At 39.7% G+C, this 530,012-nt stretch overlaps 47 protein-coding genes and 1 long non-coding RNA gene across 100 annotated transcripts; 30 read left to right on the forward strand and 18 right to left on the reverse strand.

Annotated features, from left to right (window-relative positions):
- Nucleotides 1–7,829: 7,829 nt before the first annotated feature.
- LOC136783451 (EGFR adapter protein-like) lies at nt 7,830–32,881 on the forward strand. 3 transcript variants are annotated; one of them, XM_066743624.1, is made up of 7 exons: nt 7,830–8,681; nt 26,228–26,374; nt 27,255–27,443; nt 28,323–28,768; nt 28,916–29,134; nt 29,634–29,805; nt 30,917–32,881. In XM_066743624.1, the coding sequence occupies exons 1-7, from the start codon at nt 8,457–8,459 to the stop codon at nt 31,118–31,120; spliced, it is 1,602 nt and encodes a 533-aa protein (XP_066599721.1). In that variant the 5' UTR covers nt 7,830–8,456; the 3' UTR covers nt 31,121–32,881. The 3 variants fall into 3 exon arrangements, with proteins under 3 accessions (XP_066599721.1, XP_066599723.1, XP_066599722.1); XM_066743626.1 differs by lacking the exon at nt 27,255–27,443; XM_066743625.1 differs by lacking the exon at nt 26,228–26,374.
- LOC136783452 (DDB1- and CUL4-associated factor 13) lies at nt 31,216–35,965 on the reverse strand. Of its 2 annotated transcripts, none has more exons than XM_066743628.1 (8): nt 35,538–35,965; nt 35,175–35,455; nt 34,639–35,036; nt 34,406–34,574; nt 34,192–34,339; nt 33,820–34,057; nt 33,571–33,734; nt 31,216–33,253 (listed from the first exon to the last, which is right to left on the reverse strand). In XM_066743628.1, exons 2-8 carry the CDS (start codon nt 35,242–35,244, stop codon nt 33,166–33,168), a joined length of 1,275 nt encoding a protein of 424 aa, XP_066599725.1. In that variant the 5' UTR covers nt 35,245–35,455; nt 35,538–35,965; the 3' UTR covers nt 31,216–33,165. The 2 variants fall into 2 exon arrangements, with proteins under 2 accessions (XP_066599725.1, XP_066599724.1); XM_066743627.1 differs by having other exon boundaries at nt 31,222–33,253; nt 33,820–34,120; nt 35,538–35,962.
- A 1,073-nt stretch (nt 35,966–37,038) lies between these two features.
- LOC136783379 (high mobility group protein B1-like) lies at nt 37,039–39,516 on the forward strand. The gene is made up of 6 exons (XM_066743491.1): nt 37,039–37,513; nt 37,995–38,167; nt 38,238–38,356; nt 38,419–38,564; nt 38,655–38,829; nt 38,921–39,516. The coding sequence occupies exons 2-6, from the start codon at nt 38,056–38,058 to the stop codon at nt 38,978–38,980; spliced, it is 612 nt and encodes a 203-aa protein (XP_066599588.1). The 5' UTR covers nt 37,039–37,513; nt 37,995–38,055; the 3' UTR covers nt 38,981–39,516.
- Nucleotides 39,517–39,658: 142 nt separating this feature from the next.
- LOC136783378 (alkylated DNA repair protein alkB homolog 8) lies at nt 39,659–42,003 on the reverse strand. 6 transcript variants are annotated; one of them, XM_066743485.1, is made up of 7 exons: nt 41,802–42,003; nt 41,455–41,686; nt 41,254–41,376; nt 40,993–41,196; nt 40,553–40,932; nt 40,337–40,492; nt 39,659–40,280 (listed from the first exon to the last, which is right to left on the reverse strand). In XM_066743485.1, exons 1-7 carry the CDS (start codon nt 41,925–41,927, stop codon nt 39,741–39,743), a joined length of 1,761 nt encoding a protein of 586 aa, XP_066599582.1. In that variant the 5' UTR covers nt 41,928–42,003; the 3' UTR covers nt 39,659–39,740. The 6 variants fall into 6 exon arrangements, with proteins under 6 accessions (XP_066599582.1, XP_066599587.1, XP_066599585.1 ...); XM_066743490.1 differs by lacking the exon at nt 41,455–41,686; XM_066743488.1 differs by having other exon boundaries at nt 40,993–41,376; nt 41,455–41,658.
- Nucleotides 42,004–43,342: 1,339 nt separating this feature from the next.
- On the forward strand, nt 43,343–68,114 carry LOC136783496 (uncharacterized). Its single transcript, XM_066743715.1, has 9 exons — nt 43,343–43,513; nt 56,984–57,068; nt 57,156–57,326; nt 57,640–57,869; nt 58,492–58,656; nt 61,713–62,094; nt 62,845–63,001; nt 63,808–64,381; nt 66,569–68,114. The coding sequence occupies exons 2-9, from the start codon at nt 57,029–57,031 to the stop codon at nt 67,715–67,717; spliced, it is 2,868 nt and encodes a 955-aa protein (XP_066599812.1). The 5' UTR covers nt 43,343–43,513; nt 56,984–57,028; the 3' UTR covers nt 67,718–68,114.
- Nucleotides 68,115–68,259: 145 nt separating this feature from the next.
- On the reverse strand, nt 68,260–70,208 carry LOC136783502 (tetraspanin-2A-like). Its single transcript, XM_066743725.1, has 5 exons — nt 69,930–70,208; nt 69,353–69,550; nt 69,067–69,243; nt 68,738–68,923; nt 68,260–68,636 (listed from the first exon to the last, which is right to left on the reverse strand). The coding sequence occupies exons 1-5, from the start codon at nt 70,017–70,019 to the stop codon at nt 68,559–68,561; spliced, it is 729 nt and encodes a 242-aa protein (XP_066599822.1). The 5' UTR covers nt 70,020–70,208; the 3' UTR covers nt 68,260–68,558.
- A 117-nt stretch (nt 70,209–70,325) lies between these two features.
- scf (Calumenin scf) lies at nt 70,326–73,305 on the forward strand. The gene is made up of 6 exons (XM_066743717.1): nt 70,326–70,522; nt 70,949–71,102; nt 71,417–71,947; nt 72,128–72,689; nt 72,762–72,877; nt 72,951–73,305. The coding sequence occupies exons 3-6, from the start codon at nt 71,846–71,848 to the stop codon at nt 73,137–73,139; spliced, it is 969 nt and encodes a 322-aa protein (XP_066599814.1). The 5' UTR covers nt 70,326–70,522; nt 70,949–71,102; nt 71,417–71,845; the 3' UTR covers nt 73,140–73,305.
- Nucleotides 73,306–73,417: 112 nt separating this feature from the next.
- LOC136783503 (uncharacterized) lies at nt 73,418–74,583 on the forward strand. The gene is made up of 5 exons (XM_066743726.1): nt 73,418–73,653; nt 73,725–73,862; nt 73,931–74,074; nt 74,153–74,232; nt 74,298–74,583. The coding sequence occupies exons 1-5, from the start codon at nt 73,557–73,559 to the stop codon at nt 74,364–74,366; spliced, it is 528 nt and encodes a 175-aa protein (XP_066599823.1). The 5' UTR covers nt 73,418–73,556; the 3' UTR covers nt 74,367–74,583.
- A 96-nt stretch (nt 74,584–74,679) lies between these two features.
- Tsen34 (tRNA splicing endonuclease subunit 34) lies at nt 74,680–76,701 on the forward strand. Its single transcript, XM_066743718.1, has 6 exons — nt 74,680–74,848; nt 75,021–75,328; nt 75,405–75,676; nt 75,757–75,967; nt 76,020–76,181; nt 76,253–76,701. The coding sequence occupies exons 2-6, from the start codon at nt 75,268–75,270 to the stop codon at nt 76,453–76,455; spliced, it is 909 nt and encodes a 302-aa protein (XP_066599815.1). The 5' UTR covers nt 74,680–74,848; nt 75,021–75,267; the 3' UTR covers nt 76,456–76,701.
- mRpL27 (mitochondrial ribosomal protein L27) lies at nt 76,513–77,551 on the reverse strand. 2 transcript variants are annotated; one of them, XM_066743727.1, is made up of 4 exons: nt 77,410–77,551; nt 77,060–77,321; nt 76,798–76,976; nt 76,513–76,716 (listed from the first exon to the last, which is right to left on the reverse strand). In XM_066743727.1, exons 2-4 carry the CDS (start codon nt 77,121–77,123, stop codon nt 76,513–76,515), a joined length of 447 nt encoding a protein of 148 aa, XP_066599824.1. In that variant the 5' UTR covers nt 77,124–77,321; nt 77,410–77,551. The 2 variants fall into 2 exon arrangements, with proteins under 2 accessions (XP_066599824.1, XP_066599825.1); XM_066743728.1 differs by lacking the exon at nt 77,410–77,551 and having other exon boundaries at nt 77,060–77,337.
- A 1,628-nt stretch (nt 77,552–79,179) lies between these two features.
- Nucleotides 79,180–83,590, reverse strand: H (Hairless). The gene is made up of 3 exons (XM_066743716.1): nt 82,190–83,590; nt 81,324–82,124; nt 79,180–81,249 (listed from the first exon to the last, which is right to left on the reverse strand). Exons 1-3 carry the CDS (start codon nt 82,530–82,532, stop codon nt 81,215–81,217), a joined length of 1,179 nt encoding a protein of 392 aa, XP_066599813.1. The 5' UTR covers nt 82,533–83,590; the 3' UTR covers nt 79,180–81,214.
- A 137-nt stretch (nt 83,591–83,727) lies between these two features.
- LOC136783500 (uncharacterized) lies at nt 83,728–85,355 on the forward strand. Of its 2 annotated transcripts, XM_066743720.1 has the most exons (6): nt 83,728–83,970; nt 84,051–84,193; nt 84,282–84,550; nt 84,631–84,804; nt 84,864–84,951; nt 85,023–85,355. In XM_066743720.1, the coding sequence occupies exons 2-6, from the start codon at nt 84,185–84,187 to the stop codon at nt 85,221–85,223; spliced, it is 741 nt and encodes a 246-aa protein (XP_066599817.1). In that variant the 5' UTR covers nt 83,728–83,970; nt 84,051–84,184; the 3' UTR covers nt 85,224–85,355. The 2 variants fall into 2 exon arrangements, with proteins under 2 accessions (XP_066599817.1, XP_066599816.1); XM_066743719.1 differs by having other exon boundaries at nt 83,728–84,193.
- On the reverse strand, nt 85,229–88,137 carry LOC136783501 (probable alpha-ketoglutarate-dependent hypophosphite dioxygenase). 4 transcript variants are annotated; one of them, XM_066743721.1, is made up of 3 exons: nt 87,224–87,345; nt 86,044–86,342; nt 85,229–85,959 (listed from the first exon to the last, which is right to left on the reverse strand). In XM_066743721.1, exons 2-3 carry the CDS (start codon nt 86,260–86,262, stop codon nt 85,357–85,359), a joined length of 822 nt encoding a protein of 273 aa, XP_066599818.1. In that variant the 5' UTR covers nt 86,263–86,342; nt 87,224–87,345; the 3' UTR covers nt 85,229–85,356. The 4 variants fall into 4 exon arrangements, with proteins under 4 accessions (XP_066599818.1, XP_066599820.1, XP_066599821.1 ...); XM_066743723.1 differs by lacking the exon at nt 85,229–85,959 and adding an exon at nt 87,571–88,137 and having other exon boundaries at nt 86,130–86,342; nt 87,224–87,489; XM_066743724.1 differs by lacking the exon at nt 85,229–85,959 and adding an exon at nt 87,571–88,137 and having other exon boundaries at nt 86,260–86,493; nt 87,224–87,489.
- A 618-nt stretch (nt 88,138–88,755) lies between these two features.
- su(w[a]) (suppressor of white-apricot) lies at nt 88,756–94,246 on the forward strand. Of its 5 annotated transcripts, none has more exons than XM_066743615.1 (9): nt 88,853–88,967; nt 89,162–89,258; nt 91,147–91,316; nt 91,409–91,599; nt 91,687–91,909; nt 92,165–92,247; nt 92,320–92,490; nt 92,567–93,828; nt 93,896–94,246. In XM_066743615.1, exons 4-9 carry the CDS (start codon nt 91,417–91,419, stop codon nt 94,038–94,040), a joined length of 2,067 nt encoding a protein of 688 aa, XP_066599712.1. In that variant the 5' UTR covers nt 88,853–88,967; nt 89,162–89,258; nt 91,147–91,316; nt 91,409–91,416; the 3' UTR covers nt 94,041–94,246. The 5 variants fall into 5 exon arrangements, with proteins under 5 accessions (XP_066599708.1, XP_066599709.1, XP_066599710.1 ...); XM_066743614.1 differs by having other exon boundaries at nt 88,871–88,967; nt 89,152–89,258; XM_066743611.1 differs by lacking the exon at nt 89,162–89,258 and having other exon boundaries at nt 88,756–88,967.
- Nucleotides 94,247–95,424: 1,178 nt separating this feature from the next.
- Nucleotides 95,425–98,419, forward strand: Miox (Myo-inositol oxygenase). 2 transcript variants are annotated; one of them, XM_066743240.1, is made up of 7 exons: nt 95,430–95,733; nt 95,813–95,934; nt 96,045–96,231; nt 96,675–96,883; nt 97,213–97,349; nt 97,709–97,939; nt 98,034–98,419. In XM_066743240.1, the coding sequence occupies exons 3-7, from the start codon at nt 96,195–96,197 to the stop codon at nt 98,140–98,142; spliced, it is 723 nt and encodes a 240-aa protein (XP_066599337.1). In that variant the 5' UTR covers nt 95,430–95,733; nt 95,813–95,934; nt 96,045–96,194; the 3' UTR covers nt 98,143–98,419. The 2 variants fall into 2 exon arrangements, with proteins under 2 accessions (XP_066599336.1, XP_066599337.1); XM_066743239.1 differs by lacking the exon at nt 95,813–95,934 and having other exon boundaries at nt 95,425–95,733.
- Nucleotides 98,420–108,196: 9,777 nt separating this feature from the next.
- mav (maverick) lies at nt 108,197–138,350 on the forward strand. The gene is made up of 3 exons (XM_066743478.1): nt 108,197–109,981; nt 129,433–129,553; nt 135,236–138,350. The coding sequence occupies exons 1-3, from the start codon at nt 108,785–108,787 to the stop codon at nt 136,018–136,020; spliced, it is 2,103 nt and encodes a 700-aa protein (XP_066599575.1). The 5' UTR covers nt 108,197–108,784; the 3' UTR covers nt 136,021–138,350.
- On the reverse strand, nt 121,191–135,518 carry LOC136783373 (uncharacterized). Of its 3 annotated transcripts, none has more exons than XR_010824258.1 (4): nt 135,400–135,518; nt 124,053–124,208; nt 121,397–123,956; nt 121,191–121,309 (listed from the first exon to the last, which is right to left on the reverse strand). It is a non-coding gene; the product is annotated as an uncharacterized lncRNA (long non-coding RNA). The 3 variants fall into 3 exon arrangements; XR_010824259.1 differs by lacking the exon at nt 135,400–135,518 and adding an exon at nt 132,162–132,404; XR_010824257.1 differs by lacking the exon at nt 135,400–135,518 and adding an exon at nt 129,478–132,404.
- Nucleotides 138,351–138,490: 140 nt separating the features above from the next.
- Non1 (nucleolar GTP-binding protein 1) lies at nt 138,491–142,118 on the reverse strand. Its single transcript, XM_066743479.1, has 10 exons — nt 141,800–142,118; nt 141,664–141,723; nt 141,489–141,597; nt 141,147–141,421; nt 140,842–141,079; nt 140,260–140,757; nt 139,890–140,177; nt 139,541–139,819; nt 139,325–139,465; nt 138,491–139,247 (listed from the first exon to the last, which is right to left on the reverse strand). The coding sequence occupies exons 3-10, from the start codon at nt 141,534–141,536 to the stop codon at nt 139,092–139,094; spliced, it is 1,923 nt and encodes a 640-aa protein (XP_066599576.1). The 5' UTR covers nt 141,537–141,597; nt 141,664–141,723; nt 141,800–142,118; the 3' UTR covers nt 138,491–139,091.
- Nucleotides 142,119–142,834: 716 nt separating this feature from the next.
- bai (Transmembrane emp24 domain-containing protein bai) lies at nt 142,835–144,710 on the forward strand. The gene is made up of 5 exons (XM_066743633.1): nt 142,835–143,137; nt 143,292–143,421; nt 143,500–143,570; nt 144,108–144,234; nt 144,323–144,710. The coding sequence occupies exons 1-5, from the start codon at nt 142,958–142,960 to the stop codon at nt 144,442–144,444; spliced, it is 630 nt and encodes a 209-aa protein (XP_066599730.1). The 5' UTR covers nt 142,835–142,957; the 3' UTR covers nt 144,445–144,710.
- A 151-nt stretch (nt 144,711–144,861) lies between these two features.
- On the forward strand, nt 144,862–150,644 carry LOC136783453 (coiled-coil domain-containing protein 170). 3 transcript variants are annotated; one of them, XM_066743629.1, is made up of 15 exons: nt 144,862–145,187; nt 146,356–146,451; nt 146,515–146,646; nt 147,010–147,198; nt 147,282–147,551; nt 147,644–147,788; nt 147,853–148,025; nt 148,133–148,333; nt 148,435–148,578; nt 148,777–148,854; nt 149,058–149,221; nt 149,338–149,446; nt 149,541–149,777; nt 149,850–150,022; nt 150,109–150,644. In XM_066743629.1, exons 1-15 carry the CDS (start codon nt 145,116–145,118, stop codon nt 150,257–150,259), a joined length of 2,334 nt encoding a protein of 777 aa, XP_066599726.1. In that variant the 5' UTR covers nt 144,862–145,115; the 3' UTR covers nt 150,260–150,644. The 3 variants fall into 3 exon arrangements, with proteins under 3 accessions (XP_066599726.1, XP_066599727.1, XP_066599728.1); XM_066743631.1 differs by having other exon boundaries at nt 145,135–145,187; nt 146,342–146,451; XM_066743630.1 differs by lacking the exon at nt 148,777–148,854.
- Nucleotides 150,645–151,605: 961 nt separating this feature from the next.
- LOC136783249 (salivary glue protein Sgs-3-like) lies at nt 151,606–153,849 on the forward strand. Its single transcript, XM_066743235.1, has 4 exons — nt 151,606–151,994; nt 152,122–152,820; nt 153,160–153,267; nt 153,553–153,849. Exons 1-4 carry the CDS (start codon nt 151,925–151,927, stop codon nt 153,741–153,743), a joined length of 1,068 nt encoding a protein of 355 aa, XP_066599332.1. The 5' UTR covers nt 151,606–151,924; the 3' UTR covers nt 153,744–153,849.
- A 1,809-nt stretch (nt 153,850–155,658) lies between these two features.
- LOC136783246 (uncharacterized) lies at nt 155,659–161,074 on the forward strand. 6 transcript variants are annotated; one of them, XM_066743230.1, is made up of 7 exons: nt 155,659–155,831; nt 155,957–156,058; nt 156,746–156,759; nt 157,079–159,350; nt 159,497–159,616; nt 159,767–159,898; nt 160,170–161,074. In XM_066743230.1, exons 4-7 carry the CDS (start codon nt 159,281–159,283, stop codon nt 160,367–160,369), a joined length of 522 nt encoding a protein of 173 aa, XP_066599327.1. In that variant the 5' UTR covers nt 155,659–155,831; nt 155,957–156,058; nt 156,746–156,759; nt 157,079–159,280; the 3' UTR covers nt 160,370–161,074. The 6 variants fall into 6 exon arrangements, 4 of the variants coding, with proteins under 4 accessions (XP_066599327.1, XP_066599328.1, XP_066599326.1 ...); XM_066743231.1 differs by having other exon boundaries at nt 155,960–156,058; XM_066743229.1 differs by having other exon boundaries at nt 155,660–155,831; nt 155,960–156,058; nt 156,700–156,759.
- A 1,594-nt stretch (nt 161,075–162,668) lies between these two features.
- On the forward strand, nt 162,669–166,102 carry LOC136783446 (uncharacterized). The gene is made up of 4 exons (XM_066743610.1): nt 162,669–162,843; nt 162,981–163,112; nt 163,836–163,937; nt 164,229–166,102. The coding sequence occupies exons 1-4, from the start codon at nt 162,774–162,776 to the stop codon at nt 164,414–164,416; spliced, it is 492 nt and encodes a 163-aa protein (XP_066599707.1). The 5' UTR covers nt 162,669–162,773; the 3' UTR covers nt 164,417–166,102.
- On the forward strand, nt 165,963–168,730 carry LOC136783445 (uncharacterized). The gene is made up of 4 exons (XM_066743608.1): nt 165,963–166,102; nt 166,239–166,370; nt 167,717–167,821; nt 168,302–168,730. The coding sequence occupies exons 1-4, from the start codon at nt 166,033–166,035 to the stop codon at nt 168,487–168,489; spliced, it is 495 nt and encodes a 164-aa protein (XP_066599705.1). The 5' UTR covers nt 165,963–166,032; the 3' UTR covers nt 168,490–168,730.
- A 1,748-nt stretch (nt 168,731–170,478) lies between these two features.
- On the forward strand, nt 170,479–172,902 carry LOC136783444 (uncharacterized). Its single transcript, XM_066743607.1, has 4 exons — nt 170,479–170,856; nt 170,991–171,122; nt 171,632–171,742; nt 172,036–172,902. Exons 1-4 carry the CDS (start codon nt 170,784–170,786, stop codon nt 172,236–172,238), a joined length of 519 nt encoding a protein of 172 aa, XP_066599704.1. The 5' UTR covers nt 170,479–170,783; the 3' UTR covers nt 172,239–172,902.
- A 1,607-nt stretch (nt 172,903–174,509) lies between these two features.
- On the forward strand, nt 174,510–176,858 carry LOC136783370 (uncharacterized). The gene is made up of 4 exons (XM_066743477.1): nt 174,510–174,918; nt 175,053–175,184; nt 175,397–175,549; nt 175,830–176,858. The coding sequence occupies exons 1-4, from the start codon at nt 174,846–174,848 to the stop codon at nt 176,018–176,020; spliced, it is 549 nt and encodes a 182-aa protein (XP_066599574.1). The 5' UTR covers nt 174,510–174,845; the 3' UTR covers nt 176,021–176,858.
- A 3,083-nt stretch (nt 176,859–179,941) lies between these two features.
- LOC136783382 (uncharacterized) lies at nt 179,942–182,932 on the forward strand. Of its 2 annotated transcripts, XM_066743497.1 has the most exons (5): nt 179,942–180,688; nt 180,974–181,006; nt 181,141–181,272; nt 181,494–181,607; nt 181,887–182,932. In XM_066743497.1, the coding sequence occupies exons 3-5, from the start codon at nt 181,143–181,145 to the stop codon at nt 182,075–182,077; spliced, it is 435 nt and encodes a 144-aa protein (XP_066599594.1). In that variant the 5' UTR covers nt 179,942–180,688; nt 180,974–181,006; nt 181,141–181,142; the 3' UTR covers nt 182,078–182,932. The 2 variants fall into 2 exon arrangements, with proteins under 2 accessions (XP_066599594.1, XP_066599592.1); XM_066743495.1 differs by having other exon boundaries at nt 179,944–181,006; nt 181,887–182,929.
- Nucleotides 182,933–186,123: 3,191 nt separating this feature from the next.
- LOC136783415 (uncharacterized) lies at nt 186,124–187,989 on the forward strand. 2 transcript variants are annotated; one of them, XM_066743555.1, is made up of 5 exons: nt 186,124–186,185; nt 186,291–186,488; nt 186,634–186,770; nt 187,000–187,080; nt 187,388–187,989. In XM_066743555.1, the coding sequence occupies exons 1-5, from the start codon at nt 186,139–186,141 to the stop codon at nt 187,504–187,506; spliced, it is 582 nt and encodes a 193-aa protein (XP_066599652.1). In that variant the 5' UTR covers nt 186,124–186,138; the 3' UTR covers nt 187,507–187,989. The 2 variants fall into 2 exon arrangements, with proteins under 2 accessions (XP_066599652.1, XP_066599651.1); XM_066743554.1 differs by having other exon boundaries at nt 186,607–186,770; nt 187,388–187,920.
- A 178-nt stretch (nt 187,990–188,167) lies between these two features.
- MESR3 (misexpression suppressor of ras 3) lies at nt 188,168–197,368 on the forward strand. Of its 5 annotated transcripts, XM_066743552.1 has the most exons (5): nt 191,478–191,729; nt 191,805–191,893; nt 194,936–195,193; nt 195,279–195,491; nt 195,580–197,368. In XM_066743552.1, exons 3-5 carry the CDS (start codon nt 194,942–194,944, stop codon nt 195,919–195,921), a joined length of 807 nt encoding a protein of 268 aa, XP_066599649.1. In that variant the 5' UTR covers nt 191,478–191,729; nt 191,805–191,893; nt 194,936–194,941; the 3' UTR covers nt 195,922–197,368. The 5 variants fall into 5 exon arrangements, with proteins under 5 accessions (XP_066599650.1, XP_066599646.1, XP_066599649.1 ...); XM_066743553.1 differs by lacking the exons at nt 191,478–191,729; nt 191,805–191,893 and adding an exon at nt 188,168–188,507 and having other exon boundaries at nt 194,878–195,193; XM_066743549.1 differs by lacking the exons at nt 191,478–191,729; nt 191,805–191,893 and adding an exon at nt 188,170–188,507.
- Nucleotides 197,369–197,990: 622 nt separating this feature from the next.
- Nucleotides 197,991–203,454, reverse strand: LOC136783386 (uncharacterized). Its single transcript, XM_066743501.1, has 3 exons — nt 202,856–203,454; nt 200,769–200,874; nt 197,991–200,316 (listed from the first exon to the last, which is right to left on the reverse strand). The coding sequence occupies exons 1-3, from the start codon at nt 202,862–202,864 to the stop codon at nt 198,251–198,253; spliced, it is 2,181 nt and encodes a 726-aa protein (XP_066599598.1). The 5' UTR covers nt 202,865–203,454; the 3' UTR covers nt 197,991–198,250.
- Nucleotides 203,455–204,539: 1,085 nt separating this feature from the next.
- On the reverse strand, nt 204,540–206,640 carry Phm (Peptidylglycine-alpha-hydroxylating monooxygenase). Its single transcript, XM_066743636.1, has 3 exons — nt 206,276–206,640; nt 205,904–206,122; nt 204,540–205,832 (listed from the first exon to the last, which is right to left on the reverse strand). Exons 1-3 carry the CDS (start codon nt 206,384–206,386, stop codon nt 205,155–205,157), a joined length of 1,008 nt encoding a protein of 335 aa, XP_066599733.1. The 5' UTR covers nt 206,387–206,640; the 3' UTR covers nt 204,540–205,154.
- Nucleotides 206,641–207,036: 396 nt separating this feature from the next.
- Nucleotides 207,037–211,789, forward strand: Tbc1d15-17 (TBC1 domain family member 15/17). Of its 2 annotated transcripts, none has more exons than XM_066743635.1 (9): nt 207,037–207,319; nt 207,638–207,730; nt 207,807–208,308; nt 208,439–208,543; nt 208,611–208,705; nt 208,776–208,974; nt 209,034–209,251; nt 209,328–209,642; nt 211,313–211,789. In XM_066743635.1, exons 1-9 carry the CDS (start codon nt 207,293–207,295, stop codon nt 211,616–211,618), a joined length of 1,860 nt encoding a protein of 619 aa, XP_066599732.1. In that variant the 5' UTR covers nt 207,037–207,292; the 3' UTR covers nt 211,619–211,789. The 2 variants fall into 2 exon arrangements, with proteins under 2 accessions (XP_066599732.1, XP_066599731.1); XM_066743634.1 differs by having other exon boundaries at nt 207,038–207,319; nt 208,370–208,543.
- Nucleotides 211,790–213,249: 1,460 nt separating this feature from the next.
- ND-MLRQ (NADH dehydrogenase (ubiquinone) MLRQ subunit) lies at nt 213,250–213,963 on the forward strand. The gene is made up of 3 exons (XM_066743536.1): nt 213,250–213,422; nt 213,484–213,630; nt 213,797–213,963. The coding sequence occupies exons 1-3, from the start codon at nt 213,369–213,371 to the stop codon at nt 213,848–213,850; spliced, it is 255 nt and encodes an 84-aa protein (XP_066599633.1). The 5' UTR covers nt 213,250–213,368; the 3' UTR covers nt 213,851–213,963.
- Nucleotides 213,964–214,067: 104 nt separating this feature from the next.
- On the forward strand, nt 214,068–216,082 carry Ppcs (phosphopantothenoylcysteine synthetase). Its single transcript, XM_066743534.1, has 5 exons — nt 214,068–214,507; nt 214,567–214,697; nt 214,770–215,073; nt 215,132–215,314; nt 215,890–216,082. The coding sequence occupies exons 1-5, from the start codon at nt 214,379–214,381 to the stop codon at nt 216,073–216,075; spliced, it is 933 nt and encodes a 310-aa protein (XP_066599631.1). The 5' UTR covers nt 214,068–214,378; the 3' UTR covers nt 216,076–216,082.
- A 218-nt stretch (nt 216,083–216,300) lies between these two features.
- On the reverse strand, nt 216,301–220,058 carry Vps16A (vacuolar protein sorting 16). The gene is made up of 13 exons (XM_066743530.1): nt 219,617–220,058; nt 219,226–219,541; nt 219,011–219,152; nt 218,796–218,929; nt 218,544–218,722; nt 218,100–218,484; nt 217,916–218,043; nt 217,554–217,833; nt 217,328–217,489; nt 217,109–217,258; nt 216,693–217,052; nt 216,517–216,620; nt 216,301–216,440 (listed from the first exon to the last, which is right to left on the reverse strand). Exons 1-13 carry the CDS (start codon nt 219,670–219,672, stop codon nt 216,302–216,304), a joined length of 2,535 nt encoding a protein of 844 aa, XP_066599627.1. The 5' UTR covers nt 219,673–220,058; the 3' UTR covers nt 216,301.
- Nucleotides 220,059–220,798: 740 nt separating this feature from the next.
- LOC136783403 (E3 SUMO-protein ligase ZBED1-like) lies at nt 220,799–223,583 on the reverse strand. 3 transcript variants are annotated; one of them, XM_066743533.1, is made up of 6 exons: nt 223,487–223,544; nt 223,284–223,339; nt 222,010–223,109; nt 221,530–221,945; nt 221,312–221,466; nt 220,799–221,246 (listed from the first exon to the last, which is right to left on the reverse strand). In XM_066743533.1, the coding sequence occupies exons 2-6, from the start codon at nt 223,288–223,290 to the stop codon at nt 220,924–220,926; spliced, it is 2,001 nt and encodes a 666-aa protein (XP_066599630.1). In that variant the 5' UTR covers nt 223,291–223,339; nt 223,487–223,544; the 3' UTR covers nt 220,799–220,923. The 3 variants fall into 3 exon arrangements, with proteins under 3 accessions (XP_066599630.1, XP_066599628.1, XP_066599629.1); XM_066743531.1 differs by having other exon boundaries at nt 222,010–223,339; nt 223,487–223,583; XM_066743532.1 differs by having other exon boundaries at nt 222,010–223,380; nt 223,487–223,523.
- A 12,276-nt stretch (nt 223,584–235,859) lies between these two features.
- LOC136783250 (uncharacterized) lies at nt 235,860–238,612 on the reverse strand. The gene is made up of 3 exons (XM_066743237.1): nt 238,443–238,612; nt 237,904–238,361; nt 235,860–237,843 (listed from the first exon to the last, which is right to left on the reverse strand). Exons 1-3 carry the CDS (start codon nt 238,480–238,482, stop codon nt 237,112–237,114), a joined length of 1,230 nt encoding a protein of 409 aa, XP_066599334.1. The 5' UTR covers nt 238,483–238,612; the 3' UTR covers nt 235,860–237,111.
- On the reverse strand, nt 238,443–240,349 carry LOC136783251 (transmembrane protein 138-like). The gene is made up of 4 exons (XM_066743238.1): nt 240,066–240,349; nt 239,912–239,984; nt 239,649–239,823; nt 238,443–239,572 (listed from the first exon to the last, which is right to left on the reverse strand). Exons 1-4 carry the CDS (start codon nt 240,197–240,199, stop codon nt 239,466–239,468), a joined length of 489 nt encoding a protein of 162 aa, XP_066599335.1. The 5' UTR covers nt 240,200–240,349; the 3' UTR covers nt 238,443–239,465.
- Nucleotides 240,350–240,570: 221 nt separating this feature from the next.
- On the forward strand, nt 240,571–243,143 carry l(2)dtl (lethal-(2)-denticleless). 3 transcript variants are annotated; one of them, XM_066743221.1, is made up of 4 exons: nt 240,571–240,706; nt 240,928–241,172; nt 241,268–241,475; nt 241,547–243,143. In XM_066743221.1, the coding sequence occupies exons 1-4, from the start codon at nt 240,664–240,666 to the stop codon at nt 243,064–243,066; spliced, it is 2,016 nt and encodes a 671-aa protein (XP_066599318.1). In that variant the 5' UTR covers nt 240,571–240,663; the 3' UTR covers nt 243,067–243,143. The 3 variants fall into 3 exon arrangements, with proteins under 3 accessions (XP_066599318.1, XP_066599319.1, XP_066599320.1); XM_066743222.1 differs by having other exon boundaries at nt 241,562–243,143; XM_066743223.1 differs by lacking the exon at nt 240,571–240,706 and having other exon boundaries at nt 241,049–241,164.
- Nucleotides 243,144–243,267: 124 nt separating this feature from the next.
- Mulk (acylglycerol kinase-like protein Mulk) lies at nt 243,268–245,768 on the reverse strand. The gene is made up of 8 exons (XM_066743225.1): nt 245,503–245,768; nt 245,293–245,412; nt 244,823–245,213; nt 244,634–244,749; nt 244,375–244,565; nt 244,176–244,316; nt 243,967–244,097; nt 243,268–243,893 (listed from the first exon to the last, which is right to left on the reverse strand). Exons 1-8 carry the CDS (start codon nt 245,610–245,612, stop codon nt 243,795–243,797), a joined length of 1,299 nt encoding a protein of 432 aa, XP_066599322.1. The 5' UTR covers nt 245,613–245,768; the 3' UTR covers nt 243,268–243,794.
- Nucleotides 245,769–245,997: 229 nt separating this feature from the next.
- Cbp80 (Nuclear cap-binding protein subunit 1) lies at nt 245,998–250,766 on the forward strand. 2 transcript variants are annotated; one of them, XM_066743793.1, is made up of 9 exons: nt 245,998–246,139; nt 246,481–246,949; nt 247,025–247,691; nt 247,763–247,968; nt 248,029–248,132; nt 248,206–248,620; nt 248,683–248,938; nt 249,011–249,124; nt 249,200–250,766. In XM_066743793.1, the coding sequence occupies exons 1-9, from the start codon at nt 246,091–246,093 to the stop codon at nt 249,311–249,313; spliced, it is 2,394 nt and encodes a 797-aa protein (XP_066599890.1). In that variant the 5' UTR covers nt 245,998–246,090; the 3' UTR covers nt 249,314–250,766. The 2 variants fall into 2 exon arrangements, with proteins under 2 accessions (XP_066599890.1, XP_066599891.1); XM_066743794.1 differs by lacking the exon at nt 245,998–246,139 and having other exon boundaries at nt 246,626–246,750; nt 246,833–246,949.
- A 151-nt stretch (nt 250,767–250,917) lies between these two features.
- Nucleotides 250,918–297,567, reverse strand: Tet (Ten-Eleven Translocation (TET) family protein). 3 transcript variants are annotated; one of them, XM_066743790.1, is made up of 12 exons: nt 296,331–297,567; nt 273,341–273,415; nt 267,907–268,161; nt 263,015–263,252; nt 262,702–262,931; nt 261,010–262,536; nt 259,851–260,913; nt 259,391–259,566; nt 258,901–259,254; nt 258,599–258,826; nt 258,368–258,522; nt 250,918–258,263 (listed from the first exon to the last, which is right to left on the reverse strand). In XM_066743790.1, exons 1-12 carry the CDS (start codon nt 297,510–297,512, stop codon nt 255,668–255,670), a joined length of 8,079 nt encoding a protein of 2,692 aa, XP_066599887.1. In that variant the 5' UTR covers nt 297,513–297,567; the 3' UTR covers nt 250,918–255,667. The 3 variants fall into 3 exon arrangements, with proteins under 3 accessions (XP_066599887.1, XP_066599886.1, XP_066599889.1); XM_066743789.1 differs by having other exon boundaries at nt 259,851–262,536; XM_066743792.1 differs by lacking the exons at nt 273,341–273,415; nt 296,331–297,567 and adding an exon at nt 270,529–270,629 and having other exon boundaries at nt 259,851–262,536.
- Nucleotides 297,568–301,782: 4,215 nt separating this feature from the next.
- LOC136783507 (luc7-like protein 3) lies at nt 301,783–302,918 on the forward strand. Its single transcript, XM_066743731.1, has 2 exons — nt 301,783–301,960; nt 302,650–302,918. Exons 1-2 carry the CDS (start codon nt 301,783–301,785, stop codon nt 302,916–302,918), a joined length of 447 nt encoding a protein of 148 aa, XP_066599828.1.
- Nucleotides 302,919–318,592: 15,674 nt separating this feature from the next.
- spz5 (spatzle 5) lies at nt 318,593–325,269 on the reverse strand. Of its 2 annotated transcripts, none has more exons than XM_066743493.1 (8): nt 325,198–325,269; nt 324,170–324,263; nt 323,301–323,455; nt 320,986–321,075; nt 320,625–320,786; nt 320,349–320,513; nt 319,982–320,161; nt 318,593–319,556 (listed from the first exon to the last, which is right to left on the reverse strand). In XM_066743493.1, exons 1-8 carry the CDS (start codon nt 325,257–325,259, stop codon nt 319,385–319,387), a joined length of 1,080 nt encoding a protein of 359 aa, XP_066599590.1. In that variant the 5' UTR covers nt 325,260–325,269; the 3' UTR covers nt 318,593–319,384. The 2 variants fall into 2 exon arrangements, with proteins under 2 accessions (XP_066599590.1, XP_066599589.1); XM_066743492.1 differs by having other exon boundaries at nt 319,916–320,161.
- An 841-nt stretch (nt 325,270–326,110) lies between these two features.
- Nucleotides 326,111–331,790, forward strand: LOC136783506 (endoplasmic reticulum transmembrane helix translocase). The gene is made up of 17 exons (XM_066743729.1): nt 326,111–326,411; nt 326,687–326,952; nt 327,028–327,256; nt 327,328–327,481; nt 327,553–327,705; nt 327,783–327,965; nt 328,028–328,165; nt 328,241–328,361; nt 328,425–328,579; nt 328,654–328,829; nt 328,889–329,128; nt 329,205–329,613; nt 329,695–329,964; nt 330,038–330,374; nt 330,452–330,617; nt 330,681–330,824; nt 330,896–331,790. Exons 1-17 carry the CDS (start codon nt 326,145–326,147, stop codon nt 331,001–331,003), a joined length of 3,516 nt encoding a protein of 1,171 aa, XP_066599826.1. The 5' UTR covers nt 326,111–326,144; the 3' UTR covers nt 331,004–331,790.
- A 674-nt stretch (nt 331,791–332,464) lies between these two features.
- On the forward strand, nt 332,465–341,237 carry LOC136783551 (sodium-coupled monocarboxylate transporter 1-like). 5 transcript variants are annotated; one of them, XM_066743800.1, is made up of 17 exons: nt 332,465–333,021; nt 333,222–333,312; nt 333,528–333,621; nt 334,616–334,662; nt 334,744–334,975; nt 335,045–335,204; nt 335,294–335,359; nt 335,434–335,485; nt 335,620–335,687; nt 338,839–338,993; nt 339,064–339,204; nt 339,288–339,512; nt 339,850–340,033; nt 340,161–340,247; nt 340,337–340,506; nt 340,729–340,887; nt 340,951–341,237. In XM_066743800.1, the coding sequence occupies exons 5-17, from the start codon at nt 334,791–334,793 to the stop codon at nt 341,060–341,062; spliced, it is 1,764 nt and encodes a 587-aa protein (XP_066599897.1). In that variant the 5' UTR covers nt 332,465–333,021; nt 333,222–333,312; nt 333,528–333,621; nt 334,616–334,662; nt 334,744–334,790; the 3' UTR covers nt 341,063–341,237. The 5 variants fall into 5 exon arrangements, with proteins under 5 accessions (XP_066599897.1, XP_066599896.1, XP_066599899.1 ...); XM_066743799.1 differs by having other exon boundaries at nt 333,531–333,621; XM_066743802.1 differs by lacking the exon at nt 333,528–333,621.
- Nucleotides 335,721–337,800, reverse strand: LOC136783553 (PXMP2/4 family protein 3). 3 transcript variants are annotated; one of them, XM_066743805.1, is made up of 6 exons: nt 337,546–337,800; nt 336,743–336,878; nt 336,504–336,599; nt 336,267–336,414; nt 336,066–336,185; nt 335,721–335,982 (listed from the first exon to the last, which is right to left on the reverse strand). In XM_066743805.1, the coding sequence occupies exons 2-6, from the start codon at nt 336,838–336,840 to the stop codon at nt 335,857–335,859; spliced, it is 588 nt and encodes a 195-aa protein (XP_066599902.1). In that variant the 5' UTR covers nt 336,841–336,878; nt 337,546–337,800; the 3' UTR covers nt 335,721–335,856. The 3 variants fall into 3 exon arrangements, with proteins under 3 accessions (XP_066599902.1, XP_066599904.1, XP_066599903.1); XM_066743807.1 differs by lacking the exon at nt 337,546–337,800 and adding an exon at nt 337,282–337,537; XM_066743806.1 differs by lacking the exon at nt 337,546–337,800 and having other exon boundaries at nt 336,743–337,263.
- Nucleotides 341,238–358,768: 17,531 nt separating the features above from the next.
- On the forward strand, nt 358,769–518,427 carry LOC136783406 (LIM domain transcription factor LMO4.2). 5 transcript variants are annotated; one of them, XM_066743540.1, is made up of 6 exons: nt 358,769–358,864; nt 409,311–409,380; nt 487,144–487,308; nt 490,979–491,187; nt 514,586–514,729; nt 516,451–518,427. In XM_066743540.1, exons 2-6 carry the CDS (start codon nt 409,360–409,362, stop codon nt 516,611–516,613), a joined length of 702 nt encoding a protein of 233 aa, XP_066599637.1. In that variant the 5' UTR covers nt 358,769–358,864; nt 409,311–409,359; the 3' UTR covers nt 516,614–518,427. The 5 variants fall into 5 exon arrangements, with proteins under 5 accessions (XP_066599637.1, XP_066599638.1, XP_066599635.1 ...); XM_066743541.1 differs by lacking the exon at nt 358,769–358,864 and adding an exon at nt 377,594–378,271; XM_066743538.1 differs by lacking the exon at nt 358,769–358,864 and having other exon boundaries at nt 486,649–487,308.
- The last annotated feature ends 11,585 nt before the right edge of the window (nt 518,428–530,012 follow it).

Here is a 530,012-nt window from a genome sequence, read left to right on the forward strand (position 1 = left end):
CTTGTACGGCCAGCAGGAAAATGAAGCAGAGTGTAAAATCGGATGGCCCGCCCGCCCGCCAGAGCCAATTCCCTCTCGCAGGAGTGCACCCGATTTCTCTCGACGCAGTATCAAAGTAGCAGCATCGCTAACACGGTAACGCCTTGAAAGCACGCGTGCAGTCGGCATTGCGGTTTCATTGCGCACTGATGAAAAAACCTGCGGTCATCATCGACCGACAACGCCACCCCCCCCCCCCCGCCCCCTCAACTCGCCCCTTATTATTCTTTCTCTGATACGGTCAACCTTCGCACATATATAGCATATGAACATCGCTATATATAACGGTACCACACGCTTCATTTTTCACGAAATTATATTTCGACCAATCGAACAATTTTCTCAATCTCTATATTATACGTACGTGCGTATTTGATAACGGTAAATCTCAAGAGTGCCATCGCGATAGGCTGTAATAAGGATGATGATCCTTGTACGGATGATCCAGCAGCGATCGAAATATTTAAAAGGATTATCATCGTATATGTATTATGATATTAGACAAAAAATGAGCAAAATTAGATGTGTTAAATATATGATTGAAAGTGAGATTTATCATTAGGAGAAATCTATATATATACTCATTTATATATATATATATATATATATATATATGCATTTGATCCGATTACTCTCGAAATTTAGTTCGTAAGATCCATTATGCGGTATAATAGGGTTACGCGTGATCTCGATAGCTATGATGCATTGACGGTGACACATAACATTACACTAACAGGTGCAAAGCCTACGTGTATCCAACGTATACTATGTAGCACCGTTGTACGATCGTTAATCTATTAATAACATATGTCGAGTAGCAATAAATTGCTCGAGCTTTATAGACACTGCAGATGTTGCAACAAAGACTCGTAACAAATATACGTCATCTATAATAATGATAACATTTAATTAAGATTCCTTCGGGTGAGAATAATTCAACTTCCATGTACGGAGCACGTTCTATTTCTTAGATTATGCATATATGTATATATAGTTATACGTGCAAATAGATAAGATGAAAATTGACGGTTCTTCCCGATGTCTCGTTAATTTTCCAGCTCCATTGCTACCCATATATACATAATATTCATAGTTTGCAATAGAATCATGCCATATGCATATATATAAGAATCTAGAGTACACACACACATACATATAGAGCGGCAGTAATGGTAACGGTGATGCATCGATACAGGGCCAAGTATTATCAAGCTGCGACGGTGCAGCAGCACTGCAGGACGGACAGCGAGCGGTAGCGAGCATCAACGACAGGAGCAGCAGCAATATTAGGCAGTAGGAATGTGCATTGCGATAGGCCTTGTATGTACGGTCACGGCTCTATAGGCATACTTATTGCACACCAATATTACAAACATGCAGGACCTACGTTTGCACGATAACGGTAAGTTATAGACGACCGTGCGGTAGTCCCGATAGATTTAACAATGGTGATATATATAGTCCTGTCAAGTAGCAATATCGCTCAGCGGGTGCCGGGTGCACCGATGCTCCCGAGGAGAGCATCTTTGGCCGCGGAATGAGGTTGACCTTGGCGTTCTCCGGTAGATGATAGAGAATACTATATAGCAGCGCGGGAGCGTACACTCCCCTCGTTTGGATGTCATAGCCTCATTTTCTCTCTTACCAAACGCCTGGTTAGCTCCACACCTCGACCAGCCCCAGTCTCTACCGAGAAATCGAGCAAATCAACGCGTCCGACAGTCGTGACTCGCCTTGAAACTTACTCTTGACGGCTGTAACGACTTTTCCACCAGACACACGGCATATTGCCTTCCCGCCTGCCAACCGACCACCACCACCATCAACAATGCACCAATCGAACAATTCATTGCAATTACGACTTTTGCTACGTTATGTGGATACAAGAGCAAACCTACCGACAGCCAGATAGTACTACACATATACAGCCAAGATAATATTAATGTTTTCCTGCTCGGAATAAACCGTTCTATTCGCTTGCTTGAAAAATTCTAATGTTTTTCCATTAATTATATATATATATATATATATATATATACCTTAACACACACACACACACATACGACTCGGTCGTGGAAGGAAGATAGTGTATTGGTCGGTGATAAGAAGACTAAAGCGATGGTCGCGACAAAGGTGCGTGAGAGCAAATAATGGACAATTCCACAGAGAGGTTATATATATATATATATATATATACAAGTGTCCTCCTCCAGATTACCGAGAAGACCGTTAGGAGGACGAGCGGAACGCAAGCGAAGACAGTCCCGAGGACGCGAGTCGCGTGGAGGCGTGCGACTATGCAAGGTATGCAGCCCCGGGTCTTTTTCAAGGCCTTTTATTATCCCCGCTCGCGCGCGCCAATCACGGACGACCGCGCGACCAGCTAGAAAAAAAGTAACATCCTCATCCTCGAACGCGAGACCGATCGCGAATCTGCAGCCGCAACGATCCTAAACTCTAACCGAGTTATTCGACATATGCGTATTTGCCGAAGAAGAAAAACCCTCGGAGAAACTTATTAGCCGCGACAGTAAAATTTTATCGATTCCCGCGCCAAACTCGAGCAACTTTCATCGGAATTTCGGTAAAGTTGAAGGGGGAAATCTTATCGCTCCTCTTATGCGCCAGTTGGAGTATAAAAGTTTCGTCGCAAAACGATGCTGGTCCGCCGCACTCGACGATTACCGATGAGCGGCTCTCCACTCGTCCCTTTTCTGCAGTATGCGGACGGGGTATATATATATACATATACATATATATATATATGAGTAGCAGATTTTTAATGCGCGATAAATCTCTCCTCTCGCAGTGGAAAATCGGAACGACGTCAATAATGACTTAGCGATCGTTTTACCGAAGAGTTTTTTATTATTCTCGTCGGTAGATTTATGTCACTGTTAAAATTCGCACGGAGCGTTATATATTTTGCATGGTGCAAGCGCAATAATAAAGTGGACCGCCGATCGCATCAGAAACGCTCGACGATTTCTCCACCAGGAAGAAGAAGATTTGCGCAAAAGCTTCATTGAAACTTTACGCGTTTTATGCATAACCGATCTGCTCCTCGACCTTATATATATATATATATATATACATGTGCATTATCCCCTTTAATCCTCCACTCGCACCTCGCTCGATCTTCTCATCCGACCATCGGCGACTCTCCACACTCGCGTGCTGGCGAAATATTAAAGCATTCAAAGATTTATTCCCTTGCCAGATTTAAGTCCACGAGGCTATCGAAAAAAATTCATCGAGCCTGTAAAAAAATGCTGAGTAAATGTCAGAGCAGAAGCATGCTTCCTGAAATCTTAACGATTCCACAGAATTATTATCACCGCATCTTTTTTCATGTTTCGCTGTAATATGACCATACACAAATAAGATTTTATATCGGGAAAAACCTCGTGTATATAATACTCTACGGATCCAAGTTTATCGTTCGATAGTTTGGACCGGTATAAGAGATATCGAGTGTATGGAAGAAATAACGGTTGAATTTTATTGGTTCGCTCGCGATTTATCGAGGCTTTTGTATATATATATATATATATATATTTGCAACGTGTGCCGTGTTTGGAAAATTGGTGGTGCGGCGTCGCGACGGAATTGGCAGCGTCGAGAATCCACGTATGCAGAGATCCTTTCGCGGTGTGTAAACGATTAAGTTGAGATCATTTACGAGTGGAGCCATCCGTTCACTACCGGCTTTACTGCCTATATCCTCCGCCGAAGTAACTTTGGTAATTGAATTTGAGAATAGCTCCGGCTTCCGAACGGCTAACACCCTACGGAGCGAAAAGGAGCGAGCGAGCGAGCGAGCGACGGCTTCCGTGTCTCCGCACAGTCCCGCGCGATGCACGACGATGTTCGACTCAGCTGCTGCTGCACGAGAGAGAATCGGGTCGACCGTTAAACGCCTGTTAAATAATACACGCGCGTTCTCCAGGAGGAGATCCGCGCGCGCGGTCGCCAACACCGATCACACATCGATCCGACCAGTTTCCTCTATATATATGTATAGGTAATACCTCAACGCAAGATGAATGAATTCATTTATTATTAGAACCAGATGCGCCGGTTGTACGCCCGTGAGCCTCTCGATAACGCCCGATCCTTCTAATAAATTTATATACGTGTACCTTAACGTCCGTGCCAGGTACAATATCGTACCAAGATCGGCAAAAAATTCAAATAACCTGTTGAGATTCTTTTTGAAGAAACACCGCCTGCTTTATCAAACGTGCCTCTAATGCTTCGACTTTTATTACCTGCAAGGGAGAGAGAGAGGGAGAGAGTTAACAACATAAAGCTATAATATATATTGCCGCTTTGAAAAATCTCACATGAGAGAATCTATACAATTATGGAAAAAAGCTAATTTTACGATGTCGTTATGTTTAGGGATCTCGATAACGGGATTATATTAGTCGAGCCAGCATATTTGTACAAAGCGATGAACCTCTTATCGCCGGTAGTATACACGGTTTCCGGTATAAATAAGCCTGGCTCGATAAGTTTCTTCAAAAGGGACCAATTCCTGCGTTAGAATTAAGGAATTAGCATTCATCGTGGGATATCGAAGAAAGCGCGCATTATCTTTGTGAGCCTACTAAAGATAATAGTTTGTAAAGCACGATAGAGGTTCTGACGAAAAACATCGTTAAGTAGAAAGTACTTAAGATAAATGAGATTTTACTACACGCATCAAAGCAATCATCAAAGGTCGTCGAGATTTATATGCATGCTCCAATAATTTTCCTTCTCTCCTCTCATCCCTGTATACGCGCGCGTGCGCCAGTTTCTTCAAATTTTTCACGTCTGCACTGCGCTCTATATGTACTACATACTTATATACTACACTGGGAGGAGGTGTCATCGATGGAGGCTAACGATGATCCAGCAGACGAGTATGCTCGTTAGTGCGTGAAAATAGCAAGGTTAAAAGAGAGAGAGAGAGAATTAAGGAAGGAGGGATGATAAAGACGATGCGTGGTAAGAGAATGAGAGGAGACGAAAAGTGGGGGGGGGGGGAGAGGGAGAAAAAAACATGGGATAAGCTGACAGTAAACGTAGTTAAAAAGACGTTCGACAAACAAGAGTGAGGAACGTGGCGCGGCATGGCGCGGCATGGCTCGGCTCGGCTCGGGCGCCTCCACCGGCGGGAGGTCAAAGAACGGAGTTCGCCAGCTCATGCGAACTCTATAAACTACCTCGCGCGCTCCTCACTTTGGAATCAAAGCGGAATGAAAAAGAACAATGGTCGGAGGATAAGAGGAGAGATGAACGATAAGTTGAAAAGTGCACCATTTAACTCATTATGCTATCGGGATTTGGAAGAGTAGGAGGGGGAGGCTCGATGTAAAGAGGAGCAAAGCTGCTCAAGAAGAATACGAATCGAAGGAGAACGTAGTTGAGGAGGAGGAAATAATTGAGCCAAGATTGTGCCGGGCCGCTGTTTCCAAAGAAGGGAGAAAGGAGAAAGATGGATAGAGGCACTTATATATATATATAGGAGACTGATAGAAGCTTAACGGAAGCGTATGGTAAAAGTGAGAAAAACTGTGGAGTGAGGTACGAGGATAAAGATGAAGTATATATATATATATATATATATATGTAGAGGAAGGATTGGATGAACGAACGAAGGCAGAAGAGAAGAAGAAGAAGAGAGTGGAGAGGAGGGAGAGGGGGTGAGGTGGGGGGAGAGTGCGAGGGTGCGAGGGAGACGAAGATAGACGTGGTATTCGCCAGTTGCCGCTGAACGTGTTCAATGCCGCAGTTGGAGCAAGAAAGTGGTCGCAGGGAAGAGGTCGGTTGGCTCACTGTTCGCTCAAAGCCTTCTAGAGAGAAGGAGAGAGAGGGGGATGGGGAGGGGGGTGGGCAGTGTAGACCGTCCGTCCGTAGGCCGTTGCCGCTGCATGTTCCTCTTTCGACTTCAGTCTCTCTATACATACCGGAGGTATAGCTATCGCTGGCCGGTCTAGCGTGCTTCGTTCGTAACCGTATAGCTATATAGCAACCTCTCCTAGGTATATATATATATATATATACACCGGGTCCCGATCTTCCTTCTCCATAATAATTTCGGTACTTTGCGAGAATCAGCCAATACACACCGATCTACGAGATACAAAAACACACACGTGGATCCCCTGGGATAACTCATCCGCCATCACAATGAAATACCGCAAAGTCTCACCGAAGGATTAAAACTGTTACAACTGCTGTGACGTAAGAGTCCAAGTGCTTTTTCCACCGGTGTGCCACAGTGGTCATAGTGGGTTTGGATATCCACAGAGAGAATCCAATCCGCGATGGCTCGGAAAAGCTAATGCGAGCCTTCGAATGAGTAATGTTCGATGGATCGAGTTAATTAGCCGCTACGGATAGGAAGAGAGAAGCAATTAACGCATGAGACCAATGTAACCTAACCCGAGGAAAAAGGGAGCAAACGGCGAAGGAGGCTCGGCTCTAAATTAGACGGCCAGAGTCATGAATAATAATGAAACTCTCGCTGTGTGTTTGCGATGGAAGCGATAGGTGCGATAGGTGAACGGTATATATCGAAGCGCGCGATAGGGTATACGTTGTAGCAGTCATCAGGATACGGCAGGACTAGGACGGAGTACAAAGTGGAAAGACTGGAGACGCATCTATATACATACATATATATATATATATATATATAGCAATAGTGAAGAAAAAGCGAAGCGTCCCTCGCAATTTGCCCAACGTTACTCAGCCTGCAGTGAAGTGTGATCGATAGGATCCGTACAAAGTTTGATACCTCGCAAGTATCCATGATTTTCACACAACTGTATATATATATATATGCTGAAGAAAGAGGTGACAATCAAAGGGGAAGAAAGGATAAAGAGAGCGCGTAGTTGTTAACCGGTTCCCGCGGATCGGCATGCACAGCGACACCCGGTGAAGTCTACGAGCATCGCAAGGATCGTCCGTGCGTGTCTCTCGCATCGGGCTCGATCGAACCGGTCTCACGGATCAACGCCGGATGATCACCTGCCAAGTGCCAACGATCCACCAGCACTGGAGAAGGAGCCAGAACACAGACGTGCCTCGTCCTCCTTCTGGCCAACTTTCGAGAGTCTCGAGCCGAGCATAGACCGTACCAGGAATAACTGCAAAATCGCTCGGGGCTCCTGCGAAATCATTGACATGTGTCGATCGATCGAACGTGCTTCCTCCTGATCCACTACTGTATTTCCAGTCGCGTGGCCTCTCTATTTCAAGCCCCGATCGCTCGGCGAACGTGCTCGGAAACTCCATTCGACCCAGAGACCCCCTTCCAAAGAAAAAATCAACTTCGAAGAGTGTATAACTATAGAATGGTTGGCCCCCTCCCCTCGCAACCCTTCGGCCGTCCAAAACCGATCCATCCGGGAGTTTCAATGGAAGATCGATAACGCCTTCCTCGATTAGCGCGCAGCTGCAAGGATACAATTTATTGTCACCGCGTATCTCGAGTGTGTCAAGTTTTTCAACGAGTATAATGATCGAGTCTCGCGGTGGAGAGCCGATACACGGAGAATTAGAAAGTGCGGCCGGTAGTGATGCGGATGTAGGCTGGTTGGTGCGTGCTCGAGGAGCAGTGAGTTCCTCTTGAAATGTGTCCTCGTTGGTGTTCTTCCGATTATTCGTGTGTCTGTGCGAATGCGTGATTTCCTCGTGGTTCGATCGATATAATTATATAGTTCCTATAATACCGTTGCTCTTCTCAACGGATAGTCTCTTGGTTACACGTGGGCCGGAGCGAACGACTCGTCGATAGTTTGCGGAAGCTGGCAAATATATCTCGAAAATTGATAGTCCACTCGCAAAGAACTATATATATATATATATATATATATACGCGAAATATACTTGGCCACGCTGTAAATTATGAAAGAACCGACGTACACTCCTGGCCATCCTGAGGAGTAACTGCAACATTGATATAACTGATTTGGGGCGAATGAGAAGCTGCCATTGCTGCCGTTATACCGCTCCGCTGCACCGAGGCAGGTGCAATTTTTGTCCAGGAGAATTGCACGTTGCACTAATTGCACGTTGCTCGGTGAAAGCTTGGCACGAGCACGGAGCATCGCAGGGGCACTCTCCGACAGCGGGCTGGAATTTTCTTTGACCTTGAAAATTACATTCGACGGAAGAATCGGTAAACTCGCGACCGGTGCACGTTTGGACGCGAGGGAACGGTGCAACGTGGACGATGCGGATTGGCGAACCTCGCGGGTTGCAATGACGAAGATAAGTCCTTGAAAGGATCGTCCAACGGATAGCGCGAATCGATGAGAGTTTGGAAAAGCTGATAGCGATTCGGGTGAGAGATCGGGGATACTCCGAGGTATCCGGGAGTGAATCTCAAGACGCGGAGGAGCAACGGTCGCCGTGGCATGAGGAGGTTCGCACGCAGGCGCAAAACCCTGGCCGCATTCTCTGCGATTATGGGACGCCTTGGCAAAGCCTCGCAGAGCACTACGAGGCCTATCTTCAAGGTGCATTATCGTAAACTGGTCGACGAGTACTCGCAGCAGCAGGACCAACTGAAATTTATGCCAGCTCTGCCCGATTACATGTCCTACTGCTGCTGCAGATGCGGTCACACGCAGAAGTTAAAAGTAAGTCCTTGACAATATTAAAAGAGCGTCACACCCTGTATACACCGGTCGTTTCCCCACTCGAGATCAATCCTATATATATAACGTCAGCTTGTAATTCGATCGAGCGACCTTTATAATTACAATTTGACACACGCAACAGCTGTCGTATACCTATATATATACATATATATAGAAGAAGGAGGGAAAATATTCGCCGTGGCATTGCACGGTGCGTTGGTCGAACGCCACAGCTGGGTACATATTCCGCTTCTTCCACACCGAGAGGAACGTCCGTTTGACATTTGATCCGATCGGAACATCCGATACGATCGTTCCGCGCTTATTCCTCGAAAGCAACGGAAAACACTGCGGCGCGGCGTCGAAAGTCAACTTTCACGTGACTCGACGTGACCCGGCTTCGCCGTTCGCGTTGCGTCATTAAAACCAGCCGAAAGTTCCGTCCGCGCGGGCCACTTTTATGCTTTATCTCGGATCTCATCGCCTCCGGATAGCATTGCTCGCCCGCGATAATCCTGCAGTCGGTCGGACCTGCGAATTAACGTGTCTGGCGTCATTAACGATAATGACGATTAGTCTCTTCGAGTATATATACGCGTTGACTCAATTCCTATCTCAACAGGTAGCTCTCGATGATACTCGCCATCATCCAGCGCAGCTTCGATTATCATCGATGCGTAATGAGTCCGACCTCTGTACCGTTCCAAAGGGGTCATCGCTAAACACACACACACACACACACAATATATACCAATTATTCACATTTTCCAACTACCATACCCGTTTATCCCGCTTCATCCCTACAAATAAACCTGCTTATTAACGTCGACCTAAAGAGTTACGCCAGAGTTGAGAACATCGGTGGAGGATCCTTAGAGAAACACAAAGTTATCTGGATTTTTTCCAAAGGAGCCGTGGTACCAGCGTAGGTGTGTGGATCGATGAAAGAATTTCGGACGGATCAGTTGCGGCGGGGGAAAAAATGGTGGAAAATAAGCAGGCGAGTTGATTCGAGCTGAGCGGAGAGTTGCGAATAGCGGAGATGCGAGAGTCGGGTGAGCGCATGCAGAAGCCTTAGAGAGTAAAGCTAACCTTAGTAATACCTCGATCCGAGACGGGAAAGAGTACGCGTAAGAGAAAGAGAGTGGGTGAGAGAGGTATTGGGAAGAAGAGAGGAGCGAGGTGGCGCGCGCGGAGGAGGTGGAGGTTCGAGGGATAAGCCGTGGGATCGGACGAGCGCATTCCTCAGGCCCGTATAGCCCAGTATAGCCGTTCCCGCCGTTCCTGCACCATAAGATGCCTCTTCTTCGCGTAGACTCCACAGCCCACAGCCTCCTCTCCTCTCCTCTCTTCTCATCTGCTCTCCCGCGAGCTTCTCTTTACTTTCCAACCAACAGTACATGTACGCGTGCGTCTCTCTCTCTCTCCCTTCACTTTCCTGCCACTAGGATATTCCAGCAAGGGGGGGGGGGTCACAAGATTTTTCCTTCCTTCGTCCTACATTCTATATGTATATATATATATATTATACTGATTCCCCGATTGGGCAGCTTCTCCTCCCTTATAGGAAATCCTTCAATTCCTATCGATGCAACAGAACCTTGTATAGGTTTCCTATTTTTTTCTACCATTTCTTGCATGATTATTCGCAACCTTCTCCATGCATCAGCATCGACAAGAATTAAAAAAATTCTAGAATTGTAAAGATAGCACATTTGTGGTTCCTGTATCCTTCATATTCGGACATATCTCTGGTTCATCTAGTTTGTTTATAATATAGAGGAATTTTGAAGAAAGCAGAGAAACTATTCACGGTTCGTTGTCGTTTGGAAGAGTTTTTCAAGACAGTTGTTTAATTACAAGGCGAGCAAGCGCGCTTATCGCGGTGCACTCCTCCGCTGTTCTTCCCGCGACACTTGGCGCACGGCTTTTCCCACACTTGCTCGCGCGCTGTCACAATTTAGATAAGTTCCCTCTAGGCGAGATTAAAAGGTTACGAGAGAAAACACAGAACGTTAATTGCTGCTTCTTGAACCACGACCTTATGCAGAAGACAAGTAAAAACGGACAGCTTGTTCAAGTATCGTTACGAGAGTAAGTGGCCTCACGAAAAACTTGGCCCAAATCTCTTTTTTCTTCTTCATCTATTTTTTCTTACGTCTGTCCATATATACGCTTGTAAAAACATTCGTGCATCAGCTATTATAGTAAAATATCTTGTTTGATCCAGCGGAAAGTTTGTCAGGTTATTGTAAGTGAAATCAATTATCCCAATGCGAATTAAATTTTGCACAATCTCCGCAGCTAATTATTATACGTTTAATATAAAGAATCATAGAACTAATTATATAAAACTTTTTCCTAAACAATAATTGAATAAAAGATTAGGCGTACTTTGTTGGTTCGTAGATCAAAATCTGCCAATGTTTTCCCAAAGAGCTCTTCGAGTTACGCAATAGCGTCGATAATGATGATTCAACAGAATCTTGGTAGGTCCCAGCGGAGCAAACTCTACTTACCCAGATTGAACGAGAGTGATAGCAAAGGAAACTCGGTATCTTTTTACTCTCGTTCTCATTCACTCAGGAATACGTATTAAGAGGCGTGGCACGATGAAAAATTCAGAGTTCTCAATTTTCACGTTATCCAATGTTATTTCACTGGTACTCGACGACGCGACGGACCGGCGAGGCGCACCCCACGAAGACCTACGCGACGGTATATAAGAAAGTTAAAATTAGAAACTGAACGAATCCATAAATTTCTTCTTTTTATAGCTTTTTAATACCATTCGCATAAAACTGTCAACCCTCTAGCAATTATCCCTCCGTGTGTTCATTATTCACGTGTGTTGATGCTTCCCGCGGTTATTTTGTTTACTAATATAAACATTGGGAAATATTCTTATTCGTGTTACATTCACACACTCACACACAATATAACGGTGGCAACAGAGCGATATTTTATAAATAGCTTGATTCTTATAACGAGAAACATATATAGTTTGATGAAAGACTCGACAGAAGACATGGATATATCTGGCCAACTACCCTCGCGGCTCAACAATGGAAAGTGCAAGATTCATGGCACCCTTGACTGTGTATAGCGGACAAAACATGCCGACTAGGCGGGTGTAGCTCTGAATTTTATCGATATACACTCGAGTTGACAATTTGAAAAATCCTAGAGGGGCCTGCATGGCTTGCTCGGTGTGTCGTCGACAATGGCATACATCAGCGGAGTTGATTTTCGTCGAGCGAGCGACCGGCTTCCAATTCTCCAAACGAAGACATTTTCTGGAGAAAAGAGAAAAGCCGTTGGGAGGCAAAGAGGGAGAGAGAGAGAGAAGGCTTCCAGATCGCAGACGTTACGGAATTCCTCTCCTCTCTCGACATCAATAGAGCATCACGCACAAAGGATAGGCCATTATTGTCGGCCGAGGAGACACTTCATAGCAGAGTTCCCCAGGTAGAATACGAGCTCTCGACAGTGCGGGGGCACAAGTTACACCTGGTGGCTCGTCAATAATGCATCGGATCCCTGATGAAACGCAATAATACTTTGGTACGCATCTCTCGAGAGATCTCTCTTAGTTAGCGGATTCACTTTTGTCACGCTTTCCCTCCCACGCCACACCACCATCCCCCCCTCTCCATTTTCACCCCGAGAGAAACTCTCCACTTCTGGCGCACGCTTAAATCAGCAATGGAGAAGGAAAACTGTGCCTTCTCCGCGCTACTGTGCTATATACATGCTACTCGTATATATATATACGCATGCCTCGACCGTCCGATTGGCTCGACACTCGAATTTGACGCGGTTAATAAAGCACAATGCTCTAGTCGATTTTCTATGACGAGGGTGGCTCGTTCCCGCACACTCAAGGACGACCATTTATTACGCACAAAAGCGAGGGAAGGTCATCCGCTTGAAAAGTGACGCCCGGATGACCTTCGGTTAAACCTGGGCTTCCTCAATAAGTCGTTATATCCTCGGTAAAATGTAATAATGCTGCTTATATATATATATATATATATATATGTCTAATCATGAAACATGTTCTATATATATTCGCTCCTGCCTGTACAGATCTCCCAAATTTCAATCATGAATCTCGTGGAATCGTGCAAGAAGCAAACGCGTGGAAAATAACAATGGTTTGTTCTTTTTTGTGATTATTTGAAAAAGTAACGTTTAAATCGCGATTGCGTTATTTGCGATGTAACGCGTTAAAATGATTAATGAAAAATGGAGAAAAATGTTGAGAAGAAAGAAAAGAATTGTGCGTTTGTTTGAATTCGTCAAGCTGATTTTTCACGGTGAATAAAGGAAAGGCGCGCGTTACACAGTGGAGTCGAGTCGGGTATTAAATGACTTTGGACCCTCCCCGTGCGTCGTTCCGCAATCGTGGCGTGGAAATTCACCACGTGTACGTTTTAACCTTCCGGAAGTTAGAAACCGCACGATGGTTTTACGACCATGTGGCTGCTCTTCACATGGAATTTATACGGCGCAAGAAAACTGAGTACACCAACGATAAATGTCACATCGTAATGATCTTCCGCATATTGCTTCCTTCGCTCATAACAATTGATTTAGCGTATTCCATTATACGCTATACCAACGTCCACCTTCTTTCCACGCTCTATAATTAATATTGATATAACCGAACCATGCGAAATTGACGAATCTTCTTAAATGGATTCCGAACACTCTACTATTATCCACGCGGAAAATACGAACAAGAGCGAAACTGTTTTTTATCAAATTGTTCTTCAAAAGTATAAGAATCACGAGTCTCCGGATACTTTAGCAGAGATCGTCCAATCGTGGTCCAGGTGTTTACAAATTTTGCCAGAGCTGTCACGACGCCTGAGTGTAGTTTCAAAATTGGCCATTTTTTTCGTGAATTTTCACACGTGTCGTGCAGATGTTAACCAAGGGCACGTATACGCCACACGACTTTTCGCTTCGCTTCGAAACGACAATGATGCGGGGATGAGAGAGAGAATTAAGTGGCATTCCCAACTAGCAGTTTGTACCTTTACCACGATAACCCCTCGCTATTCGTGAAAATGTATAGCGCGCTTATATGACGTCTGCTTTTCTGCAAACGCACGCATCGTGTGCAGCGCGCAAGCACCCATAACACCTCGCTTATCCACTTTGCTTCGGCGCACTTCCGGCCACACCACCTGCCTCTCTTTCTCTATCACGTCGATAAAAACTTTTTAATTCATCCGTGATTCTTCTCTCCCTACGATTTATCTTCTTTGTCTATACATACCACTGCGTTATATACTCTATTCGCAAGCACATGAAGAGTCAAATAATTTTTCTCCCTCTATTTAGGAGAAGAATAAAACGCGAGGAGAAAAACTCTTCCTATAACATTGTTCGAATTTTCCCATGATTCCAAACATTCTCCGGTGAGCCGAAGCATTTCAAATATTGAACAGAATCAAATAGCTGAATCAACGTACCATTATTGCCTCGCTATTATATTACTAAAATATCAACTCCATTGAAATTTATAGTTTTCACGACAATATACATCATTGCGTGCATTTCTATCGATGACTCTTGTTCGCGCAAATTTCCTCACTCGACGATCCTCGTGATAGTTTTGGACTTGACAATGGAATACACCGATCGATTACAGTCGCGGACGATTAAAGGTTGAATCGTTAAACAATATAGGGATGAGTGTTGGAGGAAAAATGGAAGAATCGTCATTATATCCTACTTTGCTCGGTTAAACTATAATAAAATCAAATAAATTATGAGCCAACATCACGCAGTTGCAGTAAAAGTTGAAAGTTTATGGAAGTTGGTTTGGTGACGGATATAATGGTAGCAGGTTGAGGGGGAATTACCACGGCAGTTGCTTGTTATGGCTTTTCCTATCGATATATTACTCGAGGCATTAAGTACCAATAACACAGCAGAACTCTTAACCCCTTTCGTCTTGGTCACTATTAATACCCGATCAGATAATACCTGAAAGGCGATAACCCTGAAAGATAAATACCAGCCAACCGGTTGCAGTCAAATTACAACGAAAATTACCGGCAGACTTGGGTAAAACTGCGTGGATGGACCAACCGGAACCATGCATGCACAAGCTTATATATATACGAATGAGAAAAGGACCGATTCGAGACCAACTACACTCCCCCCCCCACCCACCAAATATAAAACTATATACCCATGATCAGATTTACGAACCGCGTATACGTATACCCATACCATTAACGATCCATTCTCAGGGATTTCAGAGTAATATGATATTGACGAAATTTTTTCACCGCGGCGTCGATTCTCCTGCACGACGCGCAAACAAAAATTAATTAACTTGGTTTGATCGACATTTTCAAGCCGATCTGTCCGAGCATTCAATTGCAAAATGACACGCATAGCTCGGTCCGCTTATACCTTCGCGTTATGCCGATTTCTATTCACCGGGATTCCATCAGAGTTTCACGGAAGCTCGCGAGCGCGCCGTTTATTTTGCAGCGTTTAATTGACTGATGCGTGTGTGTAGTACATATATGTATATATGCTAGCTGCAGACCGGACGGACGTCACACCACCAAACGACGCCACGTTATATACACACTATATATATATATATATATACGCAGTGCCAAGAGTGTGTGTGCGTGTGTGGATGCTCGCGCACACTCCAAAAAATCGAGCACACGGAAGGATTTAATTTCATCGTGTATAAGCACTAATGAAACTGTATAGTTTGTGTTTCGGCGGCAGTCCATTGTCCCGAGTTGGCAGCGGGCCCTTCGGCGAACATTGCCGACCGCACACGCGCGCGCGCATCGAGCTGCTCTCATTGTCCTCTCAGTTCTACACTATTACCCCCTCAGGCGTCTACCCTCGTAAAATAAAATTCTCCAAACGAATTTTAACATTTGCTCACTTCGAGAGCGTACGCAAAGCTATTCCCCCCCCCCCCCCACACACACACACACCCCCCCCTAGTCCCTGCTATCTCTGCCACTAACACGGTGAAAGCTGCTATACGCGAAGCACAACCGCGATTCAACTTATTTTCCATCATCGTTATTATTATTATAGTAGAGGTTATGTACATGTGTACGTATGCTACAAGTATAGAGGACATCAGTTTTCGGCATTTAACAGATTCGTCTCACTTTCACTCGAGTGAGATAAACGACTTCTCCTATCTTCTATATAGGTCTTTTTTCAAACGACATTTGTTCCACAATTCCGCTACTTGAAAACGGTTGTTCTTACAGCTGGAGAACAAGTAAAAGCGAAAAAAAAGTAGTCCTGGGACAGAAATTTGGGTCGAGAGATTTTGACCTGACCACGCGACCACCGGGCTCGGCCCTGGTCGAGACTCGAGACTCGAGCCGGCCACCGCCTCGAGTCGACCTTTCTAGGACCATTCAAGATGTAGGATACTTCCCGAGGCGGTAGAACCTTACGCTACATTGAATCTCTCATAAAACTCTGCAGAAATTGGTAATTGCTGAAAGGAGAATCACTCGTAGAGAAATTCAGTCACGTCTTTGGTATTTCAAAGTCAGTGGTGCACTGTTTCTTCTGTGTGTGTGTGTGTGTGTGTACAATATGCACGCGTACCAAAATTACGAGGGGACGGTTATTGTAATAAAGTTTGGCGTGATTGCAGCAGACTCGACAAAGGTAGGCACATTGTCCTCTAGTTATTCTATAGATTCGCGCATAGCGAAGCCTTCAGGTATAGCACGGTACTCGTCTGTGTGTTACACGTCACACGATCTACTGTAGCAAACACACAGAGGGCAAAACTACTCGCAATCCAGTCGTTTAGATTCTCTCGCGAGTCTCAATTGGATCAGAATGATTACGTTTTATCAGCATATATATATATATATATATACAATCGAAAAGTGAAGAAGGATTGTCTTTCGAAAGTTCCATCAGGTTGACGAAAAAATCGGAACAGTCCGAAGCAGCTACCGTCGGTCGAGTACACATTCTCGAAGCTTCAACATCCAAGAGCCCGAGTAAATATTTAACTAAACCTTGTATCGGTAAATGTCGGATCTCTCGGAACTCGCTGACCATGGAAAGATAAAGAGCTCGAAATTATGTTTATTCGTCTTACAGAGACTCTCCGGTAAACTTTCATATTATATCGAATTTCATTTCGCCCGGCAAGCAATCAGTCGACGACTATTTTTCGAGCAACGAAACGTTTCCTGAAAATTACTGCAATGCTCAAGATTGTTACATCGAGATTGATTAAAAGAGCAGCGAGCTTCGAATGAAGATCCTCGACAGCAATTCCTACGACCTAACTGTTCCAGCTCTGCTTCTCTAGAAAATCAACCGACTGTATTGTGTTCATTCAAGTACGAACCACTCTTTTGTGTGAAACTGTTCGTTCGATTGAATCCAAATGAAAAAATAAAATGGATCTTTATTTTCTCATACCTCAAATGACGTAATAGATAGATTTTATTCTAAAAGTATATATATATATATAGGTTTACACGATTAAACCTTGCGGTTTATAAGCAGCAGAGTACAGAGTCAATGATTGGTATATATATATATATATATATATACGCTTCGTCGATGATGAGCTAAATGCGACGCGATATCGAAGGATGATAAACGCTTTGGATTGGTGGGTTGAAAAGACTAATAGGGGCGCCTCCAGAGAACATGCTCGATGGTCTCGACGGTGCTAATTGCTGATCAAAGACCCAACATTCCCTCATCAGTCGCCGTCCTTCTACCGATACGGTCTTATAACACCTCTTCGAGTCCTCACCAATACCACCCCTGTACCTCTTATCAAACAAAGTACATTCAAAACGCTCAAACAATTTTACGCCATTGCACATCCACAATTTGCCAATTTATCTTTCGATTACCTTCAAAGACCTTAAAACACCGATATCCGATTTTATCCAGTGTTTCAAACTTACCATTTAAATCTCCCTCTATCAGCCTATTAGGAAGACTGAAATCAATTGTAACACGTGTCAATTGACAAATTTGTGGCTTCACGTCTACTAATAAAATTTAAATCATTCGGTATATGTCTACACCTTTCTTTAATATTAGAGGATGCTTTAGTTGTAATAATTTAACGCCGCCAATGCTAAGTGTCTGTTCATAGAAATGAGGGAACCAGATTTTTGTACTTTTTTGTATAAATATTTCACTTGTTCTTTAACTTCCAACTGCTCAATTACTATTTTATAAATATCAAAATTCGAATCGTGATTGAAATCATAATTTATCTGAGTAAATTTTTCAATGTTGAGTAATTTTTAAACATGAAATACTGTTGACGAAATTTTACTATGCAGTATTTCAGAACGGGTTGTTTCAATTGTAACAAGTAAACTGGTGTCGTTTGTAACGTGTTAATTAAATAGGAAAATGATAGATGCTTCTGCCGCGACAACAATAATTCATTGCATATTGCAAAAAGTGTCGCTCTGATAAATTAAATATTCAAATGTTGCAAGAAATAAAATTATTTTCTATAAAAAGAGTATTATTTTGATAAAATATTCAATCGTTGTTATTTAGTTAATTTATAAGTCAATTTAATTTCTTAATGTATGTTAACCTTTAGAACATACTCGATTTACCAAAGCATTTCAATTACTTTTATGGAATTACGGAAATGTTACAATTGCAAATCGGTGTGTTACAATTGAAACCTATACACGTGGTGTCCAATGTAACAAATTGCACGTGATACTGTATTGATCATTTGCGAATTGATTAATTAAAATATTACTTCGGTAAATATAAATTTGCGTTCTAGACATACGTGCAGCAAGTATAATAATTTTTTAAAGTTTTTTAATATCGGTAAAATCCTGGGAAAATAATAAGTTTCTTTATTTTGTAACAATTCATTCCGATCTCCCCTAAGTATACATTACTTAATAAATTTTCAGGTAAAGAATATTAGTAAAATCATTTGAAAAGCATTAAGTGGTTAATGAGATAGAAGAGCGGTAGCTATTCTAAACGAGTACGAAGAAGGGAACATATGTGAGAAGAAGAAGTAGGAGGAGGGAGGCAGAGTGGGCGGGAACCGGTACCCAGCGCTGACGATGATCCATAGAAACCAAGAAGGATACGAAGAAGAAGAAGAAGAAGAGGAGGAGGAGGAAGAGGAGGAGGCTGGGATACCATCGATACAGTCAGAGTGGTAGCAGGGAATTTGAGTGAGATGGTGGTAGTAAAAGTGGTGGTAGTGGTGGCGGGACGGGAAATCTAAAGGAATGGGAGATATGGCCATGACCGCTCGGAATGCTTGGAATGTGGACCGTCACGCCAGGGCAAAGCCACGGCAGTCAGGCTTTCGTCCTTTCGCGGTCCACTTCGATTCTCTCCTTTCTTTCGCTCCTTCAGACCCATCCACCTGGAATTACTAGAGAACACTCCCTGAATTAAATCGCTATATACTAACCAAGTTACACTCATCACGTGCCACTTTAACCTACTTTTATCAACCCTCTGTAAATGCTCCTCTTCAACATTCGAAATACTAAATCTCACAACGAAACTCATCTCGTTCGAGTTTGACGAAACTGTTTCGTAGCATTTATTTTGTTGTTCCTTTAAAATCGTTTGGTACTCGATAAGAGCTAGGTATAGACACTCAGCGTCGTTACTCAATAATTACGGGTGAATGGAGCTCTTTTGGCAAGTTAAATTCTTGAGACGTCACCTTCGGCACATTTGCCGATAAAAATTTGCCGCAGTCTCGTTGCCTTGGGCGAAATCTGTAGATGCACCTGAACCGTAATGACTGCTGCTACTCTTGGGAACTATGATTAGACAGGTGCGCGCGTTTGCCGAAGCTGCACCTGCAATCTCGGAGGATATATGTTCCCACTAAAAATAGTTTCGGAAGGATAATCGATCGGTACACACACTGACACCTGTCATTCGAAAAAACCTTCTTAAACTGCACGTATATATCCTATCCACGCCTACTGGCCTGGACTTATCTCGTGAAAAATGTATAAGCTGATACTCGCGGGCCACGGGAAAAAGGTAGAGCTGCATGGGAGTAAAGCGAGCAGGTGAAGAACCATGGATCATTGTCACTTTTCTTATGGCCACTTCGGGTAAAATTAATGAAAACGACATATATTACCAGATTCAACCATGTACAATAGTGAACGCTCGACCGGGCACAAAAAAGCTAGTTGTTAGAGAAGCAGCTATGGTTCGACCCAGCGCTGGTATATAGTTAATAGTTATATATAATGTTGGTGGTAGTAAAAAGCCGGATCTAAAAGGTAAATGCGTTAGAGAGGGTCAGTACCTGCAGGAGTCAATGGCCAGAAGGAGAATGATGATTTCATCAGGTCCCAATTCGGAGAGAGAGAGAGAGAGAGAACCACTGAGATGCATCTTCTCTCCCCCCCTCCTTTTTTCACTACTATCGTCTCTACCGCGAATAAAACCTACATCTCAAATGTATCACGAAAGTTACGATTCCTAAAGGCAAGGCAGACTCGCCTCAAGGACAACCAGTGTAACTTTTCTCTACAGTTTGATTAACGTTTTCTTTTTCTTCCTTTCTTATTGCTTTCTTTCGAGCCTTCTGATTTCCGAGAATAGCTCGAATCGTTCGTTTTAATTTGCTAGGAAATTCATGTCGAACTTGAGAAATGCGAACAATCCTTTGGGGGTGCAGGGTGGGAGTTTATATATATATATATATATATATATATATAGAGAGAGAGAGAGAGAGACGAAGGAAAGGAAGGAAGGAAAAGAAAGCAGGTAAGGCAGGGCAGGAAGAGAGCGAGGCCGTTATGTCCAGTAGGTATAGGTATGAGCGTTATGACTTGGCGAGTTATGAGACGCTCGGCGCGGCGTCCGACAGCAATTATTAGCGCGCGGTCCGCCGCTATGTTCAGACTCTCAGCCGTAATTGAAATATCTCGATCCCGGTGGACCCGTCCGACCTGACCCCAAGACCGCAAACCATGAAATTATCCGACCGAGTGATTCGCATTGTTTTACGTACATTAATACCTCCATCTTTCTTTCGCTCGCCCTGCTATATATGTATATTCTGCATCTATATACATGCGTCTACCAATCCCCCCCCCCCCCCCTCTTTTACTTAAACCCCAAAACTTTGCACATTTTCCACAAAAGCTATGATTTTCAGTACATCCCACACAGTTGGTTTCTTAAATTCAAAATACGGCCGAGTGTCGCGAGAGGTGCGCTATATATGTGTGTAATATATACAATAGGTACGCACGCGCGAGGGTGAGATATAAATGATACGAGTGGATGGGACGGATGAAGCGTGGAATCTCGGCTGAGAGACCAGCAAGAGAGCATAGAGAGCTTTTTGCAGAAATGGTCGTCGCAAGCTGCTTGTGTATAGCTCGCAGCCCTTACATAGGATAGGAAGGTAAAGCTGGGAGGAGAAGGGATGCTTTCCAACGAACCGCAAAGCAAATGCAGGCCCTGAATGTGTAATAAGCACTCGCGTTTCAGCCCTTGGCTCGCTCGCTGTGTGCTGCTGCTGCGACTGCGCTCGAAAAGGTCCTGATGATGATATTCGAGTCCTCTCCCGACACCATCCTATATACATATATATATATATACATGCCATGCACCCATTCACTCTCCTATCTTTACACGCGTGCCCACGTCTTTCCGCGCCCAACTCTGGCTTATCACTACTTGCACAGAGTCCCAGTTAACCGGAAATAATCACGAGACTACAGGGATTACAGCTACGTTATAGTCGAACCAAAGCAAAAGCACAGCACTCTGCTCTAATGGCACTCTTAAAGCTCTTCTCGACCGAACGCTCTGTTGATCCACTGCTCTTCTTTTCGAAGAAACGCTCTGTTCGTATCCAAAGGCACTGTGTTTACATACGCCCTGCGCATAACAAAAATGTCCGCGCCGTGTACCCGCATCTCTAGACGCGATTTGTAAATAGGTTTATGCCAGTGTAGTGCGAATCATACCATAGAAGTAAATTCGTGTGTTGCTTCGTTTAGGATCCGCTAGATGGCTACCACTCCAAGTTCTTTCTCGCAAGCGACCGATGCATATTCGCGAAGGATATATATGAAGCATAGCCATCGTTACATCATAGCACACCATACCGGGTATGCATTGACCTAAGCATATCAGTGGTTTAACACCCTAACACCTAACAAACGACCGTGTTTTCTTGCCGTTCTACACGCTAAAGAAGGAATGGTTGCGGTGGTGTGCTTAACTTTTTGTTATAATTAAAAAAAAGGGCTCGCTCTTGGTATTTTACAAATCGCAAAATATTCCAGTTGGATTTCATCGTATGGTTTTTGCCTACTGGGTGAAACCTAAACTCGACATGGCTTCTTATATTTTCATCGTGGAATCGGATAATGAAACTCGTTTTACCTTAAATAATAGGTAAAGTACAACAAAATTGAAGAAAAGAGCACGAAAATACGTTTTTTCTTATAATAACATATCGACCTTGTGTTTGTTTTGCTTTATCGACGTAAGCACATTTGAATCTGTTGCGAGTAATCACGAACGTCGTTGGTACAGAACAAAAGAAATTAAATACCTTGGTATCGCGGATATATTGATATTAGTTCAAACATATTTACGAGTCGTCTATATTATTATAAGAAAAATTATATTTTCATACTCTTTCTTTCAATTTGTCCGTACTTTTTTTATTCTTTAAGATATAAAACGAGCTCTACTACCTCTGATTCTACTTTAAAATTACTATAAGAAACCATAAGATTAGTTCAGAATCGATATCGAAGGCAAAAATCGACCTATAACTAGCATCCATCTTTGAGGGTGCATGGTTATTTACTTCTAATTTTCTCATGTTTTATTTTTATATGCTTCGTCCACACTAACAAAGGGAAGATAAAAAAACTCCAATTTTATTGCGAGTCTCCATTTACACCGAGGAAAGGGCGACGTGTTAAAAATCTGTAGGGACGTGTAGTTTTAAGGAAAACAAGTTAATTTAGAAGAAACAAAAGTTAATGAAAGAGAGAAAAAGGAGGGAAGTGTACATGAAGAGAAATGAGCAGAATCCAGAATCACTCGACACATTTGTACTACATACATATATATATATATGCCACGTAGATAGACCGTGGGAGTGTGATTGGTCGAGAGTAGCCCGGAACTCGAGCAATGTCGTAATATATACGAAAGAATGCACAGAGGAAGAGAAGATCGTTATCTTCAGTGATTCCATCATTTAAGGCATTGATCAAATTGAAACGAAAACAGAATTGTTCGGCGAAATTATTCCAGCATCTTATTCGTTTCCACTGCTCTTATATCGAGCTTTTATTTTACTATAAACGGTACGGTGGTGCACGCTATGAATCATTTGCTGCGCACGTCAATGGGCAGCATAACGAGCGATCCTGCACCAGAGTAGAGTGCATATCGGTGGCAAATATATTCCGTGGTAGTGCGGCAACGCACATTTCATGCCGACCAAGAAACGCTCACGAGCAAATACGTACAGCTGAATAGAAGAAGGGGAGAGTAGGGAATTTTCCCTATGTGTGCTTATAGGGTACGTGGGTAGAGAGGGGGGGGGGGGGGAGGGGGTCAGTTTGACGACCGAGATGACGTGGTCGACGAAGACGACGAAACTGTACCCATTAAAAGAGGAAGAATTCCATGACTAGAAATGAGACACCGCAGCCCCGATATCTCTCGTATAAAAGCCTCGTGCACTCGACGTGGCAAATTTGCAAAATTTACCTCGCAAAAATACCAAGCGCGTTAAAAATGTGCTTCATCGCGGAAATAACGAAGACGCAGGATCGAGGAATCCATGAATATCGTCCATTTTCATCATTGCTCGACGTTGATTCGCTAAATATCTTTCCTATTGGGAATAAAGGAAGAATTTGTCGTGTTTGGTTATCGTGTCGTTTTTGCGCGCAAACGCTCGATATTCAGCGACAAACAAATGCTTTCGCGTTTATGCAAAAAGGGTGGGAAATATAAAGTTTCGTGCGGATTTGGCTGGAATTCTGGCGGAAGGACGATACTATTTGGAAGTTTTCATAATTTTTTAGCAGATCCCTGGAGAAATCTTGCTGTAGGATTTATTTACTACAACTTTATTAAAGGCCGTAGGATTCAGTCGCTATATGTATCATCTGTTTCATATCTAGATGTCTCTCTCCTCTTCTCTCGTTCGGGAGTCCACTCGCACGATTCCAGTGCTGTATGCATCATCGTCGGGCAGCCGGGGCAGTCGAGGCAGTTACTAATATTAAAACTTGCCCGAGCGTTTTTCACAGGTCCGTGACGATTGCCAAATGCAAAAAAGCGCCGGTGCCGGCGACTCTTTAAAAGCATAACTGCGGCACACTTTGGAACAAGCTACATCGCGAACACGAACCAGCTGCAGGTCTGAAACCGGAAAGCAGGCACGTGGATGAAAAATTGATGCCAATTAAGCTCCGAGCACGCCAACCCTGGCGGAAAACATACACGCGACAACTTCGCCAGAGTTCTCGTTGCGAGGATTCACTATATCAAGAGCGGATAGAATCAAATTCGAAACGGTGACGCGACGAGATGCAACGCGATTTCACCGGAAACTGATACCAAACGGATCCCTTTCCTCGCAGTTATTCTACCTGGTGCACAATGCTGCTCCTATACGTTTATAATTAAAATCTCCTATGAAAATACATACAAATTCAATATTTATTTATCCTCCCAATATATATATATATATAGGTACTCCTTATAGAAATCTGACCTTGTAACTTATTTTCACACTATACAAACAAAGAAACGAGTGTTTTATCCAAATGAAATTGACGAAATATCGATAAAAGCGAGGAATGAAAAATAACTTGTACTTGCAGCCAGTCTCAAGGGATGTTATCCGGTCAATGTGAAACTATAAAGCAACGGTCGGTTGAATCTGGTTGTTAAAGAGAAAATCCATGCACACATCGGGGCGGTTGGTCCTCTATGGTAACGATGGTGACACTGTCGGCATCGAAAACGCAAATATCAAAACGTGCCGCTTGCAGCGCAAAACGCGAGGAATTTATTCGGTGCCCATTTCGAGTGTCTGGCTTAGGCACAAGTATACGCTCGGTACCCTGCAGCCTACCCTGGCCATATCGGACGTGGCAAGCTTATTTTCTCTCTTTCCCCTTCCATCCTCATCCTCGTCGCTAACTCATCCTTCCCCTACCAATTCTTTCCCTACCTCGCTCACGTACGCAACAACCTTCATTCTTCAGCTTCCCTCGCGTGTCACCTTTTAAATATTCAATTTCCCTCATCCTCCTTATTCGTATCTCGATTCATTCTTTTTTTCCTGTCTTCTTATCTCTTCTTCTGCTGCTTTCCGTCTCGCTGCGTCCACCACCTTCTCGTTTCCCAAAGATCTGTTTACGTTTCTTCATAAGCCTTGTAATATTGTCCATTAATATTCTTTTACCTTATTTCGACTATCCATGAACTCTACCGACACACCTCTTCTTTTTTTCATGCTTTTCAAGCTTTCCAGTTCCTCTGATAAAAACTACATACATATATATATATATATATATATATAGAATATACATATCCACCGTCGCTCTTGGCCTCTGGCACCCATGTGTTCTTCATACATGCCGCAGTATGCGAAACCTCGAGCTCTCATAGTTTATTTTCCATATCGACCTCACTTCCGGTAACATACTACGTCGTCGTATATGGATTATCCACGCGTCCCACGATACGCTCGCGCTTTTCCTTTTCCCGATCTTGCCATTTCCTGTCCAAACGAATATCGAGTAATAATGCTCCTGTGTTTTTATGCAAAAACTTGCACAATTTGCTCATTATAGGTGTATTATAGATTATTACGAAAAGAGACGAGTACGAAACGATAACGATCTCTGTACCAACTTTGTTCGATGCATCTTGTTCCTCCATGGAAGGAATCTATAAAGCATTGATACCAAATGTCAAACGTCCAAGTAATAATAAGATGCATAATCGAGTAGGATTTGAGCTCGGTTTCGCAATAAACAGATGAATGTTAACAGTGATGTGAGTGTATTATACGTATGTGTGTGTGTGTATAGATAAATAGAAGAGGAAAAGAGTTTCCATTTTCCATGAAAGATAAGCAAACAGTTGTTCGAAGAAATTAAGTAATCAAGTGCAGAATAAAGCAGAGAGTACAAAGCTTCCCTTTCAAATTCAACGTGGGTAACGCAGCGTTCGAGCGTTAGCCGCCAGACTTTCATCGGAATATATATATATATATATATATATTCTCGCTTGAGGGGGAAGAAGGTGGAATAACCGTGAAGAGGAGATACATATACACATATATAGTTAATTAATTAAAATTCCTCGAATGCATCGATTACACCGTTTACCGGATGTGGGTCAGGAGTACGGTTGCAACAACCACATCCGGTTATGCTAGATCGATCCCAGGCTTTCTCTTAATAAAGCTGACTATTATATATGATATAAAAATACTTTTCTTTTGGTTTCAGGCAGAAGAGCTGAACACCATCGTTGGCAATGCTTTTCGTATGGCGTACGTGGCGCAACTGCAGCGCCAGCCTATCCTGCAGGATGTGATCTCCTCGCAATCATCGCCGCCTTATCTCAAGGACAAGCAGGAGCATTACATTTCCTGGGTAGGTATCCCCCCACCCCCTCTTTCTATTCTACCCTTCCTTCTTCTTCGAGTAGATTCGTTTATATATATACTTCCGGAAAAATAGGTTCTATTTAGCATCCGGTAGAAGAGCGAGGTAGGAAATAACGTGAATGGATAACTAAAATATCATTTGCATAATACGATGGTTATCTCGCGCGATTTTATCGGTGTTGCTTCCTTTGTACATTATTGAAAAGTCATGGGTTTTTAAAGATACTCGATGTGCAATTATGCAGAATCAATCGATTCCCATTTAAATGGTATTCCAGACACGACTCGTAGTATATATATATATGGAAGTTTGCCATTTGGTGGGTTCTTCGTCTCCGGTATATAGGCGGTGGCCCGTTTAGAGAGCGCGTTAATTATAAATTCGAGCCAAGTCTCCCAGCTTCGTCGGGTTTCCAAGTAAACGGTCAGTCCCCGGCCGGCTACCCGGCTGCCCGACCTCCAGTATACCGATAGGAACGCCTCGAGCCTCGTAAGATTCCGTCGATAAAGTATTTACGAAGCTACCAGATTTGTCCCGTCCGTATACGAAACGGCTGGCAAGACGAAATTGGCAAAGAGACCAAAAACGCTGCGAGGGACGCGTTCAAGCACAAATGTACTCTAATATGGATTGCGCTAGCTAGCTGTGCGCAAACTTCAACTTGAATATTCAGTATAAGACTGCACCGAACTTTTGAATTCTTCAACTCTACATTTTTTCCTCTCTCTCGCTTTGGTCTTCTTTTATCATTCCTATACATGTATTAATGAGAATCGCGCAGATGGGGAGATACTTCAAATAAGATTTAATCGGAGGAATTTGGGCGTTTCTGTATATAAAGAAAAGGCTTTTTTGATGGTTTTAGGGCAAGTCGGCATCGAGCGGTAGCTCAATTGGCAGTAACGGAGTCGGTTGTAGAAATTCGTCGGCGAATTCGTGGTTGAAAAGTCGGACGTCGGCCACGTCGAGGAGTGGCAGCGGCTCGTCCGCAGCGGACATGAACGTGCAGCTGAGTAGCGCTGGCTCGCCTACAATAAGGCTCGCCAGCGTTAAGGTGAGTTCACACTCAATTTCATTCATCTCGTCAACCTAGATCCTCCGGAATATGAACTTTTCCCACCACTCCAAAGCTGTCAGCACCAGCAGTGTATCCTCTTCTTTTCCATTACAGATCCACTTTCCCCACCACCTCTGTCAATAACTTATCGCGATGGTTTCACTGTAACCTCGTAATATCTCCTTTCTAACTTCCTCACCAGCACATCCACTAGCAATGCAATTATCCACGTCACTCTAACCCTATATATATGTATATATGGATCGAAGTGTCTTCTGCATTATGTTGAAAGATTTATACAGTTTTCTAACTCTAAAAACACCCTAACCTTATACAATCTTATTATAATACGGAAGAAATAAGTAAGTAGCTAAAGTTACATGAATAATACTGCACAAAATCCCCACAATTGCGAAAATAGCAATTATTGCCAGTGTCAAAGAGAATGTTTCAACAATTAGAGTCGTTAAATTGACTGATTCCACTCTGTAATATTTACAATGTTTAATAAAATTGTAAACATTACATTGTGATGTTGGTCAATTTAAGGATTCTGTTTTATAATTGTTGATAAATTCTCTTTAAAAGTGGTAATAATTGTACGTCTTTTAACAATTAACGACATTTTTCCTTCTTTCGTGTATTTCTATCGCGGTTATCCGAAAAATACCATATATAATATTAAAATCTAGAGCCAAGTTTCGAAAAAAAAAAGTAAAAATATTACATAAATAATGGACACGTCAGAATATGTGATCCAAGAGTAAAACCAAGCTACGCGCACAAACACAAGAGAGGATTAATTTCACTATAAAAAAAGTTATAGAAATGCTTAAATAATTTCTCCATTTGATTTTGTCTCATTCGCATCGACAGACACCAAACTCGATACCTGGTCTACGGCCACTGCACAATTTCACGAACGTCCTTGGACCAATAACGAAGGAGGATGAGCCGAAAAGCATATCGCAGCAGAGTACACCGAGCAGCGATGAGAGCAATTCGCCAACGGAGCTGAATTCGTACAAGAGGCTAACCGACAAGCCGCCGCTGATAAAGCGGCTGGCGATGGGATTGGCAGGGGGACGAGACGTTCTTGGATTGAACGGCGAGGACGACAGTTGCCCGCTGGTCAGTGGTAGCAGTACACCCACCAGTCCGTCCAACAGGCCACTTTCAGGGGGTTACATCAACGCTGCGATTATCGACTCCGAAACAAGTAGACCCAATTACAATAAAATTCCTGATAGAGAATCCGAGAGCATCGACAATACCATCAATGCCTCTATTACAGCGAAAAATTTCAACATAGAGAATAATAGGTAAGTACATATCTCTCTCTCTCTCTCTCTTTCTCTTTCTCTTTTATCACAATGAAAAAAGGGATGCAATATAGTAATACTGCAGCCTCTTCTATTTATTTACAAATTATATATATATATATATATTGACCACGCGACTACACACAGGATAGGCCAGAATTCTCCAGGCTGTGGAACGGAAACGGAATTCAAGTCGAAGAGACGATCGCAGATTAGCACGTCGAGTAGCTCTGTGCCCGCTGACGGAAGTACTCATGGTTCGACGCCGACTCCACCGCCACTTCCCGAGAGAACGGACAGTCTCAACAACCAGACGGAGGAAAGCGAACTTCGCGAAGCTTCCTGGTTTCAAGCTGGAATACCTAGGTAAGTGTCAGCAACTCTATATTTGCACCATTCAAACTGTTTATCTACCAACAGCGCCAATTTATTGTTTCCTCCGTTGGACCTCCAGCGGGCATTAAGCAAATCAAACAAGAAAGCAGTCGGAATTGTTTGCTCTCATATGCGAAGCAAACTATCTCGAATTTGCCAATAATTAAAGTCTTAAAAACTCGCTTAACTCATCTGTATATATATATACACATAGTTTGCTTTTGACGATACACGAGTTTTACGCCGGTTTTATTTTCGACAAGTCTATATAGTATATAGTGGAGTGCTAAGGGGGGGGGGGGGTCTTCGTTCAAGAGCTATTATCCTTTCAATAAAAATGTAGCGCTCCGTTGGTAAAATGGAGCTGGAAGAGGAGTCTGGCAAAGGCATTAATGAGAATTATTACGATCGACGTCTCGTCATCCTCGTTAACCGAAACTGTCGTTTATTTACGTCGATCTGCGTTTTGACGGGCTACTTATGATTTCAGGGAAATAACGTTGGAAGTGTTGAGCCAGGAGCCGGAAGGAGCATTCATGGTGCGCGAGAGTACCAGTAAACCTGGATGTTACGCTCTTTCGCTCAGAGTGCCACGTGAATTTCAACCGAGCGGAATTGCACATTATCTCATAATGCGCACGAATAAAGGCTACAAAATCAAGGTAAATCTCATCATCGGATTTTATCCAATCCTTTAAACTTCCTGCGAGTACCTAATAGTAATCCCGCGACTCGTTAAAGCATCAAACATTTATCAAATTCAAAATCTCCTTATGGATTTTCTCGAGACTCTTTGACTTTTTTTTTGCTCTTAGCTGCACACATTACGACACTGACCATATCTAGACAAGAAATTCTCTTTATCTTTGCCACTATACAGGAGATATCAATTTTTTGTACAAGAGCTTTTTTCAATTGCAAAGCGAGAGAGACTCTTCGAAAATGACCTATGCAAAAGATTCATATATTTTCAAGCTTATTATATTTACGGTTGAGAAGTTGAAAAGAATTTTACGTTGTATCTGGTGTAAGCTAATAGTGCACACATGTATATATAGGAGTATGTGCAATTCTTTGGGGTTTAGGAAATGGACAAAAGTTTCATTACATTAACTCTAATAAGAGAGTTATTTGCTGCTGAAAAGCTGATCGTTAGTACGCAATTTTGCGTTTTGGTTGAAGCTTTCAACTCCAAAGTATTTTAATGGCCGTATCTACTGCGAATGTACAAAGCAGAGCTGGTTTACGTATTTTCCTGGGCCGGTATGCGTATTTAAATGGCCGAACTTCCCTTGCAGGATAAATTAAATGGGTCTGCGGACTTTGATAATCCCCGAAACCAGTATAAATGAGTTTTGTTGGACGTACCGCAGGGAAATCAAAACTCTCCTCCCTCTTTCTATACCTCGCGAATTGTACTCCCACCGAAACAAGATGCGCGTGTTTTGCCAGCATCCCAGCTATAATAATTTCGACGTGCAGAAATTGCCAGAAATCGCGTATACACATACATATATATATATATATATATATATATATATAGATGCGATCGTTAATCTTACCAATACCGTACGTGTCGCAGCATCGCACACTTTTACTCGAGAGCCATGCACCTATAGCTCGCGCGAAATCATTTAAACACATGTATATATAGGTATACATAACTCGAATAATGATTAAAACCCAGACGATGGAAGAAAATTCGAAAAAAATTCTTGCAAAAATAAATTTAACGATTTTAACTAAGATGTTTTTGTTTTTGTTGGAACACAGGGCTTCAAGAAGGAGTTTTCTACGTTGACAGCACTGATCACTCATCATTCTATCATGCCGGAATTATTACCCTGCCCGTTGTCCCTGCACAATCCGAGTTTCGTCAAAAGTGACTCCAACAAAGACTTTGCAGACATCGATTCCGATCCGGATTACAACACGCTCGCAGACTTTCGAAAAATGATGGCAGATCTAAATGTTTGAACTCCGCCCTAATCGTGCTTTCTTACTTGTTCCTTATAGAGAAGAAACTATACGAATTTCAAGAAAAAGATTTGTCGTGTGTATTTGCATTGTATGTACGAGAAATTCAATCGAGTCCTCCTTGCAACTGTTTCAAGTGGCATTGCAGTGGATAAATAATTAACATTTGCTAAGATTATAATTACGATAATAACGATAAATACACTGGCTGATCAAGTATACGCCAAGGAACGTGATATAGTCGTTTTAAAAAAATCTTAGCGGATAACAAGAATGCCACATCGTGATATAAACTTTTAAGTCATTGATAGATAGTAAGGCGAAATTAGGGTAATTAGGTTATATCATAACTGTTGTAACAGAAAATAATATTAAAATCAAAGTCAAAGGACGCAAAGCAGGGAGAAAAAACGCTAATAGATTATACGCAAAACCTTTTTTAAATATAGAGGAGCTTTGATCGAAATTGAATATGTATGTATAGATTGAAACGAAACGGATGTCAAAATATTATTGAAATTTGTACCGGAACGAATTATTCAAATTTTCAATTGGTAAACTACTGGAGATCTTGTTTAAATTGATCACATAGATATTTATATGTATACCCTTAGCTATTATAGTATCTCATATACTTATATACATCATACTCGTATTCTACATATAATTGTATTGCTGTGACAAGATTTAGGAATTGGGATTTGCATTGATACATATAAAGTACATTTGATTATAATCAAAGAACCAGCCATTCCCATTAATTTACTCGTCTTCTAAAATCAAAGTCAAAGTTCCGAAGAGTGCGTCAGTGCTTCAAGTGCGATCAATCGTTCATTTTCGAATAATTGCTCGATAATCTAGCCCAACGTTCACTAATTAAGCAGGGCTATAGCTATATCTTAAGTGTTTCGCGCGCGAGAGCGCCCCCATATAGTGTATTATTAAATATTTCAAATTAATGTAAATGTGTTTATATGTATATAGCTTATCGTTATTATTATATAATAATTATTATTATTAGCATAATATTAGCATAATTATTATTACACTTATAATTCGTATTATTATTATTTTAATTATTTACAGTAATCGTAAATAAATGTAATTACGGATACTTGACGAAAAGTGAGAAAGGAGAATACCGTAACTCAATGACTGGCTTATAAATTATGAGCTTCGTAAAAGCGAAACTGAAGCTAGAAACAAATTGAAAATGGTAATTTAATTGCTCGACTAACCTAGTCTTGTACAGAAGTTGCGCTTACAGTAATTATTATAAATATAATATTAAATATATTCGTATGTGTGTGTGTCGGTTAAAAATAATAAGAGAAACGAGGCTGCGTGGCTCTTTTCGTATGATGAGCGACCATTTTCCAAAAGATTATCGCCGATTGAGCATTAAGAAATTTTTACATCAACTAAGTATTCTCATAAAAGTACTGAATTGTTCAAATCTCAACCGAGAAGCTACATTCGTTTGATACAATATGTCAAATTTCATATAACGTCAATGAGTTCCAAGGTATGTTGATCATTGTATGTACTGCAGCATAACGTGAACAAAGTTATTTATAATGGAGCAAGAGAATTTTTTACACCTTTGTCGCAGACAAAAACTACTCATGTTTCACATAAATATGCTAAAATTCATTGCCTACAATCGTACTAAAACCCAGCATTTTCTAACGCTCAGCTCAGTTTTTTATATCAACAACAGATATGAGACTACGATATTCTATAGAAAATTAAACATACAATGATATCAATAATATATCTTTACCATTTTGTCTATTATTTCATACGTAACTGAACAAGTCTTTTTGCAAAAGTATGAAAGAAGCTGATAATCTGTTGTAAAGTATGTTAAGCAAGATATTAACCACTGCTTGAGGTCTGTAATGTTTTACGAATCATTATAGCAATGTGTTGTATAATTCCAATAAAATTATTTATTACAATAAATTTAAAGTCTTTCTAAAAAATTTGTATAGAAAAACTTAACATAGCACACATTAACGAAAATTTTCATGTACAGTATTATCTTAAACACTTTCCCCCACAACGTGCCTTTTTCTCTCGGCAATAAATGGAACTGCACCCTCCTTCGAGTGTTGTCGTCTATTAGCTTCCCTATAGAAACGTAAAGAGAACATTAACATAGTAATTGAGATAGTGATTTAAAGAACTACCTCTGCAGTCGGTCAAGTAGGTAGTAGAAGGGCGAAACTAATTTCATTCAACAATCATTTTTAAAGTTCGAAAAACCGAGAAAGTAATTCCATGATATTGTAAAGAGTTCAACTCTCCTCATAATTGATTCAATATCATCTTTTAATGTTATATAATTTAGAATACTACACCTACTAAGTCGAGCATAGAGACAGTTTTACAACCACTGCCTTAATTAGGTTTAAAACGTAGTCTATAATTAATGCAAAAAAACTTACTTTCGCTTAATTTTTTGCCGAATAGTTCGTATTTCAGCTTGAGCATTATATACGTGTTTCGGAACATGTCGGTGACGAGCGATTCTTCGAACTTTTGGATGGGCAGCAAATTTCTCTTTTAAAGCTTCGGCGTAATTTAGTGCTGCTTTTTCTCGAGGTTTAAGCTGTGCAGATGTTAAAAATTCATAAATTTCCATCTAAATTTATTCATATTTCGTTTATTCTCAGTGACTAAAAGTTTGTACATACCACACCAAGTTTCTCAGACGCCCTTGCTTTCCAAACACGAATGTTCATTTCATCGCTCCCACTAAGAATGTATTTATTATCGAGAGACCAGACAATGCTTGTAAGTCTTTGCATTCGTTTTGTATAATAGACTTCCCGGGAATGACCTTTATTAACTTCAAATATACGTATAGTTTTATCATAACTGCCAGCAACAAACTCTTTACCAGTTGGCGCATAATCCACATCTGTAACAGCACTAACAAAATCCATGTGTACATTTACTGGTGTTTTCAGCTTGCGTATATCATATGTATATAAGCTAAAATCATATTTAAAAATTAGTACATTTGTACATTTACTCATATAATAATTATAATCTAAAAATCATACTTGTAATCTTCATTGGCGCATGTAAATGTTACAGCTTCCATTGGATTCCAACTGAGTTTATTTGTGCGTAATTTCATTACAATTTTACGCAATGGACCTGTTTCTCTGGTATCATACAAAATAATACTTCTATCACTGGCAGCAGAAGCTATGAAAAATTTGAAATTTAAGAAATTAAAAATTCAGTTTTTGCTGTAAATTAAACTGTTAATACCTAATAAATTAGTTTGAACTGGATTATATTTAACATCATGTAAGCTATCAACACCCCATTTAAATGTTTTTACTGGCTCATTTCTAGATTCATCCCAAAGCTGGCATACTTCTCCACAAGTCGCAAATAAAGGTTCAGATCTATGGTGTGTTATTCCAGTTATAACATTCTGAAAATTGATTATTTGTTAAAAATTTGGAACTATTAAGAAAAGTAGGATAAGAGAAACATACTTTGCTTATTATAGTATTCAGTGGATCATCACATTCCTCGCTATCTGACAATTCTATTTTCCAAGTTTTTATTGTTTTATCATCACCAATAGTAATGATGCTTTGTGAATTTGAAGTAAATGCAATGCCCCGAAGGATACCATCATGGGCTAATAGTGACCGCTCGCACTTCCTATGAATAAGATTCCATACTCTGAGTTCTCCATCAAAAGATCCACTTAGAGCGATTGATAAGCGTTTTGGATGCTTAAATATACAAGATATTCCATCCTTGTGACCTTCTAGTGAGCCTATGAAAGGTTTGGCAAATATTCTGTCCAATTTCACAGCATTCAAAGCTCTTGTGTACTCTCTAGGAGCTTCAAATGGATGTAACGAAGGGTTATAGTTCCTTGGTACTAAACAAATAATGAACCAAATAAATAGATTATGTCAATCTTTGGAATAAGAAATAATACAGCTTATTCTTTCAATAATATCATAATACATGCTTAGAAACCCATAAACAGGTTAAGTTTATTTAAATAAGTTATTACCTTTATGAATATCGCGTTTGGTCTCTCTTAGACACTCATCCGGATTTCTGGATAAAATTTTTACCTTCATTATTGGCCGTATTTATAGCAGTGAAGCCAGATCCATGTGGAATTTATTATGGATTGTGGGGATCCAATGCTTCTCGAAAAATTGATTCATGTCCAATGACTCCAATGACCGGCGACGGCGGCGACATACATATATGGCGTCCCTTGATGCATTTAAGAACCGCGTTTTAGGGCCCCTCACCATCAGTCAATAACTCGCAACGGAAAGCACGCTGCACGAGTTAGCATACGATTTAGATTAAATAATCTTCGAACAATAAAATTTAAAGTTTTTTTAATCTATAATGTACATACAAGTTAACAGCAGTCATCCAGCAATTGCCCAGCATACAGCGTTAAGTTAGCGGTCGTTTAATGCCGAACGTCGCTACGCGATTTCCCGTTTAGTTAGTTCAATCATATAGTAGACCCGATCGACCCGATCATACCCCCTTAGCATAGCTGACTATTTATAATTATTACCTAACAGGTTTAATCGTCTTTACTTTTTATGTTAGTGCATTATTATTTTCTCTCATCCCCGTTCCCCACCTACGAGAACTTCTTTAGCAGTATTCCAAATCGTCATCGTCACTCTTGGATGGTTTATTATTAAATTATCATTCAATATATTGATCCATTTGCTTGTAAACTATAAACATTTTTGTTAAATTTTAGATATAACAGTACATATAATAATGATGTTTAACTGTGAGCTTTCGATCGCGCTAGCTTTCGCTGATTGAAAATGCTGTTATGTATATGTAGTATGTTTATCAATAGTATTGAAACAGTTAAGTTAAACGCTGACTCAGGCTTTAGGCCGGTATTCTTTATAGTCTTTATACTGCACCCCCGTAATATAAACTCAAGATTCGTTAGTTAGAATCTACAATTATGTATAATATGTGCAACGCAAACTACGGATTTACTGGATACTTTCACTAGTTTCACTTGAGTTGAAGATTTGTACCATTGTGCATATGGGCATGGCTTAAAGTCAGCGATCGCTGACTTAGGGCCTCCGCACACCGTTTCCGTAGCTACATTACGTTACGTTAAGGCAGGATTAAACTTAATCTTAGCTTAGCGCACACAAAAGATTGCTAAAGTTAAGTTTTTTGAGGCAGGATGCTTGTAATAAACAGGTCTGAGGTGATATTTTTATATTTATAAAGAATTTTTGCAACTATTATTGTAGTTGCCTTAACGTAACGTAATGTAGCTACGGAAACTGTGTGCGGAGGCCCTTAGGCCCGGTTCCACAATCCTTGTTTAAACTGGATTAAGTTAATTTTGCTATATTTTATGTCACATAGAATATAGCATAATTAACTTAATCCAGTTTAAACAAGTCTTGTGCAATCGGGCCTTAAGACGATACCTATAAACCAAACAAAGATTGAATTTTAGTATAGCAAATACTTAAGATGAAGATAGGTGAGATAATTAATCTTGGACAAGATTGTATTCAGTTTAAATTCCGTTTATCGATATCACCCTTAATGCAACTTAGCCAGAATAGTGCTGTATTAATTAACTCAAAAAACATCCATTCCCAATTTCCCAATCCCATGCATTTCCATATTTTGCGCACAGTTACTACATCATACTTGTGCCTTATGCTATTGTGGAACACAAGAGTGGGGCCAGCCCCCGGGGCCCGGGTGGCGGCCGGCGGGTAGGGTATAGCTACAGTAAACTGCGATATGATAACAGAACCAACAGGAACCGACTACCACTAGTACATACTACCACTACCCCAGCCAGACACCTAACGTCACCTACCCGCCCATTACTTACTCTACGACTCTACCCATACCCAAGTACCCAACCAACTCCCTCCGTCCGAGACACCAGTCCCGAATCCCGACTCTCGGACTCTCTCGATCCCCGACTGCATACTGACGACAAAAGCACTGTCACACAAACTGTATTTAGCATTGCCAGAAACAGGTAACTTATTTTTCCCACTTCGCTCGTCCATTCCATAAGCAGCACGGGGAATGAGAGTATAATAGGGGGAAGAAAATACCCGTATCTGACAACTTTAACTGTACTGTCCTATATCATAACTAGTCTCTGTCTGTAGTGTCTGTGCTGCTAGTTGAGTAGCTGCTTCTAGCTCTAGTAACCATAGCTGGAAAGCCACAGTGGATCACAAATATTACACTGGCTGTTCGTAAGATCAAACTAATTGTGATTCATACGTATGACCTATTGAATTCTGGAATATTTCTTTTCCAAACACGTTAATTGAATTTTTTATCAGGACTTTATCTACTACAGTGGTAAGTACATTCCTTTTTTCCATCTTCCGTATGACTCCTTTATTTCTCCATTGCACAAAGTTTGCGTCTTTCCCGTTTTTTATTCATCTTTGCTCATTTATGCAGCTTAATTATTATTAATTGTCGGAATCAAAAGAATCGTTTAATACGCGATTAATGCAGATTTCTGTGTTGTATTGTTTAACAAACGAAATTTAGCGTCTTTTCGAACATCTTGAATGTAGTTCTACTTCACTGTATCTTCTATACTAATACCTGTCAACACATACTATTTTATTATTGTAACAATTAAGTACATCATTATTATATATACTTCACAAACTAAAGTCTTTTTTTTAACTAATTATGTAAAAAATATTTTGCTATATTTTTTACTCGTGTGATTATTTTTAACAATAGTGATACAAGAAATGAATATTAAACCAAAATATGCCTGGAACAATTTAGAATTTATATAAAATATCAATAATTTATGTTCTAGAAAGCTAAAGATATTCAATATCAGTTAAATTTCTTGAAAAGTTTATTTGGTTCTGATAATCATGGAAAATTCAGATAGAAAGAATGTTTACTTGACAAAGGCAGGAGATAATAATACCTTAAACACTGGTATAAGAGAAACAATGATTGTATCGCCTGGCAACATACAGCCGGGTAATTGTTTTTAGTTATTATATTCTATTGTAATTAGGAATATCAAAATTTAAGATATGTTTGTTTATAGAATGTGGCGAATCTGTAATGAAACAAGGCAATGTTTCTAATATTGCAACTAACCAGCAAAAATGGACTAATACACAAAATAAAAACTTTATTATCAATGCAGTCCCAGTGAAAAATGAAGTATATATAACTTTAGATTTATATGTGGTATTTAAGATACTTATCAGTCACTTTGATTTTAGCAAATTGTACATTTGGAGGATGGCGCTCATAGCAATAAGAAAATCTATTATTATGAGAGGCAATACACAGCTCATGAAGAGCCAGAAAGACCAACACGAAGAGGTACAAAACGCTATAGAGACAAAGATGCTCCAAAAAGAGCTTTGTAAGTATAAATTTTATTATCCAGAGTTCGAAATAATTTAATATCGTTATATTTATATTGTTATTACTTGTTGTTTTGTAAATGTCTCAGATCAGCATTTTTCTACTTCTGCCAAGAATTAAGAGGAAAAATGAGGGAATTGCACCCAGAAATGGGTGTTGGTGATATTGCAAAAGAGCTGGGTAAATTATGGATGAGCACTGATCTGCAAACTAAGTCCAAGTACATGGCTATTGCTGAAGAAGACAGAGCCAGATATGAAAGAGTAAGCAATATTAACATATAAATGACAATATTTGATAGTATTATGCATTATTACCACCAAATTTTGAATTTTAACACTTGTATTTTTGCAGGAAATAATTGCGTATAACAAAAGAGTGAAAAATTATGATCCTGAAGTTGGAACTGTTTAAGTAAACAGTAAATAAAAGCAGAAAATTAAAAAAAAAAAGAAGAAAATGGGCCTGACATATTACCCAATAAAATTTTTCATTAAAAAACTAGATATGATTATTTCACCATTAAATGTTGTATATATTACGTACACTGTTAAATAATGCATTATGCGATATGATTATAAACAAAAATCATGATTTAACAGACAAATATTCAAGTTTTTGTAGCGACTTTTCACACATATGGCAGAAGTTATTTTTCAAGTAATGTGTGCTAATATACCTATACATGGTGTTTAATCATAAATAAAATACTGCTAATGCTTATAATCATTGCTAACACATATAATACAGTTAGATGAATGTGAATGTCAAGCAGAGTGGGCTTTGTACAGTGCACTTGACTTGCTATATTTACACAGTATCAGCATATTACTGTAAGATTAAGTTTAGACTACAGGGAGCTAACATATATATACACATACAGCTCCATTTAGTATACTTATTAACACATGTATTCCGTTCTCTTTAAAATAAATAATTCATTCAACTGATCTATATCTCTTCTGTAATATCGTATACCAATGTTCTAGTTAATAATAATTTTTATAATATTTATTATCACCCCCCCCCCCTCCTTCAATCCCCCCTATTCTGATAATAATTTTTCAAATTTTTATTTAAAAAACACAAAAGTTCATTCAGTACATTTATTAACACGTGTAATTGTTTAATGTTACAACAAATACAAAAATAGAATTTTTATTTAATTATGGTATTATTGTTTTTCTAATATTACACACCAGTTTCCTTGGTCGTAATAGACTTCTTTGATATTAATTGATGGGACCTGTGAGCATAAATCAACAAGTTCCCCTTCCTCAAAAACGTGATAGTATCGTAAAAAATCACCTCCGCCTTTTCGTTTCCAGGGAACTAACATATCGCTATAAGTAAATTCTGTTCGATTTTCATGAACAGGAAATACTAAACCTTGCTCTACTGTTTTCATGCATGTCAGATGAGGTTTTATTTTATTCTGACCATATTTCAAGTAAGTTGATTTTACCGAATCCTTTTTTTGTTCTTTTGCCCAAACGTAAATTAAGCATTTACCATTTGGACGAAGTAAACGTATCATTTCAGAAATTGCAGAAATTCGTCTCTTTTTAGTCGAAAAATGATGTATCACTGCTATACAAATAATAGCATCCAAGCAACTATCTTTATATGGTAAATGTAAGCAATCACATAAAAGCACTTGGCATCCTCGTTCGTGGCTTATTTGGGCTAACCCAGAACTTCTATCACATCCCATCTAAAAATTCAATACATTAAGCTATTTTTGCTATACAACTTATTACACTGCTTTACCTTATATAACTGAGGATCTCCTTGCAAATATTTACCATTACCACATCCTACATCCAATACTAATTCACCTTTATTCAAGCTTTCAAGAAAGTTGGCCACTTTAGGCCATTTTGAGTGTCTTGTATCATTAAAATGATTTGAAATTTCTTCATAAACCTAAATGATTAATTAAGATTTGTTTGTAAGAGGAGGTAATAAATTACTTTAAAATCTTACCTTATGTACATAAGCTGCTTCTATGCTGCTGGCAGTATTTTCTGGTACTAATGAAGTATTGCTTAATCTATTACAATATTCAAGGAAGTTGCAATTGCAATCTCCTCTTCTCACTTTACGAAAAGTGAAGGATATTCTGCTTCCCCTTGATTGTGTAGTAAACCCTTTTTGGGTTGGTACTAAGTCGTTATGTCTTGGACATATACCATGAGACCAAGCATACCTTGACTCCCCATTCATAACGAGAAGCGATCTTTCCGGTAAAAACACAGGTACTTTTCTATCCCTTTGTTTAAAATCCATTACACACGAAGAGCCCAATGATAAGGATAGAATGGTGTCTTCAAAAATACCATGTGTATCAATATGTGGTGGAATACCTATAAAAAATATTTCATAGTTTAGAAGGTACTCTACATTATATGAATCATTAAAATTACCTTGACCAGGTAAATAAAAGTTTATTGTAAGCTGGTCAAATTCATAAGCTGCACACTTATGTGTTTTAAATAGTTCTTGCAAGAAATTATAACTTTTAGGAATTGGATCAATGGGAGAATCAGGATCTACTTTATTAGTGCCATATTGAAACTCATATCCGTAATGACGTACTTTTCTATGTTTTAATTCTGATGAAATAGATTCTGCAATGATTATAAATTTAAAGCATGTATGATAAACCATAGAAACTAAAATCATACCTTCTTTACTCCAGTTAAGAGTGTTTAATAATTTTAATTCTTCTTCTTCTGTAATAAAATCTTTCAATACCGAAAGGCCTGGTGGAAGCATAGGGTTCCATTCATCCATTTTTGAAAAGGGAACTAGAAAATCATTTCTTATTATAAAAAATATAAGATTCGATGCACAGAGTAGAAATGATTTGAATATACGTGATCAACCTGCTTCTATATAAACTGCATACAAAGGAGTCTTTTGCTCATTAATTTTGACCTTATTATGAATAGTATTATATGCAATTACTGCATCATCCTCTAAATTAGTTTTAATAAAGCAATAAGATTTAGCAGGTAGCATAACTATGTCATAATTGTTTATAATAGGATTTAAAAGACTTTCCAATGTTTCCCTCTGCAGCCCAGTTACTAGACCAGCATTACAAATCATTAAATACTAAAAACGATATAAAAATGAAGATCCAATTTTAATGTCAGCACAGTTTTCACACCTTCATGTACCTGACAATACTAGATTTGAGCCTAGATTTTCTATTATTTAAATGACCAACCTTTGTAGGACTCTCGGAGCATATGATATTCATATCTTTGGTTACTTTATGGTATGCACGTCTTTGTTTGCGTAAACTTTTGTTGGTGTTTGTTTGCTCCAAATTTTCCGTAATCATTTTGTACATGCATAATGCACGTATTTCACTAAATTTGATTTTTCCTAAGAAAATATTGAGGTTAACTTGTTTATATACTTCAATAGCGGACGTGACGTCATCGGCAATAGCAAGTTCTGACTATTGGCGCTATTGGCCTCGCTCGCGGCTGTTCTATTTTTTTTAACTCGAGAAATAAATTTCTGTTCTACTATACATCTACATATCTCTTACCTCAATTTCAATTTCTTCAACCGATCCATTGAACTATTACACACTCTAATTTTCATAAATACAAATACCAATACCGTAAATGTTTCGAATTCTATAGCTTCTAATTTAAAAAATTTGAACGATTCAATAAAGTTTATCAGAAAACGCGGTCTATAAATTATATTTTATGAGACTGTTAACGAAAATTAACACTATAATTAAGTAAATAAGGCCGACTCCTTTATAATAAAAAAAAAATTAAATTCCTGTAATTTTACTCGGAATCTCGATGGAATGAAAGGGAAGTATAAAACGGTTATTAAAAAAACATTTGTGTATAATAATTGTTACCGATAGAGAACTATAATCGATCGATTATAAAACAGGAGTAAATCAATGAAAAAAATCAATATATTTCTTAAAATTATATAAAATAGATTTGCTTAGAATTGCAAATGAGTCTCGTGAAAAGATCCATGAGCCAGTTTGTCAAAAACAAAAATTGTCATGTATATACGATAATTAGAAACTTTAGGTCTGTGTTTTCGTTGCTTACACTTTTCCCTATTTCTGTCTTCATTCTTTACACAAGTTGGAACAGTAAAAAGCACATAAAGTATAAAAATAAGCGTAGGCAACAAGGATAAATCTTTCGTCTATAGCATTAGTAGTTAACGTTGATTGTTACTGAAGTTAGAGGGCGTTGCTGGTAGCTTTTGAATAGTTTTACAAGAAACAGTGTAGCATATATAATAAAAAGTACAAGGCGCGGTACAGGAATCGATCCTCTCGAGATTCCATCTAAATAAATAAATGTTTTATTTATAATAATTGTTAGTCAATTATATATATATATATATATATATATATATATATCGAAACGTCGTAACCAAAAAAAAATTGGCGATTTATCAGAATATTCCTTCGGATCTCCGTTCTGTTCTAAACAGGTTTCGAGTGTTTCGACCCTTTCTGACGTCACAAAAATTGAGCAGGGTTGGTCCGGTTAGGTCGACTCGTGGGTGCAGTACTGGGCAAAATAGTTGGCGGAGGGAAGGAATCGAAGAGAGATAGATAGATGGATAGACGAGCAAGAGCAAGAGCAGGACTCGAGAGAGACCTGCAGCGGGGACCAGAGGAGACCAAGTGAAAGCCATCGCGGCTCTTGAGTAGAATGTAAAGAAGCCGGCGATCCAAGCCGAGAGAGGGAAACCAACTTGCCGCCCAGTCACTTGGAGCCCAGCTGAAAGGAATGCCGAGTGTCTTCCGTCAGGCAGCCGCCAAATTCACTACGTCAAACTTCGATACTCCTCTACTAACCAACCGAACGTCTTCTCCAATTGTCATCGTTTTTTAAATCTTCTGCTCTCCGCCGTATTCTACCATCTCGATCAAATCTATTCGTAAGTCACTTTCTTTTCTTTCACTATATATTTTCTCTCTCTCTCTCTCTCATCTTTTCTATATTTCTATACACTCCACTTAACGCTACCGATCATCCATATCGAACGAACCCAATTTTCTCCTTCCGATTCTAAAACGCATTTCCTCTCCATTTACCAATTTTCTTTCTCCTCTATAATTTGGTCCAACGGCTCTCTTCCCTCTATATTTTTCTTCCTTTTAATCAGTAAGAAGAAGAAATCTTTTAGTGCGGTTTTAGAAACTCTTTCTCTCTTTCTCATTCTTCCTGATTTAGTGTGGCATTTAGGTTTCACCTTCATATTTTTTCAAGTTTTTCTCGCTAGATTTCTAATCCGGACACTCACTTTCCCAAATTTTTGTTCCAATTTCAATCTCGTCTCACGCAGAAGTTACTGGCTCCTTCGTAGAATTTTTAACAATCCGCTTTTAGTCTTTCGACATTTTTTCGCAAGACTTTTGTGTAACTTTCTTCAAATTTCCGCAGTTGTTTTCTGCAATTTTCGAAATGTCTCGAATTCGAATTGAGTTCAACTGGCACGATTAGTACAGTTGTGTTCCGTTTGTGTAATTGATCGTCGCGCAAAAATAGTACGGAGATGGGAAAATTGACACAAAGCGTTTATTTTATTTTTTATATACTAGTCGAGGAAATGAGTGGATGAAAAAGCTGGGAGGATTTTGTATGGCAATTTTTGATGCAAATATCAGAGAGATTGGTGTGAGCTAATCTCGTGTGACAGAATGAATCTTCCTGATGGATCGCGGGAAAGTGTGGATAAATGTAACAGGGCAATCGTGAAAATTCGCATAAGCGAGTATAGGAAATGTAAGCAAAAAAAAAAGAACTGTTGACGTGCGTTCTCCGAAGCGATAAAGAGTGACCGTTAATTTTCCAATCGAATCATAGTTATTTAGCTTGGCCAGTTGAAAAGGGGGAAAAAAAGCTTTTCAAGGTTGAAGGATCATAGACTGATCAAGAAATGCTGCTAAGATAAGTGAAAGATGCGTATATATTCAATCCGTTCGTTTTACGTAAAAAATTATTATAATTAACACGTAATACACCTCGAAAGAACAACAACGAAGCTCGACACGCGAATCAGCCATCGGTATAAACAGCTCTACGGAGTTTTTCGCACAATCGCATGCGCTTCTCCTCTCCCCCTTCCCCTTTCCCTTCCCCTTTCCGTCGCACATAAATCCTTTCAAGGAATCGTCAATTTTTCTCCCCTCACCCTCACACCTGCCAATTAAGAAGGATCATTTTGCAATTTGTTCAAACAATAACCCGATGCTTAATACCGATGACTCGACGAATCTAGTGAAAAAAATCCTCGTGGCATTGAGGAATACCAATAATAATATCTCACAAGGATTAATTTACGTTAACACTGTGAAATAAAATTTATTTCAGAATTATCCTTCGATTAATTTATTCAACGAATTCCAATCAATTTGATCCTGACTAGAGCCCAATGTCTGATCGGTATTTAAAAAGAAGGTGACAAAAAAATAGCATGGATATCGGTGTTAAATTTTAGAAAAGAGAAATACGTGAGAAGAAACAAAGCCGGAGAGTGTCGAGTAAAAATTCGCGAGTAAGAATTTCGATTTTTGCCATTTTTACCGCAAAACAGTATAGCGACGAGTCGCTGAAAATGAACCTGAAGAAAAGTACACTGTATACGCGCGTTAGATCGCGCATAAAACTTTATAGATATAACGATGGTGAGTGTCCGTCGATAATACCGATGAGAATTATTTTGCAATGCGAATTTTTAATAGATAGAAAGAAAGAGGGGGTGAGGGGGGGGGGGGGGGCAGGGATAGAAGAAGACGAAAAGAGCGTGTAAAATAAGTAAACGCGAAAGTTGGCTGATAAATCAGGCCGCGCTTGGCATACTCGGCATTCCGAAATGTGCAATTTTTTTATATCGCCACTTACACACGTGAGGGACTAAGAAATAAGAAAGAGCGAGGGCCTTGTACAAAGCACATTACGACGGCACGGGCACACACATTATTATTCACGTGCAGGCGCATAATTATTTCTGTCATACACGTAGTTTACACATGTATAACTGTATACGTGTTACTGGGTTGCCGTTGGCCGTCTACTATTGCTTCGCTCGTTCTCTCGCTCTGGCTATTTCGCTCGCGCGTGTTTGTGTTTGCGCCAGCCAAGTGAAAGTACTCTCGGCAGCCAGCCTCACTGCTGGGCTCACCGCTCGGCTCAGACCTCAGTGGCAATGTTCAGACTGATCAGCTCGAATCACGTGTTGGTGCTTTAGTAAGTCAACCAACCGAGTACGTGTTTCCAGCAACACGTGCTTGCCCGTTGTCATAATTGGGCCATCGGTTCTACACCGCATTACGTTCCTACTTTTCTACCTTGCTATATACCTTACCTTACCTTACCTTATTCTATCTTGCTACACACACGCTCTCAACTTTTAGCTTCTGCAATAACGCTCTTTACCACTACTAGTATTATTACAACTCTTACCTCAGCTTGCTTCTATTTTTCTACTATTATATATATATAGTTTTCCATACACACGCATACCATTAACCTTTCCCATCCTCTTTTAACGAATTCTATTCTTTTTTCTCTCTTCTCCACTCTTTGTACATAGAATTTCATTTCTATGTGCACGATTAAATCTTGGCCAACTTGTCATTTTTCTTTCCTGTCCTTGCTTGGATGGACCCAGGAGCGATCCTATTGACCTACATTATTAATTCTTATACAAAATTGATCGTTTCCATTGAAACGCTCGTCTCTATTTCCAATATTATATATATATATATATATATATATATATATATGAATGTATATGTAAGCAGCTTTACGATACGGAGCCTATATTTTCTCTGTAGTTATAGAGAGACTCGATTTCGTCATTTCCATCGACTATTGATAAATTTAATTGGACGGAATCGCGAAATTAAATGGCAAAGTATCCAGAGAATTTGGTCGAGAAATATTAGCCGTTGTGGTGAGGTAGGCGTTTCCTCATTGTGTTAGCGTAGGAATCGGCGGCCCTGACAGGAACGCGTTACGCTACTTTTACGTTACATTTTACATTAATACGCTGGATCGAAGCCGAAACCCACGCGCCGATCTAACGAAAAGAGCGTGTTCGCTGTGGTTTCGCTCCGGTTGCAATCATGTAATCCAGTGAAACTTGGATTTCTGCTGAATTTTTCGGGAAAAGTCCATTGCGAAAAGAACGTATTGCACGATATTTAGAAAACTCGCCTAACGCCTTCCAACTCTTATTTGCTCCAACCAACTCTCACATAAAGAACTTTTTGTCTCCTAACTTCCAGTCGAGACAATATTTCACGACCATGCATTTGCCAAATCCAAACAATTCCGTTCGAAAGTTGGCTCATTTCCATTCGAGAAATTCATCTCCATTGATATGAATCGCTCGATGAAATCGTTAGTTATTGTAGTGCTTGACTTTTATGAGGTCAGAAGAATGGCTGCGAGCCGATTTAAAGATAAAACACCGTTCAATTACCATAATCCAATGAACCGATAAAGATCTTGCCAAGGTGTCTAGTGTGTGTTTCTGCACGCAGCCTATATATACGTGTATATATATATATATATATATATATATATGTGTGTAGGCACGTTGGACAGGACAGTTTTAGCAGAAAAAAATAAATTCGCCATGCAGACCGTTACATATTATTTAAATTCTTTGAAAGTGCGTTAAAAAAGTGACTGTCAAATGCAACGAGAAAATTACTCGCTTGCCATATACTATATATACTATGTACACGTGTTTATATATATATGTTACGAACAAGCACAATCTCGTTATGTCACCACACAATTTTGTGCAAATTACGAATTGTCTTTGCAATCGTGTTGCACTTTTCAATCTAAATCCACTGAGAATGAACGGATGATTGCGAAATAATACGAGGAAGTGGATTATTTAGCATAATAATTAAACGCATAGTGAATATATTTACCATAATGAAAAGAATCGATAAGGATCTCGCTTAGATCCGTCATCTTGCAATGTGAGAAAACGCGAATTGTCCGTAGGCAAGCGTTGATATTCAAAGTTCTATTAACCAAATAAAATCGTTATTACTATATAAACTTTATTCCCATATATATATATATATATATATATATATATACTGTGAGATAGTGCAGTAGGGATGAAGAACGATAGCGGTGTGGGATTTGCCAATTGTTGTGAAAAGTTAATTGATATAATTGACTACATATATATATATACAACGATGTATGTGAGAAGATATGGGAGATTTGTGAATGTGGTGGTGTAGCTGCAGGGAAGTATATATATAGCATGATATTTCCGCGGAAGGCGGACAACTAATAAGTGGAGAAATTGGCCAATAGTCATCGTTAACCTTTTCTCTCGTAGAACTTGAAAAGAGGATGAAGAGAGGAAGAGAACCGGCGCATGGGAAAGTGCTTTCTTAAAGATTCTCATTGGCTTATCTCAACCTCGCTCACGAGACGTGCCACTGCACGCACGTATATCACCACTACATATTTATCAACGTTGAACATCATTTTCCAAAAATTACGTCACTTTTTACAATAGAATCGCGGCCTAAAGCCAAATCTCGTCCAATCACTCTTGTTCCATATTCGAACGATCCTTTCCACTTTGTTGCGTCAAATTCTCACTCTTACAATATTATAGCGTGTGTATATATATATATATATATACGACGAAGCTCCATTTAACTTTTACTCGATGCTCGTCTCGAGACTCGCCAAGGATAATTTTTTCGCCAGACTAGAGTCATCAGTCCTGTCTCTAACATCGTCTTGAAACAAGTCGAGACCTCGATCGAGAGTCTCGCGAGCATTGCCACGAATTAAGAGGATTGAGCAAAACCAATTTTCTTTCTAAAGATTAAACCAGCAGAATTTCTTCTCGAAAGAAAATCTTGGCATTTTAAGAAAGTTTTGATTTCTCGATGCTCTCGCAAGAATTTTATTTGGTAAAAGCAACATTATTCTCGATGATTTAATTTGCGTCTCTTCTCCTGAATATAATTATCCTCTCAGAATGGAACGAGGCGAATTATCGAAAGAATTCAGTGAAAGTGAGAAAAATAGAGATTTGGTTCCGAGACGACATTATTCGTAACGAGCCTAAAGTCTCGTTTCGAAAAAGTATAATACATACGCGTGGTGAGTTTTCGTTTCGTCTCGTAAAGAGGCTCTGCCAAGAACGATAAAAGCGAAACGAGAGACTCGTGAAAACTCTATACCAACTCACACCATAACCGTTCATGAATTTTTTATTTTTTCACACGTATATATTACGTATTGTTTACCAATACCGTGCCTCGCGCGTGCATCTCTCGACCAATTGCGTTGTACGGTGCATTTGCAAAACGTTACGTCACTTTTGGCGATAAAACCGCAAATGCCAAACCTCCAAATCTTGTCTAATAGCTCGCGGTTCGAGCAAACAACGAACCACTCATTTTTACTCGTTAGACCTTTCGTCGAATTATCAGCTTTATGCAGATATATGTATATGCTGAAGTAATTTTCACTTTTACCCAGCTCTCATTTGTCATGCACCAAGTAATGACAATACACATTATTAACCAAAACTGCAATGTTCCCGAAAAAATCCCATGGAATATTTCATTATGCTCTTAATTCCGATCAAGAATCGTACGACGTTGTAAATTTGTTTTCTCCGTGACTCTTGCTTCTGCGATTGCAATCGCTATTTGTTCAGACTATCCATCAGACGAACCAACCGTGCGAATTAGTCTCTGCAAATTGTCATTTTCTCAATTGTGCAGAAGCGCGACCATCGATCAATACTAATGCTACATTATTCGTCCATTTTTCACAATAAACATTTACTATTTGTCAAAATATCGTCGTCGTGACCAAAACCGATTATTTTGCACATCCATAAAAATAAGAAAAGATTCAACTGCTGCATACAACACAAGTTTGACAATAACAAAATATTTGAATTTTAATTCGTTACATTCATTATCGTTTTAGGCATAGAAGAACTATAACATCCAATAATAAGTATTAAGGGGGAAAGGGACGAAACGATCCTTATTTCTGGCAAGGCGTTGCACGGAGGGAAATGTTTCGAAAGGAAACTAACCAAGTTATTGTCGGAAGCCGTAAAACCCGTCGTTGGTCAGGCTTGAAGAATTTGGCCGTGATCTTGGGGAGATTGGTTGCGACAGGACACGCGTACAGATTATATCCCGTTGCTGTCCGGCTGATGACCGGTTTCTACCTTTTTTCTCTCTCCATCCTTTTTTTTCCAAGCGGGTTCGCGTCCTGCCAACCAACGGCTTTTGCTGCATTAACATAATTCGATCCGCGAGAGAAGAAAGTGCGGAACTCGGCTCCTATTATACCCGTGCCGTGCGGCGTGCACACTGCACGCTTCTCGCTCGCCGTGCACTGCCATTTACCAATTACATCCAAGTTTACCTCATTAGCGCCTCCGTTCCTTCCTAGTTCGATCGAGCAATCTCACACATGCACGAGCACTCGACGTATACACCTTTTAAGCTGCGAGATATCTCACTGTCCCGATGAGGATCCTTCGGAGAACTTTGTCTCTTATATCCCATTTTAAATTACTTACTCACCTCTCTCGCTCTCTCGCTCTCTCTCTCTCTCTCTCTCTCTCTCTCGTGAACCACCAGTCTTTCTTCATACCTATACCACCAACGTCATTTCACTTTCATTTCATTCCCAGACGAATAAACTTTAATCCAATCTCGTCGATAATTGAAATTTTACTGGAACGCTTCCCGATTTGCCATCGTCCAATCCGATTTCACGCTGCTATAATCGCAAGAAAGTTCTGATCACTTGGTCAGCGGACCATCGAAAATGACTTTTCAATGCATTTTTAAGTTTATTTTGGGATTGGTAATTTTATATGTGTAGATTTATCTGCCGAGGTTAAATCATATAGGAAAAAGTGGTATAGAAATAGTTGGATAGTGTTGTAATAAAACAGGAGTTGTTTAGAGATAACGTTGAGCGTTGAAGTTTGCGATTCTGAAAAATCGAGAACGAGGACGTATATATAGTCAAAGGTATATATAATAGTGGCACCATGCAAGATCAGAATGCGTATAGAATGGAGCGCAAATCTGTTTGAATGGTGTACCGGGCCAGTTTCATTTGTCAACGACCTGTCACTGGGACAAATAAATAGCTGGACGTTGAAAAAGGGGAACATATAAGTGAATCGAGGAACAAGAGCGATTGGGCTAGACTATATATATATATATATATATAGGCGCAGTTCCGTCTCAAACTTGACAATTGCCTCGCGTTAATTTTTCCTCGGTGTGAAAGGAACATGGGTCAAAAGTAATGCGACACTTCAAGGTTCTCCGTATATACATATATATATATATATATATAAGCAAATAGTATCGAGTCGATAATTCATATTTCACCGTACTCCATCGGCAGCGCAGAGATGTCGATGGAGCTGATACTCATCGTTCTTGCCAAAGCTAACTCTGCAAAATTAAAGTGGATTGTGTAAAGTAAACATAGCAGAATGATCGTTTAACGATTATTAATTTCATCTCGTGAAGTGTCATTCATGCTGTGTTACTGTAACACGATAAATCTTGAAATCTGATCGAAGGAAAAATATTTATTTTTTATCTCTTAATTATCTTTTCATCTTCTTGTTTGGTAATAGTCTGTAACGTACTTGTTGTTAAAAATTTGCAATTTCAACAGTGGGAACTAATGTATATTAGGATTATAAATGAGAAACGTGAAAGAGTTAACGGAAGAATGAGAATGAGCATTGAGAGGAAAAAAGTGAATGAAGAAAAATAAGAAGAGTAAATAATGGATGTAAGGATAAGATAGCAATGGAATAGAGCAGAGTAAGAAAGGGAAAAGGAGTGGCTCTACGCACGCAGATTTTCTTATTATTCTCTCTCGATTCTTACTACACTCGATTGCAAACCAAGCGAAAAGTTTTACCCGTCTCACGATAAATCTCACCATGAATGCAGCTTATTAATTATCTTCATTTCGCTTTACCCAACCTGCATCTTCCAGCCAAGGACCCTACATGTACCCCCCCCCCCCCCACTCCCCTTAATAGAGTACTTCATTTCAAAACTTAAGCTTATTTTTCTTTGTACTGCAGTTTACGGAGTATTCTCTCCCCCCCCCCCCCCCTCCTCCCTCTAATTTCTGTTATTTTTATTATCATAATATATATCATACTATATACTTTCTTTAGTTTAATAATACCATAAATCAATGGCATAGCAATCACAGTCACATATAATTTTCCAACTGTTCCTCTCCATCTTTTCCCCCAACCATCTTCATAAATCACATCCATCGCAATTTTCATCGCTACGCAATTTTACAAATTAATTTATTTTACACTCATTTTAATTTCAGTTTTACAGCTCATTCGTGGCATTTTATTCTTCGCCTCGTACTGACAGTTTTAAACAACACCGTAAATCAATAATTCCATTAATCAACTTTTCCACCAAACTACCTGCAGCCTTACATAATTGGTCCACATTTCAGTTTTTGCTATTTAATTTGGCAACTCGTTACTCATTAGGTTTTTCTGTTCAACTATACCTCGCGTTCGTAAAGTTTTATCCTTGTGCCCCGCGATTGACACCTATAAATCGACTTTATTAATGATCTTTCCAATCGATATCGCTCAATCGTTTCTACGATTGGTCCCCTTTACAGGCATTTTTTCACTCAATTTGTCAAAGACAACTTACGCTCTCTTACGCAATACCACATGAAATTGTCGAAGCAAACTTTGCATTAACATTGCTTTCAATCATTCGCACATTTCCCATTTGCCATTACTTGACAATATTCCATATATATAACTTTCACTTTACAATATGTTGCATTAACAATAATATTAAAAAATATTTAACGCTTTTCAACTTTTTCCACGTGTAATTCCCGATGATTTCTCGCGTACGTTTGGTTAAATAATCTTTATCAATTAGTCGAATGGTAAATGAATGTTGTTACGCGGCACTTTGCACTGATAAGCGGAAATATTAAAGGAACGAGAACTCGATATAAACTTTTCGATATTCCTCGTATAAAGCAGAAATTTGCACAATACTATCGCGCGCATTGCGCAAAATCAATTGCAATTTTGCCTATCTATATATTTTATATATACACAGCACCGCGTGGCAGTTGCTCAATAATCCAATATTTTACCTCGAGAGTAACGATCTAATTACATTTATCGCTGCTCGAAGATTTCTAACAAACGTTTTATTTTCTATGCCGATTCACCGAATAATTTTTTCCGCTGCTTTATGTAACGATACACATTGATTCTATACATAAGACTCTTTATCGAACGCACTCGTATAAAGCGTGGATTGCTCAATAAAAGTTTGCGCCAAAGGCACGAGATATTCGGCGTTAATTCGAGGTCATTGACACGGAACGATTTCTAAAATTGACTTTAGTTTTCGCGTTAGGGATTTTATGGGAGGATTTCTGGCGCAATTTTCTTCCAGCTCTTGCCCCCCCCCCCCCCCCCCCGCACCTCCCCCCGCGTCTCCTCTCTTTTCCCTTTAGGTAAGAGAATTTCGTTAGACAGAGGGGAAAAAGTGCATAGCAGCATTTCCTGGTTTCGCGCGCGAGACTCGCGGAAACGAACGAAGGAAAAGGAGCAGTGGCGAGATAGTTTTGCCCCTCGCGGCTATATTGCGCACGCGCGCGCGCTTTTAAAAGTGCGCGCGATGAAAAAAGAAACCTGAATTCTTCCAGAGCGAAGCCCGACTCGGGGCATGCACCAGCCGTAAAACGAAATCTAGATTTCGCTTGGGAATTCTAAGTAGGAAATCTGCAGTCGCATTGCTCAAAGCTCGTTCCACATCGTTTTCTGTGTCTTTTTTTAATTACCCCGACGGAATTAACAATTGTAATCCGCGTCGACCGGTTCCATTGCACGCGCTTCATTCATTATGTATATATGTATCTGCGTGCACCCATTTCCGTATTTCCTTTTTGCACCCTCCATTAAAATACTTTTCTTCTTGCGACATCGTCTCTCCTTAATTCTTCCCTCGCCATATATACATATGTATATATATACATATCCTTTTTTCTCCAGTCATTCATAAATATATATATATATGTCATTCATCATCCTGCCGAGAAATTTCACCTGCTTCGTATACCCGACCAAAATTTCTCCATCGATTTCATTTTTATCCTTCTCATTCCTCAAGCATTTCTACCAGTCCATTTTCACTTTTGAGCGGACGATCCTCTTCTCGATGGAGATGATGGGAGCTATATAGGCTCGCAGCGATCGAGTCAATGAGAACCTTTCGAGCAAGGTTTTCTTAGCTTAATGTCAAAGCGAACCAATTGTTAATCCGTTGATTCCCTCGAGGAAATTTGTTGCGCTCTTAACGGTTTAATGCCAGGCTGCAGTGGGCTCTGTGTGCTCGAGGAGAGAAGGGCAGCCGCGGTGGAAAAATCCTCGCTTATCCTTGTTCCCCCGCCACGGGAGTGTCCGTTTAATAATACCTTTATCCACTGCACTTTTATATGTACAATGATAATATATACGTTTAACTTTATACCTCCTTTTATTTCTTCATTTTCATTCCCATCGATGAGTCTGGAAATTCTTATATATACCGTTTTGCTCCATCGATATGCAAGTGCTTTGAGGAAAAACACGTGCTTGACATTTTTCTCACTGCTAAAACTTTAATAACTTTGTTACTCAATACTTTTGCAAAGTTTCAGTTTGTTATATCTTTACTTCTCTCTCTCTCTCTCTCTCTCTCTCTCTCTCTCTCTCTCTCTCTCTCTCTCTCTCTCTCTCTCTCTCTCTCTCTCTCTCTCTACTTTGTGGAAACAGGGTGTGGTTAATATCACGATTATACAAAAGTTCTGCAGGCGTTTTTTAAAAATTCAAATCATAAACTATCTTTATTCTCGCTCGTATATATATATATATGATTCATTCAGGATTTATTTCTGTGTATCGAATAGTTTACGATCCTCGAGCTTGCTGCGAGTGATCCGATCCAGTGGTTTTCTCAGCCATATAGCGTTTAATTGAACCAGTTGACTCGCTCGGCGATACCGTTGATTCCCTTGAAAGAAAATTCCTCAGCTTTTAATGCGACGAAGTGGCGAAAAAATATAGTGTTTATAGTGCGTGAGGGAGTCTGCGTGTATTTGTGTATGTGTGCGAGAGAAGCAGAGGTGCGATATCCTCTCGGTGGCGCGTAGGAGTGCTAGCTGGCTGGCTGGCTGGTATTTTTATTTGAGCGTCCTTGAAATGGACGGTGACAATGACCCAAGTGAGCGCGGATCCAGTCTTTATTCGTGCATAATGCGAATCTTCACGGTCGATCAATACCGACCATGCGGAACTCGTATCCTACAAATTTTCATCTATCGTCTCTGACTCATTTGAATAATAATATATTAAACTCTGCGCAGAGTCACTTGAATTACTTTATTAGTACAGCTACTGGGCCTTGCAATCTTATAAATTCTCATTCTCCTTTAATAAACTGACACCGAGAAGTGTGTACGGTATAAAAGCCATAAGCTCTCCTTAAACGACGTTGTTATAAAAATTTAAACAATAATAGTTTACAAAGTAGGGAAGAATTTGTCTGTTAAATTAAAAGTGGAAGAGAATAATTAACCACGGACTATAGTAGGATATATAGAGCAATTTTAACTGCTATAAAAGGTAAATTTTGTGGAAAAGCGTGTCAAGGAAAAGCGCTTGTTTGGAATGGAAGGAAAACTTTAGCGATTTGCTCTTTTTCAGCTGGAAAACATGCATTGGAGAATTAATTTTTGATACAGTATATGTAAATATATCAAGACCGTTTGAACAGTGGAGATTATTTATTTATCTTATTAATAAAAGAGTACGTTTCTTTGGGGCAGAGAAGAATTTGTTGGAAAATCGCATGGAGGAAAAGCGCGCACATCCGGGATGGGATGGAAATCTCCTATATGTTTTTCGAAGATACAACTCTGGGAAGGAGACGCGCGCGGCAGAAACCATCGAAAGCATCGAAACCGCGCTGCTCGCTCCTTTCACTTGTATTTTCTCACGGAATTGCGACAGGCTGCTCGTATAATCTGTTAGCCGACTGTATACAGTAAGCAACGAGCAAGCAATCAAGCAAGCAATGCACAATATTCGCGGACGAAAACATACACACACTCACATTGCAGCACGCAATCCAATATACACTGTACAAAAGGAAGTGGACTGCGAGAAATGCCACGGGCTCCCTTAATTCGCGCGAAAAATCCTGAGAAGTCACAAGTCGATCCTGCGAAACATAATACATCTTCCAATTTCCAATCTCGCGCTCCAGCCGTGCCTTAAAAACATCCTTTGCTTATAAGAATACAGGTTTTTCTCCACGAAACCAGGAAACAGCTTAGCTCTTATGCCACTTTCATTCTCGTTAACAGTTATTTTACAAATCTCTTCCGATTTGTCAGAAAAAGCTTCAATCTTGTTTGGATCGTACCTGATTTTCTCATTCTTAAATTAGGTTGCGGTATAAGAAGAACCGATTCAATATACGACTCTCCGTGAAATCGCATAAGTGAGGAAATAAGTGTTATATTTTTAATTACTTGGCGACGAGAAACCGCGACAGTGTGCCTGGATAATTTTATTAAAGATTTTACATAATCAAAAAATTAAATAGCTACTTTCATTCTCGCTATCGTTAGTTTTACCAATAATTCCCTATTTGCGGTTACGTATTTCAATAAGAGAAAACATTCAGTCTTATTTAGATGACTGATTTTTTTCTTAATTAGGTTATCGAATAGAAGTGCTTCGACTTTTTTTATTTTCTGTAATTAGGAAACAACTATTATCCTACGAATTATTACAAATCTACCTTAAATATGGGTATACTTGAAGCGATCCAAATTTTTAATTGCGAGATCGTACCTTGTTTCTCCATTCTTGGATAATGAAAGAAAAAATTGTTTAACACAAAATACATTGTATATACATAATTGTCCACGTTGCACAAAACGTAAAAAAAAAAGTTAAAGTTCGTGGGCGTTAAAAATGAGGAAAATATTCCATTGGAAAAGAAGTGGCTGCCCTCCAAAGGTTAAATATTATTAATGTTTCCTCTTGTGGCAAGGATCGTTGAAATGGAAAAATCAATTCTAACGTATAATAAGTGTGGAATGGAGCTGATAATTAACTATTGCAGTGTACACGACGCTAATTGCAAGCCAAAAGGTTATTGACCCGAGGTCCTTCTGGCAAACAATGAAAAAATTCCAATATTTCCTACCAAGGCTGCATATTTTATTAGGTTTCATAGATCCGTATCAACCATGTTTTATTTTCTCTCTCAATATGTTTCAGAATTCAGTATTCCAATATTCGTAGGATGAGATCGTGCTGAACGAGATGTCGAGGTATCTTCTATTCGCCATCTTCTTAGCGTCCAGTGAGTATAAACAATTTTGCGATTCGTCACGTTCTCGTCGCGTTCTCTGTAGAATCGTTGCTGAAAAAATTCCTGTGATCTGTTCAGGCTGCTGGGGGCAAGTTTACAAGAACGGTGAGCCTCCGGAGAGCTTGGTGAGCGTCGAGGAAGCCACCAGGTCCAATGACTTCATCACCCAGACCGTCTATGGGTTTCTGGATTTCACCACGACCATCGGGAACACGGTGATGGTGTTCAGTCCGCAGAGCGCACCACCAGGTTACACTCTACACTGAATTTCTCTACTTTCAAACCGATAAACGAGTTTTCGAGCCGCAAAAACATCGGCAAAAACTCCTCCATGTCCGTACATAATCCTACGTGAAATAATCCTAGGAAAATTTGTCCCGTATAACGATTCTTCCATTATAACCGATTCGTTGGAGACTCGACCGCCCCGAGAAATATTTATACCAAAAGCTGTCAAGTCCCGAGGACGAAATTAATCGTTGCTCGTTGTAATTGAGAATTTTTTCACGAGTCTCGTTGATTCTACAGGAAAGTGAGAGTTTTGCTTATGGTATATTTGCAGATGGTGGTAGCGGGCAAGGGGAGGGACAAACAGAGGCGACGGTCCAACCGATAAAGACGAAGCCGGCGGAATCGATGAAGAATGCAAATATTCAGCCGAGCAAGACAAATAAGGCAACAAATCACGGAGAGACAAAGAAGGCGCACGCGAAGAATACGAAAATCGTCGTGAATTCCGTCATCGCTGAAAATGTCGTCAACCCAAGCGACACCCAGACAACTAAAAACGAGGTGATGAATATTTACTTTATCCCTATAATAAACACAAGTCCAATCTCAATGGCGACTCAATCCCAAAGTGCCAATTTATTTGCCCAGTAATCTCCATTGGCCAAACCGAAGAATCGACGTTATTCCGGCAAAAAATTGTTTGCTCGAGCGTTTGCCAATTTGGATGAAGCGAGAGCCGGCAAAATCTTCCTTTTTAATAGGGCATTCACGCTAAATTTATACGAATGTTTTTTCTTGCATCACTTGTCAAATTAAATTAACTAATTTTCTTGGTATTATAAATATTTACGCCAATCGAACTGCGTGTCGTCGATGCTCATAATCGATCTATAAATTGACTAAAATATATTATCTGCTAATTATTAACCTTTTATCTCTTGAAATTTTTAATTAGTCAAACTGGCTTCCTCTGTCTTTCTATACGAGTCTATATATAGAGTTAAAATGTAGATTTCTTTGATAAAAAAAAAAGTAGGTTGCAGAGAATAACGGAGTTTCGTACAAGTATTTATTCAGTTTCAATAAAACTGCACGACGATTTCCAAAATGGAGAATGATTTCGAGTCTCGGAACTCTGGGTGGTAGGGCTTTATTTAACAAATAGACGGGATATTCGTTGCAGGACGTGCAAACAAGGATAGAAGTAATGACAAAGAGTCCAGTTTTGTCGACGGTAGTTCAGATTCGATCCAAGGACGAGACTCCTGGTGTGAAAAATAATCTCGCCGAACCTGAATACGACTTTTTGTCGAAACAGCCAACAGAAGTCATTGACGAAACTTACAAGGTACGTTTCCTACCTCGATTCACCTCTTAATAATAAACAACGTATATACACAATAACCCAGCGCAATGCCATTAATTATTCCACAATTCCCGTACGATAAATTTAATCTTCCGCATGATAAATCATCTGAAACCAATTTCAATTCTACGGGAACAAAGTAAATCGCAAAGTTACTGGTAAAGAGAAACAGGAAATTGAAAAATTATTCAAAGAAAAAAAAATCAATTGAAATGATTTATCGGTATAGAAACGTACCGTGTGTGTGTGTGTGAGTAAAGAATCGCGTTTAGAATCAAAAACCTGGATAATTAGAAAATTATGCAAAAATATATATATCGTTGTGAATGATTTATCCATAATATCGAAAGGTGTTTATAAAGAATGAAATTATATATGAATAAAGATAAGCATAGAATCAGAAAATTATGCAGTATAGGAGATATCAATGGAATAAATGTCTGATTCCAGGTGTAATTATTTATTCGATTGACAAATAATATACGTATTTAGTATTAGACTCGATAATCATATAGAGTCTCGATCGGAGTGTACAGTTGCTTAATTGGTATAAATAAGTACAATTATTTGATGATAATGAATGGTCGAGAGTGATGTAATTGATGCAGTGTATTATGGAGCGGTTGATAGGATGGTGGGATCTTGATAAGGCGAAGCATAAATATTTATAAAATAAGATTGCTGATTCGTGACGTGACGAGAGAATATGTGCCACTGTTTATAAACAGAATCAGTGAACGAAGGAATCAATGTCAATGCTACCTACAGTCGATTTACCAGTCAGCCAGCTCCAGTCTGGGCATTGGTAAACAAAATTGTGCAATGATATCAAGCTGGATTCTTATATTTCTTTTTACACGGAGAAACTAGTTGGTTTGAACTGTGCTGCTGCATTGAACCTGGGTTTTGTCATAGGTGATGCAGAAACTGTATATAAAAAGCCATTATCACGCCCACGCACACTATCCATTATAACTGCATCCATATATACGGCCCTAACGGAACTGCAAATCGTTTTCCACGCGATGAGGCAACGCTGGCAATACTATAATAACGCATTCTGTCATTTATTCTTCTATATACTATACATATGACGCGCGTGAGAAAGCCTTCCTCCTCATTCTCCCATTTTTATTTTTCGAAAATTAGCCTCCCTCCGCGCAGCGATTACAAGAAAATGCTTTGCTCCACATTCTTAAGAAAAAGACAAGATTACTCAGTTCCTGTTTGTTTTCAACTTTCAACAAAACGTATTCCTGCTTTGATGCGAAAAGTGGAGAAACGTTTCAGTTTCCTCGTAATAGCGGAGAATGATTTTAATGTTTCATTATGTGTATAGAAAATGACTTTTTTAAGCGAGGCAAATCGAATGGCAAAGTTAACAACAATAATGGCTTAAGCCTTTCACGAAAAAAGAGGATAACGATAACAATACTAATTGCGGTAATACGTAAGTCGTAAAAGTGTGCAGGGAAATGGCGAAAATTCGTAATTTCACTGGAGTAATCGCGCTGATGATAGGAAAAGAGAAAGGAGACGGAAAGAGAAGCGGATATCGATCGATATATATATATATATATATATATATATATATAAGGGAGGAATGGATGCAGGATGAATAATGATACTATAAAAAGAAATATAACGAGCCATTGGAAATCCAGTTCTACTTGCGGGAATTAATTAGCATATCGCGTTTCAGAGATGGAAACGCGAGAGCCGTTCCTCTCCTAACCCAGTAACTAGTTTCATTGATGCCGCTGGGAGTTTGTGTGCGTGTGCATGCGTGTGTCTTTCTCCGTGTACATGTGCGTGTATCATATATATATATATATATATATATACACATCGAGATTAGTTTCCTAATGGGAGAAACACGAATGGACGAATTGCGAGCCAACGCACATTCGCTATTAATCCAAGTCCAAATCACTTTGTTCGTGTCCATGAGCGTAAACGGTGAGTCAGATGATTATCGAATCCGTTGCGTTAAATTGATTGATTTTTACCCATTCTCACAACCCAATGACTCCCATTCATCTTACGGGGCCTTACCGATATATAACGATACACGTAACAACGAAATTCTTAATCCTATTATGTATATATATATATATATATATATATATATAGTATTAGCATTCTACCCTTTTAAAGCAAACGTTAATATAATAAATTAGAAATTGCTCAGATTTATCGCGGCGAGAACTGATTAATTTTGCCAATTCTCACGATTCGCGAAATTTACCAACCGAAAAGAAATTGCCTTAATCCTATTTATGAGATATTGCAATACGTTATACCTTGAATTCTTAAAGATTCGTGTTAATGGCATTGATCGCTAATTTTTGCGAATTCTCGAGTACTTTGTGTTGCGTATAATATTTTTCTCTGTATTCTTACCACGTTGGAAAGATATTTTTTAGTTTAATTAAATAATTACACGCATGGGTTGAGCTGGAAAAAATTTCCATTGAATAGCAATTAATCGAATTTTTATACTGAATTCGATCGAAGTTATCGCACGAAACCGTTTATTTTTTGTCAAGCTCTCGCTATTCAGAGTCCATTAAGATAAAACTCTCGACCGACGAGAATGCTCAGCACCAGAAATATCAAGGCGATTTTTCAGGAGAAGTAGCAAATTCTGTTATATAATAATAAAGGACATAAAGCAGAACCAAAATACATCGAAAGTACATCAATCAGATAAATATATAGCATTATCTCACAGTTGAAACGCCACCATCAGTTTTTGATTTATTTTGTCTCGTGAAGAAGCTCGAGGAGTCAATGATCTCGAGAACTCGTTGTAAAATCATGACAGGAATTTATTCGACTGATTATGAATCTTTCTCCCCCTCTTTTTTTACTCATTCGTCCACCTCTCTATTTAATATGGAGAGAAGGTTACCGGAATACCAAAAGCGGCGAATCGGATGTGTATATGCAAATGGATTAATGCGGAGGTTGAATGTGCGATAAGAGGTATCAGACTGAATAATAAAAATAAAGAGAAAAATGTGTTTTGCCAACAGCTGATCAATCTTGGACCAACCGCTAAGAGTCCTTCGAAGGGAGCAGCAAAACCGAGAGCAACCGGACGAAGAGAGAAGGAGAACCCAACGGGTTTGGTCACCACGCTGGGTGGAACGATCGTTAAAGATGGCTTAACCACTGTTCATGAGACCAGCGTGATTGGCACTTATATCAATGGCAAGTACGCTCAGGTCCTTGAGAGCTCCTCGAGAATTTTAGCTGGACCAGCCGAGGGCAAGATTCGACCTTCGACTACCCAGAGGATCCTCAAAACCATAGGACCTCAACATGGAAAACTCAAACCTCAGTTGGAACCAACTCCCACCGTTCAACTTGAAGAATCGTCCTTACCTTTGGAAGTTCTCTTCAGTGATTCTCGAGGTATCTATTATAATTTCTATTTATATCTCCATTTCCTATTTCCTATTTTCTATTTTATATCCACTTGTACATACACTTATAATATTTACGTAATGTCCTTCACTACTTCCCCCTCCCTCCTTCTCTTTTACCTGTCCATCATTATAACTTCTCGAATATGACGATTATCGTTAATAGCAATTGTTTTTAATTTTTACCACTTGTTTTTATTTGCGAAATCTTATTGCCAATAGCCATAAGGTACTTTGAAATTTCATTCTATGCTTCTTGACGTTTTCCTATAATGGTTTCAATCTGACTACGATCATCAATCCTAGTTTGTCTTTCAATGCCTAATAGACGTTACACGGAATTATTTACAGACGTACATTTTTTTTTTTTTCGTCTAATCCTAATAGTAATAATATTCATGAGATTCGTATAATTATCGACTCGGTCTATGGCCAATTCGTCACGGGTTTGACATTCCGCAAGCAGATTTTTTAATTCATTCAAATCTTACCGTGATCATTAATTATATACAATTGTATTTTTGACCACTTCAGGGACGAGTCGGAGAAAATTGCCAACCGAGTTATTTCATTCTTCGTGTAATTAGACCTCCTTATTGCTGTCTAAGACGATATCTTTAATTGAGTTCTTAAACGTTATCCAAGAGATGTTTTTTTTTTCAACATACTTAATTTAGCTGTCGCTCGTTCAAAACAGTTTCTTTTCCAATTAGTATAATTACATTTTGCTCATTTTCAGGATCCAGCGTTAAGACTACCCGGAGGCACACTGCCAATCCGTCGTCAAGACCGAAATTCCGTAACAAGATCCCTGACGATTATGACACTAATGACTCTGGAAGACAATTTAAAGGCGCTGAGAAGAATCGGCCCAACACATCCAGGCCAGGCTACAAGTGAGTGCATCATTGTGAAATTAATGAAAGTCTTCATATTCATTAACATCATGATTATATGCTATGAAATATTTCGTAATTACAATCCTGTAATTAAACTTCACAATGCTCCAACTATTACGTGCATTTAAATTGCTCCTTTATAACTTTTCTCTACTTTATTAAAAGAACGGAAATACTCTTTCAATCTTTTAGTTTTACTCGTATTTAGCAAAAATGTCATTAAAAATGATTCGTTGATTCTTGAATAAACAGCGTTTGAAATTTAAGAAACAACGCACGTTACACTGGAACTGTTGCACCAATAAAGTGATTGAAACTGTAAATTAAGATTTAAATGTCGACACGTTCAAGTTTTTGCTTTCTATTGTGGTGGAAAAACGTTGTGTATAGTGTCAGCTACAGCTTTCAGTCATTGAGTATTACGGAGAGTAGTTATGAAAATCAGATTGGATTCGGTTTTTTTTTTTTTTTTTTTTTTTTTTTTTTTTTTTTTTTTTTTTTTTGGAGAAAGCAAAAACTCTTGGATAAGTTACATCGTTATCAAGAGTATCGCATTATTCTTGCACTATCCATTACTTTCATCGAAATCAGATCTCTGTCTGGAAATGGGAAATGAGAGATTTTGACATGGATTTAATTAGACAACGAATGGTTGCCGAAGGCAATTATAGACGAAGATTAAAGAAAACCTCACGTGACACCCTGACCGGATAAATGCATATATTTCAACTAGGAAATGTTCAATCGCTGGGTTAAAAAAGTTAATTATTTGGTGTAACTCGAGGTTAATTTGATTCGCGCAGGAATCGTTCGCAGACAACAACGACGGAAACACCGGCAACTAGGAGGCGAAGTGGATTCAGACCGAGCAATCAGCCCTCTTCGTTTTCCAGTGGCAAGCAGTACCAGAGTAAAACGAGAAGCGAGACTCCAACAACCTCGTTGAGCCCAGTGGTGAAGTTGAAGCTGCCGAGGACCCAGGGTCGTTGGTCCTACAAAACGACACCAAAGCCACGAGTGACGATAAGAAGGACGATAGATGACGACGAGGTCCGCGTACCGGAATCCAGTACGACGGATCAATCCCCGACGACCTTCGACGACAAATTAACCTCCCCCATAGTCGTATCCTCTTCCGGCTCTCCTACTCCCAAAAAGCTTCAGGAGTTCCCAGCCAACGTTGAGCTCGACCCTAGCGAGAGCGAGGACACGCCGAACGTCGCTGTTTTCCAGGAACAACAACAACAGCAGCAACAAAACCACGAAGAAACCACAATTCTTCCCGTCGAGACTCTCAATGTTGAAATCTCAACCGCGGCTGATCTGAACGACGTCTATTTCGAAATTGCTACCATCAAATCTCCCTACTCCTTCCAGGTTAGTTACTCTACTATGCTTTATTTTTTTTTTTTTATTACTTCTTTACGTAAAATAAACCTGTTATGTATATATATATATATATATATATACTATAAGGTCTATTAATTAAGTTATAACGTCCTAGAACGTAGATGCAAAAAGATGCTTAACTGTATCTCCTAATCTAAAAGTGATATTATAATTTTGTACAATAGTATCTTTTTAAAATGTTTTATTATTTGTATTGAGAGAAGTCCTTTGCACAACATTTTTATATCTCTCTTTTAGTTTTAAAGATACAAGTCTTTTTGCATCTATATATCTTCTGAGGTGTTTCAACTGGTGTAGACTCTGTATAAGTTATAGTCTACCACCTTATATTTTCTCCTTTACTATTTTACTATTCTTTTTAACTATACCTTCTTTAATGCTTCCTTCCTCCTTATTTCCCATTCTTCTCATAATTCATTCATTAATTTTTTAACTATTGGTAATTCGCGAGAATTATCCAAACGCTTGTTTCCTCCAAAGTTCTCACAACGATAAAATCTTTGCTGTTTGAGCAACACCAAGGAAGCACTTTGCTTATCATCGTTTGGTTCCATGAGATTTTTTTACTGAAAAAAAAGTGCCTAATTAAGAATTCGATGTTAATCAGCTAATTACTGAAATGTTGAAGGAAACATCCAGTTGTTGTAGTTTTTTCTACAAGATATTGTATTACCCAGGGTTAAAAACTTGCAAAATCCTTAAGATGCATTCAATCGGTGCGAAATCGTGGCGAAGACCTTGTAGAGCTTTCATGTCGGGCAAATAATGGTAAAAAATTATACAATTAGCCAGAGGACTGTTTCGTGATTTAATTCGATTGAGCGAAATTATTTGGTGAGAGTAGATTTTAGATTTTTAAATTTTCAGTAATTATTTAAAACTGGGTAAAAAGAGAAAAGGCCAATAGTAAATAACTAGACTGTTTAAAAATACTTTTACTATAAATAATTTTGTAAATTAACGCTTTATCTCAAATAAAAGGGAGAAAGAGAGAATGAAATATTAATTTTACTTTCAAGTAGCTTGTCTCAAAGATTCAACGTAGCTGGTAAAAGCAGCAAAGTGTAAGCAGTTTGCTTGTCAGTTTTCACTTGTAGCAGGGTCAATTGACGAAATTCTTGAACAAAGTAGACCTTTCTACTTGTCATGGCATGTCCAATTGGTGTAAGAGACACTCCGAATAATCTGTTGGTATACGATTCTCACACTAATCACTTAATTGTTGCAACATCCCAGTAGGAGCTCGTATAATTGCTCAAGAGATATTGTTCTATTCAAGGTCAAATCCTGCAAGGTCCTTACGATCTATTCAATCGATATGATACGGAACAGAGATTAGTGTGTCATGTGTACCTGATTCAATGGCACAATCGATCGTACGCATGAACGACTCGTCGAGCTTGCTTGCATGATTCGATCGCTTCATCCACACCCAGTAGCAGCCAGTAGGTACCATCGAAGATTTTTTTCAGTCTTCAATGCCACGATCTATCAAAAACCTCGTGAGCTCGTAGATTTTCTTCGCATTCTTCGAGTACTGTTGCACAATTCGAGCGGTAAATCTTGCGAATACGCGAAGAATCCTGCATTGACCTTATATTTACTAGGCTACTCAATCGATACAATACTCTGTGTAATGAAGAAATCAGGACATGCGTGTCTTTCTTCGGTGACACAATCCAGTGGAAACATTAATAGTTTGTCGAGATTTCTCACACCATTCAATGGTTTCATTGAATTATATCACTTGACACTATATACACACTTTTTGCTAAATCTCTGTATACCATCTGTTCATCCACCGTTTCAACGAGTATATGCTATATATATATATATATATATACAGTTCATTGCATCGTGTCACCATAATTATATACAAATTCAACTGTATAAATCTTACGTATCTATAGTTATGGTATATACTAATTTCAACCTACAGGTACCGTGAAACAATTATAACGTAATTTGTTCTCGCAAGATCGGACGGTCATTGCAGAAATGGAACGATATAATGTTTACACGATTATACTCGAAGGGAATTCACTTACATCAGTATGTAAGCAGCGTGCGTAATCGCATCGATCGATCTTTGCGAAATCGAGGTACTCGCGAGTATCGGTATGTAATTTCTGATGAGAATTCTTTTTGTCGAAGGTTGGAACCTTGCGGAACACGCGTTATATAACGCTGACGTCGACGATCAAAAAGTCGTTCGCAACGGCAGAGCCAACAACGGTAGCCCCGACGGAGCCGCTGACGGAGAACATCCTGGCGAACACTGGTGCAGCCTACGAGACGACGCTGCCGTTGGATTCCTCGGTGGCGACCCTGCCAGCCATCTCTCTCGAGGCGGGCCAAGCAACTCCACCCTTGGAGACTCTCACGGAGACCTTCTCGACTACCCAAACGCTCCTGAAGACTCATCTCTTGCCAGTAATCTCCGGGGACAACACAACCAGGATCACCCTGGTGCAGACCTACAGCATAGCCAGAGTGGTCACAGCCATCAAAACCCTCCCACCTTCGGAAATCTACCAGTTCATACCCAGCAAGACCCTCAACGAGTTTAATTCCAAACTAGACGAAGCTGGCAGCGAGCTGCACCTGGAGCTGGACTTTGGAGAGGACGAGAGCGACGACGAGGACGTACCCAAGAGGGTCGTTTCACCTGGCGAGGCTGACTCTGACTTGGAAGTATTCAAATCGTCTTCAGCGTCGAAGGTGAAGCCAACCGAAGTGGCCACGAGCAGTCAGGCCAGTGAGAAACTCAGTCCCGAGCAGGCCCAGCAAATAGCACTGTTGAAGTTCTTTGGTCAGGCACCTCAGCCCCAGGTGATCACCACCTCGAGGCCAGTGGTGGTCCTCGAGACTGTATACGAGTCTCGCGTGATTCCAGTGATAAACGCAGGGAACACGATCCTCTCCACTCTCTCCAGGCCCGTTGCCACCGTCCCCAGGACGTCCTACGAGTATGGAACGTCGACTATCGCCACTCCCAATCTGATACCTCCTCAAGTTCCACAGGTACCGCAAGTTCCCCTCTTCCCCCAGCAACAGCCACAGTTCACCATCACCAGTGCTCCATTGATCACTCAAACATTGGCCACCGTCTCCGATTCCAGAGTCCTCAAACTGACCTTTGGGGCTAAAACAGCCTATACCACATTGTTCTCCACGAAGGTCGTGCCCACCGAGATCACCACCTACGTCACCACTACCATCCCCATTCAACCAACCGTTCCAGCATTCCCTGGATATTATCCTCCACCCGTTGGATATCCACCCTATCCATTCGTCGGTTAAGAATCACCCCTACCATTCATCCCTCTCATCCCCCCCCCCCCTCCTCCCCTCCTCGATCAATTCTTTCCCAACGCAGCATATGTAATCTCCATGGATAATTCATTTCCTCGAAAATCTGCGATTCTTCGACCTCTTATCTCGACTTTATACAATTTTGCACGGACGAGCGTTGTTGTTGCGTTTTCAAGAACAAACGAACCGAGCAAAGCTGTTTATTTGTTTGTTAATGCGTGAAAAAAGCTTTCGATGGATTCTCCATGAATCTCTTATTGAAAATACTCGCGCGCTCCTTATGGGCTTATCCAGATTCGTGCTTATTACTCTACAGTATATACACAAATTTGTCGACAGTCTTTTTTTTAACTTAGCTTTATTATTGCGAACAATTGACGTAAAAGCATCACTGCCAATGTAGACTGAAAATTTAGTCGGTCCGACGAAACGTAAGCCGTACTACATTTGAGACAAGAGAATCTTATTGTTATTTATCGTATTATATGGTGCTTATATTGGTTGAGATGAATTATTATTGTAAATAAATTATTGAGATATTTTATATAATCTTCACGTTATATGTGTATATTACAAATTTTTGTAAATAAACGATGGAAACACTAGTAGCATGTACTATTAATTATAAATAAGTATTTTATACATTATAATATAAAAAAATAATAGGAATTAAGTCATTTATGAGAGTGAGGCGTTAAAATATTTTTTATAGTGATGAACAAAGTACCAATAATGGCGATGCTCGCGAGTCTCGTTGAATTTTAAATTCTTTTTCAAGTTTGAAAATTAGACTCCCGTGGGCTACTGAGGAATATAGTGCACAATTATTTTAAGACTTATAAATAACCGTGTCTTCCTGTTTCCGAATTGCTTTGACGAGTATCAAAGAGAAAACAGCTAGTGTTACCTGCAACCGAGAAACGATAAGTTTTAAAATAGTGTTTCTTAGTAGTCAACGTCAATCATTCTCGAGACTCTATACAATCTTCAAAAGATTTCGTTACTCACGTGCAACATGCACAAAGAAAGAGCCAATCCTGCGATCCATCCTGACCTAGCTTCGAGGAACCAGCTGATCTCTTCTACGCAGCCGTGGAAAAACGCATTTCCGGTTACGGAGTCTCGACATTCGTTTGGCAATGGTTTCAACATAGTTAGATAATCCATTGGTCCATCAGCGCCGCAGCATCCAATCTGTTTCGTGTGCGATCGTTAATTTTAATACAGTATTTTTTTTTAATTTTATTTTCATTCGTATTCTAATACACGTCAATTTATAATATAAGATTTTTTGTAATAGGTAACATTATAAAAAAATATATATATACATAGCTTACATTTTCTTGAAGTATCCTTAGAATGAAAGAAGCTCGTTCGTGTTGAGAGTTGCTAATGAGGTTGTTCATGGATCGCCGTATAATTGGTTGAATTTGACTATCGTAAGTAGAATAGTCCAAAATAACACAAGCACCTGCTAATCCCAGTATAAAGCAGAATAATTGAACTCCGGCTTGCTGAAATGATCAAAATATAACGTGACGAATATTGGAGAATAATAAAATAAATTGAGAAAAAAGTAATGAAGATCGTAGGAGGTATATACGGGTATATATGTGCACTTACAATCAAAAGGCCCAATTTATTTTCCATCAATGCTACACCACATCCTACGAACGAAAGTATTATGACAAAAATGGATGCCGTGATAAGAATATAGATGCCAATGTAAAACTCGTACATATTCAGGAACTCAACCCATTCCTGAAATTCTGGCTCGAATCTCATCCACATGGACAATCCAAACATGGCACTTCCTAAAAGCTGGAAAACGAGATAATTGGTTAACCTTGTTAAAACTACTCGGTGCTTGAGAAACATCCATTTTCATTTCACGCCTATATCAACAATTTCATAATTGGCGCAACATACGAAAAACTGGAGTTGTACTCAATCGATTATTAAAAACGCCAGTTATGTTTTTATTCTCGATTATTTGTTTTGAAAAACGTGTATTCGTGTATTTTTCTTGTATATATAAATATATACATATACATATGATTATTTAATACAAAACTCTGCCATGTTGTAAGATATTTGTTAAACCCATTTTAATGGAAGAACGAAACAAACTGTTTTTATTGTATTATAATTGGAGGACTGCGAGTATTTATAGTTTGATTATTGTATTCTTGTTACACACCCATAATATGGCATTGAAGCAGAATATTAGAAATTTGATGATGTCTATATGCCTTTCCAGTTGGCTGTGAACCGAACCCTTCACTACCATCTTTATTGAATTTTAAAAAACTCAAAAATTCGTCTGGTCTCGTAAAAATTGGGAGACGAAGAAGATCACACACAATAAACAGCACTTTTTGGAAAAACTTTAAGCATTAACTAAAAAAACGTGGAAATTGGTGTACGAAGAACGACAGGTACTTGGAAAGTGCTGCACCTTAACTCTCTTTATCATCGACAAATATGAGATAAGCTAGGATAAGAGCGTCCCAGATAGTACACCTTCCATTTATCTGATTCATGCCGTGATATCTACCTAAACATGATTCATTGTCCTTTTTCCATTAATCACTACAATACAGAAGTGTTCATCGCCATAGATCGTACAATATTAAATGAGGCAGTACGCATGTTAAAAGTATTATTAATAATAGCAAAAAACTTCAAAAATTGTTATTTATTTTTTAACAAAAAACTTGACGCAGGTCTTTGACATTAATACAATTTTTATGTGGTCTTGCTATAAATCAAAAACATTTTGGAATTTTCGTGGTAAGTCAAAAGTCGTAATAAACTAATTAATATGAGTGTTAAAAATACGGTATTTTTGTGTTATGCTAAATAGATAACATATAGTTCTACTTAAATTGATGAAGGTAAACAAATTATTATACTTCTTTTATAGATACAGCAATGAAAAATTAAATATAATATTTTTATTAGAAATGTTATTATACATACATAAGTGTTTTAATTGATGGTCTATTTTAGTTAATTCTACCGAACCCTTCAATTAATACAAATATGTACTTGAAATTGATTGTTTTATCACGTAAGCAGAAGAACCTCTACATTAATAGTCTTATGATTATTAAACAAAATTTATAATTGAAAGATTTACTAAATGTCATATGAAATATGTTACAATTCACTCGAATATTTTTTTTTTAAACATAATATAATTTTTTAAATTTCTAGGTACAACAGACTATCTCATGAACCAATTGGGGGACAAATAATTGGCATCGATCCTCTAAAGAGAAATATTAAAGCATGCATCATCATATGTACATGTCATTAAAGGCGGCTAAAAATTAAAAATGAATCGAAGAAGGGGAAAATTGCAAATTGCGTTAGTATTTCATTCTTTTTTTTTAAGGGATCAAAAATGTGAAATTTTGATAGGTTTAAAAATACGTCTTCCATAGAAGGTGATGGAAAATGAATGGAGGACGTGATATATATATATATATATATATATATGTATAAGTATTACGAGTAGTACTGTATAATAACGTGGTACTACAAGGGGCGTTATTCATAGTTAGATTTTATAAATAAAACCGTCCTAAGCATAGGTTATTTTTTTCTGTTAAGAGACAGTCTCATTTATCAAATCTGACTATCAAATATCAATACTGCCATTCGTTTTTATTTCTTTTGAAGTGGCTTCAGGAGGACTATTTCCATTGACGATATTGACCCATTAACGCTATAGGGAAGCGGCTGGAAGCAACTATGTACTATATGTAGAAAGAGAAAAATGCACTAGTTTTAGAGCCGCGGAACATCTCACGGCCGCAACACGGCACTTGGCTTTTAAATGGTCCAGATTCCAGATGGCCTCGGCCGCCTCGGCCCTATGGCTATATCCTATGCACGCAGCAGAATACACGCGTTGTCTCGGACGAATATCATGCAAGATTCTCGAAGTGGGGATGTTAAACCATTTCGATGATGTGGAAGTTGGACTAACCGAGAAGAAACAAAGAATAATCGGCGGCTTGCTTCAAATTAAATAAAAATTACAGTATTAACCGTAATCTGTATTTTAAACTCTATTTTTTCTCTTTTCATTTACCCCATCAAAGTATCATGCAAGGGTTCGCGGTACTGATAACTTTTCTGATTTTCGGTGCTTTCGTTAGCGCAATCCCAAAACCGGAAGAAGAACAGAGCAAACGAGTTATAAACAAGGTTTGTAATTTTAGTAGCTTTATCAATGTTAGTCTGCACTTATTAGTTTGTTGACAGTAAGTGACAGTTTGAGGTTATTGCATGAGCAAGACACTATTTTTGTAATCTCTAGTCCATCGTTCATACATTTTATAGAAAATTAAAATACACATAAATTGATTTTTTTTTTTCTGTAAATAGGAATTAAGTGACCAGGAACACTTTGTAAATTCGCAACACAATCCTGAGTATGACCATGAAGCTTTCCTTGGAGAAGAAGCAAAGACATTTGATCAACTTACACCAGAAGAAAGCATTAGAAGATTGGGAATTATTGTTGATAGAATTGACAGCGACAAAAATTCATTTGTGACCAAGGAAGAACTAAAGGATTGGATACTGCATACCCAGCAACGTTATATTCGTAATGATGTTGAACGCCAGTGGAAAACACACAATCCTGATGACAAAGAGAAGCTGTCTTGGGAAGAATACAGGAACATGGTTTATGGACATATTGATGATATTGAATCGGAGGATAAACTAGATAAAGAATCGTTATCTTATGCTACTATGCTCAAAAGAGATCGTAGAAGATGGTCTGCAGCTGATTTAGATGGGGATGATGCCCTTACAAAAGAAGAATTCAAAGGATTCTTACATGCTGAAGAAATGGATCATATGAAGGATATTGTAGTTCTTGAGACAATGGAGGATATTGACAGAGATGGAGATGGAAAGATTTCTTTAGCAGAATATATTGGTATAAGTTAAAAGCTTTAAATATTTATTTGTTGTAAATGCTTTACATATAAATATTACTTCCTTTTGACAGGTGATATGTATCGTGGTGAAGAGGGTGAAGAAGAACCTGAATGGGTTAAAAATGAAAGAGAGCAGTTCTCTTCTTTCAGAGACAAAGATAGAGATGGCTTTATGGATGCTGAAGAAGTAAAAAATTCATTGTTCTGTTAAAAGTATTTAATTAATTAATATATCTTTATGCTATAATTATTAATTTCAGGTAAAAAATTGGATTATACCAGCAGATTTTGATCATGCTGAAGCCGAAGCTATGCACTTAATTTATGAAGTAGATTCAGATGCTGATCAGAAACTTACGAAAAATGAGATATTAGAGAAATATGATATTTTTGTCGGATCTCAGGCAACAGACTTTGGAGAGGCACTAACAAGGCACGATGAATTTTGATGGAATAAAAACATCAAGTACATATGAACAATATAATTTAAATCTTGAGAACAAATGTATAAAGAATTTAAAACAAATTTATTAAAACCATATAAGTAAAATTTTACATACTATTTTAATATAAATCAGTCACCCATAATGTATAATATCCATTTTCAAATAATTTTAAACATGATAATATTAAATTGATAAAATAAACTTTATCAATTTTTCATATTGATATAATAAATCTTGTATTTTAATAAAAATAACTATTTCAACATTTTTTAAATCATGTCCAAGTTAATATCCTCAGATATCTGTAAGTTTAACGAACATAAAATTTATAGTTACAATAAAATCCAACTATAATTTACCAAGGCTGGTTTATTCTTATCAGATAAGATTGATAGATTATCAATTTTTTTTTCATTGACGATGAGTAATCAATTGCAAGATCATAAACTTGATTCTGTCAAAATGCCATTCCATAACTGTTTTTTGTTTGCTTTATTATTTATAATATGCCTTGCAGGTAAATATACAGTTATAACATTATTCATAATTTGTGCAAATGTAACCACATAAATATATTTTATATTTAAGGTGTGCATATGGATTACAAATTGTATTGCTTCAAGTTTACATGGTTGGGAGTTAATTCTAATCATGAAACTGCTACAAAAGTTAATTGTTCTAGCAAGGATTATAAAGGGGTTCCTTGCATATACCCAATAATTGCTGGTAAGTATTCTTAATTTCTAGTTATATAAAATCAAGCCTACACATTTTCTATGAATAAGTTTTTGCAGGTGATGATGTTGTGGTAGAACATTCAGGTTCTCCAAATATGTATAAGTTATGGGAAGATTATAAGGACAATCCATCTGAAATAGGTTGTCTCTGGACAGTTGGATACACCTGTTTAAAATACACCTATTTGTTTAATAATGCTAGTAAATACTACATATCTTTTAATTTCTCCAAAACATTATTTCTTAGGTAAAGTTAATGTTATTGAATTTAAATTTTAGTTGTCAATACCACTTATTTTTGTGGAAAAATGATAGAAGATGAGAAAACTGCAATTACATCAGGGTGTTATCAACAAGAGGTAAAAAATTGTATAAAGAAAAATAAATAATTCCTATACGAAAAATAATTACATTACTTTTGTAGAAAAATGGGCATACAATTGAAGCTTGTGCTTGTCAGTCATATAGACCAGAAATACCTTGCAATACATAATAATCTAATTTTTATTATTCAATAATTCTTCTTCACCTATGAATTAAAAATAAATGTATATTATAACTGTTAATAGAGCCATACTGTAATTAATGTAATTGTAAGCAGTTGCATTAATTATTAATTGTAAATTATTAATAATAATGAATAATAAGCAGACATAATTAATGGATAAATGAACAACGAAATTCTTATTCTTCTAATTAAATAATTATTGTAACGATTGTTCCAGTTTTTCATTTATAAAATTATATGATATAGGTCATGTTCCGTTATTTACTGTGAGCAAGCATAGCGCCGCCGAAGGCGGCCCATTGCTTGCTTAGAATTATTAGAAACCAGACCTCTATGTCCGCCGGAGGCGGTCCTAGAGAAGTGTTTTATGATGCCGCCGAAGGCGGCCCATTGCATGCCAACCCCCGGACTTATAGTTTGTGTGAATTGCGACGTGTGACTGTGACATTAATGAACGCAGTCGATAGGTTTGTATCTTTTAGCTGCACTTTTTAAAGTTCAGTGATTATGAAATGCAAAGTGAAAAACTGCAAAAATTTAACGGTAAATAGCGCTGTTAGCTAGTTTTTCATTATGCTTTTCATATATAAAAATAGCAACACAATTCTCACTTCATTAACGTTGTATTACTTGTATTAGTTATATTTCGCGCGCACGATGCCTATAGTTGAACCCGTTGAACCATCGTTGAACCACAGTAACTATATGTATGTAGTATAGCTATAGTGTAACCACACACACATGATTCAATTTCCCACTGTGTATGTACCGTATGTAGTATGTACATACATACTACCATTTCGAAACTTCGAAAGCGGCGTTTCAGGAGATCACCCCTTTAAAGATTATACAAATTTTCGTTTAATACAATATCAAAACTATAAATATGTCAGAAATTATTGATTTAATTTTGATAAATAAGAATGTCTTTATATGGACAACTGAAGGTAAATATAAATCACACATAAATCATTTTTTTAAATAACTTTTAACAGTTAATAAATAATAACTTTTTAAATCTAGATTGGTTAAAATTGAGAAGAGACTATAGAATAATTGGAGAGTTAATTGGTTGTCTTCCAAAGAATCCTAGGCAAGATATTATAATGGGTCTTCCTTTAATGTTGCTCTCGGAGGAGGTTACTCTTTTAATAGAGAAAGGAATTGTACGTGTTATTCAATGTCCGAATTTGGAGAAATATCCTTGTGATTCTCTTAAAGATGTATTTACTAGTTATAGAGAAAAATTGTTTGAGGAACAGAAAAGTATTTTAAGAGAAGAGCGAAAAAACCAAGTAATATATTTTTTCTACATAAAAAACTACAAGTTAAACAGAATATAAAATATAAAAATTATAATCTTAATATTTTTAAGGTCACATTATTAATGGATAAAATTATTGAAGGGAAAAGATGTAAAATACTAGGATTGGAAACTTCTAAGAAGAAGAGAAGAAAGCTATTAGATGAAGAAACAAAAAAAGCTCTTCTTAATATAGAAATCGATAAGGAAAAATTGTTTAAAGATGAAATGGAAAGATTACCAGAGCTGGAAAAAAGCGAAGCCCTTATACAGACTCACACAGGTAAGCAATCTCTTTCTTTTATTATTCAGTATATGTTAATCTAAATTTTTAGTTTATCCATGGATAACTAAGAACAAAGTAGAAGAAATGGAATGGAATTATCCTAAAACATGTTATGAAAAATTACGTTACAAAACATTCAAAGATCTTTGGGAAAAGGGATATTATATAACAAGTGGTGAGAAATTTGGAGGAGATTTTTTAGTATACCCTGGTATGTTTTTAACCTTTCAAGTTTATATTATACACTAAAATTCATTTGATTACACATAATTTAATTGATAGGAGATCCTATAATGTTTCATTCTCAACACATAATTCAGTGCAGTGATAAAAATGAAGAATTACCAGTTTTTAGACTTATAGGACAGTGTCGAATTAGCACTCATGTAAGAAAGACACTGGTATTTGCTACACTTTCAACAGCAGGAGATGTTATGTATCAGTCTTTTCAATGGGCAGAGTCTAACATAGTTAAAAATAATTAAAGAATTTTTATTTCATCAAGTATAATTTATTAACATTTTTTTTATGTATATACATGTTTAAACTAAGTCGATAAGTTTAAATTGATTGTGCTGAGGCTCAGGAATTACATTAACATATTTTTTATATATAACTTGTCCTTCTCGACCTTCATAAGCTCTTTTAACCCAATAAAAATCCCATCTTGGGTCAATTTGCTCACAAGTTATCATTACTCTTCCACTTTCTAAAGCATATAAAGTTGCATTTCTACCAAAGCCAACCTATCATTATTTATTAATATAATAAGGTCTGTGCACAAATACAATATGCTTTAATAAATAAAGATAATTATAATAACTTACGTGAAGTCCTGGATGATATCTTGGTGTTAGTTGTGTTGCTAACATAGTGCTTTTGGTTACAACATGTCCATCTTGTACTTTAAGACGTCTATGTTTTGGCTTTGTTTTTATAGGTTTATTTCTTGTACTACCTGAAGCCTTTTTGGAAGCATGTCTAATACTTTGTTCGAATAAAGTAGCTAAAAATTAGAAATGGTTGGTGAAAAATAATTTATAACATAAAATTCTTATAATATAACCTTAAAAGGTAGGGGTTACCGACTTTGATTAATAGGTGAATTCAAGAATAAGGACCTTTTAATAAATGATTCTAATAGTGATTGCATATTTCCACCTAGAATAACTTTTCACATGTACAATTCGTCGTAAAGAAAGAGCGTTGTTGTGTGTTAATAAGATATCACGATTCCCCCTCCTACGAGTATGAGTCCAATTTCATGCAGGGGCTGGCTGATGCAGGCTCTGCGACTCGATAGCTTTGTAAATACCTTAGGGTGGCTTTGCACTTGTAATTGAATGGCGAACTGAAAGTCGTTGCGAACGTTACAAGTGTAAATGTACCTCTATGCTACTTTAAAGTGAAAGTTTATATACACCTTACGTTGATCTTACTTCAAATTAAAAATAAAAACTCTTACATTGTTTACATTTTTCATAATAATTTTTAATACACTTTTGAAGTTACTCAAATTGCTATACAAATTTATAGTTGAACTAATTATGAAAATATAAGTTTCAATTACAATTATAGAAAACAATATTATTACAAAGATAATTTAAGGTCGGTGAAACGTTCGCAAATGCAATGCTGGAAACTTAAGAATTTGAAGCCAAAACAGCAGTTTTCATGTTTGGGAACTCGAAATAAAGATATTCTGAAGATAAACTAGATAAATTAAATGGTAATTTGTCATTTTTACGCGGAATTGTCGTCTATTTAGAATGATTACTTCTTTTTTGGTTTCGAATTCTTAGGTTTCCAGTATTGCATTTGCGAACGTTTCATCGACCCTAAGAAGAGCATGAATAATCGAGAGTAGTCGTGAGTTGTGCAGAGATGGGATTGAGTGTAAATAGAGAGTATATTAAACATAACCTTTACTAAATAAGATTATAAATATTATAATGCATCTTGACACGGAAAAATTGATAGGTATTATACTGATTAATTTATTATACTATAATATTAATATTTACAATATAATCACAATAATAAGTTACTGATTTTATTATAAAAGATGCTGTAAATGACAGTAGTGACGAATCGAAGACGGTGATGATAGTACCGATAATAGAGCTATGATAGCGACGATAGTTTAAGCAATAGCAGTAATGTGTAAAAATGAACACGCCGGTGAAACTTCTACAGAAGCTACCAAAGTTGTGATTTGTTTTATTTTTCTAATTTCAGAAGTGTACAGGACTTTTCCCAAACAGCGGAGCACAGGAGATTTTGTGTTATTTGATTATAGTACGTTTTCCTATAACAGAATTACGAATTTATGTTTAATTTAAGAATTAAACATTGTGAGCAATATTATTTGAGAAAAAATAGTATTTATAATGAATAATGGAGGCAAGTAAACCTAATTAACTATTAAAACTTAATTTTCTATATTTTTATTATATATAATAAGCTGTAGAAAGTGCCTATGCTATAGTCAAATAACGCTATTCTAAGTTCCGCTGTTTGTAAAATCTGCTATTATAGGGTCTCCTTTACCAATTTCCAAAATGTTCAATTTGCTATATAGGATTGCTGGATATAACTTACTGTTATTGTGTTCAGTCAAATCTTAAAGCGCTCATTTTCCAACGCTTTTTTAGTTTAACAGCTTTTACAGCTCATTATAGTTATAATATTTTCTTAAGCAATGTGGTATATTGAATGTTATAATCATATCATATGAAAAATTGCCACTATTTGAGAAAAATTGGTATAAATATTTTCCAAGTATATATTGTGTATATATTAAATGTATTTAATAAGATTTGTTATGATGCTCTATATGCAAGTTAAATAAAATACACACCATAAAGCGTTATTAAAAAAATAAAAATTTATACGAAAAGATTGAGATTAACCTTCCTAGACAGGATCGTCTAAAAAGCTCCGTAGTCTACTTAGAACGACTTCAAATATAGACAATCCATAGCATAATCTCCCGCGTAAGCAAATCTCCTTCCTTAACTATATCATCGCCTGTGTTTAGCAGTACCTAATTTATCTACATTTGGTACAATTTGCAATGCAGCATATTTTTGTTCTAGCCTTTTCTGCTTCGCTACTGGTTTTTCACCTTCCTTGCAATAAGGTCGAGATAAAATATTTTGGAAAGGTGCCGTGTACAACAAATTACAAACCTCTTCTTGTGACAGTACCTGCTCCATTAATAGACAAAACAGAATGATATTTCCGAATTCGTAAAAATTATGAGAGTTCTGTTTTAGCATCCGGATATTGTACGATGTCGTTCAACTGTAGTATATACATATGTATATGGTAATAACCCAAAACTCCCGGAGAGCCATAATCGTATCGTGGAAGTTTGCAAACTTTAGGCATTGTTTCCATTAAAGCCTATGTAAATTAGTGTAAACTTCCTTGTATCAAAGATTTTACAATGTTTAGTAATTCTTCTATTACAACTGCAGTTCCTTGATATCCTAATAATTTATATATTGTACGGAAATGTTGGGGATAAACAAATCCTGAATACTACCCGTACATTGTTTTATATGCTAGATTTAATTGTTTACTACCCCATAAATAATAATGTGACATTTGACCGATACACGTACGTATGTACCGGTGTAGGAGCTGGGTGCAGGTGCTACCCCATGAAGGTAAGAAGTACATGGATAGAGCATAAGTTTGCGGGGTTGAAGCCTGAAGGGTGAGGGGAAAGAAGACTGGCCGCCATCTTTTTGGCATAGGTTGCTTATATATATTGCTATATACATATGTCATATTGTGAATTCAGACACTACGATTTGGCTTCCTTCACTGCTCCAGGATTTGATGCGGAGAGTGAACTGAGTGAAGGCCGGAGACTCTCATCTTATCAACGTGGTAAATTTGAAATCTCTCTTTTTTTTCTTACTTTGTTCATTAAATGCACATTATTCTTGTTGCAATCAGAGAGATTACAGCCACGGTATCTACGATAAATAAATAACAAACACGGCTATTTTATACCATAGGAAATATTTATATTTACGAAATTAGTCTTTCTATACAGTTTGCTTACGCGCAGTCACATACTTCTCTGTTTATTTAAATTTATATAAAATTCCATATATATAATAAGTCATTAAAATTATTTGCTAATTTGCGAAACCTGTGAGAGCTTGCCTTTTTTTTCTTTTGTAATGCGTCTGTTTAACACGATGAGCTAACAATAAATACAAATGATAATTATGTTAATTTGATATGAATGTATAATAACATAAAGTTATGTTTGTATATACATAATAAAGTGTGATAATAGCGACGACGTAGTAACTTTACAGCATACTAGAAAACTCGTTTATAATTTAATTTTATGCAATTTTGATAATCTTAAGGCACACTCCACGGTCTTTATCAAGTAATTTTGTTCATTTTTAATATATCATATAAATAAATGTATACTGTTCTGAATACGCTATTTTAATATTATTTATGTATATCTCTACCTGTAAGAATAATTAATAAACTAGGTAATAATCTGTTCTGTACATAATCCTATGTCTTTCTTATGATTCTTTTGTAATTATAGTATTTATTACTGATAGTAACGTTAATAAGAAGTTTAACAAGGTAATACGTAATCGAGGTTCGTACAGAACTAGAAGAACGTTTTCTCCTTCTTTTCATTGCAATATAAAATACATGGGTAGAGTTATGTTGAAGGTAAAATGGCTGGGAACAAAATAAATTACTTGCTGCTCAACCGTGAGTGCATAGTACTTGCTTAACAATAAGTTTTCCCCCTATACGTAAAACGTTCTTTAAATTATATAAAAATTATTTATAAATTTTACACGCGTCGCAAACAATATAAGTGCTTACAAATCTTGCAGCATTCTATGCCAATGTACATGTTTTTGATGACATTTTACCTTTAACATTTTATAGCATAATACTACTCATGATTTAATTGGATAATATAATACCTATATCAATGTCAATAGTTTATGCATTTCGTATGTACATGTATATAGCACCCAGATCTCGTTTCTCACCACACATCCTACATCTCTTTTTCCTCTCTTCTCCTCTTCTATCTTTCTTTCTCTGGTTGCACATTTCTACTTACTAAAATGCTATTCTGTACGGATAAAAAAATACTAATATATCGCATTGTCGTTGCATGGGCAGTGTTTGTATAGGTTTTGTCCATTCATAAGGCACCAGCTTTAGGGATCCTGAGATTCAACCCGCATGCTTCGACAGATTAAGAGGCATATCTAAAATTAAACGAGTTTCAAAAAATAATTGTCTGCTGCAAAGTCCATCAGAATCTAAGAGAATATATAGTTACCTGAAGGAGGAGTAAGAGCATCTTCCCTGTAGTCTTTATAATGATGAACAGGCGGGGATGGAGGATGCGGTGGTGGCGGTGCATACAATTGCATAGGAGGTGGATAATGGACGGGCGACGGATAATGCATCCATAAAGGTGCTCTGTAAGGTCCAGGAGGCAGCATTGGTACTCCATAAAATGGAGGATGTATTGGTGTATTCGTAGATCCTATATAAGGATCCATTCGCACTCTAGGGTAAGAGTTGCTTGATGAGTATTTTACAGGCTGTCTATCTTCTGGTTTTAACAGATTTCTTAAGAAACCTGGCTCAGAACTGGGTTTATCCTCTCCCAAAATGCTGGTTATGCTGTATGAAGACAGCTGTTTTGGGGATGTAGTTGGAGCACTGGCTGTGCTTACAGGTTGTGGCGTCGCACGTCTTTTAGATGCCTGATCCTCTAATGATACTCTTTCCAGCTCCCGTAAAATACGTTTTCGCGGCGATACAACATTAGGGTCTAAAAGTCGGTTCAATTTTTCAATAATCAGACTTAAAACTTTTCCCGAAGTTGTATCAGTAGATTTGCGTGATAATTTTGTGCAATTTGCTGCAATTTCTGGAAGCAGCATCATATTCGGATCTAACGGCCTCCGGCGTTTCTTCGCTATTAATCTAGGATGAGCGCAAAGGCGATTTTTAGAATTTCTATGGTAATAGAAATTAAACTCTGTTGACGTCCTGCGTCTGGGATTAGCTTGTTTCCAACAATGGTCCCTTTGCCATGGGCTTGATTGCACTGATGAATTATCATCAGATACTGAAAAAAAAACAACATAAGAATACAACAAATCAATTGTAATAGTAACAAGATGTCTTAGTTACCACTGAGAGAAGTAGAGCTCTCTTGTCTATTTGGAGTGGTACTAGCAGGAGGCCAAAAAGTTTTCTTTGGAACAGGAAACCATGTTGTCCTTTCTCCATCTTTACGATGAGATAGTTCCAATATAAATTTTCCATCTTTATAAAATTTTAAACGTCCACCAGGAGTAGGTAATAGGGTACTGTCTATTCGTGATTCCGAGTGATGTGTTGGTTGGGGACTTGAATTTTTTCCATTGGCCTTGGCAAGGGTTGGGTGTAATGCTTGAGGATCACGCGAGCACATCTCTGTCGTGCCCCTCACGTGACCTGCGTGAATATGACATTCTGACGACTTCTCACGCATAATGAAATTTTACCGATATCCATTTTCCTCCACTTTACTTCTCATACTTCTTTTTCATTATTAAATATATAAATAGAAGGAAGATCTTGTTGCAGCTTCCCTGATAGTTATATCAAGCTTTTAACAATTCTCAGACTTTTTGTTTACATAATTATATATCAGTATTGTGCTTAACTGACTCTATTAGAAAAAAATAACACAAAGAATAAAAAAATTTTTAGAAACACTGAATAGATCAGAGTACAAATGTAAAATTGAAAATTGAGCAACTCTTTGAAATTGAATATTATATGATAAACTGCTAAATTTTCTTCGTACTTCAAAAGTTGATCGACCTCAAGATGAAAGATTACATATGTCAGTAGAAAAATCAGAGAGAAAGCTTTTTCAATATTAATAGCCTTCTTCCTTGATTTTGTTTAAAGATTCTTCAGCAACTCATAGCTGTAAAAACAGTAGAGTAGTGAGATTCAAAACAAATATTTTTTTTCTTATATTGAGAAGGAATCTTCATAAAAATTGGTTGATTGGAGCCAAATAATTAGCCATTAATTGCACTGGTTAATGAAACAAGTTAACGTCGATCGCTCAGTGATATTTGGTAGAAAATCCCAGAAGGAGTCTGGTGTATGAATCTTAGTGACCAAACACCCACCCACCCACGCACTGCCGCCTTCCGTAATGAGACCTATTTCATCTCGCGGATGAAATATCGGCTTCTCAGTGGGATTCTACGGACAAGAACATCCTGATGTTCGGCAGATGACAGCGGTCAGTTAGGAATTTCAGCTTGCAAACAGAAGATTATCATAGACCAAACTTGGGAAGACACTCTACAGTGGAAAACACAACTCGGGCGACACATGTGTTTCACTTTATCAGCAAGGAAGCCTCGGATTCGGCTTAATCCCACTTATTCCAACGGCTCGACTTCCGAGCACAAGTCCATCATCCTCTTCCTCGCGAATTTTAATCTCTCGATGTGAAATTACGAGAATTTCTCGATTTCATATATCCTTTTCGTCGACAACACTCTGGCGGTTCGCGGTCCGCGCGTTCCTTCGTTTCTCAGTCCAACACTAAGGCACGTACATATACTACATATATATATTAACTTACAATCATTTACATTTTGCGCCAGTCTGTGACTCCGTCGTTCTTCCGTTCAGTTCCAGTTCAATCACTTCAGTCCAGTCCTAGTCCATTGGTCCACGAATTTCATGATTAAAATCCATTCGTATCACATTTGAATTATCTGCCAAGTTCTACTTAAAAAAATCAATTTTAAATACTTGAACCTGGAAGTATCATTTATTCTCTTAGCTTTCATAGATCAATCAATACAAAAATATTCCTTTACCTATTTGATTCTTGCTTTATATTTAAACATATTTCATATTTTTACCAACATTAACATTTGAATTCGTTCAACAATGAAGTATGTAAAAAAAAACAAGTGAAAGTAAATTCTTTTGCAAATTTACAGTTTATTTCTTTTTCTCATAAAAATGCAAAAAGTCCGTACCTTGGAAGAATATACAGAGGTGGTGGAGAGAGACCCTGCTGAAATATCCATTTTGTGGAAAATCGTAACAATTTTTTTTTATTTACTAAGCGCTGTAACCGGCTACTGCTGTTCGATTTTGTATTACATGTTCTGGGTATAGGCATAGTACATTTTTAAGTTTCTTATTAAATTGTTCTAATATTATTTAAAAAATGAAACTATATTTTTATTTTATAACAAAGAGAGATGTTTTTGGTGGACACTGCCCATTTTGGGCTAATCTAGAAGCAGCACCTGTAACGAAGATATTAGAGGATATTTATTTTGATATGACAGAAAAAACTTATAGTCATTTAAATTATACAGACTGGAAGGAACATATTATTGTACAAGAAGAATATCAGCCCAGATGCCAAGCTTATTATATCATAAGTTGTTGCTCTTGTGTATTTGGAGTGATTTGGGTTACACTATTTTCAATTTGTGGCAAGGGTGGTTATGCTACAACAATGTTATTATATTTATCTAAATTTACTAAATGTAAAAATAATTCAGTAATAAGTTTATTCTTAGAATTCATTTTTATCATAGATACCCTGCTCCTTGGAGAGTCGTTCTTCCAGCATTTGTTTTTAGTACATTATTTTCAATAATAACAATGTTCTTATCCCAAGATATGCAAAAAGGATATGCTAAATTTAGCACAGATATTTTTAAACTTTATAATCAAGTATCAAAATATAATAATAGTGAATCTCATGACAGGTAGACTGAAATCAGTTTAAGGTAGTTGAACTATTCTCAGATTAATATAATTATTGCAGTTACAGAATATGCGATACAATACAAGATTATGCTAAAATGTATAATCCTCATAAGCACAATGTGTGTTATTTTTTCTTGGCCTTAAATGTAATTAATATAATTTAAAAAGTGTCCCCTAGATATCAAATGTGATTATGATTGAATCTTAAATTTTTTAGATTTTATCGTGGATAATGTCATGGAGCTGGATAGCAGCATTGCTGGTTTTGATTTTACGTGTTCTAAACTTTAATGATTTTCGTATTTTAAGAATACAAATTCATGAAGTTACCGAAGACTTTGCACAATCATCTACTAGTAGCAGCAATTCTTCTGAACTTACAGTAGAGAATGAGTTTTACAAAGAAAAAAATGGCTAATATTTCTAAATATTATATTTATTTAATCTCTTCTTCAAATTCCATACATTTATATTGTCTCATCAGAGAGATTGTTACAATTTTCATGAAATAAAAAAATAATTGCAATTAAAAATCGTATCCCATGTGATATCTAATGGGAAAATCTAGTAGCCATATTAGCTGGTCTGTAAATATTTCTTCCTCTAAGTACAAGATTCTGGCATGGAGATTTATGAGTATCTTTAGTCGGTTCATCGTCAGTCGCTAGAACTTGAATCAAAAACATTCGCCTGGACTTTGCTGATAAATTCAGGTAAGAGCCATGAAGTAATAAATATGAAAAGACTATGATTTCTCCACTTTTTGCAGAGATTGGAGTTGCTTTTGATATTGGATATTTTTCAGGATCAACATAGTGGTATTCTTCACCTTTTTCATCTTTGATTCCATGATCTTCTAAAGGGCCAAGTTTATGACTACCAGGATAAACAGCTAAGCCTCCATTTTCAGGTGTAGTGTCATCAAGGTGCAAAAATACAGCTAACATGGAGTGCTTTTTGAAAGGAAAGTAATGATAATCTTGATGCATCAAGTATGGAGCTCCATTTTCTGGGGGCTTAATATGAGCTTTTGTATGATGAAGCAAAATATCACTAGTGTCCATTATATCTTCTAATGCATCCAAAAGTTTTGGATGAGTTATACACTTTGTAAATACACCACTATGCATTTGCAAATTATGAATTGACTTTACCTGAAAAGTTTGAATTACAATTTAGTCTGATAACATGGTAATGGTTAAAATAATGCAATTATTTTATAAGTAGCATAAGCTTACAGTGGTATTTCTGTAACCAGCAGCCTTTTTCATATCATTTCCTTGCCAGGCAGACTCAAGTCCTTTCAGATTTTCCCTATGCTTTCGTTCAAACAGATCATCATAAGCTTCAGATATTTCACTTACTTCCTTTTCACTGTATATATTGGACAATTTAATGTATCCGTTTTCTTGCCAGAAATCCTTTTGTTCAGGAGTTAAAAGTTTTAAACTAGCCATTTTACTTATTCAGTACACAACTATGTGACTTAATGAGGCAATATCAAAGTTGTTCTCTTTAAAATATATTTTACCCCACTCTATGAAATTTTGTATATATAATGGTAGGATAATATCATGATGAACAGATAATGATATCATTGAACCAATACTCAGTGTGACATTGCATATAATATTTCTATTGTATTTTTAAACTGATAATTTATACTTTAGATTCTTTATTATTAAGTACTGTAAATAAATGAAAATGCACAAAGAGAAAATATTTACAAAGCTCAGCTGACATAATGGGACATATTATATAAATTATCGTATGTATATTTGAAATATTATTTGACATTTTCAGAAAAAAGAATAAACACCCATTAAATTTGTGCGTAAATCTACACAGATAACAAGAACCTTTACCCTGACATTGATGAGCTCTTGACACTGATGATATAAAGCTTGTGCAGCTAAACAGTTAATATTAGTTCTCTCATGAAAATGTCAAATTGGTATGCAATCTTATCATTTTTTCATAATTTGTAGCTCCCATTAAAAATTGATTAGTATTTATTATTACTCATAAAAAAAGTTAATAAATTTACATCTACAGGTGCTTTTATACAGTCTTTAACAATTTTCGTAATACAAACTTCATATATATATTTATATAAACCATAAAATATTATATTTTTTAAAAGCTTATAAGTACTTCTCTAAAAATAACAAGATTAAAAGATTTTATTTCTATAGACATTAGTTCATCCTCCTAATTAAAATTGCTTTTAAAAATATATCAAATTCTTATATTGACTTAAAAATAATCTTATACTTTATAAAAAAATTGTTGCTACAATTGATTATTAAAATTCATATCATCTAAAATATTTAAATCCTTTAATAACTTGCTTAGATTGATACCACTGATAAGTGATTGGTTTTATCTGAGTATTCAAATAATCATTAATGCTCTTACCATGCTCCTCATCAACAGATTCTGTAGATATATCTTTGTATAGCCTAAACAAATTGCTTGAATCATGTTGAGCATTTACTTCATTATTATATTTTAATACTATTCGAAAACGTGTGGAAGCATGAGGTGGAAGATTATAATGCGGTTTTGGTAGGAAAAATTCTGATGCATTATTGGAGTCATTCTTACTCAATAAAATAAAAGTATTTGTTGGGCCTAGAGGATTGCTCATCGCTTCTTGAAAGTCAGAACACTCCATCATTGACCTAGAATTTATTAATATAAAAGTAATGAAATTAACAGAAAATAGAATGATAATAATACAAACAATTCTTAGAGCAACTAACCTCATTAGTTTTAAGAGAGGTTTTCTTGGGCATTGTTTGAGCAACCCTTTCTTACTGTTCAAGACTGCCGGCGGCAGTTCCAGTCTTATACAAACTTTTGGTGATATTACAGTTGCTCCTATGATAATTACTATTTCTTTTATCTTACAGTTTTCGAGAACAAATTGCGAGGACAATTGCTCCGAGACAATTTGCACAGAACTTAATAATGTTTTTATAGATATGTGATTTCTATCGTTTGGTTTTACCTTCACTTGTAAGAGTGTCAAAGAGTCACAAGTAAATGGAATTTGTTGTTTTTGATATAAAATGTATTTCAGAAATTCCGTAACTAATACCACACATGAGTCACTCGTTAATAGTTCTTCAAATTCCACACAAATGTCTTTTTCTCTATTTTGTTTTTTAGATGACATATTAGACAATTTTTATAAATTCCAGCGAAAAAATTATAAGTCCAGTTTGGAATAGCAAATATGTACCAAAACCAAACCCACCAACCCACCAATGCCTGCACCAAACAGTAAACTACATCTTGTCAGGTAGAAAGAAAGGGCTAGTTATTTGACCGCCATGGGGGCTAGGTCAGGCTGGATTTAGTTGAAGAACCGGACCAGAACCGGAATCTTAAATTGATAGGATGGCGGGGATTGAAGTGAAATTAATTCTGGAGTTATAAATAGGCGTATATTTCATTGATCAAAAATTTTATTTAGTCCCAATAAGGGGACATGGTCAGTACACAATTTATATGTAAATCAATTTTAACCATACACGACCAACTTGAGTCCCTCTTAAGTGTATATACACCATACACATACATAAAAAAAAAGAATTTAAAATAATATTTCAAAACTACGCGCCAACCCCTTTTTAAAGAACACTACATCTGAATGTGTATGTGTGTGATGTACAATACAGGTGGCAAAGCTAGCTAACAATAATACTAACTATTCAAAAGTATGTTAAACTTTCCAAATATAATATTTTAAGAAATTTTGGTCAATGAGAAACCATATGTAAAATAATAAATCGTTTGATTTAATTGTATTATTCAATTCATGATCCCCTGGGATGGATTCCCTGGTCCTTGGCCACTGTCCAATAAGAAGCAATCGCTTTCATTCCAGTTCCGTTCCAGATTCTATTCCATTCTCATACTTATTGGCAGTTATTGGCGAAAAAGCTAAATAGTAGAAAATGGCGTCATCTAAGGGACAGCGATGGATGGTAGATTCGGGGATTCTACGCAAAAAAAGTGGCGAAGAGGAGCCGCAGGAGCTGTTGGTGTTCGGATATAGCTGCAAATTATTTCGGGACGATGAGAAGGCGAAAATGATTGATCAGGGGAAGCATTTAATACCATGGATGGGCGATAGCACACTGAAGATAGACAGGTCCGTTTCCCTAACCTTGGCAAATTTATATTCTTGCATAAAACGCACCGTATATGTAACACTTAGAAGAATGATTTCAAACAATAATAACGGAAGTGCAATACCGCAATTCCAATGAAACCATAACCTCAAAGGTCGACATGAATCTTTAACATGTGGATAAGCAATCTGAAGACTGTTTAAGGTTTCTGCAGGTGCGCCTTGGAAGCGCGATAGGGCTCTTCAGGGCTGCAGAGAGTAAGGTGCCCTCTCCAAGCTGTACTTTTGGCTGAGCGACGGTGCAGCAGCAAGGTGAGACACAGCGTAGAGAGACAAATGGCAGCTGGCAATTGTAATTATTACAATTGTTCAGCATGGTATGTATTAGCGAAATAGATTCTGCCCTGCTAGCAACAATGCACTATGTGCTCAAAAGTCTGAACTACTTCAATTACCTCTATGTACTTTTATATCATTATATTGATATACATATTTTATACATACATAGCTTTTTAAATGCAGTTTATATTTTATATGGGGTGTATAAAAGCTTCCAGATTGTGATCTGGAAGCAAAGTTTCTAAGGAAAATCTGTTACGGATGCATTTTATAGTTTTTTTCAAAATATATAAAATATGACATTTGTCTAACCTTGGCTATAGAATATTGAAAGGCATGTGAAGGTAACTTTGAATTGTTTAAATCAGGTGACTAATTTTTTATTACAGAACATTATAGCTTATTTTAAAAGCTTTCTAAAACACTGTAGTATCTTTTATATCCCAGGCATGTTTTTCACTTATTGTTTTTTATTTAAATACTATAACCCCTTTCACCATCATTAGATTAAAATTGGTAAATGCAACAATTACCATCACGTTAATATACCAGCTTCAGGGACTGAGGAGGTTAATGCACCATTTAATTCTGGCATTTACTAGATATTTTAGTTTTTAATTAAAGGGAGGTGAATAAATATGTATTTGCGTAGCGATCGCACATATTATGTTAGCCTTACCAAAAACTATGTACAATTGCAGATACAAATATGTAGTAAACACCTACATTAAATGATATAGTGGAGTGTGCAGCGAATGTTTCCTATACAATTGTCTCAATCATTTGTGTAGCCTTTAGTTTTCTTCCCCCCTCACTCGTTCTACAGACGTGCACACTTTTATTTAATAATAATTATGTATATTGTTTAAATTAACCATACATTTTATCTGTATAGACATATTGGCCCGATAAAAATGGAAGATGGCGAAAGTGGTGGGAGTACTTGTATTGAAAATATTCGTTGCAGCCTATTGTACATTAATACATTACGGTCGGTATATTCATAATTAGATTTTATAAATAAAACCGTTTTAAGCACATGTTATTTTTTTTCTGTCGCCATCAGAAAGAAAGAGACAATTGATGCTTAAGACGGATTTATTTATATAATATCTGACCATGAATATCACCCTATATGCCGGTACGTATATTTTGCCGCGGAACATAAAAGTCTTTTTCCCGCGTACAATGTGTTAATATAGTCTTTCGCGGAAACCTCTTAGAAAAGTTTACAAGAACATAATAATAAATATGGCATTTTATTTGAAAAATTCAAAGAAATCATCGTATGCCCTTCTATAAGCTCCTCAAGGTTAAACCTAAATTTCTATGCGATAGATATTTGAAAATATAAAAAATACTTCGCCAACAGATTTTATTTTAAAAGGCTTAGGTTTCGAGATAAATTACCGGTCCGAAACTTTATACACACCCTGTATAATGATTATCTACGTGTGTATATTTTATATTTTTATGTATTTTGAACGTAGTACAGTTTATATCGAGTTCAACCAAAAATATTTGTAGTCACGATGGTTATCCAATTTATAATTTTAAGAATTAGTAGTGACTGATAAAAACCAAATTTTCCTTTGATATGTGTATATGAAAGCAATTGTAGCTAATAAGAGTGAATATTTAAAAATCATATTTATCCACAAGAATTTCATTCACATACATGTACACACATATAAAAAGATATAATTATGGCATTAATTTTTGTATATTAAGATTATATTTCAGAGAAATTACCTTGGCGGGATTCACTTCTTGATTTATATTCTAGATGCTGGAATCAACTGCAATTTATAATAACATTGTGGTATTTGCTTTCTCTAATTTATACGTTATATGTCCATAGATATGATGGACGCGGAGCATTGGGGGACTTAAGCATACACGAGCCGCCACCAGGTGGTTTCGATCAACGGACTATTCTAACAGAAGAAGAGCTCAAAGTTGAACAGCTTTGCGACGAGGAAAGATACCAGTCTCTTTATAGTAACGATGTCGACGAGTCTGTATATCATGGTAAATATATAGATGAGATATATCTACGTAATCGATTTGACAAATATTTAAATTTAAAGATAAGCTAAGAGAAGATGAATAAAAATTTTCAGAGGAAGAAATGAAGAGATTACATCAAGCACTGGATGAAAACTCGTATACTCAAGTTGGATACAACTACGATGATGACAACAGTCAGAAGTGTGAAGATTCACAGAGTCCCAAACAATCGGAAGGCTCGCAAGAAGAAGACCAAGCTTTTGTACCACCTCCGGAGCTAGAAATACCCGAAGGAATGGCACTGGTAAGATAAAATCACGTTGTACCTAAGAGCACATGAGAAATTTGCATAGTTTGGTTATTTAATTTTTTTCTTCTTGCTTATTCACAGCCAGAGACTCAAAAGCTAAACGCCATCATAACGAAGACTGCTCTGTTCATAAGTCATCAGGGCGGCCAAATGGAAATCTTGATAAAGGCGAAACAGGCAAACAACCCCCAATTTTCATTCTTATCCATCGATGGACCTCTACACCCGTATTATAAGCTAGTACTTGAAGCTATCAAGAGTGGAAAATATAATCCTGAAAAACAGCCTGAAAAGGAAGAATCTGGTACGCATTTTATTTTTGTTTACGCGCTGTCTCATAGCTCTATAACCGAAGTTGACATTATTAAGTTGAAGTAATTGAAGCGACATAAAACAGGAAATGATTACCCACACCTACTTTGATTCTACTTAGTTTTTCTTGCCGTAAGTATTGCCAGAATTTTCTGTTAGTATAATTTCACCTATTCATAACATATGTGAATAGCTGTCAACATAATGAGAATTGAGATAATGCTGGATGTTTTTTTCCTCGTGCTAGAAGAACCAGAAGAAGAATCGGATGAAGATGATGAGCCTTATCTTCACCCAAGTTTGGCATCTTCCTTTGCCAAAGTGGAAGCAGTAAGTATCAAGTTACAAGATTCATCATAATGATTGCCTACATCATAACACTGAATATTTTGTCCAATTCAGGCGCCCAGCATACCGAGCATACAGTACAAACCATCGGCCCACTGCGCTTACTCGATGCTTGTGAACAAGATCACAGGCAAACCACCACCATCCAAAGTGCCACAACTTCCAGAACCTTCCATGCAGCCTGCATCTCCGAGTCCTGGCTATTACCACGCGATGCCTTCACAGGTTCCTAAATATCTTTATGATAAAGAAAACTAATTAACGAATAAGTTATTTGGAGTTACAATCAAATTTTCTACAGGGTTACGCTTCATATCCAACAGCGCCTTTGCAATATTCCCATGGACCCGTAATTTATGGGCCTAATGGACAAGTGCAAACGCCTGCACAGATTGTTGCGCCAACAGCATCAACCACTAGTGAAACACCTGTATCACAAATTTCTCCGAAGGAATTACCCACGCCACTCGTACCTTACGGTACAATGCCGACGAAAGCACTCAGCAGACCATCTTTCATAGTTCCACCGGCGGATGTTCAAATAATAATCGACAAAATGGCGAGTTACGTGGCGAAAAATGGCAGAGATTTTGAGGCTATAGTGAAAAATAAAGGAGACCCGAGATTCAATTTCCTTGAGCTCTCACATCAGTATCATGGTTATTATGCGCACAAGCTAACGATTTACGAAGGTGCTGTAAATCCAAAAGTATTAACGGAGGAGGAGCTGCTGCAGAAGCAAGAGCCGCAAGAGGAGAAACAGAAGAAATTAGAAGAATTACAGAAGAAGCAGCAGAGAATGGAAGAGGTTCAGAAGAGGGTTAAACTGATTCAGGCTAAGAAAAAGAGCGACGTTAAGTTGAAACAGACTACTGCGAACAAGCAAATCACTACTGTCTCCTTTTCGATCAAAAAGCCTAAAGAAGGCGAGGGTACGATTATGGAAAAGAGAAGTGCATTGCCATTGGAGGAAAGCGATGACGAGGATGATTTGGAAAGGAAAGAAACGAACTCCAAATCGAATTCTCCGCAGCCTGGAAGTGAATCGGAGTCGTCGGTCTCAACTGACAAAGATCAATCGTTATCCGAGCGAAAATCAAACGACGAGGAGGAATTTGTGGATTTGACGGACGACATTCTAGAGGATTGCCAGCAAGACAAAAATAGGCAGAAAGAGGATAGACTAAAGGATAAATTAGCGGCAGCGGCAAAAGAAAAGTTGGCAGCCACTTCGAGAGAGAGGCAGTTACAATTGGAGAGGAAAAGGAGGGCGGCGATGTTCCTGAGTCAAATCCAGACATCGATAACTTCCAAAACGGATTGTACAACGAATCAAAATGCGCGTAGGGACGATTCCGACGACGTTCATTCGCTCCCATCGCCATTGGCGGAGGATGATCAACCGGACGACACGAAGGTTGCCAGCAATTCTTTGATGAACAGGTTAAAGGGTGCAGATTTGAGCGGAAAGAGATCCAGACCACGATCCAGGAGTCCAAGTGAAGGTAGCAGTCGACAGAAGCTCCACAAGAAGCACAAGAAGAAAAAGAGCACTCATCGAAGGTCAGTATTGTTGTTTTTAACTGTATTAAATTCGAGGATTGAATAAATGTAACAGAATGAACAACAGTTCCAGTGGTTCCCGATCACACAGGACTAAGAAAAACAAGAAGATTTCGTCGAGGCATAGATCGAGATCGCGGAGTCCTACGCACAAGCATCATCAAAGAAGACGAGAGAGTAACTCTAGCCACTCTGATTCAAGCTCATCTTAAAAATTTTAAACATTTTTTAAACGATCAGACACGATACCAAACACATACACACATACACACGTATGTACACAACACACGCAACAACATTCTTATTTTGATGCTTATATTGTACATTTAAACTTGCGCGTATCGCGATTATTGCGGTACGCGTATGAATGACAAAAATTTAATAAGATTTTGTCGTAAAATAAATCGGATTACATTGTGATAAATTTGAGTGTTTAATTTATCAGAAAATTTACTAGGATAATTGGAATCATGGGAAACCCAGTGTCCCCTATTTACATTCGTTATTTACGAATGTGTTAGAGGAAGGGAACCATAACTTATATACCATTGTTATCGTTGGTTTATCAATGCAAAGTTTCATGCCGGCTTTATCTCGCCCCATAAGTTTTGCAGTGTATCAATTACGTAACCGGAAAGGTTATCATCTTAAAGATTTCCATATAGCGTCAATTCAATATACGATAGTCACTCACTGTTTCATAATTCCATCGATATGTGAAATTAAAATAATCTATGAAAATTATATCGCAAACAAAGGTATTTTTTGACGACTCGGCACTATGACACTGATCTATTTAATAATGCGTCAATAGCTGCTACGCTTTCTCTAATATCTGGGGTTGACTCATTGGTGTGACTCGGTTTTTCTCTCTACTGTAAATTTCCATATTATTTATCTATACATATACAATTATGTCCAGGAATAGGAATGCTATAAACAATGGATGCTATTATGCTAATGACAAAACCTCTATCTCCCCCTATAGTAAAGTTAAATTAATTAAATTTGAAAACATACTTTTGTGTCTTCATGAAAAAAGTGAGTCAAATTTAATTGCGTCTGATTTGGTGTATGAATCTAAATATACACAAATCAGCTTTGCTCGCATTTTTGGGTGACCAATCGACGATGTTAATGAATAGTGCTGTAACTCAAACCGCGCGACTGCGTGATATATTTTTAGTACCAGGATAAAATAAAGACAGCAACGCAAAAAATTGTTTGATAGTTCAATTGGATTTGTTGAAGTGCAGTGTGCGAATGTTTCGCTCGGGCATTTAATAAAAATTACATGATTCACGAAGCTGCAAGATAATTCAAAATTCCAATCAATATATCGACGAGTGCAAGAACAGCGAATTTTGAACGTTAATATACGTAGTAAGAAATGAAACCTTGAAAAAGAAGTCTTGGTCATATCTGACGGAGTGCAAAAGACTATTATGCTTTTTATCTAATCGCCTAAACGTTGTAATTACAAAATTAAATACATTGCAAACTTCTACTGTAAAGAAGTCCTTCTTTGTATAAAAAATATTTAGGAAAGCGACTTCTTAGAAAATATATGTTGGAAATAAGGAGGGCTATTGATATCTCGTCGTTTTTATTTAATTATTTTCTTACTGACCATTAGAATAAAGTAGGATGAACGGTCTTTTAGAGATTTCGTGCAGTTTTATCAAAACTATTTGTCATCGATCATCAATTAGGTATTAAGAGAGACTGTAGGAGCTGTTTGTAAATGTTGACTTAATACGGAGGCTGTACCAACAATCATACGGAGGTCAAGGGTTACTTGTGTCAGATTTATAAGTTAAACTCGCTTTATAGAAATCGGCAGTCGGTCTTATATGCTCCTGAAGAGAGGGTAGTGAATTAGCCAGTATGTCAGCCAAAACAGCGGTGAGTAACACACCCTTACGTTGCCAATGCAACAACTCAACTTTCATTCAATTTCTCTTAAACATACATTTTTTCAAAGTCATCCAATAAATGGAAAATTCACTTTTGTCAACAATTTGCTGTTTAAATGGAATTTCGCAAAGAAGCGAATGACTATACGGAAACGCTATCGTGAGATTGCAAAGTTTTCTTTTGTTAAACGTGAGTTATGACTTTCCGGAAGAGTTCGCATCGCGTGTTGGATTCTTATTGCGATTATCGAATTTTAATAGTACTGGGAGAGTATCACGAATGAGTTTTTGTTTATCTAGCCTCGTATACTGCAGTCGACCACCATATTAGATCCGTCCGACAAATTGCGACCGGAACCTATCTATGCTGGAAAGCTGCAAAGCGAGTTCAGAAATTATGAAGAGGATTCCACAGATCCAGTGAAGGAACGTGTCCGTCGAACTTATCAAATGATGCACACCAATCAGACTGTAGATTTTGTAAAGTGTTGGTACTTTTCTAAGATATACCATAAGTCGTTAGATCTCATTATCCCTGTGGTATCAGGACTCATCTCTGGTAGCAAAATTTATCTAAAATTCTATCGTTTTAACGTCACAAACGACCAGGATAGTCGTATTTGTTATTTGCCTATGATGAAAAAATAGCTGAAGTTTTAGTAAAATCACGAATAAAATCTTTTCTGACAGTAGAATTGATCAGAATTCTGTAATTTTCATATAATTATAGAAATATTAGTTAATTATAGTCGATTAATTTAAACTGAGTGAAAGAATGCTGCAGTTCCATTAGAATCGAATAGAAATCTTTCCTGATGGCAAAATTAACCAAAAAATCTATTATTTTAATATCACTGCGAGCAATTTTGCTACTTGTATGGGTATATTTATCGAAATATTAGATAATTGATAGTCGTATTTATTATTTAGCTCGAATGAAAGAATGGTTGCAGTTCAACAAGTTCAAGATGACCATAAAAGATGCCCTAATTAAATTGAATGATCTGGTCGATGAAAGTGATCCGGACACCTCGTTACCCAATATCGTTCATGCTTTTCAAACGGCCGAGTCAATAAGAGAAAAACACCCTAACGCGGACTGGTTCCACCTAACGGGTCTAATTCACGATCTTGGAAAGGTAAATCTCAACTTTATCGAAGATAAAACTATCATTTCCACTTGTGTTTATCTTGCTCCTATGATCTTCTCTTGTTGTTATTTATTTTATAATCCGTTTGCTTCCGACAAACTTACGAGCATTCGAAAGTGGATGTAGATTGATGGAAATCGTGAAGAGAGAGAGAGAGAGAGAGAGAGAAATAGAATTCTTTCAGAAAGTGAGTAATACTCTTATCCATACGCGTCGGAGCTTTTAATCTGAAAAATATGAGATTGGGGTACAAATCGTTTGGAGAGGAAAATCGTTGATATACGAGTCGAGGTATTTGAATAATTTTTGTGATTTAGGTGATGGCTTTCTACGGGGAGCCACAGTGGGCTGTGGTAGGTGACACATTTCCAGTTGGGTGTGCTTGGGCAGATTCGATCGTGTACAGAAATTCGTCGTTCAACGACAATCCTGATGGCCAGGATAAACGTTACAAGTACACATCCTTATTTGCATTTTATTCACTCTCTCTATATATATATGCAGGGTGTTTCTTTTAATTAGACCCAGATGAGGAACTTACAAATTTGTTCATCTTTGTAAACACAAGAGATTTCAATGTTTTTCATAAGACATTTCTAAAAGTACTTTTTACTTAGATTCAAAAGGTTTTATGAAAAATAGTGATATTTATTAAAATTACGAAGATAAATAAATTTTATATTTCAACTTTGGAGCATTTCAAGTGCCTTAGCCTGTGTAATTGTATCCTATAGAAAGTGTAGAAAATGTTTAAAGTAAACAAATCTTTCTTGCAATTGTTTACAATAACTCTTTAACATTTTTACATTGCAGCACCAAGTATGGAATGTACAAAGCTAAATGTGGCATTGGTAACCTGCTTATGTCCTGGGGACACGACGAGTATTTGTACCGAGTACTCGTTCATAACAAAAGTAAATTACCAAAGGAGGCTCTGACTATGATAAGGTACCATTCGTTTTATCCATGGCACGCTGGTGGCGATTACATGTATTTTTGCACAAACGAAGACATAGAAATGCTCAAATGGGTGTTAGAATTTAAGTGAGTTTGTTCCTCTATTTTACAAAAGACTACAAATTTGATTCTAGTATATTTTATATTACAAATATATATATATATATATTTTTTTTTTCAGTAAATACGACCTTTACACAAAAAGCAACGAGCTACCAGATATTGAAAAACTGTGGCCTTACTATGAAACATTAATCGACAAATACATACCTGGAGTATTAGAATGGTAATCGGCTTATTAGAGAAAATCAGGCAAAATGATTTAAGGTTTTGCTGGACAGAAACTTACCAACGAATCATTTTGAATTTTTAACAATGTGACTGCGATGTTTGGTATTTAAAAATGTTTAATAATAATTTACTATAGTATATACACATAAATAATCGACTTAAAAAGAAACATTGAAGAGGAGCAATGGATTTTTGACAGTTCAAAAATGAAATATTGTTTTTAGGAATATGCATACATGGATTCTAATTATTGACGAATAAAGATTTTTTTACTAATAGTAGTTTATGGTACTTTAAGTAGATTCAAGTGCTCCACGTCATTCGGGAATCAAGGTGGTTCCGCGAAGTGGCGCATGGGAACTTCTATTCTCGTTTATTAAATATTGTCAGGGGCGCTGCAAATCTGTCTATTAGATGAGTAAGCTTCAATCTGTTACTGGACTGCTCACGCACCGGGGGAGTCTGATTCATAGCAAAAATGATACTTAGAACCAAGAATTTATACTCCGAGAACTCGTTAGATCGAGTTGGGCCAAAAACTTGCTCGAATCCATCCAATCCACCTGGATTCGGCTTCTGTTAATTTTAGAGACAAGGATAAACGCTGCGATTGCGAATTGATAGAAATGTTTTCCGTTCCAACGAAGATGTATTTATCGTCAGTTTATATGGGAAAGTTTTCAACAAAAGGTATATATATATATATATATACCATCTACCACGTTTCCCGTTGAAAGAGTCATTTGCATACACTTACAGAGCCGTCAAACGTACTAGCATATAACAAAATGAAACACCTTTATCGCGTCAAGTTGTGCACAATGATACCTTTTCCTATTTTATTTGCTCACCGGCTTCAATCTTCAGGTACGTGAACCAAAAACAGCTTTATTACCCGTTTCGTTGAAAATCAATAATCCCTGTGGTAAATTGAGTAAAATAGAATTAGGAAACGTGTATATGTGTTTAATGAAAATAAGTAAAGTTCTTTTTGCGACGTTGCTTCTTGATGACGAGGTGAAGATAGGAAGCTGTATACAAGCATGCTGTGTAGGTTTAGCATGTAATTGAAACTTGCAAGACCTCGATATAGCCGGCAAAAATTTATTGGTAATTCATGTACCTTTCATTATCCATAAAGCAATTGCTAAACCAAAAATAGTTAATTAATTAGCGGGCAAATTTAATGTTCAATTGAAAATAGTACACGAAGTAAAAATTTAATTAAACTATTTTATTAGTAAAATGTAACGGGAATAATTAACGATATGTAAAGGTAAATAGAAAATGATACGAATCAAGGTTGAAGCCAAATGAAACAAACCAATCAATTAAGTATAATACAGCAGATAAAATCGATATCCATCGAGGGTTCGAAAGGATCGACATAAGTCAATTACCAAATTAAAAATTGTCACTCAATTGGCAGAAAAAATTTGATTTTTAAGTAAAAATGTAATTAGACTATTTTATTAGTGGAACATAACGGTACTAATTAACGATCGATGCGTAAAGTAAATATCGAGCGATAGGAATGAAGATTGAAGCGAGATGAAACTAAATAATCAATTGGGTATAACCGAGAGATAAGATCGATCTCCAGTGAATTTAAAGGGACCTACATAAATCAGTTATGAAATAAAAGAACTGTTAATCGATTGAACGAAAAGAATTTTTATACACGTTGAGAAATTTAATAATCAAACTGCATTTTAAAGGAATGTAACGGGGATAATTAACGATATGTAAAAGTAAATACAGAGTGATATGAATCAAGGTTGAAACGAAAGGAAACAAAACAATCAATTAAGTATAATGCGGGAGATAAGATCGATATATGCTGCAGCGAGTGGTTAAAGGATACACGAGAGGAATCGATAAAAGGTGATTGGGTCTCGTCGCTTACACGTGTAAAAGATGCTCTCGAGCAAGACTCCTTCCTAATTAGTCGTATATATAAATATACATGTGTACCACAGCATGGTAGAGGCTAGATACAAGCACCGGGAATGCCCACGCGGCTCGTTAACGAACACAAATTGACCGATTGTACTCGCCACTCGCTCCAACGACATAATTGTTGGTTTTCTTCTACCATCGTACAAGACCTCATACTCGTTAACATACACACACACACACACACACACACACACACGTGTAAACCTTGCTTCCCTAGCAAACCCATACTCTCATAAAAATCTCCTCTATTATTCTCATTAACAGTAATACGACAGCGAACTATAAATATATCTATTTTAAAATTGAAAAATCAGAAAAAATCTCAACTACGAGAATCTTGCTAATTGGACGATTAAATTGACGAATTTATTTTCCTACTTTTCGAATAAGAGTCAGAGAGCATCAAGCCGAGACTGGAACGGGGTTAAATCGATCGTGGCAGCCACGGCCACCACGTGGTAACTCGAGTCGAACGATTGAACGTTACACTCGCGCCTTACGAATAACGGACGACAGAATGTTTGGTAAGAATATCTCGAGAAGGTTTCTGTTCAGGTGGGGAGAACTGGAATATGGGGCCGGAAGGAAGCTGAAGGAGGGGGTGGGGGTTGGCTTCGTCGAGGAGATTCCTGTGTGCATGGACATATATATATATATGGCTAAAAATAAAGAAGCCCCTGTTTGAATTAAAGCACTGCAGGTCGATAGGAAAACCTCGTAAAAGCGGAAGTTTGGAAGATCATTTTATATACATCACATGGATTATATACATTATAATATAATGTGTTTTCCAACTAATCATCGACTTATTATCGTTGCCTCTGCAAAATGTGGAAAGCTTCGTTTCATTGGAGATTCATGGAAACGAGGGAAAAATTCGTGTAAGAATAATAATATTTCGTTTATTATTAATTTATTTATAATTTGTCTCAGAAGAGGATTGAGAAAAGAAGAAAATATTGCAAACTCGACTGATCGTAGGATTCTGCGTAGGAGGAATCTGTTGTAGTTTGGCGACCCTGAACTCTCGTGTCCTGGAACAGGTGACTTAGCTGGAAACCCAATTATGTTCGATTCCCAGACGGAGTCGTTGGCTCTAAGGAGACTCCGAGTAAAAATTGGCTTAGTCATCGTATTACGGAATATTACGAGACATTACGGGTGATTACTGACGCTCTCGCTTTGCAAACCCCCCATGACAGGGACCAACGCGGCTCATGCCCGTGAATCATGCCTACCTTACCTCTAATACCTCGTAAGCGTTCACCACTTCCACGAACGCGATCCTATAAATCCACCCACGCCCGATAGTTCCCCGCTTACTGGAATCCTCCGGTCGTAATTTCTCTACCACGTGTTGCGCAGCCTTCGATGATCCCAATTCAATTTCCATCGAGCAATCTTTACCCTCTCCCCCTCCTTCTGTATATTTCTTTCTCAATAAAATATCTTGAAGTATAATCAAAGGAGAAAAGTACGTACTATCTGTAAAAGTATTATTCATTGGAATTTTTTTTATCAAAACGCAACCAACGATCGGTTATATGGAGCCAAGAGAAGAAGGCGTTTATCGTTTAATTATTTCATTTGTTAATCAATGTATACTGTTTGTGTAATATGTAAATAAGCATTTATCAATAGTAAAATAATGTTTAATATTCCTTACTAAGGTATTTATTGAGTAAAAATGAAAATGAAGAATTTTATTAATGGTGTACATTGATGCGTCAAGGGTAAACATGGAATGATTATATTAATTATTGGTTACTTATTCAATTAATTTTTTTAAGGAAAGTGCGAACATATTTATGCAAACGTTAAATGATTAATAGTCTGGATGAATTATTTAACATTAATCATCTGACAATCCGTTTGTTTTCACAATAAATGTTACTTAATTGTATTGATTAAATAAATTATAGAATAACTGCAAGTTCTTCATAATATTGTTAATTTTATTAATTACAACAATAAAATCTTCTTAATAAACTCTCTTCACTAAGATTTTTAACACTATTTTATTGAGTGTATAAACAAAGAAATAATATTAACCACCGGAATTATGATTTCATTTTCTCGTTTCATCCTAGGAGGACACATTATTCAAGGATATCGAAGGTAGAAATTCGAGGTTGTTGACCTTTAAATCCATCCACGTCACAAATCCGATATTTCTTCGTACGCTAAAATCCCCTACGATAGTAATTTTTCTACCACGTGCTGCGGAGCCTTCGGTAGTCCTAATTTAATTAGCAATGCGCCTTCCATTCTTTTGCTATTAAACTAAATATTATTATAAAAAACAAAATGATCCTGGTGACTAGAATTTTTTCACCTTGGGGAAACACTTGAGTGATTCAAGGATATCGAGGGTAGAAATTGGAGGTCGTTGACCTTTGTATACGTGAAATTAAGCTAATCGAGCTTTCGATCGTTAAATAGTCACCGAAACGCCCACGTAGAAAAACTTTTGCGTGACTCACGTGGGTGACGACTTTTCACTCGAATTGCAGAATCCATTCTCGTTGATCATGCTCGAAAAATTAATGGATCCTCCCTGCGTTAATTAATGGCTTCGCGAAATTCGTCCAATTATTCATGCAGCTTGCAGTCAAGAACAAGCATGAAATTTCAATACTTCTACTTAGAGTATCATCAATTTAATTTGTTTATCATGCTAATGTCATTTATATAACAATAAGTTGCTGTTTAGCTCGTGGAAAAGCGTGGAAAACTTTAATGAGCAGTAATGAGTTGAAAATATTGTAGTGCGTTGGAGTTTGTGTCACCATATGGGCTTGCAAGATGTAGTCCGTTGATGAATTTAGGGTGTCCTTAATGGAACCGTGAAATCTACTTTGAGGAGTAGGCGTTCTGTTTATTACGTGATTCGTAGGTGCATTGGGATTTCAGGGACAATTTCCCGGAAGGACTCCTACGCCTGAGGTTTTAGGTAAACCTGCGAAAATCCGGAAATATCATAGCAACTTGGTATTTTGCATGTTATTGCTCCTATTGTGAAGCTCGTTGTCCTAATGAATTTAGTACGCCAGTTGATAATGAATTTGGGGAACTATTAGTACCAGTAGGCGTTTTCGAAAATACGTTCAAACCTTCAGGAATCGTAGAGGGAGGAGGAATCTTCTGTACGTAATCGAATTTTCTCGATTCTAAAAATATCAAGCTCGGTGCTTTTGTTATTGCTCTGCTTGTGAAATTTGTAATCTAATGAGTTTAGTGCGTCAATTGATAGTGAATTTGGGAATTTTCGTATATAAATGCATTTATACACACACAGAGTCAAACAATTTCTTATAGGATTTTTAGGCGGAACAGGATTCTATTAAATTTACGAATTTATGAATACTAAAAATATCAATTTCATTGTTTTCATTATTATTCCTCTACTTTTAAAGCTCGTAATCTTAATCGATTTAGTTTACCAATCGACAATGAATTTGGGGACTTTTGCAAATACGTTTAATCCCTCAGGATTCGTATTAGCAGGAACATGGATTTTGTTGATTAGTCAAATTTTACGAACTCTATAAAAAATATCAAGTTCAGTTTATTTTCTATTATTGATATCTTAATTATGAAACAGTACGTCAATTGATAACGATTTTGGACATTTTCATAAATCTGTTCGATTCTTCGGGATTCCTAGAAGGAGCAGGATTTTACTAAGTACAAGAATATTCCAATTTCTAAAATTATTAAACTGAATATTCTTGTTCTTATGGTTAATTTGATAAAATTCGTAGTATTAATGAATTTATCAAGTATAAGATAATAATGAATTAGGGCATTATTGTAAATGCGTTTAATCCCTTAGGATTCGCAGGAGGAGCAGGACTTTAACAAATAGAATAATTTTCCGAATTCTAAAAATACCAATCTCATTATGTTTATTATCATTGCTCTACTTGTGAATCAGCACGTTAATTGATATTGAATTTTTGCATTTTTTTAATCACGTTCGATCTTTCAGGATATACGTAGGAGGAGCAGGACTCTATACTAAGTAACCGAATTTTCCGAATTCTAAAAATATCAAACAAAGTGTTTTTGTTGTTATCGCTGTGCTTGCGAAACTCGCAGATACTAATGAATTTAGTACGTCAACTGATAATGAATTTGGACGTTTCTGCAAATGCATTTACGTCCTCAGGATTCGTGGGAGGAGCAGGACTCTTCCCCCCTTTCTTCCTAGTTTCCTGAAACACATAATTCTACTCAATTTCACAGAAATTCCAAATTTCTCTCTAGAATACCTATATATACATATATAAATATTAATTGTCCGACGAGAATTCAGTTCCAAAATTTCTACTCGGAATGAAACACCAGGATCTTTGAAACGCAGTCGAGAATACTGTCAACGCGTTTATATCAATTAAAATATTCTGTGCTAGCTATACGATGGCACCTCCCACGAAGGTCCTGGGTTAAAACCAAACTTTTCCAGGAATCCTTGTCAGGGAGATTCGGACGCTAAGCGAAAACAGCGCTTCTCACTTTTAATTTGCTCACCCTGAGAGCTTCCCCGAAGCTTTTCTAATCGCGATAATTGTTGATCCCTGCAGGAGACGTTTCTGAAAATTACGAGCGTGTTGCATCAGCGGGAGGATCGATGAATTCTTGGAATTTGATATTTTAATTGATCGTCCTTGAACTGATTTCGGGGGACTTGTTCCTGTCGTAAGCATAGGATGGTTCTCGGGCGAATTCCAAGAAACCCCGAATTCCTCGGAGAAGCTCCGATGGAACGGAAGTTGGAAAATTAATCGAGTTACAGTGGCAGGTGTGAGCAAAGGAAATTCTGAGAAAATGGAGTGGAATTCTTGGATAACGGGAAAATCGCGACAGGTACATCGAACTGACGCAGTTCTATTTTTAACAAACACGTACACAGACACAAAGATGCGCCCACGCGTATAAATGATTGATGGAGCTCCTTGAAGTAGCGTGCAGGGATGGAGTACCGGTGCGTGACGCACTTGTATCATTCTCATTGCTTCATTTACCTCGACCAGCGAATCCAATAGTTCCTCGTAGACTTTTATTCTCGCAACGCTCATAATCCAAGCAAAAACCACAGTTTCATCAAATCTAAATTCATCCTCTCGATCATCGATTTCCGCCCACTCTCTCGAATTATCATTAATTTATATGATTCTCTCTCTCTCTCTCTCTCTCTCTCTCCTTCTCTCCCTCCTCGTCAAGTTATAACAGTTGAGGATCAAATCATAAGATTTTCTCACGACTGCTGCACCCTTAATTTATTATCACTTCAAATGTTTTTTTTTTGTTTTAATTCAAAGAAAACTGGAAAATATTCAGGGACAAATATCGTAGGAGTTAGAATAATCATCGCGAGAATCGTTCCTTTACAGTAGAGTTAATTTAGGTGTCGGTGAAATTTTTAATGAAGATTAACGCAATTTTGTTTGCAGTATAGCTGCGGATGTATCAATTTTATCACCTTGATTTTTTTTTCTAATTACAAGGACAACTGGAAAATATTCAGGATCAAACTCAGAAGTTTCTCGTTAAGATAATCGTTTTTCCATGGTCGAATTAATTTTAGCGTCAGGAAAATTTTTATGAAGAATATTTGCGCAATGTTTTTTGCATAAATTTTGGATCTTTCTCAATTTTAACACTTTTAATTTATTTCATATAAATTGAAAGGAACCCCCAAAAATATGTCAGAACGATCCTACAGGATTATCATCAAAGCAATAATTTGTTTATATATTGGTGTTAATTTTGACGTCAGTGAAATTTTTAACGAAAATTCACGCAATTTTTTTGCCCTATTGAGCTGCTTCCTGAGGCGCTGGCTGTCTTTTGTCGGCGAATTATATACGGTTTTTGATAAAAAGATAAGGTAGCTCTCCCATTGACCGCGAAAGTTCGGAATGTCGAAAAGGCAAAGATGGGTAGCGATATGGAACAACCCCGGTTGAAATGGATCTCTTCGAATACGCCGTTTCTCAATTGGGCCCAAGCTCAGCTTTCCAGGAAACGTCGATCAAATAGCAATTTTTAGTTTTGTTACGATAAAACTTTTATGCAAATCGTTATAAAATATAATTAACTTCTTTATCGTAGATTTCGAATAATAATATAAATGCTGCTATACACGCGTAATGGCATTTGTGCTAGTGATTCTCTTTTACTTCCGGCATAAACGAGATCTTTATAGGTTGCGATAAACGGTGTGAAACCCCCTTTAATCATAGCGTATTTCTGCTCGTGATTCTTTTTCACTTCCGGCATAAACAAAATCTTTATAGGTTTCGATAAACTGCGTAAAAACCCCTTTAATAGTGACGCACTTATGCTCGTATCTCTTTCACTTTCGAAATGAACGAAATTTTCAAGTTTCAAAAACGGTGTGAATCCCCCTTTAATCGTAGCGCACCTGTGCACGAGTCTCTTTCGCCTTCGGGACAATTGAGATTCGCAAAACAGTGTGAAGTCTCCTTTAGTCTCAACGTATTTGTGCTCAAGATTCACTTTCACTTCCGGAAATAACAAAATCTTTAAATTTGTATGACGTCATTATAAAAAAATGCAACATGTAATCGTTCGATTATCGCGATATCAAACTCGAATGATATTTTAAATTACCATCCGCAAGTTAGTCAACTCGGTACTCGACAGTACTCGAGCGAATCAAACGAAATCGTGTTGATCGTCGAGACATAAAGGTCCACACACACCAAGCCAACACACAGAAATTATAAAACGCGATATATAAAGCGTAATTCTCACGCGAAGGTTTCCGCGAAAAAGTTCAGCGCGCTTGACGAGTTCGTAGGTGTAGCTAGCACGTTTGAACGAGTTCCTCGAAATCGATCGGTGATTTCCGGGAGGTGACTTCACCCAGGGATTCCACCGAAGTCACGCTTTCCCACTACATACACACATGTACAGTGCTTTATCCGAATACCGTCAGGTGCTCACCACCACCGAGGCTCTAGCCTAGAATAATATTTTCCATTCGTCGATGGCGCCCGGTGATAATTAAAGACGAAAGATTCCGAGGAAGGAGGGACTCGACAGTGTTAAAGAAGAAGAAGAAAAAATTAGAGAGAAAGGGGGGGGGGGGGGGAGCTTGAGAAAATCGGTGTAACAGCCCGAGGCCGGAGGTCTGTTATCACCGGAAGAAAGCTTAAGTGGAGCGCCAAGGAGAAAATCGAAGCGCGAGGTTACGCGATTGGAGTAATCAGGGGTCAAAGGTCAATACGGATGTAGAATTTACAGGACACATCGAAAAGCGTATAGAGTTCAACGACGAAAAGCCACCAGAGAGTACAGAATTTGTGTGAAAATTTGGAAAAAGCTTAAAAATGTCCTGATCATAATTAGGATGAAACGAGGGTGATACGCGAGTGTGCGAGTTGTAATGGCGTTGGCAACGGTGATCCGTACGCGTGTGTAATGCAGATAAGGTGTGGAAGCAATCGTGAAGAGTACGTTTATGAAACATGAAAGCACGTCGGGCAGCGCTTCTTGTTACAGGAGAGACACGCGACGTTTGTGTCGAGAAAAGGGTGGCTGGCGCAGGGGTGTGCAGGAGGGATTCGAAAAGGGGGGATTGAGAGTCGATGCATACGCATGCTTCATCCATGCGAAGCCTCTTAATTTGTCTCGGAAAAAGAAAAGCTCTCGCGCTCCCTGGAAAATTCTACCCTCTTTATACTTGTGATAATTACATCGGGAAATAAATATTCCTCGCGAATGCGAGAAACAAATTTAACTGTGTAGCAAATTTTATAATCAAACTTGTAACTAAAACTAAAATTACAAATTATTATATTAACGAACAAATAAATTGAAAAAATACTGTTTATGCTGGTTGGGTTAGGCGCGAGCGCGCGCGTGCGTTCAGGTGGCGGCGTCGGCGGCAAGTTTGTAGCTGGCGAGCGACTGAGAGAGGGGGAGTGAGAGAGAGAGAGAGAGAGAGAAGTGGGATGGGAGAGCATGAGGCATGAGCCACAAGCGAGAGAGTCAGGGAGAGTTCTGGACTGGATATATACATGCACGCGGCATACATGCCAGCGAACAGTCGACACGCGGCAGTCGTACGAAACGGGCCGTGCTTTCTTTCCTCCTCCACCCTGAGAGTGAGGGAGAGAAAGTAGAGCCTCCACTAACACTCCACAGTCAGCCTCAGTGACGAGTGGTACAGGAAGAATTCAACTATCAACCGGCTTCCTCTCGACTAGTCTCAGTTTCACGCTTCGCGCGACAGCAACGTCAACGTGTGACCCGTACAGAGATCTTCGTCCTTGCTCGTGGATCCTTGAAACTCGAAAAAAAAAAAAAAAAAAACGAGTCGTCTACGATGTGCACTACTCTCCGGTCGACGGACATCAACGATTATCCGAAGCGTTCGAAAGCGCATGGACGTTCGACTAGTGGAAAAAGAAGTTTTAACGGATTTGTCGAAGAGTAAGAGTGTCGTTGAGGAGGATGCTCCTGGATTTTACTAATATAGAGAATTGATTGAATTCACAGAGTTTTTAAAAGGGAGGAAGAGTTAGAGGGAAAGAGGAGAGAGAGAGAGAGGGAGAGAAAGAAAGAGAGAGAGGGTATTGTGAGAGGAAGGACCTCGTGGCTGGTCTTGAGCGAGCCCGGCAGGCCACGAGCTCGCGCGTCTCTGAGGCTATGGGCAAGCTCTCAATAATAATCCGACGTGGTACTTGCTCAAGAAGCGACTGGGAGAATAACGACTGGGAGTCGGCAGCATTGACTCTCGACGGCGCGGGCGGCGAAGGCTGCACCGTCAGAGCAGCGGTCACTGGAAGTGGAACTGGACCAGTTGAAACAGCCCCGGTGACCAGCAGTACCCCAGCCGCTCGTGTACTTCCAGAAGCAGCAGCTTGCCACTCGGATAGAAGCAGCCAAGTGATTGTCAACGAGCAAGCAGTAGGAACGCCTCTTGCGATAGAGAATTTCTTAGCAACGGCCACTGCAACTGAAACTGGACCAGCCTTTAGGACCTCGGTGACCACTGGTACCACGGAAAATCGAGTACTTCCAGAAGCAGCGTCTCGCACCTTGGACAGAATTAGCAGAAGCGGTCGTTTGAGTACTCCGGTGATTTTCGAAAAGAGGGTAAATATCGCTGGGAATGAAATTAAAGCAGGTGAAAAGATCTCAGTGACCACGAGTGCTCTAGCCAGTAGAGTACTTCCTCCAGAACCTCTAAGAACCGCGATATCTCGCGGTAGAGACTCCGCTGCTGAAACAACGAGTGAGAACGTTAATGGCACTACCGTTAGTTCCGTTCAAGTGGAGGATAACAAAACCTCCAGTGTTAATACGGCGACTGCTGTAAAAGCCGCCACTCGAGAGAGCGGCGAAACCTTTGATAGGAACTATCGCGTTGAAGAAAAAATCCGTAGTTCTCTGATCCCAAATTCACCTGATCGCAGAAAATCTGAACTCTCTAGGAATTTCGAGACTCTGGGGTATAGAAAAAGTAGACAAGTTCGAGTGGGTGTTGGCAGTATTAAATATAGTTTCCTAGGATTCTTTACTTTAGGCAGAAGGACGGTTTTGCAGAATCTTAGTAGAAGCGGATCATTGCGAAGAAATTGGAGCTTTTTTCTCGGACTGTTAGTCATGATTTTGTTGTGCGACAAGGTGATTGGTGTACCTGCACCGCAGTACGAGAACTTTGGCTCGAGTCTGGCCAAGAACGATTGGTTCAATTCTCTACCGAACGATCTCGCTTACGAGGATCCATTGGACGAGGAAGATTATCGACCGGTTGACAGACTCGGCGAGGACGAGCTCGAAATCATCAGGAGTAGCATCATGCAAGGACTCGGCCTTCGAAGGTTGCCAGATCCTGCCAAGGTAATGATGGGCAACACTCGTACGAATTAAGCGCTTCTTAAATAACGCCCCTCGCTCGTATCCTCGGATAAAACACAAAGTGTCATAAACGTTCCTGAAACGTTCCAACGTGGCAAACACCTTCCTCGCGACATACTGGAATATTTCAGGAATGTCCCTGGCACATATTTAGCGTCAAAAATAATTCTCCACGAGTTTTGATGCTTTTGTTCTTTTGCTGGAAAAATCTAACGAAACTTTTGCAATTTTCTTCGTCACTCGCGATTTTTCTTGAAAATTTACTGATTCGATTTTCGAAGGTTGCTGCATCTTGTCAAGATAATGGAAAATACTCGTAAGCGGCAGTTTCCCGAATAAGGTGTTGCTTCTTATCCTCGCATAAAATACAACGTGCCAAAGATGGTCCTGAAACGTTCCAAATTCATTCGTTTAACAACCTGGAACATTTTAGGAACATTCCGGACGTGTATATAGTGTGACAAATAGCTCTCTCCACGAATCTCGATGATTCTGTTGTTTTGCTGAAAAAGTCAATGGAACTTATGCAATTTTCCTTATCACTTGCAATATTTCTTGAGAATTCACTGCTTTCCCTTGCTATCGCCAAGCAGTTTCTCCGTCATACCACACTGTACATTATTTCTTAGGAAATGACGAAATCGTTTTTCGAGACGAGATTTATCGTGTCGCGCGGCGACCAACTTCTTCCCTGATCGGAAAGAAATTCGCATCGATAAAGCGTAAAATTATGTTGCGCGATAAGCGACGGATGTTGAGACAGCATAGTTTCCATTCATCGACGCTCGTCGAGTTCGTTGATCCAACGCGTCCTCGCTGCCGCTCGTTCCGATCCGGGGCGTCGCGACGCTCACCCACACGGAGAAACGAAAACAACCTCGCACCATGGAAATTTACACGTTCGAGTCTTCTCCTTCATACGTTTTCATGCAAGTGGTACCACGAACGTTCCTGAAACGTTCCGAAAACGTGTCAAATTGATTCCGACTACATTCCGGAAGATTTCGCGAACGTTTCTGCCACCAATCCTGCTATATGCACGTCTTCACCCGATAATTTACCGATCTCTGCCGAAGAGTCCGAAAGCTCCCGCGAATTGTGCAAGAGACGAGAAAAATCTTAATACGGTCAAGGCGTTTCTCACGATTAAATCACGCGGCTTTCCCAGCCGTTAACAAAGCCATGATGATATTTGGTCCCTCATCCGGTAATCCAAATAACCGTAATTCGCTTTTCCAGAGACTAATTCGAGTTTAACCACTCCCTCCCACCACCCTTTCTTTCCTCCTATCTTTCGCGTGCGTCCTCGCTGTAATTCAATCGACTTTACAAGCGTTTTACCAGAATCTTCGGGATTATCATAAAATATCGATCGATCGAGCGGAAGGAGAGCGCTTTGCTCGTGTTCCGGAAGATTTTCGGGAGAATTTCGTAAGTTTGAATCACATTGGCCGGGGGGTCACGACTCACGAGAGATCCGGGCGTTTCGGTGGTGGATCGATCGATAGGTGAAAAATGGCAGGCAAAAGGCAGCACGTGTTTGCGGGAAAGCTCGAGCGAAGACCCGAGGAAACGATAGTTCGTTGACACGAAAAAGGGCTCGCGTTTACACAACTCTCTCTCTCTCTCTCTCCCTCTCGCTCATTCTTAGCTCCCACAAAGCCAGCAAAACGTGTAATACATGAAGATATATACGCTCCCACCGAAATCCCATTATCCAACGATTCATCGAGAAAACCGCGTAACGCGAAAACATCCCGTGCATCCAACACCGAAGCGAATATCGCGAAACTTTTTTGGTACTGTTCCAGTGGCCGGTGGAAAAACATTCGCGAGCCAGAGTACTTCCGGTCGTCGACCGCACAAATCATTCGGCGAGAGCCTCGCGAAATTCAACCGTGCGATAAATATTTTCGGGGAGGAGCCACTGCGAATTATTAATGACTCGGACGGAACGAGACTGGACGTTTCGTTAACTCGGGAGTCGGCATTCGATTAAATAATTAACGGGGCGAAAGAGAGTCGCGCTATTGTCGATCAAGGTGGATTTCGATTTTTCTCTGTACACACGCGTCCGTGATCCGTTCTTCCCAAAGCGTGTCAAGAGTAAAGGCGATCGATTCCCCGCTGCAAGCTTATTCGTTCTCCCACGAGTCCTGCGATCGCGTTTATGCGCGCCAACGGAGAGAAAGAGAGAAAATAGCCGCATAAATTTTCAATACAACGCGTTTTTTACTACCCGCGAATTTATCGCTACCGAAAAACTTTGATACGGTTACGAGAATAGATTCCAGGTTAAAAAAAACTCATTCACAAATTTCTCGGCAAAAAGAGCTTAAATTATGAATCGCGACGGGCCACGGCTCGTCCTTTCTATCGATCCGTGTTTGCACCCCCCCCCCCCCCCCTCGCCATCACCCCACTGAACTTCCTCGAATTTATCGTTCCATCTCAGCGATAAAACTTTCATGAGATCCGATCACCTGCAGCATTTCTCCTTCTCAGAATCCGTCCCGACGAATAATAAACGATCCTCGCGAATTAATTATCATCGACGCTTCGGAAACTTTCTACGATCGAGATCGGTTTCCTGCTTGGATATTGATCGGCGATCGATCGGGAGCAATGAGACGGTAATCATTAATAATGGTAATGATCGGAAAGAAGGAGAGAGAGAGAGAGAGAGAGAGGGGAAGGAGGAGTTTTGAGAAAACAGCAATGGGGAGAGGATGGGCCGATAACAATTACGTAAATTGAGTTATCAAGGATGAAAATTTATGCAAATGAACGAGGACTTCAATTGGGAATATTCCGGATGTTCAGGATGATTATGGAGGATTTTAAGCTGAAATTTGCGTTTTTGTTAATGACTGAAAAAGATCGGCTTCTCTCTCGATTGGACTGAAATTGCAAGAGGAGGTCGGGAGAGAAAAATACTGATGGGAATGGGAGAGAAGGGGGGGAGGGGGGGGGGGGGTAGACAGAGAAGGGATTGAGCGACGCGTCACACGACACGTCGCATCCAGCTTCGACGGGGACGAGTGTGAGATACGCGTCGACACTTTTGTTTCGCAAATGCATCCAGTCTCGATGCATCCATGCAGCGTGCAAAAAATAAAACGAATAGCTTTCAGAATCCCTACTGCGTCAATGCTTCTCAAAGCTCCCAAGAATCGTCAGTCTTTGCAAAAAGCCCCCCCCCCCCCTCTTACCATCAATTCGAAAAGCTTTTATCAGGAATATTACGCTCTCCGTGCTTGCTCAAAGCTAAATTTATTAGTCATGGAGCGAGAGCTCCTTATCGATAACAGCTCCCTTTTAATCAGCAATACACTCGCAAAGTTATTAAAAATTTTATAATAGAGATTTTATGAAAACAAAACTCGAGAGAAATAAATAATAATTTTGAAAGTGCAAATATTATTTCCACTGTAACCTTAAATTTCTTACTGACAGATGTCAAGCCTAATGATCCACCCAATATCCATCATGATTGAAACAGCATAATTCAACGATGATTCGCTAGTCGTTTCAGCAAGATTATAAACCGATTAAAATTCTGACGCGAGATTTAGCGTGGCAGTTAACGTGGCGTTATATAGGAACAACTATTATTACACGAAGAGATAAGCCTAATAACGTAAGATAAGTTTATGATAATTTATGGACATTAGACGTGCCAATGTATAAACATCCCGAAAGGATTAGCGGACTGACACGCTCGGTGAACGATACCGAGGGAGAGGGGCGATCTGAGGAGGAAAAAATTAAAGTGGAAAAGAAGATAAAAAAATACAGGAAATCTATTGACCACCGTTAATCGGTGATTCACCGTTTCAAAAATTCAAGCTTGTATCAATTGGCAACGTATCCAACGACGTAAACTATAGTTATTCATGGTCCAGTGGGTCGGGCGGCGGTGAAATCAATTTGTCGCAAAACTAGGTAAATAAATATTGGTCTGTGCGAAGAATGCGAAGGCGTGGTGCACGGAAATTGTGCGCTCGATGTCCGACAGACTTATAATTGAGAGACACCGAAGAAAGAAACTGGGTGACTCGGGGTTTAAAGGAATAAATTTCTTCGCTATGGATTGCGGTCGATAAATAAATCTTGCTTGGGGAAAGGGAATATGTTAGGAACGTGGATTTCATGTATACAATGTGGCAGCAATAATTAGTTATCACAGGCAGCTTCGAACGTGTGTCATAAATAACGTGGGATATCTAACGAGAATGGGCGTTTCGCTGAAAATATACATCCACCCTATAGCGTCCAATCAGTGGTTCTACGTGGGTCCAGACTGGCCCAACTCAACCAAACTGGCCGTTTGATTTAAATGAAATACGACACTGCATGTTTTTAATCGTATCCGACGAATTTTGCCATTTTTTTTCTTTCAGTTATTATTCTAGATCAGTAATGAACAATGATTAACATTCTTTCCTTGAATATCAAATAAGTTTCTATTTTGTTATTAATTAATTTCGTGTAGACTGTGATTTGGATGTATTTCCACTGTACACCAACCTATCAATTGGTCCACGTGATTTTAAATGTGACCAAACGTAAAAAAAAGTCTCTTTTAATATAAATTTACTACGAGATGTGTTTTAATTCAATCTAAAGAATTTTGTCATGCAATTTTTTTCATCATCATCAATCAATGTAAGCGTTCTTCTCTTGAATTTGAGTTTCTCAATAATTATATATTAACAATTGATTATAGATGTAGGTTGGAAGTATAAATATATTTCACCCCATATCTGCGTTTATCAGTGGATTCGAATGGATTTCACACTATAGTTCGACTCAAAAAATAACTTATCTGATTTATTAAATTAAATTCAAAACAGATGCTGAACGAAGCAAAGAATTTTTCTATATAGTCTTATATAGTTATTACCTCAGATCAGTAACGAGCAACGATTCGTGTTCTTTCCTTGAATTGGAACTTCTCGCAAACCTATTATCAATTAATTTGGTGCATGCAGGGGTAAATCGAAGTCAGTTAGAAATTAACGCAGACTCATAGATCTGGCATGATTTAAGTGTGTCAAGGAATACTGGTATATCGCGGTATCGCGCTGTGATTATAAAATGCCTGGCTAAAAATAGTTGTTAAAATGGCAAGCGCGGAATCGATTTTCGCAGCTCGTAAATCGCACATTGAACTTTCCCATGGAGGATAAAGAATATTACACTCGATCCTCTTCATGAATGAGCTAGAGTTTCCATAGTGGATATAAAGAGAGAGATTTTATTAAAAAACTTGCGGGAGTAGCAAATATATACTCGCCTATTAAAATCCTTACACTATTTTCAACTGCCATGAAAAACTATTTTCCCACAAAACTCGTCTTCAAATAGAATTATTACAGCAGCTTTGGTATGCTTTGTATAGTTTTTTTTACCCATGCATACCGAAGATTTTCTCTCTATTTCAGCCTGGATGTCCCTATGATATCCGAGAGATCGAGCCAGTTCGCGGTAGTTAATTTCACCCTGAAACTTTTTCCACGTGGAAGCTCCAAGTTTCGTTTTCAAAGTTTCTGTTTTCCACGACTAGGATTTTTCGATGCAACGAGAGGTTGGTCGAGTTGATGAGATTTTCCACTGGAGGTCTTTTGGATTAACGGTTATTTCGTCGTGAAGATTATTGGAGGAGTGTTGGATGACGCAGCTGGAAAGCACAAAGTAGCATGCGAAGAAAGCGGTGACTTCCCGTGAAATTACACAGCGGCGTGGCTTGTCATTATCCAATCTCGGCCATTTTATTCGCTGCACAGACGTTTCCGAAGGATCGTTAACCCTAAAAGAAGCCGCGTGCAGGCCTCGACAAAACCAATAAAGAACCCCAGCGCGATCCTGATAATTGCTCGCTAATTATCCTAATTATCCTTCGCAACAACTCATTTATTGATTAATGGCAAAAGAGGCTGGCTATAGTTTTACGAGCTTCGAATTCCTTATCAGACCTCCCAACATCGATTACATTTTCCTTACTCATTTTCCCCCGCGCAAAATTGTATTTCATCCGCGTAAAAGTTTATTAATGCCATAAAATATTACTCGACAAAATTCATTTTACAATTGTTTATTTTTGCTTCGTAATTCGACTCGTCAATTTCCATCCATCGTAGACACAGATTTTAATCGCGTCCGAGACGGTATAACGGATTAGACTATTCGTGAAAGATGTATCGAGATTTCTTATCAGAAATGGATCTTCCTCCGAAACAAGCGGCATCGATTAATCTCGAATCACCATCAAGATTAATTAACCATTCTTAAAAACGGTCTGTCCAACTTTTTCTCATTAAACCTTTTTTCCCCTCATTTTCACATCATTGTGATTCCTATTAAAGCGGTTGTAAACGTCTTGTAATCCTGATGAATCCGTCTCTGAATTATGGTACGAGTTTCCAGTTTTTCGAGGATGCTCAGCTATTTTCTATAGCGATAAATTAAATGCCTATGATATTTATTGGTGAATAAAAATAGTAGCGTGTAATGGTGGTATAAATATAGTTTTTAACTTTTTTCTTCATCTTTATAACGAGCTCCCTGACTCAACTGTATTGACTTTTGAACAATTTCACACGATCAAAGGGATTTTGAGAAATTTATATAGGTACGACCATCAATATTTTAATTAGAGTAATTAATTAGTGAACCAATAAAGCTAAATAAATAATTTATCCTAATAGCACACGATGTTCAGTGGATATTCTAACCATGTCCTTTCACTGAACGTGTGGATATTCTCTGAAAGTTCGAAGGATATCCTGAGGATGTTTGTGTTATTGAGGTACTTAATTGCACATACACACATTAATTTGACCGTGCTATTTTAATAAACTTTCGTTGGTCTTTCGTATATATATATACACACACATACACAGAGAAAATATGAATCCTCTGCATAAAGTTGTATAACTAATGATAAATCGTGCTTTAGGATTAATTGTTGAATGAGAAATGAGATTACAGCGTTAATTTTCTTTTAATTCATCATAAATTATCTCAGCCAAATGGTTTCGATATTCGAATAAGTCGCGGGCGATTCCCACCTCGCTCTCAACTTTCCGAATCGATCCGCGAGCAACAGGTGCTCCCCCACACACGCACGTACACATACACACACATACCTATACAGTCTGAACCAAAACCGTATTTATCGGCACGCAACTTTGATCCGAGATTCTCACATTTCCTCCACCCAAATCGTTACGCGCACACCAATTATTCTATTTTTATAATAAATGTAATCGATCGATTACCATCGACGAGAAAAAATTCAGAAACCAATTTTAATTTCGTAAGATTACTTCGTGCTGAGATTTCTCGAGGATTCCTTTGATTGGTATATAACTACTCTACAATGTTGTTTCTCGTACTTGTTGGAAATAAACTCATGGTTTGAGAGTTAAATGATTTATAAAGACATATATATATATATATATAATTTCATATATTGTATACGTGCGTATATATAGGATAATAATTCTTGATGATGGAAACGTTGGATTCGATTCAGCAACGTCCGGCAACAAGCAGCGGCTACAGCAGCCATGCAATTATGAAGTACTCGCCGATCCAACAGAGTTTTTTCACGATTTTTCCATGGAAATCCCGTATCGCGTAAGCGAGTTTGCCAAGCGCTCGTTAACGGCGCAAATGGCAGACATAATCGACGCGGGAAATCGTGAAACGACTCTCCCGTGTCGCCGATGTAATTATACCAAGCGATATTCCCATATTTTCCAAAGAACGCAACGACAAAAAAATCCAAAAATATCGGTAATCGCGACAAGAATTTCAGATATGAATATATTCATGGAGAGCGTGGGACACACGCGTTACGTACGCATCGTGAGATTCGATTTTTTACTTGGGCACGCCTCGTAATCGGCTTTAAGTATATAACGCAGATTTAATTGTCTCGATCGTCGAGCGCAAATTCTATAGTGTAATTCAAGCCTCGGCGAAGGTTATTTTAATTATCCGCAGCTTTGATCCGACAGTTTTCTTGTGTTTGCTTAGGCCATTTTTCCCGCTGCGCCGGCTAATTACGATCGCGCAGACCTGTCAGCTTTTTGATGTAACTTTAATCGAACGAGCGCGAGTAACCGTGGCGATTCGATGGAGAACCAATCAACTCGTGACATTGCAGCGTTAAACATTATTGCTATTACGGAATCTATACAGACTTTCTCACGACGCAACACCCATCAATTTCGCATTTCGCCATTTTTAACGGAGATCGGCAAACTGGAGATAACTTTGCCTACTTTTGCCCTCCCGCGATAGAAGTATAGACGATTTTCGGCTCGAATCCACAATTGCGATGACTCGACTCTGGAAAATGGAAGAAAATTCCGGGTTTTCCGAAAGTGGAAGACACCAAACACTGGATGCAGTAGAGTGTCGAATCAAGTCGAGAATTATATTCACGAATTCCGATTGGTTCAAGAAACACGTATGTAAGAAAATTCAGATTTTTCCGATGGATCAAAAATATTGGCGGGAAAACAAGGTCCGGTGGGGAAAAGATGCAGAACTGCATGGTTGGGTTGGAGATCGGGCTGTATCGAGTGTCAGGGTTCGAGTTGGCGGTGCATGGGCGGCTCGCGAGTGTTCGTTGCGCGCGGGAACTCGGGAGTCGGGAGGCTGAAAGCTGAGGCGAATCGTAAAGTGCGGCTTCTGCGATAGAAGCCGCAAGCACCAAAGGAACGAGACGCGCGTGCTCGTGCATGCGTGAGCGAAAGTGGGGCAAGTACAGGACCACCCACGTTTATCCTGTCTCAAAACCGAAAACCTGCTCTGCTCGGCGAAGTCCTACAAAAGCCACCACCAACTTGTCCACTGCGCACGCAGCGTGCATGCATCCTTGCCGATCCACGCGGAAGGACCTGCACTCGAGACCAACGCAACGGCTCGCTTCCCTTTTCGATCGACACGAATAAACTCGAGATGCGACCATTTTCTTCACCCTCGATCCGATATCTCTGCATTGTGGCACTTTTTCAATCACTCACGCGCCTCTATTGCATGGTTCCTCCTTTAGATATTTCTATTAATAAGATTCCTGTAAAAAACGTCCTGAGAACGTTCTCAGGATATCCAGATGTCTCGCTAATACGAGTCCTTGGATATACCGTGCTATTATAAGGATCGGTCGCGAGCAAAATTTTCCGACCGTTTTACGATGGTTTTTCTTGCAAGGGGATTTCCGCAATCAAGGATCGATCGGTGAGTATAGTTCACTTTCGTTCTTAATGGATAAATCCGATGTCTGTGGCACTTTGCTCGATTGCTCACGTGGCTTTTCATTTCTTGCTTCGAGATATATTATTATTATATAATACTAAAAAAAGTCTTAGAAAAATATATATTCTGAGAAGATTCTCAGGACATCCAGATTTCTCGTTAATTAATATATAAATACTTGGATAAATGTACTATTATAAGGATCTATCACGATCGAAATTCTCCGAACGTTTTACGATGGTTTTTCTTGCAAGGGGATTTCCACGGTCAAGGATCAACTAACGAGTATATATAGATCACTTATATTCCTAAAACGGATAAATCCGATATTTATATAGCGTTTTGCTGAATCGCTCACGCGTCTTATTTCACTCCTTGCTTCGACGTATTATTATATACATAGCACAAAAATCCTAAAAAATATCCTGAGGACATTCCGAGGATATCCAGATGTCCTATCGATATACATCCTTCTGACGTATTACGTTACCCAGCAAGCGTGTATCGCGAGCAAAATTTTCCGACCGTTTTACGATGGTTTTTGTCGCAAGGGGATTTCCATAGTCAAGGACCAGCGAACGAGCACAGCTCGACGTTTCCTTTCTCAACGGACACATCGAAGAAACGACATTTTACTTACCTTCAATCGGACTCCACGCATCGTTGCCTCGAGCATCGTAAACCGATTGACGCTAGGCTGCTTCGCGAAATTTTACTTTTTATGAAAGACGAGGAAACGGGACGCGAACAATCTCTCCGATCTCGCGACGGGATTTCCCCAGCTCCTTGCCAATTCGAGTCTTAGTCATCGAGTCGCTCCCCTTAATAGCCGGAAACGAAAATTAGCTCGACGGATCCCGAAGAGTTTTTTGTTCTCGTCGGGACGAATTTTGAGCAACCTCGATGACTCAATACCAAATGATGCGAGACATTGGAGCACCCATACATCTTTATTTTTTGATACACACGTATACGTGTTCCTGTGTAGGTCACCTCGTGAATTCCAATGATCGGCAAATCTCGCGGACAATTAACGAATGTGTATAGGAATCATTTCTAAACTTGTCTGTTCCGAGAAACGGACTCCACTATTCATGCCGACGAAAGAACTTTCACGATGTACATCCGACTCGCGTTATACCTACTTTCTAGAGCCATTAAAGGCGTTTCGTTTCGGAAATCTCATCCAGCCACCGTTTTCCTCCACTTACCTTTTTCACCAGTTTCTTCTCGTCGTTTCACGCGTTTTCGTTGTGTAGTCGTCGCGAGCGCTTTTATATAGCTGACAACGCGAGCGCGTGGCCCAGTTTTCCGACCAATTTATGCCGATTCGCCGAGTCAGAAATATCGGCTGGCCACTTTGAGAAATTCTTGCTCCACGATCGACGAAATTGGCCCGTGCCAATGATGCTTCCTTGGATTTTCACGCACGGACCAAATATTAATTGCGAGAATTGGCTATATACCTTCTCTTTAATGTTTATTGTAAAAACAAATTAATTGCCAGAGTCGTGGAGAAACACTTTAACGCGTTTTTGGTGTTTTGCGTGAAAAAATTGCAGCGACCACATGGCACGTACACAATGCGCACATATATATACGCGCTTTACAAAATATTTCTAATCTGACTTTGTGAACTACCGAACCGCAGATAATGCTGACCTCCAAGGCGTGCAAAAAACACATACGATTCTTTTTTAATTAGAGGGAGGGGGGAGTAATTGCCTATATGTAACGCACGAGTGGCTTTTATCGTGAAAACAGTTTCGATTTTCCTTAGAGGTCAAACACCTTGGGTTCCAGTCATTGTTTATATCGTATTTATTTACCACTAGAAAAATGCACACACACACACACACATTGGAATGTTTTATAAATTTCAATTTATTACTCTTATACATGCCATATATTTCCATCACTTTTTACTGCACGTATTTCTCTCTCGCTTAGAGAATCGAGCGAATACCAGATTTCATCGGTGTCGATATGCAAAGTCATTTTCGGCGCTCGAATGGCACGACGAAATTCCGAAGGCACCTGGAAACAGGAAAGCGTCGCAATGTTATACTCCAACTCTTTGTCTGCATTCAGACTTTAAAAAATTGCGTCATCTAGCTTACTCACCCATTATTCAAGCTACATTTACGTGCCTAATACGTTCCACCGGTTTTTATTCATAGCTTCCCTCTCTATATTTCTAATTTCAAGCCTTAAAATATCCGAAAATTCCAGAAATATCCAAACGATGCAACGTAAGATCCGTTGATGGAAATTTGGATTATTTTCCTTTGCAAACGGTTTTAATATAATCGATACAACACGTTGCCGCCGCATGTAGCTGCAGGATGATTCGTGCAGAAAATCTTGCCGCAAATTAGATAATGATTTCCCAAACGCTACTCTCTTGTCCAACGTTTTAAACTTAACTCCGCCTCCTCTTTCTCCCTCTTATTATTTACCAAATTCCATCGTTTCACGATATACGAGCGCATGTTTGGTAACCATGGCGGCACTTGCCGGGATTCTCACAGTCTCCCAGGCGCCACTCGAGAAATTCCATTTCTCTCGACTCACCGAAAAAATTTAACCAAATCTCATGCACCAATATTTGCGTCTACGATCGTTAAAATCCTTGTGTGCATAGTTTCGAAGAATTTTCTCTCGCGTCCTCGCAGCCGGTCGAACGAGATTAAATGTAAGGAAAAATTATGAGGAGAATCATTGTGGAAATATTGGTGTGTCCGAAACGATTGTGAAACGTTACAGTTCCTTGACGAAGAGTTACTACTGGATGTGCTCGAGAGAGCAACGTAGAACGACGGAAATTTAGTGGCATAGGTCTCCCGGCAACAACGAATAAATTATGACAGATAAAAGCCCAGCATGTTTATGAAAAATCAAATTTATGGGGTTTGACGGTGATAATTTCGCGCGACACTTCGATCTTATCTCTGGTAATTGGGCAATAGTGTTCTGTTTTCAGACCTTTGATTGACTATTAATCTATCTTCAGTTGGATATAACTGTGTCGCAAATCGTTCAAAATTTCTTGAAAACAAGAATGAGGGACACGGGTAAATAATATCGTTTCCGTTGAGGTAAGATGTTGCCGGGAGCCAATTTCCTGCGCCGCTCGCCTTTCTGATTACTCAAAAGTTAAAAGCGTGATTGTGGTGACAGGTTATAATCAGAGGCGTCAATTTAACGTTAACGAGCCTTCCTATTGGCCAAAATTCGAGAGAAAGTCTCGTACGCATCTTGAACGGTTCTCACAAACGCGATCCAAACACGAGAATGGTATCTCTCTCTCTCTCTCTCTCTCTCTCTCTCTCTCTCTCTCTCTTTCATCCTCTCCCTTATCTTTTCCATCTGATAACCGTGAAAAGAAGAAAAGTCTAATGCTATCCTGAGATAGCCGCCATTTTGGTAACCAAGGAGTGGTTACCATTAAGAAGCATGGAAAAAATGTAATAAATTCACGAACCATTTTTATTTCAACTAAATAATTTCAACGTTTTCATTCGTCTATGAACGAAGAGAATATTCACATTTTATGTAGAAAAAATATAACTGACGGCACGAATCCCCCTAAATAAAGTCATACATTTGCCTGCGCAGAGCATTTCACAGCCATGTCCATTAATTTGAAACCAGAAGTTATTAAACTGGATTGAACTTGAGGGACCCTACCGTTTTCTACTTTCTAAAAAAACCTCCAGCCAATAAAGTGACTGTTGTATATGAAAAAGAAGACGTAGCAAATAAAACTCCGCAAGAAGATGAAGACTATAATTTGGCCTTGAGCTAGACGCCACTGCGTATAATAAAGTTTAATTGAAAAAAGGATGAAAAATAGGAAGAAAGAATTTTCTTATTAAGAAATCGAGACCTACACTCGGAGGACTGGTGGTAATCGGGATGGAAAATGGAGAATATTGAAAGGAACAGCGCAACGTTTGATTTGATACGTTTCTGACACGTATCGCAAAGGTTTCTTCCAAGGATGCCGCAGAGCAGGCGAAAACCCACCCATGAACATTATTGCGCAAGGTTTCCCTCAAGGACAGCCAGGTGCGAGAAAGCAGGGGACCATGTTTTTAAATAGAAAACAATATATATAAAATGATGGTGGTGGAATGCGAAAGTTTCAGCATTTGCAAACTTCCCAGTCTGCACTGTGGTCGAATTTTGCACACTGGAGCATTAAATGCAGCTGAAGGAATTATTCGAGGTGTGCATCTAGCATGCGTTACAATTTCGCTGCTCTCTTCTTTTTTCCTTTCGATTGGATAACGATGATTGGCTGCGGACGACATGCCGAGGTGTGACTCGCGCCTGAATCTCCTCCCGATGATCGCTCGTATAGAAAAACGTTATCCTCGCGTTTCAGGCGAGTCAGCTTGCTGGGAGGCGGATCTCTCGACGAGACAATGAACGAAATCCGTTTGTACGCGTGGCGAATCGCGGTTTGTTCCGCAATCCGGCACCCCGCGGTTCGCTTTCGCAACGACCGCGCCGTCGTCCGTCCGTCCGTCCGTCCGTCCGGCTGGTGGTGAGACGAGAAATTCTCTTATCTCCGATGCCGATTCTTCCTCCGAAAACTTGGCCAGTCTGCTCGTTCAAGTCCGACGCGAGAAACTCTTCGCATCCTCGACACGAACGATCGGTGAAACGAGTGTTTTGCCTGGAAAAAATAATTTCATAGATTCATCGATTAAATTATCTAGCACGCGACTGGAACGCATGGAAATCAATTGGATTTACGCAATACTTTGCAAACCTGTTAACAGCATATTAGATTAGTCGCTTTCGTTCCAAGCAGCTCCGTCGTACTTTGCAAACGATTTTCCAAACAATAAACTCGAGAAAAATAGACGGGGAGAAGGTCGATGGAAATTCTCTTCTTGGGTGTGTTTGATGGAGAGGAGTTTTTTATCTGCAAAAATTTAAACAATTTGTAGATATAGTTGGAGGAAATTTGCCGTCGATCTGAAAGCGAAAATATAAGGGACGAGGGCTTTTGGAGAATAAAAGTATGCTTTCGAGGGCAGACATGCTTCGCAGCGCTCCTCCACCGACCGGAAGTCAATGGGATGAGCCAACTGCAGGGGTCAAAGAGGAGAGATGCCTCGAGTGATTTTAAGAGGTTCGCGGAGGCAATTCCACGACTGCATCGTGTGAGTCACCTGTTTTACGCGACTCGTCACTCGTGCTATTTCTGATTAAAAATAAATTTTTAAAAAATGCGCGATGATGGACGGACAAAGTGGGGGATAAAGTCCTCGAAACCCAAACATTCTCGGTGTATGCGCAAGCACGATACGTATCTCCAATCGTTTGTCTCGATCTAACCTGAAAATAAACGGTACGTCTCCCCTGACGAGTTTACCTGCTAAAAAGACGTCAAGTAAATATATATATATATATATATATACGTATCTCCTAAGAAAGAGCAGAAATATTAACGTAATTCATCTATAATGAATGTAGGAAACTCGTGGCAAATAAAAAAAATATTCTAATTGAGAATAAGCAGCAAAGTCAAAATTTTAGACAAGTGTTTTGAACCTTGGTAAAAAATAATATTATACATTAACTCTTTTAGTATATACCAACGACGATATATCGCTGCACGTGCAGCGCCTTAACCTTCGCTTCGTGAAAAAGCTTAATCTCTAAATAAATTTATAAAGTGCTGTAAATATTCTAATATTTATGAGAATATTTATACAACGTTTTATAAATTTTATTAGGGATAAAGCTTTTTCACAATTTTCAGGATAAGGAGTTATACACGTGCAGCGATTATCGCCGCTGGCACTATAAAAGGGTTAATAAAAAAAAAAAAAAAAAATCAAAAAACAAAAAATAAACACTAAAAAATTGAAATGATCGAAAACAAGAATTTCAGATTATCCACGAAAGATCTTCGGAATTAATTAAACCTGTAGATTTCCGAATAGAAAAATATTTGAAATGTTGCGTGGAAAAACTAAATTCTGAATCGTCTCGATCTATCGTTAAAAATACGCGAAACGTCTCCCAACGAGCTTATCGAAGCTCCTATTGTTACTTTTCAACACATAACGCAATTGCGGAAACACGATGACGCTAGTTGCTCTCCACGCTAATTAATTACCAACGTCAACACACTGCGCAATCCATTGAACATTTTTGACGCTGTTACTTTTCCTTCGTCTTTAACGCGTTTCGTCATCATTTCGTATGTGCTTTTTTTCTCGTGGTATCTCTCTCTCTCTCTCTCTCTCTCTCTCTCTCTCTCGAGGAAGAACCAAAAGTCCCGGTCCAAGCAACGCGAAGAGTCGATGCCCGTTAACAACAGGTTTTTTCGCATCCGCGCTATCCGCAGATCGAGGTATAAATACACCGTTCTAGGAACGGAAGCATCGTAGATGCGGTGAATCGAAGCTGAAGGACTTCCAGGGAATCCGGGGAATTCGTCAACAACGGTTGACGGCAGACACAATTTTTGGAGCTGACTCGATAATCCTCTCGATTCACCGAGATGGAACGAAAATACTGAAAATCTCTCTGCACTAATCATAAGGCTAATAATAGCGGCAACGTTCAGGTGGGTGTTTTATTTTTAGAAGGTCCGCGTCGCCGGCGTTTGCTAAAACTATTTCCCTTCTTCATTATTCCTTATTTGTATTTTCGAGCCTGGCCGTTTCGCGTCTAACGAACGTCATTGCTGGTGAACGGACGCACGTAACGAGGCGAGAACCACACGCGAGTCTCCTCATCCGCCGATCACTCGCGTTGACGAGCTCCTTAATTTTAGATGGCGTAGCGCGGACAATCTATATACATATATCGATCGTGCAAACACGCACGCAGTTGTTCCTCAAGGAGGAGCTAGAAGAACCGAAATCTCGCGGCTCGGGCGCGCGGGCGGAAGCAAAAGAAAAGGATAATAAGCTGCAAAAATGAGGAAAACAAGTACTTGCGTAAGGAACCAATTACGAGTGGTCTAACGAGATAGCTAATCAGAATTTGATGGCGGGGATCGCGGTGTATGCTTCTATAAATAATATTTTACAAGCTGATATTTTCGTAAGAGCGAATAATATCCGCGATTTTCCGCCGCTTTATTAACTCTTGCAACGAAAGGGATAAAGCTGTAGATAGGGATTGGGACGAACGTGCAAAATGAGATAATTTCACGGCGTGGTAGAATTATCGGGGCGACCCTGGCGCGGACGTAGCGATCGAAGAATCAATTAGGGGGGCCCAAACTGGCCTAAAGTTCAATCCAGCGCGCTTTCCCCCTTCCTCCAACTCAATGACCCACGCGGCTCAAAGGCCTCGAAGCACGCCCGACCTCTTGGTCCATCTGTCCACTCTTATCAGTCTCTTTTTTCCACTTCAGCCTCGATTACTCATCATAAATCTGATCTCCGAACGCATCGCGATAACGCCTACTCCACCGGGGCATCTGCGCGCACCCTACGGCCCCTGCCTGCCTAATTCTCTTCCAGCTCTATACGAATCTCAAACTTTATTCTCAACACTCCTACTAAAATTAACTCTCGCCATATCGGCTTACCAGAAATCAACCGTAAAAAACCACGAAAATCGCGTCGATCCGCAAAAGGGTACGAGCATAAATTTGCGAAAATTGTTAGAGCGTAAGAATGGCAGGGGCGTACCACCAGTGGATTTCTGGACTGGGGCCCTTGCGATTCTGATCGAGAGACTGGGCAAGATATACGCATATGAGCATTTGCTGTCAAAAAGGCCATCCCCTCTGGCAATTTCAGCTTTTTAGGTAAAATAGGTTTCGGTATCTTAAAATTTTCATTGTCGTATGGCGTTTTTGAACCTTCAAAATGTCCCAACCATAATCAAGGCTGACGTAAAAAAATACGTAGTTCTTTATTTAATGTTATGCTATCAATTTTTTATCCAGTCTACGAAATGGCTCTGGATAGACGTTTTCATATATTTTTACCTGCCGAATCTAAATCCATTGCAAAACGTGAGCTAGCACATCGTAATTCTAATAAAAATGTCATTAAAGCTGTAAAAATATCATTTTTTTTATAGTTTTTCTTACGATGCAGCAGTGCTGCAATCTTTTTCGGTCTATTTTTATTTGCGTTGCATGAATTTTCAAAGTTTTCTCTTTAAAATAAGTCCTTGCGTATGCCGTTATGATTTTTAATTCCCATCATAATAGCTATTATATGGTTATAGAACACGTTTAAACAGTTTCGAAATAATCGGCTATCCAGAAAACCAAGTATTTTTACAAAAAATTGCTCGAGACATATTTTTATTATTTTGAAATAAAGCCTATTTGATGGTAATATTTATTAACTCTCGACATACTGTTTAAGAACATGCGAAGATGACCTTGATTATTTTTTTAAATAGAATGCCTTAAAAAATTTAGCGTATTCTCGTATCTTATCTCCAGAGATTTCCAAAAAACTATATTGTTCTACAATTTTTCTCAGGCAATAACGAGATATCTAGGTTTCAAATCACACCTGGCTGTTTCATGGTCAATATTTTTTACGTTTAATAAGTAACTATTTAATCTGATATCTTTACGATTAATGTTATTATCTGAAAGCTGGATTTATTTTATTGGATTCTCTATCGATTGTAGATCAACTTACATACATTTTCCCATGTTTAGCATTACCCAAAAAGAACGATGTTGACGTGTTCGCCCCCTCTGCAGTATCTGATTAGCGTACGTCTCTTTAGCCCTCGCATGTTTTGTGTATGCGTACACAGGGTTTATCTCTATAACGGCGGCACATATAGAACCATATTATATAACTATGGCACCTATGCATTTAGTATATATTACCATATTTAATAAATTCTTATTATTTCGACTTTCAATTGCTTTTTTATTTTACTAACTATTACTGGCTGTCTAATTATTATTTTTTCAAAAATCATCTTGTTCACACTATTTTTAATACCAGATTAAACGAAATATGGTAAATTCATTACAGTCAATAGTGCTATAGTCAAATTACACGAAATCTCCTAAATGCCACCGTTAGAGATAAACCCTGTGTACGTATATTATACAAACAACGTGAGGGGTGAGGAGACTCACACTTATCAAATGCTGCAGAGGGAGCGATTTGTAGCACGTCAACACCGCTTTTTTTAGGTGATGCTAAACATGGGAAAATGTATGTAAGTTGATCTACAATCGATAGAGAATCCAATAAAATAAATCCAGCTTTCAGATAATAACATTAATTGTAAAGATATCAGATTAAGTACTTGCTTATTAAACGTAAAAAATATTGACCATGAAACAGCCAGGTGTGATTTGAAACCTAGATATCTCGTTATAGCCTGAGAAAAATTGTAGAACAATATAGTTTTTTGGAAATCTCTGGAGATAAGATACGAGAATACGCTAAATTTTTTAAGGCATTCTATTTAAAAAAATAATCAAGGTCATCTTCGAAAGTTCTTAAACAGTATGTCGAGAGTTAATAAATATTACCATCAAATAGGCTTTATTTCAAAATAATAAAAATATGTCTCGAGCAATTTTTTGTAAAAATACTTGGCTTTCAGATAGTCGATTATTTCGAGACTGCTTAAACACTCTCTATAACTATACCTAATAGCTATGCCATAGGAATTAAAAATCATAATGGCATGCGCAAGGACTTATTTTAAAGAGAAAACTTTGCAAATTCATGCAATGTAAATAAAATAGACGAAAAAAATTACAGCACTACTATATCGTAAGAAAAACTATAAAAAATGATATTTTTACAGCTTTAATGTCATAATTTTATCACAATTACGATATTTAAGCCGTAGTAGCTCACGTTTTGCAATGGACTTAGATTTGGCAGGTAAAAATACATAAAAAAGTCTCTATACAGTCATATCGTAAACTAGATAAAAAATTTATTGTCTAACATTAAATTAAAAATTACATATTCTAGCTTCTATTTCAGCTTTGATTCTGGATCAAATATTTTGAAATGTCAAAAATGCAATACAGCGATCAAAAATATACATTACAATGAAAATTTGAATATGCTGAAAATAATTTTATCTGAAAAATTGAAGTAGGCAGAGAGGGTGGCCTTTTTAACAGAGAATACCCCATATATATATATATATATAATTATTTATGTTGATTACAGGCAAACGTGAGTCAGGCCGAGTACGAGAGAGCGCACAAAGAGTACCTGAGAAGGCTGGAGTTGTCACATCACGCCCAGGAATCCACCAAGCAGAGGAAACTTCACATCTTTCGTGCCACGGGTAATTAAGAAATACCTCATGATTCTCTATATTACGTTAGATTATGTTCCTTTTAGTCGAATTCCATATGCCTCCATAGATCCTAATCTTTCTTGTCCGGCTCGTCGATTACACGAAAAAACCCTTTACAGTTGTGTGTAACTCCTAGACAATTTTTACGAATATCTCGTCCTAACAATTAAATCTTATGTCCATACTGCGAGATAAGGATCCCGTTTCTAACTTCTTTTATAACGAAACGAACTAAATTGTTAGACGAATTCTCGAAATAATTGAGAATCGTGAAGCAGCGGGCAAAAATCATTCTCGTGAAAATCTTCGTGTAAGCTGGGAACGCTAGAGGATGCTGATTCTCGTGGGGAATTGTTTGGGTGGTCGATGCATGCATAGAGCCGAGGGTAATAAAGAAGGAGACGCGTGTAAACGAAGCCGACACGCACGTAAAGTTTTGTTGGGGAAAAAATGTTCGGTACGTGCACAACTGAAGTGTGTCAGGTGGTGTCTCCAACTGTCAATACGTCCTGAAAGCTTCCAAAGCTCCGCGCCGATACTCCCTTGCTTCATTTTTTTTCAATCACACACACACACACACACACACATAGGCGCGACACTGCTGCAATTCGCATTGAAAAATGTGTCAAGCACCGCAATGAATTTCGGACGATTCGACGTGGTCGATCAAAGAGAACAACCACGCGGTAATAAGATTGTTTTTAAACGCTGCAACTTGTACACACAGAGACTAAGATTGATGATTCATCGAATGGTGTTAACGATATTGTAATAGGCGGGAACTGTGCGAGTCGCGTTGGATTCGTATGGAAAAACTAGCCGGAACGGGCAAGCGAGACTGCGAGAGGTGTATTTTTCTAACGATTCGCGGAAAATAAACAGCGACTATTATTGGCACGTATCTACTTTCTGGTCGACTGATGTAAAACACGAACCGGGACGAAAGTGCGAAATGGAAATTTCGTCTCGGCTGGTTGTAAGTGGCCGCAAAGCAGCGCTAAGCAACGCCGAGTAACGCAACGAAACGCCCAAGGGCCAGTCAAATATTTTCTATTTTCTCAGCGCATTCCGCGCGTAATGGAGATCCCATTCGGCTCTCGCGTCAAATATATTTTCTTTCTTCCTTTTTTCTACAATCTCTATATGTATATGCTTCCTCCTTCACTTCCTCTCTTCCTTTCTTTCTCGAGTCGCGAACGATAATCCTGCTCGGCCAGTTTGCAAGGCGGATTGGGAAATAAAGCAACGTGCAAAAATACGCTGAAATGTGTTCGAGCATATGATTATGGGCTGCAGCAGTTTCGTCGCGATTAATAATCCATCGACGGTGTCGCCGACGTATACATTGATATCGATATTTTGTCGTTAATTAATCGCCGGCTACTTATTTACATTCGACTTTCACTCGGTGCGTCTCTTATTTCTTGGAACGCGACGTGCATCATAATGTTTCCAGTCCGTCTTACACAAAGTATGCAACTTCATGCTTAATTCATGCTATCGCTACGTCTCGCATCAGCCCAAGACTCGTTTCAAGCATTCGCCCATCTTTTCTATAAATAGTCATTATTTGTATGGTAAATTGGCAAAATATAGCCTGTTGCACAAGCTTGCCTCGATATCGCTGCTTTAAAATTTGGATGAATAGTCTCTCTCTCTCTCTCTCTCTCTCTCTCTCTCTCTCCCTCACTCTTGTTCAGAGAAAAAAACAAAACACTGTGGAATCCTCTTATCTGGAAATTTGACGCCAGGCGTGCTAGTCGTGCTCGATCGATTAAACAGCAGCAGACGTTTTCAACGATTTCTGGAATCGGACAACTGCTGCCCCGCTACTTCTCTTCGATGTAAATAAACATGACGGGACATTAAGGGTCCGCATCATGCGAGAAACGTGACGTTTCGTCAAAAAGAAACACTCGCCACACATCCATTCACGAGGACCCGTTGATAGTCGTTCAAATTTGTTTTTACACATTTCGACCATGAATCTCTGGCTAATTTTGTCAAGAAAAAACTCCCGTGAACGTTGCGCAATGCGCGCGATTATAGAAGCATCGACATCGAGAGAATCGAACAGTGTTTAGAGGATAGCGAGATAGAGGGCTCGCCTGGGGGAAATCTTTCAAAATGTCAACAATGGCTCCCTCTAGCGATTCGAGGAAAACGGGTTGGCAAAACTCTGCACTTTTTTCCTCGTGTTTTTCTCGTGCCTCTATCGATGCTGCTTTCGCTCTTATTACGAAACAGAGATTCCAACCGCAATGGAATGTTGGGCGACGAGTTTTCCGAAGCACTTAATAATAAACTCCCGAGCCCTTCTCACTCTTCATATACAAAACCATCGACGACAAGAATTTCCGTGCGAGATCTGTAACAACATAAGAGTGACAGCGTTTGATGTTCCACAAATTTCCGACTCGTCAAATTTCGCGATCTCTGTTGACTCTTCTGATTTCTTCCGACTTATGGCTGTCGAATCCCGCGCGTACACCGACACGTGGGAACCTTTTTCTACGCTCGCTTGGACGCTAAAACCGTTTAACGTGTTACATACGCGGAAAGATTCCGTCGAGGCCTCTCTTATACTTTTACCCACTTGTAGCTCTCTTCAAGCGGATCCTCAAGAGTTCCCCAACCGCCATTTTCTCTATATTTAGTCAACTTTATTCGTCGCGTCCTAATTAGATGCAACGGATCCGTGTCAACGTATATAAATGCCAATATTCAGATGAGCCTCTCTCTCTCTTTCTTTGGAGTGGAATTATTATCACGGTGGTTAAATATAATTCTTTAATCAGTTTCTCACTGCGCGTTTCGAGAAAACTGTTCCACACAATTATACGACGCGATAAATACCGATAGGACCGAACTAACCTCTCCGTCTTTCCTCGCGTACTAGCGTATACGCGAAAGAGAGGGAAGAGTAGGAGATGCGGGGGGGGGGGGGGCAATTTCGTAAAACTTTCTTCAAGCTCATAAAAACCGTTGTACCGGCGGACGGGCCAAATTCGAACGACAAACTTTTGTCGCTCGTTAAGCGGCCGTTTAACGATCGTTAACGCGCTCGGCAATTATGGGATTTTGCCGACAAAGGGAAAGTGGCCAGTTCGAACGGCAAAAAAAATAGTCTCTCGCTGTTTAACCTTTTGGGCGGTAATAAAGAAAAAAATATGAAGGGTAGGACGTTGGGAGGGGTGGAGGGGGGGGGGGAGGTGAATAAACAAAGAGATTTGATTAGCACGCGACGGGTGTGATCTGGCAGGCAGCTCACCTTTGGGGAAGCATCGTTGCTCTATTTCCGGCGGTAAGCCGAGTGATAAAGTTATAATTGGCGCGGCACGCCGGCTATTTAGGATATCGCGCGATTTACACCCACCGCGAGGAATGCCGCAAATTCCAGCGGAATTTATCACCCCCAGTTATTTTGCGATGCCTCGTCAAACCTCAACAACCGCTCCGTCTTCAATGGCGCTCGATTCTTCCCCTTTGAAGGTCACGACCGGTGTTCGCGCGCAATCGATTCCCCCGAGATCACGCAGCCAACTTCTCAAATCGAACCAATAACTGTCCACCCTGACTCGTCTATATACCTACACGAGCACCATCTTCCGGATATTTTCAGACTGAAAACTCCATTCTATCGACTCTTTCGTTATACTCCTGCAGTGTCACTGACCTGCCTCACGCCAAAAATTCCTCATAACACCCACGACACTCTTTTAACTCTGGAATCGGTGACTCTTCTACGAGACATCAGTGACGAAATTGGGAATGGGAAGTAGATAGGAATTCCTTACGTTGGCGTATTTATCCTATTTTCTTGACATTGCCAGTGGGTTTATTGCTGATGTTACGGGGGCGGTTCGCCGAACGCAGCGCCATTGGCATCCTTGATTATCTCAAGAATGTAAACCTACGAAAATATATACATATCACCGAATCGCATCGTTAAATCGTTCATCGCTACTAAACAGAGAGGGGGGGGGGGGGATACTTTCCGTGGCCGAAGAAACCTGCTGGTGGGCGCGACCAAATTTAACTCTACAAATTCCTATCGATCCAGTGATTCATTGATCGTCAAAAAGCTCGCAAATTACAATTTTTGTTTTGTTTCCTTTTTTTAGTTTTTAGTGGAATTCTGGAAGAAAATCCGCAGGAGCGTAACGGTACGGTTGAATTATTTGAGGAATTCACCGAGCAGAAAAATATGTTCGCAAGGCTGGATTGTATCGTAGGTTATTCGCTTTGAGGCTCGCCGCTTATTTTCTCCCGGGGACGCGTCCCTTTTCGAGAGCCGTCCCATAAATAAGAGGCACAACCGGCCAAACGCTTATCGTCGGGACACCTGTTATATCTTCATTTCACTCGACAAGGTGCACCCTTGCCTTGCCAGCTTGTCTCGCAAACCTTACTCTCTCTCTCTCTCTTTCTCTCTCTCCTCTCTCCCCACCATTTTACCTAGTATCTTGACTTTTTCTTGCTTCCTTTTCTTATCTTCCTTATCCTTCTTTATCTACATCCATATTTCCCCTAATCTTATCACCTCCTGTTCCAGCATCTACACTAATCAGTTCATTCAAAATTATTAATTGATATATTTGAAACCCAACTTTTTAAGACTAACACCACACTGTCCTTAATCGGTTCAACAGTTTTTTTTCTCTCTTGGAATAAGTGATTTGGTCATTCAAGGAGAATGTAAGGGCAACCTAGAACAAGATGTTTTATAATAGTAAAATCATTCGAAAATATTTATCTATTGATGTAGAAAATCATCCATTTCAATGTAATAAAGTACTTGAGAAAAGGTAGCCTTAGAGGTGCAAAAGTACATCCCAACCCTTTAACACTTTCGCAGCCCATCTTGCGTCAGCGCGTTTGGTGAGAGACAATGTGAAAAAATAATTTGTAAGTTACTTGTCAAAGTTGTCTCTATAAACACATCCACATATGTGTATCGCGAGTCACTTCTACATATATAAAACTTCCATATTTCCTAAAAAAAAAAATTAAATGTACAACCCGCAGGCGAGGCGGTGGCAGCGAACGTATTAAGAAAATGTACGATTAACATAACACCCTGTATTTGGTGAAAACACCAATTTTTCAAAACCTATCATTCTCCTCGCGCAATCTACTCAATTCCTTTTTTTTTACCTCAAAATAACAGATTTCGTAATTTTAGATAGACTACAATAAATGAGACAAACACAAATAAGGCGTAGTTTGTATAAACACTCTCGTTACGAATGCGTCGACTGTGTGCATTTGCATGCAAGACGCGTGTAAACGCGAGAGACAATCGTCAACGCGTCAAATGTTCCCGCAGACTTGGGCCAATCGCAAAAAAATGTCTCTGTCGTCATCTTTCGGTCATAATTATTCCTACTTTGTATTGCTGCACGTCAAACTGTACGGAAAATTTCCCGCCGAAGACTCGACAATGACGATCGAAATAACGGAATTTTATTTTATGTAAAATTTGCACAATGATCGGTGTAGCCGAACGCGAAACTTCAGAGGGAAGTTCAGTGGGGACGGAAGGAGCGTGGAAATCACAATTTTACGAACAACTCACGCTTAGATCGAATTTTCCATTAAAAGTTGAATCTTGGATTCCGTATTATTTTACAGCAAGGATCGATTATAACTGGTATTTTTACGTTTCAGATCCACCGGAAGATGTGAGAAACTTCAGTAGGAGTAGAGACGTTTACAGTTTGTACTTCCCGATCGAAATACCGGAAGAGGACGCCTCGGTAGAGCACGCGTCTTTGAGGTTATATTTGGACGGTCATCCGGAAGTATTGAGGAGTCTGGAGATCCTGCTTTACCTGTCGAGCAACGGAGACTCTCGTAAACTGTTGCACCGACGAAGAATCCAGCCTGAACTTGCGAGGAATCCGCGTTGGATCGAGCTGGACTCGACGGAGGCCGTCAGTTGGTGGCACGAGGTTGGACTTGACAACGCAGGCTTGGAGCTGGAGATACTGCACGACGATGAGCCGATTGCAAGAGGAATCTCCGAGGCTGTGATGAACGTGTTCACTAGACAGGAGGCCAATTCCAGACAGAGACGAGCTGCCCCGGACCAGTTGATGTCTCTGCACAAGGGAAGGCGCACAGAGTGTAAAGGCGACAACAAAAAATGCTGCCGACACGAGATGAACGTCATCTTCAAGGATCTCAAGGGTTTCGAGTTCATCATCCAACCAAAGACTTTTGACGCTGGTTACTGCAAGGGCAGATGTCCGCCCAGATACAATCCTGCCCACCATCATGCTCTTCTGCAGAGCCTCATTTGGAAGGAAGACAGAAGAAAGGCCCCAAGACCTTGCTGTGCCCCCAGCAAACTTGCCGAGCTCGAAATTCTCTACTTCGACGAGAATGACCCCACAAAACTCAAGGTCTCCAATTGGAAGAATATGAAAGTACTCGAGTGTGCTTGCTCCTGAAACGGCATCTTCTTCGAAGAATCACCAAAGAATCGTCCGATAGTTCGGTGGTGCCATTCCTTAATCACTTTCTTTCAGTTTTATTTTATCCTATTAAAATTATTCCCTCGTTCAATAGGATTATTTGGTTCAATTTTAAAGAACTCAATGCGTTTGTGGCTCGTCACTCGTATGACGAAGGCACCACTGGAACTAATAAGCCCTAACCCCGTGGGCCTCGCACTGACTGTGATACTACAATATCTACTTATCACTACTTATTATAATAGTTGTATTTTCTACCATTAAAACATGTTTATCACTCCTGCATCTTATGCTAACCGATTAAGAGATGACGGTGCCGAAGATCTCTCGATATTTTGTCAAAATTATCATGTATGAAGGAATGTGGCAATAGCGAATATCAAGCTTTCAAACGTTATTATATAAATATATATAACTATAAAATATGTTTGTCGTGGTCACGTAGTTGCTAGAAGACGTTACATGTTACGTGTAATTTATGAAATGACTGAATCAAAACACTTCAGATCGAGATTATAATAAAATTCTTCATTATTAATTTTAAGAGACAAAAACAATATTATATGGATGTTTTTGATCAATTAAGCATTTCGTCTGCGTAATGGTGCAGATTTATCGGAGGCACGTCGTCTGTATCTCTTAAAAGGAATGGATGATTTTATGCAATGCCATGATCATTGTATATCTACAGCTCATATGTATTTATTAATTTATTAAAATCATTTAGACTAACTTGTCCTCTACGCACAGCGGGATTGCCATTCAACAATATCCCGCGATTGTTATATTTATAAGTAATTGTGTTCTAGCTGAATATCTTGCTTCGTAGAACTTTCATTTAATAAAGATCTTTTTCAGTTCCTATGTTATGACCGTTCAATATTATACCTACCCTTCATTACTGATTCTATCAAATTCTACCGACATTATTGGTCTATAACGGGAACGGGGAATCCGTATACATACGACATTACGGAATATATTTTAGCAGCAATATCCAGCTTTATTTCTTGACGGATTTTCAATTCATCATAGTGTTTTGAAAACGTCAGAAGATTATTTGAAGTTATTGGGATCTGAACTGCCAGGCGACAAAACCAATATAGGGGGTGCAATCCTGAAAGATACCACGTGTTTTGCAACTCGAGTTTGAATAAATATTGACAAAATAGTGCATGAAATGTTTCTTACAACTGAAGAAGTATACCGATTTGCAAATACAACTCTTTTTATGATAAATTTTTTACGTGTGAGTTGTAACTATAAATACTCCAATTGACTTTTCAGGAAAGAAATAGTTTAATTAATGGCCACTAGAGGCGCTTTGGAATTAGTCAGATCCCAATAGGTTGGAAAATTTAAAAAAAAAATAGAAATAAGATTGTTTAAATAATTGGTTTTTAGGGTTTTGCATAAATTCTCCAACGTATATCCCTATATAGATAATCTTCTGACGTTTCCAAAACATTATGACGAGTTAAAAGTCTGTCAAGAAATGAGCTTAGAAAATGCCACAAAAAATTTTCTTGTAATACTGTAGTATACGCATTTCCATTAAGGGGAATCCGTATATCGACATTGCAGAGCGAAAGTTTATTTGGCAAATTGCGGCCGTATTTCTTGAAAAATTTAAATTTTTATTGAATCTTTTTGGAAACGCCGGAAGCTCGTACAATTAAATATTTTGGAAACTTTTGGAAAAAACAAAAAAATAAAAAAATTGTTTAAATAATCACATTGATATTTTAAAAACCACGCATAAATAAAAGTATTTTCCAATGTACTGCCCTAGTTAATCTCATTGTGTTCCTAAAGAGACCAATAAAATGATGATTCACTAAAAGAAATTAAAAACTTTCGTGAGATAAATAAAGGGCCGGTAAAACAGAGCCAACTGCTTTTATTTCTTTGGAATATAGCGCGCGCGTTATTTCTTCATGGATCTTCGTATTATTGGACCCTTTGGAAACATAAAGAGGTTCTCTAGGGCAGTATGTTGAAAAATACTTTCATTTATGCTTGGGTTTTAAAATATCAATATGATTATTTAAACAAATTTTTCATTTTTTCGTTGTTTCAAAAAATTTTGAACATACTTCCCTATATGAGCTTCTGGCGTTTCTAAAACCATTTTATAACATTACAATTCGTCAACCAAAACGGTCATAATTTGCCAGATAGATTTTCGATCTCTAATGTCGATATACGGATTTCCATTAATCTCTAGAATGAGAGAGAGAGAACCTGTGCGACCAATAAAAGATGTGCCGTTTATAATAATTATATAGGGTACATATATGCGTAATTTTTACCTCAAAAATGTTGAAGTTTGTACAAAAAATTTCGTCCGCGCGTCTACAGTTTGATGATTTTATAAGTCTAAATCAATAACTAATATGTATGCTCTGAAAACTTGGTGCATATAATTTAGGAAAAACAATAAATATATTTGTTCCAACAATTAATTTATTTATTCTTATTTAAAGGGTTCGTTCGGCAACACCAACTATATAAGTAAACCCTGGGACCTCGTTGTGATTCGCAAACAAATAACCGTCCACGATACTAGGTCACATTAAGATCTCTCGAGTGCACCAAGTGATATTTCCAAACGCAAATTAATAGGACTTCGCTGGTACATTTCTTTTAAAATTAATAGAGTCACATCGAAAATTCGATTAACCAAAAGAAATTAAAAGTAATAAACACAAAGTATAGACATTTTTAATCAAAATTATGATAAAACTTTCTGTTTAGCAATCAGAATTCTATCATATTTCTACAAATATATAAATGTCTTCACATTCTGTACAAGATGATAAAAATACCAAAATCAGAATGCTGATTATTTTCTAGATTCAAATATTATTGAGTAAAAATGACTTTGTGCTACTCACTTATTGTAATTATGTGACAAATATGTTAAAACAGGATATAATAAAATAGCAACCTTCTTCCAACCACGAAAAAAAGGCTTGTATTCTTGGTATAGCACCAAGTAAGTTAAAGAATTGCAAATGAAATTAGTATACATATAAATTAAATATTTATCTCCTATCAGTTTTACCCACTCCTCGTTTACCAGCAAAGAGATGTCTCGGTAATTTAGTACCGATAAACCTATCAGCTTCTCCTTTGAGACCCTTCTTTGCTACCTTCTTCTTCAAAGCCTTATGGGCAATGTTCTTCAACTTGGATTTCATCTATAAACAAAAGGTATCCGTGCGTACATTATCGGGATTAATAAATAGAGGATAGTCTCGACTGTTTTCCCACTTACCACATTGTCCTTGATACCCATCTCATCTCTTGGAGGTCTTGAAACACTGCGACCGCGTACTTGTGATGTGGACTCCAAACGCATTCTCTTAGCCGATAAAGAAACCGATCTCGAACGGCTTCTTTTCTTCGTAAAGTTAGCCTGTTCGTAAATATATATTAATTATAGCAATTGTAAGTGTATAAACGAAAAATAAAAAACATTTATAGTAACTACATTTTCAGTGTCTTGCATATCGACACCAAGTTCTTCCATTTGTTCTCGAAGTTTAGTAACTGATCTGCTTCTAGCCTTAACGGCTGCTGTGCGTGGCATAACGGGCTTAGTAGATGCTTTTTGTACACGTGCTTCATCTTTCATAATCGCCTTCTTCTCACGAATTTGTTTAGCCAATTGTCCAATTTCACGCATAGTTTGTGACAATTCGGGAACTTTATAATCGTAAAGTCCAGCTTCTTCTCTCATCTGTTCTTCTCTTTCTAATTGATTCAATTTCTAAAAAAAAAGGAGAAGCCATTGCATGAAACATAATTCTTGAAATAAAAAGCTATAATATCAAGTTCACCTCAAATATATCTGGATCAATATAATCAGCCACATTATGTCCTTCCCAAATTTCAGGAATAACATCGAATTTCTGATCTCCTTCTATATCGTAATTCTTCTTTAAGTCAAGTACATAATCATCTCCCATTTCTATCTCAATTTCTCTTTCGAGTTTACGTTTCTGTTCTAGCTTTTCTGCGACTATTTGCTTCTTCTTCAAAATAGCGTCAGGTATGCAAGGAGCACGAACTTTGTTATCTCTTGGTTTAGGCTGAGCAACGTGCAAACGATTCAAAATACCTTCGACCTAATGATGAAAGTAAATGATTACCTCCAACTCTAAATTTATAATTAATCAATAAAATATTGACAAACTTGTGTCAATTTACCTTCTTTGTTCTTATTTTTTGATCTACACGAAATTCTAAAAGACGCTCGCATGCTTTTATCTTTACTTCCATTACCCCAAAATCTGTAACAGTACTCATTTCCATGACTGGAATATTTTCATCATCTTCCAATGGTTTCAGAATTGCTCGCTTTTCAAGAGAAAGTTCGTCTAATCGCAATACATCTACTTTATTTACTACACATATTAAAGGTTTATTAGCAAATAATGGCTTTATGGAGTCAAATAATTTTATCTGTTCATCTAAACCATGTCCACATTGCTCAGATACATCAAAGAAATACAATACTGCCGCACGCAAATGTGCTAAAGCAGTAACAGCCTGCATTTCAATAACATTCCGTTCTTCAAGAGGGTGATCTAATATTCCAGGTGTGTCGATCACTTGCCATCTCAAATACTTATAATCTGTATGACCAACATACAGAGATTTTGTTGTAAATGCGTATGGCTGTACTTCAACATCAGCTCGAGTAATCTAAAGAATTTTATTTAATTGAAAATTATATTATAAAAGTATGTCACATTTGGTTTGTTTATAAATCCACTCAGTTTTGCTAACCTTATTGATAAAACTGCTTTTGCCAACATTTGGGAATCCACATATTATTATGGTACGTGTATAAGGATCGATACTTGGCAAACGTGCCAAATGTTGACGTACTTGTTCAAGATAGGTTAAATTTGCAGCCTGTCGTTTCATTATAGTGGCCATACGTCCAAGAGCTGCCTTTTTCAGTTGTTTACATCTATACAGCGAATCGCCATACTTCAACAACCGAACATAATCCTTTGATACACTGTAATATTTAAAATTATTCAATCAAATTAAATGCTGGATAAAAAGGTTTATTAAAAGAAACTGACTTGTCTATTAAATGGCGAGCAGTATTAATTTGTCCAAGAGCTAATTTGTAATGATCCTTGTCATACAGGACATTCATTAAATCCGCATAAAATGGATGAACATCATCCAATTTTGGAAACTCTTGTATGATCTGTGACAATCTATCATGGAAATTTTGTTGAGTAAATTTTACTTTACGTGTGTAAAATGCTCGAATTCTTGCAATTTTGTAGTTCTTATGTATAACAGTTGGAGTTTTCCTTTGTGTTTTTGATAGAATTATATTAATAAAATCCTTTACAAAAAAGAATGAAAAACTATTAGAATAAATTTAAATAAAACTTTTTTTTTTTTAAACAGACCTTAGCTGTTGGAACAACAGCAATTTTCTTAAAATTGTATAAACCCATCTTGAATGCAGTTGACCCCTTGGCTTTTCACTAGAAATTACGCTGATTACGGGCACATAACCTAAAAAATTGTTTGGAGAATGCACGTGGCGAGAAACAGAAGAAAACTTCAGTCAGGCCGTGTTACCTGGTGTTAGTGTTACCCGTGTGTGTGCCGTGTTCCAGAATTCACCTCCGCGAAGTTAGCCTACCAACATTAGAGTTTGGAAGATATTTAATTATTGAACTGAAGTAGTTTAAAGGTCGTTTATCAATTTGTTTACATTTTCTTCTAAATTTATTTCAGACGCTTCGATTGATAGAGAATCGTTCGTAGAAAGAAATATAATAGTTTTAATGTTTGTTAAATAATATACAATGTAAACTAAAAAATAAAAATAACCGCAATGACCGGCGTAAATGCATGGCGTCCCTCGATGTACTTTGGAACTACGTTTAGAGCTTCTCACCATTAGTAATTAAAGACGGAAGGTACGAGGTAGCATACATTTGAGATTAAAAAAATGTTAAATAATTAAGTTTAATGTTTTTTTAATAAAAAATTTGTTTACTTGTGCTTCTTTGTCTTAAGTGACTTAAGTTATTGGTAGTTGGGGGCCTTAAAACGCGATTCCTAAATACATTGAGGAATGCCATGCCGATCATATATGTATGTACATACATACATACATACATACACCTCTTATGTATAGGCGTATTCCACTTAAGGCCGATCCGATACGCTCACAATATATGTATAATACGTGTCACGTGAACTATTACATTATGAGCGTTTTGGGCCTTAAGTGGAATATGCCCAAAGTTAACCGTGAATTTAGACGAAACTTATTTTTATTTTCAATTCAAATTTTATTTTTTCGAGTAACTTATTATTCGATAGAAAATTGTTTAAGAATTATATAATTTTTAACATTTAATAGTTAATATTTCATATCAAAAATCAAAAATAAATAAATAACGTTGTTATACTCCTTGAAATATTAAAAGCAATATATTTTACGGTATTAAGCAAGGTTCAAAAATCTGCATTCCAAATTAAGCATGAAGCGCATAGAAATGTACATACAGTTTATGTTACATTTATTATAAAATTTAAGCGTGTTTTGTGCGCGCACATCTGTCCGTAAAGTTGGAAGGGGCCCTTAAAGTGGTATAATTCAGGTTACAGGAATTATACAACATTAAAAAGTTTGGACTTTACTTAAGCCGACTTTGGTAAAACTCACCTTTGAGTTTGAGTTCCTCGGATTCCCCCGTTCCCCGGCCGCCACTCGACTTGACTCGACTATTGGTTCTCATTGGTTCTATTTTAATGGCTGCCAACTCATCGTAATGTTGACGTATCTCGTTTAGATTTTCGGAATTTGTTAAAAATTAATATCAATTATTTTTAATATCGTTTACTTGTGATAAAAATTATCATGGGAAACCTAAAATTTGAACTTTTATTTGTAGTTTCTTTAGTGTCCTATGTTAACTGTATAATGTTTTACTTAGAGCCTAATTCATATAAATGTCTAAAGGAAGAAGTTCAAGCAAATGTTTTAGTAATAGGAAATTATGAAGTATCAGAAGCTCTTGGGCAGAAAGTAGATTACACAGTAATTATTATTTATTTGTTACTTTTTATCTCCTTTTTTAGGTTAAATCAGTATAACCTATCTTCATTAAAATTTTCATTAAAATGTTCCCATCTGTTAATGAGGTAAAGTTCTCTTTTACCATATAAATAAGTATATATTTAATTGTTTTTAGATCCATGACTCTAAGAAACATATTTTGAGTCAAAAAGAGGATATTCCCCATGGAAAACAATGGAAATTTTCATTTTCCACTGAGACCTATGATACTTTCCAAATTTGTTTTGTTTCTCATGTTCCTAACAGTGAGTATAATGATCACTAAAATGATCTAAAATAGTGATTAGAAGAGAAGGTAGATGGTCATTTTTGTGTCTTTGTAGATCAGAGAGGAATAAAACAAGAAGTTAATCTCGTTATAAAACGTGGTAATGAAGGGAAAAGTTATGAAGGAGTAAGTATAAACAGCTGATTAGGTAAAAAATTGCTTTATATTATTTCTTATTTTATTTTGATTGCTTCTTCCTTTTCATTTTTAATTTTAATTAGAGCACAGTTAGTACTATAAAATATTTGTATAAAATTTCATAACAAATGTTAGTTAAATTCACAATTTTATAATATATGTATCTATATCCACAAAAACCAGCTTAATTCATATTTAACGGTTACTTGATTTTATATTTATTGTTTCTATTATATGTAATATATGGGGTGAAGGACTTTTAACACCCTACAGCTAGAATATGATAACTTATTTATCTATTTAACTTTAAGAAATATTGATTTTTTTGTATAAAACTTTACTGAATTTTAATGGACAGGACCTGCAGGAAAGTCCTGTGTAAAAAATTGAGATCTCTTATAGTTAACAGGATAATATTTTCTTATCTTTTAGTCTATGCTGTAAGGTACGTTGAGTGTCTCACCCTGTATATGAAAAATAATATGATTCTAAGAACTTTCTTTTTTAAGACATAAAACTTTGTAGATTGGAGAAGCTGCAAAGCTAAAGCCAGTTGAGGTAGAATTAAAACGACTAGAAGATCTGTCAGAGTCGATTGTACAAGACTTTGCTAGAATGCGTAAAAATGAAGAAGAGATGAGAGACACAAACGGTAATTTATTTTCTATTGGAATATATGTGAAAATAATATGATGATTAATGAACCTTTTATCTTAAAATTGTATATGAATATATTTTAGAGGCAACAAACACAAGAGTACTGTACTTCAGCATATTTTCAATATGCACACTTATACTTCTGTCAACATGGCAAGTCTTCTACCTGAGACGCTACTTTAGATTAAAGAAGCTTATAGAATAAGCTTACTAGTATTTAGGATTTACTATAAGAGATTAATTTAAATCTCGTTTACCTCTGTAAATTATTTCTGAAGATGAAATTCAGTGAATACAGATTTTTCTAAATGCGTCAAAAACTATAACCTGTTCCATATAGTCATGTATAAAGTAAATTTCTATCATTTTTCATTTGCATTTCATACTAAGAACAAAGTAAATAAACAATCCCAAACATGTGTACATAAATTTTTGATTCAGAATAATATTTAATTTTATAATTCAATTTTACACACATCTCCATTAATTCCATTGTTTATTGATATTAATGTTGAACAAGTAAAATTATTGTCAGTTGTTTTATATCTGTATTATAATTATTGTATTCGAAGGAAATATACTGCTACAAGACAGCAGTGCATGTTAAAACACTCGGCCTGGTTTCCGAGGATCGATGAATTTCGATTATCTTCCACGCAGGGTGTAATAATGGCGAACACTGACTCCGAGCGTTCTTCCGTGTCTTGACGTTTGATCGAAAATTAGCAGGTGAAAATAGTTTTTCAATGCTGCGATATTCCAGGCAAATTCTCGACGGAAATAAGTGACAAGCTGGTGCGGATAATGAGCGGTGATTAGTCGAGGCACTTGGCTATTTGAATTTGTCCATTACTTGAGCCCCTTGTGCTACCAACCATGGCGGAAGCTCAAAAAGAAAGCGACGAAGATTTAAAGATTTTCGAAACGCTCTGCATTTCATCTTCTCAGGTCTTAAGAAATTCAGTTTCACGTCGGCCTGACGATTATATTTCTCTCTCTCTTTCTCTCTCTTTTTCGCTTATTATATTTTCTTTACTCATTTCAGTAGCACAGCAATAAATTACCGTCTCACACTGTTTTTTCAGCACCACAAAAGAGATACGTTTTCAATATTCTAAAAATATTCACATCGTCCATCATCATTGAAATATTAAATGTAATATGTTAACAGTGTTACTTTATATTTTCCCTAATAGACCGTATTATCAAAAACTCTAAAATTGTTTAAACTTCTTAAACATCTATAGTGTACAATAAATGAATAATTTCATTTGTGATTTGGCTAGTGCTCCTTTCGTAAGGGTCGCACGAACCCTATGCAAATTAAAATGAAGGGGAGAAATAATATTTATTGAATGTGGGTGATCATCGTACATGCAAATATAGTAATGGGAAGAAAGTAAATATTATGAAGGAATCGGGAGTACAGCGATAAGCTTATTGACTATTTCACAAGCGTGTAGAAAACATTGGCAAACTTTTGTTTCCATAGCGTTGCGATAAATCGATTTCTGTATTAATACGCTGCCCGATTTTGTTCACCCTATTTTTCCCTTTTGAAGGAGAGATAAAGAGATAAGAAGTCGAAGGTTGAGAATTTCCAAAAGAATAAAATAAACGAATCATAAATAAATATATAATAATTTATCTTTGTTTATCCATCAACGATACAAAACATTTGATTTACTTAAATATTACCTGTCTTAAGAAATTTATATTTGCGCAATTGATTTAACACACTATTTTATCGAATTCTTGCTTACTCGGTTATACAATTTTACTAAATTTGCTACTGTTTAAATAAAATGTCCTTTAGTAAAATTTAGCGAAAAATTCATTGTTTACCGCCTAAATACGTCTCGGATTTAAATGTTCATAGCTCAACGAAAGTTAATCATTCGCGGTTTCGCTGGTATAGAATTGGAGATTGATTTAGACGGTCAGTAATTTATATATATATATATAGTACACACGAAAGTATACGGAGGAAGCGATGAATTTGATATGATAAATTAATCGATCACGAATGATTAATTTTTATTGACATATTTGCGAGGGGAGTGAGACACGTGTGTTTTCACTGTGACATCTAAAATGGAAAGTGGAATGATTGAAGGTGGGATCGGGAGACGCGATGACTCACGATTTAACGACGACTTTGAGGAGCGAATTGGCTGCCCTCGAGTACAAACGGGACAGGTTAATGACCGAGGTAAGGATTTGCAGGAAAGTAGAAAATTTTAGCATTCCCTCACGTTGAGTTTTCTCGATTCAGCTGCAAGAGATGAAAAGCGTGGTGAGATCTCGTGAACAGAGAATCATCGACGTTCAACTGGAGGCCGACCAACTTCGCGAGCAGGCGGCTAGACAAAATTCCGTCATTTCAAGTTTGAAGCAGCGCATACAGGTGACGGCGAGAGATTCGTTAACGAATCTTCTAATATACCTTTTCTATAACTCAATAGAGGGTGCATATTATTTAAGTTAATCCAGAAGTTATTGCTCCATTTTAATTGAGCAAAATATTGTACTATCGAATTTCTTTACTGTAGTTCCAAAGATGAAGAGAGAGAGAGAGGCAACGAATCACCAAAATGATTCTTACTCCCACTGATTACAATCGACCTGTAGAGAACATGTTCGATGCGTCCCTCGGTCTCTGTCGCGTTTTGTACGGTGCACCCTGTACATATAAAAAATTGAGATAATTTTGAAAAAATGACAGGCTATTCAGAGGGAATAATGGAGAGGATTATTTTGTTGCTTTTAGGAGTTGGAAGAGAGAGAGAGGAGCCTTTACGCGTCCCAAGGAAGATCCGAGATCACGATACAAGGCTTAGAGCGCGATATTAAATATCACGAGGAGAAAGCTAGGGAGTACGAGAAAAAAATACGACAATTAGAATGCAATATTTCGGAGGAGATTCAGTCAAGGGAAAGGGCGCGTTTGAGTCTTCAGGTATTTCAGAAAAAATATATATATAGTACATAAACAATGCGTTAACTTGATTAAAACAAATAAGACTTCTATTTGGGTTTTAGGACTTCGTGAGAAGACTGGCGCACGTTCTAAGCGTGGAAACTTGCGAGAGTGCTCAGCACACTCCGGAAGTGGTGATTCACAAAGCGGAAGAGCTAGTGCAAGAAGCGAATCATCTGCAGATGAAGACGAGTCACGTGGAGAACCAGCTGAGCAGCAACGAGGGTGATCTTAGAAAATGCAAGGATGCCCTGGATCGGGCTCTAACGGAGAAAGAACAATTGCAGAAGCAGGTCGCTGATAATCTGCTCGATCTGGATCGTTTGAGACAGGTGAAATTCTAAATATCTCAGCAATAATGGCGATGATCGTGGTGATGTTAACGATATCGTGGTAGATTAAGCAAAGTAAGTGAATTTTTAAGGAAAAGGAGTGCCTGCAAATGCAATGTCGAGCGAGTGAGAGGGATACGATCAGCCTGAGGGACAAACTGATAAACGCGAATAAAACCATCAACAGTGTTACTGGAAATCTGACCAATCAGGAGAGTCTGATTTGCCACTTGAGAGGTAGCGCTATATATAGCGAAAATAAATTATAATAAAAAATAAATATTGACTTTGAACTCGATAGAGGAACTGAAGATTCGCGAGGACAAGGCTCAGACCTTGAAGAACGAGCTACGCCACTTCCTGGAATCCCTGTCGATACTCGTCAGCACTCCGAATAGATTCGTCGAGTCTCACGAAAGCTCCATCAAGGACAGGATCAGGGAGATTCTCGACGAGAACAAGGACCAGTCGCTCGTACGTATATCGAAAGGAGTCAATGACACGAAAACGGTAGCTTGCTGATTTCAGCAACAAGGGACAGGAGAATCGTCGAATATATTATTTTTTCTGTTTGCAAATAGAAAATTCAATCTCTGCGAGAGAAAGTCAACGCTTCGACGGATTCGTCGAATAGGCAGAGTGAGATGCTGGAGTCGACAATAATGAAAGTTCGAAATCTCGAAGAGGAGAGATCGAGTATGGAGGCGAAGATCAGGAAGATCGAGTCGGAGCTGTCCAATTGCGAAATTATCAAGGAATCTTTGAGAAGGGACAAGCACATTGTAAATATATAGGAATTAAATTAGTTGAAAAAAATAAATAAAACGACAACAATACAGAGTTAATTGTAGTACGTACGAGTTTGATCCCGATGGATTTTCAGTTTTCAACGTTCCTGGAGCGACTTGCCAAGGTGATGCAAGTCGACGAAATTTCTCAAGAAATTGGCGTGGATCTTCAAACGGAGTCGCTTCTGGTTAGAGCCGAGCAGCTGGCACGACTGGAGACGGATAAATTGGCCGATAAAGTGCAGTATAATTCATTCCATTCTAAAACTTGCGAAATCTCAAATTTGTACAATTGGTTCATCGATAATCATGCGTTCAATTAAGAAATATTAAAAGAACTATCTTCTACGTGTGAAAATTATCGTGATGATCAATGAACTGGTTAATAATTCGTCTTCTTCCTGTACGATCCTGAAAATCCTGCGAAAATCCCACAGCTCGCCTGTTGCAGCTATACGTTCTTACCAAGGATTCAGCGCGAGCGATCCTTCCACGAGCTTCCCTACCTGAAAGAAGTAAGATCGAGGCACGATAATATCAATCGTAGAGCTTCTAGAGCTTTCCCACATTCCCCCTTCCTCTCCAAAATATCACATTTAGCATTTAGAATATAGTCACATTTTCTTTTTTCACTGTTAACACGAGTAAATTTAGTATTATTTTCCACATTTTATTCTTCTTCTTCTTTTAAAGGAGAATTTTTTTTCACATTTCTCAGACGACCGTGGTCTATCAACTGCAGAGGCGTATCAGAACTTTACGCGAGCAATTGCAACGTCGAGATCTTCACTTGGATCTTCTTCGCAGAAAGCTATCCTTGCAAGAGGAGAGCGTCAGGATAAAATCGATGCTGCAAAGTGAAAGGGACGAGGCGAATCTCCGGTAAGAAGATTGTACACAATAAAACTTTTATTATTCCTCAACAATCTCAGCATTGAAACTTGGAATCTGACACAACAATCGTAAAACAACGTTTGTTCGAATCGTTGAATTTTTAGGGTTAAGAAAATGACAAAGCAAATAGATCGCTTGCAGTCTCAGCTGACGGAGGAGAAGGCGAGAAATCACGAGCTGAGCGCTCAATTAACGGAAGCAGCTGATTATAAGGTTGGATAATTAAATAATATGATAAAATTGGGTAATTAATGTTGAGTTAAATGGACGTTGTACGTTCCGATCTAACGATGGGCGTTTTAATTAGATAATGGCACTGGAGAGAAGTAGGAAAATAGAGGAGTTGCAGAAGCGTTTGGTGGAGAACGAGATGCTGAGGACGAGATACAATCGTAAGATGACGATGCTGAGGGATCAGCTAAGATCGACGGCCGAAACCTCCGAGCAGGAAAGATCGATAAACGATCATTCTCTTCAGCTGCTCAGGGACGAGCTCGCGCAAGTCAAACAAAATCTAGCCGAGGTTACCAAGAGAGAGTCACAGGTATTCACACTCACTTTCACAGTTTTTTCCCTCATATACCATAATTTCACCAAATCCATTCTATCATTTCAGCTGCAAAGCTTCAGAGTTTCGGTGGCAAAATTGCTATCCGAACCGATTTGCACACCTGATTACGAATTAACAGCGAGGCTGCAAAAAATGGTAGCAGCCCATCGTGACCTCACCATGTTATCTCGAAGATACGAAGAACCATTAGAAACTAGAAGTCCATCAAGATGTGCAAGGTTTTTTTTAATTTTCATTATTTTATTCCAATTTTTTTGGATTTCCTGAATTTTTCTAATAAGCTGAAATTTATTCTGCACATTAGTATACATCCGGTACATACGATGCACCAGCCGCGGTCCCCAGGATCCCGATGCACTCGGTACGAGGACAGTGGTTTCACGGATCCACCGGATCTTCACGAGATCGACGATGAATACACGAAGCGCCAAATACGTAGCAGCCTACTTCCATGATACAGATCGAACCTCGAGTACCCCTAAGATCCTATCGGATTCTTCTCTCGCGTTTCTCGATCACTCTCACCTTTTTCCTTGATCCAGGATCTCGGAGTTTCATGAGATTTAGTGTCTACAGCCAAGGAAAGAAGGCTAAATCATGAAAGGTTTATAAATCTCTCTGACACGTGCCTCATTGGATTTTTCACTAACCTATTATATAACGCTACTCTTGTTTTTATAATAAAAGTATAAAAATGTAATCTGGAATTGTACTAGGAAAGATTTCAAATCGGTAGGATTGATAAGGGGGTGACAAGAGTAAACTTTTATCACTGATAGTAACTTCGCAAGATATTAATTAAATAAAGATAATGAATCGTTTAGAACTAAACTAAATCAATAAAATCTCCATAACTACTCTTGCAGTTTTTGATCTTTTACCCTGCTTCAATATAATGACGCATGCGATTAATTATCGCTGAACGTTAATTACTGCCTTGTAAGAGTTATTTTTTTTTTTATTAATATTTTACAAGGGTTTTGTTTTCTGGTTTATAAATAATCTACATTCCAGGATGGCAAAGTTACAGGTTCGAATTTTATTATTATTTAATATGATCATGGCTTCTGCTCGGTGCAGGTGTGTCTGTGCGAGTTGCATGTGGGTTATCACGCGTGGCTCTGCCAGTATACACAGTCTGCGCAGGTTGCTCTCTCACGTTGGTCGAGAGTGGAACAACCGCATTCCAGGATGCTGACGGCAAATAGAATAAGAATAAGAGGAGGCGACGCCGTATGTACATAAGACCAGGCAAATTCCGCTAATAAGAACCCAGTAGAAGAGTGTCAAGAGAACCTCTCTTAGAATTGTACGAGAAATCTCTCTACTTTTCTCCCCTAGCTCTGAAATTCCCTATAAAAACATACTCTTAAAATTAATTACACTCATCCAATATGTATTTTACGAGGATTTGATCCAATTCCTCCAACTTTCCATGAATTTTCGCTTTCGAGTTTCCGCTTCGAATTTGTGCTTCTAACGCTCCTGGCTGAATTTACCGGAAATTTCTTTAGTTTTCGTTCGAAAAATAAAAACTCGTTGGTTATCACCAACGGAAATGAGAATTATTTTTATATATTCCAGATATTATTGCACGACTCGAGCTCTTCTTATCAATGCTATATTTTTTATGCACTCTTTGCTTGCAGCCGAGAATTATCACATTTTGCAGTTATGATTGATCGTTACGATAAAGTGGACAAAAATATATAATATGGAAGAAAAGTAGGAGGGAGCAAAGAAATTACTCCATTTCATTCGAGAAGGTAAATGATATTTGCAGTTTGTGCATCGTTCGATATTCAGGGTTTGTATATAACTGGTGAGAAGAGTTTCGTGACAGCCCCGAAAAACGCCGGGGATTTGCAGAGTACTGCTGGCGAGGCACAGTTTAGATAAGAGCTTTTTCTACTGAAATCTTAATCACCAAAGTGATTATATTGATTAGAGGTCTAGGCTGCAATAACCGCAGTTTATCAGAGCAGCAGGTAGGAATAAATAGACTTTGGATATTATCCGAGAGCGACACTTCTGCCTCTGTGCTCCTACATCCTCCCTGCCAATTATTCAGTTTCTTATTTTTTACTACGACGAAAAAGTTTTCGAAATTGTCACCAATCATGGTGAAAATACTGTCAATTTTACAAGTAATCTTTGTGATTTTAGTGATTTCACCTGGATTGAAATCAGGTAGGGCGTTCGGGAATAAGAGATAAAGCAATATAAAACTAAAGTGATGTATCCTATAATTAGTCTAAAACATATAGCGAACTGTGATTTGATGTATATGTTGTGTAATATTTTTCTTTTTGTTCAGAACATAAAAAAATAACATGCTACTATTGCGATGGGGTATGTAAATCGCAAATTGAAAAAGTAACGTGCCCTACTGTGCCTGCTCCTACGGAAGCTACACCAACACTTCCTACCCTTCACCCGACAACCGTTGGTAGTACCTCACCATCTTCGGATACCACAGTTTCGGATGGATCCAGTACCCCAACTACTCAAATACCAACTACGTCATCTACCGAAGCACCAACTACCACATCTACCAAAGCACCAACTACCACATCTACCGAAAAATCAACTACCACATCTACCGAAGCACCAACTACCACATCTACCGAAAAATCAACTACCACATCTACCGAAGCACCAACTACCACATCTACCAAAGCACCAACTACGAAATCTACCGAAGCACCAACTACCACATCTACCAAAGCACCAACTACCACATCTACCGAAAAATCAACTACCACATCTACCGAAGCACCAACTACCACATCTACCAAAGCACCAACTACCACATCTACCGAAAAATCAACTACCACATCTACCGAAGCACCAACTACCACATCTACCAAAGCACCAACTACGAAATCTACCGAAGCACCAACTACCACATCTACCAAAGCACCAACTACGAAATCTACCGAAGCACCAACTACGAAATCTACCGAAAAATCAACTACCTCAACTACAACAGAAATAACTATCCCAACTGACGAAGGTGAACTAAATATCTTTACTATAGATATTACATCAGAAATTGTTATGTAGATCAAGAAACTAGCACTACAACAGATAAAAAATGAGACACTTATCAATCAATCATCACTGCTACAGATACATTATCATTCTCTGTTACACATACAAATACCGATGCTTGAAGTGAATTGTTTAATAATCTTAAAAATGGTAAACTTATAAATTCAATATTGAATTTTTTTGTTTTAAAAACTACGGGTTTTTCTTAAGATCTTAAACTTTTCATTCAAGTTTTTATAAAATTTTGTACAACTGTAGCTCAATTAAAATATTATTTTAAAGCAGTTTAATCTTATTTCAGTTCCAGATGAAGATACTAAACCTAAAAAGCGGGATGTAAAGATATCATGGACTAAGCAGACACTAACAGATGACGAACCATATGTTTGTTACAATATTCTTGGTACAGGTAAGTGCTTGCTTTATTAAATAATATGCTATGTAAATAATAATGGTAGCATACAGCGAAAAAAACAGTTGCGTAATTGTTCGAAAATTCTTACTAAATTTTTGCTAACTTTGGTAACAAAAATAACATATAGCTAAATGAACAATTATGTTTGCTGAATGGTACTATTAAAATCAAGATAATAAATATATTTACTGTAGGTATAACGGAATCTAAATTAACGATTGTTACCAATATTTTCTATGATTTCTTGTTTGATATATACGTATCATATTCTTTTTGCAGAAAATAACCAGCCAGTCGTTCATAAGGGCTGTGATTTAAAAAGTGAGATAGAGCATTCTTGCAGTGAAGGAAACTTAAACCAATGTTTTATTTGCGAAACTGATCTTTGTAACGCGGCAGGCTCGATTAAATACAGTTTTGCTATGATACTTTTACCCATAGCCGTCGTTATATTTACTAAAACATATTAGCATACAATTACACTTCACTATGAAGAGTTCAATATTACAAATGTTTCTCATGCAATGCAAATGTAATAATTAATTTTGTAATGTTTTTAATAAATAATTAATCATTGCTGTTGTTTCATTATACGAAACGTCGAAGATAATTCTATTATATATAATATATAAATATTTATACTAAATCATTTGTACAATTTTTTACCATTGTATCACTTGTATATTAATTAAATACTGCACAGTTATACTGCAAATCATGTTAATAACTTGTAGGATCTGATAGTACGAGGTAAGAAGACACGTGATTTGGACAATTTTTAAATGATTTATTTAGTGGGAGAATAATACATTTTCGACTAATCTTCCTCTCCTCCCTTCTAAATTATACCGCGGACAACTATAACATATAGTTAATAATATAATCTTATGAAGTTATAACCGCAATTATAAGTGAAAGAAATATTACAAATATAAATATCATACAATTAAATAACTTCATTCCTTTGTTTTAAAATTAAAAAACTGATTTTTCAAATCTAATAATTATATGATAAGAATCTTTATAATTTAGGGTATTTGACTAATAAAAACATTCTTAAACTATTACATTCTTATCTACAAATAAGTTAAAAGGATTATAAGAATCAACAAATAAAAAAAGAATCATTTTCTCTTTAAAATTTATAAAGTAATTAAGATTAGAAAATTCTAAAAGTCTTAAAATAAACGTTTATAAAACGAAATTTTGTTAATAATATGAATATTATGAGAATTCATAATTTTTAAATAATTTCTCTTATGGAGAAAATAAACTTTTAAAGTATGTCTACGGTAAAAATAAGGGTTGGTTAAGTAGAATGTTGTTGAGAAAATATCTACTTTACCGATATTTGAAATAATATAACATGGTTTCAATAATTATTCTATTAAAAGAGGATGGTTGAATTGAAAGAGATATAATAGAAAATCAAATAGATTTAATATTGTGATAATTGTTGAAAAATGTCAATGCTCTGTCAGTCATATTGTACAGGACGTGTAGCGCGTAATATCTGTTACGTCAAGAAGTATATATATATAAACTGGAAATAACTATACGACACGTATTCATATGGAGACTGTATTTTTACAAGTGCAGGGAGAGTTATGTAAGTATAAAGAGGAATAAACAGTCCTTTGAAGGAGATGCAGGAATAGAAGCAGATGTGCAATATATATATATATATATATATATATGTAACTATGAATCAGAGTAGTTGATGTGTAATATCTTTAATATATATATATATATATATATATAAGACGAGTAAATCGCATTAATACTAACTTAGTATAGCAGAATATATAAAAAAATCTCATTAGATTTTTCTACCTATTAAGTTATCTTAACTTTCATTTTCATTATAAAAACATACCGTTATCAAATTTAATTACACTTACACTCATACACATGGCATATGCTATATATAAGAACTTAATCCAATTTACACACTTTTCACGGTTCTTCGTCTTCGAGTTTTCATTAAATTGACGAAAATTAATATTTTCTCAAAAAATTTTTAAAACGCCTTTAATTAGTTGCATATTTTATTTCGTACTATATTTGATTGTGATCGTTAATAATCACATTGCTGTTTTAGTAGAATAAACCGAAAGAGAAAGGCAAAATAGGGTAAAGGGTTTAAGAAGGTCAAAATGTTTAATGTGTTCTAATATTCATGTACGGGAAATTAGGATTTGAAACTGGCCAGGAGAGTTTTACGATACAACCAAAAAACGTTGGAAAACAGCAAAGTGCTGTTGGCTATGCGGTTTATATAAGAATTTTTTCCTGAAATTTTAAACTTCAAGGGGATTTTATTGATAAGAGGTCTAGATTGCAATAGCTGCGGCTTATCGGACCGTCAGGTAGAAATAAATAGACCTGGATATTATCTGAGAACGACATTTTGCCTCGGTACTCGTACGCCTTCCCTTAAATTCGTACTGCGGCTACGCCCAAAGAAATGTCAAAATGTTCACCAATCATGACGAAGATATTGATGATTTTACAACTGGTATTCGTGATTTTAGTGATTTTACCTGGATTAAACGCAGGTAGGGTGCTCGACATCCACTAGATAACGCAACTAACTTATTCTACAACTTATTAAACTAACATATGGTGCTGTGATTCGATGAATATATAATGAGTAATACTTGTGTTTTTTTTTGTTATACAGCAGAAAACGAAATTAAGTGTTACTATTGCGATAAGCAGTGTGAAAGTCCACTTAACAAAAAGATCGCGTGCAATGACAGTTTCTCTGGACTATTCAATGCGGGTATGTATAACTGTTTTATTTTACAAATATTATATTTATCATCGTCAGAGATGGATCATCTACCATACTAAGACTCTCAGCTACAGCACTGGCTTATATGTATACAATAGCACAACAGGTTTGGTATTTTTAAAGTATCGATTTTTTATTAAAACGATTTTAAAAGCTCTTATTAGGCACCTTATACTATTCGAATTTTTTATTTATTCATGCTTCCTTCTTAGCATCTTGCGTAAAAAAAAAACAATTGTAAATTAAACAGTTGCACTAATTTGTAAGAGGTATATGAACGGCATTGGAAATGTTAGATTAGGTTAACCCATTTGTGGTAACACTGTAACTCGACTAAAGTGCTGTAGCTATCATCTTTCGAATGTAATATTGAATTTTATTCATTTTTGATCATCTACCATTCATTTGGTATGAAATTGATTATTTTGTGTGTGGAACCTATTAATTTTCATAATTATTTGTTATCATTTAATTCTTATACATTTATATTTGGAAAATATGGAAAATGTAGCATAATATGGGAATATCTGTTGTTAATCGTTTTCTAAATCGAATGGTTAAACAAATTATTGTACCTAATGCGATTAACCCACCGATAAACGCGTGTTATTTTTTTACATTGATTGCAGATAATAAGCAAACGCGCTTAGATGACGATCCGTTTGTTTGTTACAGCGTGGAGGATTCAGGTAAGCATTTACTTTGGTAACAGATAATATTAGTGGCATTTGGAACAGACAACAGTTGTACAACTATTGAGTGATTCTTCTTAAAATTTTATTATCACGGTTTAAATTGTGTGTGCAAAGTTTTTAATCAATAACAACGATAGGTACTGCTCGGTTAACAATAACATTGTTTCTGCTTAAATCTATCAATATACATTAAAGATATTATAATGAATCTACTTAGATGCATATTAGGTGAAATAAAATTTAAATTAGTATGCTTTATCGTGATTATATTCAATAATTTCTTAGCTGATGGAAATAATGTTTGTTTGTGCAGAACCCAACAAGGAACATGTTTTCAAGGGTTGCGGAGTCAGGTCTAGCGTGTTATATATCTGCCAAACTACGAAGGCTAAAAAATGCCCTATTTGCTTAAGTGATTATTGTAATGCAGCAGGTTTGATTAAATTCTCTTTAGCTATGATACTTATACCCATAGCTGTCGTTATATTTAATAAAAGTTAGTATACAATTATAGTCAATTTTAAACACTTCGTATCAGTATTACAAATAATTTTTATGACAAACTAGTGTAATGATTATTATTTTTCCAAATAATTGTAAAATGTGCATTAGATTTGTCGCAGTTGAAAGAAGTTGAAAATAATGTAATATATTATTTTGTAAAATACTTATACTATTTCATATATAAATATTTATAATATAAATTAATTTGCACGATCGTTAACTTTGTATCGTTTGTTTATTACTTGTACATAATGCATAGGCATAGATCTTCTAAATTAAATATTAATCAGTTTTAAAATCGAGGTAAGAAAATCAAAAAGTGAAAGTGCAGTAGATATTTTATTTAGAATAGCGAAACATAATCAATATTTTTAACTCATCGTCCCCCCCTATTTTCTTCGCAAAATATAATTCGCATATCGAGAAAACTATAATTTATAATTATAATCATAAATATAGCGTTTGAAATTATAACGGAAAGTAAAAGTAAATGCATTACAAATAAGGATCGCCACGTTCTCTGAAACGATAATACAGTTTGGTTGTGAGTATTAATTTGATCATATCTTATGTAAAGCAATTTATAAAAATAGCGAAAGTTTTAAAGATTTGATCATTTCCTAAGAAAGAACGCGTCAATAGATTGTAAAGAACAGTTGTCTAGGAATCTTAGCGATAATACCTTTTACTGGCAAGAGGTGTAACCTGAGAATAATGATGTGTACATATTGGAAGAGGTTGAGTTTTGCCACAGTACAGGAAGAGTTATGTGAATACGTACGACTCCTTTGAAGATGGTGCAAGTGGAAATAGACGCTAAAGTCAAGAAGAGTAAACGAATTAGGAGAAGGAGAGACAAAGAGAAGAAGTCGTAAGTATGTGTAAACCCAGGCTGAACATTCTGTAATTTTCCAGTATATAAAAAAATGTCGAGAAAGGCTCTTTAGATTTTTCTACTCATTCCCCTTATTATCTTACTCTCTCAGTGCAAGAATAAGAAACAAACTCTTGTATTAAATATCCTTAGGATATCCATTCTAAACGATTTAATACTTGAAATCTTTAATCCAACTCAAATAGATTTCCACGAATTGAGTCTCCAATGATTTGGTATTTTTAGCTCTACTATTTCAGAAGCGATCTTAGATATAGATATATCAATAAATTTATCCAATGTATTTCTTAGAACACAAGCATCCTCTATCAGCGATACCTGATGTTCTCGCACTTTCATTGTATTTGTAATTAATTACACATTGTTATATTATATACATCAAATAAATCGGTACGATAAACCTGTACAAATGGATAAGAATAAAGGTAGAATGGGAGAAACAGTTTTAAGAAGGGGAAGAAAATTGCATCAGAACTTTTCGTTACTGTCCCATGTTTCGATAATCAGGATTTGAAGCTGATCAGAAGAGTTGACAGTACAATTGGAAAATTTTGAAAAATAGTAAAGTTTCGTAGTTGAGACAGTTTAGATAAGAGTTTTTTTCCCGGAATTTTAATCTTCAAGGTGACCGTATTGAAAAGAGGTATAGGCTGCAATAACTGCATGAGGTTTTTGGATCCGGCAGATAGATATAAATAGATCCTAAATGTAACCTGGGAACAGGAATTTTGCATGCATGCTCCTACGCATTTTCAGAAATTCATACAACTTATCTTTTCCTACTGTGCCGTAAAATTTTTTAAAAATTTCACCATTAATGACTAATCGTGGTCACACCGAAAAGCCTTAGGGATAATGGTTTGCTGCATAAATACGATAAGATTTTTTCACTGAATTCTTAATCCCGAAGCGATTGTGCAGATTAGAGATGAAGTTTATAATATCTGTGTGCGGCTTATCGGACAAGCAGGTAGAAATAGATACAGACAGGATATTATATATATATAAGTGCTACACTTCTGCCTCTGTGATCATATTTCATGGACTTCATCTGATGTGTATTTTCCTACTATTATATACTATACGGCTAAAGAGTTTTCGAAATCTGCATCAAATATGTCGACAATATGGCCAGTTTTACAACTGATCTTCGTGGTTCTGGTGATTTTACCTCGATTTAAAGCAGGTAGTGAATATGTTTGAGATCTGCATGCTAATGTAAAATAAAGCTAAAATGATTTATCGTATATACAATAATTTATTTATCTGCAATATAGAATTGTGATATGAGGAATGAAACATCTAATATCTAAATTTTATTTTGTTGAATAGCACAAAATGAAATAAAATGCTATTATTGTGATAAAGATTGTTCACGATCAGTTCGAATAACAACGTGCAATGAAACTTTTCCTCGTGGAACTATAGACCCATTTTCGGACCACTTAAAAGGTAATTCATCAGCTACTTCTACTGTATATAAAAACACTTTAGCAAGACTTAAACAATAATATGAAAGGGAATTAATCAGAGCTCAGCCACTGCCGAAATTCTCCACTGTGATATATTGGTTCTTTTTCATGTTTTAAAATTTTATTATAGGTAATGGCGTAGATGAGATTTCTAGTGACCCTAGCCAAACTTCAGATTCAAATATAAATCAATTTAGAGAACTAAGAAATGACGATCCGTTTGCTTGCTTCAAATATGCTTATACTTATAACACTATGAATGGTAAGCGTTTGCTTTGTTATATTATAGCATTACAAGATAATAAAATAGCATTATTTAGTAGAGACAATAGTTTCGTCGTTATTGAATGATTTTATTAAAATCTTGACAACGTTAGTCAACTTATTTGATTAATAAATAACATCAGGACGTATTCGTCAACTAACTGTAATTATGTTTGTCTAATAGGATACAAAAATTCTATCTGATCAATGTTGTCATGAATATATTAAATGATTCCTTAGTCAATATAAATAATGTTTACTTTTCACAGAAACAAATCTAGATTACTTTGGAAAAGGTTGTGGACGAAAAAGCTTATGTACGACACCTACTGATCATTACGATCCTAAGTATACTGTTCTGTACGAAATTAATTTTTGCAATCAAGCAGGTTCGATTAAATTCAAATCAGCTATGATACTTGTGCCTATAGCTATCATTATGTTTTTTAGAATTTACCACCTAATTTGAAGTACTAAACGGTATATGAATATTGATTCAGTTTCTCAAAGTATAATGATTACTTTTTTAACTTATTAAATAAATAGTTAACCTACACTATTACTGCTTCATCGTGCAAACGCCATAAATTTGACGTTTAATTTTTATATTTTATATTATATAAAAACTAGAGTGTATTTATATTAAAAAGTTATATCGCTCGTATATTAATGTGTAGAAACAATAAAAAATTCTATTTTAATTAATTTTAATCGATTGATGACTATGGCAAGCATGAAAAACTGTAATGAAATAAAGACAGAGGTGTGGGATATGATAAACTTCACTGAAAGCGTATGTATTTACTCCAATAATTTCTGTGTTGAACATCAATGAATTGTCAAACGATTACACAAGATTAACAGGTATATGTGTCATTGTGTGGTAAAAAGAGAATAATGTTCGTATTGCTTAAGCGCGTATAGATTGAAAGTAAAGATGTGCACGTGTGGTTTGAGAAACTGAGTTTTGCAATGGTAGGGAGAGTCGCGTTGAGTATGTAGGTGAATAAACGATCCCTTATTTGAATGGAGGTGAAGTGGAGATAGCAGCTTATAGCGAAAAGCGAGTAAGTGTAACGTGATAGGTGATGACGTAAGCATTATAACAAACATATACGCAAGTTCTACTATAGTGTCTTGTAAAAAACTATTAAAAAAGCTTTCTTAATTATTTCTATATATAGTCCCTTCAATATCAGTTTATAATTATAGAAATATATATTTTTAAACTATTAAAGTAGATATTGAAATGGACTTAGAACGTATATAAGTCAGACATATTTTATGCAAGTATAAAAATGAAATATATTCTTTAGATTCGGTTTCAACACTATTATTTGATAATTTACCATTAATTTTCGAATTATTAAACAGTAGTTTAATTTAAAAATATTGTATGTCTGACTAGTACGATCTGAATCCACTGCAAGAACTACATTTTCTTTTCACAATTAATATCTTTATATTCAGTTCGGCTACCCACACTTCTTTGTGCCATTTAAATGTACGAAAATCGTACTTTAATACCTTGGTTTTTTGTTTAGTCTACAGTTTTGTTGAAATGCAATCTAAATGATGCAAGTTAGAGTCGCGTCATCTCCTAAAGAGCTATAGTTAAGATCAGACTTTTCAAGTAATTTTTTCTTTAAAATTTCTTTGATAATCTGCGTCGACAAAAATGTATCATATTCTTTAAAGTTCGGAAAACAACAAATTTTTTTGATAATTATATGAAGTTTTCGCAAATCGACAAGAACCACCTTAACGCTTCAGATATATATTTTATGTCACATAATTTAATATTTAGAATTTGAATTTAATTCATCTAGCTTTCCACAAATTCCGTTTTTGATGACTTTATATTTTTAACACTTCTAGATATCCTTATCTAGCTTCAACAGATATCAGGATTTAATTTTTTAAATTATTTCATATCAGATACAAAGTATCCCTTATCAGCGATAGCTAATACTTGAATACTTTCATTGTATTTGAGAATCATCACATTACTGTGGTATGCGCGACAGAAATCGGTACGATAAACCTGGAAAAATAAAATAAGGGTAAGGCTCGAATTTCAGCTTAGAAATTACTTAAAACGAAGACCGAACTTAGCATTGCATTGAAGGTTAAAGTGAGACAATTGATCTTAGCTAAGACCGTGCTATGCTTAAGTTTCGTTCATAAATTCGGGCCTATAAGTAAATGTTGATAATAATCTCAGTTCTGGTGGTAGCACTGCTGCGTTCTATAGCAATGGACTTGGGCGCATGCGCAACGTACAAAAGAATAAGTGGAAGTTGAAAAGAAGTTAGTTTTTTGTAAAAAGTCGAGAAGGAAGGGAACTCAAAAGAGTCCCGATGTTGAAAGGTGTAGTCCGTGTAATGTATAAAAAAGAGTGTTTATTACTTTAAAATACATAAAAATAAAACATAATATAATATAAAACAACCACGCTCTATTTCTAATCCAAAAATCCATCAGTAAAGGTAGGAGGTGGAAATAGGATTTAAGAAAGGCCAAATTTCTGCAGCTTGTCATTATTGTCTATGGTCGGATAGTCAGGCTCATTATACTGTCCAGAAAGGTTTTGTGACATAATCAAAAATCGTTAGAAAGTATCGTGGAGTGCCATTGGCGAAAAATTCAGATAAGGGTGTTTTCTTGAAAATTTTATCAACTAGAGGATAACATTGATAAGAGGTCTAGGTTGCAATAACTGCGGTTTATCGGATTAGCAGGAAGGGATAAATAGACCTCGGACTATCTGGGAGTGGTACTTTCGCCTCAGTCCTCCAACGCCTTTCCTGCAATCCATTATATCATTAAGGTTCTGCTCCATTCCGAAAAAATTTTTCAAATTTGTAATAATCATGGCAAAGATATTACCTATTTTTCACTTTGTATTTTTGGGACTAATGATTTTACCCGGGTTAGAATCAGGTATGTTGTTGGAAATCCACGAGATAACGCAAAATTCTTCTATAAAGTGATCTATTTTTATTGGATTGATTCAAAGCATGATTCTGTGATTCTATAGAAATATAATTATAATATTTAGGCTTTATTTCATTACATAGCAAAAAGTCAAATAAAGTGCCACTTGTGCGCTGTACAGTGTACATCGCCAACTAAAGAAATCTGGTGCAATGGAACTTATACTACGGGTCACGTAATAATAGCTGATACTCCCAAATCAACGTTAGATTCAGGTAATCAATCTTTTATTTTTCGAGATCAGGCGTCAAATTGAAAAAACTCGTTGTTTTAAATTATAAACAAAAAATTATTATTTATTTGAAAATTCGGAACTTTTTTATCAATCTATGGATATATAAAAGGATTTTGGTAAAATTACGCTTAGTTTTTGAAGACATAGTCCCTAGAATGTGGAGTTTTAAAGGAAAAACTATTAAACCTTAAGTGAAATTTATTCTGAGTTTTGCTACTCGACATCTCAAATATATCATTTAACACATTTATTGAGGATCAATCATTTGTCATTGTTAAGTTTTCAAATAATATTTGATGGTTCAGGAGAAGCACTGGATGTCGAATATAATCGAGACAAAAATATTATATTTATAAAATTTTTAATGATTTTTTTATATTAAGAGTACTTTTGCTTTTGCAATCATATACCATCAATATTACCTCTGTTGAGACAACTTCTAAGGTATCGTTAATAAAATACGACGTTTAGCGCTTAACTTTATCATAAAATAAAACTGATTAATTAGAGACACACACACGAGCATGACAAACCCATATGCTCCTAAATCGGGAAACTATGATATTATGCTTCTCTTGAAAATTAAATTTTATACATTTTTAGTAGTTCCATGTTTATTAAGAGTTAAGAATTTTCTTAACTTTTAATAAAACTCGTCGATAAAATATAATTGTTCAATTAAAATTTCTTAACCTTATCACAGGAAATGAAGGGAATGGAGATCGAAATTCAATTATAAACCTATCTAGACAGGCAGCAACACAAGATACTGAGTATGTTTGCTACAAGTATATTACTAAAGATGGTAAGTGTTTGCTTTGTTATAGTATTTTAACAATATTCTAACCATTCAGCAAACCCAATAGCTTTAAAATATTATAATTTTTCAATTGTTCTTATCAGCGTCTTGCCATCATTGCTTTAAATAGAATTTAAATTGTAGGATTTAAAAATAATAACCATAGTGTATATATAATACTTTAATCAATAATTTTCTCTGCTGAATAAGAAAAAGGGATTCATGATTGTTAATGTTACCATGAATTTATCTACTGATTTCTTAACTAATGAAACTAATTTTACTTTTGTTTAACAGCAAACAACCAGGATGTCGTTACAAAGGGTTGCGCAGATGAATCATCTGTGCAGCAAACGTGCAGTCATTTGGATCCTAGTCTATGTCATGTGTGCAAAACTGACATGTGCAATGCAGCAGGCTCGATCAAAATTACATTAGCTATGATATTTGTACCTGTAACCATCCTTATATTTTCCAGAATTTAAACCAAATTCTATGTAATCCATAGTTTATCAATAATTGTAATGCTGCTATACAAATGTAAAAATGACTTTTGCAATTTATTGAATAAATACTTAATCATTGCTGCTGCTTCATCGTGGAAAACGGCATACATAACTGCATGAATATTGGTGAAACATTTTTATATTATTTTCATTTTCTATAAGTGCAGGGCGAGTTTTGGTACGAAAAATTTAATCATAATAAAGATTCGAAATTTAATCAATTGACTTTAAAATTGAATGATTTTTTCTTTCAAGAATTAAAAGTTACAAAATATTGAATTATGTTTTTATCTTGACATGATTTAACTAACAAAAATATTTGTATAATACATGTAAAATATTATAAAAAAAACAATTATTTTTTCGAAAATCTGACTATTTTATAGAATGAGCAATTCACGATATCACTAAAATATTAGAGTAAGTTTAAAATTGAATGCAAAATAACACTGTATCATTGAAATGCGTTTTCGGTTGTTACTCTCTATTGTTAATATGAAGGATTCTGTTAACAATTGTGAAAGGTTAATGTAAAAATGCGTAATTCTTTCCAGTATATTAAAATTATTATTCAATGATAAATTCTATGCTGGTAATAGTATATTATCTTTTGAAGTATAAAAGGTTATTATATAGGTACTAAAAAGCCTAAATTTTATTAGCAGTTGAACTTTTGCTAAATTTACAATACTCATTAATTTTTTTTATATAAACTGATAATTTTAATAATATCAAATGTCGTCAGTTATCTTCGGCGGATATCAGAATTTTTTTACATTCTATTTTATATACGTATTGGGATCTGACACGTGGGCGGAGTCTATATATATCGATAAATAAAAAAACGAATATGGCGCATGAAAGCCTAAGTGTCTAAATGTCTATTGAAATTACAGGAGGGTTATAATGATTTCGATGGAAAATATCTGTACAAACTTTTCTCCCAAATTCAAAAGTTTTAAGGTTTTCAATAATAAATTGCAATTTATTGAAAAATATCCGTAAGAATCAATGTAAAACCCGGGCTTCCTCTGCTTTCATTTTTTACCGCTTGGAGCGCTTCAACTATGTCAGATCCCAATACAAGTACCCCTTACAGTAATATCTAATAGTTTCACAGCATGCTTCATTGTATTCGAAAATAATCACTTTGCTGCGACTAGCAAGATAGAGATCGATATGATAGACTTGGGCAAGCAGATAAGATAATGGTAGGAAGTGGAAAGGGATTTAACAAGGACAAAATGATTATAGCTTTCCTTTGCTGTCTACAATTGGATGGTAAAGTTTTGAAACTGGTCAGAAGAGTATCGTGGTTCGACAAAAAAAATGTTGAAAAGTTGTATAGAATACTGCTGGCAAAAATTATTTAGGTGATTTGTTTCCTGAAAATTGTATCGATAAAAGGATCACATTGATAAGAAATCTGTGAAGCAACAATTGTGATTGATCGAATTAGCCGATAGAAATAAATAGACCTCAGATATTGTATGCGAGTAACGCTTTTGCTTCAGTTTTCTCTGCGCATTTTCTGCAATTCATCGTATCAGTGATTTTCTGGTATACTTAAAAAGTTTTCGAGATTTGTAACATTCATGGCGAAAATACCGTCTATTTTGCAAATATTATTCGTGGTTCTAGTGATTTCACCCGGATTAAAATCAGGTATGCTGCTTGAGATCCACGAGACAATGCAAAATACTGCTAAAATGATCTATCTATATATATAATTGATTAAACAAATTATGCTGTAATTCGACGAATATAATATATAATATTTTGAATTTATTTTATTTAATAGAAAAAAATCAAATAACATGTTACTTTTGCGATGGAGAGTGCGACTCGCCACCTCACAAAACAATGTGCGATGAAAAACATCCTGTGGGAATACCAGCAATAGGTGATGATATCCAACTTATGCTAAATGCAGGTAATCCAGATGTTACTACTTATATCATATCCCGCGTAGAGAAAAAAATAGACTTGCAAAGATGTTGCGGTCTAATTACAAAAAAAATCAAAAAATACTGGAAAAAGCCACGATTCCCATACTGCATAATGAATATCACTGAATGATACAACTTACTGTCTTCTTGATAGCTGTTAGGCTGTTGCCAGTCATTAGTGATACCTTGAAAAAAAAGTGACGTGGATCGATAGAAATATGCGATACTATTATTTTAAAATGCAAAAACTACCAATCATAATTTTTTTATTTTTATATATTATGTGTTATAATTATCGGCTAATACTTATTATTGATTAATTTTACTACATTACATTTTTTCCGTGGTGGGACTCGAATCTGATGGAACCAAACTCAATCTCACCTATTGCTGTCCTACGTTTAATTGACCCTGACTTCTATCGATAACTATTTTCGTGCATACATATAAAAACAGTAGACTGATAAATCGTATAGTTTAAGTTAAATAAATGAACGAATGTCAAACAACTTCTAGGTTAGCCGAATCAACAAAATGTTGGATAGCTGTATACTTATACGTAAAGTTCAGGTCGGTTCCAAGTTCGCGTTACGTCGCGGACAATATTACTAGTCGATAATATTATAATAGATAATAATGAAAATAAATAAATTGTGATATGTTTTTTGCATTTAAAAATAATAGTATCGCATAATTCTATCGATTCACGTCATTTTGTTCTTAAAGTATGGCAAATGGTTAGGAAAAGCCTAATTAGTAATCGCAGTATTTTACATCACCTGTTGCCGTCCATGATGCAATATCGGAATCTAGGCTTTTTCCTGTCTTTTTCAATTCCTTTGCAATTGGATTGCAAAATCTTTGCAAGACTAATATGTTATATTTACCGTAGCTATTAAAATTCGGTTATCGATTAATGCCACAATCCTAAGTATAATATTGAAATTCATTTATTTATATTATTAACTCCAAGTTTATTAAAATTTAGGTTTTTACTTAAATTTTCATAAAATTTATTAATGAAATATAACAGTTGAATTTAACCTTTTGCATTACAATTTAATTTTCAATATCTCGTGGTGCAAATAACAGAAAGATCTATTTCACGTTGGGCCATTCACGGTTTTGCTAAGTGTTCGAAGTTATTGAAATCGCAGATATTCTGTAGTTTATATATTACATATATGCAAAATACTGGTATTTTTATCATTATTGTTCAAAACTATGTCTACAGTACGTTTTGTTGATACATAGCCCGATCAGCAATATTATATCTCAGACAAGACGTTGTATAGGCTAAGGAGTAAAATACTTTAACTTTATTATATAGGTAATCACAAGAACGAAACACATAATTCAATTATCAACCAATTTAAGCTGGAACCATTCAGTAGGAGGTCTGAATTACTTTGCTTCAAGCTTAAAGGCGAAGATGGTAAGTATTTACATTAATTGTTATATACAGAGTATACCATTTTAAATGAATTCAGATAATGGATGTAAAATTCTGTTTATCTTCGTAACTGAGGAAATTTAAATTTTGTTATAAGCATCCTCTGAAATCTACTCAAAAAAGTTTTACATAAAAAATTAATATATTATATCTTTCATGGAGAATTAACGAAGATGACAAGAATTTAAATCCATGGTTAGGTCACTTTAAGTAATATACACTCTGGATAGTCTTATAGTATATAAAAAATGTAGCATCCAGCAGACAATATTTTTATAATCTTTCATTTATTCATATTAACAACCAACTGTCATTTGTTTAATTAGAATTTAAACCTTGAGATTTAAAAGTTAAACTCAGCAAGTAGGGATAGTTCAAGCAACAGCTGTTTCTGCTAAATAGAAAAACAATCCAGCTTACTCAATGTCATTGCGAATATATTTAATAATTTTTTATTTGCAGATAGCGGTAATAAGGTTTTTGGCAAGGGCTGCTCAACAAGAATAAATATAGATATAGTTTGTGCAACTTTCAATACTGAAGAATGTCTTAAATGCGGAACCGATTTGTGTAATGCGGCAGGTTCAATTAAGTCTGCGTTAACTATGATACTTGTGCCAATAGTCATCCTTATATTTACTAGAACTTAATGCAAGATTCCTGCATGGAGTATTACAATGGTTTACTAATACTTAATATTCTATATAAATGTCTCATAAATGCTTTCTAAATTTATTAAATAAATATTTAGTTATTACTCCTGCTTCGTTGTCTAAAACACTGCATATAACAGAATGTAAATGTAGCATTATTGTATTAATCATTTTTCATACAATATATGCAAGGTGAATTTGTACGAAGAGTATGTATAATACATTCTTGATGCTAAAAGTGAGTCAATTTTTCGGAAACAATTTCAATAAAGTAAAAAAGTTTATCACATTTTTGTCATACATAGAAAATATTGAAAAATTTAATTAATACTAGCTTTCTATTAGTGTGCTTCTAGTGTCATATTATCAAAGTACTGCATGTGATTTTTTTACATTATTTACCTGAGAAAATAAAGAATCTATATTAAATTAAAATTTAGCTTTAACACTTTAACGCAGGAAGATTTTTAAAAACAAGTGCTTTTTATATGGCAAGAAAATCAATTATTTATTTTTAATCAACAAATGGTTGTTAAAAACAAAATCATTACATTAACATTTGCATTTTGTCGTAATATTACTATAAATCAAACTTGAAGAAATAACTGAAATAATATTACGCTGATGTCTAGCTATATATCGTTTTAGAAAAAACCATTTGAAGACATACGGTATAAATCATGGACTTGTAAGATATTTTAGCAGGCTAAACATTGAGCTTTATTACTCATAACTTCATCAATCATGTTGGATTTGGCTTCACAGATACGCATAACGAATAATACATATTTTGAAACTATAAAAAAGAAAAAATAATTTATCCTTTGATATATTCATAGAACAATTTTAGTCGAATATTGAAAAAACAGTCGTCAAGGAAGTTTAGACTTCTTTCATCTTCAGGCATCCCATAATACAGGATCGTTTGGCACAAAAGGGAGAGACGGAATGTGTATATGAAAACCTGGCTTATATAAAGATGTAAAATAATAAGTCTGTTCTCTTTCGTTACACTACACTGTGCTAGTGCAATAAGTCAGAGTGATAAAGCATGTTTATCTTATTTCAATTAATGTCATTAGTTTGGTAGAGCAGCGAAAAATAACAAACCTAATATCCGAAAAGAAAAATATTTGAATTGTCAAGAAAATTTTTGCACAAATCATAGCGTGTAGATAAGTGTTATTGGCAATAGTTGTAAATTTGTGTGTTTGTCTAGGCACGAGCAAGTTGGATTTACAAGTGTAAAAAGATTTGTGTAAATATGCAGGTGAATAAGAGGTCCTGCGAAACAGATAGAAATGAGTAGCTGATGACCACAAATAGAATGTGAATAAGAGGAGCGTGATGTCATCATAAGATCAGGTAAATTCCATAATGATAATAACACGATATAAAATGAAGCATCAAGAAAACTTGTTTAAAATTTTTACTCCACTTAATTAGTAATTCATTAAAAAAATATGCTCTCAAAATTAATTATACTAAAGGGAAATAATTTTGTATGATTCAAAATATACACAGGCTTTCACGCGTATTTACTTTAGCTTCCTATCTACGAATTCATTTCTTTATGTAATTATATTTTTAACACTTCTATATACATATTGCGTGTTATCACCAATAGACATTGATAATTTTGTTTCAAATGCATTTAACGTGTGACGAACGTCTCTCGTTAGTGAAATCTGATGTATGCACTCTTATTTATTATTCGAAGATATTCGCATTACAACGATTTGCTTGATATAGGAAACGGTACACACATACATGATCAATCTATATAAATAAATATGAGCAGAAGCATATGCCTGCAGCTCCTCTTTAGTGTTGGCAGAGTTGCCAGGAAATGCTCTTTTACAGTTCAACACACAATCAGGAATCGTGTGTATATGCATGCATATACATATGGTTCTGTTTTGGCTCAAATTTTCTACACAACAATAACAGTTTCTGGCAACTGCGATTGTTCGTGATCGTATAGTCGAGCTTTGAAACTGGCCAGAAGAGTTTCGTCACGTAACCGAGTAACATATGAAAGTAATGGAGTGCTGCTTTTGTAGAACTTTAAATAAGTTTTTTCTCTGAAAACTTCTTCAACAAAAGAATCCTATTGATAAGAGGTCCTGGTTGCAATAACTGTAGTGATTTATTGAATGGGCAGGTAGAAATAAATGAATATCGGATATTTTCTTTAATAACTACATTTCTACTTACTGCGTCTTCCCTGTAATTAATTAAATCAATAAGTCTCTACTACGTCAAAACAGTTTTCAACATTGTCACCAATCATGGCAAGGATATTGCCTTTTTCTCAATTAATATTTGCAGTTCTAGTGATTTTACCTGGATTAAAATCTTCAGGTATGTTATTCGTCTTTTAACTGACAATGCAAAATAATGCTGCAGTGATTTATCTTTATATAATTAGTTCAAAAGAATATGTTGTGATTTGATGAACATGATACATAATATATTAGTTTTATTTTAATGCACAGAGATCAAAGGAATAAAATGCTACTGGCAGATTGATGGGTATGCATTACCAGCTGAACATCAATGGTGCAATAGAACTTTTGAAGTGGGAGTTCCATTGAAAAGTGGTATTATTCAAACATTGACATACACAGGTAATCTACGTGCTGCTACACAAATGTAATTAACCCTTTCGCTACGGTGGTCCTCCCCGCGAAGTGCCTTGCTTGGAACGGAGAACCGTGCTGAATCTGGAACATTCGGAGCCAAGACTTTTGTCTCAAAGACGACTTTGTAACATTACTAGCGCTTACAATTGTTTGCGAGCTGAAAAAATGCAATTGATAGCATCTGCCTTGATTTCTTATTCCATTTCTGTAAGAGATGGGACGTTTTCTGGTGAATGACTATATAGTCACCCGTCGTGTTCATGCGGCGTTTTGTGGCGGGTGACTATAGTCACCCGAAGTAGCGAAAGGGTTAAATCTACCATGGCTGTTAAAAGGTCGACTACCTACTACTGCTAATCCTATATTCAATATATTGAATTTTGTTTACTTTTGGTTAATTCTCGATTTATAAAATCGTAAATTCCTATACATAAATGTTGACAAAATTTATATTTAATATAAAGTGGTTAAACTTTGTTACTTTAACTTTATAGAACAAAATACAATTGGGAATGCACTGATTAAAATGATGGGAGAGATAAATATGCGAGCAGAAGAAGACTTAGACTACAAATTAGTATGTTACAAGATGGCAGTTATTGACAGTAAGTATATTAGTTCATTGTAATAATTTAATAGTATATAATGACAATAACAATCAGCAAACGCAATATTTGCTCAATTATTTCATCATTGTTATTAAGGACTTATTATGATTTGTTTAAATTGTTTATATTTTAGAATTTTATAAAAATAATAATCGCATTAAGTCGTGTAATTCAATAGATAATTGTATTTGCTGAATTGAAAGATGAATCCAGATCAATCGTGTAGCGTTATCGTAAATGTACTCAATGATTTTTTATATAGTGCTAAAATATAATGTCTATTTATGCAGAAAGCACCAAAAAGGACGCCGTTTTAAAGGGTTGTCTTCCAAAAAGAACTTTAGACCAGTTATGCAATCGAGTGAATGCTAAAGAATGCCTTACGTGCGATACTAATCTTTGCAATGCGGCTGGTTCGATTAAATTTTCATTAACTATGATAATTTTGCCTATACTTGCCCTTATACTTAATAAAAGTCAACACCCATCCTAGTATCATATAAAATTTAAGAGTATTTGTTGTGCTACATCAAAGTAATAATTATTATCTCTATTTATGTAATAAATACCTAATCATATTATTGTTGCTTCATCGTGAAAACGCTAGAAAATATTCAATGGAAGGTTTATATTTTTGTATTATCTAAAACTCTTCAGAGTGAATTAATTTTTATGTCTATTAAGTATTTTGTCTGTGATTATATTTTTTGTCCTTCGGAAACATATCTATGTAATAATGAAATTGGGCACATATAATTAGTCGATAGTTGAAATACAAGAAGATACGAAGGTCAAAATAATTTCATTAAATTATCCATATCATTTATTATTGTACATTCTTGTGGCATATTTCATGAGTCTTCCACAGTGTTATACGAACGCAATAGAATTTAAACCATTAGTTTGCGAGATTTTGGACTTGAAACTATAAATAGGTTAGCAACTATATGCAAGTGTGTGACGAATCGGCCGCGCATACACAATAATTCATACCCATACCTACATTTCATGGCTCTGCATTTCGAATCCCTTAATTTCATTTCCAACTGTTTCCTGAAGGTCAATAAAAGCTATATGAAAAAATATTAAATAATAAAAATATAATTAACGGGATTATATTGAGATAAACGTATGAATAAAAGCCTTGTATAAATGTCTTATTTGTATTAAATCATTTAATAGTCCATAAATTGGCTCCACATACATGATAGTTCTCCAGCAATTGTTATTATTCCTTAGTTGTTTTTGGCAATACTAAATTAGAAGTTGTTAAATCGGCTAGTATACATAATTTACCTGAAAAATAAAAAATATGTATATATTAAATTAAACTTTAGATTAAACATTTTAAGATAGGAACATTTTTAAAATTTAAAGCAAAAAAACGGTGGGCTACTCAACTATAAGTATTTCTTATGTCAAGAAAATCAATGCTTCTTTTTTGCAATCATCTAATGATTATCGAAAACAAATCATTACGCTATTTTATTGTTATATTAATATAAATGAAACTTGAAAAGATAACTGGAATATAATATTACGCTCAAGTATAGCTATATATCATTTTAGAAAAAACCACTTGAAGATACACGGTGCAAATCAGGGACTTGTAAGATATTTTAGCAGCCGAAACAATAATTATATCAATCATAATGGATTTTGATTCAGATACGCATAACGAATAATATTTTGATATTATAAATAAAAAAAAATAATTTATCTTTTCATAATTTATAAAACAGTTTTAGTCAAGTATTAAATAAACAATCATGAAGGAAGTTTAGACTTCTTTTATCTTCAGGCTCCCTATGTAACAGGATCGTTTAGCATTAAAAGGGGAAACGGAATGGTATATATAAACAACTGATTTAAAGATTTAATAATATCTGAAAAGAAAAATGTGTGGATTATTGTCAAGAACATTTGCACACGAATCTTAGCGTGTAGATAAGTTCAGTCATTGGCAAGAGGTGTAAATTTGAGTTTGCCAAGGTACGATTTAGTTGGAAACAACGATGGACACATGTTGGTGGAGGTTAAATTTTACAATTATAAGAAGATTTATATGAATATGTAGGTGAATAAGTGGTCCTGCGAAACAAATAAGGAACGAGTACTTCATGACTACAAATAGAATGGAATAAGAGGGGCGTGATGTCATCACAATATCAGGTAAATTCCATAATGATAATAACACGATATAAAATGAGGCATCAAGAAAATTTGTTTAAAATGTTAACTTCCTTTATAGTATCTCATTAAAGAAACATGCTCTCAAAATTAATTACACGAAAAGGAAATAATTTTATACGATTAAGTATGCACAAACTTTCATGCGTATTCGCTTTAGCTTCCTACGAATTCATTTCCTTGTATATATATATATATATAAATGTATATATTCAATGCTCATATATAGATGTTGCCTATTTTCAAGGACAGACAAAGATAATTGTTTCAATTGCATTTAACATGTGACGAACGTCTCTCATCAGCGAAGTCTGATGTTTGTACTCTTCTATATTATTCGCATATATTCGCATTACTACAATTTGCTTGATAGGAAGCGGTACACACACACACACACACGATCAATCTATATAAATAAATATGAGCAAAAGTATATGCTTGCAGCTCCTCGTTAATGTTAGCAGAGTTGCCAGAAACTACTCCTTCACAGTTCAACACACAATCACGAATGGTGTGCATATGCATGTAATACATGCATCTGTTATGGCTCAAATTTTCTATACAACAACAGTTTCTGGCAACTGCGACTGTTCGTGGTCGTATAGTGGAGCTTTGAAACTGGTCAGAAGAGTTTCGTGACATAACCGAGTAACGTAGGAAAGTAATAGAGTGATGCTTATGTAGAAGTTTAAATAAGTTTTTTCTCTGAAATCTTATTGAACAAAAGGATTCTATTGATAAAAGATCCAAGTTGCAATAACTGCAGTGATTTATTGATTGGCCTGGTAGAAGGAAACTAACTTCGGATATTTTCTCTAATAACGACATTACAACTTACTGCGTCTTTCTTGCACTTGATTAAATCAATAAGTCTCTAGAGTCAAAATCGTTCTCGATATTTTCACCAATCATGGCAAGAATATTGCCTTTTTTTCAATTAACATTTGTAGTTCTAGTGCTTTTACTTGGATTAAAATCGTCAGGTATGTTTTGCAAGTTTCAACAAAGAATACAAAATGATATTAAAGTGAATTATCTTTGTATAATTAGTTCGAAAGAATATGTTGTGATTTGATGAACATGATGTATAATATATTAATTTTACTTTAATGCACAGAAACCACAGAAATAAAATGCAACTGGTGTAAAGAAGGGAAGGTATCGCCAGCTGAACAAATCTTGTGCAATGTATCTTTTCCTTTAGGTGTTCCATTAATAAATGGTACTGCTCAAAAAATGCAAATCACAGGTAATCTACGTGTTGCTGTACAAATTTAATTAAACCTATCATAGCTGTTAGAAAATCGACTACCTACTATTACTAATTCTACATTTAATATATTAAATTTTTGTTTTAATTTTGACTAATTAAGAAATTATAAATCTTAAATCTCTGATATTTTGATAAAACTTATTTTTGGTATAAAGTGGCAAAACTTTAGTATTTTATATCTATTGCAGATGCTGAGAATGAAATAGTCGATGAGGAAGAAGTATACAAAGAAGAGATGGCAGCATTGGATATTACTGGCCTGTCTGCTTTTAAAGAATACTTGCCCAAGCCTAAGCCCAAACCCACTGACTTCCTATGCTTCAAGGCGGTATATAACAGTAGTAAGTATTAGTTTAACATAATAGTATTATAGTATATAATAATCGTAACAAACAGCAAAGGCAATATTTGTGGAATTATTTAAATATTGTTATTAATGACTTATTGGCGATTGATTTAAATGTTAGAAATTTAAAATCGATAATCGCAATAAATCGTGTAATTCAATCGGCAATTACTTTTGCTGAATTGAAAGAAAGAATCTAGAATAATCGTGCAGTATTATCGTAAATGTAACAAATGATTTTTTAAATAATACTATAATAATATCTGTTTACGCAGCACACACCAAAAATGAAGCCATTGCAAAGGGCTGTGCACGGAGAGACTTTGCGTACGAATTATGTAAGACAAAGAATGCTACGGAATGTTTTTTTTGCGATACTAATCTTTGCAATGCAGCAGGCTCCATTAAATTTTCTTTAGTTATGATACTGGTGCCCATAGTTGCGTGTATATTTACTAAAAGTTAACACACACAATTCCCAGTATTAGATATGATTTAACTATATTTGTTGTGCTACACCAATGTAATAAATATTTTCTCAATTTATGAAATAAATACACAACATATTGTTGTTGCTTCATCGTAAAAACGCTAGAAATTATTAAATGTAAGTGCTATATTTTTGTATTATCTCAAATTCACCAGGGTGTGTTATTTTTTATGCCCATTAAATATTTTGTCTGTGATTATATTTTTTCCATTTTTTGTTCTTCGAGAACATATATATATATATGTAATAATGAAATTGAACACATATAATTGAATGTGATAGTGAAGTAAGAGAAGATGCGAAGGTCAAAATAACTTCACTAAATTTATCCACAAATTTTTTTATTGTACATCCTTGTGGCTTATTTCATGAATTTTTTCAAAATGTTATATGAACGTCCTTGAGTTTAAATCTACAGTAGTTTGCGAGATTTTGGACTTGAAACTATAAATAGGTTACCATGCAACTATAAATGTGTGCAGGCGAATCGGTCGCGCATACCACATAAGCCATACCCTGCACACCTACACTTCATAGCTCAGCTTTTCGAATCCTTAGATTTCATTTCCAATTATTGCCTGAAGGTCAATAAAAACTATATATGTATATGATAAAATTAAATGATAAAATTATAATTACTAGGATTATATTCAAATGAACGTATTGATAAAAACCTTGTAAAAATAGCTATTATTTGTATTAAATAATTTAATAGTCCAACAATTAGCTGCATATACTAGATAGTTCTGCTGCAATTATTATTGTTCGTTTATTGATTGTACTAATACTAAATAAAATTAAGCTAAATCTGCTAGGAACGTGTATCTTATATTACTTAGTATAAGTCATAACCGTTACTTATTCAGCAGTATGCTACATTTTTTGACCAATTTTCCTACTCCTATTATAAATGAATTTTTTATCTTCGGATAAAAATTGTTAGCACACACACAAAATATTTATGGTATTATTAAATTATAACAATAATTAAATAAGAAAAATTAATATTTTAAATATAATATATTTAAAATTAGAAAATCAAGATTTTATTAATTTGTTTTAAAAAATGTATTAGATATTTTTTGTTTGTTTTTTTTTTCAAGAATTACTGATAGAAAATTCTCGAATGTTATTGTCGATTTTGATATATATATAAATAATAATGGCATTTGTAAACTATTAAATTGTTATCTGCGCAATAAATGGCAATAATTAAAGAATATCTGAAGATTTGATATTTAATAATGAAATCTTTTTTATGTTTCCCTAAACATATAAATCAACAGGCGCTGCACGTTAAAAAATATTAAACTAATTCGTATACAAAGAAAATTGGTAAAAATTGTAATTAAAACTATAACTTATAATTTTTTCTAAAAAATAATATTCTCGTTAGATTAATTAACCTTTCTATTTCAACCATTTTACATATTATAAATAGTGAAGTTCAGAAAAATAAAAAGTAGATAAAAAATGGTCTTTCTTCGATGTATTTCGAGAGCAATTTCGGTCAAAATTAATAAATACGCAGTTATCTACAGGGTTTTTCTCTAACAGCGGAACATAGGAGATTTCGTGTTATTTGACTATAGTAAATATTACTATAGTCAAATTACTGTTTTCCATTTAATTTAAATATTAAACGTAGTAACCAAGATTAATTGAGTAAAATGACATTTCTAATGGATAATAAAAGCAATTAAACAAAAATAACCATTAAATTGTAACTATCTACGCTTTTATTAATTATAATAATGTATAGTAAATGCTTCACTGCTATAGTTAAATAACACAATCCTATGTTCCGCTGTTAGAGAAAAACCCTGTATATATACAATTAGGAGTCTTTCATTTTTTAGTTCTCCGCATTAAAGAATTAATACATGTTCAGACTAATTTATTAATTCTTATGGATATTGGCGTATAAAATAAAGAAAGAGCGACGTGTATGGAAAATTTATCTAAGGATGTGATAATTTACAAAGAACGGTTATAAACTCCCAAGAACAATAGACCTTTACCAAGGCCGAATATTATATATTAAAAACAATAATGAGTATGTATTTTTGAGGAAGATTCGGATATACATTTGAAGAAAATTTGTGTAAGTAAAATATCTATAGGTGAATAAGAATTATTTTGGAAGAGAGAGACGCGGCTCGAGTTAGTTGATGACGACATATAAGCTGAAAATAAGAGGAGGTGAAGCCATATTTACAAAACCAGAATAATTTCACTAATATGAACACAGTATATAGAGGATTACCAAGAAAAAATCTCTCTAAATTTTTCTATCTCTATCTACTTTACTCTCAATTCTATTATAAATATATATGTAGATATATTAAAATTAATAATATTCTTCTTGATCATTATCATCATTTTGATTATTTTTCTACTTCAATAATAGTTTCATGAACATCAATATCAAAGTTAGGGTCTATTTGAATAATGCATATGGGTGCGGGACGAGCGCCTAAGTTGTACCTCACATACATTTTACCCACAAAACTATACATTTTATGAACTCTATAATATAATACAGAACATAACCTTAGTTTGCTTAAGAAAAAAGATATCTATTTAATTCTCAGACACACGAATTCAATTCCACATATTCATATTAATTTTAAAAGAAATTTAATGACTTATAATCATCTGATTTATGTAAAATTTTATTTTTAGGATATAAGCTGTATAACACTGTTACAAGTTGCCTTTGCTGAGCGTTACCTTTTGCCCCATGTCACATACTAATTTTTGTTATCATTAAAAAAACAAGCTACCGTTTTTTCATACAATATCAATTTATTATGTATTTAAGGAATAATTACTTAGGTGATATATATGTATTTAAGCTAGTAAAAAGTCCTCTATATTATAAAATATAATAAAAAGTAATAAGCATAATTTTAAAGTGGGGTTATACTGTTACTTCTTGAATTAAAAAATCATTCTACATATGCATTTAGGCAATACTGTAGCCGACAATTGTACACGCCACTTCTCAATAAAGTTAAGACTTTTAAAATCTTGCATATTCGTTTTCCTCTAAGATATAAACTTTATGACAGCCTGCCCCTGTTACTTTTAGCCCTGATCTCTTCTACAATAGCCGCAAAAGTGAGTCTATTTTTCGGAATTAATTTCAATAAAATAACAAAATTGATCACATTTTTTTCAGATATAATTATGTAAATATAGTTTTATAAATAACCGTTTGAAGATGAACAGTGTAAATCAGCGACTTGACAGATATTTTAGCAGCTGAAATATTGTGTTTTGTTACTCATAACTTCGCTAATCATACGAATTTTACGGTTGGACTTGGCTTCAGATACGCATAACGAATAATATTTTGAAATTAATATAAGAGAAAGAAAGTATAATATATCCTCCGATATATTTATATATAAAACAATTTTATTCGAATATTAAAGAATCAATCGTCAAGAAAGTTTAGAACTCTTTCATCTTCTGGCTCCCTATGTAACAGGATCGTTTAGCATTAAAAGGGGAAACGGAATGGGATATATAAACAACTGATTTAAAGATTTAATAATATCTGAAAAGAAAAATGTGTGGATTATTGTCAAGAACATTTGCACACGAATCGTAGCGTGTAGATAAGTTCAGTCATTGGCAAGAGGTGTAAATTTGAGTTTGCCAAGGCACGAGCAAGTTGGAAACAACGATGGACACATGTTGGTGGAGATTAGATTTTACAATTATAAGAAGATTTATATGAATATGTAGGTGAATAAGTGGTCCTGTGAAACAGATAAGAAAAGAGTAGTTGATGACCACAAATAGAATGGAGTAAGAGGAGCGTGAAGTCATCGTAATATCAGGTAAAATTTATAATGATAATAACACGATATAAAATGAAGTATCAAAAAAACTTGTTTAAAATTTTTACTCCACTTAATTAGTAATTCATTAAAAAAATATGCTCTCAAAATTAATTATACTAAAGGGAAATAATTTTGTATGATTCAAAATATACACAGGCTTTCACGCGTATTCACTTTAGCTTCCTACACGAATTCATTTCTTTATGTAATTATATTTTTAACACTTCTATATACATATTGCGTGTTATCACCAATAGACATTGATAATATTGTTTCAAATGCATTTAACGTGTGACGAACGTCTCTCATTAGCGAAATCTGATCTATGCACTCTTATTTACTATTCGAAGATATTCGCAATACTATACGATTTGCTTGATAGGAAGCGGTATACACATACACGATCAATCTATAGTATAAATAAATATGAGCAAAAGCATATGGTTGCAGCTCTTCTTTAGTGTTGGCAGAGTTGCCAGAAAATGCTCTTTTACATTCCAACACACAATCACGAATCGTGTGTATTATATCCATGTGATACACTGTTCTATTTTGGTTCAAATTTTATATACATGAACAGTTTCTGGCAACTAAGATTGTTCGTGATCGTATAGTCGTGCTTCGAAACTGTCCAGAAGAGTTTCGTGATATATCCAAGTAATGTAGGGAAATAATGGAGTGCTGTTTGTTTAGAACTTTAAATAAGTTTTTCTTTGAAAACATTTTCAACAAAAGGATCTTATTGATGAGAGGTCTATCTTGCAATAACTGTGATTTATTAAATTGGCAGGTAGAAATAAACGAACCTCGGACATTTTATCTATACCTGAGTCGAAAAATAAGACCCGCTTTTGAGTTAGTTTGCTGTAATCAGTACAAAAATCATGTTTAAAATTCTCTTTTTATCCTATTTTAAATTGAATTTAAGTCAATAAAGATTTTATTTTTCGACTCCGGTAATAACGACATTTCTGCTTAATGCGTCTTCCCTGCATCTACTGTGTGAAAACCGTTTTCGATATTTTCGCACCAATCATGGCAAGGAGTTTGCCTTTTTCTCAATTAATATTTGTAGTTCTAGTGATTTTACCTGGATTAAAATCTTTAGGTACGTTGCACGAATTCCATCAGATAATACAAAATAATATTAAAGTGAATTATCTTTATAGAATTAGTTCGAAAGAATATGTTGTGATTTGATGAACATGATGTATAATATATTAGTTTTATTTTAATGCACAGAGATGAAAGAAATAAAATGCTACCAGTGTAATGATGGGAAGGTATTGCCAACTGAACAAATTTTGTGCAATGGATCTTTTCCTTTAGGAGTTCCATTAATAAATGGTACTATTCAACCAATGCCAAACACAGGTAATCTATGTGTGTCTGTACAAACGTATGATTATAGATCAGCCCCCATAACTATTAAAAAATCCACTACCTACTACTGCTAATCCTGCATTCAATATATTGAATTTTAATTATTTTTTATTGATTCCCGATTTGTAAAATCGTAAATTTCTACACAGATGTTGATAAAAATTAAATATAATATAATGCGGTTAAATGTTGAAATTTTAACTCTATTATAGGCAGTAAACAGAAAGCAGAACTGAATGCACTATTTGAATCAAGCCTGTCTACGGAACAGGAAGATTATTCCCAGGACTTTAGCTTCGTTTGCTTCAAGATGGTATTTAATGATAGTAAGTATTAGCTTATTATCATAGTTTTATAGTATATAATAAAAGGAACAATCAGCAAACGCAATATTTGCCGAAGTATTTAATAATTGTTAAGAACGACTTATTGTGATTGGTTTAAATGTAAGAAATTTAAAATCGATAATCAGAATAAATTGTGTAATTCAGTCTACAATTGTTTTTGCTGAATCGAAGAAATGAATGCAGATCATACGTGTAGTATTATTATGAATGTATTTAATAATTTTTTAACTAATGATAATAATGTCTGTTTATGTATAGCACGAACCAATCAGGAAGTCGTTTCGAAGGGTTGTATACCGAAAGACAGTACGGACCTAGCTTGTGATCAAGTGAAAGCTAAAGAATGTATAACGTGCGATACTAATCTTTGCAATGCGACAAGTTCGATTACATTTTCATTAGCTATGATACTTTTGCCCATACTTGCATTTATATTTATTAGAAGTTAACACACACTTCCTAGTATGGCATATAATTTAAGAATATTTGTTATGTTACGCCAATTAATAATTGTTTTCCCAATTTACGAGATAAATACTTAATCATTATTGTTATTTCATCGTTAAAATGCTACAATTTATATTAAATATAAATGCCATTTTTTGTATTATCTAAAATTCACCAGGGTAAGTTATTTTTTAATGATCATTAAATATTTTCTGTGATTACATTTTTTCCATTTTTTGTTCTTCGAGAATATATATATATATATATATATATATGTAATAATTAAATTGGGCAGATATAATTAATAGTATTATATTCAATTGACTTATTAAGAAAAGCCTTGTAAAAATGGCTTATTTCTATTAAGTCATTTAATAGTCAATAAATTGACTCCACATACTAGATAATTCTACTGCAATTTTTCTTATTCGTTTGTTGAATGTGGCAATACTACATAGGAAGATGCTAAATTTGTTAAAAACGTGTATTTTATTTTACTTAGTGTAAGTCATGGCCATTACTTATTTAGCGGTATGCTAAATTTTTGGAAAAAAATTCCTATTTCTTCTATGTAAAGGAATTTTCGATCTTTGGATAAAAATTGTCTGCAAAGTATTTATATAGTTTTATTGAATTATAACAGCATTTATATAAGTGATAGAAATATTTCCATTATATTTATTGAATAATAAAAATCAACATTTTATTAATTTGTTTTAAGATTTATAAAATGTTTTTTTTTTTTTCGAGAATTGTAACTATTAAATTTTTGAATTACATTGTCGATTTAGACGTATTTAACTAACAATGGCATTTATAAATTATTACATTGTTATACCTGCGTAAAAAATGGTAATAATGAAACGGAATAGGAAGATTTAAAATTTAATCATCATTTTTTTTAATGTTTCCCAAATCTCTAAGTCCCAAGGCTCTGGATGTCAAAAAATATTAAAGAAATTCTTACATACAAACAATTGGTCAAAATTACAGAATTACTTAGTACTATTACTTATAATATTTTCTATTAAGAAAAAATATTCTCCTTAGATTTATTAATCTTTCCATTTCAACTGTTTTACTTATTAAAAGTAGCGAAGTTCCCACAAATAAAAAATAGACAAAAAAATTATTTATCCTCGATGTATTTCTAGAATTACTTTGGTCAAATTGGATAAATACTCATATACAATTAGAGGGGAGTCTTTCATCTTTAGGTTCTTCGCCTGAACAAATCGGTACAGTTTAGACGAGCTTATTAATTTTTATCGATATATAATGTATATCATATGACAAATATACAATAAGATACGCACGAATTACCCTATAGCGATATATAGTGATAAAAATGAATTATAAGTATTTCCTAAGAAAAAGATAATTATGCTTATTAGAGGTTTAAGTCGCACTAACTGCGGTCTATACGAATGATAAGTTAAATTAAATATGGATTCCAAACATCATCTAAGAGCAATAGTTCTGTCTTTGTGCTTTATGTCTTCACTTCAATTCATCACATCATATTTCTACTACAAAGAAAAGCTTTTCGAAATTTTCACCAATTATGGCAAGGATGATGCTTAGTTCAAAATTAATCTTTGTGGTTTTATTGATTTTACCAAGATTAAAATCAGGTATGTTGCTCATAATTCACGAGATAACGCAAAATACTGCCCAAAATTATCTCTTTCTACAATGGATTCAAAAGACTGTACTGAAATGTAATGAACGTAAAGTATATTATTTTGGCGATTTTTTTTCGCATACCATCAAACGAAATAAAATGCCAATTCTGCGTTGCAAATTGTTATTCGCCGCCAACTCAACTAATCGTGTGTAATGAAACTAATGCTGCGGAAATTCTAGTAAAGGCCGATACTCTACGATCAACGTTGGATACAGGTAATTCATCTGTATATGGTTACAACTATATTATCTACAACGAGCACTAAATAACGAATATCTAATACAGTTGATCCCAAACAGATTATAGAAATTAATTTATTTTTAAATTAATTCCTGATTTATTATTAAGACTTAAATTTCAGACAATAAATTTTAAGAAAAGTTGTAAATAAAATTCAATAACTGTTGAATGACTTGAATGTAAGCATTTTAATTTCTATAGGCAGTAGCAGAAACGAAAACCAAGACTCAATTGTAAACCGATTTAAGGACACGCCATCAAAATTAGTTGAAGTTGTTTGTTATATGTTTGCTAGAATTAATAGCAAGTGATTTTTTTTTGTTATGTAATATAGTAATAATATGGGCTATGATTAGTATAGCATTCAACAGACACAACAGTTCAACAAGTTCTTAACCTTCAAGCGGTTGATTCGACATTGCGCGATGGTTGAAGGTCAATGAACCTTATTAACATGCTGCTGAGAAAATGTACGAAAGAATGGACATGTACTATGCTACATCTTAATATCGTTGATATAATTCATGTAATTTAAAAATAATAACCACCTAGCAATTGTAATTAAATGAACAGTTGTTTCTGCTGAATAAACAAAAATTTACTTTGATTAATGTTTTCGAGAATATATTTAATGATTTCTTAGCGAATAAAAATATTTTCTATTTTTACAGGATACAACGAGAGTTACATTACAAAGGGCTGTGCACGAAAAAGCGCTATTGAGCAAATTTGCAATTTTCGGACTCCCACAGGATGTGACATGTGTGAAATTGATTTCTGCAATTTTTAGAGCTTGTTATACATGATTTCAAATTTCACACACCCTACTAATATTTAAATGCTATACGAGTGTAATAATTATTATCCGTGGCATTGTTAAGAGATACGTCAATATCTCAATAGCAAGTACATATATATAAATATGTAGATAAAGACATAACCCACAGAGCACCAAAATACTTAAAGGCATCTTTTAGGTGCCTTTCAGTCAATTGGATGACTAAAAGATGTCTATAAGACCACTTTTAGTCAAGTGTGCTGTATGGGAAGGCTTAGCACACAACATTACTTTTACGTAAATCTTATATACGTGTCACGCAATGCAGGTAAGTTTTCAAGTAAAAGTAATGTAAGGTGTCAAGTGATCAGGAGACACGGTAGTGTCTCGACGGCAAGTACATATGTATAAACATACATACCGTCGAGGCACTACGTTCTTTTATGCTGCAAATTTAGCCGCCCTATCCTTCCAATAATTTTCAAACTATTTTATCTGTATAAATTTATATATGTCGTGTGAATTAAGTATTATTTTACTTTTTATGTACCCAAAGCCTAAAACCTAAAAAGATGCGAAGTTTGAAAGAGAAAGAGAGAGTCGTGGATTGTTTTTCTTTCACTTTTCAGTAGTATGAAATGAAATTAGAGAGCAAAGAATAAGGCTACATCCACACATGCGTTTTCGCAGGTCCCACAGAAAATTTCTCGTGTGCACTAAAACAGAAATTTTCAACAGGTCGTATACAAGAATGTATATGTGTGACTGAACTCATCATTAAGCTTCCCATGAATTTAATTTTTTCAAGACTGCCAATTTTCGCCAGTTATCATTGTTTAATATCAGGATTTTTTTCAATACACTTGTATTACAAATAAAGCACTTCTTAAAAAAAATTATATTATTGTTTGCTTTTTTACATTATATTCAAAAGTAATCACGTTTCTATTATTTGCTAAATAGAAGTGGTACGATGGACCTAGATAAAGTATTATTATAAATATATAGAAAGAAATAGTAATCGCGAATGTTTAAGTAAGGATTGTGTAGATGACGCTACAGGCAAAGTAGAAGAAAGGAGGGGGAAGCTGCGTGTGCAGAGTAAGAAACGTTAGATTAGAATAAGAGAAGAGCTCCTTTGGAGCTAATGTGTAAGAAGAGGGGAAAGGAAATAAAAAAAAAAGACAGAAACAATTAGTTTATTTTTCAAGTCCTTTCGTTGCAAATAGGAGGTCCAAAATCGTTAACAAATATTAAATGAAAAAATTAAGGGATTTAAGGTGGGCTAAATCATTACAATTTAACTGTTAATGGTTTGACACTCAGGCTGCGAAACTAACTGCAGGAGAGCTAGGAGCATGATCCACCTGACCAACGTTGGGGACAGTAGAGGTTTGCTGGTGAAGTAATTAAGAGATAAAAGCTTTTTTTATATATAATCTTAATAAACAAATTAATCATACTGATTAGATCTTCGAATCGCAATAAATATGTTTTATCAAAACGATAGGTTGAAATATATATACCCTGGATATAGCGTGGGAGCGACACTTCTAGTTTTGTGCTCTACGTCTTCTCTGCAATTTATCATTTTAGATTTCTATTATATAAAAAGGATTTCCGAAATTGTTATCAACCATGACGAAGATATTGTTTATTTCACAAATAATATTCATGATTCTAGTGATTTTACCTGGTTTAATATCAGGTAAATTGTTCGAGATTGACAAGATAACATATTAAGTGCTGAAAAAGTCATTTATCTTTATACAATGGATCTGGAAGATGTTGTTATGATTTATTGAACATAATATATATTATTTTAGTTTGATTTTATTTTGTTACAAATATAGCACAAAAAGAAATAAGATGCTATACCAATGCGTTGTAACGTGTGGATCTCAGCCGGATCATCAAATTATGTGCAATAGCACTTTTCCTTGGGGAATTATAGTAACGGATAAGACTATTCAACAAATATCGGATGAAGGTAATCAACACATTACTGTTATAGATATATTATTTATTACAGCTACTAAGAAGTCAATTATCTTCTATCTCTAATCTTCCAAAAGTAATATTGAATTTTATTGCATTTTTTTGTTAATTCTAATTAAGTTTATTAAGACTTAATTTTGTACGCAAATTTTAATAAAATATGTCGATTAAACATCTATTGTAAATTTTTAATTTAAGTATATATTTTAACTTTATTACAGGCAATGGCATTGACAAAAATCAGGCCCTACACACGTCAGCGAACCAAGATTTCACTTGCTTTAAATATGTTACTAGAGATGGTAAGCATTTTCTACGTTACAATATTATATACATATGTATAGTATACCATAGTTAATCAGTAGTAATATATCAGCAGACATACACAGTTTTGCAATATAAAAATTATTCCTATTAGCACTTTACTATATATCTCTGATTTAAATAGAGTTTAAATTATGAGATTTAAAAATAATCATCACGCACACACAGCAGACGTTAGCCAGCAGTTGCCTCTGTTGAATATATAAAAATGAAATCTAGTTTATCGTGTTATCTTAAATATATTCAATGATTTCTTAGCTAATGCGATAACATCTGTTTTTGCAGAAAACAACAAGGAGTTCTTGGGCAAGGGCTGTGCTAGCAAAACTTCAATGAGGGGAATTTGTGCTAATGATAAGCAAGGCACATGTCATTTATGCAACACTGATCTTTGCAATGTTTAAAATTTAACATACACAATTCCAAGTTACACATAGTATACCAAAACTCCTCATACTGCACAAGATAAATTTAATAATTCTTAAACAAATTCTTGATTATTCTCGATGATTGTACGCATAAATTTTCCATCGCTCGTGCATCACAATTTACATGCACTATTATCCTATATTACAATTAAAACGCAATCGCTATAAACGCAACAAAACATACGAATACGCAAGATCTTTGCGAATCTTAGACACTTTGCTCTATCGAAGTATTTAGCATGAGAAATAGCAAAGTGTAGCGGGGGGTATAAGAAACTCATTTGAATAGGTATATATTGTGATAATTGTTGAAGAGAGAACGTCAATGGACTGTCAAGCACAATTGCGCAGGAATCGAAGCGTGTACGTGTTACTGGCAAGAGGCGTGAGTCCGTGTTGGTGAGGCACGCACACACACACACAAATACACAAACACGTATGCACGTAGAAGGAAGCAACGATGCGCAAGTATACTGGAAGCATACAGAGGGAGGTTGTGACTGGTAGAGTTGTGCGAGTGGCAGCTTTGAGTGGTATGAGTGCACATAGGTGAGCAAGCGGAGCGGTTCCTTTGAAAGAGGTGCGGGAGGAGGTAGCTACGCCGCCATGACGCGCAGGCATTTTAGTCAGACGCCAACATCCGTGAGCGTTGGTTCTTCTCAGCAGCAGCCTCCGGTCGAATCCCGATCCTCGTCTCCTCCTCCTCGCCTAAAAAATAAATAGAATATAACGCTCGGGGAGAAAGAAACGGTGATAGACTCTCCACTCTCCCATTAGTTGGATTTCCGTTTAGGAGTGTGCGCGCGTGCCCGATCGCACTTGGATCCCGGCTGGACAAAAGGGGAAAATACCGTAGCAGTGTGGCACCTCGGTGTGCTGCTGTAATTATCGTTGCCCGTTCCGCAGTGCCGGTTTTAAACATGCCCGCCGGCTCTGCCTAGTCCAGATACCTGTGGCGTGGGATTTAATTCGAAAAAGTAAGTATCGAGTATGAGCGTGCGTGCACTCGTATATATATATATGTATTTCTTCTTATCCTGTCGTTCCTTGCAAATTGGCGAAAAATTAGTTCATTTGGAAAATGTAAGAGCGACCGAATCATCGTTACGGCGAGATTTGGAACGGAGGATGGGGTGGGGAAGCTTATCAGGGGAATATTTGATAATGGATCTCTCTTATCTTCCGCTTTGTGTGTGCTTTTTTCTCTTATCTTCCCACACACACGCGCGCGCGTATAAGGCTTTATTTTTCCTGACGATTGCACCTGTGTTTGAGCAACCTGAATTGTCCCGAATGCGTGCACCCGTGCAACAGCCTGGGAAACGTCTGGCCATTCGATTTAGAATAATTCGCCTTTTTTCTTTGCAATAATAGGCGCCGACGTGACTCCGTTACGAGCCGCTTCCATCTTTCAAGGAAATCTCACGGCACACTTAAACTGTGCATCCGTCCGCGCTGTATAAAGAAACCGTGTGACAGTAAAAAGAATCTTTCTCTCTCGCTCCCTCTCTTTCTTACACACACACATGCAAAAACGCAGACGACAGGATAAACAGTGCCTTCTCTCCTTAATTAAGCGAGCAAAATTACTCGAGGGTTTCACCCCTTTTCCGTATGTACTATATATATATATATATGTAGATATGTACCATAACCACCGCTGACAAATTTCTTCCGCCTAATTAAAGCATCGATTGTTCGGTAACACTTTTTTCCATCCCTCGAAACGCAAAGTCACCGTCGGTATAGAAAAAGACGCGCGTTGTGGGAAAAAACTTGTGGAATACTTAACTTTGCAATTATACGATTGCTATGATAAAGATGAAAAAGGTCAATCGTGTTTATGGAGCCTACGTGTCAGGGACCATTACCACTGCAATATGTGAGAGGAACGTGCGTGAAATATTTGGATTGTTTTGCATGAAACTCGTAATACAGATATAGTATGTACTCCAAAGTCTTTTGAAAATTCCTTGGCCATAATTCGCCTTAACCGGTGGCCATCAGACTTTACGAGCTATCCGTGTATGACTGTTGCGAGTTTCAAGGTTAAAGGCAGGAGGTAAAATATTGTGCAAACATGTCTTCCGTCAGTTATTCCAAATTATCTGGGCAGACGAGCTCGGTAAACGTGACGATAAGGAAAAACAGAGCTCGTGCCGCTGGGATAATATTTTGACGAAAAATCCAGGTGAATCGGGACGGAAAGACTGCTGAGAGAAGGAATGAGGGGGGGGGGGAGAGAGAGAGAGAGAGAGAGAGAGAGGTTGAAAATTTATAATTGTCGATTAGATAGGAAGGCAAAACCGGTTTGCAAGAAGGAAGGAAGATGCCGGGGGGCCTTGGTTCCACACTGCCAGGTCTGCTGATATCATCGTAGATTAATCATTCCCACCGAAAATTCGCGTGACAAGCGGCCAGGAAACCTTTCACCTGTAACTCTCCTGTCCTCGCTTTTTAACGTAAACTTTATTCGCTCTTTCGGTATTTTTATATGTGTATATCTCATTGTTCGATATTGCCATTTTTACGCCGAGACCTAAATTCAAAGGTGAAGAAATCCCAGCAGAGACACGCCGGAGATTACGGAAATTTATCGGTAAATTCGTTCGGCATGAACAAGATCACGCGTTACACGTTAACGTCACAACCTAATTTCGATTATTCGCGTTAGCTCATAAATTGCCACGTCCGATGATTTCATCGCTCGCCGAGGAAACTCTCTCGATCGAGTACAACGAGCGTTTCAATGAAAATATTGATACAGATTTTTCTCACAACGATCATTTGTCCAACCCAACCCTTCTTTCGTCACGAGTCGATCGCGCGTAAATCGCTCCGATCTCACGATTAATGCGATTGATAACAAAAGAACCATTATACGGAGGGTTTGTTTGTACTCGCGAGCTGTAATGGAGATTATACGAGTGTAAGAACTCGATTATCTCCGGAACCTTAAGAAATATCAACTTCTGCTCGAGACCTTTTAGATTGCAAATAAGGAGGAGCCTTCGAAAGGTCTTGTGAACAAAACTGATATTTTTTATAGTTTCGGAGATAAGTGAGTTTTTACGTCGGTTTGCGAGTAGGGAGGACTTTCGAGGAAGTCCTAGGTAAATAATTGATATTTCTTATAGTTTTGGCGATAAGCACGCTCTTACGTCAGAATGCAAATAACGAGGAGCTTCGACTGTCCGATTATGAGAAAATTGATATTTGTTATAGTTTCGAAGATAAGCGAGTTCTTACGTAAGAATGCAAATATGGAGGGAGTTGAAAAAAATGCTGTTCAACAAATTGATATTTGCTATAGTTTCGGTGACGCGAGCGAGTTCTTATATATGAGAATATAAATCAAACAAACAGCGATGTCAAAATATATCCTCCGAAAATTAAATGAGGTACAGTAAAATCTTTGCTTCAAAGATAGTATTGTCTCTTGACAGCGAGGAGTTTCGAAAAGATATGAGACGAAATTTACATCTCTTTTGTATATTTACAAACGAAAATGATTCTTACGTCCATGCCCCGGTGCACCTTCGGTGATACACCTTATTGTTTATACTACGAACAATGTTTTGTTATTTGACGTTTTCCTCTTTGTTATATGCGAATCGAGCTACATTGGGAAAGAAGGAAGATGCCTTGGCAAGCAAAACGGCAGAATTCGCCGAATGCTCGCGCTTCCGCGGAGAATTTTAATTCTCGAGTGAATCAGACGCGGGTTCGCGTTCTGGAAAATTGAAAAATTATGCGTCGAGATCTCGAAGCACGTGTCGTTACATCATTCCGACGGTGCGGTGGATGCGTTGTTTGTATTGGTGTCGACCTTAGAATCAGTGACGTCATCTATTCTGGGAACGCACAAGAGATATGGGCATTGTGGAAAGAGAGAGGAGAAGAAGGGGGAGGGGGAGAGGGGGATTGCACAAAACGCAAACGCAATCGCAAAGCGGAGAACCGCGGGAGTGTGCTACACAGGCGTATAGCGCGAAATTGAAACGTGAAGCAAACGGCTTGAAAGGAGCGTGAAGAGAAAAATTAAATCTCCAAAGCTGGGAAATTGCTGGAAGTGTATATAAATGAGGGATTTTAAAAGGAGGAAGAGTACAGTATGATAGAATGTTAAAGAAGAGGAGAAAAAGAAAGGTTGAAGAAGAGCACAGGACTTAGTCAGAGCGGAAGCGTAAAATGAAAAGGTACGACTCTTCTGTAAGATTTGTTTTCACTGGCGATTGCCACTTGTCGGTATATTACGAATGTTTGAATCACAGTGTTCCATGGTCTGTTTCTCCTCGTGGCTGCTCTGTTGCAACAACTGAACGTCGCTGTTTGTATACGTGCTATTGTCCAGTCCCTGCCGGTATTTCTGCGACTGTTACCGTTTCAAATATTTTAAGTATTTCTCTCTCTCTCTCTCTCTCTCTCTCTCTCTCTCCTACTGGAGAACTGCCTTCTCTTCCTTTATCTATAAATCGCTGCTTGCCAGAATCGCTATAACAAATGCAACTCTAAACCGTTAGCCGAGTCGTCCTGCAGTTTTTACGGGTTTTTGTCATCCAGAAAACATCGTAAAAACAGGCATTTCTGCTTATAAAGAGACCGGTCTGGCTAATACATATTCAAGCCTTTACTACTTACGTTTTTGCTCCAGTTTTTACCGAATAAAATCGAGAGTACAGCCTACAGCAGGTTTACCGCTCGAAATATGTTACTCCACTATAGCTTCTGCTGATAATTTCGTCGCGAGCATGCAGGCTGTATCTGTTTTTTTTTTTTTTTTTTTGTTCCATTTACTCGATTTTCGTTGGTTTCATTTTTTCACGCGACCATTTTCTACTGGTATCGGGGCAGATAACACTGGGAGTGGCTGCTAGTTTCTAGTTTGTGTACCTGCTATTTTCTGCCCGAAGCGTGCTCGTTTCCGTTGGACGGGCATTAGAAAATACCGATCGCAGTTTCCATTCGCTTCGGTGTTAAGATTACTGGTTAATCGCGCGCGCGTGTTTCGACGTGTCCGTGTGTGCACATGGCTGCGGCACACTGCGGATGACGAAGGCCTGAAAGCAGAAGCTCGATCAAATCCGTGACATATCACGCTCGCGAGTGCGCACCGTCACGTATATTCTACGTGCATTTCCATTTATTTCGCGTTCCAATAGAATCCAGCTCGAGGCTGGAACCACAGTGCAGCTCGCGCGTTGCGTCACACACACACACACACACACACACACTTTCGACGGATTTAACGATTCGATTCGCTATAAAAAGGGCCTCGTTGCTTTCTGGAATTACGTAAATTTTTTCGGCCTGAGAATATGGTAAGAATATAAGCGTATAAAGTTTTTTTTCTCTCTAGTTTAATGGGAAGATGGGCTTGTCTGGGGCGATGACGTCACTCGTTGGAGTTCCTCCAGTTCGCCTTAATGGCTGCTGACCCCGGAGCTCTGTCCCCTTGCTTTCGCAATTAGAGCCATTTCGAGTAATTACCTTGCTCGGTCTAATGCAGCGGGGGAGATCGTTAGCGGAGTCTCGAGTGTCGATTGCAGGAAATTCGATCGGCGAATGGGGTTTTAGAATTATTTATATAAAGTAGAGTAGGGGGGAGGGAGGAAGGGGGGGGGGCTCTCGCGAGGTCGGTGCCTGCCTGGGCGAAATGAGGTCGTCAGCTGCTCTTCCTACCTGAGCAAAATGGGGCACCGCGAAAATCGATAGGCTCCCGTGCGCAAAATCTCTCCTCAGGACTCTGACCCCGAATCCCGACAGGATAGCTCTAGAATCCTCGATAATTCTCCCTGTAAAAACCCTGCGACGCTTATATGCTCCTTCCTTTCAATTTTCAGCTTCGCCTCCATTTTCATCGCAATATCAGAAATTATCCACATTTTTCGGATTAATTAACAGAACTAGAATCCTTTTGATATAATTTTCTTGAAAAGCCCTCCGTCATTCAGTACACTTTAATGACTCCTTTTAATTTTGAACTTCGTGTCAATTTTAATTGCAATATCACCAATCACCGACAATTTTTTTCACGTTAATTAACAAGTGCTAGAATTCTCGATAATTTTCCTTCGGTTAATAATTATTTCTTCCTTTAAGTTTTCATCGTTATACGTTGATCATGTAATTGCAGTTTCATGAATTATCCATAATATTTTTCATATTAATTAACAACGCCAGAGTTCTCGATAACTCATTTCTTCAAAAATTCTAATACTTAATTTCTAGCTTCAGCTTTCGCTATTACAATAATCTTAATTGTTATATCATCAACACTTAATTTTAAATCACTTTTTCAAATAATAGCTTCGAACAGTTGAGTCGTTATTTCATGCCGCGGCTTTATAGTTCTTGGACACGAAGCATTCGTTAAAAACTTTTCTTTGTAGTAAAATAATTCCATTTTTCTATTCAGCATCCATTGTTATAAAATAAAAGCAATTTTTAACCCATTTTTTGTTCGTTATTTTTCAAAGACATCTATTTTATTTAGATGAAGAACTTCTGAAGAATCCAACGGATCGAAAAACAATGAAATCTGTCTTCGAATAACGCCATTTCGTTAAAAGGCGTTTTTGTTCTATAACGTCGGTATGAGGGATCCCGTTAATGAGTAAATTTCACAAAGATTCATATAATTTTTACCGTCAAGCTTAGTAATAAAACAAGTATATAATAACGTATAATAATCGCGTTTTCAATGTTTTGTAAGTGTCTTTTATTCCAGACGTTAATTGAACTAGAGATGGACAGCAGAGACAAGAAACATTAGAAACAAATTTTAATTAACATTTCCATGGCTATTAAATTTTGTAACAATACTTTAAAATGGATGAAGCTAAAATAAATATAGTATCGCAGAATGCATTACAAAACACATTCCGTTTGGTTGAATAACTCAAATGAATATATTACTTAAAATATGGTTTTAATATTTATGACATTTTCTTTGAACGTATTTATTATTAATGTTCTTTATAAGGTGCGTTCGCTTCGCCCATGAGTGTACACAGACAAAAATGTTCACGCATGCATATGTGCGCAAAAAACGCACACGCGGATATAGTTTATAAAAAAAGAAATAATAAATATTATAAGAAAACAGTAAAATTTAATAACATATACACCAATAAACGATAAATATTTTACGATATATACGTGTCGCGTGATTAATATGTTTCCTATTAAATTAAATCATGAATTTAATCCGAAAAAGTAGAAAAAAATCATAATAAAAACTCTTCCACCAGCCAGTGCTCTCTACCTCCTTTAATTTTCCACCATCTCATTATAATTAAATTTACAATACTATATATATTAACAATAATCGACAACATTTTTCAGATGAATTAAAGCTCCCCATACATTATTGATAACTCCCTGGTTTCTTCTCTTTCTAAAGGAAAGCATGAACGAAACAATGTACCCATCACGGCCAGGTTTGCAGTCGAGCCTGTCGTTGCACAGTTCTTCGTACTTCAGCAATTACAACGGGGCCGCCAGGCGACGTTTGTCATCGACTGGCGAAGCCGACACTTCCGCCACGTCCAGTTACGAGGGTAGCGACAGCTCAGAAAATTCCGACGAATCTCGCCTCGAGCCAATCAGCCAATTGGAACGCGATCAGTTGGAATCCTCCCTCAGAGGGCTTAAATCTCAGGTAAATTCGCATCGATCGATCTACTCGACCCTAATTAATTCTTAAACGCATTTATTAATTATCATATCAATAATTATGCACATAGGTATTCGTCTGCGAATCATTGGCAAACTTATATCTGGGTAGCGCGCTGCAGCCCGAGAGATGGGAGCTGCAATTCACTGGTATTCCAGTGGTCATCTTGGATCTGGGCGAGACACGTTCCAGGACCAAGAGGAGGATCCAGATCCTGTTGGCTGAGCGTGGAACTGGATTCACGCTTTGGCAGGAAACTATCGATAATTTGTCCTCCTACAAGGTGAGGAATTTTCTGCAGATTTGTATTATTGTTTACATAGGAAGTAATTGATATAACGTTGGTTGTTACGATTATCATTTGGTATCAGGTGTCAGGTCCAGCATTCCACACGATGTGTTTGTCGTCGGACCACACACGCTTGGCAGGCCTGAGCTTCGACAACTTGAACGCTGCTAACGATCTCTGGCAGCACGTGGAGCGTTTGGTGTCCTGCCCGGAGAACATCAGTCTCTCGGTGCCTGGGAAGAAGAAGAAGAAGAAACAAGCCCAGAAGAAGATCGTCCTACCCCCGAAGAGCAATATCAGCCAACCTTGCCAGTTCCAGCACATCACCAGCGTCGATATCGCCGATCGTACGCGATATTTTTCCCTCCAGACCCTCGTCCCCCCCTCGAACGATAACGATAATTCAATCGAGGCCCATTTCTAAGAACCAGCCTCATCAACGAGATAAACAGAACCCATTTTCTCCATTTTCGATGCTATTACACGTCACTCGCTCTTGTTGAATGAAACTCGACTTCAGATTCTGGTACAATTAGGCCTATATAGCTATATTATAACCGATCATCGCGTATGTACACCCACACACTACTCAGCATACAACTTTTACTCTTACTCATGATTCGTGCATGTATATATAGATCATTCGGTTATATAAAATTTAATTCCTTAGGTAATTATTATTGCTTATTTTTTCTCTTCGAGTTTCTTATTGTAGCTTAAGCAAATTTCTAGTAATTAATGTTTGCTTCGATATAATTGTATATTTATATTATTATTATTATTAATGTATGAGATTGTCTTTCGATCGATTATTCGCGGAGATTCTGTTGGATGGAAAAATATCCGGAGATATTCCTGGATATCAATGTTGTTGGGAATGTGGTACGGTTCTGGAGCTGCGAGAATTTTAGGGAATAAGCGACGACGATTCTTTGAATTGATGGAGGATGATGAATCGTTCAGGGTTATCACTAACGAAAGGAGAGGCTAGTAACAGACTGATAGATACATTGATCGAGTAATGATATTCGTTGTGATCGATTATGTTTACTTCCAGTCGATAATTGGCGTTCGAACATTCCGAAAATATATTAATTTTAGCTTATAGTTCATCCAGCAGATGCCCTTTCATCAGTAAGCATATCAATTAGTTTAAAAATTATGATAATAGCGATAAACCTTACGCGATGATAAATATAAAGATTTTTCAATGATCGGAGAGACAACAATCACTGTCTTGATAAATATTGTACGTTAGGAGAAAAAAATGTTCATAGAAATTTTATCATGCGATATACATATAAATTATATATAATATAGATTGGGATTCTTTCGTGATACAACATAAGAGCGTTATCTATATCGCGAGACAAATATACGTATTATAATATAGATACATCGTTCGCGCTCGTGATAATAATAGAAATACAGTTTATTGCGAGATAAAAATGTTCACATGTTAAGTTATATCGCTCGATATGATGTTGCGCATGTCATTTCTATAATTGATAAAAACTTTATAGGGGAGTGACTACGAGAAAAATATTTCAAAAGATATATGAGAAAAAAAAATTTATCGAATTGGTCGATCGATGATTTGTGCATATTGCACTTTTATGATTCACCTCTGTGATCGAATTAAGCTGCAGCAAACAGAATCAATTTATATATTTTAAATATATTATTATAATAATAATTAATGGAAATTTTATTGTCTCCGTCTGTGATATAAAGTATATTTGTATCTTTATGTTCTCGTATAAGAATTCATCCCGTTAGATTAATTAATTTAGAGTGCATGGAAAAAGTGCAAAGCACCGTGTTTTCTCTGTGTATTTGATCTGTTAATAAAAATTCTCTCTTTTCAAATATGCTGCTATACGTCATTGGTCTGAATTGCTGATTCATTTTAATAAGGAGGAATTAATGTAACTATAGTTGGTCGCAGGAATGCGAGATATGGACAAGCAATTATTGTGTATGGGGGACAATGAGAGGTGAAATGCGATCGTGTATGGTGCACAGGAAATTATTAGAAGTGGACGCGCAAATAAAACCTGTGACACTCGTGCGACAGGAAGTGTTCGGCATGCCAGCAGTCAGCCACGGAGATAAAACTGGCGTACTGTGCCGATATCGCTACGGAGAATCGGCAAGTTGTCAGTGTGTTTCTGGAACTCACGTACCATTCGGTACGTCAACCTTCGAGAGATCGTTTTTCTTCCCTCGCCAGTTTACTTATCTTGACTCTAGCGTGCATTTTCCTACATTCAGGATTCACTCCAAGCTACTCACACTTATTCTATCACCGCTTCTAATTAAAGTCTCCTTTTATTTATTTAGCTCTTGTTTTCTCACCAACATTCTGTAAATTCATGGGACATCGAGAAATCATTTTCTATGTATACCACAGGATTTAATAAATCAAAAATTTATTCTGATTCAGTACAAAAAACTAAAAATAAAACCCTTGTTGCGTGCGTCTCAGTAAAATTTTATTAAAAATTACCATCAGGTACAAGTACGAACGAATAAATAATCGAGCAGAGAAAGGAAAAGTGATGAATTACTGAACAAAAAAATAAATAAGAAAAATTGGAAAATTGTTATAGCTAATGATAGAAAGAATGATTAGTACGTACACGAGTATCTGGTAACTGATGACGATAAAGACTAGTGTTAATGATATAGAATAAATAAATAAATATAAAGAAAAGAATAGATGATATTTGGAGAGAAGCGAGTGTATAAGATCACGAGAGTGTGTTGTCATTAGGGGATCCACCACTATACTTGTCGATGGGCTTGTAGGTCTTGACCTTGGAGTGGCCTTGGATAATAAGGTATACTGGTCCGTGAATGGGCTTGGCAGGTTGTTTGTAGTGAGAGAAAATGGGATCGGTGGTGAGACTGGCGAGTGTCGTAGTGTCAGATGGTTCTGTAGTGTACTCGCTGGTGGGTTTAGTCTCGTCGATAAAAGTCTTTATCGTCGGTGAATCATTCCTTATCTCATTGTTCGCGGAGTGCTTTATAGGGAAAGGGGGGAAATTTGTGGAGGGGGTGGAGGGGATTATCAAGAACTCTCGTGATGGCTGGACTGGAAATATTGGTGGTTTTGGAGTCGTTGTTGCCTGTAGGAGTATTTTAAGGAGGTTGTCATTGGGTTTTGGAGGAATCATCATGGGACTGGGCATAGGGGGAGATAGATGTTGGAATGGCATCGGGGGCATGGAGGTCATCATCGGGGTCATGGAGTTGGGCTGCATCATCGGTAGCATGGATGACTTCTGGCTGGGATTAAATGGCATTGAGGAGACTGTTGGAAATAATGGCATAGATGACAGTAATAATTTGGATGTTGATGACGTCGCTGGTGATTTACTTGACACTCCTCTAAAGTCCATCCCCTTTCTCGTATCATCATTCTGCCTCACGACTGATAAAACAGTTTCCCCGCGTGTTCCTTGTCCAACACCAGTTTCAGACAACTCAACCTTGTCCCCGTTCACCTTCTTCTCAGGCTCGACTTCCTTCGTTCTATTCTTGTTTCCCTTAACCCCATCATCTTTATAATGTTCAGGCATGACTATAATTGGCGCCGTCTCGTTTTCAGGCTTAGAAGTGTTGGCGATCACTATGTGCATTTTAGTATCATTCTTCCAGTTCTCAGCCTCGATTGTTTCGTTTTTCATTGTCGAGCTCAAAACTGTCACGTTACTCGTTCTCTCTTCTTCAGAGGGCTTTTCCAAATTTGTTGAATTTTCTTTCTCCTTATCATCGTGACGTACCACGACTTCCGTGTGCGTAGACGCTGCCACGTGATGATCCACCTCGAAAGGATCGAGATTTGCTGGTCCCAACTGATTCTGGTTGTTAATGGAAAAATGACTCGGACTGGAATCATCGAATTGATTGGGAACCGAGGCGAATTGATTCGAAGTGCCGAAATTCGGGTTAACATTGGCAAAATTCAGATTGGAACTGGCGAAATTGGGATTGGAATTGGTACCAACGAATTGATTTGGATTGAAGCGATTGGAATGAGAAATAGCCTCGAAGGCGTAAGGCGAGTTCTCAGGCCAATTTCCGGAATAGACTTGGGAGGACTGGTAGACCAAATTGGATTTTTCGAAGGAGACCGACGACTGGGGATAATTTTTCACTTCCTTCGCCGGATATCCGGCCTTGAATCCGAATTTCGAAGGTGATGGTATCTGCCTCGGTGGAAACTGCAGACGCTGAAGATTCTTCGAGCTGTAGAACTGATGATCTCTCGATGGATCCAACTCGAATTTGGTCTTGTCCTTCGGCATGACCTTGAAACTGGAGGATTGCTCGACCGTCTGGAAGGGAGGCACGTGATGGGGTTTGGATTTGTAAAAATTTGTAGGTCTCTGGTAGTAGTTGGAGGGCATTTGAAGGCCATTCTGGTGCCTGTAGTCAATGTCACTGCGGAAGTTCGTGATTCTGAGAAGCTTCGGTGGTTCTGCTCCGTTACTTCCGGTGAAGTCCTTGAAAAAGTTTTCCTGCACTTGGTCCTGGTGTCGAGTGTTGCCCCTCGTCATGAATTTTGACTGTTGCAGATATTGCTCGGGTATTTTCGGACTAGCCTTCTTGGCCGTAACCCCCAGCACGAGGATGTCGCGTTTCGACGAAGGTTCAGTCGTGTGAGAGTCCAACCAGTATTGAACTCGATCGAGAACCGGGGGAACGTAGTCGAAGGTCGGATTGTTCTTCAGTGGGTCCCCTCGATCCAATGGCGTCCACTCGTTGTACTCCATTCGTGGAGAAAAAATCTGCACTCTCCCATCGTTCAAATCTGAAAATATATTAGTAATTTCACCAAATGATCAATCGAGGAGAAACGATTTAACAATGCAATGATTAATCGCTTGGATAAAATTTGACTTTTGGGATAAAATACACGAGCGAGCTTCAATAACGAGTGTATATTTTAAGAGTCGAGGATTATTGATAGTTTTAAAAATGGCAAATGAATCCTGTCGAGAAAGGTTTATATATAGGAGAATATATATATTGCTAGGTGGTTTATGGCTAATCTAAGGACAGTATTCGCTGTGGTTACTGTACTTTACACACCATCGAATAGCATGACCCACTAACCCGACGCCCACAGACTGCATACTGCCTATATATATATATATATATATATATATATGCTGAAAAGCAATTGATGCAGAGACGAAACTAGTGCGTGGCCATAAGGAAAATGGAAAGTCAGAGTATAAGAATTTTTCCAAGTTCATGCACCTGTTTTGTTCTCGAAGGACATCGAGGATCCAGGACCCCACAGGCAACCGAGCACACCGATCAGCAAACTCCAACGACCTCGATTCCACCTCTCAGTTGCTCTCTTCTAAACATACAAAATAACACAATTTATCGTCGCTTTAATCCTATTTCAAATTCACTTCCACCAAAAAATCTTATTTTTCTAATCATAATTCACGTCTTCCATAATTAAACTACGTTTCTTCTTTGAGATATAATCGAGAAACTTCAACTCTATAAAATTTCTCAAAATCATCTGTAATAATAATAATAATAGTAATGGTAATAATATTGGTAATGATTTTCTCGTAGGTCGTAACTCATGACCCAGCTAGTCACTCGTGAAACTGCGTTCCCACGAAATCTTTAGTCCCCACTTGGACCTTCCGGATTCTCTCGAGCAGCCGCGTGCATGGCCACCAACATTCAATCTTTTCTCCTCAACTTTGGCTCACTTGTCCTCCTCGCTCTTCTCTTTCACAGTCAACGCGTTTTCGAGCACGATTTACGAGTTTCGCTTAAATTTCCCGCGATTAGCCTTATTGCGATATTTTAGCCAAGGCAATTAATCGTGGCGATTAATAACGAGAGACGTTAAAAGTAACGCGTATAGAAAGTAAGCGTGAAATTGGCGCATCGGTGATAAGGGGTCTCTCTGCTGGAGAAATCGTCTAAACGGAGTAAATTATGGATGGAATAGGAACGATGAACCAATAAAGGGTAGGTGTGTGTATATATATATATATATACATAATTATCTTTACGAGAATTTTGATTTTATCGAGAGAATCGATATTGTTACTATATATATATATACTTATAGGCGCGGAAAGTAATAATAACGAATTAATTAAATTTATCGCGAAACGTGAGATAACTGCTGGTTACGCGCGATTAGAATGTCTTGCACGAGTGGGATATGGTAAGAGTGGAGAAAGTAGATGCAGATCATTCCTCGTGACCTTGATCGCTCTTAGTCAACTTAATTACCCGATTTACTCTCGGAGTAATAGATGCAGTTTGTATATATATATATATATATGTATAAGAAAGTCCAATAAAATTTTAATAACCAATGACATTCGCTCGGATCGTTTATTATCATTCGTCGACTAATTACCCGTGAGAGCAATATTTATCCGAAAAATAATTAAGGCCCATCAATCATCGTTTCCGAAGTTTGAGTATAAAAATATTATAAGCTTATATATATATATATATACTATGTAGTTATCAGAAGCCAATTGATAGGATCAATGTACGGCAATTAGGAAGCATTAACATTACGTTTTGCCGATCATTATGAGCAAAACTTGCCAATAAAATGTACGATTGGCATTTTTATGATTTGACAAGAAAAATAATACAGAGAGAATAGAATGGCGATGGGAATAATCAGAGAGTAGCGGTACACACGTCGATCAATTATCACCGCCGTTACGCGGGCTGCATACATTTTCGGGACTTTTGTCGGATTCGCCAAAGGAATAGGGGTCACAATTTACATGTGCCTCCTCTCGTCTTGGGAATTTCTCCTCCTTCGTTCGGTTTTATTTCCGCCATCAGCCAGACAATCACCGGCAAATCAACGTAAATCTCCGAGGACTAAAACATCCTCGGTTCACTATTATAGCGGCTGATGTTTATATATATATATATATATATATATGTATGTAGAGGGTGTATGTGCACCCTTGAACCCCCTTTACGACCTTTTTACATCAACGACATTTTCCAAATCCCTCTTTATTTGCGTTATGAGAAGTTTTTGGCAAAAAATTGATATCTATTATAGAATTTCGGAGATAAGCAAGCTCTTACACGTCCATGCTCTGGTGCACCTTCGAAGATACATCTGTATATACGAACAATGCGGACTTCCGTCACATAATATATGTAGATCTATATGAACCTTGCAAAAGAATGTGGGAAGTCGCTGATGAATAGAATTCACACCAATTTGTATTAAAAAGGAAAGACATTCAGTACTATAATTATCTCATTAAGAATCTCATTAAGAAGATTATCATCTACATGATTCTTAATTACGCTTGATTTTTACTGACCATGATCATTGGATTTTTCTGCACTCGTTTTTAAGAACTTCCGGAAACTACAATGCTCCCCGCACGCGAATCTCCTACACCATCATGGCGAAGAATTTCTGCACTGTCAAACCCGCACAAATTGCACACAATTTTCCTTGATTTGTTGGATTTTTAGTATTGAATCAGAGAACCGTGCGTCGATGATTTCGATGGACTTCCGGTCGTTAGGATCCGAAGGAAACGGAGACCATCGGAGGATGTGCAAGTCCTTTATGGAAGTGGAGGAACTCGAATTTCCGGTTTGGCCGAAAGAGCACACTGCGAGATTTCTTGCAACGGGACAGAAATCGGGAAAAAGCTGATTCGAAGAAATCTTCCACTTCCGGTTTTCTTCTCCGACGAAAAAGGCGGCGCGACGATGAAGAAAAAGAAAAAGAGGAGAAGGGGAAGAGGAGGAGGAGGTAATGAATATTGGAAGCTCTGTTTGACTTGGGACTCGGTGGAGAACTGAAGCAAATACCGGCCGGCTGACCGTTCTTGACAAGAAGGGTTCTGCCAAGCTTAGCCAATCCGTATCTTCTTCGTCTTCCCCACATTTCCTGCGTCTCTCTCCCTCTCTCTTATGCCCGTGTGACTCTCCACTCTCCTCTCCCCCTTTCACCACTTCTCGCGATTCTTCTTCTTCGACACGCAACTGACGCAACTTCCCCTAATTTCTAATCGCCACAAACTAGTCAAACTCTCCACTTTAACGAACCATCTACAAAATATATTATTCGTTTATTCTTCCCCTTTCTGCCTCCATCACTTTGTCGCGACTTATCAATATTAACATAAACATTTATTTTTATCCTTACTTCTTTATAAAAATTACAAATAAGAAAAGGTATCATTTGGTAAATTCAGTTTAACATCGAAATTACTTTCAGCCAATTTAATAAGCGTTTATAAATATAAAGGCAGCTAAAAAATTGTCGGTATATAGGTTTAGGGGAATCGATTGTTTAATGGAATCCTAAGACAACAAGGAATTGTAATCCGGCTTGTGAGAGAGTTTCGTGGCTCTATTCGAAAGGAAGTGGATCAGATCAATAATAGTATTGTCGAATGCAAAAGCCGACGACTCTCCCAATCTGTGAGGAGAATTAAAATGCGATTTATGCTACAGCGTGACAAGCCGAACGTGATTGAGGCCTCACTTTCGAAGCTATCATTGTCGAGTATCGTTAGCAGTATATAGTACTTCTTTCTACCAAACGCTATTTTCATTTCGATCCACGAAATTAAGACTTTTATGCAATCATATAATTCATAATCTTATCTAAAATAATATTCTACGAACTGAATCAATTCACACGTTGAAATAACAATTGAATTATAATTAAGTGGCTGATAATAATTTTGCTCATATGCTTGTGTGTAAGAAATTTAAAAGATTCAAAAATTAATTAAACTCGCATTTGTGATTAATAAAAGTCATTAATGGAGAAATAATAAATAACAATCTGATAGAGGATGGATTTAACGCTCTTCATCATTAATGCTTCCCGTTAGGTTCCTATATTCAAACAGTACATACACTTTCTCCGCTGTGTCGCATTTGTTTTCCGAAAACGTCCTCTATTCTTGTCAATCTGGCACACTTTTGGCATTCAAATTAAATCAATGACATGATTGAAATGGGAAAATCGAGATATTCCGGTTCGTTATATAGACACTTTATTATTATATTACAGAAGATACAGTTTTACAAATAAGTATTTACTGTTTTCCTTATTGTTAAAAGTTCGAAAATATTTTCTCTTAATAATCTTCTTTTATGATACAATATAATATAAATTATTAGGGGTTAAAACAATCTCTTGTGCGAAAACATTAGCATTTCGTACATAGGAAGATCAATGGAACTACAGTAGCTGTAAAGATACAGCAATGATTATAAAATAATTAACAAAAAATACTACTCTTTGAGACTAGAATTAATTGTAAACTTTACATTTATGTTAAACATTCAATAATTTATAAATACAACATACATACACATCTTTTCCTTAACTGTGATTTAAGTGAGATAGAATCAATGCATGATATATTAAGTAATGTGTGGATCGGAATGTATTGAACAGGTAACATTGAATTATTAATTAAAATCAATAAAAAGATCACAGCTTAGTATTCTGCAAGCTCTTAGATCAAATAAAGCTAGAGATACCAGGATTTATTTAAGTACCCGCATTTGGATATGTTTAGTCTTTAATTAATAGGATGGTAAAAACTAAATTGGTCAATCCTTTGAAAAATTCAGAGCATAAAAATATCATAGATCAAGGGAAGAAGCTTTTTTGTGAGGAATGTGCCTTAATCCTGCATACTGCCATCGGTATGCAGGTGGTCCACGAGTAAAACAATATTTCATATTAAGTGGATTACCATTCTTTACATAATACATAAGATAAAAATTACACATCTCGTCATGATGTGTACTGCCAATGTTAGTCCAGGTTTCTCGATTACTTTCCATTGTGCATCGTGCAGCTACTTGATCACCAGTAGTTATAGGTGTATCATGTAGTGTAGGATAAAACATTTGTGGCTCCATAGGATCTTTTTTACCAAGTTCAATCCATGTTCCATTCTTTTGAACTACATATCCAGCTACTACTTTTCCTAAGGAATGTGTATGTATTCGATAAGCAAAAGGATATATTGTGTTGTTTTCCTTCACGGCACAAGCAGATTCCATATATTCAGTAGACTTTGGGGGTATAGTACCAGCAGTTCCAAGTAGCAAGACTCCAGCCAATTTATTCAATGGGCTAGTTGTATAATACAGATAAACTCCAGAATCATCTGTAGCACCATTTTTGAATTGATCCACTTTTAAGTAATGCACTTGAAGAACTAAATATTTGATAGTAGAATCAGCACCAACTTTGAAACCCACTCCTTCTGGTAACATTAAAGTTGGAGCATCTCTTGCCCATGAATAAATTATCTGAAGAAATCAGCAATACCAATTTTTTGTCTTGGTTAGGCAAGTGTATCTAAAAAAAAAGAATTATTTACCTGGGTTTGCTCTTTACAAGGTGGAGCTGAATTTCCTAGGTGATCATTTGAACTAGCCATTTCACCACAGTTCCAAACTGCTTTCGAGCTTCCTGGTGTTAAACATCCATACAGTAGCATGTGGTGGGCTGTATGCATAGTCGCATTTGGTTGAAATCCAGTTATATAATAACTTTTTGTAATATTAATTTTAGCTGGAGTACACAGATATAATTCTGGCTAAAAAATATATTAAACAAAATTTTAACAACTATTACCAAATTCTTCAAAAATAAATATTAATGCTTATAATTGTAAATTTTAAAGAGAAACTAAATAAATATATTTATTTTACAATGTTCAGAGAAAATTTTGTAAAATGAAAAGTCTTACTACGTCCGGCGAGACATTCGGCATAAGCAACGAGTATTTCTTTGTGCTTTCAACGACATTTAATACATTTAGTAAAAACAAAAATATTAGAAAAGCTAGTTTGTTTTTCATGTCTAAATCGTTGACTTTTAAAATTCGTCACTGAATAAAATTAAAATAAGACACAAATAAAATCCATATGTCACTTCACCAGCCTATCCACAGCTGATGCTACCGAAGCTACTTTGCTATGCTTTACTAGTTGCTACTGCTACTACGTCGTCTACGTCAGCAAGTCTGAGCTGAGCAAGTCTGAAGCAGTCTGAAGTGATTCAATATACATGAATACGTCATTCAAAATTTCCATCCATTTTCCATTAATGGCAACTAGTATACATCCTCGATAATCCTATATGGTCAAAAAATGTACTTTTGTCAGTAAAACATTTTTCACAGACTGTAGAAAACATCAATTACTTTAAATGTACCATTTACAGCTGCCAATACATATGTACAATGGAATTTGAAAAAATATATTAAAAAGCTTGTTCTATAATATGACTAACGCCGCTTCTTTCTGGGTGTTCGAAAACAGCTGATTTTAAAATGCCGACACACTCCAATCCACTGGCCGTCCGTCCGTGTATTGACTGCGAGTACTAAAAACATATATTTAATGTCACGCAAACTATAGATTATTAGAATTCAGATTCAATATCAGAACATGGCCATGGCCACTCTGCTCTCCGCTTACATCCACATTCCACACTGATCTACACCTGCACAATTCGCACATCCACTTGATCCACTTCTCCTGCGCGGCGCGATCCGAACCGATGAGAAACCGACCCCCGAGATTGACCGAGAGACGAGAGAGCGAGAGAGAGGTAGCAAAATAGCTAGCAAACGTAGCAAAACAAGAACACACGCCATTAGACGATGAATTGAGAGATGCGTAAAAATACGCTTGCTTTAGTTATTGGAATCTCGAAACATTAAATAGCATTTGTCGATGAGGATTGTTTGTAAATTAACAATATGTTTGAACCTGCTGAACAGGGAAAGGTAAATTATTCACTGACAAATTCATATTACTACAATTTATCATCTGTTCTTGTACATTATAAGTTAAATAACTTAGTTAATTTTAACTTCAATTAACTAAACATTCACTTTCTCGTAGTAATAAAATCGTTTTGTTTGATGAACACTGAATTGAAATTTGAAAGCTATATTGATAATGTACATTGGAAGACAGAACTTTTTCTTTTCATCCAGATTTTATTTTTAACAATTACCATTAATACATTCTTTTTAGCACTTTTTAGATTATAGAATTACCCATGGATTTTATATGTAATATTGATTTTTGTATTTTTTAAGGACCTGTTTCTTCAGGTAGGAGTAGTACTACGAGGTGGTAATACAAGAGAAGATGAAGTTCATAGTTCAGGAACCCTAAATATTGTGGAATATGTATGTACAAATATATATTTATATCAACTAAATTCTGATTATTAGTTGATAATTAAAAATTTTGTTCTGTCCTCAGAGTTTTGGGAAATGTATAGAGTGGAAGCCAACTGAAGATTTTGTACTATCAGAAGATCAGGATCCAGACCCAGAATGGTCATTGGTTGATACTCGTACAAGTAAAAGTCATGGATCTTCTGGAAGTCCAGACTCTTTGGGTAGATCAAGAAATGTTAAAATATTACTGTCTGAGTTAAGATCATTTCGTATAAACCAAGGGGGACAACAGCTAATATTTTATCTGAAAGATGGAACCACCTATGTTGCATTTTTCCATTTAGTTAAAGCTGAAACTTTTATAAACTCTTTAAAGACTTATTTACATTTTGTAAAATCCCGCATGGACAAGAATCTTTACTTAGTAATGAATGAAGTTAGCCATGCATTAAATAAGTCATTTGCTGAATTGGACTTGTTCCAAGAGAATACTTCGGACTATGTGTGGAAGTTTATGAAGAATTTGCATAATCGTCCTTATGAAACAACTTTAGAAGCATTTAGCAAGCTAGCTGATATTTGGCGTTAGTATCAGAAATTATAATTCATTTATTAATGAAATCCTTAAGAACACAATTATTTTAGTATACAAAGAGACCAAACGTCCAGTTGAAGAAGCAGTTGCAAATCTTTTAAATCAATCTTTATCGATAGATGTGTCTCAGCCCCATGCTTCTATTGGATGTGCTGATGAATATGAGTTATTAGAAGAGCTAGGACCAGCTATTACATTACCCCCATGTCCACCATGTCCAAGAGGTAATGTAATAGAAATTTTAAGATCTGTATGATTTATATAACATTAAGTAATATATCATTTTTGTAGGACAACCTTTAACCCAGGAGCAGTGGGACTCATTTAAGGATCCAGAAGGTAGAGTTACAGATCCAGATATTGTGAAGGATATTATTTTTAGAGGTGTACGTATATATTTTATAGAAAAAAGATATATAGCTTTAATATTGATTGTTAAAACTGTTATTTTACCAGGGAATTGCACCTTCTTTACGATATGAATTATGGAAGTTTTTGTTAAATTATTATCCTTGGAACTCGACACACACAAAACGATTGGAAATAAAGAGAAAGAAGACTGATGAATACTTTTCTATGAAATTGCAATGGAAAATGATGACACCTATTCAAGAGAATCAATTTTCTGATTACAGAGATCGTAAAAATTTAATAGGTAAAAAGTTATTCAAACAGAATTTTTTGAAATATTAATTTATTAATTTTAAATTATAGAGAAAGATGTCAATCGAACGGATAGAACACATCCATACTATGCTGGTGACAACAATCCACATTTAGGACAATTATACGATATACTAATGACGTACGTTATGTACAATTTTGATTTGGGTTATGTACAAGGTATGAACGATCTTTTAAGTCCTATTTTATGCCTGATGGACAATGAAGTCGATGCGTTTTGGTGTTTTGTTGGATTTATGGAAAAAGTGGTTAGTATCATGTTCACGACATATAAACTTTGTGACAAATAGTATAAAATAAGTAATTCATCATTATTTTTAATAGAGCACGAATTTTGAAATGGATCAAGCAGGAATGAAAGCTCAGTTATGTCAATTGCACACATTACTAACTGCTACTGAACCAGAATTAGCTCACTATCTCAACAGACATGATTCTGGCAATATGTTTTTCTGTTTTCGGTGGCTTTTAGTATTATTCAAAAGAGAATTTAATGCATTAGATATAATGAAGCTTTGGGAAGTAATGTGGACTGATTTGCCTTGTAAAAATTTTCATTTGTTATTGTGCGCTGCTATATTAGATACTGAAAAGAAAACGCTGATAGAAAATCAATATGGATTTACAGAAATCTTAAAGGTAAGAAAAACGTGCAGCATGTCTCAAGCCATCCGTTTGCCTCTCTTATAATGAGAAAAGATGATTTTGTGAGAGGTCTGAAAAAAAATATTAGCCTTTTCGTATACATCCTTTCATTTAGTAGTATTTTAAATTGTGGGTTGATGCCGGAAGTGCCAAATTCCCACTAGAAATCTGTTTTGTTAAATGGAGTATGAATTTTTTTGCAGTAGCTTTTGATTCTATAAAGATAAATAAGTATCTAATATTTAAATAAATTTTCCTTAAGAATAAAACATTTCTTAGCCTTCAAATCTTTTTTACCTTTAACTGCTGGTCAGGTATATATGCATAAAAATACCTCTACCCATTTTTAAGATGCAGAAACATGGTTTTTTTGGGTTTCTATGATTAGTGTTCCTTAACGGGAATCCTTATACCGACATTATACAGGGCAAAAACTATTTCGCATGCAGCGTTCTCATTTGTTGACGGATTGTAAAGTTATTTCATGTTTTTGGAAATGCTAGAAGATTATCTACTGAAATACATCGGGGAAATTAACAAAAAGTGAAAAGAAAAATTTTGTTTAAATAAATATATTAACATTATTGAAACAACAAATAAATTGCAAAATTCCCCAACGTACTTTATTAGATAATGTTCTTGCGTTTCCCAAAAGTCCACAAAAATACAAATCTATCAAGAAATTACGATGCTGCATTTGAAATAAATAATAGAAGAATTTCGTTTTTGCGACTACCTGAACACGAAATTCTTCTATTATTTATTTCAAATGCAGCATCATCATTTCTTGACGGATTTACTTTTTTTTTACTTTTTGGAAACGCAAGAACATTATCTAATAAAGTACGTTGGGGGATTTTGCAATTTATTTGTTGTTTCAATAATGTTAATATATTTATTTAAATAAAATTTTTCTTTTCACTTTTTGTTAATTTCCCCGATGTATTTCAATAGATAATCTTCTGGCATTTCCAAAAACTTGAAATAACTTTGCAATCCGTTAACAAATGAGGACGCTGCATGCGAAATAGTTTTTGCCCTGTATAATGTCGGTTTACGGATTCCCGTTAAACTGTCCTTTAATTTGGTGGTAATTGCATTTTCATCTCGCAATCAATTCGAGAAAAAATGTTTCTCCTATCGTCCCTTTAAACTACGTACAGAACAGCGAGAAATGTTAATATGACGCGTTTAAAAATAAATATTCTTAGCAATATTATTAACGACCGAATCATTCATTCAAAATTTATTGATAACAATTTACGTTGCTTTAATCTTTAGACTGTCGGCATTTTTTCATAAAAATAATGGTTCTTTTTTCTCAATGATTTGTCAATATAAATAACTTACATAGTTAATACGTTATTGAGATTACTGCAAAGCAACTATAGTGGCTTTACCGGCATCTTAAAGGATAAGCTAATACTACATCTGATAGATAGAAAATTACCTATTTATTGAATCATAGTAATTCCCCCATTGTCATGGAAGTTACTTTCCTAATTAAAGGGCGTGTTAGAAAAAGCTAATATTATTTTTCTGACTTTTAAAATCAATTTTATAGATTATAAAAAAAGTGGATAGGTGGTTTGAGACGCTGTAAACTTAACATAGTAAACACATTGTCAATATGAATTCAATTAATTTTATTGTTTAAAATATAGCATATAAACGATCTTTCTAATCACATTGAATTGCAATGGACCCTTTCCAAAGCAGAAGGCATCTATCATCAATTGATGTCAGTCTCAAATGAGCTTCCTGACAGAATACGAGTTATAATAGGTTTAGAGCCTCTGAACAAAAGTTCAAGAGATATCGAGTTGGTAGATGAGACAAATAATGACAACACTACTCATGAGAATCCTAGCAGTAGCAGCACAGGCGAAAACAATGCCGACACCACCAATATCAGATTTGGAAATAACGAGGTCTCCTTCGAACGAGGATTGAATTTATCTTATATGTGATATTGATCATTTCCTATTTGTCATCAATCAAAAACTTATTTTTTATTTTATGCATAGTATATATGCTTATCTATAATTATTTATAGATATGATGTTTAACTCATTTCCAAGAAATGGGTTTCCATTTTCAAAATCGTCACAATGCTCCTTTAATTAAAAGTGTTCTCAATCTTTCTATAAGTTTAATTCAAAAAGCTATTATACCTATATGTGTTTACGTTTGCTGTATATAAAAGTAAGTTTTCTTGTGTAACAAATATGTAAGTATGTTTATATAATATTGACGCCCAATTTGCAGCTATTGCAATTTGATAAAATATACAATTATCTTTTCACGTTTAAGTATTAGTACTGACAATGAGAGTTTCAGTGTAATTAAACAGATGTTATACATAGAATAATTTAAAGTGTTGAATTTTAAACAATAATTATGCAGCTTTATAAATACGCTTCTTTGCAGGAGAAAGTTTAATTTATATGGCTATTATTTTAATATTATTACCTACAAAAATTATATTTTCAAACCTCAGTTTTATTAGTATATATTCAAATTCTCTTACTTTTCTCGTATTCTGCAAGGAAGTCGTAAGAAATTAGGGTTCTTTGTATTATTTGCATTGAAATAATCTATCCCTTAATGTCGATAGAATATATTAATATAATAACAGGACGTATATTTCGTGATAAAAATCGTAACTGATATTTTGGTTTATTTTACAGAAGTTATAAAAAACAGTTATATATAATAATGGTAATTATTTCGCTTCAAAAATTAGGAGAATTAGATAAGAATAGTAAGTTTTTTAGTGATTTACTTCTTCATTTTTATAGTAAATGCATAATGAAATTAATAATTATTACATTAAATATGTAAATAGAATTTATCGTCGTTTATGAAGCAGTAAAAAATTAATGAAAATGTTAAGATGGTTATTGGCTCATTAATTATTTTCATACATTTTATCTATATTTATTCCTCGAATATACAAAGAATTAATAAAAAAAATAAAAGATGCTTTGACCAAACCGAAAAATTGCAATTCTTTTGAACATAAAATCTCTTGAAAAGTTTTGTCCAGATTTAAATGCCTAATATGTATAATGACTGATGGTGATGGATGAGTCTCATTTTTCGTGTCTAACTATTGGCAACAGCCTATTTTAAGTTGGCGCTACACAATATTGACCAATCAGCGCTCTCAGATTCCTTCGTTCCGAGTGCTATTCGCTATGTGCACACCTACACATTGGTAGTCAGGTAAGAATGTGTAGTGATGCATATGCATAATATCAGCGCTGACTGTCGGTAAATTTTGTCATTTTTGCCGGACTTTTTTTGTTTATATATGTATATTGCTACACATTCTTACCTGACTGCCAACGTGTAAGTGTGCACATAGCAAATAGTCAACTAACACGAAACACTCCTAGGGCCAACTGTAGTAGTATACATACTACCGGCCCGACTCGGCCCGAGGATAATGAGGGGACTGGGGGATTCATGGGGGATTAAAGCCAATGTGGCCAATATCGCCCCTCCCCTTCCATCAAGCGCGTTTGGCGGTTGGCCGGAGTTTGGCCGGAATTTGGCCGCCTGATTGCTGATATGTTCACTGATGTTCACTACCTAGTTCTAGTACATACATACCTACTAGCAGGTTCTACGTTTATGCGGTTTACGTCCTATCTATAAAGAAGAGTCTTGTATAACGAAGTATTATACTTTACTGATTACTTATTTTCTGCCAAAATGAGTCATAAATTAATGGGTCTCTCTGTAGAGGGAATAAAAAAGAATCCATCAGTAAGTCGATTGTAGCTTAATGATAGCCAAATTTCAGCTTTAACTATAAATTGTTTTTTAGTTAATTCCTCTTTTGGCTTGTATCATTGTCGGAGGTTTAGGAGCATCGTTTTACGTATTTCGTTTAGCTACAAAAAATCCCGATGTTACATGGTCATTAAAGAAAAATCCTGAGCCGTGGAACGAATACGAGAATAAACAATACAAGGTTTGCCACAATACAATATTCACATGTTTTCATGTAAAAATTTTTCTTATCAAGAAAGTTTGACTTTGTTAATAATCAATTGTTGCCTTTCACAACATTCTTTTTTGTTATTTCTCGTAACTTTTGAGTGACAATTGTTTTTCTAAATGTTTTTTTCTATTTTCAGTTCTATTCAGTTGAAACTGTTCCAGAATACAAATCTCCAGCACCAAAATACTAATAAATTCTATGGCGAGGTTTATAGTGAAAATTAATTCTACAGAAAATTATTATTAATAAAGTAATCTGTGTATTATAAATAATAATATAAATATAATTTTATGTTAATATAAATTTTTCATACTTCTTTTTTCATTCCTGACTATTCAAAAAGTAAAATTATTCAGTATCAGCAATAATAAGTAAATGTCAATCATCAATTCTGACATAAAATCAAAATGAACTCAATTTTCAGCTTTTAAAATAAGATAATTTGATTTGCCCAGCCTATTTAAATCTTATAGATATTTATAAGCTGAAACAAAGTAGGCATCAAGTTTTTAAGTGGAGATAAGCAAAAATTTATTACTTATAATTTATATACTTTAAAAGTATAAAATATACCACTGATGCAAAATATACAGTAAGAAGGAAAAAGAGCTAAGGTTCATCAGACTCATCAGAGGTTAAAAAATTATGTAATTTTCGTCGAGTGCAGTTTCATCTCGATTTGGTTAGGCAGCAATAATTTTCTTATTGTAAAAAAATAATGGCTTCAAAATGGGAAGAATTTTACGCAAAACACGTTCCACCTGAGGATTTGAAACAGAGCGAATCATTATTACAGAAATTCGTCGAACGACATTCAAACGAAAACTGTAAAGTGGCATTGGTAACTGTGAGTATTGTTAAATTCATTTCATCTATATGCATCGATAATTTTAATATTTTCTTTAGAGTGGTGGTACAACAGTTCCTTTAGAACACAATACCGTCAGATTTGTAGATAATTTTAGTGCTGGTACTCGTGGAGCTATATCAGCAGAATACTTTTTAGAAAATGGATACGCAGTCATCTTTATGTATAGGTAAATTTAACTGTATCAAAGTGAGAAACTATAATGCTTTAAAAGTTCTTCTAATTGTTTTTTATTCTCTAGAACCAAATCATTAGAACCTTTTGCCAGACATTTTACAGGAAACAAAATATTAGATATGTTGATGGAAAAAGATGAATCCACTATTACTGTTGTACCAGAGCATACAGGTCAAGTGGCTGAAGTATTAAAAAAATATAAAAGAGCAATGAACAAAGGGAGACTTTTACAATTAACATTTACCACTCTCATTGAATATCTCTGGCTTCTTCGGTCTGCTTGCCAAATGCTAGCATATTTAAATGATAAAACAATCTTGTATCTAGCAGCAGCTGTTTCTGATTTTTATATTCCCTCCAATGAAATGGTAAATAATGTGCTTCTTTGAAAAATTTTAATGCATTAAAGTAAACAATTATTTTTAGTCAGTCCATAAGATTCCTTCCAGTGGACCCCCTTCAATATCTTTACAATTGGTTCCAAAAATTCTAGAACCTTTAGTAAGTTTATGGGTTCCTAAAGCTTTTGTCATATCATTCAAATTGGAGACCGATGCCACTATTTTAATTAAAAAATGTACAGAAGCACTTAATAAATACAAGCATAATGTAAGTATACCTTTACAGGTAAAACCCACAAGCATTTCTTACCTATGATAAAATTTTATGAATGATTATACAAAATTTGGATAACTTGACATTCCTAGTTGATAAATAGGACAAATTAATACACTTAATTTATTGCTTAATTGATTGTAGAAGATTATAATTTTCTTTAATAGGTTGCCCCATATGAATGAATTACTTTAAATATGCTAAAATAAAATAAGTGTAACTACTAAAATTACTAACTTCATGGCTTAAAGTAATCTCAAAATTATTCAATCAGATATCTTTTTTTTTAATTTTGAATTGTCATAGTTAATAATCAGTTTACTGTTGTAAAGCTTTTATATCATCAATTTTCTGTTTTAGTAAAATGTATAATTTCAAAATAAAAATTTACAGTTTAAAGTTAATTCTCTTATACTTCCATTTATATCAAGAAAATAGCAAATGACGCTGAATAAAATAGCTTCCTTTTAGTTTTGTATATGGAAATTATAAAGGGTGATAGTTACCTAAGTATTATAGTTTCACCTACAATTTATTTATTAAAATTAATAGAAATAATTATATTTCAGATTGTTGTTGGAAATATTTTGCAAACCAGAAAGCAGCGAGTAACAATTGTCAGTAAAAACGGTAATTACGAAATAAAACTCACGGATAAACAGTTGGAAAAAGGGGAAGAAATTGAGAAAGACATTGTTGCATTTTTAGTTGAAGAACATGAAAAATTTATGCATTGTAGGCAAACGCTTAGATGATTGTTATTATTGAATCATGTATGGTAAGGCATTTAAGAGACAGAGGGTTAATACACAATTTATTTTTATATACATACAGGGTATGGGCCCAGAATATTTTATTTTTTGTATTCATATTTACACATTACATAATACAAATATACTTTAAAAATATGGATACGCCTAATCGCAAATTAAAAAAAAATTGGTACCTTAGATTACTTATATTCTTTGTAATTATTTGAAATTAATGCTTGAGACTAGAAATTACAGCAGTTATTTTAGCAATTAGTTGTTTTTCAGATGAATCACATTGAGACAATACAAATGTTAGGCCAGCCTTATCCTTTTGCTCTATGGCCGTTTGAGCGGCTTCATTTAACATTCTATAAGTAATAGAAATTTAGTTACAACAAAAGTTTCAATAATAATCTAGAAGCATTTATTACATACAAAACTTACTTTAATTTTACAAAATATTTTATTTTTAGATCGTCTTTCACTCTCGGCAAATATTTTTTTGCCTCTGACGTTTTATTATATTTTAAACACTGGTCTATAAATGGCTGTTAAACAATGAACAAAAATGGCATAATAAATTTCTTATGAAAACTAATTTGGTAATAATTGTAAAATACCTCATAACCAATTGGAGACTTTTTGCTTTTAGAAAATTTGTCTAATTCCTCCCAAGAGTCATTATCAGCTAAGCATTGAATGCGCAACCACCAATATCTACGGTCGGGCACTTTAAGCTCTGATCTCAATTTATCGGCATGCTTCAATTCATTTTTCATTAGTAAAAATTTTACAGTATCGTGCAGTGATTCGCCCACTATGGTTTCGTTAGAAGATACGATAGATAAAGTTTCTTCGATGGTTCTTTGATATCGGAGCAATTTTATTTGTTCCTCGGTTAAAGAAGCGTTTGTATCATTTCGAGCATGCTTAAAATTTTCTTGTGCTGATTGCAGTAAAGCATCCCTTGAAGCAGTATTCTAAAATCAAGTATTTTTTTGAATAATATTGCTTTGTAAGAAAAGAAATTAATTACCTTTTTCTGATAACTTTCAGTGATAAACCAAATTGCTTGTGAATGGAAATCATCATTCTGATTATAAATATCTCTCAGTGTTTCCCGGTTGTGGCTTTGACAATATTTAATATATAAAGCCATAGCTAGAGGACAATGTTTTATAAACATCTGTAAAAAATAATTTTAGTTTATACATTTTTAATTTTTTAATTCATTGATTGTATTTGTGATTTATACTTGAAAATTTCCAAGGAACATAGTTTCCCTCAAATGAAGTATCACTGTATAAACTAAATCAGTATCTCCACTGTCAACAGCCTTGTTTAACGCTGGTCGCTGCTCTTCAAGAGTTAATAATAATGGCACTTGCTTACTGGCACGTGGTTCATAATCAATAAGCTAGAATTTTTGTTAATTAAACAAAAAAGGAACACAAAGTAACATTGACTAAAACAACTCTCACTTTTATAGCTAATTGCTTTCTGCCACAATCAGCTGCCCTTTTTGCAATTTCACTATATGATACACCTGGTGCATATCCAAGTTTATCTGCTATCTCTTCTGCAATTTGTTCTTTGTCTAACTGTGTTTGTTTGACTTTGTAACATGCCCATTGAGCTAATATTCGGCTTTCCCCATCAACTTCCGGTAATTGCAGATGACGAGCTATTTGAATACTTAAGTAATAGTGTCTTCTTATTACAAGTCTATCTAATAAAACTTGGCTCGTAAGGACAGAAAATCTTTTAATATTGAGGAAATTATTAGGAATTCATTTAAAATCGTTATAGAAAGCTAAATAAGCTTGTAGACATGAAAGGATACTGGGTATATGTTAAAGGTATTCCAACAGCTGGATGCCTTACAGCATTCAATACTTTAAGTGTTCTGCACATGTTGACATAATAATCAGGATTTGTAGTAGTACTGAATCCTTTTCCAAATTTAGCTGCCTAGTAATAACAGCTTTAATAATAAAATACCAGTACAAAAATAAATTTTTCCTTACCCTCATTAAAAGCTTTTGTGTCTCAAAATCAAATTCATGACCTGCTCCATCGATGCATGCCTTGACAGCTTCATCAAGTTTACCTTTTACAAGATCAATATAGCCATCAGCCTTATGACTTTTCTTCATAAATTGTTTTGATGCTTCCAATAAATAAGATGCAGGATCTGTTGAATTGATTCTAAATATTTTTTGTACCACATTTGGTACCTTCTGTATCATTTCATGGCAAGAGCTGGAAATTACTCTAACGCCATCGATTTCAGTTACCAAATGTACTGGGCCATCATAAGTATAAATTATTGTTTCATTTCTGCCCTCACTGGCTTTTCCCACAACCATCACTGTACTATCCCAACTACAAACCACAGCATCCATTCCACACCTGTAATAATTTTTATTTAGAAACTTAATTAAAAAAAAAATATCCTTAGAAAAACATACCACTCAAGGTTTGTAAGTGGATCTGTAATAAATGTATTACATTCACAATATTTCTGTTTCAGATCAACAGATCCAATATATAAAATTCCAGTATCAGAAAAAAGAGCAATATACTCATTATTATTAGCCACTGACATGGCTATCACACTATTAACTTTGTTATTAGTGTAAAGATTGTTCTGAAATTATTTTTCATTCTTAATTAACTTTAAGCAATTATACTGAAGTTATTTTTATTAAAATAATACTAACAAATAATATTGCCACTGAGTTTTGACTTTGCACTGCATTTTGATGTATAACATAGATTCCTTCTTGATTTGATAATATTACCGTAGTCTCTCTTTCACGATGCATTACGCACCAACTGTCAATAGGGCCATACCCTTAAAAATAAAGTATTATCTTATATTATATAAGAAATAAAATTTTTCAAAATAAAATATTATAAAGCTTAAATATCTTACTTGGCAAATCAATTTTTCTCACTTTTGGTTCTGCTACATTATTAACAAATAAAACTTTAATTGCTGACGTTAAAATAGCAACTCCAGATCCATTAGATGTTTTGAAAAACTTTGCATCTATTACTTTAATGCCTTTTGTATCCTGAAGAGAAAGTTATATTAGAGATTGATAGAAAATAAAATAAAAAAATTAATACTTTTCTGTTAAGACATACATTAGCCATACTAAAGGTATGTTGATAAATACCAAATAAATCATATATTGACACATTGCCATCATCTTGTACACATAATAAATCTTCTCTTATTGACCATCCTAACTTTACTAATTGACCACTACTCCATTGAAACTTAGCTGTTAACTTTCCCGAAGAAGAATAAAGTAATACGATAGGTTTGTTAGTTCCTTGAATTTTGACTAATTTTTTAGGATTTCTTGTTATAACGATTGAACCCCCATAAGGGGCAGCAACCAATAAATTATTGGAGCTTACTTCATGTTGGAATGACAATGAATACAATTCAAATTTCCTAGAAATTATAAAATCTTAATATCAATTGACAACATAATAATAATAATCTAAACCTGAAAAACTTATAATTTACCTAAAATAAACATCACGTCCTAAAGGAAACCAATCAGCAGTTAACATGGCAGACATTATTACTCTATTTATATAATACTTTATAAAAATTCATTAAAAACATAATTAAAAAGTTTTCTTTCTAAAACACTAATGTAGTCAACATAAAAGAATATGATAATTTAGCCTTTGTCAGATCTTCAACGTGGAAAGCTGGTGTGCGAACGTATAATCGTTTTATAATCTTATAAAAAAAACAAGTTAGGTTAGGCGTTAGGGTAAAGTAAATCGAGGGGCCCAGTATTTGGAAGTTTGGAACAATCTTGCTAATGTCACTTAACTGTCACTAGTGAGAAAGATACGCCATCTATTTTTGCAATTGGTACTAGTAACTATGATCAAAAGTATGTACGAAGTCTTAAATAGAAGACATCAGAATTTGAAGTAATTTCACGATCTTCCGAAAAGAGTAAACAGTCAATTCGACATACATATGTACATACATACTTCTTCCTTCTCGTTTTTCTTCGACATATATATATATACTACACTATAATACATTTAAAATAAAAAATGAATAGTTTAGGCGGTTTTAGCCCTCACTGTATTCAGTTCGAAAATGTGACTTTGAATTTTTCTGTACGTCTTTTCGAATTGAATGCTATAAATACATGTATGTTTATGTGAGGGACAATTGCTCTATAAAGAATATTAATATTTATTCCAGAGTGTGTAATGGAAGCCGATTGCTGTACGGACGGACGGAGTCCGACATGCAGTAAGTGAACAAACAATTGTTGCGGCATGCGCCATGCGGGCGATAGAGTGCGATACGCATTTAAAAAGCGCAATAAAAACACACTATAGTAGTTATCTTTTTATATTAAATTTTTATATTTATATTTGTTAAATTGTTAATTTGTTAATTTATTGCTTTATATTCTTATTTTGTTGAAATATTAAACTGTTAAATGATTCATGTTAACTCGCCAATAGGCGCGTGTTTTTCTTTACATAGATAGGCGCGTGGGGTGCCACAGACACCCCATTTATTATTCGTTACTTAAGGTAAAATATTCACGAATTCAGATTTATTTTTCAATAAATATCATCTATGCGATGTTCCCTTTGGTATACAATAGAAGTTGCATTTCTTTAAGTCATTTCTATTAATTAAATGCTAATACTTGTGACTGCACAAATTTTTAGCTAAGTTACCGATAGATTTCTGTTCTTGGGGTGCTCTAGAGACCCCACGTGCCCATTGACGGGTTAATTATATTTTAATTGAAATTCAAAATGATCTTGTTAACTGTTTTATTTTATCTTTTAAACAGTATGATTTCCATGAAGAAAAAGTAACTTATCTACTAAATGAGGTGGCAAAGCCGCTCGTCTTGTATCATATAAAACTTGTAGCTCTGCAGGAATACGAATAGGTGGTGCGCAGCATGCAGGTACGCAATTATATCTTCGAGCTAATTTACCAAGATACGGACATTTTGCTGCTGCTTTTGCCCACCATTGCAATGGGCAATAGTCAAGAGGTGCAGTTGATTCTGATTGATACTGAACTAATTCAAGATCTGCTTTTTCTTCGGCCGGCATACCACTTTTTACTGCACATAAACCTCCTAGCAGAAGCTCCATTCCTATTTAATATACCTAGTTAAATTAAATCCAATATAACCACCATTTTTTAAATAGACAAACCTACCTGAAAGTCGGCTTTTTTTAGTAGTAGGTTCTTCCTCAGTTTTAATATCTGAGACACTTCCACTATCCTCTTGAATAAGTTTTGTTAACATCTCTTTAATAGGAGCTGCAACTAAGTTCTTATCTTCCTCTGTAGCATAAGGTAATTGATTAAACCTGGATCAAAATTGAGCTGTAATAAAATTGTTTTCACCTTTTCAATAAGCTATAAGTAGTTACCTTGGATCCAAAGTGGTTGCAATTTGTAATAGTAAAGTAACATTTCCTTCAGCATAACGGTCACAAAGCATATCAGCCAAAGATTCTTTAAAGGATTTTGCTGTTTCAGTATCCGTTTCTTTTACTTTCAGATGAGATGAGACTAGTTGCCAAAGTAAAGGCTTTAAAAGGGAAATAAGTGGCATTTTTTCTTCACTAAGAGTCATAATTGTAACTTTGAATGGTTCTAAAACATTAACTAAATCTTCCACTATTCTCCATTGTTCATTAGTGAGATCAATAACTTCTTGATCAACTCCTTCCATACTTTCTAGAATGGAGGTCACAATGTTTCTACGTAGTGCTATTTGCTCAAGCATATTATAAGTTGAAGTCCAAACACTTGGATAATCCATTACCATAGCATTTTCTTCCAACTGTAAAAAATTGTTAGAATACACAATTATTATTCAACAACTAATACTAAAAATATTAATTTACCTCCAATATTTGTTCTTGCATAGCTAGAGCTGTTGATGCAGCAGGATGACTAACTATTGCTCCAATGGCTGCTCTACATCTTGCTAAAATATTTGCTACTTCAGGATTTTCAAAGCAGGCTTGTGCACACACTTGTAATGTATGGAGCAAACATGGGACTAAAATTAAGCCTCTACTAGATAAGGCTGTTAGTAGCTCAGCTCGTGATGAAGCAACTACTACTGCTGTAATCCGATCAACTCTAAGATCCCAATCAAGTAACAAAGAATCTATTGTACTGCCCCATTGAGATTCTTCCCAGTCAAGAGGAGCATGTAAAGTGCTGAGAACCTTGCATTCTAAAGATGCTTCACCAGGATTTTGATAATATATAGAAATAGTTACAAATGTCTCTTCTGAGTTAGATTTCCATTCTTCAATTGTAAGCCCAACCTCAGTATTTATACATGATATAGTTGTTGCTACTGATTCTCGAAAATTATCATAAATCTTTGGTATAATTTCTTCTTCTAACTTATTTTTACTAGGAATTTCACATGGTGAACGTAATGTTGCTACTAGTCTCTGAAAACCTCGGCCTTCTACTACTTCTGGAAGTTGCAAATCCATTATTATAAATTCAGCAATGGCGTCTGACACAGTTTTTCCATCTATACCAGTTTGGTGCACAGAATTTTCATCAGGCATAAGAAATGCAAAATTTTGATTATTTGTAGTATTAGAACCACCTTTTATCATAACTCGTAGTGGTTGACCAATGGATATATCATCTTCAATGTTTGATAAACTTATATTAGGATCCATAACAAACTGGATGTCTCCATCTATTTGTACAGTACCATCTGCTGCTGTAGTATAAATATGCTGTGCAGAATTCAATCCTGCTTTTAACAATCTTTTTTGAGCTCTTCTCTCTTTTGTTTCTTGAGACAAAACTTGTTTTCTAGGAGGATTTGTAGATTCTAGTTCTAACAGCTCTTGAGCATGTTTATTTTGCAGATGCATTCTTAAATTACTTGTATTGCGATTATAAGCAATCTGAGTTTTACAAAGAATGCATACAATCTTTACTTTAGTTAGAATATCGCCATCATCAGTAGCTGGGAAACCAAAGAATTTCCAATAAATACTGCGCATTGACATAGGTACAACTAGTTTTTTATAAGTATATGTATGTTTTTCTTCCATCATTTTTGCAAGAACCATTTGCATTTCACTTTTGTTGTCATCTATAGTTGTAGCATTACTACTGTTAGGAGAAGTTGATTGTTTACCTTCCATAATTATAATAGAGATGCATAACTCCTTGTTAATATTTTCTGTCAGATACCTAAAACGTTTATAATGGTATCAATGCTTCGCATTTTTCGACTGCAAAATGGAGTATTTTAATGGCATTGGCTCATAAAGGAGAGCATTCATTTTCATTATAAATACCAGATCATTCGTATTGCTACATGTACAATAACAAACTTACCGCGTTTACTCCGATATCTCAAAACGTCAGCTGACGAATTATTTTATATATATCGAACTTCAATTCCTCGCTGCGAAAGAAAATTAAACGATCAGACGATCATTCAGTTATCGACCTACTCGTTATGGTTATATCGATTTTTATAAAGTCGATATAACCATAACGAGTAAGTCGATAACTATATGGGTGCTTTCCAATTAGGGCCGGTGTAAGTACATACTACGAAAAGTAGGCAAGCCTCATATCCAACATAACTGCAAAAATCTGAAAGTATTGCCTGCTTTTCGTACTAACCCTACAAATCGACACAATCGAACACAAATGGTACATACATATATTGCATGTCACACAAACTATACATTTGTATCCGATTGTGTCGATTTTTGTACAACCAATGCCAGGTATGGCTTTTTCTAATGTTTCGATGCATTTAGGAACTGCTTTAAAAAGACACCAGCGCTCTTACTATGTATTACTAATACGCGCGCCTATGTATAACTCATCCTCGCTTATCTCGTATATACACAATGGGAAATTAAATCATATGTAGCTCAGGCATCAGATAGTGTAGTAATGAATTAAATAATATAATTCAACCCGGGAAAGAAAACTATAGTATAATTAACGGGAATCCGTATACCGACATTACATAGCGAAAACTATTTCGCATGCAACGTCGTCATTTGTTGACGGATTGTAAAGTTATTACAGGTTTTTGGAAATGCCAGAAGCTTATCTACTAAGTTACGTTAGGAAAATTAACAAAAAATGAAAAAAATTTTTTGTTTAAATAAATATATTAACATTATTGAGAAACAACATTTAAATCGCCAAATCCCCCAACGTACTTTACTAGATAATATTCATACGTTTCCAAAAAGTCCACAAATTGCATTTTTGTGGACTTTTTGGAAACGTATGAATATTATCTAGTAAAGTACGTTGGGGGATTTGGCGATTTAAATGTTGTTTCTCAATAATGTTAATATATTTATTTAAACAAAAAATTTTTTTCATTTTTTGTTAATTTTCCTAACGTAACTTAGTAGATAAGCTTCTGGCATTTCCAAAAACCTGTAATAACTTTACAATCCGTCAACAAATGACGACGCTGCATGCGAAATAGTTTTCGCCCTGTAATGTCGGTATACGGATTCCCGTTAAGGTGTGGTGTGCTCTTGGCACTTCTACAAGATTCCTAAAGATCAGAAAATTAATTTGAATCATTTACTAATCGGAAGGGATCTTGTAGAAGTGAGCCCCCCCACCACGACAAGGTGGCACACCGTCGGGGAGGGAGGCGGCGCCGCCTCACCTGAAACAAAAAGAAAACAAAAATATACTTGAAAAAACGAGTATTCAACCCGAAATGTGAAGGATTTTCAAAGAAAATATTTCCACATTTCAGATTCTAATTAGGAATTTCAAAGACAGACAAAGATATAAATTAATAAAGCATGCTACAAAAAGTGAATGAATAGAGAAACTAACTAAATTGTTACTTCTTTCTAGCTGTTAATTGAAAAGCTTCCTCCTCTCGAGCGTGAATGTTAATTCACACAAAGGTCAACCAGATCATGACTGATACTCTCCTCAGTGACTAATTACCCTTACATTCTTTGTCCCTTGGTGTGGATCCGAGTTGTCACACGAAGAACTACTACGTCGAGGAAACGATTTACACATCAATAAAGATGGACCCCTATTAGGTGAACTTAATGAGCCAACGTCGAGAGTCCACAAGGACAAAGTAAGTAAGGGTTGATAGTCGCTGAAGGAGGATCAGCCCGAGCCAGTTGACACTCGAGAGTCCACTTCTCAATAAACACCTGTACTTGAATTAACAATGAATGAAAATAATAAGATTAGATTTATCTATCCTTGAAATTATTTAAATAAATGTGGACTTAAGTAAACGGACTGGTAATTAAGCCCTACTCGTTGACAGCCTTGTCCTACAAGAGTCCTTCCTAAAACATAAAATAAATTAAACAAGTATGAGAAATAAAAAAATAAATTATTTGCCAGTACGTCCTCTCCCGATGATGTCCCGATTCCAAGTGAGGGTTTGACTTGGTCCAACCCAGGATGGCAATGGTGCATGATTAGTGTTGGATTTATGTCGATATTGGGAAAATGCGGTCACTATCCATGGCTCTCTCCCGCTCCAACTGAAACAGAAAGAAAACAAAAATAAAATTGAAAAAACGAGTATTCAACCCGAAATTTGGAAGGATTTTCAAGGAAAATATTTCCGCATTTCAGATTCTAATTGGGAATTTCAAGGACAGACAAAGATATAAATTAATAAAGCATGCTACAAAAAGTGAATGAATAGAGAAACTAACTAAATTGTTACTTCTTTCCAGCGGTTAATTGAAAAGCTTCCTCCTCTCGAGCGTGAATGTTAATTCACACAAAGGTCAACCAGATCATGACTGATACTCTCCTCAGTGACTAATTACCCTTACATTCTTTGTCCCTTGGTGTGGATCCGAGTTGTCACACGAAGAACTACTACGTCGAGGAAACGATTTACACATCAATAAAGATGGACCCCTATTAGGTGAACTTAATGAGCCAACGTCGAGAGTCCACAAGGACAAAGTAAGTAAGGGTTGATAGTCGCTGAAGGAGGATCAGCCCGAGCCAGTTGACACTCGAGAGTCCACTTCTCAATAAACACCTGTACTTGAATTAACAATGAATGAAAATAATAAGATTAGATTTATCTATCCTTGAAATTATTTAAATAAATGTGGACTTAAGTAAACGGACTGGTAATTAAGCCCTACTCGTTGACAGCCTTGTCCTACAAGAGTCCTTCCTAAAACATAAAATAAATTAAACAAGTATGAGAAATAAAAAAATAAATTATTTGCCAGTACGTCCTCTCCCGATGATGTCCCGATTCCAAGTGAGGGTTTGACTTGGTCCAACCCAGGATGGCAATGGTGCATGATTAGTGTTGGATTTATGTCGATATTGGGAAAATGCGGTCACTATCCATGGCTCTCTCCCGCTCCAACTGAAACAGAAAGAAAACAAAAATAAAATTGAAAAAACGAGTATTCAACCCGAAATTTGGAAGGATTTTCAAGGAAAATATTTCCACATTTCAGATTCTAATTGGGAATTTCAAGGACAGACAAAGATATAAATTAATAAAGCATGCTGCAAAAAGGGGATGAATAGAGAAACTAACTAAATTGTTACTTCTTTCTAGCTGTCAATTGAAAAGCTTCCTCCTCTCGAGCGTGAATGTTAATTCACACAAAGGTCAACCAGATCATGACTGATACTCTCCTCAGTGACTAATTACCCTTACATTCTTTGTCCCTTGGTGTGGATCCGAGTTGTCACACGAAGAACTACTACGTCGAGGAAACGATTTACACATCAATAAAGATGGACCCCTATTAGGTGAACTTAATGAGCCAACGTCGAGAGTCCACAAGGACAAAGTAAGTAAGGGTTGATAGTCACTGAAGGAGGATCAGCCCGAGCCAGTTGACACTCGAGAGTCCACTTCTCAATAAGCACCTGTACTTGAATTAACAATGAATGAAAGTAATAAAAGTAAATTTGCCTATCCTTGAAATTATTTAAATAAATGTGGACTTAAGTAAACGGAGAGTGTTTACTTCCTGCTCCTTGGTAGCCTTGTCCTATAAGCGTCCTTCCTAAAACATAAAATAAATCAAACAAGTATGAGAAATAAGAAAAGAATGTATTTGCCTGTACGTCTTCCTCCAACGACGGCTCGATTCCGAATGATGGTTTGACTCACTCCAACCCAGGGTGGCAATGGCGCATGATTGGTGTCGATTCGTTATAGGGTTATCGTTATTGGATACGGGGTCACTATCCATGGTCCTCTAGCGCTCGACCTGAAACAAACAAAAAAATTAGAATAAATTTGGAAAAAAACGAGAATTCAACCCGAAATGTGGAAGGATTTTCAAGGAAAATATTTCCACATTTCAGATTCTAATTGGGAATTTCAAGGACAGACAAAGATATAAATTAATAAAGCATGCTACAAAAAGTGAATGAATAGAGAAACTAACTAAATTGTTACTTCTTTCCAGCGGTTAATTGAAAAGCTTCCTCCTCTCGAGCGTGAATGTTAATTCACACAAAGGTCAACCAGATCATGACTGATACTCTCCTCAGTGACTAATTACCCTTACATTCTTTGTCCCTTGGTGTGGATCCGAGTTGTCACACGAAGAACTACTACGTCGAGGAAACGATTTACACATCAATAAAGATGGACCCCTATTAGGTGAACTTAATGAGCCAACGTCGAGAGTCCACAAGGACAAAGTAAGTAAGGGTTGATAGTCGCTGAAGGAGGATCAGCCCGAGCCAGTTGACACTCGAGAGTCCACTTCTCAATAAACACCTGTACTTGAATTAACAATGAATGAAAATAATAAGATTAGATTTATCTATCCTTGAAATTATTTAAATAAATGTGGACTTAGGTAAACGGACAGGTAATTAAGCTTTACTCGTTGACAGCCTTGCCCTATACTTCTCCCTCTTAAAACTTAAAAAAATTAAGCAAGTATGAAAAGTAGAAAAATAATTAGGATATTTGTCAGTACGTCCTCCTCTGATGACGGTTTGACTCCAAATAATGGTTTGTCTTTCTCCAACTGATGGAGAAAAGGGTACAGGGTTGGTATGAATTCCATATCGAATATATATCGATATTGGACAGTTTTGCCACTAGGAATAGTCCTCTTCCACTCCACCTGAAAATAAGAAATGTTAATAAAATTTGAAAAAACGAGTATTTAACCTGAAATATGGAAGGTTTTTCAAACAAAATATTTCCATATTTCATTTTATAATTTGGAAATTCAAGAACTGGCAAAAATGGTATTTAATACGAAGATTCTACCAAAAACATACGATTATAAAAAAAAAGGGAAAATGGTATTTGATTCTAGTTATTAATTGAGATGCATCTTTCTCTCGAGAGAGTGAACGTTAATTCAATTAAAATGTGCCTTTATTAGTTGAACTGGACATGTGGGAAGATAGAATCTCCGTGGAAAATGAAGTTGAGGTGATTCCCTTTATTTTAAAAGTAATTAAGAAACCTGAAAATGATACCCTACCTAATACCGAAAACTATAATGACTATCTAATTCACAAAGCTAAAGAGCCTACATATAACCCCAGTCTAAACCTAATGAAAAACAGAAAATACGCGCAAAATAGAAATAGACGATACGGAGGATCTGAAAACATTAAAAACAAAACAAGAAATGATTTTAACCGAAGAATGGCCAACTGTAACCTACTGATAGGTTTTTGGTCATTCTTTAGTTAATAAAAAAAATTTCCACGGTTTTACCCGTGGGACTCACTCATTCAGCGAATTCCCAACCATAATTCATACATATTTTGCGATAATTCCGAAGATGGGAATGGTGATGTTAATGGCGATGATAATGGCGTTTATGATGTCGATGGAGATGAGGACGCTGACGTTATGCACTCGCGAAAAAATGATTTTTAAACGGCATTGCGCGAATTCTTTTTAAGGTACACTTCTCGCGACAACCGCACTACGCGACGAGCACTTCACGACTGACACTACGAGATTCGGATTATTCAAAAGGCACTACGCGACGCGATTTCTTTTTAACGTACACTACCGGGAAAACCGCACTACGCGACGAGCAGTTCACGACTGTCACTACAAATTCTAATTTTTAAATCAGCAGTGCGCTACGCGATTTCTTTTTAACGTACACTACGCAGGAGAACCGCACTACGCGACGAGCAGTTCACGACTAACACTACAGACTCGGATTCTTAAATCAGCAGTGCCCTACGCGATTTCTTTTTAACGAACACTACCGGGAAAACCGCACTACGCGACGAGCAGTTCACGACTAACACTACAGACTCGGATTTTTAAAGCAGCTGTGCGCTACGCGATTTCTTTCTAACGAACACTACGCGAGAGAACCGCACTACGCGACGAGCACTTCACAACTGACACTTCGAGACTCGTATTTTTAAATCAGCAGTGCGCTACGCGATTTCTTTTTAACGAACACTACCGGGACAACCGCACTACGCGACGAGCAGTTCACGACTGACACTACAGACTCGGATTTTTAAAGTAGCAGTGCGCTACGCGATTTCTTTTTAACGAACACTACGCTAGAGAACCGCACTACGCGACGAGCACTTCACAACTGACACTTCGAGACTTGGATTTTTAAAGTAGCAGTGCGCTACGCGATTTCTTTTTAACGAACACTACGCTAGAGAACCACACTACGCGACGAGCACTTCACAACTGACACTTCGAGACTTGGATTTTTAAAGTAGCAGTGCGCTACGCGATTTATTTTTAACGTACACTACCGGCACAACCGCACTACGCGACGAGCAGTTCACGACTAACACTACAGACACGGATTTTTAAAGCAGCTGTGCGCTACGCGATTTCTTTCTAACGAACACTACGCGAGAGAACCGCACTACGCGACGAGCAGTTCACAACTGTCATTACAAATTCTGATTTTTAAATCAGCAGTGCACTACGCGATTTCTTTTTAACGTACACTAAGTAGGAGAACTGCAATACGCGACGAGCAGTTCACGACTGACACTACAGACTCGGATTTTTAAAGTAGCAGTGCGCTACGCGATTTCTTTCTAACGAACACTACGCGAGAGAACCGCACTACGCGACGAGCACTTCACAACTGACACTTCGAGACTTGGATTTTTAAAGTAGCAGTGCGCTACGCGATTTCTTTTTAACGTACACTACCGGAACAACCGCACTACGCTACGAGCAGTTCACGACTGACACTACAGACTCGGATTTTTAAAGTAGCAGTGCGCTACGCGATTTCTTTTAAACGTACACTACGCGGGACAACCGCACTCCGCGACTAACACTTCGAAACACGGATTTTTTAAACGGCACTGCGCGACGCGAATTTTATGTTAACGTATACTACACGGGACAACCGCATTCCGCGACGAGCACTTAGCGACTGTAACTACGAAACTCGGATTTTTCAAACGGCACTGCTCGGCGCGATTTTTATTTCAACGTATAATACGCGGGACAACCGCATTCCGCGACGAACACTTATCGACTGACACTTCGAAACTCGGATTTTTCAAACGGCACTGCGCGAGGAGAATTTTATTTTAACGTATACTACTCGGGACAACCGCATTCCGCGACGAGCACTTATCGAATGACACTACGAAACTAGGATTTTACAAACGGTATGCGCGACGCGAATTTTATTTCAACATATACTACGCGGGACAACCACACCCCGCGACGAACAATTATCGACTGACACTATGAAACTCGGATTTTTCAAACAGCACTGCTCGGCGCGATTTTTATTTCAACATATAATACGCAGGACAACCGCATTCCGCGACGAACACTTATCGACTGACACTTCGAAACTCGGATTTTTCAAACGGCACTGCGCGACGAACACTTATCGATTGACATTTCGAAACTCGGATTTTTCAAACGGCATTTCGTAACGCGAGTTTTATTTTAAGGTATACTACTCTGGAAAACCGCACTCCACGACGAGCACTTATCGACTGACACTACGAGACTCGGATTTTTCAAACTGCACTGCGCGACGCTATTTGGCTTTAACGTATACTACGCGGGACAACTGCATTCCGCGACGAACACTTATCGACTGACACTTCGAAACTCGGATTTTTCAAACGGCACTGCGCGACGCGAATTTTATTTCAACGTATACTACGCGGGATAACCGCACTGCGCGACGAACACTTATCGATTGACACTTCGAAACTCGGATTTTTCAAACGGCATTTCGTAACGCGAGTTTTATTTTAAGGTATACTACTCTGGAAAACCGCACTCCACGACGAGCACTTATCGACTGACACTACGAGACTCGGATTTTTCAAACTGCACTGCGCGACGCTATTTGTCTTTAACGTATACTACGCGGGACAACCGCACTCCGCGACGAACACTTATCGACTGACACTACGAAACTCGGATTATTCAAAAGGCACTACGCGACGTGATTTCTTTTTAACGTACACTAGCGGGACAACCGCACTACGCGACGAGCAGCTCACGACTGACACTACAGACTCGGATTCTTAAATCAGCAGTGCGCTACGAGATTTCTTTTTAACGAACACTACGCGAGAGAACCGCACTACGCGACGAGCACTTCACAACTGACACTTCGAGACTTGGATTTTTAAAGTAGCAGTGCGCTACGCGATTTCTTTTTAACGTACACTACCGGAACAGCCGCACTACGCGACGAGCAGTTCACGACTGACACTACAGACTCGGATTTTTAGAGTAACAGTGCGCTACGCGATTTCTTTTAAACGTACACTACGCGGGACAACCGCACTCCGCGACTAACACTTATCGACTGACACTTCGAAACTCGGATTTTTTAAACGGCACTGCGCGACGCGAATTTTATGTTAACGTATACTACACGGGACAACCGCATTCCGCGACGAGCACTTAGCGACTGAAACTACGAAACTCGGATTTTTCAAACGGCACTGCTCGGCGCGATTTTTATTTCAACGTATAATACGCGGGACAACCGCATTCCGCGACGAACACTTATCGACTGACACTTCGAAACTCGAATTTTTCAAACGGCACTGCGCGAGGAGAATTTTATTTTAACGTATACTACTCGGGACAACCGCATTCCGCGACGAGCACTTATCGAATGACACTACGAAACTAGGATTTTACAAACGGTATGCGCGACGCGAATTTTATTTCAACATATACTACGCGGGACAACCGCACCCCGCGACGAACAATTATCGACTGACACTACGAAACTCGGATTTTTCAAACAGCACTGCTCGGCGCGATTTTTATTTCAACATATAATACGCGGGACAACCGCATTCCGCGACGAACACTTATCGACTGACACTTCGAAACTCGGATTTTTCAAACGGCACTGCGCGACGCGAATTTTATTTCAACGTATACTACGCGGGATAACCGCACTGCGCGACGAACACTTATCGTCTGACACTTCGAAACTCGAATTTTTCAAACGGCACTGCGCGACGCGAATTTTATTTCAACGTATACTACGCGGGATAACCGCACTGCGCGACGAACACTTATCGATTGACACTTCGAAACTCGGATTTTTCAAACGGCATTTCGTAACGCGAGTTTTATTTTAAGGTATACTACTCTGGAAAACCGCACTCCACGACGAGCACTTATCGACTAACACTACGAGACTCGGATTTTTCAAACGACATTTCGTAACGCGAGTTTTATTTTAAGGTATACTACTCTGGAAAACCGCACTCCACGACGAGCACTTATCGACTGACACTACGAGACTCGGATTTTTCAAACGACACTCCTCGACGTGACATTTTTAAACGCGCTCTCTCACTCTTCAGTGAAGTCGCTAACCGTAACAGAAATAAATTATTGCATATAATTTTATAGAGTTAATATTAATTTACTTAACTTTAATATAATTTAAGTAAAACTGGCAGGCTTTAACAGTCTTTGAGACTTCTGTCTTTATTCGCTGCAGCACTCACAAACACATACACAATAGACACGCTCCGCACTGACTGTAGTCACAAATTTTCTATTTATTACGCGAATTATACACAGATAAAAGCTTTTATTTTCATCACACACTGCATTCATTACTATATATTCTATTAAAATATCCCAACTGCATTACTTAAATTTCCCTCTTGACATAATTAAATATGCGGAAATTATATAGAAAAGTTAAGTTTAATTTTTAAACAATTTATCGTCACCAATGCCGAATACTTATAATTGCACAACACTATTACAAAATTTTAACCAGAATTTTAAATTTATTTAGAAATTAATAATAATTAATAAAATCTTAAATAAATTTAAATTGTTTGTATAAAAATAATAAAAGCTAATTAAATTTATTTAAATTTTATAAAACGCGGCACAATTTTATTAATATTATAAAATAAATAGCTCATATGTGATGAAAATAAAACATTAAATTATTTTTAATCGCGACTAATTTAAACTAAATGTCAGTACTCAGTGGTTACGAAAAACCACAACGCGGGATCCACTGACGACCGGTACGCGGATAATTGATAACTGAGTTGATGTACCCGCTACGCGAGAGGGCTATGCGGAACAGGTATCGCTTATTGTGGGCGGGTTAATTAGCAATCACACCTGATTGGTTGCAATTTGAGATATTCCGCAAATCAGTTGCGACTGCTATCGGTATGAGTAGGATCTCTTTCACCAACTTTTAAAATGATTATTTTGCCAAGTACGGATTGACCATTTTTTCAAAAATATTTATGCTAATACATTGCAATGTTAACATTTTTATATCATATGGCAAATTTAGCGTTTTAAAAGCCAGTGAAAAAGAATCTTAACGAGTAGTACCTGTCCCGGTTGGTATTTTTTTGAAGCGCGAGTTTCAGTTTATCTATCAAATTTCCGCGTATGAGTTGTCAGTAAATCGCGCTGTTTCTTTTTATAATCACTGACATTTATTTCGCATTAGTCGCGATTAAAAATAATGTAGTGTTTTATTTTCATCAAATACGTGCTATTTTATTATTATGTTAATAAAATTTTACCGCTCTTTAATAAATCTATGTAAATTTAATTAAAATAAATTATTTTGTTACAGTTTAATTAATTTTAAGTAAATTTTCATTCATTATTATTGATTTTATACAGGGTGATTCTCTAACGGCGGGACATAGGAGATTCGTGTTAGTTGACTATAGCGCTCCGAATGATAGGATCTGGAAGCGCTGATTGGTCAATATCATGTGGTGCCAACATGAAATGGCGCATTACCAATAGATGAATAAGAAAAATGAGACCCATTCGCCATTTTGGAGTGGAGAAGTGTTTACATGCTAGTTGTAGCAGAAAGGGGTGTGAAATGAAAAAATGTCAAATAGTGAGGTTACTATAGTAAAAATGGAAAATAATGAATGGAAAGTAAGAATATGCGAACTTTCCATTCATTATTTTCCATTTTTACTATAGTAACCTCACTATTTGACATTTTTTCATTTCACACCCCTTTCTGCTACAACTAGCATGTAAACACTTCTCCACTCCAAAATGGCGAATGGGTCTCATTTTTCTTATTCATCTATTGGTAACGGACCATTTCATGTTGGCACTACATGATATTGACCAATCAGCGCTCTCAGATACCATCATCCTGAGCGCTATAGTCAACTAACACGAATCTCCTATGTCCCGCCGTTAGAGAATCACCCTGTACATATGTATATGTATATATACATACATATAGCGGCATATGGTCACGTGGGGTAAAGTATACCCTTTCGTCCCTTTCCCTTTACATATTCTGTGTGTTCTCACGGAGACGCTGTCAACACTACCGCACACAACTGGCAATTTTCACTGTGCAGTGTGCAGTAGCGTCAAACAGCGTCAAATAGCGCTAATAGCGTCTTCGTGAACGCACCCTCTATCGCTAAAGCCTATGGCACACTATGCTGGATTTTGTGCTAGAATGCTTGCTAGAATTGTGAAGACCAATGATGATTCAGTTGTGAATTAAATATAATAATCTCATTGGTCCTCACAAATCTAGCAAGCATTCTAGCACGAAATTCAGCATAGTGTGCTGTAGGCTTAAGGATCAAGTAAGGACACTGAAGTAAAGTTGGATTGATTTGATCCAACTTTCAGCGACATCGCTCATCGCTATTCGCTAGTATCGCTGTTGTATTCAACGGAAGTCGGAAGAGTCGGAACGGACGGAACGAGCAAATTTGAAATTTGAAAAATGGGTGGGGATTCAAATTTAAAATATACATTTGTCACATTTACAGCAAACCGATAAATATAAAGCAAAAAAAATATATAATGAATAATTATTGTAATTAATATATAAAAAAATCGTTGAATATAATTACCCCAAAAAACAGGCTTTGCATGTAAAAAAATACGGCAAATACAATAGTTTTCTTAATAAAAACAGAATCCTAAATTGTAACATTTTTATTACAAAATAGATTCAATCAAGTTTTATTATAAATATCATGTAGCATCAACGGATTTTACTAATAAAATGATCAAAATAAGGATAACCAAATAATTTTACTAATATAAATTATTATTTTCAGATAAAGGACCTATAATTTTCCTCCTATCATGCTATCTAGGAAAATGAAGGAAATATTTTTGTGACAAGGATTTAAGAAAACACATTACATTGCAAATATATAGAGACCGTGCACACCAACACAATGATAGCGAAGTGCCAATGTATAATTGTATACGTATAAATAAATTACACTGAAAAACGGCGAAAATTGACCGATAGTTTGCGCTGATAGTATGCACATACACCAATATCGTTCTTATCTCACTGTCATTGTGTTGGTGTGCACGGTCTCTATACATATATGAAACCTTTATTAATTCCTCATTCAATATTATGTACATACCTTATGGTTTTTGATTATTATTTTAATAATATTTACTATTGTTTTTCAATATATATAAAATTCAAATGTCACACAGTAACACGACACTACACCTAAGAAACTATAGGTCTGCTCTCTTTTTCGCTGGACTATCGAACTGGTGCAATTAGTTGAAATAAGACAAACATGTTTTCTCACTCTAACTCATTGCACTAGTGCTGAGTGCAGCAATACAGCGAAAAAGAATAAACCTCATTATCCGATCGCCGTTAGTGATTACCCGTTTCCTTCGTTCTTAAATTCAGAACCCACCCCAGACAGAAATATGTCAGTGCTAGCGACGAGCGACAAATAACAATTGAAAACATATATATGTAGGTATGTATGTACATACAAACATGAATTGCACCGACTATTGTCGTACAGCTAAAGTTACAGAATCGCTCATTCGTTAACGCAAGCGATAACTGTCGGTAGTTAACGATACCGACAGCTGTCGTTAAGGGGTTTGACCCACTTGAGGCCAAAAACATTCACAATATAATAGTTGATGTGATATATATTATTTATTACGAGCATTGTGAGTTTTTGGTGGAATGCGTTCAAGGAAATGCAAAGGTTTATTACAATTATTCGTCGGATAAATTTTATATTAGTACCGTTGAACCTCTAGCGACATCTATCTCGGTCGTTGTTAAATTATAACGATATTATTAGTTTTCCTTTCAATAAAAAACTCAGTGAAATATCAATTCTCAGCTAATTGATTCGGTTTAGTACAATTTATATTAACTTCAACCATTCGTAACTCCGTCGCTTAACTAAGATTGAACTCAGAGTATTCTTAAAAAGGAAAGGTACGTTTATTCGGTAGGTTACCGACAGTAACGACATTGCAAGCAACATCATCGGTGACTCTGAGACGAGTTACAGAATCGCACTTAGCGATTTCTGTCGGTAACTGGACTTAACGATACCGAAAGTTGTCGCTAAGAGTTACAGAATCCCACTACAGCATTGGATACAAATTTTTAGACACTTGTTGATGATTGTTGAGGAATTATTTATGTAAAAATGTTGCACATATTCTTTATAATTGTTTACAATTAATTTCAAAGATTACTTGTCAAATGTAATGGTGTACTAGATACAATTATCTTATTCATATTCTTCAATTTCACAGATTTTGCACTAGATTTTGAATTGTTAGTAAAATTTAATTTTGTTTGCTTTAATTGAGATACGTTTATTATAGGACTAACTGAAATCTTACTTAAACTATTGTTAACTGCCTTATTATTTGATTGTCTGTAAGCATTCTTTTTTATGTTTTTAAGCATGTTTTTGTTTAAAGATCTTGTACCAGATGATGTTGATGGCTTTTCATCATAGTTGCTAATTTTCTCTAAATGTTTTAATCTTTTCCCTTGTTTCTGCTTTTTCCTTTTAGTTAATTTATGTTTTAACCTAGTTTGTAGATTCACATTAGAATCTTCTTCGGAGCTGTTCGATACTGTTGTAATATTTTCATTTCCCTCTACAGGCCAAACAAATAATTCCTGATCATGAAATATCTGCTGAAATGCTTCAGCCAAGTTCCGCATTTGTAATATCTTCATTATAGATTTTAGTTTTTTTTCAGTTGTATCACTTAATTTCTTACAAAGCACTGATTCTATTTGAATTTTTTTTGGTATTAACCCTTCAGGTGTATATATTAGATGTACATTGATATCAATGTTTAAATCCTCCTCCACGCTATAAACTTGAAAAAATTCCAATGTAATTTGTGTAAGACCAATATTTGTGCTGCACTTGAAATTGGATAAATTTTCAGTAATGTTCTGAAACAAAAATAATGATATAATCCTTTCGCAAACACAAAATTAATAGTAGGTGCTTACTTGTAGTTTTTTGAAGTTAGTACTACGCTCCTTATAACATTCAATATGAAATTTTAAATGTTTTATAAATGTAAGTAAACTAGTAAATTCGTTAAGTGAATATTGAGAAATCAATTGTTTCATGTCAATTGATGGTGGCATAACCCATTTGCCAATTGTCCACATTTCTTTAGTTTTTATTATCTCTACAACAAAGGTTTCATTATTGCAATTAAATTCGAAAACAAAATCTGAACCTTTAAACTTTTTGCAGCTTAAGCCAGTATAATGAAAGAGCTCCATTTGGATTTCTGTGCCTTTATTTAATATTCTTGATTGTGGAACAGAACAAGTAGATTTGGACAGGGAGCTTTGAACATTTTTAAACTCAGTGTAGCAATTTTTTGAATATAAAGCATCTTCTGCTTTAATGATTAAGGACTTCAGTAACCTTACATCATTTAACAACTGTTTTTCTTCTGTTTACAAGAAAAAAAAACATTACAGCTGATCGAGAACGAGGGAAATAAATTATTCACTCGAATCATTTGTGCACTTACCCGTTTCCCTTGATGAATCACTTGATGCATTATCACTCATAATAGAAATGTATTCAAAAAAAAGCTTAAAGAATTAACCTTACAACTTACATAAATACTAATTTAAAGAATACAATATCCCGCCATCACGGCCATTTCCAACCTTCCAAGCCGCCGTCTAATTTGAGTCTGATCTGAAATTGACGCGAGAAAAGTTTCGCTGGTATGTATGTACATATACATATGTACAATACGAGACACTGTCGAGATGCTGTCGAGCATTGTCGAGAGATTAGTGTGTCCTTGGATTGCATATGTATACATACATATACATTATACAATATCATCTTATATTAGACTTATATTTGTCGCTAGCGACGAGCGACAAGTGAAATCGTACATACCTTAAGGCTCAATTTATAAACGAAACTTACGGTGGTATTCACACGGCTCGACTCGAGTTTCAATACTATAGTTTACGTAACATATGTATAATGTATGTACATACATACTGTAGTATTTTAGCCTGAGTCGAGTTCAATTCGAGTGTTGGCGTGGGTATCCGTGTGAATACCACCGTTAAGCTTAGCAGTTGATCTGGATTAAGTTAATTTTGCTATATTTTATGTTACATAGAATATAGCATAATTAACTTAATCCAGTTTAAACAAGGCTTGTGGAACCGGTCCTTAGCGGTCTTAGCTAAGATCAATTGTCTCTAACCTTCAATACAGTATGTACTAAGCTCGATTTCTGTCTTAAGAAATTGCTAAGCTGAGATTCGAGCCAAAATTTGCGAGATTGATCCGTGAGGTGACCATCTGGCGGCGTTATGTAGAAGTATAGTGAGTGAGGAAAAGAGACAGAGAGTGCGCCGGAGCGGGCGCTCACCCCACTCACCCCGACACACCTCCGACCATCAACATATATGTATATATAAAAGAACTGATTTCATTAACGTAACCATATACTTCATATACCTTTTTTTATAATAAAATTATTTAAATGTGCAATAAACTTTAACCAATCTACATAAATATATCTTTATGGAAGACTTAATTGTTTTTGAATCCATGTAGATCCTTCATAAAATCTTGGATCTCCTATCCTCAATAATGCTCTTTTAAAAAAGTAGTAATAGAGAACTGCAACTGTAAATTAATAAATTTTAGTAGTTGATGTTGTTGAGCTGACTGCTACTGACTGCATTTGTATTATTAAGCTTACCTGTTCTGTGAATAGAATAAAGAGCATGAAAACCTTTTGGCCAATAATGGATAAGTTGTGTAGACCAATGAATATTCATATGCCAAATATGTAAGCCAATACTTAAAATTACATAAGTAACACACAAAACTAAAGTCATGCGAAATCTGGCATATAATAATTGTATAAGGCCAGCCTAATAGTTGAGAAATATAAACATATGATATATTATTTTTAATTATTTACATGAACAAGAAAAGGAACATTTTTGTTACATTGATTACCTGAAAAACATAGGTTGAAAAAAATGCTACCAATAATACAGTAAGTGCCACAATCTGAGAGAAATCTTGTACCCTAGTATAAAAATATCTTGTAAATATTTTTTAAAGTTTGTATTGAAAGTTAGGCAAAGCTTTAAATATAAAATTAACTTACACATAAAGGACAAGTAAATCAGTTGGATACAATCTACAAAAACTTGCAAATGAATTGACAAAAATATCAAATAATAAAATTAAATACTGTATTATTAATATTACTAAATACTGTTTTGCAGTGAGAGTACCCATTTACTGTTTTTTTATTCGTTTAATCATTGATTAGAAAATCCGAATAAAATTTAAAAGATTTTAACACAAATGAAATACTTAATCAGTCGTATGGAGCACTGGAGTCAGATCCGAGTTGACAGTCATACGATACCCATATCGTAGGTTCCGTACTCAAATTATAACACCAATGTAACCAATAGTTGCCATGACAACGAAATAGTTGCGTATTTATGAATGGACACTATAGTATATGCATTATACGGCAGCCGTGTCGCCCGTGTCCGCCGTGTCACAACTTCAGATCGTAAGTAGGGTATTTAAAAAAATAGCGAGTAAAGCTAGGGGATTTTGTGACGTCAGAATTAAATGGTAGATAGTTGAACAAAGACATGAACAAATTTTCCCGCGCGTTGTTTGGTATAATGTAAAGTGTATTCTCTCATGCTTTTAAATAATAGAGAAATTTTTAATATAACTTCAAAATGAATATTGTGCACTCTATTGTGCGACGTCAAGAAGGATTTGGTAATTATAAAAATATTTATGAAATGGTATAATATACATAAAATTTTATCTATTTTAAAAAGGTTAACATAATAAATGTGCCGTTCGAAAGAGTAACAAAAATTGATGCAAAATTAATAGATAGGATTATCATCCAACATTTTAATGATTTAATAAATTTAGAAAGTATCTTTTATATTTCTTATATGAGGTACTTGATAATGATAACTTATTTTTTTCAGATTCAATATGTGACTATGACATCGCTTTATACCGATTAAAATGTTATAGCTGTGACGTATTTCGCGGTATCACTCCGAATACAAATGCTCTGGATTATAATCCTGAACCTCCAGTATTCGCTTGTCGCTTTTGTCCTACGACAGGCTATGAGCATATACTGGCTTTGGCTAATGAAGATGGAAAAATTGCTCTGCAAAATACAGTTACAAGAAAGGAATCCAGTCAAAGACTGGCAGGTATACAGGTATATTTAAATTATTAGGAGTGTTTTCACATTTAAGCTAATTATTGCATTGCATTGACTTAAAAAGATTTTTTGACATTTCTTCTAATTTATAGGCCCATTGTAATGCAATTTTTGATATCGCTTGGATGCCTGGTGAATTAAAATTGATCACAGCTTCAGGGGACCATACTACAAGGTTGTGGGATGTATCAAGAGACACGGTAGTATCTAGACGGTCTAGTTCTTCTGTAAATCAAATTGATTGTTTTCATGCTCATACTAGAAGTGTTAAAACAGCAGTATTTCGTTATCAAGACAAAGGTAATCAAATTTATAAGATTTATATTTTTACATTTTTGGAAATACTTAAAGTACTATTTCAACTTTTCTAGCTGTATTTGCAACAGGTGCTAGGGATGGAGCTATTATGGTATGGGACATTAGAGCTAATCATATTAATCATCCTAAGCCTGATAATTCTATCTTTGGTGGACACAGTATAGGGCCTGTGGGTAATACAAGGCACCGCAGGTCATTTAATCATGCATCTAGAGCACAAAGTATTACTGGCCTTGCATTCCAAGATGACTTTACATTGATTTCTTGTGCAGCTGGAGATGGACTAATAAAAGTTTGGGATCTGAGGAAAAATTATACTGTTCATAAAAAAGACCCTGTTGCAAAACATATCATGAACTATACAGGCCACAGTACTAGAAATGGATTTTCATCATTGCTTGTATGTCCTGCAAGGATCACATTATATGCAAGCTGCATGGATAATATTATTTATGCATATAACATATCATCTTTCAATCCCAAGCCAATAGCAGAATACTTTGGACATCAAAATACAACATTTTATGTAAAAACATGTTTAAGCCGCGATGGTCGTTATCTTGCAAGTGGCTCTAGTGATGATCTTGCCTATATTTGGAATACAAGGAAGCCAGGCGCCCCAATTGTTAAACTTTCAGGCCACACTGAAGAAGTAACATGTATTGCATGGTGCAATGATGGAGAAGCAAAAATTGTTACTTGTTCGGATGATTCTTATCATAGAATCTGGCGCATTGGTTCTGAATATAAAATTGAAAACGAGGAAGTTCTAATTAGAGGACAGGCAGAGCAAGTAATAAATTTAGCACCTTTGGATAATTTGAAACTGGAAACTACGCCGACTGTAAGCGGTCGATGGATAGCATCTCAAGAGACAACTCCTGTGTCTGACAGTACTCCTGTTGTAGTAACCCCTGGTCCAAGTTGTATAAGAAATGATGGAATTTTAGAGGATAATTGTTATGAAAGACAACAAAGCAATAGTTCTGCAAAGAGAAACTATGTCCAAATGACGCATGATAGCTTCAAATCTATTTTATCACCTATTCAAGAGAATAAAGAGCCTTTGACAAAAAGATTTCATTCAGAAAATAGAGGAGCCCGAAGACTGTTTAGCCCAGCTAACGATCAGAAAATAGAATCTTATGAAACTAATAATTGCAGATCTAACGAAGTTACTACATCTGCCGTTATGGCTCATTCTTCGTTAAATTTTTCTCCAACCTTGAATCTGCCTAATTTTGTAATTGATGGTACAGCACCACATTTGCTTCAAATTTCACCGCAAAAGTGTAAAGAAAATATTGACTGGTTAACCAAAATACGTAAAGAAAGGTATGAGCAAAAAGCAGTAAGGGCAGTATCTGAAAAAGCAAGTAGTCCTAAAACACAAATAACACCTGCTCGTAGAAATAGTAGATCAAAATCAACAGAACCTCAAAAAGTTAGTAAGGTGCCGAGAAGTCCAGGACCATCGCTGCTTGATTACTTTAAAATTAGTACAAAGGATTGTGATAAAAGTCTCTGTTCCGATAACAATCGGAGTGCTTCTAATTCTAATTCTGTGCCTTAAGAATAGTTATATAGATAAGACAAAAATCTAGTGACCAGCCTTTATGGCTTAACTTTTATATACATATATAGGTAAAAGAAAAATGTTAAAACCAAGAGGAAAAGGAAACATTCAAGCTGTACAGTACAACTTCAAATTAATTATTTGAACAAATATGTTTATCTTATTATCATAGTTTTATGATAAAAAAAGTACCTTCAAAACATTTATATATTATTTTTATATGAAAAAAGTATTACTGAACAATGTACATATAATATACTATAAGAAATTTTAATGCTTATTTAAATAGGATGTCATGTTATTTTTAACTAATTATAATTTATTACTATGAATGCTCATTGTTTAATTATAACTCTTAACCCCTTGGCCGGGAATAACGTGTGTGGCTCGTGACGATGTACAAGTGCCATTTCGGGCAATAACGAGCTACACACGTTACAGATTGCGAGAATGTTGTGTGCGCGTACATAAGAACATTGTTTATATTGCGGAATTTATATTCATTTTATTGCGTATTATGAAAGTTCAAATAATTTTTTTAAATGATCTATTTCGACACTGTCCAAGCTAGATTAATTTCCAGGTTAAAGGGTTAAATAGATATTATATAATATCATTTTAAATAAATGTTTTTTAGTCAAATTTGTTCATAATTCTAAATATTTGCTTAGAGATGGGAAATTTAAAATTAAAAAGCTGTGTATATAATTTAAACATAATTTTGATTATGGACAAAATATTTGTACAGATTGTGGTAATAACTGAATTTTTAAGGGCATTAAGTCATATTCTTCACTATCAATAGAAAACATTTTTGTTTTATCCTGCAACAAATTTGTTTGTTAATAAGTTTAAAAATATACTATAGGGAAATATATAATTCAGTAAAGGATTTACCATATTATCATTTGTTTCAAAATGTAATTCTAAATCATTGACTTCTAATGTTTGACCTACTAATTTTTTTTCTCCCCTTATTCTTCTCCAGCCTTCACTGACAAAATTTAAATAATCTATTTTTTCTGGACCTACGTAAGAATATCATCATTTTATGTTATCATAATAAATTAAGGCTTCATTTCCAAAAGAAACTAATTATTTATTACCTAACTGTACTTGCAAGGCTGGTTTATCCATTTCACTATTGGAATTAATATTACCAGTTAAAATTTGTAGCTCTGTTGCAGATAAAGGTAGTTCATGAACAGAACCACAATTTTCATTTATAATTTTACTATAATCAATTTCTGAGAAACAATATTTAGTTAGTAACTTTTCATTAAGTAAAGTATCATAAACACTTACGTGATATGTTTGGTTTTCTTCTTGGAAGAAATGCATGCCACCATCTCTGACTCAATTTATTTGACTCTACATTTGTTGAATATTTATAAAAGCAGCGTGAACACCCACTACAAGGATCTGTATATTTTAGTGTAGCCTTACAATTCCAAGACAAGTCTTTTTTATAACCATTAAAAACATAAGATGCATATCTAAGCATAAACATATACATTTATATATAGTAACTAAAATATTAAATAAAATAAGAAAATAGTTCAACCTTCTTAGAGAGCCCCAATACCAATAAGTATTGCAACGAGCATCAGCATCACGCCAAGCCCCCCATTCTAAAACTCCTAAACCATATACAGGCTTTAATGGTTTATCAGCATCTTGCTTAAATTAGAATACTTTTATTACGAATTTAAAACAAATAATTATAATAGATAGTTTTGAAAAATATACACACTTGTAAAGGTTCAACTTTGACTACATCTAACAACTTTGAATTTCCAATTATAACAGCCATTGTTGCATCAACCATTTCTCGTATAGCAATCATGTCATTGTATCCAGAAAATAGTGATTTAGCTATTCTACTTGTTTTACCCAAAGGCAAAACTCCAATAGGACATTTTTTTACAGAATCCACGTTGCCCTCATATTTCCTCATTAATCCGGTAATTACTTCTGACAGTGTACCATCACCTCCAGCAACAATAATGGCATCCGTAGGTGTATTTAAATTTGTTGCTATTGTTCGAGCATGGCCCTCTGACTCTGTTTGAATTATTGTTACAGCGATTCCAGCTAAATGTAAAAGAGGTTCGCAATATTCCTCAAAGAATTTTTTTGTTTTTCTAAAAAATATTTAAATTATACTCAAATTAAATTTTAGGCTTATTGGCAATGACTCAACATTAATACAACCATGTCAACCTTTTACTTGCAGTTGGATTTAGAATCACAGTAACATGGCGAGGTTTGATATTAGTTGGCAATGGAGTGTCACCATATTTTAATACACTTTCACAATACTGTCTCATTAATTGCCTTGTACTGTAAAATTAATATAATGTTTTAAACGATTTTATCGGAAATACCATTTAAAGACACTTGTATGTTTTAATTGAATTTTGAATAACATACTCATAAGTTTCAACACCATAAGATACTCCATAAGATAAAGCTGCACTTCCTACTAATGACTTCTTCCAGTTATTTTTAATAGATTTAAAAATTTGTATTATTCGAATCATTTTTATATTATAAAAGTATCATATTCATAAACAATCATGACAAAAGATGTATTTCATGAAATTTTGAGGTTATGATGGTTGTAGGCCGTATTCTATTATTAACTACTGTGAGCAGTGTGAGTTGGTGTGAGTGAGCCCGGGAGCCGTGAGGCAGTGATTGGCGATTGCGGGCTGCGGCCTGCGGCCATGAAATGAAACTCACGTCAAAGTAGCGTAAAGGTGCGTTTGCACTTGTAATGTTCGCGAGTCGCGCCGGCGTTCAGTTTGCTGTTCGGTTGCAAGTGTAAATGCATCCTAAGGCATTAAAGTTATCCCCAAAACCTGTGAAGTGGGATTTATGAAAGTGGGAATGGGAATTGGGAACGGGAAGTGAAAAGAGAAAACGTTGAAAAACGTGATGGCCGTGGTATATGGACCCACCGCAACACTCTTTCTTTACGACGACTTGTATGTTTGAAAAGTTACTGCGGGTGAAAATATGCAATCACTGAGTCGAAGAAGGGTTCATGAGGAGGATGATGGATATGGTTAGTATAAATTTATGTATTAAAATGGTCTACATCGATTTTCCTTCAGCATAATTGATGATTAAGATATTTCAGGCATTAAAGGCGTTTTTTCTAATCTTAGGAGCGGAATTGATACAGAACAATGAAAACTATAACAGACAGAGTATTAAACATAAGAATATTATTGCTTGAAGATAATTTCTTCTACAAATGAAATAAATGATATTCTTATGTTTAGTATTGTGTTTCTTTTATTTTTTGTTGTACAGAGTCCTTTACTGTCAATTAAACTTGCATACCATTGTTATTAATATATGTATATAATTTTAAGTATTACAAATAATTATTTTTATTTCAAGAACGGGCGTACAAGAAACGCCGTCGAGTATCCGAAAATCAGGAAATTGAGGACAGGCTTGAGTCTCTTATTCTGCGTGTTGGAGAAAAATCCACATCATCCCTTGAAAGTAATTTAGAAGGACTAGCTTCGGTTTTGGAAGCAGACTTAGGACTCTTTCGTAGTAAGATATTAAGAATATTGACTGACTGTGCAATTAAAATGCCAGAGAAATGTACAATTTATACTACATTAGTTGGCTTGCTAAATGCAAAAAATTTTAATTTTGGTGGTGAGTTTGTTGATTATATGGTAAAAAATTTTAAGGACTCTTTAAAAGCTTGCAAATGGGATGTTGCACGATATTCTCTCAGGTTTTTAGCAGATTTAGTAAATTGCCACGTCTTATCTTGTGGTTCTTTAATGCAATTATTTGACAATATGTTAGATGCAGCTAATGAAGATGGAGTGCCTCAAGTGAGACGTGATTGGTAAGTGAATTATATTATTAAAGAAATTAATATATTTAAATAAATACAAAATATAAAATGATTTCTACAACACAGGTATGTCTTTGCTGTATTATCTACTTTACCTTGGGTTGGAAGAGAGTTATATGAAAAGAAGGAGCAAGAATTAGATCATTTAATGGTTACAATAGAAATATTTTTAAATAAACGAACTAAAAAACATCAACCAGCATTGAGAGTTTGGTCCAGTGACACACCTCATCCTCAAGAAGAATATTTAGATTGTTTGTGGGCTCAAGTTCGTAAGCTTAGACAAGATAACTGGGCAGAAAAACATATTCCTAGGCCTTATCTTGCTTTTGATTCAATTTTATGTGAAGCTTTACAGCATAACTTACCAGTTATAATAGCTCCACCACATCATGAATCTTATCATTATCCGCTTCCAATGGTTGTTTTCCGTATGTTTGACTATACCGACTGTCCTGCAGAAGGTCCGCTTTTACCAGGTAGCCATGCAATTGAAAGATTTCTAATAGAGGAACATTTGCGCCAAATTATTAGTAACCATTTTTTTGAAAGAAAAGATTGTTCTGCACATTTGCTAAACTTTCCTTATAAAGCAAAAATTCCATTAGATTATTGTATAGTGGAAGTAATATTTGGAGAATTGTTCAGGCTACCTACTTGTAAGAATTTAGAAATCTGTTATGGTTCAATTTTAATTGAACTATGTAAATTGCAGCCTTCCACTATGCCTCAGGTACTTTACTCTCACAAGTCATCAGTATTTGGCTTTAATTAGAAAATTATAATTTGTTATACTCTTTTTAGGTCTTGGCTCAAGCAACAGAAATATTATTTCGTCGTATTGACAGCATGGCTGCTACTGCATTTGATCGTTTCGTATGGTGGTTTGCCTATCACTTAAGTAACTTTCAATTTCGATGGTCCTGGGAAGACTGGGATTCGTGTCTACAAAGAGATGCCGAACACCCCAGGCCAAAGTTTATTCGAGAAGTTTTATTAAAATGTTTACGGTAAGTTAGTTAATGAATCTCTATATTGAATACTGCTAAGTGTAATATTTATTATTTTAGGCTATCATACTATGATAGAATTCGTGATATGATGCCAGAAACATATGCGGAATTAATCCCTATTCCTCCTGAGCCAATTTATAAGTATACTTCTGAAGGTGCTAGTGAGTGTTTTCATATTTTTTAGTAAAATGCGCCGTATATATTATATTAAATATATCATTTCTTTTGTTAAAGGTTCCCTTCCAGGTACAACAGCGGCTCATGAATTAGTTGTCTCAATCAGGCGAAAATGCACGCCAGAAGAAGTCATAAATGTTTTAAATACATTACCTGGCCCAAGAGAAAATGAAGAGGCAAACAGTTTTAATCCATTAAAAATAGATGTATTTGTACAAACTTTACTAAATCTTGGCTCAAAAAGTTTTAGTCATAGTTTTGCAGCAATAGGAAAATTTCATTATGTCTTTAAAGTCCTAGCTGAAACAGAAGAAGCTCAAATTTGTATTTTGCGAAATATGTATGCTTTGTGGAAAAATCATTATCAAATGATGGCAGTGTTGACAGATAAATTTTTAAAGACTGGAATTATTGAATGCAGTGCTATTGCTAATTGGATATTCTCTAAGGAGATGTTATCAGAGTTTACAAAGTAAGTACTGCTTAAAAAAAAGTAAATTAGTACGTCAATTATATACATTTGTTTTTTTAAAGGCTTTATATTTGGGAAATTCTACACTTAACTATAAGAAAGAAAAATAAGCACGTAACGAAACTTACCACTGAGTTGACTGAAGCAAGAGAAAAGCTAAGAAGAGCGGAAAGCAGGTCAGGGTCTTCTTCAGAAGATGACGATAATAATAAAGAAAAGAATAGAGAACGACCTTCGGAAGATGTTGTGGAAAGAATGGAGGAGAAACTAGAGGCTGCTCAGGCTGACCAGAAAAATTTATTTCTTATTATATTTCAGGTAACAATTCGTTTACCAATAGTTTAATATAATTTTGTGAAATATAAATTTGATTATTGTTACATTTTTTAGCGATTTATTATGATTCTTTCTGAACACCTTGTACGTTGTGACACGGACGGTATAGACTATAACACTCATTGGTATAAATGGACCATTGGAAGATTGCAACAAGTTTTTCTAACTGTAAGTTGTTTTCTGATATATAATTAAAATGGACGAGACTGAATTTCTTTAGCTATGTTTTTATTTTAATTTCAGCATCATGAACAAGTTCAAAAATATTCAGCAACATTGGAAACTCTTTTGTTCACCCCAGATCTAGATCCACATATTCTAGACGTATTCCATCAATTTGTCTCTTTACGAGCTTAAAGAGTTTTACAACACTTCATAATTTTTTCTTATATGAATTCATTACTATTAATATTTTAAATTAGCTTTAAAGCTTTAAACTCAAAATGTAGACTTTAAACAATGATTTTTATTCCATATTCTTTCCAACTAGAGAACATCATCAGTTTACGATCAGTTTTAGTTCTCCGATGCGCAAATTGCTTCTGTTTGGTTATAATATAACAGCCATTATATATATTTACGTTTATCTCTGTAACTATTTATGATGTTCACATTTTTCAGAAGACATACGTGGGTGCAAATAGTAAGAGGTTTCTAACTAGTCTTATTCAAAAATTTCGTATCTGCCATAATTACGGAGATACAGAACTTCTGGTGTATCTATGCTTTGGAGCGTTGTAGGCAGCGGACTCTAGGCACATTCACGGAGGACACTAATAGAACTATTAACGTTACTGCCCGCAGAAAATGACTGGAAATGTATGCGCAGTAGTGTTGATAGCGCTAATAGTACGTTTCGCGAACGCGCCGTGTATAAGCTAGTCACTGTCCTTACACAAAATATCTCGACATAAAAGTAAAATTGCAAATGAGGCTTTCTAAGTGAGCCATCTTACTTATTTTTTGTATATATATATATATATATATATATATGATAAAATTAAAAGTATTTATACGAATGTACAATGTAACTTGAACATAATTTAGGGGGAAAAATATAAAAAAATTGTGGAATCACTAATATTTGTATGAAATTGCAAAATTTAATCCTCCGTCTGTACACTAAGTTTGTTTGTGCAATAAGTCAGAAACATGAAAATGTATTTTAAAGATTTTTGTTAATTTTACATAAATTTTAAAACAGTAGTATAGGGGACTGAGCTTCTAAGAGACTTGGTGTACAGACAACATTGGTAAAATATAGTGTATGTACACAACTATACGTACACTGATCCGCAACGTTCCTGCTCCCGAAGAATTGATGTTAAAGGCATTTTAGCTAAGAGAGTCTTTCGTTTTCTAATCTGGGGGTACTAAAATTAGCGAAAGCCATTTTGCAGATGAAGAGTTAAACAATGTAGTTAGTATCAATTAGGATGTTTTACGCAAGAACGGCAGGATAATTTACTAAAGAGGACTTAGTTTATCCACGCGAAACGGTGATGTTCTTGCGCTGGATATAATGTAACAGAGCGGTTTATAAATTTAAGCGAAACGATGATTCTCGTGTACTTTTAATGAAATTTATGTAAGGAAGGAATGAAAGAAAAGAGAGTGCAGCAGGGAATGAAAGAAAAGAGAGTGCAGCAGGGAATGAAAGAAACGTATAAAAGTGTTTACTCATAAAAGATTCTTGTATTTTTCATTTCTCTCTTATGTATATTCACAAAGGACAATTACATCGGACTTATACTGTATTCTTGTCTAAATGTATTCTTATGTCAATAATAATTATTGATAGCTATCATCACTTAATGCATTAAATATGTTTATTATTCTACTGTATCCCTAAGCATACTGTATATGTTCATCGCTCAAGCACATCTGCACGTATCGAAACTTTTACTCGAGTTTAACGTACTAACATCTTTACGGCACAGTAATGTAACTTTGTTTCCTTTCGAAAATGAGTCTTTCTTTTCATTGCTTCGCTGTTCCTATCACGCTATTCGTTTTCGACCATCGAACGGCGGAAATGAAACGCTTTACATTGTATATATTCAATAAAAAACTTATAGTTTAACTTACGATCATTTACTTCGTCGTCAATATATTAGATTTTTCTCCCGCTCTTTTTATAAATAAATATTCATAAATAGATCGGGATCCGGCGCGACGAAAAGTCCTCTGAAGCTGATTTGATTTCGATTGATTGGGGAAAGACGAGTACTACCACAACTACCACGAGAATATAATAGTGTCTAACTTTTGGCCGCAGCAGGATCCCAGATTTGATTAAAAATTTTCTTTAGGAATTTTTATTTCATCTTTAAAAATATATGTACACTTGGTTAGTGTGTATACGTAGCGCATCCAGCGTATCAACTTCCTTACGAATAGATTTGTCGTTTCTTTTCATTAGATATAAGTAGAATCTCTTGATATACGAAAAATGTAAAAGAGTGCTGAATCGGAGAACTCGTATTATATTTGATAAATAATATAAAAAGAAAACGTATACACACTCACGCGCGCAAATAAACACGTACACGCACGCATACACAAGCACGCAAGCATAAAATAGATTGGGTGAGCACGCGCGTATCTGGATAAAAATCACCAGGTACGTACGTGCGCACGTGCGTGCCGGAAGGAAGAAGCGCGAAATATGCAATGGCGAACATTTTGGACAACGCGTCGTCCAAGCATCTCGCGCCATTTCCTCGCCCTTGATCATCAAAAAACTACCACTATATGGATAATGTAATTTTTACTCTTTTTCTCCCTATTATAATCTGTTTTATAAGGCGGACAATTTTATTTCTTGAGACATGTACATCGACTTATTTTTGTTTTTCCACAATTACGTATAATCCCTATAAACTACCCTCTTAAAATTTCTCCCCTTCGTTCCTCCTCCTTTCCTTCTTTTTTTATGGCTTTTCTCATCGGCTTTTTTCATACAAAACAAAATGGCATCTTTTTGGCATTGGAAGAAAAAATACATTTTCAACTTGTTCTTATTTTCGTTCGCTTTTATATCCAAACTCTTATACGCTTCTCTTGTATACAACACTCGTTGCTCTTTCTTTCAAATGCTCTCGCTCAATATCATATATACTCTCATCATTTTCTCCGCTTCTCTCGCACGCTTTGATAGTGTTCTTTTATATAGCTATTACAAATATTTTATCCTCTAATTATTAGCTTTAATACTATTTTGGCATCGTCGGTTCGAATTTCCGAGTTATCGCTTTGTAAAAAAGGAATCGCCGGGTTCTCCCTGAATTCGTCAGCTGGAAGTTACGCGCGGGGTGTCAGGGCCGGTTTTCCTGCAACTATGCATATGGAAGCCAGTATATATATATATATATATACACACACACACACACACACACATATATATATATATATATATATATATATAGCTTTTGCTCCATACAAGTGCGGTAGGGTTCCGTCGCCACGCGATCTCCATAAGGCTCGGCGGTATCGGCACACCCATCGTCGAGAGTCGCGTTCCTCCCACTGACTATATACGGACAAACGTGTGAAATACGCGGTTCTAATATCTATAATATATAATAATAATAATATTTATCTCCGAAGATCGGCTTCCGACGATCGGCGTGCGTAAACTGGAGTGCAGGAAACGATGAAAAATACCTTTGGGTATATAACGTAACGCTAGCAAAGTAGTGACGCGAACGAATCGAACAGTTATAATCAAACGAGTGTCGAAAAAGTAAGTATGAATCCAATGCTAATGACGAATGATGTACCGGGACCGAGGATAAATAAGCCACGATATAGACGTATACAACTTTACAAGGAAATTAATCGCGATCGGAGTTTGTATATATATATAGCTGCAAAATCCACGAAATAGAATCTTTTATATCGTTTCGTTATAGTCCGAAATCTGTGCGAAAATTGGCGTATTGCTTCCAAACTGAATGAAACTCGAATAGCTTGTTTGGTCTGGCTCCGAGAAATCTCTACAATTCCTACGTAATCGTTACGTATCATATGTATATGCTATATTGATTGCATTACCACACGTTTCTATATGAAATATCCACAAAAAACCTGATAAGCTATAACTATATGTTCGCCTCTCTCTCTCTCTCCGCATAGCATCGAACTCGCCACACAATATATGTAAATATTTTTCAACTATTGTTTTGTAACAACTTCATTCGGGTATCACCGGAAATATAGCTCTCTTCTTTAACGCTAATAGACTCGAAAACTCTGTTAATGGAGATGATTTTTGAAGCTGATTCCGCTTGTACTCTGGTGATAGTCGCGCAGCGCATTTCATGTGATTCGGAGGACGTGAATTGCTTAGTTGTACGTTTGTCTTTTCCCTCCTTCCTTCCTTCCTTCTTTTTCATTTTTTTTTTACTCTCTCTTCACCTTCTTACTCTTTTTTTTCATTTTTACATTTCTTAAAATCAAGGAAGATTCACCGAGGATAAAATAATGAGGCTATGCGAAAGAACTTTTTTTGGTCCTGCCTTACGACACGCGATCGACAATCGTGATCCTGATAATGATTAATGACGCATGGATATAATATAGTAAAAATTTAGAATAAATTATTAGCTTCAGCCTGGATGAAAATATCGAGTACATTTTCACTACTGCCATTTGGTTCTCGAACCATGACACACATGGATGAAAGATATGCATATGGCTCTATTGTGTAACATCATTGGCTTTTTACTATGAAAAACTGATAAGACCACATCAGGAGAATGTGTAGCCCGCTAAAAAGTACATAGTAATATAATAACGTTTTGACAAACTTAATTAATAAATAATTCATTAAATTAGATTATATTATTAATTATTACTCTTATCGATTCTAGAATTATTATCATCATCATTATCATCATCGTCATTATTATTGTTGTTGTTGTAATTTTAACGTAGGGTGCAATAATAATGATTGATCATATATATATATATTAGTGAATTCTTATAATACTCCGGTAGGCGAGGGTCGATCATATTTTTATTCGTTAGCTCGAGGATCGATCATCACTGGCTAACATTGGAAAATTTCAAATGATCTACGATTACCCTACTACCCATGTCAATCGTCCTTTCGTCTGTCAGTCAGGTGTCAATTACAAATTACATAAATTCTTATGCTTGCTAAAATGAACGTGACAAAAGATTACATGAAGAAACGAGGGACAGCTTTAAAATCATAAAAAGTCATCAGCTAATATATACAAAAATTTAAACGACATAAATAATAAAAAAATCTACAGAAATCTTATTTTTCACCTTGGATTCATAACACGAAGCATCATCCATCTATCTCTCTAACAATTCGATTTTAATGTCATCTTGGATGCATATAGCCGTTCGGTTCCGAATCTTTAAGGTCCTAGATAATAATGATGGGACCTTTTAGTCACTCCGCGTCTCTTTCTCTCTCTCTCTCTCTCGGCGCGTCTCGTTTAGGGAAAAATACTTTGTACTCGATCGACCGATGAAGGTCGAGTGGTCAGTATCACGCGCGTTTGACCTTTAATGCTCCCGTTCTTTCTCTCTAACACATACACACACAAACATGCACACACATACGCTTCAATCATACACACGCAATTCTATTTAGTACATAGGCATCGATACAAACGCGTGGATGTTAAAATAAATACGAAAAATAACAAGCGTAATATACAAAGGCGGTATGAGAAATGAGAATTAATTAAAAACTTGTAATTAATTTAAGACTTGAGATCATTTTCGTGTCACTTGCCTCTCGCGAGAAGTAGCCTCTCGGGCTATTGGTTTCGTTTGTGCAATAAGCAAAGATTGCCAAACTAAACGTTTAACGTCCGAATGTGCAAAAACTGACGAGCATTAGTTCCATTGTACAATTTATAAGAACCTTAAAAAGTTTATTATTGAACTGCGTGAGAAAGTCAAAATTAAAAACTATTCAGCCCTTAAACATGATCGGATTGTGTTGTGGTGTATCAAGGGGTTCGTCATCAAAGTATCGACTAGCTAAAATTATGGTGCTACAAACACGAAACTGTTAAAATTACTTATAAGTATACAGTCAATTACGTCGTTAAAAGTCTCTCGTATCAAAGTCTTCGATAGACTCGGTCTACCATAAATGATAATAATCGTAAAAGTCGGCCAATTTTCTTCTCCAGTTCGGAGTGTGATTTTCTCCTGTACTCCTTCCTCTTGTCTCTATATCTCGAGTATTACGTTCAGCTTAATCAGCTACAGTATATGCCCGTCGCATTAGAATCATTTGTATCGCTGATACGCAGCAGGTATCATCCGCTTCGCGCGTTATAATTAATGCTGACTTTTGTGCTTTTAACAATCTATCATAGCCGTAACAAGGATTTGTATAAAAAAGGGAAGCCCCGAAAAAGTGGAAAAATCGCACGTTACTTTCCTTCTAATCTCACATTCGCGCTAAAGGGATACAAAAATGGCAGTGCAATTTCTTCCTCACTGCATCGCACAATATTATACCTAGAGATGTGTCTGATCAAATAGTGTCACCCTCTATCGAGAAAAGGCGTTTTGTACATTTTGCCAAACTGACGCAGCGCAGAGTGTCCAATATTCCTTTCGTTAGTCTTGCAATGACATGTTGATATTTTTGTGGATCCTGTCTTCGGAACCGGTTAAAAGTTCTCCAAAATGGCGGCGGTTTACAATGGCTAATCATCCAGTGGTTCCTCCTTCCTGATAGGGTCCAGTGATCATGCAGGGATGCATTGGAAAAAGGGTAGTCCACGTCATGGTTGTGTAGGTCGGTGACCTCATCATAAACTGCGAGCTAGGCACGTTAGGTACGTAAGGAAGTGTCAATGGTTCTCCAGTGATAGTGCTACCAGGGCTGCTTGTTGCTTGCAATGGCTTTTTGGATAAAATGGACGAAGAAGAAGAAGAAGAAGAAGAAGAAGAAGACGAAGATAACGAAGACGATGTAGATGATGCTGACGTGGTGGTTGGTAGCGGAGAGGTAACAGCGGAAGAGGAACCGGAAGTCGTAGTAGCAGCAACCCCCAGCTTCCTTAAACGCATCTTCTCCTCCCACTCATCCCAGCCATGCTTTGGTCTGTTAAGATTGCGGTGCTGATAAAACACCAAACTGATTCTCGTCGGGCTCAACTTATTCGGTTTTTTGAGAGCTGTGGTCGCGTGCATCTCGTGCTTCGCGCATTCGAACAATACACTACCATGACCCAGTGCTATGGCGACACCGCCAATTTGGGAGTCCTTGAAGCATTCCTCATTGTCGGAATAGTCGGCAACTTCGCCTAGAGGCTCCGCTTTCGGTGGTGCTTCCGGTAGTACTGGATAATAGGGAGATGGTCCATAAATGTCCCATCTTGGCGGTGGTCCTTCCCACCTTCCCCATGTAGCATTTAGACCTTGGTACGGTGGCATACCTTGGTAAGAATATTGAGGCGACGCGAAGCAATCTCGATTTGGCTGTTGGTACAATTGCGGTGGATAGTGGTCCGTGGCTTGAGGATGGTAGGCTTGATGGTAACTCAAGCTCTCCCAAGAGTTGGGATACGGTTTGTCGAATACCGGGTATGCGGGGTAGCCATATTGTGAAAAGGCACGGTGATTTATAGCAGGAGCAGCCTGGAAATCTTGTACTTGCTTCGCGTCACTGGGCCAACCAAGATTCGAGCTAGCATTTGACTGATCTTGACGAAATTCGTTTAGACCCTCTCTCTGTTGGGATTCATTGATGAAACGACCTTGAAAACTGTGCCTGTCGACGAAATTTTTAAGAGGTTCCTGGGGTTTCAGGAAGGTTCTAGGAACAGAGTGTTGGTACAGGTTAGCGTCCACTGGCAGATTTCCTTGATTGGCTCTGGATGGGGGTCTACCTTTGGGAACTCTGAACGGTGATGGTTCGTTTGTAGTTTCCCAATTGTTAGGACTGGATTGTTCTATGGCATGTGGTTGTCTCTCGGACCAATTCTTCGCTTGTTCTTGGCGCTGAATATTTCTCCCTGAATTAATGGATGGTTCATTGTGAAGCGATGGGTGCTGATTTACTGGTCTGTCTGGATCAGTGCACCAAGCGTTCCAGTTGTTTGGAATATTTATCTGATCATGATGTATCGCTGGATATTGAGGGGGATAATTTTTTTGTTCGATAACGCGCGAGTTTGACTGATCAGGAATCGAAGCGAAGGACATTGGACCATGCAGTATGAATTCAGAATTGGGTGTACCTGGGATGGGTGGTAGTAGCTCAGTTGTCAGTTGATTCGGATGCATTTGAGGCGACTGAGTTTGCTGGTACTGCATTTTACCAGTTGGTGATTTTACCAAATGTTCTGCCTCGCTGTAATGTGGCATGGTATTGTGAAATCTTTGATGAGCCGAATCTTGAACTTGTCTAAACGAAGGCAGTTTAGTTTGGTTATCGACGTAAACTTGCGGTGAATTTCTCAAGTTGGTAGAGGTTTGGCTGGTTTTGGGTGAATTTCTTTGATTGTCCAGTGGAGAGTGTGAATCATCTACTCTGAGAGACACGTTACCATGTCCTGCTTCATAAGAGTTTTGGTAATTTCTTGCCGGAGATGATGGATGGATGTAAGAACCATCCGGTGTAGTCGGATATCCAGAGCTTCTCGGGGACGACATTCTTTGGTCAACCGTCGAAGAGCAACTCCTTGGAGAAGCTACGAAGGTCTCTCCCGGATTAGGATGTGAATTTCTGGGAGAAACAGGATGACCTCTGGGGGAGTAGCTATAAACACTCCTGGGAGAGTCCATTGTAGAATTTGGTAGATTTCTCGAACCCGGTCTATGATCCTCCTGTACGACGTTTCTCGATACAACATCATCGAAACTCGTGCTATCAGGGTCAACTTTAACGTCCCTTTCCGCACCACCAAATGGATATTCTCCCCAATGATTGAGCCAGTTATTTTTTCTCTGATCGAGCCAACCACTTCTGCCCCATTGCTGTTCGCCCTGATATCCCCAACCTTGGTACATGGACACTGGACTATCGAGAACAGTCGAAGACACCTGAGAACTTTGAAGCTGAGCATCCATTCCTTCGAACATCGAAGCCATTTCCAGTGAAACCTGCGGATCTCTCATTGCTGCTCTACCAGATGGATCGTGTTGCATCGATACTCGAGGTTCTGTTATTTTTTCTGTCATACCTTTTGCCGAATCCTTCTTACCATTGGTTGCATCAGATTCTTCCTCTTTTCTTTTCTTACCGTGTCGTCTGCAAGGCTGGAGAGGAACTGATCGAACTCTGACTTCGCATGGATATCTATTGACAATAAAGAAATTCGTGTGATTAGATAAAAGGGTTCTATTTACAAGCAATTAAGAACCTTAACTCTGCAAATTGTTAAGAGTGCTGTATATACTAACTTTGTCAAAACTTCAACTGCACCAGAACGAATTTTTTCTTCTTGACCTTCCTTTGAACCAAACTCATCGGTGTCGTCCATTACGTACAGAGGAAGCACGTGTAGCTGTTCGTCCTTTGGTTTCGATAAAGATCTATGCTTTGTTAAACTAACTACCTGAGGAGAGATAAAAATTCTATTCATTTAGCGTACCGAATAGGAAAAGATGTATCGAGTCTCTTCTTGCACTCACCACTGTGCATCCATTGTTCATATTATGAAGATCCCGATGAGAATGGGCGCAAAAATCGAAGCAAGCAGTTACACCAGAAAAGGGTCTACCAGGTTTAAAGCCCAATCGACATTCACTGGCTTCTCGTTCGAACTGAGTTTGATTGTTGAAAGCTTCTGGTGCTAGACTCAAATAAAGTGGCGATAAAAGCGTTGCCAACACATGCATCCTTTCCTCCACTTCTTGTTCCTAAATGCAATAAATCATTTAGCCTCGTGCGATAAGGTTTACAGAAGTTCCAGTGCAAAAGTTATGATTCTAACCTCCGAGCGTACGGACAATCGAAATTTGCGGACAGTCTTGCTTCTGGCGTACTTGCAGCCATTGTAGTACATCGACCACGAACAGCCGAAGGAGAAACTAGCTCCGCAGGTTTCCGGATCGAGGCCTTGACAAGCGCAAGTTCTAGGTTCGTTGGTTCCACACCTTCTAGTTGTGGGCAAACCGAAGCGATTCAATTTTTGACTCAAGAGGGAATAAATTCTATTGGCTTCGTGAGTTGGTACCCCTTCCCAGGCCACCATAGCGATGACGATCCATGCTGTGGGGCACTTGTGCCCTTGACGATGCTTCACAATGGATAGGATCTTCTCATCCACACTGGATCGTCGTATTATCTGAATAAAAAATATGACGTTAAAATTTATGCTTTTTGATAAGCATGCAGCTATTGAATCGTTAAATAATTCTTGATTTTACATATATATATATAAAAGAAATGGTAGAGTGGAATGTAAATTGAAGTCGACTTACCCACTTGGCCATTGGACATCCCTGAGTGGTCTTGCCCTCCTTCCCAGTGTACACGACCTTCTCGAATCTTATCGCGCTTCCCTTCAGGCCTGTTCGTCGTTCAAGGTCATTGCGAAGGTCGAGCAGGCTCGCGGCCGCTCCAAGGTGCGTGTAGTACGAGCCGGGCTCAGGAGGACCTTGTGGTTGAACCTCATTTTACTTAAGAGATCGACGACGTTTCAACGAAAGGAAGCAACAGAAGCGGAAGGATTTTTGCCATGTATGTAGTCATAGCAGCGAGAAAGGGGCTCTTTACGAATTACTCCACTTCGGCTCACTGGTATTGCTCATTATGTTTTAAGGCTTTTTGTACTTTTTACTTGGTTTTTGTTTACGTTTATTTTTCATTCGTGTAGGAATACTCGTGGTTAGTGTGTTCTCTCAATGTTAGTGTCGTGCGGAATACGCAATAGAAACTCACATTTATCGGCGGGAAAGCAGTCGCAATCCGGAACTTCGGTCCTGACATTGTTCTTCAATTTGTCCAAGCGATCTTGCAGCTTAGTGGTGGAGGTTGCTGAAGCTGCGCTACGCGGACTTTGTGGGTCTTCGGATTTAACATCGGACTTTTCTGGTGAGTCGGCCAGCATCTCGTCCCTTGTTTGGAGACCTTGACAGCAGCCCTCCTTAAGATGTTCCGGAGTTGGCTGCTCGGTCCCACCTCTCCTGCAGCACCAGGAACCAATACTGGGCGACATCTTGGCGGGACCACCGTCCCCACGAAATTTGTAATTGGAATCCTCCAGAGCTGCTTCGTCATTCTCGCGTTTGATCTCCTTCGAGCTGTACTCCTCGACCTTCGACGTTGAAGAATCAGCGGTGTCGGATATTGAGCAAATGTATGGATTCGAAGCTTCCTCTTTTATATCTTGACCGATGTCGTAGTTTTTACCTTCGGATCCGATTTCCTTCGACTGTTCCACATGAGCTTCAGACCTGATGCTTTCGTTTCTCTCGTTTTTATCGTCATCCCTCTTGATTTTTCGGATGTTTCCTTGAACCTCGCTTATGCATGATGTTTCCTGAAAAAATCTGTCATCGATCTGGCTGTTACATCGTTCTTCCTTTGTTGACCAATTTGTATCTTGATGTTCCACATCTCCTCCGGTATTTTCTTTCTCGGCAAGTTTATCTTCAGTGGCGAATTTCATGAAATTTTCAATAGCGGCAATTCCCGTTTCCGGAAGTGCGTTATCGTTCATATGGTTACCTCCTCCCGTCCACTCCCATAAGCCACCACCTTCGGGCAAACTATCGGCCCGAGGGTGGTGGCTATGCAATAAAAAATTACCGGTCATGTTCTCGCTTGCATGTGACATCATCATGCCACCCTGATTCAAATACTGTTGGTCTGACCTTTTTTCTTGCATTTTCTCGTTGTTTTCGTGAGAGTCTCGTATCCGATCGTCTGGAGGAAATTCCCCGTTCGATATGTTATTGTTCCCAACGTGCTGAGAAGGCATTTGATGGTGAGTTAAGTGATGGTCTTGGTGATTTATTTGATGTTGCTGCAATTGCTGATGTTGATATTGCTGGTGCTGCTGCTGTTGTTGTTGCTGTTGATGCTGTTGTTGCTGCTGCTGCTGTTGCTGCTGCTGCTGTTGCTGCTGCTGCTGTTGCTGCTGCTGCTGTTGCTGCTGCTGCTGCTGCTGCTGCTGCTGCTGCTGCTGCTGCTGCTGTTGCTGTTGCTGTTGTTGCTGCTGCTGCTGCTGCTTATTCAATATCATAGACTTCAATCGGCTATTAAGATTCACTCGATTAGACTGATATATATTATCTTGAGTCTCCTGATTCTCGGAGTACTCGTTCGATTTGTTATTGTCAACGCTTTGCTGCTGCCACGTAATTCTTTCTCCCGAGTTCTGCATATCGTGCTTCGTGGTTTGTTGGCCCCACGTTGGCTGATTTTCCGACACAGAATTGGGCGACCAAGATATCTGATTGTCCATTTTATTTTCTTGAGAAGATTGACCTTGCCACGTGGTTGGCGTTCTTCTAGGACTAGGCTGAGTTTCGGACCATTGTTGCTGCGGTTGCTGACTGCCATCGCTTTTAATGCTGTTTGGCGACCAATTCGGTTGACTGGTTGGCGTATCCGGCCAGGACATCTGATTAGAAGGCGTTAATCTTGGATTTTGCTCCAGTTTCGTTTGCTGCGTTTGCCACTGGGGCTGAATCTGCTGATTGGACGCGGACAATCGTGGACTCTGTCGCGTCGAGCTTTGTTGAGTCTGCATTTCCGGGCTGCTCTGCTGCCAATTGTGCTGATTCGCCGCGGACATCCTCGCGTTCTGCTGCGTGGAATTTTGCTGGTGCTCCGACAGCTTTGGCGATTGCGGAGGCCAACCCTGCTGCGAAGTCTGTACCTCTCTCATTTTCGGGCTTTGCTGCGACCAGTTTCCCTGAGACTGTTGCTGAGTCTGTTGCTGTTGTTGCTGCTGCGCATCCGTGCTATCCTGCCATGCCTGCGGTGTCTGCGGTTCCTTGACACTTCCACTTTCCCAGCTCATGTGGCTCGCTGGCCTTGGCAATTCAAGTTGTCCCTGCAGTTGCTGAATATTTTGTTGTTGTTGTTGCTGCTGCTGTTGCTGTTCACTCTGCTTCATATTATTTTGTTGGTGCTTTTGATGCTGATACTGTTGCTGCTGCTGTTGATTCTGTTGATGCTGCTGCAGAGTGTTGTCAGACCAAGTCATGTCATTATTTACATTGTTGATTTTCCCATTTGTACCCGTATCGGACCATATATGTCGCTGACTAGTATCGGACACAGCTTGCTGCTGCCGTTGGACGTGTTGCTGTTGCTGCTGGGGCACCTGAGTCTGCCATTGGCTCTGCTGGTTTTGACCCATTTCTATGTAGCCTGGATATCCGTTAGAGCTGGGTAAACTCTGTGGGTCCTGTTGAAGTGGATACCCAGGCATCCCGTTTCCCGATACATTATTTGCCGCGACAGCGGCGAATCCTTTGACCTGGGTATCACCGGTTGGCGTCTGAGGCGGTTGTGGCTGTTGCTGATTGTTTTGCTGTTGCTGTTGCGTATCCATGTGAACAGAACTGCTGCGACTGTTGGGAGTGGTCGAGGGCGGTGGTGCCATCGTCACGTCCTGAAAAGAGGATCATTCGATCTGTAACTTAAAACCGACGCAGCGTTTAAAATCAGAGAACAGGAGGAGTCTTTTGTGTTAGGCGCTAGAGCAATGCAATAATTGATCGGCTCCTCCTCGATTAAATATTGTTTCATATAAGAGATTGGAAGGGGAGATTTTTACCTGCTGCTGATAGCCATTGACGTAGTCCTGTCTCTCGTAAACAGACTGATTGGGGGTGGCTGCGGGATCCATGAATTGACCGTTTAGCGGCCTCTGAACCGTTGCTCCGGCGGTTTGCGCCACAGGAGTCATCGGCGAGGGTTGACCCGTGATTACGTATTGTCCTGCTGTTCCCGCGCGTTGGAACGCCGACTGATCCGTCGTGATGAACGCTTGCTGCTGATACGTAACTGCGAAACAAATTACACGACGATTAAATCGCTGCATGATTCACCTTTCGCGTGTTACATTCTAATTGCTACAACAAGTTTACCTGGTTGAGGATGGTACGGCGTTGCGGCGCTGTATTGGGTGTGGTACCTAAGCTCCTCGAGCTGATTTGGTCCAGAGATTTGTCCCAAAAATTGTTGCGGGGGCCAGGCTGTTGGCGTCGTCTCTACGGCTACCGTTCCCACAGGTCCCACTCCCTGGTGCCACACGGTGTTCCCGAATCCAGTGGCTGGACGGAAACCAGTACCTGTATCGCCGTAAAACGGCATAACTCCGGGTGACTGAAATATTAATTATTTCTTAAGTTAGTTTCATCCTTTTTAATGCTTTCATTTTTTCATCATTTTCTTACGTTATATTTTTCTCAGTGTATAATAACATGCATAGGCGAGTTAAGAGGAGGAAATAAATTTGTGGGGGGAGAAGGAGAGAGAGAGAGAGAGAGAGACGCTTCGAAAAGAAAGGGATAAGCCTTGTGGCGCGGCACCGATGGAAAAAGAAAAGAACGAAACACACAGAAACGAACTGGCAACCTCGCGATCTGCTTCTAAAGCTTCACAAATGTCCGAAAAGACGAGCTCGAAGCAAAAGTGGTTCTCAATCGTATCCTACTTTCCATGTGTGTGTGTGTGTGTGTGCGTGTGATTTAACTTTCACTTTAAATCCATTCGCACTATACATGTATATGGTTGTTGATAAAATTAAACTTGGATTACGAGTAATTGGGGAAATCATTATTTTTATTAGCCTTTTAATGAAATTTAGGTTAGTGCAATAACCCTGGTCCTAACTGCATCCGAGTATATACGAGCAGGGTTTCTCCCTGTTTTGCATGTTATTACGCACGCTACGTATCACGGTTTAATGGCTGACGTTAAATCGCGATTTAATTTCGTCGAAGATTAAACTAACATTTACGGACAGTTCTAACTCAATATTCATCGATCTCAATTGCTTGATTTTCTAGTATCGCTAATCCGGCTAACATCGTTAGAGCTTGGATCCTACGCCACTGGCCGCTCCGAAAATTTCGATTAACTTCTAACCCTCTTCTAAATGAATACTCCAGAACCTCATTTCCAATTACCAAACTCTAAAAAACTTCCTTTTCCGTTCGAAAATCCTTCCGCTCGAGATGAGATAACTTTTTAGGGTACAAAAATCACTGAATATTAACATTATTATCAGTCTGGCAAATTTTGCTCATCAGAATTTTCGCAAAGTTTAACAAACTAATCGCTGTCTCGTCCAGTATGAAATGCGTTTGGAAATCGTAAGTGTGTGTGTTTAATCTGATAGAGTAATTTGCAGGGAAGGGAATAAATTTTGCAGGAAGAAAAGTGAGTCAAGTCGGGTGACGGTTGTTTTGACGAAGGGTCAAGGTTTCCCTGTTCTGTGGGTCATTCGGAATAAGGGAAAATGGTAACGGGCTATCTGGGGTTATATTTGGGTACTGTCACAGGACATCCATTTTATCAGAGTAAGTCACTGACCTAGGTCATGGGAGCGAAAGGATTCTCCCTTTGGGATCCGCAAGGGAAGTGGAAGAGGGGGTGAATGAGTAGGGTTACCCAGGGGGTAAGGCCAAGGGGTCTCGATTCTCGCTTGGCGGGACGCCCGACTCGGTGATATCTCCCACAAACACCACTTCACTTCAGAGACTCCTGTACTTCCTTCTCCTCAGCCTGCTCTCTCGTGACCTTGTGCAATCGCTCAAAAGACACCAACGCTTTCCTCGCTTTAATAGCCCTATACTATTTACCTTCCAGGGTTATCACACTGAATAATGGAAGGTTCGAGAGATAACAAATCCAACACTAAATTAACTCTCCTCGTGCAAAATCTTTATTTATTCTTTATTCCTGGGATAAAGCAGAGAATCGTTTATTGGAACAATGTGCGTTCGGTAATGAGTGGTGAGTATAGGTAATGAGTGATAAATTCATGGCAATAGATATAAAATAAAATGGAACAAGGGTAATCGAGGAATTATCGCCATAATAATTCGCATGTTACGAGCTACGTGCGGTTTGGTGAAACAGAGACAGTTGACTTAATTGAGCGCCACGATGCGTTAAATGGACGCGATGTGACGCTGTCTCACGATAATTGACAATGTTGGTTCGATAAAGGAGTATCGTCAGCTTTGCCCTGGGCTACCCTACGAAACACGCAATTACAGACTAAATCGAAGATCCTCTCAATACACTTTCACACAATTTCTCTCTCTCTCTCTCTCTCTCCCTCTCACCCTCGTAAACCTAAATATTTAAATCCTGCACACATCACAGTTATATGCTCCAATGTTTTCGAATAGCTCCATAAAAACTGATTCATTATAATCTCAAATAGAGCCATTATATAGTTAGTCGAGAGTGCCTTGGAAGTCAATGCCTGCAAGCACGAAAAGTATGTAATTTTTCGTCATTTATTGCCTGCCTGCCTGCCTGCCTGTCAGCCTGTTATGTCTCTCCAGTCAGTCAATTACTAAACGGACAAGGTTATCAAGAGATTTAAGATCCAGTAACGAATACAATAAAGATTGGATAAATTCATATATGGAAAGAAAAATAAAAATATGTGCAAAACTACCCATATCTCGAAACACGTAAATATCACGAGTATGCATGGTTGATCGTTAAAAATATCTGAGATACATTCGCATTGAGTAAAAATGACACTGAGTTCTTAACGACAGCTGGAATTAAGAAAGGCGGGGAGCGGGGCTCGTTTGACTCTCGTTTAAGTTGATCGTTGTTGAGAATATTGTCGAAGGGAACGATCGTGGCTGAGAAGATTCTGGAGAGCAGGTATAGATGGGGGCAGACTGCACGCTATATATATAGAGTGGTTCGACAGGGCAAATATCCTCGTGCCGTCTCGTGTTTTCCCGTGCCATCTCCCTGCACAGAGTCGAGCTTCTCCTCTCTTTCCGGCCTTCTTCGTCCGCCGAACCCCCGACACCCCCAGCCATCTTCCTCCAGAGCTCGGTGGTTCCTGTTCCTGCGGGTATTGATTCCGTTGGTGGCCGGTCACCGCCCCCACAGTCGCCGTCTGCCACTAGTCTGCCTCCTTCCACCCCTTCCACCCCCTTCTACCCTCTACTATACAACGCACCGACCCTCTACTAATATTCCCCGCCCCCTTCCCCATACTCTAATATCCCTCTTCCTCTACCTTACACCCTATTTTATCCCCCCTCCCCTCCCCCCTCTCTCCCTCTTTCTCTCCTCTATATACACCAACCCCCCTACCTTTATACCACTTCGTGCACTGTTACCATTTTGGCAACAGCTTCCCCTCCCCCTAACTCTATACGTGCCTGTGGCAGGAGCTAGGTGTTCCTGGTTCTTACCTCGGTCACGCAACAGCCCAATGTTTCTTTCAAATCGTCGGCTCTTCTCCAAATATCACCGAAATTCGTTCACCAAAAAAACCACAACCCATATTGCTTTTCGACCAATAAACGATCATTGACCGGAAGTATAAACCTCTGTACGTCCAACTCTATGTCTTTGGTACTGATTTTTTTGGAACAGGGGGGAACTTGGCTGAATGCAACGTTGGCGTGAAATTCTGATGCGTTTGATCGACACTCGATGAAACTGAGGTATACAAAAAGTCTAATATTTTATACATATATACATATATATACATATATGAAATATATTTGAAAAGTGACTGGGGAGAGATACAAGAAAGAGCCGCGTGTTCGGTTAGCGTGTTTTCGCGTTCGTGGCAAGTGACCTTGGCGATTACCTCGCGTGTGCAACGGCCGCGGACTCTGCGCGCACCGATTCAAACACCAATACACGAGTCCGAGCGTGTACACGTTTAAACGCAACATGTAAACACGTGGCCAGACTGGTTTGCCCAGTAACCTCGCCGAACACTCAACAGCGGCGTGCCATGCCATAAATGCTCTCCACTACTTTCCTCTCCACTCATCTACATCTTTATGCTCTTCCTGCGTTCAGGAAAGTGCTACTCGTACTTAACGTTGCCAACGTGTAAACATTACCACGTGTTCTTAAACGAGAGATGCTTTTCTCCTCGCTTTTCTACAATTCGGAGCCAAACTTTAAATTCCTTTTTTATTTCTCGCAAGGCTATTAATAAAAACTTTCTCGTATTTCATTGACGTGAAATGGAGCAAAAAAGAGGTCGGAACCTTCTGTAAAAATTGCACTTAATCTCTATAAGGTGTGTATATTCATTATTGTTTTATGGGTAGCCATACTGTTATCTCAAGATAATAAAGCACGTAACGAGTGCAAAGGAACTGGGCCATTCGACAGATAAAACAGCTTTTGATAAGTAGCCGAAGCCTTGATAAGCCCGCCGCCGTGGAAAATACATGGTAAAAACATAACACTGTAGCGAAGTGTATATCGTAAGGCTTCCCTGCAACTCGCTCGAATATTCTCACATTAAAAATATTCTACGCTGATCGATAATTATTTTTCTACGTAATTTTCCAAGCAAAAATTCCGTGAATAATTAAACGAGTACAATTATAAAACGCGTAATTAAACTGTTATTAATTTACATAGAAGAATGCTAAACGCAATGTACAAATCTTTATACAAAAATATAGAAATCTTCAAGCATATTTATCTCTCGAAGTTACCTTGATCGCTGTAAAATAATTTGTCAAAAAAACCTTTACCAACCAATTCCTCTAAACAAAACAAAAATCTGATACATTAAAATTTTATAGTTTATCTCAAGCCAGTATAAATCCGAGTGAAAGTTTTATTTTACCTAAAGACCCGGCGTCTTATAATATATGCAATAAATTTATACGTTTAATTGGAAATTTGCCCATTCTCTTAGATAAATTGGCATCGAGCTAATTTTTTCTCAAGCGACGTAGGTGTATTGCGTACAAAGGAATGGTTGAGAGGGAACGAGGGATCCATCGAGTCAACTCACCATGGAGACGACAGGGGGCGGAGGATTTCCATTTCTGAGAATGCCCGTTTGCTGGTTAGCCACGGGATTGAGATTGTCCTTGGATTGCTGCATCGGGTCAGCCTGGTGCAGTGGTTGCTGCTGTTGCTGTTGTTGTTGTTGCTGTTGCTGCTGCTGCTGCTGCTGCTGCAACCCACCGATTCCCGTCTGCGGACTGCTAAGGCCCGCCGGCGTGTTGTCCGGCGTGCTCACTTGTCGCGCGATTTTCCGATAGCTCTGCAAAAATCGCAAAGTTTTAGTTGAAACGTCTGGCGAGGCACGCTTCGTCGAAAATTAATCTATACAGATATATAAAAGCTTTTGGCAAAAGATTATTTCCTCCGTGTCAAAAATAAGCGAAGAAAACGGATCTGTTTGTTTGCCTGTACGATGGTGAGACTCTCATTGATGCTAGCCGGCCATAAAGCCTCGCCAAAATTTCCGGCTGTAGATCATTGGCCCACGCAAGCCGGCACATTCAGCGAGGAGAAACAAACGTCGCATGCAGAAAGCGAGCTAGTCTTGTCTATTTATAAAACGCAGCGTGCGGTGCACTCGGTAATTCGATATATCGGTGCATGGCTCCGCGAAACCGGAAGTGGCCGAGGGCACGCAGAGTCGTCGGATCAAGGATTCCGACATCGATTAACCGCTGCTGCAAATGTCATGAAACTATCTTCGCAATTGGAAATCATCGCTCAACTATGGAATACCGTTTGAACAGGCTCACGACCCACTTTGCTATTTTTAGCATTAGGGTCACATGACTCTGGGCCTACTTCTTCCCTGTCGGATCGTTTTCCTCTTTTTTTTTTCCATTTTTTCTCACTCAGAGATTTGCACGAAGATCTTCAATAATGTCCAACTATAGGAGTAATGGGGCGATCGGGATTGATTCGGGAAATTAATAATGGGTATATATATACCTAAAGTTGATAAATCGGAGTTTCTGACAAAAGCGTTGTTCTCGTTCCTTGGGTCTATGCTCTTATATATATATATATATATATATATATATATGAATGGCAAAAGCCAAGCTAATAACGTAATTGGAGTCGAACGACGTTCGTTTGATGTATTCGTTAATTTAGCTATATATATATCTGATAATATGATACGTTGTGTGTACGTGTGTGTGTATGTGTGTGTGTGTGGAATGAAAACAAATGTGATTATCCAGGTGATCGGTATGTGCAAGTGAACCTCGAATGTTGCTCATCGTGATAAATGGAGTTCAAGAAGGACCACCCAAGAAAAACCTACTCCATGACTATATACCTTTAAATCGATATATTATTCACCGGACGTTAAATCATTGACGAAGAATTCCAGAATTTATCATACGATCTTATATATATTTGATGATTCAACAACTTTGAGACTAAGAAAATTATAAAACACTCGTAATAGAAATCTTGCTTGAAAGTTTAAGACTTTTTCTCTCTCCAAACATCGATCTGTAACGCGATTTATGAGTAATATATTTTTGCTTGAGAATTTGAACGTGAAAAACTGTTTAGTTTCCTCTCGGAGTATTATTATATAGAAACGGAAGTTTTAGGGATGATCGAGGGATCTTTTTGTATTCCGTTGTGAGGAAAACTGATGAATTTTTGGAGTACTAGCGAGATTTCTTTGTAGTTCGGAGAGGAGATATTATGGTTTTGGCATGTCCTTTATGAATTCCTTCCGGGCGGTTTGATGCGGAGATGACGGGCTTCTTTTAGACGTCAATTATCGTTAAGGAAACGTAATACCCTGTGGAGGTTAGCGGCCTCAAGGATTATACTTAGGCGCCGTTACAGTCACGTTTACTCGAGTGTTGAGGAATCAGCTGTGCAGCTGGCCAAACCACGTGGTCCTCGACACGTGATTAATCTTCCGTCCATTTTCCTCAATAATTATTTCATTATACCGTACGCCCTCAAATTGTGTTCATCCTTCTGCATTAGCATATTTCGCTTCTAAGCGATCTTATATAGCATAACCATTCGATTACTCATCGAACCACGTGGTCGTCTCTCTGGACACGTGGTCAATTCACTCTAATAATTATTTACACCACAACCGCACAATGATTATTAAACACGTATTCTCCCACCATGAGACACAATTCTACCACGAAGAGACTAATATATCGTCACTTTTGTGTAAGAGGATATTCAGCCGAGTTATCTTATCGAATTTAGGCGGTTCGGTAAGAAACACCCAAAGTGTGTACTCGATAAAAGAAAGAGAAATTCGTATATATATATATATATATATATATATATATATAGATAACTATATCTTACCACCGCATAAAATTCATATAAAACCACAAATCTTCATCTCATTCTCTTCAAACGAGACAATTGATCATTAAACGGCTTCGATCGAATAAAATAAAAAAGCTTCCAACTAATTGACGAAAATAACGAGCAACTTCCGTTGAATTACAGAGGTAACGAGAGACGATTATGATCGAAGAAACAATTTCTTCGGCTGGTGGAGGAAGAAGGTAGTGTCTATATATAGATATATATATATCCATGCATATACCACGTTGAAATCATAATCGAAGCGTTGGCAGAGCTGCTGCGTGAGAATAATTGAGAGACTTACGGTGATACCAGAGTGTCGCGCGCGTTGTTATATATATAAACGACGAAGATGCCGAGGACTCGAAGAAAATGATTTTCGGTGGCAGATGTGGGAAATTCGTCGAAGAAGGAGCACACCACTTATTCGCGTTTTTCGCTTCGAAGACGCTGCGGAGATTAGCGTGTCGACGGTTTAAAAAGGGGGTTGGGAGGGGAGGGGGTGAGATAGAGAGGGTGCGATTGTCCGAAGGATCGAAGGATGACGAGAGCGAGTAGGAAAAAGAGGCACTTGGCATTCATTTATCGAGGAACGCGTTTAGCGGCGTACTAGCGTACTAGCTTGGATGAAGAGAGGCTGTCGAGACTCGCGTGCGCGGTTCAACCGTTCAACTGGTTCCCGCGAGGCGTGCGGCGGCGCGACTCGGAGGAGGAACGAGAGAGAACCGAGGCAAACGGGATGAAGGGGGAGAGAAAAAGTTGAGAGACAAAGAGGAAAGTAGTGGTGGAGGAGGTAAAGGCAGGCGAGCCTGGAGGTGGAAGACCTCCCGTTGCGCCAGACTGTACAGCCAGTCGACACCGACCTTTTCGTAAAATCCATCGATCCCGCCATTCGCCAGAGATCCTCCTCGCGATCCTCCAAAATATTCCTCTTATACTTTTCCTTTTTCTTTTCCCTTTCCTTCTCTACACGCACCCATCCCCCCTTCGACTAATATTTTTTCCATTCATCACCCCACCAGCCACCTCCTCTACACCCCCACTCCAATGCATGCACAGCCAAACTCATCCTCTCTCTCTCTCTCTCTCTCTCTCTCTCTCTACACTCGCTCCATTTTTTCCAACTTTTTGCATAAAATAGCTCGACCACCTCTTCTCTCAGATACAGGATGTGTTTGCGTATATAGGTCTACACGACGAGGTCCTACAGTACTGGAAGTCTTTGCACCTATCTTTTTTAATAATTCTACTGGTTGCTTTTTTTTTATCAATATCGTGTTATTTCTTATGCTACGATAAGTTTATTTTTTCAAACTGGATTGCCAAAGCTTCGTGGGTTATCTACCTTGATTCTTTATCAGTTCTCGATCACCGTAGATATTTACCAAGTTCGACGCTTTGGCCGAGTCTAACTTCGTTAGCTTTGAGTTTTATCGTTATCCATATCGCAGATATTTCATTTATTTGTCTCTCGTACACCATTTCTGCTCTCGTCTCTTTTCTTCGGCATTTGCATTCTCTTTATCTAACCTTTATATATATATATATATATATATATATGAATATAGCTTCTTTCACATATTCTTGCCTATCGTCACCAGAGTTCTTCTCCGTTCTGGTTATAGCAGCTAGATTCTTTGGTTCCTGTTCGTCCTTCAATCCTGCAAGAAAACTCCTCTCCTCGAGACAATTTTTCCTGCATCCTCGTTTCTTCATTTTTTTTTTCTATCTTGTCGATTTTTACTTTTTGCTCGTCTCTTCCTTTTCATTGCAGTTCAACGCCCCCTATCACCCATCTCTTCTCCTTCCACTCTGGAGCCGAAACTCCCCTTCCAAACTCTCCGAGACCCTTCCCCACCCCACGACATTCTGATTGTCTGCTAGACCGTTCGCCCCCTCTCCAGCAAGGAAACGACGACGATCGCGCGAATTCCAACGGCGTTCGTGCGTATATACGCGCGCGACGCACTACGCGTCTCGACGCCTCCATTGCACCACACCCACACCTAATCAACCTCACGAATTACATTACACCCCCTCCTCCTCCTACCCCTCCCCCACCACCGTTTTCGACGCCCTTCAACTCGCTCTACGAATTTTTTCACCCTACAACTGCTTCGAAATTTACAAATATGTTCTGCTTCGAAACAGCAGCATTTCTCTTCGACGATTCTTATAATCTAAGCAATTATGCCAACGAAAATTTATTGTCTGACTATTTTATTTCGGGGAGAAGGTTTTCTTTCATACGAAATGCGCCATCTTCTTATAAAAATTTGCATAAGGCGCTTAAAGTTAATTGAGTAAGAGATGTTTCTTAACCGGATAATATATAGTATTGCTGAATTGCAAAATTGCACTTTTCCAAGAAGATGAGTGCAGTTTTTCAGGAGAAAAAAGAGAGTTGCATCGACCATTGGCGCCAGCAGTCCACCATAGGCAGGAAGGAGATTAGCATTTTATTTGCATGTACCTCGATCGATATTTCGCGGCTGCTTCATCTCGGTTTTTCCTGACGAGATTTCTCGTGGTACAAAGCCAAGAATCAAATTTTGCCAAAGAGATTTGAAGCTTCAGTTGACACTCTAAAAATATCACGCTTGCTCTACGCGAAATTTAATTTTCTTCGTAACGAGAGAGCCCTTTAATTATCTTCGAACTTGATGCATTTGATAAATATCGTAAAAATGTCTTTACGTATTATCATAATATTTGTCGATTCTTTAATTTTGATCGATAATGTAAGAAGGCAAGTAAAATTAATCGTACACTTTCTATGAAAATACGAAGAGTTTTATAGGCAAAGTTTGGAGAATTAAATGAAATTTTAAATAAGGTTACAGTTTGAACCGCCAGGTGGCTAAAGTAGAAAATTTTAAACATGGCGGTGCATCATGAGCAAGCGCGTCGCACTTGGATCAATACCATCGCCTGTTTAATATCACCTCGCAATTCTCTTACAACTTCGGTACGGACTTAAAATCAAGAGAATGGCAAGAGTCGTTCGATATTTCGTTAAATTCCTTTCGACATCCAACGGAAGCAGAATATCCTGTTGTAAATACCCGAAGCAGCTATGCAATAATACTAATAATAACAATAACAATCATACTCACTCTTGTAGCACCTTTGCCTCTTCCTCTTCCTCTTTCTCTAAAGGTCCCTTCGCCCGTTTGCAGGTGATACAAATGCTGAAAAGAAGAAACGTGGGATTAATAAAAAAGAATTTTTTTCTTAATGAATATAACAGTACTGATCACACGTCTATAGCAAATTATAGTAAAAATCGAGGCAATCGCATCACGTCAATTGACCTCGTTAAGTTCTATATTACGAGCAATAAAAGTATAGCCTTTCATGGTCATCGGATTAAATTAGTCACTACTCCAGCTATAAAATATTCAACCGTTCAACTAGACCTCCATAAAATATTCCATACAAATATCCATTGGCTAAAGATAGATAACGGCGAGAGAGGTCAGATCAGATTAATATCGTGTTACCGAACATATTCTTTACAATAAAAAAGCTTCTACGAAGCGTTTAATTAATTAACACGTTTGTGCTTGAATCATAATTACAGTGGATCGAACCGATTTGCACAATTTGGAATTTAGCAAGGAACGCGGGTACGCCAGATGGGAAGAACAAAATAAATCTATTTAATTAAATTAATAATAAAAAGAGGTACTTTTCTAAACTAGAAGAATAATAAACAATCAATTTACAACTACATCGTCGCATAATTTTGAAAAGCATGTACAGCACTGCTTGCTTGAAAAGCAAAAAGGACGAGCAGATATCTGTATTACCATTTTCCACAGCTACTTTACCGACAATAGGCTCCATCAGCAGATGGCGTTTGCAAGCAGATACCGAGAGCAATGTCTTTGAAACAAGGTTAACAAGCCAATTGAGCAAAATTGTTTATACGTTTAGTCAGGCAAATTGCCATAAATTAACGAAAAATTGGACAGATTTAGTCTGTCCTATATTTATATCCGTAGCTAGGCCATTAGAGTGTTGAGAGCTGATGAACATTGGAGGGAGATAGATAGAGATATTGCGGCAAGTAGTAGAGACTGAAATGTGTCAAACATCGGAGAAAATGGAAAGATGTCGGATCGAGTGCTCAATGGAACGTGGTAAGCGGGCAGTGGAGATAATTCAGAGGGATTCTAGGGTGTTTCTCAAGTATTTTGCAGTGGAAACTCCTGAAGCGAGTGATCATCCAAGTCCGATGCGATGGGGGGAAATGTCCCCTTAGGGTGCACGCGTGGACGAGAGTGTGGTCTAATTCCCTTTTACGCGCTTCTTTTCCACCAACCTACCTTACCCACCAATCTACTCTACCTGCTCCCCACCACCCTCCTGCCATCTTGCCAGCAACGAGCAAAGCTACTGTCGATAATCCACGCTTCAACGACAGGGGTTACACGCTGCGTACACAGCTTTCTCACATTTCTCCTTACTTACCACACGTATGTATACTTGAAAGTGAACTGTATATTTCCTTGCCCCTTACACACATATATATGCATGTATCTCTGTGCGGCTACCTTTGCAAAATAAAGAATGCGTTCAAACAGGGGGCATGCATGCATTATTCTCCGCGTACGTATTTCTCTTGAAAGCCTCGTCAACCATAATTATAATACTTTCCCTCTTTTACTGTTTTACGTACGACAATCCTCTGTCATTATTCATGTTATACGTGCAGTAGTATATATATATATATATATATATATAGCCAAGTCTGAAAACTTTTCATTTCGAACGCTACGTGCACCAATCCCTCGTTATTTCTCCACACTTTTATCAATCAACATAATTCTATCCTTGTGCTTTGTTGTTTCGAGGGAGACACACACATTTGTTTATGTTTTTTTTTATATTGGACTTTGGATCAGCATCGCACGACCCCAGGAGGATTGCAGTATTTTTCAGCTCGTCTCTTCAGGCAGTATAATTGTCTTGTGATTGGTCGATAGGGATTAACAGATGCGAGCGTTTATGACGAACTACGTTCCGAAGTCTCTCTGCTTTAGTACGTTTCCAGGCTGTATCCTACTTTCGAATAAAGACGCGACGGCAGGATCTGGATCGACAATTAGGCGCACACGTGCCGTCTTAGCAGCTGTCACCGATTCGCCGATAAGCTAATTAAAATATTTTATAATTTCGCTGCTTTGAGCTCCCAATTGGCAGATGTACGAATTGCGATAAGGTTCACGAGCCTTCTTCGCAGCTTTTGGATTAAGACCGAAATTAAGCTTGATGGAATATATATATATATATATATATATATATATATGTATGTATGTGTGTAAGAGATGTACGCAACGGAAATTCAAGTTTTTCTTTCAAGCTTGTTTAATTAACGTAATATATTTATGAGTTTTGATGGCGTGTCTGACTGTAGCAGAGCTGCCAAACACTGGACGTACGGGGACCAAGTTTTTAAATAACCAAGGAAAGGAAACAGCATGCTACCAGCCGGGTCTCTTTGTTTATGACGCACAAACACTCCACCGACGGCCAGATAGAATTATAACCAAACGCGGGGCTGGGGATACGGACTAAAAAAGGCCTGAAAAAGCCCTAAAAAAAGGTAGCCCACCCATACAAACTGAAAATCTCGGATTTCCGCTCTTTCTCACACGAATAAATAGTCAAAAGCTCTGCATCCACGTCGATTTTAACTTTTTGCCTTATTGACAGCTTCTCCTTTACGCGACATTGAAAACCATTTCGAATTGTATATATAGATACATTAGATATGATATACATTAATCAAATCAAGTATAGTGATTTGCAATCGAGTAAATATCTGATCGAAAATAGCGAATATTCATTGAATCAATCCTAATTAAGTTGAATTAAGAACGTTTAAGAAGAGTTTAAGAAGGTAATGATCCTTTCAAGGGGAAAAAGTATCGATTCGATCTTTTATCATCGAGAAAAATTTGTCTCGATGACAAGTCTTATTAAATCTCTTCGCGTATGTGTAAACGCAGCTTCCTTTCCCCGATCACTATATTAATTTTGTTAATTTAATGGATACAAAATTAGGCAGCTCCACATGTTTTACCTTGAAAATATTCAACCGTCGATATATAATAATGGTGCGTTAGAAAAATCGTAACGCTCCTGATTTTGAATAGCGTTAATTTTAATAGGTAAGCTTTGGCGCTTTATTTACACGAGTATGGTTCTATTGAAGCAATTTGTAGTTTCTGATCGATGATCGTGCTCGGTCAGCTGATACAAATTTCGACAAACCATTTTGTTCGGAAACAGATGGCCAGCGGTGGCCGACGGCGAATGGCCCTTTTACCGTTGCACCCATTAGACCGAGGTCGGTTAAAAATGGTACTTTCGAAAAAAGAGAGAAAGAAAAAAAAGACAGGTTGTTAAGTTCCTTATCGCTGCACTGAAAATTTCTCTGAAACTAATTACAGATCATTTTCCTTTTTAAATGGCTATAAAGTAGACGAGCAAACAACCAGTATACTGATTTGGCTTTGAGAAATTTTACACGAATATATGAAATCATTGAAAAATTTCAAAATATCTTGTCTCGACCGATCGAGAAATCTTTGCGCCTGGTTACTCGATTAAATGGAATTTATGTAGAAGGCCGGAAAAGCAGTGGATATATTTGATATATCGGGCAGAAAGAATGATTCGGAGGGCTTTACGTCGAATCGATTTGATTTCACGTGCGTTTGGCACAGAGCTAGGGAAGGGTGCGGCTTGCCATTCGAGAAAGAAAGTAATAATTTCGAATTATCCCCGCATCGCCGGGTCGAATTGATGACTCCTGTCGATTCGCCACACATTCGGTGCCCGAAACCATATTAAACGTTGACGCGTGCGTGGAAATCTAATAGATGCGCGCTGTACTGCTAACAAACTCGCAGTCGAAACATCGAAACCGCGCACGCGTAAAGTCGTAAAACGCACTCAAATTGGATAAATCAAGTCAGGCTAATAAATGTCCTATATATATAAAAATATAGCTCTCGTATCATTTTCCAACGCTGTATATCAATCTCCCAGGAATAATTTTTTCTGCCGTTGGTGCTACACACACACACACACACACATATATATATATATATATAGTTTTCAAATGATTGAAATAAGAAGAGTTTGAGAAGAAGAAGAAGAAGAAGAAGAAGAAGAATTGCAAGGCGAAAGTAGGTTGGCCGATGCACATGTCGGCGTATAGTTCGGACTGGTAACGGCTTTAATAATTATTTTCGCAACGTTTCCGAGTATACGCGGTGTCTCGGTCACGCCTGGCCGCCTCGCAGCTGGCTCCCATTCGGCCTGGCTAACCCCCTGACACAGGGGCGTCCCTTTATGTGAACCTGCACGGGAACAAACTTCAATTCTCTCCTGAAAAATACACTGTTATTCCCGCGTTTCTCGCATTTCCCGCAATTTTCATCCAAAATTCAATTATCGCGGAAAATTGTTCGTTCGCTGCAACGCTCGTGAATCGTTCGCTTCGATTATCGGCCACAGTGCACGATCGGTGGAGTCGTTGATCCGTTGAAAAAGGATTCGTCGTATTTTTGGCATTGAACTTGGAAATGGTAAGACGAAACGTTGTAACAGGGTGGCGCTCGATATATGCCGTGCAACCCAAATAAAGCCTCGACCCGAAGGTCAAGGTTCCACCTCGGACGTAACGCGCCAACTCGTCCATCCCTAAAGGTCACTGCCCGACGCTCCACCGAGCCACTTTATACGGAAATGCTGATCCAGTCTATCTACCAAAACCCACGTGGATCATCCTAATGTACATCTCCCCTGTACCATTATGTAGCATCTCTACGTCACACGTACCATATATATATATATATATATGTATGCACTCTTCTTATTTTCTGTTTTTCCCATTTCATCAATAACCCCCCCCCCCCTCCCCCTCTCTCGTTCACTCGACGAAATTAAATCCTTTTCATCGTCTTTCCCATTATATTCCACGATATTTTATACAGTCCTATTTACAAGCACATTTTCTTTATTTGCTACAACGTTAAGTAACTGATGAGAACCGATAAGAATTCTCCCCTTCCGACATTAGATTACCTTGGTTACACCTGTTCCACTCTCCCCTCTTGAATACAATATAATGAGTAAGCGTGTGGCTCACTTTTCTCGAAGCTTCTCCGAGCTGACCTTGGCAATCGTGGAAAAGGACTGAAGGAACGATGGCTATATATATATACACACTTATGTTTAACTCGTATATACAAATTACGAGTGTATACCTGGGCTGAGACTGCAGTAGCAATTGGGTTTTCGATAATTGTGTAAGGAGAAAAAAATAATAAACACACGTGGGAATAGCAAAAAGAAATAACAATTGGTGTTAGCACGAGTGACCAGCATTTTTTACGAGGTTTTGCTCGAGAGAGTGATGTACTGTGTGTGGGAAGGAAAGGTGAGAAGGGGATTGGGAGGTGAGAATAAGAGGGATGGGGGAGCGAGTGAGTGGGCGACTCTGCACGGTATAAAATTAAGATATCAAGTGGTCGAGGAGACAGGGAATGAGTAAGGGAGAGAGGAGGAAGAGGAGGGGGATTTTTCGCTACCCTTTTTCGGATAGGAAGGTATCGGACGGGCCAACACATTCGCGGAGGAGTCGAGTTGAGTCGAGTGTCGAGTGGAGGAACGAAGAGGCATAGAGGGGACACGAGCTTCGAGATCATGAATGAAATCCCTCCTGCGGAGGGTCGGCCCTGGGGTGCCTGACCCTTCGCACCCATCCCCACACCGCAACACTGGCCCAGGAAAATATCCTTCTGTTCAAAACAATAACACGTCCACGTGGATAACCACGTGGGCGCTATTCTCCTTCTGCCCAAACCAGAAGCTCTCACCAAAATGGAAATTACCAGATTTTTATCAATCTTCTCTCTTTCCCTCGCTCATTTTAGCCAATTCCTCTCGCTCTAATGGAATATTTCTACAACACCCTCTCTTACCGACTCGATGACGCCTCCACAGTCATCCGAACCACGACCATTTCAATGAATAATTTTCAATCGATCAATTCAGGTCGAGATCCAGAAAAATCCGGAGCGCGGAATAGGATGGGATTTTTTCTATCTGGAACGACAGTAATTTTTCAGGTGAATTCCTAGCATTTCCTTCGCAATGGAGGCAATAAATTTTTTCAATCCCCCCTCACCCCCGCAGAGGAGAGCAACGCTAACAGTCTACTTCCTAACTTAATCCGTAACTTCCGACGCTGCTGCGGCAATCTGACATCCTTTTTATTTTCATTGGCTCGGCCGAGTACACTCTTGGTGCTCGAGGGGGGGTTCGTTCCCAGGATTTTTCTATCCACGATCGAACGAACGAGCGAGCGAGTCAGCTACAGACTCGGGCCATCTAATCAATTTATGTCGTTGGTCAACCCCCACCACTCGCTCGTTCTCCATCAACGATCATTCCGTCTCTCTTTCTTTCCCTTTCGCCACAGAGAGAGAGAGAGAGAGAGAGACGGAACGAACGATCAACGGAGATGGAGAAATGTAGAGAGAGAGAGAGAGAGAGAGAGTGAGAGAAGAGGGTGATGGGGGGGGGGGGACCATGCTCTTGAGTACGGCTTCCGTCGTACACGTTGCAGGTTCATAAAACCTGATCACACTCGTGATTATCCGCTTTGTTTTTGTCTACATGCTCCGTCCATATACTATTCAATATATACCATCCAATTGTGCCTCGATTGAATAACGGCATTCGAAAAATTCCATAAGAAAAAATGCAGCAACAACAATCTCGGAGGACCGTTAAAAAAATGTTAAGGGAACCTATAGTGTTTCCATTTTTAGGATCTATCTTCCACTTCCAATTATAATAGCAGAAGACGAAAATGAAAAATGGATTCCAGGCATTTCCAGCCGGGTCCTCAGGAATTCGCTGCAACTGGTTTGCCCGACATTTGCATGGACCTATAAAGAAATTCTTCAGACGCTATGCACATCCAGCGCAAGAATCCCGGCGATTTTAATTAAATGAGCTCCGACGCACCGAAAAAGGATCGAAACGCAAAATCGAGCGCGGGGTGCGAAGAATTTTTCGTCCGATTCCCCCGTTCGACGAAACTCCGCTGCACGATCGTCAAGGGCGAGTCTTTGTCGAGAAATTTAGGCGAAATTAGGCAAGTGGCCTCGTATCGAGAAATTATTAGGCGGTGGAACACTCGTGCGCTCGTGTCGAGGAGGTGAGATTACGGGAAGAGGGATGATCCTTTCTTTCGGATTAAGGAACGACGCGCGGCTGAGTGTGAAGAAGCCCGGTGTAAAAATCAGGCAGAGTCGAATGGAGGAACGAGAAAAAGAATTAAATAACAACTAATGCGGGTACGAAAAGTATCGTGGGAAATTTCTCAAACAACGCGTCGTGCTTCTTCACGCGTACCTCTATTTTCTTTACGACCTTGGTGCGAGATAGTCGATACCAGGAGTACAAACTTAATCCCGAGAGCCCTGATAAGACTCCAAAGATATATACCCTAAGATACCTTTGTTTACTTGGATCGTTCGGAAACTGTTTAACTCATCTTCGTCAAACGCACAAATTTAATAAATGTATATATGTAAGAAAGAAAAAGAACATTCTTTCCTATATAGCATTATCACTGAAATTAAGACAAATAAAACGATTTTTTCTACATCAAATATAATTCTACGAAGCTCCCCAGCGTTCAACAAGAGATTTCAAAGATATAGAAGAGAGAAGAAGTAGGGAATGTGTACTTGGATCTTTTGGGAACAATTCAACTCATTTTCGTTAAAACAGAAAAAGAACATTCTTTCCCAGCTTCATTGAAATTAATACAAATGAAAAGATATTTTCTAAATTTAATACAATTCCACGAAGCTCCCCAGCATCTAATAAGAGATTCCAAAGATATGGAAGAGAGAAGGAGTAGGGGATGTGTATACTTGGTTCACCCAGAAACTATCCAACTCTTCTACGTTACCAACGTATATATATATATATATATACAAATTTGATAAGCGTATACAAAAAGAAACAAAGAACGATTTTCCAGCCGCACCGAAAGTGATGCGAACGTAACGATTTTTTCTCTGCTCGATATAATTCCACGATGCTCCCCACCATCGACCAAGAGATTCGAGAGATATAGCGGAGAGAAGGGGTATAGGGGATATATTTGGGTGAAAGGAGTTTGATTTTTTGGGAGATTAAAATTTGGTCGTTTGCAGGGATTGTGAAAATTGTGGGCGCTCTGTAATTCTGTAGAAGTGAATTGAGAGATAAAGAGAGAGAGAAAGGGAGAAATATATATATATATATATATATATAAGCGTAATATATGTCTGTAGGTTAATGCAATTCACTGCGATCTCATTGTCAGAGTTGTTGCACGCCGGGGAATTGATTGATTGGCTCTTTCATCTCGGGACCCGTACCATGAATACGCCGCGCACGAATGCTCACCGCACGTTGCGCGTTGCGCGCCCGTCAGCGTGAAAACGATAATAACCTGGATATACATATATATATATGTACATACGTGCAGTATACTCCATTGCACCAATCGTAACTATAACCTTTCGCGCCCCTGACCCTAGCCAGATTCTCCAACAGCTGATGAAAATTCGAATCACGCGCCATTCTACTCTACTCTTTCACACAACTTTCTCACCTTCTCCCTGGCTATTAACTGCAGATACGCTGTGATAGCTACCTCTATCCCCTATTCTCTCTCTCTCTCTCTCTCTCTCTCTCTCTCTCTATATATATATATATATATATATATAAGAAAGGGAAATGACCGCGACAAATTTCTACTCGAAATTGTACAAAAATTGACTCAACGTATTTTATGCAATTAGAGCGAGATTAATTGTGATTTCATTAATTATTAAAAGCCATATATATATATATATATATATATATATATATATGTATATGTATATGATAGGTATAGAAAATGGAAGGTTCTCTCGAATGGTTTTGATACGTATAGGGCTTGGAAATACCAAGCCCTTAAAGCCGAAAATCCGACAGGCATCAGTTTGAAAAGCAGAGGCTGTACGAGAACAAATAGAATTTCGCTATCTTGCACGCTCGCTGAATCGACGTTACGTTTCTGTACGTGTGTGTGAGTTGGACAACTGTAATACACGTTTTATATACATATACATTCGCGCGTAGAAATTGTATTTGTGCTCGTACGTGTGTACAAATATACAATACAGATGTAGAAACGTGTGCGCGAGTGCACGTGCACGCACACTTATATACGGAGGAAGATACGTATAGACGCAATGAGAGAGCGAGAGAGGAATATAGTTCGGGAGTGCGGCAGATGTTCAAAAGGTAGAGTGGAAAACCGGTCGTGTTGATGTAGCTGCCGTCGCGAATCGCTATAAAAATATCCGCCATTGTGTACGTTGCTTAAGCTCGTAACGGCCCCGAAGAAAGACACCCAATCGTTTTTGCTACCCTACCCCCACTCTTCCTCATCGCTATATACCTCTCCTCCTCCTTTATACCCCCTTTCCTGATTTTTTTCCCTCTCTCTCTCTCTCTTTTTTATTAATCTTTCACCTCAGCCATTTATCTTGGCGATTCCTCCACGTCCCTTGCGCATGCCTCTCTCTCTCTCTCTCTCTCTCTCCCTCTCAATCGAATATTACACGCTACCCTCGAATTTTCACAAAAGCTCCTAAAACACCCTGCAAAAACTCTCCTTTCCCCAAACTTCGCATTTAGCCCCGACGAAACTCCTCTGCAGCCTTGCAATTTCATCGAAACTCCTCGAGAGGAGGTTTGCTCGTGGAAATTGTCCGATTCGTTAGCTGCATGCGCCAGCTATATGTGTGTATATACTGTACAGTCGTCGTTTTGAACCTGCGGAGCGAGGATCGTTGGATGTGCGAAATTCCGAGTATTTTGCATGTTTCGTTCGAATTAGCAATTTAATTGGATAAAATGCACGTGGTAGCCGGTAATTTCGGTAAGGTCGGCAGCAACGAGTTCGCGTGGCTGTTTCGCGGCGTGGCGGCAAGTAACAGGATGCGTCTAACGCGTTTAACATGACAAAGGAGCCAGGGTCGATACGCGTCATTGATTCCCGGGCGAAATGGCCGGGCAGAGACGGCAAAAACGCAGGTAAAACGTGCGCGGAAAAAGCGAAGAGGAAGAAGCCGCGAGCGAAGGAGCGAGAAGAAAGCTTCGTCCTCGCTGAAAAATATCATTCTTCCCAGCTGTGTGTGTTATCTTCGACGATTTCTGCGTGTAAAGCTTCTTCTCATCAATTTAGTACACACTACATTCTTTATACCCTAATTACCTCTGATTTTACCCTGCACAAAATTTACGTCGATTTATTTGCATCTCTATTAATTATTGAAGCTGCCATTTTGGAGAATTTGCAGAGTTGGTTGCTTCAAATTCGATTCGTCTAAATTTTTTATATGTTGCTACTACACTAATTAGCTTCGATTTTATATTAAGCAAAATATTCTTCGATTATTTGCATTCTGCCTTATTATTAAAAAAAAAAAAAAAAAAACTGCATTGACTTCGAAGCTGACTTTATTTGGGCACAGAGAGGTGTGTGTTTCTTCCTACACACGCGATTATAGCAAGTTCGTCGGTTGAAAAATGTAATTGTTGCCAGCTGTGTGGTGCGTCGGAGAAATTGTACAGTTTCTTGCTTTAAATTCGGTTGAGCAAAACTTTGTGTGCCCCTCCCCCTCTCACTCCTCCCTCCCTATCGCTATCCTAATTAGTTCTGATTTTACACACTAGACAAAATCTCCATGGATTTATTTTCATTTCGCTTGATTATTAAAGCTTCGATGACCTCGAGGCTGACCTTATTTAGGCAGAGAGAGAGAGAGAGAGAGAGATGTTTTTTTTCCATGTGATTATAGTGAGATTTTTCGTAAAAGTTTTCGTGTAGAGGACCATGAAGGAGAGAGGAAATGAATTTCCTCCGCATGTGCGACTCGCGTTAACATCTGTCCAACTGGAACAGTTGCGTGCCTCAGCCAGATTTTCTCTGACGCTTCACGCCCGTGTGTCGAAGCGCAGCCGAACATCATCCGTGCAGAGAAGCTTTGAATAATTCATAGTGAAATTTCCCTTTCCAAGTGGAATTTTGGGGGAAATTTTAAGAACGATTATACGATATGCCAGAAATGACCAAATTTAACGATACCGAGGATAGTTTACTCTTGGCAATAATATTTTATAGCTACGCGGAGTCGAGCTACGAATTTGGGGTCGATGGAATTGTCAAGTGGAAGGAGAGAATAATGTAAAAAAAAAGATAGAAAAAGCAATATGACATGGGAATATATATAAAAGGGAAAGAAGAAAAATTAATTCCCTATGCCAATGTGTTTGCACTTTACTTTCGAATGTTTCCCCAAAATTTCACTTTTTCCATGTGGATCTTTTGGAGAAGAGTTCAAGAAAGATTATAAAATGCAAAGATCTAACGATATCGAGAATAATATACAATACTTTGTGTAGTAGAAAAATTTCAGTAGCAGATCGAGTTTCACTGGAAATATTAAGTGGAAGTGGAGAACAATATGAGAAAATTATATAGAAGAGGCAATATACCTAACACACGCGTGGATGTACAAGAGAGAGAGAGAGAGAGAGAGAGAGAGAGGGGAAAAATGGATTTTCTACCAATGTGTTTGCACGTTACTATCGAATAATTCGGTGAGGAAATACTTTGGCTCGACTAGAGAAACTAGATCCGCGCAGCTGCCAGGCTGATCCGAATTCCGAAACCGGAAGCGCCGGCCATTTTGTTTGCACTGTAACCATGGTAGCCATGGGAGTTTCTTTGGTAAGCCGATGGGGGCCGATGTTTGCAGCACCGCAGGAAAATCGGGAAAGATTGCTTTTAGATTTCCAGAATTTATGACCTCCTATACCCCCCACCCTTTTCTCTTTATCCCGGGGGCTTTGTGCCGCCAGATGTCGCATGCAAGAACCGATTAATCCGATTAAGCTTCTCCCGCAGTTGCCCGCTACCTAATCAGCCACTATTTGCCATTCTCCTCTCATCTCAAATATTTAACGAATCCTCAAAGTCCATCTTTGCCCGTTTCGAACCAACGTTCGACGGTCCTCCATTTTCTATACACTATATATCTATATATTAACGGTCTTTGAAAGCAATCTAAATATATGCAGAATTAATATAAATATTTAGTTCTTTTCGAGAACGCGAGTGGCATGGAGCAATAAAGCGCGAAATGTGGGATAAAAAGTTTGATTAAAAATGGCGCGATGCGTATATAGGGGTGGAGGAATAAGGGGCGAGGCGCGTGTTAAATCGAAACAAGGCCCGTGCGACAATATGTACGCGAGTCGCTGCAGTTGTCATGTGTGCGCGCGGATTTGAATGGCGGCGAGTCTCCGATTCTAATTCTAATCCTAATTTAAATTCGAGCGGGCCACCCTTTTCGGGCCCGGCTAATCCCAATTACGGGAGGCCATTAGTTTTATTTCTCGCGCGCCTCGCTCTTTCTTCTTCTTCTCCCGGCCTAATCGATACAGCGCGCAGATTTATACTCCGGTCTGATTACGCTCATTTACATCGAGCGAGGAATTCAAATTATCGTCCGTAATTAGATTTTCCATCGAAGCTTCCGAGGGTGTCATTTTTTTTCCACTTAATTAAATTGCATCGGCTGGCCGAGTCGCGAAATTATTTCGTTCCTTTTATTCTCCGGTTTTTCTTTAAATCGCAACGCGATAGCTGCCGCGTGCAATTGAGTAGAACAAATCACCCTTTCATCGGGCCTAACGATTATTTCAATTATTCGATTGAATTTTGCAAATCGCGCGTGCACGATAAATCCGCGTGGCGGTGGAATCCTCCTCCGCCAGTAATTTGCGAGATTCGATAAACGTGGTGTTGTATATATATATATATATATATTACGGGATTGGCCGTCGATTGAATTTCGGTATACGCGGCGGGCTTTGGCCATATTCAAAGTGGCCATTTTGCGGTGCACCATCCACAGACTCCGTGGTCCAGTTTCTCGCCAAGGGTATATATATATATATATATATATATATAACAATTCCTATCGTCCTTGGCCCTTCTCGACTTTGTTTTCTCGATTCTCGAAAGAGGCCGGGACAAAGAAGACGTTACGTGTCCCCGAGGTGGACAATGAAGTTGGTCCCGGTGGAGGTGGGGGTGGAGGAGGAGGAAGAATAAGGAGGAGGAGGAGGAGGAGGAGGAGAGAGAGGCGCGCGGATCGAGAGTATTGAGAGAGCAAAATGAATCGAGAGCGAGAACGCTGTATGGGAATTATCTCGACAATGCTGCTGATTGTCGGTTCATTATGACGTCATAAAAGCGAATTTAGTTGGTACCAACATCGACGATAGAAGATAATCGACTTGGAGGCTCGTACAGACCTCTCCTCTACAAAGCTCGCGAGCTCAATTGAAAGCCAGCTTCCTTGAAACCTACCGTATATACAACTTGCATGATTTTCAATGGAAACTCGCAAAACTAATCGTATATGATACTTATTTACAATTAAAATATTATTAATTTGATCGTTAACTCGAAACACGAGTATAAAAGTTGTTTCGAGCTTTACACATTTTTGTGTATCGCTGTTACTCCTGTTGAGGAATGGAAAAACTAATTTGCAGGAATAAAATTGTTATGTTTTTGCTGCTGAGGTCAAGTCTGAAAGAATAAAAAACAATTGATCCGAGGGATTCGACTATGGAGATGATATTGGTGGTAATAAACAAACTGAACCAAATCCTATATACTAAAATCTATATTGATTAACACATAACCGCAGCCGAAGCATATCTTCGGTTAACGACTGATTCTCTCTTTTTCTATTATATTTATACAAAAAAGTCATATCTACCATGTGATTTAAATTAGCTAAATAAAATCGACAATATGTTCTGTCCAACAAACGTAAAAATCTGAAAGGTTATCTTGCTTCCAGCAAGAGAGTCACGTATATTTTTCAAAGTTTAAAGCGGAGCAATAAAAACATAAAAAAGAAAACACTGCAGGCCCTCGACGAGTGAAAACACGAGTGCGTGCAAATCCACTCATAAAATTTCCAAAAAATCATTATATCGTCATGACTGCTCGAGGAATGGAGAAAGCAGACTACAGCAACAATTATCATTGCTTCGCAGCTGATTTTAAGCACAACTATGAAAAGCGATTGATCCAAGGGTATCGAACTATGGATGATACTGGCGGTACTAAATAATAAGTGAATAAACGAGCCTCTTGTATTTCGCAATGGCAGTGCAGTATATACGGGAGTGGAACACACTGTGCGCGTGAGTGTGTTGGTTCGATCGGGCGCGCGTGTGTGTTTATCGTATGGGCGCGAGGAAAGCTGCGAAGGTACATTACGCACGTGCAGCGTAGAAAACGGGACGGAACGGAATGGAATGGAACGAAACGAAATGGAAGAGAATATGTACTCTGGCGAGCTGCGAGAGTGCGTGCGTGGATTGGTGTGCGTGAGGCGGTTGATCGCCTATGTATGTAGGACAGAGCAGCTGTCAGACAGCTGTAGGGCCCTTTTTACCTGTATCGTCGTCCATCGTGCGTACGCCGCGCCGTACGAGAGTCCGTCCAGTAGCGGAGTGCGTGAAAAAAGAAGAGGCACGACCTCAACGGTCGGACAACGCTGCTATAAAAGTATCCTTGCCGCTACTCTTCCCGCTATCTCGACATCGACAAGATTCGAGCTTGATACCATTATTATTCCTTTACCGCGACTGGTATACGAAAAAATCCCAGAATTTACCGTCATCTCTCTTCGATGAACAGTGTCCCAAACACGTAAACACTTTAAGAATTTCCATGTCCCTCGATGGCATTTCTTTGATGTATTCCTATTGAAAACTGTCGCATAGGGTTTTCTATATGAATTATTTTTTGCTGTATTTTAATTTTTCCTCTTTTTTTTTTGTCAGTAAATTCTTAGAAACTTGCGCTAATATATCATACCTTCTGTGTTTTTTAATTTGTCTCCATTTTTATTCATCCATCGTCATTGGAATTTGTCTCGTAAAAGCTTTTCTATTATTTGTTTTTCGTTAAAACATAAGAATTATTGCTTACGCAGGAATGTGCGAAGCTGGAAGCATATTTTTAAATTTACATTTTCTCAGGTAAATCAGTGGGACTCTTTTTGAATTTCGTCAGGATTGTAAGAGAACTGAAAACTCTTCGAAATAAAAGAGTTTACTTGAAACGGGCTTCCAGCTTCGCACAACCCTTACGCAGTACCTTTTGATATTACAGGGCAAAAGTAATTTCGTTATCTCGACACTGAAAGACAAGTCTCGAGCCTGATACTGCATTGTTATTATTTTACCACGACTCGTAAGAAAAAATCACAGAGTTTCTCGTGTTTTCTCTGCAAAAAACATTATTCCAAAATCGCACAGATATATTCTTCCGCGTTTTATTTTTCCTCTCGTAACTTTTCCTATAAATAGTTTTTTTTTTTTTTTTACCAAATCGCAAGAATTATGTACAGTAACTCACTCGATACGTTTTACGATTGCAGAGGAAACATATTTCCTGCTTTATACGAAGTAGATATATATATATAATGTAAAATAATACTCCGCGCGCGAAATTCTCGTGAGCCGGGCGACATTGAAAAGTGAAATTCCGAATAATCGTGAGTACTCGCGAACTCGGCAAGATGCGGCGATCGATATGCGAGAGAGCCTGCCGCGACCCTGAAGCCAAGAAAAGACCTTGAGCTCGCGCACGTATATCCCGTGAAAGGGAAACCGAAGGCACCCTGGCGAAATCTCCCGCGCGGAAAAAGAAGTTTCATCGTAAAAACCTACAACAATTCCTTTTTAAACACACACATACAAATCTAACAATCGTCGAGTGAAACAACTGCTGAAATTCGCAACGTTGGCTGATAAGGCAAAAAAAAAAAAAAAACACTGAAAAATTCATCATTCTCGATGAAAATAGAAAAAATTAAAGCTTGTTTCGCTACTGACCAAAAATTTATTTACCAAACAAAAACGTTCGATCAGTATTACGGAAAATTCCATGATTTTCGTTGACGAGGAAAATGGAGGGAAAAGTTATTGATTGAGAAAAATCGAATGACTAATGCTTGGGCCGATGCTGATAGAAATTTATTTACCGAAACGTATCGTGTGTTGTGTGCACGCGTGCGTATTTTCTCCGGATACGCACGTGTGTGTGCGTGGTGGCTGAGTCATTCTCTCGTAGCAGTCGAATCGTTCGGCTCGGTGCTATACGTACTATACTATACTATATATATATACATATATACAGTGTATTGTAAAATAGTATAGCAAACACGAAATATAATTATACACGTATAGCGTGTAGTATTTGCTACATGTACGGTATAAAGTATACGGAATACCAGGACGGTATAAAATATAAGCAACGTGTAGTGTTTAACATATATACTGTATATATATACGTATTCTCCATACACGCATCTGCACAGCAGTACGTTATATAGTGCCAGTCACATCGGCTGTATAGTAGCTGCAGTGCAGACTGCAGGGCCCGCGCGCTCTTTACGATGCTTATTTACGTCGCTGCATTTCTTGTTCCGCGCCCTGCCACTGTGCCGTGTTTATGTTTCGACGAAAGATTTCCATCTCTGGCCTTTTTTTTAATTCTCGCAATAATAATTGTACTCCGCACTTTCGAAGAATGCTCCGTTTCACCTCCCTTTCGTCAGAATTTACCGTCCCTCCCATTAAATTGTTAGCCGCGCGCGCACAAAAGCACTCGTACTCTCCATTTATATACACACAACAATCTTATTATTCAACGTCCTCGTAATTCTCTCATAGTTCGCGGACGCTTTGGGAAAAAGAATTCTTCTTCCATGGATATAGGAGAGAAATCGAGTGCAGGGTTCGTAATTAAAGGTTCGCGCCTATATCGATGGGAAATGTGAACGAGGAGAGGCCAGAGTTGAAATCGTGCGCGAAACATCCACTTCCTGCGAGTCAATTGGCTGGCGGGCTAATCCAAAATCGATGGTGAATATATATATGGAGAAGCGAATCTAAACTGCGGTCGCGGTTTATGGGGGATTACGAGCATTGCGCGAAGCCCCGTAAAGGATATAATCCTCCTCTGAATTCGCCGTATCGATTTTGACGTGCAGCTCTTCTCTATGCGACCGCGACGGTTCGTCTCCCCCCCCCCCCCCCCACCCCTCCTACGATTGCTGACCCCCTAGATACCCCCACTATACGCGCCTACGTACGCGTATGCCTATATATGGAACATGCGAAAAGCAACGGGCGATATTTTCCCAACTCCCAAAATACAGGAGAAAAAATTGACTTTTTTTAGAGCCAAATTACCACTAATTAGCGAATTATTACATCGTACGTTTGTCCGGGGAGGCACAATGGCTTGAAATGAAAAGCGTTTTGCGCAGGAAAAACGACGAAACGGGACGTTGGTCGGGAGAGTTCCTTTTCAGATAGTAATCCGATGCGGACACATGCATGTACACTACCACGTGGGTGTACTTTGCATTTTTCACTGGTAATTGCACGCTACACCGGGACTGCCACCTTGTCATTAAATGCACGTGAGCAAATGCACGTGCGCACTGCCGCTGTTTTTCTATTTTCTGCAATTTTGCCTCCCTTTTTGCATCGATCGAGCCTCAAGGTGATTCGACTAACTCGATTTTTCTATGATTCTGGACCCGAGGATTTTCTCACCGAATCTCTTCGCTATTGTGGACTTTGCTTCGATAAAGGAACGACATTTCTGACTTACTCCGGTTAGTTCGTTGTGCATGGAAAATAGGAGTTTCTCGGTGCTCGAAAGAGATTCGTCAAATCATTTATCAAGCGTGTCACGCGATGATTTATAAATTCTTCCAATTTCTGCATGGCCGCGAGAGAATTTACGAGAGGCATTCATCGAGAGAGGGAGAGAAAAGCTCGACTGTCGCAAGGATGTTTACACTAAGCATGCAGAAGGATCGTGTTGAATGACGACCAGCGACGTTCTATAGTTTGGTCCTGCGCCTGGACAAATAGTTGCCGAGTGCCTTTGCCTCGAAAAGGACCAAGGATCCTAAAGAAAATTGAAAAAAAAATACCTCAAAACTTTAATCCCAGCCAAATCCCTACAAAAGCTATATTTCATATTTATTGATCTTTCCAATTATGCCAGACTATATCGACGGAGTCTCTCAACATTAGCATAAATACTAAACGAGCCACGGTTCTTGGAATAATATTTTCAAAAAGTCTGGAATTATATTCAAGACTTATCTATAAAATCATACAAAATTATATTATATCGCTTTATTAACATATAAAATTATTAAACTATTTGAAAAATAATTATAGCAACGTGGGGGGATGAAGCCGAAGAATATACAGAAGAAGGACTTATTTTTGCAATACATTTAAATTTTTGTTGGAATTGCCAGAAAACGACAGGCTTCGATAAAATTTAATATAGTTTAAAGTTTTGGAGAAACGAAGAAAATGACGAAAGAGTTAAGAGCTGAAATGAGCTCGATTTTACTGGCACTGACTATTCGTGCGCAGCGAATTAGTTTGGCAAAAGTGCGCAGAGGAAAAATGGTGTATGTACAGAGATATACACGTGTAGACGCACACACATGTGCGAAGAGAAAACAGCGTATACGCACATACACAGAGGCAGCGTGAATGGTGTGTTACGACGGGGAGGCTGTGACTCATCCTTTGGTTGGAGGGTGAGAGAGAGAGAGAGAGAGCGAGGGGTGTGAGGAGGGTGAACGAGGTTTTTAGGGGGAGGTAACGGCGGTAGGAGGAAGGGAAAGTCCTGTTTCCGTGGCAGGAAGCAACGGTGGGGGTTAGGATCGATATATCGACTCGAGAAATGCTCCTGCCACTAGCCAGAAACTGCGTTCCCCAGTCTTTCACTTATTTCATCCATCTTTCTTACTCCCATTTTAACAAACCCTTTTTCTCTCAAAACTCCAGCAATAAACTTCAACCATATATATATTAAAATATAAAAACGTCATGGACGCTCGATCGCTATAAAAAAAATTCAAATAATAAAACTATATAATGCAAATTATCCACTTAAAGTTTGATCTAAAAATTCAACGATACAACGAACAATTGGATGTTACCAATACAACAACAAGGTCTATCGTAGATAAATGTAGCGAGTAAAAAATAACAAAGATATTATTGTTAGCCAAAGTCAATGCTGTGCGGATTTGTTGCATGTAGGTCTGGGAGAGATCAGATTGAGCCAGATGCTTATCAATCAAAGCTTTTTAATTATTTATGGGTGGGCGTAAAGATTACCTGGCAGGGAAAAGCTGCAAATGTAAGTCTCTCCAATTACGTTTGACGAGAAAATCGATCGGTGGTGCGTTAGCGAAGAAAATCAAGTTTTCCAGCTCCCCAGGGCTTTCCCCTCTTCCCCCCCGGCTAAGAAGGGACGGAGTCAGAGGTCGCAAAATATTTCGGCTTACTAGGAAGTGGAGCAACTGGCTCGATCGATCCTACCACGTGCCTCTCGCAGACTTTCAATTTCCATTATTGCGCCGCGCAAATTCAGCCGTGAGCTGAAATTGAATCCCCTCCCTCCACTCGCTCCTCCCCCCTCCCCCTCCTTCTCTTACTCCACCATTCGCGAGAAGCTTTTTCACCGCCGAAAATCGTGCCAATCTCATTTCCCCGAATTATGAATTTCTCTCCTATTGCCATTCCTACCACCTATCGAGATTCCACGAGAGAAAATATCTCCGCTCCTTCTCTCTCTCTCTCTCTCTCTCTCATAGCCTGGAAAATCAAAAACTGCCTCGTAAACTCTTCGTCGTCTAAGAGCCCCAAACGCGATACAATTATATTAGTCACTCTCGTTCGCTGGGGGGGAAAAAAAAGCTTTATTCGTAAAAATGCGATAAGAAGTAATTGAAGCTGAAACTTGGTTAAACTTAGTTACATGCTTAATTCTGCTAAGTGAATTATTTCGCGCAGTAAAGTATCCGGGGCATTACCTCGAAGGGAAGAGGAGGAGGGAGGGGGGGGGGGGTGAGGATACCCCCCGTAGGTAACCAAACACTCGTCCAGTCGGATCCTTTTTCTCACGTCCTAAACTTTGACGGGCTTCTTCTTCGATTTATCGAGCTATCGAAACCAAAAACCCTTTCAGACGTTGTAATACCGACGGAAAATGATCCTCGGGTGAAAGAAACGAGAAATAGCAATTGTTTCTTCATCCACGCCTCGGAAAGGTATCTTTATTAATGTTCCAGAAAAAAGAGTAAAAAAAGCGTGAAAAGATCAGTCGCGATCGGATGCGTTAAATTTGATTGTGCAATTTTTCTTGATGCACAATTGCAGTGAATTTGGTCGATTCTTCGTCGATTCTCGTGACTCGACTGGTTTTTGCATTTCACGACGATAACCGCAAACGATAACCGGATATAATTCCTCAGGGTTATCTTCTGGCCGGCCAATCAACTCGTTCACTGTGTACTTGCCGGAGGAAAATAATGCTGCCAGCTTTCCTCTCTTTCTCGCAAGTATATAGAAACGGAAAATATTGTGAATAGCCTGTATATTATTCATGAATCGAAAAGATAAACTTGTTCATTAATTTTATTCAAGGCTATTGGCTCTGGTCGATAAACATTTGAACAACTAAAAATTTTATGCGAATGGTTCTTCGCTTGTTCTCGATAAAAATATTAAAGTTTCGTATAACAATAGAGTGTTGAATACCAAAAATAAATCGAAATAAACTTTTATTGTTTCGCTAAACGAACCGCAGCAAACTCAACTGCATAGAATTTAGTAATTAAACATCAATATATATATATATATAGTGAGAAAAGATGATCGTTCGGTTGTTTTCAGAGAATGGACAAGGCTGACTAATGAGACTAGCGAATTGTTTACATGGTATGAAAATTCGTTATCGACTATTATTGACGAAGAGCACGATGCACCGGTGCATTAACCCCGCGCGAGATCGAAATTTCTCGAGAGTGTTCGACCTCTTATCGAGTGTCAATGGAAGCACGAGTGTCATAAAAGCGTAGATAATTGTTAAGAGAGCAACGCTGCAACGTTTTCCACGAAAGGAGGTCGAAGGGTAAGGTGTGGGAGGAGGGGGGAACGGGGGGCACAAGGCTGGAAAATCGGAGCACCGGGGAAAAGGGGCTCTGTGGAGCGAAAGTAGCTGAATTTCTGGGCCAGGTGCCGGTGCACGGGGCAAAGGCAAGAGAGAGGAGCTACGGAGTGGAGGGTCGTACGCGTCTGTTGCACAACGAAAGACAGAGCGTGCGGGGTTAGCCTTCCCTCGGGATAAAGAGGGTGTTAAATCCTGTCGGGGGTGGCGTTGTTGTGACGGCGAGCCTATATACTTCGGTCTTCGACTCGCGACCATCCATCCAACGGCCTCTCTATCCCTCTCTTCCCCCTTTTCCCTTCGCTCCTAGCCCTTTCGACCCTTTCGCCCAGTCCCATTCACCTGTTTCGCCACCAGACCTTATTGCATATACTCTTCCACTCGCTCCCGAGCACCTATACGAGACCCACCGACACTCGTTATTCTCAATCGACGCATTTCAGCACTCTTTAAATCCAAAATTCCTCAAAACTCGAGACTGCTCGAACGGTATTAGCTAATACCGTAGAGTGATGAGAATTTCTGCCTTGTGATACGTGCGCTAATGATACGCTTCGGCATTATAATGCATAATTGGCAAAGAGGAGAAAGATAAATGTTAAAATTATAGAAATTACAAGGTATAATTTGACAGGTCTGGTTAATGCTGGGGTAAGGTGAAACTGACAAGGAGCATCGTGCGAGTAAACGGTCAAGTTTGCACGTTATTTTGGGCCATTGTACTGTTGCCGGACGGTGCAATAATCTTTTCGGACTAATCGCTGCTCGTCACGAAACGCTGTCCGTGCCTTCGGAAGGTCTCCATTCTTCTCCTTCGTATACGCGATATCACGGGAGAGTTATATAGGAGGGGGAGGGAGGGGGGGGGGGGATGACTTGCTTTCCATGAAAAGTCCATGCTCGAATTAACAATCGGCGCGTCCAGAAACTTCAAAACGCGCGCGGCGTTCTCGATCCGATGAAAATGGTTGGCAGATTCGAGTTAATTAGCAGTCTATATAGAGTATGTGTGTATATATATATATATATATATATATATACTACACCGAGGTTTTATCTCGAGACAGCCAAGGAAGAAAGGAAGAAGGAGAGGAGAGAGAAGGTATCAGCGAACAACACGTTTGTTTCTCAGCCAAGCCGATACGTGATTATTATGACCCAAGCCTTGAACTTGTCCTACGATAAGACTACTGCGAAATGTATTGGTGCATTATTCAAATCTCCTTCCAAGATACTGCGAGTCTTAGTAAATTCCAGCTCGCTCTTTATCGATGTCGGAGCGAGCCGTTTCGAGCCACTCGTTCCCTTTCAATGCCGAAAACAGCCAATCGACTCGTCGTGTCACAACCCACCAAACAACCCTTCCCCGATCTCTATTCAGTGTCACTGCAACAATAAACCTCCACCGTTATCTGCATTCCTGCTCCTGCCTCTGCCGCCTCTCCCTCTAGCACATTTCGCTGCGCCATTGCTCTCTCGTATCAAGGCCAACTCGAGAGCGTATACCAACCAGTGTAATTCTCCATTTTCGATTTAACCCTCCGATGCAGAAACGAAGGAGCAAATATAAGCCACAAAAAATCAAAGACTCCTGCTCTGATGGAAATGGAACCGCAAAAATATTTGCTTCTGACAGTTTTGCTATTTTTGTTCGGAATATCGTCGAGTCTCTCTGTCGTGCAGTGGGGATGAAGCGAGGGAGAGCTCGAATAAAAAGGGACTGGTTTGCATGGAACAGCAGCAACAGGTGCATATAGGTTCGCCGTTAAGAGTCAATACCGCGCGTATGACGCTGCATGCATATATATTTATGATGATACTCGCTATATATATATATATATATATGCGTGAAAGAAGAAGACGAAGAAACTTACCTTCTTCTCGGTGAGCTTCTCGCACCGCCTCATCTTGCAGATCTGGTGACTCTTGTCGTTCCTGCAAGGCGCGCAATCCCCACAGTTGTCCTTGCGCTGACATCCGATGCACTCGCCGCACCTCTTGCGCTTCTTCTTGGCCGGCTTGTCTCCCAAATTTCCATCTCCATCTTGGTCCCCGAGGCCACCACCCAAATGATGAGGACCCCTATTGGCAGTGGAGGAGACAGCAGCCACCTGGCCAGAGTTCTCCACAGAGTTACCAGGTCCTCCGACACCATCCTCCGACTCCATGGAGCCTGCACGTATTTTTCTGCGCTCCTTCTTGCGCCCGTCGATCCCAATCGGCCGCGTGTTCGGCGTCGAGTCCAGAACCGTGGACATTGGATTCTGGAAGTTGGCATGGTGCAGCTGCGGGTACTCGGATTTCACGACGGTCAGCACCGTGTGGTGGGGATGATGGACCCCACCGGCTCCGGGGTGTCCAGGCGGAGCCGCGAAGGCTTGCACGGGGCTGGACCCGAGAAGCTGGATGTGTCTCTCGTCGAGGAGTTGCTGCTGCAGAGCCGGCACCTCCCTGGCTTGGACCGGAGCCGGTACCAGTGGGTAACCAACGGGACCGGCCGGCCTGTGCGGGTGCACGTGAGGGTGCGGTGGTCCCGGCAAGGCCGAGCCCAGGGTGTGAAAGCTCGGTAAGCCAACCGCCGAGCTCACCGGCGGCGAGTGACTGATGGAGGCTGGCGAGAGCGGCGTCAGGGCGGTCAATTGTGGTTCCGCCTCGCTCGGTGCGGTGAACTGGGACGCGAAGCTCGGCAGACCTTCGGGACCGTTCGTGCCATTCCCTGCGTTCTTCGACTCCCAAGGTCGATACTGCGAAGCGAGCACGACTTCCCCTCTCGCGTCTATCAATCTTCCGGTGAGGCCTTCGTAGTAGTCCCAGGAAGAGGTGAGGCCCAGGCTCACCTCGTGGGCCTGAAGGCTCGTCAAGGTCGTCGAACTGTCCATGGAATCTCCTGCAAAGCTGCTGAAGGGCGGCAGGTGGCGTGACACTGAGTCTCCGGGTCCTCCACCGCCTCCAGCACCACCACCACCTCCACCACCACCCGGGGGCGACCTAGCCGGAGGGCTCGGCACCCTGTGCTCGGTGCCGACCACCTCCTTAGTCACCTCCGCCGCGCTCATCTTCCTTTATCCGTCCTCATCCTCCCCCCTCTTACTCTCGTCAGCTCTTTTTTGCTTTTCTGCCCAATTTCACCGCCGCAACCCGCGATCCTTCGGTTCGCCTTTCCAACTGCTTTCTCCTCCTCCTCCTCCTCCTCTTCTTCTTCTTCTGCGATCTCACCTCTTCTTCCCACCCCTCTTCAGCCTCCTTACCAGCTCTCGCGGAACCCCGAGGACCTCGACGCGGCTGACGACATTTGCGATTTTTTCACGTTCTTCCCCCCCCCCCCCCCCACCCTCCCGCAATATAACAGCAATGCGCAAGAACACACGCTCACTCAGTTCACACTCTCTCCCACTCTCTCAACCTTGGTCACTCTCTTTGTACTCGACAGGTTTAGGCTACGAATTGAAGTAGATCGGTTACTCTCGGTTCCGTTCACGCGTCTATATCTCTAACTATCTCTCGCTCCTCCAGCTCCTCGCACTATTTATAGTCCCTTCGAATCTCACTTTTCGCAACTTTGCTCAAGATGCACTAAACATTCTCCTACTAATGGCTGGCATATAAATTCCTAAGCGCGTTGCTCGCCAACTCTTCCTCTCATGGATAGTCGTGGGCTTTTCTTCGGTAGCTCGCGTGTCTTCCCAGTTAGCTCTTGCTTTCTGCTGTTTTACTGCTTTCTTCGCGTTTTCATTTGTTTTTAATTCTTCTTCTGTGTGTAGCTCTCTCTCTCTCTCTCTCTCTCTCTCCTTTCCTTTAAACAATATCCTTACTCGCTGAACCAGCAGAGAAAATGGTAGATTCTTTGGTTTCTGGTGCGTACTCTCTCACGTTGCAATCTACTATAATTACCCTTCCTCCCTCTCTTCTCCTCCTACTATCTCGATTTGGCACTGGCGGACTTTTCTTCAGATATATATATTTTGTACAATAATTAGATACTATAGCTCTCGATCTCCCGTTCCTCTCGCGAATCTCTCTAAGCTCTTGGGATATCTTTTCTTTTGTATTTTTCTTTTCTCGTCCTCTCCTATACCTCTAGTTCCTCTTCGTCTCGTTATTGATCAATATAAACACACTAATTACTTCTTATGCGCTTCGTAAGAAAATATAAATCACTTGAGGTTAATGTGGCTTGTTAGAAGGCGGTTGATTTGTACGATCTGAAACATAGAAGGGGACATTGAAATTAGAGAGGAGTTTCTAAGCTGGTTAAAGGGGTGGACGAGGTGAGTCTGGTGAGCTACGAGGCGAGCGCCATCGGAGAGAATTGGAGGGAGGGAGGGGGGGGGGGGGAGGTGGAAATTGCTAGCTTGGTTGACTTTCTCGCGCGTCACGCGAACCCACGGAGTGGCACGCGAACTTCCAACAGGACAAATACGTCGGATATCTCGGTCTCGGTGTAACAAGACCAACGTCAAGGTTACTATTACGCTCGTGTACTATACTGGCTATTCCAGGCTACTTCCTAGTTCCATTCACTCCAAAACACGTCCCACCATTGCAGCCATCGTGTGTGTGTGTGTATCTAACAATTCGAGCGATTCCATCATTCTCTCAACTTGCTATATATATATATATATATACATATATATATATATATATACATTACAACATCTCTCAGCGTTTCGAGCGCGTTTCCTCCCTTGAAAAATCCAAATATTTATTTAAATTAGTCAAAGAATAGTTGTCGAGGAGAGCAGCAAAAGAGGAAATTTTTCTTTTTCCCATACATCTGCAGAGTTTATATGCTTCGTGCTCGAAAGAGGTTTCGACCCATCCCCGGAAACCAAAGAGACGACGGCGGGCCTTGCTGAAATATCGACCGCTCTTTAGCCCCTACCCCACCCCTTCCACCCCTCCCCCTCGCTCACTCACCCCCTTCGCCAGCGCCATTCGTCTATCTACCCCCTCCTACTCTCTTCTCCCTCTCTCAGCTCGTACTACGTGCAAGCCGAGCTCGATCTACTGGCAACACCGCGCACACCAAAGCACCCGTTCACACGCACGAGCCAACAAATGTATTTGTTTTCCACGCCGAGCCGCGTGTGGATGGGAAATACGTGTGAATGTACGAGTATCGAATGCTGCGTCATACAGAAGCCAAAACGTTCCTGTCTCAGCCAGCGAGAGAGAGAGAGAGAGACTGACGCGGTTCTCCCGGTAACTCCCCCCGCTCGCTCCATCTCACTTTCACCCCCGCCCCCACGTTTGCTTTCATCCCTGCGCGTGCACTCTCACTATCCTCTCTCTCTCTCTCTCTCTCTCTCTCTCTCTCTCTCTCTCTCCCCCCCCGATAGATTCGCGCGGTCCGCTCTCCGGAGCTTTCGCTATCGCTCCCAACAACTTGCACTGTCGTTCGCTTGCACTTTCGCTTGCGCTACACTCCCCCCTCCCTCTGCCGCTCTCCACCCTCACCTACTCCCTCACGAGCTTGTCCGCCCGCGCTTTTAACCCTGCCACCCGTTTGCGCCAGTTCCTAATATCAACATCGATTTTCCTACAATCTTCTCGCCAATCTCCCTTAAAGCGCGTCACATCAGTCCTTATAACTTTCTCTCCAACGTGAAATAATTCAATACGAATTAATTAATCAAGAAATTTTCAAAGGAAGTATACCTCGATATTATAAAATTACCATAGGATTCTCGATATCCTCGTCTGAATCTAAGCCGTTTAAACTGTATTTATATGATGAAATTTTTGGAGTTTTTTGTAAATGCAAAGTTAGGTCGTTTAAACTTCTCAAGGACCACGAGGGTTAACTATATATCTTTCTGTAATTCATAAATCTCAACTCCGAGTACTCCATCTCTCCAAATTACACATTTCAAAGAAAATTCTGTAGAATTTTGTGGAAGCAGAGGTCGGTTGTTCAAAGTACTCGAGGACCACGCGAGAACAACTATAATTTTCTATAATTCATAAATCCCAACTCTGAGTTTATAGAGCGCGAACTTTAATCTTTAAAGGTCCGCACGATTCTTGACAAGAATCTTACAAATCTTCATTAATCTTGCTCGTTTTCCAGCTTCATTGTCTCAACATAAATCTACTATAAATAGAGGCTGCGCGAAGCGTTAAACGCGATCTATTTGTACAAGCTTTATGAGAATTCTTTCGAGCAGAGGAATTGATATTTTTTGAGGGTCCTTGCGTATAAATAATGGTCGACGAGGCGTGTCGTTCGGGGCGTAGAATGGAACGGAGGATAGAATCAGAGGTGCGTAGGAGTGATTTTCGTGGTTTCGAAGCGTCGTTGGTTCTGGTCGAGAATACGATTGGTGGCTCCACGAGCAAAGGGCACAGTACGTAGAATGAAAAAGAGGAAAGCTACCAGTTCCACATATACAGATATTACGCTGAATACGTTTTGGTCCTGGACACAAGAATATAAAGAAATCCACTATTCGTATAAGCGAGACAAGAGGAACCAGAGATTGGTACACCTCATTGGCCACGTAGAAGAGCGATCGCGAGGATAATTCGAAACGTGGAGGTTGGTTCTATAGGGGAGAAAAAAAGATCGGCTGGTCAGCGCGTGGTTCGGCTGCGGAAGACGGTAGTGGGTTGCACTCTGCAGTGCAGACAGGAAGGAGGAAGGAAGGCTGGTTGGTGGTGCTGCGGCTCTGGTAGGCTGGCTGCTTGCTAGTCGGATGAAAGGCGAGCAAGCAGGCGGGCAGGCGTCAGCCAGCCAAGCAGACCTTGCGCTTTCGTCGAATCGACTATAGGCAACGCACAAAAATTCAATACCGCCTCTTGCTCGGCGAGCCATAGTGCACGTTCCCGGCTATATACCCGGTGCGACCGAACGATACGACGATGAGATTCTTTCGAAAGCGGGCGAGAGCGAGAGAGCGCGCGTGCGCGCGGCTACACACGCGCGCTGCACTCAGCACCCGGCGAAACTGGCATTCCGAGAAATGCACATAAACCAGCTGTCGAAGAACCTGGTGTACAGATTCGTGCCCGCAGAAGCAACACGATATACAACGACAGTTTCTCGCTGGGATTTTCCTTCGGCAGCGCTCGATCGACCTCCTCGGTTATTTTATCGATGCGAAAGTTGACGTGGGTCTGTGGAATTTTGAATGTTGATTATTTCGCTCGACTGGGAGAGCATTTAACGCGTACTTCCCCGATCGTCATAGTCGTCCCGGCGGCATTTTTACAAGCCGCTAAATTCGACCGGATCTCGCGAGAGAGAGAGAGGGAAGATAGACGAAGAATCGTTATCGATATATACGGGAGACAAAGAAGATTGGGTAGTACAAAGCTGGGAGGACAATGAGAGAGGACGAAGAAACGCGAAAAGTGAGAAGGACGATGAGGAATGAGGAGGATAGGTCCAAGGAGCAGGATCGATACAAGAGACAAAGGGAAGACGATGAAAGAAGAAGAAGAAGAAGAACGAATAGCGAATTGGAGGACCGTGCACAAAAGAGGAAGAGGAAAGACAAAAGGGGTTGAGGGGGGAGGGGGGAGAAAGAGGAAGAAAAAAGAGAGTTTGGTGGAGGAGAAGGGTTCGACCGGCTCCAAGAGAGAGAGAGAGAGAGAGAGAGAGAGAGAGAGAGAGAGCAAGGGTAAAGAAAAAAAAAAAAGAAGAAGGAGAAGGAGTGCTTTCCACGTCGAGGCGCGGCGCGGCGCGGCGAGGCGGTCCAGAGCAAAAAGCTCCGCTTAGACTTTCGCCAAGCTCGTGCCGCTGCGCTGTCTCGCGCGACAAAGGCTGCTTGATTCAAGGTCCCACGCATACGCGTGAACGCGCGCGCACAAATTCACGCACGCGTCCCCCCCCCCCTTCCCCTCCTAGCCCGGCAAAAGCCAGAACACTCACTGGCCAAACACGACCGAATTTCCTAAACTCCCTCCTCCCCATTTCGCCCACTTACCACGCGAACCCCGCTATCAACGAACGCACGAATTTCCTTTTTTATCTAAATCTCCTATTTATCGCCTCTCATTCATCCCCCCCCCTCCCCATATCTCACCCTATTCCACCCCAACGCGAGAAAAATCAATGCCAATTTAATTCAATACGCGCGAATAAACGAGAACGAAAGTTTTATTTATTTCTGCGATCATTCTTCCATCCAATTACTCGTATAAATAATGAATATTTGCAACGGCACGCTTGCCAAACGTAATTCGCCATAGGTACCGAGCGGCCTCCAAGAATAGCGAGTATTTTTCCCGCGCAAACCTCGAGAGGGAATTTTCGTACAGGACGCCTTTCGCGTTTTTACAGCACTGCGCGAACTAGACGCGTGTACGCGCGTGCACACACCGAGCTCTCGCCCCGGCAGCGTGTTAGTCACGCACACAGAGCCGAGCATTCCGGCACACACGCACACGGGTATAACTGCATATCGGGATATCCCGTAAGTCGGGTTGGAGAACGTTGCGAAGTTCGGCGCTCCAAGTAAGTCCATGTGCGTGCTTTCGCGTATAGGCCAATAAATGAGCGAGGGCAAGCTTGTGTGTGTGCGTGTCGGAGTTCTTGTGCCAGAGCGAGAGCGTGTTGGAGCATTGGTGAGAATAAACGAGCTCGGCTCTGGGTCCCGTGTGTGCGTACGAGTTTCGTGCGGTGCACTGGAGGGGGTAACGGACGTGTGTGCGGGATTAAACGAACGTGCGCGTGTGTAAAAGCTCGGAACCCGCGTACGTGCACGAGCGTGTTGCGTTGCTCGCGTGTTTTCGTGTGCTCGCGTAAAAGAAAGAGAGGAGGAGGAGGAGGAGGGGGGGGGGGGGGATGCATTGACAGACGTAGGAGCCTCGAACGTACGCGATGCTTTGTGTGGATGCGCAACGATGAGCAAAGGGGGACATTCGGCGGGGGGGGGGGGGGGGGGCTTGGGCCACTGTTAAACCCACCCATACACCCAAGTCATATCGGAAATGATATAAAATTGCGTCGAGCACGCCGCTGATATTTAAATTGGTTCGCTAAACCACGGATTAATGCGCGCGACTACGCTCAAGCCCACGCATGGGCTTTAAAAAAGCTTCCTGCAACGTATTACGTTCTATGAGCTACGTAAAATCGTTTAATCGAATTCATTGTAAAATTACCGCGGCGCGCTCGATCTCGAGAGAGACGTCGATCGAGCGTGTTCCAATGCAGTTTTCTTGCATAATTAATGCATCGAAATTTTTATCCCCCCTCTCTCTCTTTCACCGTGGATGCAGTATTAGTCGCTACGTCAACTCTGCGCAGTTAAGCAGTTTGATTTATCAATAAAGCTTTGCTCGTTTTTTCTTTTAACGGTGTAAACACGCGATAAAAATAGAGTCTCTCTCGGCCAATGGAAGCGCTTTCTTTCCATCGGTCTATTTTAACGAATAATAGTACGCGTATATACCGCAGCTTATCATTAGCGAGTATCTTGCACAGAGTTTACATTTTATATCCTCGCTCGTTGCTCTCCTTTTATTCGACCATTGCTTATTTTCAATCTCGAGCTTCGCGTCTTCCGTCATTCGTTTCACAGCTTTCTTCGTTATCACTCGGGTGCATAGATAAGGGCGTTTCAAAAACCCTGCTTGGCGAGTTGCCGTATATCTTTAGCGTTGCACCATTGCTTTTATTCGGTCATTGTTGTTGTTTGATTCGGAAAAAGGAATCGATGCATTTTGCACTGTACTCGTTCGCGAGTCGCATCGATTTGAAAGGGGGGGGGGGGGGGGGGTATTCTTTGGATCCTCTCGCAGGCGGCAAATTCAGTTGGAATAAAGTGGATTTAGGAACGCCGTCTCTGGTATAGCCGTAGGATACGCTTCCAAATATTCGCGGCCGGTGCACGATCTCGATAACTACGAGCGAATAAAAGTCGACCGAAAACATAAAGAGAGAATAACGAGGGGAATAGAGGAGGAGGAAAGGGTAAAGGGGGAGGGGGGAGAGAGAGAGAGAGAGAGAGAGCCGAGAAAGGGCAAGCCGAGGGGGTCTGGTACGAGTTCGTAAATCTTTTGGTAGCCGTTGTGCTCTCGCGGCCCACGATTCGCTGCTTCCTTCGGCATTTTCAATTCCTTCTTCCATTCTCGGTCCCTGGCAAAATTTGGCAAACTATAAACTTCCTAAACGGAGGACGAGGCACGATCCTTAGTTATCAACTACTGTGCACGTTTTGTTCTCTCGATGCGACTCTTTGCAACTTTTCGAGTTATTGTCATTTCATATTATTTTGCTTAATTTTTATTCGTTATTTTGCTAAACGAATGCGATACTTTTTTACTGATTTTGCGCGAATTTGTTCATTATTACCAATATCCGGTAAGAGTAATTTAGATCGTTTTAAGGTATCCATAGTTTCAATTCAATTATTCAAGTATATTGTATTTTGTTTCGTCTAAATTATAACCCTTTGCGATTTGACTTTCGGGGCTCCACGTAAAATCTACGATGCAAGTCTAGCAAGGTCTCGCGGACAAAAAAAAATTTAGGCAAAGCGCAGGCAAAGAACCTGTTTTTCACACACACACACACACACACACACACACATACACGCGCAAACTCGTATTGGCTTGCAGGAAGACTCCCTCGGGAGTATCTAGAATATTGGAAAACGCAAAGGGCCTGTGTCGTTCAAAGTCAAAGTCCAAGTCGAAGCCGATGGATCAGTTCCGACTTGGTCGCGTATATCGCGCAGACTTTTGGCAAACCAGAGTGGAACGAGCTTTATTGACACGCTGCGTACACATGGAGAAAACTGACGGATGATTTTCGAGCGGCCCGAATCGAGCAGAAGATTATATGGTGCAGCGATGGTGCTGATAATCGAGCCAGCGAGGAAGCTCTCTTCGGCTGCTGCGAACGTAATGGCAACAAAACCAACGTTGACGTTATGGCAGATTAACGAAAATCAATGTAAAAACTCGACTCGACTTTAGCCAATCAAAATAAACCCCGCACGAGATCAAAAAGATCCTTCTTGGAAATAAAATCGAGCACTCTTTAGCTTCGACGTGTACAACGCGTCATCCATGTAGATATAAACAATTATAATTTTTGTAAATATTACACAGTAAAGTTAAAATAAAAATTATTGAAAACAACCTTGAACAAAAGCAACCCAGTTATCGTATACTCCTAGACACGAACGATGCAAATCGTTAAACGTGAATTTCTTGGACGAAAGACGTAAAAACGCGCGGCAGACATTTAATTACGTGCATTGATCAAAATTGGCGAGGAAAAGAGCGAGAGCGCGAGAGAGAGAGAGAGGAAAAGCTCGTAATGTGACAAAATTACTCGCATCCAAGAAGATTAAGAAAACGCTGGTGAGCTAATAAAATTTCCGAGAATGTCTGGCATGGTAAAAGCTGGTACAATTTCAAAATCATCAAAGTCCCAGTTTTTTTCAATAAACACAAATTTCATGAAATTTCCAGCAAGTTGCACGAGTTGCTTTATCGCAAAAACGAATGATAAATTCTTAACAAGAGAGATTAGCAAGTTTAAGAAGCATCTCGTCACAGTGAAACACGCAATAAACTGGACTCTCGACTCTTGTTTTTTGCCATAATTTTCACTGCAGAGTACTTCTCACCCCGGTTACGAGTGGGAACGAAAGGGATAACGAAAGCGAGAGTGAATTCCCTTTCTCCCGCTTTCTCTCACCGGCTGATCATGCACAGTATATATCTATATACATTTATACAGTAGCTCATCCCTCGAAAATCGCGAGAAAAGGCCGCACTCGAAAACTCCATCCTTTTGCAATTCCTCGCTCCAACGAGACTGCTCTCTTTCTTCGCGATAAACGGAGAGTGAAATTCGGGCTGAAAATTCGCACTTGTTTCTCACCGATCGATTGGAAACCCGAGGAGATAAAATCCTGCACTGTGGCGCGCTTGATCCTAAACTGTCTCGATCCGCTAAAACGAGAGACTGATTCTCTCCTCGGCGATGAACTTGAAAAAGGCTCTATTAACACACACGCACACACGTACACACACGTACACTCGTGCTCTCACCGATGGATATACATGCGTGTATGTATACGTATATATATATATATATATATATAAGGAGAGAGTGTATACTATACATGGACGAAGGAGGATCGAATCAAGAGGGAAAAAGTGTCCGAGAGAGTCGACTGCTGCACTTTACACCCGCGAGCTCTCCGCACGGTGTGCTCGACGTTCTCGAATATACTGTCGCGTGACGGGCCAAGGAAGAATTTTAGCGAAACTGGCCTCCGAACTGAAATCCGCACTTTTTTCTCATATGGGTTTCTCACTTTTGGAGGCGGGTGTGTGTGGCGCAGGTCGTCGTCGTGGTGGATGGAGCCTCGGGAGGAGCGATGCGAGACGCAAAGGAAGAAACGTTGGGTGGTTTGAAAAGCAGCGGCGGTGGCGGTGGCGGCGGCGGCGCACTTGCACATCGATAAAAAGAATCCTGGAGCCTCGTGTACCGGCATCTCTCTCTCTCTCTCTCTCTCTCGATTTCCGTCGCGCGCTCCTCTCCCTCCCCTCCCCTCCCCCCCTTCCCTCCCCCTCACCCTCCCTCACACCCTTCCTTCCTTCTCCAATTCCGCCAAGTTTTTCTCAACGAACCCACTGTAGCTCTCTTGCTCACTCTCACTTCTCACTCTCACTCTCGAGAAACAATTCACTCCGACTCGATCCATCCAAATCTCATCCATCCATCCGAATCATCCATCAAACTGATCAAACCGAAAGCATCCAGCATGCATCATCGATCGATCGAGTCGAGGTGTAGTTGTACACGTTGGATCTCGGTAGTCAAAGAGGATTGAAAAAAACAACAACAACGACAAGAAGAAGAACAGTAATGATGATAAGAGAGAGAGAGAGAGAGAGAGAGAGAGAGAGAAAATGTGAAAAGTGGTTGGTTGGTTTGGGCTCCGTGGAAGAGGAGAGTAGAGTTTATACCTTTGGTTCGGCGGGCTGCGCCGTGCTGAGTGTGCTCGCCGCGCGGTGACTGTATGCTCGAAGAATATTCTTTGTCCGATGCGAGTCGCAGCTGCCCGCGTTTCGCCGCTCGTAACCGCTCGGCAGTCTCCGCGAAACTTCGTCGGCCACCCGCCTCCGTGGCGGGAACTCAGGACTCGGCAAGGATCGCCTCCCGAAAGGCCAATTACACCCCGAGTCCGAGAGAGACGGAAATAGCCCCGAAATATCCGCTTCGGCAAACTTCGCGCCTGCTCGGCTCTCCTCGCCGCCGCTCGGCTCCGATCGTCCAACCTCGGGAGGAACGTCAGGATCCCGATGTCGGGGGGTGTCGATGCACGCTTACAGGGGGAGGTTGCGCATGCGCGTGCGCCTCTCTCTCTCTCTCTCTCTCTCTCTCTTGGTTCTTTTGCTCCTGGATGCTCATCGGCAACAACCCCCCCGATCGGCCCAATCCCCGTCGACGTTTCGCCTTTTGCGCCCCGCCACCGCGACCACGGCCTACGAAGTAGCACCAAGTATCCACGGACTATTCACGGGGGATGCTGCGAAGCACCACCCAAGGACCTGCCAACTTTTCCCATTGCGTTTTAATCTTTCCTCTCGTCCGATTTCTTCTTCGTCCACGCCGTAACGAATCTATACCCATACGCTGCAGAGTCTTGCGGTGGCTTCTTTCTTCGTGTATCGTATATACACGCACACACGAGCGTTGGGAATGCAATTCTTTCAAACGTATTAGTTTTAATTTATATAAGCTGAATTTATATATATATATATATATATATATTATTCGTTCGATTTTCATGCAAACACATTTTATATACACACATATATATATATATATATAAAGAAGGTTTATAGCGTTGCTTTGCGGAACGTGCTTTTTTCCTTTATTGCACGCTCTCGCGTAGGGAGAGGCGCATGCGCGAGAACGCAAAACGTGCTACCGGAATATCTGGTACATGGTGACGTTGGTGGCCGACCGGACTCATTATCATAATAATGGTCGATGCATGCAGATATAAATTAATACGTATTCTTCTACCACGTCAAAGCGAGAAAGGGAGGGAGAGGAGAAGAGACGAGGGACTGACAAACGATGCCGCATATCCACCGAGATGCATCCAAGCTTTCATCTCATTTTCATTTTCTCACGCAACTTTTTCTTTCGTTGAATCAACCCTTGATGATTCTAGTATTCTAAAAAACACGTCTTGCGTGTGCATACACTCTTATATACGTACAAAGAGTTATTATAAGCAGAAAATATTGTGACGATCAAAATCTAACTTTATATTCTTCGCGTCGAGAGAGAATTTCTAATAGTTTTCAAATCCATTTATTTCTTGTAAATATATATCAATAAATACCGAGGTTATACTATCATAGTACGTACAGACTTTGCATGGTAATTTTAAATAGGTCGAAAAGGGTCGACTGCCTTTCTTTTCTAATAATTTTTTGCTCGTACATTTGCAATGCTAATTCCCAACTTCACCTGGTCGTGTCTTGAAAAAATCTAGTAAGTAAATATATATATATATATCAGTTCTTTCGAGTTATTCTTATCGGCAGGGTGTGTTTTCCTCGCGGTGAAAGTTTAGCGGTAAGATTTCCCAAATCGATCGATGAGTCAGCAGTCGCATTATTAGGAATCACGATGCGTTGGAAAAAAAGGGATTCTTAATGAAAATCGCTCATTTGGACATATTCGAGATTTTCCAGGATTATAGTTTTATAACACAGGACCGCGTCGCGTTTGTTCCGATGGCAAAAATGGCTTTTGCCGCAGGTGATATGTGCGGCTATACGGCAGAGAGCGAGAAAGCTGAAATGTCCTATGTGACTCGTCGCGAAACGGATTTCTTTTGGAGAACCTCTAAGGAACGAAACGGTCCAGGTGAATGTCCCCGCTGCTCCATTCGGCAGAGTAGATCGATTTTTCATTTCCCGCTGCCACGAAGCACTGACAATAGACGCGTGTCAGGACGCTGCAGCTGCTTTCGCCACTGCCTATTTGTCCCGCACACATGGCACGCTGACCCAAGCCATCTCCAGCTTAGATCATCGCAGATATCCCATCGTCAAACGCCATTAAAAGCCTTCCATTAATTCTACTCTGATCGACCTATTCAAAATTATGGCAAATCCTGTATATGGCTATAAATATTAACAATCCACCACAGTATCGTGGGAAAGATCGATAACTGAAATTACCAAAAGTTAGAAACACTTTTATCATTTCTCAGCTTTCGCGGATAAAAATTATCAGATTGACGCGTTATATATACTTAAATATGAGCCAAGACAGATGTTGCTCGCTTGTACCGTGGCGTCGCCGGTCTATCGGAGAAATTTGAGGGAAAATTGGCCGATTGGTATATATATATATATATATATATTGGGGAGGGTTCCAGTACCGGAAGTTGATAAACGGGCCCAAGGTTTCGGCACCTTGCGCGGAGTAAGGGTTGAGAAAGAGGGTGCCGGAGTCTCTGAAAAGTCAGTGGATCCGTCTACGGAGAGCCCTAATGCGAGGGTGCAGAGGTTGCTCTAGGTGTTGAAGCAAATTGGGGGTCGTGCACCCCCGGACCCACGACGCGTGCCCTCTTCAATGGAGTAGCCCACCGGTGAATTAGCTCTGTGCCCTATCGGAAAGGGTTTAAATGCTCTTTTTTCGCCCCACGGATGATCTTCGAAGACGGAGACTTATTGGATGGCCCTGAAGAGCTGCAAGTGTCTCGTACTAGTTGCAATGAGAGTCAATTGAAATCTGATCCTTATGGTATCTGCAGGATCCACCTTTTAAAACACCTTGTATCGTATATGCAAGAAGATATGTATATTTCCATAGCACTATATATATTTGTATATTATTAAATTTTGTTATAGGACTTTATTAAAATTTTCAGCTAAATTTTATTGAGAAGAGTCTTGAGAAAAATTGTTTCGTATGTTTCATGTATAATTGTGAAGATAAATATTAAAGTTTTCTTATATATACATTTATGCTCTGGTGCGTTTGTAGATCTCTCAAAGTGATATAAAACTGTTACGAGAAACTTTTCTGTTTATCATAATCTTGTGGTATATGGTAGATCCAATCATAGTAGAGACTCTTGGGTCAGAATTGAATTTTGGACGATGAAAAGATAAAATATCTTAGATTCATTATTACTGGAGCTGTTAGCGTGAACCGGTAGTACAGTGCCTACTGCGGTCGATACTCATCCTAGAGCTTTAGTCGCTCGTTAGAAACATCTGCTGTTCCGTGCCGTGCCGTGCCGTGCCGTGACGTGACGCGATGTGACGTGGTTCCGTCGTATCGTACTACAGCTTGGTTGGCGCGTGGCTCGCAACCAATCGAATCGCATCTAGGATATTTTTCCTTTTCAAACAATTCGATCGATATATTTCTTGGACAAAATTCTACTAGGCAGTTACATCAGAATTATCTTATTTTCAAGTTAATTAGTAGATTACGCATAAAATTTTTGAAATTTGAAGAAATAAATTTTTAGTTTAACGGCTATTTGGTAGGTCCTTAGACACAAATGAAATTGTGTAATCGTAGTAAGAGACTGAGACAAATTATTCAAAGAATTCTAAATGAAAAAAGTGATTTTTCTTTTAGTAACGTAAACAATTAACGACAATCCGATAGATACTTGTGCAGACATAACCCGCATGCTGCCGCGTTATCCACCTTTATACTCTATATGTATTCTTAAAATTCCAGCATTGCATTTCTGCCCTTTTTCACTAATTTTTATCATCTTAAACTTCTTTCGCCTCATGCATGAATATGCATGCATTATATTTTGAAATATCATAAATGTCATTTATATTATTTCTTTTTTCTTAACACGTACGTATAAGATTAGTATATATATAGTATTGAGGAGATTGGCAAATTGCACATAGAATGGTAAATGGAAAGAGTGATTTTTTAAAGTATAACGGCTATCCTGTAGGTCCTTAGACTCAAACCGTATCGCGTAACAGTAGTAAGAGACACGCATCGTTGCATTTCCGTTAATCTCGACAACGAGATTCTAGCCACGCGCCTTCCGATCATGGACGAGGATCAGTATAGGCTTTATCCCAGGGAATCCTGCCAGTTCGTGTTCCGCGTGCCGCCAGGACACTAAAATTACTCGTACACCCCAGTTTCCCGTCCGACTGGCTTCTCTCTCTCTCACACACACACACGCACACTGGAGCGCGAGCGCTTGCTTGCTTGAACACAAATGCACACACGCTCGCTTCTCTCTCGTCGCTCTTTCCATCTCTTTCTCACTCCGGACCAGCTTGTTTTCAGCTGTTCAGAATTTCCGCCCGGCTGCTGGTCGAGAATGATTTTTCTCAGCTTCCGATTCCAGACCATGCTCTCCTTTTGTCGAATCTCGATTTTCTTCGGCATCAGCTGGTTTGCTTTATAAAAGGATTAGACAAAAAGCCAAAGTGTTAGGTACAGCTCAGGTTAGGTCAAATTAACACCGTGAGTTAAAGGTACTATCAGATTTGTTTCAGGATTAAAAAAAATCATTCGTTCCAATTATTTTTGTATTTCGTACAGGTATACGAGGGGGAAGAAGGTATTGAAAATTAAAAAGGGTTTTCTTCTAATTTTGATAATAAGGAGCAGGAAGTTTTCTTCATAGGAAGATTAGACAAAAAGTCATAGTTTCAAATATGAGCCTCAATTTTTATCAAATTATAAAACTGAGGATTAAAGGTACTATAGTAGTTTCGTTTCAGATTCAAAACCGTTTATCTCAATTAATTTCATCCAATGAAGTTATCTTATATATATATATATATATAAGAGAGAGGGAGAGTGAAAATTAAAAAAGTTTTTTCGTCTAATTTTGATAAGGAGCAGAAAGTTTTAGAAATAAAATTAATAAATGTCTGCGGAGAGTGCACGTGCTATTGGTATATGGTAGCAGGCCGCTTCCAGGATTTCGAGTCTTACGGTTCGGGAATCGTGGCGTCAGGACACAGATGCGGAGGAAGTTACGATCGTGAATTATTGCCTCGGCTCCCGTGGAACAGCGCCATTTGGCACCCTTACAGCTCATCGCTCTCGTTATCCTGCGTAGCATCGTTAGTGTTTCTTGTTTTCATTAACAAACGCCTTACGAATATCTCGTCTCTTATTCTAGTTTTTCATAATATATCCCATATATATATGTATATATACACATAATAATATCTCTCTTTAATCTATAATTATATACAAACTTTATACGATCAACGAGAAAAACAACAACAAAGTTCCTTCGCTGAGAATTTTATTAACATTTTGAAAGGAAGCTTTTGAAGCTGGGAGCATCTTTGAAGCTCCCTTAAAGTTGAGTCGACAAGCAAGTTTTCAAGTTTTAATACGATTATAAATTTCAGGTCGCTATACTATAACCAGTCGTGTATTCGAGCACGCAGGCGCGCTCGAGTCGGCGTCCCGACGCCGTGTTCTCGCTAAATCACAATCTACTTTGTCAGAGATCAACGCTCACCTTTAAAACTCTCGCTAGGAAGATTCGTGTAGCAAATTAACTCGTTAATTCGAAGCTTTCATTAGTTGGAAGGAATTTTGTTGATAAGCAAGAAAAGATCGACCAAATTTAATGCAATGAATTTGAAAATTTAGCGAGAAGAGTCTAATTCGAGCAAAAAGCACATTGCGACCGAGCCCAACTGCTGAAGGGGCTCGAGTTTAAGCAAGATTATTTAAGAAACGTTGCTTTTAAAAACGAACGGGGAGCCGAGTATCGAGGCAGAAAATATCTAACGGGAAAGTTAAATGATACGCAAAATGCGTGTACAGAGTTTAAATATAAATTATGAATATTAATAAAGAAAATTCACTGTTACATAAAATGCCATAAAGAGGTCTTCGCAGAGATGCTGAGTTAAAATACGGGACAAATGGGATAGCAAGATTTTCCTCGTAGAAAATCGCAAATTTCGTAGGACTTGATCCAGCGATAAATTGGTTAACAAAGCGGAGGGTGGAAAAGCGCCGAGAAAATAATACGGCGCCGAAGGTACAAGAGTGCGTAAAGTTGCGTAAAGTGCGTAAGGAGGAGTATAGGTCTATTTTTAAAAGTAATACATCGAAAATTCCGGCTTGTAGCTGCGCGTACAAGACTCGATCCTGCGTTGAGAGAGAAGGGGCGAGGAGGAGGGTAGTTGGATAGTCGAGGGGTCGTTGGGGTGCGAAAGGGGTTAGGAGAGGGCCGGAGCAGAGGTGTACGAGGAGCAGAAGAAGAAGAAGAAGAAGAAGAGAGGGAGGTGGTGGAGGAGGAAGAAGCTGAAGAAGAAGATGACGTCGACGATTGGGTGGAGGGGGGGGGGGGTGAAAGAGGACGCGTATAGGGGAGGGAAAGGGGGTGAGTTGGAGCTGCGCGTAGGGTAGGTGCGTGTGCGTGCGTGCGTGCCGCGCGCGGGTCACGCACTTACGCACGATCGAGGCGGATCGTTTGCCGAGTTCTCCGAGCTGCGCGTGCTAAGCGCACCGTTCCCATGGCAACCGATGCCAGTGCCACGCATTGATCGCAGACTCCCGGTGCGTCGAGTCGAGTGCGTACAGACCGACAAAGATCGTAGATAGAGAGAGAGAGAGAGAGAGAGAGAGGGGGGGGGGAGGTGGGGAGAGACGCCCCAAGACCAGAAACTGCCCCTGCTCGCTGCTCACACGCACCGAACTTTACCACTCTGTACGAACACACACGCTCGATACACAGATTTTTCCCCCATTTCTTCACTCGCTTCCTTCTCCTCTCCGTACGTCTAGAATAATTCCAATTTTCTTTTTATTTTCTCATCCTGCACACCGTAAGATTATTTCGCGCCAATCTTCCTTCTTCGTTGACAAAAATTTTCTTAATAACGATAATTCAAGAGGCATACTTGGCAGGAGACGGAGGATGAATTACGTCATCCATGACATTGGGCAACGTTCCCTTTTATATTCTTATTCCAGTCGCTTCGAAAGAAAATTTCTTTTGCCATGGTTTTCTACAAGAAAGCATCAGCGGGGGTACGGAAGGCTCCGCAAGCGAATCAAAGGGAATTTTCTATTGGTATTCTCCGAATGAAGCGTTTCGCTCGAGAGTTTTACTTGTCAAAATAAGTATTAAATTTTCTACTAAATTTCACGAGGACACAGTATATTTTATCAGGACATAGATTTCACGTCGAACTCTATGTATAAAAAGTCGAACAAGAATTTCGCGTGTGAAAAGGCGAACATTTTCGTTTCAATGAAACAATCAATTTTTCAGGAGATTTTTCACAGCGAATTTATGCTTGTTTGTTATTAATGAAAAATAGGGTGTAAAAAATATAGAAGGAGAGTAAATCGTGTGAGAAAATGTGTGTATATCGGTGGTACTTGTCAGTATATATATATAGTATATCGTTGATGCAGGACTATATAGGATGGGACGCAGTGGAGAAGCAGGGAAACAGGGAAACAGGCGAACGGGCAAGCCAGGCAAAACGATCGATGCCCCGTAAACTGAGCTCGAGCCAAGAAGCGAGCACGTGGCGGTTCCAACGTACACAAGAGAGAGTATATACATATATATAGATATTACATATATATACATGGCACCTAGTATGCACGAACTCGCGCATTAACGCTGGTTAGAGGTGGAGGGGGGGGGGGGGGGGGGAGCGCGTGGGAGCGGGCCAAAGCGATATTTTCCCGCGACACCGTCCGAAAGGATGAAATGCACAGGTGCCTCTGGCGCTTGACGTTTGGTGCTCGACCGTGCTTTCTCACTCTCTCGCTCTTCCATTCCATGACGCTCCAACGCGCCAACTTGCCCCAGGCTACTCGCACTCCAACTCCTCATTTCCAAGGTCATTCCGAGGGTGCTAAACCGTGATATCCAACCAATTTTTACTCTCCACACCCACGACGCATTTTACCTTTGCCTCTGCGCCAATGATTTTCCATTCTCACTCTTACAGTATATATATATATATATATATTCTCTTACCTCTTGCTATTATTATTCGCAATCACTGTAATATATTCTTCGACGACGATACTTTTTTGTAAATATGTTAATCAATGTTGAAAATTGTCGTTTCTATCGAATTGTACGAGGGTATAATGGGAGCGTAGACTTGACGCAACAGCAATGTACGTAATTATCCCTGAAAATATTCAACGAAAAAATAAACTTGATTATCAAAAGGAATCCAGTTTTACGTGTAATTTGTATAAATAGTAAATGTTATAGTTTATTGCAATAATTGAATAAATCATATTATACAAGTATATAGAGGCTGTTGGTATACATTGTTAATAAATATTAATCCATAACTATATTTTCATCCGAATTGATATTATTACATTTGGTATAGAGATAAGTTGGGTTTGGAAAAATTGCATCAATTAAGGATCGATTATTTCTGCCAAAGTCGAAATTGAATTTCTGCATGATTTCTGCTTAAGAGGGTTGCAGATATCACGTTAGGCAGAGGGCAGGGGATGTTTCGCGTTAAGCTGCTTGGGGCTCGTACAATCTCGCATGCTTGACCTATCTGGCCTGATCTGAATTTCCAATTCATACCACAGACTTTCAAGACGATAAACCTCGAAATGATGAACTGCTTAGTCCAGGATTTTCACTGAACAGGCTATATTTCTCCCGAAGAAAAAAATCCGATTCTAATGTAACCCCCACAAATATACACTAGCAGTTCCGATGAGATTTCTGCATTTTTTTCCAATTAAAAAATATTGTATCCATCTATTCTACGCAAACATTCAAACGCAACGAATGATTTTGGTTAAAAAGTAGAAAGTTTTGAGTCTGAAAGTGTGTGCTGATGGGTGAGCAGAAGCGGCAATGAACGGGCGATAGGGTTAGCTTGGAGATTAAAAGGAAGTCATCTCCCTGCTCCCTCCTGGCCTCTCCATCAATCACAATTATATCCTCTCTCTCCCCTACTATCGTTCATAATTACCGCTCGTGACTTTATCCCGTCGATGCTATGTCGGCAAACTGAATATCTTTGGAAACATTCTGCGCCAAGCTCGATCCATTCATAACCGCAAAAGGGTCAAAAGAGAGATTTAATTTCCAATAGCGAGTATCTTTCATATATATATATATATATATATATGTATATGCTTGCAGAGAGAAGTCGTTGAAAAAAATGTCATTTTAAAAAATCTCACACGAAGTTACAAAATCGTCATGAAATTTCCAGACGTTTCACTCGGAGGGAAAAAAAAATTTGCTGGTACATTCGTGGAACAATGTTCCGTGCGCGCTTTGCTTTATTAAAAAGTCGTGGGAAATCTCGAATGAATATTAAAGAAGAACAATGAAGAAGAAGAAAAAAAAATAATAAAAAGTTGAAGTCCGGTGGAGAGTGTTCCTGGAGGATAATTGCGAGTCCAGGTACAATCGGCGTCATCCACAGCTTCTTCCCGTTGGTTGCTCGTGCACTTCACCTCTTCGGGGGGTGCGTGCACGCATATAAATGGAAAGCCTACAAGTACCCCCTACGAGTACGTTGCCATTCTCTCGTTAGTATGTGTACGCAACGTGTGTACTTGCATTTGTGTTGCTGGATTGCTAGGGGCAAAAAAACCAAGTGGAAAAGACTCTTACCCCTTCCCCTCGAAGCTCTAGGCACGTGAAATTTCTCAACTCGTGCAAAAAACCTGTACGAAGCTATACACACATACACACACACACATATATATATATATATATACATGGAGGCTATGTAAAAGCGCACAGGGAAAAGAAAATAATTGCTAGGATTCTTGCTAGGATCGCTGAGGGCTTTGGCTAATATTCTGCAATAGGGTGCATGCGTGTGTAGATGACTGCGTGTGTGAGAGTATAGGAATAGAGGATAGGGCGGGGGGGGGGGGGGGTTGTACGAGGCGATCCATAGCCTATAGGAGAAAAGTGTACCCTTTCTCGCGAGAGTGTGTGCGTGTGCGTGTGGGGGGAAGATGGGCGAAGAGAAGGGGTTTCAGCTTTGGTGTGAGTGCATCAGGTAGGGTGCACCTACGTAATACCTAGAAATCCAGCCCCCTTATAGGGGTCGGTGAGGGTGAGGATTGTGCGGAGAATACTCGCGTGCAAGGCACGTACAAGTGCACGCGTATCGCGGAGGGCAAATTTGCAGGGTGCATTTATGCGTGTATGCGTGCCAACGTCCGAGTGCCTCGAGAGCTTTCAATCCTTCAACTCTGGCCAACTCAGGCTGCATATTTTTTCTTCCTACACGTGCATTCTTCAGCTTCAACGTCTCCTCGCAACTGGAAATCTCTCGCTTTGATCCGCGTCCCTCCGAATGGCATCATTATTTTCAAATCTTCCTTCCAATGCACTCTGCCTCTCAAAATGCAATTGTACAAATACGCTATAGTGGCTCGTTTTTATAAAATTATACGCGCCGATAAGTATATATGCATATATTTATAGATGGGTTTAACGGAGAGCCTCTCTTCGTGGCTTATCCACATAATATAAACGCAGCACGGTACGATAATATTAGCCATGGTTTTCGTACGAGGTAAAATATCGATGATATAGCAGGAAAGTTGGTCCGTAAAATTTCTTTATTCACGGAGGAGATTCGATGGACAGATTGTCATAGGAAAAGTTGGCGTGGAAGACTAATCGTGGCAGCTTATCAAGCGAGTCTTTGGGGATAACCGGGATATCTCGAAAACACGGAAGCGGCTCGGCTAGCCTCGTAAAATAAAAGGGGGAGAGAGGTAGGAGGAAACGAAAAAGCGGAGAGGAACGGAGCGCCGAGATCGGGTCAGACACGCGTACTGCGCGACGCTTTTTCGCGCATCTACGCAACTTCTATTGTTTTTCATCGACACACGCCACGTTTTCCAAACATCCCTCCCCCCTCCTACCATACACGCGAAAAACCCGGAAATTATCCTCCCCCGCACCTTCATCGTGTCTCCTCCACCTATATATCGTGTTTTACTATATATATATATATATATATATGTTTTACTATCGACGCTCCACCATTCTTTTCTCTACGCCCCCACTCAAGTTTCATTTCTTTTCCTAATTTTCTCAAAACTCGTGGAATAAAATTCATCGCTCCCGACGAATCTCTTTTGCACGTATACACTTTATACGTACGTACAATCATAGGTCATGTTTTATTGACTTACAAATGTGATACAATAGTACGATACATAGCAGCAAGAATGGTATATAAATTATTTATATAATTTACGAGAGAGGAGAACTTATACAAAATCTAATTAGTGTCATTTGGATTATAATTTACGATATAGATAATTGAATTTTAACTTAGAATTTAGGGTGGAATAATATAACGTAGAATATATTAAGATGGATTCGTAATTTGAGGAAAAGTTATTATTATTTGCGATTGTTATATAGGGAATGACAGGAATCTCGCGATGGTAGCAGGGTATAATAAAGCGACGATCTCGCCGGGTGATTAAACAAAATATGCACAACTCGGGCTACATTTATGGGTTTGTGTCGTATCGCGATAATAATTCGCAGCGCAAAAAATATGCTAAATAATGGACATACGTAATAACACCCGACGTTCTTATTACACAGCCTTTATCGTTTTATATATAGTTAAGTATACAGCGTTTCGCTGGAACGCTTTCAGCAGCATTTATAAATTATTAATCTACCAATTGCAATCAACGGAATACCGGATGCTCTAAAAAATTGAGATAGAGAGAGAGAGCATTTTGAACGTTAAAAGAGAGCTAGATTTTGGTGGGAAAATTGGTATCTATTAACTATATATTATATAGCAGCTATAGAGTGGCTAGGAGGATAGGTTGCCGGTACATTTTTCTATGTTACCATCAGCAGTTCTGGAAGAATTCTGCAAGAGTACGTTTCTCCAGTGCTTTGTCAGAAATTCGAATGATATAGCTTGGTTGGATTCTTCTTGCAAGAGTTTTTTAACCGGTTAAGGTAACTTGGCAAGAACAACCATGAGGAAACCAGAATACGTCTGTGTATAATCGATCCCCACTTCCTTCCAGGGCAACTAATCTTTTTTGCACGTATTGTTGCTGGCATTTGCTCGTGTAGCCTTCCGGCAAGGAGCACAGGCCGTTGCAGTCGGTGGTCCTGAAATCAAATTTTGCAAAAACATTTGAAGCATCGTAAAAAGCCAAGAATGGTAAACGCTCGCTAAAAGGACTCTCCGCGGAGCACTGGAAATAATTGGCCAGCCACCAAAGTATATCTGATAAACGTATCGACGATTATCACATGAATCATTCTTGAAAAAACTTGCATCCAAATGAAAAAAAGAGCGATCCACGCGGGCAACGAAGCTGACGACCTCTTCGCCAAGATCGCTCGGGTGCGATAACGAATTACCGTAAAACAATTATAATAAAACTAACGCGGAGAGTACAATTTTAAGGCTTAATTCTAAGAGTATAGCTGTAAATGTGGGCAATCCGAAAGGGATCGCAACTTACGAGCAAACCTCGCTACGCACGATTTGCTTATATTTCTCGTTCTGATTCTCGAGGTTGACCACGTACATCCAATTACCCTGATTGTTTAAAGCGGCTCTGGGTGTAATGTATTGTGGACTGGTGGGACAAATATCGATGAAATCCAGGTCAGTCTGTCTCTTCGCACGGCGACGCTCCTGCGAGTTTCTAAATTGCAGAAAGGGGTTCTCCCAGAACGTTGTTCGTGGTGCTGGGGTGCTCGTGTACCTCGTAAAAAGAAATACACGCAATTTCAATCCTACGGCTTATCGTCGTATATCCAATTATACAAATATTCTCGAGGAAAGAGTCGATAAGCTTTGTATCCTTCGATTTTCACTCTGATATATATATATATATATATATATATATAATATCGTTAAGGCTTTATTTCCGTCGACCATCGCTCAATTACCTGTTGGTCCATCGATTCTGCCTTTCTTTGAAGGGATCCACGTGCTGAGTTGGCTGATAAATTGCGGGGTGAGGCCGAAAGCTGGGATTAAATTTTGGTGGATTTGCTATTGTCTCCGATGTGGCTGCTGTTTTTTGTGGTCGTTGAGGGGTGGAGTAGACGTAGCTGTTTGGTGGGAACAAACAAGAAAACGTTAATGTGAAAGAGTTACTATACTGCTCATATGTGAAATTAATATTGATAAGTATATTAAAATGAGAGCAATTATACACGTACCCTTGCCATTGCGTGTCATTGGACGCGGGGCCATAAGCCAAGGCCGGTGGTCCAGTACTGGCAGGATAACGAAAAGGGATGTAAGGCGGTAGAATGGGTGAGTGAGCTCGTGGAGGTTGCAGTGGCTCGTAATCACCTGCTGCGTGTTCCCCAGGATGCGGCCTATTAAAAATAGTATAATCACTCTGCATTACAACGTAATTAAAATTTTATGTGTTTGTGCAATGTATAAACTACCGTTTAATTCTCTCCTTACACAATTTTATCATCGACTCATCTTATCGACTTCTCGTTCGTCGATTAAGGATTTTGCAGGTCATCTATAGTTATATTATTTTATCAAGATTTTGTCAATCGTCACCTGTAAATTTGGAAGTCTTCGCTGCTCTCGTCCCTCAAAATCGAAGAAAAATCCAGACTGCACTTATCCACGAGAAATTTGATGAGTTGCCTGCAACGTGAAAGTAAAAATGTTCAGGTCGATTGTATACATAGAGCTGTGACAATGGCCAATTCTAATCGCAGTCAAGGCGTGGCGAATGCAAATTAATCGTCATCTGCATGACACAAATCGCCATATTACGCTGTCAATGTCAAAGATCAGACAATTTTCATGCGCGTAGTGTCATTCCTAACCGATTTACGCTTTACGAGGAAAAAAACGGTGAAATTGATGATTGGAAAACAGTCTTTGTACACTTTGAAACCTTTTATTATCCGCACATGGCGTCGCTCTGTTTTGCAACCAGTCCACTTTGCTCGTTCAATGTCTTTTGCTTTTACGAATCGGAACAACTCGAACGATATATTTTTACGTATTTCGTTTAACATTGTTTTCGATAGATTTAATGCGATAGATCCAAATGAATTGGTCACGAGAATCAAAGGGTTGCATATCGAGTAAAATTTATTACAAATTCTATCGTTCAGTTTATCTGTTTCTTGCGAAACGTTACAACTAGAACAAGATATTTTTACATATATTTAACGCAGTTTCAACATTGCTTCGAGTAGATTCAACGCGATAGATCTAAATGAATTTGTCACGTGAATCAACAGGCTATATATGTATCGGACAAAACCCATTTGCTCGTTCAATGTATTTAGCATTTTACGAATCGAAACAACTCAAGCGAAATATTTTTACGTATATTTAACGTATAGTTTCAACATTTCTCCGAATAGATTTAACGCGATAGATCCAAATGAATTTGTCACGATCAGAGTCTAAGGGTTACACATCGGTTAAAACCTATTACAAAAATTTGTCAAGATCGAGAGAAAGATCAAAGGTTGTGGTCAACGAACTTTCTCCAAACCGAGAAATATCCGGCTGAACACGAGTTATCGTGCCAATGTTTAATTCATGCCTCCTCGTTTGAAGCGTACGTTCCTATTTTTTCGACACCGTTACTTCTTCAAAGTGACTCAAGGCCCGATCGAAAGTTTTTTCACTTCTCTTTGGATTCTTTTCTTTTTAATTCCGCGATTAAGCAGAAAATGGGTAAAAATCGAGTTGCTGGATAATTTGATATTTCGGATCAGGACACGTTGATCATTCAGAGACTAGTTGACTTATATATATATACATATATACATATATATTTATATATATATATAGAGAGAGAGAGAGAGAGAGACTCGTAGAGGAATGCACCGGGAACAAAATTCTATAATTTAAATAAACATTTATTTACGTTATTAAAATAAAGAATTCTTTGGATCAAAAGATTTTTCCCTCTGTACATGATCGATCGATCATAAGATTTTAACGAGTTTTCCATTCTACGTCTAATTCAGTCTGCAACGTGTGCTGCGAGACCGATTTTTAACGGGTTTATCAGAATTCAATAGTAATTTTTGCAAAAAAAAATCAATTCTTTGCAGATTTGCTCAATGGAAGCAGGGCGAATCATCGTCAAGGCCACGGTCATGGTACGCTGATCAACGAATCCCACACGTATGGCGGACATAAATCTCTCAGTCGCGGATTTTACGTAATGTACCGCGTGCGGACGTTCTGCGAATCATGAACAATCCTTTGGGAAACGTGCTTTCCCTCTCTCTTTACTCATGACTACTTTCGCTCCTCTTCTCAACCTACCTAACCTCTATACCAATGATAAAATGTACGTATTTCTTCTAAGACGATTAGAACTGCGGCAATTGTTCTCTCAACCTTACAAGCTGGTTTCTTCTTATATACTTTGGATGCATGATTCTTCCAACTTGACTCTGTGTCGCTGATACATGTATTTTTTATACGACTGCAGGAACTATTAAAACATATATCTCTCAAACTTACAAACTTTTTTTTATATTGAATAATCTTTTCAACGCAACTGACTTTTTATATATTCATCAAGCGATAGAATATATGTATTTTTAATAAAATTAGTACTTAAATGTCTCTCAAGCATAGAAGCTTCATCTTAATTTGGATAATCTTTCAATACACCTGATTCTGTGCAACTAATACAATGCATGTATTTCTAATACACATTTACAGCAACTACTAAAATAGTTTTTTCAAACTTACAAGCTTCATTTTACTTTGGATAATGTTTTATAAGTATAGCTGTGGCTTTTATATTCAGTAATAGAATATATATGTATTCCTAATAAAATTATAATACTACTAAAATACCTCTTTGAAATATACAAGCTTCGTCTTACTTTGGGTAATGATCTATGGTCTCGCAAAATGTATCCCCTGGTTTGGCGCATCTTGGCGTATGTCCAGGAGGCGCCGGCACAAAAGACTCGTAATGCGGTCGTCCAGGACATCCATACTTCGTGCAGGGTTCTGCCCAGCAGCTCGTAAAAAGTACCTAGCGGAGAAATCAGATTTTACCTCTCCTCTAATCTGCCATAAAAAAATCCTCTACAAGGATCCATTAGCTTTTACAGCTTCTTATGGTACCTTCATTCTTCATTAGCAATAAACCTTTCTCGCCAAGAGAAAAACTTTGACGCGAGCTTATTTGCATTTCAAATAATCGAACCGAGAGGGCATGACTAATTTATCGAATGGGAATAGCGAGGAGTGAAAGATTCGATGCGAAATTAATTATTATTTCTGCATTATCATCATGCTGTTTCAAACGACATAGATCGACGCGCCGCGCGTATACTCCAATGCTAGTAGATTTATAGTTCGATGGCTGGGCTTTTACGCCGGCCGGGCCAATCCGTTTGTTATTCCCTGACCGGGTTAAACACAGAGCTAATGTATATAGCACGTTTGACCGCCAAGCCCGAGTGGCCCAAATGATAAACTTTCACGCGCGTGCGCTGCTAAACATTTCCAAGAAACGTCCTCTAACTTTTCTCTTCTATTCTTCTACCTTACAATCCCTCTTGTTTGCAAGTTTAACTGAAAAAAGTATCGAATCTTATACCAGAAACAAACATCACTTGGGTTCAATATCATTTCGGCGAAGAGATAACAGAAAAGTTGGCTTTCTTCAGGGTATCGATCATAGTGCAGCACAAGATTATACGGATTTTTGCAAATTTAATAATAAAAAAGTGTCGAGTCTTACCAGAAGCAAAGACCAGCTTGGGTCCAATATCATTTCGGCGAAGAAACAACAAGCGAGTAGATTTTCTTCCGGATATCGATCGGAATGCAGGAGGCTACAGGATTAAAATTTGATTCACTTGTTTACGAAGAGAGATAAGAACCAAGCAGAATATTTGTTTGTGTCGTCCAATGTGCACTTTTGTCTGGTACTCTTTCAGTTGGACGCAGGTGTTTTAAGCAACGACGAGATACCTGATCGCATAATTAAGTTTGCGTGACAGAAACGCTGGGGAAGACCGAGATACCGATTATTACGCGTCCGGCCACGTTTAGCGGAATCGAACACTGTTTAATCCACAAAAATCCCGCCGAAATTTAACGGCGATGAACACGTGGAGAATGGCACCGCTAGAAACTAATTAGCGCTAAACCGGAAGAAGAGTTTTCGATGATCAACGACCTCCAGTTTATTCGAAGCCAACCGATTTGGTTCATAGTTCCAACTTCTTCACTTTTTCATTAGTCCCTGGTCAACTATTGTTCTTCCATAGAATATTTGTCACGACGAAACTAAATCTTGTAATATTTATAGTTTTCGTGTATTCCCTTTTTTCTCTGGTTTCACCAACAACGCATACTGCACTTGTATAGATATATATATATATATATATATATAAGAATAGGGAAATGACTAGTAACTGAGCGACCCGTTGAAATTGACTTTATTTGACAGTATTGAAATTTATCGCAGAGCGGTAAAAGCCCGGGCTGTCGTCGTGACCAGAGTTGAACGCGATTTGCGTTCGTCGAATTCAAGAACGACGACCTTACCTGCGCCCGACTGCCTACCTTAGCGAGTTAGATGCGTTGACGCTGCCCGATCTTACCCAGACCAAACGTGTGCACGACTTCCAGATACATCCTTGGAGGTGGGGCTACACTTTCACTGGTCTACTACTACTGTGTGTACTCGTATCCCCCCATATAAGCTTCGCTGTTTAACTTAACGCCCTACTCCAATAGTTGAAGTAATTTTGTACATCTTACTTCGTAACAACGATTGCACGACCTTCAGCCATCTCGCCTCTTGCACTTTTTCTGCAGCCCATTACGCTCAGTTTTTACGCTATTAACGCTAAATACTCTCAGATCTCTGTTTATTCCCCTACCACAACCTCTTTCCAACCTTACTAAACTCTTTTACATTCTTATTTTCTATTCTACTATTATTGTTTTTCTTAGCGTTATATTCTTTTTAAAAAAAGATACGATGATGGATTTTCCTCTGTAATTTTGAACAAAGCCCTGTACGTAATCACAAAAGCCTTTTCTCATAAAAAGAAACGCATGGTATAGCGTGAAATTTAATTATACTGAAATGTAATACAGTCTCTAATCGATGATATCAGAAACGATACGTGAGTCATATGAAAATGCAACGTGGGCTATTTGTGGATTTTCCACAAGCCAATAGCGATTTTTCCAATTACCTTCTCGCTTTTTAATGCATCCACGAATACTCATATTACTAAAGTAAAAAATCCTTTATAATTTTATTTATCGTTTGAGCATCTAATTGAAATATTAAATTTAGTGCCAACAAATTTTAGGAAAACGTTGGTAAACCCACCTTCGTGTGTCGATACGAATTAGTTACCAAAGGGTTGTTGTTGTTGGAGGGGGTAATTTATTTAAAGGAATACCGACCGAGTAATGCACTCATCCGACAACAAGGATTCACCAAGTTTTTCGAATAAATATTAAGGCAAAAGCTTCGTCATAAAATAAATTTCAAAAGTTAATATTATAAAAATTAAAAATACTTCAATATTAGAAAATTAGAGAGGTGGCTTAAAATCGACAAGTCATATTAGAGAGAGGGAAAGAGTGAGAGAGCGAGAAAGGGACAGAATCTTCGTTCGGCGTTAATTCGGTTGATTCCTCGGTGAAACGTGAAACGCTCGTAGCGCTGTTGCTGGAAACGAAGCGTAATCATGGCGGCTGGTTCATCGTATCGAATTGACGATCTCGTGCAATCCGTCAGCCTTTACAATCAACGAAAATTATTGTTTAATGGCTACGTTTTACCGTTCCTAATTCTGTATTCTGTGTGGATTTATAGCTGGATTTTTGTCTATGGCGTCGAAGAATATTACGATGCTGGCTTAGCTGGCATTGCTGCTCTTGGCGTCTTTCACATTTTCATCTGCCTCTGTTGCCAGTGGTCCGTGCACGTACACACTTTGTTGAATTTTAACTCGGTGAGTTTTTGCCTTCTCAATTACTGCGTGACAACGCTCTTATAGTGCTTAATCTCTCAGATTCTTTTCAAACCAGCTGGCTATGTAAACGTGGCAGCCTGAATCTTCTGCTAAATTTTCTATCACGTGGTTTTAACGCGCGAAATTTGAGTTTCATTAGCTCCCCTAAGGATATTTTTATATTTTGTTGTGTGGTTGATGTTGTTTTCATAGGTGGAATGGCAGATCAATTACTCTAACATTCTATTATGTGCTATGTATGTTATGTGTTATAGGAGAAAAATCCTTACAAAGCAACAGTAGCAAAGGTGGTTCCTACTCCGAATAATGGCAGTTCAGAATTGGTCTTTTTGTACCACAAGAATGAACAAGATCCTTGGTTCATTTTTCAAAAAACCAAATACTATTGGGATCCTGCAAAAGAGTCCTTCAGAGGTCTGCAATTTCCTATTGATAAATCTGCACGTCAATATCACGAATGGAAAGGATATTTGGACGAGAAGGAAGTTGCTGCTGCAGAGGAAAAATATGGACAAAATAAGTAAGCTGATAATAAAATATCATACATACTGTATGCTATAGTATCAGATATTTTTTAATGAATGTATTTTTATAGGTTGGATATGGTTATTCCAGAATTTAGAGAACTTTTTAAAGAAAGAGCTATTGCACCATTTTTTGTATTTCAAGTATTCTGTGTAGCCTTGTGGTGTTTGGATAAATATTGGTATTATAGCATTTTTACTCTTGTTATGTTAATAATGTTCGAATGTACGCTTGTACAGCAGCAAATCAGAAATATGGCTGAAATTAGAAAAATGGGAAATGTACCGTACATGATAAATGTTAGTATTTTGTTTCATTTTAAGACCTTTTTCAACATATATTTTCCATTTTAAAAGTTTATTCTTTAAAGGTTTACAGAAATAGACGCTGGAGGCAGATATATACAGATAAATTGGTTCCTGGAGATATAGTCTCAATAACCAGATCTCAGAATGACAATTTAGTGCCATGTGATATGTTACTTTTAAGAGGTCCTTGTATTGTGGATGAAAGCATGTTAACTGGTAATCATAAAATTAAGAAATGAACAATGATTTTAAATATAAAATATTAATTAAACTTTAATTCATTTAAGGTGAATCTGTACCCCAAATGAAAGAGTCGATAGAAGAAATAGATTTAGATAAAGACCTAGATATAGAAGGAGATGACAAATTACATGTGCTTTTTGGTGGCACAAAAGTAGTTCAGCATACACCACCAAGTAAAAATAATGGCGGTTTTAGAGGTATTAAACATGTCATTGACTTATAATTATAATTCAGCAGCTTTGCTAATATTTTTTATTAAAAATTATTGGAACAGCTACTGACAATGGTTGTATTGCTTATGTGTTACGTACTGGATTTTCAACATCCCAAGGAAAACTATTGAGAACAATTTTATTTGGTGTTAAACGTGTCACTGCAAATAATTTAGAGACATTCGGTTTCATTCTATTTCTTCTCATCTTTGCGATTGCAGCTGCTGCTTATGTTTGGATTAAAGGTAAGCATTAAAAGTTCTTCGGTAATGGCATCGTAGAATTGAAAAATAATTTTAATTTGTAGGAAGTGCGGATCCTAACAGAAATAAATATGACTTATTTTTGGAGTGTACTCTAATTTTAACATCTGTAATACCACCAGAACTTCCGATTGAACTCTCTTTAGCTGTAAATACATCTTTATTAGCTCTATCTAAACTAGGTAATTATCAAAAACTGTAAGTTTTTTTAGTACATTTATTTTTCAAATATTTATAATAATCCTGATATATTTTAGGAGTATTTTGTACAGAACCTTTTAGAATTCCATTTGCTGGTAAAGTTCAAATTTGCTGTTTTGATAAAACTGGTACTCTAACTAGTGATAATCTTATTGTGGAGGGCGTGGCTGGCATTAAGTACGAATTTTCATTTTTCAATTGTTTTATATTTTAATGTCTAATTTTTTATCAATTGCTCAGTGGCAAAGAAGAAGTGGTACAATTATCAGACGCTCCCACGGAAAGTATACAAGTTTTAGCAACGTGCCATTCGTTAGTTCAATTAGAGGATGGAATAGTTGGGGATCCACTTGAGAAAGCTACATTAAATGCTGTAGATTGGCATCTCACTAAAGGTCCGTATTGTAAGCTATACCATAGTACGTCTATCCCAGTACTGAATTTATCTTAAAAATTTAATAATTTTTAGGTGATTCTGTGATAGCGAGAAGAGGGAAATACTCAGTCTTAAAAATTTTTCATAGACACCATTTCTCATCATCTTTGAAAAGGATGTCGGTCATTGCAGGGTATTCGCTGCCTGGATCTTCGGAAATTCAATATATCGTAACTGTTAAAGGAGCCCCGGAAACTCTTAAGACTATGGTATGTCTTGTAAATAATATTGCATTACAAATTGTAAATAACGTATAAACATTTTTCAGCTGTCTTCCATACCTAATAATTATGATTCTATTTATTTATCCCTCTCTCGACGTGGAGCTCGAGTACTGGCGTTAGGATACTGCAAGCTTCCTAGTAATTTAACCGCACAAGAAGTTAGAGAACTGTCTCGTAAAGATATAGAAAAAAATCTCAGTTTTGCCGGATTCGTTATAATCAGCTGTCCTCTAAAACATGATTCTAAGGCTGTTGTAAAAGAAATTTTAAACGCATCGCATAAGGTTTCAATTCTCATACTACTGCTTAATATTTTGAGTTATAAAGGTCTGTTGATTTAAAGAACAAAATGTTTTCTAGGTGGTAATGATAACTGGGGACAATCCATTAACAGCTTGTCATGTTAGCCGAGAATTACATTTTACTAAAAAACCAGTTACTCTTATTCTTACGGAGAGTATCGGAGAATGGTTCTGGGAAAGTGTAGATCAAACCAAAAAAATACCTTTAGAATCTACTAATGTGAGTATAAAAGGCAAAGAAATTTGGAAAGAATTCGCTTTATGCGTTACAGGCGAAGGCTTAGCTTATCTTAAAAATAAAGAGAAAGAGCTGCTTCATAAATTGTTGCCACATATTGTTATCTTTGCACGCTGTGCTCCTAAACAAAAAGAATTTATTATTGTGACTTTGCAAAGTTTAGGATATAATACATTAATGTGTGGTGATGGAACCAATGATGTTGGAGCTTTGAAGCACGCACAAGTTGGTACGTTAATAAGATTTTAATTCATTTGTTACTAGTAATTGAGAGAAATCATATATATAGCATTATAATTATTTTCTACAGGTGTTGCTATCTTATCTAGCCCTACTGAGCGTACTGGATCGGACAAGCAAGAGTCATCCAATAACCCAAGTTCTACTTCAATTACCAATAATCCAGCAAGTATAAACGGACCAAGACTTACTTCTCGGCAGCAACAGCATGCCAACGCGCAGGCAAAAATACAAAAAATATTGAAAGAAATGGAGGAGCAAGACCAATCTCTTGTTATAAAATTAGGAGATGCTTCCATCGCTGCTCCTTTTACCAGTAAAATGTCTTCTATTCAGTGCAGTGAGTACTTTTTCCTTTTGGCTATATAACCAAACTAGTTTTAAATGCTAACCAATTTGATTATATTTTTCAGTATGTCATGTAATAAAACAAGGAAGGTGCACATTAGTTACAACGCTGCAAATGTTTAAAATTTTAGCGTTGAACGCCTTAGTTTTAGCTTATAGTCAGTCAGTATTATATTTAGATGGAATTAAATTCAGTGATGCCCAAGCAACGTTGCAGGGTATCTTATTAGCTGCTTGTTTCCTATTCATATCACGCTCCAAGCCTTTGAAAGTTTTATCCAAACAAAGGCCATTGCCTAATATCTTTAATTTATACACTATCGCAACAGTTTTACTACAGTTTGCTGTTCATTTCTTGTGTCTCGTTTATTTAGTTAGAGAAGCTACAATCTTATCTCCGAAGTAAGTGTATTACTTTTTACAGAAGAATATCAAACCAAAGTAGTAAAAACTTTAAAAGTATATATTTTTTTGTTTAGAGATGAAAAATTATCTTCAATTTTCGATTTAAAAAATAACGCAACGGAAAGTGCTTCTACACCTAGCACTAAAGAAGAAGAGCCTTTTGAAGCTAATTTGATCAATAGTACAGTTTATATTATATCTATGGCACTTCAAGTTTCCACATTTGCCATTAATTACAGGGTAAATCATTAAATTAATTAAAATATTTTTTTTACTATGTATATTTATTTTGATTATCCATAGGGGCAGCCATATATGGAGAGTTTGCTGCAAAACAAATCATTGTTATACAGCCTCATAGGTAGTGCTGCAGTTATCCTTTCTTTGGCTTGTGGAATTTTTCCAGGGCTTGCTGTACAATTCGAAATTATAGATTTCCCGTCTCAAGTAAGTCTTGCTAATAATTTACTTAAATTTCCAAAGAATTTCTTTTCATTCAAAAATACTTCCTTTTACAGTTCCGCATGACACTTGTACAAATATTAATTGCGGATTTTGCGTTCGCCTACATTGTAGACAGGGCCTGTCTCTGGTTATTCGGAGAAGGGAGACATCAAAGACTGTGATTGATTATTCATAAAATGATATGAACGTATACAGAATTCATCACTCTCATATACGTGTCTTTATAAATCAACCAAGAAATAATCTTAGTATTTTTATTCATGAATATATCTAAATTTAGCGTAAACAACAGTTTTCAGTTAATTTACTATTTCATTAAAGTGATATGTATATACCATGTGCTACTCAAAACAGCTCATGAATGTTTATAGAAACGCGCTGAACATTTTTAATCCAAAAATTTAATTGCAAATACATTCCATTTGCTACTTTAATTTCAGGAAATTGCAAAGACACTTTTGGGAATTATGATTTAACAATGCAAACATTCCGAGCGATAAATTAAAAATCTCTTGAAATGAAGCGAATATCATTTACTTTAATATTTATCACTAGGAGCGTTTTTTAAACTAGGTGTGTGTTTGTCATTGTAACATTACGAATTTATTAATAAATATTTATGGTTGAAAATAATAGATGAGTATAAAAGAAAATTAATAATTTATAGTATATGAAAGAGAATTGAAGTCGCGTACATGAACATACTGCAGAAACTTTTTATATTTGTATATTATAAGATTATCAAAACTTTCTGAAAACAATAGTTCGTGTATTATTTATAAGTGACCATGGCCTAAAGTCATGCATATGAAAATTTCATCGCATAAAGAGTCATCCTTTACACCTAATGAGATCATTTGATTGTATTTAATTGTTTGCATTTAAATAGTAATAATTAATATACACAATCTCATTATAAGTGCAATTTTTAATAAAAACATTTCAGAAATACAATGTTTTATCGGCGTTAATACTTTTTGTTGCGCTATCGTACGGCAGAAGAATGTTGTATCCCCAGAGCAAATACGAAATGGATAAAGACTAATTTTAAGTAATTACCAACGTTTATTAAAATTTTTAGTGAACTCGCTCTTCATCATAAGGCTTTAAATGTGCAGGACATGCATTACTAATATTTTAATAAATGGTAGTAATAATTTAAATTTCGATTTGATCGATCTTGTGTTTACTACCGATACGGCATTTTTCATTTGTGCGGTAGTGCACGCATCCTGTACAAAAGATAAAATTATTTATGTTTCTTTAAACTATCATTGTTATGCGTCAATTATCTAATTCTTTTGTAATTGTTACGTTTTCAATAGAGTTATTTCAATACAAGTGAAAGTTAAAACGAACCAATTATCTCATCACCATAGCTTCTGGCCAATTCTGAATTTTTTTTCCTATTGACAAAGCAATGGTTAATTATTAATTTGCCAATCAAAATTGTCGCTTTAAATGAAGATTGTTTTTTCCGTTTCTTTCAACGAGGTTTATGTTTTGCTTTATCTCAGTAAGTACAAATGATAGCTGTCGCGCAAGTGAATGGTGGGGATTGAGAATGGTCGTTCGGTACACCTTAACTGACTTAACTTCGAGATACAAAACGTAACGGTTTACGGTGAAGCAGGATAGTTTGTTGGAAAGTGACGGTGCAAAGACTCGTGTGCATTAACCCTGAAGATAGATCTTCGATAATCGTTAATAATTGATAAAGACGATATTTTAAAAATTACAAGAATGAGTGGAACGTGCAAGGAATACTTACGAAATTAGATGTTCCTTTTTAACAATCTTTTCAACTAAAAATTTTGTAAATAAATTTCATTCCGGACTTTAAACAATAAATTTTAATAGTGCGACCGTCTATTGTATATTTTAAATTGAGCAGTATAATGTTTTTTGTTATTTTTAAACATTTTTAATTGTTGATTTTATTAATATTGTTAAGATAATTTTACGTAAAATAATAATAATTACCAAATTCGGTATTTTAACAATTTCGTTTAGAATCAAGTGTTGTAAAGTAAAAAAAAATGCCAACTTTCGATTTAATTAAATGATTGCTAAATAAGCAATTGCAAGAAATTTGAACCAAATGGGCTTAGAGGCTATCCTCTTTCCACCAAATACTTAGTGGCTGGAGAAACGAGTTTTGTGCTATAGTTCAAATTAGGTGAGACTTTGTCAGACACTGGAATTCAAATTCTTTTTAGATCCTATATGAAAAATCTCACTCTGTTAGAAATAAGAATCAAATTAATCTCTTTACATTTCATTTGATGAACGCGACAGAGATTTTCATGTTTACTTCAAAGAGGAGAAATTTCTCAAAATCTTACTTAAAGATTTTTATTAAATTTTGATGAATTTTAGAGGCAGGAAGCCAGAACTTATACATTGTATCAACAGCTGATCATTTCAAGGTCTTTCCTAATTGCAGCACCACGTAATCTCGGCGCATGAGGCAAGTCAAATAAATTCACAACTAATCAAACATATTGGCCATTGTTAGATAGACCAAAGACTGAAAACAATTTTCACTCTAGACTTTATCTCCTTAACAAGTATCGTTGAACAATTGATAAAAATAGTTGAGCGTAAGGAAGAAAGTAGTATAATCGGTCGAAAACGTTTTCTCCAATACTCGGTTCACGTCTACTCTAACTTCTTATTTTTTAGTAGATTCGACTCTTCACGTGTCATTTCCAAAGAAGCTAAATTTAACTATAGTGATACCTACTGTCGAGGTTTCTTCAGCATATGAGATTTGTCGGTAAGTGCAGGAGTATACCAGCTGTTGCTTATCTCCATTTTATTTTTCAATGGTTTAATTATTCCACATTAATAGTTTGAAGATTTGAATGCCAATCTAAAGTCATTCTCTAAATATTTTACTCAATAAGACGACCTTAATAATTACCTCAAACGGTGCATTGTAATATTTTTAAATTTATCGAAACGTCAAAGAATTATTTGCATTATATCTTTTAGGGATGAATTCTAAAGTGATAGAAAGTCGTTGCATTCTTTATTTCATTAGTTTCCTTCGTAACGTCATAAGAGATTTTTTTTTCTCCTTCATTGCAGCAAGTACTTTTATAGTGAGTTGTTCTCCAAAAGGTTTTAACTTTTTGCACGTGGAATACTTGAAAAAAAAAAATAGATAAAATTAGAATGACCAGCACACACACACAAACACGTGTGACAATATTATCCTTGATAGGGTTAATGAAGCGTTATCGATGAACTCAATAGTTAAACAAGAATAAAGTTTGCTTTCATTATCTAAAAGAAGAAAATATAGAGCAGAACTGTGCACACTTGAACTGGTCGCTGTCTTGTATACAACCATTTGACACTTTATTGCAATGCTCGTTAAAGGTTTGGTAATCTTACAATCTATTAAGCAGAGAAGCGAGATGGAGAGAGAGAGAGGGAAAGAGAAATCATTTCGCATCGTCACCGTTATCTTCCTTCATTTTATAGAGTTCAATTACGAACGTTAAGGCTAATATTCCGGTACTCATCTGCTGTTTCTGCAGTAGTTAACGAGGTACCATCCTGATTAGTTTGAAATAACAGTGTAGCGCCGCGAAATATCATTTTGAAAGAATATAAATGAGGTATGCGATTGGTTTTTAAGTAGAATTAGATAAAAACCAAGAGAGGCTGTGCGTGAATTATCTTCGATTAAAATTATTACAATTGAAACAATGGTCATGGGTAATGCTGTAATAATTTCATTTGATTTGATTTATTTATTGCAGATTAGATCCGTGATGAAAGAGAGAGGATAAAAAGGACACACTAAAACGTAAAGGAATATTTCTCCAAGCATAAAAGATTGATATTATGACAGAAATTTCATTCCCACCTTATCGTTTATCTTTTGTAGACCAGAGAGCTTAATAACATTTTCCTATTATCTGGATAAAGATCAACATGGCTGAAGAAATACGGAAATATTTTCACTGGGCAGACTGGTTGGTTTTCGGACTTATGCTGACGGTTTCTGCAGCCGCTGGAATATGGCAATACAGGAGGGTAAAAAAAATCACTACCATGGATTATTTGTTAGGGGGCAAGAGCATGTCCTTGGTCCCAGTTTCTGCATCACTCATTGCCAGGTATGAGTGCACCAAGTAACAAAGTTTTTTCTGCACACTTTTCCCTCATATAATTTTTTTATATTTTAGCTTTATATCCGGTGTAACGATTTTGGGCACGCCATCAGAGATCTACAATTTCGGTACCCAGTATTGGATAACTATCATCTCGATGATAATGGCTGGTTTGGTCGTAATGACGATTTACCTACCAGTTTTTGTCAAACTACAACTCAACTCGGTTTACGAGGTATGTTTCAGTCGATCGCTGTTTAAAATTTTTTTTAATGTACTCGCTATACCAAACTGCTCTTCAACAAGATTATTTATTCGTTTCAGTACCTCGAGATAAGATTTAGCAGAGAAGTGCGACTATTAATATCATTCATTTTCGTCTTCGACATAGTAAGTATTAAAAGAATAAAATTTTAGGAGGTTTTAAAACTGAATTACATCCTGCTTTTATAAAAAAAATTTAGGTACTCTACCAATCAATAGTAATCTACGTACCCGCACTGGCTCTGAACGAAGGTATTATTTAATAAAAGCAATATGAGCAGGCTTATCAATTTTAAATTAAAACAAAAGAATTGATAAAATTCATTGAACTGCTTCGAAAATAATTAAAATTCACGTTTTATTCCAAAGAATGTGTATTGTTTCAGTGAGTGGGATAAATATACACATAATTGGAGCCGTCGTGTGCGGGATTTGCGTGTTCTACACAGTTTTGGTAAGTAATAAAGATAAGTATGTTATAAAAGTGTTCATTTTCGATCAACAATTTATTAAACCTGAGCATATAAAAATGTGTAGATAACATTAAAAACATCAGCATTCAGATACAAAAATCACACAAGTAAAAATAGCTTTATAAATTATAAACAAATAGGCATAGCAGTTTACCGGCGGTCGATACCAGGCTTTTTCTTCTCCGGACAGTCCTTGGCAGTGGCGGCTCTTGCTCTCTTCTTTGCCAAATAAATCACCCAGAAAAAGCCAATCAAATTGGATACTAAAACTCGTAGCTGAAATTAAGCAAAATCGTTTTTTTTTTTACTTCCGTGATTTTTCTCTTATGCCGTAATAGATTCGCTAAATAAATTATTACCATAGGAGGGACGAATTTAATATTGATGTATTGTAGTAACGTGATGATCTCCAAATTAGCGGCAAGAACAGGCAAGTACAGCTTTTTCAGCTGTTCACTGGCCGCAGCGTGTGTTTTCCCCTGTAATTCGCAGAATTTAATTATCTATTGTAGATTTCGAGTCCGCCGAGTTTTTGATCTCCTAATTTATTTCATATTTACCTCGAATCTTGATAACAGATACAGAGAGAGCGCTTGGAAACATGGTGTATAGATAAGCCTCTCTATTAACAGAACACCATAAGGATTTTTCACCAATTTAAATACGTATTGATAAAAATAGTGTGGCAAAGGACCCCCGAAGAGTAATCTGCAAAATTTCAATGTATATTTTCGCACAAAATATTTCTTTATCTTTCTCAAATCACTATATATGTACTGTTCTATTTGCAAACCTACCCAAATAATCCAAACGCTAGTATGCTATCCTCGCTAATTTTTTTTACACCGACGATATGTTGCGATACATAATTCCCCAGTGCCGCAATTACGCAACTGAAAGATATTTATGGTTAGATTTTCCTGTCGGAACATATATTTAATTATGATTTACCAGGTAATTTTCGATTCTTCAGATTTCAATAACGATATCTGTGTTACGAAAAGTAGACGGTTTAAGAAGCAAAAATACAATTCACCTAGTTAGTGCTTTGGTCCTGAGCGGATGCGTGTAAAGTTGGTCGAAATATGCAGCAGCGAGATTGTAAAACATTTGCGATGGCTTGGAAAGTGCCATTTTCACACAACAATCAACACAATTAGCTAGTTAATATTCTGGGGAGAAAAAAGAGGGCAAAGTTCGTAAGAGGCAGTGCACAAACAGACAAGACAAAATTAAATAATAAAAATTAATCAATTTCAAATTGGAACGTGCTGAAATTTAAATAAAACAATATTGAATCTGACACGATCAAAAGCGAATAAATAATTATTGTGCAAGAAGCAAACACGGGCATTCAATTAGTCTAGATAATGTTGTTCGAAAACAAAGATGGCGCGTTTGGTTAAATCATACTTAAGTACATACAAATTATCAAGAGAGGCAATCATGAAAATGCTAAATAGGTTATTTTTTTTTAATTGAATTAGATGACCCTGATTGATATACTATTTACAACTACGTAAATATTCTATTGGAATTCCAACGAAGAAGAGTTCGGGTAGAACAAAGCCGTACTTTATTCATTCAGCATAGAACCTGCTCGTATCTCGACCTAAGAGTATCTATAAATTGCTTCACACGTAACTCCAGTTGTTTCTTCTATACACTTGCACACGAGAATGTATACACATGTAAAACAACAATTATGGAAAACAAATGGCTTTACAAGAACGACAATTCAACTTTATATTTCTCCATAATGAAAGATCACTAACTCTATGATAAACTATTGCATATTTATCTGACCGGACTTTGAATCTATATAAACAAACAGTTTACCTCGATGACAAACGCACGTCAGACTTTATCGCGAAACGAAGAATTCACAATTTTCTCACAGACCTCCTCGGTTCGTTCTTACGTACAATATTTATCGTATTTACAAGCAGTAGCGTAAGGCTGATATCTGAAAATCGAGCACTGAATCCTAAAAAGTTGACTAACGGATCTCTGGAGGTGGCTACACTCCAGAGACGCCATCAAGTGGCAGTGGGTAGTGGGGAGAAAGAAGCCAACCAAACCAAAGTAAGCCGAGTCAAAAGAGAGAATGAGAGAGATTCGAGCGATTCGAGAGATAACGCGATATAGCAGCTATCCTCTTTCCCGCGACCTCGCGCGTTCTCCAGCCGGTAGGTATTGCAGAGCGTTCCTCGTACCGACGATCGATAACGATGGAAATCTGCAAAAAAATATTCAAATCTCTCCATATCGAAAACTTTAGATCGCGTTCGGTCTCTTCCGAAGCTCTGCTATGATATATTTATAACGAGTGAAAACTATTGACGCTTGGTTAAAAAAGGAAAAAATCGGAGGCTGGAAAGAGAGGGGGATGAAAGAACGCCTTAAGGTTTTGCTCGCGGTCTTATGGTAAACAGTAATTAATTAAAATTGAGGAGCATGAGAGAACAGGGGCGGGATGTGGTGGTGCGCCGCTGTATATAGCAGGAAACAACTGTGCAAAAGAGTCACTCTAACGCGATAAATTCTAATTAATTGGAGGTTTAACAAATTGCTGGTATAATTAGACGCGTGCGAGGGCGTGATTAATCAGTTGAGCGGGTAGCTTTGTGATTTGCCGGCGCGCCGTTCTCCAAGAGGCACTCGACGGGCCGCCGCTAGCTTCGCTATTGTTTCCCACCAGCCATTGTCGAGCTTTCAGTTTCCGTCCATAAACATTTCGGTGGGTTCGCGAGTTTCTTCGCGGCATTGTCTCCCGAAAATTGTTTTGCTCGGACTCTCCTGGCTCTCTACCCCTGAATCCCTACTCCGCCATCGACCAGGAACTCCAGTTATCTCTGGAGAATTTCACGATGAGGATTCCCCGCTAGCGCGAAATTAGCACGATAGTCATACTCTCTCCGCCATTTTGGCCATTTTCGCCCTCCAATGCAAATATTTTCTTATAGACGTGCAGCCGGGCGCGCTTCATCCAACCTAGATCCTTGATTAAATCAGAGTACTTAAGAGTAAACGGCGAGTTTTTGGCGAGGGAATAAATAAGAGGATTGAGCGCAAGATTCTTAATGTATAGGGAAGAAAATGAGATGTAGGGGAAAATTGTATGATTTTTAGGGAGGCATCAGAGCTGTGGTATGGACGGACACCCTTCAAGTAGCAATAATGATATTGGCCATGCTGGCAGTGGCGATTATAGGCACTTGGTCGCTGGACGGCCCAACTCGAATCTGGAAGACAGCCGAAGAAATGAACAGGATAGAATTTTTCAAGTAAGACGTTTGGGTAGATTTTGGAAAAATTTTCATTCTCGACAAGGAAGTTGAATGAAAAATGTTTCAGTTTCGATCCGTCGCTTTACACGAGACACACCGTTTGGTCAGTTTTGTTCGGCTCCTTCTTCTATTGCGCCTCTTACATCGCTGTCAATCAGACCATGGTACAGCGTTACACAGCTTTGAAAGATTTAAAAAGCTGCCAATTGTAAGTATTTTCTTCTCTTTTTGTATAGGATTTTTACCAGAGGTTCGCAAAAGTTGGATCGACTGAACACGCGTGTGTTATAGATCCATCGTGCTGTTCACCATTGGCGTAATCACGTTCCAATCAATTTGTTGCTGGTGCGGATTAGTTCTATTAGCCTGGTGGGCCCCGCCGAAATGCGATCCTCGGGCTAGTGGTCTGGTCGCGGCCGACGATCAGATGCTACCGGCTTTTGTCATGGAAATAGCTGGTAATTTATATGGAATACCCGGCCTTTTTATTTCCGGTATCTTCGGAGCTGCGCTCAGGTGAGTATCACGCCAACATTTATGCATAATTAATAGAATGTTTTGCCAATTATCAAACGACCTTAATTAATCAAATACCCAACTCGTTTAATAATAATTTATTTTACAAGCTGCCAGCCACGAGTTTATAATTGAAAAGTTAACAGGTACAAGGATTAATTACGCGTAACAATTACGTAAAATTATTAATAATTAGTTGCTCATTAAAGACAAAGCCACCACCTGACACGTTTTATTATAAATTAGTAGCGTTATTTCAATCGTTATGGGTGCAAATATATGTTTATATTAATTAATAAACCGATATGCTTTTAAACGTTGCTTATCGTTTTCACAGTACCCTGTCAGTGGGCCTGAACTCGACGTCCGTGGTATTGCTGGAGGATTTTGTGAAAGGATCCTTCAAAATGAAGCCTAATGAGCGGTGTGCGTCGATTTTCGTGAAAAGCATAGTAGTCTTGCTGGGTTTTATCGCTCTGGGACTGGTGTTTTTCGTCGAAAGGCTCGGCGGAGTCTTGGTGGTAAGCCCGAGTCAAAAGTGTCCAATAAGAAATGCCCAGCTGCGCCTATACACGAGTATCCCGAGCGTCGAGGTGGTTATTACTGCAAAAGTTTCTCTATTCTTCTTTTTTCTTATTATTGTTTTAGGTGACTAATGGACTGGCAGCTATAGCCGCTGGCACCTCCTTCGGTGTTTTCACTCTGGGCATGCTGTTTCCCTGGTCAAATTCCAAGGTGAAAAAACAATTTGAAGCTCGCGCAATTATTCTGCTAGTAAAACGGTTCATGCTATTAAATCTATTTTGCCCTTTTTTTCCAATCAGGGTGCATTCGTCGGTACCATCGTTGGATTCGCGATTGCCGGCTGGGCAAGTTTTGGCGCGAACGCGTCAGTTAGTGCCGGAACGATAGTTGCAAAAAAGCTGCCCGTACCGGTCGACCAATGTCCAGGAAATGTCAGCCAAGCGTTCCTCGACCAATTTATTTATCACAAGTGAGCAGCTCCCAATGAATATTATTAGGCCAAGCGTGATCGCTAACAAATTAGTTGCTCATGCGTGACGATGAAAAATTATTAACGCTCACTTCATTTGTAATATTCCGACCATTGCTGTTAATTAACAATAACAATAACGATGAACCGAGAATCAGGCAAATATTGGACGCGTACCTATGCTGTACTTTGTTATAAATTCAACCTGCTTTCTTTTTCCAGCGAGGACGATGTATTCCCAATGTACAGGTTGTCCTACCATTGGGTGTCCTTGATAGGAGTGCTATTCAGTATTATTACAGGACTTTTGGTCTCTTTCCTCACTGGACCAAGGGATCCTGCGTCCGTCGACATAAACCTCTTTTCCCCAATAATTCACAGGTACCCTCTATACTATACGATAGCCTATATCAATTTCGATATACTAATTCTTATAATTTTTAGATGGTTACCCAAGCCTCGAACTGCAAATAAAATGAACTCGTGGGAAGCTTCGGCTCCCCGAGGTGACTCCAACGTCGAACAACTTGCTGTAAATGACAAAGGTGTGCTATAGAGAGGATCCCCATTTGCAGCTAGAGCTACATCACTCGCCTGTAAACTAAATAATACCTATAATCACAGGAGTCTCACGCCTGTACAAACTTACTATATACAGTACACCGTTGAGCCCTAAGATTTCTCGCTTTTATACGAAAAGAATTTTGCAAATAAAAAACTTTTGAAATGGATCAAGTCAGTTCTTTGCCATGTCAAAAGTTAATAACGCACAATGCGGGGACAATTAACCTAGAAGTGGTGGAAGACATTTCTGACAGAGGTCACGGATCCCTATTTTCTCCGAAGTAATAAATCCTCGGAACGACAGGACGTAATAAGTCCATCGTCCGAAGCTATCAGTTTTTGCCGTAGCTCGGAAGAAAATCAATAGTCGAAAGGCTCATTGGGCGAGAGGGAGAGATCGATAATTTGCTACGTTAGTGGTAAATAGTTGAGTATCACACGGAATACGCATATACATATATATATATAAACTTACCATAGCATAATTTCCAAGAGAATCCAAGAGAGAAAGAGAGACGGATAAAGAAGAAGGGGGTGGGGGTGGAGGGATGATGGTGGTGAAAGGAAAGCCTGTAGATGGAAGCTAGCAGGGATTGCGTTATGTTACGTAGTTCATTAAGGCTTTCTTGCGGTGGCTGATGAATAATTAAGAGCCGCTGTTCCGCTAAACATTTCCACGCAGTGTTTCTAGGAGAAATGGCGTTATAGTATAGAGAGCTAATTAGGGATTACCGAGGGTGCAGTGCGGTGATGTGGGCCACGCATGATAGCATCAAGTTTCAAGTATGCTATATATACATACATATATATATATATGTATATATACATAGAGAAGGATGAGCGCGTTGGGAGGGTCGAGGATCAGCAGGGCTCGAAACGAGGAGGAGGAAGGAGCGCTCAACGAGTGGACGCGTGCTGCTCGATGGGTGTATGTATATATATAGCTATAGCACACCGAGCACCGTGTATCTAGATCCATATAGTGGGTCCCGGAGACACAAGCGGGGGTCCGGTTGGCTGGCTAGCCGAGAGCGTGCACAACTTTCTCTAACTGAGTTTGTTCGCTTTTGAAAAGCTTTGGTGATTCCCGACGGTGGTGAGGACGGTGGCCGTCGGCGGCGTCGGCGGAGACACACGAAGAGCGTTCATAGGAAGACGCGAGCTAGGAGCGCGTTTCGACGAGCAACGGCAAGGCCCCAGGATATTAGCCGGCTTGTTAAGGTTAAGCAAACGCCGTCAAACGTGCTTATTAAAGCCGCGCAAATAGCTCAGTCTCCCTGGCAAACCTTACCGCTGCCGCTGCTGCTTGTATTCGCTCCTGCTTCTGTTCTCCTGCACGCTCTTACCGCTGTCCCTGGTCTGCACTCTGCCAGCCTGCCTGCCTGCCTGCCTGCCTGCCCCTATACTGGAAATTCAATTTTCGCCAAGCCGAAATGCGGTCGGTCAAAAGCGAGACGCGCTGCTTACTCGAGCCGACAGTTCGATATTGTTCACGCCGCCGGTCACCCACTAGCTTCATACGCTTCGCCAGCTTTTTGCCCGGAGCAACCAACCGACCAGCCAAACTCACACTACTCCTCCTCTTTCTTACCTCTTGCCCCTGCACTGACAAAAAAATGTTTTATTATCAACCGAAATGTAGTTGACTGAACTACGTAGTGAGGTTAAATGCGCCGAAATAAATGTGGTTTTTGCTTATATCGCTGGATACAGTTGAAAGATTTCGTTGTCTCAAATACGAAAATAAATTGTCGTGGTAAAATACAGATTAATAGGTATGTCAATTTATTCGCGTGTTTGAGACAGCGAGATCTTTCAACTATATTTGGCGGTATAAGCAAAAACTACATTTATTTCGACGTATTTAAAATCACGACATAGTTCGGCCAAGTATATTTCGTTTGATAATAAATCATTTTTTTTTTTTAATGTGAGCATCGCATCAATGAATTAATATATATGCAATTAAACGAAATAAATTGGAAGAAATCTATGTAATACTTTCTAGGGGAGATTCGGGGGACGCATACATATACAAATCGCATTAATACATTCATAAGTTTACGCAATTAGAGGGGGAGACTCGTGTAAAAAATTTCTTTAACATATCTGAAGAATATATTTCCAATGTTTTAAGCCTAAACATAATTTAAGAGTCTTTATAAAGCTATCGAAGCTACACTCTTAAAATGCATGTAGGGCTTGAAATAAGAAAACGAGTGCGCAGTTTTGTCTTATGATTTTTTTGGCCTAATAAGGTTTGTACATAATTAGCTGTTTAAATAATATTCCATACATATATGTATATGAGGTAAGCAAAATTAAACATTGATAAGGATGAAATCTATAGAATTGTTAGTAAGGAGAACTTTTAAGTTCAAAAATTTGAAACGCATTTTTCTCAAAACGTTAACCAAATTTCCGCGCTGTGGAATGTAACTCAAAAAGTATTTGACAGATTCACTTGAAATTTTGCACAGATATTTGTTAACTTATTGACTTCGGTATATACTTCAAATTTAATTAAAAAACGATTATAAATTTATTTTTTTACCGCTTCTACATAACAAAATCGACCTTTTTATTCAAAACAATCTCTATTTTTCATTTTTTTACTTAAAGTGATGAATCATTGTCCAGATGGGAACTTGCTTCATATGCAAAGTAACTATGTATTATGGAATCCAAAATGCGCCTTTGTCTGATTTTTACTGAAGCCTTTGATTGTTCCTCATCCTCAGAACTTGAATCACTCAACATCACTTCTCTTGGTCCTCTATTTCCAGATGCTCCGCTGGCAGACTCTCCGACAGTTTCTTTGCGAAATTCAATTTTTCGTTTCAATCAATGATCCTTGCCTTTTGTGCAGATTGTAGTGCCTTAATGGATTTAACGTTTTCCGATTGTAGTTTCATTTCTGGATTTGGAATTTTCGACATATATTTTCTTAATTCGATGACGAATTTTCTATATTTTAAGTATTCATTCGGTTGCAACCATTTACTTTCTAGGTGTTCGATAAAGAGTGATATAGATTCCAGCTTATAAATTGCAATGGATGTAAATAATGGTAGATGATATAAAATAAAACGAATAGTTAGTTAATGACGATAATAATGAGTAATGAGTAAATAATTTAAAGAAGAAACCTATACCAATACACCAGTAACAGATGCCATGCGATCTATCCAATTTTCGTAATTCCCTTGCAGAAGTTCGGTAAGCATATTATTCTATAAATAAATAGTAAAATGATAAATGAGTAACAATAAAGAGGAAAGAATGTTTATATAAAAATAGAGTTATATTTATATATGTACATGCAAATATTAAATCGAAATAAATTCATAGACAAGAAAATGGAGAAAATCAAAGTTGGAAAATGATACATGTTTAATCGTTATTTTGTGTTAAAAAATAAATGTCTATATAGAAGCAGTAAATAGAACAGTAACATGGAACAAATGAAAACTAGTTTATTATGCTCTAATGATAAGATATGTATATTAATTAAAGTCTACCATGGAAATCCTTTGGTGATTTTTCAGTCTAAATGTGTTTTGAATCGAAAGTTCTAAATTTAATAAATTGTTGGTATCTTCGAGCATATGAATAGCTATATCTTTTGTATAATCGCACAATCCATCTGCGAACTATCATGAAAGAAATGTAAGTAATTACATAAACTATAAGAGAAAGAAATAAAATAAATATGGAGATATTATGTGTATACACTTAAATATTGAGAGTGAAAAATGAAATCATGGAAGTACGAAGTATACCAGGAGGGAGCATATACCCAAAAGATGAAGTCAATTCCATCATCTTTTACATTGTATATATATATTATGTGTATGAAAATTTAATATATTTAGTTCAATTCGATTACCGTGAATGAAGACAAATTAAATGAGCACAGAAATACGAAAGCGGTATATAGGCACCTAAAACTTTTTTAATAAGCTATATACATTATACATTTAAAAAATACATTATTTAAAAGTTTGGGCTATACATTCATGGTGAATCAAAATGCGCAATATAACACACACACATACATTATATATATATATATATGTGTGTCACAATTATACAGGTAAAGATGGCAGCCATCCATTTTACCCCCACCCCTCAACTTCACAGTTATAACTCGAAACAGGCCATATGCCCCCTACAGGTATGTACTTTGTACCAGCTTCGTAACTTCACGGATAAAATGATATAAAAATATAAGTCGGTGACAATACATCTCTACTATCCTTGTATTTGTACTGCATATTGCGAAGTATAAGTGCTAAATGTAATACATTAATATTTTTTTATTTCATCCATTTTCTATTTAAATTAAGTTTCTTAGGAATATGGTTTTGTGTGCACATGTCGATCATTTTAAAACTCATTAGTACGGTATTCCAAAGTTTTTTCCTTCCAGAGTCGTAAGAACTAACAAAATAAAAAACAATGTTCTTAAGAAAAAGTAGAGTTATACATACAGATATAGAACATAGTTAAACATAGAGAAAATGTAAAAAAGAGCAAATAAAAGGAGAGTACGTATAATGGTAATAGAGACGTATACAGGAGAATCGAAAGATAAATATAAAAGATTGAGTATGTAGTACGTACAATGAAAACTACAAAAATAAATTGTAGTTTAATGATTATCATAATTGTATATTTGTTTGTGGGAAATGAGAGAGAGAAAGATATATTATGTATCAGTATAAATTGTGTGTGGATAATGAAGAAGTAGGTAATGAATGAAACAAAAGATATAATTGAAAAGTATTAAAAAGGATATAAATAAATAGTAATAAAAATATTCGAAGAATATATTGCAGATAAAAAGTATAGTTACGAAATATTTTATCATTTATACATATATGCATGGTAATGATAATAACACTATGGTCAATAATAAATCAAAGTTAAACTGATCAAGAAATAGAGAACTACTAATCTTTCGGGTGTCATGATTCCGAAGAATGAAGCTTACTATGCGAATATGGTTTTTATATAAATTTTATCATAAACTTGGAATGTAAAGTTTTGTCGGTAAAATAGTGCGATTATTTTAATATGAACAGTTAATAACGATCTCAAACAACGAAATGTAAGAAGAGACTACTGTTGTGTTGATAAATTTGCAAATAGACACTGAGCGTACTGTAGCATAGGCTAGTCCCTGGCCCACCTTGTGTCTGCAGTGGTTGAGTGGTATTCATTTATGCCGGGCCTTGTGGGAATTTGCTACCCCCACTACGTCAACGCTAGCTGACACGCACACAGAGCAACGGCGGTATGTCGGTGAGCCACCCTCACTTCTGTCGCCGCTCGTTGGTCACGCATACATTTACGTCGATGCGTGCATGTCTCAGCATTCTCAGCTTCCATCGCTCAACTACATTTAGGTTCGGTAAAGCACACTGCGAAAGGTAGCTACATGGAGGTACGAAGTACTTTAAGGAAGCGTAAGCTTATGTGGGGTTGAAGCCTGAAGGATGAGGGGAGAAAGATGTTTTGGCCGGCCCTCTTTCCCCTCACTCTTCAGGCTTCAACCCCGTAACCTTTTGCTCTCTCAAGGTACATGGTCCTACTACTCGATAAATACAATAAATTTCGAGGCTTCTTTAACTTCGAGGGACGTTTATATATCCGGCCCATGAAGGTACAATGTGCCTTGAGAAAGAGTATAAACTCTTATGGGATTGAAGCCTGAAGAGTGAGGGGAAAGAACGACAATCGCCATCTTTGTGTCAGTTTGTGGCATATATAGGTTTTGCATACGGTCTTTTTCTAAGGGCGAAACATATATAGGAGTTGAGTTATTTGACTATAGCACTTTTTTCAATCACTTTTAATAATAACTGAAAAGTGCTAATTTTACACAATTTTAGTTCGATAATCTTCAATGTTTGTTATAACTATTAGTTATCGTTAATTGATATTAATTACATAGTTTAATACCAAATTAATCCAAATATAAAATGTTTGAGTGCTACAGTCAAGTAACATGAAATCGGATACTTTGTTTCGCTGTTATTAGGAAAAGACCCATAGACAAATATGCCACAAAAATAGCGGCCAGCCTTCCTTCCTCTCACCTTAGTAGCATAACCCCCCTAGTCTAAAGTAGGACTTTATGCTCCCTCCAGGTATTTCGTACCTTCATGGGTAGCGTGGTATATTTTTCTCAGACCTCTCTTTCGCTCTCTATTTCACTTACAGTTTAGCCAATGAGCCCCGAGAAAATCCTTTTCGACGATTTCGGCCTAGAGTACAGTTATATTAGTCGAAATAGTAGTCGATTCAGGATGTAAGAGGTAGACAGTTGAAAATATTTGAAATTTCTCCGAAATGTGGTAAGGCATGACCAATAAGTTTGCAGACGTTGAGCGACCGCCGCTTCGCAAATAAAAAATTAAAATGTAGTTGAGAGGGTGAAAAACGCAGTGTTTTCGACTAAACTTTGCTCTATAACTCATTAATGGTAAGAGGTAGAAAGAAATTTTACTAGGAGTTTTGTGTTCCTAAATAAATTTCATATAAGAAGACGTGTATGGTTTTATTTACTAAACTCAAATGTAAGAGACATAGGAGTAATTTACGTAAAACAAAAACTGATAAATCGACGTGTATTTCACAATGAGATTTCCAAAAGATGCTAAATATAGATGACCTTGAAATGTTATAGACGATTTCTTTATATTATCATTGGTAGGTATACAAAGGATTATTTCGATTTTACAAATAGATTCAATGCAATGCATTAATTAATTAATATTGTCACATCGACTCGCCCCATGTTACTAATTGCATAACTTTTGTTTGGCTGCAATCAACTTGGTCTCAATTTTTTCCAGACCCTTTCAGATATTCAATAATCAACCCCAATTATATTTGATCGAAAAAAATCTTTACCAAAAGCACAGTGATTTTTTTCTCGCGCCCTCGTAATTTATAATTGCTTATTAAGCCTACAACTCTCAAAATAATGATTTTTCAACGTTCTGAAAGCACATACAGAAAGATTGCTGTATTCCCCAATTTTTAAAACTAGTCTCTTTGCATTTAGGCTTTTGGTTTCTGAAATAATGAAGCTTAAAGTCTCGGTGCAGTTACGCAGTCACTTTTTAGGCCCAAATTGTCATTTGCGTATCTGGAGTACTTCTTATGAAAAAATCTTATTTAAAAGTATGCGATCGACTGGAAAATCCGTCAAGTCCTAGTAGGCAGCGTGGTGGAAGATGCGGCTGAGAGTGAGCGAAAATCAAACCGCGTACCTTCGATCTTAGACCCAGTGAAAAATTATTAATATCTTGGCTTCTAAGCGACATAAATACATAATTTTTTTTAATTGATATGCCGTGTGATGCGAGCAGCTCAAGTATGATTATTGTTTACTCCTTACGAGAATGTGTTCCAAAGAAATATAGATAGTAATAGTTTTATAATTAAATATTTTGTAGGTTTAACATTAAATAATGTAACTAGTGATCTTTCTTTATTGTAGCAATCGTCGCTGTTAATTTTATTTATATTTCAATGCACGGTTAACGCATGAAAATCCATTGATGCTAACGAAACAATGAGGAAGGCTTGTTAAGTATGCGATCTTTTCTATCTGGCTTTAGCAAACCGTTTCACTTAAATAGCAGTTACATTCAATTTATAAGTTTACAGTAGCATACAGGGTGCTAAAAAAATTTGTCAGGCAAAACATGTGAGAAATAAATGATGTTGAAAAATTGTCAAATAAAATGTTTATAATTTTCAAAATTTTTATTTTGTTTGGAATAAAAATTTAAGTCTTTTACAGTGTATTGCATATTATATTACCGAATACTTCTTTTAAGCCATACTATATTTATATTTGAAGTATATATTTATTACTGTTATAGCAACGATTGTGTGAATTTTTTCATTTTTATATAACAGTATATTAATATTTAATGTATCACATATAATGTGTAACGTTATGATGCAATTTATATTATGATAGTTAGAATCTTTATTTAAAGAATTTCTTCGTATAGTCTTTCACCGTCCAAATATTATATAGACATAAATTTTCCGGATATGCGTCTACCTTGAGTTCCCCAATCAATGCTATACACAATGTCCACATTATTTTGATTTTGTTTATTTTTACAATATTTTATTCAGATTATACAACGACAAAGTAGGTGCCTGAAAAGAACACAGGTCACTGGCTTGGAGGACATCTCTTGTTTGGGTAATCCGAAACAAAAAATTCGAAGAGATTAATGTTCTGTAAGATTGTCATTCTGGTTGGAACTAGAATAACAAAATGTTGTTGAAAAATAATAATATGCCGGACTTGGATAAAAGGGACTATTTTTTCAGTGTGGCTAATGGCATTTCGTGAAAATTAGTACATAACACTGTTCTTTACTTGAATCCTACGAGAATGCGTCACTTCGGTTTCCTCCATTCGAAGAAAAAACTCTGCAAAGTACTTTTGTCATTTGAAAAAGGATAGCCTAATGGTGCATTAGCCTTCTATATACGGAATGTAGTACGGATTAGTAGTATGTATACATTTTCTCTAACGAAGGAGCATATGAGATTTGTGTTAGTTGACTATAGCACTCGGAATGATGGAATTTGAAAGCGCTGATTGGTCAATATTGTGTAGTGCCAACTCAAAATAAGCTGTTAGCAATAGTTGGATACGAAAAATGAGACCAATCCGCCATTTTGGTGTACAAAAGTGTTACGTGCTAATCGTAGCAGGAATGGATGTAAAATTGAGAAATGTCAAAAGGGTGATGTCACTAAAGTAAAACTTGAAAATATTGAATTAAAAGTTACGAATATTCATACTTTCAATTCATTATTTTAACATTTCTACATTTTATACATAATTCTGCTACGATTAGCACATGTAATACTTCTACGCATCAAAATGACGGGTCTTATTTTTCGTATCCAACTATCGGTAACGACTTATTTTAAGTTGGCACTACACAATATTGACCAATCAGCGCTTTCAAATTCTATCATTCCGAGTGCTATAGTCAACTATACCACTACACGAATCTCCTATACTTCTCCATTAGAGAAAACCCCGTATAAAGGCTCTTTACTTTCGATCGGTTTATTGCCATTGGTTTATCGCTTGGGATTCAGTGCTAGACCTGCTAAGCAGCGCGACGTGAAAAAGTCTTGTCCACCAGTTAACTAAGGCCCTTTTAAATTCTGTTTATGTTTTGAACCGATTCGATTTTCTAGAGTGTACCAATGTATATATATATATATATATATATATACATATAGTATATAAAATCTAGCGAGACTACTTTCACCCTCTGTATGTGCGCATATGTCTCTTTTAATTAACAGCAGCAAATGCCTCGTCTAGCTTTTCTGAATACCCAGTGTTGCTGCTTGCCTAACGCTCACCTGACATATGCTCTCACACACGTGCGTATATATGTATATACACATACGCACAAATAGAGCTTCTTGTTTGCACGTGGCAATCCATATACATATATAGGGCTGCGAGTGCTTTGCAGGGGCAGGTGAGCTTACCCACCCATGCACCAGAGCAGTTTTCAGAGTCGAGACTTATATACGGATAAGCATTTTCATCCGTGGCACTTGCGCCAATTAGAGCTTACATTCGTCGTTCATCAATTCTTTATCGCGGCTAATCAGTGCAGCGGCGCGGCGCAAGTTTGCCCCATATTTAATATTAAGTGGACATTGCTCCGCTAGAAATACGCTACGGTTTTTCATGGCGTGCATGGAGCATGGTAGCGAGAGAGCGAGCAGCAGCAGTCGCTCCATGGTGCGGGGCATCGATGAAAGAAAATTGCAGCTTGCGCAACGAACGGTGCGCTTTGTTAAACGCGCTTCATACGAGATTTGCATTCGGCCGTGGCATTCGAGGTTCGTTTTGAAATTTCGTCCCTCGCACACATGTAGAGAGGGAGGAGAGGGTCCGCACGCACGTTCGCGATGGAGAATTCGATGGAGACGTGTATATACTCGCGCGTGGGTAGAGGCCAGACGTAAGCGTAATTGCGCTCACGAGTATTTCTTCTTCTGTGTGTGTGTGTGTGTGTGTGTGTGGGAGTGATGGAGAAAGAGGTTGAGGGATAGAGAGAGAGAAGGGAGAGGGTGGTGGTGGTGGATGTAGGGTGATAGAGAGGAGGAGTGGGGGGAGGGGGCTGGCAGGGTCGAATAGAGAGAGGTCGTGAGGCTTGAATGGAGCTAGTTTGAGATAGTTAGCGGGCCTTCAGAGGCACAATCGGCCACGATTGGCGGGCCTACAATCACACGTCGCATTATATGTCCATCAGTGTGCTGCATCTTGCAAATACGTTAGCGTATACTATCCGGCACCTACAATTGCGCCACTGAAAAAATATCTTACCTGCAACTTTAATTTTATCGATAGTTTCCCACTTGTCCCGCACGCACCATCTCTGATGTATGCACCATCTCACTGATTGGTTTTTTCTTTTCTAATTTTAAACTATACGCGCGATGCACCTAAATTTTACTACCGAGCTAATATCTTACACGTTTCTTTAACACCAAATTTGCGTCGATGAATTTTTTATAAACCTATATATTTATATTTAAAAAGTGTTATTTCAGGACTATAAATGGTAGTTTTAGCGTTGATTTCATCGATGGTTTATCACATGTCCCATGTGTTATTGCTGTATCCACCATCATTCGTGTAATGTTTTGAAAAATGTAAACTATATATATATCTTATGCTATATGTCTCGGAAACACTCCTGATAAAACATGCGACTGGATCCTCTGAAGGAATTCGATGTGCACTGATCGAAACGGAATCTCTGGATCAAATAGATAAATATATATAGCTGGGCGACTGACGGAATAGCTAATTTATTAATTCTTCGCTTCGGTTGGCTTCGATTACCTCGCGTATTTGCGAACATCGCGCGCAAATAAGGATCTCTTGGTTTCTGTGCTATTTGTCGAGGCCGAGGAGCGCCGTTTCCTGCTGTCTCTTGCCTCTTACACCTAAACTACCATGACTAATCCTAAACAAATTCTGCTATATATACACCGAGAGCTTTATTTCGTTAAGCTCCGACGAATTTGATCAAATCCATTGCTAGCTCTTTCGCTAAATGCACAGCGAGCATCACCCCCCCCCCCCCTGTTTAAAGAAAACAAACCTTTCTGTATGCATTGAAATATCGACGAGATATTTTAAAAATGCTATACGAACGATATATTGTAATTTGTGATAGTTTTGATTCCATGTGGATATTTTAAAGCAACTGCTAGGACATGTACCACAGACGTACCAAATCAATTCACAATAATATACGTGCAAAGTTCAATGAAAAGTCTATAAAAATCCTAAAACATCCTACAAAAGGAATTGATATTACTTCATTCACATTGAAGAATACTTTAATATTTAGAAAGAAGTTAGATAGTTCTGTGAAGAAGGAAAGTACGATTGTAGAACAAAATAGGATAAAATGAGGTTCTTTTTGAGATGTTTAAGGACTAACGTAGGGTTAAAATTTCGACTCGGGAATACTTATGCGAAGAAACGATAAGGATCAATGTATAAAGAAATGACACACATGGTACTCCTTGGAAAATCATGAGAAGGAAAGTTGTATGTTTGACAAGTCAGATCATTAAGAAAAGTATATAGGGTGTTCTCTGAGATTTTTCTATCGGGAATAGTGTATAATTCGCGATAGACGAGGTCTCGCGTGATATTTCACAGCAACCGTATCTAACGGAAACGAAAACGTCGCGGGACTGCCATGCCGCGATGAAACGGAGGCAGGGAAGACATTAAGCGTAATGAATTGCCAGCCAGTCGGAGTAATGTGTCTTAATTACTAAGCCGCGGGACAATAATTATGTAATTAGGCATTGTTTGTCCGCTGTGCCCAAAATCATAGCCTTGCTGCGCCATGCTCGTCATCATGCAGGATCATTCTATCCCTCATTGTGTCGATCTAATGAAATTAGGAGCACACGCACACACACACATATATATACAAACACACACACACATTTCTGTATAATATATAGTATTGATTGAAATTTATTCCCTCGCAAATTTTGAACGATAAAATATCTGCGACTATCTCTTTATGCTCGTTAACCAGAAAATCATGATGAATATATTGATAATGCAGTCATTTATCAAACGCGCGGAGTATCGTAGACGAATTTTAACCATGAATTAATTTTGCCTGTATAAACACATCGTTGCAGGTATCTAATCTTTGTAATTTAACTAGTTTCCCTTGGAATACAATGTTTTGTTTAAAATACATTAATTAATTTACTCATTTCCCGTGGATCCCTTGTTTCAGCACTGACTTTCCGGGATTCCCGGTGTAAATGTCGCGGGATTAAACTGCGGGGATTAGATATCTTCCCTTGACTCGATTGTTTGTAGGATGTACCAGACGCGTACCTTTGTTTGCTCAGGATATAATAACATACTTGCGCGAGAAAATTACCGTGGAGCGTCATTTTTCGCCATTTTAACATTTTCCCTAAGCCAGACGGATAATAAAGGCAAACTTAATGAGTTTCATGGAAATATTTTACTAATACCTCGAGATTAGGCGAAAATTTATTCCACTCTGCGAATGTATTAATTCGCTTTTTAAATTGTTGCTCGATACGCGAAGAGAGACACCGAATGATCGTTATTATTGTTGCTTGTTCGGGGATGCATGGCTGGCCAAATTGTTTCATTACTACTTAAATACTAGAAAAATATACTATCATGGATCGGCTAGCTATTTGGAGGATCGATTTCGAGTTGACACGCAAAACTGTTTGCCTGGGTGAGAATCGATAGCTATAAAGGTGGCGCATTAATATTTATACGAGATATCAGTTCTCTATGAGTGGTAGGAGTAAAGAGGAAGAGGGGGGGGGGGGGGAGGGGTACTATATTAGGCTTGTAGGAAACATAAGCAAGGGTACCGCGTAAAACGGAAAGCAAACACAGCGGTGTCTCGTGAGTTTCTCAGATTTCCTAAGGAGGAAGCTTATTTCTAGCAATTCCAGTCTCGGTACCAGTCCTGAGGTCCTCTGGCGCCTACATGGTCTGTACACTCTCCACCCAAACCTCCCATTGCTCCTCTGCTTAATAAACCAGACTAATGAATCGATTAATTTTTCACCAGCACAGAAATAACGATTTCTTATACGGAATTTCGAAGAAAACAGTTTACACCTGTTTGACTTTTGTTTAAACAATGCGAATAAAAAGATTCTTTCATAGGAGAGTCTAGCAGTGAATTATTACAATTGTTAAAGCGATCACGAGGAGCAGTAAGAAATGTTTAAATAAGGAAGGAGAGGATAGAAGAGAGCAATTAAATTAAATTTCAAGAAAAGTGATTACTTACAGGGCGACGGGAGAGATGTGCGAGAAGAATGGCAGGAGGTCTAGGGTGTCAAGAAAAGACCGGAGCGGAAGAAGGAAGCTAGGTGGGTAAGGCGGGGGGGGGGGGGGATAGGGGATGAGGGTAACAGGAAAGAGAAAGGTCATAAATACGTCAGGAAAATACTGAGCTTGAAGAGAGGAGGGAGGAGAAGTAGTAGGGTGATAGGGGGTTGAGGGGGGGGGGGGGGGGAGGGGGAGATGGAAGACGACGGAGGGAAGAGTTAGTTACAGGGGAGTCTCGCAGAGCTACAAACTACTCGGCGAATCTCGATTTGCATATCCAAAGCTCGGCTTTAGCATTCACTGAGTGGCGCGCTTCTTTATTAACGACGACTCGTTTAATCGCCAGGTGCAACTTTGAGCGAGTCTCGTTAGAAAATCTTTTCGCGTCCTTTTACCATCCTTTCTTTAAACGCAAAAGTAATACTCCTCGACTAAAAACAATCTCTCTTTTCCCTTTTATATAGATGTTTTTTTTTTCGTTTCTCTACCTCGTCGAACAATGCCTCTCGCATAATTAACCTATACGTAAATAGTATATTAAAATGATTATGGAAATCTCTCGATGAAAATGTTTTTCGGTCGTTGAAAGGATCGAAGCATCCATAATGATTTGTTTCGATTAGTTTACTCCGGTTGAATGAAAACATTGCCATTTGTCAGAGCCGTTGAAAAGGGAAAGTATAAAGTCGGGTCGATTAGGGCTGGAGTGCAGGATCTTTGGAGTAATCTGTTATATCGAGAGCGTTTTCTTTGAGAGCTGGATCGGTTCATTAAAGATACGTATCGGATCGGCCGGATCAGCGAGGCAAGATAAAGCAGAGACAAGATTGAGTTACAAGGTGGAATGTACAATAAGACATCCAGTCGGGCAGCCACGCAGGTATAGAAGAGTAAGCGACAACAAGTATTCGCTCGGGTTAAAACGATGAATATAACCGGTGCATCGATCGGTTCAATTAAATTATTTGCATGCACCATACAACCAACCTCTCCCTCGCAGCTTTCCTCCTCGTTCTCTTTTCACCCTCCCCCCCCCCCCCTCCTCCTCCTCTCACCCAAACCGGTCGACCATTGTCGGTGGGGTAACAAACCGAGGCAATTAACAATCAATCACAGGTGTCTCTCGCGTCATTGAAATGACGTCAAACATTGTATTTGTGTAATTGTCCATTTATTCCCGTCTCTCGTCTGTCACCTGACAGATTGCCAGCTTCGCCCTCCGCTCCGCTCGAACCCCACCATCCAGCTCGAACCTCCCTCCAACCCCTTACCCTTTGGACACAACCGCCGAGCTCGACGCGTTTTACTGTCAATCGCGAACGAATCGTCGCCGGTTATATTAATTAGCAGCCACCCGCGGGCAACTTGCCTTTAGGATAATTGCGATTGTCGATCGCGATCCGCGAAACTGCCAGTCAACGTGCACTCTACTCTGGCTTCCCGTCTATACCGATTTTCCTCCAATAGAATCCCTTCTGCCCAATATTCTAACGGATTAACATCAACTCGATATACACGCTTCTTTCTCGCCTCTTATTTCCTTTATTCATTTTCATTCGTCCATTATAAACAACACCTATACAAGTTTATAAATATATATCTATACAAATTATTTTCTTAATTAACGATTCTTCTATTGTATTCTTTATTTCTGCATTTGAAAAACTATATATGTGGTTTCAAATATTTCGTTTCCAACGATTAGGATAACTCGATCGTTGAGTATTCCTAGAGATATGGTCAGTGGTTGGTGGAAAGCAATGAATGGGTGTTCGTTCGTAATGGGGCCATTTGTAGGTAATAGTGTTAATTACGAGCTAAAGGAGAGAATCTAATCGGGGAGCATAATGCGGTAAGAGATGGCGCTGGGAATCTCGTTGATGCTAAATGCGATGCTAAATCAGGGAAGGGGATTTTCAGCGTCGGTCAGGATGCATCGATGTTTGATCAAGACGTCACTCAACCGTGTATGCTGACTGATAGCTCCATTAACACGCTGACGCACTATTCGTGTTTACTGGCATGTCTGAGAATCGAAACTCATCTGCCTGCTCCACGTGCCTTCGTATCGTAGCGTAGTTCGCACGCAATAACGTTCCTTGGCTTGTTTCAATCTGGCACAACGTTTGCTCTACCACCCCCTCCCCCTGCCCCTGCTCCCTCGTTCCTCTGTCATCTAAAGAATCGGGCAAAAAATCTCCGCCTGCAATGCACCCAAAAATACGCCTCGTATATCAGACCATAAATTCAATTTCGCTATAATTTCTTTACAAAAATATATTATTATTCGTGATCGGGGGGAGCGGAGAGGTGAGGTGACTAACAGCGTCAGTGCTTGCTCCCTCTCCGTCTTTCACTTAACATCTTTCTTCTTTTAAGAGAGTTGAGAGTCGAGAGCACCGCCAGCGGCTGTGCTGGCTTTCACTCCACACTCCCTTCCAGTCACTTTCTCTCTCTCTCTCTCTCTCTCTCTCTCTCTCTCTCAGCGAGACCGCTCCTGCCGCGGTGTCCTGGCGCGGCACGCAAGCACACAGCTTACCTGCTTGGTCGCTAGGTGGACACCGCGATGGCGAGCTCTCTCGCTACTCAAAATAGTGCCGCGGAATTATATCTGTCCGCAGCATCCATCGACTATTAGGTCTGATTTTGTTCGCTGCACTATTGAACTGATGCAATTTAATTGAAATAAGACAAACGTATTGTTTTCACACTCTAACTCATTGAACTAATGCAGCAGTGCAGGGCAAAAAAATAAATCTATTATCTGCCATCTGCCCTTTTTAGAGCAATATAGCTGACCTAGCTGAAACGGGTATATATAACCCCAATTTTACCGTTTTGAAATACGCCAACCACGGCCATTCACTTGCTTGGTCAGGAAGACTGGACGCCGATCTACGACCACATTTTGGGGCTCGATACATGTACATACTCCTGCAAGCCTTCTGCGGATGATACTTCGCTTCATATGGGAGAGCTATAGAATACTATGACATTTGCGCGTCAAAATAAAGATAAATAGATTATTTATTTATACATACACATACTATTACATTTTTAGGTTACTGCAGTCAGTAACTTGTATTATGTGTATATATAGATATAGGGGAAACCGGAGTTATTTGCTCCGTCTCATTTGTAACATTCAAATTTGTGGCTCTGTCCGTTAGTGAATTTTAAAATCATTTAGTACATTCCTTGAGTGTACTATAGACACTGTAGTTACAATAGTTCCCAATGTTAAGCCACTGTTTGTAGAAATAAGAAAATAAGTTTTCTGACTCTATTGAAAATATTTTACTTACTTTTTAACTTTGAATTGTTCAGTTACTATTGTGTAAATATTAAAATTCAATACATGCCTGAAATCGTCATTTTTTGAGTAAATTTTTCAATGTCGAACGATTTTTAAATATGAAATTATCTTGGCTAAATTTTAATACATATTAATTTGGAGCGTGTGGGGTCAATTGTAACAAGTAAACTGATGTCGATTGTACCATGCTCTAATTGAATAGGAAAATTATATAAGTTTCTATATCGCGCCAATAATGATTCATTATATATTGCAATAAGCATCGTTCTGATCAAGTAAATGTTAAAATCTTACAAGAAATAAAAATATTTTTTGTGACAAGAATTTTATTTTTATGAAACAGTCAATAATTGTTATTTTAATCAATTACAAGTAAATTTTATTTTTTAATACATGTTAACCTATAGATAACATACTCCGTTTATCAAAGTATCTTCAACTACTCTTTTATCCATGCATTATGAGAATTACGCATCATTTTATAATTGAAAATCGGTGTTAAAATTGACACCTTTGTGGTGTTGAATGTAATAACTTGCACATGGTACTATATTAATTGTTTGCGTATGCATTTATTAAAATATCACTTCAATAAAAATATATTTGCATTCTAGGCATGTAGTAATGTGAGAGAATTGACCCGGTATAGTTCCGGTAAAAATTGAAAAGGGGAGTAAGGATGGGTTGGAAAAGACTACAGTTCCAAGTGGAATCGCAGAAGGGTTAACCAAAAATATTAATAGAAAGCATAGGGTCCTGGAGCCGAGCAGTACGGGCCTAGTTCGGACTTCGAACTTCGAAGTTCAAGAAGTTCGAGCGAGCCGTAGACTGGTGCGGCTGGAGTACTTACGTACTGTGTAGGCGACATCTCATGAGCGAGAACGCTCCGCGAGGCGGCCATCTGGCGGCATTGGGTAGAAGTAGGGAGCGAGGAAAGGAGACGGAGAATGCGCCCGTGCCGGAGCGAGACGACCGGCCCTAGAGTCCCGGACCACTCAACCCGACACACCTCCGACATCCAACAAGTAAGTTTCACGAATTTTTTGACATTTTTAACACTAGTAGGATTCTCGGAAAAAACTGTGACACGTTTTGTTAAAATTGATTCCGGTCTCCCCTATATGACTTTATAAACTCTAGGACTATATAAGAGGAGAAGCTGCAAATACGAAACCCATGGAATTACTTTGTGGCTTTTTTATGTACGTCAAAGTAGCGCGTTTAAACAGGCGCGTGGCTTTTGTCGTGGAATGAAAATAAGCGAGCGTGCACGAGTCAGCCGGTAGTATAGATAATAGAGAGATGATCGGAAAGCGAGTAAAGAGGCATTCGCGCCGAGAAAGAAAAATAGAGTCCAAGAGAGAGAGAGAGAGAGAGAGAGAGAGAGAAGGGGCAGGATAAAAGCAGGCAGAGTGTTCGTTTAGAGAATTTTTTGCTTTGCTGCAACGAAAACGTGAACGGTTGTATCAAAGGCTTGTGGTATCTATGGGATGGCGAGGCGCGACGCAACACGTAACATATAACGTAGCGTAACGTAACGTAACGTAACGTGGCGTCAGTGACGGCGTCGGCGGCGACGGCGGTGAACGGGACACGGATCGGACGAGTTGTCTCGTATGCAAATTCATTTTATTGTGTTGGGCAGAGAAAAGAGGGGGTGCGCAGAGTGGGGTCCAGCTAGACGGGCATTCGTGTAAACGGCCATCTTCGCTACCCACCTTAATTTCATTCATGTCCCGGGCCCCCCGGGCTCCGCTTTAATTACTGCCAATTGCCCTGGCCGCACGCGAATTATGTCATTTGGCTATGAGTTGCACCTTAGCGGAATTTCCACTCTCAAATTAGAGGAGACTCCGCTGCTCTCTTCACCAAAAGGGCTACGAGCATAATTAATTAACCGTGTTACTGCCTCCCGTTTTTCTACTACCCCTTTTATCCACCCCCCAGCCCCCTCTCTCTTCTCTTCACTCCTACACCTCCTCTCCATCTCTCTGCTTATATTATCTTTTATTTCGCCCAAACGTTTCGCCCAAGAATAACACAAGTTCGCGGCCTTTTTTTCCTACCTCAATGTGCCACGTTACTCCTCTACTGCAACGAGTTTCAACACAACGCGAGCACCAGAGCCAAGAACTTTAAAAACCGTCTGGTTAACTAAATGGAACGTAATGTGCCTCGGTTCATTTCGCCAGTTTTTCGTTCCTTCAACGAGATAAATTTCAGTTTCTCCAAATAAACATTTCTATTGCGCGTTTATGCTTTCTCATTGGATCTCCTACGAGAATATATATATAGATATATATATGTATATAAAGTTTCACGGGGATTTCCGAGAACATTTGCGTTATATGTTATTTATATCGCGCAGTGGTAATATTTCGCTGTGAGAATCGACAGGTGTTTTTGCGTAAGGCAACACAGCCACCCCCTTAAGTCCTGCTTACCGGGGAATTATGTCTGTCACGTTTGACTCTTTTCATGCTGCGAGAGAGATTCGCTGGGGGTGCTACTGCTATAGGAGGTTTCGAGCGATGCTTCTGATCGGTTACGCTTCCTCTTTCTCAGCTTCATTCTACTTCACTTCCTGCTTCTACCTTTGCTTCTTTCAATTCATGACAGCTTATGCCGAAGCAGCGTGCCAAAACGCAAATAATACGTCTCAATTTATATCGTAGGAATATAAGCATGGAGCAGAGGAAAATTCAATAAACTCAGATTTATATCGAGGAAATTTCGTCAGCTTTCTTTTCGTCAACAAAGTCCTGCAACTTTTCATTGATAATTGTAAATAATTGTAATAATGCTAGAGTTAAGCAGGTTCAGAAAGGAAAATATTATGTCTCAATTTATATTGTAGGAATAAGCATGAAGTATAATAAAATTCGATAAAGTCAGATTTATATCGAGGAAATTTCGTCAACTTTCTTTTCGTCAACAATAAAGTCCTTCAACTTTTCATTGATAATTGTAATAATACTAACGTTAAGCAGGTTTAGTCGAGTTTAAATGGAGTGTTGTAGACTCTACGAGATAAGGATAAACACGGTGGGAGGAGGGCAAGTGAAAAAGTGAGGGTAGGAAGGGTGAAGGTGCGAGAAAAGAAAGGAGAGAGGAGATTTAAGGAAGGGACGTTGCGGACGATCAGTCAGTTTTTTTTCTGGCAGGCTCTTCGTCAAGTTTTCTTTCAAGGTAGTTACAGCGATAGTCCTCCAGTCAATCTGTAACTTGTTCCTCGTCCACTTAGTTTAATCGCGCGTCAGCCCAATTTCCGCTTGTTTTTACGCCTCATCCCTTAAGGCTAATTCATTAATTAATTCCGTTACCCCCTCCCCTCCCCTCCCCCTTTGCACTCCTATCAGGGGGAAGCTTCTTCCCCTTACAGACACTTCTTCCGTGTTCGGCGAATCTCGTAAAGCTCGCTGCTCCCTAATTAAAGTAATTACTAAATAAATTGCAATTACACTAATGGATCGGACCGGGATAGGAAAGGAAAGTTATCTAAAACTGTCGTCAGTCGTTTCTCGATTAGGCACTCGATATATGCCGATATGGTCAACCGAGGACCCGCTCGGAACTCGAATCACCGGATTCGCCAATCTCGTTTAGAGTTCGACTCGTTCTCGTTATATAGTTCAACTTGCATTAGCTTTATTAAATAAATGTAGCCTATTATATTATAGCTTCCATTATGAAATAGTTACTGACTCGTATGATAAACGCGTAAACTATATCAATATATAGTAGAGAGGTTAAAGCAGAGAAAGCGACTCTACTACTCTCGATACGGCTGTGTCGATGGCTATATATATTATCTCGGTGCAAGCTCCCGCACCCTCGCCAATAAAATGAAGAATTACGCAAAGTTATCCGCTCGTAAATGAAATGGCGCGTTTTTTGCCAGTGGGTTTTTTGTTGGCTCGTCCAATCGGAGAACATGTGCCAATCGGAATTTATCGCGCGAGTAACAGGACGAAGGTGGACGATCGTTTGCGGTCGATCGAAAAGGAGAGATCGAGAGGAAGGTTGGGAGATCCTCGGGATATCCGGGGAAAATGAGGTGGACGTTTATTTCAACGGTGGGCAAGCGTGACACGGGAGAGGAGGCGCTCCTCATTTTTCCTTCCTTCACCGACGGGAGCCTTTTTATCCGATTAAGCGTACACGCGTCGACGCGACGCTCCCGGAAGCTGAAAGGGGCGGACCAGGAACCCCCTGAAACTACCCCTCCATCCCCCCTCGGCTGCCCTTAAAACTCCCACAACAGCAAATCTTCTTTCGAATCTCAGCGAATCGAGCGAGAATGTGAAATTTTCATTTCGGCAAGGATTCCTCCTTTTAGCAGGACTCGCAGAGAGAACTCGATGTGTTCTCCGGACGTTAGTTTTACCGCTATAGGAGCAAACAGACTCATCGTTCCCCTCTCTCCTCGCTCTACTCTCTTTCTCATCACTGCGCATTCGACTTGACGCATCTTTTCGTACCGTGCGAATCTAAATGCCACCAATTTCCTTTTATGACTGAGGGAATTGCCAAATTGTTCTCAATGTTTTTCCTGCTTCATCTCGTGGCTACCTCTGTACACCGAGAGCCGTGAGATTGTGTGATATTTTCATTTCCTTTGGGACCCGAAGGACCAAATGTCCTGGGCAAGAGTAATAATTCTTCAGCAAGGCAAATACACGGACCGAGCAGTTTAATCGAATCAAGTCGAGCTCCACCGAATATTTTCCACTGTTAATCACCCCTTGCTCGCTATGGGCTACTTCACCCTAAAGATGTGTGCGAATCCTTGCCTCTTTTTCCTCCCAATTACTGCCAAATTGCTGGCCCTACGTTAAAATTTACTGCTCCCATAACTCCTAAATCAACATGCTACAGCTTATTTTTACAAACCTTCCATTTCTCCTTATTCTTTTCCTTTAAACCCATATCTATATGTATACGTATATGCATATTTTCATAATATTGTACACTGAAAAATTGTCTTTATTAATTTTCTTTATTCTCTTGCAATTTTCTTTACATTTATACATCTCAAACAAATGAGTTTACTTGTACGTTAGTAATGCCAGGCTCCAGTTTGTCAGAGGTGAATCTACGCGAAGAAATATCAACGTAGGTATTTCCGTGGCACGCTGCTTTTTTATTTAGACGAGTTTGTAGCCTTGTCAGACGTATCTGGTCCTGTGGGAGCAGGACCTTTGAGCACCATGGCATTTTATCTATTATTAATCATTCACACATCAATTCGACCGAAGGAGTAAAGGAGAAAATGCTCACATCGTAAATACCACGGAAATGGTTTATTCAGTACACTCGGTTATTATCACTGGTATACGGTAGATGTTTAAACAAAAAACAAACAAACAATTTAAAAAAGCTGAATACTCTAGTAAAAAAAAAAAAAAAAAAAAAATTAGTAATAAGGGTTTAATACGCGTTTATTTCTTAACAACTGCGATGAATTCGTCGACCAAAATCGGCTCCCTAAATTAATTCGTTCATTATTATACGCTTTTGTAAGCGGATTATAATTGCGGAATATGAATGGATGCATAAAATATTACAGAAAGCAGTATTGTCGAATAATTTGCTCAATCGATTTACCTTGGGCAAAACATACTTTTGTGTGGACTAAATGGTATAGCGACACTTTTGATGTCCAATCCCGATCGGCTGATGCGAACAAGCCGTTTCTTTGTTCGGATCTGCCCCAAATCGACTTCCGGTGGCGAAAACAATCGAGCGGAATCGATTTGGGGTCGGGGAGCAGGCGGATGGTCAAGGGGTGAGCGGGGGGGGGGGGGGAGGTAAATGAACGGAATTGAAACGCTTAATCGATATATCGGCTCGTAGAGGACAATGAGACGTCGTGAATAATTCGATTGGAGGCAAAAATGCGATGGTTCCATGTCGTGTCAACAGGAATCTTGCCAATGCAAGACAAATAGTCAAATATTTGAGGAAGCTCGGCCAATTTTTCAAAAAATAAAAAAGACAATACGAAGATAGGGAGGAGAAAGGAAAAGAGGCGACGCTATACTCTGACGCCATAGTTTCGCAACTCGATTCGTCAATTGCATTTTCAATTTGCGGTTGGGAGTCTACTGCTCGTCAAAAATTCTAGATCCTCCTCTATGCGTCTATTATATTGTATATCTATACAATATAAGCCTGAAAGAAACCAAAGTTTGCAAGCCACGTGTAAGAATAATCTTTTAAATCAATTTAATTTAATCTTCACATTATACAAGGTGGTGTGAGAATTTCATAAATTGTATAACGAAGCATATATCTATATATATACACCGTAGATCATTCCTCGAGCAGCATTCGTTGTGTTTAATCGGTCGAAGCAGCGAAATGTTTAGTGGAATGCATATTAATGAGACGTCCGATCGAATGATTTGAGAGAGGAACGCGGAGCGGAGCGGAGGCCTGATTGTGTATCGTTGCGCGAGTGTGGGGCCTGAAAAGACGGTAGAAAAAATTCCATTCCCTTACGTGGTCTCTGCATGGCGAAGTTTAAGTCGAGTTTCCCATAGTCCATCCGGACTAACCCGTTTAACACGTCTTGCACAATCTTCGAGAAGACTCACCCATACATGCAAGTCAGGGCTCGTGTCTATTCCCGGATACCTCCGTCATTACTGCGACCTTAATTAAACGGCGTTCCACAGATAATTAGCAATGAGTTTTGCTACTTTTGCCACGTACCCTCCCAGATTCGCTCGGCAGACAATCGGAGTCGTGAGAATGGCATGAGAAAGGGTTGTGGAGGGGTGGGGGGGGGTGGAGAGAGGGGGGGGGGTGGGTAGGGGAAAGACAGTCATTCAAATACGAACGGCCGTGCTTATGACTCGAACCGCTAATTATATTTGCAATTAACCTCGCGAGCACGCTTTCGGCTTAATGCCTCCTGCACGAATTCCACTTTACGATTGCAAATGAGAGCCGACCTCTCTCTGTGTCTCGAATTAAGCAAGCATGCTAGACAAGTAAGTAAGTAAGTAATTAGTCCTCCGAGCGTGCGTACGTTTATATAGTTAATTAACCAAATTCTCTTTGTCTCTTTTCCTCTTTACCATCACTATACCACCATCTTTTCTTCCTTTCCTCTTTGCATCCACCCTTTAATTCTCACTCCATCTCTCTCTCTCTCTCTAACTATGATTCGCTCGAAACGATTACAATATTCTATCGAACCGAAGGAAGCAAAGTTAATTCGAATAATTTTTTCGAAATTTTATAAGCAATCCGATGAGTCATCCTCGTCCACACATCTATCCTTATCTATATACACTCGCACGCTGAGAAAGGCAAAGTTTATTCGCGATTGGACGACCCCGAGATCTCAGTCGAGTAATTTTTCAACTAACAAGCATCTCCTTTTCGTTTCTAATTAAAGAGAGAGTGAGTATTTTATTTAAATAATTCCTGCCAGTCGTTCGTGTCTACATATAAGCAAAGAAAGAGGAATTTTAATGAGCAAGCAATTTTCATGAAGATCATCGCTGGTTAGAGAGGTATTTCCTCAGAGGCCAGGTATTTTAGTTGGAAGGAGATCGTTGCGTATATATATATATATATATATATATATATATACTGGAAGGAACCAGTTTTCCACCGATCGTTTTGTTTCATCGAATTGGTGGTGGTGGCAACGTTGCACGTTATTATTGCTATTGCCGCAGTTCCTTGCTTTACCTTTTAATCGATCATTGATTTCTATTGCACGCGTGAAACAGCCGCGAAGCGTAATCAGCCAGCGCAGCAAGAGCAACGAATAGCTCGCACGTGAAATATACATGCATCCGGAACTGCTAGATCAAACAAACGTCGGATTGGATTATTTTTATCGTTGTTAATGGCGATGGCTCGAGCAGGTTTCATTTCACAAAGCCTGTCCCTCCCTCCCCCTCCCCCCTCACAACCCCCAACCCCCGTCAAAATCAATCCCTCCCCCCTCCCCTGATTTTCACGATTCTCTCGATCCTGATAAGCCTCGCGGGTCCAACTACCATCCCCATACATATATATACATACCACATTCATACACCCGCAACACTACATCTGTATAGCTTTTATAGACACGCCGATATACGTTACATATATATTTGCCAACACGTTTATACATTTTTTTAAATCTACCTACCGCATTTGATATTTTTATTCCTGTTTATAGCCATACTTTTTCATATCAGCATCGTTTTACCCGTTTCTCTATTTACTGAATTTCGTGAGTTCGTAAATATTGTTAATTGCTTTGTAGCTGTGGCGAGCATTCGGAAACGATTAAAAAATCAGATATTATATTCCTACATAAAAATTTTTGGCAAATTTCTTTCGTGCTTGCAACTCTAATACCCTGTCTTTCAATGGCCAGAAGAATTTTAGCAATTAATAATTCATAAGCCACAGTATGGGTGGCCTCTGTAAGACAGCAGTATATGTGGGATTAGCATATAAGTAAATTAAGCACTACCTGTCATTATTATAATTGTGTAATTACGATAATTGTAGTCACTGCTCGGGTCTCCCTCGGTTATCTTTAGCAAAATATTGAGAGAGACGTAGAAATTGTTCCATTTGCAAAAATATTTTCTTCGTTTCTTCGAGTTATTCTGGCAAGGAACCAAACTCTGTAGAAAACGTTTAATTATCGCATGACAAAAATTTCGCTAATAGAATATAGAATATATTGGAAATAACGTATTTGAATATATAAAAATGATCGATGAATCGATTCATGCGAGTGTATTTTGCATAAGTTTTGCAAGAGCTTTTCCTATATATATACGAGAAAGATTCGTGATGAAATCTCTTAATTCGAAGAGTGGAACGTGCTTCTGGCGATCTTTTCCAGCGGAATGTAAGGAACTAATTAATTAGCCAGTAACAAGATAGGCACGCCTGGATTTTGACCAGAGACTGGCTACAGGAATTTGTTCAGGATAAACCAGGGAGCGGAGGGTGAAGGGGCTTGATGCGCATTCGTTCAGGAACTAACGCCAGTAGCCCAAATTCCCTCTGCTCGCTAGTTTATTTGCCAAAGCGTCTATTCCAATTTGCACTTAAATAGATACCAATCTCTTCTCCTTTCTCCCCTTTTTATCTTTGCAAAATTCTTTTCAAAAGAAAACACTCTAATTGTGCCGATCCCGAAAAAACGGACGTAGCTCTCAACGAGCTAATCAAGGCTGAATGATAAAAATGCGCGCGATAAATATAGCAAAAACCGTTTCAACGAATTATAAATATTTCGGGAAAAACTATAGTGGTGCAAATTCTACCGGTGAAATGGATAAAAGCGCACTCGTTTCAAGCGCTCGCTGCAGTTAAATGTTCCGATGTTGCCGAATATTCCGTTTTATTTCTGGAGCATAAACTCCCGATTAGGGGGAGGAAGAGAGAGAGAGAGAGAGAGAGAGAGAAGAGATAGGGGTGAGGACCGTTAAAAACGCTCTCGCGCGTCCCATAATGCAACTCCAAGAGACAACCCCTTTCATTCCTCACCACCGTAGTTCACTTCCCTCAACCCGTTCATACCCCCAGACCCCTTCCTCCTCCTCCTCTTCTATTCAACCACTTCTCTCTCTCTCTCTCTCTCTCTCTCTCTCTCTCTCTCTCTCCCACCCCTATTTTATCCTCCAGATTACTTCGATAATCGGCCAAACAAGAAAAAACCGGACCACTCGACGATGCCAAGTTGCTCGAATTAACGGACTAACGCTTGTTACTCGGAAAACAGGAAAATGAGAGGAAACAGAGAAAATATCAAATTCATACGCTCTAATATATCAGATAAAAGCGCTAATTTGAACGAAGAAATCGCTTTTAATTCATTTTCAATTTTTAACTTAAATATTTTATCAATTTTCTTTTTACCCAGATTGATTATTACGCTCAATTAGAATCTCTAATATCTCGCTCTGAGAATTTACCTGTCTCTCATAAGCATAGCTTTAATTTTCCCAGTACACAAGCTACATTTCACGTTAATTTTGCTTTGTACGAAAATTTGGGAATTTCTCAGTTTTCTGAAGAGTTGTTCTTTTTTCTTTTCTTTTTTTTTTTTTTTTTAATCGGGAGTTTATGACGGTGGGGAATAAAGCGACGGTGAATATTCGGCATCAGAACATTTAACAGCGCGCGCGGGCGCGTACTTAAAACGATAGAGCGAGCTCTCCTATCCACTCGGCTCGGCTCGGGCCCCTATCAAGTGTGGCGCCCCTCGAATTTACCTGCTTTATGCTTTATACTTTATGCTCCCTCTTCTTCCTCCAACTCAAACTCTACTCCAAACTCAATTCACTGGATTTTTGTCTCGAAATTCCACGGCACAATTGCATTTGCCGAGTGTGACTTTGACCGTTAATTACATTCCACTATATATTATACAACGACTATTAAATTTTAACAAATAAATACCACAAATTTTAGCTATTTCCAAGAAACATTCGTTCGTTTCAAGAACCCTCGAAACGCTCATTTGTCGTACGATCAAATGCTATATATAATATATATATATAAACACGTTGAGAGCTGTCAGAGTCTCGAACCATATTCATCGAATGATCGTTATATATATACAAATAAAGAATTTAAAAGTTAAACCATCGAGGAACTGTTTTGACGCGTCGATTCACAGGAACGTCATCGAAATGCAGGAAATAACCATGTTACCGAGGAGGTGGTTGGGTGTAAAAAGAAAAAGTTATTTTTGCAGAGTCTTATAGGAAGAGAAGCTCGCGATAAAGTCTCCTGGCGTAGTTGGCGCGATCGTTTCGCGGGATCGTGAAATATTCCGGGGCTTCCGCGGAGGGAGTAAAGCGCACCTAAAGCTTGCCAAGGGTGCTCCATTTACACCAAGCCGTTACAGGCCGTTTAGTGCCCACCCAGGAACTTTTGCCGAATCACCTTGAATTTTGCAAAATACCACCCAAGACATACGTGACTCTCGCGAATATTTCTCCCGCTGTACTATATCGTCTTTCTCCCAATCATAAATACAAATTCTGCCCAGCCACGCGTCTTAAAAACCTCGAAACTCCGTCGCGTCGAGGTGGTATATACACAGAGTGAAAATGGAAAATTCTATCGTTGCAGGATCTACCGTTATCAAAGAAGTTTGATAAGAATAATATTAATAAAGTGAATTGTTTATTCGCGTGTGCGAGGATTAAGTGATTGAGGAGGGTGGACAAAGTATATATATATATATATATATATATATATAGGAGGAAGAAAGCCATGGGTTATCATTTTCCGTGGGATAAGAGCCGTCAATCGTATACGGAAGCACATGGCGTTAGACGGCGGGAAACTCGACGGGAAAAACGTTTGACGGGCGAATGTAGGAAGTTTTGACGGGACTGATAGCGATGAATTAAAAACGAGTCTCTCCCGTTTCTTTTATATAACAACCACTCTCCAGAGAGAGGGCACTAGTTTTCCTTTTTCCTTTTCCCTTTTCCCACTACCCCTTTCCTTTTCTATCCCCATATATACTATATATAGCACACGCTGCATCCACGCGAAAAACATACCTTAACGCGTGGCGTATTTAAAGATCAAATGGAGCGTCCCTTGAATTAAGGATATATCCGAAATGTTATTCCTGAAAGGATAACACGTACCTCGTTTTTTCATCTCTCGTATATTAATTTCCCTCAAGGTGTATATAAGCTATATATTTTTCTAAGCAGAATTCTAACGCGTTTTCAGCGGAGCTTCGTTCGCAAAGATTCAACATTTTTTTACCTCGCTGCAAGAGTATTCTCGAGGAAGGAAGAAAAGGGCAGAGCGATAGCTGCATGGCATGGTAGGGTAAGGTGCATAACTGGGAGGGGGAGGGGAGGGGTAAAAGCCTGCGGCGGCGAGCAGAGGTCGACGCGGTCTGTACTTACCGCGGCAAATGAATCAAATCCACGCTCCGAAGTTGGTCAGGTGCTTATTACTTACTCGTAGAATCAGCTTTCTTCGCGTACCTTTCCCCCTTCGCACCGTCGTGAAAAAACCCTCCCACGTTACTCCCAACTGCATTGCATCCTTTCGTCAAAATATATCTCGCCCTTGGAACGCATTCCAGCTTGCGATATAAGATGCTCGATACAGTGGACTCTGGCGAGAAATTTGCTCGCTGGAAATATGCACTGTACCTATATATATATAGTGACCTTGTAAAGAAAAAATGAAAGTCGAGTGCATGCATAGCGTATATAGGGAAATTTGGAGGGCAGTAGGGTAGACGTTAATTATGAATAGAGTGGATCGAAGAAGAGAGAATTCGTAATGCGCGTGATGCAAGTGCATTCCGATTAACGGCGGTGGCGCTCGGGGCTACAGACAGTGCAGTTTTAGGGGAAGCGAAGGGTGGACGGTACGTGTAGTAGGAGGTTCGGACTACGTGGTACGAGAGAAGTGAGGAACAGCCGCCTAATGGCGGTCATCTCGAATGGCCCGAGGCAGCTATTGTCTCGGTTTATGCCCTGCTTGCGCATACCGAGTCCTCTGCAGCAGTCTGCCGTTAGGAGAGACTCTCCTTTCCCTCTCCCTCTCTCGGCTCTTGTCCAGCAGGACTCTTCATTGTTACACCACTTCCCCCCCCCCCGTTTCCAATCCCCTAAAACCATCCTTATCCGTTAAACTCTTACACGAAATTCCTCAGCATCGTCATCCCCAGACCCGTGTAGCCCTGAATAAACAAATTATCCCCATAGCAATGAGACAAATAATTCCAACCACCCCTTAGCTTCGCTCTCGAAGAAGACTGCACGGCTCTTCGTCCGATTTGCATCAAGCGTCTAATTAATTCGATCAAATCGACTCGTTTGTACGATGAGATTTAATTTCGCGATTACATTGGTCACATATCCCGTGCACACGCCGTTCGAGAAAATTAACAGAGAGGCTAAATATCTGGATTGTCGAGTTTGGTGCTTAGCGGTTTATCAGTTGGATAGTTGGACGTAGAATGGGATGTTGCAGGAGGGGTGAGGGTTTAGAGAGAGGGGGGGGGGGGATGCGAAAGTTAATCGAGCCGTTTTACGCGACACCTAAAATCGGCCGATCGACGATCGTTGGAAGGAACCCTCTTCGGGAATCGCTTCCTCTTTAACATGAAACCGATAAGATCTACCCCCAACCAAGCCCAGCCAGCCACTCTTCTGAATTCTCTCGCTGCCATGCACCTCCCCACTCCTCCTCTCTCTTAGAGTCCTCGTAGCGTTTTCCTGGGGTGGGCTAATCTGATCCAGGAAATACCAGGAACAAACCGTCCGCGGTTATTACGCGCGAGTACTTCGATAGAGGGTGAACTGGAATACGTCTCTCTGGCATTATACGCGTTGATGATAGTTCCATAGATCGGAATCTTCCCTCCCACTCTATTCCCGCACGATTTTCCACGAGCCAATACCAATGCCAATTGCTCGTATATACTAGCTTTGCTTCGTTCAAGAAACTGTTTCCTATACCATAAACTCTAATTTACATCGAATTTATTGCCTGTAATAATTTAATATAACTTCCTTCCTTCCTCTCTTCTCTACTTATACATATATACCTATATCGTATCTGCCTACTATTAAATTTATAATTCCAAAATCCTTGCGTGTTATACATAATATCCGTGCTACGGTATTTTAATACAATCTCATATCTTATTGATCAAAAGCTCTTTCATATACACTCCAGTTTAAACCCTTTTTATTAATCTCTCTCTCTCTCTACGAGTCCTTCTTTTTTCCTTCGTCCAACTGCACGATGAATTTTTCAAACAATCGAAAAGCGGTAAATGTTGAGCATTGATCAATCATGAGTAATTTGAGATTGCAGCTTTGATCAATTAATTTCCGTTCCGACGTCTTAATTAAGTTATCGACCATTTTCTTCTGCGGTACGGCGTAAACGGGAGCTGTCGAAAGTTTAGCGAAGGCTTTTAACGCGAAGATTGATCCGATACGAAAAAAATCGTCGTTGAGCTCAATTTGACGCTCCGTTTCAGCTGATAAAACTTTGCTTTACTTTTTACGCAGTGGATCATATTCTAGGGCCTAGAAAGTAATGTTTTTGCTTAGGTATATATATATATATATATATATATATATATATATATATATAGTTCGCTTTTTTTCTGCCTATGCTCACATCGATAAAGGACATGATAATATATATAATATCTATTATATAATGTTCATTAAGACAATGAGGTTGATTATTAAAATCCAATCAGTAACCTGTTTTATGGAGTCTGTACTGAGTAAATGTTTGTCTCTCAATCAATGAATACACTTATTAATCAATACATGCTATTCATGTAATACATAAATAGTGTATGAATTGATAATAAATATTGTTATTTAATTAATCTATTTCACTAACTTTAACATTACTACTTATTAAAAAGTCCATCGGTTTTATAATACATCGATAAATTAACTTATTATTGTGTGTATTATTATATTGTTTCTCTAGTCAGTGTTTGTAATTAACAATATTAATCAAGATACTCAAAGCCAAGACTACACCGCGCAAATTCAAATAATATATTATAACACAAAAGCATATTCTTAATTTGTATAGACACATTATGAAATGTGTTATTCGAATTTTAAATTTATGTAATTATAACACGTTACTGTTTGAGAGTTTTATTCTTTTAGCCAATCATGCTTTGTAATGTGTGTGTGTGTGTGTATTACACTTACACAAATTTATAATATAAAAACCATACATAATAATATGTATAAATAACTATGCGTTTTGTGTTAAAATAATACTTTTTTAGATTTGCGGTGAGTTTAGTAGTAAATACAAACTTATTCCATATAATTGTCTTATTAACACTATATTAATAAATGTATTGTTTTACAACACATTTATAATAGATTCAAAAGATATATTAATGTTATATCAACATATTCATATTATACATAACATTATTAAATGTCTGTATAAATTCTCTGTTCATATAATCCAAGAACCAATATATCGTCCTATTTATTTATAAACAATAAACGTTGCTTCATTCTATTGATAAAATAAATGACAAAATAGCTACAAGCCCTTCGTAATATTAATAATAATCTTCTAAATGACTACTTGCTAATCACTGTAACGATAATATTACTTTTCCGAGTGCACACACATATGCAAGCAAAGTTTTGATAGAAGTATCAAATAATTTATTCAAAAAATAATGCAGAGGAATGTAGTTTCATTGTTAAAGTGAATTGGAGCGAAGAAGCGAAGAATGCAAATGGCTCAGAAAGTGAGTGGGAGAGAGGAGAAACAAATAGATGGAAAAATAGTCGAAAAATGGAGAGGAAACTACGCGCGATAGGAGAGATGAAAAATAGATCCAAGGAAAAGCTATGTGGCCTATAGGAATAAAAGAAGCTAAGGAATATATGAAGTTAAAAGGAAACACACACATACACAAAAAAGCGGAAAAAGCTCAAGTATTTAACTGGGAGAGCATTTGGCCAATTTTACATTCCGGAGTTAAGTACACATCCGGTACTTCCAGCGTTCTTTTTTAAAGGTATTATATAGAAAGCAGCAGATTTCGCTCGGAATTCTAGCGTGATTTTATATAGCGGAAGCCTCGGCGTTGGGTGGTCGCACACGCGTGAGCTCACGCGAAATCTCGTCATTGTTCAGCTTCTCAGTGGCGGGTAAGCTTCTAACGTTCTCGAAAACGCGGCTTAATATTCAAACCATTACAGAAGCCCATCAGCCCTTTCTCACCCATTTTCTACAGCTTCAATCCCTTTTCCTGCACAGCTACCCCTCCAAGCCCCCTTACCGTCCAACATGCACGCCCATCTTTTCCTAATTCCGCAAGTTGAAACTTTCCAAGCGCCAACTCTTTTTACATACCATCCAATCCACGGCTCATTTTTTATGCCCGATGAAAGCCTATTCCCCATTGGCCGAAGCTCTTTCATCGGCTTGACCTTTCGCGTCTCACGCGAGACCTTTGAAATTTCAGGAATAACTCGAAGACTTTCAGAGGCTTCATTTTTGTTACTATTCAACACCATCGACCTTTGCTCTCTCTCTCTCTCTCTCTCTATATATATATATATATGTGTGTGTGTGTGTGTGTGTATAGGTTAATTAAAATAAAATAGAGACGTACATGTACATAAAAATAAAGACAGGAAGGGATCGAATTTGTTGATTTGACGAGGAGTAAGTAAAAAATAGCGTAAAGCGTAAATGGTGGCCAGTTGGGATTTCCTTCACACCCATTAAAAGCTTTTTATCCGCGACATGGGCAAATCGGGGGATCGGGCTTGTTCCTGATTCTTGTTCCCGGAGGATCAGCAGCTATCGTGGGCCAATCTGGGAGCGAACACGACCAAATTCGATCTGGAATCGAACGGACGTACGAGCAGTCCAAGTCCTTATATGCTCGATTTACGAGCGATTCGGCGATAACGGGGAGAGACGGACGATCAAGACACCGAGATAAGACGTAGGGATGCATGGCCTAACCCATTCCAGCTTCCTCAGGGACTTCCTTAATGAGATTACCGCCAGTCGATAGCTTTAATACGACAATTCTACCCGCCAGCTGTGCCGTCGATTTGCCAATTTCGAGTCGTTATCGCATTTTCATCCAGACAAAAATATTCTTGTCACTTGTAATCCTTGTTCACTGTACCTCTCCCTCCCCCCCCCCCCCTTTTACACTGCTTTTCGCTCCTTGAAGGAAAAGGATAATTTACGGAGAATTCCCTGCGATTGCAACTTCAATCGCCCGAACTCTCCTCGAAATATTATACTCCGCTATACTTGTTTATTTTCTCTCGTTCGTTCGTGAAAATCCGTAACTCGACGTCGACGGTGGGTTAAAAAAAAAAAAGAAAAGAGAAAGAAAACCGCTGGACCGGAGTGATCCGTTCCCGAAAGCGCAATCCTTTATATCCCGTAGGAAGCAAGAAGCAAAAGGAGGATTGTGCTGGAAAGGAAAACTGGCGCGCAATTTTGACAATTGAAACTAGCGGAGAGCTGAATCAGTATAAGGGGGAGGGCTCGTGGGGAGGGTGGAGGGGGGAGGAAGAAAAAATATTCCAAGCTGGATTTTCGCATTTAATTCTCGGGGCCGAATTTTATATAAAAAGAGAGGACACGAGAGGATTTGCTATGAGAGGAAGGGATTAACTTGGAAAATATCACGAAAATATGTAAATATATCGGCGAACAGCAGGTAATGCAGCGCTCAAGTGGGATGAAACTTCAAGAGGGATAAAGAGAAGGAGAAAAGGAACAGGGCCATTGAGAGATTAAAATGCTCGCGTGTGTGCTTTTTCATGTTTATAGCGCGACTTGTAAGCTGACTTTAAAACTATCGCGCGCGCCCGCCCGCTCTGCAGGAAGGAAAGGTCCGACTACGACCAAGAGGGATTATTCGAAATTGATGAGTATAATCGATCCAGAGGAGCAATTATATCCTTTCTCTCAACCATATGCAAAAAGATATCGGAGAAAACGTATACGAAGGAAGGATAGTTGAAGAAGTACGGAAAGGGATGGACGATATATATATATATATATAGCGTTACAATAACACGCCAAAGTCCAGATTTCCTCATGAGGGGCGAAATAATTACCTCCTGCAAATATTCATAGACGCTTACGGCAGAATTCATGCGCGCGCAACCAGCTTGGTCAAGATTTACATAAGAATAACCTGGAACAACAATCCCTCGAACAATTACCTTTGTATTTAGCCTACCGTCTCCTCCGCTCACTACGACACATTTAGCTACTATATTATTCTAATAAGCCCAACCTGCACACACCAATGGCCGCCTATTCAACCATCATATTCACACAGGGGATAGCCCTCTAAACGCGAGTAGAATTTTATATACTTTAATTCATCCTTTTTTCTCTTTTTTAATAAAAATCTATTCAAGTGTTGAAATATATCACTCTCTTTGAGATTCTTTAAGTTTGTTCTTCTCAGCACCCTGCGGACACGTCGAGAATACACTATAAATAAATGTTTGAAAAATTGCAAGGCTATGAAATTTGAGGATTTTTTTTCTATATTACTCTTGTATATTTTGATATACACTTTATTCAAAAATTATAATAATAACCTCGAGCTACTATGTTGGGTTGGAGCAAACTAGCTCATTTTATAGAATTTTTAGTTTAATTAATTTTGAAATACTCAAAATGCCTATATGACAGATGCCTTTTCACACATATCTCTTCACTTTTCTCAGAATAGCTCACTTACGAATGAAAATATTAAGTTTAAATTTAATACACTACGTCAAAAAATCGATGAAATTTGAAACGCTGCAACCGGTTCTGTAAGCTTGTAAATCCGACTGCAGTGTTATTATTAATAATTAATCGTCCGAATAGAGGATGCAGGAAACAAATTTAGGAAAAAACCAGAGAATATAACTGCTCGAAATGAAAAATGAATAATTAAGTAACATTACAGAATTACATGCACCATTAAACACTAAAACAGCATATAATTGTCTTTTTACACAAGAAAAATGTTCCTGCGCTAATCGTGCAAAATGGAAAAGACGCGTGCCCCAGGCATCTTTATTATTATTACTTACAGCGACGATCCTACATAACGGAGCTTACCTGCCAGTAAAATGTCACGCGATTCATGAAAATTTAAGGGAAGTCGAGCAAAAAATTGATGAAAACAAGACGACAACGGCGAATGGTTAAATTATTCAGTAAAAAAAAAAACTTGTAGATGAACTCGTGATTTATTGAAAGGACGTTTGATGAGTTTCGATTGAGCCAAAGTTTCAGCTAGGAATAGATATCGCAATAGGGTCTCGGAGCGCGCCTTATTTTGTTTGTCTTGAAATTCAGTCGATACGGGGGATGAGGTTGATGGGAGAAATTAGGATCCGAGGCAGCGATGATTCCAAGGGAATCGCTTGATGATGGTTGGCGCGAGACAGGACGCAGGTGCATTAATACAGGATTCTTTCGTAGGATGTTTGGAAAGGTATCTTGGGGGGATTTGAAATGCAAGTAGGTGCGAGTCGCCAATCGGTGAAGGTTCTGCTCGCGGATTCAGTCTCGCTCCTCCCTGGCGAAGCTGCGGGAGGTGTGGTTTGCACCTGCGCTTGCGCTACACGCCCCGCCTCTCTTCACACCTGCTGCTTTCCCGCACTTTTCGCACGACCTTTTCCATCCGCCACCCGCGCGCCTACTCTTACCCCCCCCCCCCCCTTCCATTCTAACCTCCACGTGCCCTCGCATCGCCTCCTTCGTCCTGCACTTCTCTTTCGAATCTCCCACCGTCTCGTGCCTCATCAACGTCAATCACTCCTCAGGGTCTCACTCACGGTGGAAGCAATACTGCTTCCGGTGTACTTTTGAATTTTGCAGCAATTTTCCTTTCTTTTTTTTTTTTAAGATTTTAAGCCGAGACAGAGGTTTCCGCGTTAGGTACGTGGACACGCATGATCGAGGGGGAGTTGGAGCTTTGGCACTTTTAGGGGATTGCCAGTGGCGAGTGGAGGAAAGTTGAGTTTTGGTGGAAATTCAGTGCGCCGGTCATACTCAGCTGGAGGTTCTCCCCGCATCCTTGGAGAGTCGCGTCGCGTCGCGAGACACGAGGCGCACGCTCGGTATCCTCTGCTTTTTCATTGCCAGTTTGCCGCGAGCTCCCGACGCGGATTCACGTCTGTAAACGTCCCATCGTCTCCATGTGCGATCCAGACGATCCAAAGCACGCTGGGAGTCTGACAGCTGCAATGTCTCGTCCATGCGAACCTATGCGTCGATTTTAACAATCTGCGAAACGCATGTATTAACCGTTTTGGCCAATCGTTGTGCTTTGGGATTATTGTCATTCGTATATAGAAAACACTGTGACGGTAAAAGAACTGGGGGAATCTTGGCCATCGTACTAACCTCGAGAGTAATCCAATTCAATTTTTTCCTCTGCTTTGCCATAGCAGGTTTAGTTGGCGTCGTATTAAACTTTTGCTCCGATAATAATAACGCTGGCTGGCTGAAGCGCATGATTAGAGTTGCGCGAAGAAGAGTCTCATGCCGAAGTTGTAAGATCCAGCAAGTTGAGAAACCTTGTCGCTCTTGACAGTCTGCAACAATTTGTCTCCGAGCTGAAATGATTAATATCGAACTTTTAAAGTCGAGGAGAGTCGGATTGGTCATAACTTGATGAGAAATTGGGAGGTTCGGAATTAAAGATTTTGAAAAACGTGGGCAATAATCATAATTGTGATAATTTGTAATTGTAAGATTGTCTCTCGTTTATTGCCACGAGTCTATGTACAGTATACGTGTATTGAGATATTGGAAAGGTTGATAGTCACGTGGCAGTAGAAATTTAGTGAGCGACAGCACTGGGTGCGAAACATGTGACGATCCTTCTTAAAGTCACACTGTTCTTCATTCTGGTAAGTAGTTGTTGTTTATATATCGATTAAATGTGATAGCACCATAGCGATTGATGATGGTAGATTAGTTTTTGAACCAATGTGACCCAGCTACTTGTCGAGCTCCGACCACCACCTGTTAATGTTTACATTGCTAAAACTATACGCATCAGCGACTCGTGCATGAAAAGCTGCTTAAAGGAAGAATGGAAAAATTGCAGGAAGGTTCGTTTATCGAACGAAATGCTGAAGATGTGTGATCGAGGAGAGTGGAGAAAAATCGTGAAGAATTTACGGGTAAATTTGAAGCGTTATGGGGGACTCGTTGAGAAATAATTAATCTTAGCTGTCGCGCGCTAAGAAATATAGCATAGAGTCTAATATTTCCTTTGATCAGAGTTGAGCATCACTGTGCTCCCTCGTATTACCCAGGCAGAGGATTAATATTTAATTTCACACGATGAGTGCAATATCATTGGCCCTCTCGAGGACTTGGCCACCTCAGCCATGGGACGAGGTGATCCTTATCACTTTCTGGCCTTTGTACCCTGCAGCTTCAGTCCCTTACTCGCTTCCTTTATACCAAAAACTGAAAACGCGATAACACCTGTTTTACACTTTCAATCGATAACAAGAGAACCTCTCAAATTTCGACTTGCAAATTGAATTAATCCCATTATCCTTTGAAAGAAATGCTTTGATTAAATTCCATCCAGTATCAAGTTAATTCATGAACAAATTTAATTAATAAAGTTGTTGCGATATCTCTAAAAGGATTTGACTAAATTATAATTTATTAACATTTGGAAAGGAGGGCAAATATAAGAGCATATAATAAATTGCTTTTAATTTCGAGCTTTATTGCGAGGACATTTTTAGCATTGGAAGCTTCTCACGGTACTCGGCAATGGATTCCTAATTACGGAGTCTTAATTACGTACTGAACGACTATAGTTGAACATTAAACCCTTCACCGTTCGCGCCGTATTCGTTTGTACAATCTACGTGCTCCTACACACAAGTAGCGTGTCGAGTGTACTCGCACACTCGTGCACTGCTCAAAGTGTGCGCGAGCCATGGCAGAAATTTCTCTAAAAACACCGGGGACATTTTTTCCATACAAAGAAGAAATGACAAACAAAGTAAGGACGCGTCGAGTAACGAGGATTAGTGATATATAATTATATATACTTGAGAAGAGAAAAACTAATACTCTTATACAGCATCGGTTATTTCGTAAACAACGAGAGAGAAATACGAAAGCTCGATATATCGCACTATATCGACGAGCCATCTAAATCTTCGAAGCAGATATGACGAAGAAACGTATCACGAGGATCCACTGGATGCACGAGTAAATTTCTGATCGAGTTCCATACACGCGCAGTTGCTCGTGCCTTGTGTTTCACATGCAAAGTTTACCCATACGTGTACAAATATAAAGCAATACACGTACACGATGGAGCATAATTTTACGTGTACTGTTTACTCACGCATATTGACACACACGAGTAAACATAGACAGTCCCACACCTACGAGTGTGCTAACGCGAAAAAAGGAAATACGCGCGCTTGCGTGTATTTATGATTTTACACGGAGGAATAGGAAGGAATATACTCACACATGGAGAAACGAACGAAAACACACGTTCGAACACTCGTACGAGTAGGAGGAGGGGGAGGAGGCGCACATTTATAAGTGCACGGGAGACGAGTGTGAGTGAGAGGGTTGCGCTTGTGTCATGTATGTGTATTCATGATTTTACATGCAACGTTTGCCTATATGTGTAGGGTCGAGAGGGTTGACTGGCTCTCCAGTCGATCAATAGCACTCCCACGTTCGCGTCCCTGGCTGAATGCATACGATAGGCACCCCATTGCTATGCCACCCGAAAGCCACTTTATATTTTAGTGGAAATGTTCTACAACCGAAACCCCAAAGACACCCCTCGCTTCCCACCCTAACCTGATTAGAACCGCGAAACAACAAAAGACTCCTTGACTTTTTTTCTTCCAAATTTTCTCACATTTTTCACACAGCCACATCGTTCTTCTCTGTTGTTTTTCTTCTGCTTGTGTATCTCATGTAGGTTTTAAGTATACTAAAAATCTAATAGGGGTTCGATTCTCCGCGGGACAAAATTTATTGCAGAAATTATTAGGCAATTTTCAGCTTCTTATGGATAATTAAGGAGAGGGACGTGAGAGGAAAATTGTGTTTCTTTTTACTTTTTCCAACAACGTGCTTCCTGTACTTGATTTTTAACGAATTCCCGTAGAAAGAGGCGAAGCAGCTCGAGGCCACATACGCAGGACGCACTTACCGAGAAATTGCTCTCTCTCTCTCTCTCTCTCTTGATCAATTGAATTTTCGAAACACGTGCAATGAATCGCGTTTTGGGTTAACACTCGACCGAAAAATATTTATTTTTCTCTCTCTGAAAACTCGACTTTTGGGCCTCGAAAAGAGATAGGTAGTCGTTCATCCAACTATATAGTATTCCAATTGCAAAAATTGACAAAGGAAAATTGCTTACTCTCGTAAAGATTCTTATTTCAAAGGACACCGTCGGGAAGTTTTGAAAGACCACGAGGGGCGATAGGGTAAAACGTCGGTATAGCAGAGGTCTGTCGAGAAGGCAAGCTGGGTCACGTTTTCGAGAATACAGAAACAGAGGGCACTGGGTAGCATCATTGTTCTTTCATATTTTTACATTTTAAAAATTATACGTCCCCGCGATCAATGTACTCGGCGCAAATGCAGAATTTCAAAAATATCGAGATAAAAAAAGAGCAAAGTTAAAAAGATACAAAAAAGCCCTGACTATGCAAACTGGATGAATGATGAAAAAGGAGAAAATATAGAATAACATATATATAGGGAGATATATAAAAAGTGGTGGATCTGCTTATCGGGTGCTATTGATCAGAGGAGAGTCGACCCACGCGTTTCGGCTGGCACGCTTCAAATCGTCTGGATGAGTTTGTAATTAAAAAATTAATTAAACGAAATCCGGATGGTCGATGATTTTTTCGTGCAATATTCTCGGCGTCATTGTGCGTATTGACAGTGTGCGCGCGAGGTCATTATATCGGCTGGATTTAAGCAACCCCCTTTCTACCCTTTCCCTATCCCCTGCCCGCGTGGCCGTCGACGATTCCTCCCCCGCATTCGCATAATTGCCTATGGTCGATTTATTTGGCATTGGTATCCTGTGGCGCGAGTAACATTTTACTTTACCCATCCTCCGACCATGAATATTAATAAAACTGACTGCTGCCGTTACAATAAAGCGAAAAAGTAGAAAAAGCCAGCGTTTCATTGCCGGTGGTAAATCATGGCATTGCTTGGCGATATCCAGAATTATTTATGATTATTCGCTTTATTATGCCCGATCTATAAGTGCGCGGTAGAGTATCATCGTTGCTCGGTTGCTAGCGCGCGCGCGCGCACTCCTGCTCTCATTTCTGTTTCTTTCCTAGTATGCCGCATAATGAGATTGACCCAGCAGTAAATGTAATGGCCGAGAGGCAAACGAAGCATGACCTTGCCGCGGTATTTCGCAATGAACTTTGCCAGAACGATCTGCCGTTGTATCAGAAATTAGGAAAGGGCCGGAAGAGCATCTCTCCCTCTTTTCTTCATTTTCCATTGGACGTTGCAGTGGCTTGGCTTGTAATAAGAGGGTAGCGGCTGCTTCTGTCCACTCTTGCGTCTTACCCTTTCCCTTTCCCTATCATCTCGCCCTCTACCCCCATCCAAACCTCATCATCCCACTTTAAGTCAGATTCTCGCCGTCTCGCTTTAACTTGTCTTGATCTTTGGTCCTCCCTCCCCCCTCCACCAATTTTCTCCTCCACCCCATCGAGCCCAGTATCTCTCCCTTCTTCATCCGACACCAGCGCTCCGAATCCTCGACTCGAGTTTACCTCGTACCAGTGTCCTTGGCCTCTGTACAACTTAAAATCCTATAATTTCATCTCTCATCGTGCACTCCTGTTTCTTCAGGTTTCATCGTGCACCTTGTATAACCCTTTGGCTCGAAACCCTTGAAAATTCCTATTCCTTGCACTCCTTCCTTGTCCATTTGCCATATCGTCCTTTCACTTATATAGCTCACTCGCGTCCAGTTATCCTCCTTCCTCTTCCATGGCTCTCCTTCTCTTTCTCTCTTCCTCAGCATTTGGCATCCTCGTCCTATAACTCGCTACAAGTTTTCCATCTCTTATCGGGGATTCTTGTCTTTCACTATCACAGCTACACCATCTTTCCTCTCCTTCCATCACCTCAGAAACAACCTTTTGTTTTTATTTTCTCTCTCTCTCTGATTCGACCGATTCGGATCGCCTCCCGTTTCTTTTTATACTTCTTTCATTCTGTTCTACAAGCTCTCCTCCCTTCCCCTCGCGCTTTCTCTCTCTTCGCAACTATCTCCTTTCGTCTTTCAATTTCCCTACCTCCTGGATACCGTCTCGTTTCGACCGTATCGTGTCTTGCTCGCTCTTCAGCAGCTCCAACCCGTTCTTGTCGCTTCTCAACACCCTCTGTAGTTCTCGTTGTTCCCCACCAGTTCTGTGCCAGCAACCCCTCTCTCTCTCTCTCTCTCTCTCTCTCTCTCTCTCTCGTAGAACGATACGACCCCTCCCGAAGCAGCACCACTGGCAGCACTAGCAGCAAGTAGCAGCAGCAGCAGCAGCACACAGCAGGGACGACCATGCGGTAGTAGTAGTGGTGGTGGTGGTGGAGGCGGGTGGAAGGTGGCAGGTGGAAGGTGGAAGGTGGAAGGCTGCAGGCTCGGATTCAATTATCCGATATTAAACTACCCTTAACCACGTTCGTGTCGACCCTTTCGCCTGTGTGAGTTCAAACGGTTGTTGCTAAATCCATAGAAGTATTAGATCGAGCGGACCGCTGTTGTACTTGCTGTGTTATGCACCGTAGATACGGGCCAAAGGTGCTTGTTATAGAATCAGACGAGTTTTCCGCTTGTTTACTCAGACGCGTCTTTTTATTTTCCCATCATAAAAGCCGGCGTGCCGTCACTTTTTCCAGTCTCGGCACGTAACACTCGCGATAAAATCTACTTCTTTTTTCTCTTTACTCCTCCGTCTCTTTTCTTCCTACTTTTAAACGGAAAACGAATAAGTTCGAGTAGCTATAGAAAGAGACAGAGAGAGAGAGAGAAAGAGAGAGAGAAAGCATTATGAAATATAAGTGTAATTCAAGTATATATATAGTTTTAAATCCTTGTACACTGCACAAAGATCAAACGACACGTCTGTTATTCATGCCAAGCAATTATAGTAATATATATATATATATATATATTGGAATGAATCGTCTTTGAGTGATTTTACGAATCGGAAATCACGGTGGGAACGTTACTCGTTAGTTCCCCCCTGATGGACACGCGCATTAATCAAGCTTTTAATTACCACAGCTTGTAACTACAGGTCTAAAAACTAAACAGTCCCGGTAACCCCCAGCCCACTGGCATCCCCATCCCCATCCGGCCCCCATCGAAATCCCCACCTCGCCGCGCGCGGGGTGGAAGGTACAGCTCGTGCGCTTATATAGCGGTGAGTCCGGGTTTGCTAGAACTAGAGCCAGCTCTAATTAGAGCTCTTCTCGAGGCTCGAAGATTAAAAGCCGGGCCTAAGTGCCGGTGTGGTATGCCTCCCTCTCCCCTTTTCCCTCTTCGTCCTGCTACGCCTCGCCTCTTCTCTCCACTTCGCTTTACTTCTTCAGCCTTTCCTCCCCTCCCTCTGCCAGATTCTCATTCCGGCGCGCAGCACCCCGCATCGTTCCCCTAATAGCGATCGGTCATTCGCGAAATGCACGTGCCGCCAGCCAGAAAACCAACGGCCCCAGCATAATTTTCCGAAATTTCCATCTATACCACCACCACTTTCCTCTAGCTTCCCTCTATATATATATGTACCACCTCTCCCCACATAAGGTCTTTTCTATTTTTCTTCTCCAACTTTTTATTCCTTCCTTCGAATGAGCTATATATCTATATATATAGGGGAGACCGGGGTAAAATAGGGTACCGGGGTAAAACAAGGACCCAATAATATAACATAAACTACATTTCTGATTCAGTCATTAATTAAGGTATGTAATGGTGCTACTTAAAGATATTTGTCAGCAAAAATTTCTAAACATTGGCGCTTGATTACTTTCCAAACGCTTTATTTTTCATTTTTGCACATAATTCGTAAAAGTTTCCGATCATTTTCAAGTGTTCAGTACAAAATCTGGACTAATAGAGTAAATTTTCACTTAAGTCACTTAATTTGTAATATGTTTAACTATAATTTCGTTAGTCGTATTTTTAATTTACATACGATATATGTCTGTATAATATTTAAATACACTTTGTATGGTTAAGGGGCAAAACCGTACGGGGTAAAATCGGACCTCATACCTTCATTAATGACTGAATCAGGAATATAATTTTTGTTATATTAATGGGTTCTGGTTTTACCCTGGTACCTTATTTTACCTGGGTTTCCCCTAATAAATGTATTTATTGTAAAAAAATATGCGCATTAACAAAATTACAAGAAGGATGAGTACAATGCATACAAAATTTAAAATGGGATCATGAAGGATGAACTGACTAGAAAATTGAAGATTTACATAATTTCTCATGTAATACATGCTAAGCTTGTATCAATTTTTTGTATCCAATTTGAATCCGTGGAGTACCCTATTTTACCCATGGGTCGGGGTAAAACCGTAAATTGTTATGTTTTTTTTAAATTAAGATTTGATTGATCAAAAATAAAAATAATTATTTAATTTTTTGTCACCATTTTAAAGAAGGTTTATATTAAATCAAAGTCGTTTTATTTTCAATTATTTTTTAATAATAACCTAAATATAAGCCTTTATCCTTAAGGGTACCGTTTTACCCCGGTCTTCCCTATATATGTATATATACCGAACCGATTGTTCTCCAAAAATGACACGATATCCATTGGAAAATCACCGCGGTGCTATCGTAGAAATAATCACGTAACAATTAAAAAATCTGTCATATACTATATATGCCGTTGGAATTCGCCCGGAGGAAAAGTCTGCGCGAGAAAGACAAATAGAAACACGATGTTGAAGAGGGCAAACGATGATTGGGACTTTCATTGTAGTTTTCCTTTTTTCAAGAAGAGCCATTCCCACGCGAATTTGCCAAAAGGCCGCTATACGCCTTCGGGATAAGGAGTCCCGATAAAAGGTCTTCGCCTCTCGTTTGACTTTCACTCCGAGAGACGCTAAAAGGCTGCGCGATGTATCGTGGATATTTTGCTTTTAGCACATTCACGATAAAACGTGGCCGCCTCGCTTCGCCTCGGCTCGACTCGACTCGACCCGACTCGACTCGACTTCTTTTCCCGCCGCGCGCGGTTTAGCGCTTTCGCAGCTTCTCACCTTAGAAATTACCAACTTGGATTTTTTTTCTTGTCGCTTCTGCATCTATATAAGTACGATGTATATATATATATATATGTATATACTCGCAGAGGTGTCCCCCCACGCGCGCTGTACAACCTCGGAAATTAATTCATATTTGTTCTTGCCACAATCGCATGATTACTCGCTGAATGTCCGTTAAGGATTTCTCTATTTGGTTTATGGAAATAAAGTTGGAGTTTGCGAAGAGAAGGGGGGGGGGGGGGGGAGGGGAGCAGGGCAAATTGATCTGGTAAGCTGGTTGTGAAAAGCTGGCGACTGGTGCAGGGTATAATTGCTGTTATCCCCGCGAGCACACACAAAGCAGGAAAGCAAAACGGAAGAAGTGCTTTTGAAGGGGCGGCATGAAAAGTGAAAACGAGCGCAGACAGGACTGGCTGATATCCGACATGCGCGCCGGCAGACATCATTAAATCACAGAAACAGCCTCTGTTATTGACTCCGCGGACAAATTTATCGTCAAGCGGCATGCTTTTCGTTTCGTTTCTACGATCGCGTCAGGGTAAACCACCCTCGAGCCCCGCGCGCACCGGCATTATTCAGCCCCGGCTCTCTGCTTCCCATCCTCACCCCCCCCCCTCCCACCCCCACCCCCTCTTCACCATTCCCATCCTACGCCACGAACCGGAGTGATTTGTGGACTTTACTACCTTCGAATGCTGCTTCTCTCTCGCTAACCGGAACTCTTTTCTCGCTAAATTTCATTATCCTCAGTCGTAAATGTCCTTTCTCCGCGCACTCTCTCCTCCTACCCCAGACCTCTCCTTTCACTTTCTAAGCTAAATCTACCACGCAATTGGCTCCACTTTTTTTCTCTTTATCAAGCAAACAATCTTGCCGAACGCGCTATCATTTCACTCGACGATTATTTAAGGATGGTCGTGTTACTTTCTGCCTGGATCTAGAGAGAGAGAGAGCAAGAGAGAGAGAGAGAGAGAGAGAGAGAGAGAGAGCAATAGGAACAACGTGTGCTTTTCTTTCCAATTGTTCTCGGACGTGTTCTCCTATACAGGTATAGGTATACCAAAGTGTATATGTACTGGTATGTAAGAAAGTTTGTCTACATTCGCACTGCACGCTCTATTTTCTCCTGGAGCGAAACAATCGGTGCTTGGAAGATTGAAGGAAAACAGCTTGCGACAGGCTCGGGAGAAAGGGATGAGTGGCGCGCGGTGAGGGAGCTTTCCGAAAATCCGTCTTGGTGCGGTAATTGATTTAATTTCGGGGATGAATCCATCCTTAATGAACGCTCCGCCACGGCGAGGGTAAAAGGGTAAAGGAACCATAAAAGCACTGCGACTATTCCAATGATATAGTTGCTGCTCTCCGAAAGAACATTGCTCACCGAGTCTCATTGATTCAGCGTCAAATCGACCGAATAAACAGTGTTTATAAAAAATGGAGAAAGAAGAACGCTGTATAGTTTTAATTGAAATTCATCGCAATTTAAGGAAAAGCAATAAATATTCGCTATATATATATAAGGGATTCTCCAACAATATATATTTATTGATATTTTATGGAATCGTTCACAAGGATTCCCCAATTAACGATTGTTTATAACGACGCGAAATATATTCTCATTGAATTTCATCGTACGATTTGCTGCAATGTTCGCTAATAAAGCGCGATGATTTTGTGAGACAGTGGAATTGCTTGGACTTTCGTTTTCGAAAATAAAGGTAGCTATGCTGAATTGCTTCATTCGTTGCGATAATTGAATACGCTCAATTAAGGTCTATTCACGCAACGCATGCTCTCATCAACGGACCTCGTTTTCTTACTGCCACCCCCCACCTCGTTCCACCACTCTTCTTTTCACCCCGTGAAAATCTCTGCTCGAAAATAGAGTTGCAAAAATGGAAATCGTTGCATTAACGAAGAGTCTATACGGATAGACAATGGAAGATTTTTCTAGAAGAGTGTGCGGTACTACGCTATATGTATATATTATATATATATATATCGACCGTGTACGCGCGTATATCGTATATATAGACAGAGGTGGAAAATCGACGTCAAAGAAAACGAGAGAAATTGGTGGAAAATTGGTTAGTTTGGGAAAACTAATTTGGAGTTGAGACGGGCAAAAAGATATTTTAGAGTGTAGGTAGAGGTGAGGTGCGTTGCGTGTCGAATTATCGAGTGGAATAGGAGAAGAGGGGAAGAGGGGGGGGGGGAGTGCACTTGGAAATCGGGATATTGAATTCACGCCACTTCTGTTTTGACGTATCGCGGCCGATAGGATCCGTCGCCGGCGGCGCGTTTATCGTTTGTGCACGCATCAGGAAGTTCTTTTTTATTCTAATAAATAGCCTTTTGCGGTTTATCGGATTTCGACAGGACGTACGCGCGCGATACCGAATCGTTAACCCTTCCAACCCACCCTCCCCCTCCCCTTCCATTCATATTTTCATTGTTCTCAATCCGCTTTCCAATATCGTCTCTCTCTGTGTGTTACTTACAATACCAATTCTATTTTTTCTATAAGCCAACGGGAGGCTTGCCTCGACAACTGATTACCTTTCCTCCGCTCCAAACTCTCAATTGCGAATAGAAAAAAATCTTCCAAAAGCGATATTACCGCAAAATATACAACCACTGTTATTCCTGGACGAATAAGCTAGGCTATATATATATATGTATATGCAATAGACGCTGTACAAATGGTATAAAAATCACGTAGCTCTTTGACTCGCCTCGCGATTACATTAGGATTATTCGAAAGCGAGTTTTAACAAAGTATAAGACGAGACGCGGCGAATTTTCGGCGCGATTTTCAATGGGAGTGCGCGTGTACCGGAAGTGCGAAACGTGGCAGGCTCGTGCAAGGGAAATTGCAGGGGAAATTCGAAAGTTCGATACCACGCGATAATCGAATCATCCACTGATCTATCCAGCTAGAGCCTCTATTTTGGCCTATTTAGTGCAAATGGAAATAAGGAGGATGAGCGGTGGGGGAGAGATGCATGGGTGAAAAAATTCTTTCTTCTTCGGCTTATATAGTTTCTCCTCTTCCTCTTCTACCGCTACTGCTTCATTATTGCATATAGCTCATATCGAGAATGATCGGTTTAACTCGCCAGTCGACCGACTCACAATGTACAGGTATATATATGTATATATATATATAGTAACCTTATAAGTTATTGAAATTAGAGTATGAATAAGTAATATGTATATATATATATATATATATATATATAAGCGGCTCGATGGTAATTTGCGAGTTTCTTGCGGAGCCGGTGGAGATTGTAATATGGTACGCGGTGAAGAAATTATAGTTTTGATGGTTTTTTCGATAACGGTGGAAGGTGCAGCAGTACGGTGCAAGGAGCGTGCGTGTGTGCGTGAATGCATGCATGCATGCATGCATTGGTGCGAGCGGCAGCTCGTTTACTAATTATCAATAAACTAATTGCGGCTTCCGTTGGGTACACGCCCCCTCGCGTAAATCAAGCCAAGGCGTCGCAGGCGACGAACGCAGCCTCCTTTAAGTCACGAGTGTGCTACTTTAAGCACTGCTCCAGTCTCAAATATTTACTACCTGCCTTGACGAATCTCTATTCCCAAAAGCAAAGGGGCGAAACAGCCATAATTCAACATTAGGAGTGTCTTTCTACGAATCGAACCTTTTATTTCATTCGTTCGCCGAACATTTCAGACCGAACCAGTCGCGAATAAGCATGAAACTCGTTTTATGGATCGCCACAAGTTTGCTCGGACAAATAGCTCGAGAGTGCAGGAGCAATTGTAAAAAATAAAAGAAGGCTCCTAATATCATAGCTATATATATAGATGCGAAGGGGAAAATTAAAACTAGAGGCAATATAGGACAAAGTATTTGAAAAAGCAGCGTGTTAAAAAAAAGGGAGAAGGTAGATTGGACGTTTAATTAAAGGAGAGTAGGCTATTTTCAGCGAGTCTTTGGAGATGTTGGGATGAGAATAGTTATCGCGGTAGGACCATGAGGTGCACCTGAGCGAAGGACGAATGAAAGAATGCCGATCGACACTGGCTGCGTCAGCTATGAGACTGAAATCGTTGGAAATTAAATTTTCCCCCAAGATGCCCCGACCACGCGAGCCACAAATTCATAAGATTCAATATGCTAGGCGAGCGAGAGTTGCCACAGGAACGGGAAACCGTGTTGCCAACCAGCTGGGATGAGAGGCAGGGGAGGGGGGTCGACAAGGGGTTAGGGGAGGAAGTCGGCTGCTGCTGCTTCTGCTTCTGCTGCTGCTGCTACTGGAGGTACTGGGTTTTATAGTTTACATCAAATACGTGCTCTTCTCTTGCCGGTTATCGCGAGACCAGCTACTTTTACGTTCTATTTTACCTAACTCCCCTTGCTATATCCTTCCTCGTCTCGCCAACACCCGTTATTTCTTGCATTTACAAGAAAACGTTTAGTATCCAGGAATTCAGCTAGGCCACAAAAAATGATCGATATTTCACTCTTATGATACGCATGCACGTATGGATTCTGCAGTAGCGGTATAGTACACTATATATATATATATATATATATGTATGTATAGTAGCGCGAGTTACTTTGATGAGGCTTGAATGAATCATCGGCTACGTGGTATAATGCAAGAGTTAAGATGGCACTTGGCAGAAACGTCTGACGAGGCAGCAGCGAATAAACCGATCGTAAAGCTCGATCCTCTCCAGTTGCAGGGCATAACTCGACAGTTTTGCTACGACGAATACGAGGAACGAGTCAACGAGATGTGTGCCCATAGCTGGTGCAGGAGGGAGGGACGACCGTGGGACGACAGTCAAAACATAACGTTCCTTTATCCCTCGTTATGTCCTATTTTTACCATTCTCTCCTCCCCCCGCCGACTTTCTCTACACCGCTTATCCTCCAACTGTGCAACTGGACGCGAACCGGGACAAACCGCATCTCCGATTCGTCATCACTCTCGCTTGCACATTTTTCCAATAAAAATCATAAGCGCAATAAATGCGAGTTATGGGACGCGCTGGAAAAATGAACTGCAATTAAAAGTCATTTTTTTCTCTTGCTCGAGAGGTTGATGGAACTCACTAATGGAAGGTACTTTGCCGTTTAGTTTATGGCCAATCGATATATTGACAGGACCTTGTCTCTTTGTCCTTACGTATTAGGTGTATACCCTCGTAACAACCCATTGCATCTCTCTCTCTCTCTCTGCAAAGTAATTATGTGTTATTACACTCTGCGTGTAAGTAAAATTATATTTTTTCTAATTATTCTACTCGATACTATAGTGTTTTACTTATTTGTAGGTATATAAACACGAGAGAGAGAGAGGTTTTTATAGTAATATAAGGAATGTTCAGAGATTGCATCGAATATTTATTTGTGCTCACGTAAGATTCGATGCCATCGCTAGAATAGAGAGGCAGGCAAGTATATGTCGGAGCTAAAGGAAAATGAGAATGAATGTAATAATATATTTAATATTCTCAGATTCCCTTCCTCCTCTCACCGTCGGTATTACAAGTCAACCAATATTCTCGCCCCTATTCTGCTCCGCTCCCCTCCTTCGTCCTGCTCTCGCACCCATAAACTCCCATCCCCCACTTCCCTCCTCTCCCAACTCCTCTCCCCTCTGTCTATATCTTTTTCTTACCCAGAAATTCCATCTCCTTCCCCTCGGTTCAACACGATCGTCAGAGAGCCGCGTGTACTCGAAATTGAGACCGAAACTGCGTATCGAACACAAGTAAAAATCCTTGTGACAAAACTAGTATAGTGCATATTTATATATCTATTATACGTGTATATAGAAAAAGAGTATAGTCTATGAAATTCTTGCAAAAGTAGTAGAAAGAGTATCGCAAAGATCTGGGAAGAGTCTGGCGGTGCATATTGCGCAATCACTGGAGCAATATGGTTGATGCAAGATACATATACACTTGTCAGGTATATTCGCTGGACTCGCCAAGTTTTCGCCAGGCTTTTCCCAGCTCTTCTTGGAATATTTTCCTGGATTTACCATCCATCTCTCACAGACGTTCGAAAGTACTGGCACACACGTGGGTTTGCCATCGGGCTCTTTGGCAACACGTTTGCAAGGCTTTTCCCAAATACCATCTTCCTGAACGGGGGATGGCATATTGAAAAAGCAGATGAGATGATTATTTTTCAATGCCATTTACTTTACTTTGATTTGGACTAGACGCGTAGACTCGCATGCAGAGGGAGAGGCTTTAATTGCGCGATGGATGGGATTCCGTGTGATTGAGTAGTTTTCCAGCTATAGGTACAGGAGGAGTATCGCGGTGGTTTAAGTAATTTCCGGAAAATCGATGTTGGATCCGCTTTGCGAGATTCCCGCGCGGTGTATAACAGGAGAAAGGGTGCCGCCGGTGTGCACGGTGCGTGAGTGTGAAAGGCAGATGAAAGAAAGCTCGTTACAGGGCGACAAGTGCCCTGCATCCTCGTAATTATCACGTCCGACATAATTACAGAGAACGTGCCTTATCCTAACTAAGCCCGAGGCCGTAAACGACTTGTACATACGAGAGACCGCTTTTATGCGACAACGAGGCTACTTAAACGTCAACCATTCAGCCAAAAGACGTTTGCTTCATCTTCTCGTTAATAATCTAATCTACCCAGCTGCGAGAATCACTCATTTAGAAATTTCAAACTTCCCACATGTACGGTACGTACGTATGTATATGTATGTATATATATATATATATAAGGCTATACGACAAACTAACTTTCTCATCTTCTCCCTCAAATAGTACCCACTCGTCATTATTAACCTGCATATAAATTTCTACATGCCTTTCCATAAATTTCCAGCGAATCCAGATGCTGGCGTGTTCGCGTGACGAAAATATAAGTCTCGTTGCGCAATTAAAAAATATGTTCATAATATTTAAATGACGCTCTTTTGTCATTTTTACGAGAACGCAAAATTGTCAGAAAATACGACGTTCTCCGCGCGGCATCTAGAACCCTCTCTACATTTGTTGCAAAGTCTGCAGCAGCGGCGGCAAGTATACTATATATATGTAGGTGGTTTTAATTGTCCGCCATTCGAGAGCAACATTTTCTTGGGACGAGATCGCTTCCACTCGGGTAATTTTGTTACTTTGACGTAGAAAAAAAAATTGAGTTTGTTTTTTAACGAGTTGGTCGATTTAAGTAACGAGCCGAAAGCCGACCAATATCGCGGCTCCATGGCTATCTGTTTCTTAATTAGAAAGAAAACTTTGACCAGCTCGGAGGCGGTGGTAATCGTTCCCAACTCCCATGTGGAATGTCCCTAATGAGAAGCAAGTGTGCTAACGGGGCTACTTCGCTGTTTAACTTGGTCTCATAAAGAGCTGCCATTTATTCAACCTTATTCAACGTTTTTTCATCAACAATATAATTCTCAACAGGCTTCGAGTGAGAGCTACTGGGGGAAAGAGAGGAGCTCTCGAGGTGGGACCACGAAAATTCTCCAGCTTTTATAATCGATCACACTCACGAATGTTGCAATTTTTCTTTGCCAAATCGAATTATTATATACACAGAGAAATATATATGCAAGCTGGATAATTCTCAACGACCTTGAAACATTGGGAATAAGTATATATATGGGATAAAAGAAAACTCGTGACAGGACCATGAAAATTCTACTTATTCATAATTGATACTCCGGAATGTTGCAATTTTTGTTTGACAAATCGAATTATTACGTAGAGAAATATATATTTGAGCTCGATAATTCTCAATGGCCTTGAAACGTAGGAAATAACTGAATATATAGGAGAAAAGAAGACTCGCGAGAGGACCATGAAAATTCTGCTTATTCATAATCGATAGTGCAGAATGTTGCAATTTTTGTTTGCCAAATCGAATCGTGTGTCCTTATGTGCAGTACAGAAGGCTGAATTTAAGCTCGATAATCAGACGGAGCCTATTTGCTCGTTGTACGTTATTGGAGCATTTGAAAAGATGTAAACAAGACACTCGGTGTCTGCAGCCCTTCCAACCCCGTCTTTCACTCCCTCGCGAGGGGTGCTACGAGAACATACGACTTGGCGATATTAAGCCATAACCGGAATATTCTTGCGAATATCTCGCCGATGCTCACCGAACCTCACTCGTTTTGCCACTTTTCGCCGCAAACTCTGATCGGACGTTATTATTCCGCGAGACGGCACGATACAAATCGACCGATATCGCGCGCGGAGCGGCTGCGAAACAGCCAGCACAGGCCTGCACACACACAGCCTAGCTCTCCTCTGTACATATATCCCCCCCCCCCCCCCACACCAACCCCTCGGTATCCAGCGCGCACCTCTTCTCCCTCCAACGCCGAGGCGAAGCAGGGAACGCTGCTGCAATAATAAGGAAAAAAGAAAAAGCTGCCAGCTCAAATCGCCATTTAACACTTTCACTGCCGCGTCATCCTTATTATTGAAAGGACGGTATATCACGAGCTATATTAGATATAAGAAAAGCAAAACTTAACGACGGACAGGAAATTATTCGGTAAAATGATCAAATTACAAATGATAAATGACTTTAATAGCATCGTGCAGATATTATTAATCGTTGTAGCTTGTAAAAGTGGAAAAAATTCGGCGAAAGATTATGCATTTGACGGTATACGGACTTTGCTGAAACTTTCAATGGATAATAATGAACATTGTGGGAACGATGAAATGGAATCAGGCAAAGCCATTAATAATTGCCGCTCAAGTCAGATTGGGGAAACAGCGGGAACAATGGGAAGAAAGCAGAACGTGAAAATTCGATTGCTGGATCGCGACGAGGGGGAAATTATTTAACGCTGAAAATCCGGGAGGATGAAGAAGAGAGTACAGCCGGTCGATGAGGCAGAGGCAAATAATTTTTCCAATTAGCGCGACGGTCGGTTTGATTTTGTTTGTCGGTGTTACACTCCGGTGACGGTGGACCACCGTTGATGGGAGTACATCAAACTATGATTTGGTATTTAGTCACCATTAGGGACGCATTAGCACTGATTACACGAGCAGGTACCTACCAAGCACGAGAGAGAGTCCCCCCCCCCCCCCGCCCTTTCCTCCTCCCATCACACACACACACACACTCCCATATGACAAACTCAGCGCCTACACTAACATAGACACATCCCTGCAGTTTCAGTCCCGCACACAAGTGCAGCACGTTGTACAAACTCGTACAAGCACACGGACAGCTGTGCGAAATCCTAACACATGCACAAGTGTATCACCAATTACATTTACGAACGGTTCCCTTTTAATTACCCTGATAATTGTGCGTTTCCTATCGAAGGGTCTCTGATAAATAACAATAGGATTATAGCGAATTTGAGGTTCCAGTCGATATGTCTCCTTTACCACAGTAACAACATCTTCCAAGACTTTCTCATATATACTCTCTACTTTCCATTCGAATTTTCTCGTATAGATAAATCGGTTTGAGTGTATAGAAAAGTCGAATTTCATGGTGGCTCAGTGGTTGTGTTTCCTCGTTTCGTGTCGGAAGGGGAGGCACGGGGGAGATTGGGAGGATATATATATATATATATGTATAAGAAACACGTGTCGACGGGCATATTTATTAAGAGAAGCTTTTAATTAGGCCGATAATGACGCGAGCTCGGTATCAAAGGGACACGAATAAACATATCGAATAAACCAGATGTTGAGGAGGGTGGGAGGGGGGGGGGGGCTGGGAGATGAAGGACGCACACGTTCTTGCGTGACTGGGCCGGCTCTACTATGCTCACCCTGCCTCACCCCATCTATTCGTGAGAGGGCCTCCCTCAAGGGGTCACAAGGGCCAGGATCAACGCTATACTTAGGAGCCTCCGAGCTCATCATCTCACAGACATTTCATTATGTGAATCAGAGAACGGGCCCGTCTTTCTTACTTCTTCTCTCTATCTCTCTCTCTGTCCTTCTATAATATCTCTTCTTCGCATATTCTTACCTCCCTGTCCCTTCCCCCCGCCCCAGTCTTCGCCTTTAACTAGCTTTCCATCTTCTCCTTCCTTTCACAATATTTCATCCTTTTCTGCTTTACACACTTTAGCCTGCTGATGGCCTTTCTATCTTTGTTCTCTTACAACGCGTCTTTACACCAAACCACTTCCTTCTTCTACATCATTTTTTACTACTTAAATTCTTTTTATTCCCCACTGTCCGATATTTTTAAAGTTATAATTTCTCATTGAAATTACATCTCACCGACTCTTGAGACTATCGAGAATGTTCTCGTACGCGGATCAGTCTCATGGGAAACGTACAATTTAACAGCTAAACGATCCTACACATTCCAAACAATTTATCATAAACTCGAGAAAGATGGGTAGCATATATATACCAATATTGCGCGATATTTGACGGAACAGCCATTTGCTTGCTGAGGTAACGCTAAATTTGTGCAGCGAGTTTCACATCGTGTACCATGGACGTGTATACTATTGCTCGATCGTACGTTCCCTGCTTCTTTGACGGTGAGTAATCATAAAGCAGCTAGAATTTATTAATTATTAAAAAATATGCAATATTGTAAAAAATTGAATTCCGAATCCATCAGTATCACTTTTATTCGACATTTTTCTAATACTAAACTATAACGTGCAATAACGCATTTTCTCCCGATATCAGCATGTTATTCAAATAGCAGGACATTTTTGTTAACAATATGCCCTTATAGAGAATCAAATGAGGAATTTATATATTGGTATCATTTGTATCAAGAATCTCGATCACCTTAACAATTTTTATCAACAATATAAGAAGGAATTACTTAGAAAATTCGCATGTTAAAATATTTTATGTCTCCTGCTATGTGAATTACCCAATGAAAAATACGAAAAACTTGACTTTTCTGTTACGTACCTTCCAATTTTACCAAGAATAAATTCTTAGGGGTATCGAGATCTCTAGTAAAGATGGTACGACTAAATTCGTCATTTAATTATATATCTCTAAGAGCGTATACTTAAAAAAAATGTAACTTTCTGCTATGTAAATTACTTAGCGGAAACTAAAAAAATGTGAATTTCCTGCGTCATACCTTACAAATTTCTCTAAAAAAAATGTTAAGGCGATCGAGATCCTTGATATTCGTCATTTATTTCTTTATAAGAGCGTATAGTTTAAATAAATTAAAGATTGTCCTGCCACGTGAGAAACAAGGTAATTATAACGGCAGCAAATTCGTTATTGCAAACTGGTTTATTATTGAAAGAATATCCAAAAAAAGTGATAGTAATATGGATTAGGGATTTAATTGTGTACAAAATTGCACAGTTTTTAAAATTAATAAATCAGCTGCTTTACAAAAACTAATTATAAAAGAAGCGAGGAACGTATGTACCAGTGAGTAATTTTACATCCTTGTTACACGATGCGAAACTTGCTGCCGGCAAAGTCGTTGGCAAGTTCAGCTTCATCTCGGAGAGATTTGAACTAATCAAGCTGGCATTTGGAGGTTCCTATAAACACTGGGCAAAAATCAAAGAGGGTAAGAATCAATGAAATTCCCCTTTCCACAAGTCCCCCCCCCCTCCCCCCCCCCCAAGCAAATTGTCGTCGCGTGCGGATTCTCAGTTTCGTGGTGTACGGGGGGGAGGGGGGAGAGTGAGGAGGTGGAGGAGGAGGCGGAGGTGGAGGAGGGTTGCCCCTTCCTTCCGTTCCTTCCCGAGGAAGGCTTGAATTTCCATACACGCACCGCAAACCGGCGCTGGATATACTCACTTCCGGCAATAGATTTTCTCCCCCTCCCCTTGCCCCCTCCCTTCCATCGTTGGTGCTGCACATCGAGTTCTCCTCTCTAACCCACCCCCTCCCTTCCACCTTCCGTCCCCCGCGCACCACCCCTTCCTCAAAGTGAAGGGACGGAATGGGCTGGCAAAGGGGTCGGGGCAGGAGGGAGGGGGAGGTAGTTAGTTAGGGGTTAAAGCGAGTCCGGGCAACGCAGTGCCGTACACAATCGGGGCCATTGTGCTACGTGATTTGTGGGGACGATTTTTTGACTTCCGTCCCTCCCCCTTCGCTCTGCAGCAGGGTTGATGACCCTGCAGAACCACCCCCCAAAATACCGTGTTCTATCGTGGCTGTGAATCGCTTTTACTCGACGAGCTACGAAATGCGACTAAACTATTGGAAGGATATGGCCGAAACTCACCTATATGTGTTCCTGAGAACCAACTTGAAACGGCCCATTAAAGCCTGGATATTCCCTGTTACCATCAAAGGACGCGGGATAGCCTCTTTATAGATGAGCATTTTCGTGGAATGAAAATATGAACAGAAAAAGAGAGCTCGCGCGCGCGAGCGCGCTCGGTGTAAGATTAAAATTGATGCGGCATTGCCTTAAGGTTGGTCGATAATACAGTGTGGCTCGGTCGATAATTTTTTCACTACACACAGAGCGTGCTGCAGTAAGCACCCGTTTACATTGATTAAAGTGGAATAAATGAATTTATCGGAAGAGGAAAAACCTATATATAGAGCAGTGGAAATTTGTGAAGATTGATTTTTCGTTAGTGTTATCAGGGGATTGAAGCACACCGGCTATGCAGTAAGAGGATCGAGCGTTCCTCTCCATCAGGACGGAGCGCGAGCAAATATAAATAACGGAATGATAATGAATCAAATCGCATGTGAAAAACCAATAAGTTATTGGGCGACTAGCGCGAATGATTGGCTTTCGCGAAATCACGTGCTATACGTACAAACCTCCATCCGACTCCCCCTCCCCCCTCCGCCACCATTTTTGATAGAACGCGGACGATGCATATTTTTCAATTAATTTAAATTACAAAACATCGCAGTGACCGTGCGCGTAGGCCAATATCTCTTCGCGTTCGGAGCGTAAACGCTATATACGCGCGATGGGATATGGAAAAAGTATGAAAGGGGGGAGGGGAGTGCACGGATAGGTAATCATTTTTGTTATTTGCCAACTTTTTTCTTTCTTCAATATCATATGCCACCACCCTCGTTGCTCCACCTTTTCCGATCTCTCTGAAAATATTTGTAAAAACACATTATACGAATATTATTCAATCTGATAATTGTTGCACGAGTAAAAATTTCTGAAGAGAGAAGATTCTTTCTCTTTTTTCTATATATATATATATATATATATGTAGAAGGCATTTTGCATTTGATCGGTGAATTTTTGTTTGGATAAGAGCTATTGATCTGGGAGAATAAATTTGGATGTAAGGTATTTCGTAAGCCGTTTAGAGATGTGAAAATGGACATACCTGGGCAGGTAGTACACGTATTTCCCTTCGAATTTAACACGGTTGACTGGGAGCAGAGCGATATACTATAGTGGCGTTGGGGAGAAAAGAAGTTATACGGATGTATATATACTATATATGGTATATGTGTACATTTACGTATACACATGGATGTACATGTATATATAGGTATAAAAGTACCGTGTGTAGATAAATGTATACATGTATGTGCTTACATATGCCGGATGTACGTTCAATATTTGAGAGGATTTAAATTCGGACGCTGGACGTCCGGACGAATTTCAGGTGGACCGTTTAAAGGTGCGCTTCTGCCGACAGCCTCCTCTGAATCATTAAAATGTTTCGTCCTGCAAAAGGACACGCGAAGCCTACGGCCCCGCGAGACTTTCACGTTTTCCACTACGTGTTCACCACGAAATTGGCTATCCGCAACCTGCACATATAGTAGATGCCACACTACACCGATAAACAGACTTATTGTCCAAAGATTCCCCTCACTCCTCCCCCCCCCCCCCTCTCACTCTCTCATGCTCTCCACAGATCTCTAAATAATTTCCCAAATATCGTCTCGCTCTATCCTCTCCTATATATAGTCTCTCTGTACTACATATATATATATATATATATATATAGCATAACATACGCTCGTATAACACGTGAACTCTCAAATAGAATTACAGATCGATCGAGAAGTATTTCGATATTTCGCGTGAGAAAAAGAAAAGATATTAAAGGGGAATTTAAGAAGAAGAATTTTATTGCCGAGGGTTAAATCGTGTCTGGTATATGAGCAGGTGCCATTCGAATTGCGGCAAAGCGATCGATAAATTTCACGAGGAAGAATCGGTAGCTATATGCTATATACGTGTATATATATATATATATATATATATATATATATATATATAGACATATATAGCGAAAGGCAAATGAAGGCTCGCTTTTCAATTCTGTAACTTGTTTCTCCAGCTGGACGGTTTAATTTAATCCTTTATAGTTATCGCCAGTTTAGTTTCGTGCATGGAATCGGTTCAATTAAGGTGAACTCCTAGCATTTGACGAAGTGCAGTTACGACCTGGTTCTTGCTATTATTACTAGATCGCTTAATCAGAAACTATGACCAACACGGGTCGACTATAACACGCCTCGTAATAGATGCTCGTGTGTAGCAGCCAGCGCGATGATTATCGGTTTCTCAAAAATTCAACGCAATTCTCCGTATAGCGTGGTATATATATATGTATGCTATAGGTAAAAGCCATACATATAAACGCTTGTTGAACAAGCCGCAATCTCTGCAACAAAAGGAGCGAGATTACCCTTTAAAATCATAAATGAATAAAAATCAACGTTTCAAGGGGACTACGGCAAAGTTTAAGTGCTTTAACGAACGCTAAATGAATATTCCGATCTAAATTGACCAATTACGGCTAATCGCTTCATTCTGGTTAATTAGCAGGCCAGAATAGAGTGGGTTGGCGTAAAAACTAGCAAGAACATGGGCATTCCTTTGTAAATTACGTGAGATTATGTAAACGAGTGGCAGGTGAGCACGCGTGGAAACCGGATGTAACGCGCACCCAGCCGGAGAATGACGAGACGGTGACACGACGAGACTTAATATGGCCGCCATCGCTTATGATTAAAGCTCGGACGCCGACACACGCCACGTCGGATGCTCCGCTCTCCGCGAGGACAAATTCGTCCCTCCAATATCCTCCCCACTTTTCCACCTTTCTTATACCTCTAAAAAATATAAACATTTATATATAGATAATGAAGCGCGTGGTATAATTAATTAACTCGTTAACGTCATGTCCTTCTCTATCAGATATATATATATATATATATATATATGTATATGTGTGAAGGAACACTTGGGTGTAAAATTAATTACGAGGCTAATTCGTATATAGAGGGTTGTAATAAAAAGACACGGTGGAGGCTGGAAATGGGGAAAGGTACGATTGAAATGCGCGAGGATGTTAATAAAGCAAGTGTGTATAGTATACCTATAGTATGTATAATAGAGGCTGTGCATGGTGCAAGAAAAGGGAAGAAAAAGGCGAGGGAGGGAGGGAGAGTCCCAGTGCAGCTGGTTAAAATAAATAAGTTGGGTGTTTTGAGCCGCGATTAACGATCGCGCTCGTATTGATAACCGGGAAAGGGAAATTGTAGCTAAGAGGTACTCGTAGGTGGGTGGCCTGGAGGGGCTTGGTGCGCAAACACAACTACATAGGCGCAGACGCATACTGCCACAAGCGTATATGGGTATATATACATGTATATATAGTCGTTCTTTGACAGGTACACATAGAAACAGCCATTAACACGCATAGAAGAGACGAAGAGGCGAGAAGGGCTGCGATGATGATGGTGGTGGTGGTAGTATAGTGGTGGTGGTGGTGGTGGTGGTGCGGTGCATGGGTTCTGGGGTGCCCGGGGCAGCAGTGGGGCAGCGCGCGCAATTTAACCGGTTCGACATTCGCGTCTCGTAATTGGCAGGACGAATGAAAGAACCCCGCGGACAAGGACGAGTGGTCTCGGGATTAACGATGGCGAATGGAGCAGAAATTCTCCATGGAAAATAAAGTAGGCGGCACACAGTGTGTGCCCCGCGCGCGATCTCGTGTAATGGTGATGGGGTCTTCTATATATACGTATTAGGTAGATAGGCAGCCAAGAAGGCGAGCAAACTCTGCAGGCTGGAGGCAGGCGAGGCAGCCAGCAGGAGCAGCACACCAGCAACAGCAGCCAGACTGCTATAGTGTAGGAGCCGCGCGGCCGTGGCTACGAGCCTTTGTTTGTCGTTCGCTCCAATTACCTCCAGCCTCTCCCGGTAGCTTCATAATTAACTCCCACTCATTTAACAAACTTTACTTTTAATGTTTTAAAAATAGTAATTAGCAGTGGCGGCAAGAGAAGAAGAAGAAAGAGGAGGTGGAGGAGGAGGAAGAGGAGGAAGAGGAGGAAGTGGAGGAGAGAGGAGGAGAGAGGAGGAGAGTGAAAGGGGTTGTGAAAGTGGGGGGAGGAAAGTTGGGGTTGTTTGAAGGGGTGTGATAGAGAGGGAGAAAGGAGGGGGTGGGGAAGCAGGGCGGTGGATATATACTAGTGGTAGTGGTAGCGGTAGATGTGGAGGGAGAGCTGGGTTTGTAGGTGGTAATGCCTAGTGGTGGTACAGGGGTGCAAGGGGGTGTAATTAACTATCATGCAACCCCTTCTCCAACAGCGGCAGCCGGCGTAGCAAGGAGGTAATTGGACCGGAGTCTTATACGTGTAGGGTCCTGGTGGGGGAGGAGTGGCTGCAAGGATAAAGGGTTGCTTAAAATTGCACACAGTGCTGCATTATGGAACCTCTGACGAGCTTCCAGGGAACGACAGTACGGATGGCGGCGTGGAAATCCATTAACCCCCCCCCCCCCCTCCCTATACCCCACCCCCTCCCGCGGGCTCCGCACTCGCGAATTAATTGCGATCCAACGCCGAATCTTCCTTTGTCTTCAGGAACGTCCACGTTCGATTTTATCTCCGGCCAGATTATATATATATATATACACATGTATATGTATATATAGCAACCCTTGTACTCCCATAAAACCTAATCAACTATATATTACATTGATTCTTCCATCCTTATACATTTTCCACGATGAAACTCTTGCAAAATCGATCGATTTAACGAAGCGTCTCGAGTCGCTACATTATTACAGAACTAATCCTACTTTCGAGGCCTTTTTTACAACTTGGAGACCACACTAGCAAGAAAGCCCGAAGGAAACGACGTTTTACCGAATATGACAGGCATATAATAATCATGGAATGGCTTTATCAAAGGGATTACGACATTAGTGGAGAATTCAGACCCTGTTAATCAGGACTTAAAGGCTTTCCACTAGCTAAAGGTACTCGTTCGTAATGGCTTCTCTTTAGGGGAGGGAAACCTCACCGATGCGACCAACTAATCAGCACCAAGACGCCAATCTGCGTTTACGCGCGCACGCTTACATTGTAGACAATTTACCGTACAGTACCAAGCCTCGTCGCTCGTGAAAATATCCAAATGCATCCTCTTTTCTTCCAATCTCGATCTTCCCAATCAACCCTGCGCATATTTATATACATGTATATATCTATACACGATACATCGAGTCCATGAAAAATCTTCTACAATATTAATTTACGCGATACACAATTATCTTTTGGAGAAAATTGGAAAGTCTAACTATATATATGGAAGACTGCAAAAGCGGCGAGTCTGTATATTTCCGCTGGATATTATTTTGCCAAACTAACCGCGTGACAAAAGTGATTAGGCGTGCTTTCATCGAGGTTCGTTAGTTGGGCTGGATAGAGGAGATTTTCCGAACGGATGAAAAAGAAGGCATTAATGGAAAAGTTGATCGAACCAGTGGTGGATGTCGTCGCACTGATGGCTTCGAACACGGCCAGGAAGCTGCGGCAAGGCCGAGAGTGTATCTACCGGAAATCAAATAATGCGCGGGAGCACGACGCAGCTTCGAGTTTTACGGTTATTAATTATCCGATACCAGATTTCTGCATTAGCACTCAACTCGTCGCTAATGCATGGTATACAAGTACTCGGATGATGATACGTGTCCTTTCTCCGGCAAACACTGAGAGAGAGAGAGAGAGAGAGAGAGAATCCCGAAGAGTGTGCGCAGTGGAGAGGGCATCTCGCTGCAGTACGGGACGCGCGCGAGAAGATATTATGTACCACGAGAGGCGAGGGCTAAAAGATGAGGAACACCGAGGAGGAGCGAGATGGGGAAGGGGTGCCAAGGACATGAGTCAATAATCATACCACTTAAGAATAATAAGCTGAACTCTGCCCGCGTGAAAACTGTTAACTCTCTTGTTTGCCGTACGTTTAGAGCCCTTTGAAAAACCATGGCCTCGTCCCATAGAGTTATATATGTGTGCAGGTACCCTTGCAAACGGTCCACTGTCCAACACTCGTCACTCTCCGTACTTACCTATAAATATAATTTTCTCCAAAATAATAACTTTCTTCTCATACTTTCTAGTCTCTCTCTCTCTCTCTCTCTGTCTTTTTAATTTTGCACTATGGAAATTGCTAGTAACCTGCTATACATATATTTGGACAGTGCGGATATTATCGATAAGGGAACGAGCAAAGTAATTTGAAGGAAGAGTTGGATATTTAACGAGAAACCCATTGGTCGGAGTATTGGACGAAACGCGCGCGTCTGCATGTATATATATATATATAGTAGAGAGAGAGAGCGAGTGAGATCTTCATCCGAGTTCGGACTCATTATCCTAATGGATTATGCTAATTGCATGGTTTCTGGGGCTCTCGATTCGTCGATAATGAAGAGACGAGTGTCGGGTAAATTTTTCACGTTGACACTCGGATTCCCAGACGACTAGCGATATCCAAGAGAGAACGCGTTTCCGACTCGCTATTTCCGGCGCTATCCGTCAGACCCAGTTACGAGGAGACACGGAACGTGCGTTTCGGTGACGCCCTCTCCAAAGCCCGTGTGTCTTTCACGGACTATGTGCTTCGAGTTATGCTCCTAAAGAGCTTTCTATTTACATCGCAACTACTCGTCACTCCCCATTCCTGCCTACATTTTTTACCTTTTAACGATACTCTCTGCCACTCCCATACTCCTTTCCACACTTTATCTAGTCCTCCCTGTATATATACGTGTGTGTGTGTTGGGTTCCCTCTGCCTCGTGCCTCTCTTATCCCACGTACACACGCTGCAAAGTCCAGCGGCTGGCAAGTGCGACGTCGAACCTTCCTGCGGACAGCTTCATTCGTTACGCGAAGATCCCTGCGTTGGAAATGGAGCGGAGCAATTCTAAACTAATTCGTCGCATCCGATCAATGCCTGTACGAGCACTTTAATCTCTCTGATCTGAAAAATAGTTACTCTTATCGCGCGTAACCATTTCTGATGCGAAGGTGATCGAGCCAAATCATGTCGAATTTTGAAGCAAACCCCAAACCCCATCCTGATAATATCCACCCTCCCGATGGTATCACTGTCCACTGTGTTGTGATTTATTTAACGAGTGGCAGAAAATGCTGGCCGAGTGCGAAAGCGTAGTTTTTTCGAGTGCTCTAAGGTTAAAGAGGATATATAGTTTGTTGGCTTTTTCAATATTTGTTCCACAGAGTTTTTCGTTTTGTCCATTAATACGATTCAGTTTCAAAAATCCTATTTCCACCGAGCGCGCCACTACGCTTTCTCATTCGTCGCAAAAATCCACTAAAGTTATTTCAAAGATTTTATTACAATTGGCTGGTTTCATGGAAGTTTATATGCGGACTTTCGTACTTTTTATTATAAGTAGTATATTTTACGTGCAAGAAGTTCTCGCTGTCCGCTTAAATACACGCTTGATTTCGTTCAATCCTGCGACAGTAACAAGTATCGAAGAGTCTCATCAATAGCAATCGTAGAAACATCAAAATAGAATGAAACGAGGCTGATGCAGCTAGGCGAAGAAGCTAACTTTAAAGAGGAGTGGTCCCAAAGCGGTTTCCAAGAAGCATTCGACGAAGAAGGACACTGATGTATGGATCGACGCGCCCGTTCCATGTCGACGTGTTTAGTTAATAGCCAAAAGCATTCTCGATCCTCGCTTCTTTCGCCGTTTCACCCCGATTCGCGACCCCACCGACTCCTTCGATTCTATAAACAAAACCTCCTTTTTATTCCTCTGCTCTCTCTCTCTCTCTCTCAGCTCTTGTGTACGAATCACGAAAAATCTACATTCACCATATAGTTGATTCAATATCATATACCACATCCAAGTGTACGAGGTAAAATTTTCGAGCACACACACACACATATGTACCAAAACATGCACAGATGAGATATTACTTAAAAAGGAAAATGTGTAAAAAATTCTGGAATTGTTATAATTGAAGAGTTTGCGATAATACCAAACAAAAATTGAACAGCGCGATATAAATTTGCCACGTGCAAGATTCGAAATGGCGGTCCCACCCTATCTCTCTATCCGTTGGAAATTAAAACGATACTTTATTTTTACTGCCAATATTATTTCTGTCGCGCATTACGCTCCTGTATCAAGATCTGATTTTTTAATTTTCATAACAACGCTCGTTCCGCTAATGGCCGTCCGAGTTAATTTGTATTCGCATATTGTACGGCCCCCTTCGCTGCGCAACGACATTTTTCATTCGTGCTTTTCAGCTTGCACTCAAATGCACGTACCGTACACTCGCAATTCGCTATTCGCCCCATTCGATGGGACACGTCGCTTTCAACAATGAGATGTTGATATTCGCTTTTCTTCCGCGGCTCATCTACAATTTGTCAGCTTTACAGTTTCCACTTCTTCGTGGAACACACACACACACACGGAGTTCTAACATAAATTTTCACTGACCCCAGCTTGGCTTTCGTCCTCGACCAGAATAATTCTCATTGTTTCGTTGTATAAATATAAGTCGGGCAATTTGCCGGAATTAATTAAATTGGAGAATGGAGCAGCAACAAATATCAATGCTCTAAATCAGGCAATTTATTAAGCTATTAGACTGGCCACATTGGCGTGCGGCTAAAATTCGACAAAACGCTTGAAATTATTGGAAAGGAGAGAAGACGACGAAACGTTGTTCGACGAGACTGACTTTGAAGCTATATATATATATATATATATATATACACACACACACAGAGATCTCTTTTATCGTGATCGAGATTAGGAGGAAGAAGGGATAAGGGGACAGGGAGGAGAGTGAAAGGGACGCGGAGCTGAACGGTGTTAACTTTTGAAAAGACTGGAGCAAGGTAGGCACACGGAGCCGAGCTGAGGCAACACCGGCAGACCTCGATAAGCATTCAGATTAGCGCGACGCCTCGAATGTGTTTACGTTTAATTACGCTAAGAGTCTCCATTAGGCTGGACCGTTGCCAGGCTTTATTCGGAGACTGCTCCGTTTTATCCGGCGTAGGTGCACCCACTTAACACTCCCTACCCTACTCTGCTCGGCTCTACCACCCCCTCCCCCTCCCCCTAGTCCAAAGCCATCCCCGCTCTCCCACTTGTGTTTCCTTCCTGTTCCATTCCAATCCATTTTACTCTCCTCCTCCCAAACGCAACATTTATTTAACTTCTAATTCGATCGATGAAATTCGTCGAACGTCAAGCCGAGTAACAAACGCAAATTGAATTTACGATTTGGGAAAATTTGACAAAAAAAGGCCCGGGTCAGGCTATGCAGCGCTGTGGAATTGTGCAAGAGGTATGGATTTCGTATAGATTCGTTTAAAGTTGAATTTATATAATAAAATTAAGCTGGAAAGGACATGGTTGGAGGATCTTTCCTCGCGGAGCTTTAACAAATGGCAAAGATTATGAGAGTTTTCAGAGGCGTGTCTACACGGTTCAATTAGCACTCGCGGATTTTTGCAGTTCTCTCTGGCAGAATGCGCTGTAATTCCAGAAGATAAAAGCGAAAAGTCGACGGAGACCGATTAAAGAAAAATCTGCAACTTGTTGAACGTCTTAAATATTCATCCCTCGATGTAGCGTCTACTTAATCAGCGGTATTATCGGCCCGTAGCCGGGAGCGAGTGTCGCGGTGTCATTTTTCCTTCCCCATTCCCCATTTGCCATTTCTTCTTTTCTCATTCCACTGCAGGCGAGAAGGAGAAGCAGCAGCAGCAGCGCGCGCGCTCACTCCTCCCGCTATTTCCACCCCCCCCCCCCCTCCTCCCTCAGCCCCTACCCGAGCCATGCCGGGAGGACGAGGACCGCAAGGCCGAACAAATGAAATCCGTTAAAACGTTTTCTTACCGGTATTACCCGGGTTAAAAGCTAAAAGCGCTTTTAAATTTTGCCAACTCACCCCCTGCTCCCTGCTTCCCCTTAAGAGTACTCGGTCTCCGTATACACGAAAGACGCGCCCTTCGATTTTGGCCATTCCCAAAAAACTTTAAGCGTGCCTCGACGTTATTCCTATATATATACGTCTCTCTCGCTTTGTATCAGATCGTATGGTTAATTCGAGTGTGTCGAAAAAAAACACAGCTTCAATCAGATTTCTTCCTCTATACGATCGATACAGTTTGATTATTTTCAGCTCGATCACCCACTCGAGTCTAGCTTCCGGTATCCAAAGGTCGTTCCTCAGGAGGATTCCGTTCATCTGGCGAATTGGACTGAGAAATCGGCAGGAATGAAATTTTATTTGCCTTCTGTATTATTCGCGTGGGAGGGGCAGGGGGTGGGAGAGACAAAACACTCTAAATCTCGAAAGTAAATAGTTTTTCTTCGATATCGGTGGGTCAGAAACAAACAGGATTCTTTATAGACGAAGCGAACTACTCTTCTATAAGTACAGCCGTACCTCTCTTTCATCCCTCGCACTCTCGATTCACCCCCCCCCCCTCCTCCTCCACCTTTCATCCCCCACCACATTGACGGCGAGACGTCGATCCACCCGCAGCCCCATCCCATCCTTCTCCAAACTCTTTCCCAGCATTTCATCTTTCTCTTTTTCCTCCCGAATTCTCCCAGCCAACACACATTTATTCACGCACACTAACAAGAATTTATCAAGCTTTTTTCCTCCACTATATTCCTTTTCTTACAGAATGAAATTTATTTTACAAATTGACCATCTTACATATCCTTATATGGTTAGCTATAACGAAATCCCATTTGTTTCTCCGTTATAGATGTAATAATAGAGTATACAAATATTTTCCTTCTTTGTTATGCATGATTATTGAGCAACTATATATATATATATATATGCTGCTGCTATTTCTGCAGTACACTATTTGCACAGCAGCAGCAGCAGCAGCAGCAGCGATGCTTTCTCGTTAAAGAAATCGATAGGCAAACAAAGCTATAACGAATAAAATGATTTTGGTCGTTACGTAATACAGTGTAATTGGGTGAAAAATTACTTTCGATCTTTCCGTTGAGAATTTTTTTGCGTAGCTTTTAGGGGGATTCGTAGTATGTAATAAAACATTGTCTGTCTCTCTCGGTCTCTCGTTGCTCCTCTCCCTCTCGAGCCGGATGGTTCCTGCCTGCCCGCCTGCCTGCTCGCTCGCTACAGTTGCCAATATCGCACGAGCTAGAGAACGCGCGCGCGCGCCCGCGCGCCCGCTTTCCCGAGCTCGCCAAAGTAAAGTAAGCTTTTAGCAAAGTGGCTGATTTATCAATGTATTTATTCCCAGATATTGAACTCATTTAGTTAAGTAGCGCTGGCCCGGCCGCGTTTTCCGCGGCTATTTTCACCTACAAGCCCATCCCCTCTGTCATTTATATATTGGACCAGCCAATCTCTTCTTTTCTTTATCTTTCCAGCACACAGCGAGAGCCGATTCTGATTTCATCCTGGGAAAATTCAGCAGCCATGACGTATTTCCAGTCTGAGGTGAGTTCTACTCTTATATATATATATATATATATAGAGTACTTCTTTCCTCATAATAATAAATAATAAGGTTGTTGCATTGCACAGCCTGCATTATATATACGGATGACTTTTATCAACCGACGAGTAGATATACTCTGGGCGAATCAACGAGATTGTATTTTTTCTGGAAAAACACTGTTTGATGGAAAAATGTGGGTAAATACTTTGTGTAAATGGGTTGAATGAGGAAAACAGAGGGAAGAGGAAGGATAGATCACGAGAATAACGTCATTTCTAAGCATACAGCTTTATCGTGGAGAGAGAGAGAGAGAGAGAGAGAGGGTGGAAAGGGATGGGACGAGGGGTGGTAAAGGGGAAGGAAAGGGGCCACACACACACACACAGCATAGAATTTTCCGCGCTGCGGGAATAGGGCCGTGTGCCATGGCGTCCTCGAGCTGCGCTTTAACTATCCCTCGATCTAAATGCACTCTAATGGACTGCATTAAACAGAGAGACGCGTGGACTGGCTGGCAGGGGTTAGGGGTGGGAGGGGCGGCCGGTTGCTTTGAAAGGGGCTATAGCCCCAGCAGAAGCGATATGTTAAAAGGAATTTTCAAACGGGTCTATGTTCAACCGACTTGTATACTTGTTTGTTCAGAGTCTTCTTTAACCGATTCATGCCTATTAATTAAAACATCCCTCTCCAACGCCTCTCTTATATATATATATATATATATATTCTTTTCTTATTATTACACCCATGCAATTCGTTCAGCCCTCTGCTCCAAACTGTCTTTATTAACAATACCAACGGGTTTATTCCACTCGCACACAGGCTCTCTTCCCCCCTCCAACCCTTAAATCTGATTATTTTCCTCGCTCAAGCTTCGCATTTTAATCGTTATAAAAATATGCTGCGCGACTTTCATAACAAATTATTAATAATGGATCATTCGTCTCGTACATAGGATTAGATATAATTTAAGCGTTAAATGAATTTTGTTGGTAATAGGTATTGAATGGCGGGTTTCGAGCGGGATATATAGTGAGAAATGGCGGATTCCTGGTGCCCCAGGGACTCTCGCGTGTTACGATCGCGATTGCTGACACGCAGCGTTTTCTATAATTATTAGCGCTGGTGGGGAGGGCTTCGGCCTCTAATTAAGGGGAAGCAAACCCCAGAGGCTGCCGCGCCGCTATCGTTACAACAATTTTGAAGATTTTCTACCGACCGCCCATTTCTCGCTCGCAAACCCCAATCGTTTCTTCGAAAGCTTCGTCAAGTCGATCTTTGCATAGCAGTTATCGGTGTGAAAAACAGTTATGCACTCGTGGGAATTTATCGAATTCTCCCAACATTTTAACACGTTTTTTTCCCCTCTTATCGCGTCACTTATTTCTAAATTTCACGATTGTTACGCAAGATTACGTTGGTAATATATATTTTGCCGTATCACGTGTCAGTGACGAGGAATCAACGAGTGTTTGGACCGCTCGAGAGAGGACGAGTTGACGTAAAAATATAGAGGCAGGTGTTAAGGAGTTTTGGGAGGGGAGCCTGGGCGAAGGAGAATTTACAGCGATATGAAAGGGTTGGACTGGGTGCATCGCCACCCCGGCTCACCCCCCGCTCATTGTGTCCAAGTTTAAGCGTTATGAGAGTGCCAAAGGTCGATTCGAGTGTCGCAGTGCTACAGCTGTCATTTTATCAGCTATTCAATTAAATATTGATCCAGCTGTGTTTAGTACCGGTAAACAATTATCCACGATAATTAATGCCCTTTCTAACCGAGGCAATCAAATAAACTTCCTCCCATCCTCTAATTTTTGTACTTCGGGACCAAAACGACAATGCTGAGAAAATTCAGTAAACATTGCAGTGATAAAAGAGAGAAGAAAAAAATAACAAAGTAATATCATGGTCGAGTCTGACCAGGTGAGTTAGACTGGCGGAATCGATTTAATCTATATATATACGGAATTCTTTCCCCGCGGTGGAATGAGAGCTAACAGCTAAACGTTTACAAATTAAGCTAAAGAAATTTCTTCTTTGGAGGAAAAAAAGGGGGATTGGAGAACAATCGAAAGCAGATTGCGAGTATTAAAGGTAGGAATCAGCTAGTGGTCCTGGTTGGGTGGGACAAGATTGATCGTGCAGCATGAAGGGAGCAGCGCGCGGCAAAGGAGAAAAGGGATAACCTTGCTGGGCTGCTATTGGGAAGAAACGGGATGGAGGGGGGGGGGGGAGTGAGCAGGGATGAACGATGTATTTAGCGAAAAGCAGCGAGCTTCGGAAAAGCTTTCGCAGCATTTCGGAAAACGCGTATAACCTTCCCGGGGCGTAAGAGGGGTGGGAGTAAGGGTGGGTGGAGGGAGTAGTCGCGCGAATAGGGTTTGGGGTTGATTTAAAATTGATTTATGCAAATTGGCGCTGCACGAGCAATTAACAATTCCTTGTAGACCGTTGCTCTATAGGTTCTCCTGGCAGGAGGAGCTTGCACCAGGTCCGCCGCCGCCGCTGCCGCCGCCGCCTACGAAGAAGAAGAAGGAAGAGGCAGAGGAGGAATGGTGGAAGGGGTCACATAACCAAGCTGATGAAGGACGAAACACAGAGAATGCGCGATGCTCCGAGAAAATGGAATTAATTTGTTAGAATTAAATCCGCCTAGCATCGCTATATAGAACGCTTCACGTTTCCGCGTACGTGTTTCGCGACTTATTTCGAAAGAGCGAGCGAGCTGCAGCAGCAATATCACCCTTCATCCTTTTGCCCGCGCTTATTCCCAATTCTAAACTCATATGAAAAATGCAATTTCCCTTGAAATATCGCGCACACGACGGATCTATGAGAAAAATTAAACGATCGATGAATCTTTCGGATACTTTTTTCAATATACATATATATATATATATATAGACGATCGAAATAAGTGCGGAGCGGCACGCACCGTGACTCAATGTTTCGGGTATTTTCCTCGCTACGGAAAAGGAAATAATATAAGTCTCTCGGTACGAAGCTAAACGGAAAGCTGGCAGGCTGGCAGTCAGAGGCAGGCGGCACTGAGGTAAGACGTTTAATGAAATCAGCACAGTGTCTGTCTCCTCTCGTAGACTCACCTCTGCGCTGTTTTAATTATACTCGGCTCTTTCCCCCCGTTGCGCATTCTCTTCTCCCCTTCAATCCCTCTCCCCCCCCCCCTCACCGTGTTTCTTCCCTCATCCCAACAGGCAACCCCTTCTCATTCCTGGCCAACGGTACTCGTGCGTGTCGGGCCAACACAGCGCGAGACCTTTAGGATGATTAGACGAAGACGTTACGAAATTAGTATCTCCGCGAGGAAAATTGTCGAAGGAAACCAGCCATTTGTGCGTACGACCCGCTTCACAAAATTACTACGACTTGCGCTATTAAAAATGGCCGCCTGCAAAAATTTTGCTACTTGTATATATATAGCGACCTCGAGGAAATTTAAACCATCCGCAATTAACGTCGGTTATTATATCCTCAAATTTCTCGTGAAATACTCTCTTCTCTCGATGACTCTCCGTCTGTTTTTCTTCATTTCACCGTTCACTCTCAAAGTCGATTAAACTCGCTTTGTGTGATTTAGTATATATATATATATATATATATATATATAGTGTAGGGTCAAGGTTCGTGCATCGGAGAATTTGCAGCCGTCACATCCGGAAAGTGAAAATTCTCAGGGATTTAATCGACGAAGCCAGCGGATGTGGCGTCGTTGTATTCTTTTGCGCCGGTTTCTTTTTTCATCCGAAACTCGAAGAGACCGAAAGAAGATTCGCTGACGGCAATAAGACGTTATCCTCCCTTGTAAGCCAGAGCTTCCAAAGCTCACCAAGAATGTAATAGCGAACCAATTACTCGGTTTTGCGACATCGCCATTCACCAGCCTCCATTTCACTGATTCTATTTTCCCTCAGTTTTTGTCCCAAAATCTCTTGCACGATTCGTCCTTGAATCTCTCTCGTTTCTATTTGAATAAAACTCTGCGTTCGCAACGAGCACAAATATTTATTAGTCGATTATATAATAATTGTTCGAGAGAAACGACGAGTAAAGGAATTAAGAAAGATGTGCTCGTGAGTATATATATATATATATATATATATATATATAGAACTAAGAGACGATTGGGGGAGGATAATTAAGCATTGGGATTGTTTTTTCGGCGAGAGGGGATAAAATATGGTGGGGATCAATATTTTGCATTCGTCTCGTTTCGGGTCCTAAAAGTCTGATGGTCAGGCTCGTAAATACCTCCGAATATTTTATCGTGTGACAATTTTTATGGTAATTGGGATTATAAATTTGCTGGCATAATTTATGCCGCGCATGCGCACATGCGACGGAGGGATGGTAGAAGAGCGAGAAAGAGAGGAGAGGGAATATCAACTTGTAAATCATAACGTCGACGAGATCTGCCATTAAAAATTTCATCGGGTATTCTCGATCGTAAAAATTCGATCGTGATCCAAAATGATCGAGAGAAATTGGCCTCGTTATCGCAATTTTCATTCGTTAACCTATATATATTTCTATAAATCAATGCTTCGTGTATATAGGACGCGCGTGGATCGCGAGAATGAGGAGTTTGACGAATAAATGTATATATATATATATATGTATACACAGCGGAGTAACAATAAAGGGCGAAGAAATTCGCAAGAAAAGGGGTGAGTGGTTGGCGTGACAATAAATAAAGGGGAGGGCGCACGGATGAAATTGGAGCGGTGAATAAAAATGAGATGTTTAGATGAAAATGAGTTGATTATCGATCGTTGGTCGTTCAAATAGTAATTTTCAGTGTTTTCTGGGGGTACATCGCGTGTCCGTAATATATGCGCATCTCAAGGCGTTTCACGGCTTTGCCTTTACGTTCTTTTCTTCTTTCTTCGGGCTCTCCCCTAGCTCAGCTTGCCGCGGTTACGGCCACCTCCTCGCAAACTCCCATGTCCAAGCCACCTCCCTATCTTTATCTTTCTTCACGCTCGTATACAGCTGTCACCATGTTGCATGAGAACCGTTAGGCCTCCGGCAACTTAGTATTTTTACTTCCTCGTTAAATTCTGCTAAAATTATTACTCTTCTTTTTACCTCTTAGACCTTCAATGAATTTATTAATAGGCGCATGTAAATGAAGCTCGCGCGGTAGAAAATATATAGTCGCATTACTGCACGATTTTTATTCAAAAGGCTGATTGAATTTGTGCCTCGACAAAATATTTAATTGAATTTTCTAAAATGAGTTATAATCGAAACTCTGCGCATATACTATATCGAAACTAATAGGGGGAGATCGGATAATACCATTACTACAACCGCAAATACTATTTCAGCAAACAACGATAAATAAAACCCTAGAGCGCTCGGACGATGCCGATTTTACTTCAATTAGTAAAAATATTCTCTGTTAGGCCGATCGAGCGATCCATTAATACGCTGTAAAGCACGAGGCTAGCGAAATACAGCTAATAATAAAACCAATTGCAAATAGCTAATTAAAAATTGCCTTTTAATTACTCTGCCTGGAATATGCGCTATAGCGAATGAGAATCGTGAAAAAATAATTTAAACTGGTTTATTGAGAGGCGAGATTAAATTACTATAGCTCGACGAGATGATTGTTTGAACGAATAGATGGTAGGAAATGTAGAAAATTAATTGAGACTGGCGGGGTAGGGGGGAAGGGGGGACGGTGGGCTTTTTTAAATCGATGGACGGATTGATAAAACGGACGATGACTGGGCGAAAGAAATTTTGGAAAAATAGGTCGACGTAGGTGTTTATTAGGGATCGGTGTGCGAAGAGGCGAAACCTTAATAAAACGTCGAAGAAGCAGCGATTCTAACGCGATTACGGGACACGTCGTACTGAAAAGCATGAGAATGGCCGGAAGTCGTGAAATGGGACTACACGTCCGTGCATGCGTATACATGCAGTATATATGCTGTACCTTGCCGAGGTGATAATTGAATAGATAACCCTGTTGTTTCTTACTGCACGAGCCCTCTTTCGATTTTCCTTCATTAAGCTATACGTACACCTGCGACATTTCACTGCCACTCTCTTCCACGACTCACCTACCACGACTGAACTTAATTGCGGATCGCAACAAATTTTTTATCGCCTCAATTAAATTCGTTACAAACCCCTGGTCATTTTGCACGACTTAAAAAACCCTTACGCCAGGTTTTTCAAGCAGCGCAAAACGCACCGCTTCTATACACACACGTGTGTATATACATATACCGTTGCTCGTAATACTCGCAATTACTATTTCGTTTTCCTTTCAACGAAATTCGTTGCGAATTATCGTTAAGAATATTCGTGGAGCATCATACGTTTTTCATAATTTAATTATTCCGCATGAAAAGGAATCAATACGGATTGTGCGAGCAAATAATGATCCGCTGGATAACGCGCGAAATGGGAAAGAAATCCGCGAATAATTCCAAAGCTGATCAAAGGAAGAACTCGAATGAAACAATTGCGAATAAATCCGCAATAATCACTCGGGTATACAATCATTTTCAGGTGAAATCAGAATTCAGCGCAAGCCGATTAATACTGCGAAAGAAAGGGGTTTACTACAATTCAAACTATATAGCTCCATTTAATAATATATTAACAAATCCAAATTACACGCCGAAAACCTCTTGCTAAACAGGATTTCTCCTACCGCTACCACACACGAGTAACGTGATTTTTTTCCAGCGTATTCTCTATGTAGCGTACAATCAATATATATACGTATTTATTTAAAAGAGGGAGTTTAGGAGTCGCGATGATAAAAATATACGAGAGATGAGAAAGTTTTTTAATATATGTAGAAGATATACAATATTAATAATATAAATATTATAGAATCTCGCGGATTCGCCAATTGGGTTTATGCGCCTGCAAATTTTCTTTTCGCAAAATGATGCTGGTGGGTGATAGTGGAATGGAGGAAGGAAGGGTGGAGGGAGGGGAGGGGAGGGGGGGGGTGTTCGGAAAACAGGATAATCGAGTTCACGGTAGAAGACTTCCGGTTAGCGAGCTTCCGCTTGTCCAGACAGGTTAACAAGGTGTTAGCCGAGAGAGGAGCGTAGGAAGATAAAGGTAAAAAGAAAAGACGGACACAGCGTGCGCGTAGGAAACCGAGCAACCTCTCGTCATTAAAATGTCCTCGCATCCGTTTAATCACCCAATTAACAGAGTTTTCGCGTATGTTAATTAGTCGCGACACATGCAAAACCGAGCTCGCGCGAGCTCCAACGCTATTTCTGCCTGATAAAATAACTTAAAGAAGTCAGAGCACACCGACCAAAAGCTCTCTCCTATACCTTTTTCTTCTCCACTTGTTATTCCAGCTATTTCAGTTACCATATTTATTTATGGATCAACGTGCTTTCGTCAATAAGCTCTTTTTCAATCGGACTATCATCTATCCAAAAATCTTTGTTGAATCTTATCAGGGAGATATATATATATATAGCAAATATTTATCCATATAACTGTGCAATATTATTTTCTTATTTTCTATAACGTGAGTCATGTTTTGAGAACGTAATAAGTTTTTGTTTGGCTGTGTTTGTATTCGAAAAATAAGGTAAAAGAGAGGAGGAAGGGATGGAGAGGGAGAACGCGTTAGTAGTTGCTTGTTAGTTATTAAATCGAAGGTCCCTTGTCCTGCAGGATGGGAGTCCTGCGGTAATAACTGGACGCCATTATAAAACCTCCTGAGGGAAAGCAGCTAAGGGTACCTCGTCTCTCTGACTCTTTCCCTACCGCTCCATCCCCTTACCGGCCCTATTTCTTTCCAGCGCGTTCGTCCACTCGCAGTCCGGTCGTTACTGCCAGGATACGGATTTTCCCGGCTGACCGACGATATTTCTTTGCACTGATTCCACCTCTCGTTTTCCTCCTTCTTCCCAGTCTCTCCTTATTCTCTATTCCCTTCGACTTTGTTTCCGTAATTCCTCCTTTTCTCGCTCCCTCCTGTTTTTTTATACTTCTATTCATCCAAAACGTTCCTGTAACTCTCCGATCACCCCCCCCCCCCCCCCCCTCGCTTTTACATCTTATATCCTAAACACATTTGTTCTATATACATATTTGTTTCTCCTAATCAAACTGTTATGCATTTGTAATTTTTCATCCTTTATATCCTCCATATTTGGTGTGTGCCATTTATAGAGACTCTCCCTCCTCTTACACTGTTTCATTTTAAAGCTCGGTTTTGAAAATTTGATTTTTAATCCTACCTTACGATACAGTGCAGTTCAATGATTTCGTAATGCGAATATAGATATAATCAGCTTAACTTATGATTCTACATTATTTTCAGTGATAATTTCGGTGGGCTTATATAATGTATAAATTATACTCCAACGGGCTCTTTGAATAAATTTATAGTACCAACGTGATAAGTTAATGCTTGGAGAACTTCACGAGCAGTGTACTTGTTATATGCGAATTGAATAATATCACTTATAAATATACGAAGGGGTAATTATTTTGGCAAAATTGTGTCCATGATTAAACGAAATATAACCTGATGAATGGATCGGTTAGAATTTTTTGTCCGAACTGCTTAGGATTGTGCGTGTACACAAAACATGCGTACACCAACATATAGAGGAATCCGTAGAGGCATAAAGAAGTTCATTATCGCGACGTTTAATTATGTATTTATTTTTAGTAGCCTTTGTCGAGCTGCAGTCCTTTACTGGGAAAGGAGTTACGCCGATTCTCGGTAACCCTTTCCATCGTGCCGTCCATTGCTAGCTGACTGCTAATGAATTTTCACCTTTTTTGCCTTATTTGCTCATTAGTGTTTTACCCTTGCCTCCCAAGTCTCCATCATCCCCACTCCACGTTCTTTTTCACTCACTCTGCCCTCCCCCCCCCCCCTCCATTCCTCTCTCTCTCTCTCTCTCTTTTTCTCATTTGTTTTACCTTTCTACATTTCTACGTTACACCCACACCTCTTTATCCTTTTCTCTCCTCTTCCTTCCCAGCACACTTGATCTTTTCTACCCCCACCCTCTCTCCCCCACCGTCCATGTCGTTATCACGGCTCGGAACAATAAGTTACACTTCTGACTAAACGGCCCGATTAAAACATTTTACTTGGCAAAGATCAATATCCAAATCATCGATGGAATTCCCTTGTACAATTATTTTCTTACTCGAATACTCTTTTCATAAAATTTTGTACAACTTTAAAACTATTATATTTTAATTATATTTAATGAGGATAATTTTGACATAGCTCCTGAAATTTATTTGCGAAAAAAGAAAGGTAAAAAGTATGGTCTGCAATATGTATAATTATTGAAAGTTTTAATTTTCATTCGCCATAAAGGAAAGACGGATATCGAAATTCATTTGGTTAATTAATTTGTGAACTGTTGAAAGCTTTCATCCTATAATGTCCGTGGGGTTAGGATTTTTTACTTTAAAACATACAATACTAAATAAACATGTGTTAACCGGAACATAAATGTATGCATGGAAATTCCTCTTCTTTCAGCCCTTTAAAAAGCTTTGGTTCTCTTGGAAAATACAGCGAGGTACTGTGATGAGAAAAATGGGCATGTGGGCAAGAGGCGAGGGTGTGGAAGGAAGAAAACTCGAAATATATTCTGTTAATAATGTACGGTAAGCAACTAATGCTTCCCATTTTGTTCCGATAAAACCTGGAAAAATGCATTAACCGCGATTCGGCCGGCTAAATAATTAAAGGCGATAAAGGGAAAGCGTCATACGCCAATCAAATTTGACCCGTTTCAATCCCCGCTTTTATATACCTTTACCGTCGGTGTTTCCAAGTTTCGCTCGATGATGACGTTGTTAAATTGACAAGAATTAGCATTGCCAACTTAAATACGATATAGCCAATAGGAGATTCCGATACATATATACGTATATATATATATATATAGCTATAGTCTGAAATTCAATGACGCCATTATTCCCATCTCAGAGCTTTGATGGATTATTCTACTTTGTCAAAGGTACGACTGACTGGCAAACTATACGTTCATTGATCGATCGTCAGAACTGTATTACTATAAAAAGCCAGCTGATGGGGAACCGAGAATGATTTCTAAATCATACTTTTTTCCAGGAATTTTTCAAATATCGTTATACCGGCGTAAAGAAGGGAGGAATGGAAGACGTTATGGGTTGAAAAGTGGTTCGGCGTACAGGGGTAGAAGAAGAAATGGTTGTGGAAAGGAAGCGAGCAATCCATATATGCAGATCCGAGATTCGCGCGCCGCTGCCGGTTCGATTCCCGAGCCGAAGTTATTATCACATATATTAGACAACTGACCCCCGCGACTCACCCCCTTTACGGGCTTGGCCAATACCAGATACAATATCGCCGCAGTACCACCAAGCCGTCTGTTCCTGCGAAAACCCGCAGTTATGGTAACGAGCCGCTATATTGTTTTATATTGTTTCCAAACCTCCCTCTCCGCCACATCCAACAAAGAAAATTGCCTTTTGGATCACCCCCTGCACCCCCACCCCCCCACCAGATCCACACAATTTTTCCCTAGAGAAAATCCCACTCGCGACTCTCCACGATAAGCGTTACGTTCAACCTCCGACTCACGATTTAATCGGCAAGTGTCAACGAGGGGAGCGAAGGGATCTTGGCGAATTACCGGCCGTACCTCGTTTGTAGTTAATAATGCGCGACCGGTTTGCATGATCGATACGATCCGATCGAGACCGACCGCAATTCGATCGGCAATCGCGCAGCGGCGCGAACGGCCAAAACTTCTATTTGCCTTTTGCGGTCGACCGTTGCCTCTTGGATAAATACGACCGATTGCGATCGACCCCTCGTTACAACCTGATTTTCTATTCGGACAAACTTCCACGCGTCGAGGTAAGAATAACTGATAACGCGCCATTGATATTTTCTCCAATTATTTCGTCATTTTTCCACCGTGTTTCGAAATACATATCCTGCAGTGTAGGGTATATTTCCAAGGTTGGTGCATGCGTCATTGCTGAAATTCAATGTTTATCGGGCTACCAAGGAAATATATTAATGGAGTAAAGCCCAGCTGGTTGTGCGAGTCTTTGATGTGGTCATTTTATCAATCCTTGTAACGATGTGAAATTACACAGTGGGGGGATTAGATAATTTAGTATAGGTATAGTGCCAAAGGCTAGACTAAGATGAGAGAGAGAGAGAGGAGGGGGGGGGGAGAGCTGAAAATTTACGATGTGGTCAGGTTGGTCAGGAGGTAACAGAGCGTAATACTTTAAATTGTCGAGTGTTTGAAGTTTGAGAATCACTGATGCACCGAGTGCAATGGAGAATTGTGCTCCGAAATAACGATCATTATTATGTGATCGTAATAGCGCGAGACGCACGGTCTACTCGGCCAGGATACGCGAGAGCGTGTATTCATCTCGCCTGATGTATCAATTTCTCGGAAGAGACCATCCAGCCTGAATCATCCGTGGCCAATATTGAGCAATCAGCTCTCTCGCCGCACAACGCGCCACTCTTCTTTCCATGAGAATAAACTGGAGCAGGTGCAGTAATCTCCTCCTCCTATATATATATATATATATAGATACACAGAGGCGAGAGCGATCTTCGCCTTCTCTATTAATTTCAGAAAATCTTCTTAAATATCATCGGTATTTTCGTTTCGTCCGATTGAACAAATATATATATATATATATATATAGAAGAGAGGTTTGCTGCTATATATAGCGAGAATATATTCTCGTGTGTATACAGGGTGTGTTGGAGGATGGAGTAACGAAGGAAGATGGGTTTTTTTGAGGCATTCGGGGAGTCTCGTGTTGCGAAGAAGAGAGGAGGAGGGGGGGGGGGGGAGAAATCTCCGAAGGCGTGACCTCGATTAAGGCCTCGCGACGCCGATCCAACTCGCCTTTCTCGCGGGCAATCTTCTCGAGGTCAAGCTCGATGCCCATCGAGGGAATATGGCCGGTTAATTCGCGATGCCAGGATAGCGGGCCCTCGCCAGCGAGAAATAACGCTAGGATGGTGGGAGGAGGCGTAGAGGGGATTCAGCGTGTGGGTAAGGCACACACAATGAAGCTTCGGAGCGAGTCTCCTCGCAATGTGACTCGAGAGCTTGGCCGTCGCGTCGCCTTCGGCTCCGGCAAAAAGTTAATTCATTTTCAGCGTTTTTACCTCGATACCGGAATATTACGCCGCAGGGGTTCTCATCGTCCGGTGGGGAACCTGCTAATTACACGCTTTAAGGAAACACAATAGGTCGGATTGCTCGTACGATCGCTCTCATAATGCATCGATCCTTCTCGCTTACCGTACTATATACAGGGTGCTCGGTTATCTCGTGCCGAAGCGATGGATCCGAAAAGAGGAGAGGATTTAAGGAAGAAAGTTTTGATAAAAGATTTTTCTAGCTCGCTTAGTTTAGGAGTAATCATTCGTTTAATTTTATTAATGAGCAGCTTTGCTATTGGTTGATAATCGAGGGGGAGGGGACTATAGTGGAGTAGTATAATAAACACTTGGACTGACAAAAATGTAATTACAAAACATCTTCTCGATGTGTTTTTGCGAGGAGCCTAGTTTGAGTGTCGAGTGGTCGCGGTGATAAAAACGATTGAAGCAAATTCTCAGCTTCTGCAACTATTGTACAGGGGGGGAGGGGGGATTTAATAATTTCATGATATTTTTATTTACAATTAATGATCGATCCTATACCAAGGAACTAGGGAAATTTTGTATCAGAACTTTCTTCTTCAAATCTCATCCACTTTTCGGATTCATCGGATCGACACGAGATATAACCGATCACCCTATATATATATATATATATATATATATATAGGAACATGGAGAAATTGGCTGAAATTTTCCGGAGAACAGAAAGCTTCATACTCCTCGTTGCATGGTTTATACTGGCCAAAATTCAGCAGGGATTCGGAAGGTTTTATGAAATTTGCGAGAATTGAAGGGTGAGTGGAAATTCTATGTTATATTCCAAGTTTAACGGGGGTTAGTTTTAAGGTGTTAACGAAGTTGGCGAATGGGGCAAGTGCGGAGGATGAGCGAAGAGGTTTGGGAGAGGGGTAGAAATCGAAGGACAGGCTTGGATTGCGTCACCCTTTATTTTCTCAATGCAAATAAGTATAGCCTTAACCATCTATCCTTTCGGACGTGGCAGCCCCGCAAGTCCCGCTGCTTGCATGGCCGCGTGTAAATATACTCGGCGGGCTCACACCGCGAAACGCACAACAGCCAGCATGCATATTCATACGCGGCCTGTACCGGTGTGTGCACGAGAGGTTATTAATTAGCCGGAAGCCTAATCAAAGCTGCTAGTCGAAGGGGGTAGCAGCCGCTTCCCATCGTCGAAACTCTCTCGAAACTCCACCCTCCCCCCACAACTACCATGCCCGCACAGCTTCGATCCACAATAAACCCGATCTATCCCAGGAAAATAATCACTTACGTATCACGCAGCTCGCTAAATTAAACCCTCCAGAACACTCCACTTTATCAAAATACAATACCTCCTGTAGTGCCTTGCGAAAAACGACCTTTGCAATTCTCCACGCATATATATACTTTGCGTATATATAGTTTAGGTGATGTTTTTAGACGAAGCATCGGTATGTTATAGTCTTTCGAGGTTTTTTGAGAATCTGCAAAGAGGGTTGTAGCGGCGATGATCAAGATGACAAAGTCACTCGAAGAGGGTAAATGGAGGATGATTGTTGGTCGAATACAAGAAGGGCAAATAGTATGTGCAAGGTTCTCCGATGGACATTTGGATAGATCGGTGTGTCTAAACAAGTACAAATTTTTTGATGGGGCGGGGGAGGGGGGGGGGGAGAAGAGAAGGAGGAACACGGGAAGAGGTCCTGGGCCAGAAAGATCGGGACGTTCGAGGGGAGGGCAAAACCAAATGAAAAGAGCTTTTGTATTTGGGATTTCTGGCTAGCGATGACTCGGGGATGTTGCAAGGGGGCGAAGGGAGTAAAGGGGACGCAACTGCAATTTGTACCTCTTACTGTCCGCGAAAAGAATGGGTATTGTCTTGCAGGAGAGAAACGAATTGAGCTTCTATGAAGCCCGGCGTGCGAATGGGAATCGATATTTTTAATTTCAGTAGAAGCCAAACATCTACAACTCTTGCTGGTACTAGCCACTGGCAACGTTTAACCAACGACCTCTCTTCTAACCCACCCCCGCATCCCTCGAATCTTCTCCTTTTGCAGGGGATCTCTGTGCTTCGCTAACTACACGCGTATATATATATATGTGTGTGTGCGAGAGATGAATTTCCAAACGTAAGAATCATTTACCAATTGCGAATCATCGAGCTAGCATTTACATATATATATATATATATATATATATATATATAGTGTCGTTCCTTCGGTTCTGCAAACATTTTAGCACGAGGAAAATTTCACTCGGTTCGAATAAAGGCACGCGTTTACAAGGCTATCAGCAAGGTGGCATCTTATTTTGAAGAGGAATGGGAAATTTAGTATTTCGCGTGGTTCGTTGCCGATATAGCAGGTGTTACAATAAATTTCGACGATATTTTATTCAAGCGGCCCAATGGCTAGTTTTAAATTTGCCGGCTCGTATAAATTTCGCGAAAGCCGCTCTGGAGGGTGGCTGGCCAGCCGGTGGGGTTGCTTCGAGATGTAATTTCTCGGGCTCTCCCCCTCGAAACCCCCTTTACTCCCCAACCATGCACGTCTGGACCTTGCCGGACGCCTGGGTGGCTTGATGAAAAAATAATAATCCCGAGGCCCACGATGGGGATGAAAATATCGCTATACTTTGTTCTTCCCAACCTTCGAGTGATCCTTCCGCTATGACGCAATGTCCCAAATACCATTTTCCAGCAAATATATCACGTCGATATTCATTCTTGCAGCTTTTTACTCATTATTAATAACCGGTAACGCTTAATTAGCTGCGAAAATAATTGTCGAGCATTTTCAGATTTTTTAGCCCTCGACTCACATTATTATGTTGTCAATATACAATAACGTAAAACAGTGTTTTTCCTTTGGTTTATTTTTAACTCTATATATAAGTCTAATTCGTATAAATTTAAATTTAATGCTAAAAGTTTTGTATAACGAAGCTATTTGACTGTTAATATAAAAAATTCTATATAGTAATACATTGAAGGCTGGGTTTACGTATAATCTAAATAGGATTGCATTATATTTGGCAAGGTACTGGGGTAACAAGGTCACGTTGATGTATGTGACAACACTAGCACGCCAGTTGAAACTAGCGTCGCATACCAGAACACGGACGGCACATTCTACCTATATCCTAGTGTAATTTCCGAGTCTTATCAATTTTGTCCTCTAAAATTCACCGAGATATATTGATATTTTTCCAAATAATAATTTCTCATTTATTGCGTAAATTATTTAAAAATTGTTCGTTTATTTAGGATTTATATGTCTAAAATTGCAAATATATTAAAGCAATGTGCAAGAAACATTATAATTGGGGATAAGAATTGCAAGAAAGAAGCTTCGGGATTAAAGACAAAATTCAAATTGATGTAATATTTTGTAATTTGTATTAATTTGTGCCTCGAGCAACTTGCTTCATTCTCCTCGATGAAAAACGGGGTGAATAAATTAATTGATAAAAAGGAAAGAGATTTAACATAGCGAAATATAGGAATTTAGTATTTTTCTTAAAAGCATAAATGGCACTTTGGGGAGAGTCACGTATTTTCGTTGGGCAAGCCGGGGCCAGTTTGCATGGCCAATGAATTTTTGATGCCGCTCTCCCAAAATACTAATAGACAGGATCGATAAAACGTTGGAGCAGGCAAATCCACTTTAGAAACGCACCAGCGACGAGAGGAAAAGAGGAATGGAGAGGAAGGAGAGTGGGAAGAAGATGGGAGTAGAGATGTAGAGTATTTCCTCGATTTTCTCTACTCGCGCTAATATCCGGGAAAAATGTTTTTAACAAGCTAATAACGTAATGAATAAATGTATCCGGATCCGAAATAAGTCGGATTTTCCTGCTTTTCTGAAAATTACGGGACATGGTCCGTTGGAAAGCTGAGCTATGCCAAGTGAAAAAAAAGAAGGCGAGAGACTTGTTCCTTTAAAATGACTTTATTCTATCGCGAAAGAAAAATCTATTGAAATGTGGAAGCCACAATGATATTCAAAGCTCGCCATAAATTTCTCTCTCTCTCTCTCTCTCTCTATATATATATATATATATATATATATACATATAGTATAAAAAATTCTTCAATATTTTTAATTAAACTTTGGAATAAAAGTGCGCATCCGCGTATCGCTTTATTTACAGGAAATAGCATGAAGCGAATGTATTATTTCCACTCGCAGAAGCTAGGCAATCGATTAGTTGGCTAATTGAATCTGGCTGGTTATAATCCGCGGTCAAAACAGTTAAGAGAAAAAGTGGATCGGCGAAAGGGGGGTGTAGGCAATAGTAGCGCGTTCGTGCAATGGGGATGGCCGAAATGAAACAATTCCCTGGCAAATTCTTCTCGGCTCTCATCGGTGGGTCGAAGAGGGAAGCCCCCGGTTAATTTCTGGACACGGAGGGTGGGTGTGGGTGGTCAAGAGGCGAGGAGGTGGCGGATCCGCTTAATCTGGCGCAGTTTAGACAATTTAGCGCGGTTAGTCGGTTAGCGTCAAACATAACCTCGCCACTTGGCCGGGTGTAAAGAATGGCGACCGTAATGTTGGTCCAAGCAACGAGGGAACAAGATGGCGTCCTGGTGGGGGATGCTTACCCCGAGCGAGAAGGGGCGAGCCAAAATAACCCGGCTCTTTAATTTAAAGCCACTGGACAGTAATTAAAATAACCACCCCTAGACACATACTCCACGAAGGGGTGCCCAATTTCTTGCCGAACCTTCCACCACCGGCTCTCTCGTGCGTCTCCTTATCTCTCCGGGCAAACTGAGAACCCCTGACCTTGGAACGTTAACCCTGCGGACCAAGTCTTCGGTCGTGCGCGCTTATTGGAATGAAAACTGTGTGACTTTGCGACACTTTGGATGGCCTCTTTACACGTATATATATATACGCTACTTTCTATATATATATATATATATATTGCTAATTTCAATAATTCATAATTAAACTAGCACTTTGCGATATATATAATGGGATCGTAAACTCGGAGCTTTGATATCTCCTTGATAAAACACTGCGTGACCTCACTCGCGATGCAGACTGTGCAATGATTATGTACAGTGTGTAATAAATTTATTAGTAATTAATATACAAAATTATATGTATATATATATATATATACCAGAGAGTTCAATAAATTAATCCAGTAAAATTTGCATAAACCATGAGAAATTTGGTGGAAAGAATTTTATTTATCATTCGGTATTGAGTATAGTCCCTCTTCCCTTTCCTCAGCGTCTTGATTGAATTCTTGCAATTCTTTTATTATAGCGCGAGAATATAAAACGGAACGAACTTTATTGTGTTGCAACACCGTGCATTTTACTCAAGCGGTTAAATACAGTAATTATACAACGTTACGAATATCTGCAGCTTCAATTAAACATCGGAACTGTTAGGAACAATTTAATTGCGAGAACGTCAAATAAATTGAATCGATTGATATTTTTATAGTTTGGGGGGGGGGGGGGGGGTGGAAGAATTAATTATCGTGCAAAGTAGTAATTTTTTTGTCGTGCTCTCGCGGTGTGGGTATATCCACGCGGCGTTGTTAAGGTCTGATAAGGAATGATGGTGGAAGGGGCTGGACAGATGTGGAAGGAAGGGGGAGGGGGAGGGGGGGGGGGGGAGCTCATCATCAAGTATTTCAATGACACGGTGCGAAGAGGCAGTCCCTACGCCGCTTGGCCGCACAGAGGCTCTCGCGGCACTCAACGAGGGAAGTGTTGTCGGGCTTTTCAGGAGCTTTCAAGTGCTTTCGCAGTTGCCTCGAGTGCCGTAAGAGGCTTTCAGAAACGGAGGCGGAAACGGGCTTTTTAATAGAGCCTCGCGGAGGAGCCGATCCTCGTTCCCTCTCCCTCTCGCTACCTTTATCTACCTCTCCTCCTCCCCTCCCCCCTATCATCATCCACGTATATATATATATATAGGTATACTGTACCCCTTCCTGCACACAACACCCCTTTTACTCTTTATCTGTGCCTTCCGTCTTCGCTTTCTCCCTCCCCCCCCCCCCCACTCCCACCCCCACCCCTCCCTCGCCCCTATATCCATGTCTATTTTATCACATCCCCACCCCCCTTGCACATTTAACGATTCATTAAATCTCACTCGATAAATCTGCAGTTTTTCGAAAAAGGAACTCATTAGGAAATACTCGCTTTTACGTGATTACGTAATGCTTACAGTGCAAACAGGAACGTGAAGTAAATTGATAAATAAATTAATTTGGTAATGTTTGGCATATTCATACGGTTGGGTAATATAATTAATTTGCGTACACTTGTTTGATGAAATAAAGCTCGGTGAATAATTCGCGAAGGAAAAGTGTGTTGTAAAATTAATTGGGAAAATGGAGCATTCGGTGGAGTAGCTGACAATCGGAACAGTTTCCATTCAACATGGATTACAAAAGTGAAACAGCGAGCAGCGAATGCGGAAAGTTCTCGTAGGGGATGATCGTGGAAAGATGATGCCTGGCGGAAATTCGAGGGTGGACAAAGTTTTTCGACGAATGGCATTTTGATGGTACACGTTGTCTCTACGGCTTCGGAATCCCGGAGATAAAGTTAGGTAAGCCTGGTAAAGGAGAGTTTAAAATGCCGCACGTAGGACCTAATACCGGACTACTTGCCTCGCGCCAGCCGCCAAGCCGCGTCGCGTCGCGTCGCGTCGCGTCCCGCGCTACCCCCCCCCCCCCCCCCACCCTTCTAACTTTATTCGAATTTTCAAATTAAAAGAGACTTTCGTCGGCCCAAATGCGCGTAAAATGAGAAAATCGACGCGATTCCCCGCTGCTTTGTCGTCGTTTACCATGTACGTCCCTCGGACTTTTGCACCGGATTTTCGATTTTCACCGAAACTTGCCGTCCCATCATCCGTCCACGTGCATGCACACGTATTGTACGACACTCTCCGCACGTTCAGTTTATACCGGATAAAATAAATAAGCCTGCGCGCGAGCAGACAATTTCCAAGATTAATCTAATAAATGCATTTTCTTCGCAATTAATCACGTACGCGCGTGTACGATATGTGTTTACACACCTTCGACGGACTCGTACATACTATTGCTATTGGAGTAGTTGGAAAAATCCAATTACCGAATCGTAACTGAAAAATCTCATTTCATTCGTAGCTGTAATTAACTTGTTTCATTTAATTAAAGTTCATTAAACGAAAAACGAAGGAAAGGGTTGAAAGAAGGGGAGTGGGGTGGGGGGGGGGGGGGGGTGTTCGGTGTAGCAAAGTGAAATCAGAAAAAGATTTCCTGTGGTAGATGATGCGGATACGTGGATGCGGTGGTTAATAATAAGAAAGACCAAAGTGCATAAGGGGAAAATGTGTGTGTGTGTGTGTGTGTGTATAGATGGCAGCGAGAGATAAAAAGGGAATGAAGAAAACAAATGAGGGAGCGAAGCAAGAAAGAATCTTGGGCCTTTATACTCTCATCTCGTAATGAAGGTGTTATTAAATAGATTGAGATTAATTGCATGATTAGTACTGTATGTGTAATTGGATAGCTAGCTCAGGAGAATCCCGTAGGTTAAATTAAATGGGCGTTCGCGCGCACGTTTATATCCCGAAGCTTCTTCATTTTTTCCATTTGCCTTTGTCTCACTCGCCCGTGAAGAATAGATTCGACGCGTCAGTGCCTGCAATCCTGCATAATTGCAGTTTATTCTGCAAAATTACAATAAACCCCTCCACTCCACTCCTTATACCGTTATACTATTGTTCGCCGCGCTTCAACCCCACCGCATTTATTCCCATAAACTTATACTACCAATTCCCTGCGTTAAAATTTCAGAGAAGACTTTTAACGTTTAATTAAATCCACTGGAACTCGTTACGAGTAAACCAGCTGCATATGTCCACCATGTCCCGTGCAGCAGCCTATATCTATATAGCTGATATTCCTATATGATTGATCGATAACCTGCGAGTTTCTCGAGCTTGCGATAAATTAAGAAATTACGCGTTTAATGACCCGAGCTTCGCGATCGATTATTATTTTAGCATATATGATATCTTTGGAGTGTGTGCATGCGTGCGAATTTTATACATATATATATATATATATATCTAAATCTATAGTATAGTGGTAGATATCGAGTTAGGGTTGTTGTTTCGCACGCGAGTCTATATAGTTTTGGATGACGGGATAACAAAACGGAGAAAATTGCGAGGTAGAAAAATACTGTGCGCGCGGAGAGGGTTGTTGAAGGGAGAGAGTGAGCGGAGGGGTACCTGGTGTAGAGGGTGGAAGGGTTCGAGGCAGGGTAACGGTGTAGGAGGGGGAGGGGTAATTGCCGGGGGTCGCGAGGGGGCCAACATATCGGAAGGACCATCTATCGTTGCCTTTTACGCTAATTGATAAATCGTGTTACGTTAATGAATGGAGCGGGCGAAGCGTGCGCTCGCGTTTGCACTCGCGCACACCGACTCTTCTCAAGGATAACGAGAAAATTGAAAATCACTCGTGTATCAAATCTTCGAGGCACTATTCCCCCTGAAATCTGGATTTCTTATCGAAATTATTGCTCCGACAAATTGCTCCGATTTTATTTATCTCTCCACACGGAAATTCATTTAACCGCACCGTTGCAATCTCCTTTACGCGCGCTTCTCTAATTCTTCGCCACTCTCTTATATAAAACCTCTCGAAAATTTTCATAATTAACTTACTTCGGTAAAGATGTCTTTTGCATCATCATCGGTACTAAAGATAACTCGCGTGACGAGATATAGGGATTTCCGTCGTAACGATATACTTATATTATCCTATATATATATATATATACATATATAAACGCGTAACTTGTACAGCTATATAACAGAGTTATCTAAAAGCTTGGCCGATAAGCTGGTCCCTCGCTCGCGGGACTATATCTGGCAAAGAGGATTCGAACACTGGTTTAACACTTCTCGAAGGAGTTATTCATCGCAAATCTTGATAATCGGAGCGAGGTACAATGGTGGGTGGTTACTGTAGGGCGCGGAGGGTGCTGATCGTGGCGAGGGCAAAGCTGGAAAATCTTGCTGGTAGATCGGTATGGTTGATAAGAAAGATTCCTTCGAGGGGAAAAGCTTCGGGGTCCCAAAGTCCTAGGCAGTTTCGGACGAGTCGATGTAGTTAAAAGTGCTAAGCCGAGATATCGAATGTGATTCCGGGAAGCAGAAACTGCGTGACGAATGAATCTGGGATCAAGCGAGTAGCTTCTTCGGGGGCTTCGCAACTGTCGAGTGGGATCAGGATGAAAAATCGCGAGGACTCATCGGTGAACGTTCCCATCGATTATGCCATCAACGCCTGTTTTTTTCGCAAACTTGCTTCGTTCGACAAATGCTTTGACGAGCGAGGGTTCATTGCGTCGTATATACCCTTAAATAAAAAGCGAGCTCTGTTACGCGAAATTAAAGAAGAACTGCGGCCGTGGAAAAAGAACGATGCTCACTTTTGAATATTGTACTCTGGAATTTGGAGAAGCAATTATAGATTTAAAATCCATTGCATAGTGGGTTTGTTTCGAGGCATCCCGTCGCTGTGTGATACCGGACGACCTTGGCCTGCCGAGTATATGGTGTATATATATATATATGGAAGACAGCTAGCAGAGTGGAAGAGGACGAGGGTGTGGGGTGGGGCAAGAGAGAGAGAGAGAGAGAGAGAACTGTGTGGCATCTCTGATTGCCCATTGTTCGACTAATAAGATATTCTATCATCTCCGATGGTACAGCCACCCTGGTGACTGGACTTCTCCAACAACTCCACTCTCCACCAATCGCTGACGAGATTTACGGTGGATCCACCAATCACGACTCTACGGCACCTTTGTCAGGCAAATGAGCAACGCGTAACTTAACCGATAAATAATACCTAGCTCCTCGACCAGCTGTGCCTTTTAATGCGCTCTCTTGTAAAACTGTAATGGGGACTTGATTTTGCTCCGAGAAGCACCTCCACCTTCGCCTCCATGCAGTAACCTTATTCCGTACCTTCGGCCCGAACTCAAGCTGAGAGTTTAACCGAAAAAACCATAGGCGAATCCGTGTAAGCGAGCCTCCATTAATTAGCGAGCGAGGATCGCGAATCACTCGATGAAATACGAGATTGTCCATCAAAAGCAACTAGTTAAAGCTATATATATACCCTTATTGTGCTATATGTGTGTAGTGTGTGTGTGTGTGTGTGTGTGTAACATATACAGAGCATATTCTCAAGGCAACACGAATCGAGCGATCAAGGGATCAAGCCAGTGAAATCCCGCTTCCAGATTCCTGGTGAAATCTGCTGGAAGCGTATAGGGAGGAGAGCGAGCCTTATCTTAAGGGCTTTTAGGGTACAAGTTGACAAGTGGATCATCATAGGTGAGCCGGGAGAGATTTGAGCGTCGAAGAAAACGAGACCTTGGGGTGAGCGTGTGTCTATATATATATATACATATAGCTGGTATAGAGTCGTGTACTATATGTGTATACGTCAGGGAGGGGTCTGATTTTAGCGAAGGTGGAATTGAGTATGAACCTAATGGCATCGAGAGAGAGAGAGAGAGAGAGAGAGAGATCCGAGTCCGCGCGTGGTGCGATGCGATCCTGCCAAGTATATATGGGGTACTTGTTCCATGGGTCGAGGGAACGCGCGGGGTTGTTCGTAGTAAGAGGGAGGGAGTGGGCGAGATAAAAGGGTGGGGAGGGGGAGAGAGAGAGAACTGGCAATGGTGGTCGGGTGAGTCGATCGGGCGTGGGTTGCGAGCCAGGCTAATGCGAATATGCTGTCGTCCAGATAGAAAGAGATACGCGATAGCGAATCTGTGTCCGACACGGATGTCGAATTAGCTTGGATTTAGGTTGCCCGGGGAACTGACAAATAGTTATTGCTTGATTATTGCCGGTGGTTGCAGGTGCTGCGCGACACCCACTGGATCCGATATCCTCCGACCTTTTTCACTCTTACCGGAAGAAGAAATCGATCGTTCCCTCTCTCCCTCTCTCTCTCTTTCTTAGTCCGCTTCACTCGAGCGCTACAGAAAAAATGTAGAAAATAAGAAGAGAAATTTCTCGATTAGACACATCGATCGTTCGCCGCTCGCTCGATGATAAATTTGATAAAATGTATAATCATCGACACTTCAGTGGCTTTGTTTATATAACTGCATCGCAGCATTCGTTCAAATCAGATTGCTGGATGGATGGGAGATGGATTGAAAAAGTCGAACGATATATTCTTGCGGAAAATTCTAAGAAATTCGATATAATGTGGTGTATATATATATATACATATATATATATATATACAGGAATGATATAAATGAGAGAAGCATCGAATTTTACTGGACTATCTTGGAGGAGAAATATGATGGAAAAGGCTTGAAATAATGACGAATCCGTGCGCGCAACGGTTCCTTCTTAATTTATATGTTAATTCTCCGAGCAAACAGATATACCGAATGCTCTTCGTGCGGTCAACGGCCGATCTCTCGCCAGATACCATTCGATTCGATTCGATCTCCAGCCGTTGATTGCGCTCGTAGCACCAGAATCGTGAAGCTCTGCCCCACCAAACAGCATAACTCCTGCTGCCACACATGGGAAATTCTCTCTATCGTTGCTTGCCACTCCTCCCGCGCCTTCCCAAACTTTATACATTAATCACTTTTTATACAAACCCGGCGAACCATCATCGGCAAAATAGACGACAATTTTACAGCTAATTTTCCTAAATGACCGCAGACGCTCGATGATCGCTAATTTGGATTACAATAACGCTGCGATAATCCGTTATTTAATTGTTCGCTGGCGTACGCTTTGCTTCTGTTTGTTTCGAAATTATTATTATTATAGAATTTATTCCTGTAACGATACGGTGAATTTCGCAGAGGAGAGAAATGTGACAATTGCGAGATGTGGATGTTTGATGCAAAATTTAAAGGGACCAACTTCTTGGCATTATCCTTTAAGCAATGTCCACGGCACAAGTGGAAACGTCGAAGAGCGGGAGAACTCGGTCGGCATTAAGATCATCTCGATTCCCATCGGACCAGCACCATAATTCACGCAGCATTTCGGGATTTTTACGATACAGTAAAAACGTGACATACCGCAAACCGCCGAAAGGCTAAGGGGTGCTGCGAATGATCGAGGTTCGTGTCATCCAATCGGCTTGGCTGCTCCCGACTCGCCCCGTAGCGAATTAATGTAATTTATGAAAATGAGTCCTGCGCTCCTACGTCGTCAGCCCGCCGAATCTCCCAGGTATTCGAATATATTTAACGCCCGAGACTGTCCGCTCCTTCAAACTTCTCCTATATATGTTTTATATTAATATTCCGCCAATAACAGTCGACCAAACAGAAGCTCCAGTGGAAAATCTCGAACCGTCATTTTCACAGGATATATTTCCTAATAAAGTAATCTGACAATTAATTTGCAATATTACATAAAAAACAATTTTTATTAATTTATATATAATAACAATAAAGTTGCGATACTTCCTTCATCCGACTTAAAAATTAAACTATTTAGGGCGTTTAGTAATCAAATAAAGCAAAGACGTGTAATTGCAGGATGATCGACTCGATCGCGATCAGAGTTGGGATTTATGGGAGGTTCCCAGGGAGAAAGGTGCGAGGGTGTTGAATTCGCAGTTGGAGTGGGGGTGGAAAAATTCTCATTGATGGTCGGAATTGCCGCAAAACCGCCAATTTTGGGCTCGGTCGATGGCAGGAGCGTTCGGAGCCATCGAAGGTCGCTCGACAACAGGTTAAATTAATTGATAAAGACAACATTTTCCGCGCGCCGCTTCCGTGTCTGCTCACGCAAATATTCGTCGGACAATCGTGGATGGCGCGGAGAGTTAGTTGGTTGATCGAACACATTTTAATCAATTCCATTAGCGGGAAGCTGTAACCGTTAACGCCAGGAACCAGCCAGTCAGCAGCCAGAGCGCCTGCACTGCGCAGCAGCCGGCTGGCCCGATTCGGCATCAGCCTGCAGCTACGTCATCGTCATCGTCGCGCCGCTATTCGGTTTACACGCACCAATCATCGATAGACTAATTGTGTCGTGCGGTTCATCGATTTCACAGACTCAGCCGACTATTTCGATATCTACATCCATCTCTTCTACCCCTTATTTCTCCATCCTCAACATTCGTGCAGACCGAGTGTGACGACGTACTCTTTATATACTTACACATTGGCAGCAGCCACGTTATCCAAATTATCTATGGAAATATCATTCGAGTGCTTGGTAAAATATTATACTCGATTATTTACTCGACTATTCGAGTATAACGTTATATATATATATATATATGCTGAAGAGAGAGGAGGAGGAAGAAGCAAAGGGCTGATTTCACAGGGGAAAAAGTTTTTCACGTGGGAATCACGTAAAGTAAATTGGAGGGGGGATATAAAATGACATGGAGAGAGTATAGGTATATATATAGTAACGAGCAAAATGCAGCATTGAGTTTTTTGTAGCACGCGGGCCCGTGATAGATCTCTGATCCGGGAATGCGTATATAATCATTCCGAGGGCGCTCTAATAGCGAGAAAATAATGTGAGAACGATTTCTTCTGAGTTGGCGGACGCGCATCGTTATATCTTTGGCTCTCTTTTCGACTTTCAGCTCTTCTGCTCCGGCAGCGATCGATGCGCGAGATCGAACGATCGGCCGCTCGATTCCGGACCGGTTCGCATAACCCTGCAATTACTATGTATTATCTGTGGCGGCGTGGGTGTAGCTATAATCTCACGATCGTGTCGAAGAGCACTCGAGATATCTCCCACCTGTTTCCACTCGAGAATAATCAAACTGTCTTATGGAATGAGAATGAACACGCCAATGGCGAACGTGAGTCAATTAAAACTCGTTTACTCAGTCGATGATGCAAATCGATTCGAGATCCCCTTAAGGATCTAGAAATCTCGCTCGGAGCAACCGGAGAAAATTCGCGGCGTCATCAGCCACCACGCGCACCGCAGACAAATTATTTTTCTACCTTGATTCGTTGCTCTCTCTCTCTCTCTCTCTCTCTCTTTACGCGATTCGCGAAAAAGTCTCTTCGGGATAAAGAGAGGATTCCGTGAAGTAGTTGGCAAAAAATATCGAGTATTCGATTGGAAATGGGATAAACGCGAGAAGACAGCGAGGAACAAGAAAAACAGTAAAGTATGGCTATAATCTGCTTGCCGTGGTGTATCGGACATGGTACACCGTGGTATTCCCATGGAATACAACGCTGTACACCCGCAATCTCTTCTTTTACTCCCCTTCCCTCTTGCTCGCACTCTCTCGTATAGTTGGAGGTTCTCTCACCTACCCTCCGTGTCCCCCCCCCCCCTTATCCCAACCTACCTACCTACCTTTACCTACCTATCCGTACCTATATATATATATACCCACCTCTCTCACTCTCTCTCTCTCTCTCTCTCTCTCTCTCTCTCTCTCCTTTCCCCCTTCCCACCATCCTTCCTCCCACGGATGGATCTGCCAACCGACATTCCACTTTTAAAAAGCCGCGCCAACTCACGGATTCCGCGTGGTCGTTTTCTTCGGATTTACATTATTTACAAACTGGTTTCGCACGACGTGAAATAAAAGTCGCGGGGTCCTCCTGTCCTCGGCACCTTCGGCCTCAAATGCCACGGGGAGGGGGGGGGGGGGGGGGACAGGATGAAAGGAAATTTTATTTCCCGAACGGTTTGCCATTTAACGTTAAGGCGTGGCATAATTTTTATATTTATGTTTATTGCCCACGAGCCTAAATAATTAGCCTCCGAATAACGCGCTTAAATCATTTTTATTGGAACCCATTTTGAGCACACACAGACACACACACACACACACACACACACGCTCACTCTCGTCCAACCAACCGAGCAATAAAATTCTTTTACGTTCGCTTATGATGATTGATTAAATTTACATTTCGGTTATATCAATTAATTCCAGTGTAAAGTTCAATCTCTCCCATCATCGGGACGATTATTTCTTAGGTTTCTGAATGACAAGCGAGCATTATTTTCTCGAATCATCGACTAAATCATTCCGATCCAGTCGCCGCGCGCTATCTCGTTAATTAAATTCTTTTAATTTTTCCATCTTTTCGTTATGCCTGCTCGAGCTGGATGGACCGATTCAAATTATGATCGACTTTGATCAGTGGAAGAGTGACAAAAAAATGCCAATGCTCCGTATAATGAGATTTATCTGAAAACGTATATACGTCAATTGCTTTCAATCTTCGAGCTTCAAATGTTTTTTTCTTTTTTTCGGGATGAATGGAAAGATTTATGAGCTACTTATTTCGGATATTCGGCTGTTCTGCAAAACCTTCGGTAATAGGATGCTTACATCATTTATTTAGAAGAGGAGAGAAACAAAAAGAGCCATTACCATAAATTGCAAATGCACGATTTTCAACAACTACTTTTTTCCACAATTAGCCTTTTTTATCAGTCTTATCGACGAATTAATCAAATTATCCCAGCGATCCAAAGAACATTCGTTACAAGTGTAATTTTCAAAGCGAGGATATATCGAAAGGATCGAATAAAAAGTCACTCACGTTTCTCAGTATAGTAATTTACGTGAAACGCGATAATCAGCCAAATATATAATTGCGGTTAATTTTAACAGGCCAGGTGTACAAATGGAGCTTTCGATGTTCGAAAATTAATTTGGTTCGGACGAAAACGGTGAATCGGTAAAAAAATCGTGAGAGGCGAAGGAGAGGAGGAGGTTGCTGAAAGCCACGCTTCGAGAGTTTTTTTCTCACTCCCCCCCCCCCCCCCTCTTCCACCTTCTCCGTCCCTCTCGTTCCCTCTTGCACGGATGGACGTTCGGTAATTCCCATTCCGACTCGATCCCCAAGGGGTTAGTTTTCACGCGGGTTAGGCGAGTAATATGAGCTGCCACTCAAGGTCCGCTCTGTATTACCGGCCGAGTAATTATGGCGAGAGCCCACGCGCCGACTACGGCCACAACGCTAACGTTATGAAGTTAAATTGTTGCGAGAGAAAAGGAGTGAAGAAATGGCGCAGCCGCGCCGCACGGTACACCTGGCCCTCGCTCGCCAGCACAGCCCCTCTACCCTTAAACTTACCCCAGGCCCTACACCACTGCACTGTCATTCGCTGCTCGCCCCGGAATATTGCTGTCATTAGTGCCACCGAGCACCGAAAGCTGATTCCCCAAAACAACTCTAACGTCCCTCCAAGCAACCCACCAGTCACTCTCCTCTCGGTCCAATATTCTCATTCTTCGAAAACTAGGAATTTTTTCCAAAAAATGCAACTCTTCATTTTACCTCAACCATACGGAAAACTCGGACACCAGCTGCTCGTTACTCTTCCTCGTTTCCGCCAATGTTTTTCTACGCTTCTGCAACAATGAAGAACCCCCCCCCCCCCCCATCCACAAAAATACTTAATATTAACGAAGCTGTTACAAAGCCAGTGTGCTATTATATACGGTACCACTACTAGCATGTAAATCTCTCGAGCGAAAGACGTTCAGGAACTTGTCGGAACTATCGGTGGAAAAAGATCGCGATAAAGGAAGTGTTTTTTGATAAGCGTTGTCGTCATTGGACTCGGGAGAGTTTAGCGAACGTCCGCGTGCCGTATCACCGAATGTACTTTGGCAGCAAAGTTACGAGGGAGCTATATACACCGGTTCTTTGTTCCACCTTCCCCGCCATTGTGTTATTTCCCTTTTGGCCGACGACGAGCCTGCGATAAACAGCCGGAAGAGCCACGATTAATGCAACTATCCGGCCCTCCAGCACTCATCGCCACAGTCCACTAATAACAAATTACTTCCAGCCTTCTGCTCGTCTAGTCTCGCCGTAAGATCGGGGGGGGGGGGGGGGGGAGGGGTTCGTTACAAAAGCAGCAGTCGTTGGTTTTTATCACTGTATCTCCCGCAGTTGGATCTTTCGGAAAATTCAAACCGCGGCGCGGAAAATTCTCGGCAAAGGTTTGGTCTACCCGACGTACTCCGTGTATACGTGCACGTTCACGTGTGTGCGTGAAAGCGAGCTAACGCGCGCGGTCATTTTCGCAGCAGGTTTGTGCGAGATAAACAGTGCGTGGACGTGATTTAATTGAAAGCCAAGGTAGTTCGAGCAGGCAGCTCTGGTTGCATGACTCGGAGTGCTCAGTCAAGAAGTCCATTGACTCTTGGCGAGTGACGTAAGCAATTAGTGCGCTGTTTTGTTTGCACGGGTACACACGGCTTAAAGTTGTTTGAGTTGTTCGAGGGTCGCTAGGCTCGGCGACTCCCCTGCGACGCGACGGCCGACCTTTTTAGCCTCTCGCCCTTTCCACTTCCGCCGAAAATCTTATCTCGAAATAAAAATCGTCCACCTTTCTTCTCTCTCCTGATGCACGCATGTATATGCACGTATATATATAGGAAACATCGAAGGGGACAAAGTTCCCAATTGGAACTCGAATCGCGAACGAGTTATTAGAGTGCTCGGCGAACTTGCGAGACTCGCCGTGTGTTTTCAGACTCTACATTGTTTTCCCCTGAAACTCGCCGGCAAAGTTTTATTTCACGCCGATTATACTTTGTCGGCCGCTCGAACAAAGAGGCCGGAGTTTTGCCGCGTGGCTTTAACCTTGAAAACTGTCGGTTCTGCGTACCTGCCGGGAAATTCGTCTCTGGATCCGAGGATCCGACAGCTTCCTCGGGAGATAAGCTAGCCAGATAAAGCTGTAGCTGCCCCTCCCCCCTCCTCACCCTCTCGCGATTTCACATCCTCGCCGGTACCAGTCTCGTCGGCTGGCCGAGCTATCTTATCTACTACAAACAAGATTTGCGTCTGCATAACCAACGCCCGACCGCTCGATTTATTACACCAGTCAGCTGCGTGCTCTCTCTCTCTCTCTCGCTCGCTCGCTTGTCCGTCTTCGCATCAACTTTTAGCCTCGCCACCAGCACCCCTATCCCCCCCCCCCTCCTTCCCACACTACTACATCCCATTTTACACGTTCCCCCCTTAAATCTTCCAGGAATTACACGATTAGCGCCGGCAAAAACTTTAATTGAATTCAATAAGTGGCTTTCAGCATGAAATGAAAAGGATTGCCTTTATTGGCTTAATTAATTAAGCGAATCAAACGTCGACGAACCATGTTCGTTTATCGAATGGGAAAAAATTTATCTCGTTTCGCGCTCGATGGCCGAGAAAATTCTCGCCGTTTTAGGAAGGATCGAACGAGTTTAAAGATACGGTGTGTATTATTCCGCTGTGTGTGAAATGAGGTATGGTCGGAGGTTCGACAATGTTGCTTATATATATATATACGTATGCTATACTGTTATGTATAGCATACAGTGGAAGGAGGGTGAGTAGCGGTGGGGGGGGGAGGGGATTTCGGACGTATTTTAGCTGGGGTAGCGGCCGATGACCGTGTGATTAGTAATTAATTAAGCACGGAGCGACGGGCCTGGTATGCGGGCATCGGATTTTCGAAGGAGAATGGGCTCGTGCGAGCCGAAGAGGTGGATATCCCTGGCAGATATCTCTGGCGGACAGACGGACTACGACGATGGGCTTGAGAATGGAGGTGAGAGGCGATGGGCCGGCTGGGTATTAATTAATAACGTCCGTAATTGGACTCCGTTCGATCTCAGATAGCTTCTGTAGCCTCACCCCCCCCCCCCTCCCACCATCACCACTCGTACAACTCCACTACTATCGTAGCAGTATTCACTCGCAAACGCGTACATCCCTGTCTCCTCTCTTTCCCCTCCACGATGCACTCTACATAACCTCGTCCTCTCTTCTTATTCATCTTCTATCGATCCTATATGTATACCTCGAACGTCTTCATTAACCCCTCACCTCCCCCTCACCCTCCTTACACCACTACTCGGTTTCAACTCCACCCCACCTTCGCCAGTTTCCACAGCTTTTTCATCGCACCTGTTGAAATTCCACCGATTGGTCGAGATCCTCCACTTATTCTTCCAAGGAGATCCTCGTTAAACCGGGTGTACATTTGGCATTGGAATAAAATACTGGTCAATATAAGCGAGGAGCGAATCGGCGCGAGGGTCATAATGCGAGAAAGAAAAGGACGCGAGGCTATATCGTAGCGGCAGCACACGGTGTTAATATTAAGAGAGTCGAGAGAGAGAGAGAGAGAGAGAGACTCGATAAAAGTCTGTCAGACGCAATGTCGCAAACTTCTCACGATATTGACAAGTAACTGGCTTGGCTATCTTTTTGCCACTTAGAGTCGGAAGTGGTTAGGTGCTAGACATAAATGGATTTTTCCGGTCGGTGGCAAACACAATGCGAGGGAGAAGGGCCGCGGGATAACATTGGTCAGCGACAATGGACTTTGGCGAAGAGGAGAGGAACGGGGCGAGGGAGGGAGGGGGAGAGAAGCCGAAGACGAAGAAGCTGCGAAAGAAGCGAAGGAGGAAAAGCAAAAGCGAGTCCGGTTTTTTGTCCCGAGCATCCTGATTGGCGTTTTTGCCTGGATCGGCGTCGAATCGGAACAGATCGGATCAAATCGTTGCCCATCCTACGCAACGAGGACTGTGTCAGGCAATTTTGTGCCCGAGAGTGCAGGTTACGTTTCAATTACATCCGCCAGAAACGTACGCTTGACGCATGCCGCAATGACCATTCCAATCATAAGCTCGACGCTCCGCTATTTTCCATCCCTTAATCAAATCTTTCGTTTGCCCGCTTAATTTCCTATTGTCGCGCGCACCGCGCTCTCTCTTTATGCGGTGTCACGCGTGTTATTAACGATTAAAAACCGACGGGTTAGGAGGTTATTTCTAATCTTTTCCCACGTGGAACGCGTCTCTTGTCCCACGAGCGCGCACCTCGATAGAGCAATCAGCACTCGTAATTATACACGTGCAGAAGAGGATATTAGGATCATTCGAATCGGGTGGAGAACGAACCGAAAAGTATATTAATTCTTTCAACCGTCAAAGTTGATATTACGATTCCTTCTCCGTTACTGACGTATACTCATCGTTATGGAATAATAACGTAAGCACGACGTTATAGGCTCGTGAGATTTTCCGTGTCAGATAATATTCAAAATCAGCTGATAGAGCTTTCAGATTCAAGCGTTTCATTTATCCATCAAGTTAGGATGTTACCGTTACTTAAAAGGTGTCAAAGCTACAAGTATTAGAGTTTAACTTATCGTTGGATAAATCATCTGGTGAACGGGTCTCGAGGCAGGATTCGCTGTAATCTAAATCTAAACAAGATAAGGCAAAAGTGACGGTGCGAGGGAGGGAGTATGTAAGAGTGAGGTAGAGAGGAGGGGAGGGCTGAGGAAGGGATAGTTTGCATGGGAAATCTAAACATAGGGTATTAACGAATTCAGGAAATGTTGTGGCAAGATGCAACATTGCTTTCGTGGCAGATAAGGTTAGGTTGCGTATATGCAACGATATAAGGAGGCAAAGTGGCCGAACCGGCAACGTTGGATCGCTGTTGTTCGGCGTTTCTCTCACTCTCGCGTAGTTGAGGAGAAAAGGACACAGCGATCCACGCACACTCCTTCACGGGGGCGCCTGTATAGATAGGAGCGCACGGGCACGCACACGTGCACGGGCCAGTCGGAGCAAAGGAATCGTCCCTTATAATGTCCCTTGTCGCAGACCCCCTTCCACTTTCTCTTTCAGGTGCGTGGAATGCGTTCTTCAGACTCAACCTGATGCATCCCTGCACAGCCCAATCCAGCCGCACACACTACCAGCATCCTATTCACCTAACAATAGTCCACCTGCAACAATACATTTATCATATCGTCCCAAAAGCGTACGATAGACCACTCTTGCAATTGGACCTAGGCTCGGTCGGACGTTTTAATTCTATATCGATTATGTATATATATAGTAAATAATTGCTTGTTTCTTTGTCATTGAACGAAAGACAGACAGGTTTTAAATCGCACGCAAAACAAGTCCGTACGGCACGTGTCTTTATTCATTTGGCTAATGGTTCATTATAATGGCATTATTTCGTGATTTTTAATGATTCGAAGGCAAGAAAGGATTTATGGCGCATTAGGTTTCTGAAAATTCCCTATACCATTTGTCCCTTAACTAGCTTCATTTAGCATTTTTATTGCGGGGCAAAAGCAGCGCGCCAATTTATTTTCATGCAGCTATCGCGCCGTGTCGCAAAAGTTTGCTCAACCTTGTGTGCTGGCAATCATTATAAATATGCCAGTGTCCGACTGTTTCGATCTTTATCGTTGGGAACGGAGCTCTGCAATAGAATTCGAGACCTAGCCAGCCTTTTGTGTCCTAAACAAATGATTAATTAACAATTCAACGCGCTAACAATCCTTCGGAGCGTCCCTGGGAGACAAAGACTGCCAAACTTATCAGATCCGTTTATCAGTGCTAATTAAGAAAAAGCATGTAATCTTGCGACCTGCGGCGCATTGCACTCTAGTATTATACATATATATATATATAGTGGATTTATTTTTCAACAAAATAATAATACAGACAACTCCCTTGTGTATAAATATATATACACACATGAAAAACGAATCGAGTGATCAATGATAAGCTGCTCAAGTGTAATATGGAGTACGATGTACATAATAAGGTCAATCGTTCCAAGTATATATATATATATATATATATATATATCCTCGGTATAAGAGTAACGATCGAGGATTCGAGCAGCTATAACAGCTCCAATTAAGCAGCGAAAGAAACGGTCAGCTGTTAAAGTTTCGTTCGATAAGCGGCAAGGATAACGACTCGCATCGTTAAGTTTGATAAATATGTTTCGGAAGCATTTACATAAAGGGGACATTAAAGGTGAAAGTAAGGCTGATGTTAATGCTATTATTAATTAAGAGTAGAACGCGCGTGGAGGATATAATGCATGGGAAAAGGGGAGGGAGAGGCTCGGTTCATCGGATAGAGACACATGGGAGCTAGGGTCAAGCATATATAACAATCTCGGCATTGTTTTCAATGAAACATGTTGAGCGAGTAACGCGAGCCGGGAATGCCAAAGACGCGAAGTGTTTGGATTAAAAGGCCCTACGTGCCTGAAAAGAGTGACGGTCAGAATTCTTTAAATCTCGAGTGGCCAGTTGGCCGAAATCTTGGAATCTCGAGTGCACTCGTCACGAAGAGTTATCATGTGGGATGAAATAAGGACATGGGCCAAGTTTGATGAAACGATAGAGTGGAGGAGTCAAGTGTGGGGGAGGGGGGATACGAAAACATTCCTCGAGTTTCAAATCGAACCTCCTTCTCTAATGGCATCCCGCACGGATATCCCGCTGCCTGGAACACGGGTCCATCTACGCTGAGACTAAATTAAGGGTGGACCCTTCATTTTCCTAGGATATTAAATCATCGCTTCGGTGTCGCAGCGGGCTGCCCCACGTGGTCCCTCGAAAGCAGCACGACGCGTTCTCTCTCTCTCTCTCTCTCTCTCTCTCTCTTTCAGGTACCCAAAGAATCCATGAAACGGAATTAAATCGCATTCCTTCCACTCGAGCTTCCCAGCAGTTTAATGTCTTACCAATAAACCTGTAGTCGTTATCCGTCAATGCCTGCAGCGTTCCGGTAGATGTTATAGTATCGTTATTACTCGCGTTGAACCTAGAAACGATGAAAAGGGACAAGAAATTATTGAATATTTTCCTTCCAAGTATCCCCGCCCCCCACCCCCTCCTCTCCTCCCACAAGTCCCACGAACCGTTATTCCTCGTACACAATGATTTGAGAAATAGCTGTGGCATTCAATAAGCTTGGCTACAGTAACGAAGGGTAGGCAAAGGGGGGTAATGGCGGGGAATGGCGGAGAAAGAGACGTGGGAAGTGAAGGAAGGAACAATTAAAAGCCATTTGTACACAGACTAATTTGTGATCACAATTCACGTCGGCTTCGGAGCTTGAATGGATCTCCGGATGACGTATTAACTCATATTTGTCTACCGACAATGCTCGGCTAAACTCGACGCTGTTCAGGTGGTCGAGGCTTCATTTCGTTCCTCTGAATTACGTACGCGAGAGAGGGCAGGACTAATAGGGCCACTTTGCATTACAACAAAGTTGAAAAAACGTATTAGGAGGAAATTAGGAGCGGCCTGTGCGAATGAATGTCACGAAAAAATCATTCTCTCCTCTCCGACTGTATTCTTTCGCATTGGGCGAAAAAGGAACAAATGAAAGTGGAGGAAACGAGATATACGCGAAGAAATGTGTATTTTATGGCTATAGCTATACACAGCTCATTTCCGCATAATACATATTACACGTTGTTATACTCATGCCCTAATTAATTTCATTGCAAGACCTCTATTTACTTCTCGAATTACCTTCGTTGGGCAGAACGAACCGATCGATACTGCTTGTAGGCAGCCAACAAATAATAATGCATAGGTTATTATGTAAGAAAGTCAATTATCGAATGAATAATTAAATTCAATTTAATCAAGCAAATTGGAGCGTTTAATTAATCCTATCCTATCAGAAGCTTACCATAATTTATTTCGCCCAGTTAATTGGGTGGGTTTAAGTTAATAATAACTTTGATAAATTCCCCCAGCGGTCCAAAAAGGACACGATCATACGTCAGGATGTTTTTGCCAGGAACCTTCATTATTTTGTTCAAACTGCCCAGCTTATTGGCAGAAGGAAATCATTTTTATAGCGAGCTCCTTTCGCAGAAAGGATTCCGCCGAAACTATTTATAAGTTTGTGGCTGAAAAAAATTGCTTTCCCAGTAAGATGAAATCGCGTGATAAATTAGGGGGAGCGGGGGGGGGGGGGGATTTCGTCGAAAGCATCTCTCTCTCTCATTGGTTCGAGGTGCTGAAAAAGTATCGTGTTAAGTCAGGAGCATTAAAAATGTTAAAATTGCGCTATCATGGTAATTTTCCTTTACAAGGGGAGGAGGAGCTGGCCGAACGCGAGCTCGAAGCGCTAATTTCCAGTCGTGAGTTTTTGGGGTGTTGCGCGGAGGGAGGCGAGTGGGGGCAGTGGGGGATCATCATAATGCTAATAATAAAATTCATAATCATAATAATCACAAGAATGGCAGTGTAGACAAAACGGACAGGACGATTGATATCCGAGAGAGGAATGGGATATTGTGGTGATGCACACACGCGGGAGTGAGGGAAGGAGAGAGAGAGAGAGAGAGAGAGAGCGAGGGGGATTGGAAGGATGGATATTGGGCATAGGTGATCATGTCGGTACAGTTTCACATTCCTCGGTCTCCACGGGTGGTCCGTTTCTCGATTATCGTCGTCCCTGTCCATTCCGCCACGGTGCGCGATAGTTCTGTTCTGTTTCTTTATGATTGATCGTGCCATCTCCCGTTCCGCCATAATAAGAGCGTCGTCTTTAATATGGCCTGAGACACGGGCTAATTAGAAAATTAACTATGCATTTTTCAAATCTTGATAAAAAAGAACGCCGGTTCTCCTCGACTGGAGAAAAACAAGGAAAAAAGGGAAGGAACTTGCAGAAAAGCTCTGGGAAAGCTCCGGTTAAATATCACCGGCTGAATTATAGGAGATCGCGCATGAGTTATGGAACGATTTATAAAAGGCAAACGATTTAAATAGAAAATATCTTACGGCGTACACGTGTTTTTCTCTTCGGTGCATGCACATATACGCATATATTGCGTTGCAAAGCCCGGATCGGCAAGATCTGCGCTAAAAGCGCGTGTATCGTGCGCTGGAGGAACGCCTCGTGTAGGTATATGTATATATATATATATAAAAAAAGGAAGAAGAAAAAAATGGAGGACGCGAAGGTGGGACGCGGAGGTGGAGCAGGTGAACGTGGAGGAGGGGGTAGAAGAAAATGAAGAAGGAGGCAGGAGACCGTCAAATTGATCTTGCATATTAATAAGAACGGACGTTTGCGTTGTCGGATTTTTGCATAAATTTAAATCGGCTCCTCGCCGCGCACGACAAGAGCTGTAAATTTGAATAATCGCGAATAATTCCGAAGTTTTCTTCGTGTAAACGCTGTAACGAATTCAACGCCGTGCCGTGGCGAAACATGTAGAGAACGGTGGAGAGCGCGCGCTGCACGACGCAACGGCACTGCGCCGCCACCGAAAATAAATCAAAATAATATACATTTATGCCGCTCGCAATTCGGGCCGAAAGCTTCGATTAGAAAAAGTCGGAAAAGGAATTTTCCGCACGCACGGAAAGTAAACGATCTCTATTGAAAGTACCGTAACGAATAGTGCCAACGCCAGAATCTGCCTACACACACACATATATATATATATATATATAGAGAGAGAGAGAGAGAGATTTCAGAGAAAACTGAGTTTTAATGGAGGGTCGAGTGTGTGGCAGATATAGACCGAGTGAGTCGAGAGAGTGATTTATATATCAATGATGAATTTCAATCAGGCTTATTAAAGAAAATGGATGGTGGGGGGGGGGGGGGGGATATACGTAATGGTGAAAGAAGAATTAAGAAAAAGAAGAGGAGAGCGGGTTGAAATTGGGCACGAAGGGCTTCGGAGCGAGTCGGTTTGGACCTTTTGCGCTAGGGTTGCGCGCGGAAGGGGTTGAGGGATTCTGCGAGGGAGCTTGATGGCAGAGGTGGGTGGGTTGGGCTGGGAGGGGTGGAGGGGGGGGGGGGCGAGTTTACTGCACGCAAATGAAGAATTGTCAGCCAAATACAGTTGGAGGGTGGTGAGGGGTGTTGCCAGGGGATGAATGGGGCGTAATGCCGGGACTATCTTGATTGATGCCCCCTCCCCTTACCACCCTCTCAACTCTCTGCAATCCCTGGACCCAACCATCTACTCATCCACCCTAACACCCACCGACCGACCGACCGACAGACCGACAGACCGAACGATCGACCGATCCATTGGAATTTCCAGCTCGAATTTCCGTCCCAGGGAGAGGCTGCGTCGTCACTTCCGCTGCACAGACAAGCAGATTTGTCCTTACCTGTGCTATTCCTTCCTATCCCCCCTCCTCCCACTAACCCTCCACCCCCCACCCTCCACTCTCCCTTCTCCTACGTCAACAATACTGTTAAGGACCAACCTACGCAACCCACGCATCGGTACTTGAAAAACTTCCAACCAAATACCAAAACCACCAACTTTGTACTCTCTCTGCTATATATATATATATATATATATATATCATTAGTATACACAAACACACGCGCAACATCCTTTCGTTATATTTATGCGTTCCATCCAACGAAGCAACGATACCTGATACTTCAATGTTGATATCGAGCCCATATAGATGAAAATTAAAAATATTACATGAATGCTTTTATGTATATAGGTATAGATTGATCCTCCTCACAAAGAAACGGGGGGTGGTATTCGTAGATATATATATATATAAACAGTAGAGAACACGGCTCGACCATCGGTATATATATATATATATGTATAACAAAATGCAGTCCGCTATCTCTTTCACACTCGTTCCTAGAGCCTTTCGTACCTGTTTTTGTTTTTTTTTTGCTGTTTTATCCGCGAAACAACCCCTGGACGTATTTCTACAGCAGCATAGTTTCGTGGCTGTAATAGAGCCGGGATATAATAGCTTAGCGCGGCCAGTCGCTATATTACGCGTTGCATTACATGCATCATATTCCGGTTCGGCATTGTTATTCGTGTATTCGGATATGATTTTGCGTGCGAAATGACCGCAAAGCCCCCCTCCCCCTACCCATCCGCGGCTCTTAACGCCTCCCCCATCCGCGCCACACACACACGGGACGTCGCGCAGACAGTTTTACAATTTTCGTCCAATCTTTATTGTTTCGCGCTGTTATTACGATTATTGCTATGGCCCGTGCATAATACCGCCCGCTATCAAACCACGACAATCGCTCCCGCGTATAACGTACACTCTGCTGCTGGAAAAATGTCGAGATTCGAGGTAGCGATTGAAGATTCCACGATCGGTCTGTACGGATTAAAGAACCAAGTTGGTGTACAAAGGGAGGAGAGAATTCGGTGCAGATGTTTGTACTTTGAATTGCCAGTTCTATTCTATATATATATATATATATATATATATATATATATATATAGTATAAGGATCAGTGCAACGTGGCTTTTAAAGGAGTACAAGAGGAACGATCCTATATATATATATATATATAGATGCGTGATAAATGATTGTTTATTAGCATGAAAGATAGTTTGTTGGAGATGCAGAGGCTTGCGTCATAAAATGGTTTGAATCGTGTGGTAAATTGGTAGTTGGTGATTTATTATAGCCGCGACAATCTATGGCTACCCCCGTTATAAGCTCTGTACGTGCATAGATCTCGAAAGCTATGAGGCATTATAGTGTGCGCACTCTTCGAACGAGTGAAACGAACGAAGCGAACGTATATATAGCTAACTATCCATAGGCGAACACGCATTCAAATGTACAACTCGTATGTAGGTACTTGGTGGCTCAAGTACGCTTCGAGTATTCGCGCAACGTACGTTGGAAAAATATATTCGACGTGGTACGCGTATATAGCGAGCTTAGTCCCAGGTAATTGGCCCTCTTGATCGCGAGCCTCGTTCCTGGGACCATTTTTCAATATTCCTCGCTTCAGGGAGAGCCCACCAGTCAGCCAACCAACCAACCAGCCAACCAACCAATCCTCCTTGTTACCCCATTACAACACTCCTTTTCATTATATCGCCGTATTTTCACAAATCGTTTGCACGAATTTTTGGACAGCTCCACCATCTCCACTCGACGTTTAACGGCCTTTAACTGGTAAACTCGACGGAAGCAAGTAGGGGGGGGGGAACTAGCTACCATATAGCTACTGTATACGTATCAATGTGTACACACGTACACCGTTAGCTACCAACAAGGATTGTATACAAACTGCTCGATCCATTTCTACCTCTTATAGGAAAATTTTTCCACGCTCTATACCCTGCTTATGTATAAGTATATATGTGTTATTATAAGTATTTTAAGTCGTACTACTCGATAGTCTTTGGTGCCCTGCACTCCATCCTTCCTCCCTTCCTTCCTTCCTATACCATCGAGCCTCGCCTTGCTCGACCTTTTTTCCGCAAACTTCCGAAGATCATTACGAAGTTGTCGAGGAGGAGGAGACCGGTGAATCGTAAAATCACATCGTAAAGGTCGCAAAATACACGCACCTTACATGGTAGCGTCACGTGGGCGGGTGTCATGTCCGTGTAAAATGATTGCCACTAAAAATCAGAGGTTTCCGCGTAGAATTTATAACTGTCGTGGTTCTACTCATTCGCCAGTTGCCAGGCCAGCACAGTGAGAAATCCACAGGAACCAAATAAGCAGCCTCGAAGGAAAGGACCCAACAACAAGTTCGCGACCAACGCGTGGATATTTATATCCGTCCCAAAATCCTCCGCTATGGTGTGTATATGTATTTGTTCTTTTCTCTCTCTCTCTCTCTCTCTCTCTCTCTCCCCGTTGTCGATATTATTCCCCTTTCGACTACCTCGTCGCGACAACACGCGCCACTTTTTATCGGATTAGAGGAATAAGAGGAAATGGCACCCTGGTCATTCTTACCTTTTCTCTCGAGCTATTCTGATTTATCATGACAAGCGCGTCCTTCCCGATCGTCAGGTGGCTGTCGCAAAAACAATCCGCTCTAATTTCTCCCGAAAACCCCGAGGGAGCTTAATCACGACACGCCTTCTTCTTCTTCTTCCACTCGTACTTGGCCCATCTTCCCCGCTTCTTTTAACCTGAATCTCTCTCTCTCTCTCTCTCTCTCTCTCTCTCTCTTTCTCCGCTGGAAGAGGAACTCCATTGTTTCCGAAGCAGTTTTCGTCCAGGCCGAATACCGACGCTTCCTCCTACTACTACTTCAGGTGCCATAACTTTACTTTTTACGACAATGCGACCCCCGCAGTTTCCGCAAAATAAAAAAAGGGGGTGAAAGAGAGACGAAGGGCAGGGCTCAGCGTGGAAAATAAGTAAAAGAAAAGCTGCCGGAGGTGCAAGACCAGCTCCCTGGTAGAGCGCGTGCGCGCAATAACTGCTTAAAAACGAGAGAACCCTGGAGTAAAAAGGCCGAGGCTAATGAAAATAAGTAATTAGAGCGAGCAATCTCGCGGCACTCGAGGATCCAAGGCGGACTTCAATTACAACATAATATCATCCATATTCACCGTACTAGATGCAATTTAAAAATTCTTCCCATTCAAAATGAGCAACGAAAGAAAATAAAAAAAAGAGGCTGGAGGTGGGGACAGGAAAAAGAGAAGGAAAACACCAAGCTCTCTAATATATCTATATATATATATAGAGGGAGAGAGAGAGAGAGAGAGGAGAAAAGGATTCCTGCAGGAGATGCGTTGTTTAATATTTGAAATAATACCGATATAGGATAGACCGGAATAGAGAGTGGAGAAGAAGAAGTGGAGGATGGAACGTGAGAATGGATTATTCGAATTGGCCACGCGATAGAGAGAAAGAGAGGAGAGGAGACGAGACGTGGCAGCAGGACCACTCCGCATTGACATCGAGCTTTAATAAATGACCAATCATCCCGCGCGCTGTCAGGAGCGAAGAGGCACTCCACGGAGGATGGAAGGAAGGAAGAAGAGAGAGAGAGAGAAGTCGAAGAAGAGGGACGGCCGGAAAGTGGAGGGAGTAGTGAAATGGGCGGGCAGAGTATAATAAAAATAAGTAATTACTGCAAGTAATACCCCTACCACCGGCCGATAGTCGTTAAACTCGTTAGTTTAACGGGAATACCGTTGTCCTCCCTTTTGCTCGTCCGATGCCTTGCCTCTCTGCTCCTCCTCCCCCTCCACCCCACCCCCAAACCCACCTACGTGGCGCGAAACCCGCGAAACACCACGACCGTAACCGCGTGCTGCACACCGACACTCCAACTGCACATCCGTGAGTACTCGCGCGTGTGTGCGCGAGTCTCTGTCCATGTGCGCGTGTAGCCTTCTCCGTGCTTTGGTGGGCGACGCGACGCGACGCGACGCGCCTGGTGGGGAGGGGGTAGGAGGGGGAGAAGGAGGCCAACGGTACCAAACGAAACGAGGAGGAACGGGAACGGAATGAGTGGAATTGGAACGGTTGGAAGGGGAAAAGCTGAAGTGGTGGTGGTGGTGGAGGATGAGGAGCGCGAAGGGGAAGGTGGTCGCCGCCCCTCCTTCACTCACGCCCCTGACGTCCGTCTATCTGGTTTCCTCGTCCCTCCGCAACATCCGAGTTCACCTTCCTCCTCCACTCGAGATAGATAGATAGATAGACGAATATAAGGAGCGTGGGTGCGAGAGAGAGAGAGAGAGAGAGAGGGAGGGAGATAAGGGAGGGGGAGACTACCCCACCACCCCCCGGCTCCCACCTCGTCCCGCGTGCACCGCGCCACGGCTGCCCCACGGCAGGGTGGGGAGGAGGCTCCGACCGAGCCATTCGCTCGTCTACCTCCGTGCCGTGCAGTTCGCACTGTTCGCGGCTCGATTCTGGGCTCGTCGCGCGCGCGGTGTGTTTTCTCTCTCTCCACACATTCTCCACTCGCTCTCTCTCTCTCTCTCTCTCTCTCTCTCTCTCCCTCGTTCGTATCGTCGATCGAAGCAACGAGCGAAGCTTCTTTTTTTTTTCCTCCAAAATACTCTTCTCCCCCGTCCCCCCACCCCCCTGTCCCCCCTCCTAGCTCTTCATGCCTTCCGAGGAGCGAAAGAGGAGGCCAGCCAGCAGCTCGTCGACGACACGATGAATCGACCTGAAGGAGTGACAGTGCGCGAAAGTGAGTTTTTGCTCGAGCAGTGAGTTATTCCGAGAGGAAGTAAGCGGCGGCGAGGAGCTTGCAACAGTGCACATTGGCCAGGATTGTTCGAGCGGTGTGTCAGTGTGCTTCGGAGACGAACAGTCTCTGGGATCTCGTGTCAGATGGAAGGCGAGGACAACGGGACGCGTTGTTGCCTTCTTAACGCGAGAAGGCCGGAGGAGTTTGGAGTCGAGTCCTCTTCTTCCGCTTCGTCTGCCTCTGCCTCTGCCTCTTCGTCGTCGTCGTGCCAGTTCAGATCCCAGCGGTTGCAACTCTGCTTTGGCAAGAGCAGGCGTTTCGGCGCGGACCTTAGAATCAATAAAAGCCTGTCAGATACGTGAAGCATCGTCCCAACTATACTCGAAATAAGAAATGGGACTTGGATCCTATCGGGACACGCTTACGGACTCTTATATCCGTGCTCGCTCTCTCCCCACCCCCCGTATACCCTTCCGCCCCTCCAAGTGTCTCAACAGTGTTGTTCCTCCGCTTGTTCTTGTTGTGCCTGCTGCTACTGCTGCTGCTGCTGCTCTTCTTCTTCTTCGTCCTCGTCTTCTTCAGACGAGCGTTTATTAGGATTTAGCAGAAAGTGCGCAAATATTATCATTGATTTACACAATAACGGAGCCAAGGACTTTTGGCTCGATACAACCTACGCATGTCGTGGATCAAGGTAAGTCGCGAATGTCAATTGTACGCTATACGAGTTATTATTGCGATGGGGGGGGGGCAGAAGAAGAGGATTAAAGAGATTTTATTATCTCGGTCGACTCTCTATCTGATCGAACAATATCGCTCGATAAGGATTAAGAACGCGCCTTCAACGCGTTGCCCGATGCCGTTTATCTCTCGCGGTCTTCGCCTCCACACGAGTTACGCAGGGATTTCCAGAGTTTCCTCGTACGCCGTGCGCGCGAGGATCGCAGGAATGTCGCGGTGCAAAGACTGCGGAAAGACTGACAGAAGAGATTTTCGCGTTGGATCCCGGCTAGATCACGCAGGCGCAACCGTCGCCACGTGCTTCGACGCGGAGGAGGACGAGGACCATGGCAAGACGCGCGAGAGCACTTTTTTTTCTTGCTTTTTTTTCGGAATCCCTCGCGTCCAGCCGGAAGCCCATATATATATATATATATATATGCTCGCCCTCCCCTTCCTCCTCCCCCTTCCGCCTCTCGTCATTTTAGGCACTCGAATCTGCGTTGGCCCGAGGAATTCCGAGCTAAAATTCTGTCGGGCGACGAGAGTTAAACAAGTAGCCAGTTACGTGACTGCTGCTGGCCAAAGGCCAAAAGAGAGCGACCGGGATAGTATTTCTTTTCCGTGGCCATGGCAAAGTGGCCCCATCTTCCATTTCCACGTTTTCCCGAGCTTCTCTCGCTTTTCAACGAGTTTCCCTCCTTCCCGTCGCCAATTAGCCTAACCCTCGTATGCCCGATTCGATCCCGATGCCAGATACCGCAACCGCGCCACTGGTGCGTAATTAGTTTCTTATCGAGAACCCCGACGGTCACACGATTTTTTCAATGACGTGGCTCCGTGAAACGTCGTGCGACACGCGAGAGACTCGACCATCGATCCGACCGATACCTGCTTTTCCTTCTCTCTCTCTCGATCCACCTGGCCTCACGCAACGCGATTCGCCTCTCGTATATTCGTCGAAAACGCGATATATCCTCCAGATCCCCCTCCGACTTGCCAATTGTATTTCTACACCCCCCGTCTCTATCTCGTTACTCTCATAATTTCTCCCGTATGGTAATGCAATTATTACCGCGATGAAAAGCCATGTGCCAAAAGTTCATTCTGGCCGAGGCAGCCGCAATAAAAAGTGGATACAAGTAAAATAGTAAATAAGGATGTAGAGGGGCGGTGGTTGTAATAGTCTTAAGGGCTGCTTTTTATTGCTGGTTTTTATTAGCCGAATAGGTGCATCTTGCTCCCTTTCCGAGCACTCTTTGCCCCTCTCCTCTCTCGTTCCTTCACCACCACCACCACCCCATCCTCTCCCCCTTCTACCCCACTCCAAGTGCGCCCGGCGTACTGGCGCTTCGTGGAGAATGGGTTGGGGAGGAGTTGATTAAAACTAACGTCGCACCAAGAATTACCCCGCGAGATTGAAAATTAAATTAATACACAAAACCTTGGCCCAACGGGGCTAATTAGTTATATGGCGTTAATTAAAAGTTAAGTACACCTCAGCGTCCAGTCTGAGCTCGTATAACACTCGACTGTTAGATTCTTATAGCTCGTCGATAATAGAAGATACAAGTCGCTGTTTCTGATAAACGAGAGAAGAAAACCCATTATTCTCCTTCCATGTTCAATCGCCAATCTCATCCTTATTTCCTTCGTTAAACTTTGCTCCGGCACAAAAAATCCTCTTTCTCCTGGTTAGGACTTTTGCAAGGCATTTCCCTGCACGATTGTTAAACGTATATATATATATAGAGAGAGAGAGAGAGAGAGAGAGAGAGAGAGAGAGAGAGATGAAGCAAAGTAAAGAAAAGTAGGTATTTTGAAAATGGAAGAAGAGACAAGTGTGCGCATTGTCGTCGAGTAATAAGATAATTTGGAATCGGTGAGGCGATCTAACCGGGGCTAGTGCGCAGCTTGCTGCTTTCGGACTTGGTTCGTTATTATACTCTGTCGAGCGACTTGGTGCATTAGCTTGAATACATCCATGAATATTATCCCGTACTTTGGTGGCCAGGTTAAGGGAGAGAGGGTAGGGGATTCAGAGACGCGGAGGGAAGACCGCCGAGGGGTCGGCCAGTATATAAGGTATAAGGTAGTCCATTAGCGTTAATATTATAAACGTTAGCTGCCCTCTGGCCATCCCCGTAATATACTCACGTGCGCTTGCGCCTGTGTGTGTGCGTGTGCCTCCTTCACCCTCGCTCCCTTCCCCTCCCGGCTCTTTCGCCAATTCCACTCACTCACATCAGTCCGCCGCGCGCGCCTTCTCCCTTCCTCCCGCACTCGCACACTCCCCTTCTATCGAGCATACACACACAGGAAACGGCTCTTACTTAGGTGTTCTGTTACCATACATTATCCCAAGCCCCGTATACTCTCCATGCTCTCTACAGGGTGACCGGATTGAGATTCAACATCTACTTTTCTGCCTCGTAAGCCCATCCGATCAGGTCCGATGTCCTCTTCGACTTTGCTCGTTATACTGTATTTTATGTATCGTATTACCCCCCCCCCCCCCCCCTCCTCTTCCTCCGTATCCTTTTCAAGCTCTGACTCTCCCACCCCGTACATAATACACCGAAGCCATAGTATACTTATTGCGTTAAGCCTCATTGCTTATGCATTTTCCCATTACAGACCTAATACTTATCGAGCTAATCGTCTATCTTGCCTATATCCACTTATTTGCTTGTTTGTCCTTCGCTCGCTTTAACTCGACAAACGCGCCTCTTCTCCTTGCCAGGATTATTCAAAACTCGATCGTCGAGCAACATTAATCTTACTCCAAAATGTGTGCGATAGATTTATAGGATTATAATGTGTATATATATATATATATATATGTAGCTTTGATACACAGTGTCTCTCAGCTGCTTTACGAGCAAACCATTTGCTTCTGTTATCGCCAACAGCTTATTATTACCGCATTCCATACTCTTTTTGGTTGGTCAGAGCCGTTAAATTATACTATGAATACTGTATCTGGCCTGTCTCTCGCTGCCTCTTTAAGTTTTACTGCGCTAGCCATAACGCGCCCTGTCTCTTCAAAGACGCTATTAAAACGGAGTTATAAATATTTACCGCTAAGCAAAGACGTTTAGATAACACGACGTAATTAGTCTCACGAGTAGCCTCGATGTCGAGCGCGATCGCAAACGCCAGCAGCGCCCTGCGACGTTCCTCACCGAGCCGCCACCTTTCGAGATATTACCGAAAACCATAACTTTCCCCCCCCCCCCCCCCCCCCCTATTATATTCCGTTGCTGTGCTGCTGCTGCTTCACTCGAATTATCGACAACTCCTCCCTGCCATTTAGTTTGTTTCTAGGCGCGCGGTAATAGTGGCCGGTGCACGCTGAAAGAGCTCGCGGCTAATGGTACTTTGCGTGGCTTCGAACCTTCGTTAAACGTACGGTGCATTTTTTCTTTTAATCGCCTCGAAAAATGCCCATACATCGCCGATGTCTGCTAATTGAAGCTAATGACGCGAGTAATGCGTGCAAAGTTTGTCGAGCGGCGTTATGTACGCGAGGGGGATAGAGGGGGGGGGGGGAGGGATGTGGTGGCGGAGAAGAACAAAATAAATAGAAATCAGTCGTCGAACTAAAATCGATAGGGAACATTGTATTCCATTAGCAGTTGGGGGTTTTTGAGCGGGAGGAGGGGGAGAGGGCTGTGGGGAATGGTTGGAGAGAGGAAAGAGCAAATCGATGGAATGGATTCGACATGGATTTCAATTCGATTGGCGAGAGGAAACGTGTAAAATTCTTCGACGTCCTCTGACGTCTGCTTAATTAATTACTATCCGTGGTTTTAATTAGCTGGCATCACCCTTTTCCCCCTCTTCCCCTCGTACGGGAAAACCATGAGGCATGGCGGATTACCAGTGTGTCCCGGTACCCCGACGCCGAAGCCGACGCCGAAGCCGACGCCGACGCCCCCAACCCAACGTCCAATTTCTGCTAATCTCCACTCATCCACGTCTCAACGCCCGGGCTCCTACGCCTTCCAATTGATTTTTATCAATTTCCCCTTGCAAACCACGGCGACAGCACCGCACGTACACATAGAAATAAAAATAAAATTAATACACGCACACTTTTGCATCTGATTCTATCGCAGCAACGATAAAACTTTTGACACATTTTCATATTGTAATTCGACGGATAATAAATTTGTCGCTGAGGCTATTAATTCGGATAAGTCTGCTGTAACGTTTGATCGAGAAATTGTCTCGTCTCGACAGATTTTTGCTCGACCGTTGCATAACAATAAAATAAAGATGGAGGATGGACGCTTGATCAGACAAATTTCCGCGGAGAAATCTGAATTTCCCGAAGAAAATGAGATTTTTCCTGAAACTGCAAAGCTTTGCATCGTCATTTAGCATTGTGTCACTCGATGGATGAAAAATGACACCTTGGTCGAGACGCGGTTAAGGGCTATTAATCATTCGCGCCAATTACGTCGAGGTATTCCACGAAATTCAATTACACGAATCGCGGGGATAATGTAAACAAGGAGATTGGCGAGGTAGGAGCGAGAGAGCGAGTATGTATATAAGATGAAAGAGAGGCGGCGTGGCGAGGCGGGGTTGGGGGGGGGGGGGGAGGGAAGGGAGCAAAAGGGACATGAAAGAGAGACGGTCGAGAGCGGAGGGCAGCGGCCAGGGTACCTCGCGCGACCAGTTTTAAACTGGAGTATATAACTGTATAGGTTTGCTGGCTTTGTATGTGGAGGTCTCTCGTATATAGAGAGTACGTGCAAAAAGTCGAGAGTCGTTATCGAAAGGGGCAAAAGGGATAGGCAATAGCGACAATGTCTTCATTGGCGATTAACACTGGCGAGGCCCGCTGTTTTTGTCTGACCTATATTGCTCGCGGCCATTTGAAACGCGAGAAGCCGCACAGGCCTCTCTCGACTCTGTTTACAACCGAGGAGAATCGCGTGGACCTGGCCCAATTGGCCCAAATGATCCTGCTTTTCATCCTCCTTCGCCAACCTCATCCCTTGAGAGTCGAGACCGCGATCCTTTTATCCTTCTCTATATTCTACATCGATATATCATTATTCGTGTTTCGCACACGTTGCTCCTCTGACTTTACGAATTATACTCAGGAGAATCTATATATATATATATATATATAAATCTGTAATTGAATTTGGATTTTTCTTAATAATTATTTAGCGAGTGTTTGCATCAACGTCAACCGTACGTATATACACGGTTCTCCCGTATTATCGTAGAAGAGACTATGCGCCTCCTTGGTATTATTGCTGCTGCCAACGGCTCTTGGGATTGCTATCTTGTTGACTTTGCTTACTGTGGAGTATATGTATTATATCGACGTGTACACCCCCCCCCCCTCCCTCTGTTCCCTTTCGTTTCTTCCTCCTCTCTCTCTCTCTCTCTCTCTCTTCTCTATCTATCTATCCATCTACACAACCATCTATCCATCTCCTCCTTTTCGTCTTACTCGATATAAGTAACGAGTATATTTACTCAGGTAAATACGAGCGAATACAGGTGTACCACAGGCACGGACGCTCGATGAAACACCTGAGGCTGTAATTATTTCGGGACGAGTCCAGACGTGGGGGGCCTCCTTTCCTCCCTCTCCCGACAAAATTTCATCCTACGCGATTTAACTGTGAGGTACGTAGCACGGAAAGTCTGCTGGTACACGATTGATCATTTTTATGAGAATAAGAGTCTATATATGTGTGCGAGTGTGTCTTCCTCCTTATCCCTCAAATTTGCCATCCTTTCTTTCCACTCCTTTCCTTTCCTTTCCTTTACTTTGGTTTGCCAGCTCTAACCTTGAACTTCTCGTTACCGTCTCACGCTTGAGGGCGCAGTACCGGCTCCGTCCCCGTCCTTCCCCCCCCCCCCCCCTCCCGTCCCTCTCTCAACTTTAAGAGAACCCCGAGGAATATTATTATGAAAGACCCGTGGGGAATTGTTCGCGGAACGAGCGATATGGATGGCATAAAAATTGTCTAACTAGCCGCTTCGTTGAAAAACCTCTGGGCGCTGATCGGTAAGAGGAACTCCCGACGATTCGCGGAGACTTTTAACCCGAATGCCAATGCTTTCCGAGCAAATCGATTGGCTAAAAGTGTCCCGCGTGTCGTAAGAATTCTTGCTTTTACTGCTATATCTGAAAATCGATTGGCTCGAGCTCCAGACCAAAATACTTTCGGTCTGGAGTGTATAGAGGAGGGGGGTGTAGAGAAAGCGAATACATACACATACGCATATATATAGTACAGGTAAATGACATAATAACACAGGGCTATAATATTTGCCTTGAGACGATGCTACGAGCTATGGGGCAAAAATTTAATTAGCAAAAGCTCGAAAATTAATAGCTTGCCCCGTCTTATTGTGTTCTTTCTCTCTCTCTCCAACTCTTGTGTCTCCCTCCCTCCCCCTTCGTTTCACTCACTCGAGCTCCTCACGTGCCTGGGAGCATTACGGGGGACACGCACCGTCTATATATACGGGGAATGTAATATTCACAACAGCCTATATCCGAGCTAACAGTCAGGGTGCCCACCTCTCTCCGCGTCCCTAGTTTCAACTCTCTACGCTAGCTAGCTCCAGTGTGCCGGCTTGTACCTCCACCTCCACCTTACTTGCACGCAAACACGCGCACGCATTCACCTTCGCTCTCTCCTCTTGCATTTAACAGTGGTCTACGGATCCCTTCGCCTTCCATGTGTGCGTTGTGTTTAGCCTCGAGTAACCGGCCACTCTCTTCGTAGTGGTGTATTGTTAGTCTCTCTCTCTCTCTCTCGTGCTCCGCTAAAGTTTCGGATGTAGCGTAACCGTAGCTAACTATACCACTCCACCTCTCTCAGTCATCCCCCCTCCTCACCTCTCTCTCTCTCTCTCTCTCACTGTACTATATATAAGCACACGTATATAGTATACATATATATAAACGCTATACACCATACATACGTGCCATTTAGTCCAAAGTAAGTGGTAACTATCTTTGTACTAGTGTATTGTTAGCGAGTTTTCGTGGTACAAGAGTTTAGGCTGTAACGTGGAAAGTGTGTCCGTAAATGTGTAGGAGAGTTGATCTCGTGTAATGGAAAAGCTTCGCAAGAGTCTCGCTAATTGTAAGACCATGTACCACACGTATATATATATATATATATATATATATATATATATGTATATTGATTAATTACGATTTAATTTAAGATGGACGTGCGCAGTAGGCGTGGGTTTAGGCGCATTGTAAGATTTGGTTATGGTAGTGGCGAAGGCCGGCAAGAGAATCTGGTAGTCCTGCGCTCCGATCCTGGAACGAGTCCTGTTGGCGCAACGGCATGGCAGCAAAGGGGCGCAATATGACATTATTAATTGCTGCACAATGCTGTACGCCAAGTACGAACCACGATCCTCCCACCCCATCCTCCTCCTTTCTCCACCCGCCCCCCCCCCCCCCTCAAACCCTACCTCCACCAATCGGCGCATCCGGCCCGGCTACGCCGGAAATTTCATTAAGTGGATTCTTATACGCGCGGTTTGCAAATTAACGATGTAACCGGGCCCGAGGATGATATTAGTTCACGTGGTCTCGCCACATTCGAATTTTCTGCTTTCTCCCTGAATTTCTGCGTTACGACCTTCGTACTTCCCCCCCCCCCCTCCACCCCACTGCCTCCCGCCACCCTCTTCCCACCACTTACCAAACAATGTTGCTATACCTTCTTCCAAAAATTCACCTCTCTCGCCTCGTCCTATACACGAGCATCAACTCGTCGTATACAATCAGCAGCCACGAGAATTGTCGAGCTTCCAAACGGGCGGCGTTTCTTCCAGCAAAGAAATTCCTCGCACAATGGAGTATAACGAGGAAAATTGTAGGTGCTGGGAAATGTGTTGGGTAGTGGTGGTGAGACGTGTTGGAATCGCGTTTGGCGGAAAGAAGGTGAGAGGATACCGTGGTGGAGGGGTGGAGGGGGGGGGGGAGGGTGGAATGTATGGCAGCGTGTATATTTTTCTTCATTACGGCTCGTCAGCAAAGGGGTGAGTTAGTTAACGGATGACGAGGTAGAGAGAAGGCGGGGGGGGGGGGGGGGACGCAAGCCTGCGATGGTGGGGGTTGGATGAGGAACGTTGGATCGAAAGCTCGGCAGAGAGAAGCGAGAGGGTGAAAGGGAGGGTTCGTGGTGCAAGAGAAAAGTTGAAGGTAACCGACACCCTTTCGCAAAAAGTAATTGGTTAATGCCCCGGAAATGAGTTTAGTTCCCTTTTGCTCGGGTAACGCGCTGCTCCTTTTTCGGCATCGTCTACTCTTTTTCCCTCTCCACCACTGGCTTTCCTCTAACCCCTTCTTCTTCATTTTCTTTTTTACACGCGCGCGTGCCATGAGCGTGCGCGCGGCTCGCCTCTCTCTCTCTCTCTCTCTCTTCAACCACTCTTTCCACTTTTTGCGTCTCTATTCATTTTCATTCCTCAAATTCGCAAATATCCTGCAGATATAAATATACATACATATGCATATACGTTCCCTAGCCCTGCCAAGGTTAGCACACTCCTTCCTCCCGCACCTAACCTTACCCATGCCCAAACGCCTATTTACCTACATCCCTTGATTTCCGTTTTTACTCGTCATTATAACTGGCTACAGCCTTTCCAAGATCGAAAGCTGTTCTGCTCTGTTTTTCTGCGAGGTCTTTCTCAGCTTCCTTTTTGCCCGTCGACTTCTGTTTTTCTCTCACCGGATCCTCCAAGCTCTCCTCTTCGCTGTTTTTCTGCTCCCCCTTCCACTTCCTTTTCCTTTCGTACTCTTCTTCCCGTTACCATCGGTCCTCCTCATTTTCGTGCTCGCTGTTTTTATAGCAGCTGGAGGGCTCCGCAGTCACTCTTTGTGCCACATTGTGCGTGCCTTTGAAGCCCCATTATCCGTGTGTAAAAGTATCATTACGTGCCGCGACATGCTCCAGCAGCATGGCGAGGGAAGAGTGGGGGGAGGGTGCTTGCACTGGCTTTGATACAAAAGTGCTGGAAGAGGGGGAGGGGGATGAGGTAAGCGGGGGTGGGAGCTATGGGCAGATAAACGGGCACATGGATGCCCAGTGAAATGATATGTGCCAGCTCGAGCTGCTGGAAGATTGATCGGTCGCATCAGGAAGAGAGAAAGACTGGAGAGTGAAGGAGAGAGGGTTGAGAGAGGGGGAGGGGGGAGCTTTAAATTAATGCTCGGATATCCCAGCACCGATACGTCAGAGACTCATCCCTCCCCCAAATCCTACATCTACAATAATCTCGTGCCTCAGCCATTCGGAAAACTATAATAAAACTCAATCTCAACTTCCGGATTGTTTCACGCTCGTCCTTTAAGCGCCCGTAAAATCTACCCTACGTACACACGCACACACACTCACACACGTACACGCGAGACACCAACGTTTCATTTTAATTCCTACACCCCCTCTTTACCACCCCGCGTCTCGCCTCTCGGCTCCAGCCAACTTGGCCAAAGAATTTTCAGCCTAACGATATGTGCGGATATTTCGTGTTTCATTAGTCCAACTGATAAATTAGGCCCTCGAGTTAATTGATGGGATTATTCTTCGCTCGTGTATGTATATATGCTATACGTGTGTTATATATCTGATTAATAAAGTAAATAAGGATGGGAGATAAGGGCAAGAGCGAGGAGGAGATTGGAGGATGTAGGGAGTAAATTAATGAAGGTTGTTCGACAAGAGTGATGTCCCCCATCGCCAGTATTTCTTCGTATGCGAGGAGGCTAGAGGCATTAATGAAATCGCGGGGGCAGCTTGACATTAGCGTAACACGCGCTCATTACGAAGACTGGTGCTTACACGCTCGCGTGGCAGCTGCTAAATATGACGAATCACACTCGCCGTTATGTTTCCTAATCAACGTGTCCCGCGTCGTCCACCTCCCGTCGTGCGACATCCTCGACAACGCTCCTCTTCCTCCTATCGTCTCTCTGAATATCAGAAAATCACGCAAATTTCCAATTTTTTTCTCCAAATGGACACGTACACACCCATGCGAAACTCTTGACTAGTAACCCGATGTTGCTGTTGTATTACATTTCCCAAGGCGAGGCAATAGATGCAATATTTAAATTTCTGATCGTTCGCTTGCGTCATTTGCAACGCGAGGAGAGGACCTCGAAGAGCAAAGTTCCGTTGCAGTGTGCGAGAAAAAATAAAATGGCACGTATTGTACTTGTAAACATTCGATCGTACCGAAGGATAATTTCCAAGGGTGCATGGTAAAGGCGGAGGGGGAGGGGGGGGGGGATAGAAAAGGACAATTAAGACCGAGTGTAATATACCCATGAGTCAATATACTAATAAGTGTTGGAAGGTGCTCTTGAAACGGGAGATAAATCAAGTTAATGCAGGATGCGGAGTAAGAAATGTCTGACTGGAACGAAGGGAGAATTTCATTTGTAGGATAAATAAAAAATTCAACTGTTAATAAGCTGGATGCTTGCGAAGACGAGGTAGGAAGCCAGCCGGACACGTACATGTGTTCACACGCATTAGCAGAGAGCGCGCGTAATTTCGTTTACGCCGGAAGTAGCCGGTAAATCAGCGACTTAATGAATTCAGCCGAGGTCCGGGACTTTCCAGTCCCAGACGAGGGCCGCATTCGGAAGGGCAAAGGTCTAATTTCTGGACCAACACACGCGTAAACAACCATACGTTAAGGCCTGCATGATTATGCACGCTAATGACGTAAATGGCTCGCTCGCTTTCACGTGACGCGTATCTTGCATACTACGCGGACTCTCTCAAACTTGAATTCATTGTGAAAATTCATACAGCGAGTCTCACTCGTTACTCACTGTGGGAAAATTCTGCCCAATGGTAGAAAGCTCTTAAACTGCGCCTATATTATTAGTTGATGGATCATTCACTCTCGACCTAAATTAATGCAAGAAACGCTATATATATATACATATACGTATGTAATAATAATGGAGGAAAAATAGGAACTATAAGAGTTTAATCCGTATATGCTGAAAAATGTCGAGTATACATATATATATATATATATATATATATATATATAGCTTGGAATTCTTTGATAAAAGAGGATATTGGCTGTAATTATATATATATATATATAAATTAAGAGTATGGTACAGACGAGTCTCTTCTGGATTCACGAGAGTCTTTTACAGGAGCTTTCATCACAGGAGTGTTCCTTTGCTTTCCTTCACTCCACCCCCCCCCCCCCCTTTACCCCCGTTCCAAGCTCTTCTCCTGCTCATTGCCCACTTCCCACCACTTTCTGGTTCCGCTTCACGATTTCAGGACGAGGCTGAGGGGGATCTCTAGATCTCCAGCCATGTAAACCGGTTGGTCTGGTCCCCTCCTCCTCTGCATCTCTCCATGACGCTGCCTCCCCGAGAACCTGCCAGAGGGACCCTTTTGGGCCCGATCCTCGCCGCAGACTCACCCGCCATTATACGCGTATTTATTCGAATATCAGCGAGAATATCCGCCCAAATTCATTCCTCGTATTAACGAGGACCGATTTATTTCACGCAATACCCCGCACCCCCCCCCTCCCCTCCCCCGTCTTTCCGGAGCAGCGGAGCCGTTATACCTCGGCCACTTGCGCTCGCTCGCGCGATCTCCTCATACGTGAAACTTAATGAGCGTAGAGCGTTGCCCAAAAGGATTTTTAATTAATTCCAGCCGAGGCAAAGTATCATAATACTCGGTCATTTCTACAAATCATTATCATCGGAGACTTGTTAGGGGGGGGGGGGGGAAATGGTCCGCTGAAAATTTCCCATAATCCTTATTTAGCTTTTTCAATGCTCCTCTCCTCCTCGGAGAACACGAGGCTTTTTTTCCCCGGCACCTAATTAACTTTATTTATCTTACGGTAGAAGGGCTCAAAGTTCGCCATTAACCGCAACGACATTAATCCAGTTACACTAAATTTCCCGATAGGATCTTAAGACTTTTGTATTGGATTTACACGGGCAACCGGGATTCTTTGTATTTCGTTAGCCGTTTGAGAGGCGGCGGCTCTCGGACGACCTCGCGCGCGCGCGTGCGTTTCTTCCATTAAATTAGATTCTTAAAGCTGTTGTTGTGGTGGTTCGTATCGGGCTGCGCCCTCTCTCTAGATGGCGCTGTGCCGAGGTATTCGAATCTCATTAAGTAATTAATTTATGACCGCGACAATATAGTGGAGCGCAAATGCTATAGCGCTCTCGGGTAGTGGAGCTATATAAGCAGAGTTGAAGGAGGGGGGAGGGGGGGGGGGGGGTCCGTAGCGAGTGCAGACGACGCGGAGACCAAGGTGGATGTTGAAGGGGGGGGAGGGGGGAGGGTGAGAGAAGAGGACGGCGGCGATTACGCGGGGTACTGGCGGAGAATGAAAAGAGTGCGAGTTTGTCGGGACAATGGGTGACTTTGGTATTCCCCGAAAGAGAGACCGTAGCTAACGGCCATTGCACAAAGGGGCTGCAGCTCTTAAAAGGTGTTGTTAAAACCTCCCTCCGCCATGTAAGACACTCTGTGTGCGTCGCGTCGGCCCGTTTAATTAAAGCCATAAATCAATGTCAATTAGCAGGCGCTCTCCCTGGATCCTCGGTAATTAATTATAATTAACAATTAATAATAAATTAATTAGTCACGTTGGAGAAACTTTTACCAGTCATCGGACTTTCTCGACGGCTCCACTACCTGGTGGATCTCCGCTGCGCCAAAGCGCCACTACCCTACTGACGATAAACAAAAGCAGCTATGTTTCCCCTCCTGCCTCCTCTCATCCCTCGCAAACTCTTCCAAACTAATTTCTAAAATCAGCCAGACTCTCTCTCTCTCTCTTCCGTTGTTATTTATCTAGGATGACAGTCGCGGGGAGGCTGGATATTAATTCGATAAGTTTGTCGAAGCTCTCTATTGCTTGATTAAATGAAAAAAATGTTAATGGAAGGCTTTGTTGGTAAGCTGGTGCGAGGGTGGAATCTTTACAAACTTGCAGCTAGGAGAGTGCTATAGCGAGAGAGAGAGAGAGAGAGAGAGTAGCAGTGGAAATGGAGCTTTTATACAAAAGTACTCCATATCACTTTATTTAAGATTTACCCTCTCGCTTGCCTCTTTCCATCCTCAACAAGACTCGTCCATTTCGTTTTCCTCTCCCCCTACTTTACTCCCATCCACTTCTTCTATCCTCTAGTTTCGATCCCCCCCTACCCTCCCACAACTATCCCACTGTATCAATATCCCTCCTCTCCTCCTCTTCTTCTTTTCCTCCTCCGTGCCTCCTTCAACGAACCCCACCGCCTTTATTTCGTTCATTTCACTCCTACTTCACCTAGGACAATATATATATATATATATATACAATAATTCGTATTCCTCCAGATCCTATTTCCAAGAAATACCTCTTCGAATTCTTATTTCAATGAAAATTCCACGTTAAACACACGTGCGAAATAAACAAAATCCCCGTTTCACCCACTTCTCAACGCGAGAGGAAAATAATTTGCAAAACCGATTCGACCAACTTGATTACCCGATGAGGATCGCGTCCGTCGCGTCTCTTCGATTCTTCGAGCTAATCGGTTTCACGGAGATCATTCAAGTTGTCACAGTACTGGAATAAAGTGGCTCTCGAGGACGTTAGAAATGAAATAATGAATCAATCGTGTGGAAAATAGGATGAATCGTGTAATATGAACGCAGTTGATTAGTGACGTTAATTACAAGCACCGGCCATCAGCCAACTGGCACCGTTATTAGAGAAAAGCTCGTTAAGCTCCGATTGGATTCGTTTCCCATAATATAGCGTCTCGTACCTTTTCATTCTCTCCTCTCTGCCATTTCAGTAGTCCGATGTGTTCGTTTTTCTTTTTTTTTTTTTTTTGTCAAACCTGCCGCAGCGAGTCGCTAAGTAATTGATATTGGTAGGCAGTACGCGCGTACGGATTCAGCACAGTTTAATTGAGAAGAAACAACGAGTGGTTAGGCTAGGGCTGGAGTGGGGAAAGTGTGGAAGAGGAGAGGGGAGGGGGGAGGGGTAGAGATTGCGGAACGAAAAATACAGGGAAGCCCCGCGCGTATCGGATTCGCCAGGATTACCACCTATATAAATACAGAGAACAAAGTCACGATCGCACTAATTGAAATAACTCCGCTTGTCAAATTATTTCTTCGTCGTTTCGAAAATAACATGCCCCTCGTAAACCTCGACGGTTTCGGAGAAAACCGCGCGAAAGGGGTAAAACGCTCGACATTTTTACCTCCACTCGTATAATTAAGAATAATTTGGATGAAAGATGCGAAAAGCTTGATTGACAAAAAGAGGAAGATTGTTTATATATGAAAAGGATCGAATGCTAGGAGGAGCAGAGCAATGAATTACCGATTATCGATCGATGGGCAGGACTTTCCCTTGGCAATGAAAAGGGACAATTTTGCGGGCCTTGAAATTCACAATGTACCCGTGAGCGACACGAATCCGTGGAATCGGTTTTCGGAGCAGGATATGCTCTAAATGGAAGCTTCGTTTTAATTAGCAGTAAACAGCCTCCATTAAGCCCGAAGCAGTAAATCACCTACGCTTATCCGGTCTGTCCCTCCCTGCTCCACCCTCCGCTCTCCCATTCTCTGCAACCATCCCATCTCTTCCCTTTTCCACCGGGGGAAAAGATCGGTGGGAAGGGGTAAGAGAAAAGTAACTAACTAAGCTAGGAAAATGCCGCCTTGTTACATTTCAATTTAAACGACGCGTTATTACTTCAGGCCCGTAAATTATTTCACCGTTGTAAAAGGGACAACGACAAATCAATGGTAATTGCGTAAATAAAGCAAATTCCGCATTTATCGATAATGGACACGAAAATTTGGAGAATATCGGTAATGACGAGTGGTGGATTGTTTGGCAATCCGTAAGAATAGAAATTGTTGAGAAGAGAAGGAGAAAATATTTTGTCGATATTGACGTCAGTTTGAAGGAGTGCAAGGAAGAAAAGAAGTTCTCCACGATCCGCTGGAGAAATATAGCTGGCGTGAAATCCTTTGTAAGGTCGGTCCCAATGAGGCAACAAACGGACCTTTGTGCGTTAAAGAGCTGGGGGAGGGGGCTTCGAAGACCACACTCGAGAATTGGAAACGTTCCTTTTGCCAAATTAAACTTATTGTTTGTTTAGTTTCAACGCATTCTCTCTCTCTCTCTCTCTCTAAATTATTAAAGACGAAAGCTTGTTTATCGAGACCACAACCGAATGTCACTATATATACAAGACAGTTAACGAAGTAAACGAGACGAACGAGAGACGTCGGGGTCGTAGTTGCGGTGAAAAAGAATCAAAGAAATAACCCGTTGAATTGTATCAAGGGGTAGATTTAAGGAATTTATCGAGCCATTTGACTAAGTGAAATAAAGAGCGTGCGTGGTTAAGGAGATCGTATATATATACACACACACACAAACACACAGAAAGAAAGAGTTTCGTGCTAAAGTGACATTTGCTTGTAGGTAAATCCTATTTAACGCGAGTAGAAGGCGAAATAAAGACGTCAGGGTGCAGATCGCGGCCAGTGATTCCAAGGGTAGAAGAAAAACACAATGGGGCTGTAGATGGTTGGGCGAGGGAGCAAGGAGAGGGGTGGATATATATATACATAAGAAAGAATGGACGAAACGTATATAGAAGCACGAAGGAGAGAAGGTGGATAAGGGAGCTAAGACGTTGTCCTTTCAACAGGTGGTGGCAACCATCTCTAACACTGTGTCGTGGTAGCAACCACGACGATAACCCGCGGCGACACTCGATAAAACGGCTTGTAGAGAAGACAGGGATGAGAAGGAGGTGGGGTGGGGGGGGGGGGGGTAGAAGGAGGAGAAAGGGGTGGGCGAAGAGAGGTTGCAGGCTCGAGTCTCTGCTGGAACTACTGGATGCCTGAAGAAAAACACCGGAGGGATTATCGGTCTTGAATACACCCCTCTACCACCATTCACTCTATTATACCCTTGCACCCTCCCTCCTCCACCCCACCACCTTACGTTACACTACTCTATCCTAACCTCAAACGTATATCCCTCACCCAAATGCACTTTTTTCCACAATCTTATTTATTACCTTTGTCCCATCCACCCCCCAGACAGTCTCTCCCTTCAGGACCGATCCAGCAACCATTTCCCACCTAGATTAGCTATATATATATATATATATATGTACTACTGCCTCGACGCCATATAGGTACAATAAATTAATTCACCGTTCGAATCAATCGCGCTTGTCCAGTCAGCGCTCGATTTTATCGGAGTATCGTTGAATTGAAAAATAGTTGTGCGGTTTCTCGGTGCTGCTATCGAAATTTGCTCGCTGCCTCGCTCGCTAGCCTCGATAACCGGACAAATGTAATTCCGCGCTTATGCAAACTAGTATTATCTGACCCTGATATCACAGGACACGAATCATGTCAAATGCGCCAACTGGCAACCGGATGTGACAATGGTATACGCTCTACAACAGGTGATATTGCCACCGAAAGGAAACAAATTATTTTTAATGCAACAATTATCTTTGTAGTATCCATAGAATTTATATATATATATATATATATATATACACACGTTTTTCTCTATAATTGTACAGAGAATTTTCAAAAGAGATCGTAGATGTCAGAGATTTATAATATTCTACGTCATTGAATGATATTCTTTGATGGCGCGCGTCTCATTGGGATCCTTATACCGATGATTCTTGGAACGCGCGGACATTTGAAATTAAATGAAAGAAAGCAACGAGGCACGAAATCTATACTCGTACTCCCCTCGCTTCTTCTAGGCTGCCTGGCCTTCCATAACACACCTACTACTACACACGTACACACACACACACACACACACACACAAGTGGACATGGACGATGCGAGGGTTTTGGTTTCGGGTAACGACGCTGATGCGAACGGAAAGCTTCGGGCCGGAATGAATGAAGGTTTTGTTAATATCTCGCATACGCGTATCCCGAACCCTCGGATCGAAGCATTCGAAAGTAACCGAGCGGAAGCCCGAGTCTTTCTTCGAAAACAAATCCGAAACTCGGCGCAGCTGCACGAGCGCTGAAAAATATTTTCTATTTATCCTTCGGCGATTAATTACACAGTCGCAGCATTACGTTTAATTTCACCCATGCAACTGGAGATTGCATTGCAAAAAGAATTTTGCAGCTTTTGCAAGAACGAGCCTATAGCTGCTTCGGTCTCTTATATGGTAAACTTTCCTTAAATCTCGCGCGGATGCCTTTTAAATAATTTCCTAGACTTTATGCAGCTGCGAGACTGCGGAAGAATTTCCCGTCCAACGTCCACCAGCGATTAATTGCGTTCTACTCTCGAACTAATTTCGCTTACAATTGCAATTGGAGAATATAAAGTCCGCGTGTCTCTTTAAAGGTTGCAGAATATTTTCCCCACATTCTCCAACGATTAATTGCATTAGCAATTGCAAACTCTTCGCTCTTGCTGCATAGGACTAAAAAGTGAATCCCGTTAAACGCGTGAGAAAGTTAATAGGCTGCTCGTAAAAATGCCACAACTATCAAGAGACCACAATGGAAACACCAAAGTATAATGGGGGACCCTTGTAACTCGGTTCAACAGTTTTCCCGTTTCGTTTATAAATATATATAATACTATTGGTATGACGTCACACACACACAGTGGAACACTCGATGAAAATGAGAATTCGCAGGAAGCTAATAAATTCTAATGAGAATCCAGGTTTGATCAAACTCTGTCATAATATCAGCTATCCAGTCGGTTCGAATCAATTGGAATCTATTCTAGGAGGAGGAGGAGGAGAGAGAGAGAGGGGCGGGAGGGGGGGGGGGACAGAGATAGAGAGAGACTACACGGATTTGATTTTAAAAGAAAATTAAATGGGCATAAATTAAATGGCAGGATTTATATCGATTGGATTAATTATCGTGGAGAATGTGATGTTTATTGTGTATATCTATTAAGTAGATAGGCAAGTGTGAAGGAACGTACATTTATTAAGAGTTAACGAGGATGATTCCAGACTTGGCAGAAATTCTAAGAAAACTTATCGGTTTCGTTGTAGGCCGATAGTCCCCTGTTAGTTTTACAAGAGGCCTATTAACTTTCTCACGCGTTTAACGGTAGATTTGCATTTTCCACTGGCACATCGATCCTCGCATTCATCCGTTTCTGCAGCTGGCACACACCACTACGGCTAATTAACTGTAATTATCGGGAATAAAACTAATCCTAACGGAGTGAAAAGACGCCACTGCCCACAATCACTAATTAACGAATTTATTCCACTTCCTCTTTCACTCGACATATATATATATAGCCTAAATTCTAATAATTCTAAACTTCTCCATTTATCCCACAGCATTCTACGACACCCTTCATTTATTTATAATTTCTCTCTCTCTCTCTCTCTCTCTCGTTCTCTCGCGTCCATCTCGCTCCTCGACGCTCCTTATATTCCTATTTCCACCACTTTTTTTTCCTTCTTTTCATTGTTCACCCCTTTCACGTCCAACTTAATTACTTTAACGTCAAGTGCGTTTAATTCCATTGCAGTAATTAATGAAAGTTCGTGGCATTAATTTATGCCAGCAATTTAAGGAAGTATCTAAGCTTTGATACTTTCATGTGATTTTTCGTGGGATTTAATGGTGCCGCGAGCACGACTAATTTATTCAAGTAATTTAATTAAATTTTCAAAATAAATCGTCAAGTGTTGCACACGAGTGGCGGCTAATGCAGGCATCGAGTACACATTGGTGCATGTGGGAGAAGTGTGCGCGCGGGGACCAGATGTGGCGCGCCCACGCGGTGAAAGTCGCGGTAATTGATTCTGTGTTCTTAAGACATCTCGTGAAAGATTCCGTGCTGAGATTAAGCGACTCGACGTGAGAGAGAGGGAGAGAGAGAGAGAGAGGAGGAGAGCGAAAATAACGCTCGCATTGAAAATGCTCATAGCGCGAAACTTTACTCGATTTAACGCTTCCCCGAGCACCACTCTCGATATGCCAATCCCCCTCATCTGCTTATTTCATAAATCAACCCTTTGATACTTCCAGCAAAATCATCGGACCCCCCCCCCCCCCCCTCCCCCAAAATAACATCCGACAAATCCATTTCGAGATATATATATAGTTTTATTTAATCAGGTGCCATTCCTTCCAAGTTTTTGTCCAGTAACATTTTCCAAGTGAATATTTCCTTCTTAATCCCACAGTCACTCGGTTATTAATGCTGGCTAAAAGCTATTTAGATAATGGAGCTATTAGGATGCAACGAGATAATAGATTATTGAGCATTCAATATACTCGGCGTATATTGAAAAGGGTTTCGCGTTACTGCCCACACTTTAGAAACTCGGACCTTTCCCTCCCACAACCAACTCTCTTTCTCTCTCTCTCTCTCTCTCTCTCTGTCTTTCTCCCACTCGAACTTACAATTCTATAGCACCGGCAAATTACACGAACATTGTTAAACAAACGAGCGGAATATTTCTTGAAATACTCGGTGAGAAAACTTGACTCTCCAAGGAGCTATACATAGCTTTAAAAACAAGTGAAAACAGAGACACACGTCCATATATATATATATATATATATATATATATATTACTTAAAAAATGCCGTAAAGTAGCGATTGCGATTCTACTCGAGGGACAAAGAGAGAATTTGAAGAAACAAATTGGAGTGATAGCAATGGTACAAAAGGACACGCAGGGGTTAAAGCTGCTGGTTAAAGCATCAAGGATTATTCGTTTATGGGCAGGTGGTGTAATTGAATAACGATCGGTGTGCTAGCACGTTTGCCAGTTTAGGCGTGACAGTCATGGCCAGCCGGTCGTACCGATGACACTCGCGCGCGCGCGCGTCTCACAATCGGTCATTACGCGCGATGACGTGCGTTTTGCTCCAAAGAGAGAGAGAGAGAGAGAGAGAGCCTTCGTTTCGAATCGTTTACTTTTCTCCAAGCATCGTTGATAGTAGAAGAGAGATCTCTCAAAACGAAACCTGTGACAAACTCCTTTGTCGCGCTTGATCAATGCAGGCACGCCTCCCTTAACGATCCCTTCATAATTCAATAAAGCAGCCAGGCAACCCCCGAGACCGTTAGACTCCACTCCCCACTCGTCTATCGCCAAATTCCATTATTTCGTTCGTTTGATTATCAAGACCAGCGATGGAAGACCGACTGAAAAGTCCATTGCAATTTCACGCAGATTTTAAGCTGCATGCTTGCGCGAGAATCAAGTATATAAATTCAAGTTTCTGTGAAAACGTGTGTTGGAGAGGAAAGGAGGAGGAGGGGGGAGGTGAAGGGGGGTGAAAGAGTAACTGCAGCGTGGTGGGTGGGGGGGGGGGGGAGGAAAGAGACATGCAGGGGAGAAAGAGAGTTGGATGTAGGGGGAGGGGGGGGGGTTGGCGGGGGTGGAGGCCGCAATATCGTGATTGCTTTTCAGACGACACTTTGTACACACAGCGACGAATAGCGGAGAGAGCGGCAACCGACTCATTACGGTAATGACACGTATGCATCAATTCGCATTAATATTCTAATGGACTTCGGTCGTCTTGGTGGGGGAAGGAGCAACGCGGGAGGTGGAGAGAGAAAGCTCGTACGGAAAAGCAGCCTGAGAGATGGCGAGAGATTGTTTACTATCTCGCGCATAATGTCAATTAATTAGTGAATACCAATGCAGCAGCCCCTTACGTAAGCTGCTCTAAAACTGATATCGATCGACGAACTTTGTACAGTCGGTGGAAACGATTGCTACACCCGATACAAACGAAACCAGCTGAGACGCTGCTTCAAGGCCCACGTTCCTCCGACACTGTAACTTTCAATATACGTTTGATACTTTTTCTCGTCATTATTGCTCGATGTTTTGTACTGTGCAGGATGGGACGGTTAAACTTTGTCGTTCTTTAATATTTTGCGTCGTTTGTAAAAGTATGGAAAAATGTTTACTTTGTACAGTCTGTGATAACGACTGTTATACCTGGTACAGAAGCGACTGAGGTATTTTCGCTCAAGGGCCACGTTCTTCCGACTGTTTCTTCCGATACGTAATACTCTTTCCCATTGTTACTCGCCAAAGGCCAATTTTCTTATATACAGGGTGAGACTGCGAATTTGTCCAACTTAAAAATTCGTGTTTTTTGTGAGAATACGAACAAATGATGAGCTTCGATCCTGTTCCATGTCTCCATTCGTACAAACATTACTCGTATCGTAATAAGACTGTCTCTGTGTCGTACAGTATTTTCCCATATTTTCACAAACGACTGAGACACCGAAGATGGACAAGGTTATTGCCCCACCCTGTATATTCGTTCGAACTCTCTCGTTTCTTCCCTCCCTGCAGGAATTCTATTCTTCCAGCTGAGATTATTCCACTGTACGAATATCGTGCACTATTCGGAGTTATAATTTAGAGGCTCGCTAAACTATTCTAATTATGGCTTGGTACTCTTTATTGCACTGATAAACAGACATTTGTTCTGGTCAGTAATTAAGAACACTTGTGCCGCTGCGAGTGCTCTCCGCTCTTTTTATCCTTATACACTGACGTACATATATATAGATAGATATCATCAGTTTCGAGCTGTAATTCGAAGTATTAGTTGGATTATCCAAATTGCTGTTTGTGTGTCGAAGGGAGAGGAATTTAAATGTTGGAGGGCGGAGGGTAAAAGATTCATATCGCAGCAGGAAGGTTGGGTATATAGAAGCCTTGGCTCGGTACATCGCATTATAATAAGCTGGCCACGTAATTAGAGAGGAATAATCGTTATCTCGGCACTCAAGGCGATTCGTGGATATAACGTCTGCGTACGGTACAACTTTCGACTGATTCCACGAACAAAGCGCGGTGCGAGAATACTCCCCTCCCTCTAAACACTCCTGGGGCACTTTTTATTTCGTTACTGGAGTTCCTCCGGCAGAAAAGCGAAATCCTTTTCATTCCCTGTCCGGTGCTCGAGTCAAATGTTATTGTCCTACTCTCGCTCACTACCTCGCTTCGCATCCCTCCTTCGTTCCCTCGCGATCCCACTGCCCTCCGGCACTTGAATTAAAAAACCACTCAGGACTAATTAAAATGTTGACCGGAACTGCCACTGCATCCTCAAATCGGCTGGATACAAAGCTCCCAGTGAGTGTTAGTACGTGTGTGTGTGTGTATGTGAAAACAGCTGGCTCGCTCGATACTTTATCGTGCGGAAAATTTGTTGATTTCATTAAAACTTATTACAGCAGTCCCCATTTGAGGCAGAAGTCCCAACTTTTTCAATCGAGCCAATCTCTCGATTGAATCTCGCGCATACCTCTGACCACCAACCACCTTCCACTCCCTTCGTTATATTCCATTTCGATTAATTCATCGGGAATGAAAAGCCATCGTTTCGCGTGTATAATACGAGCTTTCGTAAAGCGTTGCAAGATTGTAAATGGAGAAAGGACGATGACGATAGCAACAAACGCGACACCACAGAACAGTAACAAAAGCAACAATAAGGGGGTGGTTTACCCTTCGGGGTCTTTCACGGTCCTGCGAATAACAGTTGAATCTAGGGTTCCATGACAGCTGCCGTTTGCTAATACACACATTATTTCCTGTTTCGTAAGCGGCCACGTATGTGAATATTCGCGCGCGCACCAAAAACCGAACACCCCCCCCCCCCCCTCCTGCTTTCGTATATAGTCCCTGGCAAATCTATGCAACGCGTGTGCGTGTCATTGGAAGTCGGCGCTCACTCGAGGCACACACAGAGTGGCTGATGCAAGATGGTAAGCTGAGAACCGACAAATGTCGGAAAGCCACGAGCGAGTGGAAAGAAGCATCGCGCTGAATTGCCTTCAACCCCCTCCCTCTCCTTATCTGCAGAATTTGAAGAGCTTTAAAAAAAATCATTACAAATTTTTTCTGTCGCGAACTTGGTTCCATTATTTCCGATTAATATGTCAAAGCGTAAGGTACATGCGCGGGTCGGTAAAGTTTGTACAGTGAAGCGACTTTAAAGCGCACCGCGCGAGTATGAAAGAAAGAAGGAAGGAAGGAAGGAAATAAATATAAGGGTCTCGCGTGATAAATGTACAATAAAGTACGCGTGTGCGTTTGACAGATATCGTCCGCACCGTTGTTTATCTTCATCCCAGCCAATCTCGAGCATTCGCGTGCTTTATTTAAGTTCTCCCTTGAATAAAGAAGGGCGCAATGCGGAGGAGGGGGTTATTGACCCCCGCGACACCCTGTAAAAGCCCACGTGATCCGCATCTTTCGCCGAAAAGTCTAGCGGATCTCGTCGCGTGACAGCTGCCGCAGCGTCGACCACTGCCTGATAAACTGATAGTGCGGGCGGTGATAGGGAAAAAAACCACCCCGAAAACTCAACGACGCACCCCTTGCCACCCTCGTCGAAGCAGAGAAATATATAACGCGAAAACACCGCGCGATATTGCGAATTCTATGGTTTTCGCATTACGTATTCACCCGTCCCTTACACCCCCTCCCCCCTCCCAACCACCCCCTCTACCTCAGGCCATCGTCTACCGTAGCCGACACTTTGGCAATTTCAATTTCCCACGCCACGCTAGGCCCTCTGCACGGCCTTCCTTCCTTCCTTACGTGTACATCTTGTGTGTGTGTGTGTGTTGGTGTATACCACCCTATCTACCCCCAACTATTGCACGCGCACTAGCGCGCGATCACGTGCGACACCTGCCCACGAGTCCAGATGGAAAACCATTGTGGTTTTTTCTTTTTTCGAGACAAAATAAATTCAAACTATATTCCCAAGTTTTAACGTTAATTCCAACAACTACGATCATACTAGGCTCCCCGTTGATTCATTAAAGAAAAAACAAATGGATCGAAGGTTTTGGTTTATACGGGCCTGGGCAGAGGGTGGAAATGAATGGGAGGGTCGAAAGGCTGTACTACGCAAATTAAGGGAAAGTGGCAGTCGGTAGTTTTATGTTCTCATCTCAGCGACTGATATTGAATTTCCTTAGTCGCTTAATCCGAATGCTCGAACAAACGGGACTTGCCGGGAGTCGGGAGAGGCTCGAGGGGGTTGAAACTTGGCGCATAGCTCGTGGAGGGGGTAGAAGGACTGCCAGTGGGTAAAATAGCTTGCTGCAACGATCTTGCGAAATTGAAATCATTACTTTACGAACGCCAGCAGGCGAAATTGGTTATACCGGATGATTCGCTATAAAATTCTCAAAGATACCATATACTTGTCTCTCTTTCACTCGTACAACCTCTTTCTCTGTCCATCTATATATATATATATATATATATATATATATATATAATGTAACATTTAAGCATCGATACTACAGAGAAATAAAGCGAGAAAAAATATATACCCTCACGCGAGTTATACTGTTTTCAACTTCTCCAAGAAGAGAGTTTCATGTATATGTATATATATATATATATATATATCGAGTGTGAGAGAGAGAGAGAGAATAATAAACCAAAGGGACATAAAAGGGGCTGAATCGAAACGCGTTCGCGTGGCAGAAATTAGTATTCCGTTTAATTAAGTAACCTGATATTTCGATAATTCGCAGCCACGTGTTGCATTGCTGGATGACAATGACGTCTGCTGGCCAAGCGCTAATCAGTATGCGTCCAGCATCCCGCTACAACCACTGAATTGTAACGCGAATGCTAATCATTCATCACCACTCAATAACAATACCAAACCTACCGTTTGACTATAACTGCGCTGATATTCTCTACTTATCCATCCGCATAAATTAACTACTCTCTGCCAAAGGCAATGATTTTCATAGGCCAACGGACATTACGATGATTATTGTTCGGTCAAGCTATATATATATATATATATATATAGACAGTCGTGAACAAAACCACCGTACGATTTAATTTTTGCAGACAAATCGAATGGCGAAATCCTCCAAGATTTCATGCTCTTTTCACGTTTTGGAGAAACAACTCGAGTTTTACGTGGGTGAATGGAGATTCTCGAGGAATAAGACGAGGGTTGTAGCCATCAGGTATATACAGTGCTTGGTTGAGATATTTCCCGTTAGTGTCGAGTTTCGGTTTGCATGGAAAATACCTAGTAGTGTAAGGTATAGAATTGCAGGTGGGGTGGATAAAGATGGTAGAGAGGGAGTGAGCGAGTCCGTTGTTACTAGCGTGGCCGGCAGCCAGAGGCAATTACAAAATTGCAAAAATTAACCATAAAACTGGACCCGGCATACCGACGCTACCATAAAGCTGGCCGGATGCCCCGCCAATCGACGCATATTTTTGGCATTTACGACCAATCACGTAACTGCGAAGAATGCCAAGAAACGACGCAACCCCTCCTTTCGCTCACCGACAAATTCTCCCACGGCAAGAAAATTGCCCTACGATTTTTTCTCCAATAGCTAATGAAACTCCTGAAATAAGAGATTGCTCAAATTTATTTCGCCTTTTATATACATATATATATAATTCTCATTCGTGTAATCTCGATGGACGTAAAGTGTGCCTGCAACATTAATGTACGATAAAAGCGAAGATCGAGTAACGGTTTTGATTTGATATTTTCCTACATGTAGAGGGGAGGGGGGAATAATATTGTTACGTAATTCTCCATTAAGGAGGGGATGGTCGTATTGCAGTAATTGTTTCCATTATAAGGGAGAAAGAAACATATATATATATATATATATATATATAGAGCGACTGGTACATGGCTTTTCTAAAGGAACGTGGCGGGGATAATGTTGGTGGTGGTGGTTTAGGGTGAAAAGGGGAGAGTTTTGTGCGTGTTGGGTAAATTTGAAGCTATATGGCATCAGCTGTCGTGTAGCGCGCACGCGTGCACTCTCAGGCAACGGTCCTTAATTATACTATTAAACAGGCCGCGGACTCATTGTAATGCACGCTCGCTTGGGGGACAAGGCAGAATGGCTCCGTAAATTCATTGTGTCGAAGAGGAGATTGAACTGCGCCGAATTTGCTTGAGAACGTCACTTAAGCGTCGCTACTATACAGCATTAACACACGCACGCACGCACGCACGCACACAGACACACGGAGACACCACACACAGCTGCAGCAGAAATCCAGACGGGTACTCTCGCCATTTCTCTCTCTACAGCTGTAAAGCCCTTTATATCTTTCCGACGCAACTGGAATGGGACTAAATTTTGATTTATCTTCGCGGAAGCCTGAGAGAGAGAGAGAGAGACCACGAGAAGAGTAATCGATACGAGTGTATGAAAACAAACGAATATAAATTAACCATTAACGTGTGCGTTAAGGCTAATGATAAGAATATACGTATATATACGATAGGGACGAGAGTGCGTGGTGCGATCGACGATACACACGAGAGTGAGTGATTTGTAATTCGTGTGTGTTAAAAGAGAGAGGGGGGGGGGGGGGGTGTAGATCCTGATGGGGAAGAGATGGAAATAATTGTTGGAAAAAAGTGAGAAAGCTGGAAGGTTTGGCTAGGGAGAGTTTGGAGTGGCGAGTGCGTTTTCTGCGGGCAAAAATCGGAAAGTCGAAGAGTTGCATAGGTCGTTAAGTCAGAATTGGAAATGGCTGGAGGAGAGTTGCCGGCAGCGGGAGAGGCAACAAAATTGCTACGCAATTTTCTTTGCCGGCATCTCTTGCGCGGGACGCTGGAGGATTCACGAGGGGGAGTGGTGGGTATAGTGGGGTTATATAGAGGGGTTGAGGGATGGGAGGGGGAGGGGGGAAGCCACGCGGTTGCTCGTAAACGCCCAAAGAAAGGAAGAACGCAGTTTAGTTGCAACGTTTACTGACTCCAAATACGATTTGCTGCACGAGGTAACGATTCTCCGGCGAATACCCAGCCAGAGATACCAGCGCGGTGTGAATATCGAACAACGACATTCTCCTGCTGAGAAAAATCGCAAAATTATTGCCCGTCCTCGGAAAAATCGTGGCGGGCAGCCTCGAAGGATAGAGAATAATAGACAATAATAACATGTTGAAGAGTCGAAGCTCGATGGCCAATGGTATATATACAAAGTTGGCGAGAGAAATAGTGGGCGTAAAAATCGAAGCGGTCGGCTTTTAGGTTGGCCAAGCGTAAAACTGTTATTTGCTGATGGGGAAGCGAAGGAGGTGATGCGCTCGAGGGTACGGGAAAGGGTGAAGGATTCGACCCCCGATGGCACCCATAAATATCCAGCGTCGGCAGCTTGTTACTCGTGCAAACCGACTACTCTCGATATACTTGTATCCTTTCCTCCACCACCACCACCACCACGCACACGGCTACTCGTTCTTCGGGATATTTTCTCGCCCAAGCCCGACTTCTTCTTCTTCCTCCTCCTCCTCGAACGTTTATTCCGGGCTAAACGCGCGATAAATAATCCAGCCACGGCGCAAATTAATTGTTAAAGATTAATCTCAGCCCTCCTGCCGCGGCTTCTGCCGTGGCTTTCGCCACTACTGCTACTCCCGATGCTACGTGAAATCCCTCGGCGTACCATCTTCCATCCGTACCAGAGTGCACGCGTGTACCTGCGGATGATGCGTAGCTTCCTCCTCCTCCTAGCTGCACACCGAGATCTCCAGCAAAATCCTCTCAACTCGATGCCATTACTCGCCTATGGCAATCAGTCATGCACCAACGAGCCGATGAATTAAAATTAACGAACCTTGATGGATGAACTTTGATTATTAAAAGCGAATCATCTCGATTTACTATATATAGCTCTAGGATTTCCCCCAACTTTGCACTGGATGATTCGCGGAGGAATGTAAGAAAGGCGTGGGAGAGGAGGGGGTTTTTTGGTAAACCGCGCAAAGTCCGGGTTTAACGTTCCATATATACAATAATAATATAGAAGAGAGCAGGCACCGGTCAAGATAAACGGGCAGCATGAGCAGGAAGGAAGGTTAGATGCTCCGCAGAGGGTGGTTGGCTGGTTGGTTGGGTGGTTGATGGGAAGGACGAGGGGAGGTCTGGCGCCTAATTGGTCGAAATTAGCAAGTTTAGTCATTAGTGGAGTTTCCGGCAGTGGCGGTGGGTCCACTTGACTTCACTTCCCGAGAGCGAGGAAGCGCGGAAGGAAGGTGTGTACAGCTACCATCGGTTACCTAGCCGACATATAGCGTCTCGTGTCTACCCAGTCTACCGAGCAGCAGCAGCAGAAGCAACCCTTCCCTCTCGAATTGTGCAGAGCCAACTGCTCTGTGCCAAGAGACCGCAAATAACTGTTTCCATTGGATTCCTGCGGTTTGCACCTTGCACCTTAGCCCGGCGCAGCCTTAAGTACCTGCTCCCTACGCCTAAATACGATCTTCCCCTTTTTTCCGATGAGCGATCCTCGCCGATCGTTCAATAAATTGCGCCTTGTTTCGAGAAAATCGCTCGAGTCTCCGAACGATCGATTCCCCAAACAACGCACCGACACGAGCACACGCGCAACGCGGATTTAACGAGAGACTCTCGAGCTGCGGACTACCCGCGACGACCTTAAGGCGATCTCACAGCTGCTCGAAATTCTCGTCGTTGGAGATCGGCCAATCGAATAAATTCAACTTTCTCGCTACTTCCGACCCGTAGAATCGTGGAAAGGCCGTGGTTCTGGGTATATTATATATACATATATATATATATATGTGTGTGTGTAGGTGTAATGTTGTTACGTATGTATATCGCGTGCCACCGTAGACCATAATACCGTTCGATCTGAATTTTCCAATTGAGCTAACAGCGTTTGTCGGAGCTCTCAATTCACTTGATTTTATTTCCAGCATTTACCGATGCCTGCCTCGAGCATTTTACAGCTTAATAGTCGCGTTCGCGATATGTATCCGCCATCCATTTTGCATTATCCACACCGAGCGCACTGCCACCGCGAAACAGTGATAAATAAAAATTATCAAACGCGACCAATCAGCCTCGTTCTTCCCGCTCTTTTAAAATATGTAGTCACGTCAACGCGATGTTATCGTTCACTCCATTTGCCTCCCTCTCCTCTTCTCTCTCTCTCTCTCTGCACGGTGCACCAAAATCACACGTATACGCTATATACATATATACATTCCAACGAAAAGTGTAGAATAAAAAAATTATATTCGTATTAAAAATCAAACACCCAAGAATATACAAAATGCAGCTATATATATATATATATATATATGTAAAGTTATAATATAAGAGGCTTTCACAGAAGCATCATTCTCGATCGCTCCATCAGAGTTCATTACAAAAGTTTACTGGAACGAGGTAATTAATTAGAATAATCAGTAAACTCCTGTGTAGATTTTACGAGGAGGAGATCGATCCAGATTCGCGTTTTCATAGAACGAGGCACTTCGGTTGAGCGCGTGGGTTGAATCTTCTATTCGGAGTGGGGGATGGGGAGGAGGGGAGGGGGATAGGGGGGGGAGTAGAGAGGGATTCTATATAAGGTAGTCGCACCAACACCCACGCAATAGGTCCGTACGCTCGCGGGCATACATCATTCGCGATACGAGCGTAAATCCGTACATCGAAACACACTCTGGTCCTTAATACGTATTTAATTAAGTGTATGCCGGGATTGCGCCGGGTTTACGGCACCGGATATCAGCAAGGGTCACCATAATTCTTGGCCCACAGCCTCCCCTATACGAGACGCGCGATCGCCTCCCACGCTATCTCCCTTATATCACCCGCGGTCGAATTTCAGGAAATTAAAGTCTGTAAAATCACCCGTTCTCCAAATCTCACCCCTCCTTACCAAAGAAGAGATTCTTTCACCGTTCGCGTTAACACTGTCATTCATTCTCTCGGTTAAATGTATATATACGATATAAACGAAGGAAGATGTAAACGCGTGCACCGATTGATAAGCCAGTTAGAGAAACAAGCGGATCGTCTGAGAGGACGACAGTGGGGGGGGGGGGGGGGGGGTGTATAATGGCGGGGGTCAGGAGGGGGCAAAGGGACCGGGACAAACACACGTTGTAGTCGGTATTAATACGACGAGCGGCCTATAATGATAAGTTCGGGTTGGATATAATGGCCGCGTGCGCGGCTGGAAGACAGAGAGCATTGGGAATAATCTAATTATTATTGAAAGCGATTATAGTAATTATATGCGTGCGACGCGCGATGGCCAAGTCGGAGAGGTGAGCCTGGCGAGCTCTCCGGCTCGGAGTGCCGCGGGGATGGTTATTATTACAGGTATCCCCGACGAGGTCAGCCTCAAATGAAAAGGCATAGACCCCCCGGCAAAGACCTCCTTTTTCGAAGAACCGTGCCCCTTTCCTCGGAACGCGCCGTGTAATTTTCGAGACATTTTCCTCCTCCCAAAACAACTTTGTATTTCGCTCGATTGCCAATTCCGCTTTCGACCCGATCCGATCGTCCGGCCAGACGCATTTCCCCATCCCCCCTCCCTATTATAGCGCACATTGTGTCTGTGTGTGTGTAACATACACGCGCGCGGTATGGATGCACAAAGGCTGAAAACGAAGGGGAAGGAAAAAGGACGTTTCTGGTATACACACTATATATATACTCCACGTCACATTCGAGCAAACTTGACGTTATTTTGAAGATTGCAAATCTTTCTTATTTCTAATATTGTTATTATAAATATATATATATATATATACATACCGTTGAAAGTTATTCAAGTTTTGTAATTCCTACCGTTTCATCGCATTTATTTATCCCTCCCCCCCCCCCTTCTCTGCGAACGAAGAATAAGCTACCAATTAAAGCTGAATAGACGGTCGGTTCGAAGAGTTTGGAGCTTATTTAAATTTAATTAGAGGGTTTTGCTGGGATATTTTGTGTTTTTTTTGTGTAGCTTGGATCGATCGAAGTATCGTGTAGGAAAAGAATGATGATTTGTCGAATGTTGCTGAGGGAGGTGGGAGGGGGGGGGGGTGGGGAACCTCCAAGGTGAACTGTATCAATCTTGTGGTGATTCGGTGAGTGTGGCCACGGTGGCGTCATCGTTATCGCAGGGAAGGATAGGCGTCCTCGTTATCGTCGCTTATCTCTAATGCGATCGCTGGACCGCTCGTTATCGCTTTCCTCTTCTCCCTCCTCCTCCTCCTCTGCTTCTTCTTCGTCGTCGTCTTCTTCGTCGTCGTCGTCGTCGTTGTCTTCCTACAGGCTTACTCCTGCTCGACATCGACGTCCTCGCCATCGTAGTCGAACCGTCCTCATTTTCGTACGATTGCGATCGTTAATTATCCCTATCGCGACTCATCGTCCTCTTCTTCTTCTTCTTCTTCTTCTTCGGTTTTTATACCCCCTTCAAAAGCCCCTGCGAAGACCCCTTTAAAAGGCACTCGACAAAGAAACCTCAAAGAGCCCCGAGTAAATCGAATCTATATTATCGACCGATTCCTCGTATTTGCCAATGGTACTTGCAGTGTTTTTAATCTAATGATACAGGACATGGTTAAAAAAAGTGCAGTAATAGAGAAAAGAGAGGCAGAGGAATTTTGAAAGGTTGCTCTCTCTCTCTCTCTCTCTCTCTCTCTCTCTCTCTCTCTGTCGACATGACGCGCGATAAATTAAAGCAGGAGTAGCCGTGACATTTTGCGGTTATTAAACGAATAGAACGTGTCAAAATCAGTGATAGTCGTAAGGTATGAGATTTAGCTGCGCGGTTAATTTATATCTGTCGTGTGACATAAACTATATTTGCTATCGAAGATTCTATTTCTTGGCGATTCCATCATTAGCCGACGTCAGGAAGCATTTGGCTTGCGAAGAGGCAAAGGTATTCGAAGCGGAGGAAAGCAACTCGTTAAAGCCGGCGGGGGCCAAAATAATGGCTGTCTAAAGAAATATATTTGAAGCTCGCGCGCTGCATCTTCTTAATTAACGTCGCGACGCCATTTCGACGTGGCCGTTCCTATCTTTACGAACTGTGTCGTGCGTTTTCCCTCTGCCTTTTCCTTTTGCCGGCATCGCCTAATGAGAGAAGCCACCGCTCCACGAATACCTCGTAAGACCCGACTGCGATAAACTTTCTCTCTGATTAACAATTAAGACGAAAAAATTCCACCAGCAACAATATACGCTGCTCTTGCAGCAACAACAACAACAACAACCATCTTACCCCCACTCGCCATTACGCAATTCCGTATTGTTTCCAACCAATTTATCCCCCCGTCTGTGCTATATATATATATATATATATAATACAGAAACACACGCGTCACGCTAATATTTACCGAAAAAAATACTTTTCAAAACTAAAACACTTTTGCAATCTCATTTTACGAGCTCCACAAATCATTCCGCAGGCACTTTTTAATACACGCGGAGGACAAAGCAGCGTCCCCTTCAATTTAATTAAATCGCTTATGATATATCACTCGCTGCTTTCAGTCGAGTTCCGAGAATTTCATAAATCACCCGTTTGTATTTAATTCGATTTTTCAAAGTGGAATGGATCGATCGGTGGATTAATGAGATTTAATTTAATTAGTATTGTCTATATATATATATATATGTATATGCGTATGTATTGAGGAGTTGAAGGGAGAGGGGGGCCGTTAGGTTAGAAAGGGACTCGAAGATACGGGACGGTCAAAGATTTCGGTCGAACAATGCGAGTGTATAAAGGTGAAACATTCAAAGTGTTTGTACAGGTAGACAAGCTGCAAGCGACACCCGCTGAGCTACCAGGAAGGACGATTATCCTTAATTAAGATAGGCGTTCCTAGTAGGTTACGTACCGTTTTCACGAGCTTTCTTAACAAAGAAGCTGGTTAGGGCTGGTATTTGACGAATTTTAATGCTCCCCTAAGAATCCACAGGCTGCCTTCATTTGCATTTGCATTTGCCTCGAGAATCTCTCTAAGCCTCATCTTCCCTTGTCTCTCCAAACTACACACCATCGATGCACTTTTTGCACGCGACTCTGTCTTTTCTATATTTTCTTTCCTAGTCCTTGCCTTCCTCGTCATTATCCACCAAGTAGATTATACAGAGAGATAGAGAGAGAGAGAGTGCACTATAGTGCCTTCGCATCAGGTTTTACTCACAATCGTTCGAGTTTTGACCTTCCCAATATAAGTTCCGCAGGTTAATTCCTATACTTTATACACCATTTCCAGTTGGACCTTAACATCTGTTACCAGTCAGTCTGGCTGTAAACTCTATGCGTCATAAAATCTTCAGGTACTTTTCTTGGCAGACTGTAAAAAGGAGACCGAAAAACGTGAGGGAACTGTAAAGTCTTCCAAAGTTTTCCCAAAGTGTTTTCTTCCCCCCCCCCCCCCCCCTTTGTTTTTGTTTCTTATTATACGAGAGGGCCAGGGACATCTGTTTTGGTCAGTGGCCCACTCGGTCTCTGCACAACCAACCAGTATATATATATACAACCTACCACTCATTCAGATGATACCGTTTGATCGTTATCTCGACTAACGCAGGTTGTATCGAGAAAGAGTATATATAGCAAAGTAGAGTAAATATTTATAGAAAATCTATGAATTTTATGGGGAGATTGAGAATGACGAGAGACAGGTCAAAGGGTACGTAACTGGTGGTAACGTTGACTGTTTCTGGTTACAGATAACGCAAGAGAGCCGGAAGCTCAGTCCAGCTCGGGATCCGGGCAGTACTGGCCTGTGAGCGAAGGTAGCGAAGCAAAGAAACGAAAAGCGAGAGAGAAAAGCGAGAGGGAGAGGGAGAGAGAGAGAGAGAGAGAGAAAGAGAGAGAGAGAGAGTGAAATTTTCGTGGTGAAGTAGTCGGTGGGCTATTTGGGCCCACCCCTCACATCGTGCAAGCTGGCGAGCGCATTGACCGCTGGTATGAACCCCCACCACCCGGCTCACCCCGCGGCCTACCCCCATCACCCTTCGCTGTCGAGCAGCCCTCACCATCCCGGGCCCGGCCAGACCCACCACGGATACGGCCCTGCCGGCGGGGCTGGAGGACCCACTGGCGGCGGGGGTCCACAAAATACCTCCAATGCCACCACCACCACCCCCGATCTACCGAGTCCGCACTCACCCAACCACGGACTTTCCAACGAACAACCTAACACCCCCTACTCGTCGCTACAGGTCAGCCAGGGAATTGGCAGTAACGGCCACCACCACCACCAACCTGGCCCGCAACAGGGCTCCATCATGCCCGATCATCAGCACCATCCGGGACACTCGCACTCCCACATTCCGGCTCACCCGGCTTACTCGTCCGTCAATCATAACAACAACTGCACGCTTAAGGTAATTACTCTTTCGATTACCTAGCAGTTTCTCCCCTCCCCTCCCCACACCCCTTTTTTTACTTTAATTCCCTCGCATCTCGTTTTTTTCTTTTCTCTCGAATTCTCATCAACCTTCTTACACTTGTATATCCCATTGAATTTTATATCGGCGCTCGAACGGTAAGTCATCCCATCCACCCGAATTTCATCATTCTTACATATATATATATATATATAGTTCATCTTGGAACGAAACACACTGCTCCTGAGCGTTCGCGGTCGCTCAATTTTTCCCTGCCTAACGAATTCAGTGTTTGTGTTATATAGTTTATATGTGTGGATAGTACACTGAGCTATGCGGATTCGAGTGCAACGTGGTACTATATATATATATATATATATATATAGAGAGAGAGAGAGAGAGAGAGCGTCAGGATCAGAGGTACCGCTCCAATCTCGCTCGACCAGCTTAATTACGCGTTTACACCGATACGAGTAATCGTTGTTTATCGAATCCTGCAGAGTGCACGTATATGTATATTATGTACCTAAAGCGAGTCCTGAAATTCTGCTATCCTTGCGTAGGCCCACTTTCTATACGCTATGCCGTCACGCAAGAACGCCCGTAGAGAGAAAGTCTCACCTCGTTATTCGGAGATGTTCGTTGGGAATGAAATTCATTAGTTTATTTCTCGGTATCTATATAGAGTCTGGAAGACTGGACGAAGGTAACGGAGTACCGTTGCCGTAAAGCAGAAAGAGACGTCATCTCGGTGGCCGCGGCAACATGGACGAGGCACAGGCAGGAGGACGATGAGAGTCGAGGCTGTGAAGATATGGCAAACGGGGGAGAGTGAGAGAGAGAGAGAGAGAGAGAGAGAGAGAGAGGATAGGGTACCGGATTCGATGAAAAAGAAGAGGGACGAAAAGGTGGTGCAGGTATTATTCGCTTATGCGACCCTCGCTTAGGCGGCCATTGACAAACGTAACAATATGGGCATTTACCATGGAGAAATATAATTGAATAGGGGCGGAGGGGACCGTGGGCCCCGCTGGGCCCCTCCAACTCGAGTGTAGTCTGGCTGGGACCGTTCCACTCCAGCTTTGCTCCGTGTTCCGTCCGTTCCCTTCCATTTCTCCTCCTCCCCCCCCCTACCTTCCCTTTCAGCGTTAGTTAGGTCCTTTCTAGGCTGGTCCTTTTTATTTCCCCCACCATACCGGTACACTCGTTCCGCCGTACCTGAGAGAGGCCACGGACCGCGCGCGAGGCCCCGAACCAAGCGGCAGTTGGTCTTGGCCGCTCAGTTGCCTTCTGACTCCGGTCGGGTCAGGATCTTACACGGGGGCCCAATCGGACGGACCTATCTCCATCTCGCTCTCTACATCCACTCCCACCCTCTTCTTCCCCACCTCCCTCTTGTTTGTCTCGCCAAACAAATATTGGCCAGCCTTCGCTCGAATCAATTCGCAAAATCATTCCACGCGCGCGCGCGCGCGAGTGTGTGTGTGTGTGTGTGTGGGAGAGAGAGAGGTTCGTGTAGCAAAAGGATTCAAAGTGTGTTCTCAAAAGAGTGCTTTATTTTCTCTCTCTCTCTCTCTCTCTATATATATATATATATATATATATATATTACCCGTGCAACGTTCCATACCGTTTCACGCAAGGAATTCGGCATGTGGTGTGCTCGATGATCGCATCCTGGTGATGATTCAGTACTGGTCCAGCCTGTTAACGAGTTAAAGTCTCGGCCTGCGACCAGTTTGTGTGTCCAACGCATTAACATTCTCGAAGAAGGTGGGCCCAGCCCAGTCCTTTCACTCGGCAGACGCTCGTCGTTTCTTTTCTTCTACCACTTGCTGAATTCGAAGTTGAGCGTAATAAAGCAAAGTTAAAGGAGGCTCGCGGAGATGGAGCCTCTTGGATCGTTGCCGTCGGTCCGCAAAGGATGAGCCAACCTCGTCTCTCTCTCTCTCTCTCTCTCTCTCTCTCTCTCTCTCTCTCTCTCTCTCTTGTCACAGCTGAGACCTTTGCACTGGTGCAGAATTATTGTCACTGGTGATTTTGACTATGCGATGACGATCGTGCGCACATCGATTCTTCAACGTTGAACTCGCTGCGATAAACATTAAGCAAATTGGAGGAAAAGGATTGTGCAGAAATAGCACATCTTGCAGAAGAAGAAGAAGAAGGATTTAACGATGATCGATTAAAGTCCAAAATGACCAATTAACAACGGTCTTCCTGGATTTAATAGCTGATTCGCCAGATAGAAAGTTTCCTCTCTTTCAATCATTAGCATCGCGTCAACTGGCTCGAATTAAAAGCAAAAGCTTAATTGCCGAACACCTATCGCTATACAGTTTCTCCTGCGCGAGCAAACATTTCTCGATTCAGCATCAGCCAATGACTGTGGATATCATCCTGGAGTTAATTGGACCAAGTGAATTAAGATTGAATTTCATTGGACTTTATGAGTGGAAGCTGTGGCGAGTGATCTCATGAGGGATCATTTGTGTATTAATTGGACTAATTAGGATCTAATTAGGCAGAAAGTACGGCATATTCCCCAATCAACGGAGTAAACCAAGAGCTGGTTGGATTTAAATGAGAGATCGTATCGAGTTTCTTCGTTACTTTTGATGAAGGCCAATTATTATTATTAGCCGGAGGAGTACCTGCTCGGATCGTAAGGCCTGCTCTGTTGCTGGCTAATCGGTGATTAGGAATCAAGCCAGGCCCGTGCCAACGTGATTTTTCGGAAACTTGTGCCGCAACGTGCTTCCTCTCCCTTCGGTCGAGTGGCCGTTGAAACTGCTCGAATTGTGTAAAAGTGCGTGGATGAGAAGGCGACTTATCGTTGCTTTTATCGATCGGCTAATTTCAAGGGGTGAACCTTTCTCGCGACTCGAGAGCTCGCGTGCACTCATCATGGAGGTGCACCCTCACCACCACCACTACAGCGACCTCGCGTCCAGGATGAATCAGATTAAGTGCTTTACCAACGACAAAATTGTAAGACCCAAGCTCGCACAACAGCTTATTCCCTCGTATGGCATGCTTCGCTTTTGAAGATCGACCCCTCTCGCTCGCAACGGTACCGCTACCCCATTTCGATACTCAACCTAATTATAACCAAAATGCTCGCGACGTTCAATTATCGATAAGACAACAACGATTGCTCGGTCCTCCGAATCTTGATCGAACGAGTCTCTCGTATACGGAATGTAATTATTCCTCTTTGCGTATATTCATTTATCTCAAATAATAATTTATTCACTCACCCCTTTCCTATTAATTTATGCGCAAAACTGAAAAATTTAAATACCACAGTCCAACGCGAAATGCAATCTACGTTGCCCGAGCTTATCTCGAGGAATTTATACAACCATCGCCAGTTTCTAATTGCGTTAATTGCTTTATTAAGAAGAAAAAACATAATACAGGTTTTATATAAGCTGCCATCGTAGTGCACGAGTGCGTTGAATTGTGGAAAATTCGAAAACTATTTAGGAGCAATCGTACATGTGTGCATTGTGTGTAGGTGTAGTACGTATTTTATAGTTTAGTCGTGTGTGTGTGTGTGTGTATATGTCAATGTTCGTGGTTGTGTCGTTAATAATTCGTGTAGATTTTTCTTTTTTCGTCGTACAGCAGAGTTAATAAAAAGTGTTTGGATTTTCTGTTGCAGCAAGAAGGTGGTCCGAGTGGGCCTAATGGGATACAGCAGTGTGCGGGTTGCGGTGGACAGATAATGGAAAGATGGCTTTTATTCGCGATGGAGCGCTATTGGCACAACGGTTGCCTCAAGTGCTCATATTGTGGTGCGGCGTTGGCGGAAATCGCACGATCGTGTTACTTTAGAAGTGGCATGATCCTCTGCCGAAATGATTACAGAAGGTAAGCAACTGCCCCGAATCAACACTCGTCTTTCCTTTCTTTTTTTTTTTTTTTTTCATTTACAATTTTTTTAACATTCATCTTATTTCCCCTTCGTCGTCATAGACGTAAAGTATATAGACAAAATTCAAGAGCTGAATTTTAAAATAATCTCACGATTGTACTTGTATCATATACATATACAAGGCTCCTCGTGTGGCATTAGGAAAAGAAACCGATGAAAATAACGAAATATTACGTAATAATAGATTTATAGTCAAATGGTACAAGGAAAACTAATTGTAGGAGCACGTGTGCAATCAGGGAACTAATCTATAAGCATTTACCTTGCTGTGAATATTTGCTGAATAGGCAATGGAGAAAGATAAAGATCGCCGGATTAGCGTGCCGGCGAACTTACATAATAAAAAAAGGAAATAATTTGCAATAGCATGTATATTATATATAAGCGTATAATTGAAGTGGCATAAATTGTATCGTCCAGGTATAAATAAATACAAGTTTTCATCATATTTTCGCAATAAAATCGCAGCGGGCGCGAACTATATCGCAGCTTAGAACTTTAGCGAAGATACTTTGTGCGTATATAACTGTCAGATATTGGCACACTTCCAATTTTCTCGCTTCGAACTTTGCTGCTGTTTACAAAAGAGTTAATCAAAGAATAGAAGAAAAAAAAAAGTAGAAAAAGAATATGATTTTAGAGTTTGCTCGAAAGTTTTTACGCTACGACGAACGCAAAGGAAAAATTATGAACATTTCTTGACACGACTAGACGCAATGACTCATCGTCCATTGTAAGGAATAATACGTGAAAACCGAGACAAATGGAGCTCCGCGTATTAGAATCTAGGAAGGGATTGATATTCCATGCCAAGATTCTAAGAATCTAAGAATAAAATTATTTCGCAATCTTTTGGAAGTAACCCTGAAAATCCAGTGCCACTGTTACGCTTCAAACTAGAATTCTAAGCGCAAATTATTTCTTCGAGCTGTTCCCTATTTATTCGTCTTAGCCTTGAGTTTCTAAGCTGATTTATTGCTACGGTGTATACCGGGATAATTAGACAAATATTTTTGCCGCATCTGGTCTCGAGAACGTTTCGAAGCAAATAGAGAGTGGAAAATTGATCCATTTTCATCGACGACGAGTGACAAATCGTTTCGCTGGCATTTGACCGAGTGGCAAATAATTTTTCATCGCTCCTCTCTCACTCTTACATATATATGTATATAGTTGGTATATCGCGCGAGGCGCGTGGTCCTAGCCGCGCGAAGCGCGCAATAAGTGGCTTGCGGTCGCTCGGTTTGTAGGAAATTCCTATATATATTATATCGAGAAGCATCGGTCGTTCCAAAGGTATATATATATATATATATATATATATATATATAATATATACATATACCTATATAGGTTTTCAGGCACTCGATAAATTATACCGAAGGAATTAAGATTGCGACGAGGACATTTATAAAGGCGTGTTTCTTGCCGCGGTGAATACACACCTAATCGTAGGAGACTGTTCCAAATTTAGAGGATTCGAGGTCAGAACGGCGTTTAATGAGAAACAGACGTTGAACTTAGTTACTTATCCCGGAATAGATTGACACAACCTACTCACCAGTGTCTATAGAACGCAACTACCAGCGGATCTCTTTCATTTCGCGTCCAAATTAACGAGCCCAGTCATCGCAAACATCATTATCATCCGAATGATTGCTCCGATGAAAAGTCATCTTCAAAATCAAATCCAATTAAGCTAGCCAAATCGTGTTTACCAATTCACTCTCCTGAATACGATTATCATGAATTACCTCTATTGACTTTGTCGGACGTTCGCTAAAATCTTCCAACCCCCCTCCTACACCCTCTCCCCCTCCCCAAACGCGTTATTAATTTGCTCGAAACTTAACATCGCCGTTGCCAATAATACATACATATATAGGTACTATACGGGCACCCACGTGCAATTCATTTCCCAGCTATATACACACTCCAATTACCCATCTCGCACGCTAATGGATTAGATTTTTCTCATTAATTAACGTTACTCCGTTTTTTCTACATCGTCCCTATCTCCGCTTCGTGTAATATTTCTTCAAGACATTTTCAATCACGCAGCTAAATATTACCCGCTTTTATAACTCTCACAACCGTCTCATACTAATTGGTTTTACTTTATGCAATAGTTGCATATTTCGGCCTCCTACTTTTCGCCGTTAATTAGCTCAAGCTCTTCAAGCGTATTTCATCATCCTCAAGTTTATCCATTCCTCGGAATACTACTGGCAGCCGGGACCGGGATCTGGTTTAAGTAACTCTCCGGACGGACGACGAACCGGCGTGTTATTGCGTTGTTTTTCTGCGTGTTAATTGGTACGACTCGCGGAGTTAATTGGTTCATTAAAATTCGCGATTGGACTGTCCCCCTAGCTCGCCTTTAATTTGCATCCTTCTTTGGATTTTCTCGTTAGACGCGCGACGACGGCCACGACAGTCGGGAGTGAGTTCCGTTCGCGGCACACACACACACACACACACACGCGCGTACCTTCTAATCTGTTGGCAAAGTCGAACGATTTAGTCTAGCGTAGTATCAATATTTGACCACGAGACAGACGCCTTCGCTCGATACCTTCTCTATACGCTATATATGTATATAGCTCTCGCTGTGTTTCTCTCCTCTGTGCAGTGAAAGACTTCCTCTATTATATATATATATATATATCGTATACGCGCGCACGCGTTCACCATTTTATTCTCTCCTCTATAAATACATACATATACGATCCATATAAAAATCTCTTAGATCAATATCTCGCGTTGTATACGGTACGTAATGTTTAAAAAATAAAATCCTTCGCCTTGGCGAAGGAAAAATTGCTCGTCGCCAGACGGGAGAGAAGAACGATGAATTTGGTGCAATCACAGCTGGTCTCGCAAGATTACGCTTAGGCTAAAATTTGTGGAGAATGAAGAGGTGGGAGCGAGGGAGGAATTGGCGTGACGCAGGGGAAACGTCGGCAGTTTTCGTATACAGTCATGGCCCATTCGATACACAAGCGAATTTATCGCGTGCGTGTGTGTGTGTGGTAACGTTCAAACGTGCGGAATAAGGATGGGAGAGTCGTCCGTGTCTATAGACACACATGTACATGTATATGTATATGTATGTATATATATATAACTGAAGAGGCAAAATAGGATCGTGAAAAGTTAGGAAAGTAAAGGATAGCGACGTTGCACGGGCTCAGACACGGGCTGATCGGAGCACACATGTGTATTCAACGAGGGAGAGGAGAGGGGAGGGAGGAAAAGGAGGAAGAGGGAGCGATGGAAGTAGTGGTGGTGGTGGTGGTTCGTTTCTTTTGGATTCAAGGAATGTTTCAATCAGTTTGATTGAAGGGCTGAGCCACGGCAAGAGGGTAAACTCGATTTACAGCCGTGTAGGAGAGGTATAGGTGGCCGGGGGTGAGTAAGTGGATTGGGGGAGGGAAGGCAGAGGGAGGGGGTGGCGCGATCAGGAAGAGGTAGAGGATGGGTCCTGCGGTGCCGAGAGCGAGGAGTGGGGGACAGGGTGAGGCGAGGCGGGGAGAGGCCAGGGGTGCCACAATCACCGAGATGCGTCCAATCACCCCCTGATCCCCGGGCCCACCCCCATCACCGGAGTTTCGGTTGTACCCAACGAGGGTTGTAGGGATTCAAGGGGTTCCACCGGCCAATCATCGCTCCGCTTTCCGCTGGAGCAACGTCCTCGTCGTGCTGCTGCTGCTGGTTTGGCCTAGATGTGCAATCAGTCCGCTTCAAACCCCTTATCCTCCTTCTCCTGCAACCCCCTCCCCGTTTGCACCATCCTCCTCCTCCTCCTCCTCCTCCTCCTCCTCCTCTCGTCTCTCTCACCCTCGTTCCACAGTCAACCTTACTCGCGCTGTCTTTCTTCGTAGCATCAACCCTCGCCACGCCACAACCTCCTGGCCGAATACCAAATTCCAGCAATTTGGAGGTGGTACTTTGTTGAATCAACATAATCGAGCCCTACGGACGACGAGGAGGAAGAGCGAACGACGCGACACGCTGGATGTTGCGAAATCTGCCCCAAACGTCTCTCACCGGAACTCGAGATTTTTAGCCCTTCTGTGTAACTTTCTCCTCTCTCTCTCTCTCTCTCTCTATATATATATATATATATATATATATATATACCGTCTGTATTTAAAACCAACCGAGACTTTAGTATATACACAGACCTCCCTCCTCTCTATATTTTATATAATTCTATAACTAAACACTCTCCCTCGCAATCGATTGTTGCTTCCTTTATTAGTCGGAGTACGTGGAAGAAACGCTCGATACGAAATTGTCTTTGGAAAATGAATGCCGATTTATGTAGAGGAAAATCGATCGTCTGCGCGGCATGGCAAACACCGCACACAAGGTTCATTTAATAATCTTCGCTAATTTACCTAACATTTCACCGTGTATTCTAGTCCCCTGCCAACCTGTGCTCTCGTAAAATTATATTAGGGTAGTTAACGCTGGTTAGGCTTGGCGAAGCAAAATTAAATTGGAATATGAAAAACACGAGTGGAACATTTTCACCTCTTACTCCTCGTTGCTTTCGTTCGATCATATGTATATAAACGCAACGCCCTATACTTGAGATTAATCCTATATACTGCCTCTTTTCTTTCCATGTAGTAGTGCAACTCGAAAATTCCCTTGTATATTTCATTAAGGATCGTTTCGTGACAAAAACGAAAATACTGCAGGCTGCTCCGCGTCGCGTCGCTTCTTGATGAAAACGAAAAGGGAAGCTTTGGAAAATCTGTGGGCTTGGATTCGCAAAACCAGAATAAAAAGTAGAAAACATCGATATTCGTTAGTACAATTGGTATGTCAATGCGATAACGCGAGTGAGCATAGTTAGTGCACGCGCGTACGTATACCTGCAGTGTCTCTCCGGTACATACATATATATATAGAAGTGCGCCCATAGCGAAATATTCGACAATCGCGCGAGATCCAATAGTTCCTCCGGCGTAAATATAATATATAATTGAAGTATATATATATATATATATAGAAATGTGAAATATTTGCATGCACAGAGCAATAGCGATAAGAAGAAGGACGTGATAAACTTGGAGGAGATAGATGGAGTATATATAGTACATCGAGTGTGGAAATTGGCAAGTGTAAAGGGTCAGGCAGGTCTGGGTAATATCCGAGGCAAGCCGCGACAGCGGTCTGTCTGTACGATGATTGGCAAGGGGATGAATAGAGTGGGGAGTGTGAAGAAGGCGGAGGTGACGGTGGGGCAGGGGGTGAAAATTCACCCCCGGTGGCCCAAATTAAGCGTCTAATTGTGAAGGCGACACGTGCAAGTTTCGAGTGGATGGAAATGTTGGGGGTTGGAAAGGTCGTCGGTGGTGGAAGGGGGGGTGGGAGGGGGTAGGTGGGGGGAGGGTTCAGGGTAGGAAGTACAAGGTTGGAGAGGCGGGAGTAGGGGTTGTGGGAGCCGGGGAGGCGCCGGGGGAGGGGGCGGCGGTGAGTCGAAGGTTCGAAGGTGAGAAGGTGGGGTGGAGGTAGCAATTAACTTCTCCTCGCGAGATTAGAGCGAGATATTACAAGATATCGAGCGACTTAACGGCAACACGGGAGAGACTTCAAAGGTAGTAATAAACTGCCTCTAATGAACCCCTTATCGCTTGTGCCGAGCCACCCTCTGCCTTCTTCTTTAGCTGCAAACCCCATCGCCGCCGCCGCTACCGCCCCCACCTCCTCCTTCGACGAATCAAGTCCTGAAAATTCATCAGCTTCCCCCTCCCCCCTCATTTCCTCATTCTCCTAGCTCTTTTCCTACGTCAAACTTGCACATACGTTAGAGGGAACACCCTCCCCCTGCACTCCACCCCCTCCACCTCTTCTCCTATGTACGTTCACTCTCACTCTTCTTTTTGTCCACTTCTCGTCACGAGGCGCGTGTGAAACAAGCCAACAGCTATAGCCCCATCGATCTGGCAACAGTGTGTCCTCCTTCATCATCGCGTGCCAACCTCTATTATGTTTCCCACCGTAAACAGACCACTTCGCTATAAATCGAGCATCTCCCTCCCTCTCTCTCTCTCTCTCTCTCTCTCTCTTTATTATAGATTCCATCTCGTTTTTGTCTTTGCGCAATTTGCAAAAACTGCTATTACGATATTTCACTTTGCATATTCGACGAAAAAACACGTCGATAAATTGCAGTTTATATGGTCGAGATCCCTCTCCCGAGGAGCGGAAGGACTGGCACGTCTTACTCCCCGTATATCTTGTGCGGTTACTTTTAATTGGATCGAAGAACGAAAAGGGACACGAAGGTTTAAAAGGGTTTCGGTTAAGTGTACATGGAAGAGGGTGCGCGATGGCTTGGCTATTGTAGAGGAGCGAACGAATAAAGGGGTTAACGTACGTATAAAGGGACTCTGACGTTTTACCTGTGAATTTAACGAATAGGTATTTTAAGAAAATTAGGAGAGAAAGAAAAATGACGAAGGGACTGATTGAAAGGGCTGCTTGATGACCAAAGGGTGCAGGAGGGAGGGAGGGACACCGAGGCATGGAAAGTTATTGGGAGGAGAGAAAAAAGTGAAAATGCCAAGTATAGGCTGTATGTATAGAAGGGGGGGGGGGGGGGTGAGGAGGGTCGCTGACGGGGTGCACGACTATAATAATAATCCTATTTCGCGGCTGTGAGCGGCATAGCAACTAGTCGAGCCATGCGAATTGGCGGCGGGCTGTGCGGCGAGGCGAGGGTTGAAGGGCCCTGTCGGTGTCCTCGGGGGTGGGAGGGAGGGCTAGATTGGCTTGACGAACGGGTCAGGGGTCGTTCCAGTGGGGCTTGGGCACGGTTCTACCTTCTCTACCCAACCTAATAACCGCGATCAGCCACCGCTTATGTGTACCTAATATATCAAATTATGGTCGTGTGACTGGAATGACAAACCATCGGGAGAGAAAGAGCAGGTACTACCAAACTATCCCCCACCCCCCTTATCTACCTTCCCTCCTCTTGCTTCACCCGTTGCTGCTGCTTCGATGTCGAGAGAGTCAAGCCACCCTTATATTCCTTCGCTCCTCCTCAACATTTATCCGCAAGCAAAACCTATCCTCTCTCCTTCGATACACAAATCTTTATATGTAATCCTTTTATCCTTATCAAGACCGCTAATAAAGACGCGCGGCACTAAATTTCCTTTTAACATATAAACAAGCAATTACTCTCTAACTATTCGAAAAGTTTTGCAATTGATGCCTATACACTTGCAATTTCCCAATTATTTATCATGCGGCAGAATTCAAGTTGACGAACTTATTATGCCTCTTGAAAACTTTCGTCTATTATAGTATATCGAATGCGCGCGTTGCGGTGATGGTTGGAGGGAGAGAGCACACACAACAGGTTAGAATTCGCTATTTGAATTGGGAACGTCACGCGGAAGTTGCGCGAGCAAGCCGATGATGCCTCGGAAACTTGGGGAGAATCCGTGAAATCGGAGTGCTGCTGATGGGGAGGCTGGCTGGCTGGCTGCTGGTAGCTGCAGCAAGGGTGGAAGAGAGCTTTTCACGAGAAATCTGTCTCATTAACAATCTAATTAATAATCCAATTACGCGGCAAGATCGTTGCCCGGCATATTTTCACGGTAACGGGGAAAACAATTCGGTCGGACCTTGTATTTCCCTCTCCCCCCTCTCTCCTTCATATACATATATATAATACCCTCAGACTATAGAGCAGACCAGAAAGAGAGGGGAGTTGGGGGAAGGTCTGGGAACCCCAACCCCTAGGAATTTAATAAGTAATTACCAGGGATGAAACGAGATGCATCTGTGTACTTGTATAATGAGAGTGAGTGAGTGGAGCGACTGAAAGGGTAAGGTTGAGGGCGAGAGCGTTATAGTCGAGCAGAAGACAAAGAACCGAGGGGAAGGCACAAGAAAACAAAATATTTACATTGACGGAAGCACAGGATGAACCTACTTCTCTCTCTCTCTCTCTCTCCTATCAGACACATGCCCTCTCTCTTTCTATCACTACCCCCCCACCTCCACCCTCTCTCTACATACTAATTCAAGATATACAATAAACTCTAAGCAATTGCCGGTAACAGACGAAATCATTTTACCCAGAATAAACAAGTCATTTACGTTTAATCATTTTCCCCGTCTGCCTCTCTCTCCCCTCCCAAATAAATATTTTCCTCGTGGAGACGAATTCCCACCATCGGGAATGACGTCGTTTGTAGAACTTTCAATGGCTCGCGTCTAGTCTAACGAAATAAGCGAATGCATTAATTTCAAGCCAGTTTTTGGTAGCGTGACAAAACACGAAATTTGATTAAGGAGAAGAATGGACAATCTCAAGTGCACGGTTTATGAAGGATGAAAAGAGATGGAAGAGGTCGGAGGTCGGAGGCCAAGAGGAGCACATTCAGTTTAACGAAAAGTAGCGTTAATCGCACTTTATGCAAATCGTACGAGCTCTTTGCCGCTCGGACAATTATTTGATATCTCGTCCTACCATTCGTTGGTATACCGATTGTATATATACGAGCTCCACCGTACAGTATTTACTTACATTCTTATACGCGCACGAGTGTGTGTGCACGCGCTCGCTTATTTAGAGACACGGACGCGACAAACGACGGAAAAACCTGCAATACCGTATCTGTCCACTCTCACACAAATATAGATCAAATTTAATTGACAAACTTGCCTTGGAAGTTCATTCGAGAAACTACTGTCATTCCTTTGATAGTCTCGCGCACAGTCTCGAATGATCAATCGTTCAGCCAGAGAGAAGGATCGTTCGATTCGACAAATGATTATATGAAACTGACGTGTATATATATAATATAGCGTTGGTTATTCGGTTTAAACTTGGAAAAAACTTTGTTGACGTTCGGGAGACTTTCGCATGGATGAAATGATTGCTGTCGCGGGCTGTGATTTTGGTAGATGGGGGGAAAGTGAACAAGGGGGGGGGGGGTGTACGCATAGGATCACGTTGCTGCTTGCTGCGAGAGATGAACGATTCTCGCTTGTTCGAAGCATCAACCCTCGATATAAAAACAATTGTAAAATAATAGCGAGAGAGGGAAAAATGTAGGAGCAACTGTATTTATATATAGATGTATCGGTTTGTACGTGTATATGTGTGCGTTGGTATATAATTAACTCTTTTTCCTCGCGGTCGCGCAGTTCATCTTCGTCGCTAAGAACTGCATTATCCGCAATTATACTCACCTGCTACTTCATCGACTCTTGCCATTCTTATTCAACCCTCTCTCTCTCTCTATATGTGTGTGTGTGTGTGTGTGCGCGCGCACGTATAAAATTACCTTCCTCGAGATCATCTCGTCAACAGAGCAAACACTTAGCTCGCAAAAGAGCTACAAAAATTCGCAAGCTTCGAATCAATTACCGTAATCTCGCAGATTTAAACAGCTGCATAATTATCAATCCCGCTGTAATCGACGTTAAACTCAGAAATTGAACGGAATAACCTTGCGGAATTGTTATACATACTTGACAAATTAATTAATAATCTTGGTACTATAGATATATATATATATATATATATATATATATATATATCGCGCCAAGTTTTTAACGAATCTATGAAATTTGCGCGATTCGTCGATTAAAGCGACGCTATTGTTCTGATAAATTGATAAGCACCGAATTGGATTAATCTATTTAATGCATAGCAAGTTCAAATAAATTCGTGAAATTAATTTGCCGAGGAGAGGGTGGGGCTCGACATAATGAACAATTGTACGTTAAAGCTGGTCGACGAGTGTCTGCGATGAGTCGAGCTTAATTCCAATTGAAATGGAGGGAAATTAAATGAAAATAAATCCAGCAATCAATTCAGCCACTCGAGCAACTTTAGTAGGGAATAACGTAGTTTCCGCGCGCGCGGTACGTTTACTTACCGACATTGAATACACTATACACACGTATAATGTAACGGAGAGTGCGTCCAAATGTAAACATGTAAGTCTACAGTTTATCTGCTTTATTATCCAAAATTGTGCAAGCTTCTGCTACTGTTGCTTCTGCTTATTGTGATTCTAACCGTGCGCCAGCTTTCCCATGTTCAAATTATGCTATCTTTAGCATTGTTGTTTTCAACACATTAAGTCGTCCGTAACCCCCTCCCATTTCCACCCACCTCTCTCTCTCTCGTTCTATATTATATAAATATTCTACATGTTAGATTCCTGTACACGGTATATGCACTTATATATATATATATATGTATACCATCATGTTACACCTAGCCACAACTATCATTATAAACGTTACGCGTTGCTTTGTTATTATAGATTGTATTGCTCGACAGGCTTGCCGGAATGTTGACGTTTACCATTATTCATCCTGTGTATTGTCTAGCGGAAATAATTATCCAACCCAATACCACACATATTTTCCAACCAGGATTATCGTCCAATAATAAAATCATTATTTATGCGAGAATTTATCAAGAAATCTCCTTTATTACCGAGCAGGAAAAAACTTTATCTCATTGCCATTAAACTAATTGCTTTCTGGATGACGTTGTTTACCGGAATTTGTCTCCGAATTAAACTCATTATAAGTTTTCTTCGGCACCCGAGCAGTAATTTCGCAAAGGTTGTTTAATAAATTCATCGGATGACACAAAGACACGAAAAACGCAGAATGAATAATAGCTGGATAGAGTTTGAGAATTGGGCATCCTGGAGACTCTTATTTGCCAACTCGATTATTGGATAATAGCAGATTGTTTGACGATGAATCTTTCGCTGCGAGGTAAGGAAGTGGGTTAAGTATCTGGTAGAATTAAAAAAAAAGAGTCGGTGTGGGATCTGTGCGCCGGAGAGGAAAAGGTGGGGGGGGGGGGGGCAGAGAGAGGGGATTGGAGGAAGAATGAAGAATGGTAGACGCAGGTGGAGGTATAGGGGGCTTGGGGGGAGGGGAGCGGCAGAGGAAAAAGAAAGCAGACGAGACTGTAAGGCGTTGTGCGGAAGGATAAGGGCACAGGGTAAGGTGGAGTAGGGGGTCCAATCGCATTTAATAGCACGAAATTACACCGAAATTGGATTTTAATTTACCATCTGCGGGGCAAATGTATTCAAATTAGCTCGCAGGAAATAACGAGCTCTTCGCCTACAGGGTTAAATAAATTTTCTTTCTATTAATGATTATGTAGATTGAACGACATTTCTTCTCCGGAGTGTCCGGGCCATTCCTCGTTGTCCTTTTTCGTCGTCATATCGTGCACAACGATGGAGGAACTCTTTATATATATATATATATATATATATATATATATAGCATGACAGAATTAAGGATAATTGCCCCTCGCGGGAGGGGGCACCCTTCCGGAGGAGGTCGATCGATTCGAGAAAAAGATGCTAAAGGGCCGAAGCCCAAACCCTCTTGGTCGAGGGATCCATCCCCCCACTATATCCCTCCTTGCTCTTCATCTAATTCATTCGCTGTGTTTGATCAATTTAATGCACTATACACCGGGACTGTGTAGAAGAAAGAACGGAGAATATCGCGAGCGACGAATACTATCGGTATTTATTCCAACGGTTCAACGTTTGTTATTCGAGAGGCGAGAGAAAACTAGAACTTTTCCGCGGTGGGGTTTAAAGTAGAGGGGAGGAGGGGGAAGGGGGAGTAGAGGAGACGACGAAAGGATGACGAAAAGAGCGCAAAGAAAACGAACATGGAGGGCGACATCGGGTGGGTGTTGCAAATTACAATTTTGTTGTGAGATCATTATAAAATACATAATGCCGAGTCGGGTGGTGGTTCCCTCCCCCCTCTTCTTCTTCTTCTAGCTTCCTTCTCCCGTACACAAAGGTCGCTGCGGATGATTGCTGTCCTTTTTCCTCGTTGCGCTATTTACGCGACAGCGACATAGGCGGATGGTGGAAGAGGGAGGTGATAAGGTGGGAGAGGAGGGGAGGGGGGAGGGGGTAAACTAAACCAAGGCAGGAGGGGAGGACGCGGGTCGAAAAGGGAGACAGAGCGAGGACGAACGAGTCGAAAGAGATAAAGCAAAACGGTTAGAGAAAGATAAAGGGGAAATGATGAAGACAGAGGGCGATGTGGAGGAATAAGGAGTGACGCAAATTGGATAGAGAGCGCGCGGTAGATGGTTACAGTGGTAAAATAGGAGTAAGGAGGAGGGAAGGAGCCGTAGGGGGGGGGGAGCAGGAGCGAGCTAGAGAGAGATAGACCAAATGGAGTTCAGGGGGTGGTAGCGTCTCGTTAAAAGTTTCTAGCGACGCGTATTCTTAATAGTCTGCGCGCGGACATGCCGTCATTAAAATTATAACCAACCTCCGTGACAACCTCCCTCGCCTCTCCTCCCACCTCGCCTCCCCACCCACATTTTCCTCTTGCTACACGCCTCGTCACGCTCCCGCATCTTCCATTCGTCCCTTTTCGACTCAAAACCCAACTCGTTCGTGAAAATTGTTGAATGTATCCGTTTAATCGAGCACTGATGAAGTCAGGAGGCGGGAGATTCTCCATGAGAAACAAACGACCCCTCCTCCTCCGCACTTTAAACGCCTCGCTCGCGCATTATACACCTCTAGTCTTTTCCTCTGCCTCTGCCTTTGCACATCTGCACCTTTTCAGCGCTGCCCTTTAACGAGGCTTAGAAATTGTACTCTTCTTCCCCACACGCACCTTCATCGCGCACAGCATTCGTCCTCTCGTATATAAATAATTGCAGGGGAAATATGGGAATTTTTTCGACGATCGCTGCTGGAAATTGGTGAACGACCAGCAGCGACTGGTCACCGCGGTTTGTCCGATCGAAGGGGTGGGGAGAGCCGAGGAGGGAAAAGAATGGGGAAGGGGGTGGGATATCCTAAGGTTGCGTAACAGGGTCTGGTCGACGATGTAAACAGGAGTGTGCAACCACTGCGCCGAGAGATACACCCTTATCAGGAGGGTGGCACGCATTCCCTCATTACCGGGCCTCTACGAGCGTACCCCAACCCCTTTTTCCCATCCTAACCCTATTCACCCCTGTGTACGGACTTTCCCCTGCCCCTCTACCTCCTCCTTCGCTGTATCTCGAATCCCCCACACCCCATACGCAGCTCCTTCCTACAGCCCAACCATCCAAACTGCGCCTCCGTGTGCTCCACCCCCTCCCCCCTTTTTGGTCAACACCAACTGGTCACCGTTGCATCTGTCCAATTTACTCCGAGTGCATACTTTTGATCAACGCAACCCACTTATCCGCGTCAGTCAAACTGCTTTGGAGAAAACTCGCTCGTGCAGTCCACTCGAAGACGCCTCCATCCCCCCAGGACTCCAACGAGCTGTATATATTTAAGCGACCCAGCAGGTGCTCCCATTTGCACGCGATACCTGCCGATTCGGCTGGAATCCAACGATCTCTCCAAAATTTAGCGAGATATTCCTTCAAAATCTCAGAGATACGAGGTGGAAGACATATACCTTTGACGAAACTCGTCATCCCCGATCGAGTAAAAATCGAAAACGAATGGATGTTTGCAGTAAAGGGGGGGGGGGGGGGAGGGGATCCGTGGGACGGAGTAAATTTTTGTGGAGAACGTAGGGGATGATTTTGCAGAGGTGCGGTCGTGGCGCAGGGGAGTGGGTTATGTGTCCATCGGAGGCAACGAAAGTTTCTAAACGATACGGTAATAACAATAATAACTTTTGCAACTTTGTAATTATGGGTGTGTTGCTCGGTATAGGTTTTATAGTAAAACAGAGGGAAAGAGAGAAAGAGAGGCTTCCAGTGCGTAAATTGAAAGTCCAACTTGTATTTATATGATAATAAGCACGCTTAAATATACCCGGTGTACCTATAGCCACGGCCGACCAAGAATATCGGCCGGATCTTCCTGGCTCGTATAGAAAAACTGCGCACTTTATAGGCAAGTACACATGTACACCTAGTAATAACAAGCGGTATTTTACATATTTGCAAGAAGCAACTTCCTTCGAGTTTCTGTTATCCGCCTTTATTACCGGGGCTTTTCTACTTAGCCTCGTTTTTTTCTACCTGTGTATAGCATTAATGCTGCATTTTTTCACTTTTTCTACAGTTTTCCCTCTCTCTCTCTCTCTCTCTCTCTCTCTCTCTCTCTCTCTCACTTTTCTCCCTTCCTCGAAGAAATCTCAAGCCACGATTCCAACCCCACTGCTGCCAACTAAAAGTCTCGTTTTGTCAATACCGCCCCCGCTATAATTTCGTTACTCAATGGAATTAAAAGCGAGGAAGGAGCATTAATTTGGATATTAAAGCAGTCTAAGAGTCAGGAATTAAAATGGTGAAATGCGGGTTATGCGTTGTATAGTGCAGTGCACTCCTGCTACTCATCCGGGAACACGTGAAACGTGCGCAGCTGCACGAATGGAGCCGAGATCCGCCTGTGTTTCGTCTCTTCCGCCTGCGTTACCTATACATACACACATGTATACTATGGAAGCGTGGATTGTAGAGTAAGAGACTATCGTTTGCATGCTACGGCGGCTATGAACCGGTTCGCTCTTCGATTCCACACGCTGCGCCAGCACTCGGCTCTGCTCGGCTTGCTTCGGCTCGCTAGTAACTATATGTAAATGGCTACGAAAATATTTTTCCCCAGGCTAGCCGCCACGTGCAAAATAGAACGATAATATCACCCAGCTGTTATCGCGTCTCTATACCACTCTTTTCTTCCAAACACTGCCGACTTTTCGCTAATTAACAACAATCGCACATTACTCCCCTTTTCATGTACTCTCTTATTTTCCAACGAATTATATTGTAGATGAAAATCTGTTGATGATAAAAAAATATTTTTAGAATTATGTCAAGTCCTTTAGAAAAATAGAAATTTGGTATAAAGAAATATACCTGTCGTGAATTGGATTAATGAATAATTTAAATTATTGCTTGCTCAACTAATTCCAGTGGGTGAGATAAGGATTTAGAAAACCTCGGGAGAAACTAAGTTGCCGCTAATTAAAAACAATCGTGTTCCTCCATTTTGCTTTATTTCCTTCTCCGACGAATTATAAATCAAAATCAACCGACAATAAACGTTTCTAGATTCGAAACTCCTACGCGAATGACGAATGTGGGTATACGGTAAACAAATTCCCCGTAGGAGTTGGATTAATGAATGATTTCAATCATTGGTTAACTAACGCGAGTGGAGAGAGATAGGGGATTCGCGGAGCCCTGGGAGCAGCTACATCCACTGGCAATTTTCTTGTTTTCTTTTTTATTTACATTGCTTCGTGTAATCAGACTAGTCACGCAAAGAAGCCCAAATCGATCGCAAAGCTTCCCTCTTCCGCAAAGACCTCCCCCCCCCCCCCCTCGTACCACTTATTAACGAACGTTTGAAATATTAATCCACCGAGCATCTTTACAAACGCGTAGAGTTTATTACTCCTAGAGATACTCTATACCAGCACACACGTACCAATACACTCGTAGAGAAATTCGTTGTGCACAGACACGTATGAAGAACCTGTTCTCTGGATGTTTGCAGTGTCCATGCAGAGTACTGGAAAAGTTTACACAGAAAAGAATTTATAAATTCAACTACATATATATATATATCGATCGATCTTCTCTATTTTAAAATATTTAGCTCTCGATCGAACACTGATTGATGGCACGATATCAAGCTAAATGAAATAAATTATAGCATGCTTCACACAGTCGATAGTGTTACACGTATACGTATATACAACTAGCGGTATAAATAGCTATATCTGTATGAAAAATGGTTTGACTCCTTACAGCTGTGTGCAGGGAGGAGAAGGAGAGCAAAGAGAGAAGGCTTTAGCTATAAGGGGAAATTTAAAAGGAAAGGGTTTTCCTGGGTAGATTTGGTAAACGCAGACACGGAGGACTCGTGAACGCAGCACGAGCTCGCAATAATTACTCGATTTCGTAGAACCTGCCTGGGCCCCGTTCGCTTTAATTAATTCATTTAAATTAACAGCTTCTTCCCCGTTGAATAATGCGAGTCTGTGCATCTCTTCCGCACTTGTTCGAAATACTTCAAAACGTGCTCCAATGAAATTTTTCCAACTGATTATATTTCGCTCAATGGCCAATTACTCTCCAATAATTAGCGCAAAGTAAAAAAGGAAGCGGTATATAAGTATATATATATATATATATATATATATATATATATATGTGGTATAATAAAATTTAATGAGAATATACTTTGGCAGTCATTGCTTAATTTCGAGATAGAGATCTTTTGATCTTCCAATTAATCTTTTAAAGCTATATCCTCTGCAGTAATAATTTGTAATATTTGGTAAAATTCTCGAGGGGGGCCTGCGAGCTTTAAGAAATTGCTATATATATATATATATATAAAGAGAGAGAGAGAGAGAGATTAAATGTGCATCAGCACTGATAGAATGTTATCCAAAATTCACGCGAATTTTGAAGAAATGATAGATCAGAGAGAGTTTCTTATTCCAGTGGCAACATCGATAGTCCTATTCCCCCTTTGGCTCGGGTCTCGCCCCGACCTCAAAAGCCTCGAGCATTCCCCACTTACCCCGAGCCAGCGCTCTCCATTTACTTATTGCCAATAAGTAATTACATTGTTTGGATCCATTTCGCCATTCCCGAAGGACGAACTGCTCCGTTCCAACGACAAAGTGGCCAATCTCGTAAAACGTACCTATAAATGTTATAACGAAAATGTTTTCCAACTTTTTGGTATATCGAATCTCTTCCACTATCAAATCGCACGCTCGTACGCGCGCACACGCATGCACACACACACACACACACACATAGATACGCGTGAGCAGAGTCTCTTTCTTCTGCCACGATCCCCCTCCTACCCCACCTCCTGCCTTTCTCCTCTCCCTTGCATAATTCCGCAATCTCATTAATGCGACGATAAACATCGAAATATTCGAAAGTTTTTACTGCTCTGTGGCGCCCCCTTCAATTTGTTTATTTAACCTGAAATCTAATAAAAGCCATTCGGGAAACACATATATGAAAGGTCGAGAGAGTTATAGAGATTTAATTTACGACGATATTTATTGAAGTATTGGCAAATAATTGAAAAATAAAATATAAGAGACGTAGAGAGGTATTTTTGAATATTGCCGATTCAATTATCAAAGTTATATAGCTATATATATATATATATAGAGAGAGAGAGAGAGAGAGAGAGGCATAATTATTGGGACTCGATACGCGCGTAGGAAAAGTGGAAAGCTGCAGAGCTATACAGGGAGGGATGTAGGAGAGCGAGTTCGTTAAAATGTTTGAGACGGATTTGTGCGATGATCGGGCCCAGGGTGGGTCTCTCGGCTAATTTGTTCGGTCAGGACGATCCGGTTTCGTAGCCATTGCTGCGGGGGCCGTCCAATATCTCAGACATCTTTTAATATGGCAGCAATGTTCGGTGGGATCCGACCAAATTGAACTCGCGGGCTAATAGGTATTTTGATTGACTGAATTAAATGGTTAGCGGAAAGCAGCAGCGGCAGCAACAGCAACAGCAGCGCCACCAGTGCAGAACCTGCTGCCGCTGCCTCCTTTTTTATTTCGATTGGCTTTATTAAGCCCGATTCCGGGAACGGCACGGAACTTTGCGCGCAAAAAGTTTTGTCGCGAGGGGCAAATTGTTGCTAAGTCTCCAATCATTTTCTGCACGGCCAAAGGAGAGGCCAGAGATTGCTGAAGAGAGCCAGTTAATTTTCCCGTCCGTATTTTCCAACAAGCTACATCATTACCGAACGCACAACCGATTCCAATTTAATTCATCAGCAAATTCCGTCTTGGAGCGTCATCGTATGCCGCCAATTATCGCAGCTAGCTTATATGTGTATATGTATACTACATATATATATATATACAATAGCTTTTAATTAATCGCAAAACTCGAGAACATAACTGATCGTTATTATATCCCCAAGCTCTAAGGACCAAGATTTACCTTCGTCGAGCGTCTTCTCATCAATTTAACATTGTAATTCTTCAATGTAAACTGGCGACCATTACCCACTGATTACCATATAGATCTTCGTTCATTAAATATAAATAATTCGATATATGTATTATATTTCATGTCGCATGAAGCCATCGAAGAAAATTCTTACGCAAGAAAATATACGAGAAAAGGTTTCACCGTTAGAGAAACGAAGAAGATTTTTGTGTGTGGACGAAGCTGCAGGGAATGTAGAAAACACAACGAGATTACTGGATGCCAGTAAGGAACTGGCTTGCGTTAATCCGAAAATAATTAATTCCAGCTATTAGGAGGCTTCCGTAGATTGGGATCTCGATACAAAAGCCCGAGTGAAGCCAAATCGAGCATTGGGCGCGCTCTGGCCAAAAAGAAGGCGAAATTTCGATTTCAATTAGAATAAAAGGAGCCTTCCCTCCTCTCCCCTCCCTTCCATTCCCTTTACTCCTTACACGTCCGCCTGAATTATTTGCGCTATATTCCTACGTCAGAGGATATCCCGGGGAGAGAAGCTTCATCGGTAATTTAAGAAGTTTCGTTAAATTTTCCTTGTCCTCCGATGCAATCTCATTAGCTAGCCAGAGAATCTCAATGCAAAATGTAATTCGATTAATTGTTCATGGATCATATTTTATCGATCTACTTGTGCGACTGATTCGATCCTCCATCGAAATTCGTGTTAGGCAACACGGAGAGAGAATTTTCTTAAAGTCGCGCGCGGAGATCAATCAAGTTTTGTTATAATAATAATATCATATATATATATATATTGATCCGATAAACTTATCAAATCGATTAAATCGTATAGCGAAACCCAAGCTAATCCTTTTTAAGCAACTGTTTGAAAATTAAACGAGGGCCATTATTCGAAAATGATTGGCCAAGTTGGGAGTGTAGTCGCGTAGTAGAATTAATTAATGAAATTTCGCGAGCGTGTATATGAGGAAAGTAGACGCACGGAGAAGGGGGAATAATGGGGTGGTGGTGGTGGATGAAGAGGAGGAGTTGAGGGAGGGGAAAGGGGCAAGCGAGGGAGGGGGAGGGGGTAGAGGAAGAAATTTCGATTTCAATGGAAATAAAAGAGAACGACGAGGGTTTGCAGGGGGTGCGGGTACGAGATCTCGATGTACATTCAGCTGAATTATTTGCATTGCATTCATGGGACTCTTCCGGGCAATGTAGGAATCTTGGTAAACGGCCGGGCGGACCAAATAATTACGCTAATTAAAGCCGCCCAATTTGCGCTTTATACAATTAAAGTGGGAGGGGGAGCAAGGGGGATCAACTCATTAGCAGGCGAACTCTACATGCGCGCGCACGCACACTCGCAAACGCGTATACGCGCGCAAATTTATCTTTCCATCTAGCTCGGTGGTGGTGCAAGGCGCGCGTGTGTGCGTGTGCGCGCGAGTATATGCTGAAACCTATTTCTACCTTCCTGGCCCTACCCCCAACCCAACGTCATCGCCATTGCTACCAACTAAAAGGACCCTTCCTTTTCTATCGCAGGAGCCACTGTTGTCTCTTTCTTCCTGGCTTTCCCTTTCCCTTTGTCGAAAATGTTGCAGGGGATCCTGCTTTGGATGGGGATGTCGGAGGGGCAAGGAGGAGGAGGGGGGACGGTGGTTAAAACAGGCTGCAAGGGACTGAAAAGAGACACGTAGCTTCCTAGGAGCAAGAAAATACACACACGTTTCGCTCGCCTTTCTAGCATTGCGCACTCTGACAACTCCGCGGAAGAAAATTGAATTATACGTCCGACAGCAAGCCGGGGATTAAAACTTAACGCTTAACTTTAAATAAAATTACTCCTCTGGAAATTTTGTTGAACAATCAACCCTCCCTCGCTAATCGAGCAAAGCCATTCGTCGATTTATTTTTCTCTCAATTTTCAACCGGCAAGAATCGCGTCCTAATTGATATTGCATTTTGATCCAATTAGTGCCTCTCGTGGCATTCTGCACGCTACAAATGAACCCATACGTACATACCTCCCCTCCCCCCCCCCCCCTCCTGCCCCTCTCACTCTTCCTACTTTTCCAATGCAACGAATAGCAGCCGTTGTTCAAAAACTTACAAAGGCATAATCCGACGAACACTTCTCTGAAACGTTGTAACTAACTGATTTGCAAGAGTTGAACGTACGATCGTGTTTCGCATTGATTTTTCAAAAGCAAACAAATGTTTAATTACAATGCATATATTGTATTTGAACTGTAGTTTCCGAGCGCTGGAGTGTGATCGAGCAATTTGCTTGGAAAAAAAACTAATTGGCGCTACGCGTTATTGTTTTCGAGGGAAGAAGGAGGAATAAGGATGGGGGATGCAGCGATAGATAGAGGGAGAGAGAGAGACCAGGCGAACCGCGCAACTTGCACGCGTGCACCGCTCTGCGTATTCGTATTTCCGATTCACCCACACGCGCGCGTACATAAATTCATGTATATATATATAAATATAGAAAAAGCGCGGCATTGTAGCTCACTCGCATCGAACTGGATTCGCGGTTTCTCGATATTAATTTAATTACTACCCGTCAGTTCTATAATTAAATCGCTAATTTATCTGTCGCGAGATCTGATCGAACGCGTGTAGCAAGCTGCAGGCCAACTAGACCCTATATAGCCACACGATGAATGCTCGTGGAATGACGTTTCAATTCTTCCCTGCGTTAATTCTCCTCTTTTTTACCTATTTCTCCCGTTGCCCCTCCTCCTACTCGTTATTTCTACCCTCCTCGTTACTCCTGAATCAACCACGCGAACCTCCCCTCCTAAAATCTTCTCTTTTATATATATATATATTATAATGTTGCGTTCCTGTAGTGTTACAAAAGTTGCTACCTAGCGCTTTGCTGATCTTAAACGCTAGGTCAGCGGATCGTTCTCATGAGATAGGGAGTAATCGGTCGATAAGTCATCGATTATTCACCAATGACTTATCGATTCCCTTTAGTGTTGGGAGATGAGTACGTAGAGGGACAGACGCAGGGCATGACCTGCTCCCGCGCACGCTGCCCTATCACTCGTAATTTTAATATTATTAGTGACAGAGACCAACTATAGTGACTGCCCCCGCCAATATAAAGTCCGCGACAGAGCAGCAGTCGTTGCATTCGGAAATCGAATAAAGTCGATAAGTGCAACGATATTGCCAACCGAGCCGCGAACTCTTATCTTATCGGCAAAGATGACCTACAGTGTCCTAAGGGCAAGCACAGCGGGGCAAGAAACAGAAAGAGGACGAGTGTAGGATATTTCCCTTTTTAGTGGTTCGATTAAGGGGGTAAACAGAAAAGGGAAACAAACTCCACAATCCTCATTTCGCAATCAAGCACGCGTCTTTATTCTAGGCCTCAAGGCGTCGTATTTACAAGTGTCTCTTGCAACGTTTTCACGGGAACTGACGCCTCTCTCGCTATATCGATCACACCAACACACACACACACACACACACACACTCTTACTCGTTATACCTTTCAAAAGAAACAGAGAGAAAGAATCGGACGGCACAAGTTAGGGTAAACATTCGTTTTGTGCATTTTTGTTCTGTGACGTTCGGGTAATCGCTAGCCCCCAATTTGCTATTGAGCAACTATCTGTTCCATAGGGAAGCACTGGCCCTTGCGAATTTTCACTGGTTCCGCAGGGCTTCTAGGGAGGAGTCAATCCATCGGACGTCCCATAAGTAAATTCATAGTTTTGTGTGTCAGACCCGAATAAGATTGTTATTACGCGAGTGTAGCATAAAATAGTGATTCCGACAGTTTAGATTGACACTTCCCCTTGAACGTATCAAGGCTTGGACATATTGTAGCAGTTTTCTGGGTATTCGACAACTTACGGTGAGGACCACCAAGTCCGGCTTGAGGGCTAGCCGGGCTAAAGTGGTATAGTTTAGCGCTAAAGTAGTATAGTTTCCGTTACGTGAGCTTTATGAGTTTAGCCCGGCTAGCCCCAAGGCGGGCTTGGTGGTCCTCGCCCTTAGTAGACCCAATTCAAAACAACGCTAGTCGTTTGTTTTGATCGAACCGGAGCGAGAGTTAGACTAGACCGTTGGTAACCGCGATGGGATGACGCGCAGACTGGCGAAGGAAGGGACTCATTCGCGTGACGTCATACGTCGTAGTTAGACGAAGGATCCGCTGGTGGCGCGCGGAAATGGCACGCGACTCGGTAGATGAAATCGCGAACGCCAACTGGTGGCTCGCGCACGAGATCCGACCGGCCACGTGGTCGATCATCAAGCCGTATCCGCACAATTTAGGCAGCGTCTACCTAGGCGAAGACGTGTTAACATAGTTTAGACCGCGTAAATAGCGTTGAATAGATTATTGTAGCGTGATAACTGCACTAGCTTTAAAAAAATGGGGTTTTTATAGTAAATTGAGTTATTATTAGTAGTTTTCGAGGCACCACTGCCTCTAATTAGTATACGAGGGTTAGAATCCCCTATGATGATATTAATATTCGCGGAAGATATTCGTGAAGGCACCCGGCTCTCTTTTTAGGTCGCTGCTGATTGGAGCGTTTGCGTGGGTTGTGGGTGGTCACTTCCCCCTCTCTTTCTATTCCATCCCTTGGGGTAGACAGTAACGTCACAAAATATACAAATACAAACCGAATAAAGCATCGATCAATCAAGCAAATACGTTATACTTCTTCGAAAGATATAGTTATAAGCAAGGAATTTCTCTCTCAAGCACGTTTTATAACCATTATATATACGAATAAGTAAAATTTTCTTGTGTGTGAAGCTTAGATAATTCTATATATATATATATATATATATATAAGAGTTGACCAAACAGAGTTGGATTCGCACTGATCTCACCAATCGGAAGACCTCATTTTAGTCGCACCGTCGATTAATTTTCGAAGCTTCTACCTTCTACAGTAATTATCTTGGAGCTCCGCAGAGTCTCGGGATACTTTGCAAATACTTCTTTTTTCTTATTTTGGTATTCGTAACTTTTCGTGATAATTTAGCGAAAGCAAAGCTCTGGGATAAGGCTGCAGGCGAGAACAATAGATAAGTTAGCATTTCAATGCTAGGATTGGGCGGAGTAGAAAGTATAGAATATTCTACAAATCCGATTACAATCCTTGAGAAGGCAGAGTCCGGCAGAGGATTTATCCACTGAACTTGGAAGGAATCAACTAAGAATCCGAAACAGTCGGATTTCAAATACTTTAGAATATTTTTTCAATAGAATAATTGAAATTCCGTCAATTATTTATAAAGAATTGTTTGATACTGGACAAACGATATATATATATATATATATATAGTACATCGTTGAACTGATACATCAATGTTTCTCATTGAAATGTGTTTGTTTCTTTTGTTGCAGAATGTTCGGCAATAGCGGTGCCTGTTCGAGCTGCGGTTCAACGATACCTGCAAACGAATTGGTTATGAGAGCAGGTGCATCGGTGTTTCACCTCAAGTGCTTCACATGCACAAAATGTGGTGGTGCTCTCGTCTCGGGCGACAGGTAATGGCTTCTGAGCTTTTTCAATGCAATCTCAGCTTTTCATCACCCTATTAAAAATTTTTTTTTCCTTCCCCTCCTTTTCCCTTTATCAACCCTCCCCACATAATCCCCCTGCAAGATTTCTTTAATTATCATAAACAGCGAGAAGGAGCAGGACTGCGACTAAGCAAATAACGCAAAAATTGCGAAAACTTTACCCACCTAATTTATTTCCGCCTTGTGGAAAACCAGCACACGGTTATCTATATAGCGATAACTATTTCATATTTCATATACTTTTTCTTGGCGTTACGTCAGAAGCCTTATCACATCCAGTCACGTAATAGCGCATACGTGTATATAGTGTTCTAGAAACGAGGGAAATTCGTGATAATTGTATAGCGATTAGTTATATATATATATATATTATTGTAACATGGCGAAAACGTTACAAAGCATATAACTTCCTCATCTATCCCCCCCCCCCTTTACTGTGATGCCACCCTGTTTTCCCTTTTTACCGTAAATATCAACACTTTTCATATAGGCTAAGATTTTATAGCGCACTGGAGAAGTAACGTTACTCGGGCTCGACGTAACAAAAGTGCTGCGGAGGTCGGGCACTGCACCGTAGTCAATATTGACATTGCCGCTGATCGAATGTGAGTGGAACAATCTTCCGCATGTCGATAATGTAGTCCTCTAAAATAAGAGCATTGTAATTGCCGCGCACGACACAGGAGGGATTGGTTTTAGGAAACGTGGATGGATGCGTGGTCTATAATATCATATAATATTTTCCTTTTGAAATTATTCTATTCCCTTCCCATATTTTCCCCTTTTGTGTTCACTTCCGTAGGATCTCCTCCTCACTAGCGCTAACACTGTAGAATTTAGACGCCTGGACACATTCGAATCTCGCTGCAGTTGGTATAGGACAGTCCGGCCAATCCACTCCATGGCAGGGCAGCCAACTCACTTACATTGCTAAACTGTGGAAACGGAATAGAACGAGAATCGATTATGAATATTGATTAGTGTAATGAGATCTGGATCAAAGCTAAGGGACGATGACAAGGATCGATTGGTGGATTACGAAAATGAAGGGTATACAGAATTGAAAACAAGATACGGAAGAGGTGAAAAAGGAAGAACAGGACTATTCTCTGTGATGCAGTGTTTCTCGTCGTACTCTGAGTCTCCTTACGCCGTGACAGATATTTTTTTGCCGATCTCGCCGAAATTGTAAGGAGCGATTGTGGGCCGACCCGCGAATTGTTTATCAATTTCTTGCTACTTTACAACTGGCTGTTTAGTATTGATGTCGTGAAGCGGGGACTGTATCTTTCCTCGCCCTTGCGTTCCTCCCCGATTTTTCCCACGACTTTCCAATTTTTTCCCCCCATTTTCCATCTCCCCACCCCTTCCCGTAGTGTGATTGTCGTATGGTGCGAATTAAAAATGGCCAAGTTGTATAATAGGTGTACGTGAGACCAGGCAAGGCGACTCTTCATCTTGTTATCTAGCTTCTTCCCCCCGTTCCGCATAAAATCTACTCATTCGCGATTAATGAATAAAATTATAAGTAGCCGAATTTCTTGCCTCCCAATTTATTCCCTTCCCTATCGCTGAGTCGCGGGGTTTCTATAATGAATCCTGCTCCCCGATTACTATATCGCTGCTGAAGATTCAAACGCAAAGAATGGTTATGATTAATTGTTGAACGACCATCTTGTTTTCAGGTATTACCTTCTTTCGGGTTCGCCGGTATGCGAGACGGACTGGCACAAAATTATGAAGTCGTCGAGCATGGCGTCGGCAGCGGCAACAACGGCGGCAGCCGGAAACGGAGGAGCACCGGTGAGGAAGGGCAAGGTGGGCAGGCCGCGGAGGAGCCGAGAATGAGGCGCCAACCCGGTCGGTCGCCCGAAGAAGGTTCAACCCTCCCCTCAGCAGCCAAATCCAGTTTTGCTGCCAGCCCAGGTGGACGTCGTTGATGTCGTCGACGTCGCCGTTGGGGGGGATCCCTATTCGCCGCCTCCGCCGGGTCATCAACACTACCATCACCAACTGCATCACCAGCTGCACCACCACCAACACATGCCTCCCATCGTCCACCCCGCCCCTCCTCCTCCTCCACCTGTGCAACATGTACAAATAACGCCGCAGTACCATCAGGAGTGGTCGCCCTGGACCACCCAGGAGTCCTGCGACTAGAATACCCAAAACGGAACGATCGGACGCTGTGTAAATCTGGTGTAAATCTGGTGTAGATCTTCTATAGGTGTGACAAAGCTTCGTGTCCTCGAATAACGCGAGAACTCTGTGATCGTAGAATTTTCAAATATATAAGTGTTCGACTGATGACTGGACTCTCTGGTTAACCCGACTGAATCCCTCATTGATTCCTCCACGCTTCGAGAACAAGCCTGAATATTGCTGCTGTCCTAGGGGACCAGGCCGTTGCGTTTGCGAAACATTTTCAAATTAAACACTTTCGCCACTCGAATTATATTATTTAGTCTAGCAAATTTCATCGATGCTCCAGAGAGTCGGTGACACGGGATTAGGCTCATCTTTAGGTCGGCTCCTAGTGTATCCCAAGCGTGGATCACTCTTCTCAGAAAGGTTTCTAGGGATCCTCGTGGTATATAAACATTTAACGATCGCCCACATTCTGGACGATTCTCTGTGACGATTCGACTCTGTTCGAATCTCATGGAATTATTTTGTGGAACGACAATTTCCGTTTCTTCGAGTGCAGTGTCTTGTGATCGACGAGTCAGAGATCCAAAGCGGAACGAAGATCTTTATTCTTGTTATGTTGAACAGTGAGTGTGTGCGAGAGAGAAAGAGAGAGAGAGAGCGTATAGAGAAACGATATCTTTATTTCTAATAAAATTACGAATCAATATAGTCGACTGATTTAACTGTCAGGAAGTCCTTTTAATATATATATATATATATATATATAGCTATCGATTAACAATCATCATTGGTTTATCCATCGTTTCATCAAATATCGATTTAAGAAACGTCTCTCTATGCGGCCTCTCTAGACAATTGCCGAAGAAAGCGATGATGAAGAAGGAGGACTTTTATTCGAGTCCGATTTGTGAAAAAGTGGGACACAGCTAGTGTTTGAGCCTCTCCTGATAATAACCACATTGCTCAATGATGGAAAGAACGAAGAAGGCACTACGGGGCGTACCAGACAGCCAGTTTTCTTCGACTTCTTCTAACGTTTGCTCATAATCTCCTAAAAGCCCACACACAGACAGTCTCGCTCTTGTCAACCGTCATTAGAATGAACCGAAAAAGAGGCTTTCTCCTCTTGGTCTCCCTCTTCTCAACGACCGACACGAAAATCTCGTTCGAGCTGCACCCGATGACTCGCGTATCAAAAATTCATACTTTTTTGCCTTAACAATAATAATGTAGATCTAAATGTAAAATATCAAGTTTGTCCGCCGTATTTGAGATTAATTTTAAACGTAGAAATTTACCGGTATACAAGCATCCTCGCGATTCATGTCGTTCCTGAAGAGGAGGGAGGGGGCTGAGCACGCTGGTTCCGTCTATACGACTTGGTAAAACTGTAATTCGCGCTACATATCAAAAATATGAACTGGATTCCACGAGAATTCTGGAGAAGCTAAAAAATGGCATTCTCGTGACAGGCTGACAGTTGACAGAGAGACAGCGAGAGAACAACCCAGCCATGCTGACATTAATACTAACACAAATTCACCGTTACAAGCAATAAAGAGCATGACCATAAATCACCGACTAAATGTACATTAAATATGTAAGTGCGTGTTGTATATTTCTGGTTTCTTTGCGACGAACGCTTGAGCATCGCATTCATAGTAATTATCTAGCTTTTTAAATTGTTAAATCGTTAGTTTTACCACTTATTTCAACTAACGGCTGTGAATGTAAAAATAAAAGTTTAAATCGAAACAACAAAAGTAGCAGAAAAATGATTTCAACTTGTATTGTTTAACCAAACATCCATGACATGTATCTGTGCGCAATGCGAAACCAGCACTATTCTTCCTTTCTTGAAACGTGGATAAAACTGCAGAACAGCTATATGATATTGGATATTTGACTAAATATCGTATATATATATATATATATATATATGCCATTGATTATTGTATTATCCTGTACGAATCGTTTCGTTACACTGGACACCTGTTTTCACAAACAAAGATTGTTTTATTAATTTAAAGATTGTTAAACTATTTAAAGGATCGTCCTTGAAGATTTCGCGTTGTTGCGCAAGATTTAACAGCAAATGCTAAAACGACAGAGAGAGAGAGAGAGAGAGAGAGAAGAGAGTAATAATAATAGCGGACACGCCAAGGCTCAATAACAAATTTAATTGCAAACTTCGAGTTGAATTTGTACTGTACGATTAATTGTTCTTTGTTTGCTCGTTTCTTTGTTAACCGCATACATTATTCGCGGCATTTCTGGGAAGAAAATTGAAGTCAGTCAGTCAGGAATTTTCTGGTCAATTAAACGAAACGAGACGCTCAACGATTGATATTTAAAGCGAGCAACGGTGCATAAAATTATTATTGTCGGTATCGCGGATATTTCGCGCAGATTCTTCAAATCGATAGAAAATATTTAGAGAACAACATTGCGGCCGCCGACTGCGCAACTTCCGCCTCTTTCTTCTTTCGAGCTTGAATAATTATTTAATCGTTCACTCCCACTGCACTCGAGACTGTTATTACACCTGATTCGGCGTACCGACGACGTTATCGTTGGCTGTCCAAACAATTTTCTTCCCGTTTCGCTGTTTGCGAGAAAATCTCTTTGTCGCGTACTCGAGTGAAATTGATAAGACAGGACGCCATCGTTCGCGCGTGTTTAGATTATGGCGATTCTCGCGTGCTCAAACCGATCTGTTGTAATTTTCAAGGGAAAGGACGATGTGCGGATGAAGGAGGAGATATATAAACGGTGCTCGTTCGGAGGAATTACCGCGAGCCTCCGGAAAATCAAAATTGACCCGGAGGTTTTTCGTTGTTCCTCCCAAGTAAAATCTTGTGGACAGAGATTGAAAGGAGCGGCGAGAGAGAGAGAGAGAGAGAGCGAGAGTGAGAGGGGAGAGGGATGGAGAGACGTGGAGAGATAGGAGAGGAGGGTGAGCGAATCAGGTTAAAAGAATTAAGGAAAGAAAAACTGATGCGATGCATTCGGCCGGAATGGCTCAATGAGGATAATCATGTAATTTAAATCTGTAAATATGGTACATTTTGTATATTGTTAAAAGTTTGTGTGATACGATTATGTATTTACAATTGATCACCGGGTACGGGACAGCCGATCCTTCCTGCGGGACGCCGATGTATCATGGTTCCCCGGGTGCTTTCACTCGATTTATTAAACGGAAATCGAATCAATTAAGCCAACGATTGCTCCTATTAAAGTATTGGACGAACCGAACAAGCAATTACGTTCATCTGATTATTGATGCAACAATTTCAGAGACTGCGAGACTACTTGTGCGGCGGCAAGCCCATGATCGTCCTGCACGAAACCTCGTCATTGCGATTCTTATTACCGACCTTAACCTATAATTTGATCTCAAGATGAAATTCCCTCGATTGAACATTAACAATCGAGCTATATAGCGCATAGTATATATTGTACAGATATATTTCCGACTGATAAATCGAGTGTAAGGACAGTTTTGCCGGACGTCCCGTTCCCGGTTCGTAAATGCGCGCGCGTTTTTCGCGTTTAGTTAAAGCTGTTATTTGGTTAACTTTGACATCTCTTACCGGGGCGTAAAAACTCCCTGTTAAGAGGGTGCTGCCTCGTGTAAAATAGTACTCTTGTAATATACCCCTATACATAAATCCACACGAGCGTGCAATTGCGAGGCGCTACACACACGAACACATTTATTAATTAATGAAAATACAAATTTTTAGAAAATTCAATCCTTATTTTCATTTATCCCTCTATCTCAAGATCCTTCTGAAACTTTAGAAGCTTATCTCTTTACGTCAACCTTCTGCTTCAAGGGTATAAAAGTAAGTGAGCTGGTCGCACAGCAGGTATACAAATTTTATATACAGGGTGTCTCAGAAAAAGAGCTGCGATGACAAGAGAATCTCGAAAATTAAGCGTTTTAGAAAACAATAACTCAATGATAATTCATATATATATATATATATAGGAGTATTCTCGATACTCTGTTAGAAGGTAAAATCGGTTTTGTCTTGAGTACGTGTGTCAAAGATCGCTCGAAGGTCACCTTGAATTTTTTTAAATGAAACTACATTTTTTTGGATATTTTTGTAGCTCATCTCGGCTGAAAAGCTTTACAAAACACTTTGTTAAGTATGATTTTACCCATTCGTTCGATAGATCTATTGATTTATAATTGCGTATATAGGTGTGAATTTGACTGAAGTAGTGTGAGCAGCCACTATACGCGACATACACGTACGCGCGCTTGGTCGCGCTCATCTATACTTATAATTTCAACTCGAATACCTAGCAAACGACTGGATGAAATCATACTTTAGCATAGTATTTCAGAAAGCACTTGAGATCAGCTACAAGAATATACATTAGAAAATACTGGATTCTATATTTGAAAAAATTCAGAACGACCTTTATACGACCTTCAAAACTCCACCCAAGATCCAACCAACTTTACCATTTAACATAGTTTTAAAATTACTGCGAATTATCGCTGAGCTTTAATTTTCTAAAATTCCTAATATTCGAAATTTATTTGTTGTTCCGGCTCGCTTGGGACACTCTGTATATACAGACACGAGTATAGATTAATTATACCGCTCGCGACTGTTCTTGAAAGAAAGCGTCGCGACTCCTGCGCAGCTTATATTATGTTGTGAAATCGACTTATTCCCGTTACACTATAATAGAATGCTGGATAGACGTTGCAGCGGAAGAATGTAGCAATCGATATAAAATTGCATAATTTCTCTGGATTCGTCATTATCGATGGATTTTCAATAGTTCCTTAATGATGAAAATCCTGGTTTAATTTCAGCTGCACCAGCGCGGCACAGCGGGAGAAAATAATTTGCGCGCAAATTTTCCGAATGTTTCAGCGCTGCCGAGCAGAATAGGTGGTAATTTTTAAACATTTTTAATCGTCATATTTTATGCAGTAATACGGCTTAGCAAACCTGTCGGTGCGAACTCACACAAACCAGCGGGTTTATCACCGTGGACGCGGGTGTGCGTCGTGCGCGCATACATGCAAACCTATAGCGTGCTGCACACGTCAGGCTCGCCTCTTCAAAGTGCAGATATGAAACGCGAATTCGCCGTAATGCACTAAAATATTCGAAATTATTACGAATTTTTTGATCCCACGTGCAAATTCAAGCGCTTATTACAGAGGATAAAAATTTATTAGCAAACGCTGCCGAACGATAGCTTTATCCCATGTTTTTCCACCCTTTTTAAATAACATTTTTCGCAAAATTCTCGACGCATAGCCGAGGCAAAGGCACTCGAAACAAAAAAACATGCTTTTCTTCAATAAATAAACAATTACATCCGTACTTGTCGCGATACCCAAGAAATTTCATATCGTTCGGCCGACGAACCAGAGAAACTTGTCGTTTTCAATAGACGCTGTTCAACCAAATTACAGAAAGGAGATACGATTGAAAATTGTTTCAGCGGTATAATGCACATACACGAATGTGTAAGAAGAGATTTTCATGCGGAATTGGAGGAAAATGGGAGGGAAAATCTTGCAGGACACGGATGCGGTTGGATATATCGAATTTGCCTTTTCTTTTTCATCCGTATACGGGGACTCTATATAGGACGACGCTTAACGAGTTCGCACATTGTTTCGATATCGACGAAGGTTAAATTGTTCCGCCAAGGGAGAGAGAGAGAAAGGGGATTGGCGTGCAGAGGTGGATAAGGATGACGCGACCGCGCACGATGAGGGGCAAAAAGGGGCCGGTTAGGGTGCAGGTTATGCATACTCGTCCCGACAGATCGAAAGCGCGCGGATAGCAGCACGCGTGTGAGAATATAACGCCGACGTGGCGTTATCCAATTAAAAAGCTATACCTTTGTGCGCCGAGCTTCCTGCAGCACGACGCCATTGTCCTTCGGCCTAATCGAAAGCAGCTTGAGCTCTGTGACTACGGGAAGAAAAAAAAAAAGGACGAACAAAAGTATACGCGAGCACATGCACGCATCCGGCAAACGCGGCCCTGCACGAGGGCCGGGCTGCTTAAACAAAGAAAAGGACGATTGACAAACGTTGTGACTCTCTCGACGAAAATCGAAATTTCCCGCAGCTTAAGCTGTAAATGGATCCGAGAGAGGGGGCTGTGGGAGGGGTGGGTTTTTAATAGACGTTAAGAGAGTGGGGGCATCTCGTAACTGTTCCGCCACTGGTATAATAGTCGAGATTAATCGTAAATTCAGATTTTACAACGCTCATTCGTAATTCAGCGTATGGAGCTCGTAGCCCCGAATATTCGTTCTCTAAGCCAGGCAAGAAACTTGAATCGGTGATCAAAACTAACTTCGATAATCACATTGGACTTGGCGCTCAATTAGCAGCGACTAACGAATATTCAGTGCATTCTCTTCATCGTGGCAAAAGGATTTGACGATGGTAGTGGTGGTGGTGGTGGTGGTGGTGGTGGTATTGCTTCGTGGCAGAGTGGTGGTGGTGAAACGTGAGACGCGCGAGGATGGCGAACGAATGGGGGAAAGGGCCAGAGGGAGGGGAGAGGGGGGAGGTATCCTCCTTCCTGTAATTGCGCCATTGTGCGATTAATCTTTAACAGTTAATTAACGCTATAGCTGCGTAACGACTGATAAGGCTGGAGAGGGAAATTAAAATCCTCCTGCGAATTTATTTCGCGCTCCGCCGAGTGGAACCACGTATTTAATTGTCGAGAAACTCTGCGGGAATAACACACTTGTGTGCGTGTGTAATTATAACAAATAAGTCATGAATACATAATAAATTAGATCCATCGCACAATTAAAGTCAGTTTTGTTAGACTGATGTATATATAGGTATATATATATATAGGATCGAAACTCTTTCATCCAGCTCTTCTCTTTCTTTCCTCTGCGGGAAAGCTTTCTTTGTACTCGTCGTATTTCAAGGTTTTCCTCTTATCGCTCCGAAACTCTTGTGTGGATAAATTGATTAACTGAAAAAATAATAAACAGAGGATGAAGTGGATGGAACACTGATATAGAGAGAAGGGGGGGAGGGTCTTACTTATAGAAATGCCTCGTTGTTTTAATGTTCCTCCACTTATTCTTTCTCGTTTAATTTCTCGTTTGCAACACGATATCTATATGGATAGGGGGATTTAATGAACACACGCTGAGTGGACAGGTGACGAAAACAGCAGGTTTCCCCTGACCTACATGAACGAACCGACGGTTTACGCTTTATGGCTTATTTTCCCCCCTTTTTCCCAACCAAATCATTATAAAACACTCTGGTTAATATTCATCCACGTACTGGCCATTTTTTAAAACTATACTCGTATACATATCATGCATTATTATTGCCACATAATCCAGAATTTTCGATATAACTGAATTTTCACTGTTTTCCTTTATGCGAAAAATCTCTCGCTTCTCGTTTATAATTTTTTATCTATAACGATCGGTTCATGTCGAATCAGACTCGATTCCTAGTGCCTCTCGAGTCCTGTTGCTATAATATCGCTTATTTAATTCCAAATCTATTCGTCTCCGATCAATCGAACGGTGCTATAATTTATTAATACGTAAAAATAGTGAAAGAGGCGAGAGGAGGAGGGTGGGCGATTTGAAAAGCAGCGGCTGATGCGACGATTCGTCGAAACGATAAGACCTGAGAGCATTTGGCAAGTTTTATATTAAAATGGCAAATTGATTTCATAGCACGTGACAAAGCGTTTGCCGTGCGCATCCGACCGAGTACTTTGGCCTGCCGTGTCGTGCCGATAGCTCGTTCGTGAAATTTCTATCAACCCCTTCATCACTCTTTTCCACCACCGCGCACTACCGACGCGACACGTCTCCGCCGTTAATAAACAGAGTCTCGTTTCATTTCCGAAAAAAGTCACCCCTACGCTAAGAAACAAATTTTTTCATTCCAATCAATCACGCTTTGAACAGTCCCATTGAAATTATTTATACTTAATATTATCAATCAACTTTAATCGAATTTCATTAAATTTGGTTTGAATCCATTTTTTCTTTCAATTCAAACCGTTATTAATTAAAACTAAGTAAATTATTTCAACAGTGCCATTCAATGCCAGATCTATTTGAGTCGAGTAATACTTTTTCCCGTGTAACAACGCGAATTCTTAATCGACGAGAAAAATTAACCTTTAATTACATCTTCGTCCCTGTATATTAATATTTATACTTTACAACCGTTGTGTCAAAATTGATAAAATCTTCTCATATATAATAATTGTTATCAGAGTGCGTTTATTGATCAAGAGAGCGACGAGTGATAAGTAGTGTTGAGTCTCGGGGAAGAGAAGAAAAAATGCTTGAAGTGTGCCGCTGGTAAATCGGAATTGAGTCCGTTACATGCTTTAAAACCATTAAAGGGTTGAAAGAAAAGCAATACGTATCGGGCCGCACACGAACGCTGTGCAGCAGCGTGAGTAATTTACTAATGTGAAGCTTCCACCCCCTTTAAACCTCTTTCCACCCCTTCATACCCCACGATGCAATCCTCCAACCACTCTTATCTCTCACTCCTCCTTCTATCGCGTTTCGCATCGCACACCATCCTACCTCTCTCTCTCTCTCTCTCTCTCTCTCTCTCTCTCTCTCTCTCTTTCAGACTCCTCCGTCTGACTAACCTATAGACCACCCTCCTCACCCAACACCCCTCTTTCTCCCTCCAGCACCAGGGGAAAGTTATCTATCCGCTTGAAGCGAGCTATTAGGCGATTGTACCTTAAATAAAATATCACCCAGATCCGGTCACCAGGCACTCAAAATAATAATTGCCTTCTCTCGCTTCAACTTCACTCCTCCCCCCCCCCCCCTCTGTACTCCTCCTCTTGCCCGCCCTACTCAACCCCCAGGACCACTTTTCCACCTACCTATTCCACTCCCGGTGCTACTGTCGTTTGCGTTTCAATGAAAAACAACCATTCAATTTCATCCGGATCCTTTTCTCTCCCCACCCTCACTCGTCGTTTTTTACTCGAGCGCAATACTCGCCAAAACATCAATCCACCGATATGAAAAATATATTTTTGCGCCAAGTAATCGTTATTGCGTCTACCGAGAGAAATTAAAGCGAACGGAACAACGAGGAACGGAACTAATTGCGAAACGGTAGGATAAGAGTGCAAATTAACGCCAATTTGCCAGATTTCTTTTGCTCCCCCCCCCCCCTCCATCTTTTTTTATTTCATTCATCAGACAACTGGAAAATTCTGCAGATAAGTCTCGATGAATTCCGCAGTAAAACGCGTTCTCGTCTGATTTTTCAACGCAAGTTTTTCAGCAGTTCTCGCAGATGTTGGATTTCTCTCGTCTATAATTCCGCCGATTCTGTGTGGTGGGTGGAGTGGAGGAGGGGGAGGGGGAGTTGGTAACGGGGATTGCAAGGGGTTGCTCGGCGAGAGGTTTGGCAGGGGTGGTGAGGGGTAGGAGCGGATAACCCTCTTTTCAATATTCCCCGGCGTGTTTGCTCCTCATAATTGTGCGCGTAATTAGCTGTCAGATAATTAAAACGGAGTAATTAATTACCGAGGCCGACTTACGGAGAATGGGAGAAGAAGCTCGCGAAGCTGGGGTAGGTAAATGTGCTGAAATTCATGCAGCCACTTACTCCACGTTTCCACAGCTTCTAATATGACAGTCATACGATATACGCTTTTAAACATTTGCAACAATACGCGCGCGCTCTTCTATATATATATATATATATAACATACATAGTACAAGCGAGCACAGCAACTCCATAAAATTACGGACCCAGCTCTCCCCCCCCCCCCCCCCCCCCGCCACCCTGGACCAACCCCCGCTCTAGTTATTTTATCGTCCCGGACAAAGAGACACATTACCGCCCCCTGAATATTTTGTTTCTAAACACATATTATATTTTCTATTTTAGGGAAAACTCAAATATCATTTTTTATTATAAGAAATTCATAAATTTTAAAATAAACATGTAATGTAACGTAAAATTGCAGACATTAAGGAAGAAAAACTCGTTCCAAAAGTACGGCTTTAAGTTAAGACGAATTTCACATTTTATGGAAAGTTTTCGATGCTGTGTCTTGAACGATTTGATCGTTATGCGTCAAAAGAATCCTAGCGCTTGAGATCTGTCTCCAAATTTGAGAGAACTCATTCAGTATGATCCTGCTGTAAGTGAAAAGAGGAGGAAAGGGGTTACGATAAATGAAAGTGGGTTTTAAATGTTAACAAAAAATAAAACGTTTGTTCAAAATTAACAAATTTGAACAAAATTTTTAGTATTATAACTATGATATTACCCGAAAGCTGCTAAGGAATGATTACATGTGTTTATAGGAAAAGCGAATGCGCTGAAACTGTGGAAGAATTGCTTCAATGTGAAAACAAACGCTCGGAGAGCGTCCCAACCCGCAAAATGTACCGAAGTATGTACCAAAGTTACCCCAACCTTAAGTGAGCAAAGCTCGGGACCCCAAGAAAGGATGTGCCGTGCCTGAGAGTCCCAGGGCAACGACACGTAAAAATTTAGGGAAAATTCTTCTGGAGTCCACAAGAGCTTTAAGGGTGGGAAAGCGAAATAGGATCCTTAGCGGAGTCACAAGTGGGATGAATGATTGGTAATACTCACCTCGTGTCAATGGGACAAAGGTTAACCCTTTCAAGGGCATTTATTTGTAATAAATATATCTTGAAAATCATTGGTAATAAAATAATTTTTGGGATTGTTGTTTAAAATTCTATGATTGGAATTTTAAAATTCTAAATTACTAATTCAATGTGATGAATAATTTGTATAAATTTGTGTTTTTCTTTTCTTTATTAATTAGTGCAAAGATAAATAAGAAGCTGAGCAGATTTTAGAATAGAAATTAACGCTATCTCCAACAAAATTTAGATAAGTTGCCATCCTAATTTTGAACAGCTTTGTATATTATCCAAGATAAATTATAAAATAATTAAAATTTCCTGTATTTAAATTTTCTTCAGAAAAACTAGGATATCGAAAATTATGAAAATACAATATACAGTTAAAAGACGTAAAAAAATAATCAGATCTATAAATTATCGCGATGAAGAAAATCCGATTAATTTCTAAAAAAAAAAACGAGTTTTTTAGCTTTACTTATAAAAAATATAAACATGAACAACTAATCCAATTCTGTATAAAATTTGTATAACTTGGATAATACTTTAGAGTTTAAAGGGTACTTCATACGCATCGCAAATATTAAAATCGATTAGAAATGTAGGAAAACTCAATAGAAGAAAGATAGGATGTATACATCTCGCTATCATGGAAAGGGTTATACCAAATGTGAGCAGTATGGTAAGAACAGCATGATATGATGAGGCATGAGCTAATACGGTGGCACACATGAGTATTGCGCGGGCAACAACTAAGCAGCGAGTATGCTCCTCGCGTTAGCCACCTGGTAGCGATGAGTTGAAGTAGAGAAAGAGGAAAGTGATGATGGAAACTGTGCCGAAGCGAGACGGCCGGAACCAGAGAGTCCCCGACCGCCTTCATCCGGACACATCTCCGATCTCCAACACCAAATAATGTCATACTGTTAATACAAACGCATTTTTAAGCATCTGCAAAAATATAATAAGACCCTTTTTTTAATCACATTATTTCTTATATTTCTGACTATATGAGAAATAAATCTGTTACTACGTAATTATATAAAAATAACATCAACTACGCTCTAAAATCATACGAAAAATTCTTGTCTCACTTTTATTTCTGCCAAATTTTTAATAACATCTTTTAAATGTGTTTTATCAGAATTTCATGTTCAATCGCCAAAGTGGCTTGATTATCAAGGCGATTTTCTATAATTGTCGAACATAAAAAATTCTTTTTCTAACTTCGAGAAACTACTTTCGCCACTTTCTACAGTAATCGGTAGAGTTAGCAATAATCTTAAAGCAATACAAAAGTAAAATTGATGTACATAAATTTCAACTAATTTATATACAGTATTCGAGATATTAATATTCTTTTTGAAACTCATAAGAAAAATGCCGCCCCTAAATTTTGGCGCCCCGAACAAACGACCGACCGGGTTATCCGCCCCTAAAGCGAGCGCGGCTTGCACTTATTCCCAAGGACAGCTACCGCCAACTTCTTTATTCGCCGCTTCTCAATGTTTTTGTTGTTTGATTGCACCAATTTGTATGTAGACCGACTGCGCGCACGCGGGCAATCTAAATAATCAAACCAGCGAGTTACACCAAGCGGGATGGCATTTTTTCCAGCGAAACGTCGAGATAACGCGTCCTGAGATGAATAAATAATCATCGCAGACTCCCCTTGGCACGTGGAGAGCCAGTCTTACGAGTCTGACGTGCGCGCCTTTCGGATACATAATTCCGAGCAAGAGAGTCGCGGGATACCTATAGATCCTAGTATCCAGGAAGCCGACCTGCCAGGAAACCACCTCAGGATTTCTACCTTACCCTTCCTTTTTCGACTTTACCCGCTTCACTCTTGCCCGTAACAACCCTCGTACTCCAATATTAATTGAACGCGATAGTATGTGTATATATATATATATATATATATATAGGTAAACCCAAAAAAGTTTGTTAAATTTCCTCTGCTTTTCTATTTTCATTCTTTTTCTCGCTCTTGAGCTCCGAGACGAATATTTTTGCCAGCCTATCGTCTTACACGTTTTCCCTCTTTATCAATGTACAACTCGCTGCGTTGACAAGGTGATATTCAAAAAATTATCCTGAGAAACCGTTGAAAAGAATACGCTTGAAAATCAAGTTTTTAGAGCAGCAAATAACGTGAGATTGTATAAGAGCGGAGAGTTATTTGGCTAAATGAATATAATGGACCGAACGTAAATATAACGTGGATAGCGAGGATTACGCTTTATTGGATTGAATATTTCATGATAATCCATAACTACGATAGAGCCGATATGGCCCCATAATCTCCCGATTTAACAGAAAATATGCTTCTTGCAACGAAAAATCGACAATCCTCAAAAACTTGTATTTACTATTAATTATATTATTTATCCAGCTTTTATACCAAACGTACTTTATTGTACTACACGCTGCG

The sequence above is a fragment of the Prorops nasuta genome, unplaced genomic scaffold (assembly GCF_024137725.1).
Source record: "Prorops nasuta isolate Cenicafe-Biocafe unplaced genomic scaffold, Cenicafe_Pnas_1.2 PNAS00033, whole genome shotgun sequence".
Taxonomy (NCBI): domain Eukaryota; kingdom Metazoa; phylum Arthropoda; class Insecta; order Hymenoptera; family Bethylidae; genus Prorops; species Prorops nasuta.

What these genes read in the sequence shown, in the direction of transcription:
- LOC136783451 (XM_066743624.1), top strand. Translation starts at nt 8,457, where the DNA reads ATGAGGAGGTTCGCACGCAGGCGCAAAACCCTGGCCGCATTCTCTGCG. An exon ending in TTCAACATAGAGAATAATAG is followed by an intron (nt 28,769 to 28,915) that starts GTAAGTACATAT and finishes GACTACACACAG; the next exon opens with GATAGGCCAGAATTCTCCAG. An exon ending in ATAAAGGCTACAAAATCAAG is followed by an intron (nt 29,806 to 30,916) that starts GTAAATCTCATC and finishes GTTGGAACACAG; the next exon opens with GGCTTCAAGAAGGAGTTTTC.
- LOC136783452 (XM_066743627.1), bottom strand. Translation starts at nt 35,244, where the DNA reads ATGAAGGTAAAAATTTTATCCAGAAATCCGGATGAGTGTCTAAGAGAG. An exon ending in AGTTCAAACTAATTTATTAG is followed by an intron (nt 34,340 to 34,405) that starts GTATTAACAGTT and finishes AATTTTTCATAG; the next exon opens with CTTCTGCTGCCAGTGATAGA. An exon ending in CGTCTGAGAAACTTGGTGTG is followed by an intron (nt 33,735 to 33,819) that starts GTATGTACAAAC and finishes ACATCTGCACAG; the next exon opens with CTTAAACCTCGAGAAAAAGC.
- LOC136783379 (XM_066743491.1), top strand. Translation starts at nt 38,056, where the DNA reads ATGGAAAATTCAGATAGAAAGAATGTTTACTTGACAAAGGCAGGAGAT. An exon ending in GCCTGGCAACATACAGCCGG is followed by an intron (nt 38,168 to 38,237) that starts GTAATTGTTTTT and finishes GTTTGTTTATAG; the next exon opens with AATGTGGCGAATCTGTAATG. An exon ending in ACAGAGCCAGATATGAAAGA is followed by an intron (nt 38,830 to 38,920) that starts GTAAGCAATATT and finishes GTATTTTTGCAG; the next exon opens with GAAATAATTGCGTATAACAA.
- LOC136783378 (XM_066743484.1), bottom strand. Translation starts at nt 41,927, where the DNA reads ATGTACAAAATGATTACGGAAAATTTGGAGCAAACAAACACCAACAAA. An exon ending in CTTTTATTTACCTGGTCAAG is followed by an intron (nt 40,933 to 40,992) that starts GTAATTTTAATG and finishes TATTTTTTATAG; the next exon opens with GTATTCCACCACATATTGAT. An exon ending in AAGCAGCTTATGTACATAAG is followed by an intron (nt 40,493 to 40,552) that starts GTAAGATTTTAA and finishes TTAATCATTTAG; the next exon opens with GTTTATGAAGAAATTTCAAA.
- LOC136783496 (XM_066743715.1), top strand. Translation starts at nt 57,029, where the DNA reads ATGTCGAGGTATCTTCTATTCGCCATCTTCTTAGCGTCCA. An exon ending in TCCGCAGAGCGCACCACCAG is followed by an intron (nt 57,327 to 57,639) that starts GTTACACTCTAC and finishes GTATATTTGCAG; the next exon opens with ATGGTGGTAGCGGGCAAGGG. An exon ending in ACATCCAGGCCAGGCTACAA is followed by an intron (nt 63,002 to 63,807) that starts GTGAGTGCATCA and finishes TGATTCGCGCAG; the next exon opens with GAATCGTTCGCAGACAACAA.
- LOC136783502 (XM_066743725.1), bottom strand. Translation starts at nt 70,019, where the DNA reads ATGGTAGTGAAGGGTTCGGTTCACAGCCAACTGGAAAGGCATATAGAC. An exon ending in ATAAATTGGGCCTTTTGATT is followed by an intron (nt 69,244 to 69,352) that starts GTAAGTGCACAT and finishes TGATCATTTCAG; the next exon opens with CAAGCCGGAGTTCAATTATT. An exon ending in TTTCTTTGTGCATGTTGCAC is followed by an intron (nt 68,637 to 68,737) that starts GTGAGTAACGAA and finishes TCTCGGTTGCAG; the next exon opens with GTAACACTAGCTGTTTTCTC.
- scf (XM_066743717.1), top strand. Translation starts at nt 71,846, where the DNA reads ATGCAAGGGTTCGCGGTACTGATAACTTTTCTGATTTTCGGTGCTTTC. An exon ending in TTCTTTAGCAGAATATATTG is followed by an intron (nt 72,690 to 72,761) that starts GTATAAGTTAAA and finishes TCCTTTTGACAG; the next exon opens with GTGATATGTATCGTGGTGAA. An exon ending in GCTTTATGGATGCTGAAGAA is followed by an intron (nt 72,878 to 72,950) that starts GTAAAAAATTCA and finishes TATTAATTTCAG; the next exon opens with GTAAAAAATTGGATTATACC.
- LOC136783503 (XM_066743726.1), top strand. Translation starts at nt 73,557, where the DNA reads ATGAGTAATCAATTGCAAGATCATAAACTTGATTCTGTCAAAATGCCA. An exon ending in ATTTATAATATGCCTTGCAG is followed by an intron (nt 73,654 to 73,724) that starts GTAAATATACAG and finishes TTTATATTTAAG; the next exon opens with GTGTGCATATGGATTACAAA. An exon ending in CTATTTGTTTAATAATGCTA is followed by an intron (nt 74,075 to 74,152) that starts GTAAATACTACA and finishes TTTAAATTTTAG; the next exon opens with TTGTCAATACCACTTATTTT.
- Tsen34 (XM_066743718.1), top strand. Translation starts at nt 75,268, where the DNA reads ATGTCAGAAATTATTGATTTAATTTTGATAAATAAGAATGTCTTTATA. An exon ending in CTTTATATGGACAACTGAAG is followed by an intron (nt 75,329 to 75,404) that starts GTAAATATAAAT and finishes TTTTAAATCTAG; the next exon opens with ATTGGTTAAAATTGAGAAGA. An exon ending in GAGAAGAGCGAAAAAACCAA is followed by an intron (nt 75,677 to 75,756) that starts GTAATATATTTT and finishes AATATTTTTAAG; the next exon opens with GTCACATTATTAATGGATAA.
- mRpL27 (XM_066743727.1), bottom strand. Translation starts at nt 77,123, where the DNA reads ATGCAATCACTATTAGAATCATTTATTAAAAGGTCCTTATTCTTGAAT. An exon ending in GAATTCACCTATTAATCAAA is followed by an intron (nt 76,977 to 77,059) that starts GTCGGTAACCCC and finishes TCTAATTTTTAG; the next exon opens with CTACTTTATTCGAACAAAGT. An exon ending in GATATCATCCAGGACTTCAC is followed by an intron (nt 76,717 to 76,797) that starts GTAAGTTATTAT and finishes AAATAATGATAG; the next exon opens with GTTGGCTTTGGTAGAAATGC.
- H (XM_066743716.1), bottom strand. Translation starts at nt 82,532, where the DNA reads ATGCGTGAGAAGTCGTCAGAATGTCATATTCACGCAGGTCACGTGAGG. An exon ending in GAGCTCTACTTCTCTCAGTG is followed by an intron (nt 82,125 to 82,189) that starts GTAACTAAGACA and finishes TTTTTTTTTCAG; the next exon opens with TATCTGATGATAATTCATCA. An exon ending in TGCTCTTACTCCTCCTTCAG is followed by an intron (nt 81,250 to 81,323) that starts GTAACTATATAT and finishes GTTTAATTTTAG; the next exon opens with ATATGCCTCTTAATCTGTCG.
- LOC136783500 (XM_066743719.1), top strand. Translation starts at nt 84,041, where the DNA reads ATGCAAAAAGTCCGTACCTTGGAAGAATATACAGAGGTGGTGGAGAGA. An exon ending in GGTGGTTATGCTACAACAAT is followed by an intron (nt 84,551 to 84,630) that starts GTTATTATATTT and finishes TTTTTATCATAG; the next exon opens with ATACCCTGCTCCTTGGAGAG. An exon ending in AATAGTGAATCTCATGACAG is followed by an intron (nt 84,805 to 84,863) that starts GTAGACTGAAAT and finishes TAATTATTGCAG; the next exon opens with TTACAGAATATGCGATACAA.
- LOC136783501 (XM_066743721.1), bottom strand. Translation starts at nt 86,262, where the DNA reads ATGGCTAGTTTAAAACTTTTAACTCCTGAACAAAAGGATTTCTGGCAA. An exon ending in CTGGTTACAGAAATACCACT is followed by an intron (nt 85,960 to 86,043) that starts GTAAGCTTATGC and finishes CAAACTTTTCAG; the next exon opens with GTAAAGTCAATTCATAATTT.
- Miox (XM_066743239.1), top strand. An exon ending in GGCCAGGATAAACGTTACAA is followed by an intron (nt 97,350 to 97,708) that starts GTACACATCCTT and finishes TTTACATTGCAG; the next exon opens with CACCAAGTATGGAATGTACA. An exon ending in AAATGGGTGTTAGAATTTAA is followed by an intron (nt 97,940 to 98,033) that starts GTGAGTTTGTTC and finishes TTTTTTTTTCAG; the next exon opens with TAAATACGACCTTTACACAA.
- mav (XM_066743478.1), top strand. Translation starts at nt 108,785, where the DNA reads ATGGGCAAGCTCTCAATAATAATCCGACGTGGTACTTGCTCAAGAAGC. An exon ending in GGTTGCCAGATCCTGCCAAG is followed by an intron (nt 109,982 to 129,432) that starts GTAATGATGGGC and finishes TGTTGATTACAG; the next exon opens with GCAAACGTGAGTCAGGCCGA. An exon ending in TCACATCTTTCGTGCCACGG is followed by an intron (nt 129,554 to 135,235) that starts GTAATTAAGAAA and finishes TTTACGTTTCAG; the next exon opens with ATCCACCGGAAGATGTGAGA.
- Non1 (XM_066743479.1), bottom strand. Translation starts at nt 141,536, where the DNA reads ATGGGTTTATACAATTTTAAGAAAATTGCTGTTGTTCCAACAGCTAAG. An exon ending in CTGTTGTTCCAACAGCTAAG is followed by an intron (nt 141,422 to 141,488) that starts GTCTGTTTAAAA and finishes TTTTTTGTAAAG; the next exon opens with GATTTTATTAATATAATTCT. An exon ending in TGGGTATCAAGGACAATGTG is followed by an intron (nt 139,248 to 139,324) that starts GTAAGTGGGAAA and finishes TTTTGTTTATAG; the next exon opens with ATGAAATCCAAGTTGAAGAA.
- bai (XM_066743633.1), top strand. Translation starts at nt 142,958, where the DNA reads ATGGGAAACCTAAAATTTGAACTTTTATTTGTAGTTTCTTTAGTGTCC. An exon ending in GGCAGAAAGTAGATTACACA is followed by an intron (nt 143,138 to 143,291) that starts GTAATTATTATT and finishes AATTGTTTTTAG; the next exon opens with ATCCATGACTCTAAGAAACA. An exon ending in AGAGATGAGAGACACAAACG is followed by an intron (nt 144,235 to 144,322) that starts GTAATTTATTTT and finishes AATATATTTTAG; the next exon opens with AGGCAACAAACACAAGAGTA.
- LOC136783453 (XM_066743629.1), top strand. Translation starts at nt 145,116, where the DNA reads ATGGCGGAAGCTCAAAAAGAAAGCGACGAAGATTTAAAGATTTTCGAA. An exon ending in ATCTGGATCGTTTGAGACAG is followed by an intron (nt 147,552 to 147,643) that starts GTGAAATTCTAA and finishes TGAATTTTTAAG; the next exon opens with GAAAAGGAGTGCCTGCAAAT. An exon ending in TCTGATTTGCCACTTGAGAG is followed by an intron (nt 147,789 to 147,852) that starts GTAGCGCTATAT and finishes TGAACTCGATAG; the next exon opens with AGGAACTGAAGATTCGCGAG.
- LOC136783249 (XM_066743235.1), top strand. Translation starts at nt 151,925, where the DNA reads ATGGTGAAAATACTGTCAATTTTACAAGTAATCTTTGTGATTTTAGTG. An exon ending in TTCACCTGGATTGAAATCAG is followed by an intron (nt 151,995 to 152,121) that starts GTAGGGCGTTCG and finishes CTTTTTGTTCAG; the next exon opens with AACATAAAAAAATAACATGC. An exon ending in TTACAATATTCTTGGTACAG is followed by an intron (nt 153,268 to 153,552) that starts GTAAGTGCTTGC and finishes TTCTTTTTGCAG; the next exon opens with AAAATAACCAGCCAGTCGTT.
- LOC136783246 (XM_066743230.1), top strand. Translation starts at nt 159,281, where the DNA reads ATGTCGACAATATGGCCAGTTTTACAACTGATCTTCGTGGTTCTGGTG. An exon ending in ATTTTCGGACCACTTAAAAG is followed by an intron (nt 159,617 to 159,766) that starts GTAATTCATCAG and finishes ATTTTATTATAG; the next exon opens with GTAATGGCGTAGATGAGATT. An exon ending in TACTTATAACACTATGAATG is followed by an intron (nt 159,899 to 160,169) that starts GTAAGCGTTTGC and finishes TACTTTTCACAG; the next exon opens with AAACAAATCTAGATTACTTT.
- LOC136783446 (XM_066743610.1), top strand. Translation starts at nt 162,774, where the DNA reads ATGGCAAAGATATTACCTATTTTTCACTTTGTATTTTTGGGACTAATG. An exon ending in TTTACCCGGGTTAGAATCAG is followed by an intron (nt 162,844 to 162,980) that starts GTATGTTGTTGG and finishes TTCATTACATAG; the next exon opens with CAAAAAGTCAAATAAAGTGC. An exon ending in CAAATCAACGTTAGATTCAG is followed by an intron (nt 163,113 to 163,835) that starts GTAATCAATCTT and finishes ACCTTATCACAG; the next exon opens with GAAATGAAGGGAATGGAGAT.
- LOC136783445 (XM_066743608.1), top strand. Translation starts at nt 166,033, where the DNA reads ATGGCGAAAATACCGTCTATTTTGCAAATATTATTCGTGGTTCTAGTG. An exon ending in CCAACTTATGCTAAATGCAG is followed by an intron (nt 166,371 to 167,716) that starts GTAATCCAGATG and finishes TTTATTATATAG; the next exon opens with GTAATCACAAGAACGAAACA. An exon ending in CAAGCTTAAAGGCGAAGATG is followed by an intron (nt 167,822 to 168,301) that starts GTAAGTATTTAC and finishes TTTTATTTGCAG; the next exon opens with ATAGCGGTAATAAGGTTTTT.
- LOC136783444 (XM_066743607.1), top strand. Translation starts at nt 170,784, where the DNA reads ATGGCAAGGATATTGCCTTTTTCTCAATTAATATTTGCAGTTCTAGTG. An exon ending in TCAAACATTGACATACACAG is followed by an intron (nt 171,123 to 171,631) that starts GTAATCTACGTG and finishes TTAACTTTATAG; the next exon opens with AACAAAATACAATTGGGAAT. An exon ending in CAAGATGGCAGTTATTGACA is followed by an intron (nt 171,743 to 172,035) that starts GTAAGTATATTA and finishes CTATTTATGCAG; the next exon opens with AAAGCACCAAAAAGGACGCC.
- LOC136783370 (XM_066743477.1), top strand. Translation starts at nt 174,846, where the DNA reads ATGGCAAGAATATTGCCTTTTTTTCAATTAACATTTGTAGTTCTAGTG. An exon ending in TCAAAAAATGCAAATCACAG is followed by an intron (nt 175,185 to 175,396) that starts GTAATCTACGTG and finishes TATCTATTGCAG; the next exon opens with ATGCTGAGAATGAAATAGTC. An exon ending in CAAGGCGGTATATAACAGTA is followed by an intron (nt 175,550 to 175,829) that starts GTAAGTATTAGT and finishes CTGTTTACGCAG; the next exon opens with CACACACCAAAAATGAAGCC.
- LOC136783382 (XM_066743495.1), top strand. Translation starts at nt 180,877, where the DNA reads ATGCGTCTTCCCTGCATCTACTGTGTGAAAACCGTTTTCGATATTTTC. An exon ending in ACCTGGATTAAAATCTTTAG is followed by an intron (nt 181,007 to 181,140) that starts GTACGTTGCACG and finishes TTTAATGCACAG; the next exon opens with AGATGAAAGAAATAAAATGC. An exon ending in TCAACCAATGCCAAACACAG is followed by an intron (nt 181,273 to 181,493) that starts GTAATCTATGTG and finishes ACTCTATTATAG; the next exon opens with GCAGTAAACAGAAAGCAGAA.
- LOC136783415 (XM_066743554.1), top strand. Translation starts at nt 186,139, where the DNA reads ATGATCCACCTGACCAACGTTGGGGACAGTAGAGGTTTGCTGGTGAA. An exon ending in AGTAGAGGTTTGCTGGTGAA is followed by an intron (nt 186,186 to 186,290) that starts GTAATTAAGAGA and finishes TCAAAACGATAG; the next exon opens with GTTGAAATATATATACCCTG. An exon ending in TCAACAAATATCGGATGAAG is followed by an intron (nt 186,771 to 186,999) that starts GTAATCAACACA and finishes ACTTTATTACAG; the next exon opens with GCAATGGCATTGACAAAAAT.
- MESR3 (XM_066743548.1), top strand. An exon ending in TCAGAGGGCTTAAATCTCAG is followed by an intron (nt 195,194 to 195,278) that starts GTAAATTCGCAT and finishes TTATGCACATAG; the next exon opens with GTATTCGTCTGCGAATCATT. An exon ending in ATAATTTGTCCTCCTACAAG is followed by an intron (nt 195,492 to 195,579) that starts GTGAGGAATTTT and finishes ATTTGGTATCAG; the next exon opens with GTGTCAGGTCCAGCATTCCA.
- LOC136783386 (XM_066743501.1), bottom strand. An exon ending in GTCCTTCGAGAACAAAACAG is followed by an intron (nt 200,317 to 200,768) that starts GTGCATGAACTT and finishes ATATATTTTCAG; the next exon opens with ATTTGAACGATGGGAGAGTG.
- Phm (XM_066743636.1), bottom strand. Translation starts at nt 206,386, where the DNA reads ATGAAAAACAAACTAGCTTTTCTAATATTTTTGTTTTTACTAAATGTA. An exon ending in CGAATGTCTCGCCGGACGTA is followed by an intron (nt 206,123 to 206,275) that starts GTAAGACTTTTC and finishes TATATTTTTTAG; the next exon opens with CCAGAATTATATCTGTGTAC. An exon ending in CTTGTAAAGAGCAAACCCAG is followed by an intron (nt 205,833 to 205,903) that starts GTAAATAATTCT and finishes TGATTTCTTCAG; the next exon opens with ATAATTTATTCATGGGCAAG.
- Tbc1d15-17 (XM_066743634.1), top strand. Translation starts at nt 207,293, where the DNA reads ATGTTTGAACCTGCTGAACAGGGAAAG. An exon ending in AGGATATTATTTTTAGAGGT is followed by an intron (nt 208,706 to 208,775) that starts GTACGTATATAT and finishes TTATTTTACCAG; the next exon opens with GGAATTGCACCTTCTTTACG. An exon ending in TTGGATTTATGGAAAAAGTG is followed by an intron (nt 209,252 to 209,327) that starts GTTAGTATCATG and finishes TATTTTTAATAG; the next exon opens with AGCACGAATTTTGAAATGGA.
- ND-MLRQ (XM_066743536.1), top strand. Translation starts at nt 213,369, where the DNA reads ATGAGTCATAAATTAATGGGTCTCTCTGTAGAGGGAATAAAAAAGAAT. An exon ending in GAATAAAAAAGAATCCATCA is followed by an intron (nt 213,423 to 213,483) that starts GTAAGTCGATTG and finishes ATTGTTTTTTAG; the next exon opens with TTAATTCCTCTTTTGGCTTG. An exon ending in ACGAGAATAAACAATACAAG is followed by an intron (nt 213,631 to 213,796) that starts GTTTGCCACAAT and finishes TTCTATTTTCAG; the next exon opens with TTCTATTCAGTTGAAACTGT.
- Ppcs (XM_066743534.1), top strand. Translation starts at nt 214,379, where the DNA reads ATGGCTTCAAAATGGGAAGAATTTTACGCAAAACACGTTCCACCTGAG. An exon ending in GTAAAGTGGCATTGGTAACT is followed by an intron (nt 214,508 to 214,566) that starts GTGAGTATTGTT and finishes TATTTTCTTTAG; the next exon opens with AGTGGTGGTACAACAGTTCC. An exon ending in TTAATAAATACAAGCATAAT is followed by an intron (nt 215,315 to 215,889) that starts GTAAGTATACCT and finishes ATTATATTTCAG; the next exon opens with ATTGTTGTTGGAAATATTTT.
- Vps16A (XM_066743530.1), bottom strand. Translation starts at nt 219,672, where the DNA reads ATGTCTGCCATGTTAACTGCTGATTGGTTTCCTTTAGGACGTGATGTT. An exon ending in CACAAAAGCTTTTAATGAGG is followed by an intron (nt 218,044 to 218,099) that starts GTAAGGAAAAAT and finishes TGTTATTACTAG; the next exon opens with GCAGCTAAATTTGGAAAAGG. An exon ending in TGTTCCTTGGAAATTTTCAA is followed by an intron (nt 217,259 to 217,327) that starts GTATAAATCACA and finishes TATTTTTTACAG; the next exon opens with ATGTTTATAAAACATTGTCC.
- LOC136783403 (XM_066743531.1), bottom strand. Translation starts at nt 223,290, where the DNA reads ATGGAAGGTAAACAATCAACTTCTCCTAACAGTAGTAATGCTACAACT. An exon ending in GCAACCACTTTGGATCCAAG is followed by an intron (nt 221,467 to 221,529) that starts GTAACTACTTAT and finishes ATTTTGATCCAG; the next exon opens with GTTTAATCAATTACCTTATG. An exon ending in TAAAAAAAGCCGACTTTCAG is followed by an intron (nt 221,247 to 221,311) that starts GTAGGTTTGTCT and finishes TATATTAAATAG; the next exon opens with GAATGGAGCTTCTGCTAGGA.
- LOC136783250 (XM_066743237.1), bottom strand. Translation starts at nt 238,482, where the DNA reads ATGAGTGATAATGCATCAAGTGATTCATCAAGGGAAACGG. An exon ending in TGATTCATCAAGGGAAACGG is followed by an intron (nt 238,362 to 238,442) that starts GTAAGTGCACAA and finishes TCTTGTAAACAG; the next exon opens with AAGAAAAACAGTTGTTAAAT. An exon ending in CTAACTTCAAAAAACTACAA is followed by an intron (nt 237,844 to 237,903) that starts GTAAGCACCTAC and finishes TTTTTGTTTCAG; the next exon opens with AACATTACTGAAAATTTATC.
- LOC136783251 (XM_066743238.1), bottom strand. Translation starts at nt 240,199, where the DNA reads ATGGGTACTCTCACTGCAAAACAGTATTTAGTAATATTAATAATACAG. An exon ending in GATTTACTTGTCCTTTATGT is followed by an intron (nt 239,985 to 240,065) that starts GTAAGTTAATTT and finishes TTTTTATACTAG; the next exon opens with GGTACAAGATTTCTCTCAGA. An exon ending in TTTCAACCTATGTTTTTCAG is followed by an intron (nt 239,824 to 239,911) that starts GTAATCAATGTA and finishes CTCAACTATTAG; the next exon opens with GCTGGCCTTATACAATTATT.
- Mulk (XM_066743225.1), bottom strand. Translation starts at nt 245,612, where the DNA reads ATGATTCGAATAATACAAATTTTTAAATCTATTAAAAATAACTGGAAG. An exon ending in AAGAAAACCAAACATATCAC is followed by an intron (nt 244,317 to 244,374) that starts GTAAGTGTTTAT and finishes ATTGTTTCTCAG; the next exon opens with AAATTGATTATAGTAAAATT. An exon ending in AGCCTTGCAAGTACAGTTAG is followed by an intron (nt 244,098 to 244,175) that starts GTAATAAATAAT and finishes ATTCTTACGTAG; the next exon opens with GTCCAGAAAAAATAGATTAT.
- Cbp80 (XM_066743793.1), top strand. Translation starts at nt 246,091, where the DNA reads ATGCAATCACTGAGTCGAAGAAGGGTTCATGAGGAGGATGATGGATAT. An exon ending in CCTCAAGTGAGACGTGATTG is followed by an intron (nt 246,950 to 247,024) that starts GTAAGTGAATTA and finishes TCTACAACACAG; the next exon opens with GTATGTCTTTGCTGTATTAT. An exon ending in TATTTCTTATTATATTTCAG is followed by an intron (nt 248,939 to 249,010) that starts GTAACAATTCGT and finishes TACATTTTTTAG; the next exon opens with CGATTTATTATGATTCTTTC.
- Tet (XM_066743789.1), bottom strand. Translation starts at nt 297,512, where the DNA reads ATGAGCGCGGCGGAGGTGACTAAGGAGGTGGTCGGCACCGAGCACAGG. An exon ending in CTGCTTTCCCGCCGATAAAT is followed by an intron (nt 259,567 to 259,850) that starts GTGAGTTTCTAT and finishes TTCAACCACAAG; the next exon opens with GTCCTCCTGAGCCCGGCTCG. An exon ending in GATGTCCAATGGCCAAGTGG is followed by an intron (nt 259,255 to 259,390) that starts GTAAGTCGACTT and finishes TTTTTTATTCAG; the next exon opens with ATAATACGACGATCCAGTGT.
- LOC136783507 (XM_066743731.1), top strand. Translation starts at nt 301,783, where the DNA reads ATGAGAGAGGACGAAGAAACGCGAAAAGTGAGAAGGACGATGAGGAAT. An exon ending in GAAGAGGAAAGACAAAAGGG is followed by an intron (nt 301,961 to 302,649) that starts GTTGAGGGGGGA and finishes AATTCGCCATAG; the next exon opens with GTACCGAGCGGCCTCCAAGA.
- spz5 (XM_066743492.1), bottom strand. Translation starts at nt 325,259, where the DNA reads ATGGGCTGCAGAAAAAGTGCAAGAGGCGAGATGGCTGAAGGTCGTGCA. An exon ending in AATGACACGCAATGGCAAGG is followed by an intron (nt 320,514 to 320,624) that starts GTACGTGTATAA and finishes CCCACCAAACAG; the next exon opens with CTACGTCTACTCCACCCCTC. An exon ending in GTGCGTAGCGAGGTTTGCTC is followed by an intron (nt 319,557 to 319,915) that starts GTAAGTTGCGAT and finishes ATTTGATTTCAG; the next exon opens with GACCACCGACTGCAACGGCC.
- LOC136783506 (XM_066743729.1), top strand. Translation starts at nt 326,145, where the DNA reads ATGGCGGCTGGTTCATCGTATCGAATTGACGATCTCGTGCAATCCGTC. An exon ending in GAAAAATATGGACAAAATAA is followed by an intron (nt 326,953 to 327,027) that starts GTAAGCTGATAA and finishes GTATTTTTATAG; the next exon opens with GTTGGATATGGTTATTCCAG. An exon ending in GAGGGCGTGGCTGGCATTAA is followed by an intron (nt 328,362 to 328,424) that starts GTACGAATTTTC and finishes TCAATTGCTCAG; the next exon opens with TGGCAAAGAAGAAGTGGTAC.
- LOC136783551 (XM_066743800.1), top strand. Translation starts at nt 334,791, where the DNA reads ATGGCTGAAGAAATACGGAAATATTTTCACTGGGCAGACTGGTTGGTT. An exon ending in GGCTCGGCGGAGTCTTGGTG is followed by an intron (nt 340,034 to 340,160) that starts GTAAGCCCGAGT and finishes TTATTGTTTTAG; the next exon opens with GTGACTAATGGACTGGCAGC. An exon ending in TTTTCCCCAATAATTCACAG is followed by an intron (nt 340,888 to 340,950) that starts GTACCCTCTATA and finishes TATAATTTTTAG; the next exon opens with ATGGTTACCCAAGCCTCGAA.
- LOC136783553 (XM_066743805.1), bottom strand. Translation starts at nt 336,840, where the DNA reads ATGGCACTTTCCAAGCCATCGCAAATGTTTTACAATCTCGCTGCTGCA. An exon ending in CTAGCGTTTGGATTATTTGG is followed by an intron (nt 336,415 to 336,503) that starts GTAGGTTTGCAA and finishes GAAATTTTGCAG; the next exon opens with ATTACTCTTCGGGGGTCCTT. An exon ending in ATCTGTTATCAAGATTCGAG is followed by an intron (nt 336,186 to 336,266) that starts GTAAATATGAAA and finishes TGCGAATTACAG; the next exon opens with GGGAAAACACACGCTGCGGC.
- LOC136783406 (XM_066743538.1), top strand. Translation starts at nt 486,889, where the DNA reads ATGAACCCCCACCACCCGGCTCACCCCGCGGCCTACCCCCATCACCCT. An exon ending in ACAACAACTGCACGCTTAAG is followed by an intron (nt 487,309 to 490,978) that starts GTAATTACTCTT and finishes TTTCTGTTGCAG; the next exon opens with CAAGAAGGTGGTCCGAGTGG. An exon ending in TGCCGAAATGATTACAGAAG is followed by an intron (nt 491,188 to 514,585) that starts GTAAGCAACTGC and finishes CTTTTGTTGCAG; the next exon opens with AATGTTCGGCAATAGCGGTG.